Here is a 576716-nt window from a genome sequence, read left to right on the forward strand (position 1 = left end):
GCTGCTGTCCATTTTGCCCTTCTACTCGACAAGCTGTGCTACATCAGTACCTTGCAAATAGACTTGGCATTAGATACATGTAAGGATGGGAAGTTGCTGTACTTATCCACTAGTTACCCAATAAAAAGAATAGAAAAGTTAGAGCTGGAAAGTTCAGGTGTCAGTGAATTTTTAACAGTGATAAATCTTAATTACTATGAAACAACCACTTTAGCCCTGAAAATTGAATTTTACAAGTGTGCAGTCTCATTCCTTCGGAATTTAATTGTTGTTGGAAATTTTTAAAAAAGTAAAGTAACTTCTTTTAACTTTTTCCTTTCTGTCTCTTTTATCCACCTCTCTTCTCTTTCTTAATCCCATCTTTATTTTGCTCTCTGTACATTATATTACAACAAATTAAACATTCAAATTTATACCTACTGTTTAGACTTTGCTTGTCTCAGTGAGGATTCTTCAGCTGATTGGTTCAAGAGTGACACTGTTGCACACGCTGCTCACATAAGCCACAGATCTCCTTTAGAGATTGCCATGCTAAAAATGGTCTCTAAATACTACAACTTGCTGCTCAAAATCTGCGAAGGGCCTGTGGAAAGCTGTAAGCATGATGAATGGCAAGCGTTGTTCTTTGTGGCTAATCATAAGGTCCAGATCATTGCTTTTTATTACAGTCATGCTTTTGCCTTTCACCTTTCAACGCACACACAATCAAAATAACAAGGCAGAATCAATGGACACTGGAGGCGTTCCAGTAGACTGGAACCAAGCTAATGTGATATCCACATTTAATGCAGACACAGGCAACTACAGGCCCATTAATCTTATAATTCCCTGGAATTGATTCTTGGGAGCAAACCTGAAGATTTTTCATTTTAATGCAGGTGATATCAAACTAAGAATGTAAGGAGGCAGCTCAGAAACTACAGAAACAAAATACATGAAGGCAGAAAAATGGTCAATGAAACTTAATGTAAACATGTGTGAAGTACTGCACATTGGAAGAAAAAAATGGGCAACATGCATGCCCGGATTTTCCTGTTAGTGGCAAAGTGGCAGCGCTTGCTGCTGACTGCACAATAACATCCTCACTTACCTGGTCTGTAAGCTGCAGCGAAAACTCCCTCTTCTTGCTGCAGCAGAGGCGAGCATCGGGCCAAACAGCGAGGGCTTCCAACGAGGTGCATTGTCTGCCCTCAGTGATGTCACGAGCCGAAGACACACTCCTTGAGGTCAGTCCAACTGAATGACTGGTGATTTTTAAAAAATTATAATTTTAATTATTTTAAAGCACTCATGGCACTTTTTTAAACAGTTAAGATTTTAAATACTTTTAACACTTTTATAACAGTTTTAAAAAGTCTGCCGGGACCTGACCCTCAGGTACCAATGCCACCCGGCTCCCGCACCCCACCCCCCCCACCCCCATCCCGACCCTGGCTCTTCTTCTGCTCCCCCAGCTCCTTACCTCCCCCTCTGCCCCTGGCTCTTCTTCCCCTCCCATCCACCGTCCCCACTACTCCCCTGGCTCCTCTCCACAACCCCCCACACCCCTAGCTCCTCTCCCAGCCGTCCCAACCCCTTCACCCCACCTTTCCTCAGTTGTGCCCATGTCGGAAACAGCACTTGATAGAAGGGGGAAAACACAGCAAAACGGCCTGAGGTTTTCCACTTCCATCAAGAGCTGTTCCCCGACATTGGCGGAGCTGGGGGGAGGGGCTGCAGGAGCTAGAGTTTATTTGTGACCCTCTTTTATTCTTTGCAGTAAATCATGAATCGTGAAGAACTGTCATTTTATTGCTGATATTTTCATCTACCCTGCCTGGCAGAGTAATTTTTGACTAATTTTTTAAGTTACTTTATCTGTGATTATCAGCCCTAACTCTTTGCACATAAAAATCCATGCAAGTTGTGAGCAAACAGGCAAAATTGTCAAACTAATGGTCCCTGCCACGCTAAGAATCAGGACGGCGGGACTATCTGTGTGACTCCTCCAGAGTCCATCGAGGCGCACCGTAACCTCCGCATTTCAGGTCACCGAAGGTTGTGGTGCCGCTGTGGCCTTCAAGAGCGGCAAATGTCTCAGCATTCACCGCTATTATGAAAGGAAAATCCAGTCCATTAAGTACTTTACAAACGTTGTTCAAATAACAAACAGTGAAGCTGAAAGAGATCAAAGAGTCTTAGAAACTCAATGCTCAACATGTCGAACTAACACAGCACAGCAATCAACAAAGCAAATAAAATATTTAACAACAGAGTCACAACAGTAGCTAACAGACATAATTACATCCAGTATACAGTAGAGAAAGAGGCCTTTCGGCCCAACCAGTCTGTGCTGGTATTTATACTCTACAAAAGTCTCTTCCCATTCCCCCTCTCATCTCATCCTTTCACCACATCTTTCTATTCCCTTTTCTCTCATGCACTCATCTGGTTTCATTCTGAGACAACCTATTTGCTTCAAACACTCCCTGTGGTAGCAAATTCACATTCTAACCACTCTCTCAGCAAAGAAATGTTTCCTTATTTCCCTATTGGATTTCTTAGTCACTACCTTGTATTTACGGCCCCTGTTTTGGATTCTCCAACAAGTGAAAACATTCTCTCCACATCTACCCTGTCCAACCTGTTCACAATTTTAAAGACCTCTATCAGGTCACCTCTAACCCATCCCCTTTCTGAAGAAAAAAAGCCCCAACTTGTTCAATCTTTCACACAGCTGTAATCTCCCAATTCTGTTACCAACCTTGTAGATCTTTTTTGCGCTTTCTCCAGTCCTACTATGTCCTTTTTATTGTTTGGGGACCAGAACTGTGCACACTATTCTAAATGCAGCCTGACCAGGGTCCTATACAAGTTTAACATGACTTCACTAATTGTGAATTCCATATCCCTAGAAATACATTCCAGCCCTTTGTTAGCACTTTCAATTGCTTTGCTGGCCTGCAATGCTGCTTTGAATGATTTGTTCACCTGTACCCCTAGATCCCTTTGCTCTTCTACCCCATTCAGTTTCTTAATTTTTGAGGTGTAGGTGACGTTTTGATTTTTCCTACCAAAGTGCATCACCTCACATTTATCTATGTCAATGTTAATTTGCCACTTAACTGCCCAGTCTACACATCTTTTTATGGCTTCTTGTATTATGTTGCATTTTCCCTCAGTGTCAACTATACCATCCTGCCAACTCCCCTGCCTATCCACCCCCCCCCCCCCACTAAGGAGATATTCAAATATATAGGGCAGTGCAAAAAAAGACCCCATGATGCTGATCCCTTTTGCCATGGGTCTGCATTATGAGGAAAGACTGGTGAAACTTGGGGCAGGATTTTCCCTGCAGGGTTTCTGAACCCCGCTGTCAGGCTGAAATGAGGGTCGGAAACCTGCAATATGTGGGAAACAGTCACTCTTTGTGATTTTCCCCGGGATGACCAATTAATGGACAGAGGACGGGCTCGCTGTCCAATTAAGGATGGCGGGCGGGCTCTCAAAACTGGAGGGCTTATCAGAGGTCTCCCAGCTTGAAAGGAACAGCAGACTGCGATGGAATGTAGGCAAGGGAGAAGGTGCTTTGAAATGGAGGTGCCCTCTCTCTAACAGCCAGGCCATCACTGTGAGCAGCGGGTGCCCCTGCACAGGGCAGCCTGCAGCTGATGCAGCAGCTAGGCAGGCAGGCAGGGAGGGCCTCTATGCCTGCCTGGAGTGCTGGCCCCCCGCCGGCCTGCCACCAGTGGGCCACCTCCAAGTTGATTTCAACTGCCATTGGATCCAATCCTGTCAGTTTCCTACCAACCAGGTTAGGTTAAAATGTGCTTGAATTCTAAATAGTGATATATTTGAATGGAAAAAAAGACGTTTATACAGCATTTATATTGCATCTAATCACATCATTCAGGGATATCCATCACACTTCACATCCAATTAATCAAATTTTTTCAAAAAAGTGCAACCACTATTGTTATATAGGTAAATGCGGCAGCCATCATTTTGTGAACAGCTGAGTCCCAGCAGCAATGAGATGACGACCAGTTAATTTTTTTAGAATTAGAATTAGAACATTACAGCGCAGTACAGGCCCTTCAGCCCTCGATGTTGCGCCGACCTGTGAAACCATCTGACCTACACTCTTCCATTTTCATCCATATGTCTATCCAATGACCACTTAAATGCCCTTAAAGTTGGCGAGTCTACTACTGTTGCAGGCAGGGCGTTCCACGCCCCTACTACTCTGTGTGTAAAGAAACTACCTCTGACATCTGTCCTATATCTATCACCCCTCAACTTAAAGCTATGTCCCCTTGTGTTTGCCATCACCATCCGAGGAAAAAGACTCTCACTATCCACCCTATCCAACCCTCTGATTATCTTATATGTCTCTATTAAGTCACCTCTCCTCCTCCTTCTCTCCAATGAAAACAACCTCAAGTCCCTCAGCCTTTCCTCGTAAGACCTTCCCTCCATACCAGGCAACATCCTAGTAAATCTCCTCTGCATCCTTTCCAAAGCTTCCACATCCTTCCTATAATGCGGTGACCAGAACTGCACGCAATACTCCAGGTGCGGCCTCACCAGAGTTTTGTACAGCTGCAGCATGACCTCGTGGCTCCGAAACTCGATCCCCCTACTAATAAAAGCTAACACACCATATGCCTTCTTAACAGCCCTATTAACCTGGGTAGCAACCTTCAGGGATTTATGCACCTGGACACCAAGATCTCTCTGTTCATCTACACTACCAAGAATCTTCCCATTAGCCCAGTACTCTGCATTCCTGTTACTCCTTCCAAAGTTAATCACCTCGCACTTTTCCGCATTAAACTCCATTTGCCATCTCTCGGCCCAGCTCTGCAGCCTATCTATGCCCCTCTGTACCCTACAACATCCTTCGGCACTATCCACAACTCCACCGACCTTAGTGTCATCCGCAAATTTACTAACCCACCCTTCTACACCCTCTTCCAGGTCATTTATAAAAATGACAAACAGCAGTGGCCCCAAAACAGATCCTTGCGGTACACCACTAGTAACTAAACTCCAGGATGAACATTTGCCATCAACCACCACCCTCTGTCTTTTTTCAGCTAGCCAATTTCTGATCCAAAGCTCTAAATCACCTTCAACCCCATACTTCCGTATTTTCTTGTTGTTGTTGGTTGAGGGAGGAATGTTGGCCCAGACAGCAGGGAACTCCCATCTCTTTTTCAAATTGTTCCACAGGATCTTTAACATTCAACTGAACCAACAGAATCGGCAGCTGGAACCTGAGTTTATCGTATCACCTTAGTAAACAATTCCAGCAGTACTACACAAATCTGCCAGCCTAGGCAGAGGTCTTACCAGATCCTCAGTGTTTGAGGCTATACATCCCGAGTACAGTCTTAAATTCTGCAGTTGAAAATCATTACAAGATCCTCAATTGACCATCCTAATCCCACACAACATTTTACCACACACTGAATATTGTAGGTGAGAAACTAACATCAAAGAGCACTGAAGAAACAAAAGATTGATAATCCTCCTCTGTTTACCACGTCAGAGATTGTGAATTCTTGGAATATTACAGATTTAATCATTTTTAAGATCACAAGATACAAGAAAACAGACACAGACAGATGAAATATATAGCGAGATCGAAAGACAAACCAAGGAAGTACAGGATGATGAAGCATTTTTATGAAATGTAATTTGCCTCCAGCTTTTTGTGCTATGATTTTATACTTGTTGCAATAGCTGAGATCTGCTGTCAAGCTTAACCATGTATAAAATTTCCTTAATCCTTGAGTTCAATAAAAAGCCAAGAGTTAATAATATTAAATTAGGTATCAGTGAGATGCCTCAGTTGTTCATAGAAATAGGCATACTTTTCCATACAGGACCTGGGGCTTCAGTCCACTTCCATCATTCATCTACATACCCAAACAATGGATATATCTTTAATCTGATTCAATCAAAATAAGTGAGTTCTATCAGGGCTGACTCCGATGGCGGGCATCCAATTTATTTCCCCCTCCCCAACCGGGTGAGAGTTCTGGGGTGGGAGAGGAGGGGTTAATAATGTGGTTGGCCATGCCAGTTGGCCTATTTGGCATTCTGTCATTCAATCTGGCCCCATCTTTCCATTCCAAGAACCAGCAATCATACCACAGTGTGAAAGTACTTTCACTTGACTGTAGCATCTTGTTCCCTGTCCTTGCATCAGTCAAATAGTTAATATGGTGGCTTGAGGAAGACGGAGAACTCCCCTAGCTGCTGATCTAAAATGTACCTAAATTTAATAGCAATGAGGGGACCAGAAATAGCGTTGGGAGGTTCTCCGTCTCTCGTTAGTTACATTTGATCCAAGTTTTTAGTGATTTCAATCTTCTTTTATTGTTGTAAATCACGCACCTCCAAATGAGAGATTATTGTTAACCTATTCCGTGGTCTCATCAATGCAGTTGGTATAAAAGTTGCTGTAAATGACAGAAAGTAGCAAAATAAAAGCCACCCTATAGGTGGCCACAAATCAACCAGATCTGTAGGCACAAAGCAGATTGAGAACTGAAACAATGCAGACAGATGAGAATATGAGTCTTAATTGAGTGAAAGAATCCAAATACCTAAAAAGGACTCAATCTCAAATCTGCCGCTATCCATTCCATGTATTACTTATTGCACGGCAGTTGTAAAATGCAGCAAGAGAATGAACAGCGGAAGATGAATGATTACAAGTATTAAAATTAAAGTCTCCTGCACTAATAGTATGTTACAATCTGCACTTACAAGCCTCTTTCTTCAGGGCTTTCTATTTGGGATGACGTCTGATTATGGATGTTGAAGATTTTCACACTTACTGACTGACAGCATCATAAAAAAGACCCCGCTCCCTCAGGCTTACATAGTTTTTTCTTTAAGAAACAGTTTGTATTTTAAAGCTTTGTTGGCAAACATTTTTAAAATGATAGTGTTTGAATTTATGTTCCCACGCTGGTAACTTCTGCAGTAAGGCCTGCAATTAGAAGCAGAATACAGACGAAGTGGATGCAAACAAGAGCTGTTTTGTGTTACAATTCTTTCCTTACAGCAAGTACATTTTTAATAAAGGTAAATGTAAAAGCATACATGGTATGGAATTTATGGGTGAAACCTGGCAAGATGAATTATTTTAAACTGCTTCTGTGTCCGTAGGTCTTTCTGTGCTTTGTCATTAAAATTTTGAAATATTTTTCCAGTGCTTGTACACTATTTATCACAGTACAACAATGCAGTAAAGAAAGAACTTGCATTTCTACAGCATCTTTCATGACTTCAGGGAGTCCCAAAGTGCAAGGACAGGACACAAAATCCCACAGTACTTGTATTGGAGGGTAGTTATTGTTGTAATGTAGGAAAACACAGCAGCCAATCTGCACACTGCAAGGTGGGTGAGCGATAAATATTGGCCAGGAAACCATAAGATCTCACCTTCTTGTCATTGAATAGTGCCACAGGATCTTTTACACCCTCCTCAGAGGACTGACAATTTTACATGTCACCTCACCTGACAGCAGTCCCTCAATAATACTCAAGTGTCAGCCGAGATTACATGCTCAATTCTCTGGCGTGGTGCGTAAACCAGAGGTGAAGATGCTGCTACTGAGCCAAGGCCAACATCTATAACTAGACTATGTTCTGAACTTTCCAGTAAGTTAAAACATACTTTGTTAAAAAAATAAATGCCGAATCAAACTTGGGACAAAACACAGTAGCCATTTCTTCAGGGCTTTCTGCTTTTCATTACAGGCATCCAGTATCAGCATTAAGGACTCCCAGGCCAATTACAGCCCAAGAAGCTGCAGGGTGTTGTTTTCTCTATCCTGCACTAACAGTGCTTCTTGGCTCTAAACTATCACTAAAACTGATTATCTAGTCATTTTCTCATTCTTTTTTTCGGGGAAATTGGCTACCACGATTCCCACATTACAAGTGATGACACTTCAGAAGTACTTCATTAGATGTGAAGTGCTGTGGGATGTCCCAAAAGTGTGAAAGGCACGATATAATTGCAGGCTCTTTCTTTCGGGGCCTACTATACACCAACATGGGATTTCCATTTCCCACGTCCAAGTGACATCTTGGAATGTCATTGCCAATTTTTGGTAAATTAGCCAAATTTATGCCATGGTCCTAGTAGAAACTGGCACGAGACCACCCAAACCCAAAAATATCATTCAGCCAGTAAAATGCTTGGCTCACCTGGGAAGCTTAATAGTGATACAACATGTCTGCAATGGAAAATTATTTCATTTCCCAGCAAGATCAAAAATCTCGCCCCCCCCCACCCACCGCCCGAAAAAAAAAATCAAAATACATCATGCCCTTATTGTTAAACTGTTTGCTATTCATTCTTAACCACTGAAAATCACATTCACAGCAGAGTTACACGGTTCCGCAAAATAGCCCCAGATGATCCACTAACCCCAAATGCAGGAAGAGTAAAATCTGCCCCAAATGAACATTAAATGAAAAAAACATTTACTGTGCAGCCACTGTCCTAAAACATATAATAGCTATCAAACTGTGCTTTTATAGCTGTAAAATCAGGAATGCTGTTCGCCACACCTAATTCTTTCTTATGTGTTCCCACGAGTGAGGTTCCTTGCTTCAGAGCGAGAGTCTCACAATTTCAGGGCTCTTGGGTCACATTACTGTTTAACTATTTATTAAAATATGACAGGAATGCATCTGGAATCTGTCATGGAACAACATGGCTGAGGTGTAGCTATTATTTATTTCACAATGATTCAAATGTCTCCTTAAAAGTGCACTGACCTACCCTAACAACAGGGTGTGTTAGAGTTGACTTGAATGTAATTCATAAATCTCTGAAAAGCACCAATTTCCAGAGTTTGCACTGGCTGTCAGCAACTATTTCTGCAATTAGGCAAGCTATTTCTTTCCTCAATCCTGGACTCAGTGTCAGTTTACTGTGTTACCATTATCTTAATCGTTTGCCTGGCCTAAGCCCCATCCCATGCGTCCCATAGCTTCAGATCTCCCCTGCCTCATGTTGAGGTAATTCAACATTTGAGTTGTGTTTGCTACAGAAAATGGGAAACAAATTCCGCATTTCTTACATTTTATTCACTGTCCTCATATTTTTGAAGTTATCTTCACTGAGCTATTAGCGGTGGACAACTCCTCGGACTTCCATCACAAACTGTACATCTGAGGTGTTGATTCATGTCAGAAAGATAAATATGGTTAAAAGCAACAAGTATCTGTCACATGGACCATAAGGTATGAGATAAGAGCTATTATTGTAGGCTTCTCCTCTTTTGGCCTTCTCTTCACAGTGCGCCTGAGATTTAGGACAGAGGAACATAGGAGCAGGAGTAGGCCATTCAGCACATCAAGCCTGCTCCACCATTCAATTAGATCATAGCTGATCATCTACCTTAATGTCACTTTCCCGCGCTATCCCCATATCCCTTGATGTCATTAGTATCCAAATATCTATCAATTTCTGTCTTGCACATGCTCAATAATTGAGCTTCTACAGCCCTTTGGGGTAGAAAATTCCAAAAATTCACCAACCTCCTCATCTGAGTCTGAAATGGCCTACCCCTTATTCTGAGACTGTGTCCCCTGGTTTTAGACTCACCAGCCAGGGGAAACATCCTATCTACATCCACCCTGTCACGCCCTGTAAGAATTTTGTAAGTTTCAATGAGATCACCTCTCATTCTTCGATACTCCAGAGAATACAGGCGCAGTTTCCTCAATCTCAATTCTCTTAGTTTCCTTCACTAGGTCCTATCTTTTTATCTGAGTGCTATTCCTACTGTTGTGGATGTTGGGTAACCCAGTCTTCAAAGCATCGTCTTGATTTCACTCAACCTTCAGGAGCCAGGAAAAATGTCAGCATTTAGAGACACAATATACATTTGCAAGAACACAATCCTTAGGCAGAAAGGTGGGAGGTCGCAACCTCATAAGTAATGCAAGAGTGTTGGTAGAGCTGGGTGTTCTCATCCAAATTGGTGGACAGAGACAAGATTTCCAGCATCCACAGTATTTTGCTTTTATTTTGGTGGACAGAGAAGTGGATTGTGGTTTTGTGAATGGAGATCAAATACTTCCCAGCATGTGTGAAGAGAAGATCAGGAAATGACTCTGGACCACTCGCCCTCATCTGCCAAGGAAAGTTGTTTACCTACCCTCTCATGTACAGTACAGGGAGCCTTAAAGGGAAACTTCTGCTAAATCTCTGAAATGTTTTTTCAGCTTCAGAACACTTATTATGCATGCACTTTGCTTAAGCACCATCAGATAAGAGCACATTTGAAATTTACTTTTGGAGTTCTTTGTTTAACGTTCATCGGTTGGAAAATATACAGATGTTTTGAATTTACCTGAACTAGACATGGATGTAAAGTGAAAACTGAGCCAAACTCAGAAACATCAGAATTCACTGAACTTAGGCAACACTGACCTGGAGTTCAACTCTGCATCAAACAATATACTTTTTTTTTAAATCCTGGTCTTCAACAGTAAGCATGTCATGAGAATAAATATCCCACTGGAAATATCAGCTAATAGTATTGTCCCTTGATAATACATCCATACCTCCAGGGGCAAAATAAATTCTATTGCCTCATCTCAAATAATTAATGGGGCAAGCATTCAAGTTTTAAGAGCTTCAGCATCAGTTTCAATAAATGTGGAAATGTATAAAGCTCAAAATCTAATTCTAACACAGTCAACATAGGCTGAGCAGGGAGATTGGAAATGTCATATCTTCCAAGATTATCAGAGAAAATAGTTAGACCAAAGCTTTGTCTAGCCTTTCGAAGCACAAGAGCAAATGGATTAGTAGTCTGCCATGGAACAGAGTGAAATATTACATATGTAACCAAAGACAGACAGAAAGTGAGACTTGCATTTATATAGTGCCCTTCACATCCTCTGGATGCCCCAAAGCATTTTACAGCCAAAGATGCACTTTTGAAGGGTACTGACTGGTGCAAAACAGGAAACGCAGCAAACAATTTGCACACAGCTAGGTCCTACAACAGCAATGTGATAATGGCCAGATAATCTGTGTTTTTTAAAGTGATTTTGAGTGAGGGATAAATATTGGCCAGGACAGGAATTCTATGGTTTGACTGGGGTTTTACAATATACAGTTTATCACCTGTTTCTATTTATTTTTTTAAAAAAGCATAGCTAGAATATGTAGAATGTGGTCCGGTGTCTCAGGAATTTAGCCATTTTGGCTGCTGCAAGCACAAGGAATTGGCGAAATTGACCAGATTACAACCTGTTACCAAAATTCTACAGTATAATGATGTTCCTGCAAGCCAATTGAAATGGGGTTTGAATTTCAGGAGATCGCAATCCAGCAATGACATCATCTGGATCTGAATACCACAACCAGACAAAGCAGAAAATGAAATTTGCTACTGACATTCCATTTGAATAAATATAAAATTGCAGGGATATAACTGCAACATCTCCTCTGTTCTCAAACTGAGTCCAGTTTAAGCACCATCAACATTTGTGGTGTTGCTTCAGTAATAAACTGGTTGAAATGAAGAAGAACTGTGGGGCTGGATTTTGTGCTGGAGGCAGGGCTCCTGACACTGGGCTGAAAAGGCGGGGTTACTGCCTTTTCATGTCCTGCCTTCCCCCCACCCCCGGAGTGATCCTCCAGTCTTTTTAAATGAAGGTTTCAGGAGCCGGGATCCCCGTCCCTTTAAAGACGGGAGCAGTAGCTATTGCCAGTACTGCAGCGGCCTCGCATCCAGGCCCAGCGCTGGAATCCCAGACCAGAGGTAAGTGAGGCAGGGTCACTGGGGTCAGTCCGGAAGGCCCCAGCAAGAGGGGTTGGGTGGGGGGGGGATCCCGGGGGGTAAAGTTTTTCCTGGTGGGGGTCCTCCGTGGGCCACAAATTACCCCCGAAGGAGGGATCCCCTCCCTCAAGCCTGCAGGGAGGGCGCCCCATGTTGCAACATGCCCTCCCCACGTGGCAGAGGCCCACCCCTGCTGCTGGTAGGATCCCAGTGGCAGGAGGAGGCCCTTAATTGGCTGTTAAAAGGCCACCTAAGGGCTTCAAATGGCCTCTGGGCGGGAAGGCCGTTAGGGGCCTATCATGCCCCCGGAAGATTGCTTGGTGACGGGCAGTCCGCCTCCCCCTCCACCCGTCACGATTCTGCGTACCCACAACCAGTAGCCCCCTGCTCCCCACTGCCTCCCCGCCTCTGGGGCCACACAAATTCCCACCCCGGAATCTGATCAAAATTGCATAGGGAAAGGGAATTATTTCACATATGTTGAGGCGCATTAGCAAAAGCCACCATCCATTGAGGTACATACTCTGGTTTTCATATTTGGGCATCAGTTTAACCTTGGATTCTGCTGCGCATATTCTGCTGAAGTTTTAACTCTGCAGAGCAAAAGTCCAACTAACCTATCTTCTTGGTCCAATTAAAGCTGATACTCAAATATTCTTGAAAAGGAAATAAAAACGAGGTACAAGGTAACACCTTACAAATATGGATCTGGAGTTTCCGCTAGGTTGAGCTGTTTTGTCAGTGCAATTTGTTCAAAATCAGCCAAACCAGCCGAAAAGATTGAGGAACTTCAAGCACAAATTACACCCAATGTAAATCAAGTTCCACAATCTTTTGCTCGTTTATTAGTAACTATCTTGTATTTATGGTCCTGGTTTTGGATTCTCCAATAAATGAAAACATTGTCTCCACATCTACCCTGTCCATAATTTTAAAGACCTCTATCAGGTCACCTCTAACTCATCCCCTTTCTGAAGAAAAAAAGCCCCAACTTGTTCAATCTTTCCTGATAATAGTAATTGCTCAGTTCTGGTATCAACCTTGTAAATCTTTTTCTGCACTTTCGCCAGTCCTGCTTTGTCCTTTTTATAGTTTGGGCACCAGAACTGTGCAGCCTGACCAGCGTCCTATACAAGTTTAACATGACTTCACTAATTGTGAATTCCATATCCCTAGAAATACATTCCAGTCCTTTGTTAGCACTTTCAATTGCTTTGCTGGCCTACGATGCTGCTTTGAATGATTTGTTCACCTGTACCCCTAGATCCCTTTGCTCTTCTACCCCATTCAGTTTCTTAATTTTTAAGGTGTAGGTGACGTTTTGATTTTTCCTACCAAAGTGCATCACCTCACATTTATCTATGTTAATGTTAATTTGCCACCTAACTGCCCAGTCTACACATCATCTTACAGCTTCTTGTATTATGTTGCAATTTCCCTGTATCTCCCCAGTTTGGTAACGTCTGTAAATTGTGATATTGAGTTGCCTGCTTTGAAGCTCAAATCATTAATGCAAAACAAGTCATGATAAAAGAGTACCATGCTCGGATCAGCTCCCATGTTCTGCAATGTGTCCAGTTCTGATCAGAAGAAACAAAGGAGATATTCAATGATTTAGGGCAGTGCAAAAAAGACCTCATGATGCTGATCCCAAGCCATGCGTCATGTGTTATGAAGACTGGTGAAACGTGGGCTTTTCTGCGTGGAAAGAACGTGTCCAAGAGGTGATCTTAAGGGGGTATAAATGATATAGAAAATTTTACACGCAGCCAAGTTTTACTTTCAACTGATTTCAACTGCTGCTGCATTCAATCCTCCCAGTTTCCCGCCAGCCAGGTTAGATTAAAACGATCCCAATGTGCTCGACTTCTAAATAGTGATATTTTTGAATGGAAAATGTGATTTATACAGCATTTATGTTAGGCTGGATATCCATTCCTGATCCCGACACCGGGCTGAATTCTGTGTCCGGAACTGGGAAATACCGGCAGCTGGAAGCGATTTTCGAAGAGGTGGCCACCTCCAGGAGGACTGCAGGCGGACTCCCGGGGCTGGAGGGCCATCAGAGGTGGGAGTTTCTGAGTAGGTGAAAGAGCTGGCACCTCAAGATGGAGATACCCTTTGAAGACTTCTTTAAATGTTTAAAATTACAAAGGGACAACAGCTGCCAGGCCAGCATCATAGAGGGGAGCACCTCCACAGGATGGCCAGTAGACACAGCCGTGACCCTCTGCCAATTGCAGCTTCAGGGGAGGGTTAAATTGCAGGATGGATCGCAGGCCTCCCCACCTCCCCAGTCTGCCACAGGGAGGCCGCCTCCATCCCTCAGCCTGGTTTCGGCCTCAGTGGAAGGCCTGCATGCTGACTGGAAAATTCAGAGTGTCAGCTGAGTGGCCATAATAGGCCCTTTAGATTGCCATCACACCCCCGCACAACCCCACCCCCACCTCCACACACACACACACTGATCCAGTCTGTTCAAAAATGCCCGAAGGCAGGAAAATGCTGGCAAACCAGCACGCCGGCTGGCAGCAGGAAATTGTGGGCCCGTCTTCCTTTGCGATCGCCTCTGCAGCCCTTTGAAAATCTGGCCCATTGCATCATATCACATCATTCAGGGATATCCATAGCACTTCACATCCAATTAATCACATTTTTTTCAAAAAGGTGCAACCACTATTGTTATGTGGGTAAATGTGGCAGCCATTTTGTGAAGAGCATGATCCCACAAGCGGCAATGAGATGATGATCAGTTAATTTGTTGTTGGTTGAAGGAGGAATGTTGGCTCAGAGAGTGGGGAACTCCCAACTCTTTTTCTAAGGGTTCCATGGGATCTTTTAACATCCAGTTGAACTAACAGAATAGGCACCTTAAGGACAGCATCATGCTAGAAGGCGGGCCCTGCTCACCAAACTAGCCATGTCCCCAGAGTGAATTAATCACCATTCAGGGTTTCCATGTGGACCTTTGAGGAGGACTTTAAAAATGGCATTTTTAAGGTGCAAATGCACTTGTCAGTACCTTTTAAAAGCTTTTAAATTTTAAGTTTACTAAGGAACTGATCACTGTACAGCAATTGATCTAGAAAATGGTTTGGAATGGTTTTTAAAAGGTCATTTTCAGTTATTTAAAATCAGGTTACTCACAGATGGTGGACCAGACAATCTGATTAAAAATGATTATTTTTATTTTCAGCTGTATTAGTAAAACTGCCCCTGGTTACCACTCTTAAATATATTGTTATGAAAGTGCCTCTGTATCTTGGTAAATATATTTTTTGAGGATTCATTTTTGAAAGACTGAAGAAATGTTAAACTTTGAGGTTTTCAAAGGGAGTCATGTAAAGGCCATTTGACTTTGAAAAACAGTTCTTGGAAATTATTATTTAAAAGGGGCACTGAGAGGTCTTGTAAGAAAAATAAGCCTTTCCGGTAAACCACTGGATTTCCAGCAACAACAACAAGCCTTTCTGGGAAACCAGCAGACTTCCAGCTCAGTAAACAACAGAGAACTTTGGACACCTGGAGAAGTTGTTTACAAAGAAATGACAGGTCAAGATTGATGGAGGTCCAAAGGTTGACCTCCTGTTGTTGGTTTTGCTTTTGAATTGCTTTGAGTTAGGGTTGAACTGTATAAAAAAGGAGAGAACTTCCAAGGAGAGAAGAGAATTCCCAAGGAAGGAGAGAAGACCGCAACCCAGCTCAGTTTTCCAGCACATCTCTAAAAGACCCTGAAAACTCCACTGTGTCAACTCATCTCGGCTTCTGTCTTTGAAGTAAAGCCTGCTAAATTAATTCTCAAGCCGCCTGAAAAGAACTGTTCTAAAAGATCCCAGTGACCTGTCTGCGTGTACTCGGAGGCCAGACTGTATGCCAGTTTTGGAACACATCTGCTGCTTCTTCAAGAATGAGCAAGTATTCAGCCCAATTGCTTTTTTACCTGTAACAGAGCTCTAAAATGCAAATCCCTTTATTTTTCCTGTTAACGTGTGTGTGTGTGTGTGTGTGTGTGTGTGGGGGGGGGGGGGGGGCTAAGGTATAAAGGGAACTTTAATATTTCAATCTGTGTGTTTGTACTTTACTTCATTACTGGATAAGGTTTGTTTTATAATAAACTGATAAATTTGTAGTTTATTAAAGAAACCTAGTTGCTGTGTTTTATTCTGGGATAAAAATAGAGTCTATGATTGACCGTATCGGTAAGTAGGAAAAAATTTTAATATAGGTTGTAACCTGTGGAGAAGTGGAATATTGTTTATAGCCTCGATCATAACAATATTAAGGAGTATTTCTTAATGCAAAAACACTATGTTCTATAACGCCGCCCAATTGCACTCATTTATGGAAAATTTTACGTTTGATATGCAGATCAATTTGAGTAGAAACTTGAGCAAAAAAAGACACTTCTGAAAATGATTGCTGACTGCGCCCAAAGTGGAAACCCTACCCTACGATCTTTTGACTGTCAGTTTAACACTAAATATAGTACCACAATTTGATAAATACAATATTTATTCTACATTCCATGCCATACTAATCACAGTGGGCTGGGTACAATCTGTCATCATCTCCAAATTTGCATGATAATTTGTCACAAGTTTTTGGGTGCCGCACCTTTTCCATGATAATTTACCTGCAGTAACAGGCTTATACAAAATGTGAATCACAGCTGATGGAAGATGGTCATGAGTGATTAATCTGCGTTCTCATGAGACATTGAACCTTGCGTTTCTCCTTTGCCTCAACATTTTGTAATCTGCTTTCAATGGCGTATAATCAATGTGCAGGAATGTTTGATGGGAACAAGGGCAATAACATGATTATTACAACAGAGTTTAGTATTGAGTTTAGCATTGTGTTGTGAATTATGTAGGCCTTCCTCAAGTGTAATGAACAAGGTATCACTTGTACCCAGAAATTATAATTTTTTTTTTTAGAATGCTTGGAGTCTTTCTGTAATATTAAAAAAATTAAAGGGATATAAAGAAAAGTGGAAAGGTTGGTATCTTGATTGCTTTGTGATTCAATGCCAGCCTCTTGTATGGTGAGGATCTAGCAGTTATATTGTTCTATTTCAAAATTCATTTGAATTATGAAAACAAAGCTATTTAATCGATCACAGAGGATTGAATGACATTTGCAAGTGAAATACAAGAACTTGCATTTATATAATGACTTTAACAGATTAAAACATCACAAGGCCCTTCACAGGGTTGTAATCAAACAAGCTTTGACACCCAGTCACACAAGGAGATATTAGGACAGATGACTAAAAGCTTAGCCAAACAGGTATGTTTTAAGGAGCATCTTAAAAGAGAAGAGAGATAGAGAGGTGAAAAGGTTTTGGGATGAGAATTCCAGGGTTTATGGCCTCAGCAGCTGAAAATACAGCCACCAATAGTGGAGCAAATAAAATAGGGAATGTGCTAGAGGCCCAAATTGGAAGATGCAGAGGTTTCAGAGGGTTTAGGGCTGGAGGAGTTTGCAGAGATAGTGAGGGGCAAGGCCATGGAGGGATTTGAAAACAAGGATAAGAAGTTTAAAATTGAGGTATTGCCAGATCGGGAGGCAATGTATGTCATTGAGAAAAGGAGTGATGGGTGAACAAGACTTGGGGCAAGTTAGGATATGGGAGCAGCAGAGTTTTGGATGAGCTCCAGTTGATAGAGGATAGAATTTGGTTGGATGGCCAGGAGAGCGTTGGAATAGTCAAGCCCAGAGGTAACAAAAGCATGAATGAGAGTTTCAGCAACAGATGAGCTGAGGCAGGGGCAGAGTTGGGCAATGTTACAAAAGGTATTACGAAACATGTGTAAATGATTACATCTGCCCTTTTAGCAACATCAATTTTCTGCAGCTCCTGTGAATTCAATGGTATTTTTCACTCTTATTGAAATATGCTCTAAATTGGATTAGAGGGAGAGAGTGAATGAGAGAAAACAGAGGAACAATCAGAGCAAAAGAAAGACCATGTGAGAGAAGCAAAATTTCACACAGTCAGCAAAGAGGTGGACAGTTTCTGCCCTTTGCAGGTGTTAGTTTTTAATTGGAGCTGAGGCAAGTCTTTTAATACAGTCCAATGATAAATGATGGTTAATGGTTGGCAGTTGGCATCCTTCCACCTACGAAAGATGATGGACACGCAGCAAACAATCCAGTTAGGTGGGGTGTCTTTTCTTTAGTGCACCTTTGCTGTTGGCTGTGAAGGCCAATCCTTGAGAGGCAGGTTCTGCCACAAGTGCTGCATGAGAAGCTGCTAAGTGATGCTGTGAGTCGTTGTTTTTGACGTTGGCGCCTGTTGCCAAGCTGCTGTAGCAACTGGTCATCGTGGTAGCACACACCAGTCCACAGGATGTGTCGCCATTTCCCTCTTTCGCAAGCTAGTGACACCCAGGTGTGATAGTCAACATTTAGGGCCTTCATGGCATGCTTGCAAGTATCCTTTGGGTGCCCCACTGGTTGTCTGATCCCGGCTACCTCACCATACAGAAGATTCTTGGGTATGTGACCGTCTTCCATCCTGCGGACGTTTCTGATCCACCGAAGTCGCCTCTGCTTTATTCGTGCCATCGCATTTGGGAGCTCTGCCTTTGAGAAGACTGTCGCATTTGTGATATAGTCCTGTCAGGATATACCCAAAATGCTCCGCAGACAGTGAAGATGGAAATTTGAGCTCCTTTTCCTGGTAGCTGTAAGTCACCCATGTTTCACAGCCATACAGCACGGTACTGAGAACACAGGCCTTATAAACCATCAGTTTGGTCCCAAGGGTCAGCTTGGTGCATTCCATGTGCATTTTGCAAATTGGCCAATGGTGGTAGCTGCTTTCCCGAAGCGTGTATCGAGCTCTGCAACAAGGGACATATTGACCCAAGGTAGCAGAATTTGCTGATGCACTTCCAGCGGGGTATTATTTAGTGTGTTCAGGGGCGGAGATGCAACACCTTGTCCCGTGACCACGGTTTTCTTGATGTTTATAGTAAAGGAGAACAAGTTACAGGTATGGGAGAGACAGTCCATGAGTCTTTGCAGCTGAGTTTCCGCACAAGTGACTAGCACAGCATCATCAGTGTAGAGGAGTTTTCTGATCAGGATGTGATGTGTTTTTGTCTTCTCTTTCAGTCTTGATAGCGAAGACAAAAAAAGCTCAATGGACGGGTTTGGAAATTAAGGCAGTAACTGACAGCTTGGAGGAAGACAAGAATACTTATTCTGATTTAGAATGCCAAATACCTTCGAAAATTAATAGGAACTACAAAGTGTTGGACAAAAATCCTCAGGAGCACTCTGCCAGTAGACATGTGGTGGGACAGGGGCTGACAACCTCTGTTTCTGTCCCTGCTGGAGTGTCCAGGGTCGGAGGCGAGGGGTGGGCGAGTGGTCACCCCATTTACATAACAGCAAGAGATACTCACACCATTGTGCTGCCTGCCACAGAAGTGCAGCATGAGATAAATATGGCCGGCTGGCCGACCAATAAGGTCTCAGATGGTGCTGCTGGCCAGTGAGATGTTCTTAAAGGTGTCTCAATTGATTCCTTTGTAAGGGGAGAAAATAATACCTCTGCTGATATTCTTAGGTCTTTTCTGGCCAGGGTCTAGCACCGGACCTCCTGGTGGGGCCCACTTGAAATGCTGAGCACCAGGCTCATCCCAGCATCTAGATTATTCAGCGTTAGGGAAGCCAGAGCCAAGGAATTTTCCAGTGAGGGATATCCCTTCCCACCCCTCACTCCAACCCCGCGACAACCTACCTCCTCTGATGTCATATATGAGACAGAGCAAGTTTCCACTGGGCCTGACATAAACTTGTGGCATGGGAATGTATTCAGTTCCAGCCAATTTCCTTGCAGCCGTGCTACAGTCCCAGCTGACTTATGCCAGTATTGATCCACTGGCCCTAGTGGAGATTTGGGGCTTAGAAGCAAAGTAACCAGAATTTATTGTCAATTCTGTTTATACTACCGAATCTGTACCTGCAAACCTCTATGCAGCTCCATGCATAAAAATAGGGTAATGATATAATGGTGCAAAAAAATATTCAGGAAGTATAACGGCTTTGATGCATTGGTGTATTTTAACTACATCTATATTATATTAAATGCCATGCACATAGTTAGGGTTATCAACCCTCCAGATGGTCCTGAACTCTCAGAGAATTAAAGAATAACTTTCTGCGACCAATTCAGAAAGTACATCATGGGGCATTTTTAATTTTCCTTGAATACTTCCATTAATTATCTATAAAAGGGAAAAAAGGAAGATCGAATGGTCAGGGCAGTTTGAGCAAGGAGGTCATGTGATAAAACTCTACATATAGTGCACACTTCCTGAAAATATCCCCTTTATATTCTTATGATGCACCCACCACCCCCCCTCCCCCACCCCCATCACACTTTATTGATAACACCTGTATTGTTATAAAATGGCCTTTCTTCAGCAACACTATGGCTGATATGTCAATATATAATTACAAATTAACAAATTTGTTTAATTATGATGTTGGGACATAGGTACCCCCTATAAAATTCCATCCCGTTTCAGTAGGTTAACACCCTCACTAAAATAGAAGAGAAGGGATTTCAAACAAACATGTTAAGGATTCATATTTTTATTTATTTAGATATACATCACTGAAACAGGCCCTTCGGCTGACCAACAACCACCCATTTATACTAATCCTACATTAATTCCATATTCCCTACCACATCCCCACCATTCTCCTACCACCTACCTACACTAGGGGCAATTTACAATGGCCAATTTACCGATCAACCTGCAAGTCATTGGCTGTGGGAGGAAACCCACGCGGCCACAGGGAGAACTTGCAAACTCTGCACAGGCAGTACCCAGAATCGAACCCGGGTCGCTGGTGCTGTGAGGCTGTGGTGCTAACCACTGCGCCACTGTGCCACCGTACATATACAAGTATTAAAAAATCTAATTTTGAAGACAAGAGTGTTTTACTGTCCAATGCCAGCATGTGATATTTCTGTCTTTGAATTGGGATTTTAGGCTGAAAAGTATTAATCCAAGAGACAAAGTTGGGATTTTGCAACTGAATGTCTGATAATTTTGAGGTCAGTGCACATGCTGTTTTTTGTTTTATACTACAGTGTCTGAGATGCATTTTTTTTTAAATGGATTTCTGAAATTCACTACAGCCTGAGGCTCCAAGCATGTCAAAGTGCTGAAATAATTTAGCATTTATTTGAGTTTATGGAGATGAATGTGTTACTAAGGCATTTGTTAAAATTTTAAGATCAGACTCCCTTTTCTCAAAAAATCTAATCTGGGTGCAGATGGTCAGAATTGTGACTGGGTGTATAAAGAATACTTTCTTAAAATAAACATTGTTTGGTTAAAATAAAAACAGAAAGTGCTAGAAATACTCAGCAGGTCTGGCAGAATCTGTGGAGAGAGAAGCAGAGTTAACGTTTCAGGTCGGTGACCTTTCATCAGAACTGTCAAAGGTTAGAAATGTAATAGGTTTTCAGCAAGTAAAGCAGTGGGTGGGGGGGGGGGGGTGTGGTGAAAGATAACAAAAGGGAAGGAATGTGATAGGACAGAGGGCCGGAGAGATTAGCTGACAAGGAGATCATGGGGCAAAGGCAAAGAAAGTGTGCTAATGGTGTGGTGAAAGACAAAGCATTAGTGCAGAGAGAGTGTTAATGACAGAATAATGAACAGCCCTAGCCAAAAGCACAAACCTGAAAAACCCAGTCGGCAGGCACATGGTAAAAAAATTATGAAACAAAATAAAATGAAATTAACATTTTTTTTAAAAAGGGCCAGTCACGGTTTTGAGCTGTTTTGCCTCTGCTTTGCGAGGGAGACCCACGGCCCAGACCAGTGCCTAAGATTTAGGCATCTGTTCATTTATTTTCTTGTAAAGCTATTATAGGGGATGGAGCTGCTCTCACTGTTATTTGTAAACTCATGGCCTAGTTGATATAAAATTTCTCTCCGCACGAGCTTATTGCTTTCGTCAACCATTTATTTCAAATGGGTTAAGGTTCATTTGAAACATAGAAAATAGGAGCAGGAGTAGGCCATTTGGCCCTTCGAGCCTGCACCGCCATTCAATACGATCATAGCTGATCATCCGAACTCAGTACCCTGTTCCCGCTTTCTCCCCATATCCCTTGATTCCGCTAGCCCCAAGAACTATATCTAACTCTTTCTTGAATATATTTAATGACGTGGCCTCAACTGCTTTCTGTGGTAGAGAATTCCATAGGTTCATCACTCTCTGGGTGAAGAAATCCCTGCTCATCTCAATCCTAAATGGCTTACCCCTAATCCTTAGATTGTGACCCCTTGTCCTGGACTCCCCCACCATTGGGAACATCCTTCCTGCATCTAGTCTGTCCAGTCCTGTTAGAATTTTGTAGGTTTCTATGAGATCCCCTCTCATTCGTCCAAACTCTAGCGAATACAAGCCTAATCGACCCAATCTCTCTTCATACGTCAGTCCTGCCATCCCAGGAATCAGTCTGGTGAACCTTCGCTGTACTCCCTCCACAGCGAGAACATCCTTCCTCAGATAAGGAGACCAAAACTGCACACAATACTCCAGATGTGATCTTACCAAGGCCTTGTATAATTGCAGCAAGACATCCTTGCTCCTGTACTCAAAATATTGTAGAAGGAGGTTTCACCCCCGTGGAGTATCAAAAACATGAGCAGTCTTTTATTTGAATGCGACTCTGGGTTTCTTTGCAAAAAGAAAACTTTCTTTGTGCTGGATCCTGAATTAAAAAAAACACACGCACGCACACACGGTAATTTTAAACACGAGGCAAGGGTGCAAAATGGGTGATTTGCGGTTCAGCAACCTGCAGCCGCCTGCTATACATTGGTTTTCAGAAAATTTGAGAAAGCTGTATAACAGACGGCTGACCTGTTTAACACCTATCACCCAAAAGTTGAAAATAACCCCACACTCACATACACAAACACATCCTCATAAAACCCAGTGCCAATTCACAGGGCAGACTTTCATTCATTCCATCCATTAAAATTACTGGGTAGACAAACATGGCCTGGCAGTGCACAATTTCCTGATATGTGCACCAGGAGTGACGAAGCAGAAAATCTCCCTCAGATTTTTTGTTATAAGGAAATGTGAATACACTCGCACTCAGAGGAACCTCTCCACCAGTGTCAAAAATGAGTCACTTTGTCTCTACTTCAAACCGTTCTTGATGAGGAAATTCAGCGACTGTTATTATGTGGCTGAGTGCACACAAAGCATTGTGGATAAAATAATTTTTTTGCCCTCATTTAATATGGTGCCATGTACCAAAAGATTTGCACATTCCATAGTTGGATTAAAGAATATTGATACCATTAAAATCGCTCATTATCTGATCAAAATGTATCAATGTTTCAGGTACCTTATTATGATTAGCAGAAGTAAAACATAAAAGCCAATAATATAGCATCTCAGGAAGCAAACATCCCAAAAGTGCACACTTTTGTCATTTTATTTACATTGTAAGTTATGATGGTAAATGGACACTGCAACTGAAGATGAGAATTGGGGAAAATATGGCCCAACATCTTTGTTTATAAGCCAGGTTCACTCTTCAATCAACAAATAATAGTGTCCACTCAAAGTATGTTATGAATAGACAACAGAGTACATTTATACTATAATGTGAAGATGTAGCTAAAATTGAAACAGGGCCTCTGGTTCAAAACAAGTTGTTTTGAATGTGGCAGGACAAATATTTGTATCTATTTGAATCAAGCACATTCTCATTTGGAATTGCTGTAAATTCAGAACAAATTGGAAATGACATGTTCCTATAGTACTGAGGGGGGGGGGGGGGGGGGTGGTCACATTCTTTTACTATTGACTTCTAACCTCCAACCCACCAACCCCCACACCCACCCGCCCCCCCCAAACACCACAAAAAAAACCTAACCCTCTATATTTCCATTACACTGGACACCCTACATTCCAGAGACCCTTAACTGCTCTAATTATAGTGCATGATGTACTATACAATTAAATAAAACAAGTCTACTCAGGAAATGAGTTCAGCCATATAGCTGCAGGTCAAGACACTTTCAAGAAGTCTTGCGATTACTGTGGTTATTGCTGCCTTGCTTATCGACACTGGTGTCATCTAGATCTGCTGGGCTGATAGCTCTCTGCCACTTCATGTTCTATTGTCATGTAATTTGTGTCATCATATATTTCAAATTAAAAGACAATAGCAATAATTGGTTACCCTACTGGCAAAGAATGGCTCACATGATACAATATGGATTTTGGAATGGAGGCAGATCTACTGAAGGGAGTACTATTAATTTTAGTCGGAAAAAAAACAGGACTAGCCTGTTATTAAATCTCGTCTCTCCATAATCTCTCTTTATTATGCCGCAAAGATTTCAGGAAGCTTATATGAAAGTGTACTACTTTTCTGTGCACCATAAACTGTAATAAAATGAAGATATTAACTGGCCCTGTAGTAGGGTTTTGATTATAATGAGCATCCACATATTAGTTTCCTGAGCTGACTGTATTAAGTGCGAGATCCTGATTTGGTCAGATAAATTTGCACAAAGCACACAACCCTTTAATACCTTCCAGGCAATGGTGCATTGTTTTTATTTTTGCATGGAAAAGAAAGAACTTTTATTTATATAGCACCTGATAAGACCTCAGGATATCCCAAGCGCTTCACAGTCAATGAAATGCTTTTGATGTGTAGTCACTTTTGTAATATATGGAAACATGAGAATTATTTAAATACTGCAATGAGATAAATGAGCAGATAATCTGTTTTTAATGGTGTTGGATAATTAATGGCCAGTACATTGGGAGAATTCTGCAGTTTTTTTTTGAATAGTGCCATGGGATCTTTTAAACCAACTTGAAAGGGCAGACAGGGCCTTGATTTAATGGGCTGAATTTTAACAGCCCTCCAGGGAAGGGCCAGGAGGTGGGGCGGGGGGAGGCCGTAAAGTGACGAGGGAAGGTGAGGGATGGAGTGCCCATCGCCTTCCCGATGCCATGGAATTTTATCAGCCGCAGGGAAGGTGGATGACGCCCATCCTGCCCAGAGATCAATTGAGGCCCTCAAGTGTCCAATTAACGACAACGTAAAGACCTCTTTCTGCCGTCACTGGCATAGTAAACCCTGGTGAACTGGGAGGGGTGTCACTCCTGACTGGGCATTCTGTGGCCCACGGAGGGCCCCCCAGTGACAAGGGTCACTCCTGACTGGCCCCTGCGACCACAAGCCCATTTACCTTGGTCCGAGGTCAGCATCCATGATGCTGCTCCATGCTGGGTGCAGTCCCAGCAGTGGCCATCACTCCTGGTGGCGCTGCTGGGATTGAAGAGCTGCCAGCCTGCCAATTGGTCACCAGTTGTTGGAGGTGGGATCTTCACCCTTAAAGGGACAGGAGCCCCGATGCCAGGCAATTAATTGCCTGATGGCAACAGAATCGGTCGGGGCTCCCGAAACAGCTAAGGCAGGGTTGCCCTCAGCTTTCCAGCCTGCCATCGGGACCACTATCACCCCAACATAATTCAGCCCAATATCTCATCTAAAAGATAGCATCTCGAACAATGTAGCACTCTTTCAGTACTGTACTGATGTACTGTACTGTGCTTAAGTATCAGTGTCTGCTGCAGTCCTGGATGGGGGTTGAACTCACACTGTTATGACTCAGAGGTGAAAATACTGACACATACACACACAGGATATAAAAACAGACAGGTGAAAACAGATCAGGCAATGCAGGCAAATACCCTATATAATTGACATGCCTGCACATGTTTACCTAAGAAAGCAAGTACCTTCTGTCCAAAGTGGCATACCCCTAAAATCATTAAAAGTAAGCAAGCAGAAAATGCAAGTCCACTCCAAACATTTGAGCACTTAATCTCAGTTAACACTCTAGTGCAGTACTAAAGGAATGCTGCACTGTCAGTGGTGCCATCTTACAGATGGGACGTTAAATCGAGGATCCATCTACCCTCTCAGGTCAATGTAAAAGATCCCAAGGAACTATTTTGAAGATAAGCAGGGGAGTTCGCCCTGGTATCCCTCAATCAACACCTAAAAAAAAGCTTATCTGATCATTATCACATTGCTGTCTGTAGGATCTTGCTATGCACACATTGGCTGCAGTGATTCCTACATTAAGACAGTGGCTGCATTTCAAAAGTACTTCATTGAATTAAAGCACTTTGAGACATCCTGAGGTCATGAAAGGCGCTATTTAAATGCAAGTCTTTCTTTCCTTCTAAAGTTGTCAATGAAAGTGGGTGAGAAAGACAAACCCTGGACTGGGCTCCACTTGTGTATAGCCAAAGTGGTATTGCCATCAAAAGTCTAGGTCTTAATTTTGATACAGATACAATAGTTTCCTCTTTCTCTTAAAAGGAAGCTAAGATTTTCTTTTCTGTTGTGGAATTCATCGTTCTGTGTGGACACTGACAACAAATGTTGTTCCGCTGGGGTAGATTTTTTTCCTTAGGCACATGCTATTAACAGGAGTAGCTGGAAAACACTATAAGGGTCATTTTATGTTTCAACAATGTTTTATTGGACAGCTGGTAGTTAAATACCACATAAAAAATTCCGTATCCCCAATAACACATGTTGCTCGAAAAGCTTCATTATCTTTCTCTCACCTTAGATGATTATCTTAGTAACAGCCTATAACACTTGTCATATAACCATTAGTCCCTAAGGGTTGACGCAACTTACAAAGAGAAAGGCTATCACATTCATTGTAATGGAATAATAGGTTGTCTGCAGATTTTTCTTACAAAGGACTCTAGTAATATAGAAACATATGGCAAAGAATCCATATGTGAATAAAGTTTGTTCTTCAAAAAAGACACTAAGAAAAGAGGACTGCTGTATGCCACCATCACCACAAATGGTCTTTCTGCTCTGCCGAATCCTGGCTTTTGATGGCTAATTACAAACAGGCATCCAAAAATCACCTGCAAAAATACATACTACCCTTCCTGCTGTAGCTCCATCCATAGATGCCACTCTCTACATCATCAATCATTATAGAAGATATGGCAAGCAGAAAATGATAATATAGTGACTGAAATTTGTGGATTGTACACGATTGCAGTTTCTTCTTTTGTTCTCTATAAAGGGGAAGAACAATTCGAACACAGGATGATCCAAGCAAAGCAAAATTTAGATATTTGTTAATGAATCCAAAGTTGTCTGATTTGGGAAGAACATAGGAACAGGAGTAGGTCATTCAGCACTTCGAGCCAGTTCCTCCATTCAATTAGATCATCTTCATTTCCATCTACCTGCCTTGATTCCATAACCCTTAATGCCCTTGCTTAACAAAATCTAACAATCCCAGTTCTGAAATTTGTAATTGACCTCCAGCCTTAATAGCTTTTAGGGACAGTTTCAGAGTTCCAGAGAACTTTAGTTTTTACTTTAGTTGTGCTCGGTCTTCTAATGTTAAGTTCCTGTGCCTGATGCCTGACTAAAAAGGTCAGTGCTTGTCTGGATATTTGTGATTCTTTTTGTCATATATTCTGTAAACGTTCAGATTTTATCTTTATGTGTGGCTAAACATAAATTATGTTTTGTCTTTGCAGAGCTGGACATCCAGTTCTTGTGATTAGAGACTGGATTGCTTTTCCCCATTGCACATGCCAAATCTTAAACTAGAAAAGCAACTCATTCAAAAGGAACAACTACAATATTCTCCAATACAACCTATCACTTCTCTTTTTATTCATTCATGGGAATTGGAAGTTGCACTTATTGCCCATTCCGAATCACCCTTGAGATGGTGGTGAGCCACCTTCTTGAAACAATGCAGTACATGTGTTGAAGGTACTCCTACAGTGCTGTTAGGAAGGGATTACCAGAACTTTGACCCAGCCATGATGAAGGAACAGTGGTAATACTTCCACGTCAGGTTGGTCTGTGACTTGCAGGGGGAATTGTAGGTGGTGGTAGTCCTATGCACTTGCTGCCCTTGTCCTTCTAGGAGGTTGCTGATTTGGAAGGAGCTGTCGAAGAAGACCTTTGCAAGTTGCTGCAGTGCATCTTGTATATGGTGCAAACTGCAGCAACTTGTGAAGGCTTCTTCGACAGCTCCTTCCAAATCCGCAACCTCCTAGAATGTGCACCAGTGGCGGAGGAAGTGAATGCTTAAGGTGGTAAATGGGATGCCAATCAAGTGGGCTGCTTTGTCCTGGACGGCGTCGAGCTTCGAGTGCTGTTAGAGCTGCACCAATCCCAGCAAGTGAAGAGTATTCCATCACACTCCTGATTTGTGCCTTGTAAATGGTGGAAAGATTTTGGGGAGTTAGGAAGTGAGTCACTCGCCACAGAATACCCAGCCTCTGACCTTCTTTTGTAGCCATACTGTTCATGTGACTGGCTCAGTTAAGTGTCTGGTCAATGGTAACCCCCAGGATGTGTTGATGATGGGGAACTTGATGATGGTAGTGCTGTTGAATGTCAAGGTGAGGTGGTTAAGCTCTGTCTTGTTGAAGATGTTCACTGCTGTCACTTGTGTGAAGCAAATGTTATGTGCCATTTGCCAGTCCGAGCCTCAATGTTATCCAGGACATGATGCATGCAACACAGATTGCTTCATTATCTGAGGAGTTGTAAATGGAACTCAACACTGTGCAATCCACTTCTGAACTTATAATGGAGGGAAGATCAATGATAAAGTTGCTAAAGATGGTTGTGCCTAGAACAATACCCTGAGGAACTCCTGCAGCAATGTCCAGGGGATGAGATGATTGGCCTCCAATCACTACAATCCATCTTCTTTTGTGCTAGGCATGACTTCAGCCAGTGGAGAGTTTTCCACCTGATTGCCACTGACTTCAATTTTACTGAGGCCCCTTGATGCCACACTTTGGCAAATGCTGCCTTGTCCTGTCACGTTTCCCATGTTGCCCCTTTATTTCCTAAGTCCATCCCTAGCAATAAATACAAATGCAAAAATCATTTAAAATATGGCAGAACTTGCATTTTTTTATTTTTGGACAGTTGCGCTGAGATAGACTGAATGGCTTTACTCATCTATATTTATGTCATGACTTTGGGGTGAATTTTGATTTTTGGACAAATGACCAGTGAAGTCTGTCAAAGTCCCTCTGATTTTGTTTTATTTAAATTTGGCAGGCGAGCTGCAGGCACCAGATTGAAGCCGCAAGATGAGGCTGCAAGATCACGCCGGAGCAGTTGGCAGCAACTTGTGGTGGACAGGGGTTGTAATCACAGAAGGTGGGGATCCCAGTGTGGCAGTGACTCTTTATTTTTTGCAGTGCTGTGCCAGTTTATGGCCTCATTAGTAAGTGCATAGAGTACTTTGTATGAGTTACAATTATATGAGAGTTGATAGCATAAAAAGTATAAGGAAGAGACATAATAATTAAATACTACTCGTAATAAAGTTAAGTGCAGAATTAAACTTCTGCGCGACACAGGAAACAGAAGTTTGATGGAATCAAAGAGATGAAGATGAAGAAGAAAAAGTGTGCTTATGACAGATGGCAGGAAGATAATATAATGGAGAACCAGGCTGAATATAGAAGGATCAGAGGGGAAGTGAAAACGCAAATAAGAGAAGCAAAGAGGGAGTATGAAAAGAGACTGGCAGCTAACATGAAAGGGAATCCCTAAATTTTCTATAGGCGTATAAGTAGTAAAATGGGGGTAAAAAGATGGAGTAGGGCCAATTAGGGACCAAAAGGGGGATTTACACATGGAGGCAGGGGAATAGCTGAGATATTAAATGATTACTTTGTATCTGTCTTTACCAAGGAAGATGATGCTACCCAGGCCGCAGTGAAAGAGGAGGCAATTAATACACTAGAAGGATTTAAAATTGATAAGAGGAGGAATTAGATAGGCTGTCTATACTTCAAGTTGATAAGGCACCAGGGCAGGATGAGATGCATCCAAGGATACTGAGGGAAGTGAGAGTGGAAATTGCAGAGGCACTGGAGAATTGCAAATGTTACACGCTTGTTCAAAAAAGGATGTAAAGATAAGCCCAACAACTACAGGCCAGTCAGTTTAACTTCGGTGGGGGGGGGGGGGGGGGGGGGGAAACTTCTAGAAACAATAATTCGGGACCAAATTAATAGTCACATGGACAAATGTGAGTCAATTAAGGAAAGCCAGCACGGATTTGTTAAGGGAAAATCATGTTTAACTAATTTGTTGGAGGTTTTTGAAGAGATGACAGAGAGGGTTGATGAGGGCAATGCTGTTGATGTGGTGTACATGGACTTCCAAAAGGCATTTGATACACTGCCGCACAACAGACCTATGAGCAAAATTATAACTCATGGAATAAAAGGGACAATAGCAACATGGATACGGAATTGGCAGAGTGACAGGAAACAGAGAGTAGTGGTGAATGGATGTTTTTAGGGCTGCAGGAAGGTTTGTAGTGGAGTTCCCCAGGGATCAGTGCTGGGACCCTTGCTCTTCCCGATATATATTAATGACCTAGACCTTGCTGTATAGGGCACAATTTCAAAATTTGTGGATGATACGACGCTTGGAACAATTGTGAACTGTGAGGAAGACAGTGTAGAACTTCAAAAAGACACAGACAAGTTGGTGGAATGGGTGGATAAGTGGCAGATGAAGTTCAATGTGGAGAAATGTGAAGTGATACATTTTGGTAGGAAGAACATGGAGGCAATATAACATAAAGGGTACAACTCTAAAGGGGGTGCAGGAGCAGAGGGACCTGGATGTATATGTGCATGTCGTTGACGGTGGCAGGACAGGTTAAGAGAGCGCTTAATAAAGCATACAGTATCCTGGGCTTTATTAGTAGTGGCAGTGGGTACAAGAGCAAGGAGATTATGTTGACCTTGTATAAGACACTAGTTTGGCCTCAGATGGAGTATTGCATCCAGTTCTGGGCACCACACCTTAGGAAAGATGTGAAGGTATTGGAGACAGTACAGAAGAGACTCACAAGAATGGTTCCACGGATCTTCAGTTACGAAGATAGATTGGAGAAGTTGGGATTGTTTTCCTTGAAGAGAAGGCTGAGGGCTGATTTGATAGAGGTATTCAAAATCATGAGTGGTCTGGACAAAATGGATAGGGAAAAAACTGTTCCCATTGATGGAAGGACCGAGAACGAGAGGGCACAGGTTTAAAGTGATTGGCAAAAGAAGCAAAGGCAACATGAGGAAAAACCTACTTCACACAGCGAGTGGTTAGGATCTGGAATGCACTGCCTGAGAGTGTGGTGGAGGCAGGTTCAACCGAGGCCTTCAAAAGGGAATTAGACTGCTAATTGAAAAGGAAGAATGTACAAGGTTACGGGGAGAAGGGGGGGGGGAAGCCGGTGTGGACACGATGGGCTCCTTCTGCGCTGTAACAATTCTGTGATTCTGTGATAAATATTCCATTCTAATTTAATGGTAACATTGTGCACTTTTGGTTTGATATATCTCCTGAGTAGCTCCTTGGGATGTTCTACTACGTTAAAAGGTGCTATATAAATGCAAGTTGCTATTAGGTCATTTCTCTACACATCCAAATTACTTCAATCATTGCAAAATGATTTTTTGACATTATTATGTGAGTCAGTTGTATAGGGAGGAGCATCATATTTGTGAGTGAAAGAAAGACCAAATTATTTGAACCCTTGGTCAATTAAGTGAGTCCATTCAGGAGCCAAATCTATTTAATTTATACAGTTGTTATTGATGCCCTTGTCTTTATTGCGCAAGGGTGCATTTTGAGGAGTGCAGACACTCTCTGTAACACTTTGCTTGTGACCTGATCTGCTTAGAGTACTGTGGTAAGTACTTTCAAGGCACACTGCTGGGACCCTGTGCAACTGTGATATCGAACAAAGACTGATGATCGCAGTATGGACCAACCACAAACATGCCCTGAAATGTGGCTGAAGGTTCCACTTTCACCTTATCCTCACACCAGCAGATATCAGATAGCATCCAGTTAAAATGACAGTGTTCTGTCAGGTTTGTAATAAACGTAAAGGTGAGTTTTTAAAAAAATGAACTGCCAGCATCCCATTTGATGGAGAAATGGAGTCACCTGAATGCCCTACCTGTTACTCAAGAAATCTTGTTATGTCCATATCTTCTTAGATTGTTCCAAAAAACTAACGTTCAATATTGAATTTTGATAGCACTCATGATTTCATTAACAATCGATTAATCTTGCACCATTGGGCTAAGATTTCCTCTGGCTGCTACTCATCAGCAAAACCATAAGCACAGTGAATTGGTAAATATGTTCTAATGAAGTGCATTTTACTGTGTGTTTTCTTTGCTCTAATAGAAGTCGGCTTTCAAGAGCTCAGTGACAAAATGCCCCCAGTACATAGCAAGTATCAGACAGGCATAATACCCTTGATAACCTTGCCATGCCAACTCTGCAGCATTATGTAAGTATGGGCACCTGGAATCTTTGAGTTACTCCATCAGACGGTATATTATGTCTTCTTTTCCCCCAATATTTTCACCACTCCCCTCTTTTTCTTCTTCACTGGGGTCCAGTTCCAAATGGCCACTCGGATCTCACTCAACTGGCTGCTCTTTGTGTGTGAGCCTAGTATAAGTCAACAGGTTGACTGCAGGAGACATCAAAGCCAAGCATGCTTCAATCCTCAAATCGACATCCACAGACACACCTTCCAGTAGGAATCACAACATGGGGTTCAGGACCAAAACAAACTGGGCAATATTTCCATTTCTAATCAAGGAGTGCTAAGGGCTAATTTTAGTGCCCCAGCTGCCACCTCACATGAGATTAGTTAACTCAGCACAGGATATGTTATTTTATTGGCATGTTTTCTTTTTTAGAAACATCTTTCCCATTTCCCTTACATGTATAATTAGTCATAGACTAGGATTAATGAAAAAAGCCACAAATGACAGATGGGATGTGACTACATGGAGTTGTCAAATTTGGCTTACTTCCCACAATTACCCAAGTTATTGGGAATGCTCTGTTTATCTTCAGAAGAATTCCACTAAAGAGGTGCAGATACTGACTTGTGCATACTTTTTTCTTGATCTTTGTAAAACCAAAGATATTGCAATAATGCAGAATTAAGAAAAATAGAAGTTAGGCTCTTTAGCTTTTAACTCCCTTCCTTTTAAAGTCAAATTTCACATCTCTACAAGCTCTTTTGATGTTGGAGGGTAGGTCAAGTACTTCTGAAACACCATATAGGATGATTCAAATATGGATACTTTCATATACAGAATGATGCATTCCCAAATGAGTATAGACAACTTTTTTTTTCACTTCAGAGAACTCCCTGCACGCATCTACTCAATCAATCCCTGCACGCATCTACTCAATCGATTAGCTCTCATTCTCTGGCAAACAATAGGTAAGTGGATCATTTGAGGCTAACAGAACTTATTTCTTGAGTGTTTACATAGGAATATATTTGCCCCATGTAAAACATTCTGGATATTTCCCATTGTCATTTGTTATTAGTACATTTTCCATTTTTTTTTCATTTTAGCAACTATTGATCAGTATTATATGAATGCAGGTGGCTGCTTTTTTTGCTTGCATTTATAATAAATGTGTTACTGCATGTATTAGAATAACATCAATTGGAAAAACTAGGCTAGGAAAGCTCCTTGTCAAAAAGTTAGTAGAAATTCTTCATCTGAAGTATCAAAGAGTCATAGAGTTGTACAGCATAGAAACAGGCCCTTCGGCCCACCGCGTCCATGCCAACCATAATGCCTATCTATACTAATCCCATCTGCCTGCATTAATTCCATATCCCTCTATGCCTTGCTCATTCAAGTACCTGTCCAGATGCCTCTTAAATGTCGCTACTGTTCCTGCCTCCACCACCTCCTCAGGCAGCTCATTCCAGATGCCCACTATTCTTTGTGTGAAAAATTTACCCCTTTGATCCCCTTTAAACCTCCTCCCTCTCACCTTAAATCTATGCCCTCTAGTTTTAGTCAACCCTACCATGGGAAACAGACTCTGGCTATCTACCCTATCTATGCCTCACATAATTTTATATACCTCTATCAAGTCCCCTCTCAGCCTCCTTCGCTCCAGGGAAAACAGACCCAGCCTATCCAATCTCTCTTTATAACTCAAGCCCTCCAAACCAGGCAACATCCTTGTGAATCTTTTCTGCACCCTCTCTAGCTTAATCACATCTTTCCTGTAGTGCGGCGACCAGAACTGCACACAGTACTCCAAATGCGGTCTAACCAACGTCACGTACAACTGTAACACGACGTCCCAACTCTTGTACTCCATGCCTCGGCCAATGAAGGCAAGCATGCCATACGCCTTCTTCATCACCCTGTCTACCTGTGTTGCCACTTTCAGGGAACTATGTACTTGCACCCCAAGGTCTCTCTGCTTAACAACACTCCCCAGGGCCCTGCCATTCACTGTATATGTCCTGCCCTGGTTTAACTTTCCAAAATGCATCACTTCACACTTGTCTGCGTTAAATTCCATTTGCCAATCCCTTGCCCACTTTCCCAGTTGATCTATATCCTGTTGTAACCTTAGACAACCTTCTTCACTGTACACTATACCACCAATTTTGGCATCATCTGCAAACTTACTAATCATGCCCCTTACATTCAAGTCATTAATATATATATGACAATATATATGTAAGCTTGGCTCAGTTGGTAACATTCTTACCTCTGAGTTAGACGACTGTGAATTCAAGGTCCAGGCCCAGTCAGGATTACATAATCTAGACTTCACTTGAGCACAGTACTCAGAAGGTGCTGTATTGTCGGAGCTGCTATCCTTTGAGTGAGGTACAATGTTAGACTACAATACTGTCTGCCTTTTTCATTGGGAGATGTTGTAGATTCCATAGCACTGTTGAAAAAAGAGCAAGGAGTTCTCCTCGTCCTACCCAACATTCGTCCCTGAAACATGACATATTACATGGAATGCACATCGTAGAAACAGGCCATTCAGCCCAACTGGTCCATGCCAGTGTTTATGCTCCACACAACCCTCCTCCAACCATATCAGCATATCCCTCTATTCCTTCCTCCCTCATGTGTTTATCAAGCTGCCCCTTAAATGCATGCATGCTATTTGCCTCAACTACTCCTTGTGGCAGCAAGTTCCACATTCTCACCAGTCTCTGACTAAGGACGTTTCTCCTGAATTCCGTGAAGGATTTATTAGTGACAATCTTATATTTATGACCCCGAGTTTTGGCCTCACCTACAAGTGGAAACATCTCTGTGGTAACTAAATAAAATTACACATTTGGATGTACTCTGCAGCTATGTATTTTAGTATATCCAAAGCTGCCTGAAAACAGAAAATTGCCACATTTGTTCAAAAGGGGCACAAACTTCTTCAAAATGTGCTGAGCAAACCTTGACTGGGGACATGGGCTGAACTGCGGGCCTCCTCCAATTTGACAGCGTCATGTTCAAAAGACAAGTCCCCGCGTTTTGTTCATCAACTGCCTGAAATAAGAAAGGTTAGGGTAAATTGCAGTGGATTTGTCAACAGAAATTCAATTGCAAACATCAAAACAATAAAATTGCTTCCATAAAAAAAGCGAACAACAAAATATGATTTTTCATTCTTGAGGGAAAAAAGGCAAAAGCACAGGTCATAGAGTCATACAGCATAGAAACAGGCCCTTCGGCCCACCGCGCACATGCCGACCATAATGCCTGTCTATACTAATCCCACCTGCCTGCAAGGTCATTCCCACATTGCCTGGCTAATAGTCATTGTGCACGCTTGTCTTGTTTTATTAAAGCAGACCCTTGGCAGGGTTAATTCAGCCTCCAATTTTGCTTCACAGTAGCAGATAGTCACAGTGCAAATTACATGTACAGTGGAAGAGACAGAAAAAAAAAAATCAGAAAGAGAAAAAAATTGCCGACTCAAAAGCAAAATGATAGTTCATAAAGAGATAAGTGGCACCTTTTTCCAAGAATCCACCTTACAGTAAATCACACCAAACTTGCCTTTTATTTGCCCGCGTTAGTAATCTATTAATTTAAGCAAACGGTTCCGTTTAAAGACAAGTGACAAGCCAGCAATGTAATTCAAGGGTGACGGCTAAAGTCAACAGTCATCGCAGGTGCTAATTGTAAAAAAATTTTTTGCTGGAGAATTTTTCCTACCTTTGAAGTGCTGTCCACTACCATCCATGGCCGCGGGGGACTCCTCCCTGTGATTTATTGACATGTTATACCACAGGCACGATAGCAAAGTTCAAAGGACTTACAAAGGGTTGGGGTAATAGACAAATAGGCTGATGCTAATTGTACCTACGGAGAAATCTACATTTCAGATAATCAGATCAAGTTTTTTTTTAGACTTAAACCCCCATTAGAATCGATAAGACGACAATTTGTCAAATATAAAACAGTCCAGCCGTTATACAAGATCTAAAAGATTTGGATTCAATGCAATATTTCAATAATTCGCATTCAAAGTATTCAAACTGCCATGAGATTTAGTAATAAAGAGCCACAATGTTTAATGCGAAGCTGTGACTTCACTATTTTAATTAGCACATTCTTTCGAATGTACAAATAAGTAAACGGATCCGATATTTAATTAAAAATAATAAGCTCAATACCATTAAAATAAAAATATGATCACATCTCTCAGAAGCGTCTCGTATATTATTCTTATTTCGAAGTGCAGGGATTTGTAGGTATTTTAGTCAATTGTACAGAGTTTTAGAGCCTTAAGAACACATGGAATGTTGACTATTACTGGTTGTATTTAAGACGCAAGTTTGCATGAAAGAACTTTATTAACATTGCTAATTTAAATTTAGAGAGTAACTCAAAACCTGATCATTTTAAAAACAGAATCTTGTTTCCGATGATTGACCAACTAAACGCTACACAGTCAATAATTTTTCATATCAATGTGTGCCGTTTACTATGATACCAAGTCTACGTGTGCTGTCACTAATGTTACGTTGGATAATAACGAGGAGATTAACAATCAGAATTGGGATATAAATATGTTCCAAGTGAGGTTTGGTGGTTCAAAGAGGCTTCGGGAAGAATTGGGGGTACGAGAAATTAACCAGTGGTGCCAGAAGTCAAATCAAACAAGAAAACTGATTTAACACCGATTTTACTAGAATGATGACTTTACGGCGAATTTAAAAAAAAATCTTTAGTAAAGTTACCGCTTTCGCATTGAATGAAATGTGAACAGGGTTTCTTTTCGTCTGCCAACGGCTCTATCGACCCCGCACTGACTAGGGATCTAGGAACAACAGAAAAATAATTACTGTAGTAGCTATTTCTCATATATTGTATATGTTCAACAAACGGTTTACCAGCTCAGTTCTCGTTAACAGGCGATTTGCGCCTTATATTTAGGAAGGTATGTGCTGAAGCTGAAGACAATTATTTCCGAACATCGGTGTCTCTCGTTCCCCACCACTGTAAATAAGGGAGGGGAGATATAGTTTAAGGTGTTTAACCCATCCCTAAACAATTACTGGTGACTTGTGCATAATTTAGGCCCAATTTTATATCTGACACACAAACAGAAAAGATAATTCCCAATGGGACCGGGAGCAAAGGTATAGGTATCAGGTAATGGGAGGGGGGGAGAGGGGCTGTGCTAGAGAGTGTGGATTTTTAAAATTCGTTCATGGGATGTGAGTGTCGCCGGCAAGGCCAGCATTTATTGCAGTAGGACCTGCAATGGGACGTAATGCACTTCCATTTTAAAGTCATACTTTAGGTGCTTATTTTATATTATATTTCGATGTGATACTCTTTCTGGTTAAATAGCGAAACAATGGGGAATTTGGAAACCAGAAAAGTAGAGCTGATTGGAGCACAGAAATGCCTCTATAATTCTGAGGTGCTACAGCACCGCCACTACTGGTAAGACAGTGTAATTACCAGATGACAAAAACAAGAAATGCCGGATTCACTCAGCAGGTCTGGCAGCATCTGTGGAAAGAGAAGCAGAGTTAACGTTTCGGGTCAGTGACCCTTCTTCGGAACTGACAAATATTAGAAAAGTCACAGATTATAAACAAGTGAGGTGGGGGTTGGGCAAGAGATAACAAAGGAGAAGGTGCAGATTGGACCAGGCCACATAGCTGACCAAAAGGTCACGGAGCAAAGGCAAACAATATGTTAATGGTGTGTTGAAAGACAAAGCATTAGTACAGATTAGGTGTGAATATACTGAATATTGAACATCAGCAAGTGCAAACCTGAAGAAGAACAACCTGAAAAAAACAGTGGGTAAGCAAACTGAACAAACTAAGATGAAATGAAATAAATGCAAACAAAGATTGTAAAAAATGTAAAAAGGAATGCAAAAAAAAAGAAAAAAATAACTAAAAATGACTAAAAATGAAAGTAAAGTGGGGGGCTGTCATGCTCTGAAATTATTGAACTCAATGTTCAGTCCGGCAGGCTGTAGTGTGCCTAATCGGTAGATGAGATGCTGTTCCTCGAGCTTGCGTTGATGTTCACTGGAACACTGCAGCAATCCCAGGACAGAGATGTGAGCATTAGAGCAGGGGGGAGTGTTGAAATGGCAAGCAACCGGAAGCTCAGGGTCCTGCTTGCGGACTGAGCGGATTACCCAGATGACAATGGTCAACTCATGGTTCAAGAACTAGGGGACACAGATCGATGGTTTTGGGCAAGAGATGCAGGGGGAATATGAGGAAGAATGTTTTAAGGAACGGGTGGTAATGACATGGAACTCGCTGCCCACAGGGGTGGTGGAAGCAGAAACAATCAATGAGTTCAAAAGGAAACTGGACATTCACTTGAAGGAAATAAACTTGCAGGGCTACGGGGATCAAGCGGGGGAGTGGGGCTGACTGCATAGTTCCATGGAGAGTAGTCATGGACCTGATGGGCCAAATGGCCACCTTCTGTGCCGTAAATGACCCTATGACAAGTTTACATAGACACTCTCTGTTTAAAATATAGACATAGAAATTTATAAAAGGGAGCAAAAATAATACAAAAGTGTAAGAACCTTAAATAACATTTGTAGATAGAAAGTGCACACAGATTTAAGATTTATATACCTGAGAATTGCTGAAAATAGAGACATGTTGTCGAAGCTTTTCGCCTTGCTCTCATCAGGACAGGACGCAAGAATAACCATTATAAGGGAAAACTGCATGAGAAGAGAGTGGTGATTGGTTGGCAAGTGAACTCTGATTGGTAGAGGCATTGCCATGGAGAATGCGGTGACTGACTGTTAACTGCCAAGCTTTGTCTGAAATTTAAACCAGGCAGCTTGAATCTAATTGGTCAAGGCATTGCCCTGAGGAACGAACCAGCGAATGGTTGTCACTTATTTTGTTCAGCTGAAACAGACGCAATGTGTGTACATGTTCTTTCTGTCACCATGCAAGCTTGATGCTGAAATAGGGCGAATCAAAGATATCCTGTGTGAGAATGGCTACCCTGATCAGATACCCTGATCGCTGTATATCACGCAAACTTATGAATGAGCCTAAGGCTGTCATTTTCTGCCCTGAAAAGAGCCCAGTCTACCTCAAATTACCCTGGAAGGGTAATGTATCCCAAAACTTTGAGCAACAGGTAAAGCTAACTGTTTCATGCTGCTACTATGCAGTAGCAACACGTGTGGTGTTCACCACTAACAGGATGCTGCCATCAAGCTAAAAAGACTTCCTGCCTATCACACTAATTAATAATGTGGTTTATGAATTTCAATGCCAGTGTGATGCTAGGTATATAGGCCGTACATCTCAAAGACTAGCAGATCATATCAAACAACATGTCCTTCCACTGTTCACAACAGGCAAGGTACAGGCTGTACCCAACCAGCCCGTGCTTGCAAAACTCAAAACACAGTGTCCAACATTAGATGCGATTCCGCGATTGGACAACATTTGCTAAGAATTACGCTGACGACCAATTTAAGATTGTCAGTAGGGCTCGCAGTGTGGCACATTTGCGTGTACTGGAAGCTCCATATATTAATACACAGGGCCCTGTTCTTTGCAGACAGAAAGAACATGTACACACATTGTGCCTGTTTCAGCTGAACAAAATAAGTGACAGCCATTCACTGGTTCATCCCTCAGGGCAATGCCTTGACCAACCAGAGTCAAGCTGCCTGGTTTAAATTTCAAACAAAGATTGGCAGTTAACTGTCAGTCACTGTAAACTGGTGCATTCTCCATGGCAACACCTCTACCAATCAGAGTTCACTTGCCAACCAATCAGCACTTTCTTCTCATGCAGTATAAGTTGTTGTTTTCCCTTACAGTGGTTATTCTTGCGGATTGTCCTGATGTGTGCAAGACAAAAAGCTTCAACAACATGTCTCTATTTTCAGCAATTCTCAAGTTCTGTACTACCAAACATCTATTTATATACCTACTAATAAGTTAAAATGAAAATAAAACCTTATAACTGCCTGAAAGAGTGCTGGAAGCAGATTCAACAGGAACATTCCAAAGGGAATTGGATAAATACTTGAAGGGGGGAAAATTGCAGGGCTATAGGATAAAAGCAGGGGATTAATTGGATAGCTCTACATAGAGCTGGCATAGGTCCCATAGGTCGAATGGCCTCCTTCTGTGCTTTATCATTCCATGGTTCTATGATAACCTAAACAATGCACCTACACTAAAAACAACTGGGTGATATCGCCTCTGTTGGCAAGATTTTAGTGTAGCAGGAGAATTGCCAGTATTTAAAGCACAGCTCCATATTTATGCCAAGTATACAACAGCAACCTCAACATTCTGCCTGAACTCCTATTTTTGTAACTTTTCCCAGTATCGTCTCTTGTAGCTCTTCTGAGCAGATTTTCAAATGCCTAATTAACCATCATTTGCTGAACTAAGGTTGTGGGAATGAGGGTCAGGCTATGGGAAATATGTTGTTTGTTTGTTGTCAATCTAGTCCGATGCCTCCCAGGGCGGCACAGTGGCGCAGTGGTTTGCACCACAGCCTCACAGCTCCAGTGACCCGGGTTCAATTCTGGGTACTGCCTGTGTGGAGTTTGTAAGTTCTCCCTGTGTCTGCGTGGGTTTCCTCCGGGTGCTCTGGTTTCCTCCCACAAGCCAAAAGACTTGCAGGTTGGTAGGTAAATTGGCCATTATAAATTGCCCCTAGTGGTGGTAGGGAAATGTAGGGACGGGTGGGGATGTGGTAGGAATATAGGATTAGTATAAATGGGTGGTTGATGGTCGGCACAGACTCGGTGGGCCGAAGGACCTGTTTCAGTGCTGTATCTCTAAACTAAACTAAACAGTTATATTCAGAGCTTAAAGCAAGCGCCAAGATTCACACTTGGCAATTGCCACAGGTCTAAGCTGCAGGTCTAACTACTGCACTTTTTCCAGTCAGGCAGTAGCCTATACATATTGCCTGAACTCAACTGCAATCCTCCTACCCAAGAAAAGGCGTTGTGGATAAATATTATAATGTGTAGGCAAGGCTCCTCTCCAGGGGTTAAAACGTAAATCTTGACATAGCACAAAGCGGAGCATCACATTCTCTGAACACTTACATTAACCCGGGGTATGCCTAAAAGGGCAGTGGGGACAATAAAAGTCAGCTAGAGTTCCTACTCCTGTGGAGTATCAACAGCAGTGATGTTAAAACAATATTACACTGACACCTTGCCCTATGACTATTGCTATTTATGGAGCGTTAGCGCAGTCACTTCCTATTCAGGGGCACAGGCTCCGAATCCTGATGAGGAGCAACACTCCTTCGCCTGATGGGTTCCCTGAAAACAATTTAACCTCCTTTCACTTTTTCCTACAACAACCTGCATATTAATTGTAGAGAAATGCTGAAATTTCCTATATTCTAAAATTTCTTTTGAAACAAAAATTCCTTAAAGAGAGTATTTATACGACGAATTAAGTGCCGTGCCTGTGCTTTAGTTACATTATAAATCGGGACTCGGGGCCAGGAGCAATAGCAATAAGAATAAAAGTTGCAGGCAGGTTATTCAAACTGGGTATTTCCCGGCTGGAACTCCTTATCGCAGCTATCGGTCTGAGATGGGAAACCGCAGCGTAAACAAGGAAACAGACGCCCACTGCTTCCGTAGTTGTTTCATTATTTACAATAAAAAAAAACTATTGTCAAAATGATCCTTAATTAAAAGAACAATGCTCTTAAATATTGCCCAGTTCAATCAAAATAATTACCATCTTCTGGTTTTGTTCCAAGATTTAATGGGAAGTTTTATTCAACAGCGTATTACATTCCAACCCTATTACTTTTGCAAATTTCGTTAAATTTATTTATTACCTAAATACCAACACTGAAATGCAACCTGCGAATGTCCATTACCCCAAATCACTCCGAAACCATAAATCCAAAAAAAGATAATTCCAACTCTATATTCCGTTATTCATTTATCCATGACGGATTGATAAAGCGGCCTAGAATAACGGGAGATGATTTTGTTGTGTGCCTCTATTAATCCTGGAGGCAATGATAGCTTCTCACGGGCCCTTTTGTCTGGGTTGCATGATACACATGTTTCACACTTCTCGAAGGGCTTCACATTTTAATCTTCCTGATGGGCATTCAAGTGCAGCTGGTTGTATAATATTTTTGATGGTAATATTAGGAAATGTTGGGAAGCTAAGAAAATAAAAAGAGTTATTAATAGTACTCTGGCTGCTGAAACACTGGCTTTTGTGGAGGCAGTGGATATGGGGTTCTGTCAAATATTTTAAGTGAGATTCTGTACTGAAGATAGCTTATCCATTAAATGTTACGTAGGTAATCGTTCATTGTGGGATAATGTACACTATACAAAAGGTCTGAGTGAGAAAAGGTTACAGACTGACCATGCTGACTTGAAACAAATGCTGGAGAGAAAGGAAATCTCTAAAATTAAATGGGTGGATACAAGTTATCAACAGTCGGATTGTTTTACAAAGAGAAATGCATGTACAAAGAAATTGTTGGAGGTTGTCAAGGAGTGTGTCTCACAATGTAATGCTTTGTACAGAATATGGAGGTCTTTGATTTAATTTTGATTTGAAATTTTGGTTGTGCATATAAACTCAATTTTCTATTTAAAGAGATAGATGGGAATATGTTAATTTTATATTGTTTTAAATTGTATGCAGGTGGTGGACATCAACTGGCGATTCACTTGTGCTGCCATAAACAGGAACAGACTGAAAATGTGGTTGTTGGGTTCGGAGGTGCATGTTTGCAGTGTGTATCTCTGATGTTGGAGCTGCACTCATCCAGGTAAGTGGGGAGTATTCTCATCATACTGCTGACTTGTGTCTAGTAGATGCTGGATAGGTTCTGGGGAGTCAGGAGGTGAGTTTCTCACCACAGAATTCCCAAGCCCTGACCTGTCCTTGTAGCCACAGAATTTATATGGCCATTCCAGTTAGGTTTCTGGTAAGTGATCACCTCAGGATATTGATGGTGGGATGTTCAGTGACAGTAAAGTCGTTGAATGTCAAGGGGACATAGTTAGTTTCTCTCTTTTTAGAGATGGCTAATGCCTGGAACTTGTGTGGCAAAAATGTTACTTACCACTTATGAGCCCAAGCCTAAATGTTGCCCAGCTCTTGATGCATGCAGGCAAGGACTGTTTTATTATCTGAGGAGTTATGAGTGGTACTGAACATTGTGTAGCCATTACACTTCTGATCTTATGTTGGAATGAAGGTCATTGATGAAGCAGCTGAAGATGGTTGGGCCTAGAACACTACCCTGAGAATTGCTTGCAGTGATGTCCTGGGGCTGAGATGATTGGCTTCCAACAACCACAACCATCTTCCTTTGTGCTAGGTATGACTCCAACCAGTGGAGAGTTTTTCCACCAATTTCAATTGACTTCAATTTTACTACGGCTCCTTCATGATACATTCGGTCAAGTGTTGCCTTGCTATAACAGACAGCCGTAGAATTCAATACCCAACCCACCACCAAAAAAAAATCACAGAATAAAAAGGAAAATTTGGCTTGTTCAATCACTGTTGTCACATTCCAGAAAGCCAGGTGGTGAAGGATAGAACTGGAGACAATCTTTACACTTCAGCAAAGGGCTACTCAACATGACGTTGGCAAAACAGTTGAAATGGACCATAAATAATGGATCATCTTCACCCAGGTAGCAGATATCACTTTAGACTGGGTCTCTTCCAGTAGATATCCCTCACCTGTTTACTGTTCACCTGAAGATGATCCTTTTAAATGAGCAAGGGCATGGTAAGGTTGCTAATTGCTGGATTCACTTCAGCCTGCCCACCTCTCCATTCTTATTCTGCAGCCCTTATACTTGGTTCTAGTGATCTTCATAGTCCAAAATTGGCTTTATGGCAACACACGTATTACGCAAGCTACGATTTCCACTTTGGCTTCTAACTGTAATCTATTCATTTTTGGCCTGAGACAGGCGACCAAATCAAGGTGCAAGATACGGAAACAACTGTGCTGTAACAGGACTGAAGAGCATTACTTAGATCATGGTTCATTAGATTTGCATAGTTTAAGCGCCCTAATCAACTCAAACTTGGTGATAAGACAAGAGAAGCCATATGTAGATAATGGAGAGAAATAAGAACGAAATGGCTTTAGTTGTCATTGTTAGCACTTTACAGCTTAGTTTAGTTGCAAGGAGCATGTTCATATCAACTGATAAAAGCATAGACTTCGACAGAAGCTGGTGGAACCTCTGCAAAGGAGAAATGCCGCAGTGCAGTCATATCACAAGCATGGAGAAGCGAGAAGTGGCTTCAACTGATACTAAATTGTTAAGTGCAAATCATGTGTCCAGGCCACGCCTGACCTCAAAAATAAACTCAGTGGGATTATCCCCTCCAGGGAGACCCATTACTCTTGTTTGGAGTGTCAAGTTAGGCACTGCCTCCAGATCCAAGCTGCGTTTACATTATAACTGCATTATGGGGACGAAGTGGTACCACTTTCCTCCCACAAGTACACTTGCCACTAGCTGGGATTGTCATCGTGCAGCTGAAGAGCATCCATGAAAAGAAGGTAACAAAATATTTCCATTGATATGGCTTCCTAGCACGTCGAAATATTCTCCAAAGTATTTCGCCAAATGATTTCCTTGGAGTGCAAAAACTGTTATGTGGGAACAGTTATGCAAGCTTCTCATTTTTTAAAAAAAATTGAATTTCCAATTTATTATAAAACAAGCATTTGCTGCATTTCCTGCGCCCTTCCAATCAAAATAGTAACGGGAAGTGTGTCAAAATGTCTCGAATTATAACAGACTCGCAAGAACTCCATGATTTTGGAGCATGAAGGTTCCTAATTCCCAATTACAAGCTTCACCGCAGCCAATACTTGGGCAGTTTGCGGGCCAGGGACATCGACAAAGCCTACTGACAAATGAAATAGTGAATAAAGTCAAACTCACTCAGGAGACAGGGCTCATGTGACTTAAGTCGGGAGTGTTGCAAGACACTTTGAAAGAGCCCGTCACACACTTGGATTTAACACTGCATGATGTTTGACTAAGGACCAGATGTAGAGCCCCCTCCTGGAGAATCCCAATGGCAATAACTGCACGCTCTGTGTTGTCAGGTGATTCCCATTGATGCCACTGCAAAATAGTATAAATGGAGCACAAACCCGGAGTCAGGGCTTCACCTGACACTGGAACGAAATGGAATAAGACTCCTGAAGAGATTCTCACACATTTTCTCTCACTTCACTTCGGGCGTTCACACAGTTTGCACCACGCAAGTTGGGTCTGACGCGGAAACCCACTGCACATCCACGTTAACTTTGTAGTGTAGATGCACCCTCTGAAAATCTGCCCGCTCTCAAGCCAACTTTAAATGTTGTATTATCATTGCAAAGTAAAACTCGAAATATTGTCCCATAATATTAAGCGGAGTGCCACTGAGTACAATATATGTCGAGCAAATTCACATGGTCGTTTTTTAGATATATATATTTAGTGCAATATCGTGACGCCTGGAGATGCTACATCAGGAAGGCTACAGACACATTTGAGACTGAGCGAAGAACCAGCATGAAAGAGAAAAGGAGGAGAAAGATAGATCCAATTGCCCTCAGCAGCGACTACACTTTCACTTGTACACGCTGTGGGAGAATCTGCCGGTCACTGATAGGCCTGACTAGCCACCAGCGGGCCTGCAACCGACCTTCCCAAAATCTTCGGCCGTGAAGAAATAACAAAAGAGAGTGCAATATAAGCACCAGGGCATATGGTTCAAAGTCAATTGGATCCTTAGTATAAGGAAATTCAGCATCAGCTTACAATATTGTAGAGGCTTGATTTCTAATTACCTCATCCCAAATTCCACCAGATGCTATTGAAAGCATCCAGTTATGTTGAGAGTTAAATTTTAGCGCATATTGGGATGAATTTAGAGCAGCAATATATTCCAGTAACCTGCCATTAAACTACATCTGTGCTCTGAAGCATTACAAGTACCAAGTTGAATCGAATTATAAATGAGCTGTCCTCTGTGTAAAGTTAATTAAAAATAACCCCCAATAATGTTTCAAAATGAATATTAATTAACAATATTTTTTACGCCTTTTTGAAAATTATTAGTCCTTCACTAGCTGGTTCACGTTATTTTTTCATGTTTTTCATGAAAGAAAAATTTTATGCATTAAGTGATATTTGCATTTTCAGAACAGTTATGCAATCTGCAGTCCTGATGCAAGTCCAGTCATTTCAATTCCTTCACACCTTCAGCCAGTCAAGCATTTAGATGGGCAATAGCGGGACCCACACAATGATTCCCAATGCTTAGGTCAAACATGAAAGTCTTTCCATTTTCACATGTTAACAAATGATTGTTCTGTACACATCTTACATAGTTACTGTTTGAACTCCCTTTGGACTGAAGAAACATTACAACTTGACATTTCCCCCGCTGGCTCTGTTCTAATCGGACCACAGTTTAAACTTCTTGACAGATGAGCAAGCGTCTTGACAGCATCTTAGTTGCAGGAAGGAAGCAGCTACAGTCTTGAAAGAGTTAAAGGCTGAGCTAATGGGAAGTGAGAGATTGTAACGAGCAGGAGAAGAATTTAACCCTCTGGTGCTGAAAGGTGAGCCTTATCACGTGGTACACCTTGAGATTTTTTTTTTAATAAAAGGACCTACTTTGAAGGCGTTCATCTGCCAACCTGGCTGGAGGATTGTCAGATGGTCGGAATATCCCGCGCATCATCAGTCCCGATCAGCCGTGCCCCAAATAATGCCTAGATCAGGAAGCATGAACAAGGCTACTTTGGCAGCAGCAGCGAGTTACTCTGATGAAGAGGATTACATCTGCAACCCAAAAGAGGACGGCGAAACAGCAAAGGAACAGAGGAACACATCGAAGTCTTTCAAAAGCAACGCGGACACCTGCCCACAGGAGGCTGAAGAATCCAAGGCGAAGAAACGCACCAGACCCGTGCGATCCAAAGCCAGAAGAATTGCTGCTAACGTCCGAGAAAGGAAACGAATACTGGACTATAACCAAGCGTTCAACGCTTTGCGACTGAGCCTTAAACATGACCTGAATGGTAAAAGGTTGTCCAAGATCGCCACTCTGAGAAGGGCCATCAATAAGATCTCCACTCTGTCCATGTTCCTGCGTTCTGCTCCGGCTGCTGCTCAAAGATGGCCGTGCAATCACTCCGAGTGTCAAAGTTTAGCTGAACAGCCTAGGATGGGGGACTCTTGCCTTCAAGCCTACCAGATCCCAACAGAGAGCTGCTCCTTACCTCCAGAGACATCTTATGGTGAATCTAACCACCTACACACCTGCTCATCGCCTCACTATCCCAAGTGCACACCTGAAAGTTATGTCTACTTCCAACAGCCTCCAAATACCAGCCCAAAGGATGAAGGTTTAATGGCCAGTCCACAGTATTATTCCAGTGGGAACTACCAGTTTGGAGTTAGGACAACTTGCCACCAAAATCACGTGGAGACATTTGTAGACTCCTCTTCGGTTCCATTAACTTGGCAATTCAATTATTTCCCAGGAACTAACTACCAACAGACCCTCCCAATGCATTGATCAAATGCTTGTGTGTTTTTATCAAAGGTATTTTTTTTATTCAACTGCGATATTAGTGTTGCGATGTATGCTTGTGTTCAGGGACCCTTCTCAAATAAAACAATCTTTCTCTGATTCGGAGGGGAAAGTGATAACATGATATGTTTTCAAGTTATAATATCCTACTGGGGCTCCTTTTAAAATCTAAACAAGGGGCCATGGCCCCTGACTGTAGCCGTATACCTGTTTAATTTTAACCTCACTAAAACGATTGGTTGGTAGTATGAATGACAAATTCACAGGAATTTATCACCATTCATACTAAAAACCACACCATGCCAAATGGGTTAACAAGTCATTCATTTCATTGCAGTACGAGGGTTACCGCATTTGTTCACACAACTTCCATTCAATGCACTTCAAAAAGTGATATAACTATTAGTGCAGCGCTTTGAGATTTGTGTGAATAAAGTTATCTCTAAATACAGCCATTATAATAGCAGGCTGGTGACATCATCTGGCAGCTCTTATATAGAAGCGAGGCCCACAAACTCTAAATGAGGCTGCCTGCCCTGGTGTTTATCGTGTATCAGTGAAACTGCAAACATTCTTCAATTGTAGTCGTTTCAGTGCGAGCTGAAATCTGTATAAGTACTTAAGATCTAAATGGTGTGCCATATTATAGTTACAATATTAGGAGTATGTTTACATATTATTTAACGTGTCAACGTTCTCCCTGCTCCACAATCTTTAATGAATATGAAGAATAAAACCCATTTTTGAAAATGAGTTTCTCTCGTCCAAAATGAAATATATTCAAATACGAAAAGTACTTTTAAAAATTGAATCTTATACAAGGACTGCAGTACACCATGGGTAAGAAATTGGGTTCATTACTGCCCATTTTTTGGCCAGTACAAGCACCCTTAGAGCTCCAAAATGGCATGCGAGGTGCACGCACACTCTTGTGAGGCAAATTGTATCAGATTGGCACAGGTGTTAAAGTGCGGCAGTGAACATCCACCAAATGTTTGCAGAGCTGGCACATCATGACCTCAATCAACGTGCAATGTTGGTTTGATGCCAACGCTGCCATTTTAGAGCCCAATGCTTCAGCTAATGCCCTCTCCTAACCTCACACAGCTGAACATATGTTCAGCAGCATGCAGGACTTCCCACCAGTGCTACCTAAAGGGATCATCAACTACTTACAGGTTAGTTGCTATTTGATTTCTTCTGGCCGTTGCTACAATTCTACAAGTGTTTGGCACTTTCTAGTGTTGCAAAAGTCTAGACAGAGTGGTGTGGCAGGAGTTGAAAGGCCTTTTTACAGAGTTCAACACTACTGCACAAATCTCTCAGACTCAGACAAACATGGGTGCAGCTGTAGCCATTCCCCTTAGAATACAGTGTGACTTGGAAAATGAACAGAAGTGGCACAGAGCAGGACAAGCTGCTGGAAGAGAGTGGGGGGGGGGGGGGGAGCCTGGGGGTGAGGGCTGCTTTGGGGACAAAGGACATCCTCACTGAAATCTGGCACCTGCGGCAGCCACAACTGCACCCTCAACGCAGGGTGAGGACCACATTGCCAGTAGCTGTGAAGGTGACCGAGCTGATGAACGTTTATGTGTCTGGCTCCTTCCAGGCTGGAGCTGGAGATATTGCAGCATCTCACAGTTTGCTGCCCACTGTTGTGTAAGTGAGGTCACTGGGGCTCTCTGTTCAAAGAGAGTTAAGAACATTTAATTTTCCCTTGCCAGAAACAAGCAGGTGGGGTGAATATGGAGCTGCACTAGAACTGCAGGATTCCCCATGGCGTCAATAACTGCACACACGTCACTTTGCGAGCGTTGCATGCCAACTCTTTCCCGATAGCAGAACCTTTTGCTCTCAACTTCCAAATGGTGTGTGACCATAAGCAGAAAATCATGCAGGTCAATTCCCAGTATTCTGGCAACAGTCACAATGCCTTCATTCTGCAGCAGTCCACTCTGCCAGCTGCATTTGAGTCACCACAGTAAATCAAAGGGTGGCTACTAGGCAACAAGAGCTAAGAACATAAGAACATAATAAGATAAGAAATAAGGGCAGGAGTAGACCATACAGCCCCTCGAACCTGCTCTGCCATTCAATACGATCATAGCTGACCTTCTACCTCAACTCTACTTGCCTGCCCACTCCCCATACCCCTTGATCATTTGAGAGACAAAAATCTCTCTTACCCAGCCTAAAGTATACTCAGCAATGGAGAATCCACAACTCTCTCGGGTAGACAGTTCCAACGATTCACAATCCTTTCAGTGAATACATTTCTCCTCATTTCAGCCCCTTATTCAGAGATTGTGCCCCTGTGTTCTAGATTCCCCAGCCAGGGGAAACAAGCTCTTGGTGTCTATCCTGTCAAACCCCTCCAGAAACTTGTATGTTTCAATGAGATCACCTCACATTCTTCTAAACTCCACAGAGTATAGGTCTAATTTACTCAGCCTCTCATCTTAGAACAACCCTCTCAACCCAGGAACCAATCTAGTGAGCCTTCCTTATCCACTGATGACATGGCTGATGACTTCAGTTCGCAACCCAAATGCATGGGCGGAGCATACATACAATGAAAGCCTTGCTGCTACATGGAATGTGATAGAGCCGACCATTGAGATGCTGGAAACAAAGCTTCCACTGCCTGGACCAATCTGGAGGAGCCTTGTAGTATTCGGCAGAGCAGGTATCAAGATTCATGGTGATCTGCTGTAGGCTGCACAACCTCGCCAGCATGAGGGGACAGCTCTTGCCAACACCTATATGGTGAGCAGCTGATGAGCATGAAGGGGAGGAGGAGAGGAAGGGAGGAGATAACCTAGACAGCCCCTTCCTGTCCAGGCTCTCTGTGAAGAACTCATCCAAATGTGAAACCAGTAACCACAACCCCAATTCCCCATTTACCAACCGTTCACACTTGGGGTTCGATTCTAGCAGCAAGCTCAAAAAATGGCAGCCCGCCTGTGAAGGCCGCACGCCAAAGAGCTGCCGCGATCTTAAGTGCGGTGGCTCATTTAAATAGTTGGGGTGGCCTGTCCCCCCCCCCGAATCACGTGGAGGGGGAGAGCTGTCTGAAACCAGCAATGGCATCAGCTGCCTATGTGCAGGTGCTGACAAAATGTTTAAAGGGCAGTCAGTCCTGCCGGCTTATTTAAGGAAATGTACACCAAAATCAAATAAATACATTTCTTTTGCCCCTTTACCACCCCCCATAACAATTACAATAACAATTTGCCCTTTCCCACCCCCAAAACACTTACCTTTATATCTGACAGTTCCCACCCCCAAACTGCACAAAGTTTAAGGTTCAACCCTTCCAACCATCCCCTGCACCCATTACATGTTTTTGACTCTGTTCCCCCCCCCCCACCCCCACCCCCCCCCCCCCCCACACTGACAAACTTACCTCCTCCTCCCTCCCCACCAATGTTGTACCTCGTTTCCCCAGATGGGGATCTGAAAGCATGGGAGTGCTGGCCACAATACTGAAGATCGCAGCGGGCCCTCAAGATCTAAGGTAAGTGTATGTAAATTAATTAATTTTATTGACTTGAATATTCAAATTGTAGTCCCATCACCCAAGCGGCGGGGGAGGCACCACGGAGCCTCGCCGCCACCAGGAAGATTGGGATGGGCCCTGTCAGTGTCAAGGTCCATGGCGGGCCTCATCCGGAGCCATCTTCAGGCACCTCCACCCCCCCATCTTAGATCCTGATGTTGAGGGCTTCTTAAAATCCAGTCCCTCCGTCACTGACCATCACAACGTCTGTTTGTCCAAAATCCCAAAATAAAAACCAACACAAAATAAACATTCCAAACTAAATTTAGAAAAGAAACCATGCCATATTACATATCATAGTTAACTAATCACTCTTGTATATTGCCTTAGTGCAGGTCTTCCATCTGCCTTTGCCTGTCCTAGTGCTCCTACGCAGTGCTACTGGAAGCAGCTTGGCTAGGGGAAGACTTTTGATTTTCAGTGGCAGAGACAGCAAATCGCCTTGCAAGATGATCTCAAGCAGCTCTGGGCAGCAGCAGTCTGAGCTGGCTGGCTAACGGCAACAGAAAGGGCACCAGCGGATTGGCAGGAGTGGGAGGATGAACGCTGTTTCCCTGAGAGAGGACAGCAGGTCTATGCTCCACAGAGCCAGTGCCACTTCCCTGGAGTGGCGCCTCAGCAATCCTAGCAATCTGTGACAGTCTGCAAGCCCCTTTGCACAATGTAATCCACAGCCATGAGGGCAGCAGTCTGAGCTTCCACTGTCACACTCAGATGTTGGTTGGCTGCTGCTTGTGCTGCAAGGGAAGCTGCAACATCAGATATTGCGTCAAGGTTGGGTCCACTAGTGTGTGAATGGAGTTGGCCACCGCTTCCATGCTAGAAAGCCCTGTGCCAAGTTGGTGCTGGACTCTTCCATGCTCTGTGAAATTAGCTGCAGGTTTCCTGGCAGGCTTCCCAATGCACCAAACACTTCAATTGTGTGCACCCATCAGCTTCCTGCTGTAGGCTGCCCCATCAAAGTCCTCTGCAGCAGAACCCATGTGTGACCTCGCACTCCAATGAGCTGGTACCTGCACTAAATATTAGCCCCTGCCCTGGCTCCAGCCCACATGTGCCCCATGTCTCACCGCATGCAGTTCCTGCCTCTAATTTATCTTCAAAGATATGCACAGTGTCAATATCTCAATATGGGCAAGTGTGAAATCAAGTGATGGTACTATTTCTTCATTATCACTCTGTTCTTGATGCTCCTCTACCACCTGGCCAGGTTTCATGTCTAGGGTATCTAAAAGGTAAACGGCACAAGGGTAAGATAGTGGTGCGGGGAGGGGGCGCAGTGAGGAGATGCAAGAGGTGCATGCTTCCACCATCTGCAGCTTGTAAATCAGAACAGAGTGTGGAATGAGGAGGAAGTAGGATTTGAGAAGGAGGTTTAGCTATGAGAATACCATCATCTTTGATGGTTTCAACCCCGCCACTGGGCACAGCCTCAGCAATGGTTGTCCCAATAATGGCCAGCATCATCTCCTCCATGGGGATTAGGACATGCACACCTATCTCCCTCTGGTTAGCTCCTGTTGCCTCCAGTTGTGTGCCATGTTTTCCTGCGAGAGAGAGGGAAATGTGTCAGTGAGTGTCGTGCAATCTGTTTGGCTAATGTGGCTGTCACGGTTGAATAGCTGTCCATGTGTGCAGCCAGCGAGATTTGAATGTGGGGCTTGCACCAGTGCTAAGTGTATGAGGAGGGTGTGAAGCATATGCATGTTAGCTATGAGTCCTGATCGATGGAGCTTTTCATAGGTGAATGTTGGGGGTATGAGGAATTGAGCAATGTCTGAGGCTAGTGGTGCAGTTGGTAGGATATGGCATTTGAAGATGCAATCACTCACCTTGACCACTCACGTAAAGTCCTTAAACTTCTTGCGGCATTGTATCAAATCCTCGGGGCTTGAGTCCTGGTATTGACCTCCACGGCTGGTGTAGAGAGGGCCTTTTGGCCCCCTGTGGATACATGTCACCTCTCCTTTCCACCTCCTCTGCCAATACCTCCAGTGCAGCATCTAAAAACCTTGGAACCAACTCGCTCCCCTGTTGTGCCATCCCTCACTCTCTCCCAGGTCAGATTCTTTGCAACCACAACTCCAAGTATCCACTCAAGCCACAATGCACTTTCTCTTTACGAAGTGTCAGCTAGTTTTAAACAGTGCAGGCTTGCTTTAAGTGGTGCTGGCCATTCATGATTTTGGTCCCCTGCTGATGTGTCCAGCCAATGAACAGTGTGGTTAGCACTAGCTGGACGCAGAAATCATTTGAATGTGCATGCAGAACGACGTTGGCATGCTGCCTGCAATGCAATCAACGGACGTGGGTTAATTGCACATTGTGATCCGTGTGCCCATTTTCGGGGGCTATCTGATTTAGCCCCCACTGGTTCCAATAGCTGAAATATCACAGCGTGCAAGCAATGATATATAAACACAAGCAAAGTATGTTAACGCAGTTCTAAAAGCAATAAACAAACACTTGATATAAATTACTTGTATTGTACCAGGATATCCTTCTCTTCACTCACCTAACTTGTAAACATTGGTAGTTGCAACATCATATAATTGTTTTTTTTACAATCTATAGGAACATAACAATCCGAATGCATTACAACCTGATTGATTTCCACCATCTCCATTTATAGGCAATGTTTCTTTGCAATGCAAGTGTTGCCATGTCATTCAAGCCTTTTAATCATTGACCCCTCCATCTAAGTCATCAACATAAATTGTTGGAAATGCAGCTCTGTTGGTTTGATACATTTTAAAGAAGGAATCTCATTGGACTTTTAGGGAGAAAAACAATCAAGCAATCATAAAGAATTATTAATTGAAAAGACTCTTTTGAATTTCTCTTTGCCTATTTCTGTGTTTGTTTTCATTGTCGGAGCAGTGAATTTGAGGGTGTCATGGGGCACAGTTTGAGTGTTTATTGATTCCAGATGTGTTTAAGCACTGAATGAACACTAGCTGATATCATCATGAACACAGGGCCATTTCAATTCAGCAGCATTGATATCACTTGCCTTAAAAATCAGCTGAAGTGCAGAGTGGAATCAATGAGTCAAAATTGATCTAAATTCTTCTTGATTTTTTTTAACAGGTTCCTGATGGCAAGACTTCCTTTTTAAATACAACAATGAAAATAAAGAAGAAATTTACCCTTTTTAACATGTTAAATTTAAGTTGCATTCAGATTTTAAAGAAAATAGCAAAAGTAACAGTAAAAGTAGAACATTTGAGACGATGCATTGGAATGCATGATTTTTTAAATGTGCAACTTTTTGTCCCTCTTATGCAAGGATTGTTTAAAATATATTTGACAATAACACATACAATTTTACATTAAATCTGTGTATCATTGAGCTCCTTGGAAAGTTTTACTACGTTAAAGGCGCTAGATAAATGTAAATTATTGTTGTAGAGAATTCAATGTAACCAGCGATAGACGCATCATTTTGTTTTCCAACATCCAAAATCCCAGCATTAAACAAATGAGTTTCGCCTTTCGTAAGGTATTATCTAGGCATACAGGTAAGTTGGTGGACCATACACATGGATTTTTTTTTAGACAGTGAATGCTGCAATATTTAAGCAACTTATATTCCATAAATCATACCATAAACAGTCATTATGACCATTAATAATCTGAAAAATAAAGAATAAACACTATTCCTCCTAAGAACTTTGATTGGGAAAACATCACAACAATTCGTTATTCATTATGAAAGTTTTTTTTACTGAACAAAACAATCTACCTAGACGAAGGAGCTCTGCAATCGACTTCAATGTGCCTGGGCTTAGGCAGCAAAAAAGTGAGTCTGGGTCCCCTTCCCACTCCTGATCAACATGCAATGATATCTGTTGGAAAATGTTATTGTCAGGCAAGAACAGCATTGAATTTGGCTGTGATGTCCACGTTGTCCAAACAGCCAGCTGTCACTCACTGTTTAGCGTTACACATAAATAAGGGTCAATGGGTAATGTGTAGCTGACTGCAGCGAAGGATCCCTTGAAAAATCTTTGCCATGTTCCCCACATAACCTGTACCATCCATAGTTTGCGGGCGGGTTAAGGATGTAGCGGTGGCTGCGCAGATGAGACGAAAATGGGTTTTGGGATTCTGGCCTCTATTTACATATTGAAATTATGCCTCTACCCGTTTCCAGCACAAATGCCGGGTGCTCAAATTGAGGCCCGTCCAATACTTGGAATGGGTGGACTTTCAGTAGTAAATCACCTCCCCCCTACCCCACAAATATCATCTCATTACCACCCCATTTTGGGGTGCTGGCACATGATAACGATTGCCATGTATCTTATTTTAAATTAAAATACAATGGTGAAGCTTTGATAGAAAAGCTCTTAAAAAGTTAACTAAGAGAAAAGATGGCTCAGTTGGTAGTGGGAAATCTGTACTTAAGCTATCGAGACAATATTCCCGGTTTGATACCTGGCCTGTGATAGTTAGCTGGTTTCAGGCTGGATGATGTTAGGAGTTACTTAATTACTTCAAAAAAAAACCTGACGCTTTACAGTTGAACACAAAACAATCAAATAACTGTGACCTTAGCACCCTTGGGTAGGGAAGGGAAACCATTCAGTATTGTCACACATCATCACTATCTATTGACACCTGCTGCAGTGTTATTGTGCAAGGAGGATCAAGCTCAGCTGTGATGCCACCAAGGTTGAATAGAATTCTCACTATCCTGGTTTACATATGAAGGATGGCAACTTTGAAGAGCGGCAGGAGTATGATCTACACCTGAGGAACCGCACCTGAGCAGAAGAGAATGGGAGTAAATGGGAAAATAATTGGCAAAAGGCAGTCAAATTAACAAAAAAACCTGGAGATTTGTTAAAGCTCAAAAATAAAAGCTGATTTGGAGTGTATCTGAAGTTGCAATAGACTCACAGGCCCATACTTATCCCTCAACCAATATCAGTGAAACTTATTACCTGGTCGCTATCTCATTGCTGTTCGTGAGATCCCGCTGTGCATAAATTGGCTGCCATATTTGGTACCTTACAACACTAACGATACTTCAAAATGATTTCAGTGGCTGTACAGTGCTTTGGACATCTCGAAGTTGTGAAAGGTGCTTTATACATGCTTGCTTCATTCATTCATTCATTCAAGTTAATTCATAAACTTTACAATCATTACCAAACAGTTTGTTTGCAGCCTTCTAATACATGCAAGGTATGGTATTTCCATGTACCATTCAATGAAATCAAAGTCCATATCATTGCAGAATGACTGGTGTAACATGGCTTTGGGTACCTGCCATCAAAGCACAACACACAACCTTCCTACTGATTTTTGTAAAACGCGAATAATACAGATTGAATCAGTGATCAGTGCAAAAATCAACCTGGTCAATTTTGTATTATTGAATAATGTGTACGGTTAGTTGTAAGATAGCAGTAACACATCTCTGGGGAGTCAAAAAGAGAAACAGCAAATGCCAGAAATCCGAAATAAAAACAGAAAGCACTGGAAATACACAGCAGATCCATTAGCATTAGAAAAGGCATTCTGAGATAGGGTCTGCACATGAAATATTAACCTTTCTTTTTTCCTTTCAGACTATGACAGACATGTTTTGCATTTCCAGCATTTTCTGTTCATTTTCTTAAGATTCAAAGTTGATAAACCATTAACACTTCAAGCAAAGGCTGCAAATTCATTTGCTCATACTGAAATTTGGGACCGTGAAAGTCTTTAACGAGCCTCATTATCCTTTCAACAAAATGCTACAAAGATCAACAATGCTTGATAAGCTTTTTCTTACATATAAGGAATCATTCCAAATGCTGAGACTAAAAGTAATGTATTAATATTTTAGGAACCCAGTCAGTCAAACATGTGCACGGACATAACTGACTTGTAAACCAAATATAAATTGGTCAAATATACAGACAATGCCAAATAAGGAGGGGAGGTGGATACAAAGAGGCAGTCTGGAAATTATAGAAAATATTGGACAGAATTAGTGGGAAAAACAAGGGCAGGTAAAATGTGATGCAGCTGAGTGTGAACATAGGAAGTAAAAATGGACAGTGCATGTGTTCCACATGTTGAAATAGTTAAGGCTGAAATTGAAAGAGACTTGGATATCTTAGAGGACTCAGTGCCCAACCTTTCAAACCGATGAAAAGTAGCAATCAACAAACCTAATAGAACAAACTATTAAATCAATAGACCTTACGGAGGGGGTGGGGGTGGTGAAATTGGTCATGGGCAGTTGTACAAAGCTGTCCAGAGTGAAACATTAGCCTGTTTTACACACTGCCTGATTTTCTTCACCATTGAAGTCAAAATCAAGCAGTATATAAAATAGGCAACCAATTTGCTATTGCTTGTTTCACACTACTGTCCAAGATTAATTTCACGTCCTGTAAGTCCAAGAAAGTTGTAATCAAACTGCATAGCACTCTGGTTAGATTACATCTTGAACACTGTGTCAAGATCTAGTCACCAAAATATAAAAGAGATATTCGAGCATTGGAGGTAGGGCAGAGTAAAACTATGAGACTGATCTTTAGAGTCAGGGGTCTGTGTTATGAAGGAAATCTGGAGAGACATGGACTTAACGGCCTGCAAAAGAAGCATCTGAGAGATGATCTTGTAAAGGATCATAAGATAAGGGAATAGAAAAGATAAATCCAGAATACTATATGAAATTAGATTGTGAGAGAAGGACAAGAGGAGTCAGGTTCAAACCAGTAAAAGGTAACTTAAGGACTGATAACAGGAAGATCTACTTCACGTAGCGTGATAACATTTGGAATGGACTTCCAGAAAGAGAGGTGGAGGCAGAAACCCTGACAGCATTTAAGAAATAATTAGCTACAGCAATGGGGAGACTTTAGAATCTTTATGAATGGATGAATCAAGAGAGCCAAATGGCCTTTCTCATCTATTATCTAGTGATCTCGTCAAATAGAACAATAGTTTTGCACATTAGTTTAATGATATCATGTAGGAATTTCTATAAATTATCACTGAAGAATTAACCTGTTTATATATTTTTGAAGTAAAAGTAAAGGCATCTAATGACTTATTGTACATTTCCCATAAAACTACAGATTCCTGAAGTTAGCATGACAGTGGTGGTTCTGATCGAACAGATAAATAATGCAGAAAAAGCAAGCTGGACTCCATAAACAAGTAGACGAATTAATAATTAGATGCACTTTCAGCTGATTTATAATTTATTATGTCAATACTGTTCTAAATTAATTCAACACCACTTCCTTTGATTTGATTTCCTTATCCTACTTTTCTTTATTTTCTTAAAATTGCAAGCACATTAAGGTTATAATCTGTCAAAAATTACAGCACAAGTTGAAAGAAAATGGCAGTGGATAACAGCACTTCATAAATTTCAAAGAAATAAAGCACTAAAATGATGTTCCTGCACCATTCTGATGAAAGGTCACAGACCTGAAACGTTAACTCTGCTTCTCTCTCCACAGATGTTGCCGTCCTGCTGAGTATTTCCAGCACGTTCTGTTTTTATTTCTGATTTCCAGCATCCGCAGTATTTTCCTTTAATTATAGTTTTTATAAATTTAGGAATAATTCAAATTTTAGTTTTCAAACTCCTTGAATTATAGTCATACTTTATTTGGTCTAATTTATATTTTTGAATAGAAAATAGTCTTAGTTTTAGTCTATTTCTTTGAGATATAAATTTTAGTCATATTTTAATTTTGGTCTTAAATAAAGTTTTGGTCAACAACTTTAGTTATTTTTGCTTTTCATTTTTTCCTTCTCATCCTGTCAGGAATTACTTTCAATATTTTAAGATGTTTTAAAAATGGTCATAATCGTGATTTAAATTCTCACAGAACTCTCAAGGCAACAGGAAATCCTAAGCAATAATAATCTGGGGCTTGAATGTCAATGAGCCTTTATTCATCCATAATTTTCAATCAACTTTGTTGGCATTTCGAAATTTGTAGAATAATCAAGAATACTGACACAAATTTATTCAAGGTAAGTCATGTTTGACAAACCTCATTGTATTTTTTAAGTAGTGACTGATTGGATGGCTAAAGAGAATGGACTGGATGTGGGTTACATGGATCTTCAAAAGATGTTCAATAAACTGTCTGACAGGAGGCTCATGAAAAAAAAAGTCAGCAGTATTTTGTAATTGGAAATCTAACGGTATGGGTAAAAAGTTGGTGTGGACAAGAAGCACAGCAGTAGAGTTAATGGGTGTTGCTCGAATTAGAGAAGTGATAAAAGTGCTATATCAGGGTCAGTGCTGGGTACACTTATATATATTTATATATTATATATCTATAGATATATGTAGATAATTTGGATTTAGGTAGAAGGAAAACAATCATGAAATTTAAGGATGTTACAAATGGATGTTAGAAAATAACAGCAAATTGGAAATAACTTTAAGAAGACATAGAGAGATTATGAATGGACATACAGGTGACGAGTGCAATTTAATGTGGAGGAGTGCAAGGCAATACATTTTGGGAGGAAAAACCAGGATTAAAATATACACACAATGAAAATACACTGAATGGCCTATATCAATAAAGATACCTGGGGGGTGGGGGGTGTCAAATGCATCATTCCTTGAAAGTGCAGTAAAATAAAATCATAGAAGTGTCAACAGTATTTTGGGTTTATAACGTCATATCATATGGAAGGAGGATATAATTACAGTGTGATAAGTTTATATAGACAGTTTCCATTAGAGGATTTTTTAATGGAAATATAAATATAAGGACACAGTATATGACAGTAAGAAGTGGAATGAGTTACATCTGCGTGTCTTAGTCCAATTATCTCCTACTCTCTAATTCCACTTCATCTGAAGACTACACACTCCTCTTGTGCAATATCACATGGGATCTACTTCCACTATAATTACATTTAAATGCAATACAGTGAAGGCACAACCCTTTCCTGCAGTTAAATGACACCAAAAGAAAATGCAGCTGCTCAAATGTTTAGCATAAAATGGAACCCAAATTGAGCACACGGAAAAATGTGGGGAGCAAACCCCCAATTGCTGTTTTGCTCTCCAGTCAGGGGAGGCTCCTCACCAGAAGTATGAGTTCATAAAATTATCCCTTGTAGATCCAAAAAACTTCGGTGCAGTTTTAAACATTCACTGCTTTCAGGAAAGAAACTAGCAATTGGGAATGCCTATTTTTATGTATGTGCAATGAAGGCACATCCCTTTCCTGGAGTGAAACATGGGAAATTTTGTGTATCTTCATCAAAAGCATATACATTTCATTACAATATATTCACATAGAAAGAAAGCATTTATATAGTTTTTTTTAACTCTGTAAATAACCCCGTTTTTTTTTTCTTTCTTTTTTTTTAGGTGGCCTTTATACCCCAGGCCCCTTTTATATTTTTCATGTCGAGGGGGCCTTTATTCCTCAGGCCCAGCATTTATATAGTGCCTTTCCTGACCTCCGGATGTCTCAAAGTCCTTTTCCAGCCAATTAAGTATATCTGAAGTATTGTCACTGTTGTGATGTAGGAAACACAGCAGTCAGTTTGCACACAGCAAGGATCCCCAAACAACAATGAAATGAATGACCAAATAATCTGTTTCAGGCGTTGTTTAAGGGATGAATTTAGGCCAGAATACCAGTAGATCTCCCCTGCTCTTCTTTGAAAAGCGCAGTGGGATCTTTTACACCACCTGAGAAGGCAGGTGGGGCCTCAGTTTAATGTTTCATCTGTAAGATAGAGCTCTAGTCCCTCAGTATTGCACTGAAATGTCAGTCTATATTATATGCTCAGGTCTCTGGAGTGGACGGACCAAAAAATAAAGCTCCCACCTAATTTAGATAGGTCCTCCTGCCCTAAGTCCTGCCTGAATGGGAGTTGTTGCTTGAGCTATGGGTAGGAATCCATCAAGTGCAGTCTCCCTGCCAACCTTCGATGCAGTCGTGCTGAGTTAACATCAGAAACCATCAGAAAATCTACCCTCATGTTCACTAAATAAACCAACAACAGCAACTTTGCTCTTACTTTTGGGGCTAAAATTACAATAGTTCGGAAATTCCTGAAGAAACAAATTGGTGAAAAGAAAGTTGAATGGACATAATTCACTTCATCTACTTGTGGAGAATTTAACTCAACATTCCAGCTTTCTCTCAGCTACAAGCTTTCTGGAAGCTTCTGTTTCCAATCTTCTCCCCTCCTCTCCTGACAGGGTTGCCTCACAGTGGGTCACCACGCTGGCTGCCCTCTGCTATCTTGCCCAAGTGAAATTGGCGAGTATGCATTGACAGGCAATTCAAACAACAGATCCACACAATGGATTTTTGAACAGTGGTCATCGGATAGTGATCCAAACTTGGTTGACTTGACTCATCTTTAACCCAATGAAACTAAGGCCAATTATAACAACCCAGTCGTAGTCCTTGCTGAGATCAGCTAATCCAGCATTGATCAGGGATGGAGCCTGGGTCCTTCCTACATGATATAATTGCACACAAATGAGTTTTCAATGAGCTCTTTTTCGGTACGGTTTTGTGACAAGAACTACCTGGGCTGGATTTTGTGTAGAAGGCTGGGCTCCTGGCGCCGGGCTGCCCTGGGAGTGATCATCCAGTCTTTTTACAACAAAGTTTCACAAGCCGGGATCCCCGTCCCTTTAAAGATGGGGATCCCGCCTCAAAGAGCTACCAGCCAATCAGAGGGCCGGCAGCTTAGCGGTATCGGCAGCACCACCAGGTGGCTACTCCTGGTACTGCAGAGGCTGCAGACCCAGGCCCAGTGCTGGAACCCCAGAATAGAGGTAGGTGGGGCGGAGTTGCCGGGGCCAGTTCAGAAGGCCCCTGTAAGGGGTTGGGGGTGGGGGTGGTGGTGGAGGCAAAGGGGTGATCGTGCAGTGCAGGGGAAGGGGCTCCGGGGCGGGGGGGTGAAATGTTCCCAGCGGGTGTCCTCCGTGGGCCACAGATTGCTGATGGAGGAGGGACTCCCTCCCCAAATCCGCCCCACATGGCAGAGTCACCCCCCCCCCCCCCCCCCCCGCTGCTGGTAAGAGGCCCTTAATTGGCCGTTAATCGGCTACTTATGGGCCTCAACTGGCCTCTGGGTGGGAAGGCTGTTGTCGGCCTATCCCGCCCCTGGTAAGATCACTTGGCGACAGGGCAGCAACAGTCCCTCTGCCCCCCCGCCCCACCCACCCATTGCGATTCTCCATGCCCCCCCACCTCTGGCTCCACCTCAAGGGGGCCCATAAAATCCAGCCCCTTAAAGTAGGGAAACAGAAAGTAAACAATTATGGAAGAGGGTGCTGACGTGAAAATGATGGTGTCTTGCATTTGAAGTATAAAGCAGATGTCAGCATACAAGAAACAAGAGCTAGTGAAAAGCAAATTGTCCACTGAGGCACTTAGCTATCATTACACCGGAGAATGGAACCTGTACCTCAATTGCTTTATACTTTAAGGGACTGTCCTTCGTGTGATTGAAATGGAAATCCATCAGTTACTTCCTCCACCATTTATGTGGCCTGATCTCCATAACATATCGATTAAGTCCGCTTTGATAATTAGATAGTGAAGGCATGATGTACAGTCAACGTGCAAGAAGGTTGAAATTTCGTGATCAGCGTTGAATATGTACGTATTGCTTCATGAATTAAATAATTGTCTGAAAAGCTGCAAGCAGAGGTATCTTAGTGTAGTGGGGCAGTGAGGTAGGTCAAACCTTCATTTGCACCACAATCTAAATAATATATTAAAATCATTGAGTTTTTATTTTGAGTTGGTCATAACTGTGGCATTTAGTGTAATGAAGTCAATAGGCCATGTTGGATAATGGTAATGGTAATCCCTGCTTTCCTTACTTTTGCTGGAGGATGGTAAAGAAGAAGGGTCTTTACAGCATGAGGAGCACTGAGAAAATGGGAGAAAGTGGTGGCAACTGTTAAGGCAACTCCACCAAATAGCATGCACGAAAGCAGTGCTGGAAGAAATATAATGGCCTTTCAGGTCAGCCAGAGGAGGAGAATGCAATCATGCATTGTGTATGACCTGCATGCTACTTACAGTTATTTACAGTCTACGACTCTATGATGCATGCTGATCATTTAGCAGGGTGTTCCCAGAGCCTTCAACTAAAAATGTTCTATTACTCACAGTCTGACATGCTTAGGCCAAAACTAATCTTCCCGTTTACTGTAGCTCCTTGATGTATGAATATGTCACCAGACCCATTATGGGCCCACTGACCCTTGCTTATTACTCTGCGACATCATGACAATTTGTTGCTGGGTCAAAATCTTCGAACTTTCTACCTGACAGTCTTCAACAGAAGGACTGCAGTGGTTTTAGATGAAACCCCAACCCCCACCAAATTCTCAACAGCAACTAAGGATGTGCCATAATGCTGGCTACATGAGCCACACCCATATCCTGAGAATGTTTTAAAAATTGGAATTGATTTTACTCTAATTGTAGGAGAAGACAGTCGGTAACAAAATAAAACAAACAGGAGGATTCCCCCAATTTACGTCCTTTAACCTGATATAAAGCAGGAAGCACTTGCAATTCTGGTTCGCAAGTCAATTGACGAGTGTGTAAGAAAGAAAGAAGAAAGACAGAGTTGCATTTATATAGCACCGTTCATAACCTCAGGCCATCCAAAAGGGCTTTACACCCAATGAAGTGCTTTGTGAAGTGTAGTCACTGTTGTAATGTGGGAAACGCAGCAGCCAATTTGCACACAGCAAGCTCCCACAAACAGCAATGCGATAATGACCAGATAATCTGTTTCAGTGGTGTATGTTGAGGGATAGATGTTGGCCAGGACACCTAGTGTCATTATGATACAGAAAGAGGCCATTTGGCCCATCAAGTCCATGCCAGCTCGCTATGGAGCAATCTATTTAGTTAGTTTTCTCTGCTCTATCTCTGTAGCCCTGCAAATTTGTTTCCCTCAAGTGCCCATCCAATTTCATCATCTCCGGTTCCACCCACCTCGTGGGCATGTAGTTCCAGGTCATTACCACTCACTGCACCTTTTGCCCATAACCTCAAAGCCTTGTAACATCAGCTAATAGGAACAGCTTTTCTTTGTCTACCCTATCTAAACCTGTTATAATCTTGTACACCTCTATCAAATCTCCCCTCAACCTCCTTTGCTCCAAGGAGAACAACCCCAGCTTCTGCAACCTAACCTTGTAACTAAAATCCCCCATCCCTGAAACCATTCTGATAAATCTCCTCTGCACCCTGTCAAGGATCCTCACATCCTCCCTAAAGTGTGGTGACCAGAACTGGATGCAATACTCCAGTTGGGGCCTAGCCTGTGGATTTTGCAGGATTGCTTTCAGGTCGAGAATCATACAAACCTTTTCATATTCATTCTTCACATCCTATTCTAATGGTCAGTCATTTTCAATATAGCAAACATCTGAATATTTATGGAGGGAATCCTTTCTGATTCATGTCGAGTGCAATCTCTAACCCTCTGTACCTTCGGAAATCTTGCTATATTATAATATTGCACAATCATTTCATGCTGCTCTCAGTGATTAATGGGAAAGGAGATGCTATTGGTATGCTTGAGTAAAGAATGTGCATTACGTGGTATAACAATACTTATAAAACAACATATGACACATCTAATCATGAATAATCCCATGGGCGGAGTACCATTATTAAGTTTAAGCTTGTATTCCCTCACCCAATAGGCACTTTATCCAAAGAATAAGATACATTTCACTACTTAGTTCTCCATCAAATATTGTTGCTAGTATAATGCAACCCAACAAGCTAGTTTACAAAAATGAAGAGACAGTCGATGCTTTACTTCCTCACCTTTGTAAGCATGCAAACGACATCATTTAATGATTGACTATCAGGTTTTATTTACACAAAGACAGAATATCAGGTTCTGGAACAAGCCAGCATGTGATATAGGAGAAAGAGAAATCCTTACAGCCAGACAATCTCCAGGAAAATTCTGCTCAAGTGGCTAGGGGCTTTCCAGTTGAACAGCCATATTTTAATGTTATCTCGAATATCTGGCGCCATTTTAAAGGGCAGCCAGACCTGCCACTAAATTTAAATATTTAAAACATGTACCCCCCCCGTCAATACACTGCAATAAAAAATATCACCCCCTCCCATAACACTTACAGATAATAGTTGCCCTCTCCGCCCCGCAAAAGACTTCCATGCAAGATTTGGCCTTCCCCCCACAAACTGATCAAAGTGCAGAGGTCACCCCTTCGCCCCCTCCCCTACACTATTAATGCCTATTTGACCCCATACCCTACCCCTCCCAGCTACACTAAAAATTCTAAGTACCCCCCTTCCCCACCTTGGTGGCGCCAGCTTTCTCTGGATGGGAAAGTGAAGGCACGTGAGTGCCAGCCGCCGCTCGGAAGATCCCGGGCAGCTGGCAAGATCGCTGACAATTTTGTTGCTTTATTATTTTTGTAACCTTTAGCCTTGTCTGCTGAATTACTCTAAAATTTGTACTCATTGTCCTTTCCTGTCACAGTCTGTTCATCTTTTCCCATATTAATACCTTTCTCTCTCGCCTTGTCTCTACTCTTTGATTTACCACATCATCCCGAATTTGATCCCTTGTCCCCACTATTTAGTTTAAAACCCTTTCTATTGCCCTGGTCAGTGCCCCATGAACTGGAACCCACTTCTACCACACCAGTCTTTGAGCCACATATTCATTTCTTTAATCTTATTTGCCCTACTCCAATTTGCACATGGCTCAGGTAATAATCCAGGGATTATTACCTTTGAGATTTTGCTTCTTAATTTGGTGCCTAACTCCTCATACTGAATATGCAGAACCTCTTTCCTTGTCCTGCCCATGTTATTGGTACCTACATGTCCGCACTGAGTTTGGTAAGTGAGTGAATTTTAAGGGTTAATCGCTCAAAATGAGTTTTTGTTTTGTTGATATCTAGCAATCAATTGAAATTCCTGTTTCAGTTAAGAGGTAAGTTAGGTTTCTTGCAGTTTTAAACAGGGGTATACTAGTACTCTGAGAGTATCTGTAGCTAGTTAATTAGGTAGCTAGCTTATACTGGTTTCTGAGCTGTAGCAGAGCTCTAGCAGAGCTGACACAGCATTGTTTTCAGAGTATAAATTCAGGGGATTCTCAGTGCTGCTTGTCTGCATTAAGTGTTGCTGGAGGGCACAGAGTGTTAAGAAGGGAGTTTGGTAATTGAGGGCGTTTGGTAAGGAGGGGAACTATAAATTAAAAAGAAAACAAATTTGAGTGCACAGAGTGTAAAGTAGGAGTTTGGTGTGTGAGAGAGGGGCTCCTTACTTTCTTTCTTTTACCTTTTTTTAGCCTCCAGTAGCTGCCTCTCTCTTCGGTACAGGGGAAGAAGTTGATTGGTGAGTAATTGGTAAGTTATTTTACTTCTCATTGTAATAAAAAGGTTTTAAAATTACATTATAGCAGGTCAGCTTGGCCAAGTGGAATGTACATCCTGCGGTATGTGGGAAGTCATGGACGCACCATGGGTCCTAGACAAACACATCTGTAGGAAGTGTCACCGGCTGCAGAAGCTTGAGCTCCGGGTTTCAGAACTCGAGCTGCGGCTGGAGTCACTGTTGTGCATCCGAGAGGCAGAGGACTATGTGGATAGCACGTTTAGGGAGGTGGTCACACCGCAGGTTAGGGGCATGCAGGCAGAGAGGGAATGGGTGACCGCCAGCCAGTCTAAGAGAAGCAGGCAGGCAGTGCAGGAGTCCCCTGAGCCTATCTTGCTTGCTAATCAGTTTTCCATTTTGGATACTGGTGAGAGCGATGGTTCCTCGGGGGAGTACAGCCAGAGCAAAGTCCGTAGCACACGGGTGGCTCAACTGCACAGGACAGGAGAAAGAAGAGTGGAAGAGCAATAGTGATAGGGTATTCAATAGTCAGGGGATCAGACAGGCATTTCTGTGGCAATAAATGTGACTCCAGGATGGTGTGTTACCTCCCTGGTGCCAGAGTCAAGGATGTCATGGAACGGCTGCAGGACATCCTTCTGGGGGACGGTGAACAGCCAGAGGTTGTGGTCCACATTGGTACCAATAACATAGGTAGGAAGAGGGATGAGGTCCTGAAAGCAGATTTTAGGAAGTTAGCAAGGAAATTAAAAAGCAGGACCTCCAAAGCAGTAATCTCAGAATTACTCCCAGTGCCATGTGCTAGTGAGCATAGGAATAGGACGACTGATTGATTGATTGAGCACATGGCTGGAGAATGAGTGTAGGAGGGAGGGCATCAGATTTCTGAGGCATTGGGACCTGTTCTGGGGCAGGTGAGACCTGTACAAGATGGACGGGCTACACCTTAACAGGACCGGAACTAATATCCTCGCAGGGAGATTTGCTATTGCTGATGGGTTTAAACTACCTTGTCAGAGGGATGGGAACCTGAGGGGTAACTCAAATTGGAAGGAAGTAAAGCAGGTAACAGGAGGTAGAAAAATAGCAAGTGACATTAGAAGGTAGGCGAAACAAAGGCGAGCATCAGCTAGGTTTAGAATGCAGAATAATGTCAAGAAGACAAGGTTAAGGACACTCTACCTGAATGCACGCAGCATTCGCAACAAGGTAGATGATTTAAAGGCCCAAATAGAGGTAAATGGGTATGATCTAATTGCCGTTATTGGAACATGGCTACAGGGTGACCAAGATTGGGAACTGAACATTTAAGGATATTCAACATTTAGGAAGGACTGGCAAAAAGGAAAAGGAGGTGGTGTTGTGCTGATAATAAGGGATGGGATCAGTACATTAGTAGGGGAGGATCTCAGATTGGAAGAGCAAAATGTGGAATCTGTTTGGTTGGAGCTAAGAAACAGCAAGGGGCAGCAAACATTGCTAGGAGTTGTTTCTCGGCCACCAAACATTAGTGGTAGTGTGGGGCATGGTATTAATCGGGAGTTTAGAGAAGCATGTGGCATGGGTAATACAGTAATCATGGGTGACTTCAATCTGCATATAGACTGGGTAAACCGAATGAGCACTAATGCTGTGGAGGACAAGTTTCTGGAGTGTGTTAGGGATGGTTTTCTAGAGCAGTATGTTGAGGAACTGTCTAGAGAACGGGCTATTTTAGATCTAGGTTTATGTAATGAGAAAGGGCTAATTAATAATATCATTGTAAAAGAACCTTTAGGGATGAGTGACCATAATATTATGAAGGTATGAGGGGCAAATTGGCTGAGGTGGATTGGGAAAATACATTAAAAGGTATGACAGTACATAGGCAATGGATAGTCTTTAAAGAAATATTACATAGTTTACAGCAACAATACATTCCTTCAAGGCACAAAAACCCCCAAAGTAAAGGCTGTCAAATGTAGATAACAAAGGAAGTTAAGGATTGTATAAGATTAAAATAAAAGGCCTATAAAGTTGCCAGAAATAGTCATAAACCTGAGGAGTGAGAAGGATTTTAGAATACAGCAAAGGAGGTCGAAGAAACTGGTAAAGAAAGGGAGAGTAGAATATGAATGTAAGCTAGGAAAAAATATAAAAATGGACTGTAAAAGCTTCTATAGGTACCTAAAAAGGAAATGCTTAGCTAAGACAAATGTGAGTCCATTATAGACAGAGTCAGGAGAATTTATAAACGGGAATAGAGAAATGGTAGAGAAGCTAAATAATTACTTGTGTCTGTCTTCACTGAGGAAAATACAAGAAATCTCCCAGAATTAGAGATCCAAGGGATTAGGGGGAATGAGGAATTGAAGGAAATTAGTATCAGTAAGAAGGTTGTATTGGAGAAATGAATGGGGCTGAAGGTTGATAAGTCCCCGGGACCTGATATGGCGGCACAGTGGCGCAGTGGTTAGCACCGCAGCCTCACAGCTCCAGCGACCCGGGTTCAATTCTGGGTACTGCCTGTGTGGAGTTTGCAAGTTCTCCCTGTGTCTGCGTGGGTTTCCTCCGGGTGCTCCGCTTTCCTCCCACAAGCCAAAAGACTTGCAGGTTGGTAGGTAAATTGGCCATTATAAATTGCCCCTAGTATTGGTAGGTGGTAGGGAAATATAGGGACAGGTGGGGATGTGGTAGGAATATGGGATTAGTGTAGGATTAGTATATATGGGTGGTTGATGGTCAGCACAGACTCGGTGGGCCGAAGGGCCTGTTTCAGTGCTGTATCTCTGAACTAAACTAAATCCCAGAGTGTTGAAAGAGGAGCTATAGAGATAGTGGATGTATTGGTGACCATCGTCCAAAGTTCTATAGATGCTGAAGTGGTTCTTGCAGATTGGAAGGTCGCAAATGTCAACCCACTATTTAAGAAGGGAGGGAGAGAGAAAACAGGGAATTACAGACCTGTTAGCCTTACATCAGTCATTGGGAAAATGCTAGAATCTATTCTAAAGGATGTGCTAAATGAACACTGGGATAATAATGATCTGATTGGGCATAGTCAACATAGGTTTATGAATGGGAAATCATGTTTGACGAACCTGTTGGAGCTTTTTGAGGATGCTACAAATAGAATTGATAAAGGGGAGTTGGTGGATGTGGTATACTTGGATTTTCAGAAGGCTTTTAATAAAGTCCCCCACAGAAGGTTGGTTAGCAAAATTAGAGCACATGGGATAGGAGGTAATATACTGGCATGGATGAAGGATTGGTTAACAGGCAGCAAACAGAGAGTAGGAATAAATGGGTCATTCTTGCATTGGCAGGCTATGACTAGTGGGGTACCACAGGGATCAATGCTTGGGCCCCAGCTGTTCACAATATATATCAATGATTTGGATCAGGGGACCAAATGTAGTATTTCCAAGTTCGTAGATGACACAAAACTAGGTGGGAATGTGTGTTGTGAGGAAGATGCAAAGTGGCTTCAAGGGGATTTAGACAGACGTAATGAGTGGGCAGGAACGTGGCAGATGGAATATAATGTGGAAAAATGTGAGGTTATCCACTTTGGTAGGAGGAATAGATGTGCAGAGTATTTCTTAAATAGTAAGAGATTAGAAAGTGTAGGTGTACAAAGGGACCTGGGTGTCCTTGTCAATAAGTCACTGAAAGCTAACACGCAGGTGCAGCAAGCAATTAGGAAGGCTAATGGTATGTTAGCCTTTATCGCAAGAGGGTTTGAGTACAGGAGTAGAGAAGTCTTGCTTCAATTTTATAGAATCTTGGTTAGACCGCACCTGGAGTACTGTGTGCAGTTTTGGTCCCCTTACCTCAGGAAGGATATTATTGCCATAGAGGGAGTGCAACAAAGGTTCACCAGACTTGTCCTGGGATGGCAGGACTGTCCTATGAAAATAGATTGGGGAAACTGCGTCTGTATTCTCCAGAGTTTCAAAGAATGTGAGGTGATCTCATTGAAACCTACAAAATTCTTAAAGGGATAGACAGGGTAGATGCAGTTAAGATGTTTCCCCTGGTTGGGGAGTCTAGAACCAGAGGATACATTTTCAAAATAAGGGAGAAGCCACTTAGGACAGAGATGAGGAGAAATTTCTTTCCTCAGAGGGTCGTGCATCTTTGGAATTCTCTACCCCAGAGGGCTGTTGAAGCTCAGTCACTGAGTATGTTTAAAGCAGAGATTGACAGATATATAAATACAAATGACATAAGGGGATACGAGGATAATGTGGGAAAAAGGCATTGAAGTGGATGATCAATCATGATCATATTGAACGACGGGGCAGGCTCGATGGGCTGAATGGCCTACTCCTGCTCCTATGTTCCTATGGAGCACGATGACTGAATCCTCCCCCTCCCACTGTAAGTTCCTCTCCAGCCCTGAGCAGATGTCCCAAACCCTGGCACCGGGCTGACAACACAACCTTCTGGACTCTCACTTTTTGCTGCACAGAACAGTGTCAATCCCCCTCACTATACTATCCCCTACTGCCACTACTTTCCTTTTTGCTCCCCCGCTTGAATGGCTTCCAGTACCATGGTGCCATGGTCAGTCTCTCATCCACACTACAGCCCTCACTCTTGTCCATACAAGCTGCAAGAACCTCGAACTTGTTGCTCAATTGCAAGGGCTTAAGCTCCTCCACTCCCACCTTCTTGATCACCTTACCTACCTGACTCATCACACCCTCCTGTCCCTGACCACTGACCAAAACAGATGACCCTCTCCTAAGGGGTATGACTGCCTTCTGGAACAGAGCATCCAGGTGACTTTCCCTATCCCTGATGCATCGCAATGTCTGCAGCTCGGCCTCCAGCTCAATGACTCTGAGCCGAAGCTCCTCAAGCCACAGACACTTACTACAGGTGTGGTTGCCATGGATTACCATGGCATCCTGGAGCTCCCACATACTGCAGCCATGACACATCACCTGTTCTGCCATCTATATTGTGCCAATTAAACTAAATTTATTTTTCTTAATTAATTTATAGTTCCCCTCCATACCAAACTCCCTCACTTACCAAACCCCCTTCTTCACAGTCTGTGCACTCAGCAACCCCTGAATTTATACTCTCTGAAAACAATGATGAGTCAAATTTGCTAGAGCTCAGAAACCAGTTTGAGCTACCTACCTAATTAAGTAGCTACAGCTACTCTCGGGGAGCTTGTATACCCCTGCTTAATACTGTAAGAAAATTAACTTGCCTCTTAACTGAAACAGTAATTTTAGTTTATTGCTAAATGTAAACAAAACAAAAATTAGACTTTAGAGAGATTAAACCTTAAAATCTTATCACTTACCAAACTGCCTTCTTCACATTCTGTGCACTCCAGTAGCACTCAATGCAGACAGTGGTTTTCACTGAGCCATTTTCACTGCTTTGTTCCTCAGGTGATGCTCCATATGGCAAGCTAAGACAAGATGGATGGCAAATTTCAGAATGCAATTAAAGAGTCTCAACAGAGAACATCACCTTGTGGTATCGCACTGGGCAACACTGTAGTTAGATAAAAGCAAAATACTGCGGATGCTGGAAATCTGAAACAAAAACAAGAAATGCTGGTATCACTCAGCAGGTCTGGCAGCATCTGTGGAAAGAGAAGCAGAGTTAACGTTTCGGGTCAGTGACCCTTCTTCGGAACTGACAAATATTAGAAAAGTCACAGATTATAAACAAGTGAGGTGGGGGTGGGGCAAGAGATAACAAAGGAGAAGGTGCAGATTGGACCAGGCCACATAGCTGACCAAAAGGTCACGGAGCAAAGGCAAACAATATGTTAATGGTGTGTTGAAAGACAAAGCATTAGTACAGATTAGGTGTGAATACACTGAATATTGAACAGCAGCAAGTGCAAACCTGAAGAAAAACAACCTGAAAAAAACAGTGGGTAAGCAAACTGAACAAACTAAGATGAAATGAAATAAATGCAAAAAAAGATTGTAAAATATGTAAAAAGGAATGTAAAAAAAAGGAAGAAAAAATAACTAAAAATGAAAGTAAAATGGGGGGCTATCATGCTCTGAAATTATTGAACTCAATGTTCAGTCCGGCAGGCTGTAGTGTGCCTAATCGGTAGATGAGATGCTGTTCCTCGAGCTTGCGTTGATGTTCACTGGAACACTGCAGCAATCCCAGGACAGAGATGTGAGCATGAGAGCAGGGGGGAGTGTTGAAATGGCAAGCAACCGGAAGCTCAGGGTCCTGCTTGCGGACTGAGCGGAGATGTTCGGCAAAGCGGTCACCCAGTCTGTGCTTGGTCTCCCCAATGTAGAGGAGACCACACTGTGAGCAGCGAATACAGTATACTACATTGAAAGAAGTACAAGTAAATCGCTGCTTCACCTGAAAGGAGTGTTTGGGGCCTGGGATAGTGAGGAGAGGGGAGGTAAATGGGCAGGTATTACACCTCCTGCGATTGCAGGGGAAGGTGCCCTGGGACGGGGACGAGGTGGTGGGGGTAATGGAGTTAGAGTCCATGGTTCATCTCTACATTAAATCCTCCTGCAGTCAGTTAGCAACTGCTCTGAGGCATAACTGCTATTTTCTTGACCTCTTTCCTTTGACCTTGTCTTCATAATAATCCTTCTGGTGATCAGTATGGCTTTTCAGATCATGGAAATGCCTAACAGTGTAAATTCCATCACTACAGTAAAATAAGGCTCTACAATGGGGAGAATAGTGTGGGGAAGGGTGGATAAGATTATACATAACAATCTTCTATTTTTACAGTCTATATCAGTAGCTTAATATGCGACAGTTGTGTGAGTTTTTTTTGCTGAGTGAGGCTGAAGAGCAGGAATGGGAATCCTATGGCACTCTATTTTGAGGTGGGGATTGCAGGAGAGTCAGCCTGGGTCTGATGGAGCATCAATCAAATGAGTGTGTAATGTTGCCAGCATCATGATCATTCAACGAAAGAATGCTCTGCTTTATCAGGAGAAAAGATTAAACCTGAAAGAGTATTTCAAATATAGACTAAAAGAGCAGTATAAAGCATTGTGAATTTATAGGGATGGCATTTTTGACCAGTTTTTGAAGTTCAAAAAGGTTAATATATCATGGGCAACAAATTGAACTTCAATTTCTGAAGCTAATAAATGGTAAAGTTAAGACTATACAGTGTTAATCATGACTTTAATTTCTGTAGGTAAAAATTGGCAAAGGAATGATTGTATAGTTCAAAGGAAAGATCACAATGTTGTAAATGGATTTGTTGAATAAATCCAATATTTTTTTTAAGTGTTTATGATAATGGGCTAGCAACTGAAAACTCCTGAGTTCAAATCCCACTATGGGATGTTGTGAAATTGAATTCAGTAAAATCTAATGATTGGCACCATAAAATGGCCATGAAATATGCCAGATTTGCTAATGCCCCATGGGAAGGGAACCTGCCACCCCGGGCAATAAATAAAGTCTTATCAGTGCTCCCAAACATCTTAAAAACAAATGAAATAAAAACAGACTAAATAGAAATCAATAAGGAGAAAAATTGACTTTCAAAAAGGCACTTATTAGGTTGTTCTCAACGATCCACCTTATTTCTCAGAAATTAAATTGTGTACTATTGAGCATTGCAAGGCATGGCATAAAATATAACATCATTGCAAGTTAAATTATTGCAGTTTGTCTTAATATTGAATAGACTTTGTGGAGCAAACGAGGTGATGGTGGTACAGTACTTGATTTATGCCATTAGATGGCAACAGTGCATTCATAGCATAATGGCGGCATCTATTGACAGAAGTTGTATACAGCAGTCATACACGAGGGACATTAACCAGAAAAGAAAGAGGACTGCAGCTGCTGGAAACCTGAAATAAAAATAGAACATCACCACGTCATAAAGCCATAGAGTTATGCAGCAAAGAAACAAGCCCTTCGGCCCACCATGTCAGTTCTGGCCATCAAGCCTATCTATTCTAATCCCATTTTCCAGCACTTGGCCCATTGCCTTGTATGCTAGGGCGTTTCAAGTGCTCATCTAAATACTTCTTACATGTTGTGAGGGTTACTGCCTCTACCACCCCTTCAGGCAGTGTGTTCCAGATTCCAACCACCCTCTGGGTGAAAAGAAATTTCCTCAAATCCCCTCGAAACCTCCTGCCTCTTACCTTAAGGCAGTATCTGTGGAGAAAGGAAGGATGGGCTAATGTTTCAGGTTTTATAGCCCTTGGTCTGAACCCCTGACGAAGGATCATAAACCTGAAGTGCGAAGACTACCTTCCTTTCTCCACCCCGACCTATTAAATGTTTCTACTATTTTCCGAAATTAACTAGAATATTAAACTCAAAGGTACAGCAAAACTGTCAACATCTGTGTTGCAGTGAGTCAGCAGCCTTTACGTCCTCATTTGCTCTTTCTTCACAATTGCACTTTTCAAAGCCTCCAAAATTGCCATAAAACAGTTTTGACTCCCACCACCTATGACCATTTTTGTTAATATGCCCCTTACCTATAAAACTGAGCCTCCAAAATCTGTCTCCACCAACACTTGTGAATCTGAAAACCTTTATCGACCAAATCACACCCATGTTTAAGACCATAAAATGATAAGGTAACACTGTTGTCATTGTATGAAAACAGCTCTGCTTCACAGCTGGATCTATCTAAAATTCAACATTGCATTGAAATATTGTGACAATAATGAAGATTGATCAGCTAATTCATCTGATTTTAGTTCCTGGTTTAAAGTAAAGGAAGATCTGTAGAGGCCTGGCTGGGTTCCAAACTAGGATATCCTAGATGGAAAAAAAAAACAATTGACTTAGAAATGCAAGCCGCCTATCCACAGCAGTTCATAACATAATTACTGAAATGTTTCCGGAAATGTGCAAAGACCAGGGCAATCACCAAAGAACTAAAAGGCTTCTCTTGAGAAACAGCAACAGAAGAGTTCAGAAATCATATAAATTTGGTTCGCAAGCTCGAAGATGCATTAATCTGTGTGATTCTGTGATATTTAGATTTGCTGGACAGAGATTGTTTGGTTTTTGCAAGGCATGTGGGTAAGCCTGCTTTTGAAAAGAACAACTATGCTGTAACATTAGTAAAGATCTCAAATTGTTTACAATAATGTCCATCCTGGCCTATTACTGTTAGCTGGACAATAGCCAAGCCTTAAACTAAATTATTATCCTTCGAGTCCGGGATGGGGAGTGTCCCTTTAACTCTGGATGGTGCAAGATCTTCACAACTTTCAAAATTATAGCCTTTTCTTTGTTATTTAATACCTGAGAGAATTAATTTCTCTAAATGTTTTTATTCTAAATAGAATAAAGCAAAATGACAGACAGGTAATGAAAATCTGTGCATTTATAAATTTACTACATTCATCAATGTTTAAAAGAGAAATTGTTTGTCAGAATTAAACACAGAAACTCTCTCGGAATCAATAGCAATTTGCCAAGGGGAAGGGGGTAGATGGCATAAGTCAAACTTGAGCAGGATTCTATCAATTTTCTAGTGGCACTGAGTAATTTCCTTTTGTTTCAAAACATGAAAAGGTGCCAATTCCATTACCTGCATTACCACAGACACAGGATTATGAGAGCAGATGCAGAGGGTATAGACTTTAAGAAGAACAATAAATCCATATGGTGCATTTTTCAGAGGTATCCAGCCCTTAACCAGTATACACATAACCACAACAGCAACTTGCAGTTATATAGCCCCTTTAACATTGAAAAATCACAGAGCTATAATCATAAAACAATGGATGTTGAGACAAAAACGATACTAGCAGGGGTGACCAAAAGACTGGTCAAAGAGGTGGAGGGTCTTAAAAAGGAGAGGAAGGCGCGGGGGGGGGGGGGGGTTGAAGAATTTAGGGAGGGAATTCCAAAGCATGGGATCTACACAGCTGAGGACATGGCCGCCAATGGTGGGACCAAGTGAGGGGGTTGCACAAGAGACCAGAGTTGGAGGAACAGAGATTTCAGGGTGTTCTAGGGTTAGACATTAGGGAGGAGCATGGTCATGAAGAGATTTAAACATGAAAATGAGAATTTTAAACTTCACGCATTACAGGACTCAGATCCAAGGACAAGGTGACGGGTGCCTGGGTCTTGGTGCAGGATAGGATATGAGCAGCAGAGTTTTCAATGAGCTGAAGTTTATGCAAGGTGGAAATTCGAAGGCCAGAAGAGCACTGAAATAGTCTAGTCTGGAGGTGACAAAGGCATGAATGAGGGTTTTATCAGCAGACACGCTAAAGTAGAGGCAGACGCATGTTATTTTAACATGGTGGAAATAGAAGTCAGAGGATATCAGGTTTGAAGCTAACCTCAAGGTTGAATAGGACGCCAAGGTTGTGAACTGTCTAATTCAACCTGAGACAGACTGCAGGGAAGGGGATGGAATTAGTGTCAGGAATATGGAGATTATGGTGGGGCCCAAATACAATGGTGTTTAACTGGCTAAAATTACAGCTCATCCAAGATGAGATGTTGGGCATGCAGTCAATAACACAGAGGCAGTTGAAGGGTCAAGAGAGGTGGTGGAGATGTAGCTGGATGCCATCAACATAAATGAGCAAACTGACCCCACGTCTGAGGATGATGTTGCCAAGATTCAGCATGTAGACAAGGAAGAGAAGGGCAGCAAAGGGTCTCCAGTCGTAATAGTGCAGTGTCAGGAAGAAAAGCTATTACTGAAGATGCTGTAGCTAGGATCAGATAAGTAAGTGTGGAAGCAAGCAAGAGCAAGCCCACTGAACATTATGAAGGAGGAGAAGCATTAGAGGAGGATGGTGTGATCGTTCATGCCAAAGGCTGCAGGGAGGTGGAGGAAGACAAGGAGAGATGCAATATCGGTCACAGTCACAGGGGATATCACTGATAACTGATTACGGCTGTGTCAGTTCTATTACTAGGATGAGAACCTGATTGGAGAGATTTAAACATTGCACTGATTTTGGAGGTGATTTGGAGAGGATGGGAGATTGTAAATGGGGTGGTAGTTTGCAAGGACAGAGGAGTCAAGGGTGATTTTTTTTGTGCGGAGGGGGATGATGTTAGTGGTTTTGAAAGAGAGGGGACAGTAGCTGAGGAGAGGGAACCATTACAATGCCAGATCATTTGAGAGTCAGGAAGTGAAAGTGGGTGGTTAGTAATTTAACAGAAATGGGGGTTAAGGGGGCACAAGATGGATTTCACAGGAGAGATGGTGAAAGTAGGAGAGAATCTACAGGAAGATGTGAGTTTAAGACTTGGGCCGGGGCATCCAGGTGTGGCTTGGCTTAATGGGAAAGAGGGAGGGAGGAAACAGTAGAGGCAGCTGAGCAGGTAGTTTCAATCTAAAAGACAAAGATGTCCATGAGCTCCTCACACTTGTTGTATGGGGTAAGGATGGAGGGGGCAGGGAAGAGTGTTGGTAATAGAGAAAAGAAGCCTGGAAAGGTGGGGTGGGGACTATGTTCAGTTCTCCAGGATGATCCTGGAGTAATGGGCAGTTTTGGCAGAGTAGAATGAGGCCTAATGGCACTTGATGTGGTATTGTCAGACCTGGTGTTTGCTTGCTAGCCATATATACTTCACTGTTCTCTTTTGATTTCAGGGAGAGAAGTTGAATATCGGTAGGTTGTGGAATCACGCGGTCTATCAGTCAGAACCAATTGTATCTGTATCCCACATCCATATTTCCAAAAGGGCTCACTGGGTTGCAGTAAGCAGTAGCATCCTTGGCCAACACTTCCCTTCCTGAGTACTGCAATTGCTGAACTGAATTCTAGCATCCTGCTAGTATTCTGACCACTGCCCTGGCAAAGATTGGCTAACAACACAAATCATAGGTCGGATGTAGGGGTCTTCCTGATTTTTAAGATTCAATATTACAATGCACTGAGCCCTGAAGGGCATTTATTATTTAAATCAGTGCATAGCAATATTGAACTAATGCAAAAGTAATGATAATTATCAAAATGTAGAGGGTATGACTGTTAACGAATTGTTTGTATCTGATGGAAGGAGGGGTTTTCACAGATGAGACCCTGAACAGTTGGCCCCCCAGTTCCTTTGTACTTGCTGATGATTCAGAGCTGATGGTAGTCTGTTAATACAGAACACTTCCATCAGCTTCTTAGTTTTAGTTGAAGATTCCAATTACAAAAGTAATTCTAGGTACTTATGGGTCTCCTATGACATTCATTACAGTAAATGAGAGGGATCTGGTAAGTACGAATTCTTCTTCTTTCCCCAGCCGAGGTCAAGAATCCCCAAACAACTCTCTGCCTCACAACACTTGCACATCTCCTGCTCACAAAGTTGTCTCTCACTCTATCTCTGCCCTCAGCATCTCAACAAGGACACTTCGTCTCTTCCCAACAGGAACTTGCCTCTCAACAGTTTCTCTATTTCTGGACAACAGAATCAATGTGCATGGCAGATACAAGAAATGGCCAGTAACCATGGCATTATTGCTGTCTTGTGTGATCCTGAAAGATGTAAACCAGTTTCACATGATGATTACGTTTCTTTAAAGTTTTAGCCAAACAAAACAGCAAGAACAAAATATAGAAGTGGTGAGGGGGGTGGGGGTTGGAGGCAGTGTGGACAGGTCCATCATCCTGAATAGAACATAGAACATAGAACATAGAACATACAGCACAGAACAGAATGTACAGTAATCTAAGTAAACAGCTCAGTCCAAGTTCCAGTAGCAGAGTATATGACTCACATTTCCTTAGCATAACTCTATTTAACAGAATCTACATCCACTTATCTTCTATTTGGGTGATATGTGAGTTTCTCAGAACTGTTACACGTGACATTTGTGGGCAGCAATTAAATGAAAGCAACATTACAATAGCAAGGAGGAAGCTTCTGTAGACAAGAGCATGAATGGGGGTTTCAGCAACAGTGGGATGAAATAGATCTAGAGACAGATATTAAAACGGAGGTGAATGTAAGAAGTCATGGTGATGGATTTTGTTGTTTTCAACTCAGTTCAAAATTGAGCAAGAAACTGAGGTTGTGCATCACTGAGTTCATCTTACATCCAACAGCAGGGGTGAGACCAGGGTTTCTGGCAGAGACCGAGTTGGTGGCTTCATTCCTGTCAGTGTTGAGCTGCAGAAAGCTCTTGTTCACCGATCACTTGATGTTAGGCAATTGGGCAGCGTATCGACAGTTGTGGAATCAAGGTTGCTGATGGAAATCTGGGTACTGTTGGCATACAGAACATATGAAACCTGGTCCTGTGCTTACAGATGACAAGAGGCATCAAATAACTGAAGATCGGAAAGGGGTCAAGGGATGGAATATTGGGGAATACTGGAGTTAGTTGTGGAGCACAGGAGATGAAATCATTGTTGGCTGGACTGGAGCGGGTAGGAACAGAACCATGTGAAGCAGTGAAGGGGGCTCCGGGAGGAAACAGTGAAGGAAGATGATGTCATTGATCATCTGTAGAGAGACCAAGAAGAATGAGGCATAACAGTTCCGGATTAAACAGCCAACTGAAGCAGTTTGCAATATATTTCAGTGGTAACAACTCAACCAACCGACACTAACCTGTTGGAGCCCATTACAAGGCGAATAAAACTTTGAGTGGACAGGTGGTTAATTTTCAATTCAAATCACTCCGATAGGTGTCGCAATCTTATACATTTTTCACATGTAAATTCATTGTCTGCAAATCTATTACTTCAATCCGGAATAAGTGGCTCATCAGGCCAATCTAATTCGAGTATTTAAAAAGCGCATATCAAATTAGAGCACTTATAATTCTATCCGACAAAGAGTTACTTTCCTCGCATTAAACTTGACTTTGAGGAGGAAAGTTCAGGACAATATCTTATGTTGCTGCAGATAGTTCGGTTCAAACCATCGGTTTTCCAAACGGATCCCAGCCGTCTGAATGCATTAGCCGAAGCTATTTGTAATATCGATTTTCTTTTTAATGGATGTTCTGCCTCACTGCAAATACAATTTGCATGAATTATGCACAGAGCAATAAAAGTGTTGAGAGTGCGTGTGTGTGCTGGGAGGAGGGGGTGTAATAAGGAGAGCCTGGAGTCGGAGAGATGCATGTTTTAAACGAATGTATTCCCCATGGTCTGTTAAATGAAGGAACAGGCAGGCAGCGGTTCGCTGGCAGCTGCTTAACAGAGCTTTTGGGCAAAGTCATTCGCAGGTAGGGAGATGGACACGTAGAGTTAATAATATTCCTTTTCAACACCCAATCCGATTTAAAAAGTGGCTCAGAGATGATTCGAATAGATAAGCAGAGAGGGGCAAAGGGCTCCAGTGTCCATTTTTAGGGAGATTGCATTCCTACCATGGTTGGTGAATATAAATGGACTAATCCACAACATCTCCTTGGGTTGGTCTAGTGAGAGGGACCCGAGTGTCTCCACACACACTGTGGTGCAGCTTCAGTGAGGAAGAAGACTGCGGGATACATCTTTGTTGGGGAGCGGGGGGAATCCCCATCCTTTATCTGGCAATTTACTTTCACCACCCTTAACTTGTCAGGCAAGATTTTTTTTAGAAGAAAATCTTTTTGATATATTTTTACTTTCCCTCCCCCCAACCCCCGAGGATGAAATTGTAACATTTCTACACACTTGGCACTTCTTGAGAGAGTGGAGATGGCGCTAAACACAGACATCGCGTTTGAGAAGAACTTGGGCGGATCTGGTGATTCTGCTTCGACCAAGGAGCATCAGGAGAGGGTAAAGCTTCTTCATCCTTCTGATGAGAGTCTGGAGAATGGCATCAAAGGCTCCAAGTCGTTCTCCGTTACCCTGCCGACCGGGAAGGAGATGGAGACGGAGCAGAATGGCCACAACATGCAATACTTATCTTCGGAGTCAATGTCTAAAATCGGCGTCCCTCCCACATCCCCATCCCGGGTCAGCCTGGGGAGAGCATCGTCCACAGCCACGGCCAGCGCCCAGGATCAATCCCCGCCCAGGGATTACCTGGTTCTGGCTATCGTCTCCTGTTTCTGCCCAATATGGCCCATCAATATTGTGGCGCTGGTCTATTCCATCATGGTAAGTGCACAGCTATTTCTGCAACTTTCTAAATTTGGCAGCAAAGAAGTTATAGCTTAATAAGTGCTCTTGGTTTGTCAAAGCAGAGAATATAGAGCACAGAAACAGGCCATTCGGTCCAACCAGTCCATGTCAGCGTTTATGCTGCACCCCTCCCATCCTTCCTGATCTAATTATCAGTATAACCCTCTAATCCCCTCATGTGCCTGTCTAGCCTCCCCAAATGCATCAACCCGACTCGCCTCAACCACTCCCTGTGATAGCGAGTTCCACATTGTCTCCACTCTCTGGGTGAACCATTGAGCTGCTTTTCGCATTTTGCTTAGCTGTCTGAATACCTCATGTGTACTCCATTCTTCTGCTCCGTGCAGTCCCATTAAGTTTTGTTGAAGTGATTTTGGTGATTTGATCAGGTCTGAACCTGCCTGGGAAAGTCATGGCAAATCCAGTTGTCCTCTGATCAGGAAAGTTCATGAGGGAGGAAGCAACTGGATCTTAAAATGCATCAATAGGAAGGGTTCCCAGGGCGATGAAATAGAACAATTGGGCACTACTCCTGTGTTTGAAGGGCTCGATAATGTGAAACACTAGAATATTTATTGTACTGGGGCTAAGAAAGGGAATTTCCCATTTCCTTAGGGAAGAATATCCCCCAAGGTGGGAAACACGCATCTCTAAGAATGACAATCTCCCTTTAAACCATCACCCGTTGGAGTAAATTCTTTGTCAGCAAAAACGAAGAGAAATTTGTGCGCAAGTTTGTACCAGCGTGCTTTTTGTTTTAATATTGGCTGCTTGGTGTGTAGATTTTATTTTAAAGGTGGACAGGGTGCAGCAATTTTTTAAAATATATATATACAGAAAGGACAACAAAGGTGTGCCAGTTCCCGGCTGAGGTCAGTCAGGAAATGCCGAAGCGGCGGCTGCATTGAGTGAGTCGCTGTTTGCAAACTCAGCTCAGTCCCAGCTTGTGTTATGTAAGCGAGAGGCGATGCGGGTTCAATCTGCTGTCACTGCGACTACATCATTGAAAATTAAATCAGACAGCAGTAGTTGTGGTCTTTTACATGTTAACACAGAGTGTAAATCAAAACGGGGAGCGGTTGGCAGCTCAGATGATGCTGTTTGCCAACTGGGGACGAGTTCACTCGGAGGGTGGGGCTGGCGCCTGACTTGTCCCTTTAGCCGCAGCTCTCCCGACACTGTTAAGACACTTTTAACGTGGCTCTTGGTTCCTCCGGGTTCTGGGAGTCCCTCACCCAACTCCATCCACCTTTAATGTGTCCATGAAGGGGAAAAAATGGCTCTTCAATACTGCCAGCAGAAGAGATTTGGCGACATAAAGGCAGCTGCTCTCCCTGAATCCGAATTGTAGAAGTGCCTGTACACCTACTGGCTGTGAATAGGTCGCCAATGTCAGCAGGTACAGCAATTGGCCACAGGGCCTTGGGTAGGGAATGCTAAAAGTCAACCAGTATTCCTGCTCGTCCTTCCTATCCATTGGCCCCACCCTCTCCACCCAGCCCCTTCCTGGAAAATAAGGCTGTGTGACCATTCAGTGCGGGCAGGATTGGGCTCCTCACTGGCATCGTCTGCAGTAAGCTGGCACACAGGTCTCTGGGCTCGTACGTGTTAAACGGGGGGCTTGAATGAGGTACTAGAGGGTACACACCCCTGGCACTGTACACCAACAAGAGTCAGCCCTTTAAAAAAAAACTGAGGAAGGGGCACAATTCTGATCAGGGTTTTTAAATTAATAGGTTGAAATTATTTTTTAAAAATATTCCTTTGTTTGCTTCCTCGCCCCTCTCCAACCCCGACCCCGACCCCACCCCACCCCACCCCACCCCATCCCATCCCATCTCCTTAAGTTTAATTTCTCATCAGGAATTGGAACAAGCAAATAATAACAGAACAAGTACTTAAACGGTGATGCAGATCCAGGCAATTCTTTCTGTACAAAGTATTCATCAATTTGTCTCTTAAAAGTAACATATATATATATATGCCTTGTAGGAAATATCTTTATATTTGCAGAATTTAATTAGCTTTGTAGAAATCCATTGTTGTAAGTTTCCATTATACCCCTCCCAAGGTTCCTCCAATTCTATGGATTATATAAGTTCATCTGTGTCCCAGAGCATTTCAGTTATTTTAATGGCAGTCAGCGTTCAGCACAAATTCTGATCAGAAGCCACCCAATCTCTCAAAAATGAATACTGGCTGTGTATCCAGTTAGTTGTTATTTTCCAAGTACAGGTGGTTTTGAATCACCCCTGCAGACCCCCAACTTTCCCTACAGACTTTGGATTGCTACAATACTAGAGTGTCGAAGGAGGATAGCAGAGACTCAAAATGGCTGGGTTTCACTAAAGTAAAAATATGTGACAAAGATGAGATACTAAATGCTGGTAGATATGTCTATTCTTTTAAAGAGAGGAGACTGGAGGATAGATGGTGCTTAATCAATCCTTCTTCCTTGAACAAAGAAATATATATTTGACACAAATAGGATTGGACATCTAAAATGCGCAGCTCTTTATGAAACGTTTCAATAAAGAAACTATATTTAGTTTAGTGAGATTTAATGGAGATCAATTTGGAAAATTTGAAATGTTAAGCTCGGAATAACTATTCATTGATATGTCCTTCATTGATTTGCCCTTAACTCAGTGATAGCCTACAAGGACAGTATATGTAACTTTCTGGCTATAAAACACTGCATTACCCAGTTCAACACGACATTCCAAAGGGACAACAGGCTTAGAGATGGCATAATATGACTGGTTTACAGTTACAAGTTACATGACAAGCGAAGCATGTTATAGCTTCTGTTTACTTTGCCTACAGGCAGGTGCACAATAAAGGTTGACAGCTCCCTATTGAAGTAAAGATGTACCATTTAACATAATCTTATGTTTGTAAACTGACATCTGACCACAGATATAAACCTTTTTAAGGATTGACCTATAGAGGAATCAATTGCTCAGATGTTTACATTTTTCTGGGCTGTCTATGGGCAATTAAGTTGAACATAGTTAAATTGAAAGTTAATTAAATACGTATCAATCCAGTGACAAAGCAAATATGCTGACTGTTCCTCCGCTATCAGTAAAAATGTAGAGACGGCTTTTACAGCTTTTTGAATGGATCAATTTTCTAATCATATTAGTGAGGCAGTAATTATTATTGGGATAAAGGAAGACTAGGATGAGGTAATGTTCAAACAGTGCTTGCTCCTCCCCATTAATAAAACAGAAGCATTTCTGACAGATGGGATTGCCCATTTCAGGCTTGGAAAGTTTCAAGCACAACAATTAGCCTTAGTGCCCCTCAGTTAGGGAGGGGTAAACCTGGCTAAGGGTCCTGTTGAAATTGCATTGGAAGACCTGCTGTAATGTCCTCATGGTTAAATAGCTTGATATCTGCCAAGGTTCTTCTTTTAATAAAATGTAGGATACTAGATGCTGGCCAATATTTGTGGAAGTGTGCTGAATCAAGGAGTCAAGTACCCCCAGAACAGGAGGGAAGAGGAGGAAGTGCCAAGTGTGCCAATCCTACAAAAACAACACACCAATACCACCTTTAGAATTAACCATTTGTGTTCACTTTTTAAAAAAATCCTAGTGCTTTTGTTGATCATTCTGACTGCAGTTCTTATACTGAACAAATTACTAATGCTGAGATTGGTCGAAGTTCTACTCACAGCAACTTCTATAATATTTTTCAGCCAGTCGAATAACCTTCTTTAAGACCATCTGTAATTTAATACAGTGGTCATTACTATGCTCTTGCTACCTTGTAGAACACTCCCAACAACAGAACTGTTAATGTAGAGCTGCTGCTCTTGTCCGATCTCTAACAATTTGCAAGGAAGTGCAAGGCTGTGAATCCAGACCACTTGATATAAGTGATGTTACAGTAATGAGTGTATTGATTTACTGTAATAACCAGCTGCATCATTCAGTCCTGATTTAATCTCTAATGCACTGTTTTGTGTCTTGGCGAAACATACCACACCCTTTTTCATCACCAGCTGCAATTATACGTTTGTACCTGACATTAATAAATTAATATTTTACTTCATGTACAGGATAAAATAACCAAAAATGGCACATAAAACCAATTATAATTTGAATGTTTTTATAAGCCTGATAAGAACTCTCCATTTTGCTTCTTTTTGCTCCTTGCTCTTTCAGATGCTCACTTACAATAAACATTCCTGATTGAGAGGTCGGGGAGGTAACCTACTTCCAGGCAGTGTGGGGCTCTGTCTGACCAACTCTACCAAAATGATGCCTTGTTTTCCAAGTTTAGCTTGTGGGCAATTCACTTGCAGCCTTATGACCCATTTGGGTTGAAAAAGGACACTCACCATCTGCTGATCAATGTAATTTTATCGTACTACCATTTGGCACCCCACATTGATATGCCCAATATACTATGTTGGCAATATGTCTGTATTGAAGCCATGTTGTTTGGGCATCCTGCTTTGTAAGAATATATTTCTGACAACAAGAAACTAGGCGGTGGTGAAACTTCGAGCAAATCAAGGTGAAGGATGTCAGTATTAGGAAAGAAAATTAATATTTCCAATTTTTAACAGTATCAAACATTGCTGAGTACAATATGGGTATTAAATTACAGGTGGTTTTAAAGGAGGCTATCTGTCTGGCTGAAAAATATTAGAGAAGCTCCTGTGAGTTTCAGTCTCAACATTAGTAATTTGTTCAGCATAAGAACTGCAGTCAGAATGATCAACAAAAGCACTAAGATTTTTTTAAAAACAGTGAACACAAATGGTTAATTCTCAGGGTGATATTGGGCTCGAAGTTGTATTCAAAAATATTCTACTGAAGAATGGTATTTGTATTACCCACACCAAATACCCCAATTAAAGCCTGGCTTGGGTATAAAATTAAAAGCCGAACGGGGCCGACCCGACCACAGCCAACCCGAACCCAACCCGAGCCCGAGCCCTTTAATTTTTTTCACGTCTGACCCAACCCGACATGAATAGCCTTCATCTGTTCCGGCAGCAGGCTATTCCTGCAGATGGAATTGTGGAGAATCATGGGTAAGCCTGATCCCGTGACTTCCCGGAAGTAGCGCTGTCCAGCCCGACCCGACCCAAGCCCGAATGCTGGACTCGAAATATAGACCAGACCCAACTCGAACGCAACACATGTAGTCAGGTCTAGCCAGATTCAGGTCAGGTAGCCAGGCTTTAATCCCAATGGCTCGTTTGAGATCGCTTATTAGTGCCGAGTCTTATGTCATGAATTTGTACCCATGAGGCAATGGTATGAGAATGGATAAACTCATTTTAAGACCCTTTCAAGACCCTTTGGCTATTTGAGACTTTCATCCAATCGGTGTGAGCTGGATTGAAATTCAGGTCCTGGAGGTAAAAGAACAATATGTGTTATAACCCACTGAGCCACCTCATTCTCAAAATTTTTTTCTTGAAGATAGGTGTGATCTTTTAAAGAAATGCTCCATAGTAAGCATCGTTAATGGACTTTTCCAAGAGCTATTTTAATACTAATAAAACTCAGATTTCTTTCCTTTCAAAATTCTGACAAATGAATTTCAAGTGAACATATTAAAATTTCCATACCCTGTGACTACTCTGATGGGCGGTGCCATCATTTCTCTTCTGCTAGAGAGGCTGAAGCACTGAGTCATATTATCTCAGTGCCTGCCAGGCTGCCCAGTCTGCTGTGGTATTCTTTGTAGTATTTCTGAGTGAGAGAGAGGACCCACAGACCAACCAGCCCAGGAATCATTTTTGCATACTTTGAAATTATACTGTCAGTAATTTTAAGATTTTCAGGATCTAGTCTATAGAGATGAACCTTACATAGATCAGAATATATCCTGCTGCATAACAGTAATTTAGCAGCCTGTAAAACACCTAATGTCTTTCTGTGCAGATTGAACCCACCTGCTGATCCCATAAAAATTCTTCAAGTCTAATTAAAATGAAAGTGACGACGATTTGAATGCATGCCTTTGTTACATCTGTGAAATGCCGCATAAACATTACAGACAGCAGGCTGAGCAGCAGAAACATTCAGCCAGGCATAAAGGTGTTACGGCTCAGTGCCTCTGCTATCCCTAGAAACAGGGAATCACCAGAAGAGTGACAGCTCAGATCATAAGGCCAACCTCATTGTAGGGGAATTTTAAAATGTTTATGTTAGAACCCTGTTTTTAAAAAATAAGAAGAAACTGAATCAATACAATGGTAAATCCAGGGAAAGGCTGGAGAGCTTTTTGCATCTCTAACAGGGCTTTGGAGTTTCCTCGAGGCAGTTCCATTCCTGACATTGAATTGCAAAGATTCTCAGAAATCAATTAACGAGCAGTCTTGTAAAGCACTTGCAAGTTGTGTTGGAAAATTGTAACATTAAAAGTTACAATTTTTCAACCCGGCAATTCCTTATCTGATCCTTTATAAGCTATTCAGTAATGACATTTGAGAGAAAGTACAATTGTAAGGATCCCTGTTTGTGGTTCTGTAATGATATAATTTCAATTTAGATTAGATTAGATTAGATTAGAGATACAGCACTGAAACAGGCCCTTCGGCCCACCGAGTCTGTGCCGAACATCAACCACCCATTTATACTAATCCTACGCTAATCCCATATTCCTACCAAACATCCCCACCTGTCCCTATATTTCCCTACCACCTACCTATACTAGTGACAATTTATAATGGCCAATTTCCCTATCAACCTGCAAGTCTTTTGGCTTGTGGGAGGAAACCGGAGCACCCGGAGAAAACCCACGCAGACACAGGGAGAACTTGCAAACTCCACACAGGCAGTACCCGGAATCGAACCCGGGTCCCTGGAGCTGTGAGGCTGCAGTGCTAACCACTGCGCCACTGTTTACTTTGAAGGTTTCCTTTTTCAATTACAACAATGTATTTAGCAAAATCAGCCCTAGTATAGGGTGATCATCGGTCCATTTAAAATGTTTTAAAATAAATTCAGAAGCTTGCAAATATAAAGGGGGCACTCCAATATTAATGCTCATCGATTCCAGTGTAAAATAACTAGCCTTTTAAAAAATATTTAAGTGGCTACAAAAATAGTTCAAGACGAAACAGACTTAGTTTTACAACTCTTTCCTTCTTCATCTTGCTTTCCTTTATAGATAGTGGATACTCTTCAAGATTTGTGCTTTAACAATAACATATTCAACTGTTGGATTTGTCTGGTAGGACTGTTTCTGAGTGCTTTTAGTAGCAAGTGCTCAACAGTATTGAGATTATAGCTTTAATCCACATTTAGCTACCTAGCAAAAGAATGGTTCACCATTTGAAATGTATTTTTAAAATCTAATATTTGTTTTTATTTATTCACCCAATAGTCCAGAAACAGTTTACAACAAGGTGACATGGATGGAGCCCGAAGACTAGGACATCTCGCCAGATTACTGAGCATTGTAGCAATAGTCCTGGGGGCACTCATCATAATCACCTCCTGTGTTGTCAACTTTGCAGGTAACAGTGGTTAAGAAACAGGCCACATCTGAGGCACTGTGCTTACTTATAGTCTTATATAAAAGCAGCATGATATTTAATAATAAAAGAAATACAACAGCCTTCAGGTTAATCTCAAATAATTTTGTAGAATTGAAATGCATTGTTGTAAAGTATTGGACCAGGAGAAAAATAAACAAATTAAATGATAAATCAGGCATGGTACTTAATAACTGTATAGCCATTTCAGTCATATACATTTCACATCCAAAAATTGTTTGTTTCTTTCCAGAATATTTATCATTATAACTGCACTGCATTTAAATGAGTCACTGAGTAATCGTTCTCCATTTGCAACTGTAGATTTATATAGCAGATACTCACCATTAATAGAATACGAATTCAATTTGCTTGAGTGAGGCTGACTTGCAGATGGAATGGGGAATTTATTTCACAAGGAGCCACTGGTTATATTGTTTTCCCACTTACTTCACTTTACTTGTATTTAAACCCTTTTTCTTATTTCTTTCATCTCAGAAAAGCAGAGAAACACTATTGAAAACCATTAGGCCATATAAAGACATTATATTACAGAAAATAATTCCAGGGTTGCTGGCTCCCGCGTATGATTATTATGCCATGTCTAGCTTAAAACCCTGTGTCAAATGATGCAAATTAAGAAATAAAAACAGAATTTTGAATTCAATGAGACAGAGCAGTCTAAGATTCAACTTGATTCACAGCTTCTCTGATAATGGAGTACCTGCTTGCTTACAGTTGGAAATGAACAATATCCAGACTTGGGTTGACAAGTGGCACATTTGTGCCACGTAAATGTCAATTAATGACCATCTTCAACAAGAAAAGGGCCAAACACACACCCTGAGTTTTAATAATACCAGCATTGCTGAGGCCTGCACCATCAATGTCCTGGGATTGACCATGAACTGGATCAACCATATCAACTATGTCGCTAGAAAAGCGGGGGAGAGGCTGAATATTCTGGGATGATTGACTCACTTTCTGATCCTCGGATGCCACTTCACCATCTACAAGGCTCAAATCAGGAATGTGACGGAATACTCACTGGATGGCTACAGCAGCAATAACACTCAAGAAACCTACTACCATCTAGGATGAAGAAGTCTATTTGTCAACACACTGCTGCTGAACTTAATATCAATCCCTTTCACCACCACTGTGGCTGTAATATGTACGGTCGACAGGATGGATTGCAGTACTGTGAGCTCTGCCAACAGAAAGGCAACATCATCATCATCATCATCTGCAAGATGCTCTCTTAGTTACACATCACAGGTCAAATTGCTGGAATATCCTACCTCATGCCAATGAGGAAGCACCTATCTGCGTGCAAAACTGCGTAAGGAGCATGTAATAGACAGAGCTAAGCGATCCCATAACCAACGGATCAGATCTAAGCACTGCAGTCCTGCCACATGCAGCCGTGAATGGTGGTGGACAATTAAACAACTAACTGGAGGAGGTGGCTCCACAAATATCCCCATCCTCAATGATGGGGGAGCCCAGCACATCAGTGCGAAAGATAAGGCTGAAGCATTTGCAGCAATCTTCAGTCAGAAGTGCCGAGTTGATGATCCATCTCGGCCTCCTCCTGAAGTCCCCAGCATCACAGACGCCAGACTTCAGCCAATTCGATTCACTCCGCGTGATATCAAGAAACGACTGAAGGCACTGGATACTGCAAAGGCTATCGGCCCTGACAAAATTCTGGCAATAGTACTGAAGACCTGTGCTCCAGAACATGCCACACCCCTAGCCAAGCTGTTCCAGTACAGCTACAACACTGGCACCTACCCAGCAATGTGGAAAATTGCCCAGGTATGTCCTGTACACAAAAAGCAGGACAAGTCCAACCCGGCCAATTACCGCCCCATCAGCCTACTCTCAATCATCAGTAAAGTGATGGAAGGTGTCATCAACAGTGCCATCAAGTGGCACTTGCTTAGCAATAACCTACTCAGTGATTCTCAGTTTGGGTTCCGCCAGGGCAGCAGGTGATGGCAACAAACGTGACCTTGCCAGTGTTACTCACAATCTTAGAATAAATTAATAAGCGGTTATGGAAACAGTAGAATAGTAGTTATGTTCCTGGACTAGTAATCCAGAGGACTGGACTAATGATCCAAAGAAATGAGTTCACTTCCCACCACAGCAGCTGGGGAATTTAAATAAAGTTAATAAATAAATCTGATATAAAAAACTAGCATCAGTAATGGCGACCATGCCACTTGTTGCAAAAACCCTTCTGGTTCATTAATGTCCTTTAGGGAAGGAAATTTGCCATCCTTACCCAAACAGGCCTACATGTGATTCCAGACCCACAGCAATGTGGTTGATTCTTCACTGCTCTCTGAAAAGGCCTAGCCTTTTCAGAGGGGGGGGGGGGGGGAGGGAGAAGAACAAAAGGGAAGGTCTTTGATCGGGCAGAGGGCAGGGGAAATTATTATTTTTTACCATGTGCCAGTCTGAAACTTGTTTTTCATGTTTTTGCTTCTGGACAGAGGTATTCATTATTCTGCCATTAACACTCTCTCTGGAGAAATGCTTTGTCTTTTACTATGGCTATTACTACTCCCTTTGCCTTTTGTTCCATGACATCTTTGTCATTTAATCTCTCCTGCACTCTGGCCGATCACAGACCTTCCCTTTTGTTCTCTCCGCGTCCCCCCCACCCCCACCCCCACCTTCACTTGCTCAACGCCCATTACATTTCTAACCTTTGCCAATTCTGATGAAAGGTTACAAAGCTGAAATATTAACTCTGTCTCTCTCTCTTCAGATGCAATCAGACTTGCTGTGTATTTCCAGAACTTCCTGGTTTTAATTTCAGATTTCCAGCATCAGCAGTATTTTGCTTTTATTTTATAGTGTCCAAGCTTTTATCTTTGTGGACTAAATAGGTATATAATATGGAGCCTTGAGGGTGACAGCAACATTTCCATTAATTTTCATATGTCTCAAGTTCCCGATATTGCGAGAACTTGATATTCTCTGATTTATGTATAATCCACCAATGAGACAAGAGCATGAAAAACTGCCATTGCTGAGCCTCCAGGTTGACAGAATTCAAACTAGACAGGCCAGTGAGTAAGAAATATAACACAATAGGACTGAGGTACTTGAGCTTTGGGGACCAGCTTGCTTGGGGCTTGAGATTGGGCATCCCTGGCCCTACAAAATTGTTTCGTAATCTCATTGCTGTAAGGGAGTTGGATACCTGTGTACTTATTGGCATCATCTTACTGTATTGAACTGCTGGTTGAAGGCAGTCAGGGAGACAACATGTTTTTATTAAACTTTCCCTGATATAACTTCATGAAGTTCCACTCTAGTCTAAGTTGGAAGTATGCTGCCAGCAGAATGTTTTTAAAATTATGTCACATAAGGTAGAGTTTTGTATAAAATGACTTTTTAAAGTACGTAATGAGAGGAGCCAGAACAGCCCGAGGAGCAGCAGGACCAGAGGTTTTAAAAAAAAACGTGCCAAAACCCGTGAGAGAGAGAGAGGAGCCAGAACAGCCCGAGGAGCAACAGGACCGGAGGTCTCAAAAAGCGCGCCAAAACACGTGAGGGAGAGAGAGAGAGGAGCCAGAACAGCCCGAGGAGCAACAGGACCGGAGGTCTCAAAGCGCGCCAAAACACGTGAGGGAGAGAGTGAGAGGAGCCAGAACAGCCCGAGGAGCAGCAGGACCGGAGGTTTCAAAAAACGCGCCAGAAACGGGAAGGTAAGTTGAGCTACAAAGTACTTACCTCATGATTCGGCGGACACGGGGACTGCTGGGTAAGTGAACTTATATATTCAGGTAGTGGCTGGAGCTGGAACTTCGGATCATTCAGGAGGCTGAGAGGGTGATAGAGAGCAGTTATAGGGAAGTAGTGACACCTAAGTTACAGGATAAAGGTAGCTGGGTGACCGTCAGGGGAGGGAAAGGGAACAGGCGCACAGTGCAAGGATCCCTTGTGGCCGTTCCCCTCAATAATAAGTATACCGTTTTGGATACTGTTGGGGGGAGCGACCTACCAGGGGAAAGCCACAGCGGCCAGGTCTCTGGCACTGAGCCTGGCTCTGTGGCTCAGAAGGGAAGGGGGGAGAATAGGAGAGCGATAGTGATAGGAGATTCAATGGTTAGAGGAACAGACAGGATATTCTGTGGTCGCGAACGAGACTCCCGGATGGTATGTTGCCTCCCGGGTGCCAGGGTCAGGGATGTCTCGGATCGGGTCTACGGGATTCTTAAGGGGGAGGGGGAGCAGCCAGAAGTCGTGGTACACATCAGTACCAATGACATAGCTAGGAAAAGGGATGAGGATCTGAAAAGCGAATATAGGGAGTTAGGTTGGAAGCTAAAAGACAGGACGAGCAGAGTAGTAATCTCAGGATTGATACCGGTGCCACGTGCTAGTGAGGCTAGAAACAGAGAGCGAGTGCAGCTGAACACGTGGCTACAGAGCTGGTGTAGGAGAGAGGGCTTCAGATATGTGGATCATTGGGATACATTCTGGGGAAGGTGGGACCTGTACAAGAAGGACGGGTTACATCTGAACTGGAGGGGCACCAATATCCTGGGCGGGAGGTTTGCTAGAGCTCTTCGGGAGGATTTAAACTAGTTTGGCAGGGGGATGGGAACCGGAGCTACGGATCAGTGGATGGGGTAGCTGTTGAACAGACAGATACAGAGTGCAGAGAGTCTGTGAGGAAGGTTAGACAGTTGACAGGGCAAAGTTGCAGCCAGTATGATGGGTTGAAGTGTGTCTATTTTAATGCAAGAAGTGTCAGGAATAAGGGTGATGAACTTAGAGCATGGATCAGTACTTGGAGCCACGATGTTGTGGCCATTACGGAGACTTGGATATCACAGGGGCAGGAATGGATGTTAGAAGTTCCGAGGTTTAGATGTTTCAAAAGGAATAGGGAGGGAGGTAAAAGAGGTGGGGGAGTGGCATTGTTAATCAGGGATAGTATCACAGCTGCAGAAAAGGAGGTCATCGAGGAGGGTTTGTCTACTGAGTCAGTATGGGTGGAAGTCAGAAACAGGAAAGGAGCAGTCACTTTATTGGGAGTTTTCTATAGACCCCCAAATAGCAACAGAGACACGGAGGAACAGATTGGGAGGCAGATTTTGGAAAGGTGCAGAAGTAACAGGGTTGTTGTCATGGGTGACTTCAACTTCTCTAATATTAATTGGAACCTCCTTAGTGCAAATAGTTTGGATGGAGCAGATTTTGTCAGGTGTGTCCAGGAAGGTTTCCTGACTCAATATGTAGATAGGCCGACTAGAGGGGAGGCTATATTGGATTTGGTGCTTAGCAACGAACCAGGCCAGGTGGCAGATCTCTCGGTGGGAGAGCATTTCGGTGATAGTGATCACAACTCCCTGACCTTTACTAGAGTCATGGAGAGGGATAGGAGCAGACGGGATGGGAAAATATATAATTGGGGGAGGGGGAATTACAATGCTATTAGGCAGGAACTGGGGAACTTAAATTGGGAACAGATGTTCTCAGGGAAATGCACGACAGAAATGTGGAGGTTGTTTAGGGAGCACTTGCTGCGACTGCTGGATAGGTTTGTCCCGGTGAGGCAAGGAAGGGATGGTAGGGTGAAGGAACCTTGGATGACAAGAGATGTGGAACAGCTAGTCAAGAGGAAGAAGGAAGCTTACTTAAGGTTGAGGAAGCAAGGATCAGACAGGGCTCTAGAGGGTTACAAGGTAGCCAGGAAGGAACTGAAGAATGGACTTAGGAGAGCTAGAAGGGGACATGAAAAAGTCTTGGCGGGTAGGATTAAGGAAAATCCCAAGGCATTCTACACTTATGTGAGGATCAAGAGGATGGCCAGAGTGAGGGTAGGGCCGATCAGGGATAGTGGAGGGAACTTGTGCCTGGTTTCGGAGGAGGTAGGGGAGGTCCTTAATGAATACTTTTGCTTCAGTATTCACCAGTGAGAGGGACCTGGACATTTGTGAGAACAGCGTGAAACAGGCTGATATGCTCGAACAGGTTGATGTTAAGAAGGAGGATGTGCTGGAAAATTTGAAAGACATGAGGATAGATAAGTCCCCGGGGCCAGACGGGATATACCCAAGGTTATTACGGGAAGCGAGGGAAGAGATTGCCGCGCCTTTGGCGATGATCTTTGCGTCCTCACTGTCCACTGGAGTAGTACCAGATGATTGGAGGGGGGCAAATGTTATTCCCTTGTTCAAGAAAGGGAATAGGGATAACCCTGGGAATTACAGACCAGTCAGTCTTACGTTGGTGGTGGGCAAATTATTGGAGAGGATTCTGAGAGACAGGATTTATGATTATTTGGAAAAGCATAGTTTGATTAGAGATAGTCAGCATGGCTTTGTGAGGGGCAGGTCATGCCTCACAAGCCTTATTGAATTCTTTGAGGATGTGACAAAACACATTGATGAAGGAAGAGCAGTGGATGTGGTGTATATGGATTTTAGCAAGGCGTTTGATAAGGTTCCCCATGGTAGGCTCATTCAGAAAGTAAGGAGGCATGGGATACAGGGAAATTTGGCTGTCTGGATACAGAATTGGCTGGCCTATAGAAGACAGAGGGTGGTAGTAGATGGAAAGTATTCAGCCTGGAGCTCGGTGACCAGTTCTGGGACCTCTGCTCTTTGTGATTTTTATAAATGACTTGGATGAGGAAGTGGAAGGCTGGGTTAGTAAGTTTGCCGATGATACAAAGGTTGCTGGAGTTGTGGATAGTGTGGAGGGCTGTTGTAGGTTGCAACAGGACATTGACAGGATGCAGAGCTGGGCTGAGAAGTGGCAGATGGAGTTCAACCTGGAAAAGTGTGAAGTGATTCATTTTGGAAGGTCGAATTTGAATGCAGAATACAGGCTTAAAGACAGGATTCTTGGCAGTGTGGAGGATCAGAGGGATCTTGGGGTCCACGTCCATAGATCCCTCAAAGTTGCCACCCAAGTTGATAGGGTTGTTAAGAAGGCGTATGGGGTGTTGGCTTTCGTTAACAGGGGGATTGAGTTTAAGAGCCGCGAGGTTATGCTGCAGCTCTATAAATCCCTGGTTAGACCACACTTGGAATATTGTGTTCAGTTCTGGTCGCCTCATTATAGGAAGGATGTGGAAGCTTTAGAGAGGGTGCAGAGGAGATTTACCAGGATGCTGCCTGGACTGGAGGGCATGTCTTATGAAGAAAGGTTGAGGGAGCTAGGGCTTTTCTCATTGGAGCGAAGAAGGATGAGAGGTGACTTGATAGAGGGGTACAAGATGATGAGAGGCATAGATAGAGTGGATAGCCAGAGACTTTTTCCCAGGCCGGAAAGGGCTATCACCAGGGGGCATAATTTTGAGGTGATTGGAGGAAGGTTTCGGGAAGATATCAGAGGTAGGTTCTTTACACAGAGAGTGGTGGGTGCGTGGAATGCACTGCCAGCAGTGGTAGTAGAAGCAGATACATTAGGGACATTTAAGTGACTCTTGGATAGGTACATGGATGATAGTAGAATGAAGGGTATGTAGGTAGTTTGATCTTAGAGTAGGTTAAAGGGTCGGCACAACATCGTGGGCCGAAGGGCCTGTACTGTGCTGTACTGTTCTATGTTCTATGTAATACTGTTACAACTGATCCAAATCAGTAGATGCCTCTTTTTATAACTTTTTGAATAATGGGGAGATTCAGTGGAATATATTTGACCTTTAAATGGGATCAGTTCCTATAGACATGGAATGCTTCAATAAAAAAGGCACATTTCTTACATTGTCAGTAATATATCAAAATTTTTGCAACTGCACAAATTTCCTGTTGTCACACTTTCTTGCTCCCTGTATCATGATTTCTTTACTCCTTGCGACATTTGGAAATGTCTGCTTCGACAACTTTTTTTTTCTATTCATTCACGGGATGTAGGTGTCGCTGGCTTGGCCAGCACTCATTGCCCATCCCTAATTGCCCTTGAGAAGGTGGTGGTGAGCTGCCTTCTTGAACCGCTGTAGTCCATGTGGGATAGGTACACCCACAGTGCTGTTAGGAAGGGAGTTCCAGGATTTTGACCTAGCGACAGTGAAGGAACGGCTATATAGTTCCAAGTCAGGATGGTGTGTGGCTTGGAGGGGAAATTGCAGGTGGTGGTGTTCCCATGCATTTGCTGTCCTTGTCCTTTTAGTTGGTAGAGGTCGTGGGTTTGGAAGGTGCTGTCTAAGGAGCCTTGGTGCATTGCTGCAGTGCATCTTGTAGATGGTACACACTGCTGCCATTGTGCATCAGTGGTGGAGGGAGTAATTGTTGTGGATGGAGTGTAAATCAAGCGGGCTGCTTTGTCCTAGATGCTGTCAAGCTTCTTGAGTGCTGTTGGCGCTGCACCCATCCAGACAAGTGGAGAGTATTCCATCACACTTCTGACTTATGCCCACTGGTGGCACTGTAGCATGAGTCAATTTGCTCTGCCTGCATCTTTCTTTGCTTGCCAGCTGGCTCACTTTTTGTTGGCCTCCCACTTGTTTTCACCATATTTGATAGTTTTCTCACTCTTCATTTCTGCCCCTCTCATCCTCTGTATTGGCAATGGCTTCCCAACCCCCTTTCTAATCGCCTCGAGGTGGCTTCCTCCTCCTCCTCCTCTTTTCTGCTGACCATTTACTTCTTTTTGCTGCCTCTTGCGGCCTCTGGACGATTCCTTGAAATTCTGGATTCCCACTGCAAGGAAAAGAGCTTTGCAGAGTTTTTAATGCAGTGCTCCCAGCAGGATTCTTCAAAGAAATAGAAGCTTCAATTCCAGTACTTTCAGCAGGATAGTTACATTGGATACAACTAAAAGAGAGAGGTTTTCTGTGTTTTCTTAATGCAGATACACCTATGAACATAAATCAAGAAGCAACTAAAGATTTCAGGGAAGCTGGTAGTTTCTTCTAATGAACTTGCAACCATATAACTGGAAGTAGTCCTCAACATTACTGTATATTATGCTGGACTTTGCAGAGTCATAATGGCACAGAAGCCCATTCAGCCCATTGAGTTCATGCTGGCTGTCTTTAGAGTAATCCAGTCAGTCCCATTCACCCACTCTCTCCCCATAGTCCTGCAAGTTTATTTCCCTCGTGCCCATCCAGTTTCCTTTTGAAATCATTTCCGCTTCCACCACCCTGGTGGGCAGCAAGTTCCACATCATTACCACTCGCTGCGTAAAAAATTTCTTTCTCAATTCCCCTCACATCTCTTGCCCAAAACCTTCAATCTGTGTCCTCTTGTCCTTGTACCTTCAGTTAATGGGAACAGCTTTTATTTGTTTACCTTATCTAAACCTGTCATAATTTTGTACACCTCTATCAAATCTCCCCTCAATCTCCTTTGGTCCAAGGAGAACAATTTCAGTTTCTGCAACCTAATCCTTTAGCTAAAATCCTTCATCCCTAGAACCATTCTGGTAAATCTCCTCTGCACCCTATCAAGGACCCTCACCTGCCTAAAGTCTGATGACCAGAACTGGAAGCAACACTTCAGTTGTGGCCCAACCAGAGTTTTATAAAGGTTCAGCATATCTTCCCTGCTTTTGTACTTAATACCTCCATTTATGAAGCCCAAGATCCCATATGCTTTGCGAATTACTCTCTCAATATGTCTTGCCACCTTCAAAGATCTATGCATATGAACCCCCAGGTCCCTCTGTCCCTGCACACTGTTTAGAATTGTGCCATTAAGTCCATAATACCTCTCCCTTCTGCTAAAATGCATCACCTCACACTTGTCTGTATTAAATTCCATCTGCCACTTGTCAGCCCATTTTACTAGCCTATCTATGTCCTGTTGCAGTCAACTGGTATCATCCTTGCTATTTGCTACACCTCCAAGTTTGGCATCATTGTTTTTATTTTGAAATATTACTTTGTATTCCAATATCTAAGTCATTTATATATTTCATAAAAAGCACTGACCCTTGGGGAACACCACTGTTTAGCATCTTCCAGTCTGAAAAACAACCATTTGCAACAAGTCACTGTTTTCTGTCCTTAAGCCAATTCCTTATCCAAGCTGAGACTGACCCTCCTATTCCATGAGCCTCAGTTTTGTTCACCAGTCTTTTATGTGATACTTTGTCAAATGCTTTCCTAAAATTCATATAGAAAACATCCATTGCTTTCCCTTCATCAACCTCCTCTGTGACTTCATCAAAAAACTCAATTAGATTAGTCAAGCATGATCTGTGCTGGTTCTCCTTTATTAACACAAAGCTCTCCAAGAGTCTGTTGATATTTTCCCTGATTATTGTTTTGAAAACCTTACCCACCACTGATGTTAAATAGTGCATATTATTTTTTAAACATATATTAATTCTTTGTCAATAGGAAGATGAGCAAAAGAAGCAACACTAAAAACATCCATGTGCTCATAGGGATGGCAAAACCACTTATCTGACATCTTATCGTGAGCAATACCATAGAAGATCTATAAAAATTGCCTGTTGGCTCCTAAACCATGTCATTTTTTCTGAGTGCTGAGATTGCTTTGCGACTTAATAGCACCTGTCATTGGTTTAGTAGTAACTGGTGCTCACTAGTTTGGGTGTTGTTTTAAACAAAGGCTTTTTCTGAGCCCTGTTTGATCTTTAGGGACATTGAATTGGGAATTGGGAATAATAATTGTCATGGGTGGCATCACAGGGCAGATTCAAGATGGCTGTGTTCTTCAGCTGTCAGTTTTCCCCAAGTACGACAGTCGATCAAATGACATTAGACCAGAATTTACTGTCAAAATAATGGTGTTCACCATTATTTATGCACAAATCACATGGGTGAAGGTAGATGCTTGCTTAAAGGTGAAAATCCAGAAGTTGCTGTCAAAGATGCACTGTTCTGCTGTGAGCTTCCCACCTTGCCATTCAAATGTATTCAAGAGTGTGAGGTTTCTGTACCTGCAAGGTAGATACGGAATAAACTCGCCACAGAAAGATAGAAACATAAAAGCAAAATACTGCAGATGCTGGAAATCTGAAATTTAAAAAATAGAAAATGTTGGAAATACTCAGCAGGTTTGGCAACATCTGTAGAGAGAGAGAAACACAGTTAAAGTTTCAGGTTTGTGATTTGTCACTAGAACTGGGAAAAGTTAGAAAAGTAATAGGCTGCGTGGTGCAAGTGAAAAGGGGGAGGGTGGGAAGAAGAACCAAGGGGAGGGTCAGGAGAGATTAAATGACAAAAGGTTTAAAGATGCAAGTTCAAAGGGAGTATTAATGGGACAAGTAAAGAAACAAAAGGTGTGTCCAGAGGAGGTGTTGTTAATGGCAGGATAGCTGCTGTCTGAACGCAAAGTAAAGCGGATAAGAGAGAAACAAGAGAAAAAAACCAAACCAGCAAAGAAACATGAAACAAAATGGGGGCAGAGGTTATAATCTAAAATTGTTGAACTTAATTTTGAATCCAGAAGGCTGTAAAGTGCTCAGTTGAAAGATGAGGTATTGTTCCTCAAATTTGCTAAACTTGTCCATTTCAGTCTAAGTACCATTTCTAACACTGTGATAAGTCTTAAATACTGCCAAAGAACCACTCTGACACTGAAAGTCAAGTTTTATGTATTGAGTTTCATTCCTTCTGCTTTTAACTGGAGATTTTTAAATTACACATATATATGTCTCTTTTTTTCTTTTAGAATCATAGTACAGCACAGAAGGAGGCCATTCAGCCCACTGAATCTGTGCTGGCTCTTTTAAAGAGCAATCCAGTTAGTCCCATTCCTCTGCTCTTTCCCAATATTTCTGCAATTTTTTCTTCATGTATTTATCCAATTCCCTTTTGAAGGCTACTATTGAATGTACATCCACCACCCGAGAAGGACCTACATTCCAAAACCTAACTGCTCGTTGCGTAAAAAAGCTTATCCTCATTTCGCCTCTTGTTCATTTGTCAATTGTCTTAAATTTCTGCCCCTGGTTATCAACCCTTCTTCCACTGGAAACAGTTTCTCTTTATTTACTCTACCTAAACACTTGCTGATTTTACATTCCTCTACTAAATCTCCTCTTAGCCTTGTCTGCTCTAAGGAGAACAACCCTCAGCTTTGCAGTCTATCCACATAACTGTAATCCCTCATCTTTGGAATCATTCTGGTAAATATCGACTCTACCCTATCCAAAGTCTTCATATCCTTCCTAAAGTGTGGGGCCCAGAATTAGATACAATACAACAGCTGGGGATGAACTAGTGTTTATATAGATTTAGCATAACTTCCCGGCTTTTATACACGATGCCTCTATTTATAAAGCCCAGGAACCCATATGCTTTATTATCTCTTAATCCAAACTTGCTTTCCCTCAATCTGTTTTTCTTTCTGTATCCGATTTGATGTTTTAATCTATTCTAACTTACACTTCCTGGTTCAAACTCTGTGTTGTTTACTTGTCAATCCTTCAACTGATTGATTAAGGAGATATACAGTTACTTGCTCCCTACACACGGGTCCAGATTCCCTGTAGAGGGAGCCAAGCCTTTTCCATCTCTCACTTAGAGCAACCTGCAGCACAAAGCCCCATGGAAATGAAATGGGCAAGGACAAGTCTAATGAACAGCAGACGATGTTGGTTCAACGGTTACAGTAAACAGTGGCCTTTAATTGGGCACTTGAAATGTTTCAATCTCTCACAACAAACACAAAACCGAGCAAGGTTCCATCGCATTTAATGCTTTTCCAAAGATTTCCATTCCATTTTCTTATTATTTAGTAGAGAAAGAATTTGTTTTATTGAGCTTTTTATTGCTATTACCACAGGGTTGCAAAGTGACTTGTGGACCAAGATTGTTCTGATTTGAACTGTGAACAACTCAATCAATTGCTGTAATAGCAAAATTTTGGACATGCAGCATGTTAGGGAGGTTTCAGACAGCTATTGTAAGAAGCTGTCTTCAGACAGTCTCATTAGTCAAATATTAGTGCGAGCTGGCAGAAAGGAGAACAAGATGCTGTTTATGACAACTGAATGAGGCGGTCTGAAATTTTTATTCAAAATCTGACATGTTGTTGTCAGGGAAAGTTCACACTGCACTGCTGGCAAATCCAACTGACGCTAAATTTAATTTACATTTGTGCACTGAGATCAGCATGCAGAAGTGGGATGGATGCTAAATGTTGGCACAGATCAGTGGGATCTAGCCAGAAACAGACCTGTGAGATACATAATCTCAGTTCGTCTTATCACAGAGAGACAACATGGCAAACCTCCATGAAATTGCTTGTACACCAGATGAAAAATGCTATATCTCATGGAGGAGATATTATGACTTTTATACTTTTATCATAGCATTTAAGAGGGAATGACTGTGTGCTTTTAAAGTACTTTCTCCCATTAACTTTAATATAACAGAGTACATTTTGCTCTCAGGAAAATTTCCTAATTGAATTTGAAGTAATGACATCTCAGTAGCTAATACTGCAGTTCGTGCATCACAACCATGGAGCTGATACTGCCTCAAAAATAAATCCAAAACTGAATAATACCTCCTACCTAACTTAACAGTACATACAAAAGATTTCCGGTGTTCGCTATTTGTCATAAACATGTTTTTAATATTCTTGTTCTTGATTTCACTACAAATAGCTAACAGAGGAAATCTTTCGTATATATATCCAGCACAGACTAGTTTTTCCAAAATCAAGATAGATATCATGTGACTAAAAAGATCAACCTAATCACAGGGTTTAGATGACTAACAGAAATATCTGTTTTTATGATGACCTTATGCTGATGGAGCTGGCGGTGTCTAAAGGCTAAACTGGGTTTTCTTGGAGTCCAGTGCGCCAGAGGACCCATTTCTAATTGGGTCTTCATGGAGCCGCTGTGCCTGTGGTAACATTGTTGACAGTGACAGGATGGCTCAGTGTCGTGACATTCCACTTTCACGTGCTAGGTGGCAGACCATTCCAATTTAACACCATTAAGTGTGAAGCAATTGCTCCTTAAAACCACGCTCTCCTTGAGGTCATTTTATCATATGATTACATCACTCAGTGCACTATGGTCCTTCTCCACATCCATCCCTTGATAGGGCCTTCCATTGTGCTGAATCTTGCGCGCTCAGCTGCCTGCAATCCGAATTAAAACTGCTGAGACACATCAAAGCTGGCGCCTGAATGCGCACTAAAAAGCCAACAGTTGTACATTCAGCTGCCAACCACAAGAATGGGCGATGAAACCTCACATCATGATTTTAACAGCCCTTTTCATAGAATCATAGAAATTTACAGCAAGGAAGGAGGCCATTCGGCCCATCGTGTCTGCACTGGCCGGCAAAAAGCCATCCAGCCTCATCCCACTTTCCAGCTCTTGGTCCGTAGCCTTGTAGATTACAGCACTTCGTGCATATCCAAGTACTTTTTAAATGTTATGAGGGTTTCTGCCTATATCACCCTTTCAGGCAGTGAGTTCCAGATCCCCACCACCCTCTGGGTGAAAGAAATTCCCCTTGAATCCCTCTAAACCTCCTACCTCTTACCCTAAATCTATGTACCTTGGTTAGGGACTCCTCAACCAAAGGGAATGGACCCTTCCTATCCACTCTTTCTAGACCCTTCTTAATTTTATACACTCCGATTGGGTCTTCCCTCAGCCTCCCCTGTTCCAAAGAAAACAACCTGAGCCTTTCCAATCTTTCCTCATAACTAAAATTCTCCAGTCCAGGCCACATCCTCGTAAATCTCCTCTGTACCCTCTCTAGTGCAATCATTCTTTCTCATAGTGCAGTGACTAGAACTGCACGCAGCACCCCAGTTGTGGCCTGATAAGTGTATTATACAGTTTGAGCACTGGAAGGGGTTAATTGGATAAGAATCAGGATAAAGGAGACCCTCCTGATCGAGCCTGGGTGGCAGAGAAGAACCAAAGACCAGAAGACAAGAGACCAAAGAGAAAGAAGCCTGAAGACCGAAGACCAAAGAGGCAAGAGGAGACATGCTCTCTTCCATCCAGACTTAATATAGATAGTATGACCCACGTTAAACTGTAAATCACTGCCTGAGTTTAGTGCCGTAGTTTGTATGAAACTTGAACTTGTTCTGACTTTGTCTCAATAAAGTAGTTTCACAACAGAACTTTGTTGTCACGTGCATTCCTGCACCAGTCAGGGGGACAAACCTTGCAAAATAACATCTGGTGACTATGGCAGGACGTGGCTAAGTTGTGAAAACTTTTTGAGAGAAAGGAAGGATCTCGAGATTATCAAGTCCTGCCAACACACGTCTCGGGAGTGGAAGTTTACGGGAGTATGAGGTCATTAACCGACCCACCAGTGATTAAAAGCACATGCAAGAATAGAAATAGTTACATCACCCAGAGTTGTAAAATGGGTCTTCGAGCAGAAACTAGATAAACTTCCATACAATGAAATACAGGAATTGATGGCTGGATGCCGGAGTACAGGTGATTGCCATATAAGGAATTCATAGAGTTTATTCAAGATAGGATGGGCCCAGAAGAAGTTAAAGATTAAGAAGGTGTGAAACCTTCTGGTTTACAGAGCTCACTTTTGCGCTCAGAGAGATTATGAGATTATTAACTGAAAAGATCCGGAAATAGAGCAGCTGAACCAATGGATCTGAGTCTGTTAAGCAAAAAGATCAGGAGATAGAGCAACTGAACCAGGGGGTTCGAGATTTGGAACTGTGCAACCAGTATATGACTGCTTTGTTGCAGCAGCAGCATGTCTCCAACCTGAACGCTTGTGCAGTCACAATTGACGCTCAGGAAACTAAAAACCAGTTAAAACATCAAAAGGAGGAAAAATAATATTTAAAAAGAGAATTGGCAGATGCTAGCAGGGTACTCAGAGAGATGAAAACAAACCTCAAAGGGAGGCAGAGGATCACTCATAGTGCCACCTGAAAATCTACGAGCATCAGGGAAAATTGGGAAGGCAACAGGCAATTGTGTCTGCCGTAACTATGGGAGGCACCATCTCTGTCTCTTGTGAGGATAGTGAGAGGTATTAGAATAAGCAAAAGGGGACGACTGACTTTCAGAGGTCAGAGGTTGTGGCAGTAACTACTGAAACAGGAAGAAGATGACCGCAATAGGGAGACGTCCATAATAGAGTCAAGGCCTCTGACTCATTCCAACGCAGAGTGTTTGGCTCAAGAACTAGGGCCCATACAGGGCGGCGATACTCAATCACTGTGAACCCAGTGGCGGGCTATCTTTTGATGAATCCACCCCAAACTACAGGGGGGAACCTTAAAAAGATCCTTTTTAGTGCTTTGGCGATCAACACAAAGGCCAAATTTGATGTGGACGTTTGGGATGAAGTGGCAGCTGCCGGGGATATTATTCAAGCTGCCCTTGATTATTGGGTATTTGGAATCTGAACCTAATGGCACTGTGTGGTCAGAACCTATAAGTGAAGGATGAGACCCCAAAGGTGTTCAGTTATCAATTGTACGACCTGTAGGAGTGATCCCAGCACGTGGCTCCCGGTGCACTTGGGAGGGATCATGTACAATTTAAAACTAGCCCAACTACAACCATGAGTAAAGAAGGCTATGGGTATAACCACCCACCCAGAGAAGTAGTGGGTTGAGACAATTGAGACTACCCAACACACATATGAGGCAGTCGGGAACTCCTTGGGAGTGGACACACCAAAGCCAGCACCTTTAAAGAAAGCTGGAGCCATTGTGGAAGGACCAAAAAGGTATCTTGAGAGAAGATAAGGGGGACCCTGTTACAATTGTGGTAAACGGGACACATGGCTAGGGACCGTCACTCGCCCATGAAGGGGCCACTGCTGCGCTATGCCCCCGACCCAACCTGAAACCATCTGGGGTCAAGCAAAAGTTAGACCAACTGCTTGCCCTGGTAACCATGGCAAATGCCATAGAGGAGGACAAAGGAATGCAGCCGGTTTGTGGTGCCTTTCAGGCAATCCCATCCACACCGTCCTCAGAGGGTTTCTTTCTCCTGGCGCTCCCACCCCCGGAGAGCCTCCCTACCCAATGAGGAAGGTCTGCCCCCTCCAAACTGTTGGTAGTGGAGTTCTGACATGATAGTGAAGGGCAACCTGTGATCCCTGTCATTTTAAAATGAGACTGACGACAGATTATGTTAATAGACACAGGATTGGCCATCACTATCATACACACTTCACATCCTGAAAGCCACGCTGTGGCAGGAGAGGATCGTTTGCTGCTCATGAGCTTTGATGGAACTATGACTACTTCTGCTTATATGGGAGAGAGCATCCAGCTGCAAATGAGAGGCTTAGTCTGGAAGCTTTCGTCACCTGTTTTAATGACCACCTCAGATGGGAGGGGGATTGTGGGAACTGACATACTGAACTATGGGGCAATATTTGACTATAATCACAATTGCTTATGGTTGACTTCCTCAGCCAATGGAAAAGAGGGTGCTGTTGAGATCTCAGAAGTTCAGTCTTCGCAATTAAAAAGTCGTTGGCCTATGACCCTCCGAGTCATGAGGACACCAGGGTAGTGGGATTAATTCAGAAACATCTCCTAGTGTTTGCCACTGGAAATCATGATTGTGGTTGAATGGCAGGGGAGGAATCCATAAGTGGGCCCCCACACCCATCCCTAGGGAAAGTCACCCCTCCATTAGGGACACCAGTCAATCCTGCCTCAAGCAGGGTGTTGTTAGGCCGGGCACTTTCACGACCAATTCACCTATTTGGTCTGGAAAGAAACTGGATGGCAGTTGGAGGTTAACCATTGACTACCGGACTTAACTCTAACGCCAGTCTGCTCTCCAAGTCATGAGGGAAACGTTGACACTTCTATCAGAAATACCAACCGAGTCTAATTACTTTTCTACATTGAACATTTCGAATGGTATTTGGAGTATCCCAGTCAGGAAGGAGGATCAAAAAAAGTTTGCGTTTACCTTTGAAGATCAAAGCTATGCTTGGACATGTTTGCCACGGGGCTTTCATAATGCCCCGATCATCTTCCATTAGCACATGGTGAGGGCACTAAAGGAATTTTCAAGACCAGAGTGTTTACTTCGGTATGTGAACGATCTGCTTCTAGCCACCACCACCACCACCATGGACGAACATTTATCCCTCCTTGATGAGTTACAGACCACACTGATTCAAGCAGGCCTTAAGGACAACCCACACAAGGCCCAGTTGCTGGTGGAACAAGTCACTTTTCTGGGAGAGTCCATCTCATTGGCTGGGAAGGCCCCAGACAACCACAAGGTCGATGTTATACAAGGTCTGCCTCTCCCGGTGTCCAAAATGGCACTCTGCTCATTTCTGCGACTGGTAGGGTATCAGAGGAAATTCATTCCGGGATTTGCTGAAGTGTCAAAACTGCTCTACAGCCTGTTGAAAGGGAAGGATGATGATATCCGCCCTGTCTGGTCAGAGCTACACTGTAATGCAGTAACTAAACTTAAAACAGCCATCATGTTGGCAACTTGCCTTGTTACTCCGACCTGACTCACCCCTTTCACCTTGAGGTAGGCATGACCGACCAGAGTATACTGCTGTTCTCTTCCAGGAACAGGCAGACAGATTGCAACCGATCACCTCCACCTCTTGGATTCTTAGAGGCGCAGAAAGAACTTACACCTCTTGTGAGTGGCACTTTGAGCAGTGTGTCACTTTAATTACATTACTGGCCTACACAGCTTAATCTTACAGCCCTAGCCAATACAATCTTTCCTCATAACTAAAATTCTCCAGTCCTGGCAACATCCTTGTAAATCTCCTCTGTACCCTCTCCAGTGCAATCACATCTTTCCTATAGTGCGGTGACTAGAACTGCACACAGGACTGTGGCCTAACCAGTTTTCAATACAGTTCCAGCATAACCTCCCTGCTCTAATACTCTATGCCTCAGCTAATAAAGGCAAGTATCCCCTATGCCTTCTTGACTAACTTATCTACCTGTCCAGCCACCTTCATGGACCTGTAGACATGCACTCCAAGGTCCCTCTGTTCCTCTACACTTCTCAGTAACCTACCATTTATTGTGTATTCCCTTGCCTTGTTTGCCTTCCCCAAATGCATTACCTCATATCTCTCTGGATTGAACTACATTTGTCACTGTTTTGCCCACCCGACTAGTCCATTGATATCTTTCTGCAGTCTACAGCTTTCTTCTTCACTATCAACCACATGGCCAATTTTTGTATCATCTGCAAACTTCTTAATCATACCCCCTACATTCAAGTCCAAATTATTGATATATACCACAAAAAACAAGGGACCTAGTACTGGGCCCCACGGAACCCCACTGGAAACAGCCTTCCAGTCTCAAAAACAATCAACCATTACCCTTTGCTTCCTGCCTCTGATCCAATTTTGGATCCAATTTGCCACTTTTGCATTTTACCCTTTTGAAATTTATTTCATCTGAGCTCCTTTATTAACTGACCATCTTATCATTATTCCATTTGTCACAATGCAGCCAACAGAAATTTCTTAGAAACAAATATGAATCAATAAGTTAGAACCTGTTTTGTTGAGTAATTTCTAACATCTTCTTTATGTTTCTTCCAGTTGGTGCATAGAAAACATGCCTCATCACAAGACAGTTTTGGATTAGTTCCTTTTGGGACTTAATTAGATGATGACTGTCTCTTTATGGAAAATCCAGTTTACCAACTCCAGAACAAGATGGAGGGTCTTCACCAAGGGCTACCTAGCCATTCCAATTTAGCTCAATGTGCATCACTTACAACTCAGTGTAATGAGTGCTGGAAACAAGATTCCTTTCAGTTGAACCCCTTGACATCTTACCACAGATTTCAAAGCAATTCAAAGCCAACTCCAATGAGATACCTGAAAAGAGGACAGCTCTGCAGAATCCTTCTTGTTAGGAATGGCACAAATGCATGCGCCTGAAAGCAGAGAAACTTCTTACCATTTTAGATAATATGATTACAAACCCTTTTTTGTGTTATTGCACAAAAACTCTTAAGTGCGCACTGTGATTTTTGTCCTTTTTTATACAAAAGAAAAGGACAGTGTATTGTCTACAGAGCTAAAACCTGCCAGTGGCAAAGTGTAAATCATACATTGAAAGAAGTGGAGAAAAGAAGCTGAGAATTGAAGAAATTGAAAGGGAGAATAGAACCAACATTTATATCATTGGTTATTGAGTATTGTGACACTAGCTTTGGTAAATAGCAGGATTTTATACTTTTGATGAAAAAAAAACTACCATTCGCATGCAGAATATGAATGTATTATGGTTGAGTTACACAGTTGAGATATCTGTGGCTGCAGATTTATTAGTCATGTAGTTCACTGTTGTATTATGCTAGTTTTTGTGGCTGTATTTGCCAAAAGAATGAGTGTTGTCCAAATATTTTAGCTCTTTCTGATTTGTTTTGTCACTTTTCACAAAATGATTGATTGTACTTGAGAAATAATCTCCGGGCCACACAACCTTTACTTCTTTGACAGTTTATTGGGCGATGATTAAACGCAAAAGTGCAATTCAAGGGACTTAGTGATTAAAAGTAACTCTTTGTCATTTTAAAAGGTCGGGGTTCTTTTCCACCTAATTTATTTTGATTTAGGGACTCACTAAAACAACAGTTCAGGAAGTATAATATTTGGAACAGAGGAAAGGAGTTGTTTTTTGGCGTGATTAGAATTAAATACATTCTGATTGGCTGGAGTTTCAATAAAATTCACAAACACATGATTAGTCACACAAATACGTGAGTTAAATGTGTGTATGTAGAGGATTTCACATCGAATTAAATCTCATCTTATTTTTTTACTGAATTACCTACATACTCAATTAAGCAAGATTTGGAAGTGATTTAATTGTAGTAATTTGTTAAAGCCACTCTCAAAATTGGGAGGATTAATTTCCTCCTCTCCCATTAGTTGTTATCCCTTCCTCACACAAAGAATTGAAGTGGGTATTAGCTGTACTGTTGCAGCTATGTGCATCTGGAAACCTCAGCATGCATCAATATCTAGGATGGGGAATACTCCCTCTGTAAGCCTGGCAATGCATATATTGGCACCATACGTGGACTGTAAATAAATGTACAATTCCATCATTGCCATTGGGCAGTAAGTACTAAGTTATGGACAGTTGATGGTGCCATTTACTCCAGGCTCTCAAATGGCAGTTTAAGCCACCAAAATAAAATTCCTCTCCTTTTATAATATACACATGAAAACAAGTGCTAAAGAATTTTTTGTAATAAATTTGTCATTGGGGTGTGGCTTACAAGGCTTAGATGACACTGCGACTATGACAGACTCATTGATATTATCAGGACAGACTGATATCAACCATTGCACAGCATGGTGCAACAAAGGTATTAATTTGGAATTCTACAGCAGGATTATTGAAGTCATTAGCATTTTGTATTCACGGACATTTGGCGCACTGCTCTTTGTTTTTTTAGGGAGGGCAATACAGAGGCCAAAACCATCCCTGTCCCTTTAAAACAGATTAAACTGACTGCTTTAATTCATTGATGCCTCATTAGGTTTGTATATATATTGCAGGTTTCCAAGATATATGTTTTGAGTTCATTCAATATCTTAATAGAGAGCCAAATTGGCCATTTATTGTATTTGACACTCATTTCATATCTTTGATGTCTACTTATTCCATCTATTGTTGTCAATATTACTCAGAAATCCATTAACGTTCACATTTTTCTTCAAGAATCCAGATATGAAATACACTTTAAGCCTTAATGGCTGCTTCCCTTGAGTCAACTCTCTGTATATATTAAACTGCATGCAGGATGTAGTGCAGGCAGCACGACCAAAGCATTAAATAAACATGACTCACAAAACATTATTTCCTGGCAAGCTAGTCACTTTATTTTTAATATCCTGTTTCTCAAAGATTCGCGAAACACATTTAAACAAGCCATAAGTAGCAAAATCAGATTAGACTGAACTTCATATTGACATGAACCATATCTAGGGAGACTCTAACACTTCTCTCACACTGCTAAGCAAAAGAGAAGACTCTGATGGGTGACCTCTCTCCGACTCCTAACCTCCAACCTCACCATTCACTGATACCTTTCTTGTTTCTCTATCAGTGCTATGTGCTGTTCTAAATGTTCTTCCTCCTCCCTGCACCCTCACTCTATAATCAAGTCTTGTTGCCTTGTCTCCTCCTCTGATTCATTCTATCCCAGGACTATAAAACTATGGAATGCCTTACTACCCACAGACTTCCCATCTCTCCAATGATCTACCGCCTTTTAAAACTCAAGCTTGTCAGCAACTATTTACAATTTCTTGATTTACCTCATCGCTCCTATTTTCTACCTTGATGGTATCCTGAGTTTGGATCATTGGATCATAGGAAATAGGGGCAGGAGTAGGCTATTCGGCCCATCTCCTTGGCTTTTTAATAAACTAAGGTTGTGCTCCAAAGTACAAGACCTTAATGAGTTGAATGCTAATTTTTCAGCATCCAGCCATGCTGCATCATCCGAAACTATTGGGCAAATGTTAGATAAAACTGGTGTGACTTTGACTACTGAGAGAGTCTTCCTGCTCCCTTTACTGAAAACATCGACTGCACTCCTCACCCAAACTGAATGTCATAGTTCAGTAAACACGTGATAAAACGGAACTTCATTTCTAAGCATTCCAAATCTTGGGAATTAGGATTAGCTGACAAAAAATATATGATAAATGAGAGTTTCTCAGCCCTTCCAACAAACCATTTATACAATGGCATATTTCATATGAATCACAGTAATCCAACAGGAGCAAAACTAATCAAGTGCATAGATTTTTCTAGGTTAAAGGCCACTATTTCATGCATTATGATCTAATAGGTTATATTATATACCCATCTATACATTAAAGCTGGCTTGTCAGTTGCCATTATGGAACACCATCCATAACTCAGACTCGCGTTCTAACCCACATTGCATTGAAATGTTTTCTTTTATGTATACAAATATATCTAGACTTCTCATATACTGTAGAAATAGGTTTAATTTCAATGTTGATTTTATGACATTATATCACAGTTAATGCTTTACTGCAATCAATGTTCAAGCATGACAATTTTCTATTCTATAAGGTTGTATGACCAAATCTCCTGTGAATGACTGAATTCACACAACAGCTCTGCTAAAGCATGAATCTGCTGGTATCTTTGACCTGGTACTTTGATATTTGTCTGTTGACCATTTTCTTGCAAGTTGAAAAGAAAAACTCTGTACATATGCTTATTTTGAATAACTTTGCATGGGATGGAATAAAATGTAACATGCACGGTCACTATTTGTGAATTACAATTGACTTAAATGATCAAAAACAAGTGTAAAAACTTTACTAATGTGTCCCACCAATAGACTAATAAAATTTCAAACACCGCATCAGTGATTAAACAACATTATTACCAAAAACCAAACAAAAACCTGCAAATGTTGGAAATCTAAAACAAAAACAGAGGAATTAGCCTTTTTGGGTACCAACCCCTTATCAAAAGATTATTACAGGTCTTCTTAGCTGACCGATAATGAGACCATTCGATAACTGTTAACAGCACAGTTTATGGCCCGGATTTTGCTATAGGAGTGACAAGTGAAGCTATCAGAGCACACTGTTGTAATGGAACAAATCTGACGGCAACTTCTGATGTCCACACATGTGCAATTAAACACAGAAATCCTGAAGCTGCTGTTTGGGATACCCTGCTCCTCCACTGGCTATAACAGTCCTCACGGATAGACTCAACATTGAAATCAATGCAGTGGCCTGAAATTGAGGTACTTACCGACTAGCTCCCCACTAAAGATGCCAGAATAAGTTGGGGCTGTTACTTTCAGGTGTAAGTGAATTTTTAACTGTGTGCTAAATGATAATTATGGTCAAACAACCTCTCTGGCCCTGAAAATGTAATTTTATAAGTGTGGAGTCTCATTCTTTCAGAAGTTAATTAGTTTTGGAAACTTTTACTTTTTCTCTGTCACTTTTATCTCTTGCTCTCATTCCCATCTGTATTTCACAATTTTTATTTGCCTTTCTGAATTAAATCTAATTTACATTTCCTGTTTCATAATACCTGCTTTAGACTCTTCAGGGGTAATTTTAACCCTGAAAAGCAGGTGGGTTGGGGTTGGTTGAGATGCAAAAACATTTTAAAATCTCAAACCTGGCCCCAACCTTAGTTCCAATCTGCCTACTTTTGGGTTTAATGGAGGGAGGGTAGGGGATGGACAGCCAACCCATCCCAGGAGGCAGGTTGTCCAATTAAATATAATGAGACAGGGAGACTCACATTTAACCTGTCTTCTAGGTTTAACTCTGGCCGGCAATGTTTCATGGTCTTGGGAAACCCGGCAGCTCAAGGAAGGCAAGAACAGCTTTAGGGAAAAGTAAATGCCTTTACAGGACTGCATGTGGGCCAGGAGGAGCAGAATAATACAAATAATACCACAAAATGAGAATTTAATAGTGTTTAAAAAAATTGAAGTACTATGTGACTTTGAATTAATAGATATAGGGACAGGAGTAGGCCGTTCAGCACCTCTAGCCTGTTCCATCATCTGATTAGATCATGGCTGATCTGTATACCACACTTAGAACTTAGTTTCCAGTCAATTTATCAAGCAGCTAACCATGACAGCTGTATTTTGTTATTGTGTATTTGTATCAAGCTGCTGAAAACTGTTTGCTTGGAATTTGTGTTAAGTGTAATGGTGAGGTTTTCAGCACTCCGTGTTATTATGGAATAAATTGGACAGCAACTTCTAGAGTCCACACCGGCACTATTAAATGCGGAAATCCAGAAGTTGCTATTCGATTTGTCTTGCTTTTCCAAAAGATTTGCAGCATTGGTACCTTGCCAATAGATTTGGCATTGAAATACATGAACAGTGTGAGGTTGAGGTACTCATCCATGAGTTATCTACTAAACATGGCAGAAAAAGTTAGCGCTGGTGCATTCAAGTGTAAGTGAATGAAACAGTGTGATGTCTTAATTATTCCAAAATAACCTCCCTAGCACTGAAAAATTAAATTTACAAATGTGGAGTCTCATTCCTTCAGAATTTAATTATTCTTGGAAATTTTTTTAAAATTAAATTATTTTCTTTTACTTTTCCTTTCTGTCTCTTTTATCTTTCTCTCGCTTAATTGCATCTTTCTTCCTCTCTCTTTATTTCACTTTCTGTGCATGATTTTACAGTTAAATAAATATTCTGATTTATACTTCCTGGTTTAGACTCTGCTTGTCTCTGTGAGGATTTTTCAATCTGATTGGTTGAAGAAACACTGTTGTTTGTCCTGCTCACACACACCACAGATCCCCTGTAGAGGGTGCTTCACTGAAAATGATCTCTAGCAGCTTTAAGTTGCCACTCAAAAGCTGTAGGTGAAATGAATGGGAGTGCTGTTCCTTTGCCGCTGACCACAAATTCTGGGCCAAATAACTGATATATTAACATTGCATTCAGGGACAGTATCTGATGTACATAAATGAGCTCAGTGATGACACAGCTGTTAAGAAAGGAAGTAGCTCAGTCCTATAGATCAGGAAGCTCACAGGTTTGAGCCCCATCTATGTTCTGTTAGACCATCTTAGACATGACAGTTAGGTAATAGTGTCCTTAGGATAGGAAGTGGAAAAATCACCAGGGGTCCTGCTCTTTTGATAATCAATGAGCCCCGTTTGCTTTGCAAATGTATGAACAAATGTAGATTGGTAGGCAAATCACTCACACATCATATATGCTTTCTTCTTGGCAGCAGGGTAAAACAGCTTTAGCAGAAAATTAGGATCAGGTCCGCTGTGTCTCAGTTAGGAAATAATATGTCGAGTGGGGAGACATTAACTGGGATAGAACATAAAATTAGTCACATGCAAAATATATATTGGAATGATAGTCCCCTTTCAATTGACATCTTTTATTAACTAGAAATGAGCAACTTATATATCTTGGAATTAAATTTCTATGAGACAGAGAGAGAGAGAGATAAAGAAAAGAACTTTCTAGGAGGGGCGTGGGTCAGTTTTATGACTTTTCATTGTTGAAAAGACAGGTCGCCTATTTAAAATACAATCTGTCAAACAACTGCATCAAATCTAATTTTCCTGATGTACTATTTGACGAATGTATTTGCTTCTAAAGAGATTGGATTGCTTTTCTGTCCCCAAGACTGTTGTATTTCTTGAGAACTTATCCCACCAATGAGTGAAGGATCTATTCAGATTTTTCTCCGCGATTAATTTTTCCTCTTCTTTTGAATGGTAGAGTACGAGAATTGTATTCCATGGTGCAACAGCTCTCTAATACCCTGTGGTCATTCTGCATGTGTAAACCAAGGTATCAAGTATTAGCTGTGGGACTAGTGCAACTGAGCTCAATCCCTGTCATCATCTAATGATCACACAGGGTTTTCCAGTAATGGTCGCAGAATAGTGTTGAGAATTAGGAACCCTATCATCATATTTCCCCCTTTGGCGTACTAGCTGTGAAAATTAGTCTTTACTAAAAAAAATAAAATTTGCCAAGATTTTGGGGTATGATTAATAATATTCATCGCTATTAAGGAGTAAGTCAGACAGCAATTTATGGTGTCCACACATATGCAGTTGAACACGGAACACAGGACATTGCGAATTGAGTCGCCCAGCTCCACCACAAGCTACGCTTTGAGCAATATCTTGCCAAGAGATTCGTCATCGAAGCATGTGAAAGGACATGAAGTTGCAGTATTTCCCACTAAACACACCAGAAAAAGTTACAGCTTATCCATTCAAGTCTAAGTGAATTTTTAACAGCATGGTGATTCTTAATTATTGTCAAACAACCTCTCTGACACTGCAAATTTACATTTAAGAATGTATAGTCTCATTCCTTCAGATTTTAATTATTGTTGGAGATTTACATTTTTAATTTTTTAAAAACTCTTTCTTTCTCTTTTATCTCTCTCCCTTAATCCCATCTTTCTTTCCTTCTCTTTATTTCACTTTCTGTACATGACTTGGCATTGCATTAAATATCCCAACTTGCAACTTCTGGTTTAGATTCTGCGTGTTTCAGTGAAGATTTTTCAATCTGATTGGTTAAGGAGACACACTGTTGCTTGCTCAGGTCACACAGGTCCCAGATCCCCTGTAGAGGGCACGGTACTGGTTAGGATTTCCAATTACTGCAAGTTTCAGTGCAACAGCCTAGATAAAGTTTGTAGACAGGTGTAAGTGTAATGAACAGTTGGCACCATTCATTCGCTGCTGACACAAAATTTGGGCCATTGTGAATAAATGTTGGAAAACAAAGTTTATTTTTCCCTCCCAATTTCCCAGTTGTCTGAGCTGATGTGTGCAGCTACTTGGCTGAAATGTTTGAGGACCCATGGAACTTTACCCACAATGAGTCGGCATCTCGGGAAAATAAAGAGAAAATTAGAATGATAAATAATAAAATAAAATAAAATTTCATATACTCAACTTTAAAACAGGGTAAAGAAAGAACGTGCATTTATTTAGCACCTTTCTTAACCTCAGGACATTCCAAAGCACTTTACAGCCAATTAGGTACTTTTTAATAAAAAGTGTATTGACTGTTGTAATGTAGGAAATGCAGCAACTAAGTTGTGTGCAGTAAGGTCCTGAAAACAGCCATGTGTAAATCTCCCGATAACCTATTATAGTGACGATGGTTGAGGGAAAAATAATGTCCAGGACAACGAGGAGAACTCCCCTGCTCTTCTTTGAAATAGACTTTTAGATTTAGATTTAGAGATACAGCACTGAAACAGGCCCTTCGGCCCACCGAGTCTGTGCCGACCATTAACCACCCATTTATACTAATCCTACACTAATCCCATATTCCTACCACATCCTCACCTGTTCCTATATTCCCCTACCACCTACCTATACTAGGGGCAATTTATAATGGCCAATTTACCTATCAACCTGCAAGTCTTTTGGCTGTGGGAGGAAACCGGAGCACCCAGAGGAAACCCACGCAGACACAGGGAGAACTTGCAAACTCCACACAGGCAGTACCCAGAATCGAACCCGGGTCGTTGGAGCTGTGAGGCTGTGGTGCTAACCACTGCGCCACTGTGCCGCTCAAAATAGTGCCATGGGATCTTTTACATCTATCTAAGAGGGTAGATGGGGCCTCAATTTTACATCTGATTTGAAAGATGGAATCTCTGACAGTGCAACACTCCCTCAAAACTGCCCTGGAGTGTCAGCCTAGAATATGGGCTCAAGTCTCCGAAGTGTGGGTTAAATTTTCTGACTCAGAAGGGCGAGCGCCAGCATCCAGCCATAGCTGACAGTGAGAGCTGACAGGTCATTCCGCTGGTGATGAAAATCTACGATTTGATTTATTTAAGCTTTAAAGAAACCCTACACAGCACACTGAGGATTCAGTCCACTTACCTGTTGCTTACAGAAGAGCATCTGCTGCCCTTGCAGGAATACAAATGCAGTGCTTTTCTTTTCATGCTTCTGGGTCAGCATGAAGCTTAAAGACTGATATTTGTAATGGTTAAAGGTTAGGGGAATCTCCAGTCACACTATGCTGTAATTCACCAATTTTCATTGGGTGGAAATCATTGTGACATTATTTCTCCAGACAAACTGTAAAAAGAAAGGGTAACAAGTGCTTTGACCGTCTTCATTATTAAAGTATAAGCCTGATGTGACCATTAATAATTGATCTAAGAGGAACTGGGCTGAGATTTACAATCTTATTTTCACTTAGTAGCATTGATGCACAAGCGGTTTACTAGAAATGTGCAGGCTTCAGTACCTAAGCGCGATACACAGGACCACACAGTAACAGATCTCAGCAGCATTTTAACTAAGGGTATATGAACAGCATTGAAGAATGGCTGGGAGAAAATATTTCCTGCAGAGCCAAATCTTATTTAATATATCATGGCTGGGGCTCTCACAGTGGTGGTGGGATGTGGGTGGGGGGTGCATAATTTATCTTGGTGTGCATGAGGCAGGACTGCAGTCCATGATCCTCTTTGGCTTCGCCTGGTTTTATCTTTATTCTGTGATTTTTTTTTTCTGATCTCTTTGTATTCATCAAGTTGAAGGGTGTCAGTGCTGGGGGATGGAAGACTTTTACTTTTGGCACCTATACCCAGCATCAAGCAATTGAAGACCAGGTGCAGCATGGCCAAAGAAAGTAAAGTCTCACCACTCCACCAATATGTCCAAACCCCAACTTCAGGAGAACACTATAGCGTATAGACTATTGCAGTATTTCTCATTTTGCATACCAACCATTGTCAGTCTTGTCTGAATAGGTCCCAAATTACAGTAAGTTTATTCCATAGGCTCACAATCTCTGAGAACTGGGCTGAAAGTATTTAAATTAATTTCACTCCTGGCAGAGAAGGAAGGTTTTTATCCCATCAGTCTGGACTGGATTATAGCGTACACCACAGAGGTGAAAGGGAAGACCAATGATGTGTTAACCCACAGTGCCACCCAGTTCTTGGTTTGGATGTGCAATGGAATTGCTTTTCATGCTAACCACTGTGTTTTTACTTAAAATATCTTCAATAAGGGACACAGCAATGTCTACTTTTCCTCATTTAATCTGATTTGGTACTGGGAGTATAAAAGTCTGTTTTAAAACCAAGGAATATCATTGATTCTACACCCTTCCAGTCAATCTATACATGGATCCTCTGCTGTTAGTTGCTGGAGATATGTTGCAAAAGTTGCCACCTTTTAATGACTTGTACAAAAGTAAAAGATAAATTCGGGACAACTCCAGGGAAATTATTCTTCACACAGTGACCTAAGTATGGAATGGACTTTTGAGAGTAGTGAAGGCAAAAACCCTTGGATCATTTACAAACAATTGGATGCTGAAAATGGGGGAAGAAGGTGGAGCTCAGGATCTTTCTGGATGGATGAATTAATGGTCTTCCTAATTCACAATCATCTTATGACTCTGACTGTTCTTTAAACTCAAGTATATCAATCTACCTTTTCCTCAAAATTCTCCATCCAAAGGAATTTAATCTTTAAAAAAAGGATGAAAATCAACCTTTTGGTGCAAATGAAGAAATGGACAGAAGGATAAAGAGGAGCTGCAGGTCGTAAAGCAACAATGAAGTGGAAGAGAAAAAGCTATGGGGGATTGCTGAAGGAAGCATATTAACATGGCTATTACTTGAAAGTTACTCGCGTTTCAATTGGCGTAACCAGGAAAGCAACCATACATTGTAAATCGCCCTTCACATTCTCGGAGTGACCCAGAGCATTACAGAACTGATGGATTACTTTTGAAGAGTAGTCACTGTTATTATGCAGGCAAACACTGCAACCAATTTGTACAAAGCAAGGTCCTACAAGCAGCAAATGAGGTATATGAGCATTGTTGACCTTGGAAAGAATGTTGATCAAGATGGCAAGAGAAATCCTTGTTCATATTAAAGGAGCCCCATTGGATCTTCTACGTTCACATGATCAGGCAAATGGAGTCTTAGTTTGATGTTTAATCTGAAAGGTGGCACCCCCAACGATGCAGCACTCCTTCAGTATTGCACTGAATTTAGGTTATGTGCCCAAGATCTAACAGTCATCTTATGTGCAGGCCATATGCTTCCTCAGAATGCCCTCCTAATAAAGCAATGTTTCCAAAGCTGGTGTCCTTGGGGTGATACCATAGCAGTGCATTCCTATCAGCTGTTACTCTACTCTACTCCTCTAGCATTGCCAAATTCATAAGATCATAAGAAATAGGAGCAGGAGTAGGTCATTCAGCTCCTCAAGCCTGCTCCACCATTCAATAAGATCATGGCTGATCTGATTGTGGCTTTAACTCCACTTTTCTGCCTGCCCCCCATAACCCTCGACTCCCATGTAGATCAAAAATATGTCTAACTCATCTTTAGTATATTTAATGACCCAGTTTCCACTGCTCTGGGGTAGAGAATTCCAAACACTAATGACCCTCTGAGAGGAGAAATTCCTCCTCATCTCCATCTTAAATAGGAGACCCCTTATTTTGAAACTGTGCCCCTTAGTTCGAGATTCCCTCACGAGGGGAATCATCCTCTCAGCATCTACCCTGTCAGGCCCCCTCAGAATCGCATATTTTCAATAAGATCACCTCTCATTCTTCTAAACTCCAATGAATATAGGCCCAACCTGCTCAACCTTTCCTCATAAGACAACCCCTTCATCCCAGGAATCAGCCTAGTGAACCTTCACTGAACTGCTTCCAGTGCAAGTATATCTCTCCTTAAATAAAGGAGACCAAATCTGTACACAGTAGTCAAGGTGTGGTCTCACCAATGCCCTGTACAGTTGTAGCAAAACTTCCCTACTTTTATACTCTGTTTCCCTTGCAATAAAGGCCAACATTCCATTTGCCTTCCCATTTACATGCTGTACCTGCACGTTAATGTTTTGTGATTCATGTAGAAGGACACCCAGATTTCTCTATACTGCAGCATTCTGCAGTCTCTCTCTATGTAAATAATATTCTGCTTTTCTATTCTTCCCGCCAAAGTGGACAACCTTACATTTCCCCACATTCTGCTCCATCTGCCAAATTTTTTCCCACTCACTTAACCTATCTATATCTCTTTGCAGACACTTTGTGTCCTTCTCACAACTTGCTTTCTTACCTAGTTTTGTATTGCCCGCAAATTCAGCTACAATACAGTCGATCCCTTCACCCAAGTCATAAATATATATTGTAAATAGTTGAGGCCCCAGCACTGATCCCTGGTGGCACTCCACTAGTTGCAGTTTGCAAACCTGAAAATGATCTATTTATCCCAACTATTTCCTGTTAACCAATCCTCTATCCATTCAAATGGACTTTTCCACTCAGTTCCTTACTGTACCCGAGGTTCCTGCAGCTGTTTTAATCTCCGATAGCCTTCCAGGATAAATACAGAGAGAGAGTTGAAGTCACTAATGTTGAAGTCAGGAGGAAGAACTGCTATTTAAATATTCCAGTGCATGGAGGAAGAGATGCTGGGGAAGGACTGATTGAAATGAGAAACAGCAGTGGAAGTACATTTCTGGACATGAAGTTACAAATCTTGGTGGGTAGGAATAAGATTGACCTTTGTCTTTTAGGGGACTCATGTAGTTTTGGAATTTTATCAGAGGTTGTCCTGTGTGAATATATAGAGTTCTATACAATTACTATACTGTTACTTTGAGCCAGAGTCTACTTTCCTCATAGCACACTGATGAGATAGTACAAATACCGCTGCTGAACGTTTTGCAATTGCACTTATCACCCTTTGAAGATTGTTGATATATTGTTGTTTAAACAGTATTTGACTTTTATGAAAACCTTTCAATTACATAAAGCATGGACGCCTGATCTGTGATATCAAAGCCAGGTAACCAAATCCTATATATACTTTGACTTTCCTATTTGCTGGTATGCTTTAAGCATTGTGCGTCTGGAGGTTTGGTACTGTTTCCTTATTGAGGGATAAATCCTAAATCCGAACAGCACCTTGAACTATATGCAAATTATTGGGAGTTTGGATTTAAACTTTATGCGTCACTCAAGGCTCCTTATGCACCCGCTGACTAAGTCCAAAGTTTGGACATGGATATGTATAGAAAGACATAAATAACAAACCTTCCACTTTAGCTCTGCTGATGTTTAAGAGGGTGAAGGCAGTATAGCATAGGAAGGTCTATGCTGAGTTAGCTGATCTCAGCAGTTGTGGTTAACAACTGACTTAGGCAATTTAACCTGCAAGTTAGGGGGAGGAAATGTCAGCCAGGATCCACACTCATGAGTGCTGTCCAGCTATCCCTGCTGGAAAGTGCAGGTATCAATGTCAGGTGAGAGCAGGAACTGGTTTGGCTGTAATGGCTGATACTCCCCATGGAGAGTCATTCATGAAGAATGACCACCTGAGCAAGATACCAGAGGTTTGCTGGCATTTGTAGAACTCTACCCCAATAATGGGGCAGGGCCTTCAGGTGCGGAGAAAATGGCAGAAAAAAAGAGGGGAGAAACTTATCACTTCACCAGAGATCAGGAGTTTCCAATATGAACACGACACTAAGCAGCGTTCTCCCCCAAACCCCCCAACCAAAACAAATGTTAAAGTTTGTTTCCCTATAATTTTGCCCATGCATATGTCCTGTGCAATGAATGAGATTACACTGCTAGTAACCTCCCCAGTGCAGTGCAGTGCTGTGGTTAACAGCTGACTGACCTGGCAGGCCTAGGATGAACTCAGCTGCAGAGATCAACCTTCTTCATGAAATGATGTAGAGCCCCGCTGCTATCTGACAGCATAATGGAGTTTGGCAGAATCTCAGTAAAAATAATGTAAATTACTGCGTTTCTTCATCAATTATTTAATGCTTTGTAATCATTGTCATTCTAAGGAAAACCCCTCTTCACACAAGAAATATCTAGCATGCTTTTGCTATATTGCATATATACCCTCAACAAACAGGTCACAAATGCTTGGTATGAATCCGAATCCCTTCAATTTAATAAACAGCAGGAGAGATATTAAATTGATGTCCTGTCTGCCTGTTTAGAAGAACATTAAAACTGTAATGCAAAACTAGGAGCATTAATATTCAGGAACATACACAGGAGCAGGAGTAGGCCATATGGCCCCTTCAGTCTGCTCCACCATTGGATAAGACCGTAGATAAACTTTTACATCAAATCCACCTTCCCACCCTATCACCATAACCCTTGTTTCCTTTAGTGCCCAAGAATCTATCGATCTCAGCCTTGAGCGTACTCAGTGACTGAGCATTCACAGCTCTTCACGATTGAGAATCCCAAAGATACACAATCCTCTGAGTGAAGAACTTCTCCTCAGCTCAGTCCTAAATGGCCGACCCCTTATACTGAGACTATGACCCCTAGTTCTAGACTCTCCAGTCGGGGAAAGAGTTTGTCAGCTTCTACCCTGTTGAGCCCTCCAAAAATTAAATGAGAAAGGATGAGACTGAATGGGTTCAAGGGCCTTCTTCATCCAAACTTGCCTCACGTACTTATGAAGAACTGGGCAAAACTATGAGATCCACTCAGAATTTTTCGTAGGTGTGAGAGCTCACACTTTCGTCCCTTTTTCTCTCTCTGTCCAGATGATGAGAGGCTCTGCACTTTTTGTGGGATTACTATTTTTCAGCCAAATTTTGACACTGGCCTGGTGATGACTCTCTGCTTGTTTTACCTCCGAGTGATTCCCCAAAGCTACCCTCAGGTACTAGGTTAGAATACAGGATTAAACCTGCTTCCCCTACATGCACCTTGTGTTGCTGCTGCTTTCTAGTCATGCATCACCAAAGGTTTTACCGTAACAGTGAAACAAGAATACTTTCTACAGGTTAAAATTAGGGAAAGTATCATTTTCATTTTTCAGTATAATGCACAACATAATTTCCTCCAAACAAAAGAATAGTGTGCCAATTTATAATGTATTTTATTGTTTCACAATAACCTGGGTTATTACTGAAATGAACAGGGGTTTTTTCACCTCCATCAATCACTTTCACAACTTTGTATCACTCAAGATCCTTTCAAGAGCTGGCCTTCTAGGAACACAGGAACAGGAGTAGGCCATTCAGCCCATCGAGCCTGCACCGCCATTCAATACGATCATGGCTGATCATCCACTTCAATGCATTTTTCCCACACTATCCCCATATCCCTTTATGTCTTTGGTATTTAGAAATCTGTCAATCTCTGCTTGAAACCTATTCAATGACTGAGCTTCCACAGCCCTCTGAGGTAGAGAATTATGCCAGTGTGCATCACATTTTAATGTAGTTCCTACTTCACTAAGGCAGGTGAGCATGCAGCCTATTCAACCTACTTTCATGACTTTTTGACATGTAATTCTTTCAAAGAACCACAATTTATAAACTCAGGAGCTTCAGGAGTACTTCTTTTGATAATCCTCAGATATCATTCACACAAACTTTAATATGAAAACAATTCTTGTTTGCATGATATTATGGTCTACTGCCATGCCTTATTTTAAACTTTTTTCTGCCCCTGTATTTAGTATCAGCCGTGGATCCATGGGTAGCACTCTCACCTCCAAGCCCTATTCCGGAGACTTGAGCATAAAATCTAGGCTGACACTCCAGTGTTGAGGGTTCTACACTGTCAGAAATTCCACCTTTAGAATGAGATGAGACCTGTCTGCCCTCTCAGGTGGTCATTAAAAATCCCATAGCACAATTTCAAAGATGACCAGGGGAGTTCTTCTTGGTGTCCGGGCCAATATTTATCCCTCAACCATAATCACAAAAACAGATTAACTGGTCACGATTGCATTTGCTGTGTGCAAGTTGGCTGCCATATTTCCAACATTACAACAGTTCAAAAGTATTTCATTGCCTGTAAGGTGCTTTGGGAAGTCCTAAAAATATGCTATTTAAATGCAAGTCTTTCAGTGTAGAAACGCTACCTGATGTATTCCATAGAAACATAGAAAATAGGAGCAGAAGTAGGCCATTCGGCCCTTCGAGCCTGCTCCGCCATTCATTATGATCATGGCTGATCATCCAACTCCAACCTGTTCCCGCTTTCCCCCAATATCCTTTGATCCCTTTCGTCCCAAGAGCTATATCTAACTCTTTCTTGAAAACATACATTGTTTTGGCCTCAACTGCTTTCTGTGGTAGTGAATTCCACAGGCTCACCACTCTCTGGGTGAAGAAATTTCTCCTCATCTCAGTCCTGAAAGGTTTACCCCGTATCCTTAGATTATGATCCCTGGTTCTGGACTCTCCCACCATCGGGAACATCCTTCTTGTATCTACCTTGTCAAGTCCTGTTAGAATTTTATAGGTTTCTATGAGATCCCCCCTCACTCTTCTGAACTCCAGCGAATATAATCCTAACTGACTCAATCTCTCCTCATACGTAAGATACGTCAGTCCCACCATCCCAGGAATCAGTCTGGTAAACCTTCGCTGCACTCCCTCTATAGCAAGAACATCCTTCCTCAGACAAGGAGACCAAAACTGCACACAATATTCCAGGTGTGGCCTCACCAAGGCCCTGTATAAGTGCAGCAAGACATCCCTGCTCCTGAGCTCGAATCCTCTCGCTATGAAGGCCAACATACCAAAGAACAAAGAACAAAGAAAATTACAGCACAGGAACAGGCCCTTCGGCCCTCCAAGCCTGCGTCGATCCAGATCCTCTTTCTAAACATGTCGCCTATTTTCTAAGGGTCTGTATCTCTTTTCTTCCTGCCCATTCATGTATCTGTCTAGATACATCTTAAAAGACGCCATCGTGCCCGCATCTACCACCTCAGCTGGCAACGCGTTCCAGGCACCCACCACCCTCTGCGTAAAGAACTTTCCACGCATATCCCCCCTAAACTTTTCCCCTTTCACTTTGAACTCGTGTCCTCTAGTAATTGAATCCCCCACTCTGGGAAAAAGCCTCTTGCTATCCACCCTGTCTATACCTCTCATGATTTTGTACACCTCAATCAGGTCCCCCCTCAACCTCCGTCTTTCTAATGAAAATAATCCTAATCTGCTCAACCTCTCTTCATAGCTAGCGCCCTCCATACCAGGCAACATCCTGGTGAACCTCCTCTGCACCCTCTCCAAAGCATCCACATCCTTTTGGTAATGTGGCGACCAGAACTGCACGCAGTATTCCAAATGTGGCCGAACCAAAGTCCTATACAACTGTAACATGACCTGCCAACTCTTGTACTCAATACCCCGTCCGATGAAGGAAAGCATGCCGTATGCCTTCTTGACCACTCTATTTACCTGCGTTGCCACCTTCAGGGAACAGTGGACCTGAACACCCAAATCTCTCTGGACATCAATTTTCCCCGGGACTTTTCCATTTACTGTATAGTTCACTCTTGAATTGGATCTTCCAAAATGCATCACCTCGCATTTGCCCTGATTGAACTCCATCTGCCATTTCTCTGCCCAACTCTCCAATCTATCTATATTCTGCTGTATTCTCTGACAGTCCCCTTCACTATCTGCTACTCCACCAATCTTAGTGTCGTCTGCAAACTTGCTAATCAGTCCACCTATACTTTCCTCCAAATCATTAATTTATATCACAAACAACAGTGGTCCCAGCACGGATCCCTGTGGAACACCACTGGTCACACGTCTCCATTTTGAGAAACTCCCTTCTACTGCTACTCTCTGTCTCCTGTTGCCCAGCCAGTTCTTTATCCATCTAGCTAGTGCACCTTGGATCCCATGCGCCTTCACTTTCTCCATCAGCCTGCCATGGGGAACCTTATCAAACGCCTTACTGAAGTCCATGTATATGACATTGACAGCCCTTCCCTCATCAATCAACTTTGTCACTTCCTCAAAGAATTCTATTAAGTTGGTAAGACATGACCTTCCCTGCACAAAACCATGTTGCCTATCACTGTTAAGCCCATTTTCTTCCAAATGGGAATAGATCCTATCCCTCAGTATCTTCTCCAGCAGCTTCCCTACCACTGACGTCAGGCTCACCGGTCTATAATTACCTGGATTACCCCTGCTACCCTTCTTAAACAAGGGGACAACATTAGCAATTCTCCAGTCCTCCGGGACCTCACCCGTGTTTAAGGATGCTGCAAAGATATCTGTTAAGGCCCCAGCTATTTCCTCTCTCGCTTCCCTCAGTAACCTGGGATAGATCCCATCCGGACCTGGGGTCCACCTTAATGCCCTTTAGAATACCCAACACTTCCTCCCTCCTTATGCCGACTTGACCTAGAGTAATCAAACATCTGTTCCTAACCTCAACATCCGTCATGTCCCTCTCCTCGGTGAATACCGATGCAAAGTACTCGTTTAGAATCTCACCCATTTTCTCTGACTCCAAGCATAACATTCCTCCTTTGTCCTTTAGTGGACCAATCCTTTCTCTAGTTACTCTCTTTCTCCTTATATATGAATAAAAGGCTTTGGGATTTTCTTTAACCCTGTTTGCTAAAGATATTTCATGACCCCTTTTAGCCCTCTTAATTCCTCGTTTCAGATTGGTCCTACATTCCCGATATTCTTTCAAAGCTTCGTCTTTCATCAGCCGCCTAGACCTTATGTATGCTTCCTTTTTCCTCTTAGCTAGTCTCACAATTTCACCTGTCATCCATGGTTCCCTAATCTTGCCATTTCTATCCCTCATTTTCACAGGAACATGTCTCTCCTGCACGCTAATCAACCTCTCTTTAAAAGCCTCCCACATATCACATGTGGATTTACCTTCAAACAGCTGCTCCCAATCTACATTCCCCAGCTCCTGCCGAATTTTGGTATAGTTGGCCTTCCCCCAATGTAGCACTCTTCCTTTAGGACCACTCTCGTCTTTGTCCATGAGTATTTTAAAACTTACGGAATTGTGATCACTATTCCCAAAGTAGTCCCCTACTGAAACTTCAAACACCTGGCCGGGCTCATTCCCCAACACCAGGTCCAGTATGGCCCCTTCCCGAGTTGGACTATTTACATACTGCTCTAGAAAACCCTCCTGGATGCTCCTTACAAATTCTGCTCCATCTAGACCTCTAACACTAAGTGAATCCCAGTCAATGTTGGGAAAATTAAAATCTCCTATCACCACCACCCTGTTGCTCCTACATCTTTCCATAATCTGTTTACATATTTGTACCTCTATCTCACGCTCGCTGTTGGGAGGCCTGTAGTACAGCCCCAACATTGTTACCGCACCCTTCCTATTTCTGAGTTCTGTCCATATTGCCTCACTGCTCGAGTCCTCCATCGTGCCCTCCTTCAGCACAGCTGTGATATCCTCTTTGACCAGTAATGCAACTCCTCCACCCCTTTTACCTCCCTCTCTATCCCGCCTGAAGCATCGATATCCTGGGATATTTAGTTGCCAATCATGCCCTTCCCTCAACCAAGTCTCAGTAATAGCAATAACATCATACTCCCAGGTACTAATCTAAGCCCTAAGTTCATCTGCCTTACCTACTACACTTCTTGCATTAAAACAAAGGCACCTCAGACCACCAGTCCCTTTACATTCATCATCTGCTCCCTGCCTGCTCTACCATTGACCTTTTTTACCGCCTGTTGCACCTGCATGCTTACCTTCAGTGACTGGTGTACGAGAACACCCAGGTCTCGATGCATATTCCCCTCTCTCAGTTTATAGCCTTTCAGATAATAATTTGCCTTCCTGTTTTTGCTACCAAAGTGGATAACCTCACATTTATCCACATTATAATACAAGTGCCATGCATTAGCCTACTCACTTAACTTGTCCAAATCACCCTGAAGCCTCTCTGCATCCTCCTCACAACTCACCCTCCCACCCAGTTTTGTGTCATCTGCAAATTTGGAAATATTACATTTAGTTCCCTCATCTAAATCATGAATATATATTGTGAATAGCTAGGGTCCTATCACCGATCCCTGCGGTACCCCACTAGTCACTGCCGGCCATTCGGAAAAAGACCCGTTTATTCCTACTCTTTGTTTCCTGTCTGCCAACCAATTTTCTATCCATCGCAATACACTACCCCCAATCCCATGTGCTTTAATTTTACACACGAATCTCTCATGTGGGACTTTGTCGAAAGCCTTCTGAAAGTGCAAATAAACCACATCCACTGGCTCGCCCTCATCAACTCTACTAGTTACATCCTTGAAGAATTCTAGTCGATTTGTCAAGCATGATTTCTCTTTCGTAAATCCATGCTGACTCTGTCCAATTCTACCACTGTTCTCCAAGTGTTCTGCTATAAAATCTTTCATAATGTACTCTAGAATTTTCCCCACTACCGAAATCAGGCTGACTGGTCTATAATTCCCTGTTTTCTCTCTACCTCCCTTTTTAAATAGTGGGGTTACATTAGCTACCCTCCAATCTGTAGGAACTGTTGCAGAGTCTATAGAATCTTGGAAGATGACCACTAATGCATCCACTATTTCTAAGGCCACTTCCTTAAGTACTCTGGGATGTAGATTATCAGGCCCTGGGGATTTATCGGCCTTCAATCCCATCAATTTCCCCAACACCATTTCTCTACTAATACTGATTTCCTTCAGTTCCTCCCTCTCACTAAACCCTGTGTTCCCCAACATTTCTGGTATGATATTTGCGTCCTCCTTTGTGAAGCAAAGTACGCATTTAGTTGGTCAGCCATTTCTTTGTTCCCCATAATAAATTCCCCTGTTTCTGACTGTAAGGGACCTACATTTGTCTTCACCAATCTTTTTCTCTTCACATACCTAAAGAAACTTTTACAGCCATTTTTAATGTTCACCGCAAGATTACTCTCATACTCTATTTTCCCCTTCTTAATAAATCCCTTGGTCCTCTTTTGCTGAATTCTAAAACTGCTCCCAATCCTCAGATCTTTTGTTTTTTCTGGCGAATTTGTTTGCCTCTTCCTTGGATCTAATGCTATCTCTAATTTCCCTTGTAAGCCATGGTTTGGCCAACTTTCCTGTTTTACTTTTGCGCCAGACAGGAATAAACAACTGCTGCAGTTCATCCATGTGCTCTTTGAATGTTTGCCATTGCCTATCCACTGTCATCCTTTAAGTAACGTTTCCCAATCCATCATAGCCAACTCGCGCCTCTTACCTTCTTGGTTCCTTTATCAAGATTCAGGACCCTAGTCAGAATCAACTACGTCACTCTCCAACTTGATGAAGAATTCTATCATATTATGGTCGCTCATCCCCAAGGGTTCTCGTACCACTAGATTTTCAATTATTCCTCTCTCATTACTCAATACCCAGTCCAGGATGGCCTGTTCTCTAGTTGTTTCCTCAACATATTGGTCCAGAAAACCATCCCGTATACACTCAATGAATTCCTCCTCTACAGTATTGTGACTAATTTGATTTGCCCAATCTATATGCAGATTAAGGTCACCCATAATTGCAGATGTTCCTTTATCGCATGTGTCTCTAACTTCCTGTTTAATTCCATTCCCAACATCACCACTACAGTTTGGGGGTCTATATACAACCCCACTAACATTTTTTGCCCCAGTGTTTCTCAGCTCTACGCATACAGATGCCACATCGTCAGAGCTAATATCCTTCTTCACTATTGCATTAAGTTCCTCTTTAACTAGCAATGCAACTCCAACGTCTTTTATTTTTTGTCTGTCTTTCCTGAATACTGAATACCCCTGGATGTTCATTTCCCATTTCTGGTAACCCTGCAGCCATGTCTTTGTAATCCCGACTATATCATACCCATTTACTTCTATTTGCATGATTAATTCATCCACTTTATTGCGAATGCTCCGTGTATTAAGGCACAAAGCCTTAAGGCTTGTCTTTTTAACATTACTTGTCCCCGTCCCACTATTTTTCACTGTGGTCCTGTTTGATTCTGGCCCTTGATTTCTCTACCTATCACTTTTCTTATTCCCCTTACTGTCTTTTGTTCTTGCCTTTGGTCCACCCTCCTCTGACACCTTGCAAAGGTTCCCATCCCCCTGCCATTTTAGTTTAAACCCTCCCCAAACACCAGTAAGTACTCCCCCTAGGACATCAGTCCCGGTCCTGCCCAGGTGTAACCCTGTCCAGTTTGTACTGGTCCCACCTCCCCCAGAACCGGTCCCAATGGTGTTCCAGGAGTCTAAAACCCTCCCCCTCACACCATCTCTTCAGCCACGTATTCATCCCGTATATCCTGCTATTTCTACTCTGACTAGCACGTGGCACTGGTAGTAATCCTGAGATCACTATCTTTGAGGTCCTACTTTTCAACTTACTTACCGATTCCCACAAACTACAAAGCGCTGAAGCTTGATTCTCAGTCTATATTGAGTTAGCTGATCTTAACCAAACTGGCAGTAGAAATGCTACAATTGGCTCCAGTGACTCTGAGATTGGAAGGAAAAAGGCAGCAGATCTCCCACTCCTAGTCATTATTCAGTCTCTTTTTGGAAGTAGCGCATGTATGTGGTGGACACTATAAGCGGACTCGGTTATTCTTCCTCAACCTCGCCCACCCAAACAAATATTTACTCTCCAGGTTCCTACTTTCATTTGTGGAACCACATCCCAGTACAAGTTTGTGTCTGTACAAAAAGGATGAGATCAGAATTTACATTTTAACTGATAGTTCTTTGGTTGCACTCTGTTGTAATAAATTACATATTGAAGATCTATTACATTATTAAAAGTCTCATATGTGCACGCACTTGCTGTTGTCACAATTTCTATTCATGCTTATATGTCAACATTCAACATTGAAACTGCCCATGTAAACATTTAAAATGGAAATTCTGTCGGTTAAAATGTGCCAATGGTACAGTTGCAGGCTCTGGCCAGTAAGTGGTGCTGAGTTTCTGAAGTCTCCCACCTCTGTTGCCAATAACATATACATCATTCATCATCTGACTATGGGCAATGCCAAAGACTAGAATACTAAATTGTTGATATATCGTTATAGCGAGTAAGAGCATGAACAGAGTGGCTTACGGATGACACCTGCAGTTTGTTAACGAGTGGTGAAGCTATGTGGCGATTGTCACCTGGTCTATTTTTGGTTTCCTCCTTATATGGATGAAAAGGTTCTTGTGATGATTGAGTTATCTCTGCTTTCTATTGAGTGAGTTGCTCTGTTGTATTATGTTGTGGCTGTTCATTGCAGACTTAATTTGGGTTTATTCGCGGTGAAGTGCTTGTTTTATCTGGCTGGGCTATTTCCCATAGTGATGCAACACGGTGTCCATAAAGGACAGATCCATCTGCAGTGAGATGAACAGAGCAATTAGGCGGAATTCCAGGAGCTTGGTCCTGCTCGGGACTCAAGGACGCAGTGTGGCAAGCCATATTCAAAAGTTTTCTGGGTGATTCTTATCATTTTCTGCAGCAGGCTTTTTCAATAGAAAGATAAAGAGTGGCGCCTTCCCTGTTACAGACTCGAAAACAAAGAATGGAGTGAGAAACAATCATCAACTTCTACAGCCTCTTCCATCTACCGTGCTCATATAATTGTTCTCTCATAAACTTCCTCCTTGCCATCAATTAATTAATCCCTTATTTGAATTTTCACTTTGGCTGATTGAAGCACCTTTCCCAGATCTGAGCACACAATCTAGGCAGATCGCCTCCTTTAACATTATTAGAAATGCTAAACCAAAGCCCAATCTGCCTTTTCAGGTAGAAGTAATAGTGGCAGCGTATCAAGATGAGTAAAGAATTCTCCTGGTCCTGACCACTATACTCCCTCAAACAACACCATAAAAAACTAATCTTTTGTAGGATCTTGTTATATGAAAATTGACTGCAGTGCATCCATTTAGAACAGTGACTACACTTTAAAAGTGATTAATTGGATGTGAAGTGCTTTGAGATGTGAGGAGGATTTAATAAGAGACTATACAAATAACATTTATTTTACGGAGCCCCATTCTTTCCCCAAACTCGCCTGAAAAAAAGAATCAAAGAGTGCCATTAACATCACTGTAACACTCAACTCTTCTCAACAGATATCAATCCAGCTCCCCATTAAATGTGTCAGATGATCCCCATAGAATTGTTTTGCCGAAACTTCAGAACTCCATTTAATTAAACTTGAGAGGGGTGATACGCACAATGATAAAGAAGCAGGTTCTGTATGAAAAGTGTTGGCCAGTCTAATTTAGGGAGAGAAAACTGCCATTTTCATTATGGAGTCATGCACAAGTGGTGCAACGGCAGGTTTCAATTTGCTTAACTGAAAGACTTTGTCAAGCACTTTTTTATGCAGACTGTGGCCCTTTAATTCAGGAAATCATGAGCGGGGGCAGTGCAATTTAGTACTTTCAATGAGCTTGCAGACAAAGTCTTAAACATAAATTTCTGCACAGATGTTACTTCATAAATTGTTCAAAAGTTAATTGTTTATGCAGTCTCCAACATTATATATATATATACATACATACAATAATTCTCACATATTTGAGAAACTTTAACTAAGTTTCAATTGGATTAAAGTCCATTCTCTAAAAACAATCTCTGCTTTATTCTTTAAAATTCAGTGAAGCCACAATTAGAGGTGCTTTTGTTCGCTTGGGCTCATGGCTGTCTGCTGTTGACTGTTAATAAATTTAAATAAAATAGATACTTACCTGAAATAAAATAATTGGCAATTTGACCTGCCATTTCTTTCGAAATATTTGGGAGAAAGCAGAAAATCCTCTCAGAGATAAACTCTTCAACCTTTCACATCCTGATGCTGGGAAATTCTGCAAATTGCACATGCTCACAAGTGATTGAAATTTAAAATCTTAAGTCTACATGCATTTCTTGCCTAAAAACATAACATCTTGCTGTAATTTTTAGTCACATTTTACACCAACTTTTCCCATTGTAAATTTTTTTTTTATTATTTGTTTATCGTGTATCAAGGCCAGCATTTATTGTCCTTGAGAAGTTTTCTGTTCCTTTTTTATTTATGTTCAGTATGTAAAGAAAAAAATATAGGAAGAGAGGGGAAAGGCCTCATATAACAGATGTACTGGAGTGCATCTTGTAGCAGAAGTGCTCATTAACTGCTAGAAATTAGGTCTCATTACAACAGACAGTTCTTCTAAAAACATTATTCGAAATGTTAAAGATAATGGGATCAGAGGCTAAGGCAAAACCATGTACTGAACTGTAATCTTATACAAGTAAATTAATAGCTTTTTTCCAGAAGGCAGTGTTACAATGTTGATAATGTAATTTAGTTGCTTCACATTTCAAACTGAATACTGTAATTATAACTGGCAAACTGATGTTTATAAAAGACATTAACCATTTCCTGAAAAGTAAAAATTAACTTTATGGCACAAGAAAATATAATTTAACAATGATAGAGCTGGACAGAGTGCTCAGATTTAATTTTAAAGGTAACTCCTTATGGTTTAATGACTGACATTTCCTTCAATATGTTTTGGGCAGTGGTATGTGACACCTTATTGTAACAGATTACAAGGTGATCCCACCATTAGGGAGAGGTATCAAACCGAAGCCTGCTGTCATCGCCTGGGAACAACATATTAAGGTAATTTTGGAAATCTGAATCAGGAAAGGATTGGAAACTCTCGTGTGCACCATAGCTACTTGGTCACTGGACCATGGCAGCACAACCAGTAAAGCATCAGGGAATGAGCACAGACCAGGAATCAGTGCCGGCGACCAAAAACCATCAGAGAAATCAGCACACACCAAGGATTGGTGGCTGTGTTCATTAAACTATTGGACAATTGACACAGAATGAACACTGGTATCTTTATTCAAAGCCATTGGGGAATCAGGACATACAATGGTGCTTTTACCCAGTAAACTAGTCAAGGTAGACAACTTTTGTTGAACTTGTGAGCCTTGCTTGGTGGAGTGCTTTAGTGTTTGTTCATCCAGTCAAGTTATACACATTTAGGCTGACAGCTGATTTATTAGATATTGTAACATTAAGGTACCGAGTGTGATAATTTTTGATCCATTTGATATGAGCCACCTGAAGTGAGACAGAAAGTCCTTTATTACCATGATGTCTCTTGTAATCTCTGCTATGTCTTTGTAACCCGAATTTTCTATGTCCATTCACATATACATCTGAGCTGCTGCTCCAGAGCAAGTCCATTACTTCTATCTCCATTTTAATCTTAACATGCCTTGGGCCATTTTCCCTTGTCTTTTCCCACACTGTCACCTAGACATGCCACCATTCATTTCTCCTTTCTTGGCTTCTTTGCTCTCCCTACTTCAAACCCATTACTAGTCCAATCACACACTCAGACACGAGTCCCCTGAATAACCCACTGCTACATTCTATGCCTCTCTTGGCATCCCTCACTAACCGCTTTCACATATTTCTTTCCACTCCCACTTCTTTTTGCATCTGTCATTGGAGAAAAGGCTGCCCCCTCCCCCACCCAAGTCATGTACAAACCCATTTTTCTCAGAACATAAGAAATAGGAGCAGGAGTAGACCATTTGGCCCCTCGAGCCAGCTCCACCATTCATCGCAATCATGGCTGATCTTCTGCCTTAACTCTACTTTTCTGCAAGCTCCCCATATCACTTGATTCACTGAGACCAAAAATGTATCAATCCCAGCCTTAAGTATGCTAACAATGGAGCATCCACAACCCTCTGGGGTAGACAATTCCAAAGATTCACAACCCTCTGAGTGAAGAAATTTCTCATCGCAGTCCTAAATAATTGACCCCTTACCCTGAGACTGTGCCCCCATGTTCTAGATTTCCCAGCCAGGAGAAACAACTTCTGTGTCTACCCAGTGTCATGCCCCTTCAGAATCCTCTATGTTTCAATGAGATCTCCTCTCACCCTTTAAACTCCAGGACAACCCTCTCAACTCAGGAACCAATCCATTAAACCTTCGCTGTACTGCCTCCAAGGCAAGTATATCCTTCCTTAGATATGGGGATCAAAACTGCGCACGGTACTCCAGGTGTGGTCTCACCAAAACCCTGTACAATTGTAGCAAGACTTCTAGTACTCCAATCCTTTTGAATTTGCCTTCCTAATTGCTCACTGAACCCGCATGCTAACTTTGTGTTCCTTGTACAAGTACACCCAAGTGTCTCTGAATACCAACAAAAAGTTTCATGCCTTTTAAAAAAATTCTACTTTTCGATTCTTACTAACAAAGTGAATCACCTCACATATTATACTCCATCTGCCACCTTGTTGGCCACTCACTTAACCTGTCTATATCTCTTTGTAGCCTCTTTATGTCCTCCTCACAGCTTACATTCCCACCCAACTTTGTATTGTCAGCAAACTTGGATACATGACGCTTGGTCTCTTCATCCAAGTCATTTATGGATTGTAAACAGCTGTGGCCCCAGCACTGATCATTGCGGCAAATCCATTTTTAAATGTTTTTCGAGGACTCGTGTTCAAAAGACTGTGGAAATACCTGAGAAGATGCTGGACTTTCTTTTTCAACTGGGTCACTGGAAGGACACTTCGGAATTTGTTTAATTCATATGACTTCCAGTTTTTAAATAAAGTAAATAGCAGGAGCCTTGCTGACTATCAGAGCTGTTTACAGAGAAGTGACATGTCTAGATTTATGGTGGTCAAGAGTTGGTTTCATTGTTGAACTGTTTGAATGGGCAGTTGGGGTGTAAGCCTGCTAAGAGAGACAGGCTACCAGCTCACCCTGTTCCACTTCTTTGAAAAACACTGAGAATCCAGCGTGAGAACTGGAGGAGCTTCTGCAAGACTTTCTCTCGACATCTCCTGAACGAACTGCTTCTGAAAAAGATTCCAGTGACCACTGCATGCGTTCAGTGACACCCATCTGTGTGTACCTGGATGCCAGACCAAAGATCCATCTGGAACCATCCAGATCATCCTTTTTCTTCAAAAATTAACAAGTATTGAGTCAATTATTTTTGGTAAAGTTGATCCCTGCAGAGAAAGCTTCTTTATTTTTCCTTTAACTGGTGGGTGTGCATGTGTTGGGATTATTTAGAATGGAATATATTTATATTTCATATTTCAACCTGTGCTTTACATCATTATTGAATGAGTCTTGTTTTATAAATTAATAATTTTGTTGTTTAGAGAAACCTGGTTGGCAGATTTTTATTCTGAAACTAGAACAAGGTATATAATTGGCCGTATCAGTAACCAGGTAAAACAATTAAATATATGTTGTGACCCACGGAGAAGGGGAACTAGAGAAAGACAGTGCACTCCTCCATCCTCAGTCGTAACACTCCACTAGTCACAGCCCGCCAACTTAAATACCCTGTTTATCCTCACTCTCTGTTGGTTCCTGTCTGATAACCAATCCTCCATCCATGCTAATACATTACCCCAACTTCATGAAGCCTTATCTTGCATATTAACCTTTTGTGTGGCACCTTATCAAATGCCTTTTGTAAATCCAAGTATACCACATTTAATGGCTCCAACTGGTTACATCCTCAAAAAATTCTAATAAATTTGTCAAACACTATTTCCCTTTCATAAAACCATGTTGACTCTGTCTGATCATAATTTAAGTGCATTAAGACTTCCTTAATAATAGACCCCATGATTTTGGACTGTAGCAGTTCAAGGTGGCAGCTTACCTTCTCGAGGGCAATTAGAGATGGGCAACAAATGCTGGCCTTGCCAGCAACGCTCACATCCTATGAAAGAATCCCACCCCACCCCCCCTAACTGGCCTGTAGTTCCTCTTATTAGCCCCTTGGTTACCCTCTATTTCTGGTATGTAATTTGTGTCTTCTACTGAAAAGGCAGACAATACATTTGCTCAACATATCTGCCATTTCCTTATTCCCCATGCTAATTTTCCCCCTCTCTGCCTCAAAGGGACCAATGTTTACTTTAGCCACTCTTTTTATACATTTGTAAAAGCTATCAGTTTTCAGACTTCTGGCTAGCTTAGTCTCATTCTATTTTTCCCTCCAACTTTTTGGTTGCCTTTCACACTCCCTGCTTTGCCTTTGGACCTCTATTTGCCACAATATTTCTGCAGCTGTCAATTCGATCAGTCATTCCCTCACTGCTACCTTTGATACCCTCACCCAGTGAAGCATTTACACTCTTCATCTCAGTTGTTCCCTACGGTATCGCTCCCATCTTCACTCCCTTCCTTTCAAACCACCATCAACCCTCCTGCTTAAAAATCTCTCAGGCCACCCTATCCTTGCAAACTACAGCCCATCTCCAACCTCTTTCAAGACCCCGACTATGTTGCTGCTTGATTCTGTCTGAATCTTTCCATTCAGGTTTCCACCTGTGTGACATGACTGCAACAGCACTAACCAAAGTCACAAAGCAGGTCCCATGAGTGTGACCATGGTGCATTGGCTCAAAATAGTAAAAGCAGAGCCGAGAGAGGAAGTTACATGCTTGCCCTACCTCCTGGGATATGGTGTGATGGCAGAGGTGTGAAAAGGCAAGTGAAGAAAAAAAAAACCTTTTTTTGTTAAATGTAGAAATATTGCAACACTCACACCAGGAACATGATATAAACAAATGTTAAAAACAAACAGACCGATTATATTCATGGCGAAGTCAGATGACAGCATCTAAATTCTATGATTAAGTTTTAATTCTCCAAAAAGACAATGCTAAAAACAAATTTCAATGTAGTTAACATATTAGTTACATAAATCCATTCATGAGTAATCTCCCTATTTATACAAGGTAAATTCAACAATCAGAAAACAGTGAATAGAAAATTTGAATAAATTCCTAAATATTAAACCAATGCAGCACATCTCAAAATACAAATATCAAATAGAGCTCTGAACGTTGAACATTATAACAGATAACATTGAAAGCAAATTGAAAAATTTAAATCTTCAGGATGACCACGTCCGATTCACAAATGCTCCTGGCTCTTTTTCAATGAGAAGAAACTCCCACATCCAGTTTGATGTATATTATCGCAAGAAGCTTTTATCATCTAGTGCACCTTCTCAAACAGCAGTTAGAACTTATTAAAACTTGGTTTTGACATGGTTTTGTCAGTGAAATTACTTCCATAGGGAGAACAAAATAGCAGATTCAAAACAATAAGATCAAATTTGATTTCAAAATATCCAAACTTCGAGTGTCACTGGTTTGGAAAAGTAATTAACCTGCAAAGTGAATGATTTTTGTGCCAAACTTGATTGCATCTGAAATATTAAGCTCTTTCCTTAAGATACTGAATTACCTGCTGTGCATTTCTAGTTAAGTAAAGGTATCAGAAATGTAAAGTTTTAGGAGTGATTTACAAAGGACTTGCACCGTCAACTATGTCCTCTATTGAGATGGACTTAAATACAGGTCGAACATGACAGGTAATGAAAAAAATAGGAAAAGTCTGAGTGAGAGATGATACTGAAGAAGATCGCATGTTTTCAAGTTTCCATTTACTTACATGTACTCAAAAATGATGCATCTCCCCAATGCTCTGCCAAAACAGTGTGCCTTCAGCTCCTCCTCAAGTGTAGCATTTCCACATCACTTATCCAAATCAGTAATGAGCTGTAGATGGGTTTTTAAAGAGTTCAACGGGCACCACCAAAGCTCATTTCACTTTGGATCCTTAACATGCATCAGCGAGGAGGCTTTCCACCTTCATTAGTTGGATTTGAGCTAATATCAGAGGCAGAAGTACAGTATTCTCTAAGCTGTATACCTCAATAACTGCAGTTAGGGTATGCACTAATATCTGCTCTAAATTTGAAAACCCAAGTTTTTAAAAAATATTTGAATTTTAGTTGGTTAACAGATTTCTTTGAAAACTCTATGGCTCACATATACTTTCTGTCCTAGTTGCCTCTACAGCCATCACTGATTCTTTTCCTTTTAAAGAAAACTGTTAAATAAAACCTATTTAAACGATCAATGATCTGGAAAGAATTGATATGACAATAGTTGTCAGCAGTGATGAGAATGTTTTTTCCCAACAAATATGCACAAATGTTAAACTTGCCTTATCTCAATCTTGGTCATTTTCCCCTAGCATTTGGAGTTTACTACTAGTCAAGCTAGTAAAGCCTGCTTTTGTCTTGAAATATTGGCTTAAAGCTGTTGGCTCATGCCACTGAACAAGACAACCATTATTACCTCCCCATCCTTCATTACTGTTTTCTTGAGATTAATTTATTTTTCTGGTTCTGCTTTCCATTTGCTATTTTATATTAAAATTTTTGAATGATTTTGAATGACCACAACCATTAATCACAATTTCTCTCCTGTCACTACACTTCCTCTCAGTGTTCCTGTATCCAGGATGCCACATCTGATGTAGCATGCTGCTGCAATATCAAAATGGAAGAGGGACATTGGACAGGGTCAGGAATAATTTCTGGGAAACTATATCGAAGACATCCTATGAGAAAACTGGATTCCTTTAAAATGAGAGTCTAATAAATCTAATTATGTTCTGGTAATGTTATATTTTATTCTTTACAACTGAACATTTGTATAAAATATTCCTCAGAAAAATTATATACAACATAAAATGTATCCAATCTTCCCATGCTTTAGTCTGAATGGCACTGCCAATGTGGTGCCAGAGAGACAGTTGCTTTTACATCATGGATCTGCATCATTTGGAATTGGGGTTGAGATTGACAACACTCTCCCATTTACAACTGGGAGAAAGGTGAGAATCCAGGTAAGCGACGCTGTTCAAATCCACGACATTAAGAAAGTTGGGACAGTCCATAGATAAACAAGAGACCAGATTGAGGAACAGTGGGTTTGAACATCATCCTTCCTCTATCTGGTCTTTCATTTACCTATGACTTTCTCAATCTCCTTAGCATAAGTAGAACAGCAGAAAACTTTTACCAGCTCCAAGGATCAATTATAAAGCACATATGGTACGCAATAAGATAAATGTGTATGCAGTGTTCATAGAAATGGAGTAGAACAAGTTTGATTTTTTTTTTGGGAGGAGGAATGATAAAAGCTAAACTAAATATACTCAGTTTGGCGTCAGTGAGAGCTACTTCTAATACCAATTAAGATTACCAATTAGACTATTCAGCTTGATTTTGGTAAAGTTATCATAAAGGCACCGGCAGCAGCCAAACTGGCCTGCTTGGAACATGTTCTGGGTTTAAGATTAATAACATAATACAGACAACATGGAATATGATTTTTCCTGCAACAGCAACACCTGAAGATTGAGGTAAAGCAGCTGCTGGGAAAATGGAGTGGTAAAGCGAAAGCAGCTGTATAAAATCACTGAATTCTGTGAAAGAATGAGTTATTACATCATTTACCATGGCTACAAAGACTCCATTTAAATCCATTAGTAATTTCAGGATCTTATAGAAAAAGGCAAAACAGCAATTAGGGTCACTTAGTATTCTACTTTATTAACAAATTACATACAGTCAGAGCTCCTCTGTACAATGCAGAAAATGCACATTAGCAGAGAACTGAAATTTATTTTACAAGATTATTAAAATCTACATTAACAAAATTTCCAGAAGCATTTGAAGAAGCAACAGGGAGGGCAGGAAGAGGAAGGGCAATGATAGAGGGGGGAAACATCTGAGAAATGAATAGGTTTTTGACATCAAAAGCTTTTAATAGATGAACAAAATAAACAGCAGCTGTGTGAGCTCTATTTTAGGGAAAAACTGCACCTTTTAATGGATTAACTCAACAGTGTGGTAAAATCAAATCTAGCTGTGCAATTGAACAATCTGAATTCGAATGATCCAATTAACCAGTCAACTTCTGCTTGCCATAGTGTCGAGTTAATTCATAAAGAATGCTATGGTAAATAGGTCATAGCCTATATCCAAAAGACAGTGTAATGTACAAAAAAGTGTTATTTCTTCCTGGACACTCTTGGAATGATTCATTTTTCCCAAACGTTGAGCTTTGTACCTGCATGAATTCTAAACCACAACATTTGAATCGGTTACCTCAATCTGAGGAATAGAAACAGACTCTTCCTCTTAAAAGGAGGTTACAGTTTGTCATATTCTCTGGAAATCATTAAAAGGCCACAGTTAGTGGTTTGTGAATAAATGCATAGTGATTTAAACAAATAATGAGATAAAGGGCAAATCACAACCTTACTTCAAAATATCTGAAAACACACAAATAATCTTCATTCACGGTGGTGTTGGTTTTAAGTACAGATATTCTAAAGTTTTAAGGTTTCTTTTTTTTTTTTAAAAAGTAGGCTTTGGCAATTGTATTTTTGCAGAGAAGTCCAAAAGTTTCAATATATTGCACCCATATTTATTAAAATAAGAGAAGTGAGATTGCTTAGTTTATGTGGGAGATGGTTTCACCAGCTTATTCCAATACATTACCAGAATTTACCAATGGCATAATACAAATTGATATAAAATAAGTACTGTACATTCATGCATATATTTCAAGAAATTATCCCAAAGTACAAGATTACACATGCATGCATAATCTGCGTGCATGGCAAAATGACAACTATTTGGAAATATGTTAGTGAAAAGCTTTGGGAGATTTGCTGAACAATTCAAAGTTACTGATTGCATGGATGTTTAGCTATACTTGGTTTTAAATAAAAAAACCAAATTTCTTGTTTTTCTTTTCAAGTCTTCAGATTTCCACGAGGATGGGTAAGCATCTGCTTCCACGTCTCGGCCAAGGTTGCTCTGTAACCAAATCATCTGGAGGTGGATTTAGAACCACTCACCTGGGTAAAACAAAAAATACTGGAAATACTCAGCAGCATCTGTGGACAGAGAAACAGAGTTAACGTTTAAAAGCGATGACCTTTCATCGGGACTGGTTCTGATGAAAGGTCATCAACCTGAAACGTTAACCCTCTCTCCACAGATGCTGCCAGACTTGCTGAGTATTTCCAGCATTTTCTGTTTTTATTTCAGATTTCCAGCATCTACGTATTTTGCTTTTGCATTCATCTGAGTGCTTCTCAGCAGAAACTGGACAAGTAATCAAAAGGAACAAACCCATCTCCTATCACTATGACACAGCACACTGATATACAAATGCACTGCATTACCATTCTGTTAGAAAGTATTTAAGTACACATTATATATGCTCTTGAAAATACATAAGTGAATATATCCAAGATATAAGATTCAAAGAACAATTTATTTTTAAATCTGACTTTATGACTTTGAGACAGTAACTTAGCATCTGGTTAATGGAGGTAGAGGAAGGAGAGGTGGAAACACACCACATTCTGCCACTGAGAGAGGATACATTAATGTACTGTACTTTAAAATTATATATTCCAAGAGCGTAGTTCATTAAAAAAATTGAGGTTTAACATTTGATCATAAACCAATCACACAACTGTGGCCTGAAGGAATACTCTTTTAAAGTATTCCAGTGTAACCTAAATCCATCACCCTAACAATCCAGCCAATATTTGCAGGTTGAGTCCACAAGCTGCTCCCTCCCTCCCCAGTGCTTTGTAGCAGTGAAAACATCTTCTGGAGATGTTGCATCAGTGAAAGGCATACAGTAGCAATAAGATCGTACAAATGCCAATAACACCTCCCAAAATTAAAGTGTCCCTGCGCTTCCTCAAATTTATCCTTTGAACCAGGTTGTTAATGGCAGGAAATCGATCTGGAATTGTTGTTAAAGAACCTAAAGAATTTTGTTTTCAATTTGTTAAAATGTTATAGCATTGAACAATAATGTTTTACAAAGTCTTCAGTCCGACCACCACGCTCTCTCCTTTTCTAAAGGCACAGATTCTCCTTGATGGGGTATAGTTGCATGGATGCCAAGCATTCTCTGGTGTGTCTTTGCTTCATGTCTGAGACTGCTGTTTAAGTATTGACAGCTATTTGAACGCAGGAGAATCACAACCAAGTCCAATTATGTCCTTACCTGCTACCCTATGTTGATCCAACAGGGATCAGAAGTGAGAGTCCTGGCTTGTTTTCATCTTTCTAAAAGATTACTGAGGCCAACTGACCATCCCCTATTAGCACCCCAGCTGAGATTAGCTAATTTATCAGATCAGAGATTGAACTGCAAACCTTATTGGTTTGCAAGGCTCAACTACTCACTTCATTAGAACAATCTGGATCAGCTAAGAAGTGATCATAGATATACTTTTAAAAATAATCCAGACCTATACTGCAATTTATTTGAAGCTTGAGCTAATTTCACTGCTCCCTCCAAAATATGCCTGTCACTATTAAAAACAATAGCATTTAAAGATTATTGAGGGCAGCTGAAGATTTCAGCCGGTGGACATGTTGCCATGGCTCCAACCCCAGTTTTTCATGAAAAACTCTATATTCTACAGGCAAACTGAGAGATGAAATTGTGTGCTCAATGGCAATTGTTCAAGCACCTTTCACTTAATGCTCTGGTCCACAAAGAAATCTCTTCATGTCTGTCTGAGCTTAAAAAGAACATAATAGCTGAATTCTGTGCATTTTCCACAGTTAAGATGCTGCGATGACTAAATTAAATCTGGATTCCCAAACTTCAAAGTGCGCATCTAACACTAGCAAATTGCGTTCCAATAAAGTAGTAAAGGCCTTTTTATAATATTGACTCAAGCGAGTTATATTTTTGTTTCCTAAAGCTCCTGTATCTGCTTGAAACAAATGGTATCAGAATCATATACTGTAAATCGTACAAAGACTGTACAAAGACTAATAAAACATGATTTACTGATAACACTCAATATTAGAGAAAACAGCAAATCAATGAGATGGGACACAATATGGGCATGAGCACTAGTAAAAGGACTTGCTTAACTCAGCCAAAGCCCACCTAACTGGGCTCGAACTTCACAAGGTGAGAGTGAGCCTCCCTGACAGAGGGGTTATGCAATTTTTATTTCAGAATGTACAAAGTGGAGCATTGCTCTATGGAAAGAAGCTCCACTTTTCTCAGAAATCACTACTGGAACTACACATCAGTTCCACTAAAACCAATGATACAAAACAGGAAAATAATTGAATAAGGGAATCCTTTATTTAAAAAAAAGAGGCACCAATAGTAATACTCCCACTTTATCTAACTGCTAATACCTCCTGGAAATAAGATCTAATAGCAGAAAGTTATGCTGAAGTCTACATGTGCTTTGTTGTTCAAATAACTTCTTGGTATAAGGAATGAAGTATTCCACTGATAAAAATAATTATTTCCTATGGCTAGGGAAGGATGTCAGAAAGGATTATAAAAACAAACGTTGATATCAGCATGCTGATGGGGACATTGACCTAGACAGGAATAGAAGAGTCCAATTTTATTCCAAGCTCATTAAAAAGTGAATTAAGCTGTGGATTTGATTAAATACTTAACAATTCTGAATGACATCGTAAAAATACTCATCTACACTTTGTTGATCTCAGTACAACTTTTTCAAAATAGTAACCATCCCATCTTCCACTCTCCATAAATTTGAGCTCATCCAAAACTCTGCTGTCCATATCCTAACCTTCACCAACTTGCGCTCACCCATCACTGTGTGTTTGCTGACCTAATTGGCTCCCAATCCACCAATGCCTCAAATTTAAAATGCTCATCCTAGTGTTCAGTTCCCTCCACAGCCTTGCCTCTTCCCAATCTCTGTAACCTTCTCCAGCCCTCTAACCCTCCAATAACTCTGCATTCCTCCAATTCTGAAGTCTTGTGCGCCCCACAATGTTCGTCCCATGTTCGTGCCTTCATCCAACTAGGTACTAAACTGTGGATTTTCCTCCCAACCAATGACATGTCTTTCTTAAAATTATTAAAATCATTCAAAACAGGCATTATCATTTAAAGAGATGGGGAATAAACAGGGTAATAAAACACTGGATCCTGTATTTTTTTCCCCTTCATGTTCATTCTCAGGATGTGGGCATCGCTGGCAAGGCCAGCTTTTATTGCTTATCTCTAGTTGCCCAAGAAGATGGTGATGGGCTGCCTTCCTGAACTGTTGGCAGCAGTTTTGATATAACTGAGTGGCTTGCTAGGCTATTTTGAGAGCAGTTGAGAGTCAACCACATTGCTGTGGGTCTGGAGTCACTTATAGGCCAGACCAGGTAAGGATAGCAGATTTCCTCCCCTAAACAGCATTCGTAAACCAGATGAGTTCCTTCAACAATCCAGTAGTCTCTAAGTCACCATAACTGATACTAGCTTTTTATTCCAAACTTATTTAATTAACTGAATTTAAATTCCCCAACTGCCATGATGGGATGTGAACTCATGCCTCCAGATCATTAGGCTAGGCCTACTAGATTACTAGTCCAGTTACATAACCACTATGCTACAATATTAGTTGAATGAAATATGCTGTGGCCAATGAATTATGCATCGTCAACAAATACCTAAGTATTTACTACAGAAAAGTCTAAAAAAAATTCATGCAGGTTTGTCTCATTAGTTAGAATAATGATGGTACTTAACATCTACACCCATAAGTCTGTAACACTGTGTAGTAAAATTGTGCCACAACCCTCATTTATCATTTTCATTCAATTTTTCTCATAAAAGATTCATACTTGTGAAAATTGATACTTTGTGAAACATCTACTGCAATTTTCCCTGAAACTATAATATTTTGCACTGAATTTACATAATTCAACCAAATGAGCTACTGTACTAACTGACCAAGTTCTTACAAAAAAAAAAAGAGTAGTTTGATGCATCACAGCTATGCTGTGGAAGAGAGTTTAACAAAGTTTAAAACACTTGTTTTAAAACAAAGTTTTCCACCCAAGACTACAGAAACTACAGAAAATAGACGGCACTACGCATAGTGAGTCTGGTTTATTCAACAAGGTTTAAGTCCACAAGTCTTTTTCAATAAATTCTACCATCCAATTTATTCTTACCGAGATACAATGTGGAAGCTTTTCTCAAAATGTTTCAAAAAGGATACTGGCCAAGGAGTTCACTTTGCTTTGTATTGTCTTCAGCATTCCTCGTTGTGATGTCACATTTTCTTTTGTTGCCATAGCGATACTAAAGAAAGAAAACACATATCATTGCTAAAAATAGCTTGCTTAGTCTGCTGCAAATTCCAAGCTGGACAGACAGAAAATCAAAATATATGCCGCAGTCTGTTGCTTTGATAAATGCGACAGACACTAGCGCACTGGGTATTCCCACAGCTGCTCACTTTTCCAATTTCTTCCAATTAATCTTCATCTTTCTTTCTCATTACTTACCTCTCAGTCCCTGCACTAGTATGACAAATGTGCAGACTTGGCACTTTTTTCCCCTACATTTGCATTCTAAATTTAACCATGGTTAAAATCCAATGAGACCAATAATCAGGTAGGACAAGGCTGGAAAATTCTACACACCAGCTAGCCTGGACTGAGTTACTTTCCAGCAACTGGAGCTGGAATACAAGGCAATTTGACAACTTGTAACAGTGGTGTGTTTACTGGTTTATGTCGAAAGGTTTGCGATTTCGCTCAGTCTTCTTGCCGCATATGTTCCTTTATGGCCTGCTATACCTCCTTTGTACCTCTTCGACTAGCTTCCGTATTCACCATATTTATTAACGACTTAGATGAAACAGAAAGCTACATATTCAAGTTTGCAGATGACACAAAGATAGGCGGCATTGTAAGCAGTATAGATGGAAGCATAAAATTACAAAGATATTGATAAAGTGAATGGGCAAAACTGTGGCAAATGGATTTCAATGAACGCAAATGTGAGGTCATCTACTTTGAACCTAAAAATGATAGAAGAGGGTACTTCCTAAATGGTGGAAAGCTAGAAACAGTGGTGGCCCAAATACACAGATCATTAAATTGTATGAAAGGCTAATGAAATGCTGTCTTTTACATCTTGAGGGCTAGAATACAAGGGGGTAGAAGTCATGTTTCAGCTATACAAAGCCCCGATTAGACCATACCTGGGGTACTCTGAGCAGTTGTGTACCACACCTTAGGAAGGATATATTGGCCTTGGAGGAAGTGCCGTGTAGGATTACCAGAATGACATCTGTGGGGGAATTTTATGCTCTCCCCTGCGGCGGGTATGGAGGCAGGGAGAGCATAAAGTTGGTTGGGATGGTGGTTGGGGGGGGGGGGGGGGGGGAAGAAAAAGGGATTCCGCCACCATCCCACCTCTGCCAAATTGTACTCCGGGGCCTTACTGCCTTAAGGCCTGTGAATGGCCTTCCTGCCCCACTAATTGAGGCCCTTAACTGGGTAATTAACCCCCAATTAAGGGCCTCATCCTGCTACAGCCGCAATTAGTCATGCGGCGAGGTGGCCCCGTCGCCGCACAGGAAGGACGTCACAGAAAACCAAGCGGGTTACTTCCCGGCTCCAGGTGGGGGGGGGGGGGGGGGGTTCCCTCGCTCAAAGGCTCTTAGTGTCTGAACGAGGGACGCGCATTAGGAAGGGGGGTCCACTGAGGGCCTTCCACCCTTGCCTTTTCTGCTGACCCCCTCCCCACCCCCACCCCACAAGACCCCTCCCCACTCTGACCTACCTGATATCTGGCTCCAGCGACATTCCTTGGCCTCTAGAATGGTCACCTCCAGCAGCAACCACAGTCTCCATGGTAGCGCTGTAGCTGCCAGCTTCTGACTGGCCGGCAGCTCTCCAAGGGCAGGGCATCTGGCGACGGGGTCCTAGATCCTATGAAAGGCCCGCTGCTGGCCACTTAAGTGCCTGATTTACACTAAATTCGACAGGCCGCCCAGAGAAGCAGCGATGCGAGATCTCAGCACCGGTTTCTCCTGACACCAAGACCTCTACCAGCAGGATAAAATTCCACCCCCGAACTTGCCCGGTCTTCAATGGTTAAATTACGAGGAGAGAATACATAAACTAGGGTCGTATTCCCTGAATTTAGAAGGTTAAAGGGTGATTAGATCAAAGTTTTCAAGATATTAAGGGGAACAGATAGGGTAGACAGAGAGAAACTATTTCCGCTGGTTGGGGAGTTGAGGACTAGGATGCATAACCTAAAAATTAGAGCCAGACCTTTCAGGACTGAAATTAGGAAACACGTCTACAGACAAAAGGTGGTAGATGTCTGGAACTCTGCTCGGCAAATGGCAATTGCTAGATCAACTGTAAATTTTAAATCCGAGACTGATGGATTTTTGTTATCCCAAGGTATTAAGGGATATGTGGCATAAGTCGCAGACCAACCATGATCTTATTTAATGGCGGAACAGGCTTGAGGGGCTAAATGGCCTACTCCTCTACCTATGCTTTCCTCAGAGGATTTAAAAAAAAATTTTAAACATTGAAAGGTGGCAGGAAGGAGTTATTGTAGGATGTACTTCCTTCTCCCATGAACAGTTATCACGGTCAGTCATTCCATTGTGAAAAGATGCAAAACAGAGTTCAGGTAATTGCTTCCTCTCCACACTGGGAGAGCAAGAATTGAAGGGGCAGTCACATATGTTCCTGATGACTGATTATCAGAGTTTATCTGCTTATCAGTATCACTTGGGTGGTGGCGAGTTAGGGCGAAATGAGCCTTCCTCTCATAGATTTCTGGGCAAAAGGTGTCCATTAATTGCTGATTTTTGATCAATATATACTATTTCCTGCTTTTGAGGTAAGCAAAAAACAAAGAGCACGTTAAATTATTTTCATAAATTATTTATACCCGAGCATACAATGCCGTACTAATTTATAACATTTGTTACAAAAGTGCTTCAATTTTTTAATATTTTATTTTTTTGAGGACTTGTGTTAAAATTGAAAAGATTCCATGGATGTTTTTTTAACCAAGTTCACTGATAGGACACTTGAGATGTTGTTTGAAAACGACCTGTGCTGGAAATCATGTGCTTTAAGCTCAATAAACAACAGAAACTTTGGTGACCTGGGGAAGATGTTTACAGAGAAGCCACATATCAAGGTTTATGGAGACCAGGAGGTTGGGGTAAGATATTGTTTTCAAGTCAGTTGGGGTGTGAACTGTTTTGAAGACAGTTGGCATTTTGCCTGCCAAGGAAAAAGAAACCATCTAGCTCACCTCTTTCTCTGCCTCTCTGAAGAAACCCTGCAAAGATCCAGTGTGGGAGAGCCAACATCCATGGTGCTGCATCTCTCGAGAAGCTGGAAAAACCTGCCAGATTGATTCTCAACGCCGCCTGAAAAGAATGGCTTTAGAAAAGATCCCAGTGACCTATCTACATTGGGGAGTTGAGAACGCCAGACCAAAAGGAACTGACTTCCTTCCATATCTTCTCTTTTTTCCTTCAAGAATTAGCAAGTATTTGACCAAAGTATTTTTTTGTCATTTTGTCTTGTAACAGACCTCTGCAGAGAGAATTTCTGTATTTTTTTTTCATGTGTGTGTGTGGCGGGGGGCAGAATTTTAAAAGGGAACTTTCATATTTCAATCTGTGTTAACACTTCGCTTCATTACTGGATAAGTCTTGTTTGATAATAAACTGATAATTTTGTTGTTTAAAGAAACTGTGTTGGTGTATTTTATTCTGGGGTAAAGAGTATACGATTGACCGAATCGGTAACTAGGTAAACATTTTTAAAATATATGTTGTGACCTGCAGAGAAGTGGGACTAGAAAAGATTGCACACTCCTCCCACCTCGCTCGTAACACATTGCAAAATGGAAACAAGACAGTATCTCTTCAGAATTGACACTGTTGCAGCAGTGCAAATCAGCGAGGCTAGCAAGCAAAATATGAAGTATTAATAAGGAACGAGTAGCTGGTATATCTTTTTAAGTAAAGTTTATTTTAACTAGTGAACGGTGTTGATTACTAGTAGGATTTATCAGTACCAGTAAGGTCTTATTAATAGTTGTAAGGTGTTTTAGTATTGATAAGGTTTCTTTTTTGGCAGTAGCAAAGAGCCAACTGATAAATAAAGGAATGGCAGGGTGGCTGCAACCTCGAGAGTGCATCTTCCGTGCTATGTGGGGACACCAGGATGCTTTTGGTGGCCTGGATAACCAGGAAGTGTCGCCAGTTGCAGCAGCTTGTGCTCCGGGTCTCGGAGCTTGAGCAGCAGCTGGCGACACTACGGTGCATCCATGAGGATGAGAGCTACGTGGATAGCACGTTTATAGATATGGTTACCCCGTAGTTTAAGAGTATGTGGGGGTTGGGGGAATAGGTGACCACCAAACAGTCAAAAAGGACCAGGCAGGTAGTACAGGAGATTCCTCCCCCTGCTCCCCCCACCCCGGAATGTATCCCACTCTTCAACCAATATTCAATTCTGAATACTGATGAGAGTGATGGTTCATCTGGGGAGTGCAACCAGAGTCAGGTCCATGGCACCACAGGTGGCTCAGCTGCACAGGGGGTACAAGGAAATCTGGAACAGCCATAGTATTTATTTTTATTTAGAAATACAGCATTGAAACAGGCCCTTCGGCCAGAGTCTGTGCCGACCAAGAACCACCCATTTATACTAACCCTACAGTAATCCTATATTCCCTACCACCTACCTACACGCCGAGCGCGTCTACCCTGAGGCACAGTGTGGCTTTCGTGCAGAGAGATCGACTATTGACATGCTGTTCTCCCTTCGTCAGATACAGGAGAAATGCCGTGAACAACAGATGCCCCTCTACATTGCTTTCATTGATCTCACCAAAGCCTTTGACCTCGTCAGCAGACGTGGTCTCTTCAGACTACTAGAAAAGATCGGATGTCCACCAAAACTACTAAGTATCATCACCTCATTCCATGACAATATGAAAGGCACAATTCAACATGGTGGCTCCTCATCAGAGCCCTTTCCTATCCTGAGTGGTGTGAAACAGGGCTGTGTTCTCGCACCCACACTTTTTGGGATTTTCTTCTCCCTGCTGCTTTCACATGCGTTCAAATCCTCTGAAGGAATTTTCCTCCACACAAGATCAGGGGGCAGGTTGTTCAACCTTGCCCGTCTAAGAGCGAAGTCCAAAGTACGGAAAGTCCTCATCAGAGAACTCCTCTTTGCTGACGATGCTGCTTTAACATCTCACACTGAAGAATGCCTGCAGAGTCTCATCGACAGGTTTGCGTCTGCCTGCAATGAATTTGGCCTAACCATCAGCCTCAAGAAAACGAACATCATGGGGCAGGATGTCAGAAATGCTCCATCCATCAATATTGGCGACCACGCTCTGGAAGTGGTTCAAGAGTTCACCTACCTAGGCTCAACTATCACCAGTAACCTGTCTCTAGATGCAGAAATCAACAAGCGCATGGGTAAGGCTTCCACTGCTATGTCCAGACTGGCCAAGAGAGTGTGGGAAAATGGCGCACTGACACGGAACACAAAAGTCCGAGTGTATCAGGCCTGTGTCCTCAGTACCTTGCTCTACGGCAGCGAGGCCTGGACAACGTATGCCAGCCAAGAGCGACGTCTCAATTCATTCCATCTTCGCTGCCTTCGGAGAATACTTGGCATCAGGTGGCAGGACTATATCTCCAACACAGAAGTCCTTGAAGCGGCCAACACCCCCAGCTTATACACACTACTGAGTCAGCGGCGCTTGAGATGGCTTGGCCATGTGAGCCGCATGGAAGATGGCAGGATCCCCAAAGACACATTGTACAGCGAGCTCGCCACTGGTATCAGACCCACCGGCCGTCCATGTCTCCGTTATAAAGACGTCTGCAAACGCGACATGAAATCGTGTGACATTGATCACAAGTCGTGGGAGTCAGTTGCCAGCATTCGCCAGAGCTGGCGGGCAGCCATAAAGACAGGGCTAAATTGTGGCGAGTCGAAGAGACTTAGTAGTTGGCAGGAAAAAAGACAGAGGCGCAAGGGGAGAGCCAACTGTGCAACAGCCCCAACAAACAAATTTCTCTGCAGCACCTGTGGAAGAGCCTGTCACTCCAGAATTGGCCTTTATAGCCACTCCAGGCGCTGCTTCACAAACCACTGACCACCTCCAGGCGCGTATCCATTGTCTCTCGAAATAAGGAGGCCCAAAAGAAAGAAACCTACACTAGGGGCAATTTACAATGGCCAATTTACCTATCACCTGCAAGTCTTTGGCTGTGGGAGGAAACCGGAGCACCCGGCGAAAACCCACGTGGTCACAGGGAGAACGTGCAAATTCCACACAGGCAGTACCTAGAATCGAACCTGGGTCCCTGGAGCTGTGAGGCTGCGGTGCTAACCACTGCGCCACCCTACCTCTACAGTGCTCAGCTAACCATGTAGCTATGACCAAAACTGCAGGCTTAGTGCTAACCATAACCCATCAAACCAGCCAAAGGCAAATGAAACCAACCAAGGTCACCCCATTTCACTGCTTCTCAGTGCAAAGAGAGTGTGCTAATGGTGTTGTGAAAGACAAAGCATTAGTGCAGAGGGAATGTTAAAAGAATAATGAGCAGCCCTAGCCAAAAGCACAAACATGAAAAAACCAGTAGGCAGGCACATGGTAAGAGACAAAAAAGATGGAATAAAATAAAATCTATTTTTGACTAGGGCTGCTCATTATGGTCATTACCACTCCCACTGCACTAATGCTTTGTCTTTCACAACACCATTAGTACACTCTCTTTGCCTTTGCCGAATGGCCTTATCAGTTAATCTCTCCAGCCCTCTATCCTATCACACACCTTCCCTTTTGTTCTCTTTTCTCCGCAACCCCCCCCCCCACAACCCACCGCTTTATTTGCTTAAAACTTATTACATTTCTAACCTTTGCCAGTTCTGATGAAAGGTCACTGACCTGAAACGTTAACTCTGCTTCTCTCTCCACAGATGCTGCCAGACTTGATTATTTCCAGCATTTTCTGTTTTTATTTCAGATTTCTAGAATCAGCAGTAGTTTGCTTCTACTTTAGGAAATGAAGCTGGGCAGGTGGAAGGGGTGGCAGTAGGAGGGCATTTTCGTGGTAGTGATCATAATTCAGTCAGTTTTAGCATAATTATGGAAAAGGACAAAGATAGAACAGGAGTTGGATTTCTCAATTGGGACTAAGGCCAATTTTACTAAACAGAGGAGTGATTTAGCAAAAGTGGACTGGGGACATCTACTTGAAGGCAAATCAGTGTCAGAGCAGTGGGAGGCATTCAAAAGGGGAGATTCAAGGGGTTCAGAGTAAACATGTTCCCACAAAGAAAAAAGGTGGCCAAATCTAGAGTCCACTGGATGTCAAGGACCTTATAGGGCAAGAAAAGGAAGAAAAGGAAAGCTTATGTCTGAGAGCGAGAACTCAATACTACAGAAAGCCGAAAGGAGTATAGGAAGTGGAGAGGTGGAATCAAAAAGGAAATTAGGAAAGCAAAGAGAGGGAGTGAAAGAATATTGGCAAGCAAAATCAAGGTGAACCCAAAGATGTTTTATCAATACATTAACAGTAAGAGGATAACTGAGGAAAGAGTAGGGCCCATGAAAGACCAAAAAAGTAACCCATGTGTAGGGGTGGAAGATGTTGGTACGGTTCTTAATGAATACTTTGCGACAGTCTTCACAAAAGAGGGGGACATGCTGATATTGTAGTTGAGGAGGATGTGCTAAACGTAGGGAGAGAGGAAGTATTAATGGGATTAACATCCTTGAAAGTGGATAAATCACCAGGGAGAGATGAAATGTACCTCAGGCTGTTAATAAAAGCAAGAGAGGAAATAGTAGAAGGTCTGACCATCATTTTCAGTAATCACTGGATACAGGTGTGGTGCTGCAAGATTGGAGGACTGCAAACGTTGTACCTTTGTTTAAGAGGGGAGTGAGGGATAGACTGAATAATTACAGGCCAGTCAGTCTAACCTCAGTAGTGGGAAAATTATTGGAATCAATTCTGAGACACAGGATAAACTTTCACTTTAGAAAGGCACAGATTAATCAAGGATAGTCAGCATGGATTTGTTAAGGGAAGATCTTGTCTGACTAACTTGACTGAACTCTTTGAAATAACAAGGAATGATGAGCGTAGTGCAGCTGATCTGGTCTACTGATCTGGATTTTAGCAAGGCTTTTGACAAGGTCCCATATGGCAGACTGGTTTAAAAAAAAAGCCCACAGGATCCAGGGAAATGTAGCAAGCTGGAGCCAAAATTGGCTCAGTGCAGGAAACAAAGGGTATATGTTGACAGGTGCTTTAGTGACTGGAAGGCTGTTTCCAGTGGCGTTCCGCAGGGCTCAATACTGAGTCCCCTGCTTTTCGTGCTATATTTTAATGATTTGGACGTAAATGTTGGGGGCATGATCAAGAAGTTTGAAGACGACACAAAAATTGGTCCTGTGATTGATAGCGAGGAGGATAGCTGTAGCCTGCAGGAAGATATCAGTGGGCTGGTTAGGTGAGCAGAAAAGTAGCAAATGGAATTCAACTTGGAGAAGTGTGAGGTTACACATTTGGGAAGGTCAAACAAGGCAATGGAATACACAATTAAAGGGAGAATACTGAGAGGTGTAGAGGAAGTGAGGGACCTTGGAATGAATGTCCACAGATCCCTGAAGGTAGCAGGACAGATTGATAAGGTGGTTAAGAAGGCATATGGAATTCTTTTTTTATTATTAAACAAGGTGTAGAATATAAGAGCAGGGAGGTTTATGCTGGAACTGTATAAACCATTAGTTAGGCCACAACTTGAGTAGTGTGTGCAGCTCGGGTCACCTCATTACAGAAAGGATGTAATTGCACTAGAGGGGGTACAGAGGAGATTTACGAGGATATTGCCAGGACTGGAAAATGCAGCTATGAGGAAAGATTGGAAAAGCTGGGGTTATTCTCCTTGGAACAGAGGAGGCTGAGGGGAGATTTTATTGAAAGGCACAACATTGTGAGGGGCCTGAATAGAGTGGATGGGAAGGGCCTATTTACCTTCGCAGAGAGGTCAGTGACTTGGGGGCATAGATTTCAAGTGATTGGTAGAAAGATCAGAGGGGAGATGAGGAAACATTTTTCACCCAGAGGGTGGTCGGGGTCTGGAACACTCTGCCTGAAAGGGTAGTTGTGGCAGAAACCCTCAACTCATTTAAAAGATGTCTGGATATGCACCTCAAGTGCCCTAACCTGCAGGGCTACAGACCAAATACTGGAAGGAGAGATTAGGCTGGGTGGCTCGTTTTCCGGCTGACACAGATACGACGGGCCAAGTGGCCTCTTTCCGTGCTGTAAACTTTCTATGATTCTATGGGTCATGAAATTGTCCCCATAGTGACACAGGGCACATAATACACATCAACCACCTTTATAAATTATGCTGCGCCACATTTAATTGTATGTAAATTATATGTAAACAATGAAATATTGAAATTGATTATATTGCATTTTTATCTATAATAATCATAGATGTGGCCAATCAATCTTTACACTTCAAAAATACCTGAATACCCAGCTTTTGAAGATGGTTTTCAGGCAATCAAAAGAACAATTTTTTGGCTTCCATATCTGAACAGTCTGATTCTGAAGGCTGGAAAAGCTAAGTACTCAAGCTTTTTTTCCAAAAAGAACAAAAAAGATTTACAATAGAGAGAAATAATCAAAAGTCAAAATTAAAATATTGGAGCAAGAATGGAGAAAAGAAACACCTGGTGAGCATGTGTTTAAAATGCAATATTTTATGTTTATTGTTATAAGATGAGGTTAACATTACAGCAAGATAATGATGTGCATTACTGTGACAGTGTCAGTTTCAACTTCGTGAGAGTTGAAAACTTAAAAGGTACTTTGGCTCAGGAATTGCTCTTGACCTGCCAACACTTGCATAGAAGACATGGAAGTTACACACAGAAACAGGCCATTTGGCCCAACCAGTTCATGTTGGTGTTTACCCTTCATGTGAGCAAGAGTCATCATATTTACCCACCCAATTCCCACATTCCTTCAATTCACTTTCCTTTATCTACCTATCTCAGTCCAATCTTGAATGTTGACATAGATTACACCACAATTACTAATCCTGGAAGTGAATCCACAGCCTCACAATTCTGTTCTAAATCTCTTCCATATAATTTTATATCTATGCCCCCTCGTTCCTAGCCCCTCAGCCATTGGAAACAATTTGCTTCTGTTGACCCATGAGTTCATTTTTATATTATTTCAGGAAACAATCAATTGTCTTAAGTGGTAATCTTCAGATGGGAATGTCTGATGCTGATTTTAGCCAATCTTTAATAGACAAAATCCATTTAAATTTAGACATATTAATTTAGAAAAGGAAACTCTAAAATAGCCCACCATGAATTTTGAGGGCCTATGACACTCTTAATCAACTGTGAATGTCCATATGCACTTAACTTTCCAACGACTCGTTTGATGGTGCCTGAGGCATGTACATGGTTATTCAAGTATAAAATCCATCTTCCTGATACAACTGATTCCATCATAAGCACTCCAAGAGCACCAATGGTTTCTTTTTGTTACATTTAGACAGCACTCTTGTCTATAAAAATTTTAAACTAAAGTATGCAATTTTCTCAGAAAATTGCTACTATGACCCTTGTAATTTTTAAATTCATTCATAGGATGTGGACATTAGTGAACCAGATGGGTTTTTACAACAATCGACAATGGTTTCATGGTCACCATTAGATTAGCTTTTAATTCCAGCTTTATTAATTGAATTCAAATTTCACCAATTGCCATGGTGGGATTTGAACCCATGTCCCCGGAGTATTTGCCTGGGCCTCTGGATTACTAGCCCAGTGGCATTACCACGATACCACCACCTCCCCTACAATGATTCATACTATGAATGGTGCCAGGAATCCTTTCCCAAGTGTTTGCAAGCCTGGACAGCAAGCGTCCAGGGTTGCCAGAAATTAAAAGTCAGCCTGTCCCGAGCGTCCTTATATAAATTTCTGTTAAGCATTAGGTTATAAAGTTCATCATAAGATACAATGCAGCCCATATCACACGAAAGTCGTCATTGTACAGAAAATAACTCAATGTGCTTAAATGGGAAGGAAGTTTCAGAACTTCTCCACAGATTTATTGCTAAGAATCTCAGACTGCACATTGCACTTCAACAAATGGTTATGAAGTATGGTCTCAGTATGCTGGTGCTCTGGAAACTGTCCAGGAACACTGTAGATTAGAGCAGGAGTAAGCTTGTGTGAATACAAACACCAACAGAGACCAGTTGGGTCAAGTGGCTCGTTTCTGGGCTTTAGGGTCAGTGTAGGTCCATGCAAACGAAAAAGAGTTGCAGGAAAGATGGACACAAAGTGTTGGTGCTTCCCAAATCTAAGACTTTGAAGAGGATAGGAGGGGTTGAAGATGGGTCAATAGTTTGCAAGGTCAGAAAATAAAGAGTAAAGGTGAACGAGAAGGGCTGAAGGGGCAAGTGAAAGTTGTTAAGATGAATTGTGCATTTTTTCTGTACTTCAATGTGCTAAGTGTATGCTTAAAATTACTGACTACCTTTTAAAATCTGATTTTTTTCAATGATTTATGTCCCTGTTTTAAAACTAAGAACCTACAGTGTTGAGCAGTAAATTAGTCACAAAGCAAGCAATCAGATTATTGACAAATACCATTTAACAGTTTTAAATACTTTTCAAGGATTCACTGAAGCTGTTGTTCATTTTATAGTTAAAGGGTCCCCCTTGATATTGCATAGCCCTGACTCTCTGCATCCCTCATTTCAAACATACACATTCAGACATCAATCTCTTCAGTAATCAGCAGATCACCCAAAGTAAAAGCCACTATACCCATTACCAAAACAAAAACTTGACTGCCGAATATCAGTCCTGATATTTAACTTTCATCAAAATAAAACTATTCAAAGGATGGCATCCAAAAAAGAAATTCTGCTAAATTTATTTTTGATATTCAAACTAAAAATTGATCCTCGTCTCTGTATTGGAACTCGATGGTAAAATTATGCTGCAGCTGAAAAATTTGGATCAAATCAAATACTTGCAAATGTGTAATTTGGTTAAGAGAAACTTCTTACGCTTCTATAGAATCACAAGATGGTTACAGCACAGAAGGCAGCCATTCAGCCCATTCTGCAAGAACAATTTAGCTAGTCCCATTCCCCTGCCCTTTCCCACTAATCCTGCAATCTTCTCTTGGGTGCTTATCCAATTTCCTTTTGAAACCATGATTACATTTGCTTCCACCATTTCTCAGGCAGTGCATTCCAGATCCTAACCACTTGTGTAAGAAGGTTTTTCCTCACGTCACCTTAAATCTGTGTCCTGGTTTTTGACCCTTCCACCAATGTGAACAATTTCTCTCAAACTACACTCTGTCTAGACCCAAGATTTTGACCACCTCTATCCAATCTCCTTTCAACCTTCGCTTCACTAAGGAGAACAACCCTAGCTTCTCCAATCTCTTGACGTAGCTCAAGTCCCCTATCCCTGGAACCATTCTTGTGAATCTTTTCTGCACCCTCTGTAAAGCCTTCACAACAGTTTCAACAACAATTGTGAAGCAAGTGTGATAATTTTAGCAATTTGCATACACTAAGTCTCCACAACGTGCATCATATAGGCCCAATCAAAAAGAAGAAGATCATGAGCAAAAGCAGGATATTCGGAAGGAAGGGTGACCAAAACATTGGCCAAAGAGCCAAGTTTTATGAGGGTCAGCTTCTGACTCTGAGTCAGGAGGTTGTGGATTCAAGCCCCAATGCAGCTTCCATTTGTTTTTCCCCAACTCACATGGTTAAATGTTGATCCTGCCTGTAAGAAGGCACACAATTTGGAGCAACAATGACTTATTGTAAGTGAAATTCTGTAATCAATTCAGAAAATATTTTAGGGAGAGATCTAATAATGCCACATCAGGTACACTGCTTGACAATTAAATTTGTAGTTCTCCTGATTCTAGCCAAAACCGCCACCACCTGCATTGCCATTTTCAAGCATGAAACTCAAATTCACAAAAATATAATATTCAAAAAAGGAGATAACAAACTTATGAATCATCAGATATAAAATCCATGACAGGGTTTAAACAGTTAAGATGTCCAAGCTTCTTTCATGAAATGAGGTAGGAGTTTACGAGAGAACGTTTAGAGTATATATTTCAAAGAAATGTGCAAGATATCAAGGGCGTAGCATGATTCCTAATTTTTGAATTCAAGTTCAGTAAATATTGAAGATGCTCCAAATTTCAGGAATTCTCAAGATAATGGATCTAGTTTCCTGATTAATCAGATGACTAACCTCTTCTGTTTAGTGTTATATGGTTTATTTATGGAAAGCTTTCAGGAATCAAGTTATTCCCCAAAAGGGCCATAACGCTTTAGTTAACAGCTGTGGCCACTCCATGGCCAGGTAAGGAACAGCACTGTATTATAAATACAGCAGTCAAAAATGGGTTAACAGACTCCCACATTTTATAATGCTATTAGATTAGTACTAATTTGCTAATTGTTTACTACCAATCATTTTTAGATTTGTGATGTAGATATATGGAATGAGATCGAAAGAACCTGATGAAGCCACTATCCTTGCTGTCCATTGTTTGAATAAGGTGAATTTTCTGAATTGTAAATGTTCCAGTACATTTGCTACAGCCTCGGCAGGCTGGGAGCAAAGCTCTTTCGGAAGGTATGCTTGCAGTCAGAGTAATTATCAAAGTATAACTAATAACGATAGAGACTGTGAAAATATTCAGCTGCAACAGGTGGGAGAAAGAAAAAAGAACTAGAAGGTTTCATCTGTGAGTAGGCAGAGAAGGTAAGGAGACCAAGAAGAATATAAGTACATAGAATTTACATCACAGCAACAAGCTATTTAGCCAAATTGGTCTATTCGGGTGTTAATGCCCCACACGAGCCTCCTCCCACACTATTTCATCCAACCCGAAGTATGCCAAGAACTATGATCCAACCTAGAGACTTCAGAGAAAAATCAAATTATAGTGAAGAAAAGTTATTATATAGAGTGGATGCAGAAAAGAACCGGTAAAAATTCAGTAGAGAGAGAAGACTCTGAAGAATAGCCCAGCAATACATGCATGAGAGAGAATCAGACTCTAAATCAATTTCAGTACCATTTCATCAAAGTTAGGCAATTCACACCAATTGTTATCTCTCAAAAATAGCACAAGTTAGCGTAATGTGTGTTGCAATGTTATCATAGGGCATGGGTGCCTACTCTTAAATTTAAGTTGATGGAAGGTGCTTCTTCAACAGGATAAAAAAGATGATTTAAGCCAGCAAGTGAATGAAGTCAGCCTGTGCACATAAAGATCAGTTTCACAGTAGCACTGGCAGACCTGGTTATGGCAAGCCCTCAAGATAGAATAATGGTGTTGCTGAACATTTCATTACAAAGGCTGACTATACTTTTAGCAGCATCTACTTAATAGGAATGACTGCATAAAAGGAATACTGCATATGAAGTGTTCTTGCTGAACATCTACTATATTTGGCTTTCAATGAGATAGTCAAGGGACTTGGCAAACAAAATGCACTGTAAATTAAAATTCTTTGTGTCAACGTGAAGAGACTTGTGCAGTCTGAGAACAAAGTGGATTTTTAAATCAAAGTGACTCCTGACAACGCAGAGCATGTACAGAGCGATGGCGAACGTCAGTGGGTGAACATTTGCCAGCCTGCCAGTATGAATGCCGCATGATGTCACCACGCAATGATGTTCTCACCCTTCAACAGTCGGCTTTCACTTGTCTCCATTCCCCCTAGCAGTACCCCATTCGCTCCCACCATCCCTGCTTCAATCGCCGCTTCACCCTGCTCGATCCTTGCCACGCTATTGCCTTCCCTCAGCCGCTTGCTCCAGACCTCGCCACTGTTCCCCACCCTGACTCCCCTGGGCCAATCGCACCCCGCTCTCCGGCTGCTCGGTCCCCGCTTCCCACCCCCCCCACCCCGCCTCCAGCCACAAGCTCCAGGCCGCGCCGCTTCCCTCCTCTTGGCTACTTGCTCCTATGTTGCCCCATCACCCCTCGAAGCCCGCCTTGCTTCTTCGGGCGGCGCACTGGAAAACGATCGAAGGTGGGAGAGAGTGGCCTAGAGGAGGGAACCGGCGCTGCCCAGGCCTATCGGCTGGGGGGAGGGGGGAGAAAAGAGGAGCAGGGAGCGAGGTACGCTCGGCTGGGGGGTAGGGGGACAAGCAGTGGCGAGGTCTGAAGCGAGCGGCTCGTGGGGGGAAAGTGGGGAGTGAGCGGCCGGAGAGTGTGGTGTGGGGGGGGGGGGTGCAAAATGGGGAGTAAGTGAACGGCCAGAGGTGGGGGCAGCAGCGAGGCCAGAAGGAATGGCTAAGGGAAGGCAGCAGGGGGCTAGTGGCGAGAAGACGGGCACAGGAGGAAGCAGCAAAGAGAAGCGCAATGGCAGGAGGGAGTGGGGGACTGTTGGGGGTGGGATGGAGGTGGTGTTGGCAGTCAAGGAGGGAATTTTCAGGTTGAATTTTTTTTTTGTGATGACTTGAGCAGCACCACCTTGAGTCCTGGCAGCTGCCTGAAACATCACAGACAGTGAAATTTCAGTGCAAGAGGCAGCATTTGTGCAAGTGCTAGTACTGCGCCACATAGTGGTTGCGTTGTCAGAAAACGCAGCCTTTTTAAATAGGCTTACAGAAGACTTTTCCCAGCGTACTGAGGTCTGTTGCAATGTTACTATAAATACAATACAATAAATCTGAGCTGCCAGAAAATTTAGAAAAATTGTTTAAAAAGAATTGTTTAAAGAAACAAAATGATATCTATGGTCTAAAAAAATGCAATGCCATTATTTCATTATGTTATATAATGGCCATTTCCTAGCAAAGTACAAGATATGGTTATAGCAAAGCTCTCTACAAGGCAACTTGAACATAATTTTCTAGCCTCAAGAAATTTTATCAAAATGTATATGCATTTTTATAACTACACCCAACATCTATTCCTAATGTGAAACAATACAGCAGCTTATTTCAATGGCATTTATTGAGGCAAAATAATTCTTATATTAACAATTCAGAAGGTTTATTTTTAAATTCATTCATAGGATATGAGCATCGCTGGCAAAGTCAGCATTTATTGGCCATCCCCAACTGCCCTGGAGAAGGTGGTGAGCCACCGCCTTGAACTGCTACAGTCCATGTGGTGTAGGTAAAGCGATATCGTTCCAAGTCAGGATGGAGAGAGATTTGGAGGGGAACTTGCAGGTGGTGGTGTTCCCGTGCATCTGCTTCCCTTGTTCTTCTAGGTGGCAGAGGTTGTGGGTTTAGAAGGTGTTGCGCGAATGTTACTTGCCACTTATCAGCCCAAGGCTGAATGTTGTCCGGGCTTTGCTGCATATGGACACGAACTGCTTCAGTATCTGAGGAGTTGCAAATTGTACTGAGCATCTTACAATCAGCAGCGGACATCCCTACTTCTGACCTTATGATGGAGCAGCAGAAGATGGCTGGGCCGAGGACACTACCCTGAGGAACTCCTGCAGCGATGTCCTGGGCTGAGATGATTGACCTCCAATAACCAAAGCCATCTTCCTTTGTACTAGATGTGACCCCAACCAAGTATTCGGCAAAATTAACACCAACTACTGTAAGACCCATTACAGAATAAACCTCACTACTCCAACAGTACTAAACAAGAGGGCCACTTTTACCAGCCAGGGACTTCAGAACTACAAATTCAGCCAGAGGACAAATTAATTACTCAACAAAGAAAGAATAATATACAGTCTGTGGGGTTGAGTAATGCAGTTAATTCGGTGGGGGGAGGGAGCGGGGGGGAGGAGAGGGAGCGGGGGAGCCCCACTGGGGTCCTGTACTGATTAGCTCTCAAAGCTTATCTGATGTGTGTAGCAGAAACTCCAAATTTTCACAGAGACTGGGGAGACTGTCACATGATTCTCTCAGTATATCCTTTTTTCCCCCACTTTAATGAGATCCAAATTTAGGAAGCCCAATCGTTCTCAGGTCTTATTGTTGCACTGTTTACCCACAGAGGTTGCTCTCCATGAGTGTGGATGCTCCAAGATAGCTTTAGTAACGAGGGCAATACCAGATAATTTGCTTAACTGTTCAGGAATTGTTCCGTCCGAGCGCTGTTTTGACGTTTGTCTCCCCTTTGATGCCTTGGAATGTGAGGTATTTCAATGCAAATTGTGGGGGTCATCTTAGCTGCCAGTTTTTTTAAAAAAACTGAACGTAGGATTCCAACTTTCCTTTTTAAAAGTTTGATGTAGGTTTCCAACTGATGAATTAAAAATCATTTAGCATCGCACATTTACATGACAATATCTTATACTTAAATCAGAAATTAGACTAGCAAATTTACTCATGATGCCTTACCTTATTGTATCTTCTATCAGCCGATCTGAGCTGCAAAAGAAAGGGAGAAAATATCTATATAAATTTACATTTCTCCTTTAATTTTTCCATCTCAAATGTCATGTGTTCCATTACAAACTGATGAGAAATAGATTCACTTGCGGTATCTCCAGCATGCATAGTTCACAACTTCAGCTACATTCTAGCAGAATGCAAAAAAGAGCACGTGGCAAGAAATTAATTGCACAGAAGCATCCCAGATTACTTTTGTGCTACTCCTACTATCTCGTTTCTGAGTGACACTGGGATGAAACTTTTATCCTCAGGAAACCCATGATAAAATACCTTGCTAAAACATGGATTTACTTTCCCTCTCCTGCAACTCCCTCAAAATATCTGTTAACAAGGTGTATTGTTACAGGCATAGAACCAGAATGTTGTCTAGTAGTAGTATGTTGTCATCTTTGCTAAAGATGACCGAAGCACCTCAAGAACAATAGTAATTACCGACGATTCCCTAGTTCAACACGCTAAGTAAAAACCTCTATTTCTTACTAACCCCGCCAAAAGCATCTCTCCTTTTCCTACACAGATTAAAATTGGTGCTTCCACTCTTCAGAAATGCATAAGCTACTCTTTTTAAATTTCTGAAACAGATGCAGGGAACAACTATAATCTGTTATTTAAAATTCAATGCTTTTAACTGCATTGGAATACTTTTCAATTGCAAACAATTTTGCTTAGTTTCTTTTAAACCATTAGGAAGGTTGCACAGATCTGTAAACCATTGTTTGAGGAAAAACTTAACAGCACCACAAAGCACGTGCAAAATTAAACAGCACTGCTAAGAGGTTCTCAAATCATACTATAACTTGATGTTGCAACTATTGATGTACCAGGTTAATGTGCAAGTAAAACAGAATTATGCATCTTGAGAGCAACCCCAGTGCATAATAAAAGAAAAAGTGAGGGGGCAAATGGATGGATGAAGTCAGCATTCACAGACTATAACTGCTAGGTTACCTATACACCAGGACTAGAGACAGTACAGCAACAATGCAAAAAACCTATAAATTGCAAATAAAAACAGCAAATGCAGAAAATTTATAGCAGACCCATCAGTATCTGTAAAAAGACAGCACAGATAACATTGGGGGTATAACTCCACAGAACAGAAAACTTAAAAGATAAGTCAATGCGGATGTGGAGGGCTGGGGAGAAGGACAAAAAAAGCGGGTGAGGAAAAGCAACAGACTATAATAACCAAGAGGAAATGAATGAATCGAATAACCTACAAACTGCTTCACTGAGTAGGAGCCTTTTACATATGTATGAAAGATCATCTCACTATGGCAAACACAAAGAATATGCAACTAGTTAAGATAACGGAAAGCACAGGAAAGACATGAGACCAGAATTACAAACAGGAAATGCTGGTGAGCAACTGTAAAGCTCAAATGAAAGAAAAAAAAAGGCAGACAACACCTGACCAGTAGCTTCATTCTGACAGAGCACATCAAATCACCTCCTGACCCGGGTGATGACAGACTTCCAGCCCCGCCCTCCCTTCCAAACAATGCCAGCACCACAGCTGAAAACTTAATTGGGTAACATAGTAAGTGTCTGAAGTTACTAAACTCAGTGTTCGAACCAGAAAACTGCGGCATGCTAAGGAGAAGATGAGATACTATTCTGGAAGCTTCCATTGAGAATGGTTGGAGGAGTGCAGGAGACCAAAGATGGGAAAGCTTAGAGTGGGTATGGGAAGTGCAGTAGGTAGTTAGCTCAGGGCCACTTGAGGATAGAGTGGAGATGTTTAGCAAAGAGCTATCTCTGCTCTTCGCAATGAATACAATATACTAGATTGGAGGACACACGTGTAAATTGTAGTTGCATTCAGGAGCGTTTAGTGTCTCTGAAAGTGGTGTGGGAAGAGGTGACTGGATTGGTGTTGTATCTGTTGCGATTTGCCCAAAAAGTGTTAGGGGAAGGTCAGCTGGAAGTTAGGGCTGTGAAAGGATGAAGGGGGCTATCCCAGAGGGAATGGTCACTCTGGAAAATGGAGAGGGAGAGAAAGAAGGGAGCAAATGGTGAAAGCTGGTCTGTCAAAACAAAGGTTGGTGGCATGGAAGGTGACCACAAAGGGAACTCTGCCACATTTCACTATTCTAACCAGCAGCTCAAGACCAATGGCTCGCAGATAGCTTATGGCATATCAAAATAGCCTGTTCTAAAACCCCGTTTCAGACACATGGCAATTATTTTCAACAAGTCTTTTATCTTGTACAAAATATTAGTGTGCGACAATGATGTTGCACTGCAAAATTTAGAACAGTAGGAGTTTTTAGTACTGGCATTGACTTGACACATTCCATCCATTTTATGACATTTCAGCATTGCTTTAGTGCCATATTCAGCCAATGACTATCATTTGATGTGGCAAACATTGAAAAATAGGCAAAGGGATTACCAAGTTTATAAAATGTGTACAAATCCCTACAGTGGCACTCCCCTTTAATTGTCCCCTTTTATAAATGCAAGTTATTACTATTGTTGTTGCCCAACATCATTGCAATGCGATCACATTTAGTTACATTTAGGTTAAAAGTTCTACACTTCAAACTATTTGACTGCAATATTACAATGATATTACATGCCCCAAACCTGATGTCTCAGCTCAATGAAGCGTGGACACCAGGGTGAAGGGGTGAAAATATATATTATTTTATTTTTAAAAACATTTAGTCGAGTGCCAATTTTGAGAGCATTTGGTATAGTCAACATTTTTCTTTTGTTTCCTTCAGGATTTTATATTCAACTTTAGTGAGAATTACCTTGTGTAGCAAACAAATGTACAAATTAGGACATTAGAACTGCCAGTACTTTGAATTCCCTCGATCATGACAATTAAGAGGAGTTTTCATTCCACAGTCTAGACACCACAAATGAATTTGCTGGTGACAGGATCAGACATGCAATCTAATCCTCATTAAGCCAAATATCACAATACATCTCAGGCCACTTTTCATTGCTCACAGTTTGCACTGTTTAACAATATAATGAGTGAAATCAACTGCTTCCAGGTACATTCAAATGTTACTGTAGCCATCAATTTACAAGCTATGCAAAGCTTATACACTGTTTATCTGATGAGTAATTCTGTCACTGCTCACTGAATTAGAAATGACACTCTTCAGTCATTTAGCTCTATTTGACTTCACAAATAAGCAGTCGCTAAAATCATGTGAATTCAGGGTAGAAACAAAAACCTTTGTTGGGTGCATTTGGTTTCATAGGACAACTTGTGGGATAAATATAGTGACGCCACTATTCCTGGCCAGAATGAAGACAATTGGGTAATCCCCTTGTCAATCACGCAAGGAGACTGCACTACTGTAGATGACTGGGATTGATTTTTTTTCTTTACTCACAGTTTGTATGTAAATATACTCCACTCACTGCATTTTGCTGGAGAAATAAACCTGCTTTTATCAGGAGAGGTTGCTGCAGTTTCAGCAATAAGTTCTGTTTGCTGCAAACACTTTTTAAATAGACTCTGTAAAAGACTGGTTTTGCTGTAAAAGAGAGAGATTGCTGCAAGTCCTGCCCCACCTCCAAATCATTGGCTGACAAGTAGACATTCAATAGACACCAAAACTTGTGGCAAAGGAAATAGAAACAGTAGATTAGGAGGCAGACTAAACAATGGTACTATACTTACAAAAGGAAGACTCGTTTATAATGAAAAAAAGGTTTGAAAAAGATGCTGCCAATTAGAAAATGCTTTAAGCCAAGCATTTATTTCAATTTAAAATCAACATTATACATATGGCTAAGAGGTGGTTTGATCATAAAAGATATGCATGGATCTTAATTGTAGGGGTCATATAATTATAACACTAATGTAACCTGGGACTGTAGAAAATTTTTCATGTCTCCATTTCCGAGGCATAATTAATCACAAATAGCAATGCTTTTCTACAAGAACCTATAACAGAGTTCAACGTGGTCTCTCTGGCAGGGCTATTTGTTCATGTTCTTAGGATGCTGAACATCTTATGCACAAGAAGGGAAGAGACAAATAGAAGATATGCATACTTCGGCTTGTTATTCTATATCTCTTTCTGGTGAATGCAACATTGGCACAGGCACTGGCCTGAGAGCAGATTATTTGCCCACCCCCTTCAACTGGGATTAAAAATGACAGGAGACCAAGAATTGGGAATCGGGGAGAACATTTAACATATCAAAAAATAAATTCCTCTTGCATAATTAAATGCAGCACAAACAAATCCTTGCATATTGGTGGAAAGGTTTTACATGGAAAACTCACTCAAAATTTATATTCTACATGCCAAATTCTCCAAAGAAATATAACTTCAACATGCATGGTTTTAACAATCACTTGAGAACAAAACTGAAATGCATTTTGTCTAACATTTGGTCATCTATATTTAACAGCAATGTTATAAAAATTACTAGATGACAATATTAAACATTACCTAAATGAAATGAACCCAGAAAGTAACACTCTTAAAAGTCTTAATGGCTTATGGACCAGAATCGAGCTGAATAATACAGGGGTCAATAAAGACATTTAATAGTTTTCCTGGATTCCAAGTGGTAAAAAGTAAACATTTTAATTATAACCGTAATCAAATGTGACAAATATATATATAAATTCTAGCGGCATAGGGGTAAAATAAACAATTTCCAATAATAATGACAGTTTAATATTTCCCAAATCCTGTATTAATGCAAAATGGCTGGCAGAGCATGGGTTGACTGTAGATGTGCAGAAATTTAGTTATGCACATGAAACTCACTACCTGCATGACTCCCCACTAAAAACACCTACTGGAACAGCAGCAAGAAATAAAACAAGTACAAAAGGGTTCAAAGCTGAGTTTTTCAATCACGTCAAGAAATTATGAAATCCAGGCAGAAGGTAGTGCAAGTTTGAATGGCAGAAAGCTGGTCTGAGTTACAATATTAACCAAAGGCCATGTCACTGGCACTGCAAAGAGCGAAAATACTGCTCATGTCTGCATTTGAGGGCATGATTATTTACCTGCAATGACTAATAATGCCTTCCTACATTTGTCTACAATTGAAGTTTAAACTGGTCTATGGTATGGTTTTTCTCTCATTTTTGGGAGATGCTGGATGACCTCACCCAAAGGAGAGGCGCAGGAGAATTGCATCTTGGCCTCAAAATCTTTGGATAAGGGCGCAAGAAACATACAAGTCAGCCAGGTGCTTGAGTTCAATTGTTCTCATGATTTCTGCTGCCAAGTGTACATATGTGGGCATCAGGTCAAAGTTAAGATAGGGCTTTGCTGTGATGCTCTACATGTTTGACTAGCTTGCCAACACTCGATGTCTAGGCTAACTTGGGTGAAGATGCAGAATTCTACCAGCACTTGTGTAATACATTGTAGTATGAGGCATTGCCTTCACCACTGCAGGGGAGGAAACCGGGGATGGAATTAGAGGTGGAAAAAAATAGCTAAAGTGGGCCAAATGACAGGGAAAAAAACAAAAGTTTGATTTGTTCTCCTTGATCTTGTCAAGACTATTACCAGCAGCCATTATTTACCCAAAATTAACAGAAAATCTTTTTCAAATAGAAATTCCATTCAATTTCCTGTTAGTAACGTCTTCCTAATCTGCCATCTAAAGGTTGACAACAGCAGTTAGCATCACTTCAATAACGGAGATGAGCTTATAATACATTTGCAGCACAATTTAGACAAAATCAACAGTCTGGCTAATTCTTTGGTGTTATACAGAAAATAACCTAAAAGATTATTTTTACTAGCTATTATTTTATCGCCATTTAACAGAATGGGAAAATAGGTTTAGTTGAATATTGCCTTTTACAGTGTCTAAATTGAACTGAAAACTATTAGACATATTGCAATCCAGCTTTAGCTGCAATGAACAATTCTTGAGAATTTCATCCAAACTTTTTATTTCATTCAGGTTCTCCACTGGCTCACTGATCTCTGGATTAGTCCGGTATCGTTTGTATATTCCTGTACATTTAACTTCCCTTTTCCCATCTTTGCTAAAGGCATGGAGTTATACTGGAATATGGTGCCATGGATACCAACTAGTTTCTGGGACCTCACTCATTTGGCCAATCTTTGCGTAACGCCTATATGTATATATATCAGGTTTTAACAGGTTATTCTACACAGGAATCATCAAAGCTGAGCTCCAACCTGTCCTTTACTCGACATCTATATACACGCTTTTCAGTGGCACCAGTGATCAGGTAAGGGAACCCTAGCTGATTCTTTCCCTACTCTGGCCAACAAGCTCTAAAGCCATTTGTAGCCCTTTACTGCTGTCACCTTATGAATTCCTGTACAATTTCTTTGTGTACTTTCTTCTTTCTCATATCTCAGACGTTTTAGTAAAAATATATTTCCATCATGTACATACTTTGAACTGATATTCCTGCATTATACAGCTTGCAGTTTCCATTCAAAATATTAGATCTTGTAATGCCCTTACTTGATGGCAATTTTCAAGTATTTACATCAAATGGCAAAGTCATCCAAGGCAGCATTATTTTTCATGTAAATTTACTATTTTTCTTCAGTTACTAGCTTTCCCCAGTTCTCTGCTGCATCCTTTGGGATTTTGGTTCTGCAGCAAATTAACTGCCACTGCTACATCAGAAGGATCCTGCTTAATTGCTTCATCATGCTACATAATACAAGAAAAAAATTAGCTTCCCGAAAGACAATAGCAGAAATGAACATTATCCCAAATTTTTTTTTTTTTTAAACTTTGTTTTGATAAACTACACTTCAGCTTTTGGATCAGCTCATCATCAAAGCAGGGTATATTAACATGAAGTTGGGCTCCTGCTCAATGGCAGAACATAGATGCTTTCGTTCAGGCTATGGTGCAGAACAAAGGAAATCTAATTGGATGGTCCTGCATTGCAAACAGCATCCAAGAGGATTGCTTCCAGTCACATCAGCTTAACCTGTATAGTGACTAAGGAATGAATAGCACTGGATAAGCATGCTCATTCAACTGCTGCAATGCAGAGAATAAAACCATGAAAAGATTCCCAATGCATTTGTGATATCCAAAATGTCAGAACTGGTAACCAGCCAGAGGTGTGGCCCAGCCCATAAAAATCAGGGACAAATGATCAAAAGCAGGGCTAAATACGCTTGACTGCATGTACCACCTTGGGCCCTAATTTGCATATCACTGCAATACAATAATCGCATAAACTTAGATTGCTTACAAGCAATCGGTGTGTCATCTTACAAATGTTACCTTGATCTTATACTGTACTTTTGGTATTGGCAAGGAGCAGTCTTGGGTGTGGATGCAATACCAGAAGTGCCACATAAAATGAATAAAATTACAATCAGTGCATTGTCAGTAAGGATGGGCACTGGCTGCAGTACAAAGCAGTGGCTGCAAAGCTCTGCCAAAGAACTTAGGCTCAAAGTTAAAAACAAATCAGTCGTGCATTGTACAGTCACATTGTGATGATTGAAAAGAGCTACATGCTCAGCTATTTTCAATCATTTACAAAAATATATAGGAGAGGATGTGGAGGCTTTCAATATTGATACAAGTAGAAAAGGAAGATATTGCTTCCACTGCATTACTATATCAAAACAATGTCTCTTGACAATGCAGAGCAATACTCGACGTCACCCTAGTGAGTCTGCAAGCTTGCCAGCACTAATTCCCGCATGAGTGCACTGGCGTCACCTTCAATCCAGTACAAAACTGAATTTTTGCTGTATGTTCCATAACATTTCTTTTTCGATTGACCTTTATTCCTACACCCACCCAATTGTGGAATTTCAAAATACCGTTAATTAACTTTTTTTCCTTTTGTGTCTCACTGAAAGTTATCACACTGTAAAACTGCTAGCCCCACTAGTCCTTGCAGATGAGTTAATTGTTTCACTGGGACACAAGCAGTATGTTGTGATGTGTACTTTTTCCCCTCTACCTGCATTAAGTTAAAATAGTGCTCAGATTAATATGTAAATTACGTTTTAATCTGACTAACTCGAACTCTGGAGTTACAGAAGATTGCATGGAGCATTAAAAGAGCTTACCAGTCCTCACCAGGAATAAATTGAACTATTCTGAATCACAAGGGCATTAAAAACCTCAGTGATACCTTTAACACCAACTATCTAAAGCAAATACCAATGAACAGCAGGTTGGTAAAAAAAATGATGAGATTCTTTTGGCTGTTTATGAACAAGTCTGATCTTAATCTATTAGAAGCAATTAAGACATGTACAAAATGAAATATGATTTAAAAAATTTAGTTCATTGTTCATGCAACTGCTGAGGATGCCGATGTCAAAAGTTCTATAGGTTTATTGCCTGAAATTAGTAAATTACTAGAAATATCAGAACATATATTTTATTCACTATTTAAATGCAAATTCTTTCTCCCTCCCAACCTGTTTGAGGCTGGCTGAAAGTCAAAAAATGGAATTTAAAAATCTGACTCATGCAGGTACTGTTGGAAGTGAATAATGATAATTTCAAAGTACAAGTTTCTTTTGTAAATCAACTAGGATCAAAGGACAATACATTGAAGAGAAACAGTTCCACTCATGAGTGTACCTACTTTGGTTTAAATACGAATAAAGCTGAAACTTTATTAATGTCAAGTGTTGGAAAAACAAATTGCAGACTACCACGGAATGCAAAAAATATATTTTCAAAGATCATGTACTTGTGTGTAAAATTATTGTGGTATTATTTTACCAGTTTTATGAAGTTGAGAGTTTTACATTTTTTTAACTCCCTAACTCCAGTACCATTCATCAGTTGACATATGTTGCCTGAGTCAATTTAGCTTTAACGTTAAAACTTGAAAAATATACTTTGGTGAACACAGGTATTCAAGAGTATATTGTGCACCTAAGATTCAATACATTTTTAAAGACTGATCTCTATCCTAATAAATAATTGTACATATTTTATTCAATTTAGTTAAATGTCAGATCACATTAGAATTGGATGTATACTTGAAAAGAAAAAAATTGAAATGCTGTACTGAAAGAGGAGGGGAGTGGGATGAATTAGACAACTCTTTCAAAGAGCTGGCATGGGGACAATGGACTGAGTGGTACCATGATACAAATCAAGAAAGGTATTGAACAAATTTGCATTAATATAGTACCTTTACTGTACAGAAACAGTCACTACGTTTCACAGAGGTGTAATCAGAAACAATGGACAGTGAGACAAAAAAAGAATATCAGGAGGGGTTTGGCCAAAGAGGTGGGCCTTAAAAAGAGAAGAGTGGGGTTCAGAGTTAGAGGGTTTAGGAAGGGAATTCCAGAGTGTGCACCAACATGGCTGAGGGCAAAGCCATGAATGATGGGGCGAAAGGGGTGGGATGCATAATAAGGGGTGTAGCCAGAGGAACAAATATATAGAACTTGTCGGGCTGGAGCAGGTCACTGACAGTTTTAAAAAAATTTTTTTTTAATGAGATGTGGGCATTGCCGGCAAGGCCAGCATTTATTGCCCATCCCTATTGCCAAGCCTTTGAGAAGGTGGTGGTGAGATGCCTTCTTGAACTGCTGCAGTCCATGTCGTGTAGATATTTATACCCACAGTGCTGTTAGGAAGGAAGTTCCAGGATTTTGATCCAGTGACAGTGAAGGAATGGCGATATAGTTCCACTTCAGGATGGTGAGAGACTTGGAGGGAAACATGCAGATGGTAGTGTTCTCATGCATCTGCTGCCATGGTCCTTCGAGGTGGTAGTGGTCACAGGGTTGGAAGATGCTGTCAAAGGAGTCTTAGTGAATTGCTACAGTGCATCGTGTAGATGGTACACACTGATGCCACAATGCATTGGTGGTGGAGGGAATGAATGACTCTTTTTATTCATTCATAGGATGTGGGCGTCGCTGGCTATGCCAGCATTTATGCCCATCCCTAAATGGTGGGGTGCCAATCAAGCGGGCTGCTGTGTCCCGAATGGTGTCTTGTTGGAGCTGCACTCATCCAGGCAAGGAGTATATTCCATCACACTGCTGACTTGTGCCTTGTAAATGGAGGACAGGCCTTGGGAGCCACGAGGTGACTTACTCGACACAGAACTTCCAGCCTCTGACCTGCTCTTGTAGCCACAGGATTTATATGCCTGATCCAGTTCAGTTTCCAGTCAATGGTGACCCCCCCCAGGATGTTAATAGTAGAGGATTCAGCGAAAGTAATACCACTGAACGTCATGAGGAGATGGTTAGATTCTCTCTTGTTGGAGATGGTCATTGCCTGGCACTTGTGTGGCACGACAGTAACTTGCCACTTATCAGCCCAAGCCTGAATGTTGACCTGGTCTTGCTGCATATGGACACGGGCTGTTTCAGTATCTGAGAAGGTGCAAATGGTGCTGAACACTGTGCAATCAGTCAACATCCTCATTTCTGACCTTATGGTGGAGGGTCAGTCATTGAAGCAGCTGAAGACTGTTGGGCCTAGGACAGTACCCTGAGAAACTCCTGCAGTAATGTCCTGGGACGGAGATGATTGACCTCCAACAACCACAACCATCTTCCTTTGAGTTAGGTATGACTCCAACCAGTGGAGAGTTCTGCCCCCACCAGATTTGCATAGACTCCAGTTGTGCTAGGGCTCCTTGATGCCACACTCGGTTAAATGCTGCCTTGATGCCAAGGGCAGTCACTCTCATCTCATATTGGGAGTTGAAAGACCATGAAGGTATTTAAACAGGAGTAGAATCTTAAATATGACATACTGAGAGACTAGGAACAAACGTACATCAAATTGGAGAAGGGTGATGGGAACGCATGACTTGGTATTGGATAAACGGGCAGCAGTGTTTTGGATAATAGATATAAAGTTGACAATGGGAGGCCATTTAGCAAAGCATTGGAATAGCTGAGTCTGAAGTGTCTTGTTGGCAGATGAGCTAAAGTAAAGGCAGGTGAAGACAATGTTACAGAGATGGTAAGAGGCAGTCTGCTAAAAGGATTGGAAGCTTAGGGTCAAATATGATGCAGTATTGTGAAGAGTTTGGTTCCACCTAAAACAATGGCTTGGGAAGGGAAAGGAAGGGTGTGCATACGTGTCTGTCCACACACACCTGTGCGTGTACCCGTCAGTGTGTACTGAATTTTTTCAACCACTATAGTACAAGGTCCAGAACAGTTGGCAGGCAACAATTGAGTTAACTAAGTGTCTTGTGTTTTTAAAAAAATATACAGCTCATGAAAAATTTGAAACAATTTGCAGAGCCTATTTGGTTACCTGTTTAAGTGGCTTAAATAAACCAATCCTCACCAGTAATGTTGAGCTTATAACCCAAGATTTCTTTCATTCAACAGGTTTGCTTCGTTGAGACATTTCAAAATTTCGTGAACAGGTGACTTACGTACATCATTTGTTCATAAATGGGTTGAATTTATTATGGATATAGGTTTTACAGATTTCAGAACCATTTATAACATGAGGAAAAACAATTAAAATTAAATTGCTGTTATCGTTAGCTTAAATACATACAATCCTACCAATTGTAGCAAGGAAAAACTAGTTTAAAAAACAAAATTAAAAGGGATAAAATTTCATAAAGCTGTGTCAAGTGATTGCTAAATTTAGCTTCCATCCAGTTTCTATTAAGTAAATCAGTCTCAGAGATGTGAACAAAATATTACGCAAAGGAATCACTTTTGTTCCCCTATGTCTCCAGATTATAGATTTGTTTTTCAAACTACAGAAAAAATGTAATCTTTAAACCTGAAGGACCATTTCATAAGTCAAGCAGCCAGTTAAGTGGGATTACGAAGCAAAGTCATCGTTCCAGTACAGGTGCAAATGTGTGAAAAACATTTTTCAAAAAATTAATCTTAGCTGATCTCAGCCAGAGCAGCAGTTGGAGCACAGTAAGGAGCTTCAGCATTCCTGGCTTCAGGATGTACAAATTGGCTAGGGTTCCTGGACACCATTCAATGGCTTTGGCTGGAAGTGCACTTGGGTGGGTACCAGAAAAAACACAGGATAAGGCTCTGATGCATCATTTTGATTTTGAATAGTGACGCTAATAATAATGAACCAATACAAAAACAAAATACTGTGGATGCTGGAAATGGGAAATAAAAACAGAAAATGTTGGAAATAATCAGGTTTGTGTCCTTTCATCGGAACCACTGGGTCAAGTATTGGAGATGGCCCTGCAACAGTACCCCTGCAATGATTCAACGCCTTCAGAACAGGTGTGAACGTAAGACAGCTGGCACCACCTTCATTTAAATAAGTTAATCTTCCTCTGCTGTGGAATTCCTTAATTCAAAAAGGGTGCACAAATCCACAGTTTTAATATTAAATCTGCTCAATGGATTAATGAGTAAAAGACATACATTTTCCTAAATGTAGACACGGGGATAGCTTTAAATTACATAAATTAATGTGGGGAATATTAAACACTAACATTTAATTACAGAATAATTACAGAATTTGATTGTTTTATCATATGGGAGGTATAATTCAGGCCAGAGTAATACGCCGTGGAACAAATCTCAACGTAACTTGTTGTTAATTCTTAAACGCTTTTTGAATTTTCACGGAGCCAAAATTGTAAACTTCTCCTTTCTTTGACACACCGCTGGTTTAATGCAATGTTCCTGCATCTTACTGAACTAAAGTCAATGGAACACTAGTATTCAATATGTATCTAGTCAGTCAAAAACCATTTGATGGTATGGAATGATCAAAATGAAAATCTAGCCTGAATTCAACAGTCCCTTTCTTTTTAACTGCATAATCTACTGTCCTGTTCAAATATCAAAATACAGTGATAAAAAACTCAAATATTAGTTTTATCAAAGGCAATTAGAATTCACCCTTGCTGACCTTCCAGGTTCTGCCATTTAAACGGTAATTTGGCCAAAACCTCCACTATAGGTTCTGCTCCCCATTACCCTTACACTTGCCAACCTCCACTGCCTACCTATCTACCAATGCAACATTAAAATTCCGAAGAAGGGTCACTGACCCGAAACGTTAACTCTGCTTCTCTTTCCACAGATGCTGCCAGACCTGCTGAGTGAATCCAGCATTTCTTGTTTTTGATTAAAATCCTTGTCTTCAGTTAAAAACATATCCATGGCCTCACTCCTACCTACTTCTGCAATCCCCTCCAGCCCCATGTTTTTGCACTTGCCCTCTACTGGACCATACCTCACTGGAAGTGGAACTTTAGTAGCTTTAGCCAAGCACAGAGTCTCCAAGCCCATCTTCTGCCTTACTACTTCCTCCATTTCTTTTGGCCTCTGGATTAAAGGAGCTATGTAAAAACACAAAGGTGTTGTTGCCTAACATAGGTATCACTGATGATTGAGACAAATCAGCTCTCATCTTGGTATTGCTCCTTCTTTCATTCTCGCCCACATAATTAAGTAGACAGAAATCAAACTGTCAGATCAGGAAGCGCCTGCAATAAAAGGGAATATTTCTCTCGACCTCACACTCCCAGCAGAAAAACAAGAAAACGGCAGAAGAAAAAAAAATTCAAACCAGGCTAGTGTTGCCTGCTGGGGAATAACACCAAGCAGATTGACTGGTACAATACATGCCATTTGGGGCTGGAGACTAAGAAAACAATACGGTATAACTGGGTTGAATAAGGCAGAAAGCCTCGAGTGGAACAGAGACCAAGCAGTTTGGAACTTAAGATTGGGAGAATTGGGAGAGAAGGGGGATGTTTAGAGAGGTGGAGGTCAGGAATTAGTAGTACCAGATGAAAAACAAAAACAGGAAAAACTGCTAAGATTAATAATGGAGATCATTTTTAGAAAACATCTGCCTGTAATGTTTCAAGATGTTTGATGGTTAGCATGGACAAGTCAGCAATTTAGGAGGCTTTCCAATATGAAACCAGGACACCCAATTATCCTCATAGCCAAAAATATAAATCCAAATGGGAACTTCTTGCCCAGTTTTACATGCATTACCTACTGAAGAATACTACTTTGCAGGAAATAGTTTTTTCATGCATTTACAAGCTTTTCAACCAACCATGTCGCAAGATGTCAAACAAAAAATTAACAAGTCTGCAACTATAATCTCCAGTTTCTCCCTCAGTTCTTTGTAGAAGAAATGCTACTGCAGCTCTCAAACATTTAAAAATGGTGCACCATATTAAAAAAAAATCTACAAATGTAAAATTTACACAGATTTTGCGCAATTTTTAAAAAAATCTCTCAGCTAAAGGTTTTTAAGGTTCCTCAGGCAGCGGCCACCATCGCTTCAGTGGCCATTATTTATTGCTGAGTTTTGGCATTAAGTATTAGCAGGTCATCAAAGATGAGCCTAGTTCTGTTCTCACTCAGCAATCACATACACATATTTTCAGCAAGTGTGGCCGTATTCAGAGTGAGCTCCCCCCGATCAACATCCTTTCCCTACCCAAGGCCACATTTCTGCCAGAGAATCTGGATGACATGTAGGATGGAATATTGAGCTGGAAAGTGAAGCTGATAAGCCACACTAATTTACAAGATCATGTTTCACTCAATTTCCATGGCACTTAACTTTGTCAGGCTTCAATTTACAAAATTATTAGCTTTTTCACATCCTGTGAAACTGAATTCTTGCAATATACAGTAAAGTGGGAAAGAATAAATCAAAGAACCTGGCATAACTTACCATTTGTATCTGAAAAAGGATTTGTGTGTCCCGGAAGTTTCAATTTCTGAAGCATTGACACTTGTACTAAAATGACTGAAGTAAACTTGGCTTCCAGAAAAGGTTGACAGAGAATTTTTCCAAGCCTCTTGTTGCAGACAGGTTGGAAGTGATAGTGCTGTTTACCCTTTTTAGCTCTCAACTGACTGCAGACAGTATTTTTATTTGAATTGTGTTTTAATTCTCGAGCATTTTAATGTCAATAAACGGACAGATGACAGGTTTCCTCACAGGTTAAAAGATACATGTTCTTTCTTTTCTTTTTTTCTTTTGGGCCTCCTTATCTCGAGAGACAATGGATACGCGCCTGGAGGTGGTCAGTGGTTTGTGAAGCAGCGCCTGGAGTGGCTATAAAGGCCAATTCTGGAGTGACAGGCTCTTCCACAAAGATACATGTATATTAAAAGAAAACCCCAAAAATTTACACACACACACCCACACTTAAAAACACAGCATGCATTTAGACCAGAAATGAAAACCAAGTGCTGGAAATACTCAGCAGGTCAGGCACCATCTGTGGAGAGAGAAGCAGAGTTAATGTTTCAGGTCTGTGATCTTTCATCATGATGTTTGAATGTTGCTCATCTTGTTAAAGTGGTGTTTGGTCACACCTATTATCCAGGGTCTGGAAACCACAGGTCTCCAAAGGTCATTGTTAGTCCAACTGGTTGAAAAAGGTAGCCATTAACATTGAATGGGGTTATTAGCATTTCTAATACTTTCTTCAAGGCTGGTTCAGACATGATAGATTCAGTCTCCTATGTATAATCACAGTACAGGAGAGGTCATTTGACCTCTTACTCCATTTTGTAATGGAGAAAAAGTGTGTCCATTTTCTGGAAGGTTAATTCATCATTTCAATTTTTTTTTGAAGTAGTTCATAATTGCTCCTTGTGTGAGTGTGACACTCTGCACCTGTGCTTTTAATGTTACTACAAAAGAAACAAATGGAAATTCTGCATGCTTTTCTGTATTTTCTTTGCCTCTTTGCACTGAGGGAAGAAAATCTTAACCAGAGAAGTATTGAGAGCTGTTGAAGATGATGGTTAACATGAGTAACAGAAAATAGGAACTTTGTAGAGTAGATATTTATGTGAAAGCTGCAGTAAATATCATCGTAGGGCAGATAAAGATCCAACAACCACCAGTCACAATTTGATGGGAGAGGGAAAGGCAAGGAAAAAAATCCACGAGGAATTAAATTTTAAACTAGATAAAAGCAACTAAGCAACACTCGAGGAAAATAGTGTATAAAAGGTTACTAAGAGATCGAGAAATTAAGATTCAGGGAAAGCAAGATTTATTTTAAAATACTGATTAAGTTCTAGGCATCTAAATGTAAAACAGAGATGCTAAAATGAGTAGATGGCTGCTAATAGGTAATATACATGACTACTGAAAGCAAACTACACTGATTACATTTTTCAGCTTTGCAGCAATACAATAAAGACAGTGATTTTTTTAAAAGTTGTATGTTGTATGTGTGAATTTTATTAAAGCTATTTAACAGGACTTTTCAAATTAAATTGATAGGATCGTCCTTCCCAAATAAAGCAATTTGAGTCCATCAATAGGACACCATAGCTATATTCTTAGAGGAAAGGTCTAAGACCTGAAAAGTCAACTTCTGCTTCTCCATAGATAGCTCTAGTATTTCAAATTTTTCTGTTTTTCTTTTTATGTCCTTACAGGATGGGAATTTTGATTGGAAGAGCTGAGTTGGAACCTTAGTGTCAGGTGTGATTATATGAGTGTCCCACTTTTTTGTGTGGCGTCTGGGGAAATGCAAGCAACAGTCCCGAGCTACCTGTGGTAATGAATCCCTGATCCTTCTGGGCTAGTGGTTAGTTTGTGTCTAATTTCCTAACAAACTGAGTGTGCAGGGAGATTGGAAAATACATGCAACTTCTCTGGTGACGTGGAGAAACATTCTCTCTTCTATGGGTCAGGAAATTTAACAAAGTGCCATTTCTAGCAGAAAGGGTGTAATTAGACTGTGAAAAGTTGGCAGTTTCCATTATTAATGTGCACATAGGAATTTATTAGGAGAGAAAATATATAATGGACTCTAAAATGGGGACAGAATTACATCTGCAAGCTCCTGCCCTCTATTAATGATTTACTTAAAGGCTGCATTCGGTCTCAGCTCCCCTTGTGCAGCACTGCTGGATATAGGGTAGTTTTATAAATATATACATTACTTTATTATTCCTGACAGCAGTAATCAATTTTGTGAAAAGGTTAAGTACATAAAAAGCTAACAGTGGCTTTTAAATTCTAAATCTTGTGATAAAACCCAAGCAGTAAATGATGAGCCTATGTAAAACTTATGACTTGCATGCGTACTGTTATCACACTATAGGAAGGATATTGAGACTTTAGAGAGGGTACAATGTGTTCACTAGAATGCTGCCTGACTGGAGGAAATACACGTATGGAGAAACACTTGGGGGGGGGGGGGGGGGGGGGGGGAGAGAGAATTTTATTGCGAGAATCATGCAGATTACAAAATATGATTTTTTTTTAAAAAGTGTTAAAATCATGAAAATGTGGGGCAGGGTAGATAGAAGCAGTTTCCACTAGTTGAGGTGTGTACAATCAGGGACCTTAGATACAAGAGATTTGGAACAGAGAGCAGCAGAAACATTCTTAATCAGAGAGCTGGAGACTGTGGAAATAACTACTAGGATTACTAGCAGAGGCAGAAACTGTCAACATTCAAGATTAGATTGGATCAGTGGATGAAGGACAGAAGAATGATGGGATATGGGACCAAGGAGGTAAATGTGATTGAAAATATTTGCATGCGGACTGGTTGGGCCAAATGGCAAATTTCAATGTTGTAACTTCAAAGTATTTTTACATGTGTTTATGATAATAAGCCACGACAGCTGATTACTATGAATGACCAGTTAATTTTACAATAAGAAAAACTGAATAAATGCCAGGAGAAAAATAAGGGAAATGATTGATTTATCCAGGGGTGTTCTCGCTAACTCCTATTCCTGCCTTACCTTGGAAGCACTGAATACTACAGCAGCCAGCCAGATCTATTAGCTTTTGGCTGAACTCCTATAGATTGCGGTTGAGTTAAAGTGAACAGATACAATACAACATTTACTAAGGCGACAACATTAGCAATCTATTTTTTTTTTTAAAAACAGTCTTAAATTTAAGCATCAACTCTAAAATTTTCCAAATTGAATAAAAAACTCCATGTGATTGTTCTAAAATATGAATTCATTGAAAATAATCTGTTGTATTCTATCATTGGTGGATCCTTTCAACAAATTCAGGAATGGAGTAATTATGAATAGCATCTTATTCCAAGAAGTGAATACAGCCTTGTAACACTGCTTATTTCGTTTAATCTATACCGAGCATAGAACCGTGAATGAGAAAGCAAGTAGGGAGATGCACTTTAACTACTTCTCAGAATTAAAAAATGAATGCAATTAGATTGAGAATTGAATTCAAGAAACAATGCATTTCTACAGACACTTCAAAATGTTAGAAGTCATTAGACAAAAAGGTTTTGCTTAATGGGTCCCATCTGATAAGCAGGCCAATCCCATTTAAACAAGCTTCAGCTATATTTCACCAAATGCATTAAGCACTGAGGGATGTATACAATTCTCAAAGATGATTATATTGTGGCAGTCCTCAAATGTAATTGATAAATTATTAGTCTATGGGTTGCAACATTGAGAAGGTAATTGAACACATTGCTACAATAAAACATGCAAGGCAGAGATACTAGCAATGTGTTAACTTAAGCAAAATCCAACAATTGTCCCTGGTGCGACAGATGAGATATGTGTCAGCAGTTAGTAGGAGTGATATCCTCAATTCTGCCAAGACTTTCAGGGGTCACATGGTCTCAACATAATGCATCTCTTAAATAAACCATAATTCAGTTCAACTGCTTGATGCCCTTTCAGGAACGTATTGCCAACAAGCTAATTAAAATTTTAATTTCCAAATCCAGAAAGAGACGCCAAATAAACAGATCAGAAACCTTTCACAATCTTATAAATACACCCCAATATACAGATCACAAATTTAAAAAGCAACGCGACTTTGTGCGGTTATCATTTTAAAAGTAAAGTTAAAAGAGATTGCCTAGACATTATTGCAAAGACTTTCAATCCTGACATTAAGTGTATTAACCCCCTCCCAAACAAATGGAATATGCCAACACTAAACTGCATGGCCTGTGATTTTTCCAAAATACGCTGATATAAGCAAATCCCCACTGTTAACAGCAAATCTATCACAGGACAACTAAAATTTGTATACATGAATAAATTCTGCACTAGTGCACTATATTCCTGTTTTATTGGAAGGTGAATGCCACCAGCAGTTATTGCAGTAGATAAGGTTAGGAATTTCCTGGCCCAAAGAAACACAAATCAGAGTCATTTGACCTTTTAACATTTAAAAAGGAAGCCATGGTAACCAGTAGTTCTGCAGCACCAAATCCGATAAAGTCCAGGGCGAGAAAAGAAAATTTTGTCCATTAAAACTCATCCTTCTTGTACCTTATTTCTTCCTTTAATAACCTATTGTTCCAATTCACCTTTTTTGGAACTCGAAAATATGCTCATCCTTGAACTATCAGGCACAATCACAAGGCACAATCACAAGGCACGTAAAAAAAAAACCACTTTCAGTGGACAGCAGACGAGAGACATGCCACAAAGTATTTATTTCCTAATAAACAAATTCCCTCAGTTGGATTCTGTTACATCTGTTGCAATAAGGGTCAAAACATGGCACACCAATATCCAATTTTATCAGCTGTTAGTGAAAAAATGGCAGATTATTATTCCCGATTTTCCCAGATCTTTCTCTATTTGAGCAATCAGCTCTCATCTAGGCATTAGGATACTCGACTCCTATTGCACACCTGCCTCAAATACAGGCACCGTTCACGTCCAACTAGCTGCCACTCAGCGGGGCCAGACTTTAGACATTGAAAATAGTCCCTATTGGATTTGTAAAGAGACTAATTGATTTAACTCAGAAACAATAGGAAAGACAAACTATCTATAATGGGATGACGAAAAATTAATCCGACAGCGAAAACATAACTAGGGATGCATTTTTTTCCGAACGATTAAACGGGGTGAGAAAACTCCAGAGTGCCCTGTCACAGATAATTATTCTAGTTTCTTTTCACAATATCTCTGGTACATTTTCCCAACAAAAATGTACCTTAGCTAAAACATGACCTTTCTTTAGCAAATTGAAGTTAACCGTAACAGTTTGTAAAGTAATTTTTCAGAATGGCAATAAATGCAAATACTTTGAGATAAACTGCACCCTTATGCGATTTGTATATGGCTCTGCTGAGGCCCCCAGGCGAGTGGATGGTTGGCAGAGTTGAATAACTCAACTGGCAACTTTGACTGAAAGGCTTCTAAAAACATCCTTCACTCGAACACTACAAAATTCTCACTCGCCAGCCAGAATGAGGGTGTAGATTGTAGCAGCAGCGAGGACCCCACTTGCACCCGACAACTGTCTGTTCAGCTGCCCATCAGGAACAACATTCACTTCAGTGGCCGGGTCAGCGGATCTTTACCTGATTGTTTGGTCAGTACTCAGTGGCGGAGTGGGGACAAAGAGCGAGGGAGAGGAGCAGAGCAGGACAAAACCATCTTGGTCCTGTCGTACACATCCAAGCATCAGGAAGACACAAGCCCCAAGGCCGGTGATGAGGGTTCCCCCGCGTCCCCTCATGGAGCTGGTAGCCTTGGTGCAGGCTTTCAGCTACTCCTTCAAGAACACCCTGACGCAGACCCACATGGCCTGCATCCGGGTTCACCAGCTGGACATGCTGGCCATGTGTATGTATTAGTCCTGTCCGTGTAGCAGAGCCTGGTCTCCAATCGTCTCGGCCATCCCTGCCATTGGACAAAGAACTTGCTTCGCTTGGACCGTATGGTAGTTGATGTGCAACAGTCACCCCACGTTAAAAGAACCCACGCACAGGCATCTTCCACCCCCTCAAAATGAACGTTGGGACCTGGAATATCAGGACTCTTATGGGCAACCCCAGCAGCGACAGGCCTGAATGTCACACCTCTATCATAGCCCAAGAACTCTGCCACTACAATATTTATATCACTGCCCCGAGTGAGAGACGGCGGGCAGTAAAAGACCAGCTCAAGTAACAAGGTGATGGATACACCTTCTGGAAAGGTAAACCAAAAGAGCGCCAACTCCACAGGGATGGCTTCACCATAAAAAATGAACTTGCTGACCTCCTCAGCGAGCCCCCTTGTGGGACAAACCAATGTCTCATGACCCTCCGGCTCACCCTAGTTCAAAAGTAGCATACCACAGTTGTTAGTGCGTACGCCCCAACTCCAGAAGCAACAGATGAGGCAAAAAAGGAATTCTAGTCCAGCCTCGTTCACTCGCTGTCCCGTGTTCCCAAGGAAGACAAGCTAATCCTCCTTTGAGAATTCAATGCCAGAGTTGGGAGGGGCACAAACCTTCAGAAAGCTGTGATCTGCAATGAAAGTGTTGGAAGGGCTAACACCAACCGAGTCCTCCTTCCGATGAAATGCCTTGAACATGGCCTGATCATAACAAACACCCTATTTTGTCAGAGACAAATACAAGACCTCATGGCAGCACCCTCGCTCCAGGCATTGGCATTTGCTTGACTATATCATCGGCTGATCGAGGAACTGCAAGGATGTTTGAATCACCCTTGCTACGCTAGGAGCCGATGACTGCTGGACCGACCATCATCTAATCCGAGCTACTATCTCCATAAACCCAATCCAAAAACGGCAGCAGAAGCACTGCCACTGGAAAATCAATGCCAATATTATCAAGGATTCTGTGAAGACAGACCTACTCAGGCAGCGTCTTCGAAACAACTTGGTCACGCTCAATAAACGGAACCACAATGTCCACAATCCTCAGTCTGCCCTCAAAGCTACCATCACCAGCTCACCACCACCTTCTCAAGGGCAATTAGGGATGCGCAATAAATGCTGGCATGGCCAGCGACACCCAAATGCCATGAATGAATAAAAACTAAAAAAAAAAATAAGCACTTGCGAAGATACTCTTGCTTTCTGGACCAGAAAACATCAAGGCTGGTTTGACGAGAACAAACAGGAGATCCAGGAGCTACTAAATTGCAAGCACAAGGTGTTCCTGAAGTGGAAGCATCGCCAAAATTCGAGGGAAATACAGCAGGTATACAGACAATTGAAGGCCGAGGTACAACAAAAAAAAGTGACCTAACCAGCTGGTGGGCTGAAAGAGCGCAGGAGGTACAGCAACTCACTGACAGCCATGACATGCATGGATTCTCCAGCGCGGTCAAGATCATTTACGGCCCAAGCACCCAAGGACCTACCCCAGAGAGCCAAGTCAATGCTCGCTGGAAGGATCTCCTCAATAGCAACTCAGTCCTTGATGCTAGTGCCCTCAACCGCATTCCACAGCATGCTACCCGCCACAACCTCAGCACAATCCCAGCTCAACACGAAACTGAAACGGCCACCCAACTACTAAAAAAAAAGCCGCTGCAATTCTAAAATACAGTGGAGGGGCACACTTCGCCCTCAACTGGAAGGAGGAAAGCATGCCAGGGGATCTCAGAGTCACCATAATTGGGACCATCTTCAAAAAAAGGCAACAAGACCGACTGCGCAGTCCGCCACAAGGAAGGTCATCACAAGAGTCCTTCTCAACCTTCTCCCCCTCATGACTGAAGAGCTCCTACCGGAATCATAATGCAGATTCCATCCATCAAGAGGCACAGTAGACATGACTTACACAGCAAAACAACTTCAAGAAAAATGTAGGGAGCAGCAGCAACCTTTATACAAGGCCGCCTTTGACCTCACAAAGGCCTTTTACTATCAACTGGGAGGGATTATGGAATATCCTCCTCAAATTTGGCTGCCCGGAGAAATTTGTCACCATCCTCTGCCTGCTGCACGATGACATGCAAGCTGTAATCCTTGCCAATGGATCTGCCACTGACCCAGAGTGCAAACTAGAGTCAAGCAAGATTGTGTCATTGCACCAACACTCTTCTCCATCTTCCTCAACACTCCACCTCATTGCCATGAAGCTCCCTGGAGTAGATCTACTCTATAGGACGAGCGACAAACTATTTAACATACGTCACCCCCAGTCCAGAACCAAGATCACCCCAACCTGTCTCGAGCTGCAGTATAGGCCGAGCTTCAAACCCTAGTCGATGCATTCGTGGAGACGTATGAAAGAATGAACCTTAAACTAAACATTCGGAAGACAAACGTCCTCTACCAGCCTGCTTCCGTAGTGGAACATTGCCCCTGACTATCAATATCCACAGCAAACCACTGGACAATGTGGATCACTTCTCATACCATGGGAGTCTCCTCTTAGCAAGGGCAGACACTGACAATGAAACTCAGCATCGCCTCCAGTGTACCAGTGCAGCCTTCAGTCATTTGAGGAAAAGACTGTTTGATGACAAAGACATCAAATCTGGCACCAAGTACACGGTCTACAGGGCTGCACTGTTACTTGCACTCCTGTATATATCGGAAACATGGATAATGTACAACAGACATTTTAAAGACCTGGAGAGGTATCGCCAGTGGTGCTTCCGCAAGTTCTTGCGAATTCAGTGGCAGGACAGGCACTCCAATAACAGTGTCCTCTCTCAGGCCAACACCCCCAGTATTGGGACACTGGTCATGGCCAGTACATAGTACTGGTCAGTTACGCGGGCAGGCCGCATCGTCCACATGCCTGACACAAGACTCCCAAAACAAGCTTTCTACTCCAAGCTCCGTCACAGCAAGAGGTTATCAGGAGGACAGAGAAAACGCTACAAGGATGTCCTTAAAGCCTCCCTGAAAAAATGTGACATCTCCACTGACTCGTGGGAATGTCTTGCCCGAGACCGACCAAAATGGAGAAGCATCCGCGAAGGTGCCAGCCAGTTTGAACAACATAGACATGCCCAGGCAGCAACTAAGCGCAAACAGTGGAGACAGCGTTCGGAAATTTGAGCATCCCATGCACTCGCTTCATCAACCACCACCCACCCCACCTCTGGCAGAGAGCACCGATCCAGAATTGGACTATTCAGTCACCTAAGGACCCACAACCCTGGAATGGAAGAAAGTCATCCTCGTTTGAGGGACTGCCCAAGAAGAAAAGGGTAGATTATAGTGTCTCAGTTGAAAATGAGGCAAGCTTAAAAGACATTTAAACTTATTTTTAAAAATTCCTAAATTCAAAGCAGCCAATGTAAACAGGAACAAATTGCGAAGAACATGCACATTCAATTCCATCAGAACTGAATCTAATTCTGGATTTGAACGATCTTCCCACCTCCAAATACATTTGAACTCGAAATCGGATTTTCAGGAAATATGGGTGCTCACTGCTTTGCAGAGCTTAGGGAGAGGGACTCCTACTGTGCTACTTAGCAGAGCTGGAAAGCAATTCAGGCTAGGGCAAGAATGACTTTATTGAGCATTTATAATGCAATATATAGAGAAATAGATGCATTGTTACTCAGTCATTGTATCAGGGCCAAAACAAAGGATTAAATGTCATGTGCACCACTCTAACCATTATTTATTTTTCTCCCCACTGCTGTCCAATACACCATTCCTAGTTCTAAAGCAAGCTACTAGTAAACTTCTGGGAGTAATATCTGTTGGAAACTCTTCAGATTCTTTTCCTACCATCTCAAAATCTTTCACAAAGTATTAGGCAAAACAAACGAACTGCTACATTTAAAGTTTATACAAATGTCCATAGGCGTTAACTTTTTTTATTCTCCCATGGGATCTGAGTGATACTGGCAAGGCCAGCATTTGGTGCCCATCCCTAATTGCCCCTGAGAAGGTGGTGGTGATCCACTTTCTTGAACTGCTGCAGTCCATATGTGGGCAAGCTTGCATCAACCAGTGACAGCCATATTAGGATTGTGTGTCAAATGCAATTGTTTATAACACTGTACTGCTACTATAATTGCTAGAATTCCTTTACATAAATAAACTTGCTGTTAGTATGAGGATGAAAACCATTTTGAAGACCATAACAAATGACTGGAGAATAAAGCAAGGATATAAGCTGAATTTATACTGAGTCAAGAACTCAAGGAAATTAGTTTAATCTCGTTAAGTGTTCAGGCTATGCTATGCTGTAAGTAAAATCATATTACAAGGGATTTTCAGGATTACTATGAAAGCAAATTAGAACAGCAGAATAAACCAGTGATTAATCATTTTTAAAAATTAAAACTAAGGACAACAGAATTACATCAATGTAAATGTATGTAAAAGTCCTGAAAATTAGGACCATCAATTAAAGCTATGATCTCCCTTATTCTACGAAAGCAATTCAACTTCATTTTTTATTCTTTCACAGGATGTGGGCATTGCTGGCTAGGCCAGCATTTATTGCTCATCCTTAATTGCCCTCGAGAAACTGGTGGTGAGCTGCCTTCTTGAACCACTGCAATTCATGTCATGTAGGTACACTCACAGTGCTATTAGGAAGGGAGTTCCAGGATTTTGACCCAGCGACAGTGAAGGATATAGTTCCAAGTCAGGATGATGTATGGCTTATGGGAAGTGGGGGGGGGGGGGGAGGTGGGGGTGGAAATCTTGCTGGTGGTGGTGTTCCCATGCGTTTGCTGCCCTTATCCTACTAGGTAGAAGTGGCGGGTCTGTAAAGTGCTGTGGAAGGGGCCTTGGTGAGTTGCTATGGGGATTCACTAATCCACCAGAGCACTTGAAACAATGCATGCACTTCTATCTACAGCCATTTTGGTTGGCTGACCATACTCTGGACCATTGTACAAGATGTTATCCTGGGCCACAACTTCTTTCGTGAACACATGCTATTGCTACAAATTCCTCAAGGGTCCCAGTTTCCCTGATGCAATCCATGACCACACTTCAGCTTTTGAACTTCTGTAATTTAGATACAGCCAAGTGAAAATAAAATGTTCATCAATTCATGATGCATATATCAAATGGCAGTATTTAAAAACTGGCAATCATCTGATAGGTGCTTGTGATCACATTGATTCTAATCACTGCTGTCAGGGAGACACAACTTTCTGAAGGAAAAAACTGCCCATAAAACAAGACCAACTGCTTGTCAGCTGAAGTTCAAATTAATTTAAATTCAGTAATGCAAATACGAAGTGAGCGCATAGTACTAAAAAAAGAAATTATCAAATAATTTGAATTAAGCAACTTAGAATGAAGAGATGTATCCTACTTTTGATTAGTATGCCAGACAATGGATGACACACAAGATAAATTACATTAAGAGTTGATCTGAATTAGAGCAACATGAACTCATCCATATACAACAACAGCTTGGGGGATCTGGAGCAGACGGCCCATCATCTTTCAGCTTTGGGAGTAAATACAACCCATACTGATGAAGTCTTGCCTTTTTGTCACCTATGATGACCTTGCATGAAATTAGTCTGTGCAGTCTCAATCCAGTTCCTTCTAGCATAGCTCCAAAGGGCAAAGCTAGCCACAAGTTGGCACAAACTGAATCGCACTCAGATGCCAGAAGGATGACCGGCAAGGAAATTTTTACAAAGGTGTAAAACATTGGTGGCTCTGTGGTTAGGACAGGACTCCACAAGTTTTCCTTTACACCTAACCAGCATGCATTTGATTTCAACAGAGTATCAAACAGGAAAAAATGTCCCATTCTTCAGTATTGACAGGTCATCTCAATAATCAGGAAAAAAAAAGATACATTATTACAGACACTCAACAAAAAGGTAGTCCAGACAGATGGCGGCTTGCCAGTATCTCTCACAGACAAAAATAATTTTCTGTACTTAATCTAACCTAATGTACAACAGTGTCTGCACTTCAAAAGTAACTCATTACCTACAAAGTACGTTGGGACATCCTGAGATTGCAAAAGGCATTATCTAAATGCTAGCTCGTTCTTTCTAAATGTGAGATTTACATATTCAAAATGTTCAATTATAGAATCAAAGAATTGTTAAAGTACAGAAGACAGCCCATTGTGCCTGTGCCAAACACATAACCATTATTGTGAATGCACAAGTGACAGAATAAATATTGGCATTCAAAATACAAACTAAAATCAACAAATGAAAAAATGTTTTAAAATAAAAAATCAAGGAATTTAGGTAGGCTTCATACACTGTTTAGATATTCAATAGTCTCAGGATCAGCACAGTGGAGAAAGCCCTCTTGGTAAACCAGTTGGAAATGAGCAGCCATTCAACAGATGTGATAACTATACAGCAGCTTCACGGAGGACTTTTCCTGAGGCCTGAGTGGACATTTGCCACACATCCAACATGCCCCATCTAAAATGGTTGTTGGCACTGGAGATGTCATGGCAGCTTCTCACTAGTCTGGGTATGAGAAAGGGGTTCTGCACAGAGTGAGGTGATCCCTGTGCGGTTCACCATAATGGGATGCAATGCTGCTTCATTCTCGTATTGCACCCTGTAAATATCCTCTAGTGGATGCCAAAGCAGACGACCAAATCTGGACTTCAGATCCCCTGTTACTGTCCAACGAGTAGTTTATGTTGGTTCAACACTCCTCCATTGTCCTACAGTATGGGACTGCCCTCGCCTGATTCAACTCTTACCTATCCACTTACAGCCAGAGAATCTCTTGCAACAGCTTCTCTTGCTCCCGAAGTTACTTCTGGAGTCCAGGTGGCTCAAAAATTCAAGTGCGAATTGCATAAATTGCATGTTGTAAAGTAGGTTTAAAAAGTGCTATTTTGACACTCAAATGAGTTTTTAAAAAATTAAACAAAAATGCACTTATGTAGTACTAATTTGGAGTATTTGTCTTTGGGGACAGGGAGGAAAAAGTATTAGTCATAGTGTGTTGATGCTTGTCTAGAAAAAGGTGACAGCTGCTTCCCCAGGGATTTAGGAAAATATTTGAAAACTGAAAGAGCATCAGCCTCCACCATCAAAATGAATACAGGACTGGCTCATCATCTGTGCACCAAAACAGATATGAAAACTCCCACTGGTAGCCTTAAAGCTTCTCAGAACAGATGGCAGAAACCATATGATTGCACGGAAAAGAACCTGATTTAGCCTTGTAAGACCATAAATACAAGCATTTATGCTAACTCAGGGCTCTTAACAGCTGCACAAACAGATTGGGTAATTTCTGTAAACTACGACAGATACACAATTTGACGATTGAAATGTAATCTTTGTTAACCCTATCAGACATATCATTGTTACACCATAAATAACACCTCCTCACTTAAAAACAGTACTCCTAAGCAGTCATATATCTGTTAGTTCAATAAAAGGGCTGAGATTTTCTTGTGGGGTGGGGGGGGGGGGGGGTGCTGACTAAATAGTATGGCATTCATAAACAATATTTTAAATATGAAGTGCAGCCATATTTTTCCAACATCAATCTTGCAATTTACTACTGTTCACACATTTAAATCTGTTGATTTTCCCTCTCCTGTCCTGAATGCATAGACTCCTTTCTTAGGAGGCACGACTCCATGGATAGCCTTCCAGCTCCTCACCCAAGTGCGACCACTGTTCATCTTCAAACTCAGGCACTGCAGCAGGCTACTTCACCCGGGACCACTGCTCATTTGGGAGTGCAAATGCCCATCTCCAAACACATGCACTCCGAAAATGAGCCAATGGTTAGCAATGGGGAGCAGTAACATTGGGCAACTGCACGTTCCCGAACGTAGGGGTGCTGAAGTCAAGTCCAGCACCCCTAGTGACGCTGCAGTTAATATCAGCTAACTTAGCACAGAATGGAAACTGAACTTTGGATTCTCCTGGTTGCTATGGTTCAGTATTTCACTGGCTGAACTCATTAAGACATCAGGGGAGCTGATAACTAACATTGTGCATCACAGCATGCTTGCAGGAAAAAAAAGAGAACCTGACATCTGTTTTTCCTCAAAATTCAGGATGAGTTATAACACAAGAGATTAAGTCATTAGCAAACAATACTTGTATTTATCCCTAGGGTCTGCTTTCCAGTCACTGACGTTTTACAAACTGCCATCATCAACCAAGCATGGTTCTTTGGAGAAAACAGTGGTGATATTTCATCCAGGGGATGTTCACTTAAAAACAAATCCTTTAATTATTTTGCTTTATTGCAAAATTTGTTTTTATCCTCCCCCTCCTGCCACTTCCCTCAGTTTTCCTTATTCTGCATCACATTTTCTAGCGGCGTATTGTGTATAGATTCAGAGCCTTTTAAGGAAGGGCAAAATTGAATTTTTTGAAATAGTCTTTCTGACACATGGTGACCTCCCAAACCTCTACCTACATAACTTTGCAACAACTGTTAAAAGGGTTAAAGGCTTTAAAGGGTTGCACGACTCAACTGTCAATTTTCTGGGCACTTCCTTTTGATGACTCAAGCTATATCGGATCTTACAACTGTAAAACCTTCGTCCCATCACTCGGCATTGCACTACCAGGATCTTCTTTCTTCTTCTTCTCTGGCCTCCTTGTCTCGAGAGACAATGGGTAAGCACCTGGAGGTGGTCAGTGGATTGTGAAGCAGCACCTGGAGTGGCTATAAAGGTCAATTCTAGAGAGACAGACTCTTCCACAGGTGCTGCAGATAAAATTGGTTGTCGGGGATGTTACACAGTTGGCTCTCCCCTTGCGCTTCTGTCTTTTTTCCTGCCAACAGCTAAGTCTCTTCGACTCGCCACACTTCAGCCCCACCATTATGGCTGCCCACCTTTATGGCGGATACTGTGTATAAAAACACAATCAGAATAAGAAATGCTCGGAAAGTAAGAGTTTTGTGAATGTGAACAGGTAAACTACACTCACTCCAATGATAATTTTCATGAGGCCATGATACAGTTTAACTAAGAGGCACTTTGAGATGATTAAATGAATAAGTCTGTGGGAAACGCAGGGCGCAAATTGGCTACAACGTATCACTAGTACGCTAGCCATATCCACTTGCCTGCAGCATTATGCAGTTTCAAGTCACATTAGTTTCCATTCATCTAAATTAACTTTGTCCTGTGTCCACTTTAGGTTCTTCTAAATATCCTACCATGAACTAGGGAAGATAGGCAAGCAAGAAAATGATGGGCGTCTGGGACCCTAACAATGATGCTCTTGATCTGGTTGCTAAAGATATTTATGAAAAGGGGGCCTAGACTGCCATCAATTTAAATAGCAACCCTTAACAGTTAGTAGTTAATAGTTTTAAATACATTTTCAGGCACTGCAATTTCAGCTATAAGTTTACCAAAAAAAGTGAAAACATGCCTGTAAAGGACCCCCAATTGTGAGTATTCCATGCTGTCCATACACAAAGGAATATTATGCATTGTACTCAATTTTGAGTTGAATATCAAGGGAACTAATATATTAAACAATGCAAATGTATTCTTACTTCTGCATTTCCTTAGCTCCACTTAATTATTCAAGAATTCATATATTGAAATTAAATCAATTCTGTAATCACATCTGGCAAAGACATTTGATAATGTACAGTTTAACATTTTAAGCTCTAGAATTGTAAGTATCTCACTGAAAATGATGCAGAATCTGATTTGTCTAAATAATTATAAACAAAAATTGGGATTTGGAAATTAACAGTAAAGTTAGCTTAATCTAGGCTGGCATTTCAATGCAGCACTGAGGGCATACTGCATTGTTGGAGATATGGCTTTTGGATGAGATATAAAACTGAGGGTCTGTCTGCCCTCTTGGGTGAGCAAAGATTCCATTGCACAATTCAAAGATACCCCCCACCTCCTTGCTCAGCTGGACAAAAAATTCCAAAAGAGGTGCAGTGAGTTCTCTTGTTGTTAACTAAGATATTCTTCAATCAAAACTACCAAAAACAGGCAACCTGCTCATTCATTGCATTTGCTGGTCATGGGACCTCGTGGAGTACTTGCTGGTGGCCATGTTTGGCTGCATAACAATTGCTGTACTTCAAAAATGTTTTGGTTGCCAAGTGCTGAGGGACAGAAAACGCCACATAAATACAATTTTTTTTGATCGACTTCCTTCAGAGGGCTCTGCATAAATTTCTTTAGAGTGAGATCAGTTATATTACTGCTGACACTACAAAGGTATAGCGAATCAAAGTCACTATAATTAGATTTACAGATTAATTGATTTTAAACTGGATACTTTTCACAGTTCTGCTTGAACACAATCAGCACATTATTTGATGTTTTGGTTTGATTTCCATTAAACTGGCATCAAAACGGTCATCGGGGATGACACCCTACTGGTTCATGCAAATTGAATGCAAAACCACCACAGTAGATTGCAGTCAGAAATTTACAAAACATATTCCTAAATGGCCCAGTGATTGAAAATAAAAACAAAACAAAAACAGGACGCCAGAAAAGGTCTGAAAATCTGATCTAAATCTGATACATTGCGTCTACCAAAAACATAACTTTTTTCAGGACGTTGACGAGCGGCAAGTCTAGTATTTTCGGCTTTTAATTTTAAAATGGACCACGTTATACAAAAAGATCTCATGAAATTTTGTGTGTTGGTTGTCCAAGTCCCAACAGAGACAGAATGTCAACAGAAAAATATTTCATCCCATCCTATAGCATGAGCTAGCATAACAGACCTAAACCAGTCAGAAACATTAAAAACGGATCACAAACTGTAGGCAACCAAGCTATTTTGCCTATTCCAGAGGCCCTTGCGCAGATAATTCAGGCAGATTCTTCAGTGCTGTACTGAGGAAGCACTACAATATCGGAGGTGCTGTCTTTCGGATGAAACGTTAAGGGCAGATGGGCCTCAGTTTGAGTGGATATAAACGATCCAACTTTCCTCAAAAGGGGTGCAGGAGTGTTGCATGACCTGACCAACACTTAACCCCTCAAACATCACTGTACAAAAATGTATAAGTGTAAACTTGCTTGCTCTTTATTTTGGGCAGCCAACACCACTATGAAACCTATTTCTTTTCTACTGAATGCATGGAGGTCTGATTGTATGCAGCCAGTTTCTTAGTATTGGCCACCTATAGACTGTAGATGATTTCCTTTTGAATTGGTGCTGTGCTGGTGCAATCAAATATTGCAGCCAGCAGAAGCCCCAAAATAAACATGCTGCACTCTCTTAAGCCAACATCATGGGAAAATAAGTCTTAAGTCTCCAATTTGACTTGGGAGATGCGGTCACCTGTGGGAGAAACACATTCACAGTTGATGGCATTTGCATGCTACCAAATCTGATAGCATACAAGAAACTTCCAGACAACCCAAATTCACAGCTGACCAAGGATTTATTTTATAAACTGTGTTTACTCCAGCTAAATGCCCTGAAGCCTTAAGTACCTACTTTCAACAGACCCATAATAGCAACACAACACAATTACTAGAACAGAAAATTTATAGAATTAAGATTTTTTTAAAATGTTTTTTGCTCCTTCCTGAAGGCTAGTTGATATAGTGCACCAAGAGCACTGTGTTACATTATTCATATGGCCAATATTAATGTGTTAGTTGTTACAACCGAGGCAGGAGAAGTGCACTGTTTTTTTCTAGTTCCACTTTTCCACAGGTCACAACATATATTTAAATGTTTACCCAGTTACTGATACAGTCAGTCAATCATAGACTATTTTTATCCCAGAATAATACACCAACCAGGTTTCTTTAATAAGGAACAAAATTATCAAAGACTTATCCAGTAACGAAGCAAAGTATTAACAGATTGAAATATGAAAGTTCCCTTTTTACCTTAGCCACACACACACACACACCCCAAAAAAAAAAATTCTTTTGAGCTCTGTTACAAAAAAAAGACAAAAAAAAAAATACTTTGGCCAAATACATGCTAATTCTTTAAAAAAAAAGACATGGAAAGATGTCAGTTGTCCCTTTTCGGTTTGGCGTCCCAAATACGCATAGATGACTGTCACTAGGATCTTTCTAGAACAGCTCTTTTCAGGCAACGTTGAAGATCAGTTTGGCAGGCTTTCCAGGAGAAATGCAGAATCAGTTTCTCTATTTCTTACACCTGATTCTCAGGAAGTTCTTGGAGATGGAAGAGGGTGCTGATGGTGACTGCTCTCTTGGCTGGTTTTCTCCAACTGCCTACAAAACATTCACACCCCAACACACTGTCCAAAGTGAAACCAAAAATAATATCTAACGAATCAAGCCTCCTGACCCCTATAAACTTTGACCTGTCACTTCTCAGTAAACATCTTCCTCAGGTCAAAAAACTCCTGCTAGATACTTATCTGAAGATAGGCGACTTCCAGTAAAGGTTGTTTACAAACCAAGTCCTCAGTGTCCCTTCAATGACCCCAGTGCAAACAAAAAATCCAAGGAATCCTTAAGTTTTCCCAAATAAAACAATGTAACAATGTCCATAATTCTAAAATAATGAGTCCTCAAAAAAAAACTTTAAAAATATAGAAGCATCGTCATAACATAGTCTAGTTTGGGGGGGTGGGGGTGGGGAGAAAGAGAAGTGGAACATAACATCACAGGTGAGCCCATTCCTGTCTTTACTTGCATATTAACAGGAATCATCAGGACCAGATCATTTGGGCAGATTTTCCTCTTACTGACCCATGTAATGCTGTCATCACATCCCTAGCTGAGATCAGCAAACAAGCACAAATGTGGATTGAAGTTGGAATTTTCCTGGTCTGTAAACTACTTACTGAATAAACTTGCTGAGTCAGTCATTCAGGGAGCTTGCATGTTCCTGTTTAACCAGCAAGTACTGTTTACATAGCTCTGCTTTTAAGTCTTTATCACTACACTTCAGAGTCAGGACGTGACCTCAGCAAACTGCATTGTCAAGGTCCAATCCCCATAGGATATTAGCATTCTGTTGAAACAAATTGGACAGAAAAAGACATACGGGGCAATTTTAACCTAACCCACCTGGTGGGAAACATATTTGACAAGATCTATCGTCCATTTTTACTTTCTGCTGATTTCAAATGGTAAGTAGATTTAGGCAGCAAATCTGATTGTGTCAGTTTCCCACTAGGTAAGTTAAGTTAAAATTACTCCCAAAGACATATTTTGAAAAGGGACTGGTCACAGTACAAATAATAATTTTATTTACTAATTCAAATTTTATTTACATTTTTAAAGCTGCCATACCAATAAGTTTTATACACAAAAGGCACTTTTTTTGCAGAGTTAAAAACTCATCTAAATTTTTTCACTCTATTTGGAATCAAGCTTGTACTACCAAAATGTTCAACATAAATTAAATGCCAATGTTAACAGAGAAAGGAAGCAATTTGGTAGAATGATGCAAGAAAATGCATCAAATTTGTAAATTTTAGGCATTGCCCTGTTCCGAGAAGCCATTTTAAATGAAGGATGAAAGTTTGATATTGGTTTGTTGACTGACATCAGCCAAAGCATAATGATGAAATCAGCTATTCATGACTGCTACACAATGATTTCACCTGGCATATGTTGTCTGAGCATGGTTCCGGTTCCACTATGATGCCTTGTACAACTAGATTTCCTATGCTCAGTACCTTTGCTCACATAAAAATAACTGCTTGGCCAAGGAACCAGAGAAATATGGGTTACTATGCATATATACCCAAGAGGCAGCATTTTCAGGAGTGCAGGGGAGTAAACTAGCCAAAAGAAAATTCCCACGTTTCAAGACTAGAGAGGCAGAATGATAGCTTCATTTCTATTGGACCATTCTAGGTGCAGCACAAACATTATACAACTATTTACTGCACTAAGATGGGTCAATCTGTGCAGTTAAGACCTTGCTGTCAGAACCCAGATGCTCAGCCAACAAAACTTTACCGTAGCAATATCTTTAGTCAGTTGATAAACCATTACTCCCACTGGATTCATCAGAATGCTAAAAAAACCTTCTAATGAAGGATGTTATCACAAAGGTAGAAACGAATAATTTACTTCCATACGCCAAATCAGCTTAACTGAGGAAGGCTGGAAAAATCATTAACAGCATTTCCCTATTTTGCTCTCAGTTTCAGACTCTAAGACTGATTAAGGATCAGTTTGTCCTGGTTCGTTTTCACCTGCTGGCATGTGCTTTGCGGATCTCATCATTAGCGATCCCTCGTGCCGAGGATGATTCTTCCTTGCAGATGGCCGGGTGGAAGCGAGATCTGAGTGTTACCTGTGGGTTTGCACATGGCTTATGAACCCCATCTTAGTCGTGCAAGCTCTCCAACAGTGAGGACATTGGTTGTCGGCCAGCGGGAGTGGTGGCGGACTGTTGGCTCCAGCAGTTGCCCTCTCTCGCTGTTCTCTCTGGTTGCCCGTTGATTGGAAGGTCTTGACACCATTTTTGATGGATTGCCATTTTGGTCACTTTTGAGCATTTGTTTCCCATTTGTTGATGTTAATAGATCAGACCTTCATGGAAGTTTTGAGAACGTCTTTGAAACATTTCTTTTGGCTCCTGTGTGTTGGCTCCCTCGCATTGCTCTTAACAGAGCACCTGATTGCCTGACTCAAGACTGCCCATTCTGACATGTCCCAATCATCTCAGCTGATGCGAGATTATGATGGCCTTTATGCTTGGCATGTGTGTTTTGGACGACGTTCATGTTTGTTCTTTTGTCCTCCCACTTGATTCGCAAGATCCTAAGATAGCACTGATGTTGTTGTTTTAGGGCCTTGATATGCCATCTAAAACTTGCCCAAGCTTCAGCTCTATAAAGAAGCCTGGGGAAAACCACTGCCCAATAGGCTTTGAGTTTAGTGTTGGGTCTGATATCACGATTCTCGAAAACTCAAGTATGTGTACCTCTTCATTAATGTCAGCATTTTGGGATAGCTTTCAAGATACGGGGAGTGTGGGACATTTTCCAACACTTCATGAATCTCAATTGAAGGCATTTGATTTGATACATTTGGTGTGGATTTGTAGAGAATTTTGGTCTTTTTCGTGTTCAGGGCAAGTCCCAGCCTTGCCCCGAATACAGAAAGACCATAATCCTTTGCAGATCTAAAGAGGGTTATCATCTAAAAGTGTTTATTAACAAGTAAAAAGTTGGAGAAATTTGTTTCATAGTTGGTTTCCATAAAAGTCATGCACTTTAATTGCCACCATTACTGGAACTTCACAAAACATTGCAGGTAATGAATACAGATAAGAGATAGACATAGAAAATTCAGGAAATCTGCCCACAAAGGATAATTTCATTTTTTTAAGTTCATGTAATGCAGGACAGATTTTTTGATGCTTTTCAACTATCCTGGAAATAGACTAACTGTTTAATTATCTTAAAATCATCTAAACAATGTTTAATTACTCTGCCCATGAATTTGCTACTGTGGGTCTTATGCATAAACACTCCAGTGCAAAATATCCACTGTGCACAACCAACACAGGAGATTTAAAATCAAGCCAAACAACCCACATTCAATTCCTGCATATTCAGAATGTCAGTGTATGTCGCACATTAACTGGCTCATAGCAGCTCTCCTTATATAGCCTGTTCAGTTTGGGTCCTCTGTGCTGGAACACAATCTTTATGGGGTAGACTATTTGTAACTGATAGTCAATGCATTCCATCAGATCACAATTAATTATTCAGAGTATCTTTACTGAGCCCGATTATCTATGCTTATTTTGGAAACAAACCTAGAGATAATAAACAGAAAACCTTTCTTCAAAATGTTCTTTGGCTTCTCCCGTGCCTCCACCAGAACGTTCGAGTCTTTGGAAAGTGGCAGTGCAACAAGACCAGGCCACATTTTAGGTTCTTTTTTTAAAAAGGAAAAAAGCAAATTTGTTGAATAAATGGACAAGTGAATCTGTAACAGTGATAATAATAGATTTAGCTATTTACCAAGTAACCCCTCAAATGAAAATAAATGTTTGTAGACTTTATGCTAAGCTATTAGTTAGTAGTTAACCAGCGTATTTGCAGAATTCTTTTCTGACAGTCTTTCTGTGCAGGAGCTAAGGCCGAACCCCTCTCCCCCTCAAGGTTCCTATCCACTCGGAAAGATTTGAAAAAATCAGGCACGTAAATACTCCACAAAGCAGCTGTGAATTTGAACTATCAGCAAAAATTCAATGATAACTGCTAGTCACACATATGACTGAACAGATCAGTATGGTTGTGTTTGAAGATTCCTGCTGTGACAATGGATCAAGACATGGGGACACCAATGGTGGGGCAAAGGAAGTAGGGGATGGACAAATAGCCAGAGTTGCAGTAATGCAGTTCCTGGAGGGTTGCAGGTGCAGACGTGAAGCCATGGAGAGACTTAAATATGAGGATGAGGATTTTAAAATTGAGACATTGGTGGACCGGGAGTCAGTGTAGCACAGAGGTGATAAGTGCATGGGACTTAGTGAGTTAGGATACAGACAGCAGAGTTTTGGATGAATTGAAGCGTGGAAGATAGGTCATCGGCCAGATGAGTATTGGAATAGTCCATGAGGAAGATCAGTGTCAATTAGGATGCTGAGGCCACGAACAATCAAAACTGAAAGGATATTGCCCTGAAATGTTAACTGTTTCTCTCTCCACAGATGCTGCCAGACCTGCTGAGTATTTCTATTTTCATTTCAGATTTCCAGCATCTGCAGTATTTTGCTTTTATTTTACTGCAAACAATCTGGTTCAGCCGGAGACAGTGGCGAGGGTGGGAAATGGACTTGGAGGCTAGAGAAAGGAATTTGTGGTCAGGGTTGAAGACAATGGCTTTGGTCTCCCCTATGTTTAACTGAAGAAAATTTTAGCTCATCCAGGACTGATGTCAAATAAACAGTCTGACAATACAGAGGCAGTGGAAGGGTTGAAAGAGGCGGTGGTATGGAAGAGCCAAGTGTCATCAGGGTACACATGGAGTTCAATGTGTCTTCAGATGATGTCACTAAGAAGCAGAATGGAGATGAGAAATAGGAGGGGGGGGGGGGGGGGTGCCATGGATAGATCCTTGGGGGATTACAGGGGTAATAATGGCAGACAGAGAAGCCATCATGGAAGATTTTCTTGCTATGACTGCTTAGGTAAGAGTGTTCAGGGATCCACTTGTAAACCCCTTACAGATTTAAAAAGTACAATTCAACAAAAACTGTTTTAATGGTACACAAAATTAGCATTAGTGGCAGCAAAACACTTGCGTTTCATCTTTGTTTTCAAATCCTTCCATAGCCTTGCCCCTATTTCTGTAACCGCCTTCAGCCCTACAACCATCCACGATCTCTGGGCTCCTCCAACTCTTGAGCAGCTCTGATTTTAATCACTGCATCACTGGCAGCCTTGCCTTCAGCTACCAAGGACCTAAAGCTCTAGAATTACCTCCCAAAATCTCTTCGCCTCTCTTTCCTCCTTTAAAGATGCCCCTCAAAACCTACCTCTCAGTCAAGTTTTGGTCATCTGCCCCAATATCTCCTTACCTCGCTTGGTGTCAAATTTTGTTTGTTAATGCTCCTGTGAAGTGCCTTGGAACATTTTACTACATTAAAGGTGCTATAAAAATACAAGTTATTGTTGTTGCAGCAGAGTGCAGCCTTGAAGCTCATTGGAATTCATCAAAGCTGCTACCAAGACCACACAATTAAAAACATGAATGCTGCAAAATCATCCATCCAGGTGAGAAAGGGGTCTAGGGTTCCCTCTCAGCCTTCACCTGGTCTTAATTTTAAACACACCATGTTTTTAGCTCCCCCTTGGTGAATCCTTGTTCACTGCTTTCCAATTATAAGGCAAAGAAACCAGCACAAACAGGTTCTCTTAGGTTTAAAGACGACAGGTTGAACTTTATTAAACTCCAATTCAGTCAATGCCTGCGGATACACGAGGCGCCCATGCTAGCATGCAAACGTGATAAACACACATGCAGATAGAGACAGAAAAAAGAATAAAGTGGAGAAGTTTGAGACAATATCTGAAGATGGTTTTGGTTACTGTTCTTCGAGCTTGCTGTAGAGTCCTTGATTTTAGGTAGGTCTTGCTTTTCGTTGGGGCCAGTATTATTCTTAAATAGTGTTTCTCTCTAGGTTCACGTGTCTTCAGTGGGTTCGAAGTTCCATGAGAAAGAGATGGGAGCAGACAGGAGAGATCTTCTCAGTCCAGGAGCAAACAGTCTTTGAGTTCAAACTCTCTGTGGTTAGTTCAAAATAAAAACCCTGGACCCTCTGGTTAGTCAGTCATGTGGCCAGCTTGTTTGACCAGTCCTGGCTTTTGTGGATTGTATCACCTTAGTCTCTGGAATGCTCTTCCTTACACCTTCAATGTCTGCGATCAAAATCCTTTGTGGGTTAAGTGGACCAGGGAATAGTCCTTTGTCTCCACAAGCATTTTCTGTTAGTATGCAAATGTCCTTCCAGCCAAGTGTGTGGTGATTTTTTAACAAGGCATTTCTTCACTCCAGCAAGTTTGAAATCAAATTTCATATGACAAAATTAATATGCCTCATTCTCAGCAGGTGGGGGCCGGCATGACACGTGATAGGATTTTAAAGTTGAAGTGAACACATACGAAAAGTTGTGCTTTTCTTTTAAAAGCAAAATTCTTGAAATTGGGTGTGCAGGGATGCTACTGCTCCTATTATTAAACAGAAGGACTCGAGCTATATCTTTGCCATTAATCTTAGCAAGAGAGGCGCTGTTTATCCAAAAGATGATAAGCACTTTACAGATTCTTGAGTTTAAATTCTACAGAGGCAAAGCTGACTGTTATGACAATGTAACACTCCCTGACGTACCACAGCATCAGAAGGATTTTTTGGATAAGCCTAGTTATTCAATTGGAAAAAAAACCAAACAAACAGTTGACTGCTTTCTGCATCAGGCAATAAGTCCAAAGGGGTTTTAATGAAGTTCTTTTTCATAAAAATTTAATTATTTCTAAGCCCAATATTGCTTAGGGTTTTTAAACATGTTTAAGCGGCATTGAGAAGGGTCATTGAAACCGATAATTATACTTTGCAAATATTCTTTACCTTGATCCAAGGTTTATTTAGAAATAGACAAACTTATCTCCTGTGTTATAGTAAATAGCCATGTCAATAGTTTTAGTTCTGTAAATAAGGTCATACTTCTGTCTCAGCAGTTGTAACTAAAATATTACATCAAGTTTAATTCCTTTTATGGAATTTTGCAAGTTGCATCGAGTAGTCAGGGAATATAAAACGCTTTACCATCTTAACAGAGTGCTTTGCTTTTCTTAAAACAAACATAAGGTACAAACGTACAGATGTTAGTCTGTGATGCTGACACAACCAAAGCAGAAGCTCTAATCACACAAACAGTCCCTCTTGCTTCAGAGGCAAAAGACTATGTGCCCATTTATTCTCACTATTTTTGTGAGATCAGGGCATTAGCAAGAAAACACTGAATAATCTGTAGTTCAACCCTTCTCTAAATCTCTTTATGTGTCAACAACATTGTATCTCCAGACACAATTCTTCAGATTGCCAAAATTGATCTGCTGCAACGTTAAAAATTTCATGAGACCATCCATTCACCATAATCTTTAGCATCAGACCATTTCTCCTCATTGAAATAAGCTGAATTTAAGAAAGTCAATGAAAAAAGGCCATGCAGTTCACTGAAGTTAAATCACTAATATATTTATTTTCTCATTACACATACTGTATTTTGAAAAACAATGTTTTCCAGTGGTTAACTCTACTCATTAGAAAACTGTGTAAAGAGACTCGTGATTTTTGCACTAATTTCCATTTATTTTCCTTGCTATTACTTTGAGTTCAACTTACTTAGAACCTTTAATGAATTGGATACTCTGTCGATTCTCTAGACTGAAATAGTTAAACTTCCCATCTTTATATTTGTGTCAATCTTGGCGCTCTTCTCTGCACCCCTTCTAAAGAAAGCTATTTATGTGGTGTAGTGGCAAGACCGAGCACAGGAATTTTAATGTAGCTTCTCTACACTTGCATTCTACTGTTTGGCTCTTCAGCCTAGCATTCCTGTAGCCTGTTAAAATTACTTTGTCATATTGCCTGGCCAATGAAAGTGGTGTGCTTGCTAATACTCCCAACTCCTTTTTCCTTTTTAAACAAAAAAAACACCCAAATACCTGGGTTGATGCTGGCTTTCATTTGTCATGTTTCTGCCCAATAACAAAACTGAATTTCCTTTTACAATTCTTGTACTGCATTCTTTATCACTGCTAAGAGCATTCAGTGAATCTGACTAGTTTTGGTTACAAAGTAATTTATACAGTTTAGAAGTAATAGGGGTTCAAGGATTCATCCACCCTCTCCCTCAACACCCCCCCCCCCCATCTATTTCTCCATTCAGAAGTACTTTTAAAAGCCAGTTTCTGATTCAGTTCAATCTTCAAGGATTTAAATGGCTTTTACTAGTAGTATTTCATGTGGAACATTAATAAAGCATTTTGAAAATCTAAATAAATCATATTTTAGGGAGTTCAATGAATGTTAAAGTAATTTCTGCAATACTGTGCGCCTTCTAAATAAAGACAGATAATTAAATCATCCTAAACATTTAGATTTAGCCCAGAGCCGGAAAGTGTTTGTTCCTCTTCTTTTAAATTATAGGATAATTTGTTCTTTTTTCAAAATATACAGCCATTCAAGTCCCAACAAGGAACGCTGCACTAAATCTAAATAATTCTATATACTCCAATTTTTATAAACAAATTTAAAATCGTAAGCAATCCACTATCATACGGTAGAGACACACAATTATCTATATTAAAAAGTTGACTCGTAACACTGTAAATACTCCAAATTATCTGGAAAATCTAGCAAAACTGAAACTCGACAAATCAAATTGCTGAAAAAAAAATTCTATCTGCAGCTTCCCCCTCAACACGGTCTTAAAATAAAAATAATTTACATGATAGCAAACTTTTTTTTGGTTTGAGTACCTTCCCTACTGTTGTTTAGAGGCTTCAAGCCTTTTAATGCTTGGGGTCAGAAGTGATATTTTTGCCATAGTTTTCACTGAAGAGAATTACTAACTACACCTGTGTCTGTTATTTCCAGAATACTACAGTCTAATGTGCAGTCACAATATCCAGGATGCAGTATTACGACGTGTGCAATGTAAGCTTTAGCTTAGAACAGTACTTACCACTATTTTTCAGATCAATTCAAAATAACCTGAACAAAGAAATTTTAAAGCTTTGAGGTAAAAATTTCACTTTAAAGCTAGGATAGTTTATTTCACTGTTAAAGTAAAAAGAAACACAAGGCATGATTAATATCTGCACTTTGCACATAGTTTCACATTTTAAAACACTAAGTGTTTGTGAAATATTTTGAAATTTAAAAAGAATGACTGCAGAAAATGTATCATTCATCAGTGCAGAAGTCTTTCTTCATGTTACAGCATTTCTTAGATTCTTTGTTTTTCCAAGGTGAATTAAAAAGGAGCAACAAGCTGAATTCTATTTTGTTTTAGAAATACAGCACTGAAACAGGCCCTTCGGCCCACCATCTGTGCCGACCATCAACCACCCATTTTATACTAATCCTACACTAATCCCATATTCCTACCACATCCCCAACTGTCCCTATATTTCCCTACCACCTACCTATACTAGGGGCAATTTATAATGGCCAATTTACCTACCAACCTGCAAGTCTTTAGGCTGTGGGAGGAAACCGGAGCACCCGGAGAAAACCCACGCAGACACAGGGAGAACTTGCAAACTCCACACAGGCAGTGCCCAAAATTGAACCCGGGTCGCTGGCGCTGTGAGGCTGCGGTGCTAACCACTGCGCCGCCCATAAGTTTCAAAGGAAGTACACAATTTTATTCACAGTTACAACTCCAATACAATCAGAAACATATTATACAGCTGCATTCAGAGGGGCCTAGCCAGAAACCCCCTCCCCAAGCTACAATTCAGTATTTTGGTTCAGTTATAATTTGGGTACCATCCAGTCTTCGAATGGTATCTTTATAGAGTGATGACAGATGGCTGCTTAGTTATACTGCTAGCTTCCATTTAACTCTCACTAAGGACGGATGTCTGTATATGCATGCTTGCAAATCTGTGAATGAAATACTTCTTTATTCCACAAATGAGAGCACAAAGAATTTTCACGATTATCCGCAACCCATTTTAAATAAAGGCATCAACATTTCTTACTGTATAACCATGAGTATTATTCTGCCATTGCTAATCAAATTTTTTTTACTCGCTCAGGGGATGTGGGCGTTGGTGGCTAGGACAGCATTTTTTGTCCATCCCAATTGCCCTCGAGAAGGTGGGTGAGTCGCTTCTTGAACCGCTGCACTCCATGTGAGGTAGGTCCACCAACAGTGCTGTTAGGAAGTTCCAGGATTTTGACCCAGTGACAGTGAAGGAACGGCGACACAGTTTTAAGTCAGGATGGTGTGTAGCTTGGAGGGGAACTAGCAGGTGGTGGTGTTCACATGCATCTGCTGTCCTTGCCTTTCTAGGTGGTAGAGGTTTGCAGGTTTGGAAGGTGCTATCTAAAGAGCTATGGTGCGTTACTGCAGTGCATCTTGTAGACGGTACACACTGCTGCCACTGCGTGTCGGTGGTGGAGGGAGTGAATGTTTGTGGATGAGGTGTCAATCAAGCGGCTGCTTTGTCCTGCATGGTGTCAAGTTTCTTGAGTGTTGTTGGAGCTGAATCCATCCAGGCAAGTGGAGAGTATTCCATCACACTCCCGATTTGTGCCTTGTGGATGTCAGGCTTTGGGGAGAGAGGTGATGAGTTAACTTGCCACAGGATTCCTAGCCTCTGACCTGCTCGTGTAGCCATGGTATTTATATGGCGACTCCAGTTCAGTTTCTTGTCAATGGTAACCCCCAGGTTGAAGATATTGAGGAACAATTTGTTTAGTTAAATATCTGCATTGATGACAAACAGCTAAATATCTCGATAACCTATGAAAAAATAGGAAGATCAGTAGCATCATTCATAGTCAGCAATTTTATGCCAATTGCCCATGACAACATTAAAAATTTCAGGGCTTTTCAGGAAGGGAATTCTGAAAGTTAGTTGTTTTCTGTTTAGAAGCGATAGGCCCATTAAATCCAAAAGATTTGCCCACTTCCCTCTCCTTTTAGGCATCAAAAGCAAAATGTATATTTTATTGTTTCCGAGAATTTCAAATAATACTCAGAGTCAACTTCTGGTAGTAGTTCCAAGCAAAAATCTCTGGCTTTTAAGCGTCTTGATTTGATTACTACCGGAGTACTGCCATTTCAAATCAAAAGGTTACAGACAGAAGGATACGTCTCTGGAAAGCAAATCAGGTCATTTTTTGTTTGTCAAGTTTTATTGAGTATTAAATTAAACGAATTCTAAACTACAAATTGAGCACCGAGTTGATATTGAAGAGGCAGCAGACAGCCCAAAACTGGTGCTATTTGGGCATTAACTGACTCCCCAAAGCCTGTCCACCACCTACAATGCACAAGTCAGGAGTGTGATGGAATAAACTCCAATTGCTTGGATGGGTGCAACTCCAACACAAGAGGCTCAACATCACCCAGGACAAAACAGCCCGCTTGATCGACACCCCATCCACCACCTTCAACGCCCACTCTCTTCACCACCGACGCACAATGGCAGTAGTACGGACCATCTACAAGATGCACTGCAGCAACTCACCAAGGCTTCTTCGACAGCACCTTCCAAACCCACGACCTCTACCACCTAGAGGGACAAGGCAATCAGATACATGGGAACACCACCACCTGCAAGTTCTCCTCCAAGCCACACACCAACCTGACTTGGATCTATACCGCCTTTCCTTCACTGTCACTGGGTCAAAATACTGGAACTCCCTTCCTGACAGCACTGTTGGTGTACCTATCCCACATGGAGTGCAGCAAATCAAGAAGGTAACTCACCACCTTCTCAAGGGCATTTAGGGATAGGCAATAAATGCTGGCCTAGCCAGTGACACCCACATCCCAGGAACGAATAATAAAAAAAAATTAAACCCATTTAACCATGAGTGTGTCAGAAGTCAATATTTCTTCATTTTTCCCTCCTAAACCTCCTTGAATTGATAGAGGTGGGCATTGTCGTCACAAATGTGTAATTTTTGTAAACTTAAAGGGAGAACGTGTATTGGCAGGGTGCAGAGATGAAGATCCATAAAAAAAGGTTATATTTTGTAGCGCCTTGGGACAGTTTGTTAATTATGTTTAATCATATGCAGGTGTTAATTAGGGTCTTGCCCGAGTATAAATCAGGAGACACTTACTGAAACTGGTTGAAGGCCTGAGTGAGAAGCTGCATGTTTGTAATCTTTTACTTTGTAAAATTAATGCAAGACTGAGTAAAGATCAACTACAGCATAATCCTTCAAAAACAAGCTTTCTGGAAGAAAAGAGTTTACTACATTAAAGTCGCTGTTATTGTTGTTGTGAGATTAAGTTTGCACACATATGAATTTGGAATTTGTCAGCGCCACCCGATCTCTCCCACTCGCTACAGCTGCTGTAGCCTCCCTCCCTGGATTTTGAACTGTTTTTATGACCTTTGGTCAGCATCCCTGGTCTGCACCCATATATTCTCTGAGCTACTTCAGGAATCACTTGCTCTCTCAGAAAGAGTAATTTAAATAAAAAGGAAGGGGAAGAATTAAATGAAAGAGTCGAGAAGCCAAGAGCGAGAAAAAGAGGAAGGAGATGAGAAAGACAAATGGGTAGGAGCCAGGAAACTTAAGTGTAGGAAGAAAGCGAGGTAAACACAAGGACCATTTTTTCCACACTTACTAATACCAGTGTCCTGAGAGATGCAAGTAGCTTTTTTTTTTAAAAAAAAAATTCATTCACGGGATGTGGGCGTCGCTGGCCAGGCCAGCATTTATTGCCCATCCCTAATTGCCCTTGAGAAGGTGGTGATGAGCTGCCTTCTTGAACCGCTGCAGTCCATTTAGGGTAGGTACACCCACAGTGCTGTTAGGAAGGGAGTTCCAGGATTTTGACCCAGCGAAGTGAAGGAATGGCGATATAGTTCCAAGTCAGGATGGTGAGAGACTTGGAGGGGAACTTGCAGGTGGTGATGTTCCCATGTATTTGCTGCCCTTGTCCTTCTAGTTGGTAGAGGTAGGAGGTTTGGAAGGTGCTGTCTGAAGAGCCTTGGTGCATTGCTGCAGTGCATCTTGCAGATGGTACACACAGCTGCCACTGTGTGTCGGTGGCGGAGGGAGTGAATGTTTGTCAATGGGGTGCCAATCAAGCAGGCTGCTTTGTCCTGGATGGTGTCAAGCTTCTTGAGTGTTGTTGGAGCTGCACCCATCCAGGCAAGTGGAGAGTATTCCATCACACACCTGACTTGTGCCTTGTAGATGGTGGACAGGCTTTGGGGAGTCAGGAGGTGAGTGACTCGCCTCAGGATTCCTAGCCTCTGACCTGCTCTTGTCGACATGGTATTTATATGGCTACTCCAGTTCAGTTTCTTTAGAACTGTTTATTAAAAAAGCTAAAACATAATTGCTGACCGTGCTTGTTTTGGATTTATTGTCAAGGTACATGCTGTGCAAGTGAGCAGAGAGCCAGCAGGGGCTTAAAAATACTAAATTTTTCTCCAGGAAAAGTGTGCCCGCCCATGAAGAAACCAAAGGATTATCTCAGTGAAATTCTAGAGCCTGCTCAGTTTCTGAAAATATCAGTTTCTCTTCGACATGCATAAAAGGGCCAATGTTGGATTTTTGCTATTTCAACATGCTTCTCTTCTGCCATCTTGAGACAATACCTATTATTGCAGCCGGATCAAGTTAACTTGCCTTTATACAGAAACAAAATTTTGATAACTGTTTCTGCAGTTATATTGCAGCACCAAAAAACAAACTGAAAAGAAATAAACAGTTTTAATTTGAATATAAAATCTGGTCATGCATTATTTTAAAAAAAGCTGTCAAATGGCAACATTTATAAACTGTGTGCTTTCTGGGCAAAAGGGTACTACGATCTCTTGCCAATACTACATAGGAAATACTGACAGTTTAAATGACCCTTGCTATACTAATTAGGATACAATGGGCTGGAGTTTGCAGTCAGAGGCAAAGCATCAGCATTCGCCGCTGACATCAAAAGAAAGCTGTTCAAAGATCTAAGGATTTCCCTGGTGTGGATTTCCCCTTTCCCGAAGGCAACTTAAATCTGGCATCAAGTCAATGGGACCGCTTGGCGTGCAGCAGCAGTACTGACAGCAAGCAGGTCAGCAGCCAATCACATTGTAGTATTCACACAGTAAACCAGGAAGTTAACAGCACCCAAGATCCTTGTCTTTTAATTTAAATTTTCAGATTTAGATTCAGAAATAAATGATAATTGGACCTAGATAGAACTTAAAATATCAATATAAACAATCTATAAAAAACGGTCTTAAAATTGTGGAATTTTTTGATAAGAAATCTGACAATCCGCAAATAAAAATTAGCTTTTCACGGTCAGTGAGGGTGTTTAGGAGTAATTATGAAGAGAGTACACCACTTAAAAACCCAGTTACACCTCATTCAACAAGCTATAACTGTTGGGGATTTTTACAGCAAGATGAACAGCGCAAGAATTGGAAGCTTCATTAATTCATAGATTTGCCCAGTCTGGGGGATGCATCAACAGAGCACCCTCTGGAAAGCATAGAATCACTGACAGCGTCTTCTGGATTTTTATGTTACTCTGCGCACATGTGGATGCCAGAAGTCGTGGTCAGTTTCAGTGGAGTAATGACAGAGAACACGGATAGTTTCGCCGTCATTCCCACCACAAAATCTGGGGCAGTGTTATTTTCCAAAACCTGCTAATAAACCATTACTTCTTTCACTTCCTAAGGTTTGAAATTAAGTTTGAAAAATTAGGGTCTAGAGTGAGAATTACTAGTACACACTACTTGGTTTCAATAACCCAGTAAAGCATGATCTTCAAAAGCATTCCATGGAGTTAGAGCAATGCTCTGAATCTAGAGTTGGTGGCAATTGCATCTTAATTAACTATACATGATGGTTCTGTTTCAACATTGAGAAACAAATGATCTACATATTTTCCACGAACAATTTTTGACTACATCCATGTCCGTGAACTAAAGCAGCTGCAAAAACAGCAGTCTATGCATTTTGTTTTAGTACCTTACCCTGCACTTTGCATTTAGCTGTCTATCTTGGTACTGCCTGTGTTCAAGTTAACACACAATTTGTGATCATGTCATGCAACATTACCTATATCAGCAAGACACACCAAGAGCTGAAATCTATACTTACGCCACCGAAATCGGCGGCAGACGAAATCAATGGCAGCCTGCCTGTGCAGGCTGCACGTCGGAGAGCCGCCACGATATTAAACGCAGGAGTGGATGGACTGTCCGTCCCCGGCAATGGCGTCACCTGCCTGTGTGCAGGCACTGATGCTATTTTTAAAGCGTTTCAAGCCCTACCATGTCATTTAAATATTTAGAGACATTTAGTAAAAAAAACTGTAAATTTTTTCTGCCCCTTCCCACCCAATAACAATTAAATTACTTGACCTCTTTCTCCCCCCCCCCCTCAAAACACTTAACTTGCCCACCTGACCTTCTCCCGCCCCCTCCCCCACAAAGTACATAAACTTTAAACTATAACCCTTTCCACCATCCCCTAAACCAATGATATTACTTTGATCCCGCTTCCCCACCCTCCCACACCGGAGAAACTTACCTCCTCCCCCCCTTCCCACCAGTGTTCCGCCTCAGTTCCTCGGACCAGGATCCGAAGGCACAGGAGTACCAGCCACAAAGATCGCACCGGGACAGAAAGCGGAAACATAGGTCTCATTAATTCATTGATTGCAATTAATTTAAATGGCAGTCCTGTCGCCAAGCGACAGGGTGGGGGGCTGCTATGAGGCCTTGCCACCACCAATATCGGGCCGGGCCTTCCCTGCGTCGGGGTGCGTGGCGGCCCTCTCCCGAAAGCATATTACGGCCCCCACCCCACCACGACCCCCGACATCATGGGATCTGTAAATCACAGCCCCAAAACTCTGAATAAACCCATCAGCTTCCAGTTCCTAAACACTGTTTATTACTTATTCAAAGCAAAACACTGCGGATGCTAGAAATCTGAAATAAAAACAAAGTGCTGGAAATACTCAGGTCTGGCAGCATCTGCGTTTCAGGTCTGTGAAACGTTTTGAATTCTGATGAAATAGCCTGTGCAATGGCTCCACAGCAAAGGATTCTGCGTCACATTCCATGTGAGTCAAACTTCTGGTCAGGGAAGAAATTAAGGCTAAATGCTTCATAAAGTGAAAAAAAATTGGATTTATAAGGTGTCTTATCAAGTCCCCAGGTCATCCCAAAGCACTTTATGGATTAGGTCTTTTTAAGTGCAATGTAGGTAAACACTGCAGATAAAATGCACATAGCAAGGCCCTATAAACAGCAAATGCATCAATGACCAGATAATATGCTTTTGGTGACATTTGTTGAGGGGCAAATGTTGGTCAAAACAAATGCAAGCTTCAATTATGGAACCTGAGTGAAGGACAGAAATACTGAATATCCTCCTTTTCACCAGTTCTGCTTAACTTTATACTGACATACTGTTTCAATCCGATGAGAAAGGGTCTAGGGGTCCCTCTTAGCTTTCACCTGGTCTTACCGTAACAAGGTTTAATTTTAAAAACACCGTATTTTTAGCTCCCTCTTGGTGAATCCTTGAATCCGCTTTCCAATTATAAGGCAAGGAAACCAGCACAAACAGGTTTTCTCAGGTTTAAAGAAAAGTTGAAATGTATTAAACTTGAACTCTAATTCGGTTAACGTCTACAGACACATGACATGCCTACGCTAGCATGCATATGCGATACACACATGCAAATAGACACAGAAAAGAGAAGAAAAATAAAGTGGAAAAATCTGAGGCAATATCTGAAGAGTTGTTACAGTTCTTTGAGCTCACTGTAGAGTCCTTGATTGTAGATAGATCTTGCTTTTCATTGGGGCCCAGTATTCTTCTTAAACCCTGCTCGCTGTAGGACTTTTCTCTCTTGGGGTTCATGTGTCTTCAGTGGATCAGAGGCTTGTGAGAAAGAGATGGGAGCAGACAGGAGAATCTTCTCAGTCCAGGAACAGTCTTTGAGATCAAACTCTCTGTGGCCAGTTCAAAATAAAGCCCTGGAACAGCCAGTCATGTGGCCAGCTGTCTAACCAGTCCTGGCCCCTGTGGATTGCATCATCCCAACAGGCCCTGGAATGCGCTTCCCCACCCCCTCACTGTCCGGTGATCAATATCCATTGTGAGTTGAATGTGTCAGGGAATGGTCCTTTGTCCTTCCAACTACTGTCTGTTAATATGCAAATGTCTTTTCCAGCCATGGCTGGTCTGTTTAACAAGTTATTTCCTCACTCCAGCAACAGTTAAAAATCAACATTCATGACAAAATTAATGTGCCTCACTCTTGGCAGACGGGGGCCTAGCATGACATACAGAGAAGCAAGTTTATGCACAGATTATGGTATAGATTAGCTTGAGACAAACGCCTGGCTACTTCTTTGGCAGTAAATGTGAGTTGTAGTCATATTCCCTTATTTATACAGGTTACCTGGGATTCAGTTTGTAGGTACAATTGCAGCTCCTATACACTTCAACATGAAGTCACTGGCTAATATAAAATACTTCACAGTATTCTGACAGTAATTTTAGTTTAAAACTTTTATTAACACAAAAGCAAATGTAATCAATAGCAATCAGTTGTATTGACGTTCCAACCAAATTTTTAAAAGAAACTACTTGAAAAATTGAAACGTTTTAATATAGATTTTATGGTATGGCAACAGCAGTAATTAACTTACTGGGGAGTGAGACTTGAAGCATGTTAGGAGGGCACTACATATTCTAATCCAGCTGAAATCAAATTTATTTCCTAGTTAACCATCTGAGGAGCATGCACAATATTTCTGTGATACAATCATTCTCTTCCTCCAAATAAATTGTGTCTCAAACCTCACAGGAGTGAGGATGAATATTTATTTGGAGCAAATGACAATTCTGTCAATAAAAGGGATAAAATAGTAATTACAGTAATTGAGGTAATTCCTTGAGTATCCATTCAAATACTATTGCGATATCCACTGACTAGCGCAGACTACAAGTGTAAAAAGCAGAGCTCCTCCACTTCAGATTGATGAAGTAAGGATGAAACTTCCAGTTTTATGACTGAAGTAGTTGCTGGTTCCTGATTACAATAGAAACTTTCCTCACGAACCCGTCATTGCGAGACTCACACTCAAATAGGTTTTAATGTAGAACTTAAACGCTCTCAAATTGTAATGGATTTGTTTTTTTATACTACTCATTAGATAACACGTTCATTATTTCAACAATATCAAAAGGATATATTCTTAACAGAAGTGGGGCTACACAGATGAGCTGAAAATGACATTTGGTTAACAAAGGCACGTTAGAAAATAACTCGGAGAAATGCCCCAAAAAAAATGTATCCCTTTTATTGACTGGATTGCCACTTGCTCCAAATAAATATTCATTCGCTCTCTTGTGATTTGTGATGCAATTCATTTGGAGGAAGAGAATGTTTGGATCACAAAAATATTGAGCATTTTCTTCAGATGGTTAACTAGGAAGTAAGTTTGATTCCAGTTGGACTCACATGTACACTGCCCTAATATGCTTGGAGTCTGACACTTCCCAGTAAGCTAATTACTGCTATTGCCATAAAATGCCATTCAGGTTACGGGCTTCACAGTATGATGACATTTATTAAATACTCTTAAAAGTGCTAATGTCCATAATCCCTGTTGATCGAGATCATGCAACATTTGTTATGGATGAAATACAACCTTAATTTCTATTGGATATGAATAGTCTTACAAAGAAACAATGAGAGTGGTAAGACCAGAGGAACAAGCAGCTAGAAAACAAAGAAAAATGAGTACTGCAAAAAATTATTATTTGAGCTGGGGCAGGGAGGGGAGATGTAACCTGCTCTTCAGTTGTACAGGACATAAATTAATGGTTATAAGTGAAAAAAGTCATAGTAAAGACTAAAGTGCCAGAACCAATTTTCCTTGAGGTTACAGTGCAGCTGACTGTAATTATTACAAATGTGTGCAATGTAGCAAAATTTGTTTTGAGTTCTTTTTTCAGGCAGAACATTTATTAGCTCAGCTAGCTGACTTAATGGCTAAACTAAAATAGTTTTGCTTTGCTCCCATAATCGATGATGCATATCTGCACAAGTGCCATTGCTATAATGCCAACAAGCACATGACTACAGGTTGCTTGAAGAGAAAGCATTTAGTTTCAGAAATAGTGCTTCAGCACACCTGAAATGACCAGAAATAGAAAGAATCAGCTACACTTCAATCATACTCCTTAGTAAAATAAACCTAAGGAAAACAAACTCGAGAACTAATTTGCAGGGTTATGGGAGAAAAAGCTGGGGTATGGGACTTAATTTGATCGCGTTTCAAAGAGCCGGCAGAGACACGATGAGACAAAAGGTCCCCTTCTGCGTCATAAGATTCTCGGACTCGATGATGTGTTATGAAAACAATCTTTGCCTGTTGCACCAATTGTGTTCCTATGTGATTTTAAAACTTAAAACATAATTGCGCAAAGATGGGTGGCAGGTCAGAAGATTGGGCAAAATATAAAAACAGCGAAGAATGACAAAGATTAATAAGAGGGGAAAAACTAGAGTACGAGGGAAAGTTAGCTAGCAAATACAAAAAGAGATAGTAAGAGTTTAAAAAAGAAAACAGTTCACAAAGTGAGCGTTGGTCCTATAGAAAGTGTCTGGGAAATTAATAATGGAAAATGAGGAAATGGCAGATGAATTGAACAGGTATTTTGCATCAGTCTTCACTATACAGGATACAAGTAACATCCCAGAAATAGCTGTATTTCAGTAAATGGAAGGGAGTGAGGAACTCAAGAAAATTACAATCACCAGGGAAGTAGTATTGAGATAATTGTTGAAGCTGTGGGCTGACAAGTCCCCAGGTCCTGATGGACTTCATCCTCGGGTTTTAAAAGTGACTAGTGAGATAGTTGATGCGTTGGTTTTAATTTTACAACATTCCCTAGATTTGAGGAAGGTTCCATTAGATTGGAAAATAGCGACTGTAACTCCCTTTATTTAAAAAGGGAGGGAGAGAGAAAGCAGGCAACTACAGGCCAGTTAGCTTCACATCTGACATAAGGAAAAATGTTAGAAGCTATTATTAAAGATGTTACAGCAGGGCATTTAGAAAATTCAAGGTAATCAGGCAGAGTCAACATGGTTTTGTGAAAGGGAAATCATGCTTAACCAATTTATTGGAGTTAGAGTCATAGAGTCAGAGAGATACAGCACCGAAACAGGCCCCTCGGCCCAACAAGTCCGCACCGACTATCAACCACACATTTATACTCATCCTACAATAATCCCATTTTCCCTTTCACGTCCCCACCTTCCCTCAATTCTCCTACCACCCACCTACACTAGGGGCAATTTTTGCAATGGCCAATTTACCTATCAACCCGCAAGTCTTTGGCATGTGGGAGGAAACCAGAGCACCCGGAGGAAACCCACGCGGTCACAGGGAGAACTTGCAAACTCCGCACAGGCAGTACCCAGAACCAAACCCGGGTCGCTGGAGTTGAGGCTGCGGTGCTAACCACTGTGCCGCCCTTTGTGCTGTTCTTTGAAGTAGTAACATGTGCTGTGGATAAAGGGGAACCAGTGGATGTACAGTACTTAGATTTCCAGAAGGCATTTGATAAAGTGCCACATCAAAGGTTATTGTGGAAAATAAAAGCTCATGGTGTAGGGGGTAACATATTGGCATGGATAGAAGATCGGCTGGCTAACAGGAAACAGAGTAGGCATAAATGGGTCATTTTCTGGTTGGCAAGATGTAACAAGTGGTGTGCCACAGTGATAAATGCTAGGGCCTCAACTTTTTACAATTTATATAAAAGACTTGGATGAAGGGACCAAAGGAATGTTTGCTAAATTTGCTGATGACACAAAGATAGGTAACAATGTAAGTTGTGTAGAGGACATAAGGAGGCTACAAAGAGATAGAGATAGGTTAAGTGAGTGAGCAAGATCTGGCAAATGGAGTATAATGTGGAAAAATGTGAAACGGCCCATTTTGGCAGGAAGAGTAAAAAAGATGCACATTATCTAAATGGTGAGAGGTTGCACAGCTCTGAGATGCAAAGGGATCTGGGTGTCCTAGTGCACGAATTGCAAAAGGTTAGTATGCAGGTACAGCAAGTAATTAGGAAAGCGAATAGAATGTTATCGTTTATTGCGAAGGGAATTGAATACAAAAGTAGGGAGGTTATGCTTCAGTTGGTGAGACCACGTCTAGAGTACTGTGTACAGTACTGGTCTCCTTATTTAAGGAAGGATGTAAACACGTTGGAGGCAGTTCAGAGAAGGTTTACTAGACTGGAATACCTGGAATAGGCAGGCTGTCTTATGAGGAAAGGTTGGACAGGCTAAGCTTGTATCCACTGGAGTTTAGAAGAGTAAGAGGTGATTTGATTGAAACATACAAGATCCTGAGGGGTCTTAAAAGGGTGGATGTGGAAAGGATGTTTCTTCTTGTGGAAGAATATAGAACTAGGGGTCACTTTTTAAAAATTAAGGGGTTGCCCATTTGAGAGAGAGATGAGGAGAAATATTTTCTTTGAGAGCCGTGTCTTTGAAACTCTTCCTCAGGCAGTGGAAGCAGAGTCTTTTAACTTTTTTTTTTTTAAGGGAGAGGTAGATAGATTCATGATGAGCAAGGGGATGAAAAGTTATCGGGGGTAGGCAGGAATGTGGAGTTGAGGTTACAATCAGATCAGCCATGATCTTGTTGAAAGGCGAAGCAGGCTCCTAATTTGTTTGTTCGATTTTTATCCTCTTTCTCCTCCTGAAATATTTCACCTACCAAACACAACCTACCCCCTCAATCTCACCACATGGTCTTGGGACCGCTACAGTTTCCATCACTGACAGGGCTCATTTTCTCCTGCCCTAAATACCCCAATCATGCTCCATGTCCAGAAAACACTCACTATCCAGACTCACTTTCTAACGCTAACCTTTTCTTCTTGCTTACCATGCATGACATGAAAAACTCATGTCCTTTACAAGTGTCTCACCTGCATCTTCTTCATTCACTCAGACCCTGGAGAATATCTTACCCCACACAGCCTCAAATCTGCAGGCTGTAAGCTTGAATGCGCTTGCTATTACCATAAATATATTACATCAGATGCTTCCAGGCTTTTGTGCTGCAGCACATTTTCCCCTAATACAGGAATATGCAACAAAACTGTGGAAGAGCAGTTCTACCCAGCATATTATTCCACTTCACATTCAAAGTAACTCAATTCTAAGTTTCATAGCTTTTTTCTATTAAAATAAGACCAAATATTAAGTCTTGGTCTGAAATTATGCAAGTTCCAGAAATCACTATCATTTTATTCCAATCTGAAAAACATTTAAAGGTTTCTTCCCTTAAGTACAATTCTGTTGACTAATGTACTGCAATTATATATTTTTTCTTCTCTAAGTGCTCATTAACGAAGAGGTCACTGCACATTACTTTGCAATTTACAAGACAATTGCAAAATTTCCCCCTTATGCCAGCTTTTAAATGTAATCAACTAGAAATCCAACCTGCTCACTTAAGAAAATAACTATACAAGGTACTGCCGAGCTTCATTATAAAATACATTAAAGGCAACATATAAAGTGTAACCAAAGGTATTAACTATAAAATAGCCCTTACAATGAAATTTTTTTTAAAAAGATGACACTGAGTTTATATCCAAGTATCACTGTAGAGTCATGGTCCTCTAGTTTCTTTGGGAAATATGCGGTTTGCCTTTAAGGCTCGAAAGGAACGAGTATTGCTTTAAGAACCAGCAAGCCTCAGGAGTTATAGGAAGGTGCATTTTTGTTGCCTTAGAAACAGCCATTTGGAGACTGCGATTCAAAGGGTGCATTCTCGTTACCGTAGATAGAGCCACTGGGAGTGAGTCTCATGCGATACATTTGTTACAATTCAGTTTTGAACTGGCTTTTAGTTGAAGACAGTTTGTTCTAACAGGACAGACACAGAAGACACAGCTGGTGTTGGCACCTGCAGGAAGAGCTCTCAACCATTTAAACTGAAGGAATAGGATTTTAGTCTGTTGAACTATCTCTTAAAATTCTAAAAAAGGTCAAGCCAAAATAGAGATCTCTGGTAATTTAAATTGAAGAAAGGAACGTTAGACTGTGACAATCTTTTATCCCTCAAAAACTCTAAAGTCAGATTGATTCTGTTGAAAGTGTTTGCAAGTTGTTGATTGTTGAAATTCGCTGGAGGAGGACTTCAAGCAACACCCTGTGAGGACTTCAAGCAACACTGGACTATAAATTTGCAAGGACTATTTTTTTCTCTTTTAAATGTTGTTTATATCTTCATAATGTTTAAGAATTTAGTTCTTCTAATTGAAGAGTTAATTTGCTGATTTTAGGACACCTGGTTTGGTTAGCCTCATTCGGGGGTTAGTAGATGGTGCAATTTGGCTGGGTCTTTCTTTAACTTGGAAAGTTTTAAATGATATGTTAGCCCAACTGTGGAGCGACAGGATTGAATTATCATTGTGTTTCTCCCGCCACAAGCAGAATCGTATACTTTGATATTGGGCTTTGACAGGAACGGTCGGTCGTAACAGTAGTTATAGAATGCCTGAATCATAGACTCTCCATGCAAGCCTCTAAACTACTTCCAATTAATTAAATGAAAAATCAGGTTGATTTATACACTGGAATAATTTGAAGAGAACACCAAAATGGTCCAGTCGTTGCTTTCAAAGGAGTCTAATATATGGGATATAGGATTTGCTTAGTTCCACATTCCAATAGCAGGATAAAAATTAATTCACTAATATGTACATCCTTCTTACAAAGGGACCCAAGTATACATATGGTCACTAACAGCACTCTAAGTGAACAGAATTGTCTGTGTGAGAGATGAGTGACATACATGAAGGCTGTCCTTTAACTTGGGGGGGGGGGTGTCACAAAATAGTCAAGCTTTTTGTACTTTCTATCATCTGAACCCCATGATTAGATTACTACATTGTAATTGCAATTCTCCTCAAATGCTTTGCATATTGTCCTCCTTCAATCTTCACCTTGATCATACATATCAAAATGCACTAGTACAGCAGCCAGTGAAAAACACAAGAAAATAAACTTACTTTCGAAGGTGCTCATGCTCTTTTAAGAATAGTTCTGTTCTTCTGTTGTTAACTCCTGAGCCACTTTTATAAGATCTGAAATTGAAATTAAACTTCATTAAACAAACAGTCAAGGTAAATAATAAAGTAATTAAAGTATTACAGACACAAAACATTTGTCACAGCTCTTCAATTTTTACATACAAAGCTCAATTCAGTATTATCCCCTTACATTTTTAGGCAAATTTTGTCTTCTAGTATTTAAATATATTTTAATAAAGTATGTGACAACAACCACTACAATAGTTACTTAATATTTTCACCTGGGCTTACTGTTCCACGTCAGTCGATATTTTGACACTTTAAAACACAAGTCATTTTACATTGAATATATTTACTCCATAGCCTGGGTAATTAGTGTTGTTTCACTAAATTACACGTTAATTTTAAACTCACTAAATCAAAATAGAAAATAAATTGAGCATTGAAAATTAAGCAGATGTGAATTATCTAAGTCATTTAATGTTTCTTGAGTATAATACTTACTAAAAGGATCTTTAGAACAATTATAAACCAAAAAAATGAATCTTCTTGGTCAATACATACTTCAAATGACTCACCATCACAATTTGTTTGGATCCAGTAAGCCTCTATTAATGCTATGGTTTGACAGCATATGCATGATGTACAAAAACATGAAGTTGTTTTACACATGGCAGTGATAAACAATCACTTACTCAATATCTTTCCGAACTGATCCCAACAAGTCTTCACGTTCTCGGATTGCAATAAAGTTTGCTTTGGTTTTATTAAACTCATGTGTGTAATCCTGTGAAAAAACAAATTAAACTGTTGGAACTTTCTATCCAAGTCACTACATTTCCTCTTGTACTGCACCTCCTGTAAGACACCTTGCATACATTAGGAATTTAAAAATCCCCATGATTAATTTGAATTGCTGGGCCCAGCACTCAATGGCCTAGAAATTCATCTGCACAGCACCAGTTTTCAGATGCTAACCATCCTTCAAAGTCTCCAATACGGCAGGCAGGAAGTGCGCATTCATTAAAGTTAGAAGTGTGCTGCCCGTCATATTGGTTTAAGCAACGAGAAAAAAAAAACTTGGCCTCCATGGCCCTCATCTGAAAATGCTATTACGCTCTTTGCATATACAAAGAAGGGGCCTAACACCTTGTTGAAACCCCATGTGCCATACTGGTTGGCCTGAAAACAGCTAGCCCGATTACCTCTTCGCTGACTAGTGCTTGGGGGCAGCCATTTGACGTTCACGGATTGTTAGCTTGATGTTAATGAGGTCCGAGGACAATATCAAATGCACATTGTGCCTATGCATTTAAGGCATAGATCACTCACCATGCTCCCCAATATCTAGGCTAATATGTCTACAGCTGGGAAAAAAATGGCAGCCAGTACTGATGCCTCCAACAGGGAGGGTGGAGTCAGAAGGAAACTTCTTCAGGTTGTTTAGCACAGATGAAGCAGCATGGCTTTGATTATACCTCTGCTGCCAAAATCACAGATGGCACTGGCAACTGTACTGTAATATTATAATGAGACTATAAAAATAAGACGTACATAAAATCCCATCTTCTTGTACCATCTGACCTCAAACTGACCAAAAAGAAATTGGAAGGGGCAGTAGCGCAAAAGCTCGATTTGCAACTAATATTGGATTCATGTAATAACAAAAGACAACATTAATCATTCATTTTTCTTTACAAAGACAGAATTGAACACAACTGCACTCTTTTGCAACAATTAATGTCATAGCCTAATTAATTTTATAAATTGAGAACCAACCTATCAAACGGATCATCCACAAGACATTTTCAGAGAGCAGAACATTTGGACAATGGAAATGCTCTATGTGCAGGATTCTGCCTCTGTATAAAATTGATTTTCAGCATTTTTCACAATATACTTTTGGAAACAAAAGCTGAGGTAATTCAAAATGGATCCTTGGCAGTCTTGTGAAAAGATGACAATTATGATTCTCTGCAGTTCAGAATATTCGAAAGGAACCCTACAATCGATTTAAATATGGAAGGTGAGGCTTTAAATTAGAATCACCAACCAAGCTGAAAAATTATCCTTAAGTGGGCACTGGGCACTTCCAGCGGATATAATGGGACCAAAAATCTAAATTGCATCCAATCTCAGAGGAACTCTGGGGGAAAAAATTTGCTATGCATCTTGACTGAAAGGATATACTCCTTTTAAAGTTTTGGATGAAAAAAGTTACAGTCAATGCTTATAGTATAAATCTTTTTTAACAATTCATCAACCAGTGGAAATAATCTTTCACCGTTTACTCTCTCAAACACTTTCACTTGTGCTGACTTTCTGGAAAAGCTATCCAATAAGTCCGACTCCCTTTTCCAGTTTGCCACCGTCCAGCGCTTTGGTACAACTCCTGTATCAAACATTCTTAGTTTTTTGGGTTAGGCCATCTGGCTCTGGTTACTTAGCAATATTAACACTTAAGTATTAAAAAGAAAAGGGTATTAAATCCATTTGTTGTTCCTGAGGCATCTACACAGTAGACCGACCAGGTACATATTTCTAAAACAAACCAATTCAGTTCTGTATGCCACAATTCAATTTATGGAGGCTGTAAAAGTTGTTTGACCTTAAAATCTACAAAACTTGGGACTTGTGGTTCCAGTAAACAGAAACATGGTTATCCAGTTATTTTGATCTACGTCGACAATTTTATTAGTTTAATCCACCTCTTCATCACAAAACAAGTCAACAAGAGAAATATTTGTTGGCAAAGTAGATGGTTCTCAATTATATAGGTGTTCCAAGATTTCTTGCCAAGTATGAACTACAAAAATGGATAGTATTGCAATTTTGTGTTTAAAGTAGAAAAACAAATGTAATAGAACACTAGGCCAACATTATTATTCACTCCCCAAATTAAAAATACCTCAATCACACTGGGGATCTCATTCTAACCACCTAACAGGTCCCTTGGGTATGGCAAAGCAATGACTGAAATCAAGCCCCAGATGTGTGTAAGTAACCCAGCAACATTTGCAAGCTGTTAAATTCAAAATGAATCAGACATTTCTTCTCCATTTTCCACTCGTCAATGAGAAAGCCTTAGTTCAGTCCTTAGTTGGATTCCAGCATAAAGCACTGATGTACTTGTGCTCCAGAACCAGCCGCGCCCCTAGCCAAGCTGTTCTAGTACAGCTACAACAATGTGGAAAATTGCCCAGGTATGTCCTATGCACAAAAAGCAGGACAAATCCAACCTGGCCAATTACCATCCGATCAATCTACTTCCAATCATCAAAATGATGCAAGGGGTCGCCAACAGTGCTATCAAGCGGCACTTGATCAGCAATAACCTGCTCGGACACTCAGCTTGGGTTCCACCAGGGCCACTCAGCTCCTGACATTACAGCCTTGGTTCAAACATGAACAAAAGAACTGAACTCCAGAGATGAGCTGAGTGAGACTGCCCTTGATATTAAGGCAGCATTTGACCAAGTATAGCATCAAGGAGCCCAAGCAAAACCGGAGTCAATGGGAATCAGGGGGAAACTCTCCGCTGGTTGGAGTCATACCTAGCGCAAAGGAAGATGGTTGTGGTTGTTGAAGGTCAATCATCTCAGTCCCAGGACATTACTGCAGGAGTTCCTCAGGGTAGTGTCCTAGACCCAACCATCTTCAGCTGCTTCATCAATGACCTTCCCTCTAACCCAAGGTCAGAAGTGGGGATGTTCACTGACGATTGCACAATGTTCGGAACCATTCGCGACTCCTAAGATACTGAAGCAGCCCATGTCCATATGCAGTAAGACCTGAACATCCAGGCTTGGGTTGATAAATGGCAAGAAACATTCGCACCACACAAGTGCCGGGCAATGACCATCTCAAACAAGAGCAAGTCTAACCATCTCCCTTGACATTCAGTGGCATTACGATCGCTGAATCCCTCACCAACATCATCCTGGAAGGTGGGGGGGGGGAAATGTCACCATTGACCAGAAACAAAACTGGAGTAGCCTCATCAATACCATGGCTACAAGAGCAGGTCAGAGGCTGGAAATTCTGCAGCGACTAACTCACTTCCTGACTCCCCAAAGTCTGTGTACCATCTTTTTTCTTCTTTGGCCTCCTTGTCTCGCGAGACAAGGAGTCAGCGCCTGGAGGTGGTCAGTGGTTTGTGAAGCAGCGCCTGGAGTGGCTATAAAGGCCAATTCTAGAGTGACAGACTCTTCCACAGGTGCTGCAGATAAATCAGGAGCGTGATGGAATACTCTCCACTTGCCTGGATGGGTGAAGCTCCAACAACACTCAAGAAGCTCGACACCATCCAGGACAAAGCAGCCCGCTTGATTGGCACCCCATTCACCACCTTCAACATTCACTCCCTCCACCACTGACGCAGAGTGGCAGCAAGATGTACCATATACAAGATGCACTGCAGAAACTCACCAAAGCTCCTTAGACACCTCCCAAACCCGCAACCTCTATCACCTAGAAGGATATGGGCAGCAGTTGCAATGGGATCATCACCGGCAAGTTCCCCACCAAGCCACACATCATCCTGACTTGGAACTATAATGTCGTTCTTTCACTGTCACTGGGTCAAAATCCTGGAACTCCCTTCCTAACAGCACTTTAAGTATACCGACCACATATGGACTGCAGTGGTTCAAGAGGCAACTCACCACCACCTTCTCAAGGGCAATTAGGGATAGGCAATAAATGATGGCCTAGCCAGCAATGCCCACATTTCAGGAACGAAAAAAAATCCTGGAACTCCCTTCCTAAAAGTACTGCGGGTGTACCTACACCCAAAGGACTGCAGTGGTTCAAGAAGGCAGCACACCACCACCTTCTCGAGGGCAATTAGGGATGGGCAATAAATGCTGACCGAGGTAGCGACGGCCAAACCCCCCAAACGAACAAAAAAAAAACTGCCACTTGTTTTCTTTTTACAGTAAAATACTGTCTACAAACTATTAAGAGCCAACAAATTAGTTCATTTCTGAAGTGCTTATAGTCAAGGTTTGAACTACCATATTACTGAGAAGAATCTTTGGTCAGCACAAAGATAAAACATTAGTAATGGGTACTTAGAAAAATCCAAAATAAATTTATGAAAACTTAAGTACCAATTAAAATCAACAACTTCTTTTACATATTACGAACAAGGTCATCCATCATTCCCTCACCATTGATTCTACCTGACCTGATTATTGCTAGCATTTTCTGTTTTATTTTAAGTAATGATATGTTGTATGAGGATCTTTGCAGTTGAAACATCACTATGGTTGGAAGAAAAATCTTCAACTAATATTACTTTATGGAAAGTTTACTACATGTTTAAGTGGAAAATGTTATGGATGGTATGAACATATTTGATATACCCAAATTTAACTAGCTTGAAATAACAATCCCTTATTCTGTGAAGAAAAGTTTCAAACTTCGTACAGACTACTTGAAATTCAAGTTACTGAATTCAAGTTCTGAAGTTTTTTTTTTAAAAAGTATATATGTTCCCACTTTGCTGTGCGATTTACATTGCTTCATTATAATTGGGCATTCAAACAGCCTGCTGGATATCAGCCGCATCAGGTCTCATGCCTGGACGATCCTGACGTATGTGGTGGGTCCAGTGAATGTTTTCACTGGATTGCCCAACAGGATCCTTCCCAATCCTGGATGTAAAAAAATCACAAAGCTCCGAAATTATTAAACAAAGTCAGCCACAAACAAAATTTCCAAGTTGATGAAGCACCACACATCAGCAAACTGCTTTTCTTCTGGTCGCAAGTGCAGATGCAGCTGGTCTCTAGCCAGCTCCCAAAGGGACCAACAGACATAAGGACAAACGATTGACTGTTTTTAATCCTGGGATCCCAGGATCAAAGTAATGTTTCTCTAATATTTTGCATATAGGCAACTTAACACATTTGCAAAAATATTAATCTGTTTGGCATCTCAAATCAATTAAAATACATTTAACCTGTTTACTTCAACATTATACAGAATATGCAAAAATATTTCTTCCACTGTGAAGTTCACAGAAATGTGGGATATCGTCATTAATTTTAATATGGCAACCAAAGAAAAGGAATCGCTAAAGCTGTAGTATTGCATTGTGAAGCTATCATTTTGTGAACCTTAGTTTTAACGAATAGATGGTACGAAGTTTTACAAAAAGATGACACGTCACTTTCAACTCCTTTTAATGGGTTGCCACTGTATTCTCAGTGCCTAATTAAGATGCAAGAAGTCCCTTTCTTGGAAAGCTATTATTCAGCAGCTTCCAATCACCTTTCACTTTTTGCTGAGGTTGACATCTGTAAATCCAACCTATAACTGGGGATATTTATCACTCAATTAACAGTTTGGACTGCTCCATTAAATCTTTATGTCATGTAATTTATCCTTATTTACATATGGCGGTGATCTAATCTTTCTACATTGCAACTGCAAATTCAGCTGTCACTTAGCAAATATATTGATAGAAATTAATGGCTTCTTCCATCACTGATTTTAATTTGCAGCTTCTGATTATACCTCTGCACTAACTGTATATGCATATTGTGTTTGCAATTTCCCTCAAAAGAACTGCATCATAAAATGAACTATAATGAAACCTAGATCATAAACTAATGCAATTTTGAAATAGTAGGTAAAATTAAAAAACAAGTGAAAATACTCAACTACATGGAGGAAACTCAATATTAATATAACTTATGCAAGCATTTTTGAACTAATGGCCCTAAAAAGCTTAAGCAAATCTCTGCATTGTTTTATGTGCGAAATTACACCGAATCAATGTTCAAATGAATCCACCATATGGAACATAATGCTCAGTTACAGAAATGTCAGCATCTATATAAAATAAAAATATCACTACAGGATTAACATCTACACATCAGTTAATTCCTTTATTAATAACCTGCACCTCCATCTCCTCCCCGCCGCCTTGGCTTCTCCCCCCCCACCCCAGCATGCATCATCAATCCCTAAACCAATCCCCCAGATTTAAAATCTCTCACCGTTCATATTAATTGCAACCTTCCTTAAACCCATCTCTTTGCTCATAACCAACTCACTTTCCTGTTCATTTACTACACTATTTATGCCTCCAGATCTTATTTTGAGGTCCAGAAGATTCATTTTTTTCCTTAAAGTTGTTGTACATATTATACAGCTCAAATTTACATTTTAAAATGATTTTAAAATTCTCATCCTTGTTTTCAAATCCCTCCATGGCCTTGCTCCTCCCTATCTCTAACCTCCTCCTGCCCCACAACCCTCCGAGAAGTCTGTGCTCCTCTAATTTTGCCCTCTTGTGCATCTGATTTTAATTGCTTCAACATTGGGAGCCGTGCCTTCAGTTGCCTATTCCCTAAGCTCTGGAATACCTCCTTACATCTTTCCTCCTTTAAGACACTCCTTAAAACCTACTTCTTTGGCCAAGCTTTTGGTCATCTGACCTAATCTGTGACTCGGTGTCATATTTTGCTTTATAATTCTTCTGTGAAGCGCCTCTGGACATTTTATTATTTTAATGGTGCTATATCAATAAGTAAATGTTGCTTATAATATGCAACAGGTGTTTTTCTTTCCCCCCCCCCACCCACCAAACCTTTGTCCCAAAGTCTTATTTAATTTATCCAATGAGTAGCTGAGGCATACAGACCCAGGAATATCTTCAATTATATGTGCTGAGTTGGCATGATAGAGTAATAAGACTTGGCACAATTGTCCACAGTCACCTTGGCTTAGGGAGAGGTAGACCATTCAAAATGCCCGACTAAGCATGCACCTACAAACAAGACGGACTCAGCTACAATTCATCCCAAAGTTAATTAGCTTGCAATACCGCCTGTCAAGAGTCATATAAATAACAGCTACTTCAGGGAGGTATTTTTGGGTGGGGTAATATTGCCCTTGTAATGACCAAAAAAAAAAAGAATGCCTTTCGGAGGGAACAGAATTGGAGAAGAAAACCAAACATACCCATATTTTTCCGCATATCTTGAGATGCTCCAACAATGAAATACTTGTACTTTCACATTAAGACCAGAACAAAATTTAATGGAGATTATTTTTACCTGTAAAATATCTCTGTGCCGTTGTAGTGTGTGCATGAGTGCTGCATTCAATGATGTAACACCAGGGGTTGAAGTGTACTCTGCCATTTTATCATTTACTCCTGTGAGCTAGAGGCAAAAATGAATAAAACGTTGAGACATATGTATACAAAAATGCCAGTGCTTGCCGTATAAGCACTTTGGCACAGAATTTCATACCAGTACACTGTCCTTTTCATTTTCCCTCTCCTTTTTAGACACTGCACTTGGCACAGCATTCTTCTCGCTAAGATTACAGACAAATAAAATACTTCCAAGTTCTCAGCTAATGCCAGTAAACAGATATCCATTAACACAGATTATTCAGCGATGACATGTGCGATGATGAATTCCCATTACAGCCACACTAATGGAGATGGGCTGAGGAAAGGCTAGTCACCACTCAATGGTGTATAGGAAGCCAAAGTTATGGAGTAATCACAAGGATTCTCAGACCTGGTCACTCATGGACAGTTGATATTGGTATGAATCCTTCTGTCCACAGTCACTGTGTAAACCTGGAGAAAATAGTGGTTTCACTACCTCAAAAACATACAGCACACTATATAAATAAATTCAGCTCACTCCTAATCAGCTTTGACAACTTTTCCCAGCTAATGCCCAAAGGCTCTCCCAGTTAAATCCCAATGACAATGATGGCAAACAAATTGATTTTAAAATTACAGAAGCAAAAAATACTGCAGATGCTGGAAATCGGAAACAAAAACAGAAAATGCCGGTCTGAAACAGTAGGTCTAGCATCTTTGGAGAGAGAAACAGTGTTTATGTTTCAATTCGGTGAAAGGCAAGGTTCTCTCCTTTGGCAGCATTCTTAGAGTCAGAATCTTGGGTTCAATTCCCATGCCAGAACTTCTGCACATTAAACCGGCCTGACGCTTCAATACACAAAGTGCTATATTGTCAGAGGTGCAGGCAGAAGATGTGAAACTGAAGCTCATCTGCCTGTTGTATGATATCCCATGAAGGTATTCAAACAGCAGGACATTCTCTCAACATAAACTGATTAACTGGTCAGTAATCTCATTACTGTTTGTAGGACATTGTTTAACACAAAATGGTTAGGTTTGCATAAGGTGCTATACAAATACAAGTTGTTTTTCCTCTAATTCTAACAGTTTGGTTTTTAAAAGGGGTATTGACCTTTATTTACATCTGTGAAATATCAGTCTCAGGTCTCAGCTTAGCACCCGAAACAATAATGATGCGCTATCAATGGAAAAAAAAACGAGATATATTTATGATGTGGAATTCTTCACACTGGAAGAAAAATACAAGTTGTCAATTAAGGACGATAGCATTTTGGGTGATCAATTGGGATTGGGGAAGTAGAAAAAATATAACCAAAATGTGCACAGATATGCATCTTCAGAAATTATCAAAAAAACTATCGACCATGTGGTTTGCTTTATATCACTTATTCAAATCAATACAACTGTACAGACAAGCTTTGGCCTTTATTTAAAAAATGTTAACAGGTTAAAAGATTTTGCCGTCACTACAAGTTACTCAAAGGGAATTTAAACAGCTGATAGTGCACTAATCCAAAAATTAAGGTATTTATTTTACATAACACAAATTGCAGAGTGTGGAGGATAGTTGCATAACCTAAATTGTGTGCATGAAATCAATCCCAGTCAGTTTACAACCATGAGGTCTCCAGGTGTGATTGACGGAAGAATAATCCAATCACCTCCAATTGGGTGGAGCATAGCGGTTTCAATATATGCAGTCCAAATAAGACCTCAAGTGCATAATACAAATGGCGAAGGACAATGTGTGGATCTCACACTGAGACCCAAGGAGAACCTTGATGGCAGTAGAGAAACATGACTGTATCTCAGTGATACAGCTGGATTTAGATCTCAAGTGTTTCACTACAGAGGCCCTGGAGAACCTGCCTACCTGAAACGAACCCGACCAAACCCGACTGCACGTGTTGGGTTCTGGTTGGGTCAGGTCTGTATTCTGCGTCCAGCATTCAAGCTTGGGTCAGGTCGGACTGTACTGTTTTGTTTCGTATTGTTTTTGTTTCAATCTACGCTTTTTATCTGTTTCAATAATATGTTTGTTATTTTCGGGTTGGGTTGGGCATTTAAAAAAATTAAAGGACTCAGGCCCGGGTCAGCTGTTGTCGGGTCAGTTTTAATTTTATACCCAAGCCGGGCTTTAGCCTACACTGCAGTTTAGTTGATTCAATCATCTTATTGCTAGCAATCACTTCTATTATCACATGAAGGTTGTGCAACAACACAGGCACCACTAGGAATTACAGTTTTCATGTAATGTTATTTTTGCTGCAACATTCTCAGAACTTTAACTACTGAAGTACTTCTACATTTTGTAGATTTTCATTTTTCAACCTGAAATTTGATGTAGACTAGAGCAACAACAAAATATAGGTCACAGTGTTGAGTGCTTCCTTTTTTGTTAAATTTTGAGGATTTGTGTTTTAAAACTGGAAAAAGGATTCCATAGATGCTGGACTTTGTGGTTTTTTTCTTTAAAAAAAAGAGGCCATCAGAAGGTCTTTTGGACCTGGCATGTAAACAAGAGTTAGTAGAAGGCATGAAAACAAGAAATGCTGGAAATACTCAGCAGGTCTGGCAGCATCTGTGGAGAGAGAAGCAGAGTTAACTCTGCTCTCTCCACAGATGCTGCCAGACCTGCTGAGTATGTCCAGCATTTCTTGTTTTTATTTCAGATTTCCAGCATCCGCAGTATTTTGCTTTTATTTTAATTACTAGAAGGTACCCGTTTTCAGATAAATACCCAGCTTTTCTGACTTGGGAAAGATGTTTACAGAGAAATGACAGGTCAAGATCTATAGGAGTTAAGCCTCCTGCTCCTAAGACGTTTTTGGTTTCACTTTGGACAGGCATTTGGGGTATGGACAGTGTTCTGAAAAGGAGTTTAAAAAAAAAAATCAAACTGCCAAGGTCAAACCTCATCGCAGCCTTTTCCAGCTCTTTGAAAAGCCTGCCAGTTTTTCCATCTCTTTGAGAATCTTAGAAACGAGCGTGGGAAATAGAGAAACTGGTGTTGCATTCCACCTGCAGGACCTGGCTGAAACCCCTGTAGCTGCATTCCTCCTGGAAGGCCTGCCTAAACTGATCTTCAACATCGCCTAAAAAGAACTGTTCTAGAAAGGTCCCAGGAACAGCTGTCTATATGTATTTAGAACTCCAAACCAGAACAAAGGCCATCTGCCATCTTTCCCTATGTTCTCTTTTTCCTTCAGGGATTAGCAGGTATTCGGCCAAAGTATCCTTTTATGCTCGTCATCCTTTGGGTGGGTGGGCAGGTGGGCGAGCGAGGTGAGTGAGTGAGGAGAGAAGGGCCAAGGTGAAAATAGAGCTTTCATATTTCAATCTGTGTCTTAATGCTTTGCTTTGTTACTGGTTAAGACGTTTTATAATAAACTTATAATTTTGTTGTTTATTAAAGAAACCTGGTTGGTGCATTTTATTTTTTGGCATAGAGTCTGTGATTGACTGTTGCGGTAGCTAGGAAAAATATTTAAACATATGTTGTGACCTGTGGAGAAGTGGAACTAGAAGAATAGTGCACTCCTCAGCTGTAACAATTGCAACTTTAATAGTAAAAGGTTACTTCACAAAATCTCTGTCAAAGTTCATTATTTATGCACTTCTGTCAAAGGCAGTAATGGGAGGCCTAAAGACATATGGAGTAGTGGTTGAATGAGGAAAAGTGGGCTGTAAGCGTTCGTAACATCATAAAAGAAACAACTTCCACTTGTATAGCACCCCTAATGTATTAAAAAGCCCAAAGGTGCTTGATAAGGGGGAGGGAATGGGATAGAAAAATCAAAAGAGTGAGCAGGAATTGGGAGAAATGCAAAGAGGGGTGAACAAAGCACTGCATAGGCTTTGAGGATACTTCTGAAAATACAAAGTCGAGCAGTTTAGGGAAATTGAGAGTGCAGTTGGTGGTGGTGGTGGGATGAGTAACATGGACACACACACACAGGGTAATTAAGATTCAAAGACTTGAGTCAAGACTGAGGGGTGCGACCTAGAATGCAGGGATGTGAACAGTTCCTTTAGTGTTGTATCATGCAGTTACCAGTATGAACCATGGTCTTCATCATCTAACAATTCCTACGTTTGAGGAGAAAGAGTATTTTGAAGTCATTGTTTTTGGAGGGGGAAGGAGGTAAAGTGATTGAGTGAGCAGTGGTACGAAAATAAGATAAATAAGGGTAGAACAGAAAATAGGATAGAGGCATGGAGTTCTGGTAAAGTTGAATTTTTGAAGGGTGGAGCTGTACCAATAAATAGTCCCATAAAAATTGACATTACAACGCTCTACAGAATAGATCTACTCTTAACAAGCCATTATAGCAATATTTGACCAGAAGTTCAAATTCACCTTGGCTAGTAGCTGTTCTATTTCCACAGCCATTGTCTCAAACATCCTGTCTTGACTTGATCCATTAAGAAGAGGTGTCGTATCAGAACTAGAGAGATGGAAAGAAAAACAAAACTAGCACAATAATACAAGAAAAAGTAGGACCATATATAAATTGCTTGCAGGGCCATTAAAGTACTAATTTCATTAATCACAGGAAAATAATTCTGTTGACAAAATAAAATGAAGCATCTTGAATAGGTGGAAGCTTGAATCGTAACATCATTTATTATTACTCAAGACTTTCTGCATGAAATATTTACTTTTAAGGATAATGAAACAAGTTCAACCACCAGAAAAAATATAGGGTATTTAGTTGATCAAAAAAAAGAGGCTAAACCTACTCTTTATGAAACATTCATCAGCTGCACACTTTATCCTAACTTCATATTTCTGAAGAACACATTTTAACGAAATTAAGTCAACATGGGCCTAGTCTTTTCTACCTCCAGTCAAAAACACCCAAGGAATTAAGGATGGATATGCTTTTGGGAGAGAACCTCTTAACTTTCAAAATACTTAAGCAGCACAAATTTATTCCATGAAGAACCATCTGTAGCCAACTAGAGGCTTCCCAAGAAGCAATCAATCATTGCTTCAACTTATGCAGGTACCTTCATATACAGTGATTGAACAGCTTGTAAAATAGTTTTCCATTTTGCAAGTTAAGTTTGGAATAGGTTAATTTTGATAGTACCTTATCACTCAAATTTTAGGTAAAAGAACTAAAATTAAAGTATCACTGATAAAGCAATTGCTACATGTTCTATATTATAAAGCCATACAGATGTATATACACATACATACACACACACACCTATAAGCAATGGCATTACCATCAACAAATTCCCCCAGCAACATCCTGGGGGCCACCACTGACCAGAGAATGAATTTGTAAATGCCATGGCTGCTGGAGCAGGTCAGAGGCTGGGTCACTTCCTGACTCCCAAAAGCGGCTCCACAATCGACAAGGCACAACTCAGGAGTGCGATACAATATTTGCCACTTGCCTGGATGGGTACAGCTGGAACAATCAAGAAGCTTGATACCATCTGGGACAAAGCTGCCTGCTAGAATGGAATCCCATCCATCAGCTTAAACAGCCACTCCTTCCACCACCAGCATTCAGTAAATACCATCTACATAATGCAATACAGCAGGTCACCAAGGCTTCTTTCGCAGCATCTCTCAAACCCACAGCCTCCACCACCTAGAAAGACAAGGACGCCAGATGCACGGGAACACTGTCACTTCAAAGTTCCCCTCCAAGTCACACAGCATCGCAACCTTGGCATACACCACTCCATCATTGATATAGAGTCAAAATCCTAGATCTCCCTAACTAACAGCATTATAGGAGTACCTTCACTACATGTATTGCAGTGGCTCTAAAAGACGCTTTACCACCACCTTCACAAGGACAACTAGGAATGGGCAATAAATGCAGATATCAGGGAATGGAAAAAATAGTTTTAAAAATGGTATTCTATAGGTCCCTCTGCAGAAACTTCAGGTTAATTGATTGCAGTATTGAAAGATTTATCTTTGCATGCACTGTCCCTTCAACTGGAATACACATGTGGTATATAGTATAAACTCCATATATTTAAAATGCAGTTGTCAAAGGATTAATTTATAAACTGGGATGCCTACCTGACCTGCTATCTGAATTTTAGCTGAAGCTCCTATCTAAAACTGAACAATGTGCCCCAAAATATATTACATTTCAACACGCCTGCAGTTAAAGGAAATCTTTAAAGTCAGTGTAGCAAGAAATTGGTAAAGCATTCCGAAATTATAGCAAAGCAGACTGTATTTTCCTGTTCAATGCAACTATTTTTTTTTGATCTGCATCAGTCTAAAAGGTAGAACAAATGCAAATATTTATTTTTTATATACAAAAGTCACGAAGCCAAAGAAAATTGAATATGGCAGTGCCTTAAACTTTTCAACACACCCAGATAATGCACTGCTGACAGCATTAGTGTTAGTGGAAGTGTCAAATTATCTGGAGAACGTACAAACATACATCGCTCACTCTTTTGATACACTCAATTTTCTTGGAGTAGTGTCTTTTTAATCACATCAAAAAGAAAAAAATTACAAAAAAATCACGTTATAAACATTTTTCGAACGACAAAACAAATGGGGAAAAGACAGAGGAATGGAACTATGTTGATATCGGAGAGCCAGCATAAGTACAAAGGACCACCTTCTTCACTGTAAGCTTCTAAGATTCTGTACGTGAATGTTAATATGTTTGTTAAAAGCTACACAAAGAAAAATATCTTGAACATGTTAACACATTGATTTGCTGACCAGGATACTGATTCTGTGAAGTAATCCATTTGCTCAGGCCAACAGAAATGAAACCAAAGGGACTAGCAGATGTGCAGGAGCAAAGGTTGGCACTTTCTGGAGATTACAGGCATCATCTGTTTGGGCAATATGCTGCAGGCTACTGCATATTTCTCACCTCAAAATCGTAACGCTATTAAGCAAAAACAAAATTAAATATTCACACCACAGAACATAGAATAAAATACAGCACAGAAGGAGGCCATTCAGCCCATCATGTCCACCCAAACTATTCCCACCTTCCAGCACCTGGTCCATAGCCCCACAGGTTACAGCACCTTAGGTGCATGTCCAGGTACCTTTTAAAAGAATTGAGGGTCTCTGCCTCCACCACCGATCCTGGCAGTGAATTCCAGACATCCACAACCCTCTGGGTGGAAACATTTCTCCGCATGTCCCCTCTAATCCTTCTACCAATCACCTTAAATCTGGTAATTGACTTCCCCGCCAGGGAAACAGGTCCTTTCTGTCTACTCTATCTAGGCCCCTCATAATTACCAGTACCAGGAAATGTTTAACTCCACTTAAATTCTGAGAGTGAGGGGAAAACAGAATTCTCACCTTTACAAACATACATTTGAAATAGGTCAGTCTAAAAACCAGTGACACCTGTTTTATCTGGCATGAACCAAATTTTAGTCACAGACTATCTTTCTTGAGAACTGCATGTTCTGGTAACGCATTATATCACACCACCTGAAAAGGTTTTAGTTTGTATTTTCATAAAAATATACGAACATAGGAACTAGGAACAGGAGTTGGCCTTATGATCCATAAGCTGCTCCGCCATTCAATAACATTATGGGTGATTGTCAATCTCAACTCCTTTCCTGCCCAATCCCCATTTCCTTTGCTTTCATTAGCGTCTATAAATTTATTGATCTCCATCTTGAATATACCCAACTGAGCATTCACAGCCCAATGAGGTAGACAATTCCAAAAGGTTCATAACCAGTGAAGAAATTTCTCCTTATCTTAGTCCTAAATGGTTGACTCCTTATCCTGAGACGATGAGCCCTAGTTCTAGAATCTCCAGCCAGAGGAAACGGTTTCTCAACAACTACCCTGTCAAGCCCCAAGAATTTTGTACGTTTCGATGAGATCACCTCCCAATCTTCTAAACTCCAAAGAACATTGAGTAGAGTCAGCCAATCTCTCCTCATAGAAAAAAATTCTCATCCTAGGAATCAGTCTAGTGCATTTTCTTTGCATCCCCCTTTAAGACTACTATAGCCTTCCACAGGTAAGGGACCAAAATTGTACACAGTACTCGTGTAGCAAGATTTCCTTACTTTTATACTCCAACTTCATGGCAATAAAGGATAACATACCACATGCCTTCCTAATTGCTTGCTGTACCTATATGTTAACTTTGAGATTCATGTCAAGGACCCTCAAACCCCTCTGCATTCCAAATTTACTCTCACCTTTTAAAATGTATTCTGCTTTTCTATTCTACAAAACATGAATAAACTGATCAAAGTATCAATTTCACAACCAATAATTAATTTTGTAGTGTAGTTACTGTTATTTTGTCAGCAAAAGTGAGTTGCTTTTCACACAGCGAGGTTCCACAATCATCAGATGATACAAATGACCAATTAGTCTGTTTTGGTGATGAGAGTTGTGGGAGGAAAGATGGCCAAGACACCAGGTGAACATTTTTGTTTGGATCTTTTTGCATCCTTCTGAACAGGGAGGCACTGATTTAATGTCTTAAGTCTCGGAGGAAAACCTTATTCAGACATGTAGTGCTATCGCTGAGCCAAATTCGCACTTAAAATAAAATTGACAAAAACTTACTTTCAAACTTTAACAACATAATTGGATCAAGGCACAACAAAACTACTTCGGCAGGCAGAGGGAACGGAAAAGTTCTTCAGTGTGCCCAGATTTTCCAAAAATATAGTCTGATATTCTAGAGAATGAGGAGGCCCTGATTTTTCAAACATTGAAGTTAAAGGTTATATAGGTGCCAATATTTTTCAAACAGTGAAGAGGTTCCATTATTTAAAGTTTGAAAAGGCCATAATTTTAAAAACTTGTAAAACATTTACCTGTTCTGTTCATTTCTAAACAGACATTAATTTGCTCAGATTTGTCCCCGAGATAAGGAGTTATGATGTTACTAATGTTCGCAAAGCCTAAAACTGAAAATCCCAATCACTGCCATCTACAAGCCTAACAAGTAGAAGCAGACAATTTTGCAATGGGATCTTTCACAAAAGATTGACATAGCAGTTGTAAATGAATTTTGAAATGTAATATGGCAAACCATTTATCACTTCTAAAATACAAACAAAATTAAAAATTGAAGTGGCTCAGTGAGCAAATGCACCAGTAAGGGCAGGACCAAATCATACAGACCAGGAAGATCCCTGGTTTGGAGTGGAGCTAGCTTATCCAGGGGAAGCTGAGATAGTGTGATACTTAGCCTCAGAGTTCTAGGCTGGGAGTTGGGAATCAAAGTCTCAGTTCCTGATTCAATAAGACCTGCTGTTAAAAGTGGGTGAGGGTTCGATGACAACTAGCTGAACTACTTGACAACCATTGTTGGCCACTCAGAAAGGTTCTACAGGACTGGTGGTGCTTTTGAAACTGCACCTCAGCATAAATGAGTCACTGCCTTTGAGAGAAGAGTAGGGGAAAGGAGAGAAAATTTGTGGGGTAAGAAAATTCTACATTTCCCATTTTGCAATACAGCATTTTACTGGAATAAGGATGCATTACAGGTTGCCACCCTACTTAGCAATCTTCTACAAACATCCATCCCATTTCTAATCTTAATCTACTCAGACTCTGAACTAGTGCTTATTCTGTTTCTACACTCTACCAGTGGAGGCTAATCTTCCAGTGATCCGGCTCCTGCCCACTCGAATTCTCTTGCTAAACCTTTCCAAATTATTTGATTTGATCTGTGCTATACAATTAGGATCAAATGATCAATGAATTAAGTTAACATGCCATGACAATTGAGAAGCAGACCCACAGGCTGCCAAGTTACTTTGCATCACTACATCTGACGAAAGAAATTGAACATTTTGTTTACAGAAATGACGATATCTGCACATCAAACTTGCTTGCATCTGATTGCTTTCAAAGCTCACTGGTCTGTACTTTGAACTACAATGCACTGTAATAACTTACCAGCCATCTTAATCATAAGCGAGGAGATTTAAAAAAAACAGACCAGAGTTGGCAGCATACACTGGTAACAAACTACACAAGTACCACTTTCTTTCCCAAAAGCACCACTAATGACTGCTGACAGCAGCGTCATATTCCCTAACTTCACAATGCAATCCCTAATTTTAAGCCTTTAACTTGTTTCACACACACAATAGGAAGGGCTGTATCAAGTGATAGAAAATAGGTTCAATACCTGTTGTACAAAATAAGGACATAAAAAACTGGATGCAATTCCACACAAGTTTCTGCAAGGACCAAGACTAGCTAATGGACACAGTGAATCAAAAGATGCAGTACTGCTAGAATTTGATTTAATGTGCACTATACGATCAGAATCAAATGATCGAATAAAGTTAATACGCCATGACAGTCTTTCTCCCAATAAAATTCTCCTTTCCCAGAAGCTCATGGCAGTCCTTTATGCTGAGACAGAATCAATTAGCCCAAAGTGTTGAAAGCACGAACTAAGAAGGCAGCACTGTGCCATTTAAAAATAAAACACTTTATACCCCTCCCAGATGGACTAGCTTGTTAAAACAAAAGTTGAGGAACAATGTCTCGGAAAGTCCCAGAATCATTCCCTGGCCTGTCTTGGGCTAACTAATGTCAACTAGGACAGTATTACGGTCAACACAATTGGCTCATTTCTGAATGTTAGAGAGAAGATAGAGAAATAATGCTCATTCCCCACTCTTCAGGGGAGGAAAAGCAACTGGCTGAAAAGGGAGGAAGAAAAATGTGTTTTTGTTTACTAGGGCAAATTAATTTCGTTAAGTATCTTTCAGTAGGTATTAGTACCTGGTATGTAAAAACAGAATTTGTGGTACTATAGCATTATAGATGAACATTAAGAATAGATACTTACACAGTAATAGATGGCTTACTCAAAAATTGTAGTAAGAGATACTGTAAATTAAAAGTTTTCCTTGGGCACCTCGTTATAAATTTTAAACCAAAAGGTCAAATCAATACAAAGATGCAAATCTTGCTGTTCTCTATGTGACTGAATTGTGACAATGAAGTATATTGTAAACCAACATTTTGAATTTGTACAGCAGTTGGAACAAGTTTAAATAGGAGGTAATATGCATAGAAAGAAAATACTTTTCCATGTTCTTGTATTTTTTTCCAAAATGCTAATTCTTTTCAATTATTTACAGCAATCAACAGAAATCATCACAAACCTTAAGTTCCAGACAGAGTACAATTGCTAAAGTTTTGAAATTCAGTTAGTCATAATTTCAGAAAATTAATTAATATCTCCAATAGTTTGAAAAACCAAAGATTTTTTTGAGGGCTCGGGTAAAAGTAGTATAAACAAAGACAAAAAGATTGCTGTGTAGTACCTATACCTGTCGCGTCGCCCATCTCGTGTTGTGGCACCACTATAACTTGTGCAGAGTTTGCTGAAGGATACCAATTTCAAATCGAGTTCGTTCTCCAGTTGCCGAGCCTGCTTCCGCAGGTCTGTGTAAGCAAACAAACCAAAAGATAAGCAATTTTCATCTAAATGAGAAAAAAGGATATCCTAGCAAGAAGATGGACTCGACTTTATAATTGTGGGTATGCTTTCACCCCAAGAATGTCCTCCGTGATTGTGGTACAACCAGTACCTGGAATCTGAATTAGTGGTAAGTGAAACCAATTTTCCATTCCCTGTTCATTTGCAGTTTGCTAACAATCACAAATATCATAATAATTGTGAATGAGAAAGGACATTCAACCCTATTTAACTCATCCCTCCAGAATGCCGCTGAAGTACCCTACCAATTACAGCATCTAACTGGTTCCAGGGTTTTTACCTCTATTACTCTTTCCAGCAATCCATTCCACAAGTTGATCACTGTGTGAACAAAGAAATTACATTTATACAGCACCTTTGTCAAAGCACCTCAGAACCAATAAAGTACTTTTCAAGTGTAGCCTCTACTGTAATGTCGAGAAACACAGCAGCCAATTAGTGCACAGCCAGGTCCCATAAATAGCAATGAGATAAATCACCAGATAACCTGTGACATTGAGGAATAAATGTTGCCAAGACACTGAGAAACTTACCTGCTCTTCTTTGAAGAGTGAGATAGGATATTTTACATTCATTTGAAAGGGTAAGTGCGGCCTCAGTTTAACATCTCATCTTAAAGACAGCACCTCTGACCATGCAGCACTCCCTTCGTATTGCACTGAAGTATCAGCATACCTTCTGTGAAGTCTCTGGATTGGGGCTGGAACCCACAAACCTCTGACTCACAGGCAAGAATGCTGCCAATGAGCCAACGTTGACATTTCCTCATAGCATCCCTAAATTTACCTTTAAACCGTTTGAACCTGTGTCCCCTTCACTTACTCCAAAAAAAGTAATTTTCAGATCACCTCTCAGGCACCTTCTTGTGGATCTTCTCTGTACTACCTCCAAGACCTGACTGTCACCCTTGTATCTTGGTGACCAGAAGTGGACACAATACTAAAGTTGTGTTCTGACCAGAGCATTATCCAGTTTGATCATGACTTCAATATACCTGTATGATGTTTTTTGCCACTGAAATAAGCAGTGCAGGAAATGCCATGATAACTGGCATTTTAAAACAATGTGAACATGCAGGCATATTTTGTACATGTTGACTAATATTTTCCCCCTGCTTTAAATTTTACATCAATGGGAATCCATTATCGACCCTTCCCCAGCAGAGAAAGCCAATGCCGTGGAAAACAGAATGCGATCAGGTTGACACAGCCATTTTAGCAACACAGTGGAGTCAATCAAGACTTAAAAGTTGCAATATTTATTACTACTTATTAAGACAAATAATTAAAAAAGCTAATCTGGCATCGATATTCTTGTAATAACATCCTAAAAAGGCTAAATGGCTATGGACATTGGTTGATTGCATCTGATCAAGTGCCATATTGTTATAGTAACAGCTGAGTGAGGAAAACATTAGACAGCAAAGGATGTCCCTGAATTCCTGACCAATTTTTTTTTCCCTTACTGGTTCTTATTCTATCTTTATTCAGGTTTCTGATTGCATTACTATCATTGTGAAAGTCAAATAAAATACTTTTGTTACAACTTATAATAAATCACAATTTCCAATTTACATTTTCTTATCTTTTATGTACAACTCTTCATACTGCATTCAGACTTAGCTTCTTTTTCTGCTCCTTTCCACTTTCCAAATTATTTTGTATGTCCAGATCCCAGTTGAAAGGTAGCTACAGACACTGACCTCTGCTGATACCACAAACATTAGGCACTCGGGTAATCCAGGTACATAAGTCAGCTTCTCCTCTGTGCCAAGAGAGGAATAACTTAGCTACCCTCTCCATTCATGCTCTGGCTGAGATTGGTAATTTACTGTGTGAGGGATGATGGTTGCAAATCCACATTCTGTCATTTAGTTAAATGGTACCTTGGAGCACAACTACTTGAAGTTATTTTTAAAAAAGTTATTTCTGAAATTATGTTATCTATTACAGAAACCCCTTGTAACAATTAACTCAATGAGCTTAGAAAGAACAGACTGCTCTCAATTTCCCTTTGACTTAATATTGACCTACAATTAAAAGCAGGACTGCGTGACAGTTTAGTGAATCTGTCTGGAACTAAGTTTTCTCCTATATTTAATGGCTCTTTTCCCCCCAATAACAAACAAAAGTATTTATTTATTTTATTTAGAGACACAGCACTGAAACAGGCCCTTCGGCCCACCAAGTCTGTGCCGACCAACAACCACCCATTTATACTAACCCTGCAGTAATCCCATATTCCCTATCACCTACCTACATTAGGGGCAATTTACAACGGCCAATTTACCTATCAACCTGCAAGTCTTTGGCTGTGGGTGGAAACCGGAGCGCCCGGCGAAAACCCACACGGTCACAGGGAGAACTTGCAAACTCCGCACAGGCAGTATCCAGAATCGAACCCGGGTCCCTGGAGCTGTGTGGCTGCAGTGCTAACCACTATGCCACTGTGCCGCCCTCCAAGCATTTCAGAAGTAGCCTTTTATCACAGCCATCTTGCATGTAGCAGAACCATAATATTTGAAAGATAAGAGACAGTGTAGTTCCCAGCCACAAATGAATTCGATACACAGCAGCACTATATTATAGAGAGAGAATATGCTGGAATGTAGACAGCAGGTCCACCAGTAACTAAAGAGATGGGTTCCAACCTGAAACAACATCCCTTTGGCAAATCACAGAAATCCTTCATTGCCTAATATCCACCAAGACAGTCACTGCATGGCATTAAACAAGGAAACTTGCAAGAATCAATATAAACACACCTTCATGAACTCCACTTGGATGCATTACATGGATCACCGGCTGGAATCTGTCCTTTGTCTTTTTGACAGATATGCTGTGCATTTCTATTAAAATACAGACTGCTTATAAAGTCTCGTGCAACTTTAGTAACATTGGAAGTACATGATAGAAGAAAACTGTAAATGGCATATGAAAGCATAGCTCAGTTTTTTTTTTAACAATGTTTGGGTTGTTAATGCTGTATTAATGATGCTGAAACTGAATGAAAATGGTGTCAGAAGAAAAGGTGAACTGTTGGAAAACTGGATTCAACAAAATATCAGAAAAGATGGCAGTCTTGGAATACAGAAGAATCTCAAAATTTGCTGATGACACCAAACTTGGAGGTGAGGCAAACAGTGCGGATGATGCGAACCACCTGCAACAGGGCATAGATAGGCTGGCAGAATGGACAGGGAGGTGGCAGATGGAATTTAATAGTGACAAGTGTGAGGTGATGCATTTCAGCAGAAGGTTTAGGGAGAGGCAACACAGACTTAATGGCACAGCTCTAAAGAGTTGGACCTGGGGGTGCATGTGCATCCATCTTTGAAGGCGGTGGGACATGTTGAAAGAGTGATTAGTAAAGCATATGAATAGAGGCATTGAGTACAAAAGCAGGGATGTTATGCTATACATTATGTTATGCATTGGTTAAGCCCCAACTGGAGTACTGCCTCCAGTTCTGGTTACCACACTTTAGGAAAGATGTGAGGGCCCTTGAGGATACAGAGATTTACTGGAATGGTTCCTGGGTTGGGGACTTCAGTTACAAGGTTAGGTTGGAAAAACCTAAAGCAGCATATACAGTATACTAAATTGAAATACAAGCAAATAGCTGCTTCACCTGGAAGGAGCGTTTGGGGCCTTGGATGGTAAGAAGAAAGGGGATAAAAGGATGATTGCATGGGAAATTCAGGAGGTGGAATACCCTCAATTTAGTATACTGCATTCAGGGCTCACAATGCAGTTGCCTCTACATCGAGGACACAAAATGCAGATTGGGCGACTGCTTTGTGGAACATCTCCACTCAGTCTGAAAGCATAACCCTGAGCTTCTGGCTGCTTGCCATTTCAACTCACTACCTTGATCTTATGCCCACATTTCTATCCTTGGCTTGCTGCAGTGGACCAGTGAATGTCAACGCAAGCTCGAGGAGCAGCACCTCATCTTTTGATTAGGCACTCGACAGCCTTCTGGACTCACTGAGTACAACAATTTCAGAGCACGACTGGCCTTTTTTTATTATTTTATTTTACTTTTTACTATGTGCCTGCCTTAAACTTGGTTCTTCATGTACTTTTGGACACAGCTGCCCATTAATGTCATTAACTTTCTCTTTGGACTACTGCTTTGTCTTTCAGTACAAGCATTAACACACCCTTTGCCTCGACATCTCTCCGGCCCTCTGCCCTATCACACACCTTCCCTTTTGTTCTCTTCCCCACCAATCCCCACTTCACTTGCTAACCTTTGCCAGTTCTGATGAAAGGTCAGACCTGAAATGTTAACTCTGCTTCTCTCTCCACAGATGCTGCCTGACTTGCTGAGTATTTCCAGCATTTCCTGTTTTTATTTCAGATTTCCAGCAACTGCGGCACAGTGGCGCAGTGGTTAGCACCGCAGCCTCACAGCTCCAGCGACCCGGGTTCAATTCTGGGGACTGCCTGTGTGGAGTTTGCAAGTTCTCCCTGTGTCTGCGTGGGTTTCCTCCGGGTGCTCCGGTTTCCTCCCACATGCCAAAAGACTTGCTGGTTGATAGGTTAATTGGCCTTTATAAATTGCCCCTAGTATAGGTCGGTGGTCGGGAAATATAGGGACAGGTGGGGATGTGGTAGTAATGTGGAATTAGTGTAGGATTAGTATAAAATGGGTGGTTGATGGCCGGCACAGACTCGGTGGGCCGAAGGGCCTGTTTCAGTGCTGTATCTCTTAAAAAAAAAAACTGCAGTATTTTGCATTTATTTGAGCCTAATGAAAATTGCATTTCAAAATGTAAAGGAACGGACAACTGATTTTGAAAATTGCTGTGAAATATCACTGCATAGGTTCACTGATGTGTACTTTCAAAAGCAATCTACAGGCTGATAAATGAAAAGCTCATCAAGGTGGCAATTTATAAAAGGCAAACAAACGGTCAATAAACTATCTGGTAACAGGAAACGATAAAGAACTATTAGGATTCTGGGGAGAGAGTAATTTAAGGACAAATTCTCAATCGGCAATCCTTGTTAAAATTTGGTGAGATTCTTGTTAAGTTTGTTTGCAAGATAGATGAATGATTCACAAAATATTCCATTTCCAAAAAGAATCACAGGGATAGATAGACCAAGTAATAATGTATTACAGTTGACCATTATGTTGTGGCAGGTGAACATTGACGAAGTGGTAAATGGGCTGCTTCAGTGTTCTAACTTCTCTATAACATTTTCTGCTTAAAACCTAGTAAATAAAAGCAACAGGTATCTGATGCATCAGCTGTTCAGGAGTATAATTTTTTTTTTTAAAAGAGTAAACGTGGAGCAACTTTGACTGCAACCATTTGATAATATTTATGACAGTCATGAGGAGTACAAGATTTGTTTGCATTAAGTTAATATACTCCAGGTGAAAAAATGCATAAGACAACAGTGGAAAGGACAGACAGAGTTTCTATTTAAAAAATCACTGACATGAAATGTTGCCCCAGATGTAAAATACATTTTTATAGTTCCAGCATTTTTACTAGGCACATTTAGCATTGCATCATCAATACAGAAAAAATAAATCATACAAGCCAACGTACTAAAATGTACCAATACTCCAGCAGTGTATTGGAGGGTACACGTGGCTATATGGTGTATGCTTACCTGATCTCTATCAACAAGAAAATGCTCACTTATTTTTGGCTATAACGCCAACATATGCTCGTCGCGAATTGGCTGATTTTGAATTCTGGAGCAGAAGCAACAGACAACTGGTTGTTTGTTCCTCACTGCACCCATAACCTTGCCGTGAAATAGCTCTTTCCAACTTGAGGTGGTGTGCCTTTTTACAGAGGTTATAACACCAAAACATGCCATGCGACCCAACCAATCCATGTCAGCATTTACCTTCCACCAAGCAAACAGTTCTAATTTCATTTACTCACCCTGTTCCCAGATCCTATCAACTCCTCCTCCTTCACCCACCTATCCAATCTTGAATGTTGACAGTTTCTGCATCAACCAACCCTCACAACTATGTAAAGAAGCTTCTCCTGCCCTCCGTTTGAAATCTTTCATTTAAATTTTATAGCACTGGCACCTTGTTCTTGATCCCTCAACTACTGAAGAGTCAGCTTTTCTCCATTGTCATCCTTTCACAGTTTTAAACATTATATTGCCCCATAATCTGTATTGCTCTAACAAAAGAGTCCTAATTTTCCAGGTTTTTCTTCCTATTTGTATTTCCATTTAGGACCCCCAGTTATGGTTAAAAAACAGGCCATCTATTCCTCTAACTTTGGACCTCCAATTTGGAGTAGTGTTTCCAAACATGCAATCAATTGCCCTTCGCTATGCTTCTATCATTGGCCTCCTTATACATGTTGTAAACTATTGGACAAGTCCAGGTTCACAGGATTTTCCTATGCTGGCTCAGCCTGTCTTTAGTACCCCCATGGGCAATCACCAACTTCCTCTCATCTGCTTCACTATTGGTTTTTAATCAGTCAACGACCATCTACTGGAAGGTCTCATACAGAAACCTTTCCTCCTTCTGAATGTTTCAGAGTGCAGTCAGCAAGTCCTCCAGCTCAGTGCTCTTCTCAAGTTGGGCAACCTTCTGACATTTCATGCATTGGTACACTTCATAATCATAAGTCACATCTGCTAAGACAAATGAAAATCACTTTGTATTTCCCCAATCTTATTTCCTGGCAGTGAACAATAATACAGTAGTTGCAGCAGTTCACTTTTTCTATCTTTTCTTCAGCAGTACTGAACTCTTCCCCCCACCCCTGGGATCCAGTTCCTGACCTTCCCTCTTCACCCACCACTGAACACTCCAAATCCTGACCAGCCTCTCTCTGCTCTTTGTTCCCCCCATCACACCACCAATGCAGGTATTCAGCTCCTGAACATTCTGCTCCAAGCTTCCAGTTGTCTTTTGGTCCATCAGAGTCCAGCTCCAAACATCCCATCTCTTTCTTAAGGCCTCCAGTTCCTAGCACTCTCCAAATCCCAAGCTTTCCCCCTCCCAAGGAGTAATTGCGTCTCCTACCCAGTCCACACCACAAGCTCCTATGTGCTTCTTACCTTGCTGCCCCCTCAACTGCCTTCTGATCCTCTTCTCTGGAGAGCCCAGTACAGCTAACCTCTTCTCTGCTGGTGTAATAACAATCTTGCCTCCTGACTCACTCTGCTATCTTTGTCGTGACTACATCAACCACTCAATTCACCATGAACAATAGCACCTGAGATCTGCTGGTTACTCACAAAAAACAATGGGCCTATTTCATTTCCCTGCTGATATTTGATATTAACCATATTGACTGGAGTTTACTATTCACAGTAACATGTGAAGGGAGTCAACTGAAGAGTGTATAGGGTATAGTCATGGGTGTATGGTGTATATCAATTTTAAAATTTGAAGAGTCAAGCATATGCACACTTTTTGGCTGCTATGAATGCCAACCTATGCTTACGTCAGGTACATACAATTCATCCCTCACAGCAAAAACAGCAGAAGCTACAGCTAGAGGCCCCAGCAGGAAAGACCTGCAGTTGAATCTATTCCTAGAGAGCCGTCAAGAGCAGCAAGGAAGCAAAAAAATGAAAGTGGAAAAGGTGCACCAGGACATGCCAGCTTTTTTATTGTAATGTTTTTAGTTTATACCGCAGTCTTGAAGGAGCTGCAGCAAGAGCACAAGATGCCCATATAAACTAAGAACTTTCCAGTAAAAATTGACTGCATACCTCTTCTGCTGCAGGTATTGCTGCTACCTCTCTTGGTAACTCCTACTGCAAACTCCTCTCCTCTTTCTAACAGTGCCTCTTCCAATCCTGGCAGCTGTCCAGCTCAGAATTCTTTGTTGACTATTCCTCTTCTGCTCGCTCACTTGATTCCTCTGCTCCTATAAACTGGATTGCTGAACCCCACCCACTTCTGCTGGCAATGGCTAGCTGACTGCTGTGATAGCATTACTGGTGATGGCAAATTACAGGTTGTCAGCCCTTCTTGGTTTATATGGACTAGCTACTTACGAGATCAACTTGGAGGCATTAGGAATCATTGTGTGTTTTAACTCTATGATTTGTTTTAGAACACAGAGATAGAATGCGCCTCAATGTTTATGTACACATCAAAATCCTACTTCACAATGCTTCAAACTGAACCAAATAAAGTGGCAAAAAGATAAACTGTCTAGGGGGCAAACTCCCAAATCTTCCCCTTCGAAAATAAATCTAATTATAGTGTGCATGTCATGGTGTCAGCTTTGTTTCAGTGGTAGCTGACTTGTCACTCAGTCAGAGGTTATGGATTCAAGTCCCACTCAAAAGACTTGGGCACATAACCTAGGCCAACACTCCAGTGCAGCACTGCCCTGTCGGAGGAGCTACCTGTCAGAAGAAATGTTAAACTGAAGCCCCATCAATCCTCTCAGGTGGATGTAAAAGATCCCATTACACTATTTCGAAAAAGAGTAGGAGAGCTCTTCCCGGTGTCGTAATCAATATGACCCCTCAAACAACATTACAAAACCAGATTATCTGGTCACTATCACATGCTGTTTGTGGGAGCTTGCTGTGCTCAAACAATACAACAGTGACTACACTACAGTACTTCACTGGATGCAAAGCACTTTGGGATATCCTTGTGAGAAATACTGTATAAATGCACGTCTTTTACTGTAATCCGAGTGACAACATTGCACTCCCACGACATTTACCAATACCAGTACATGTACGGATGGGCTTCAAACTACTTATGCGCGATGTATATTCAAAACAAATTCCAGATGGCCAGGGAATACATTTAAAATTAGAGGATAAAGGTGTGCCAAATGCCTTCATCAGTTAAAATGTACTTCAATTTTATGTTTAAAAAAAAAGTTAAAATTGAAGCTATTCCAAGTGGAGAGAGACAAGTTGAGTGGGATTCCTGAAACTCTACGGCACAGGCAACACTAGCTTGATCTCCACCCAGGTAGAAGGCAAAGACCAGCATATTGACCTATGCAGTTGCAGAAAGATGGGACCCTTCAACTACTCTGTGGATGGGTAGTAACACTGGGTTGAAGAGGATTCTCCCCATTCATACCGCTTCAGGGCTTCCAGTGCCACTGCTGGGGGTGGAAAGAGGACAGCCCGGGATAAAAGGGCACCTGTAGCCGGGGCCTTCGCCAGCGACGGAGTTGCCGCTCCAGCTGTTCGTGGACTTTCAGACATCGGCAGACAACACGCACCCGGAATAGAGGCGGTCGATGCCAGCTACGTGTTCAGCCTTTCCTGCCGCTTCGTGGAGATGGAGAGGAAGGAAGAACACCAAACCAACCGGCTCTTACGGAGGGCTCTCTACAAAGACTCCGCTCTCATTAGCACCTGTCCCCACCGCTACCTCAGGAGCCGCGGCCGCCGCCTCACCTTCCCAGTAGTTGCTGCTCCCCACCGCCATCTTTGTTTTCCAGCATCACCCGCCTGGAGCAGCTCATTATCACCAATTTCCGGGGGTGGTCTGAACCAGCAGGCGGAGAGAGCAAATATACTCACACACTCAAACAAAGGGCTTAAACAAAGCCACAACTAATATAGAATGATATTCACACAATTGATCCAAATTCGCTCTGCGTAACTTGGTCCTTGTCTCAGAAAGGGTACATTTTTATTAACTGTACTTCCCTCTGGAATTTATGGGACGTGCTGTGATTTTAAAGGGGCCGCACGGGTTCCGGCTACTGCGCGTGCGCGCAGGTCAGCGTTTCTTATTGAGTGTGATGTGTCCCTCGCTTCTGCTACATTGTCAGGACCAATCAAGGCGCGTGTAAAGGAACGCCAGAAGTCAAATCCAATCCTAAAGCTACGATGTAGCATGACGGAAAATACTGTGTAAAAAAAAACGGCATTGTGAAACAAAATGCAAGGTTATCAATCTGAAATCTGAAATGAAAACAAGAAATGCTGGAACCGCTCAGCAGGTCTGGCAGTAGGCAGTATCTGTTTCCAGCATTTCTTGTTTTTATTTCAGACCTCCAGCATCCGCAGTATTTTGCTTTTAATCTGAAATATTAATTCTGCAGCTGGCTCCACAAGCTGCTTCCTGAGCTGAGTGTTTCCCAGCACTTCCAGATTTCCAGCAAAAGCAGTGCTTTTATATTTAACACATACTACTAGAACAACGGACACAAAGTATAAGCTGAAAAGGGGTAGATTCAGAAAATTATTTGGCACCCAGAGGGTGTTTGGTCTTTGGAATAGCTTGCAAAGGTTGGCTTTAGATTATTCGCTTTTAGATTATTTTACCTAATGGAAACATTAACCAATTCCCACCCGCACCCCCACCTTCCTGCCTTCCACCATTCATTTTAAAGCTGCGACCCTTCTAAATATTGGCTGAAAACTGGCTCCAGATGGCAATATTAGGGCGGCACAGTGGTTAGCACCGCAGCCTCACAGCTCCAGCGACCCAAGTTCAGTTCTGGGTACTGCCTGTGCGGAGTTTGCAAGTTCTCCCTGTGTCTGCGTGGGTTTCCGCCGGGTGCTCCAATTTCCTCCCACAGCCAAAGACTTGCAGGTTGATAGGTAAATTGGCCATTGTAAATTGCCCTTAGTGTAGCTACGAGAATGGTGGGGATGTGGTAGAGAATATGGGGTTACTGTAGGATTAATATAAATGGGTGGTTGTTGGTTGGCACAGACTCGGTGGGCTGAAGGGCCTGTTTCAGTGCTGTATCTCAAAATAAATTTTTAAAAATATTCAAACAATTCAAAGACTGAAAATTAACACCCCCTCCTCATAGACTAGGTTAATCTGATATGTAAAAAGACATCATAAAGGCGAATCGAACATGTTCCCAAATCTGCACGAGCATTGTTATGTAAAAAGATATTTTTGAGCGAGATTTTAACTCATTCAAAGCCCACCCACCTGCACAGTGTTAAAATCAGGCCCTATCAGTGCCTCTTAACCAATCTTATTTAAAGTTTGTTGTTTTGTATGATTACCCACCATTTATGATGATTTTGCACTATGCACTCAGCTTGGCCACGTGAGCCGCATGGAAGATGACAGGATCCCCAAGGACGCATTGTACAGCGAGCTCGTCACTGGTATCAGACCCACCGGCTGTCCATGTGTCCGCTTTAAAGAGGTCTGCAAATGTGATATGAAGTCCTGTGACACTAACCACACGTTGTGGGAGTCAGTTGCCAGTGATCGCCAGAGCTGGCAGACAGCCATAAAGGCGGGGCTAAAGAGTGGCAAGATGAAGAGACTTAGCATTTGGCAGGAAAAAAGACAGAAGTGCAAGGAGAGAGACAACTGTGTAACAGCCTCGACAACCAATTTTATCTGCAGCGCCTATGGAGGAGTCTGTCACTAGAATTGGCCTTTATAACCACTCCAGGCACAGCTCCACAAACCACTGACCACCTCTAGGTGCTTACCCATTGTCTCTCGAGACAAGGAGGCCAAAAAAGACTCAGCCCAACCAATAGAGTGGGTTTAAATTTGCACCTCCTTGAAAACAACCTATTTGACAATGCTTTTAGTCTCCCGTGCTAATGTCTCCTTAATTAGCTGTTTCAACATATCAAGATTTACAATCGTTAAATAGTAGAATGCTAACTCTGAGATGGTGGGTTTTAGGTTAATCGTTATCCTTTCCTTTTATATTGTCAAGAAAAATGATATGCTGAATAAGGAATATTAATTCATAAGTTGGAAACTTACATTAAAGTTTTATTGGAAAAAATCCTGCAATTAACTTCTAAAAAAAACTGGCAGCAAAGATGGCCACCGCAATCTGCATCTGAAACACCTTTTCACATTCCAAGGCCCAATCGGAGATGGGACTGAGGAGCATGGACCCAGAACATGGTTTGCTCTAAGTGATTGAATTACCTAAGATTGCTTCATTAGCCCAGCATTCGAGGCAATCCTAACAGCTTGACTTTGAAAGAGCAAACCCCTCCAAGTGTAAATATTGGCATCCTGGGGCCTAGGGAGTCAATTCTGAACCCTGAATCTCATTAGAAGGTTCCAGAGAATACACTGAGGCAGTCATGTGACTGTCTATCTCTGTGAAAACTGGGAGTTTCCTTGAACAAAGAGTCAAACCAGTAACTCAGACTGTGCAGCAGCGGATAGGGTACGTACCTCCCTCCCCCAAGACAACACCACAACTTTGAAAACCGTCGGCGACTGTGGACCCTCCAAGCCTGCAGATTGCTACAGACAGAGACCGGGGAACAAAGCCACCTATGAGTCTGCCTCCAAGAAAGCCTGGAGCCAAGCAGGCCAGCCACAAAGTACACTTTGACCAGTCAAAGACTTCAAGAATACTACTACATCCAGAAGACCACTGAATCATCCAACCTCACAGACTGTGTATTTAACTTCCTTTTATTCTGGACTCTAATCCAACCACAAAATCTACTTTTCACTCTGTAATCTATTTGTGTGTGTGTTTCTCGTGTGAATGTGTGGCGTATTTATTTTTTTAGATTGTGTTTAGATTGTAAAGTATAATAAACTCACCTCTTTCGTGTTTAAACTCAAGAAAACCTGTCCAATTGATTCTTTCACCATCACATTAAAGATAAAAGGTAAAACACTCACTGAGGTGGTAAGCACAGCCACTGTTTAAAAATGGAATAAACCCTGTTGCAGTCAAATAAGAGGAAGGGCAAGAGGGCAGCTTGTGACCACTTTGCACCTGGCTGTAATAATATTTACGTAGATTCACGAGAGAGTAACATCTGATAAATGTTTTTATTGAGAGGCAAGCAACTATAACCCATTACGTGCAGTACATGTATCATGGTCATCACTATAGTTATGAGCAGAGAACTCATCACAATGTTATTGACTGCTTGTGCTAGCCCCATACAAGATTAGTAAAAGTTAATAAAGTGCGTCAGCCTGTAGTGCCTTTATAAGTGTAACTACATCATTTAGCACAAGGTTAATGCTTAAGCGCGTTCTAATAATGTGCAGTTAGTGCTTAGGTATGTCTGGCTAATATGTCATTGCATTATTCGACAACTACTATCTTCCCCCATCTGCACGCGTACTGGTAGCATTGTGCCAAATTTTGCAGTCAGTGGCAAATGAGCAGCGCCAGACGTTCATTACGCTTACTTACAAACCACCTATGGGATTTTGCACTGGAATTTGCTGTGATTAAAAAGCCATTTTTGGGCAAAGTCCTCTACAGGGGATCTGGGACCTGTATAAACAGAGCAAGCAACTGTGTACCTCCTAAACTAATCAAATTCAACAATTTTTAATGTGTCCAGAGTCTGAACCAGGAAGTGTAAGTTAGAATAGTTCATTCAATGCCAAGTCATCACTACGAAAAACAAAATAAAGTGAAGGAATAAAGATGGGATTAAGATAGAGATAAAAGAAAAAAAGATTTTAAAAAACTAACTTTTTAAAAGTCTCCAACAATAATTAAAATCTGAAGGAATGAGTCTTAATCTACATTTGTAAAAGTTAATTTTCAGTGCCAGGGAGATCATTTGGCGATAATGACTTGTCACTGTTAAAAATTTACTTACACTGAATGGACAAGGTCTAACTTTTTCTGGTGTTTTTTAAAAATTTATTCATGGGATGGGAATGTCACTGGCAAGGACAGCATTTATTGCCCATCCCTAATTACCCTTGAGACATTGGTGGTGAGCTGCCTTCTTGACTGCTGTTGTCCATGTGGTGTAGGTACACCCACAGTGCTGTTCGGGAAGGAATTCCAGGTTTTTGACCCAGTGACAATGAAGGAATGGTGATGTAGTTCCATGTCAGGATGGTGTGTGACTTGGACGGGAACTTAGAGGTGGTGGTATTCTCATGCATTTGCTGTACTTGTTCTTCTAGGTGGTAGAGGTTGCAGGTTTGGAAGGTACTGTCGTAGGAGCCTTCGTGCTTTGCTACAGTGCCTCTGGTAGATGGTTAACACTGCTGCCACTATGCACTGGTGGTGGAGGGAGTGAATGTTTAAGTTGTTGAATGGGGTGCCCGTCAAGTAGGCTGCTTTGTCCTGGATGGCGTCAAGCTCCTTGAGTGTTGTTGGAGCTGCACTCATCCAGACAAGTAGATAGTACACCATCACACTCCTGACTTATGCTTTGTCGATGGTGCAAAGGCTTTCAGGAGTCAGGAGGTGAGTTATTCACCACAGAATACCCAGCCTCTGACTTGCTCTTGTAGCCACAGTATTTATATGGCTGGTCCAGTTAAGTTTCTGGTCAATGGTAACTCCCGGGATGTTGATGGTGGGGGATTCAGAAATGGTAATGCTGTTGAACATCAAGGGGTGGTGGTCAGATTCTCTCGTTTGAGATGGTCATTGCGTGGCACGAATGTTACTTGCCACTTATTAGCCCAAGCCTGAACGTTGTCCAGGTCTTGCTGCATACAGGCACAGACTGCTTCAGTATCTGAGGAGTTTAGTGGCTATTTATCACGCAAGTATCACAACTTCACAGCCTTCTATGTATTTGAACCGGTATTGCAAAGCTTCTGAAAGAGCAGTGTAACTGTGCATGTGTGGTCACTGTCTGATTTACCCTTTAATAACAGGGAACACTGATAGCACCATTACTTTTTTACTGTAAAATCCAGCCATGATCTGTTCATTGTTCTCCAAACATTCTTCTCTCATGACTGACCTTATCTATTTCTGATGGCCTTCACTTTCTTATCTTATAAATTATTACAGAAGAACTCATTATTCCTTCACACTCCCATTCTCATCCCCAGTATTATGGCACTAGGCCATCATAAAATCAGTTTCTTCCATGCATCTTCCTACACTCAGTGCTCGCCTGCGTCCCTTTGTGTTCAAACTGATTTAATTTCATTAATTCTGTGATCCAGCCTAATGTAATGTTGTCTGTTCTACCCAGTGCATCTTGTCTCACAAGAGCCATCTTCAAACCGAGCTTGCATTATAAGATAGTGTGTGAGAGAAGCAGGATAAGAGTAGTGATTGGGAATTACCTGAGGCTTCACCTCCTTCAACTTTATGCTCATGTATTCAAAATGTCCAGTGACCTCAAAGGAGGTCAAGAATTTGCAAGTTCTAGAATCTGTTACTGTTTTTTTTTTTGTTGCATCAGGATTAATCTTGCCCTATAAACAGATAAATAGGCTCAAGATGTTGCAAGTTAAAAGAACATTGACAGATTTGTGTACAACCTGCCTCCCATTCTAGATTTTCTGTTAGTAACTAAAAGTTAATCATGCTATTAACCAGTTTATATTAGAATGATTTGATCAAGGAAACCCTTGTAAGTTGACAATAGACCAAGGGTTTCAGTGGTAAATTGTAGCTTAAATGTGTGACTAGTTGGAGTATGGACACGTATGGTAAGCAATGCAGCAACTGCGAGGTTGTCCGAGGGCTTTGCATGGGCCATCAGCAAATGTACAGCAGACAACATTTTTTAGCTTGCATATTTGCGTATACCTGTCGTATTACTGATGGGTAGTCATACATGACAGCTTTCTTAAATTTACTATCTTATTCCATATCTGTTGCTAGATCCTATGGGTGCTGTGCATAGTACTGACCTTGGCTACTATACCTATCAGTAATGTTGCATTGCTATCTTCTATGGCGTGCTAAACAGGGCAACCTTGTTTGCATCCACCTCACACAGGAGCACCTCCACTTCATCTATCAAACAGGGTGATTGAGTCCTACACTGCTCACTGACTTTGCTTCATGCCACCACATATTTTGTTGCCACCCACTAGTTACCAACCAGAGACTTTATACAGCTTCTGCTATTTTTGGCCACTACAGCATTTTGCCAGCTTGAAAATATTTCTGATCCTACACTTACCTTTAACTACCTGCAGCACTTAAGGAAATTCCTCCAACTCTCCCACCACACAAGATGCCGATGGTATCAAATCAGGCGGTAAGATCACTCAGCATAGTTAAGCCCTGACTGTCCGTTGCCCATAAATTGTTTGGGCACAAATTATGCATTCCACTTCCACAAAGACTGTACAAATTTTATCCTGAAGAGGAAACATATCTGCAGGTGTGAAGACATTGTCATATGGTTTTATATCCCAAAATATGGAAATATACTGCAACAAAGCAGTTTTTAATAATAAAACAGATTTTCTTTCATTAATTAGCATAAATTGACACTAATTGTGAATGGTTTCAGAACTTTTTTTCTCCAGAACAATGATAGAAATTCTAAAAAGACCTGTATCCCTTGCAATAAAAATAATGTAATTAATTCACTGTAAAACAGTGGCTCAGATTATAGGATAACCTTAATCAGTCAGAATAGGCAGCTCTTAAAACAAGAATATATTTTATTTGGTATTTCACCCCTCTCTTCCACACCTCCCCCCCCCCCACTGCTGTAATAATGATTAGATAATACAAAAAAATTGGACTCAAACGCTATTCTAGGTCAGCTTTGCTATATAGTCATGTACAATGCATCCACCTTGTTACTTTACCTCTCAATGGAACAAGCAACGGGGACAACTACAGGTTTAACTAAATGCGATCATGATTTAAACTCTGAATACACCACCATAAACAACATAAATGTGCTTGATAAAACATTTATTTTTAGATGCCAAATCCTTTCACTGAAATCCAGTGACATCACCACAAAATGAAAGCAATATGAAAAATTTAAGGCATCACAGTATATAATCAAATACACAATATTGACAAAAAGTCCTGTGCAAAAAAAGTACAAATGAATGAATGAAAGACAATACTAACATTTTGAAGTAATTCGCCAAACACAATGGAGCTGAAAAACTCAGGTAACAGTGAATCATTTCTTAATAAATTTACTAATATCTAACAATATGAATCAGGTGTTTTTGGCAATGCTGTATTTCTGATGATCATATACGGTATTTAGGCAATTCAGGTGTACATTCAGTGGCACACACTGAAAACACTCACACAAACATACACTCGCACATCTGTACAGAGTTCATTATTCTATGACCCCATCACCCACATTCAATGCATCTCTACAGTATATTGAAAAAAATTTACACCACATTTCAGATTATAAAAACTATGAAAAAATATGCTTCAAACAGCATATGATAGGATCATAAATTCTCCTTTTACTTTTCAGTAGCCTCCTCGACCATCATGATTCAACTTAAGCAACTTTACTGCCGCACAAACAGTACTTCATAATTTTTATAATAAAAGAGCACCTTTAAAATGAGATGTTCAGTTTCCCCAGCAGTTGTAATTGCAATTGAGAATGCTCCAACTATAAAATGATCCAGTGTGCATCAAGAACAAATTCAAAAATAAAAGGGTAACCATGACAAAATTGAAGACACCATTTCTAGAAATGGTCCATTTGGCTTTCTTTCCTCTTCTGCACCCCCTGTCCACCCAGCCCCCCCGCCCAAATTGTCAGGCTTTCAAGTGTATATAGCCTATTGATAATCGCTGAGACTGCATTCGATATGTAAAAAAATACAGAATGCACTTCTGCATAGTGATTATTAACCAATTTTTCTTGCAGTAGCTTTTTGAATTATGTAAATATCAGCAACATTAGTAATTATTTGTAATTTTATTTGCTACAGTTATATTTTATGGAGTGAAATACAAATGAGTGGTGCAAAAATGAAATAAAAAAAGTCCTAATTCTCCAAAAAGTCTTTTTTTGGGGGGGGGGAAAGAGGGGTAGGAAGGCAAACACATGCAGCAGCCATCTTTCCCTCAGTTACACCATTGACAATATTTGTACACAACATAAAGCTGCAGCATACCTTTGGTTAAAATTTGTCCATCCTTTAAAAGTAGTGTCTACAACCTCTACAAATAGCACGGTACCAGTACTGCACAATTTTCATTCACCGCATTTGTCTTCAAAACTATATTTGTATAAAATACAGTAAAGTTCCCAAAAGGAAATATGAATGATTGGAGGTTTAAAAGGTAGATTGAGCATACACATTTCTTTTCTTCTAAGAGGAAGTAAAAGGTATACTGCATCTTTAAATGTTGGCACAGTTTTTCAGTATTACGACAGGCAGAGGCTCAGGTGGTAGATACGGTGCAACAACATTCTTTACGTGGCCGACCTTCAACCACCGCACAAGTCAGCAGTCAGTTCAAGACATGTGCAATACTCAAGTGATGGTGCAAGTTGCTATTCCTTCTTGTCGCATCTACTTTTCCAAAAGGACAACTTAGAACGTCATAGAAATCACTCCAAGATTTCCACAATGTGCAGTAGATCAGACTTATCCTCTATTAGGGTTATGTGACATTTGTTCATTTTACTTGGCAAAGAGATGAACATTACTGCCAGTCCAGCAGGGCTGGCTTGATATGTTAATGTTTATTAACATACAGAGTGTCTTCATCACTCTCTGTTTCATCCTGAAACTCGCTGCTGAGAAGAGATTTCTTTGAACCCATCGACATCATTCGGATCTCATCTTCATAGTCATCTCGATGCTGTCGCAAACGATGAAAGCCGTCTTTTTGGTGACTGGATTTGATGGAGCAAACGCACCAAACAATGCAGGCTGTCACAATTATTGCTGACATGGTTGCACCTAATTGAAAAGATAAAAATATTCCTTGTTTAATTTCCTTCTTACTTTGTAACATTACACAAACTAGAATATCAGTGTCTGACACACACATTCATTTGTGATGGGAACAACGAACATTGTTATTGGTATTTGAAGAATAATGGTGTAGAAATTGAACATTTAATGTTTAAATTATTAGTGTTCATCAATAGAAAATTTATATTCTATCGGATTATTACTTACAATGCTGAACTGAGGGGACAGCACAAGGTTAAGCAGGCAAGTCAAAACTGAAACAGTTGGACACTAGCTTCAACTTTACTACATTTCTACAATAAGCTCTCAGTGGCAAGGCTAAGTGTTCCACTGATTTATCCAAATTATAAAGGAATGTACAATAAAATAAATTCATGTGGTTAACTAAAATAACCATCACAAATAGCCAAATTAAGCACGAAAAGCATGTGTGGCATCTCATTTTGATTGTTGTACCACCTGCTAATTTTCACAAATTTCAAACTATAACTCATTGTTAATAGAAATCTTAGCATAAGCAATTTGTAATACTGTCGTAATAACAATTCTTACCTGCTGCCGTCACCACCAGTTCTCTGGGAAGGCCGAACAACTTATTATCCAGTTCAACAACTATTACCAAATAGGTGGCAGCTTCAAATGAGGATACAAATACCTATGGCACAAAAATGTAATTAATACTTTTTTTTATTTTCAAGCAGGACCAGAAGAGTGTTTGTAAATTGTTTTTCCAGAACAAAAATGGAATACACCAGAAAGTGGGTGCATGTCTTTTGTAATCATGTAGCTCACTTAAGGTTTCACTATAAATTTATTCTGACATTAAAATTTGGTGTCATAATGGCACAGAAGGAGGCCATGCAAGCTCTTGGTACAGCAATCTAATTAGTCCCATTCCCCGGCTCTATCCCCATAGGCCTGCAAGTTTATTTCCCTCAAGTACTCATCCAATTTCCTTTTGAAATCATTTATAGTCTCCGCTTCCACCATCCTCATAGGCAGTGTTTTCCAGGTCATTACCACTCGCTGCGTAAAAGGTTCTTCCTCACACTCCCCTTGCACCTCTTGTCCAAAACCTAAAATCGGTTTTCCCTAGTCCTTGTACCAACAGTTAATGGGAACAGCTTTTCTTTGTCGAGGACATCTCTATCAAATCTCCCCTCAATCTCCTTTGCTCCAAGGAGAACAGCCCCAGCTTCTCCAACCTAACCTTGAAGGTAAAACTCCTCAACCCTGGAAACATTCTGGTAAATCTCCCCTGCACCCTCACATCCTTCCAAAAGCCAGAACTAGACACAATATGCTAATTGTGGCCTAACCAGAGCACTATAAAAGGTTCAGCGTAACTTCCCTGCTTTTGAACTCAATACCTTTATTTATGAAGCCTAAATATGAACATATGAGTTAGGAGCAGAAGTAGGCCATTCAGCCCATTGAGCCTGCTCTGCCATTCAATTTCATGACTGACTTGTTTGTGTCTCAAATTCCACACTCCCCTCTACCCTGATAATCTTTGATTCCCTTGCCTAACAAAAACCTATTTACCTCCACCTTAAAAATATTCAATGACCCCACCTCCACCACCTTCTGAGGCAGAGAATTCCAAAATCGCACAACCCTCAGAGCAAAAAATTCTCCTGGTCTCTGTCCTAAAATGGCAATGCCTAATTTTAAAACAGTGCCCCCTACTTCTGGACTCACCCACAAGAGGAAACATCCTTTCCACATCCACCTTGTCAAGACCATCTTATAAACTTCTATCAAATCTCCCCTTGCTCTTCTAAACTCCAGTGAAAACAAGCCCAGTCTGTCCAACCTTTCCAGTAAGACAACCTGCTCATCACAGGCATCAATCTAGTAAACTTCTTCTGAACCGCCTCCAACTTATTCACATCCTTCCTTAAATAAGGAGACCAAAAACTGCACACAGTATTCAGAGATCTGGTCTCACCAATGCCCTGTATAACTGAAGCATAACATCCTTACTTTTATTTTCAATTCCTCTCGTAATAAAGGAGAGTATCCCATTAGCCTTCTTTATGACTTGCTGTCCCTGCATACTAACTTATTGTAACTCACGCACTAGAACACCTAGATTCCTCTACATCTCAGAATTCTGCAGTAGTTCCCCGTTTAAGAAATACTCTGCTTTATTCTTCCTGCCAAAGTGAACAACTTCACATTTCCCCACATTATACTCCCTGTCAGATTTTGCCCACTCACTCAACCAAAATCAGTCTGCAAGTTCCGAAGAAGGGTCACTGACCCGAAACGTTAACTCTGCTTCACTCTCCACAGATGCTGCCAGACCTGCTGAGTATTTCCAGCATTTCTTGTTTTTATTTCAGTCTGCAAGTTCCTTATGTCCTCTTCACAACATACTTACCTATCTTTGTCTCATCTGCAAATTTAGCTACCATGCCATCGCTCCCCTCATCTAAGTCATTGATATAAATCGTAAAATGTTGAGGCCCCAGCACAGACCCCTGTGGGACTTCACTTGTCACATCCTGCCAATCAGAAAAGCACCTATTTATGCATACTCTGTTTTCTGCCAGCCAGCCAATCTTCTATCCATGTTAATATGCTACCCCTTACACCATGAGCTCCTGTTTTGCGCAATAACCTTTTATGTGGCACTTTGTCAAATGCCTTTTGGAAATCCAAGTACAGTACGTCAATGGGCTCTCCTTTCTCCACAGCACATGTTACTCCTTCAAAAGAACTCCAATAAATTGGTTAAACATGATTTCCATTTCACAAAACCATGCTGGCTGTTCCCTGTTACCTTGAATTTTTCTAAGTGCCCAGCTATATTCTCCTTAATAAATCGATTCCAACACCTTCCCCACAACAGACATCAAGCTAACTGGCCTATAGATACCAGTTTTCTGCCTCCCCTGCTTCTTGAATAGAGGGGCTATATTTGTTACTTTCCAGTCTGATGGAACTTTACCAGAATCTAGCAAGTTTTGAAAAATTAACACCACGCATCTACTACCTCATTAGCCACCTCTTTTAAGAACCTAAGATGAAGCCCATCAGGACTCGGATACTTGTCAGCCAGCAGCTCCATCAGTTTACTCAGCACTGCTTCCCTGGTGATTGTAACTTCAGCAAGTTCCTCTCTTCCTTCCACCTCCTAATTTACAGCTATTACTGGAATGTTTTTTGTATCCTCTTTAGTGAAGACAGAAGCAAAATATTTGTTCATTTCATCCGCCATTTCCTTACTATCTATTAACTCCCCATTCTCTCTCTAGAGGACCAACACTCACTTTACTTACTCTCTTCCTTTTTAAATACCTGTAAAAACTCTTGCTATCCGTTTGTACATTTCTAGCTAGCTTCCTCGCATACTCTAATTTCTTTTTCCTGATTAACCTTTTAGTTATTCTCTGCCTTTCTTGATATTCTGACCAATCATTTGAACTACCACTCATCTTTGCACAATTATATGCTTTTTCCTTAAGTTTGATGCTTTCCTTAACTTCTTAAGTTAACCATGGATGGTGGGTTAGAATTTTTCTTTATAGTAGCAATATACTTAGAGTATTCTGAAATATCCCCTTAAATGAGTAACCCAGTTCACTTCAGCTAGCTCAGCTTTCATGGTCACACAGATGCCCTTATTTAAGTTTAAAATACTAGTCTTAGACCCAGTCCTCTCTCTTTCAAACTGGATGTCGCATTCAATCATATTGTGGTCGCTGCTACTTTGAGATGCCTTTACTCTGAGGTCATTAACTAATCCTGTCACATTACACAATACCAAGTCTAATATAACCTGCTCTCTGGTTGTTTCCAGAACATGCTGCTCTAAGGAACTATCGCGAAAGCATTTTATGAATTTCTCATCCAGACTACTATTGCCAATCTGATTTTCCCAGTTTCTTCTTTTCTTCTTCTTTGGCCTCCTTGTCTCGCGAGACAATGGGTAAGTGCCTGGAGGTGGTCAGTGGATTGTGATATAGCCTGGAGTGGCTATAAAGGCCAATTCTAGAGTGACAGACTCTTCCACAGGTGCTACAGATAAAATTGGTTGTCAGGGCTGTTACACAGTTGGCTCTCCCCTTGTGCTGCTGTCTTTTTTCCTGCCAACTGCTAAGTCTCTTCGACTCGCCACTCTTTAGCCTCTCCTTTATGGCTGCCTGCCAGCTCTGGCGATCGCTGGCAACTGACTCCCATGACTTGTGATCAGTGTCCCCTTTTGTTTCGGCGGACCAGGGGACTGCTGGGTAAGTAAATCTATATATTTGGGCAATTTAAAACAACTTACCTTTTGTTGCAGCAGCTTTTTCTGAAGCAGCGATAGTGCGAGCGAGGTGTCAGCTGGGAAGGTGCGTTTCAGTTTAAAATAACTTACCTTTTGTTTTGGCGGACAAGGGGACTGCTGGGTAAGTAAGCCTATATATTTGGGCAGTGGCTCAACCCGAAACACTACACGTGTAGTGTCTCCCACCCATCCTCCTCCTCTAACCAAAAAAAAAAGGACTTGTGTGGAGGGTTTGGTAAGGTAAGGTTTTCCTTTTTTTTTAAATCTCTGTTGTCAATTTAGTGTGGAGGGGATGGAAGCTAGGGCAGTTGCATGCTCCTCTTGCAGGATGTGGGAGGTGAGGGTCACCACTTGTGTCCCTGCTGACTTCACCTGTGAGAAGTGCACCCAACTCCAGCTCCTCGCAGACCGCGTTAGGGAAGTGGAGCGGGATGAACTTCGGATCATTCAGGAGGCTGAGGGGGTGATAGCGAGCAGTTATAGGGAAGTAGTGACACCGAAGTTACAGGATACAGGTAGCTGGGTGACCGTCAGGGGAGGGAAAGGGAATAGGTGCACAGTGCAGGGATCCCCTGTGGCCGTTCCCCTCAATAATACGTATACCATTTTGGATACGGTTGTGGGGGGGGGAGTGGGGGGGGGGGGGGGGGGAACGACCTACCAGAGGAAAGCCACAGTGGCCAGGTCTCTGGCACTGAGCCTGGCTCAGTGGCTCAGAAGGGAAGGGGGGAGAATAGGAGAGCGATAGTGATAGCAGATTCAATGGTTAGAGGAACAGACAGGAGATTCTGTGGTCGCGAACGAGACTCCCGGATGGTATGTTGCCTCCCGGGTGCCAGGTCAGGGATGACTCGGATAGAGTCCACAGGATTCTTAAGGGGAAGGGGGAGCAGCCAGAGGTCGTGGTACACATCGGTACTAATGACATAGCTAGGAAAAGGGATGAGGACCTGAAAAACGAATATAGGGAGTTAGGTTGGAAGCTGAAAGGCAGGATGAGCAGAGTAGTAATCTCAGGATTGTTACTGGTGCCACGTGCTAGTGAGGCTAGAAACAGGGAGCGAGTGCAGCTGAACACGTGGCTACAGAACTGGTGTAGGAGGGAGGGCTTCAGATATGTGGATCATTGGGATACCTTCTAGGGAAGGTGGGACCTGTACAAGAAGGACGGGTTGCATCTGAACTGGAGGGGCACAAATATCCTGGGCGGGAGGTTTGCTAGAGCTCTTCGGGAGGGTTTAAACTAGTTTGGCAGGGGGATGGGAACCGGAGCCACGGATCAGTGGATGGGGTAGCTGTTGAACAGGCAGATACCGAGTGCAGAGAGTCTGTGAGGAAGGTTAGACAGTTGACAGGGCAAAGTTGCAGCCAGTATGATGGGTTGAAGTGTGTCTATTTTAACGCAAGTGTCAGGAATAAGGGTGATGAACTTAGAGCATGGATCAGTACTTGGAGCTACGATGTTGTGGCCATTACGGAGACGTGGATATCACAGGGGCAGGAATGGATGTTGGATGTTCCGAGGTTTAGATGTTTCAAAAGGAATAGGGAGGGAGGTAAAAGAGGTGGGGGAGTGGCATTGCTAATCAGGGATAGTATCACAGCTGCAGAAAGGGAGGTCGTCGAGGAGGGTTTGTCTACTGAGTCATTATGGGTGGAAGTCAAACAGGAAAGGAGCAGTCACTTTGTTGGGCGTTTTCTATAGACCCCCCAATAGCAACAGAGATATGGAGGAACAGATTGGGAGGCAGATTTTGGAAAGGTGCAGAAGTAACAGGGTTGTTGTCATGGGTGACTTCAACTTCCCTAATATTGATTGGAACCTCCTTAGTGCAAATAGTTTGGATGGAGCAGTTTTTGTCAGGTGTGTCCAGGAAGGTTTCCTGACTCAATATGTAGATAGGCCGACTAGAGGGGAGACTATGTTGGACTTGGTGCTTGGCAACGAACCAGGCCAGGTGGCAGATCTCTCGGTGGGAGAGCATTTCGGTGACAGTGATCCCAACTCCCTGACCTTTACGATAGTCATGGAGAGGGACAGGAGCAGACGGGATGGGAAAATATTTAATTGGGGGAGGGGGAATTACAATGCTATTAGGCAGGAAGTGGGGAGCATAAATTGGGAACAGATGTTCTCAGGGAAAAGCACGACAGAAATGTGGAGGTTGTTTCGGGAGCACTTGCTGCGACTGCTGGATAGGTTTGTCCCGATGAGGCAAGGAAGGGATGGTAGGGTGAGGGAACCTTGGATGACAAGAGATGTGGAACAGCTAGTCAAGAGGAAGAAGGAAGCTTACTTAAGGTTGAGGAAGCAGGGATCAGACAGGGCTCTAGAGGGTTACAAGGTAGCCAGGAAGGAACTGAAGAATGGACTTAGGAGAGCTAGAAGGGGACATGAAAAAGTCTTGGCGGGTAGGATTAAGGAAAATCCCGGCGTTCTACACTTATGTGAGGAACAAGAGGATGGCCAGAGTGAGGGTAAGGCCGATCAGGGATAGTGGAGGGAACTTGTGCCTGGAGTCGGAGGAGGTAGGGGAGGTCCTAAATGAATACTTTGCTTCAGTATTCACTAGTGAGAGGGACCTGGTCGTTTATGAGGACAGCGTGGAACAGGCTGATATGCTCGAACAGGTTGAGGTTAAGAGGGAGGATGTGCTGGAAATTTTGAATGATATGAGGACAGATAAGTCCCCGGGGCCAGACGGGATATACCCAAGGATATTACGGGAAGCGAGGGAAGAGATTGCTGCGCCTTTGGCGATGATCTTTGCGTCTTCACTGTCCACTGGAGTAGTACCGGATGATTGGAGGGTGGCAAATGTTGTTCCCTTGTTCAAGAAAGGGAATAGGGATAACCCTGGGAATTATAGACCAGTCAGTCTTACGTCGGTAGTGGGCAAATTATTGGAGAGGATTCTGAGAGACAGGATTTAGGATTATTTGGAAAAGCATGGTTTGATTAGAGACAATCAGCATGGCTTTGAGAGGGGCAGGTCATGCCTCACAAGCCTTATTGAATTCTTTGAAGATGTGACAAAACACATTGATGAAGGAAGAGCAGTGGATGTGGTGTATATGGATTTTAGCAAGGCGTTTGATAAGGTTCCCCATGGTAGGCTCATTCAGAAAGTAAGGAGGCATGGGATTCAGGGAAAGTTGGCTGTCTGGATACAAAATTGGCTGGCCCATAGAAGTCAGAGGGTGGTAGTAGATGCAAAGTATTCAGCATGGAGCTCGGTGACTAGTGGTGTTCCACAAGGATCTGTTCTGGGACCTCTGCTCTTTGTGATTTTTATAAATGACTTGGATGAGGAAGTGGAAGGCTGGGTTAGCAAGTTTGCCGAGGACACAAAGGTTGCTGGAGTTGTGGATAGTGTGGAAGGCTGTTGTAGGTTGCAACGGGACATTGACAGGATGCAGAGCTGGGCTGAGAAGTGGCAGATGGAGTTCAACCTGGAAAAGTGTGAAGTGATTCATTTTGGAAGGTCGAATTTGAATGCGGAATACAGGCTTAAAGACAGGATTCTTGGTAGCGTGGAGGAACAGAGGGATCTTGGGGTCCATGTCCAAAGATCGCTCAAAGTTGCAACCCAAGTTGATAGGGTTGTTAAGAAGGCGTATGGTGTGTTGGCTTTCATTAACAGGGGGAATGAGTTTAAGAGCCGCGAGGTTATGCTGCAGCTCTATAAGGCCCTGGTTCAACCACACTTGGAATATTGTGTTCAGTTCTGGTCGCCTCATTATAGGAAGAATGTGGAAGCTTTAGAGAGGGTGCAGAGGAGATTTACCAGGATGCTGCCTGGACTGGAGGGCATGTCCTACGAAGAAATATTGAGGGAGCTAGGGCTTTTCTCATTGGAGCGAAGAAGAATGAGAGGTGACTTGATAGAGGGGTACAAGATGATGAGAGGCATAGATAGAGTGGATAGTCAGAGACTTTTTCCCAGGGTGGAAAGGGCTATCACCAGGGGGCATAATTTTAAGGTGTTTGGAGGAAGGTTTCGGGGAGATGTCAGAGGTAGGTTCTTTACACAGAGAGTGGTGGGTGCGTGGAATGCGCTGCCAGCGGTGGTAGTAGAAGCAGATACATTAGGGGCATTTAAGCGACTCTTGGATAGGTACATGGATGATCGTAGAATGAAGGGTGTATAGTTAGGTAGCTGGCTGAAAACTGGAAATATTAAGCATCAGCCTCAAACTGTATGGCCTGGTAAAGCCAGGAAAGCTATTGTACAGAAGGTCTGGGCAAGAGAACCCAAGTAAATAAGCTGGAACACAATTGGCAAATACATATACGCTATGGAATAACAAAGATGTACAAATTTGTGGGTTGCTTTGAATGATTTTTCATGTATTTCACAATACAATTTATTTCCAAAATTGTGAAAACACAGTATAAATCCAATATTGTAATATCATTTTGAACATCTGTTTTCATATGTGGTGATACAACTCCTTTTGAGCCAATGTGAAGTCATTTTAAATGGCATTGACATGAAAAAGGCAATGTAATTCAGGAGTCAGGTCAGGAACCTGACTTCCTCGCTCACTGAAACCACAAAGTGGGACACTCCTTGAACTTTACATTAAACTCCAGGGTAAGAGAGTCAAATTTACAAAGTTCCCTGAAGCTCTGACTGTCTTTATTTTAACATTAAAATTTAATTTGCTGCTAATAGGGATTTCCTTGTTAAGACACAGCTAAGCACCTATAGACTAATAGCATCCTATGTAAAACTGAGCTAAGCAGATGTATAATTAGAAAAGGTGGTCGATTTTCTACCTGTTTGCGCTGATGCTGGTATCCTTCTGCAAGTGCATCAATATTGTGTGGTCCTGGAGCCAAGAGAACATGGAAATAGCCGGCCTCTGAAGTCAGAACTTTAACACCTTCATTCAGAATAATATCTGCTTTTGAAATTGGATTTCCAGCTTTATCGGTAACCGTTCCACGCAAGCCTTTATGAACCTGAGGAAACATCAGATTAGAAAATAGATATAAAGTACTTAAAACAGCCTTAGATGATGTTAGGAAAACTGGAAAAAACTTGGCAACAAAGCAAAAACAGATTTTTTTCCACAATAATGCATTAATTTAACTTTATTTTGTCGATCACCATGGATTCTATTGATTGAAAATGGAGACAGGTTTAAATGTGGTGAAGTATATTGTAAAAATATAACCTCCCATCATATATTAAGTCAGGGATGCCCACCCTTTTTTGCTTTGTGGACTCCACTCATTCTCAAATGTATAAATTCCATCTTCTCATTAATTTGCGTAGATCAAGATATTCAACACATCTGGGCTGTTCTGATTTGAGATTTAATCACTATTGAGAAAATTGTGCCAACAGCATTTTCCAAACCTTCAAGCTGACAAATATCAAGCAGAATGAACCAGCAAATAAGAAACGCCTGCACAAATAAGAATGAGTTGCCTGGGTGTTGAGGGCTAGACTGCCAGGGATCAAGGGTGATACAGCTGCAGGCTAGGCACCCCCGCATTAAACAACTTGCTGATGTATTGATGCTAGATGCTTACCTCAACAAGCATACTGAGTAAAGACTTCTTGTTATCATGCCAAATTGAAGCAAGCTCTTTCGCACGTGGGAAGTTACAGCAGCCTGTGTAAACTGTGACCTCCGGACAATGGCCATAGGTGACACTAAAATCCTGGCAAGACGAGAAAAAAAATAAGGATAAAACTATTATGTTTTAATCCTGAGAAACAGATACTTTTACCAGAAGCGAGACAGACATTCAGCCTCAAACCAACAAAACTAAGCTTTATACAAGATCAAGTTTATGCTTCCTTTAATTGCCAGTTGGATTTCTTATATGGGGAAGGCGGTGTTTGCTGACAACACCATCACTAGGTGGTGCAGTATTGGCACGTGCACAAATACAGCCTCACTAACTGAAACGTCACTGGCTGCGATGTCTCAGGTAGCTGCCAGCAATAAAGATGGCACTGCTCAATTTGACACAAAGAACGAATTAAACCCAAATACCCTGAATGGCCATGATCGCCACCTCCATCCCACCCCCAACATTACCCCGCTCCCTCCCACCATTGCCACTCCCTCCAGATGCACCCATCTGCTCCCCGCCGCGGCCGCTGCTTCCCTCCCACCTCCCCCACTGCGCTGCTCAGAGAAGCAGTGGAGACGGAAAGCAAGTGGGGAGCGAGCAGCCGAGGGGGCGGGGGAAGTGGCGAGCGAGCGGCCGACAAGGGGGAAGGGGCCAGGCAGGATGGAGCGGTAAATAGTCGGCACAGGAAACTGAAAGCGGCGATTGAGGTGGGGAAGGCAGCAGAGAGTGGGTTACTGTTGGGGGAATGGAAGCGGCGATCACTGCCATTGAGGGGTGAGGCAACGCTCGGACGTCATTGCGTGGTGACGTCAGAGCGCGCTTTCATACGGGCAAGCCAGCAAATGTTTGGTCGCACTGATGATGCAGCGATCGATCTGCCCATGCTCTGCGTTGTCAGGAGACATTCGTTTGTTGACTGCAAACCATTCTCTCTTAACAGAACCATTTGATGAAGTGGCACAAACATTTGCCACTCGCGACGTGCAGCCATTGAAATACAGAACTCAAGCTGAAGAGTTATAAAAATTGACTTTTCCTTTAAAAGTGGACAATGTGCTGCAAAATAGCCACTGAATGTCAAATGGCCTGGCTTTACATATTCAAACCGTCTTACTGTCTAGTAAGGACAAAAGAATACATTCCAAGCTAAGAGGTGTTAACTACACCCATCAAGAGAATTTTGTTGACCTTAAAAAAGTACTTCTCTGGAGAGATCAGAACAAACTTCATAAAAGCCTGTCCAGCTGAGAGCTGGGAAAATCCAGCAAAAGCCAAAGAACGGACCCTGCTGTGAATTCCACCCTTCAACCTATGTAGCAGAGAACTGAAAGTGATCTCCCATCTCTAGACTGAAGTCTCAACTAGCAGAGAAATCCACAAATAACTCAGCCTGCAACTTTAAAGAGAAATTGACCTCCGAGAAGATTCAACAGGTTTACCGTGAACCCCGAAAACCTCTCTCACTTCAAACCATTTACCCCTTTTCCTCTCCATCTCTTCTTACGCGTATGGGGGTGCGGTTGTGACCATTTTGGGAAAGATTATCGCTCAATAGTTAATATTCTGTTTTAAACCAACAAGAAAACCTGTCGCGGTCTGTTTGTTTGACAAATAAAACAAAAAGGGATAAAATCCCGGTAACAAAAACATTTGCTGCAGTCAGTTGAGAGTTGAACAGTGGGAACCACCCACATCCCTTACCACCTGGCCATAACAATTTAAACTGTCAGGATTCTGTACAATTTACTTAATTTTGTGGATAACCATGTCTGAATACTTACAATATTATCACCAAAACTGCAACATTCAAACAGCCATAAGAGGGCACTATAGGAAAATTTAACAGTACTTGCTCCTGTTGAACCTATCAAGTCCCAGCTTTTAGAAAATTTTGTCAGATTTTCAATGATATATATACTTGCATCAATTGAACAATTTTATAGGATTCATTATGATTATTTATCTAATGCTCACCTTCATGCTATACATGTGACCATGCCATTGTGCAGCACGTACAACACCACCAGGGATGCTTTCATCTGTAACAGATTAAATCAATGAATGATGTAAACTTCAGATGCCAGAAACAATTGGGGGGGAAAAAAATAAATCAGGTCCTATCATATTTTACAGTAAATTTTTAAATTGCACTTATGAATAATTTTAGTGATCAGAAATGAGCATTTATAATTTTACTGCACAAAACTTTTGCCAAGTTGAACAAAAAGCCCACAGGGAACATTTATACTTTGGGAATACAGACCTTTCTATCTCCGAGTCTAACAATACTTGCCCCATTGATTGCAGAGGAATTAGTTTTCCTCCTCCGAATTAACAGAAAACTCCCTCTATCATTTTAATAGTTTAGTAATATTCCTCGCATGTAGAATTCTTTGCCAAGTTCCCAGATCCACTTGCAACATTAATGTAACAAAACCCCGTTTGCATCATTTTATTGTTTGTCACATTGGGGTAATTCCCAGTAATTCCCAGATGCAAAACCACTGCAGTCAATTTATATTCCCTTAGGTGCATTGCAACACAATGTTCTATTTAAGATCAACCATTGTACTGTGTAAAGTTGGGTTTAATGAGTTCATCTAGAGAGAAGTCGACTATGATGAAATCATATTCTAAATACACTGCAGAATCAGGTAGCAACGACATTCCATACAGTGGTGAAATACACTGCAATTAATCTTTCCCATAGCATAGTAACACATTTCAGCACAGTCAGTCTTTTTTGGCAAACGGACATGAAATTTTAAATCAATACAGGCTATTTTCTCATATACAAGACTTTTATTAAGTAAAAATATCAAATCTCCCATTAAAGCTCTCAATGTCACCATCAAAAATAATCCAATTTTTTGAACATGGAATCTGACTATATACTTTAGTTTTTAAACCCACAAAGTCTAATTTCAATGTGTCATTTACGGCACAGAAGGTGGTCATTTGGCCCATCGAGTCCATGCTGGCTCTTCACGGAGTTATGCAGTCAGTCCTCATAGCCCTGCAAGTCTATTTGTCTCTCACCAGAGTGAACTACATGTAAAACAGGGGGACTGACAGTCAGGACCCAAAATGTGTTAACTAAGGGTCAAAAGAAAACCTGGAGACCTGTAGAGAGGGGGAAAGAGACTGGATATGGTACCCAAGATTCCCTCAGGTTAAAGCATCTATTGACCAAGTCAGACTTTCTGTACTACAATGTAACATTCAGCTGAAAGTTTGATCTGGGCTTGCAAAATATGTGAAAACTTAAAAAATTTCCAGATTTTAATGCAATTATTTTTGATTTCAATCGTCCCAAAGAAAACACCAACTAGATCACACTGTGCTACATTTTATTTTAAATTCTTACCTGTGTTATTAGGACACCCTGGATGACCCAAGTGCATTCTGGGGTGATTGTTGGAATACACAGTTGCCAAATATTTCAGAGTTTCATCATTTTCCACTGTTGAAGAAAACAAATTGTGTTATATGCAGGTCACACAGTACTGAATGTGGTAGCATTCTACCGTTACAATATACAAGAAAACATTTCTGATAGAACAAAACTTCTTAACTTTTCACATGTTGGGGAGCATTGGAAACATAACACCAGCCATTCACGGAGTTCTGTTTGTAAATGACAACTCATGAATATGTAATACACAATCACTGAGTATATCATTTTGTAATGCACAATATGCCAGACCTCCCACTTTGGCACATTTTGCTGCTTTTCATTATCACTCACATTCAACAATGAACCAACAATATCAGCAGCACATCTGTTGCAGAAGTTGTCTGGTTACCAACCATTTGTAATGGATAGTAAAAACGGGCTGCAGATGGTTGGAAATAATGTAAATCAACATCAAAATCATCTTTAGTGTTTATTTTAAAAATTGCAACCCCCTCAGGAATCCCAAAAATCAGATAGATAGATCCTGCCACAGCATTCACTAATGTAGGATGCAGTGAGTTTGATTTCTATTTCATTCTGAAAATCTAAATATGCAATTGACAGTCTAAAAGAAGTTACAGCCTGGTGGTCTAACTCTTACTGTAGGTTTTACAGCTTTTTAAAAAATGCATTTAAACTCTCTGCATTCCCCTTCCTTTTCTATAGTTGATGCAAAGGATGGAGTGTTGGCTCTTTCTCCTTCGGCTCAGTCCCTGAAGAGTTACTTATTGAATGTCCAGGCTGAGAATTCATTACATTTAAGATTAAGAGGCCAAGACGTTGAGTCATGGGCAGGATGCAATGTGACTACACAGCAAACACCTTAAGTGCTATATTACCAGGTTCACTTTGCAAAACGCTTCACCATTTCAAATTTGAGGCCGAATTTTAAACATGTAGCTTTTAAAGATACAATCCAAGAATGAATACACTGGTTTCTCCAAATAAAAATTTTGCTTCAGCCCATGAGTACCTAATAGTAAGCAATATTACAGACAAACAAGAAACAAACAGGGGGTAAACCATTCAGTGCCTCAGGCCTGTTCCACCATTCCATTAGATGATAACTTATCTGTACTTCAAGTCCATTTGCTCTCATGCTTCATATCCCTGGATACCCTTACCTAACAAAAACTGACTGTTCTTGACCCTAAAAGTATTAATTGACCCAGCCTCTATATATTGGTAGTGCTATGTGCTGATGCCACCAAGCCAAAGAGGTTGTGGTCTTTTTCCACCTCCACACACCCCACACTCCCACGTGCATTTTATCAGCATTTCCAAATGATCTACATCTGGGCTCACCTTTTCCATTTCTAACCCCACTTCAAATAGCTTTTGCCTTTGATGCTGGCTTCTCAGCATGTCCCTCTCCATTTGGATGCTTTTTGATCCTTTTTTTTTTGCATCTTTTGGTTTGGGTTTTTGTAGAAAAGGTACAAAAAAGCTAGTTGTTACTTATATAGGCAGGTAAATGAAATATTAAAAATGTTAGTAGGAGATGGACGAAGACATCTTGGAACAGAAACCCCAGGGAATAAACTCTGACATTTCTGCAGCTAAATATTTATACCAAGGGAGGAAATTTGGCACTGCTTTCAAAGACATCCAGAAAAGCTAATAGGCACACAAATATGGTCATGTGTGCAGATTGCCTATTCAGCATGGTCACTGTCTAATCTGGGCAACCATATGCCTATTTCAATTAGAGTATAATAATGATCCAATTACAGAATTTCTGAATGATGCCAGATTTGACTTAAGAAACTATTTTCTCCAGTTTTCCAACTAACATTTTTTTCTCCTCCCCAATAACTCCTCGCATGAAGGTAGTTGACTCGTGTTGATTATACAGATACTACTGAAACAGACCACTATAACCTTGCAAGCATCGGTAACTTTTATGTCAATTACATCGTCCAGGTTGTATTCACTTTTCGTGACTACGAATAAATATTTCTGACAATGGAGGAAAATAGCGATCTTTGAGAAAAAGGAGTGTCTACCTTTTGTACCTCAGCCATTTAATTAGCTGTGTGCAAGAGCCTGCACAGTGAGTGTTGGCAAATTGTTCAACCATGGAAGTCACCATAACTCATCTGATCTCCTCACCTAGCTTCCACACAAGTATGTCACTTAATGATCAACAGAACAAATCCTAACCAATACTTTTGCGCCTGTTAGCTTGGGTATGTTAAGCTAACTCTAACATTCCCACACTTCCAATGACCATCCTGCATGGAACTTGCTATAAGATTTACCAAGCTCCAACACAGAAACCAAACCTAGGATCATCCTGTTCAGTAATTCACTACTGAGGTAACTTTCCACTGAGCCAATAGGGAAATAACATTCAAATATTTCACTTCTCGTAAAAAAATAAGTTCAATTCAATGTGGGATATAATACGGATACATACCTGTTTGTACAGGCTTATCATAAGGATATGCGGCGAGGAGAGAGCCACCATCCAGAACAACAGACAATGTAAATCCTTGGTTGAGGATCAGGTTCTTGACAATCTCTCTCGTCTCAGGCTGCATCTCTGCTAATTGCTTGGAGGAGTTTCCTGGTAAAATACAAATTTTCTACTTTTAATACAGTGACGGGAATCACACCTGTCAAATGGAAACTATTAATTTTGTCATATGGGACACTACTTGAACCTTTTTACTGGACATTGCACATAACTTGTTTAAAAGAGCAACAAAGCTGAACAGCTGAAAACATGGTTACACATTTGCATTCTGAGAGAGACAGTTGAATAGAGAGACAATGGGAGTGCTCACTGATTCAATTAACAAGATTGGTCTGGGCAATAGTGATAATACACATCTTGTTGAAAAGCCAGAACTCCACCCCCCACTGAGTGTGTCCAGAAAGCTTTGAAGTCCAGCAACCAACCCCCACCACCCACCCGCCTAAGAAGCTGCTGTTTCAAACAGAGATGGTCACATGACCCCATGCTGGCCAGACTGGGGTCTTTTTGAATTGTGCCACACAGAAAGGAATCAGACTGCAATTTGGAGAGAAAGGAAAGAGCCTGCAACAGGGCTGGCAGAAGGAAGACCTCTCTCTCTCTCTCCAGCAAAGTCGCAGGAAAACCACGGTGGCAGTTTCTATGCTTCAAGACTACTGACAAAGCATATCTTCGGCCTTCTCGTACCAGAGAAGCAAGTCTACAGTTGTGCACCGGGCCCCAGCGAAAACTCCAAGAACTTAACTTCAATTGAGGACATTGTATCAAGGACATGACCATCCAGTAACCGAACTCTATTTATTACCAACTCTACTTCAACACCACCTCCTCCCCACCAACAATTCTTTCTCCCCCTCTGTATCCATTTGCGTGTGTGTTTATCTCGGGTGCATGCGAGTGTGGTTGCGTCGCGTAGTTTTAACCGAGTTAGAGTGATAAAGCTAATAAACTTACATCTTTCTTGCTTAAACCTAAGAAAACCTGTCTGGTTGGTTCATTTGCAATTACAATTAGAGAGCAGTGAGCAAAGACTCACTGAACAGGTAAGTTAAAAATCACTGTTTTAAAAGACAAACCCTGTTACAGCCAAACCAGGAAAGGAGCAAGAGGGAAACCAAAGATCCTTTCCTCACTCGGTTATAACAATACTTACAATCCATTCTTCAAGAGGCGCCGTTCCTAACCAGTCTATAAAAAAGGTACAATGAAAACTGACCAGCATTTGTAGCTGGTTTGATAAGAAAAATACATCCATCATAACACCATGAATATTCAAAAATGTACTGTAAACTAAAGAATGATTTAGAATAGTCAAATTAGCACATTGATTTTTTAACTACACAGAATGATGAATCATTATTTTAGGTTTATGAAAGTAGTTGAAACCAGCAAGGATTTTTGGAGATGTGTGCTGGGTTCAGTGAAAATTGTTTGGGATGGATAACAAATATTTCTAAAACTTACATAAAATGCAATAAAAGTCTTCAATTTAGAAGCCAGCCTTCATAAAATTCTTTTTGACTCAGTTTTATTGCAACACTAAAACAGCTGATTTACTGCAGTTACACATTATTAAAAAAATGATCGGGTTGGATAACTTTTCCATAGTGTTACAAAAGTGCTTCCATTATTTTTAATATATTTTTTTTGAGGACTTGTGTTAGAACAGAAAAAGATTCAATGGATGTGTTTTTTTTAAAAACTAGGGTAATAATAGGGGATTTCAACTTCCCCAATATTAACTGGGATAGTCTTAGTGCAAAAGGCTTAAAGGGGGTGGAATTCTTAAAGTGCACACAGGAGAACGTTTTGAGTAATTACGATAGTGAAGAGGGGGCATGAAAAAACACTGGTGGGCAAGATAAAGGAAAATCCCAAGGTGTTTTATGTATATTAAGGGCAAGAGGATAACCAGGGAAAGAGTAGGGCCCATTAGGGACCAAAGTGGCAATATGTTTGTGGGGCCAGAGGACAGAGGTGAAGTTTTAAATGATTACTTTTCATCTGTGTTCGCTATGGAGAAGGACAATGTAGGTGTAGAAATCAGAGAGGGGGACTGTGATATACTTGAACGAATTAGCATTGAAAGGGAGCAGTTTTAGCAGGCTTAAAAGTGGATAAATCCCCAGGCCCAGATGAGATGTATCCCAGGTTATGAGAAGCAAGGGAGGAGATAGCAGGGGCTCTGACAAATTTTCAAATCCTCTCTGGCCACAGGAGAGGTACCAGAGGACTGGAGGACAGCGAATGTGGTACCATTATTCAAGAAGGGTAGCAGGGATAAATTGGTGGTATCGTAAATAGTGAGGAGGAAAGCCTTAGATTTCAGGATGATATAGATGGGCTGGTAAGATGGGCACAGCAGTGGCAAATGGAATTTCATCCTCAGAAGTGTGAAGTGATGCATTTTGGGAGGACTAACAAGGCAAGGGAATATACAATGGATGGTCAGACCCTAGGAAGTACAGAGTGTCAGAGGGACCTTGGTGTACTTGTCCATAGATCACTGAAGGCAGCAGCACAGGTAGATAATGTGGTTAGGAAGGCATATCGGATACTTGCCTTTATTAGCCTAGGCATAGAATATAAGAGCAGGGAGGTTATGATGGGGCTGTATAAAACGCTAGTTAAACCACAGCTGGAGTACTGCGTATAGTTCTGGTCGCCACACTATAGGAAGGATGTGATTGCACTGGAGAGGGTGCAGAGGAGATTCACCAGGATGTTGTGTGGGCTGGAGCATTTCAGCTGTGAAGAGAGACTGGATAGGCTAGGGTTGTTTTCCTTAGAGCAGAGAAGGCTGAGGGGGCACCTGATTGACGTATAAAAAATTATGAGGGGCATAGATAGGAACAAACTTTTTCCATTAGCTCAGGTGTCAATAACTAGGGGGCATAGATTTAAGGTAAGGGGCAGGAGGTTTAGTGGGGATTTGAGGGCGGTTAGAATCTGGAACACACTGCCTGAAAGGGTGGTAGAGGCAGGAACCCTCACAACATTTAAGAAATATTTTGATGAGCACTTGAAACGCCATACCATACAAGGCTACAGACCAAGTGCTGGAAAGTGGGCTTAGGATAGGTGCCTGATGGCCAGCACAGACACGATGGGCAGAAGGGCCCGTTTCTGTGCTGTATGACTATGACTATGACATCCTTTGTCCCTTTCGGATTTGTGGGGGTGACTAGGAAAGGTTCTCCCCTGGGAAACTGACATAAATTAAAGCAAACTCATCAGCCAGAATGGCTGCTTGCCAGGCTCTCTGGACCCGCTGCTCCTCTACATATGTCTTTATGGAGAGTGCGAAAGAGTATTTAAATTTCTTTAACAGAATTACTTCTGAGATTCTCATAGCTGAGCTGTACTCCAAGAGCCCTCAGCCACTGGTCAAAAGCCAGCTGCTTGCTTACTTTCAAACTCCAAATAAGTTTGATTAGCTTGCTTCTTGAGGGTTCTAAACTTTTGGCAATAGGCTTCAGGTACTAATTCATATACCCCGAGGATAGCATTTTTTGTCAGTTCATAATTCAATGAACTCTCAGCTGGCAACAGGGAATAAACCTCATGGGCTTTTCCAGTTAGCTTGCTTTGTAGTAAGAGAGGCCAGGTCTCAGCTGGCCATTTTAGCTGCCTGGCCAGTTTCTCAAAGGACACAAAGAATGCTTCTATATCTTCCTCATTGAATTTTGGAATTAGTTGAGCTAGTTTTAACAATTCTGTACCCAGCCCTGAATTATGCTCCTCCCTATTGGCCATGCTTTCACTGGGGGTTACTATGTCGCCCCCTAGTTAATTCAAGCCGCTTCAGTTCTCTCTCTTCACATTCCTTCCAGAATATTCTTTCTCTTTCTCGCTCGTTCCTTCTCCTATCTTTCTTTTTCTTCACGTTCCTTCTGGAAGGCTCTTTCTTTCTCCCTCCTCTAATTCAAGTTTCCTTTGTTCTAATTGTATCTTTGCTCGCAGTACCCTGGCTGGGTCTGCAACTAACTATGTTCCTGCTTCTTCAGATTCAAGGGAAAAATGGTTGGTCACTAGCCTTAAGAGTTCAGACTTCCTAGCCTTGCCACATACAGTGATCCCACACTGCTCAGCCATTTTCCTCAACTCCTCCACAAACAGTGCTTTTAACTTATCTCAAGTTACTTCATCCTGGTTTGGGCAGACATGTTAGTATTCAAGCACATACAACCACAAGAAAACCTGTATTGAAATCTTGTTCTTTTTTGAGATTGGGAACAATGTGGCTTCCCACTTCCAATCTCCCTCATTTGTCTGTGGGTCATTTCCAGATGTTAGCACCCAAATTTCTGTTACGCCCGGGGGGGGGGGGGGGGGGAGGGAGGGGAGAAGGGGAAGGTGGGAAGGTGTCTAGGGATCGCTCTCAGCCTTCACCTGGTCTTACCGTAACAGGATTTAATTTTTAACACACCATATTTAGAGCTCCCTTTTGGTGAATCCTTGTTCACTGCTTTCCGATTATAAGGTAAAGAAACCAGCACAAACAGGTTTTCTTAGGTTTAAAGACAAAAAGTTGAATTTATTTAATTTAAACTCTAATTCGGTTGACACCTATGGATACACAATGCGCCCACACTAGCATGCATACGCGATACACACATGCAAATAGAGACAGAAAAGAAAAATAAAGTGGAAAAGTTTGAGGCAATATCTGAAGAGTTTTTGTTACGGTTCTTTGAGCTCACTATAGAGTCCTTGATTGTAGGTAGTTCTTGCTTTTCGTTGAGGGCAATATTCTTCTTAAACCTTGTTCACTGTAGGAGACTTTTCTTTCTTGGGGTTCATGTGACTGCAGTGAATTCAGAGGCTTGAGAAAGAGATGGGAGCAGACATGACAGATCTTCAGTCCAGGAGCAAAACAGGCACAGAGTTCAAACTGCTGCACAATTCAGAAAAACTCAGCTTGCCAAGCAGGTTAATCATGTGACTAACTGGTCTGACCACATCTTGGACTGTATCACCTTAGCAATCTCTGGAATGCTCCTCTTACACACAATATCTGGTGATCAAGGTCCACTGTGGGTTGAATGTATCAGGGAATGGTCCTTTGTCCTTCCAAGCACCGTCTGTTAATATGCAGATGTCTTTTCCAGCCACGGCTGATCTGTTTAACAAGTCCTTTCTTCACTCCAGCAACAGTTTAAAATCAATGTTCGTGACAAAATTAATGTGCCTTATTCTTGGCAGGTGGGGGCCGAACACTCCTCCCGCCTCCGTTGTAACAGGCCTAACCCAAGTTAGTCAGGGTGGCATAGATTTGAGTAATGATCCCAAAACAGACCTCCACTTTCAGGTAATGAGCTAGCTTTGCTACATGTTAAAAACAAAATCTACACATGTACACAGGATATTCACTAAACAAAAGACTGTCTACAACGGGAACCAATAATGGTTTGAGGAACTGAATTTGAAACTTAAGGTTTCTTTTTTCAAAATATTAGTTTATATATTAAAAATTGAAACTGAATCTAGATGGGATGTCAAATGTCAGCACTCTGGAACCATGTTGAAAATAACGGTATACTGCCTGCTCCAACAGATTACCTATGAAATCAGTGTCCAGATCTTTGCCACGCACGTTGGTCAGCCCAACCTTGGACGTACACTGCCCCTCTTGTGCAACTTCTCTACCATCTGGGTTCACCGATGGTACAATCACAATCTTCGTCTCTTCAATCAACTGGAGAAAGAGAGTTTTAATTTAGTTTTCAGTTGCTTTTAGGATATTTAAGGAAGGATGTAAATGCTTTGGAGGCAATTTAGAGGAGTTTTACTAGATTGATACCTGTAATGAGCAGGTTGTCTTATGAGGAAAGGTTGGATATGGGCTTGTTTTCACTTGAGTTTAGAAGGGTGAAGGGAGACTTGATTGAAGTTTATAACATCCTGAACAATCTTGACAAGGTGGATGTGGAGAGTATGTTTCCTCTTGTGGGTGAGTTCATAACTAGGGAGCACTGTTTTAAAATAGGGTCGACCTTTTAGGACCGAGATGAGGAGAAATTTTCTCTTTCGGAGGGTTGTGCGACGTTGGAGCTCTCTGCCTCAGAAGGTGGTGGAGGCGGAGTCATTGAATATTTTTAAGGTGGCGGTAAATAGATTCTTATTAGGCAAGGGAATCAAGGGATATCTGGGGAAGATGGGAGTGTGGAATTCAAAACACAAACAGATCAGCCATGAACTTATTGAATGGCGGAGCAGGCTTGAAGGGCCGAATAGCCTCCTTCTGCTCCTAATTCATATGTTCGTATTAGTTCTGAAGCACTTGCTTACCAACTGAAATTGGCACTTACAATTTAACGCTGTGCCGTTAATGGTAACATCTAGATAAATTAACATTTTACCACATAATAGTACACACAAAGAGAATGCATACAAGGATCCTTTCTACAAGGACAAGTTGACACATGAAAGAGCATGTTGTACATCATAAGCAGTTCAGTAAACTAAATAAAAAGTTTTGATAGGTGTAGAATTATACAGATTTCAATTGTACAGTAAGGAGTTTGCAGCTTACAATTGCTGCCAGGAGATAACCTACAAAACACTGCCAACTTCTATAATGTTACTTACAGTCATGAGTAGTGGAGAATGGAAAAAATGCAAACTTATGACTTTTATTTAGCCCAGGACCCAACTTGCCTAACATCAAGTTATGCCAGGCTATCTCATTTCAGAGGCACAGGCAACAAGTCTAACCCTGTCCTCAGCCAATTGTACACAAGGGCACTTGCAGTAGCTGGATGCAGAAATCAATTATGGTGCCCCTACTGCCAACCCAACTGAAATCAGCAACTCTACACAGACATGGCATCCAACCTGGGAACTTCCTGGTCGGTATGACTCAGTTGCCTTCCTGATTAAGACTATGGTGGGAGGCTAGATTCAGACAGGAAGTGCAAAAATACATATTTTTAAAACACAACTCGTGCTCATATTAAAAAATAATTCATGAACACTAACTAGAAATTTGATCTGAACAATAATTAATGCACTTACTGTTAGAAAATTGCTAATAATTTCAGGAACCAATGAAAGCAACATTTCTACTGATCGTCCTTCACGATCATGGTCAATACAACCAAAGAACTGCTTTAAAATACATACTGAAGGAAACACTTAAAAGCCGCGGCAGAATATTTACCTTTGTAATGGCTTGGTTTCTCCCATAAAGAATACAAAGAAACTCTGCAAATGCCAAAAGCAGCTCTGTCCCAACAGGTTTATTCCCGTGAACTCCAGCAAGAAACTTAATCTTCGGTTCTGCAAGTTCTTTTGTTCCAGGTTTGTTTGATATTTCTAGGGCCCAAATGTGGCGGACTTCTACACTTTGGCCCAAACTTTGTTGACATGAAAAATAAAAAAGTTAAATCCATTATGGAATAAATCTGCATAAATGTCCTTGTTAATATTTTGGTGCTGCTTCATTTGTCCTTAATACACATGTCTATCATTGCATGCCTTCATGAAGTACCCAACAATAAATCTTTTATGTAAAGGGCTGAACATTTCATCAATAGTTTGTGTTAAAAATCACATCTCAATCTTAACTCATAATACCTACCATTATCCTGAAAGCTGCTTCCAAGTATTTCAATGCAACGTGGAACTGTAGCTAAAATATCAAGAATATTCATATAACCGATTGTAAAACTATATTTAGAATCATTAGACGGTTGCAGCATAGAAACAGACATGCGACCCTTTGAACCTGCGCTGGTGTTTTTCCTCAATCAGACAGCTAGTCTAATCCCCCTCTCTTTTACTCCCTATACTCCAATAGCATTAGAGGAGCTTCTTGAAAAAGTAGAAAATTATACAGGAGTTGCCATCATCATTCAGGCGGTGTTCATCCACTGTAGGATGTAGCCTTCATGTCTTTTCCATTTATCCCTTGCTGTTCTCGCTCATGTGACTCCTAGGTATATGGTCATCTCTCCATCTTCTCAGTCTCCCCTTTCCTTTTCCTGTTCTTGGCTGCCACTCCACTTGCCTTTTTGTCCACCCGTTATCATTTCTTCGAGCAACATGCCCAGCCAATCACAGATTAGCTTCTTTTATCTTCTGAATGATGCCCATAACTCAGGTTTTCTGGCTTATTTCATGACACCTGATTTTATCACGAATGGTGATGTGCAATATTTGCCTTTCCATTGCCCTCTTTTGTTCTATATATTTTGTAGTTGTCCACGATTCTGCCCCATATCTCATGGTCGGTAGCACTCACAGATCATACATCTCCTCCTTAATGCCAGTGGTATTTTATCACACAGATATCTCTATCTCCTGAAACAACTCCATCCTGCCCTAATCTTACTCAGTACCTCTTCATTTGTACAGTCCTCCATCCTTAAATATAAGGCCCAGCTATTTGTACTCACGGCTTCAATTTCTTGGTCTTCAATTTGTATGGTATCTTCTGCCTTAAAGTTCATCATATACTTTATTTTTTCCTTTGTGCATTTTCAGTCCAATATTTTTACACAAAGTTATTTAGTTGTACTTCCAATTTTTAACAGATGAGGCAATTAGTGCAAAATCATCTACAGAGCACAGGTCGGTTAGCTTTTCTCCATCTTGAATATGTCTTCCATTACTGTGGTGAATATTTTTAGTGAGATTGTATCCCGTTGGCTCACTCCTCTTTCAATATTTATCAACTGTTATGTCTTTGTTGATGTGTATTCTGGCCATTGCATCTGTGTAAATGACCTCATACATTCCACATTTATTCCTGCTTTCCTCAAGGCTATAAATAAATCTGGGTTCCACTGAATCTGAGTCAATAAATCTAATGCACAGGTTCAACGGATATTCGTTTGCCTTCTCAATGAGTTGGTTCACTGTATGTAGATGGTCTGTTGTAGAGTATACTTCCCTAAACATCACCTGTTTTCTTGGTTGATGTTCATCTAATGTTATATATCCTATTTTGAATAATTCTAGTTAGAATTTTGTACAAATTAGAAAATAGACTGTTGAGTCAGTAATTCTTGATGTCTGCTGTCTCCCTTGCTATGAAAAAGAATAGTTTCTGCTTCTTTCCAACTTCTCGGTATCTTATGTTCTTCAAATATTTGGTTATACAATATCGTGAGCTGTGGGATTGTTACATTACCTTTTTTAAAATTTGTTCAGGGGATGTGGGTGTCGCTGGCTAGGACAGCATTTATTGCCCATTCCTAATTGCCCTCGAGAAGGTGGTGGTGAGCTGCCTTCTTGAACCGCTGCAGTTCTTGGGGCGTAGTTACACCCACAATGTTGTTAGGGAGTTCCAGGATTTTGACCCACGACAGTGAAGAAACGGCAATATAGTTCGAGGTCAGGATGGTGTGTGGCTTGGAGAGGAACTTGCAGGTGGTGGTGTTCCCAGGCATCTGCTGCCCTTGTCCTTCTAGGTGGCAGAGGTCACTGGTTTAGAAGGTGGTGTCAAAGGAGCCTTGGTGAGTTGCTGTAATGCATCTTGTAGATGGTATACAGACCTGAAATGTTAACCGTTTCTCTCTCCACAGATGCTGCCAGACTTGAGTATTTCCAGCACGTTCTGCTTTATTTCAGATTTTCAGCGTCCGCAGAATTTTGCTTTTATTGCCCTAATTTTTTTCATCTGTTTCAATGCATTTTCAACTTCTGCCTTAGTAACACTTGGTATTTCATTCGCGTCTGATGACACTGTTGTTGCTTTATCTTCATATCCTTCTGCTTTGAAGCTGTACGCGTCCCGGTAGAAGTCCGAACATACCTTAAACACTTCTCCCTTATTTGATGCAAGGTTGCCACGTGCTTTTTTTTTTAAAATTGTTGAATTCTTGTTTTTGCCCTGTTTCTTTTAAAGATTTCTTTTGGCTCTCTTCCGGTTTCTAATATTTTAATTTGCTCCTCGCTCATCATCCCGTTTCTTTGGCATTGCTTTTTCCTAGTTATTTTAACCACTTCAGCATTTTCAATTTTCTCAGACTGTTCTGTATGGTATTCTCCTGAGTACCTTAAGCCTTGCATCATTAGCATCAATTTCTTTGGTCCCACTGGTTTTTTGACTGGTTATTCTGTTTGGTGGTGCAATTTTTGCAGATTTTCCCATTATTACTGTAATGACTTTGTAACATCTTGTGTCAAGGTCAATCTCTTCGACTTCTAGACCATAGTGCTTATGTGCGTATCAAATCTATTTTTGAGTCTGAGTTGGAATTGGTTTAGACTAACTCGTGGCTCTCCAAGTGCTTCAGTTTGTACAGGCAACTTTGAATAAGGGACAACCAGTATCTGAATGCAAGTTTCTACAGATGGCATAAAAATGGAGGTAATTTATTAACCAGGACTGCCCAATCAATTTTGTAGAGCAGAAAGTACAGTAGAGCTCTCTCAAAAGTAACTTTTAATTAACATAATTATAGCTCTCTTACCGAAACATAATTCATGATACTTATATATACATAGAATGTACAGTACAAAAACAGGTCATTCAATCCAAATGGTCCATCCCTGTGCTTTTGCTCCACACAAGCCTCCTCCTGTCCCTCTTTTTCTAACCTTATTAGCATAACCTTCTCTTCCTTTCGCTCTCATATTTAATCATGCTTGCTCGTAAATGCAACTATGCCATTTGCTTCAACAATTCTTCACAGTAGCAAGTTTCACATTCTAACCACTCTAGGTGAACAAGTTTCGCCTGAATTCACTATTAGATTAATTAGTGACCATCTTAAATTTATGATCCCTAGTTTTGATCCCTCTCAAAACTTTCTCTAATAAATCCTTTCATAATATAAAGACCACTATCAGGTCACCGCTCAGCCTTCTCCATTCCAGAGGAATGGAGCCCAGGCTGTTCAATCTTCCTGGCTCAGTTATGGCATCCATTCTTCCAAATCTTTTTTGCACTTTCTCCAGTGCTTCTATATCCTTTTTATAATACGGAGACCAGAACTTTACACAGTATGGTTCTTGTAAGTAATTAGAATTTATAGCATTTTCAATAACATTATGTAAGATTATGTTGCAAAATTTATCTACAACCATTTTATTGAAAATACATTTTAAAGCTGCAGTATCCCATTTTAGTGATAAACTGAATTTCGAACCTGCCAAGTTTCAATTCATAAGGAACTAAGCCAATATCACCACCTTCTCCAATATAATCAGAACCATCAAAATGTCTATTTAGACAGATTGGCAAACCACTCATAGCAGAGAGATGGTTAAAAAATCCATATAGAACAGTGAAGCTTGAATCAATGGTCTCAACAGACCAGAAAATGGTCCTTCTGGAATGGAATATTTCATGGCACATTGTAGGACTGCACAATTATACTTTGCCAACTCAAAAAAAAATTGCAAGTAAAGGAATTCTAAATTAAAAGAATTATTGGGGTGAATTACAGAAGGATATATAGTGCCAAATTAACTATACGACACAAAACACATGAAAGCTGATGAAAGACTAATTTTAAAAAGTGACTGATACGAGCTCCAAATGACAACTGTTCAGACAGCCTTCTCACAATATCACACAGTTACTGTTTAAGCACAATAAATATACCAAGTCAAATATGGAAAAATACAGGAGCTGAACATGCAGATATTGAATGGATAAGGTACAAAAAAATTATATACTGTATGTAACTTTTGCACTATAAATTCTTCACTGTGCAAAATTGCTTTTTTGGTGACTAGGAGTAACTGAACATATGAAGCAGGTGGGACTGTGAAGTAAACTGATATGCTGCAGGACCCATTATCCAACACTAGTGTAAATTGTACTTAAGTATTTATTATTGTAAAATTCCTCAAGCATTAGAACCTACAGTGCAGTAGAATCAGATCGATGATATAGCCTGATGTGAAGTGACAGAGAAGCCAAATCCTGACACTTTCAGGTTCTAGATTCGACTTTGATGGGGTGGAGAGGACGACAAGTATACTCCACTCCTATATTACACAAACATGACAGAAATTCTGATGTGGTCCAAGTTCACAAATATAAATACACATTTACGATTCCACACAAATACCACTGAAATAAGGCATTACACAATAAACCTAGAAGGAACAAAGGATTTAATAAAAATGCATTATAGCTTACCTGGAATTTGACTGAAATAAAGCAGCAGATTAATGAACTGTTATTCATTGTCTACTCAGTCTTTTGGACTTGAAATAAAAAAAACTTGGTTGGAGATGTCCCTTCAATTAAAATGTAAGCCTTCTCAATCAAGTGGCACAGAGTACTAACACATTAATAAAGTAAAGACCTCAATATCCCATGCATCAAGTTACTGACCTCAACATTGTTAATACATGGAGACAATGAGCAGTAACCAGGCACTTTTCCACAACCACCACCTCAGGCAGTTCTCGAACACCTTCCACCTAGTAGTTAAGCAGAGAGATCCAGAGAAAAAAATATAATGCCCACCTGCTCAATTTAGTAATTGTTGGGTAGTTACTGTGTAACCCACGCAGAGCTTCAGACAGGTCTTTGTAGTCATGGTAACGGTCAAGACTGAGGTCGACAGGTGCAGATAAAATCAGGTGGTTCAATCCTTCTTCAGTGGACAAACTCTTTATAAGTTTTTGAAATTCCTCCCCAGGCTCTGCTGAGGAGTTGGTGAGCACTTGATCATTGTTGCTAACATCTTCATCTGTAACACGTGAAAGAGTGAAATTGACCTGTATAGCCTCTTCCACTACAGTCACATTCCTAGTCATCGGGATATACCTGCAATAAATGAGGATGGGGCTATTGAAACATCACAGAAAAATGCTGCCTGGTATGAAGTTTTTTGTACAATTGTGATTGAACCTAAAAGAAAATGTTTCTAAAGTATTTCTCCTAGTCTTCAGTAAAGCAGCTATTTTCTTACCATGGCATAATCTTCATAGCGGAGATCAATTAACTTTAATCAAAATTTTTGTAGAGCATTTATATTCTGCTGGAATTATCCAGCAGAATTTACAAATTATGAAAGACTACCTAAAATTAAGACATACAGATCAGAAGTACCAAAGCAATACACCTTAAAAAACTTTTCCCATTGACTTGTAGCGAGACCAAGTTTGGTTTCAATTTATTATATATTGAATGGCATTCCCAATAGAATGGGTTCTTCAGCAGTTCATCATGTTTCTAGAATAATGGTGCTGATCTCTCTACAAGCAGAACATTTCAATTCCAGATCAAATGGTACATTCCTGTCAGCACACTATAATGACTAACTGCTTTTCCTGCACAACTCTACTACAGAATTAGACATGTTGTTTTACTACTCACACCATGACAAAAAATATAGAGCAAAATGCTTTTTGTACCAGTCAGTGATGTGATTTATACACAGCACATTTCATTATTTCTCACCCTCGAGCTGAAGCAGTAATTTTATAGACACCGGGGACAAGCAGACGCCAGTAATCCCCATCTTTAGCAGATCTCACTGGATGGTTCACTTCAGCGACAATAATGGTAGCATTGTAAATCCCTTTTCTGTTAGTGGCATCAAGTACAAATCCCTTCACACCTTTGTGGACCTAATGTTAAAGTAATAAAAAAAAATCTGTTTCAGTATGAATATAACAATGTGCCAAAAACTGGAACCAGCCACTTGCATAGATTTGCTGCAAAGGATTAAATAGCATATAAATGGGGACCATAAGAAAATTGTATATTCTGAAATTACAGCTTTTTAGCAAATAAAATGGAGATTTTCAAAAGGAAATTGAATGAGCACTTGAATGAAAAATGTGCAGGGCTATGGGGATCAGGTGGGGTGGTGGAACCGACCATACTGTTCCACAGGGAGCCTGCATGGACTCGATGGGCTGAATGGTCTCCTTCTATGACGTAAATGACTATGACTACGTTAGCAATCTTTGTAATTTCAGATGTTAATATTCCTACATTACAAATTTATTTTGAAAGGTGATTTAAATACTTACCTGCTTAAATCCAGATTAGCTATCATCCCTTCAGCCCTCTGGTTGCTAAAGGCCGACGGCTCAAGTAATCCAGAGACGGTTCGTAAAACATTATTCTTTGCACAAGGTACTTACAAGAGATAAGATTGGACAACTTAACTGAATCCCGCTACTTGGGTTATACTGCCCACATAAGTACTCCAATTTCCAAATGAACAGTGATCAGGAGTGGGAATTCAGTTCAACTTTCACTTGCATATCATTGTGTTTCTCTGCCCAAGCGCAGCTAACTCAATAAATCAGTAATCCAAACTTGGATGTGTGACTAAATCTCACATCAGGCAAGGCATTTATCCATTAAACAATAAGAAACACGAGCATATTTTGGAATCACAGGGCTGATTTTGGCGGCGGACAAAAAAAATGCACGTGGCTAAAGAGCTGCCGCGATTCCAAATGAAGCGGCTCATTTAAGTAACCGGGGCAACCGCGCCCCCGATCACCTGGCAATGGCGTCAGCAGTCTGTGCGCAGGCGTGATGGCATTTCTAAAGGGCTGTTAGCCCTACCAAATATTTAAAGATTAAATGAAATTAAATAAATACATCTCTTTTGCACCTCTCCCACCCCCACTACCAATAACAATTATTTGCCCTCTTCGCACCCCCAACCCCCACAACACTTACTTTTACCATCTGACCTTCTTCCACCACCCCCCCCACCCCCCAACAACTGCACAAACTTTAAACTATAACCCTTCCCCCCACCCCGCATCAAGAAACTTACCTCCATTCCCGCCCCAGCAGTGTTGCACCTCGGTTCCTCGGACGAGGATCCGAAGGCACGGCAGTGCCGGCTGCTGGGGTGAAGATCACGGCGGGACATTGGGAGGTGACGGGAGAGTAATTAATTCAGGTACTTTAATTTATTTAAATTGCGGTCCCTGGCTGAATGGCGGGGGGGGTCGTCACGAGGCCTCGCTGCTGCCGGCAATATTGGGCCAGGGCCTGACAGCGTCGAGGTCATGGCAGGCCTCATCCGGGGCCATGGTCAGGCACCCACCCTGCCACGGATCCAGACATTGAGGGCTCTATAGAATCCAGCCCACAATTATTGCATTTTCCCCAGGACATGACCTGAGGGATTTTTCAATCAAGAACCCAGAGACAGCAAAAATGTATAGTGCTATAAAGATTACAACAATCTCCTTGTCCTCCACCTCCATGCTACCATTCAGAGGATACCCAAACCAAGATATCCTGATGATTAAACCAACCACACTGGGCAATATTAGAAACACTCAAAAGACCAGGCAGCATCGGTGGAGAAAGAGAAACGGTTAACCTTTCAGGTTGATGACTTTTCATCAACGAAAGCTCATCAACCTGAAACATTAACTGTTTCTCTCCACAGATACTGCCCAACCTGCTGTGTGTTTCCAGCACCTTCTGCTTTTATTTCAGATTTCCAGCATCTGCAGTATTTTGCTTTTAAACTCATGATGCTGTTTCACATCAGATTACTGCTATTTCACTTGTTAGTTGATCATCAGGCTTCTCCGACTACTTCCTTTGGGCGAGGAGAGAGAGAAAGATACAGTGTAATTGAGATGTTAAATGTACTTAGGTCTTCTAATTTTTTTTTTAAATGGCAGCCTCAGGGAGGGTGCAGCACACTAGTATTCAACAGGTAGGGCAATGGAATCATGTTTCTAACAATTACTACACAGGCACAGAAATAAGAAAGAGCTTCTGTTTGATGTCAGACTCAACCTACCTGTTTTATAAACTGAAGGAGGGACCTTTTATTTTGCTTCCAATACTTTGGCAGATCCTTGGCAAAGGGAAATTTGTAACAGCCCAATTCAATGGTAACTTCAAAGCAGTTTGTTTCAATGTAATTCCAGTCCTGCATACCACCTGGGGAGCAAGAATTTCATATTTATTTCATTGAATAGATTAGAGATACAGCACTGAAACAGGCCCTTCGGCCCACCGAGTCTGTGCCGAACATCAACCACCCATTTATACTAATCCTACACTAATCCCATATTCCTACCAAACATCCCCACCTGTCCCTATATTTCCCTACCACCTACCTATACTAGGGGCAATTTATAATGGCCAATTTACCTACCAACCTGCAAGTCTTTTGGCTTGTGGGAGGAAACCGGAGCACCCGGAGAAAACCCACGCAGACACAGGGAGAACTTGCAAACTCCACACAGGCAGTACCCGGAATCGAACCCGGGTCCCTGGAGCTGTGAGGCTGCGGTGCTAACCACTGCGCCACTGTGCCAGAAAAGAAAGCCACTCGGAGCAAAATATTTCTTGACAACTTCTGTCAAAACTTCATAAGTTTAATCAAAGATTATTTAAAGAGGGATTTGACTATTTAAAAAACCAAATTGTACCCACTTGACTAATAAATGCAATCCCTTGGTTGAATATTCTATACAACACAGTTAGCATTATAAAGTCCAAGTGTATGATCAAAATATGTTTCCTTTATCTTACTGGTTATTACAGCAGAAGGTTATATAACTACACCCAGGAGTGATATCAGTCATGTATTGCTGGAATGCCAATCCTTCTTAATGAAACTAAGATGCATTTTGCTATAGCACAGCAGCATATTTTAGTATAGACTGAGAAAATAATTTTTTTTCAAACTGGAGTGGTATACATCCTAGATACACCACCACAGAAATATAGCCTGTAGTTTGTGGGTGCACCAAGCTGGCTTCACCCATCTATAAATCAACTTCATCCCACCACAGACCTTGAGCGAAGACATGGAAGGGGTAGGCTGTCTATCCCCGCAATGGCGTCATTTGCCTGTGAGCAGGTTCTGATGTCATTTTTAAAGGGCTTCATAGAAACATAGAAAATAGGAGGCCATTCGGCCCTTCGATCCTGCTCCACCATTCATTATGATCATGGCTGATCATCCAACTCAGCAACCTGTTCCCGCTTTCGCCCCATATCCTTTGATCCCTTTAAACCCAAGAGCTATATCTAACTCCTTCTTCGAGTCATAGAGTTATAGAGTCATAGAGATATACAGCACAGAAACAGGCCCTTTGGCCCATCGTGTCCGTGCCAGCCATCAAGCACCTATCTATTCTAATCCCATTTTCCAGCACTTGGCCCGTAGCCTTGTATGCTATGGCATTTCAAGTGCTCATCTAAATACTTCTTAAATGTTGTGAGGGTTTCTGCCTCTGCCACCATTTCAGGCAGTGTGTTCCAGATTCCAACCACCCTCTGGGTGAAAATTTTTTTTCCTCAATTCCCCTCTAAACCTCCTGCCCCTTACCTTGAATCTATGTACCCTGGTTATTGACCCCTCTGCTAAGGGAAAAAGTCTCTTCCTATTTAACCTATCAATGCCCCCCATAATTTTGTATACCTCACTCATGTCCCCCCTCAGCCTTCTCTGTTCTAAGGAAAACAACCCTAGCCTTTTCAGTCTCTCTTCACAGCTGAAATGCTCCCGCCCTCACAACACCCTGGTGAATCTCCTCTGCACCCTCTCCAATGCAATCACATCCTTCCTATACTGTAGTACCAAGAACTGTACACAGTACTCCAGCTGTGGCCTAACTAGTGTTTTATACAGCTCCATCATAATCTCCCTGCTCTTACATTCTATGCTTCAGCTAATAAAGGCAATTTTTTTTTTATTCATTCATGGGATGTGAGCGTCACTGGCCAGGCCAGCATTTATTGCCCATCCCTAATTGCCCTTGAGAAGGTGGTGGTGAGCTGCCTTCTTGAACCGCTGCAGTCCATGTGGGGTAGGTACACCCACAGTGCTGTTAGGGAGGGAGTTCCAGGATTTTGACCCAGCAACAGTGAAGGAACAGCGATATAGTTCCAAGTCAGGACGGTGTGAGACTTGGACGGGAACTTGCAGGTGGTGGTGATCCCATGTATTTGCTGCCCTTGTCCTTCTAGTTGGTAGAAGTCGTGGGCTTGGGAGGTGCTGTCTGAAGAGCCTTGGAGCATTGCTGCAGCGCATCTTGTAGCTGGTACACACTGCTGCCACTGTGCGTCGGTGGTGGAGGGAGTGAAAGTTTGTAGATGGGGTGCCAATCAAACGGGCTGCTTTGTCCTGGATGGTGTCGATGAGCTTCTTGAGTGTTGTTGGAGCTGCACCCACCCAGGCAAGTGGAGAGTATTCCATCACACTCCTGACTTGTGCCTTGTGGATGGTGGACAGGCTTTGGGGAGTCAGGTGGTGAGTTACTCGCCTCAGGATTCCTAGCCTCTGACCTTGTAGCTCTTGTAGCTACTCCAGTTCAGTTTCTGGTCAATGGTAGCCCCTAGGATGTTGATAGTGGGGGATTCAGCGATGGTAATGCTATTGAATGTCAAGGGGAGACGGTTAGATTCTCTTTTGTTGGAGATGGTCATTGCCTGGCACTTGTGTGGCACGAATGTTACTTGCCACTTATCAACTCAAGCCTGGATATTGTCTAGGTCTTGCTGCATTTCTACACGGACTGCTTCAGTATCCAATATGCCTTCCTAACCACCTTATCTATGGACAAGTACACCAAGGTCCCTCTGTACTTCCTAGGGTCCTACCATTCATTGTATATTCCCCTGCCTTGTTAGTCCTCCCAAAATGCATCACCTTACACTTCAGGATTAAATTCCATTTGCCACTGCTCTGCCCATCTTACCAGCCCATCTATATCGTCCTGTAATCTAAGGCTTTCCTCCTCACTGTTTACAACACCAATTTTTGTGTCATCTGAGAACTTACTTATCATACCTCCTATATTCACATCTAAATCATTAATGTACACTACAAACAGCAAGGGTCCCAGCACTGATCCCTGTGGTACACCACTGGTCACAGGCTTCCACTTGCAAAAACAACCCTCGACCATTATCCTCTGTTTCCAGCCACTAAGCCAATTTTGGATCCAATTTGCCCTTGATCCCATGGGCTCTTACCTTCTTAACCAATCTCCCATGCGGGACCTTATCAAAAGCCTTACTGAAGTCCATGTAGACTACATCAACTGCTTTACCCTCATCTACGCATTTAGTCACCTCCTCGAAAAATTCAATCAAGTGAGTTAGAAATGATCTCCCCCTGACAAAGCCATGCTGACTATCCCTGATTATAGGCGGCGCAGTGGTTAGCACCGCAGCCTCACAGCTCCAGGGACCCGGGTTCAATTCTGGGTACTGCCTGTGCGGAGTTTGCAAGTTCTCCCTGCGTCTGCATGGGTTTTCGCCGGGTGCTCCGGTTTCCTCTCACATCCAAAGACTTGCAGGTGATAGGTAAATTGGCCGTTGTAAATTGCCCCTAGTGTAGGGAGGAGATAGGGAATATGGGATTACTGTCGGGTTAGTATAAATGGGTGGTTGTTGGTCGGCACAGACTCGGTGGGCCTGTTTCAGTGCTGTATCTGTAAATAAAATTAAAAAATTCCCTGCCTCTCCAAGTGGACATTAATTCTGTCCCTCACAATTTTTTCTAATAGCTTCCCAACCACTGATGTTAGACTCACCGACCTGTAATTACCTGGTCTATCCCTGCTACCCTTCTTGAATAATGGCACCACATTTGCTGTCCTCCAGTCCTCTGGCACCCCTCCCGTGGCCAGAGAGGATTTGAAAATGTGTGTTAGAGCCCCTGCTATCACCTCCCTTGCCTCACATAACAGCCTGGGTTACATTTCATCTGGGCCTGGGGATTTATCCATTTTTAAGCTCGCTAAAACATCTAATACTCCCTCCTTTTCAATGTTAATATGTTCAACTACATCGCAGTCCCCCTCCCTGACCTCTACACCTACATCGTCGTTCTGCACAGTGAAAACAGATGAAAAGTAATAATTTAAAACCTCACCTATGTCCTCCTTCTTGAAAACATACAATGTTTTGGACGCAACTGCTTTCTGTGGTAGCGAATTCCACAGGCTCGCCACTCTCTGGGTGAAGAAATTTCTCTTCATCTCAGTCCTGAATGGTTTACCCCGTATCCTTAGACTATGACCCCTGGTTCTGGACTTCCCCACCATCGGGAACATCCTTCCTGCATCTACCCTTCAAGCCCTGCCGTTCAATTTAAATATTTAAAGATGCATCAATTTAAAAAAAAATTTTTTTTTAAATCTTGCCCTTGTCCAACCGCTCCCCCCCAATCACCACAGAATTAATTACTTGTCCTCTCCCCCCGCAAAACACTTACTTTGTCCACCCGAAACCACCCCCTCCCCAGCCCCCGAAGTGCATAAACTTTATACTATAACCTTTTCCACCATTGCCTACACCAATGTTATGATTTTGACCCTGCACCCCCCCAACCGCCCCCGCACAGAGAAACTTGCCTTCTTCCCCACTCCCCACCAGTGTTCCACCTCGGTGCCCCGGATGGGGATCCGAAGGCGCGGGAGTGCCGGCCAGCGGCATGAATATCGCACCAGGACAGATGGCAGCGACATAAAAGGTAATTAATACAGTAATTTAAATTTATTTCAATATGTTAATAGTGGTTCTGTGGCCGAGCAGCAGGGGGGCCGCCACGAGGCCTCGCCGCCGCCAGCAATATTGGGCTGGGCCCTCCCAGCGTCAGGGTGCATGGTGGCCCTCTCCCAGAGTCATTTTCCAGCACCCCCTGCCATCGGGGGGGTCTGTAAAATTCAGCCCTTTAACTATGGACTCACATTCCTATGTCATATAGAGTACCAGAACCTGCACCATAGCATAAGTTCATTTTGGCTTGATGCTAAACAACACAAATCCATCTCAACTCAAACACCTGGAGTACTGTGTACAGTTTTGGTCCCTTCACCCAAGGATAGATAGACTTAGCTTAGAAGGAGTGCAACAAAGGTTCACTAGACTGATTCATGGGATAAAAGAATTGTCCTATGAAGACCGAGTAGACTAGGCCAACATTCAGTCGCCATCAGATAAATGAGAGATAATCTCATTGAAACATGTAAAATTCTTAAGGGGCTTGACAGGGTTGACGCTGGGAGATGTTTCCCCAGATGGGGAATCTGGAACTAGGGATCACAGTCTCAGATTAAGGGGCCATCCATTTAGGACTGAGACGGAGAAATTTCTTCACAAAGGGTTGAGAATCTTTATAATTCTCTACCTCGAGTGCTTTGGAAGCTCAGTCATGGAGTACATTCAAGATAGAGACCAATAGAATTTTTTTTGTATATTTAGGGAATCGAGGGATATGGGGATAGTGCAGGAAGGTGGAGCTAAGGAAGATGATCAGCCATAATCTTACAGAATAGCAGAGCCGGTTCAAAGGGCTGAATGGTTTACTCCTGCTCCTAATTATGTTCTTATATTGGAACTGCATCTTTACAGACCCTGTCGGGTTGAATGGGATTATGATGGAAGGATGCACATTGTTTAAAGAATGAAGATGAACATCTAGCTAAGTAATTAAACTTCCTATATTCCTCATTCTCCACATAACCTACAGGCCAAGTCCTGCATAGAAGGAAAACACTACCCCTCAAAAGTGATCCAAAGGCAATTTCACGTGCTGCAGTTTATGCCAGACAGTAATGTTTAGTAAGTGGGTGATGATTGCTCTATATGATAGCAGATAAAAAGCTATCGATTGGACACCAACTAAATAGCGTGCAGAAAGCAGCCATGCAGCCTTTAATTAGCCTTATGGGCACCTTTCCTAAAGGCAGTAGCAGCATAGGATACAAAACCACTGATTTGTCTGACCAATGCCTGCCCTGGGATAAAACTTAAAATTATGAAAATACACAAGGAACATCAGCATTTACAAAGAAAACAGCATTAACATTTTGGGTGTAGGCCCTCCACTACAAAACTAAGGCCACAAAAGATTTGCCTTGGGCCCCTGGATTATAAATAGTGAATAATTATGAAGATTGTCTAAATTGCTCTGTACAAAACACAAATTAGGATCAGTCAAGCATCTACGTAGTTCAAGTGTTGATTTGTGTCGCAATTGATTAAGCAATGGGATGATTTCTTGATCCAAAGAAAAGTAGACTTCTGCTAAAAAAGGGTTGTGAAATATTGAAACTCTTCTTACCTGGTACATTATACCAATTTGCACCATTTGTGATTCCCTGAGCAAAATATTCACCAGGATACACATCTTTACAAGGATGACCTTCAAACATTGGACTGTTTTCCTTAAAAAAAAATTGATGAACTAATTAAGTGCACCGTAAGTAGGTCTCAAACAAAGCAACCGACAACAGGCTTTATTTTTATTTAGAGATACAGCACTGGAACAGGCCCTTCGGCCCACCGAGTCTGTGCCAACCATCAACCACCCATTTATACTAATCCTACACTAATCCCATATTCCTACCACATCCCCACCTGTCCCTATATTCCCCTACCACCTACCTATACTAGGGGCAATTTATAATGGCCAATTTACCTATCAACCTGCAAGTCTTTTGGTGGTGGGAGGAAACCGGAATACCCGGCGAAAACCCACGCAGACACAGGGAGAACTTGCTTTGTTTTGTTAAATTTGTCAAGTATTTTCTCTGCAGATACTTGAATAAAGAACTTCTAGATTGATGGGCAAAATTAGACATCAAATTTAGAATTGTCCATTCTAAGGGAAATGAAATTTGTTTCAATTTCTGGTAGGATCAACTACTGTCACGTCAAGCAAAGTAATTTAAAAAAAACACCGCTAGTATAATTTTAAGATCAGTCTTCAAAATCCATATATGAAAGACAAATATACTTCATGAAAAAGTACAAAAGATTCAAAACTTTCAAAAAATAAAATTCCACATATTCCAGCCAAAGGCATATTTTATTTACACCATCGCTGTAATGAAGGTCCACTGACTTCAATGGAGCAAAATTAAACGGTCTTATGCGTTCATGCTTCCTTGTGAACATTTCCTTGAACTATTTGGGTGTGCTGGAGCACTGCTTTCATGAAATGAATTTCCTTTGACCAATTTCTCAAAGAGGAGGACTAGATCTTTGGATGTTTACCTGAATAACACAAAGACCACAGACAAAATGCAAATTTCATATAAGGGGCCTAAAAAAAGGAGCTTTTGCACAAGGAGTTCTGGCAAAGAACTGGAGGGTGGCAAATATTACAATTTTATTCAAGAGAGGGATATGAACCAGGAAATTATAGGCTAGTTAGTCTTAGTTTGGTCAGGAGCAAGTTTCTATGGTGTGTACTACAAGATGAAATTAGTCAACAATTAGAAATATAAGGGCTAATCAGAAGTGGCGGGGTAGAGGGTGGGGGAGAGCGGCAAGAGAAAGGAGTGGAAGGGAGAGAGATTTGCATCCAACACGTCTGAGCAATGCTATACTGAAGTTTAAGAACCTACTGGACTGCACGATAGAATATGTTGATGAAATGTCACAATTCACCATTTACCAAATGAAATCTATGCCTTGTTCAGGTTTGGCTATTTGATAATAAAAAATCATATATTAATTAACCTTACTGGAGTAAATAATCTAAACATGGTGATATAATTTTGTGAAAACATCCATTTATAAAACAATGAGATAAGTTTACAACACTATCTTCAATACAACTTTGGCCAAGTTTTTTGAATCAATCGCCTTAGGAAGTACATTAAAAGACTTTTTTCAAAATTGAAATAGACTTAGGTAAACAACGTACCTTCGAAAAGGAAAGTGCCAACTGCTGAAACATGGCGTCATCTGGTGACTTACTATACACAATAATCCCATCTGCATCATCATCATAAGGGTAATTCACTACCAGGGAACCTTTTCGAAATACAAGAGCGCAACTGTTTTACTCTTTCTTCCAATATCCCAGTAACAAAGTTACATAAAAGTAAAATCATCAAAACAATACAGTTCAGACATATTTATAAATATAAGAAGAGCTTTCAAAGAAAGTTAAGCAGCTTACACAACTGCCTGAAATTTATATTGATATATGACATTTCCCCCACTCCACCCCCAATGGTTGCACTACAAAAGAGGAGCTTTCAAATGCTTAAAACAGCAACTTCTTTGGAAGGGAATATATTTATCAAGCTAGGCCAAGTGAAGGGAGAAACAAATACATGTTTTTGCATCTAGTGGCATCTGGTAATTCTAAATTGCCATCACTCCCTATTCCCATTAATAGGCACAATGAGTTGCAACCTCCAAGAATCATCCCCTGCTGTACATTATTACATTTCCACTTCTCAAGCTCCGTTTTCTGGGCTCAGTGAGATCATTAAGTTGTGTACAAATACTTCTGCCTGTATCTCTAAATTTTTCATATATACACAAAGCTGGATAGCTTTTTAAATTTTTACACTAAATCTATCAATTCAATTGAGTCAAGTCTTGATATGCTAAACTTCAATACATCAAAATGCTGTCATGGTGCCTACCATTAAACTAACTACAGTCTTTTAAACTAACACCTAGATATATCTTGTATCCATCAACCTGTGGAATTGTCTTGAAGCCACATTCTTATATTCCTAGCCCGGTCTCCCATTCTTTGACTGCATTGTGCCTGTTTCCCAATAAAAACAGTCACTTGTGCAGTATTGTATTCCTATGGCAGTGTGCATCTGTTCAAGTTTGGTGGGCCTAGTGGCATAGAAATCATCTATTCTTAGAATTATTTCCTCACTGGTGAAAAAGAACTGGATGGGCATTGAGAATGCCATGCCAGGACAGATTGGAGCAGGCAGGGTCATAGGTGATTAAATGCCTCTTTAAGACATAGTCCCAAGAATCAAAATCATCACACCAACAGGAAAGATGATCTGAAGCAGGTGATAAATTGCAATACGTTGATATCTGGCTTTTAACTTTGTTCCAGGTTCTGTGCTAAGTTAGCTGATCAAAGAAAGGGTAGCAGTAAGGGTCAGGGAGGTGGGCAAAAAAAAGACATGACCAAATGGCCGATACTGCTCCAGACCACTATCCAGCTACCCCTGTTGGATGTGCAGATATGTGGATGTCTTGGGAAGAGAAGATCAGGCTTGGTGGTTCCTCCCCTTCAATGAAATAGCCTGCTGACACTCATTGTCAAGATTCAAATGTGAATGATAACCACTCGGGTGAGATGCTGGAGGCTGCTCACTGCTTATGAACTGCACTCCAGCAAAAAGTCAGTGTCTCTTCAAGAGAGAAGGGAATAAAATTTGGTGAAAGGGAAAACAGTAAATTGGAGCATTTTGTAATAAACTGCCATTAGCTATGCTGACATTGACTGAAACTGTGCCATTTCTCCGTTTTTTGAAACACACTGATTACGCAAATTGTCTGATAAATCTAATAGAAATCAATTACTAAACACCCAACACCACCCAAGAAGGCAAGTACCTACCACCATGTAAATTAGCAGATAACACAAAAGGAGTCTTTTTCAGCCAATCCATCACAGCTAACGTTTCTGGCTGTCGTGGGTCATGAATTTGAAAGAACTGGTCAGGAAAGTTGCGATTCAGATCAAAGTTGTTACTATTGTTTCTACCAACCAAACCATTCATATCCCCTGAAAGTTGAAGCAGAAATATTACAGCTTGCAAGACACATTTTGTACATAGTTTAGTAATGTGGCGCAGTGGTTAGCACTGCAGCCTCACATCTTCAGGGACCTGGGTTCGATTCTAGGTACTGCCTGTGCGGAGTTTGCAAGTTCTCCCTATGACCATGTGAGTTTCTGCTGGGTGCTCCAGTTTCCTCCCACAGCCAAAGACTTGCAGGTGATAGGTAAATTGGCCGTTGTAAATTGCCCCTAGTGTAGGTAGGTGGTAGGGAATATGGGATTACTGTAGGGTTAGTATAAATGGGTGGTTGTTGGTCGGCACAGACTCGGTGGGCCGAAGGGCCTGTTTCAGTGCTGTATCTCTAAATAAAAAAATAAATAAATAATGTAATCTAAAACAAAGGCACTAACATTATCGGTTGATTAGTAGAAATCATTAGCATTTTGGAAAACAAAAGAATATAATTCATTCTTGCCCTAGGCATATGCTTATAGGTAGGCAAAAATATAAATCAGAATTATCAGAAGATGGACCAGTTTTCAGAGTTGCTAAGAAATTTGAAGTTAACAATTGCTTCATGCTCAATGTGACCATTACATTCTTTTGTTTTGTAAGACCAAGCCACTCACATTTTATATATAATGGCACAAGTATTAAAAACACTGAAAATTAAGTTAATTATGTTTGATATCCCGTGCTCAAATATATTTGACAGACAGCAGCATTTTGCAGAGTAATTATTTGCCACAGAAACTGTAGATCTTAAATCTCTACAAGGAAAGGCACAACATTTTCAGCTTGGAAAGGACAGAGGGAAATAGTAAAGAAAGCTCAAGTGGGAAAAAGTTTAAACACAGACCAAAAAAAAACATTTGTTTCAAATTCAAAGCATCACCTTCTGTTGCCATTTCATATCCATCAGGATTCATGGAAGGCATGATATGGATTCTTGTTTTAGTTACCAAACTGGTCACTTCAGGATCAGTTCCAAAATTGTTACAAAGGTACTCAATAAGATTCAGGAGGAGCTCGCGGCCTACCACTTCATTCCCATGCATGTTTCCAATGTATTTGAATTCAGGTTCACCTAGTTAAACAAAAACAATGTACTTAGCATGGTATAATTCATTTTCCATTTATAGATTTTTTTTTTACTATATACAGAACAAACATCGCTGCTTTTATAGAATGAAAGCTCTGTAGAATTATGCAAATACACCAATAAATTGGTATGCAAATTTGGCTTCGTAAAGAGTGCTTTTCATCTCATATCCAAGTCATGAATAGTAGCATGTCCATTTCCTCTTGCGACCTCTCATTTCTACCTTGCATTCTAGGGCGTCAAAAACTTGCCAAAACATATTCCACAAAACAGGAAAAAGCCACATGAAATGATTATTTACCCACATGGAACAGAAAATGTCACCTTAAGTAGACACATTCTGATAAAATAGAAAATAAATTCATCTGATGCATTTACTGAGCAGCTTTCACTTCCAGCCCTGAATAGGATAATGCAATCCAGCTCTTAGAATGAGTAAGCCAATAAGTTTACTAACAGACCAGTGAGAGTTGAAGTACTACTGGACTAGAACAAATGTTCAAAACAAAACAAACATTCTGGTATAGTAGATATGGGAAGATTCTTGTGCAAGCTTTCTTCAAATTCGCCGGACATGGATATAGAAAATGTAATTTCTAACTTTTGTTTGTAGTCAACTAATTTAAAGAAAAAATTGTAGGCCCATGACTCGCCAATAATTGGTTCTGCTGTTGGAAAAGGGATTTCTGTAGTGCTCATTTTGAGCCTCGCAATCTGGGTGCATTTAAATCAAATTCTGTGTTATTTTCTTGTAACTATACCCATTTCATGGATGCCTGGATTGTCCGATATTTCCATAACATACAAATTCCTTTGCTTCACTGATTTCCCAACAGTATATAGATGTGTGATCGCTGGGTAGTCTGTGGAGTATTTCCTCAGCAGAATCTCCATGTCTGCGTAATTATGGTGCCTGAAGTTCTCAGGTTTAATGGCTTTGGACTGGTGTTCATCTTTTTCTGATGAATTTTGTGTCCTGAACACAGCGGAGGTGGTCGTCTCAACAGTATGATTATTTGCAGCTACTAGAGGTTGAAGCGTGAAATTTAATTGCGTGGCTGGGCCCTCAAGTACCTCAATGTCGAAGACAGTGGCAGGCATGTAACTGCAAAAACATAAACAATACCTCTAGTATTCTTTTTCAAAATTTTTTTCGATAAATGACTGAAATCTTTTGCATTAGCTTATTTTTTAAAAAGTAACCAACTGAAAATTAACCAGGCCTTAAGACTCAAGATAGATCTGCTGGATCCCAAAATCAATGTGAAAACTGTTAATTTTACACTAAAATGTCTGGGTAGCAATTTAGCTCCTCAAAGTCAGTTACAAGATATGCATACTTAAAAACGGAAAAGTTTCAGTGTTGAGTCAATATGCTACACCAAATGAGGTAGTCTGAGTTGAACATCACTGCTGTTGCTTTACAGTATGCTATATGCTTTCAATAATCAACTTTTTCACAAATTAATTCAAATATGATGCAACTCATTGCTTAGATCAAGAGATCTTAACTCCCTCCACCCCAACACACCATGGCAGCAGTGTGTACCATCTACAAAATGCACTGTAGCAACTCGCCAAGGCTCCTTCCACAGCACTTTCCAAATCCACGATCTCTACCACCTAGACGAACAAGGGCAGCAGGTACATGGGATCACCACCTTCAAATTCCCTTCCAAAAATCACATACAATCCTGACTTAAATATATTACCATTCCTTTACTGTTGCTTGAACTCCCTCCTTAACAGCGCTGTAGGTATATCTGCACCACAAGGATTGCAGTGGCTCAAGGTGGTGGCTCACCATTACCTTCCCATGGACAATTAGGGATGGGCAATTAATGCCTTTTGTTGAATGGTCTAGCTTTGTTTGGCATACGTCTTGTAAATGGATCAAAGAAGAGAGAATAATTTGTCCGGTTTTCACTTTCCTTACCCTTGTGCAACAACTGTTACGTTGTAGGTCCTTGGTACAAGCAACCTGTGGAAATCGCCAAAATCGCCTGTTGTAATATTATGATCAATGCCAGTGACTACAACAGCTGCATTAGAAATACCAGAGCCAAGTACTGCATCTGTGACAAATCCAGCAATACCAATATGGACCTGCAGAATACAAGTATAAATGCAATTTCCTATTAATATAAGAGTTGGCATTTGGTGGGAAATGATCAGCAGCTACTCAGAATACATCAAACTGGAGTAAATCCATAAAATGCATCAAGTCAAAATTGTCGGTCACCAAATGGATCCTAGACATCACTTATCAGCTCGGTGAGTTTTCTTTTTTGGGCAGCATGAAAGGAAGAAAGTAAGCATGTCAGTTAAAGTACTGCCTTCCCCAGCTCGGTACTCTGAAAACAGGCTGTGGGTGCTGGGTCAATTGAAATGCTCTGACTGAGGTCACTAAAGTAAGGACAAAGGATATGAAGCAAAGGAGATAAATGGAGTTGTGGTACAGATCAGTTGTAATCTGACTGAAATGATGGTACAAGCTCAAGGGTATGAATGGCCTACTCCTGCTCTTATACGCATAACAAAGGTAACTATATCGGAAATTTTCATTCGTTTCTAGAGTTTGGGACATCCTGGGGACATGAAAGGCACTAAAGAATCTAAAATTTACAGCACAGGAGGATGCCATTCAGCCCATCATATATGTGCCGTCTCCGATGAAAGTCCCACAACCTGTTTATTGTCCATAACTCTATACTTCTGTCAATTTACCAACCTGTCTGACATCCTGAAACCTGTAACTATCCTCATTATGATCTATCATCTGAAAACTTTGTATTGCTGCTCCCTACATCAAGTCCAGGTCATTTATAGAAATTGAAAACAGTAATGGGCCCAAAACCCACTCTTGGGGAACCTCCTCGTCTGAAAAACAGCCATCACCACCCTTTGCTTCCTGTCACTGAGCCAATTTTGTATACATAATCGCCACTTTCCCTCAATCCCATGAGTTTCCAACTTCTTAATAAGCTTCTGTTGTGGCACTTTGTCGAATGCCTTCCGAAAGTACTTATCTACAAAATTTAGTGCACTATCTACCTTCACTGTTACCTCACCAATTAAGTGAATCATGTTAGCCAGAAACAAATTACCATTAAAAAATCCAGGGTGGAACCCCTTGATTAACCCACACCTCTCCAAATGAAAGTTTATTTTGCCTCTAATAATGTTTCCAATAACGTCCCCACCACTGATGTTAGGCTGACTAGCCTGTAGATTCCTGGCTTAATCCCTCTCTTCTTTCTTGAACAGTGCTATATTACAAGCAACTCTCCAGACCTCCGGCACTACTGAATCCAATGAGGATTGAAAAGTAGTGACCAATGCCTCTGTTATTTCTACCTTTGCGTCTTTCAACAACCCAAGATACATTCCATCTGGACCAGGTGACTTAACTTTCAGTAATGCTAATCTTTTCAGCAAGTCGTCTGTAAATACTCTTATCCTGTTAATAACTTCATTATCCTCTTTTAGTGTAATTTTTACAACATCTGCTTCCTTTGTGAAGACAGATACAAAGTAATCAAGAACAATTTAAGGTAACTGGCAAAAGAAGCAACATGAGGAAAACCTTTTCATGCAGCAAGTGGCTAGGATCTGAAACACACTATGCCAAAGCGTACAGTGGAGGCAGGTTCAATCGAGGCTATCAAAAGGGAATTAGATAGTTCCCTGAGGGAAGAATGTACAGGGTTACGGGGAGAAGGTCACGAAGTGAATTGCTCACTCAGAGCCGGTGCAGACACGATGGGCTGAAAGCCTCCTTCTGTGCTCTAATAATTATGTGATTCTGTAATACTTTTACCACGTCCTCTGCATCTACGTGAAGATTTTCCTTTGGGTCCAACTCTTTCACTGGCTAACTGCTTACACTATATGCTTATACATATTTCAGAGATCAATTTAATGTAACCTTTTTTTTTGCCTCCCGTATTAACGTTTTCAATTCCCTCCGGTACGTTCCATAATCTTCCTAGTTATTAACTGAATCTTGCTTGTAATGTGCCGAAGGTCTCCTTTTTCTGTTTTATTTTAAACTTTTAGTTCCTTTATCAGACAGAGTGCAACAGCTTTAGATGCTCTACTTTTTCCCTTCAATGGAATAGTTTGTACTTGAACTCCCTCTTCCCTGAATGCCCTCCATCAGCGCTTTACCCTGCAACTGCCTTTCACAATTTACTTGTGCTAGATCCCTTCTTAAATCAATTAAATCTCAAAATAAATTTGGTCTATTTCTCACAGTACCTGCTCCATTAAGTTTAGAAGGGAATCACGGTTTTTCTCCCATTCTTCACGAAGGGTAGAGGCCATCGGGTGTTTGCAGCAGGTGAGTTCCAGTGTGATTTCAAAACAGTCTCCATGCAAGTAATTGTAGTCTTGCATCCCTCCTGCAAGATTAATTAAAATTAGATGTCATACTGTGAACCTACATGCTGACATTACAGTATTTTACTTTCCATTTACTGTACAGTCTCATATGCAAGTATATCTCTTACTTAAATTTATATATTTTCACCTAATTTCAATATAACATACTTAAAAATGTAAGTATGACATAGAACCATAGAACAACTACAGCAGAGAAGGAGGCCATTCAGCCCATGGTGTCCGCGCCAGCTGAAAAAATAAAGCTGCCCAATCTAATCCCACCTTCCAGCACCTGGTCCGTAGCCCTGCAGGTTACAGCACTTCAGGTACATGTCCCAGTATCTTTTAAAAGAATTGAGGGTTTCTGCCTCCACCACCATTCCTGGCAGCGAATTCTAGACACCCACCACCCTTTGGGGGAAAACATTTTTCTCTCATGTCCTCTCTAATCCTTCTACCAATCACCTTAAATCTGTGTCCCCTGGTAATTGACCTCCCCGCCAGGGAAACAGGTCTTTCCTGTCCACTGTATCTGGGCACCTCAATTTTGTACACCTCAATTAAGTCACCCCTCAGCCTCCTTAGTTCCAGGGAAAACAAACCTAGCCCATCCAATCTTTCCTCATAGCTGCAATTTTCAAGCCCTGGCAACATTCCTGTAAATCTCCTCTGTACTCTCTCCAGAGCAATTATGTCCTTTCTATAATGTAGTGACCAGAACTGCATGCAATACTCCAGCTGTGGCCTCGTGTTTTATACAGGTCCAGTATTACATCCCTATTTTTGTATTCTGTACCTCGGCCAAAAGAGGAAAGCAATCCACATGCCTTCTTCACCATTATCTACCTGTCCTGCCGCCTTCAAGGACCTGTGGACGTGCAGTCCAAGGTCTCTCACTTCTTCTACCCCTCTCAATATCCTCCAGTTTATTCTGTATTTCCTCGCTTCATTTGCCCTCCCCAAATGTATTACCTCACACTTATCTGGACTGAATTCCATTTGCCACTTTTCCGCCCACTCAACAAACCAAATTAAGGAAATTCCTTTCAACATAAATTCTGTTCTTCATCTCCAGACATTTAATGAAGCCTGGTTTTAATCAACTATCATTCTGGAGTCTACAGCTATCCTCTTCACAACTAACTACACTGCCAATTTTTGTATCATCAGCTAATTTCCCAATCATGCCTCCCACATTTAAGTCCAAATCATTAATATATACCACAAACAGCAAGGGACCCAACACTGAGCCCTATGGAACGCCACTGAAAAATCTTTCTATTCGCAAAAACATCTGTTGACTACTACCCTTTGTTTTCTGTCCCCGAGTTAATTCTGGATCCAACCTGCCATATTTCCCTGTATCCCATGAGCTTTCATTTTACTAACCAGTCTGCCACGCTGGACCTTGTCAAATGCCTTACTAAAATCCATGTAAACTGCATCCACTGCACTACCCTCATCAATCCTCTGTCACTTCCTCAAAAAACTCAATCAAGTTAGTAAGACATGACCTTCCCCTAACAAATCCAAACTGACTAATCAGTGCCTTTCTATGTGGCAGTTTATCCTGTCCCTCAGAATTGATTCTAATGATTTACCCACTACCGAGGTCAGACTGACTGGCCTACAATTATTTGGCCTATCCCTTGCACCCTTTTTAACCAATGGTACAATGTTCGCAGACCTCCAATCATCTGGTACCTTGCCTGTATCTAGTGAGGATTTGAAGATGATCCTCAGCGCATCCGCTATTTCCTCCCTGGCTTCCTTTAACAACCTGGGGTGCAATCCATCTGGTCCTGGCGATTTATCCACTTTCAAGGATGTCAGACCCTCTGGTACTTCCTCTCTCATTATGCTTATCGTATCTAGTATTTCACACTCCTCCTCTTTGACTACAATGTCTGTATCAACCCCCTCCTTTGTGAAGACAGACAATAAACTCATTAAGAACCCTGCCCACATCTTCTGCATCAAGTTCCCTTGTACATCTCTGATAGGCCCAACCCTTTCCATGGTTATCCTCACTCTTAATGTACTGATAAAACATTTTTGGGTTTTCCTTGATTTTACCTGCCAATAATTTTGCATGTCCTCTCTTTGCTTTTCTAATTTCCTTTTTTCCTTCAATGGAATAGTTTGTACTTGAAATCTCCCTGACATATCCAAGTTCAACTTATTCACTGCATTTACAGCACTTTCAGTTTCAGTTTTGGCTTGGAAGTGCTGGTGATAATATACACTTAGGCAGAGACTGGTCAAATATTTATGCTTAAAAGGAAAAAAAAGCTTGAGTTACAGCTGATTCTGTTAGGTGCACCCAATTAATCAATATCTAGACCCATCAAATTGCCTATTTTGAAAATAGATTTTGTATTTTCAGGGGGAGAAAAGGTAAGTAACGTGCCAAGAAACCAAGACAAGTAGAATATGGAGCTAACTCGTGCCTCACACTTAACCGGGGATCATTCAAATTTAGGATCTGAGATTTAATAAAACTTGAGCTTTAAATGAATTATTCTCTAAAATGTTAAAAAAAAAAAATTTAAATGACAGTAATTAATCCCTAAAAGACAGATTGGAAAGTTCTCTAAAATACTTTTCTGGCACATGCTATCAAAATTTCAAAAGACCAACTGTCCGGACATTTTAACCTCATGTAAGGCATTGGCTGTTATAAACCACTGCGCTTCAGTCACTGTGCCACGGAATAGCAGAATGTGACTTTAACCCTACAATGTACAGCCAGCACAAAGAACAGCCAAAAAGCTGATTTCTTGCATCAAAGATCAGAGTTATGAGGAAAGACTGGAAAAACTTGGGAATTTTTCAGCCCGAAATGGAAATATTTGACAGTTAAATTTACAAAATAATTAATGAAATGGAACAGGTAAATTCCCAAAACTGATATCAGGAGATCCTTCTTCATACAAAGAGCAAATAACTAATGGAATTGAATACTAATTAGGGTCGTGGAGGTAAAAATCCTGGAATTAGGAACTAACTGGGCGATACAATGGGGTGAATTAATTACAATGGCCCTCATTAAAAAAAGTCCTTTGTGAACTCTTGACTTTACAAGCCTGGTGGCTCTGATGACCTATCGGTTCCATAAATCATGTGTGGTTGACTCTTGTAACAATTGCTGTAAGTGAATGCCAAGATCTTTGAGTTTTAAACTTCTGAAGTAATAAATCTCGATATTCCATACTCTGAATTTCAAATAGTTGTAGGTAAAATATTCAATCCTTTCTAGAGTTAATGCATAATATATTTTCCAACTGAATATATTACTCTCAAGTTAACCATTTATACCTTGGTAAAGTCCCAGCTCAACCAGTCTGAATAGTTTTCAGCAAGTTAAACAGGCTCGAGGATCACCCTTCATAGATGGCATTCCACTATTTTTCTTTCATTCCCTGGTGCAATATTACCATGTTTTGTGGAGTTTATTATATTGACTGGAGCTTTTTCAATTTTGAAATGCAATATTTACCACGCCTTTTGTAAATGTCAATAATCTACCAATTGGTAGCACTGCGACCTGTGAATTTCAATTGTGGTTCATGCCCCTATCAGAATTTATGTACATAATCCAAGCTGATGCTACAGTGCACTATTACTATAGATGAAATGTTGAACAGGCATAGAAAAACCCTCGGTTTAAGTCTAATCAAACCTACCGCACAATTCAAAGATCAAGCAAGAAAGCCTCCCAGTGTCAAAAGGTACCAATATTCACCCTCAACTACACCACCAGAAAAATAGAATAACTGGTCATTTGCTGTTTGTGGGATCTTGTTGAACACAAATCACCTATCATGTTTTCTTACATAATATCAACTATACTTTAAAAGTAATTAAGTGGTTGTGAACCATTTCCGGATGCCCCGAGGATGTGATAAGGCACTGTATAAATACAAATTCTTTCAATCCACTGTAGATTCTTTTTATGATCCTGCAACATGATTGTGAATGCCATCCACATTGACAGCCACTGATAATTCATCTAATAAAGAACTAACTCCCTGGGTAAGGAACCACAGTGGTGAATTTTCAATGTAGTGAATAAACAGCATAGAATTTTTTTTCAAACAAGGAAATTGCCAAAAGCAAAATACAAAAGATGTTGGAAATCTGAAATGAAAACAGAAAATGCTGGAAATAGCATGCCTGGCAGCAGTTGTGGAGAAAAAGCTTTGCATTTACATAGTGCCTCAGGACATCCCAAAACACTTTACAGTTAATGAAGTACTTTTGGAGTACATTCACTGTTATAATGTAGGAAGCACAGCAGCCAATTTGCAGACTGCAATGTCAATGACCAGATAATCTGTTTTAGTTTAGTGATACAGCACTGAAACAGGCCCTTCGGCCCACCGAGTCTGTGCCGACCATCAACCACCCATTTATACTAATCCTACACTGATTCCATATTCCTACCACATCCCCACCTGTCCCTATATTTCCCTACCACCCACCTATACTAGGGGCAATTGCTAATGGCCAATTTACCTATCAACCTGCAAGTCTTTGGCATGTGGGAGGAAACCGGAGCACCCGGAGGAAACCCACGCAGACACAGGGAGAACTTGCAAACTCCACACAGACAGTACCCAGAACTGAACCCGGGTCGCTGGAGCTGTGAGGCTGCGGTGCTAACCACTGTGCCACCCAGTTTTAGTGATGTTGATTTGAGGGATATTGGCCTGGATACCTGGAAGAATTCTCCTGCTTTTCAAATAGTGCCATGGGACCTTTTATATCTACCTGAATGTGTACAGGGCCTTTGTTTAACATCTCATCCAAAAGACCACACCTCTGACTGCCTCAGCACTGCACTGAAGTGTCAGCCTTGCTTTCTGTGCTCATGTCTCGAGTGGGACTTGGACCTACAATATTCTGACAGTCAAGAGTGCTGCCAACTGAGCCACAGCTGACACCCTGTTTCCACATCTGATGGAAGGTCAAAGAACCTGAGACATTAACTCTGCTTGTCTCTCCACAGATACAGCCAGACCTGCTGAGTATTTCCAGTATTTTCTGTTTTTAAATTCAGTGGTCAGTTGTTTACACTGCTTATGCGCCTTTAATACACGCTGCCAACTTCCTTCATGCTTTGAACCTTCCTGCGATCTGCCTGCCAAGTCCCCACTGGCATAAATTACATAGATCACTAAGAGCCAGTGGCATAGCAGCTGCATGTTTCCTGGGTTCGCATTGCTAATGCACTCTTTCTGGATAAATTTATAGTGAGATTTCACTTTCAAGTAACCAGTTGCCTTTTTATGCTGTTATGTTCAGTGAAAATTTAACATCTATTTTTATCTTCTGATAAGTGGGATCTTCAATGGGAATGCAAACTGATGTAATAAGTAAAATTATAAGTGGGGATGCAGTCAGTTATAATCACATTGTGAGACAAAAAACTCCAGCTAAGATAATGAACATTTCCAAGAATGGTGTCTACCTTCATACGCAGTCACGTAGCCAGTAATACTGCACAATACTTCATTATTGTAACTCAGTAGAAAATGTTATTACAGGTAACAAGGTTTACCCCAGGAGTCCCGGGGTTATTATGGAATTAGAATCTGCGGCTCGAGTTGCAGGCTTATATCTACATAATGGATATTCAAGCACCACTTTTCAACCAACAGGAAACATTTTACAGTGAAACAAAACTTAATAAAATAAACCTTAAACAGAAATGAAGTGAGCATTACAATAAAAGCAGACTGCATAATTTAACTAGTGCATTAACTATAATCACACTAAGATTATCACTACTCTACTTTGCAACAATATCAGGCAGGTAACATTAGGCAGCCTATTTATTCAAGTGGACCATATTCCTGTGTATTAATGGCTGCTTCACCATCAGGAATAAGTGGCTCATTTCAACAATTACTACATCCAAATTTCAAAATATACTGAGATTGCTCATTTGGTTTTATTCTAAACATAACAGTATGATTCACGGGGAGGACAAGAGTCAGAATCAATGTCCAAGTATCAAGTGCCAGTCTACTCTCCTCAAATACCAATATGCTTTCTCATTCTTGTCACAAATTGAACCATCCACACTAACAAACCCATGAATCAGATAGGGAGGAAATCACAATTAGAACATGAGCATGTGCACTGGGAAAGCTCAAGGCAATGAATCTACCTCTCAACGTCACAAAATTCAGCTTTCAACTTGTACAGGTTTATCATTCCCATGCCAACAGTGCTCTGTAGAACAGCGCCTACGCAGGAAGATAAATGTGCATCAAGTACTGATCACATTTCAATTGCTTTGATCAGCGATGGAGAACCACTCATTTTAATTTTCTGCTCATTAATATTCTACTGCATTACCTTTAATTGGCCAAATGATCCAAATTATGATGACAACCACCCCACCCCACCTAGAAAATATTCAATCTTGTAACTGAAGTTGAACACCTCAAACACACTAGGTTTATAAATAAACTGACAGATCAGCCAAGGTCACAGAAAAGTATGAATAAGTTACATATAAACCAACTGAAAGATGTCGAAGCCCACAAGGCATAATAAAAGTAGCTCCTTACAAAGTAAAAGAAAGCAAACTGTATTTTTCAATCAATTTGCTTCAGGTCTTTTGTAACGGGGGATAACTTTCACATTGAGTGGATGGATATTTGGTTGATGGAGTAATAGGTTACCTACACAAGTAACAAACTGAATTTGTAGAGAGATGTACATGACATAACAGTGTTGTTTCATGTAACTCAGAGTATTATACAGTCATAGTCATCCAAATCCTGACCATGTTATCAACACAGCACATGTAAGTTGTCATCTATAAAATCTTCTATGACCCAAAGGCTTGAAGCTAAAGGTCAAGGGATGACACTACGCACTTAGTCAACAATTCTTAAATGCATTATATGTAGGTCAATAAGGAGATAAACAGAGTACAAAAGCAATAGTGATTTAAAAATAAGTTCTAATTGAAAAATATTTTTCCTCTGCCCATCTGCCCCTTTCTTCCAACTGTCTCATGCTCTAAACAATTTTACAGTGATGGTTGGGTAGATGATCTGTTGCCAGATTCCTGGCACAGTCAATTTCTCATGATCAGTTAGTAGCTGGCCAAGAAATTCTACATTTGATTTTTCATCTTGTCCCTTTCTCACCCACTCACTCCAGCAGGAGGGAGATGACAGAAGTATCTGGCTTCTGCTCGAATGCTCTTCCTAAGGGTACAGCCAAGTCTGGAAGAGTAGGAATCTCAGATTTGAAAATGCTCCCCACCATAGACAGTGACGTCAAACAATAATTTTGCCTGGCATTGACTTACTACAAGATTTGTTGGCGTCATGAGGGGTCGATTGCCTGCTACATTTCCTCTATAGTCCTTTAATAATTAGGAGTTGCATCACAACTAAATAAGTTTATAAATTTTACTGAGATGCGATTGATCAAAACATTGAAAGATTAAACTGCAGTTCCAACATGCAATGATGAAATCAAAATGGGATTTATTTCTTTAAACCGCAATGCAATACAGGACAAGGGAAAATGCTTACTAATTACTTCTTCATTTGCCACTAGAACTAAACATGGATATCTGAAAAGGTAATCTGCTCCCTCGCTACTGATCAAACTTGACAGGCCGTAACAGCTCTGTGCAACCGGGTGCAAGTTTTCCAATTTTCAACAGTGCTTTTGTGTTAATAGTTTCATACTAATCAAGGACAGAGTTAAACATTCGACTATTCCAATGCTCTCCTGGCTGACTTCCTGCCCTCCACCTCCAGAAATTTCAGCTCAACTAAAACTCCTAAATTTTCTGCCTATATCCTATCCAAGCCCCAGTCGTCCATCATCCTTGCTGACCTATAATGGTTCCTGGTCACTGTGCCTAAAATTCAAAATTCTTATCCTTGCTTTTACTCCTGCCACGGCCTTGTCTATTTCTGGAATGTTCAACTCTACAATTTCCTCTGCAACCTCTTGGTTTTTCTCTATCTGCCCGCTTGTGTTATTGGATTTTTTTTTGCACCTCTCTCCACCTCTCCGAAAAGCAGTGACTCACGCCAAGGTCAAGATCAATGGACGCAGACAGTCTTTCATGTCTTCCTCCAAAAGCCCAACCTTCTTATGTGATCCTCGAGTGACAAACTTGGATCAAATTGCGGAGGTGGGGGAAAAAAAGAGAATCACTGTCAAACCCAATCCTCATCTTACCCACAGATGCCTATGTGTTATGGTTAAAATAAAATACTTTTGTATCAGGGAACTTGCACAGTTTGAATAAATATTGTTTCTCTAGAATATTCTGTAGCTCACCTGTCTAAACTGTCTGAGTTTTACACCCCATGAACAAACATTCTTTCAAATTACATTCAGGGTGGAACCAACAATGTAGCCTAACACTTCATGTTGTGTGAACCATTCAATACTATCGGAGGCAAACTTAATTTACATATAATACCAATGTACAGAATTACAGAATTTACTGCAGATGCTAGAAACAGGAAGGCAAATGACACACAATAAAGCTGCAAAGCTGTAGGTCATTCAACACCACCTCCTACAATTAGCCTTACTATATGCTGAAAAGGAACTGCTCAGTCACCCCTCCCTCCCAGCGAATGAGCACATTGCATCCAACCAATGCCAGCCACTCCCTCCAAAGCCTAACAATGAACTCAAAAGGCAGCTGCTACTCAAATACACAGATAAAACAACCCATATTATAGAACCATAGAATAGTTACAGCACACCAGGAAGACATTCAGCCCATTTTGTCCATGCCAGCTCTTTGTAAGAGCAACTCAGTTAGTCCCACTCCCTTGCCTTTTCCCTGCAAATTTTCTCCCTTCAGGTTAGCAATGCATTCAGATCAAGCCAAAAAACATCAAATTAAAATGGTCTGACTGTGCTTCATTTAAAAGACCAATTTCACAGCTCAGTCATACCACATGCTAAGGCTGAAAAGATATGTAAAAAGCATTTTTTTTTGAAGAAATGTGTAATTCTGGCACAGCTATCAGAATCTGAGGCCGTGCTCCCTGTAAATGGCCACAGTACTGAAATGTGGCATGCCCCATTCAATAAATTTCAAATACTGTACCTGCAAAAACACATTTTCCACCAGTCAAATGAAGTGGTACTGCTCCTTCTACCTTCAAGATTAGTAACTCTAACCAATGACAATTCCATTTCAATTTTCAATTAAGTGATGAAAGATTAAAATGTAAACTCTAAATCATCATACAGCAGCTGTCAGACATTTATTGCCAATAATGCAAAAGCAGCGATTTTTGCTACAAATATAGATCACAGAAGTCCGAGTGTTTCATGCCTGTGTCCTCAGTACCTTGCTCTACGGCAGCGAGGCCTGGACAACGCACGTCAGCCAAGAGTGACTTCTCAACTCATTCCATCTTCACTGCCTCCGGAGAATCCTTGGCATCAGGTGGCAGGACCGTATCTCCAACGTAGAAGCCATCGAGGCGGCCAACATCCCCAGCATATACACCCTACTGAGCCAGAAGCGCTTGAGATGGCTTGGCCATGTGAGCCGCATGGAAGATGACAGGATCCCCAAGGACGCACTGTACAGCGAGCTCGTCACTGGTATCAGACCCACCGGCCGCCCATGTCTCCACTTTAAAGATGTCTGCAAACGCGACATGAAGTCCTGTGACATTGACCACAAGTTGTGGGAGTCAGTTGCCAGTGATCACCAGAGCTGGCGGACAGCCATAAAGGCAGGGCTAAAGAGTGGCAAGTCGAAGAGACTTAGCAGTTGTCAGGAAAAAAGACTGAAGTGCAAGGAGAGAGCCAACTGTGTAACAGCCCCGACAACCAATTTTATCTGCAGCGCCTGTGGAAGAGTCTGTCACTCTAGAATTGGCCTTTATAGCCACTCCAGGCACTGCTCCACAAACCACTGACCACCTCTAGGCGCTTACCTATTGTCTCTCGAGACAAGGAGGCCAAAGAAGAAGAAATAGATCACATTTCACAAGATCCCACTGTCACATCCATTTTCATAACCAGTCAAATCATGGTGCAACATGCATAAGTGAAGAAAAAACAAATCAATTGGAAATCAACACAATGCAAGTCTAGACTGGCTCGAAGATGTTGTAACATGTTGAAGATTCAGAGTGCAATGCCTGAGGGGGAATGAGAAAGACAGTACTGAGGAAGAAAGATTTGATATCTTCTAAAAAATTCAAATAAAAAAAAAACAGTCTTGCATCACTAATGTGTGGCTTTTTTCTCCATAAGCAAAATCTAATTCATATTGAAGTTGAACCATTTCACAAATAAAACAGACTTCCACCACACTTCCAGTTTTCAATACACTAATTTGAACATGCATCACATATGTGAGACATCATAAATAGGTGACAATCCTGCTCAGAACACATTTCATTTCCAGTGAATCAGCTTGTTTCATCAGTCAGAGAAATTCACCCCAAATACAATAACAAAAAAGTGCAAAAGGTCAAATGTAGAACAACATCCAGATACTGGGATAGGTTAGTACTAATCATTGCTCATCTTTGGGAACTATTCATTTGGATCTTAAAAGTGGTAAACATTTATTTTAAATCATCAGGAAAACATGGTTCACTATCTCTAGAATTCTCCAGTGGTTTGTGCTTAAAGATCGTGGGGATAAAGGCCTGTAGTTTTTCTCCAGTTTAGCAATAGCATGTAGATAAAGCAGCTTTTCAGGCTTGCAAGAAACTGATTCTGCAGCAAACCACAGTAAAACCGCTAATCTTTTAATATAAGTCTCGAGAGAACTCTGGAAAAAACTAAATAGAGTTTCATTGCTTATTAAAAAAAAAAGAATGACAAGTAATTGTTCTCAGCTTTGGAAGGATAGCTTTCAGGAATTTAGTTCCTATTCAAAACTGTCTTCAAAAGATATTGTAACTTATACTTAGTGCGTATTTCTAATACACCCTTTGAAAAGTCATGGGAGTTAACATTAGCTCAAAGGCTTGGTCGAAAAAAATTATAGGTAGTATTTTGACATTTAATTATCACTTTGCTTGTGCCCAAAGCATTTTAGAATCATAGGATTGGTTGGAGCACAGAAGGAGGCTACTCAACCTATTGAGCTGGCCTGTGCCAGCTCTCTGCAAGACCAATTTAGCTCGTCCCACTCCCCAGTCCTTTCCCAGCAGCCCTACAAACTCTCTTTTCAGGTGCTTATCTAATTCCCTTATGAAAGACATGACTGAATCTGCCTCCACCACAATCTCAGGCAGGACATTCCAGATCATAACCACTCACTGCATAAAAATGTTTTTAATCATGTTGCCTTTGGTTCTTTTTCCAATCACCTTAAATCTGTATCCTCTGGTTCTCGGCGCTTCTACCAAAGGGGTCAGTTTCTCTATCTGCTCCATCCAGAACCCCCTCACCAAATCTCCTCTCAACCTTCTCTACTCTAAGGAGAACAACCTTAATGTCTCCATCTATTCTCGTAACTGAAGTCACTCATCCCTGGAACCATTCTTGCAAATCTTTTCTGCATCATGTCTAAAGCCTTCACATCCTCCTTAAAGTGCAGTGCCAAGGCAACCAGTGAACAACAAATGCTTTGTTCAAGATACATGCATTTATTTTTATTTACACTTTAGAAGCAGATTTTTAAAGAGCTCCATTTACTATTGTAGATATTACATCAGCATTTTGGGAAAATATATTGGATGCATAATTAATTTTAAAGAATACAAAATTCCCAAAGTTTAAACAGCTCCCATAAAATAGAGTAGATTTCAGTTTCTAACTGCACTATCTCATCAGCCACTTCCAAGTCAAAACTCGGCAGACAATACTGAACTTAAACTCTCGTAATATTAAAGCACCAGGCCTTTTTTTAAAAACTGATTAGTCAAGAAGTTCATAACCAGAAAGAAGAAAAAGTATCACTTTTTGACACTTGTGCTGCTCTGTATCTGTGCCAGGCTTCAGTTATTTGTCCTCTGACAATCAGATTTAAAAAAAAATACTTATCAAGTTCAACTTCAGAGTTTACAAATTAACAGTCAGGTGACAGTTTGAGGAAGGCACTGCTCTACCTGTAGTCAATAAGAGACTGCACAATCTATTGTATTTTTCATAAACGTTTACCTGCAACAGAATTCAAATCTTTTGCAGCTCCCAAGATCAAAATAGATCCACAAATTAACAATTCCTTCCCAGCACCTAAGAGCAACAATCCTTTTGTCATATGAAACATTAATTTTAAACTGTTGCTGGACTGAAGAGATGACTTTTTAAAGAGATCAGCAGTGCCTGGAAAAATTTGCATTCTAAGAGACAGTTACCTGGGTATAGACAAAGGAACTGTTCCCTGATCCAATTAACCCAAATGTATTTTGATCACTAGACACTGAATGTGTAACAAGCCAGCATTCCATCCACCCCCTGCCCCCACCCTCACTGAGGGAGGTTGCCAAAATGCAGAATCTACAAAAAAATGCAGGAGAAAGATGGTTTGAAGTCTCATCCAAAAAACAGCACCCCCTTGGTACTGCAACTGAAGTGGCAACCTAGACTATGTGCTCAAGCCTCTGGAGTGGGACCTGAACCCATGACCCAGTAACTCAAACTGGAGTGATAACACTGACCCATTTACTGATTTTGGTAATATCAATAGAAAATATGGAAATGCACAACATTTCAGCAAACATTCGAAAAGAGAAAAGATAAGTTAAATTTTGAGTGTACTTCCCCTTATCACAACTGAAAATTGGAAGATTTTTCAGTTCTGATCAAAGAAAGGAACATTAATTTGTCTTTTCTCTTGGTAGATGGTAACCTACTATTTCCATTTTCAGAAATTTCTGCCACTTAGCATACACACTTCCCAGAAGTGCATCAAAAATGCTGCATTGCCTTAGCAAAGAACACTCACCATGTTTATTTTACCTAAACAGGATATCCTGCAACTGTTGCGTAAATAAAACTGATTCAACTCGCCTTAAAAATAAGTCTTTTATCTTTGTCAACAATGAACCCTTTTAACCTTGATAATGTTTGTTCCCAGATTCTCAAAGCTCATTACAAACTAAGTTACATTGTCTAGGTATTAGCACTGGGTTCCTGAAAGTTAATTATTCTTTTTAAAGCAGAATGGGAATGCATTTTTTTGTAATATGGTCAGCTATGATTATCGGCAGGCAGACTGATGGGAGGGGTAAAGAATTTATCAGCTTGATAAATTCCATTTTAAAGATGCATTTGTACAGCATCTGTGTCATCCTTGGGATATTCCAAAACACCTTATAGGTATGAATTGTTCTGAGCTGTAGCCAATGCTATAGAACAGTGGTTATAAAATGATGCATTTTTGGGGGCTGAAAGAGATGAATTCATACACAAAAAATATATAAAGTAAAAAGGCCCTAAAGATACATCTTCAGCTGCTGGAAGTTGGAATGGGTTTAATGGAACTACAATGCATAGAATAGAATGAATAATAAAACTGTTACAACAGAGAAGGTGGCTTTTTGGCCCATTATGTCCATGCTGGTTCTCTACAAGAACAACTCACCTAGTCCCACTTCCCCATCTTTTCCCCACAGCCCTGCAAACTTTTTAAAGCACGTCTTTTTACAGTCCTCAGGTTGCAAAGGAATGCAATCACAAATGCTGCTGAAATCACCTTTACTTTTTTTGAATCAATACAATGGATGTTTACGCTAATCATCAACAGCCCTATAATTCCCTGATGGTATACTTTCCTTTCTCTTGATTACTCTTTCCATGGAGCAAAAATATAAGAAAACCACAGTAACAAAATGTATAATAGTTCTGAGTCAGACTTGTGAAGCATATTAATTTGCAATCCAAGATGGAAGTTACCAGAATTTTAAAAAGGAATTTTAAGCATCTCACAAATCTTCTAGGCACAGTTTAAGGTTAGAATTTTTCTTTTCCGCTTCATGTTACAGCATTTACTAACTGAAATATTTAGAAGGCTCAAAGCCCTATAATTAATTTAAAAAATAATCAGCCTTTCCAGTAATATTCTAGGAAATCATTCCTGGTCTTAACAACCGTGTGCATTCCACCTCCAATGAAGTAGGAGCTAAGCTCCAGTGATGTAGTTTTTTTTTTGTAGAACTATGAGTTGTTAGTTGTATCCAGGTAGCTAATAACATGCCTGACTTCATTTCTTGTGGGTTATAGTCCGCATGCGTGTCATGTGCCATTGTTCCATTAATAAATACACACATTAGGATAGTAACTGAAATGATAAATATGATGTTTTTTTTTGCTTATGTCCTATGATCTCGAGGGTGTTCAATTCTGTTTTCATGGATGGTAGGTGCCCTCTGATACCTTGCTTTGCCTATTCTACTTGAGTCTATAGTGATTGTTGGCAGCCTATTTGACCACACACCAAATACTGATCTCATCCAACGACACACATGCACTTTGCAGCAAGAGTCATGGGATAATGATTAGGATTGGGCATCCCTAAGCCAGTGGTGCTGAGATCAATTGTAATGCACCTACCATTCCAGCACAAGTCAGTTCCTGACATACAGGTTCACAAGGCAGACTGGAATCAAAAGTAAACTTGCCAGCATTCACCAAAATCCAGTGAAAAAATGATTGAAGCATTCCAGAACACCACACCCTAAACTTCCCATCCTTTATTTAAAATACTAACATAGGTTGAAGTATAGCTCTGCTCTCAAACGCTGCCGTTTAGTACCTCACCCAAGTTAAATAATGATATAAGCAATAGGTTACAGTGGGAGCATCAAGTTTGATTCTGTCCATTTTTTTTTAAACAAAGGTCACTGGATAGCTATTGGATGGAGAAACACTAAGCATCACTCCCCACCCCCAGGCAAGGGATGCTGAAACCAAATGTACTGCCAATGTCAGTCTTGGAGTAACTAATATAGAGATCACGAATCCAACCTAAAATCTTCCTGGACCATGTCAGTAACATACAGTGGTTCATTTATCTGCTGAGCAATCAGGAAAGGTTGTCTAAAACATTTCAAAATTCCTATGAAGTGCAGAAAAATGTATATATAAACAGCGGTGCCTTCCTTCATAGTGTTTTCTTTCCTCTTTAAAAGCAAGCCTTTGCAATGAGACATACTGCGCACCTCACAGAAGCAGGCATTATTTTAATCTTGCAACAGATAGAGACTTTTTGAAACCTCAAAATTACAATTTATTATGCTGTATAATTAAGCCACCATATATCAGCGTAGTTTATATTGAGGTGATTCACCTAGGTGGAGTTACTGTTAAGTAGAATTACAGTGGAAGTTCAATGGAACACTCCCGCAAAATAAAAATCGAAAAATTTTCATTTGCTACTCTTTAATAGCACTACGGCAGGTACAAGAAACAAAAGCACAGTCTGTCCACTAATAATCAGTGAGTATTTTGGAGCTGAATGCATTGGTACTGGAGTGAACTGGCACTTCTTTTATAAGGTTGTTCTTTTTATATAATTACATGAACCATGTTAGAACAATAGAGTATTTGTATTTTAAAAGCAAATTAATGTTTCTGAACACATTTCAATATTGAACTCACCCGATACATCATACCACTTGGCTCCATTTGTGATCCCATCCTGAAAGGTTTCCTCAGGAGAGTCATTGCTGCAATGCGGCATACCAGTTTTCATCACCGGGTGCTCGGAGGCATAGCTTTTTGCCAGGTATTTAAACACCTCATCATCGGGGGACTTACTGTAGTATCCCATTAGCTTGTGAGTTACAGAATCATCATAAGGATAACTGGCAACAACAGACCCACCATGGAGATTCCCAGAAACCAGAAACTTGTTTTCTACAGAAATGAAAAATAAAAATAGAATTAGAAAATAAAAAAAATAATTTTTATAAACATTATAAAGCAATTGTGAGTGTTCCGCCGGTAAGAAATTAAATCAATTACATTGCATGCTGAGATCAAAATTTAATGCCCGACTCTGGCTGACCTTTGCAGCTGGATAACCCCCTCTCCACCAGGTAGTGTGTTTCTGGTCAAGACTTTTGCTGTTAGTCTTGATATCCCTTGCAATTTTTTTTTTCCAGATTCCCTTTTTGCACTTTTATTACTTTCTTTGTATCTGTTTGTTCCTTTTTATAACTCTGTCTGCTGGATTTCTGCTTGCCCTTGCATTTGCTCAAGTCTTTCCTGTTGGCTTGATACTGTCTCTTACCTCATGTTGACCATGGCTGCTTATTTGTGCAATGGAGTGTTGCCTGTAGTGTACTACTTCACCTTGAACAGCTAAACTGTAAGATCAAGAGTCACGTTGATCCAGAATGAGTCAAACACTTGTACATCCACAGTGAACAGCAAAAGCGTGTCAGTTTTATTCTTTGTAGGGAGCAACCTCATGGAATGCAAGTGTCTTCTCTTCATAGATAAATAATCGGCACACTTCAACCCCCCTTTTCACTACTTCAAATACATTTCCAGTTTTGCTACCTCTTCTATAATCTACATACAACATAGCAGAATAATGGTAGAAGTATACAGGTTTATTTTGCTTGATTACTCTTGCATTTTAGAATTTTTCCACAATTTACTTCCAAGGTTTCTATACCTTACAAGACTTTGAGGCTTGCAAACAGCTCGAATATGAAATTTCAGACAGGATTCCCTCGCTTTGAAGGTCAGGATTTAGATACTCATCAAGTCTATTACCAGACACATTCTTATACCTCCAGAAGACACTCAATAACCACTCCGCAATTGCTGCTGAACTTTAATCCACCTGTTCATCCCAAGAGTTGACTGTTCCATTGATTGAAGCCAGCCTTCATACTTGCACATTCACACAATGTTTAAACCATCCAGAACACTATGGTGCCTGATCACTCCTGTACATGCATGCATACATCCTGGTCAAACTGCCTGTGCCAGAGAAGCGACTTCAAAATCCTTCAAAGGACTTGTGTCACCATATATGAACAATACTACATTCCTGTTTGCACTTTTCATTCTTCCAACTCTGGATTTCCTTTGCTGCAACAGAGACTGATTTTCTGATCCCTATGCCCTGCCCTCCAGAATTCTCTCCAAAAGCCATTTCATTGTGCTACCTCCTTCCTTGACTTCAAAAAGTTCTGAAAACATATTTGTCAACCCTTCCACACCTGGAGTATTATGGAAATGTTTTTTTTTTTTGGGGGGGGGGGGGGAGGTGAAAAGGTTGTTATGTACAATTAAGAATAAAAATGAGAGATTCACAATGCAGCACAAAAGCATCAAAGCCCAAACTCCTTTGTGTATACAACTGATGCGATACACTTCTGTAACAAACTATGAATGATTTTAACTGGTGTTACATAACAGATACAAAACTCAGTCAACATCTAGAGTTTTGGAAAAATCTATATGCTGTTCACAACAGATGGCACACAGTGAGAGACAAAGTGTGTATGTTAAAGGATATCATGACTGTGGAAAGATTTTGATTCAATTAATTACACCCAACATTCTTTTATCATCTATATTGCTATAAAAAGGGCCAACACATATACCTTCAGGGGGACACCAAGTTTGTAGAGCTCTTCCCAGTACAATTATTCAAGAGGTCACACTATTACCCCTGGTTATAGTCTTCTTCTTTGGCCTCCTCAATGGGTAAGGGCCTAGAGGTGGTCAGTGGTTTGTGAAGCAGCGCCTGGAGTGGCTATAAAGGCCAATTCTAGAGTGACAGACTGGTTGTAGTAATTTGAGGATTAACAGTGTTTTACACAGGTGCTTGGCACAACACAAATGGAATGCGATGAACCATTTAAAATTCAGACCCATCCAAAATCTAGATAAACAAAGAAAACCATCGTGTTTTGTTACTGATTAGCTGCAATTCAAGAGTCAGTGAGGCATTGCGAGAACATGGACAAACCGCATTGTAAAGTGCTGCCCGGAGCCTTTAATACAGGCTGCACAGTACACCTCATGACCTTTTTTGTCTGATTAGTATCGCACGGCTATAAAATTGAGCAGTTATGACACCATAAATCAGTGTATTACACAAGCTAAGAGAGTCTACAAGTGTGGCAAATCACAGGTATTTAATTTCAAAACAGAATGCAACTCAGTTGGATACTGGTCCCATTCAGAGAAATCTAATCTGTCTGTATCATTCAAGATATCTATCTCTTGATGTGACTCGGTGTCAAATGTTACTCCTGGGAAGTGCCTTGGGACGTTTTACTGTGTTGAAAGTGAGGTATGAATGCAAGTTGTTGCTGTAACCCCAGACCCAAACACAGGGACATCCTGATAAATACATACATAGTTCTGGTCGCCTCATTATAGGAAGGATGTGGAAGCTTTAGAGAGGGTGCAGAGGAGATTTACCAGGATGCTGCCTGGACTGGAGGGCATGTCTTATGAAGAAAGGTTGAGGGAGCTAGGGCTTTTCTTATTGGAGCGAAGAAGGATGAGAGGTGACTTGATAGAGGTGTTCAAGATGATGAGAGGCATAGTGGATAGCCAGAGACTTTTTCCCAGGGCGGAAAGTGCTATCACCAGGGGGCATAATTTTAAGGTGATTGGAGGAAGGTTTCGGGGAGATGTCAGAGGTAGGTTCTTTACACAGAGTGGTGGGTGCGTAGAATGCACTGCCAGCGGTGGTAGTAGAAGCAGATACATTAGGGACATTTAAGCGACTCTTGGATAGGTACATGGATGATAGTAGAATGAAGGGTATGTAGGTAGTTTGATCTTAGAGTAGGTTAAAGGTTCGGCACAACATTGTGGGCCGAAGGGCCTGTACTGTGCTGTACTGTTCTATGTTAGGATTGGGAGGGGGGAGGGTTTACCCCCACAGTTACCTTTAATCCACTTCTCCATCGCAACCACTTCAGGCACTTCTGCCTCGTCCACTTCCACCAACTCGAACTGATCCGAGAAACTCCTGTTCAGATCGTGGTCTTTGGCGTTGTTCCTGCCGCCGTGCTCGCCGACGCAGTCGCCTTCCACCGACTTCTCGAAGCCATCGGGGTTCATGCTGGGCATGATGTAGATGTCGGTGCCGTTGACTAGCCGGTCGACCCGCTCGTCCTGGCCGTAATTCTCCAGCAAGTACTGGATCAGGTAGACCAGCACCTGGCGGGACACCGTCTCGTCCCCGTGCATGTTACCTACATATTTAAACTTGGGTTTGCCCGGGATTTGCAGGCCCGGCGTCGTTGATATCTCCATGACCCAGAGGGACCGGTTCTGGACGCTCTGGCCGATGCTGAACAGCCTGGCCAAGGAGCTGTGAGCTGCGGCCAAAGCCCTCAGCTGCTCGGTCAGGTTCTGGTAGTCGTAATAACGGGATGTGTCGATACCGCTCCCGTGCTCGGCAACATGAGCCGCGCCGGCTTCCGGTAACACAACAGAAAATAAAGTTAAAGCGCATAAAAAAACCAGGTAACGACACCAGGCCGCCCTGCCAAAGCGCCGCCGACCGCTCGCCATCTTCTTTCCCCGCTGCCTCATCGAAGAGTCGAGTTCAACTCACTGGCAAATCCACTCCACACAACCGGACAGCACTGATTGAGTGACAGCCAGTCCGACCAATCCGCCCGCAGCTCTCCTCCAGGAGCCCATTTCTATTGGATAAAGTGCGGCCATAGTAGGCGGGACCTTGTAGGGCTGCGTCAAGTTCGATTGCATTGGCACGTTTTTTTACGTCTGACGCAAACGTCATCGCGTTGCGCCCAATGATGGGACACTTACTCGAGGTATGCAAATTCAAGTACGCCTGAGTGTTCCGCCTCCCTTCTGCGCTGGTGTTTGAGATGCATCTTCGGGGTGGTGCTATTGTGTGTGGGGATTGGGTTTCATTCATCAACCTAGTCATTAGATCCCGCCATAGTTATGTTCTTATGCTAAGGGAGGAGGTGGAAGCTGATTGCGTCAATAAATTCATGACACAATTGAATTAGGTACTTAGTGAAACTTCGACGGAAAGTTATATGGAATATGATACTTCCTAGTCGAGCTTGGAAGTCACTAGCTGGCAAAAGAAGGAAATGGGGACTCATCCTGTGCACTACCATGACCATCAGTTACTACCGCAGCTTGGCAACAGGCGCCAACTTCAAAAACAACAACTCAGCGTCATTTGGCAGCTTCGCGTGCAGCACTTGTGGCAGAACCTGCCTCTCAAGGATTGGCCTTCACAGCCATCAGAAAAGGTGTACCAAGAGAAGACACCCCACCTAAATGGATTGTTTGCTGCGTGCTATCTTTCATAGATGGAAGGATGCCAACTACGATAGTTCCTAGGCAACAGAGGACTGATCAGGTGGACTACAGTTCTTTTCTGGTCCTGCACATTCCAATGGCCCTATCTTACAAGGCAATGGTTCTGAGCAATTGTAGCAAGTAAAAATGCAATAAATAAACGAGGATTAACATATATGCCCGTCTAGAATACTTACAAAAGCTGTTCACAGTCACCAACAACTCACAAGCAACTCAAATGTAGGTCTATGACTCAGGCACAAAACAAGTAGTGCTGGAAATACTCAGCAGGTCTGGCAGCATCTGTGGAGAGAGAAGCAAAGTTAACGTTTCAGGTCTGTGACCTTTCATCAGAACTGGCAAAGGTTAGACAAGAATTAGATCTTAAGCAAGTGAAGGGGAGGGGGTGGGGGAGAGAACAAAGAGGAAGGTGTTTGATCGGGCAGGAGAGATTCATCCCCACCAGGACAGTTTGAGGGCTTTCCGCTTCTTCCTTGAACAGATGCTTCCTTCAAATAAAAGGTGTTGCTATGGGTACCTGCATGGGTCCTAGTTATGCCTGTCTTTTTTGGGATATGTCGAACATTCCTTGTTTCAGTCCTACTCAGGCCCCTTCCCCCAACTCTTTTCCCGGTACATTGATGACTGTATCGGTGCCGTTTCCTGCTCCCGCCCTGAACTGGAAAACTTTATCAACTTTGCTTCCAATTACCACCCTTCTCTCACCTTTACATGGTCCATCTCCGACACTTCCCTTCCCTTTCCTTCCTCGACTTCTCTGTCTCCATCTCTGGGGATAGGCTGTTCAGTAATATTCATTATAAGCCCACTGACTCCCACGGTTACCTTAACTACACTTCTTCACATCCTGCCTCCTGTAAGGACTCCATTCCATTCTCCCAGTTTCACCGTCTCCGACGCATCTGCTCTGATGATGCAACCTTCCAGAACAGCACTTCCAATATGTCTTCCTTTTTCCTCAACCGAGGATTCCCCCCCACTGTGGTTGACAGGGCCCTCAACCATGTCCGGCCCATTTCCTGCACTTCTGCCCTCACCCCTTCCCCTCCCTCCCAGAACTGTGACAGGTTCCCCTTGTCCTCACTTTCCACCCCACCAGCTTCCACATCCAAATGCTCATCCTCTGCCACTTTTGCCACCTCCAGCGTGATGCCACCACCAAACGCATCTTCCCCCCCCCCGTCAGCATTTCGAAGGGATCATTCCCTCCGCGATACTTGATCCACTCCTCCATTACCCCAACACCTCATCCCCTTCCCACAGCACCTTCCCATGCAATCACAGGAGGTGTAATACCTGACCCATTACCTCCTGTTCCCTCACTAACCAAGGCCCCAAACACTTTCAGGTGAAGCAGCAATTTACTTGTACTTCTTTCAATTTAGTATACTGTATTCGCTGCTCACAATGTGGTCTCCTGTAGAGGGGGAGACTAAACACAAATTGGGTGACTGCTTTGCTGAACACCTTCGCTCAGTCTGAAAGCATGACCCTGAGCTTCCGGTTGCTTGCCATTTCAACACTCCCCCCTGCTCTCATGCCAACATTTCTGTCTTTGGCCTGCTCCGGTGTTCCAGTGAACATCAACGCAAGCTCGAGAAGCAGCACCTGATCTTTTGATTAGACACTCTCCAGCCTTGTGGACTGAATAATGAGTTCAATAACTTCACAGCATGACTAGCCTTTTTTAAATTTATTTTTTAACCATATGCCTGCTTTTCATGTAGTCAGAGCTGCTCATTATTCCGCTATTAACAGTCTCTCTGGACTAATGCTTTGTCTTTCACCACAAGCATTAACACACACTTTGCCTTTGTCCCAGGACAGCTTTGTTATTTAATCTCCCTCTGCCCTATCAAACACCTTCCCCTTTGTTCTCTCCCTGACTCCCCTCCCCTTCACTTGCTTAAAACCTAATTCTTATCTAAACTTTGCCAGTTCTGATGAAAGATCACAGACCTGAAACATTAACTTTGCGTCTCTCTACACAGATGCTGCCAAACCTACTGAGTATTTCCAGCACTTCTTGTTTTTATTTCAGATTTCCAGCATCTGCAGTATTTTGCTTTTATTCTATGGCTCAGGCCACTGCTTTACATCAACTGAATAAGCTAGGAGTGTCAAACTCGTTCTGGATGATGGGCCTGATCCAATATTCTGGCATTGGATGCAGGCGACATTCAACAAAAGTTATTAGGTAACCCATATTCATACTTATATTTTATTTCTGGCTACTGCTGCTGCTCAATACCTGACATCTCTTAGCTTGAATAATTGCATCAACATTTGGAGCAAAGTTCTGGGCTGAGGCTAGCGAGAGTATCGAATTCAGCTTTGTGCACAAAGTTGAGAATGTGATTTAGACTTGCTGATGCAAAGGAGTTCATGTTGGAATAATTTGGTGCCAGGTACTGACAGAACTTGGTGACAGCAATATCAGAAAACATGTCCTTCAACAGAGTGTCACACTGCAGTTTAATAACTTCCATTTGAAACTCCTCTGCTACATCATGTACACTGATAGAAAATGGCATGCTGAAAATTGCAATCTCTCGTTCATGGTTCCTGAAGTCAAAGAATCATTCTTGAAATCCCTTTCATATATTAGAGTCATAGAGAGATACAGCACTGAAACAGGCCCTTTGGCCCACCGAGTCTGTGCTGACCAACAACCACCCATTTATACTAATCCTACATTAATCCCATATTCCCTACCACATCCCCACCATTCTCTAACCACCTACCTACACTAGGGGCAATTTACAATGGCCAATTTACCTATCAACATGCAAGTCTTTGGCTGTGGGAGGAAACCGGAGCACCCGGCGGAAACCCACGCGGTCACAGGGAGAACTTACAAACTCCGCACAGGCAGTACCCAGAACCCAACCTGGGTCGCTGGAGCTATGAGGCTGCGGTGCTAACCACTGCGCCACCCAATTGTTCCATGGTGCCATCAAATTGAGTCCCAAAAGTGTCACATAGTGATTTCAAAGCTTGAAAATGTGCCAGGTTACTCTAGGAATGTTGTTTCTCCCACAACTGAAGCTTCATCCCTAAGGCCCAAATGTTGTCATAGTATTGTGTCACTATTTGGTTCCACACCTGCATTCCTCTGTTGAGTGAGTTTAAGTGCTCTGTATTATTCATCATAAAAGCAAGGCCTTGAAATCATTCATTGTCCTGTAAGTCAGTAACATCTTTCCCTTTCTGATACATGAACAATTGATCCCACCACGCAATTCAATAAAGAGCTTCAACACAGCTCCTGGACTTGAACTCCAGTGGTATTTTACAGTGGATGACACAATTTTCCAACTGCTGATGGTTGAGGGCTGTACCTTAAATACAATTTATGCTTTTAATAAACACATCCAAAACATAATACATTTTCAAAGTTTTGCTACATGGATCTTTCTGATGTAAAATGCAGTGAAAACTACTAAACAGCTGGTTTGAGTTGTTAGTTTGCAATTTGACTTTCAATTTACCACAACGCCAGCTTTCTTGCTGACCACTAATGGTGCCCTAGCTGTGGCCAGACTTACAGCTCTTGTCCAATCCACTTCCAATTTATTCAGAGTTCCCAACAAACTATTAAGGAGGTAATTTGCTGATGTGTCTCTCATTGATGCCAATTCTACAAGCTCTTCTGTTCCCATCAACTTCACGAATGAATGAATACTGCCAGCCGGGCCATGTCACTTACATCAATGCTTTCATCAATTGCAATTGATAAAGCAGTGACGGACTTAATTTGTCCAGAATTACTGTTCAAATTCTCAGCTAAATCTTTGATTCTCTCAGCGATTATGTTTCTTGAGAGGCCGATATTTGCAAAAGCTTGCCGCTTATCTGAACACACTGAGCTGAATTTTTGGGCCTCAATGCAGATGACCATGGAGGCAGGAGAGCGTGTAAAACTGTGCCACCAGCCAGCATGCCAGTTGCTTAGCTCCATCTCGTCCCTAGGCCATTTTCCCGGAGGCTGGTTGAGGGGTGGCAGCGCCACTTACCCGCAAGTGGCTGGTAGCCAATTGACTTCATTAAAGACCTATTAAGGCCTTTTGTCGGAGGCCGACTGGAGTTTTCCAACCTGCCACCAGGTCACTAGAGGCTTTGGGGAACAGTGTAGCTGCCTGTAGGCAGTCTCCTGGCTGCAGTCTGGTGTGGGGTAGGAGGGGTGCAGCACTCCAGGCAGGCTTAGAGGCCCTCATTGTCTGACTGTCTTCAACTGCAGCCACAGACCACGCTGTGGAGGGGTTCTCTTTCACAATGGTGGCCCAGCTACTGAGGCCATTTCTTAATTTAAAGTTAAAAAAAGTTGGAGAGAGGCCACCTCCATCTTGGGGCGGCCTCTCCCTCACTTACCTGTAAGTGTAGCCTGCTGCTTCTTTCGTGCTTGAGGACCTCCTATTGGCTCTCTATCTTCGAGAGCCCATTCGCCATCCTTAATTGGATGGCAAGCTCACCCTCTGGCCACTAATTGGCCAATTTGGGAATCCCCACACAGTACGGAATTCTGACCCCCATTTGACCAGGACGGTTGGGTTCCGAAGACTGCAGGGAAAACCCTGCCCATTCTTTCAGCAGCTTTCAGCATGCAGTTGTTCAAAAATTCTCCCTCAGAAAATGGTATTGAGCACAAAGCTATTTCATGAGCATTGCTTGGCAAAACAGCAGCATTATTGCAATGGTGAACAAGAGTAAACATTCATAAAAAAGAATATTGCTGTTTGTATTGAAATAGTAGTGATGGTTGTTTTTCAGCAACTATGCTAATTCTGAAAATTTATCTTCACGTAACTTTCCTGTTTACAAAGCATATTTTTCACCATGGTTAGCTTCATAAGCTTTGATTTGTACTGCCTGCCCAGGATCCCCACCTTTGACCCCCCCAATGGGTGAAAATGTGTCGGACTGGGGTCGGGTCACTCGCCCCCAGAACCTGGCCCTATTCCCGCCCATTTAAATTTTTACAGACACAAATTAGGCCTTCCGCAAGGCTCCCACTAAATGTAGGTGGGGCCTAATTAATATTCAAAAGTCATAGCCAAATTACATCATCAGCACCATCCCTAAAAGCTAATAGTAAGTCAGGGAGGGCTGCATTGTGGGAATTCCAGCAGCTGATCTGAGGTGGCAGGTGCCGACTGACCAAAGTAAGTGCTGAAGACCAGCTCCTGTTATCACTCCTTGTGAGCCAGGAGCAACAGATGTTTATTCCTTACAGAAGCTCCACAAGGAAACCACAGCTTCCCACAGCACTGATCACAGCTCCGATGTCCTGGCTCTGATCGCCATCTCATGATGGCGATCCCATTATCCTGGCTATTCATCCCAACCCAAAGCCCTGCTACTATCCCCTCGCTAACACTCCTCCACCCCCCCACCCCCAACAGTCCCAATCATGACCAGGAACCTTCAGCCTCTACTGACTGCTAGCTGCTAGAGCCAGGAGGATAGTGTAGAACTTCAAAAGGACATAGAAAAGTTGGTGGAATGGGCAGACAGGTGGCAGATGAAGTTCAATGCGAAGAAATGTCAAGTGATTCATTTTGGTAGGAAGAACATGGAGAGACAGTATAAGATAAAGGGCACAATTCTAAAATGCGTGCGGGAGCAGAGGGACCTGGGTGTATGTGCATAAGTCATTGAAGCTGACAGGACAGGTTGAGAGCGTGGTCAATAAAGCATAGAGTATCTGGGCTTTATTCATAGGGGCATAGAATACAAGAGCAAGGAAGTTATGTTGAACTTGTATAAGACACTAGTTCGGCCTCAGCTGGAGTATTGCGTCCAGTTATGGGTACTGCATTTAAGGAAAGATGTGAAGGCATTGGAGAGAGTGCAGAAAAGATTCACAAGAATGGTTCCAGGGATGAGGAAGATAGATTGGAGAAGTTGGGGCTGTTTTCCTTTGAGAAGAGAAGGCTGAGATTTGATAGAGGTATTTAAAATCATGAGGGGTCTGGACAGAGTAGATAGGGAGAAACTGTTCCCATTCATGAAAGGATGAAGAATGAAAGGGAACAGATTTAAAGTAATTGGCAAAAGAAGCAAGAGTGACATGAGGAAAAACCTTTTCATGCACTGAGTATTTAAGGTCTGGAATGCACTGCCTGAGAGCGTAGTGGAGACACATTCAACCAAGGCTTTCAAGGACAGTTATGTGAAAAGGAAGAATGTGCAAGGGAAGGCGGCTGAGGAATGGCACTAGGAGAATTGCTTTTTCAGAGAGCTGATGCAGACACGATGGGCCAATTGGCCTCCTTCTGAACTGTAATAATTCTGTGATTCTGTGATTCTGCAATGTACTCATATACCTCCTGCAGCCAGGTTGTCAATTTGGCACGCTGTGGCAGCAGGGCCTCCACATGTTTGGCTTTGCTGGGTTATTCCCAAGCTGCTGGATGTTTAACACTGCTGAAATAAGCTGAATTCTGTTTAATCTCATGGATTTCCAGGATCTTCTGTGAAAACCAATATGCAAAAGCCTTTCTTATGACATGTGAAATGAATAACTGCACTGAGCATGCAGTGGGACATTAACGTATTGTGACTTAAGTTGCAGATAGATCAAAATATACATGTCAAGTATATAAATTAAAGTAAGTTAATAAAATAAGTCAAGAAAGTAAAGGAAATTTCTTCCAGCCTTAGGCAGGGATTAACAAGCTCTACTGTAGAGTAGCTGATTAGTTAAGTAGCTAACCAATCCAATCTGGTTGCTGCAGTTTCAGCTTCAAAAAGTATAAATACAAAGGTCTGGGTGCAGCTTGCAAACAGCGTGCAGATTGTAAGCAGAGTGTGGAGATACGAGTTTGGTGAGTGGGGAGGGGTTCTGTAACGGGGGGGGAGGAGATGCTCCTTTTTTCATCCTCCAGTATTTGGTTCTTACGTTGGTGCAGTGGAAGGAGCTGGCTGGTGAGTAACTGGTAAGCTATTCTACTTACAATAAATAATCTGTAAAGTTACAGTATGCAGTGCAGTTCAGCCGAGTGGAATGTACAGCCTGTGGCATGTGAGAAGTCATGGATGCACCATGTGTCCTAGACAAACACATTGCAAGAAATGTCACTGGCTGCACAAGCTTGAGCTCTGGGTTTTGGAATTTAAGCGGTAGCTGGAGTCACAGTGGTGCATCCACACGGCAGAGAACTATGTGGATAGCACATTTAGGGAGGTGGTCACACTTCAGGTTAGGAGCATGTAGGCAGATAGGGAATGGATGACTGCCAGGCAGTCTAAGAGAACCAGGCAGGTAGTGCAGGAGTCCCCTGAGATGATGTCGCTCGCTAATCAGTTTTCCATTTTGGATACTGGTGAGGGTGATGGTTCCTCAGAGGAGTGCAGTCAGAGCCAAGTTTGTGGCACCACAGGTGGCTCAGCTGCACAGGAGGGGGAAAGAAGAGTGGAAGAGCAGTAGTGATAGGGATTCATTAGTTAAGGGAACAGACAAGCGTTTCTGCGGCCATAAAACTGACTCCAGGATGATGTGTTGCCTCCCTGGTGCCAGGGTCAAGGATGTCACGGAGCGGCTACAGGACATTCTTCTGGGGCAGGGTGAATAGCCAGAGGTCGTGGTCCACGTTGGCATCAACGATATAGGTAAGAAGGGGGATGAGGTCCTGAAAACAGATTTTAGGGAGCTAGGAAGGAGATTAAAAAGCAGGACCTCAAAAGCAGTAATCTCAGGATTATTCCCAATCCCACAGGCAAGTGAGCATAGGAATAGGAGAAGAGATTGGTCGAACACGTGGCTGGAGAACTGGTGTAGGAGGGAAGGTATCAGATTTCTGAGACATTGGGACCAGTTCTGGGGTAAGTGGGACCTGTACAAGATGGATGGTTTGCATCTTAGCAGGACTGGGATGAATATCCCCACCGGGAGCTTTGCTACTGCTGTTGGGGAGGGATGAGATTTTTGAGGAGGTAACAGAGAGCATTGATGAGGGCAATGCAGTTGATGTGGTCTACATGGACTTTCAAAAGGCATTTGATACAATGCCACACAACAGACTTGTGAGCAAGGTCTTAGTTCATGGAAAAAAAGGGACAATAGCAACATGGATATGGAATCGGCTGAGTGACAGGAAACAAAGCATAGTGGTCAATGGATACTTTTCGGGCTGGAGGAAGGTTTGTAGTGGAGTTCCCCAGGAGTCAGTGTTGGGACCCTTACTTTTCCTGATGTATATTAATCACCTAGACCTTGGTATACAGGGCACAATTTCAAAGTTAGCGGATGATACGAAACTTGGAAGCACTGTGAACTGTGAGGATAGTGTAGAACTCCAAAAGGACATAGACAAGTTGGTGGAATGGGCAGATGGGTGGCAGATGAAGTTCAATGCAGAGAAAGGTGCTTCATAAAAGGTTATTGCGCAAAGTTGGAGCTCATGGTGTCGTGGGTAACATGTCAACATGGATAGATGATTGGCTGGCTGGCAGAAAACAGAGAGTATGCATAAATGGGTCCTTTTCTGATTGGCAGGATGTGACGAGAGGAGTCCTGCTGGGGTCTCAGCTTTTTACAATTTATGTGAATGGCTTAGATGAGGGGAGCGATGGCATGGTAACTAAATTTGCAGATGACATAAAGATAGGTAGGAAAGTATGTTGTGAAGAGGACATAAGGAGGCTGCAGACCGATATAGATAGGTTGAGTGAGTGGGCAAAAATCTGGCAGTTGGAGTATAAAGTGGGAAAATGTGAAGTTGTTCACTTTGGCAGGAAGAATAAAAAATCAGAGTATTACTTAACCAGAGAACAACTACAGAATTCCAAGGTGCAAAGGGATCTAGGTGTTCTAGTGCATGAGTCACAAAAAGTTAGTATGCAGGTACAGCAGGTAATAAAGAAGGCTAATGGAATGCCATCCTTTATTAGGAGAGGAATTGAAAATAAAAGTAAGGATGTTATGCTTCAGTTATACAAGGCATTGGTGAGACCACATCTTGAATACTGTGTGCAGTTTTGGTCTCCTTACTTAAGAAAGGATATAAATGCATTGGAAGTGGTTCAGAGGAGGTTTACTAGATTGATACCTGGAATGAGTGGGTTGTCTTTTGAGGAAAGGTTGGACAGACTGGGCTTATTTTCACTGGAGTTTAGAAGAGTGAGGGGAGACTTGATTGAAGTTGAGAAGATCCTAAACGGACTTGACAAGGTGAATGTGCAGAGGATGTTTCCTCTTGCGGGTGAGTCCAGAAGTAGGGAACACTGTTTTAAAAATAGGGATTGTCTATTTAGGACAGAGATGAGGAGAATTTTTTTCTTTCAGAGGGTTGTGCAATTTTAGAACTCTCTGCCTTTGAAGGTGGAGGAGGTGGAGTCATTGAATATTTTTAAGACGGAGGTAGATAGATTCTTGTTAGGCAAGGGAATCAAAGTTTATCGGGGATAGATGGGAGTGTGGAATGGCAGAGCAGGCTTGAGAGGCTGAATGACCTACTTCTGCTCCTAATTCGTATGTTCGTAGAAATGTGAAGTGGATCATTTTGGTAGGAAGAACATGGAGCGGCAATATAAAATAAAAGGTACAATTCTAAAGGGGGTGCAGGAGCAGAGGGACCTGGGTGTATATGTGCATAAGTCATTAAAGGTGGCAGGACAGCTTGAGAGAGCGATTAATAAAGCATACAGTATCCTGGGCTTTATTAATAGGGGCCTAGAGTACCAGAGCAAGGAGATTATGTTGAACTTGTATAAGACACTAGTTGTCCTCAGCTGGAGTTTTGCGTCCAGTTCTGGGGGCTGCACTTTAGGAAAGATGTTAGACCATTGGAAAGAGTACAGAAAAGATTCACGAGAATGGTTCCAGGGATGAGGAATTTCAGTTTTGAAGATAGATTGAAGAACTTGGGACTGCTTTCATTGGAGAAGAGAAGGCTGAGAGGTGATTTGATAGAGATATTAAAATCATGAGGGGTCTGGACAGAGTAGATAGAGAGAAACTGTTCCCACTCGTGAAAGGATCAAGAACAAAAGGGCACATATTTAAATTATTTGGTAAGAGAGGCAAAAGTGACATGAGGAAAAACTTTTTCATGCAGCGTGTGGTTGAGGCCTAGAATGCACTGCTTGAGACTGTGGTAGAGGCAGGTTCAACTGAAGCATTCAAAAGGGAATTTATATTGTTATATGAAAAGGAAGAATGTGCAGGGTTATGGGGAGAAAGCAGGGGAATGGAACTGAGTGAATTGCTTTCTCAGAGAGCCCGTGCAGACACTATGGGCCCAATGGCCTCTTTCTGCACTGTAACAATTCTGTGATTTGTGATTCTATGGCAGGGAAAGAAGAAAGAAAGACAAAAGTGAAGTTTTTGGGGTGGTGGAACTAGAAATCAGCTGTATGTCATCTGGTGATCTGTGCTGAATCTCTCTGCCACTTTTTTGACCTGTCTCAGGTAGGATTAGCGTCGCATCTTTTAACATCAAAGATGTCATTTGTTTTCCCTTGTCTTAGAAGTTGTGATTTTTTTACTTTCTCTAGTACATTTTCCAACATTTTGAACTTTACTATAAGTCTGCATTTGAAACTGATAAAAATACTACTGTCAGGAAGGTCACAGCTATTTTAAATATTAAAAGAAAGATGTTTTAAAGATTTAAATTAATAGAATTTTGTAGTGTCAGAAGGTAAAACATACTAAGTAGAACACGGCGGTTTCTTAGTCTGTAAGGCCCAAGAACACTTTGTGTATTCACTCACTAAAAGCCACTGATTTCTGAAACAGTATTTAGCAAACACTTAATTTTGCAGTAACTTCCTCTTTAGATTTATACAACCACATTTGATGTGGGCCCTCGCTTGACACAGAAGTCACTCACTTCCTTTTTTGTGGATTGTAGAAGGAGAAGAGTTCAAAGTGATGAAGTTTTCAATTTCTTACCACTTTGCCACCAGATGCCGATCATGAGACAGTGCAGAACCCATGTGTTAACTTTTGTGCACATACAAATTGCAGGGTGTTCTGGAGAAACGCAAGGACAAGGACCAGAAGCTTTTGAAAGCACAGTTTTGGTTTGGTAAACACTGATGTGCCAACAGAACTCAAGAAATACTGATTCTCCACCTCAAATGCTGTTTCAGTGCACCTCGCATAAAGATTTACAGCCTGCTCCCAGATTTTCACCTATATATCACTTGATGATCTGGGTTGACTCCCTCTCTAATTATATCTTCCTTCCTGATGAAGAGTTGGCAGCTCTCCTGTTTTGGACTGGACCATCCTAATTTTAAATGGCCTCTACTAACATTTTTAAATGATAAGTCAGACACTAAGAGCAGGATTTTGCCTTTTGAGTTGGGATCATGACTCCGCAATGTGTGGGAAACAGTCACCTGTCAGTGATTTTCCCCAAATTGGCCAATTAGTGGCCAGAGGGCAGACTCTCCATCCAATTAAAGGATAGCAGGCAGGCTGTCGAAGCTGGAGGGCTATTAGGAAGCCCTCCAGCACTGAAGGAGCAGCAGCCTGCAGTTCAGGTAAGAGAGAGAGAGGATGCCTCCATCTTTGGGCAGCACAGTGGCGCAGTGGTTAGCACCGCAGCCTCACAGCTCCAGCGACCCGGGTTCAATTCTGGGTACTGCCTGCGTGGAGTTTGCAAGTTCTCCCTGTGTCTGCATGGGTTTTCTCCGGGTGCTCCGGTTTCCTCCCACAAGTCAAAAGACTTGCAGGTTGGTAGGTAAATTGGCCATTATAAATTGTCCCTAGTATAGGTAGGTGGTAGGGAAATATAGGGACAGGTGGGGATGTGGTAGGAATATGGGATTACTGTAGGATTAGTATAAATGGGTGGTTGATGGTCGGCACAGACTCGGTGGGCCGAAGGGCCTGTTTCAGTGCTGTATCTCTAAAACAAAAACAAAAACATCTTGAGATGCCCTCTCTGCACATCTTAAAAGTTTTAAATTAAAAAGTTGCCTAAGCAGCTGGGCCACCAATGTGGAGGGGAAATCCCCCCACAGGCCGGCCAGCGGTCACAGCTGTATACAGGCAGGCAGGGAGGGTCTCAAAGCCCGCCAGGAGTAAGCCCCTCGTCTGTTGTAGGGAGGCTGCCTCCAGGCAAATGGCCTAGTCCCTGATGCCTTGAGGGGCCTGCAGGCTGACTGGAAAATTCTAATCGGCCTCTGACAATAGGCCTTCATAGGCCATTAACACCTCCTCCCCCTCTTTGGCTGCCGATCCCACTTCCAGGAAAATAGCCCGGAGACGGGATGGCACTGATACACCAGCCAGTGGCGTGAATTTCCACGCCCATCCGACCCCCGTACAGGAGCAAAAATCCTGTCCCATCTGCTTTTCTTACCATTTATTTTTGTGAATCAATTATGATGTTTATTAACATTTTCAATTAATTTCCAGCAGCAGGGTAGAAAGGACCAGAACTCAAGCCGCAATCTCACCTAGTTCTGTGCCTATTCTGCCCCTGATCTGATTTGAACTGGGCAAAAACTTACCTTGAGGGAAAGTACTTTCTTACCTGCCAAAGAATCCAGCTAAGACTGATAACCCATGCGCAGACTACATCCTACTGCTCTGTGGATAGATAGATATATTTAGCTTTGAGTAACTATTTTAAATCTTCAGGCAGTGGCAAAAATCAAGAGCATGTTTTTAAATTTTCAAATGCCTGTAGAGCAATTCAGGAGTCCTAAAATTATTTGACTATTGGATTAATATCTTACGGCAAAGCAATTCCTGTCTATTTTTAAAATCAGTAGACAAGTGCTGGGTCACAATGTGCAAAGAAGTTGCTCATCCAGAATAAGGTAATAGTTTTACATGATCTGTTTATTTTTGGGTCAATTGCTGACTTACTAAAGATGGTAGCACAGGCAGGCAAGAGCTTTCTTGAGATCGGACATAAGTCTTGGTTCCGCAAGTGATGATTATGTAAGAACAGGAGAGTTCCAGATCCTCTTTGCATGGGAAGAGATTTACAGAGGCAGAAGAACCATTGTAAGGTGTTGTAAAAAGCTTCACCACTGGTATTTTATGCAAACTTTTTAGAATAATACTGTGTTGGAGAGCAGCTGCAGGAGCTCATCTGTTCCCAAACAATTTTGGACTGAAGTCAGACAGAGACAGATTGATAATGATCAATTTCCACTAAACGTCTTCTATTCTTGGCAGCTTTGAAGGTCCTATAGGGAATGAGTTTAGGCAGCCTTATATCAGTGTAAAACCTGGGTAAGTGGAGTTGAGGTACAGATCAGTCATGGTCTAATTAAATAACAGAACAGGCCTGAGAGGGGCTGAATGGCTTACTTCCATTCCTTTATTTTTATGTTCAAATTTAGAACTAAAATGGCAATCCCAACTTAGCATTGCTGGTATGGAAAATAGGAAAATATCACATGGCTGCAGGAAGGACATTGTTCTTAGGTTGAGACATATTGTTATGGGACAAAGTAGAGAGAGGGTGCTTCATTCTACAACTGACCATGCCATACCTGACCTGGGATGCTTGATACTGATGTCTGAAATGGAAAGTGTTCCATTCCCCAACACTAACATCCCTCACCTTTATGGATACAAACTTCATAAGTTTATAAGTGGCTGCAATTATGTTACAGCTGATGCGCACCATGTGAGAGTACTTCTTCCCATTGTTAGAGTACCTGGGACTCCTCCAGTATATTCACAAGCTGTTTATTAGGTTAAGTGCTTAATTAGAAAATATATCTGTTAGAATACTCCCACCCTGTAATTCCAAGAATATCTATATACACATATATGTTTTGTTTTACCTTTGTATTAACCTATGAATCTGTTATGCTTTGCAGATGCAGTTGACAGTAAGACAAAAGGGGTAGTGCAAAAAAACGAGGCAATTAGAAAAGAAGTAATGGTTAACATAGCTAACTAAATTAAAAAGGCAGCAAAAATAAGAAAGAACAGAACAGCAAGCAGAGGCAGTTACATTCCCATAGTAACCAAGACCAGGCACCTGAATTGAAATGTCGTAAGGAATAAAGGGACGACTGTGTCTTGGGTTCAGGACAGGATAAGGGAGAGTGGGAGTGAGGGCGAGGGCAGGGGTTGGGGGGGGGGGGGCGGAGGGTGTGCTCTAGCTTGAGTCATTAGACCATCAAAGATGCCACATATCTTTCAGTGTGAAAAATGCCCCTTTGTGTTGCCACAGCTACCTTGATAACAGCTCCAATAGCAGATAAACAAGTGATGTCAGGGGTCATTAGACCGAAACCTGACCTTGTGTACATACTATCCCTATAATTGGACAATAGGATAATGAGTGTATGTCAATGATTGGTTTAGAAAAAAATCAGTGATTTTGAATTATAGTAAGGGGTACAAGAAGGGAGGGTCTGAACTGACAGAAGATGTGGAGGACTTCAAAGGACATTCGGAGGATGAGTTAGGGGTTCAGGCAGTGGGTACAGGCACTTGTTAATATGATCTTTACCCAAAGCATAAACGGGGTAATAAAATCTCAATTATACCTTGTAAACTACTGTTCAGATGCTGTAATGTATCAGGTTTAACTTGTGCTGAATGAAGCCTCACAGCTCCAGGGACCTGGGTTCGATTCTGGGTACTGCCTATGTGGAGTTTGCAAGTTCTCCGTGTGACTGCATGGGTTTCCGCCGGGTGCTTCGGTTTCCTCCCACAGCCAAAGACTTGCAGGTTGATAGGTAAATTGGCCATTATAAATTGCCCCTAGTGTAGGTAGGTGGTAGGAGAATGGTGGGGATGGGATAGGGAATATGGGGTTAATGTAGGATTAGTATAAATGGGTGGTTGTTGGTCGGCACAGACTCGGTGGGCCGAATGGCCTGTTTCAGTGCTGTATCTCTAAATAAATAAATATAAATAAATAAATAAAATCACTGCCACCAATAGTGATCAATCATTGGTTATTAAGGTTTATCAAAAGATTGCAGTGTTGTTCCAAATGACAAAGACTGCACCATGAGGCTTGTTTACCAGGGTTAGTTGTCCATCTTGATTCAGTATGATGCAAAACTGAGGTACTTGCCTAAAAAAGCTACAATACATTCAGAACTCAATTGCAACTCAGCAGTCAGAATTTCTCCCTTAGAATGCAATGGAAAGTTTCTTATGGTAAAATCAAGCCATTACATTGCCAAGACAAAAACTTGGCCAAAGAGAGGTATGCTGTTGTTTCTTCCACTCCAAAGAATGAAGCTGAAGAATTCACTACTGGCAGTTGCTGTGCCATGTAGACTTAAATGTTAGTGAAATAACCAAAATTAAAAAGATTGCAATCTGAAGTGGGAAATAAGCTAAGAGCTTTCAAAATCATGTGATATGGTTTAAATCTTCATTGTCTTTTCCTGAAGTAGAGTGGCTAAAATTTAGGAACTTGATGCTACATGTTTTTTTTTCCTTTCAGCTGAATGTTTATCTCTTTGCATCAGATTTAGGGTTAGCTGATAAAACCATACTTTTTCTCTGCTAGTTGATGTACTGTGCTGATAAGGACACCTGCATTTATTTACTGGTACTCGTTCAGAGCATTATTATTTCATAAGATGTTAAGATGATTTGTTTTGTTCTTGCAGTAAGTTTTATTACATCTATTACATTGATGGATCTGATAGTGTAATAGGTTATGTACTAGGTTAAAAATCCAGAAATTCCTAAGTTCAATCCTACCAAAACAAATTGTGAAACTGAATTCAATAAATCTGGCAAGTTATTGGATATCACAAGGGAAAACGGCTATGAAGGCTGTTGGATTTGGGTAAAAACTCACTGGGTCACTAATGCCCTTCAATGAAGGAACCTGCCAACCCCTATCTCTACTCAATCGGGCCCCAAATGTGACTTAGTCCCACAGTATGTGATAGGATCTTAATACCCTCTGAAATTACCTAGTAAGTCATTCAGTTTTAAAACAATCATTCAAGAGGACAGCCCACCACTACTTTCTCAGAGCAGCTAGATAGACAATAAATGGCTCGTAATAAGCAAGGGATAACCCGCATCGCTAGAACAAAAATAAATCATTTTCTTCAGCATAATTCAATTTTTGTGTGTTAACTGTATATCAATTGTGTTTAATTATATGCAGGCAGAGGGCATTAATTGGGGTTTTACTAGAGCGCATATAGAGAGACACTTACTGAAACAAAGGGTGGTTGAGTTAGGAGGTGTATGCTTGTAATGTTTCACTCTGTAAATAAATGTGAGACCGAATAAACATTGGCTCCAGTATCATCCTTCACCAACTGGCTTTCTGGAGTAGAACATTGCAATCTTAGAGAGTTCTAAATTAACACTGAATAGTTCTTGTATGCTAATTAACTTTAGAGCGAGAGTTTGAAAACCTCTGCTCTTGGATAAATCCACAACGGAAAGCAGAGGTTTTTCCTTATTATTTTGAAGGATGAACACTTTGCTGTAGTAGCTCACCTCTAACCTTATAATATCATCTTTGTTAAATTGCATATTCTTTAGATATTCATGACAATACATTACGCACTACCATCCATGTGGACACCAAGAAGATATTTTTACAATGTGTTTATCATGAATTTTGTGTTGGACTGATAACTTAGGGAAGGTATTTCCCTAAATACTACTTATATGCATTTATTAAATCAAAAGCGAAGAGAAAGTTACTGTTCAACTTCCTCTGCTAAAACCAACCAAAGTTTTGTCATAAACACCTAAATTATAATCACTCAAGATTGTGTATTGTATGAGTACACAATTTATTTCTTCATAACTGGTTGAGAGTTTTGGGTGAGCTAATAGATGTATATACTAAAAGTGAAGGAACTTTTCATCCCTATCCATTCAGTAATTTACAAGAAATGGGTGCTTTCACACTTTTAAGGCATTTCTATGAAGTTTCTAAGTATAACTTCATCCACTACACCCCATCCCACCCCAAGCAATATAAACTTCGACAAGCAGCGTCTTCTGTCTTTGTCTCTCCTTCCCTTTACTAGTTATCAATGCCTCCCTTCTCCTCCCCCCTTTCTTAGTAATTTATTATTTTTTTATTTATTACCAATGAACCTCGTTAAAACTGACGTTCCATAGAAAAATTCTAAATCTTTCTTATTTAAAGAGTAACCAGCTGCAGACAAGAAGCTGGGGCAGGCAATGAAAGACAATGGAAAACAGAGGCAATCTACAGAATAGGGCAGAAAGCTGTATAAGCTAGGAAAAGCTGATGAGGGAGACAGTTACTTCTTGATAAAGAGACATTTTGTATGCAAATTCTGGTTGGAGAGGAAATATTTGTGTTCAAGCAAAAGGTTTGCACATTATTCAATGGCATTAACTTTAACAGTGAGAGCAATATAAAATGAAAATAGGGATATTTACATCAGATATTTGCACAGATTATTTATATTGGTAGTCTTAGCTCCGTCGTAGTGCTCTCATCACTGTGTTGGAAGGTTGTGGGTCAAGCTCCGCTCCAGGGACTTAAGCACATGAGCTGGGCTGACTTTGCTGTGCATTACTGAGGGAATGTAGTATTATTGGAGGGAACAGCCTTTGGGCTGAGATGTTAAATGGAGGCCCCACATGTATGCTCAAGTATGTATGTATGTAAAAGATGCCATGGCACCAGCTGAAGAAGAGTGGGAAGTCTTCCTGGTTTTCTGGCCAACACTACTAAAACAAATTATCTGGTCATTCACCTCTTTTCTCTTTATGGGACCTTGCTGTACATAAATTGACTTCAGAAGCATTTTGTTGGCAGTGAAGTGCTTCAGGATGTCCCAACGGCATAATGGTGTTATATAAAAGCAAGTTCTTTATTTATGCAAATTTTGGGATTGCACAATTGGGTGGTGCATTTCCTTTAAGGGACCTTGGCTCACACCAAGTCTCATCTAGCTGCTGCCTTTACAGGTTCTATGTGAAATGATTTTTGGGCAGTCACACTTTAGTTTCCAGTGGGCATGAGCCTACAACTCAAAACTGTCCCTGGCAATCCCACTCAGAGAAGCCAAAGGATGACTGCAAGGGAAATTAAAAGAAGTGTCACACTGGTGCAATGGGGGTGCTCTTCTAAGATTTGAATTTGAGGCTGGATTTTACCGCAGGCTTCTGGACCCTGATCCCAGGACCAAATGGAGGTTCTGAGCCTACACTTGCTGGCAGAGAGACCGGCGGAGCAATCTTCCTGGAGGCGGCCTCCTAATTAGATGCCTCCGAACCCGCTGTCCTATTAAGGACAGTGGGCAGGCTCCCAATGCTACTGGCCCAATGAGTGCTGGCAACTCTGGAGACCGGCCAGCCCCAAACAAGAGAGGTGAGCACGGCTGAGGCAGGTCGGGGACCGCGAGGGTGCCTCAACATGGAGGAGCCCTCGCTGGCCTGCACATCAATTCGCAAATAACCAGCATCTTGACTGGTAGGTATATTGGACTGGGGGGAAAACTCTCTTCCCTGGATTAGTCTCAGCCATGACTGCGACCCCCCTCCTTGGGGCATGGAAGTTCCAGCTCCAATGGCCCCCCAGCCTGCCACAGGAAGGCTGCCTACATTGAGCTGGCAGCCTCTGCATGTGGGGGCCGCTGTGCCACTGGCAAAATGGTGGAGGCTGCAAAATCGTTCCTAATTAGGGCCTTAACAAGGTTATTTGACTGCCCGCCTCCATGGAGCCAATGCGCTTCCCAGCTTGCCCCTGGCGGTGAGAATGCGTTGGGGCGTCATCCTGACATGGTTCTCCCCTATTTTCCCAGCTTCCCCACCTCCAAGCACACCACCACGGGGCCAGGAAAATTCAACATATGTTGTTGGGCCAATGTATATGGTACATACTTTGCATCTGGTTATACCATACCTGAACTCAGTGGTTAATACTGGTGTCATTGGGAATAGTTCCCCAGCACTAACATCTTTACATTGATTTTAAAAAAGGAGGTGAAAAGCAAACCATGACACAAGAGTTAATCTCATGTCCTTTGCATCAGGAACCTGGTTTCAAATGGTGACTGACAGAATTGAGTTCTGTGTCTAAATTGTGAGGGTGACCAGAAATAAGTTCCAACAGTTTGAACCTAATTCCTTGTTGGGCCATAAAAGAAAACCTCCACTAATTTGGTACAATGGTAAAAATTGGTTCTTTCAGAGAACAATCCTGATTTTAACCCTCTCCACCGCTCAGTGGAAGTGGTGCATGGGAGGGGTAAAAATTAAAAAATTCTACCTCTCGGTTTCAAACTGCTGCCTTCCCAATCATTTCAACTTTTACTACTCCAAATCAGGCCATTGACGAAGCTCCTGCAAAAGGCAGGCGAGGACCTAGTTAACATTCAAAAGTTGCAGCCCGATGACATTATCCATGTTGCAACATAGAATTAACCAAACGCCAGAGAGAGTCCCGCGCTGTCAGTTGCCCAGCAGCAGATCCAAGGCAGGGGGTGCAGACAGGCCAAGGTAAGTATTAACCTCCTCCCCCCTTGCCACCAGTGTGGCGCCTCGTTACCCTGGATGGGGATCCGAGGGCACGGGAGTGCCGGTCACTGCGCCAAAGATCGCAACGGGACATCAGACGGCGATGTGAGTTTCATTAATTTATTCATTTTAAATTTATTTAAATATTCAAATTGGGGTCCTGTTGCCGAGCGGTGGGGTGGGAGGGGGGTGGGGGCCGCCACGAGACCATGCCACCGCTGGTAATATCAGGCTCGGCATTCCAGGCGCTGGGCTGCGTGGCGGCCCTCTCCTGGAGGCATCTTCACACCCCCCTCTGCCATTTAACCCGATGCCTGGGGGAGAACAAAATCCAGCCCATTAACTTCAGTGGTTGAATTTAAGTTGCATCACCATAGCAACACAACTCTTAGAGATCATATATAACTATAACCTGACCCAGTTTTAAAAACACTTGGTAAGAGGCCAAGCTTAATTAAATGACTGGCATTTCAATGGAATCTGTCTTTCACTGAATGCTCTCATTCTAGTTTATGAGGTTACATAAAATTTTAAGATAAAGTCGTATCAACACAATTGTGGTGATGGAACTGTTACCCTTGCATTTTTAGGCACTGCTGTTAGCAAGTGTCACACCTTTTTAAAGTATAAAAATGGTGTGGATTTTTGTACTGAAAATAATGTTTTATTTTTTGACTTAGAGATACAGCACTGAAACAGGCCCTTCGGCCCACCAAGTCTGTGCCAACCAACAACCACCCATTTATACTAACCCTACAGTAATCCCATATTCCCTACCCCCACTAGGGGCAATTTACAATGGCCAATTTACCTATCACCCCCTGCAAGTCTCTGGCTGTGGGAAGAAACCAGAGCACCCGGCAAAAACCCACACAGTCACAGGGAGAACTTGCACAGGCAGTACCCAGAATCGAACCCGGGTCCCTGGAGCTGTGAGGCTGCAATGCTAACCACTGCGCCACTGTGCCGCTGATGCTTATCTATTTACAAGTCAATGTTACATGCACAAGATTTGCTGTGCGCATGAGTGGTGCTGAGCCAGGTGCACAAATAGTTTTCTGTTTTTATTTTGAGCCAGATATTTGACTTCTTTCATTAACGTTTTTTTACAAAAATCTCCTTGATAATTTATTACAAACTCTTCATAAATGTAACTAGTTGATTGAAGTGGGATGTAAGCCAAGTATTATCTGATTGGAACACCATCTTTAGGATACTGGTGTCAAGGATTGTGAATGCCTGTCTTTATTTCACATTTTTTTAAAGAGCTAAAATGGAGACTGTCATTAAGTTATAAATAAAAGACAGAAAGTAGTTTCTTGATGAAATAATTCACTTTAATGGCGGGGGCACAGGTCTACAGGTGATAATATATGCAGCTAGGCAGAAATCCACTGCAAAAGGTGAATTAGATTTGATTCCAAGAGAATGGGTAAGATTGGGAAGAAAGCAAGCTGGCTGAGGGAATCAAAATACTTGAACATGCTCTGGTAACTAATTGGACTTGAATTCAAAAAGAATGCATGAAGAAATATTTTCAGAATCTCAGGATCCAACAATCAATGTAAAAGACAACTGGAAGTCTTGTGGGAAAATAAACTTACTTTAACACTGGTTTTTGTACTCCTTTAGTTTCTTTTTGTGGCTTTTTGCTTCTGTATATTATATTGTCTGTAAATAAACCTGAGTAAATAACTTAGCCTATATGCATTGAACTGTGACATTCTATTTTTCACTTTTAGAGGTGACAGGAAAATATGGTGAGCAAGCTATGGATGAATGTGGACAATTAAAACAAAAGTACATCAATTTCTGTGTTGTTGTCTGTTGATGTACACTGAAGCTTAGCAATAATAATGGAGGAATCAGACAAACTCCCTCAGCAGTGAATCTACAATAAAGATAATTGAGTGGGTTCAATAAATTAAACTTCAGCACAGGTTTAGATGATCCAACTAATGTGGCTTTTAAAAATAGTATTTGTCATAAAGTGGTTTTGGACTTGACCCTTCCATCACCCTGACAACAGCACTACTGAACATGCTGCTGCATCACTAACAATCACTTAACCAATCTCCAGCATTTTATGACAAGCAGGTCAAAAACATAACCATCCTTAGATAGGATAGAAGCCATAGATACAAGCTATATTTCTACTTACCCCCTGGCTCAAATAAGCTACAATAGAGTGAATTCATATTTCAACATCTTTATAATTGAAAACAAAATTAGACTACAAAAAATCAATTCCCGTATAATTAATAATTCAACATAAGGGAAGATTGCAGTAATGATAGAAAGTGCAGTTTCTAGCAACAAACTACACAGCATTATAATGTGTGAAGGGGAGTAAGGCAGAAAGATTTGCTTGTTCTATTAACTCAAATATTCCCTTAACTGGAGGGGTGCTCTTAAAGATCACTTGTAGTTGCATTCCTGTCAGTTACTATTCTCATTATCCATTTATGGCCATTATTTTTAGTCAAATATTTGAACACTTTGGTTGCCACATTGAGATCTATTAACATCTATCGGCAAAGCCACCACATGTAAGAAAGAATCTATGGCAAGTTTTTCAAGCACAATCAGCTGGACAAACCAAGCATACATGACCATCAGTAACTCATTTGAACAGTTTGAGGGAGAATGTCAGTTTTCGCTTTCAATTTTCTGCCACTTGCTGCGATTACTGTTCATCAGATGCAGCTATGGTCTGAAGTTAAATTGCTAAATGATACAGGAATTGTGTTGCATGGATGTTGTAGGCTACATTCACCATTACTGGGGCCAGTCCATAACCAGATGAATATTATAGTCTATTATCTCATGCTTTGCTAGAAATCATGGGGGGAGTTTTAACCTGATAAAGTGAATGGGTTTGGGAGCGTGCCTGGCTAGTTAAAAGGGTTGAAAGTGAAAGCCACTGACTTCTGCCTTTAACTTCAACACATTTGGCTGCGCACGGGTAATGCCCTCAGGAGAGATGGAGTGACAATTATAATATGTAAAAAGGCAGTTAGCAGATGTTTTAACGACTTTTTGAATTTAACTCTTGAGTACACAGGTTTCCTAGACTTTCTGGAACTTGTCAGTGAAAGCAAGGCAAGAGGACATGGGGAATTGAGGGGGTTCAACAAATGGCAGGAATTCCTATACAACACAGACCTCACACCTGCCTCCTTGCCTAAATGAAAGGATTTTGCTCACAGGACTTGTTCTGAGCTGATTTCTAATACTTTGGAGGTCATACTTTGGTGTTCTGTGTTGCTGATCTATACTTCCCATCTGTCAAACATCAGTGTAGCTATACATTAGACCTCAGATGAGGACCAAGATGAGCAGCACCAGCTGGAGCAACAACAGCTTCCTCTTCAACACCTGCCGCTCCACAGGAAAAGGGGGATAAATGCAATGGTGTAGCTCACAGGAGGCAATACCCACAACACAAGGATAACAGACAGAGGATCAACTTCCTGGACATGTTTGCACACCAGTGCCTCAGGGGCTCAGGGTATCACGTCAGGTAGTCGCTGAAATTTGCAGCCTCCTGGAAGAAGAGCTCCTGCCAAGTGGACCAGGTGGACACACATTGTGAGTGGCTGTAAAAGTCACCACCACTCCTAATTTCTTTGCCTCTGGCTCCTTCCAGGGATCAGCAGGAGATATTTACAAAATCTCACAATCTGTCGCCCACAAATTCATCTCACGGATGAATGATACCATGTTTACCAGGTTTGGAATTATGCGCACTTTGCGACTGATGAGGCCAGTCAGCGGGCGCTTGGCTTTGGGGCTCTGGCTGACTTCCCACAGGTTCAGGGAGTCATCGACTACACATGTGGCAAGCAAGGTGCCCCCCACTCACCCTGGAGTCTTTGTTAACTGCAAAGGCTTCCACGCCATCAATGTTATACCCGACTGCAACCACAAAAAGATCATCATGCATGTTGGTGCAAGATTCCCAATGAGCTGCCATGATGCTTTTGTCCTGTGCAGTCAACACTCTCTGAGCTCTTCACAGCTCAAACCAGAGATAGTGACTGGCTCATGGAGACAAGGGCTACCCACGGAAGACATGGCTGATGACATCAGTTAGGAGCCCAGGCAATGAGGCCCAGGAGAGATACGATCAAAGCCAACTGACCTTGAGATCTGTTATCGAACAAACAATCAGGATGCTGAAGATGCACTTTAAGTGGCTGGACAGATCTGGGGCACCCTTCAGTATGCATCAAATATTGAGAATGATAGTGGTGATCTGTGCCTTGCACAACATAGCACAGCAACAAGGCCTGGAGGAAGAATTTGGTCAGCTTACTGCCCTTTCTGAGGAAGAAGAGCAACCTAAGCAGCAGGAGGAGAGACTTAATGTGGTGAGGGCACCAGTAGTGGCACATACATAGCTGCCCTGGATCTCATAATTCTGGCATGCTTCAGTTAGACTGAAGCAGTGAACCAATCTGGCAGCCAAATACTGAACCCACTTAGCACCAATCTCCCAATACAAAGCAATCCAGCAATCATCAGAGCATCCCTGTCACGCACACCCGTTGCTCATCTTTAAGTCTTGCCTTGTGGTGAAAAGGCCACTTGCCAGGCAGCAGACAAAAATGGACAATACATGAAAATGTTGCAAACAAATAATTTTAATCTTCCTGAAAAATTAAGCAGAAATTTAACAGTCTAACTGTGATGGAGTCTTCGTGTGCAGACTGAGTTCTATACAACTTGTGTTTTTTTCTGAGACAGTCATTCCTCAGAAATGAAAACTGTAAGCTATAAAGAGTTCTAAGAAAACAAGGGTGATCCTAACCAGTTTTGAAACACAAAGTCTAATAATCACATCCATGTGACTGGAGCTCGGGTTTCAGGTTTTAGAAGAACTCTGCAGTGGATGGAAGCAGAAACAGCCAGCTGTGGTTTTAATAGAGATAAGCTGAGAGCTGCAGGTTTTTGTGCTTCCAGAGAAGCTGCTTGGTATTGACACAGATTACAAAGCAGCAGGTTGGAGTCATTGTTTTGGCTGCAGGCAGAAGAACCTAGACTGAGGACTGATCATTGGTGAATGACCTACGGCAGTTGTCTTCGGTGACTGGAAGAGTTATCAATGGAACCACACCAACAGGATGGTTGTGGATGAGGCTGAGGTTGTTTGAGAGGTGACATGTTTGAACTGTAAAAGGGAAAATTGCATCATTCATTATTGATGGGACATCATTACTCCTGTGTTTGCATCCTGCGGGACAGGACTTAGAAAATCACCTGAGGAAGTTCCTGATTTTGTGGTACTGTGGGATTGTTTGGTGGCATCTTGCTGATAGGATTGTCCAGAGGTTTTGTAAGAAAAATCTTTGTTGCATCTGCTAATTACCATGTAACCTTTAAGATATACATATATTAATCATGATTTAACTGTTAGTTCATGTTTAATTTATGTTAGTTTTGGTTTGCATTTTAAAGTAAAACTTATAAAAGTGAAATCTTGTCTGTTTAGTTTCTGTTTCCTAAATTGGGGTCAGTTGGTGGATTCAATCCTTTTGGTTTTTTCGTGGCCTCAATGGGGATCATAACACCAACATTGTATTAAACAGCCATGTGCGTACCATTGTGCAACTACAATTCTTTACTTTTACTTTTCCTACCACTCCTATATGGGGCAATGGCTGACGTCCTCTGGGTTTTGGAGCCTGTGATGGCCCCACTTGCACCTGTACTGGGGCAGACCCGACCATTGGGACAGCGGGCGGCATGCTGGGTACTGATTGAGGGGGGTTTGGGGCAATAGGTGAGAAGTGGAATTGCTTTGAGCAGTTTCCCCACTTCTCTGTCCCCTTTCCTTTTCATCTTTCCTCTCTTGGCCCATCTGCAGGTCCCTGCTGGTAATGAGCTGGCGAGCACATTGCTACACATCAGTGAGGCGCTGAAGGGCAAAGGCTAAGTTTTGATCAATGTTGATTAAACTGGTATTCTGAGTGTGTAAGCCATTGGTGAGGGTCAGGATGCACTCGTTTTATGCTCCATGCAGGTGACCACTCTTTCCATCGACGTGGACATCATTGTGAAGTCATGGCATTCATGTTTGAGGCAGACTCCTCCAATCTCTCCCCAAGCGTGCACAGTGCCAATACCGCACACATTTTCTGCTGCAGCTCCAGAATTAACCTCTTCGCTGATGGCCCTCAAGGCTCAGCATCTGTGTCTGGTTGAGCAGAGCCTGAAGCATCCTGTGCTCCCTGACAGGGACTCTTCACTGCTGTCCCTGCCCCACCATCTGCTCTTGCTCACATGATGTGTTCTTCACCATCTGAAAACACAAGTACTGTCTTGCTGGTCCCACCAAAGTGTGTGCACCTGAGCCAGTGGACGATCTGCATGAGTTTTGTGATGATGCATCCTCAGAGTGAGTGACCTCCTCAGAGAAGTCATCGTCCTCCTCCTGCACCACCTCCTGCTGGACACTTGATGGGCCTGTGGGAGATGTATTGAAAGTGCCTCCGTTTTGTTAAATATATTTTTTGAGGATTCATGTTTGAAAGATTGAAGAAATGTTAAACTTTAGGGTTTTCAAAGGGGATCATGTAAAGGCTATTTGACTTTGAAAAACAGTCTCTGGAAATGTTTTTTAAAAGGGTCACTGAGAGGTCTTGTGAGGAAAACAAGCCTTTCCGGGAAACCACCTGACTTCCAGCAACAACAAGCGTTTCCTGGAAACCACCTGACTTGTAGCTCAATAAACAACAGAGAATGTGAGATACCTGGAGAAGTTGTTTACAACGAAGTGACAGTCAAGACTGATGGAGGTCAAAAGGTTGACCTCCTGTTGTCAGTTTCACTTTCAAATTGTTTTGAGTTAGGATTGAACTGTATAAAAAGGGAGAGAAGTTCCAAGGAGAGAAGATAAATTCCAAGGACAGAAGAGAATTTCCAAGGAAGGAGAAAAGACCACAACCCAGCTCAGCTTTCCAGCAGCTCACTAAAAGACCCTGAGAAGTTCACTGTGTCAACTCATCTCAGCTCCTGTCTTTGAAAAAAAGCCTGCTAAATTAATTCTCAACACTGTCTGAAAAGAACTGTTCTAAAAAATCCCAGTGACCCGTTTACGTATTCTCGGAGGCCAGACTGTATGCCAGTTTTGGAACACAACATATATCATCTGCTGATTCTTCATGAGCAAGTATTCAGTCCAAGTGTTTTTTTTTCTTTGTAATAGAGCTTGATAAAAAAAATCCCTTTATTTTTCCATTTAACTGGTGTATATGTGTGTGTGAGTGTGAGGGGCTCAGGTAAAAAGGGAACTTTAATATTTCAATCTGTGTGTTTATGCTTTACTTCATTACTGGTTAAGATTTGTTTTATAATAAACTGATAATTTTGTTGTTTATTGAAGAAACCTGGTTGGTGTGTTTTATTCTGGGATAAAAATAGAGTCTGTGATTGACTGTATCAGTCAGTAAGTGGGAACAAATTTAAACATATGTTGTGACCTGTGGAGAAGTGGAACTAGAATAAACAGTGCACTCCTCCTGCCTCGGTCGTAACAGAGATTAAAGACATGAATTAGGGCTGTCAAGGTTTGAACGTGTTCAGTGAATATTGTACAGATGATCATATTTCACTGGCTGCTGACATCAAGTCAACATGAGTGAATGTTGTATTCCATGAATGGCTGTGTAATATTTAATTCTGTCACCAGGTAGCTGAGAGAAGCCAATCTCTCCATCTCTGATGGCCAGGCATGCCGAGACTCAGCTTATCTCCAGAGCCTCCTTCTCTGCAGCTGTCAGTATGGAGATGGCTGGAGGCCACCTCCGGTTCTCTGCCTGTCCCTGGTGTTCTGTGCTCTCTTCTCCTGCACAGAAGGAGAGAAGAGACCTATGAGTGAGAGTGGATGGGTTGATATCATTGTATAGGTCACTGTGAGGGATGAGTGTGACATTGCATTAAGATGAGGGTGAATGTCAGAGGTGGATGATCAGATCGGAATTTGAGGAGATGCCGAGACAGAGAGGGTAAGGTAAGTTGGAAGGAGGAGTGATCTGCAGGAATAGGCTTGGGAAGGCAGAGTGAAGCGGTTCGGGGTCAGATGCCTATCAGGATATACTTGAATGTGCCATTCCCCTCACCTTTCCTGATCTGATTAGGCCATTACACCTCTTGTGGCCCTGTATGCAGGACCGTGGCAACCACACTCCTCCTGTTCACCTCCTCAGCAATTGCTAGCCACTCCGATTTGTTCTCTGTAGCAGGCTTCTTCTTCCCACCGGCAGGAAAGAGAATTTTCCTTAGAACCCACAGCATCATCTCAAGGGAGGGATCAGTGCAGCGAGGTGCTGCCTTGCAGCATTGTGGGTCCATTGCTCCAGTTTCTTCCTCTCTTGAGAATCCCGGACAATCCTTCAACTTTCCTCTTAGCAGAGTCCCTTTAAATACTCCAATTGAAATTGACTTTTTCGGCTTGTCATCACGCCTGCTTGTGCTAATGGGTTGGGAAACCTGGGAAGTCAGATGCTAATGCAGTGGCTGGGTTAAAAAGCCATGGACAAGCGTGCTGCTGAAACCTCCGGGTTCCCTGCTCACTACCCAGCCTCCCCACTGCCAGCCTGTTGAACAGTTGAAATCCAGCCCCATTAAACACATATCTCAGGCAATTTGCCTTAGAGTTAACTGTTCCACCCAACCAAGAACGGGTTAGGTTTGTTTTACTCATTATAAAATGTTACTCATTATATGTGACAATCACAAGCAGAGGATTAGAACAAACATCTTAGTGATTATGTTGCCAAATTGCAAAATAACCTTAAACTTACAGACAGAAACATGGGAAAAGAATTCCCTTTTACATAAGAACATAAGAAATAGGAGCAGGAGTAGGCCATTTAGCCCTTTGAGTCATCTCTCCATTCAATGAGATCATGTCTGATCTTCTACTTCAATGCCATTTTCCTACACTATCCCTGTATCCCTTGATGTTTTTAATATGTAGAAATCTGTCGACCTCAGTCTTGAACATACTCAATGACTAAGCCTCCACAGCCCTCTGGGGCAGAGAATTCCAAAGATTCAACACTCTCTGAGTGAAGACATTTCTCCTCATCTCAGTCCTAAATGGCCTGCCTCTTATTCTGAAACTGTGTCCCCTGGTTCTGGACTCTCCAGCCGGGAGAAACATCCTTCCTGCTTCAACCCTGTCGAGCCCTGTAAGAATTTTGTATGTTTGAATGAGATCACCTCTCATTTTTCTAAACACCAGCGAGTGAAGGCCCAGTCTATTTAGTCTTTCCTCATAGGTCAATCCCTCCATCCCAGGAATTAGTTTGGTGAAACATCGTTGCACTTATCTTGGGTATATATTTATTTTAATCGTTTTGAACCCAATAATACAGGCATTGCACAGAAATTATAGTTAATCAAGGAATTCAATAGTTACAGTAATAACACTGATCTGATGGACTCAGGAACATATAGGACTGAATTTTACCAGCTCCTTGACGCCAAGGAGGTCCCACCGCATTTTACTGGCGGTGGCGAGGTCTTCATTTAAATATTAAAATTAATTAAGAAAAGATGCAAATCAACTTACCTTGTCCTGGAGGCTGTTCCGCGCCGATTTTATGGCCACAACTCACGGTCCTTCGGAACTCCGTTTGGAGTTCCGAGCCGAGACACTGATGGAGAGGGGGGAAGGACTGAAAATGTCAGGGTGGTTGGTGGTGGGAAGAGGTTGAAGGGCAAATGTGACGAGGTTGGGCGGGAAAGTTCGGGGTGGGAATAAAATTAATGTCTGTCAGATTGGCTATAAAATAAACCATTGTGGGGGGTTGGGAAAGGGCCTCCAGCTTTTAATAACTTTTTAAAAAACGAACGACAGTTTCTCTTTAAAAATTCAAATTTTTGCTAAGGGTTTGAAGCCCTTTAGAAATGGTGACGGCACCTGCTTGATGGCACTGGACGCCATTGCCAGGGATGGAACGGCCGCCCCCGATGATGTAGAGGGGGTGGGTGCTCCACCCCCTCGATTTAAATGAGCCCCCGTGCGATATATCACGTGGGCTGAGTGGAGGTGCTTCCGTTTCTGAAGGCCACTGACTTCAAAGTGCACCATAAAATTCAGCCCATAATATTTGGTGATGAGAAAATCAACAAGGCAGAAAGCTGCATCCAGACACTTTCCACTGCTATACTGGGTGTATGTGAAGATAAAGTAAGAAAACGCAAAATCAGGTTCAGCTCGGTGACAAAATTGGAATCCACACTATTTGCATAGGCTTTTCATTTGTATATGTTACTGTATCATTACCTATCTGTCTTGGGAAAAACTGTGTGGAGTTTGCAAGTTCTCCCTGTGTCTGCGTGGGTTTCCTCCGGGTGCTCCGGTTTCCTCCCACAGCCAAAAGACTGGCAGGTTGATAGGTAAATTGGCCATTATAAATACAGGTAGGTGGTAGGGGAATATAGGGACAGGGGACAGGTGAGGATGTGGTAGGAATATGGGATTAGTGTAGGATTAGTATAAATGGGTGGTTAATGGTCGGCACAGACTCGGTGGGCCGAAAGGCCTGTTTCACTGCTGTACAGACCCGGTACAGAGACAAGCAGTAAGGTGGTCACCATGGCGTCAGTGACGCCACTGGAGGTGTTGGTGCCATACTCAAAGGGCCAGCAGCACTCTCTGAGTATAGCTGCTGCTGTTTGGAATCACTGCCCTGTTTGAAGCCACTGAAGTGTTTGGAGCCACTGAACTCAACGCAGCCCTGCCAGTGAGAGAAACCCTATTGCTGACTGAAGCAGGCATACTGAAGGCCTGAGGAAGAATGTGGCTGTAAGCATGGCAAAAGGAAGAATCCAGGGAGCCTATGGTTCAATGATGACTCCATGCAGGTTCTCCTCCAGGCTGCTCAGGAAAGGCAGGAGGCCCTCTTCCCTAGAGCCAGGAGGAGGAGACCACTCCACCTGACCAAGCAGGCCTGGACGGAGGTTGCAGAGGAGGTCCGGAAAATCTGGCTGCAGTGCTGCAAGTGGGAGATTCTGCCAAGCTGAGTGCCACTTACCTCGCTTCCCTTTGGGGCCTACAATTGGCAATGTGTGAGGGTGAGGTTGGTGGAGAGGGGATACTCACCCAGTCGTTGGCAATGGGGTCAGTCTGCAGCAGATCCTGTAAGAGGAAGGGCGGCACAGTGGCGCAGTGGTTAGCACCGCAGCCTCACAGCTCCAGGGACCCGGGTTCAATTCCAGGTACTGCCTGTGTGGAGTTTGCAAGTTCTCCCTGTGTCTGCGTGGGTTTTCTCCGGGTGCTCCGGTTTCCTCCCACAAGCCAAAAGACTTGCAGGTTGATAGGTAAATTGGCCATTATAAATTGTCACTAGTGTAGGTAGGTGGTAGGGAAATATAGGGACAGGTGGGGATGTTTGGTAGCAATATGGGATTAGTGTAGGATTAGTATAAATGGGTGGTTGATGTTCGGCACAGACTCGGTGGGCCGAAGGGCCTGTTTCAGTGCTGTATCTCTAATCTAATCTAATCTCAGTCAATGGGCACTCATCTTTATTTACACTATTGAAATCCTTCATGGCTTTAAACATCTATCAAATCTCATTTTAATCATTCTGTTGTAAGGAGAACAACCCCAGTCTATCCATATAACTACAAACCCTCATCCTTGGATGCATTCTAGTAAATCTCTTCAGTACCCACTCTAAAACCTTCATGACCTTCCTAAAGTGTGATGCCCAGAATTGGGCACAATACTGCAGTTGGGGCTGAATTAAAGTTTTGTATAGGTCTAGCATAACTTCCTAGCTTTTGTACTCCATGCTTCTATTTTTAAAACTCAGGATCCCATATTTCCTGCAATTTCCACTTTATGGAATCACACTCAAACAAAAATGGATGCTGAGCTGAAGAATCATGAAATAAATGGATTTTAAGGAGGGTCTTGAAGGAGGAGAAGGAAAGGTGCCGGGCTTTAGCAAGAGAATTCCAGAGTGTATGGCTGAAGGTGCCTCTCAGGGAGGCTGAGGCCAGAGTGGTAGAAACAGTATTCTGGTGCCATAGGAAGTTACAGTGTCAGGGATTGGTGAGGCCATAAAGAGATATAAACACAAGAATGAGAATTTTAAATTAACAACAATCAACAAAATGACAACATTTAGTTTATAGGCTAAAGAAAGTAGGATAACTATCTAAAAAAATTGCAAGGTGATATGTCAGACTTTCTTAATTTTCTTTAAACTTTTTTTACACTTCTTTTAAAACCTTCTTTAAAACCCACCTCTTTTATCTTGGAGACAACCAAAATGAAACATGAGCAGACCTGGCATTTGAGAACTACTTATTTCAGCTCAGTAAAGAACCACCCAACTGCTTATAATGAAGGGTGTAACTGAATTACAAGCCCCAACAAAAATAAATTTTGAAACATGCACTTATTAATCATCACCTTAACTTTAATTGTGGTTTTAAATTGGGCATTTAGAAATCCATAAACTATTTAAGGAGGTATGGCCTTTTTGGTACTCATTTGGTCGAAGAGCTGGAGTTTAAATATAGTATTGAGCAGACAATTTCAGACTTGTGCATGTAAAGTCATAATCTTATAGCTGTTAAACAAATAACACCCCGAACTACCATACTAGAATTTTATAAGAGTAAGGCTCAGACATTCCTCCCCCATTTCATTTGGAGATTGATCTGGTTCAGGGTTACATATAGTATTATATTTATATTCAATTGGTTGTTCCACTGACCTCTCAGCTTCTTAAAGGTGTAACCCAGCAACTACAGGCCAGTCAGTTTAACCTCAATGGTGGGAAAGCTTTTAGAAACAATAATCCAGGACAAAATTAACAGTCACTTGGATAAGCATGGATTAATTAAGGAAAGCCAGCATGTGGAATAAAATGGACAGTGGCAGCAAGGATATGAAGTTGGCTGAATGACAGAGTAGTGGTGAACAGTTGTTTTTTGGTCTGGAGGAAGATATATAGTGGGGTTCCCCAGGGGTTGGTACTGGGATCACTGCTTTTCTTGATATATAGTAACGACCTAGACTTGAGTGTGCAGGGCACAATTTCAAAATTTACAGATGACACAGAAAGTGGAAGTATTGTGAACTGTGAGGAGGGCAGTGGTAGACTTCTAGTGTCTAGAGGACATAAACAGGCTGGTTGAATGGGCAGCCACGTGACAGATGAAATTTAATGCAGAGAATGTGAAGTCATACATTTTGGTAGGAAGAATGAGGAGAAGCAATGTAAAATAAATGATACAGTTCTGAAGGGGGTTCAGGATCAGAGAGACCTCGGGATATATGTGCACAAATCGTTGAAGGTGTCAGATCAGGTTGAGAAAGTGGTTAAAGAGGCATACGGGATCATGTACTTTATAAATAGAGGCATAGAGTACAAAAGCAAAGAAGTTATGCTGAACCTCTAGAAAATACTGGTTCAGCCTCAATTGGAGAATTGTGTCCAATTCTGGACACCACCCTTTAGGAAGGATGTGAAGGTCTTGGAGAGAGTGCAGAAAAGATTTACAAGAATTGTTTCAGGGATGAGAGTTATGCGGATAAACTGGAGAAGCTGGGGTTGTTCTCCTTAGAGAAGAGAAGGTTGAGAGGAAATTTGATAGAGGCATTCAAAATCCTGAAGAGTCTAGGCAGAGTGGGTAGAGAGAAATTATTCCCATTGGTGGAAGGGTCGGGAACCATAGGACACAGATTTAAGGTGATTGGCAAAAAACTCAAAGGCGACATGAAGAAAAACTTTCTTAAGTAGTGTGTGGTTAGGAACTGGAATGCATTGCCTGGGAGTATGGTGGAGGCAGATTCAATGGTGGTTTCCAATAGGGAATTGGATAAGCACCTGAAGAGAAAGAATTTGCAGAGCTACAGGGCAAGTGCGGAGTAGTTGGACTTGCTAAGTTTCTCTTGCAGCGAACCAGTATGGACTCGACAGGCCAAATGGCCTCCTTCTGTGCTGTAACTATTCTATGATTCAGTGTGAAACATGATGTGTGACATTTGATCAAAAAGGTTCGTTTACATTGATCCTTCTTCATCTTTTGACACCCTTGGCCTCACTGCTTCCAACGACCTCTTGTGAGGCGTCCACCTTGCTAAAGGTACCACCAAGAAGCTCAGTTCCCTCTTTTGTGCAAGTATTTCTCTTCCTCCCTCTCTCTTTCTACATAGTGTCCTCATTGTCCGAAGCTTGCTAATCATGGCTAATGCTATAATATCACCATGGGGCAAGGTGCGGAGGCAACCCCAAAAACTACCACAGCCAGTATGGGGATTGAATCTACACTGTTGGCATTATTCTGCACTACACTCTAGCCATCTAAGCTAATCAACCCTCTCTCTTCCTCTTGCAGCTCTTAACTCTATACAACGGCCAAGTTCATCTGAGACATGAATACTATTTCCATATCTGCAAAGGCTCACTTTCACACTCCTTTACATGATGTGAGAAATAGCTCATCTGCCCACTCTCATCTTTAGTTTCCAATGTCTATCTCTACCAGGGTATATTTAATTCTCTTTCTATATTGCTCCGTGTAGGCTCTGAATGCTCCATGTTACATGCTTTTCCTTCTCCCTATGTCCTGTATTGAACATATTACAGTCTCCTGCTCTAACTCATTCTTTCTTGGACCTCAAAATAGTGGAATTCCTGATGGGAAGATTTCCACGACTCATGATTTATAGCAAAATCATAAATCAGTAGGTAAAGAATGCTCTTATGACTTCACTAGAAATAAAAAAATAGTGCGAATTCACCCCTTGCCTTCCTTGGCCTTTCATTCCTCCTACAACAGGGGACGTGATGGTGTAGTGATAATGTCACTGGACTAGTAATCCAGTGGACTAGACTAGTACTCTGGGGACATGGGTTCAAATCCCACCATGGCAGATGGTGAAATTTGAATTTAATTAATAAATCTGGAATTTTAAATAAAGCTAGTCTAATGGTGACCATGAAACCATTGTCAAGTGTCATAAAAACACATTTGGCTCACTAATGTCCTTGAGGGAAGGAAATCTGCTGTCCTTACCTGGTCTGGCCTACATGTGATTCCAGACCCACAGCAATGTGGTTGACTCTTAAATGCCCTCTGAAATGGCCTGGCAAGCCATTCTGTTCAACGGCAATTAGGGATGGGCAATAAATGCTGGCCTAGCCAGTGATGCCCACATCCCATGAACGAATAAAAAAAACAATCTTTAAGCTTTTAAAATGATAGCTTGAGTAACCTAACCATTCCTTATTTACCCAACCTTGCCAATGCCTTATTATGGGTGTCAGTTCTTCACTTTGGTTCCTTAATTTAAAGAAAAATGTTTTTCATGCCGTACCCAAATTTATCATGAAGATAGTATGTGAAAAAAAGACTTACATTTTGTCTGTTATCAATATATTTTTACTATTTGGAACAGACTTAAAAGCAATAGTTGTAAATGAGTACAAACAAAGTCCAAAATGCAAAATATTGAGGGAGAAATAACTTCAGGAGTAGTTTGATCTGCAAATCACTTGAAGCAAATGCAGATCCATGGTGATTCTATGAAGAGCTGCATGACAGGCAGGCAGCAACGTCTGTTTTTACAGTTTTTTAAATTCTGTTTCCTCCCGTTCAAACACATCAGATGTGTTTTGAAATGTTCAGACTTTTACTTAACTTAATTAGGCTGTCTTTCTCCTTGGCTTCATATTGTTTCAAATTGCAAGGAATTGTTGGAAGGAAATACATCTACAGTACAAATGCATTCTTCCCTTATGAAAATATACACAATGCTTGGTCATCTGTGGTTTTATCTGTCTGTTATTCAACAATAAGAAACATTGGAATAAGGATAGGCCATTCAGCTCATTAATCCTGCCCTGCCATTTTGCTATGCAACACTAGTATGCTCCACTAAGTTGATTTCAATTTGCAGTCTGTGCTGATATGAGCAGGAATGACAAATGGCCTCAGTGCCCCTTTGTGAAAGCTCCTGGTTGCTGTTCAGCAACCCCAGCTGGAGGTGTATTGGCATGGAGACAGGGTAAAGCCCAGATTAGGCACAGGTTGTGTTGGCCGATTGATCCAACAATGTGCAATTGCTTATGGTCAGAACTAGCATGTAAATAATGGCTGCTTGAGTGCCCATGAATCGTACCCAGCAAAGAATCAAAAATTTATTGGAACAAGAGCAGTGAGTTTTTCCAGTGCCCTGTCCAACACCAATCCCTCAACCAACACCAACTAAACAGATTAACTGGCCATTCATCTCATTGCTGTTTGTGGGATCTCTCATGCGTTGTTGTAATTACATTAGAAATATCCATTATTAAACATCTACTTCCTGCTCTCTACTTATTTTAAAGAGTTTCTGAGTTTTGAAATATAATTTTGGATAAGAAAACTGATGTGTAATTGATAACCCTCATGAATCTCCCTTAAATGTATAAATTATTTTTGACTTACCAAATTAATGGGGGTAATTTTGACTTTAATTGATATCGGTTCAGGTTCCCATTAAACACCTTTCTCCATTCTTGTTTCCATTGACTTTAGGAGAGTTATTTATTGGCAGACTGAACAAATATAGTGTGTTTTATGCCATGATCCAAAGTCAGAATTACCCCTTCATGTGTTTAAAATAAAGAACTGTGTACTCGTTGTGATCATTCACACTTAATGACATTGAGGTAACTACAGAAAGGGTGTGGAAATGTTCCATAGTTGCCTGCTATGCCAGCCGATAAGACAGGGAATACCAGCAGCTCATAATCCTCCAGGCCATTTAAGATTAGCAACTGCACAGGAGATGAATGGGCAGAATTTTAACTGCCAAGGAGACGCTGGTTCGGATGTGGGCAGGTACTTAAAACCCCAAGAAGTAGCATTTGGCCAGAAACCCAACATAATCCTGCCCACTTCTGGCCTTAACCCAGGCAGATTTGCGGGCAAGTGGGGAGCCCCCTTAAAGCTGCCGGGTAAGTAATCCCTAATTAATTGAGGATTTAATCCAGAATTCTTACTTTTTTAATATAGTAGGTAATTTCTTTTTACAAAATCAATGTCCCTAGTGTAAATAATCAAATTTTTGGGTAATTTAAGGGAGTAAATTAAGGGTAAGTCATGGCGGGCAGCTTGGCAACGTGGAGTGCTCCTCCTGTGCAATGTGGGAAGTCAGGGACACTTCCATTGTCCAGGGCGAACGCGTGTGCAGGAACTGTCTCCAGCTTCAGCTACTCGAAATCCGTGTTTTGGATCTGGAGCGGCGGCTGGGGACACTGTGGAACATCCGTGAGTTTGAGATCATCGTGGATAGCACATACAGGGAGGTGGTCACACCGCAGGTAAAGACTGCTCAGGCAGAAAGGGAATGGGTGACCGCCAGGCAGAGTAGAAGAACTAGGCAGGTAGTGCAGGAGTCCCCTGGGTCAATCTCCCTTTCTAATAGATTTTCTGCTTTAAATACTGTTAGGGGAGATAGCTTCTCCGGGGAATGCAGCAAGAACCAAGTCTGTGGCGCCACTGGTGACTCAGCTGCACAGGAGGGAAGGAAAAAGAGTGGGAGAGCGAAAATGATAGGGAATTCTATCATAAGGTTTAACCCCCTTCCCCCTCAACTGCACTAGCAAAAGCTACGCATTCATCTGCTCTAGCCTCCTATTGCTATACTCACTAGCACATGGCATCGGGGTGTAATTCAGACATTACAACCTTTGAGGTCCTGCTTTTTAATCTGCTACCTAGCTCCGCTATATAGGCATTTCTGTGGCTGCAAACATGACTCCAGGATGGTATGTTGCCTCCTTAGTGCTAGGGTATAGGATGTTCCAGAGCGGCTGCAGGACATTCTGAATGGGGAGGTTGAACAGTTAGAGGTCGTGGTTCACATTGGTACCAACGACATAGGTAGAAAGAGGGATGAGGTCCTGTAACAAGAATTTAGGGAGCTAGGTAGCAGATTAAAAAGCAGGACCTCAAAGGGTTGTAATCTCTGGATTACTCTCAGTGCCATGTGCTGGTGAGTATAGGAATAGGAGGATAGAGCAGATGAATGCATGGCTGAAGAGATGGTGCAGGAGGGAGGGCTTTAGATTCTTGGATCACTGGGTCTGCTTGTGGCAAAGGTGGGACCTGTACATATTGGACGGGTTGCACCTGAACTGGAATGGGACCAACGTCCTTGCTGGGAGGTTTGCTAGTGCTGTTGAGTGAGGTGGGGGGGGGAACGGGGGGGGGGGCGGTGGGGGTTAAACTCATTTGGCAGGGGGATGGGATACAGAGTGGAGGTACAGTAGGAGGTGATGCACAGCCAAATATAGAAGAGAAACTGAGTCAGTCTGGAAGGCAGAGCAAATATAGACCTGTTAAGGCACAAGCGAATAATGCAAGGCTGGATTGCATCTATTTGAATGCAAGGAGTCTTATTAGGAAGGCAGATGAATTGAGGGCATTGATTAACACATGGGAATATAATATTATTGTTATCACAGAGACATGGTTAAGGGAGGGGCAGGACTGGCAGTTCAATATTCCAGGATATAGAATCTACAGGCGACACCAGGGAGGGGGTAAAAGAGGAGGTAGCATTGCACTGTTGATCAAGGAGTCAATTATTGCAGTAAGGAAGGATGATATCTTAGAAGATTCCTCAAATGAGGCCATATTGATAGAACTTAAAAACAAAAAGGGGGCAATCACTTGGCTGGGAGTGTACTACAGGCCTCCAAACAGTCAGGGAGAGATAGAGGAGCAGATATGCAGGCAAATCTCAGAGAGGTGTAAAAATAGTAGGGCAATAATAGTAGGGGATTTCAACTTCCCCAATATTAACTGGGATAGTCTTAGTGCAAAAGGCTTAAAGGGGGTGAAATTCTTAAAGTGCATACAGGAGAGCTTCTTGAGACAGCACGTAGAAAGTCCGACAAGAGAAGGGGCAGTACTCGACCTAATCCTAGGGCATGAAGCCTGACAAGTGGTAGAAGTGTCAGTGAGGGAGCATTTCGAGGATAGTGACCATAACTCTGTAAGATTTAAGGTAGTTATGGAAAAGGACAAAGCCGGACCAGAAATAAAGGTACTGAATAGATTGAAGGCCAATTTCAATATGATAAAACAGGATCTGGCCAAAGTGGACTGGGAACAACTACTGATAGGAAAGTCTACATCAGACATTCAAAACGGAAATAGTGAGAGTTCAGGGTGAACATGTCCCCGGAGAGAAGAAGGGTAGGACCAACAAGTCCAGGGAATCCTGGATGTCAAGGGATATAGAGGATTGGATAAGGAAAAAAAAAGGAAGCTTATGGCAGATTCAGAGTGCTGAAAACAGCAGAGGCCCTAGAGAAGTATAGAAAGTGTAGGGGGGTACTAAAAAATGTAAATAGGAGAGCGAAGAGGAGACATGAAAAACACTGGTGGGCAAGAAAAAGGAAAATCCTGTGGTGTTTTCTAAGTATATTAAGGGCAAGAGGATAACTAGGGAGAGTGTAGGGCCCATTAGGGACCAAAGTGGCAATATGTGTGTGGAGCTGGAGGACATAGGTGAGGTTTTAAATGATTACTTTTCATCTGTGTTCACTATGGAGAAGGACGATGTAGGTGTAGAGATCAGGGAGGGGGATTGTGATATACTTGAACAAATTAGCATTGAAAGGGAGGAAGTATTAGCTGTTTTAGTGGGCTTAAAATTGGATAAATCCCCAGGCCCAGATGAGTTGTATCCCAGGCTGTTATGTGACACAAGGGAGGAGATAACAGGGGCTCTGACACAAATTTTCAAATCCTCTCTGGCCACAGGAGAGGTACCAGAGGATTGGAGGACTGTGAATGTGGTACCTTATTCAAGAAGGGTAGGACAGGATTAATCTCCACTGGGAGAGACAGGGATTAATCAGGGATAGTCAGCATGGCTTTGTCGGCGGGCGGAGGGGGGCAGGGGGATCATGCCTAACAAACTTGATTGAATTTTTCGAGGAGATGACTAGATGTGTAGGTGAGGGTAAAGCAGTTGATGTTGTCTACATGGACTTCAGTAAGGCTTTTGATAACCAATCTCCCATGTGGGACATAAGAAGGTAAAAGCCCATGGGATCAAGGGCAATTTGGCAAATTGGATCCAAAATTGGCTGAGTGGCAGGAGGCAGAGGGTGATGGTCGCGGGTTGTTTTTGCGAGTGGAAGCCTGTGAGCAGTGGTGTACCACAGGCATCGGTGCTGGGACCACTGCTGTTTGTAGTGTACATTAATGACTTAGATGTGAATATAGTAGGTAAGTTCGCAGATGACACAAATATTGGTGGTGTCGTACATAGTGAGGAGGAAAGCCTTAGATTACAGGACGATATAGATGGGCTGGTAAGATGGGCAGAGCAGTGGCAAATGGAATGTAATCCTGAGAAGTCTGAAGTGAGTATTTTGGGAGGACTAACAAGGCAAGGGAACATACAATGGATGGTAGGACCCTAGGAAGTACAGACGGTCAGAGGGACCTTGGTGTACTTGTCCATAAATCACTGAAGGCAGCAGCACAGGTCGATAAGGTGGTTAAGGAAGGCATATGGGATACTTGCCTTTATTAGCTGAGGCATAGAATGTAAGAGCAGGGAGGTTATGATTGAGCTGTATAAAACGCTAGTTAGGCCACAGCTGGAGTACTGTGTACAGTTCTGGTCACCACACTATAGGAAGGATGTGATTGCACTGGAGAGGGTGCAGAGGAGATTCACCAGGATGTTGCCTGGGCTGGAGCATTTCAGCTATGAAGAGAAACTGGATAGGCTCGGGTTGTTTTCCTTAGAGCAGAGAAGGCTGGGGTGGGGGGCGGCCTGACTGAGGTATACAAAATTATGAGGGGCATTGATAGGATTGATAGGAAGAAACTTTTTCCCTTAGCGGAGGTGTCTACAACCAGGGGGCATAGATTTAAGGTAAGGGGCAGGAGGTTTAATGGGGACTTGAGGAAAAGTTTTTCACCCAGCGGGTGGTTGGAATCTGGAACACACTGCCTGAAGGGGTGGTAGAGGCAGGAACTGTCACAACATTTAAGAAGTATTTAAATGAGCACTTGAAATGCCAGAGCATACAAGGCTATGGGCCAAGTGCTGGAAAATGGGATTAGAATAGATAGGTGCTTGATGGCCGGCACAGACACGATGGGCCAAATGACTCTATGACTCTAAAACTCATCCACTTGCACAGAGTGAAAATCGAGCCCTATGATTCTGATACATATGATACTGAGTAGAAAGGTCAAATCACCAGTACTAAGCTGGTTTGATTTGGGTTTGACTTTCATTAACATGACAGGCATCAAAAAATTCTTCCAAATGCAGCATAAAATTAGAACTATAAAATTGTCAAAGTTGTCAACCAACTTATTTGGATTGGAATTCAGATATGATTGGCTGTGATCAGATCAAAAATGTTACATTTCCAATGGTTCATTGGGTTAAATCAGTGAATAGTTGAGACTTGGTGGCCAAGAAAGTCATAGGAATAGTCCTAGATTTCTGCTGAGTTGATACTAGCTTAGAAAATGGTAGTTATACTGCAGTTGGTCTCAGCATTCCTAAATTGACATGGTGGGGAAATAAAGGGCAAGAACCCCAATTGGAATGCTACATACATGGACATCTTTGTGGACAGGAATGGGTTCAGCTTTGATACCTCCCCATGACTGAATGAACTGACAACACTCGGCTCTCTCATGAAGAATGGCCATTTGGGAAAGAAACCACAAGTACTTACCTTGCATTAGTCAATGCTTTCAGTCTAGAATTAGGGGGCAATAGTGGCAAGGAAAAAAATGCTTAGTCTATCTGACTTATCGCTGAGGCTTTTTCTTTGTGGAACAGTTACTGTTTGTGGTTTGCGAACTGCGCTGAAGTTGAGAATTTGAAACAAGAAAAGATAACATTTAACCCTTGCATGCATTTACAATCTGTGTTGAATCTTAGAAATGTTCTTACTTTATTTTATTTCTAAAATTGTGCCAAACATTTTTTCATATTTTAATAATTCTTTAATGGTATTTGCATGAAGTAATTCTTTCTCTGCTGGGATGAAGGTCTGGCTGAAATCGTTGAATAAAAAGAATGTCTCTTGGCATGCGAATATATAAACTGCAAGTGTTTTGAGGTTTACACTGAAGAAACTCCCTTGTGCCACCCCCCCTCAAAAGAAGTACCAATGCTTTAGAGCGTAGATACCAAGATAAATTTACACCTACTGAGAGAGAGAATTTACATTGTACAATATCTGCGCAGATATACCTTAGACTCTTAACTGCTGAAGTTTAGTCTTTTGTCTTCATATAATCCTAATAGAGTACAATTGATGGGACCCCCATGTACATGGTATTTATTTGATGAGCAGAAAAGTCAAATGACACAAGATCAATAACATCATGACTGCTACAACATTGGCTATTAACTGGGATAAATGGGCAATAATCTTCAGCAAGTGATATGGAAGTAGGACTACCTATATCGCAAAGATAGGATAGATGTTACTCAAAAAAAGTGAAAACCTTCACATATTCAACTTTTTTAAAAATATGTTTTGCATATGTTGTAATGAAATAAACAATGGCTGCTGTTTTCAGGCAGCAAACTCTGCACAAAAGAGCAGAAATGGTCTTATAATGTGTAAGCATGCCTCTAACCATTACTTTAGGTCAGGGCTGTAACTATCAAGACAAAGCTTTGCCTCTCAACTGCACTCAATATTTCTTTTATTATATCCATGTTGCCTATTCTATTATCAGACTATCATGAAAAAGGTCTTGAAAGGACATATCCCATATTTCTAATCCATCTTTATCCCAATATGGATTTTCTGTAACCTCGGCAATCACTAAATGCTGGTGCTAATTTTGTGAGTCTTCTGTCCTTTTCTTGGCTGTATCATGTAATACCACCTCATGTAAAAAGGAACCCCCTATAGGTTTCCATCATGGTTTTGAGCCATCATATCTGGCCTGGTTAAAGTCAGAATGTTAGGACTGCCCTGATGCCTAAATTTGTAACCACACTGTAGAACTGAGCCTTTTAAATGAGGAAGCTTCCAATCAGTGCTGAGTTACTCAATGTTGCTCAAACAACTTAAAGGCAGTAGAATTGACTTCAGAACTGCAAGACGAGAGATGGCAGTGCTGGGGGTGGGGGTGGGGGTGGGGGTGGGGTGGGTGCGTGGGTGGGGAGTGGGCAGGGGTGCAGGGCGTGGGAAGTTTAAAAAACAACCATGATTTTGGCTCCTCATTACTTTCCAATGAGGCTGGTGGAAAAAAGAAAAAGATGTAGATTTCACTGACAGTTGGATGGGACTTGGTTTTGATGCCTTTCATGGATGAATCGTCAGCAATACTTACCATTAAGGCTCCGAATGAAGAATATCCACAAGGTCAGCGGCAATAAACCTATATCCCAACATGAGGCAGTGGCTTTCGGAAAGCAACAGCAAATAACCAGATGCTTAAAAATTCTGGGCACATAATTTTCCAGATTGCATAATTGCATAGGTTGCAGATGTCAAAGCCATCACGATATGGACTATTTCTTGGTTGGGAAGACAGGAGGGTTGATTTTCTAACCGGGGATGTCTCGTGTCAGTGGAATTCGGCAAACCAAGACAGAGAAATTGATTGGCTCGTGCTGTGCCTTGTCCCCACTGAAAAAATGCTCTGTTGCAATTTGGGCAATCATCCTCGAATTTCACTCTTGCATAACTGGTGTGGAAGACTAATTAAACACACACCCAATATGGTAAGGAGAATCATTTCTTTTTTTTAACCAGTTTTAACACAAGTGCTGCCCAGAAAGACTTTGGTTCATGAAAACCAGATGTTAAAGAAAGCTGTTTAAAGTTCCAATTTAAAGGGGCGGATGAAAACAATTTTTTGACAAGTTTTCTTTTCTTTCAGCTAATGTTTAGCGTTTCATGCCATTTTCCCCTGTTAGTGTTGATTATTTTGAAAATAATACTTAATGCATAAATGTAATAATTTGTTTTGCACCCAAGTATATTAGTTTTATTTTACTCTTTAGTTTCTTTCCTTGTATAGCATCAGACCATGATTGGAATAACTATGTAATGAAATAAAAAAACAGAATTATCCTTACCAACATCTATGAGAAACCGACTGCACAAACTCCTGCCAAGAGTTCTGCAGAACAGGAAGTTATTTAAATAAACAGGGGCCTGTAAAATATTTCCCTGACTCCCCAAAGCCTGTCCACCATCTGCAAGGCACAAGTCAGGAATGGAATACACCCCAGTTGCCGAGCTTGAGTGCAGCTCCAACAATGCTTGAGAGGTGTGACACCATCCGGGAAAAAGCAGCTTGCTTGATTGACATTCACCACCCTAAACATTTGCTCCCTTCACCGCTGGCACATCATGGCAGCAGTGTGTACCATCTAGAAGATGCACTGCACCAACTTGCCAAGGCTCCTTCGAAAGCACCTTTCAAACCCATGACCTCAACCACCTAGAAGGCAGGTTTATGGGATCACCATCACCTGCAAATTCCCCTCCAAGTCACACATAACCTTGACTTAGTAATATATTGCTGTTCTTTCACTGTCACAGTCAAATTCCTGGAACTCCCTCCTTAACAGCACTGTGAGTGTACCTACACCAGATGGACTGCAGTGGTTCAAGAAGGCAGCTCACCACCACCTTCTCCAGGGCAATTAGGGGTGGGCAATAAATGCTAAACTTGCCAATGACACTAACATCCCATGAACGAATAAAAACACCTAACATTTATATTTTATGTGGTACAAGATGACAGATGGCATGACAGGGAGATAATCAAACACCAGGTGTCAATCATAATATCACAAAGCTTATCTGCAGGCTCTGGCACACCTGGATCTGGTGACGGAACTGGCTACACAGGGCACAGGGAGCCAATTTCACAGCTGTGCCTTTGCTGCAAGGACAACTGCAGCCTTGGGTTGGCGCTATGAGAGTCAGTCAAGGTCGCAAGTGCCTTCAACACTTATTCTCCTGCTTCCTTGCAGAGTCAGCTAATGTCCTGTTCACACATGTATTGCACAGATGACTGTCACACCTGTTATTTTAGGAAACACTTCTAATTGTTTTTCCTCGAATGTAGCATAGGAGGAGCGGCCCAATATTAATGCACTGCTGCATCTCTCAAAGTACTGGCTCCTTTTTTAAAATTAATTCTCAGGACATGAGCACTTCTGGCGAGGCCAGCATTTATTACCCATTACTGGTTGCCCTTCAAGAACCTCCGCAGTCTGCTGTTATATGCCGAGCTCCAGGATTTTAATTGAGCAACAATTAGGAATAGTGATATATGCCCAGGTCAGGATGGTGTGTGATATGGAGAAGTTGGCGATGCTGGTGTTCCCATACACCTGTTGTCCTTGTCATGCTAGATAGTAGAGGTCCTGTATCTGGGAGATCCTGCTGAAGAAGCTTTGATAACTTGCTGCATTGCAACCTGTAGATAGCACACACTACAGCACACTACAGTATGCTGATGGTGGAGTGAGTGGACAATCACCCGTCCCTACTTGCTCTTTTTCAGTTGCACACTGTGATTTTCCCAGTGCTATCTCCTCAGGCTCAGCATCCGCCAGATGTGTAATTGTGCCAGTGCTGGCAAATGTTGTAAGGGACACAGTGCTGTGAGGTACTGTTTTGTCCTGGCTCAATGGCTACGCTGACAAACTGCTTTCCCAGGATTGCAACAACAACAAAGTGATCAATATTATAATGCTGTCACAAAAGACCCCCAACAGAACTTGTTTTACAAGACACTGTTTGTGTGATTCAGTGTATGGCTGAATGTGTGAATGAGAATGCAGGCAAGATAGCTTTGCGAAAATCTGTAGGCTCACCTTCTTTTACTACCTTAGTGTTTTTTTAAAATTCTTAATGGGATGTGGGCATTGGTTGCTCATCCTTCATTGCCCTTGACAACTGAGTGGCTTGCTAGGCCATTTCAGAGGGCAGTTAAGAGTTAACCACATGGCTGTGGATCTAGAGTCACATGTAGGCCAGACCAGGTAAGAATGGCAGATTTCCTTCCCTAAAGGAAATTTAGTGAACCAGATAAGTTTTTATGACAATCAATGATCATTTTATGGCACCATTACTGACACTAGCTTTCAATTCCAGATTTTCATTGATTAATTAAATGTATTAATTAATGGGATTTAAATTCCACCAGCTGCTATGGTGGGATTTGAACCACTATCCCCAGGGCATTAGACCAGGCCTCATTAATAGTTCAGTGACATTACCACTTGATCACCACCTTCCCCAAGATTGTCTTGCATGGCCTTTGCCAAACAGTTAATGTCTGATGTCAGAGCCCACCTCAACTGTGGGTCTTTTTCCTGATATTAGATACTATCATGTCATTCTAGCAGAGTAGTCCTGTCCTGTTTTTTGAGGGAAAAGCATGAATGCCGATGCTGCAGACCATTAAATGACCATGCACCATAGAATCATAGAAAAGAGCAGTATAGAAAAAGCCATTCAGCCCATCAAGCTCTTTGCAGATCAATCCAGTTAGTCCCACTCCTCTGCTCTTTCCCAAATTCCTGCAACTTTTTCTCCTTAAAATATTTATCCAATTCCCTTTCAAAAGCTACTATTGAATCTGTATGCACCTCCCAGTACATTACAAATCCTAACCACTCTCACATATTTGTGTTCAGGTTTTTAAGTCCGCTTAAAATGCTCCCTTCTTTTTATGCATTCAAGGAATGTGGGTGTGGAAAGGCTAGCATTTCTTGCCCATCCCTAATTGCCTTTGAGAAGGTGGTTGTGAGCCACCGCCTTGAACTGCTTCAATCCTTCTGTTACACGTACACCCTAGTGCTGTTAGATAGGGCGTTCCGGGATTTTGACCCAGTGACAATGAAGGAATGGCAATACGTTTCTAAGTAAGGATGATGTGTGACGTGGAGGGGTACTTGCAGGTGGTGGTGCTTCCATGTGACTGCTAACCTTGTCCTGCTAGGTGGTACAAATCATGGGTTTGGAAGGTGTTGTTGAAGAAGCCTTGGCATGTTGCTGCAATGTATCTTTCTTTAGTATTAACTGCCAGTTGACATATTAAGAAAGGCTGGCTTAGGGATATAAACATTTTCCAAAACTGAGCACCACAATTTTTGAACATGTAAAGGCAAAGCTATGGGGACGTTAACAATACTATTAGATTCTTTTGGGCCTCCTTATCTCGAGAGACAATGGATACGCGCCTGGAGGTGGTCAGTGGTTTGTGAAGCAACGCCTGGAGTGGCTATAAAGGCCAATTCTGGAGTGACAGGCTCTTCCACAGGTGCTGCAGAGAAATTTGTTTGTTGGGGCTGTTGCACAGTTGGCTCTCCCCTTGCGCCTCTGTCTTTTTTCCTGCCAACTACCAAGTCTCTTCGACTCGCCACAATTTAGCCCTGTCTTTATGGCTGCCCGCCAGCTCTGGCGAATGCTGGCAACTGACTCCCACGACTTGTGATCAATGTCACACGATTTCATGTCGCGTTTGCAGACGTCTTTATAACGGAGACATGGACGGCCGGTGGGTCTGATACCAGTGGCGAGCTCGCTGTACAATGTGTCTTTGGGGATCCTGCCATCTTCCATGCGGCTCACATGGCCAAGCCATCTCAAGCGCCGCTGACTCAGTAGTGTGTATAAGCTGGGGATGTTGGCCGCTTCAAGGACTTCTGTGTTGGAGATATAGTCCTGCCACCTATTAGATTACAAACATAGAAACATAGAAAATAGAAGGAGTAGGCCATTGGGCCCTTCGAGCCTGCTCCGCCATTCATTATGATCATGGCTGATCATCCAACTCAGTAACCAGTTCCCGCTTTTGCCCCATACCCTTTGATCCCTTTAAACCCAAGAGCTATATCTAACTCCTTCTTGAAAACATACAATGTTTTGGCCTCAACTTCTTTCTGTGGTCACGAATTCCACAGGCTCACCACTCTCTGGGTGAAGTAATTTCTCCTTATCTCAGTCCTGAAAGGTTTACCTCGTATCCTTAGATTATGACCCCTGGTTCAGGACTCCCCCACTATCGGGAACATCCTTCCTGCATCTACCCTGTCAAGTCCCATTAGAATTTTATAGGTTTCTATGAGATCCCCCCTCACTCTTCTGAACTCCAGTGATTATAAGCCCAACCGACTCAATCGCTCCTCATACGCCAGATCCACCATCCCAGAATGGGGTCTGGTAAACCTTCGCTGCATTCCCTCTATAGCAAGAACATCCTTTCTCAGGTAAGGAGACCAAAACTGCATGCAATATTCCAGGTGTGGTCTCACCAAGGCCCTGTATAATTGCACCAAGACATCCCTGCTCCTGTACTCGAATCCTCTTGCTATGAAGGCCAACATACCATTTGCCTTTTTTACTGCCTGTTGCACCTGTATGCTTACCTTCAGCGACTGGTGTACAAGAACACCCAGGCGTCATTGCATAATCCCCTCTCTCACTTTACAGCCGTTCAGATAATAATCTACCTGTTTTGCTACCAAAGTGTCTAACCTCACATTTATCCACATTATACTGCATCTGCTATGCATTAGCCCACCCACTCAACTTGTCCAAATCACCCTGAAGCCTCTCTGCATCCTCCTCACAGCTCACCCTCTCACCCAGTTTTGTGTCATCTGCAAATGTGGAAATATTATATTTGGTTCCCTCATCTAAATCATGAATATATATTGTGAATAGTTGGGGTCTGAGCACCGATCCCTGCGGTACCCCAGTAGTCACTGCCTGCCATTTGAAAAAAGACCCATTTATCCCTACCCTTTGTTTCCTGTCTGCCAACCAATTTTCTATCCATCGCAATACACTACCCCCAATCCCATGTGCTTTAATTTTACACGCTAATCTCTTTCGTGGGACTTTGTCAAAAGCCTTCTGAAAGTTCAAATAAACCACATCCACTGGCTCCCTCTCATCAACTCTACTAGTTACATCCTCGAAGAATTCTAGTAGATTTGTCAAGCAAGATTTCCCTTTCATAAATCCATGCTGACTCTGCCTGATTCTACCACTGTTCTCCAAGTGCTCTGCTATAAAATCTTTGATAATGGACTCTAGAATTTTCCCCACTACCGAAGTCAAGCTGACTGGTCTATAATTCCCTGCTTTCTCTCTACCTCCCTTTTTAAATAATGGGGTTACATTAGCTACCCGCCAATCTGTAGGAACTGTTCCAGAGTCTATAGAATCTTGGAAGATGACCACCAATGCATCCACTATTTCTAGGGCCACTTCTTTAACTACTCTGGGATGCATACCACCAGGCCCTGGGGATTTATCGGCCTTCAATCCCATCAATTTCCCCAACACCATTTCTCTACTAATATTGATTTCCTTCAGTTCCTCTCTCTCAGTAAGCCATGTGTTACCCAACATTTCTGGTATGATATTTGTGTCCTTTGTGAAGACAGAACCAAAGTATGCATTTACTTGGTCAGCCATTTCTTAGTTCTTCATAATAAATTCCCGTGTTTCTGACTGTAAGGGACCTACGTTTGTCTTCACCAATCTTTTTCTCTTCACATACCTATAGAAACTTTTACAGTCAGTTTTTATGTTCCCCGCAAGCTTGCTCTTGTACTCTATTTTCCCCTTCTTAATCAATCCCTTGGTCCTCTTTTGCTGAATTCTAAACTGCTCCCAATCCTCAGGTCTGTTGTTTTTTCTGGCAAATGTATATGCCTCTTCCTTGGATCTAATTCTATCTCTAATTTGCCTTGTAAGCCATGGTTTGGCCAACTTTCCCGTTTTACTTTTGCGCCAGACAGGGATAAACAATTGTTGCAGTTCATCCATGCGCTCTTTAAATGCTTTCCATTGCCTATCCACCATCATCCCTTTAAGTAACGTTTCCCAATCCATCTTAACCAACTCGCGCCTCTTAGCTTTGTAGTTTCCTTTACTAAGAATCAGTATCAACGACGTCACTCTCCATCTTGATGAAGAATTCTATCATATTATGGTCGCTCATCCTCAAGGGGTCTCGCACCTCAAGATTGTCAATTATTCCTCTCTCATTACACAATACCCAGTCTAGGATGGCCTGTTCTCCAGTTGTTTCCTCAACGTATTGGTCCAGAAAACCATCCCGTATACACTCCAAGAATTCCTCCTCTACGGTATTGTGACGAATTTGATTTGCCCAATCTATATGCAGATTAAAATCACCCATAATTACAGATGTTCCTTTATCGCATGCGGCTCTAATTTCCTGTTTAATGCCATTCCCAACATCACCACTACAGTTTTGGGGTCTATATACAACCCCCTCTATCATTTTTTTCCCCTTAGCGTTTCTCAGCTCAACCCATGCAGATTCCACATCATCAGAGCTAATATCTTTCCTCACTATTGAGTTAATTTCCTCTTTAACCAGCTATGCAACTCCACCACCTTTTGCTTTTTGTCTGTCCTTCCTAAATACTGAATACCCCTGGATGTTCATTTCCCATCCCTGGCCACCTTGCAGCCATGTCTCCGTAATCCCGACTATATCATACCCGTTTACATCTCTTTGCGCGATTAGTTCATCCACTTCATTGTGAATGCTCCGCGCATTGAGGCACAAAGCCTTAAGGCTTGTCTTTTTGACATTGCTTGTCCCCTTCCCACTATTTTTCACAGTGGCCCTGTTTGATTCTGGCCCTTGATTTCTCTGCCTATCACTTTTCTTATTCCCCTTACTGTCTTTTGTCCTTGTCTTTGATCCCACCTCCTCCAACCCCTTGCCAAGGTTCCCATTGATATTGTGCAACTCAGTTCAAAGCTTTTTCAAAATGCCAAGTCCATTGTTCAGTTTTATTTTATACATTAGACTTAATACATTACATTCTATATTTACATGTGAAGAAGACTTTTAATCCTGACTGTAGGAACATTCGCAGTTTTCCATTCTGCTGGGACCTTTCCAGAATCACAGAAATTTTGGAAGATTACAACCAATGCATCCAATATCTCTGCAGCCACTTCTTTTAAGACCCGAAGATGCAAGCCATCAGGTCCAGGGGACTTGTCAACCTTTAGTCCCATTTGTTTTCCGAGTAATTTTCGCTGGTGATAGTGATTGTTTTAAGTTCCTCCCTCCCTTTTGCCTCTTGCATTTCTGCTATTCTTAGGATGTTTTTTGTGTCTTCTACTGTGAAGAAAGATACAAAAACGTGTTTAAAGTCTCTGTCATTTCTTTGTTTCCCATTATTAATTCCCAGTCTCATCCTCTAAAGGACCAACACTTACTTTAGCTACTGTCTTCATTTTTATATATTGGTTGAAGCTTTTACTCTGCTATTTTTCTTGCTAGTTTATTCCCATACTCTAATTTCATCCTTTGTTTCAGTCATCTTCTGCTGATTTCTAAAATTTTCCCCATCTTCTGGCATACCTCAGCAGCATTATACACCTTTTCTTTCAATTTGATACCAACCTTAAATTCCTTAGTTAGCCACGGATGGTGCAACCTTCTCATAGAGTCTTTCTTTGTGAATGGAATATACTTTTGTTGAGAGTCAGGAAATAACCCTTCAAATGTATCTCTACTACCTTACCATTTAACTTAGCTTCCCAGTCCACTTCAGCCAACTCTGTCTTCAAACCCTTGTAATTGCCTTTATTTAACTTTAAGACACCAGTTTCAGACCCAAACTTCTTACCCTCAAACTGAATGTGCAATTCTATCATGTTATGATAACTCTTGCCTAGAGGATCCTTTACTATGATGTCATTAGTTAATCCTGCCTCATTACACATTACCTCTAAGTCTAAAATAGCCTGCTCTCTGGTTGGCTCCAGAATGTATTGTTCTGAGAAACTATCCATAATACACTATGAAATCATCCTCCAGAATACCTTTGCCAATTTGTTCAGTCCAATCCATATGAAGATGAAAATCGACCATGATTATTGCAGTATCTTTCTTAAAAGACCCATTTTTTTATTATTGTTTGATCATCGGATGTGGGTGTCACTGGCCAGGCCAGTGTCCATCCTTAATTTCCCTTGAGAAGATGGTGGTGAGCTGAATTCTTGAACTGCAGCAGTCTTTGTGGGGTAGGTACACCCACAGTGGTGTTAGGAAGGGATTTCCAGGATTTTGATCCAGCAACAGTGAAGGAACAGCGATATAGTTCCAAGGCAGGATGGTGTGTGGCTTGGATGAGAACTTATAAGTGGTGTTGTTCCCATGCATCAGCTGCCCTTGTCCTTCTAGGTGGTAGAGGTCATGGGTTTGCAAGGTGGTGTCAAAGGAGCCTTGGTGAGTTGCTGTAATGCATCTTGTAGATGGTACACAGACCTGTATATGCGTCACAGACCTGAAATGTGAACTGCTTCTCTTGGTCTAATGCTGCCTTGATGTCAAGGGCAGTCACTCTCACCTCATCTCTGGAGCTCAGCTCTTTTGTCCATTTTTGAACCAAGGTTGTAAAGAGATCAGAAGGGCCCTGGCGGAACCCAAATTGAACGTCACTAAGCAGATTATTGCTAAGCAAGTGCTGCTTGATATCACTGTTGACAACACCTTCTATCACTTTACTGATGATTGAGAATAGACTGATGGATCAATAAATGGCTGGGTTAGATTTGTCCTGCTTTTTGTGGATAGGACATACCTGGGCAATTTTCCACATTGTTGGGTAGATGCCAGTGTTGTAGCTGTACTGGAACAGCTTGGCTAGGGGTGCAGCAAGTTCTGGAGCACAGGTCTTCAGTACTATTGCCGGATTGTTGTCAGGGCCCGTAGCCTTTGCAGGATCCAGTGCCTTCAGTCATTTCTTGATATCACGTGGAGTGAATTGAATTGGCTGAAATCTGGCATCTGTGATGTTGGGGACTTCAGGAGGAGGCCGAAATGAATCATTAACTCGGCACTTGTGGCTGAAGATACTTGCAAATGCTTCAGCCTTATCTTTTGCACTGATGTGCTGGGCTCCCCCATCATTGAGGATGGGGATATTTGTGGAGCCACCTCCTCCAGTTAGTTGTTTAATTGTCCACTATTCATGACTGGATGTGGCAGGATCGCAGAGCTTAGGTCTGATCTGTTGGTTATGGGATTGCTATCGCATGCTGCTTACACTTACACGCAAGTAGTCCTGTGTTGTAGCTTCACCTCATTTTGAGGTATGCCTGGTGCTGCTCCTGGCATGCTCTCCTGCACTCTTCATTGAACCAGGGTTGGTCTACCGGCTTGATGGTAATGGTAAAGTGCGGGATATGCCGGGCCACGAGGTTACAGATTGTGGTTGAGTACAATTCTGCTCCTGCCGATGTCCCACATTGCCTCATGGATGCCCAATTTTGCATTGCTAGATCTGTTCAAAATCTATCCCATTTAGCATGGTGGTAATGCCACACAACACGATGCAGGGTGCCCTCAGTGGTCACTCCTACCAATACTGTCATGGACAGATGCCTCTGCGGCAAGCAGATTGGTGAGGACGAGGTCAAATATATTTTTTGCTCTTGTTGGTTCCCACACCACCTGCCGCAGACCAATCTAGCAGCTATGTCCTTTAGGACTCAGCCGGTAGTGGTGCTACCGAACCACTCCTGGTGATGGACTTTGAAGTCCCCCACCCAGAGTACATTCTGTGCCCTTGCCACCCTCCATGCTTCCTCCAAATGCTGTTCAACATGGAGGAGTACTTTCATCAGCTGAGGGGGAGGGGTTTGCGGTAGGTGGTAATTAGCAGGAGCTTTCCTTGCCCACATTTGATCTAATGCCATGAGACTTCATGGGGTCTGGAGTTGATATTGAGGACTCCCAGGGCAATTCCCTCCTGACTGTATACCACTGTGCCGCCTCCTCTGTTGGGCCTGTCCTCCCAGTGGGACAGAAAATACCTGGGATGGTGATGACGGTGTCTGGGATATTGTCTGTAAGGTATGATTCGGTGAGTATGACTATGTCAGGCTGTTTCTTCCTTAGCAGAGTTGTCAATAACCAGGGGACATAGATTTAAGGTAAGGGGCAGGAGGTTTAGAGGGGATTTGATGAAAAATCTTTTCACCCAGAGGGTTGTTGGAATCTGGTACACACTGCCGGAAGGGATGGTAGAGGCAGGAACCATCACAACATTTAAGAAGTATCTAGATGAGCACTTGAAATGCCAAGTGCTGGAAAATGGGATTAGAATAGATAGGTGCTTGATGGCCGGCACGGACACGATGGGCTGAAGTGCCTGTTTCTGTGCTGTATAACTCTATGACTCTCGTCTGTGGGACAACCCTCCCAACTTTGCCACAAACCCCCAGATGTTTGTAAGGAGGACTTTGCAGGGTTGACAGGGCTGGGTTTGCCATTGTCGTTTCCGGTGCCGAGGGCGATGCCGAGTGGTCCGTCCGGTTTCGTTCCTTATTGACTTTGTAGTAGTTAGATACAACTGAGTGGCTTGCTAGACCATTCCAGAGGGCATTTAAGAGTCAACCACATTTCTGTGGGTCTGGAGTCATATGTAGGCCAGATCAGGTAGGAAAGCAGATCTCCTTCCCTAAAGGACATTAATGAACCAGATGTTTTTTTAAAACAATCAACAATGGTTTCATGGCCAGCATTAGACTAGCTTTTTTCATTCCAGATTGTTATGAATTGAATTCAAATTCCACCTTTGGGTTTTGAACCCATGTCCCCAGAGCAATACCCTGGGTTTCTGGGTTACTAGTCCAGTGACAATACCACTACGCCACCACCTCTCCCTGAGGTGATGTATATTCTGCCCTACAATGTAGCTACTGTCAGGGGACCTATAAACTACTCCCACAAGTGACTTCTTCCCTTTGCTATTTCTTATTTCTACCCAAACTTATTCTACAACTTGATCTTCTGAGCCAAGATCAGTTCTCACTGCTGTACTGATCTCATCCTTCATTAACAGAGCTACCCACCTCCCTTTCCTTTCTTCCTATCCTTCAGAAGTGTCAAATACCCTTGAATGTTCAGTTCCCAGCCTTGGCCACCTTGCAAGCACATCTCTGTAATGGCTATAATATCATACGCATTTATTTCTATTTGTGCTATCAATTCATCCATCTTGTTATGAATTCTGCATACATTCAGATAAAGAGCCTTTAGTTCTGTCTTTTTACCATTTTTCCCTACCCTGACCTTATTTGCTGCTGCACTCTTATGTTTGTACGCTGTTTCTTCCTGCCACACTCTGGTTATCATTACCTATATCACTACCCTACACTATTGCCTTGTTCTTTCTCACTAACTTTCTAAATTCCCCATCCCTGAGCCCTCCCCACCACTAATTAGTTTAAAGCCCTCTCAAACATGATTCGCCAGGACATTGGTCCCAGTGTTCAGGTGAAGGCTGTCCCAACAGCACTGCTCCCTCTTTCCCCAGTATTGGTGCCAGTGCCCCATGAATCAAAACCTATTTCTCCCATACCAGTCTTTGAACCTCGCATTTAACTCTCTGATCTTATTTAACCTATGCCAATTTGCTCGTGGCTCAGGTAGTAATCCAGAGATTATTACTGTTGTGGTTCTGCTTTTTAATTTAGCCCTGAGCTTTTCTTACTCCAACCTATGTCGTTAATGCCCACGTGGACCATGACAACTGGATCCTTCCCCTCTCACTCCAAGTTCCTCTCCAGTGCCCGAGAAGATGTCCTTAACCTCAGCACTGGGCATACGACACAGCCTTTGAAACTCACACTGTTGGCTGCAGAGAATCGTATCAATCCCCCTAACTGCACTGAATTCCTACACTTAACAAATTCCCAAGTTAAGCACTCTGTGACCCAGCACTCAGTCAAGCAGAACTTTGTGCTCCTTGGCAAGTTCTCGCAGGGAGTGCACACAGCATTGGGCCTGGCTGTTATCTCTTACCCCACTGTCCTAAGAGGGTGCCCTGGTATGGTCAGTCAGGCAATTCTTTTCACACCTATCTCATGCCTACTTTGCCCACCTACAAACAGTGCCATCCCATCACAAGCCCACACACCTGATTTCTTTTCTCCACATTTATTGTGTGGCCATTGCATTTTGCTGCCCTTCAAATGCCAAAGCTAGCCCCTATGTTTGGGGCCACTTTCTTTAAGTGGCTGCATTCCTTACCAATACCCTTTTCAGAGTTCAGACTCTCAGTCCCAGGCCCTGCATACATTTTAATATCTTACAGAAAACAACCACAGGAAACCTCACACACGACAGTTCAAGCAAAGCAGCAGGTGTTGAGTTTTAGCACTGAGGGCAGAAAACCTGCTCTCAAAGTCTGTAAAGGAGGAAATGTATTGTTTGTTCTTTTACTTAGTCACGCACCACCTTATGTGTACACATCATTATACTAATACCAAGCTTGATTGCTTTCATGTCATTTCTTTAGAATTAGTTTTATAAACTGTGTTTACACTTGACAAACACTAAAATATTGACATACTTGTATTAATCGATTGTCATAATCTCTCTAAAATGGTGAGGTGAGGTCAATGTTGGTAATTAAAACCAATAGCCAAAATGAGAATGTGGAAATTATTTCAAATAATTTTTTAATAAACGAATACTTATTATGTGCATCTCTTGGAAATAAATTTGCCTTGAGGCATACATCCAAATAGGGAAAAACTGTATTACTAAGTTTCCACACTGAAGCACTGACACCCATCACAAAGTCCAGATCCCTGGTATTGACTATGATCAACTCTTTCATTAACTGGGAGAAGCCTGGGTCAGGCTGACACTTACATCCATCTCAATCAGTGATCAACAAATTATTATTTTTATTAATATTGATTATTATTGCTCTAGAAGGCCAAGAAGGGACCATTCATCTTATTTTATTTATCTTCATTTTTATTTAAAACAGCACTTTCTCCACTGAATATCTTATCAAAGATGTTAGAACACAGAGAGCTCCATGTGAAATTGGCAAACTACATAGAAAGAAAGTTGACAATCTTAAGAGTTATGATCCCAACAAAGCTTGTGGAAGTAGGTGATGAAGGGCAAGACTTTGGTGATTTTATATTACCTGTACATGCTGTTCTGGCAGTGCTCTATTCATTTGGAGAACAATGGTCTCCCTGTTTGTTGGTGTTGCTGCTTCTGAATAAACAAACAAATGTCTTTCTGGGAAACATAAGTGGAGACTGATGGCAGTTTGTGAGATCCACAGAACGTGGGTCTCTGATTTGATCTGGTTTCTACGGGGCCGCCAGTTTTATACTTGCAACAACCAGCAATAGCAGGACAACAGTGTCTGCTGTCGAATCATTTGCTACAGCTCCACCACCCAACTTATGAAAGAGTGAAATAAAAGCAAAATACTGTGGATGTTGGAAATCGGAAATAGAAACAGAAAGTGCTGAAAATACTCAGCAGGTCAGGCAGCACCTGTGGAGCGAGAAACAGAGTTAACGGTTCAGGTCGATGAAAGGAATTCTGATGAAAGGTCATTGACTTCAAATATTAACTCTGTTTCTCTTTCCACAGATGCTTCCAGACCTGCTGAGTATTTTCAGCACTTTCTGTTATGAAACAATGAGCTATTTGGGGCCCTACTTGTTCCACATAGCCGCTAAGCGCATTGCACTTTTGAACTACAAGAAAGCCCCCAGCGATTTAACATCCGCAGCACTTAAAGCAGCCAGAAGTACTGCACAAAGAACAGCTAGGCGTTGCGCAAACGACTACTGGCAACACCTATGCAGTCATATTCAGCTGGCCTCAGACACCGGAAACATCAGAGGAATGTATGATGGCATGAAGAGAGCTCTTGGGCCAACCATCAAGAAGATCACCCCCCTCAAATCTAAATCGGGGGACATAATCACTGACCAACGCAAACAGATGGACCGCTGGGTTGAGCACTACCTAGAACTGTACTCCAGGGAGAATGCTGTCACTGAGACTGCCCTCAATGCAGCCCAGCCTCTACCAGTCATGGATGAGCTGGACATACAGCCAACCAAATCGGAACTCAGTGATGCCATTGATTCCCTAGCCAGCGGAAAAGCCCCTGGGAAGGACAGCATTACCCCTGAAATAATCAAGAGTGCCAAGCCTGCTATACTCTCAGCACTACACGAACTGCTATGCCTGTGCTGGGACGAGGGAGCAGTACCCCAGGACATGCGCGATGCCAACATCATCACCCTCTATAAAAACAAAGGTGACCGCGGTGACTGCAACAACTACCGTGGAATCTCCCTGCTCAGCATAGTGGGGAACGTCTTTGCTCGAGTCGCTCTGAACAGGCTCCAGAAGCTGGCCGAGCGCGTCTACCCTGAGGCACAGTGTGGCTTTCGTGCAGAGAGATCGACTATTGACATGCTGTTCTCCCTTCGTCAGATACAGGAGAAATGCCGTGAACAACAGATGCCCCTCTACATTGCTTTCATTGATCTCACCAAAGCCTTTGACCTCGTCAGCAGACGTGGTCTCTTCAGACTACTAGAAAAGATCGGATGTCCACCAAAGCTACTAAGTATCATCACCTCATTCCATGACAATATGAAAGGCACAATTCAACATGGTGGCTCCTCATCAGAGCCCTTTCCTATCCTGAGTGGTGTGAAACAGGGCTGTGTTCTCGCACCCACACTTTTTGGGATTTTCTTCTCCCTGCTGCTTTCACATGCGTTCAAATCCTCGCAAGAAGGAATTTTCCTCCACACAAGATCAGGGGGCAGGTTGTTCAACCTTGCCCGTCTAAGAGCGAAGTCCAAAGTACGGAAAGTCCTCATCAGAGAACTCCTCTTTGCTGACGATGCTGCTTTAACATCTCACACTGAAGAATGCCTGCAGAGTCTCATCGACAGGTTTGCGTCTGCCTGCAATGAATTTGGCCTAACCATCAGCCTCAAGAAAACGAACATCATGGGGCAGGATGTCAGAAATGCTCCATCCATCAATATTGGCGACCACGCTCTGGAAGTGGTTCAAGAGTTCACCTACCTAGGCTCAACTATCACCAGTAACCTGTCTCTAGATGCAGAAATCAACAAGCGCATGGGTAAGGCTTCCACTGCTATGTTCAGACTGGCCAAGAGAGTGTGGGAAAATGGCGCACTGACACGGAACACAAAAGTCCGAGTGTATCAGGCCTGTGTCCTCAGTACCTTGCTCTACGGCAGCGAGGCCTGGACAACGTATGCCAGCCAAGAGCGACGTCTCAATTCATTCCATCTTCGCTGCCTTCGGAGAATACTTGGCATCAGGTGGCAGGACTATATCTCCAACACAGAAGTCCTTGAAGCGGCCAACATCCCCAGCTTATACACACTACTGAGTCAGCGGCGCTTGAGATGGCTTGGCCATGTGAGCCGCATGGAAGATGGCAGGATCCCCAAAGACACATTGTACAGCGAGCTCGCCACTGGTATCAGACCCACCGGCCGTCCATGTCTCCGTTATAAAGACGTCTGCAAACGCGACATGAAATCGTGTGACATTGATCACAAGTCGTGGGAGTCAGTTGCCAGCATTCGCCAGAGCTGGCGGGCAGCCATAAAGACAGGGCTAAATTGTGGCGAGTCGAAGAGACTTAGTAGTTGGCAGGAAAAAAGACAGAGGCGCAAGGGGAGAGCCAACTGTGCAACAGCCCCAACAAACAAATTTCTCTGCAGCACCTGTGGAAGAGCCTGTCACTCCAGAATTGGCCTTTATAGCCACTCCAGGCGCTGCTTCACAAACCACTGACCACCTCCAGGCGCGTATCCATTGTCTCTCGAGATAAGGAGGCCCAAAAGAAACTTGTTCAAGAAATGTTTGTTATAATTTCCTTTCAAATAAGCGAAAAACAGAGTAACCATAAACAAATACAGCAGTTTCCTTTCTTTGCCATTCCTCCAACACAAACTGAAGAGTTTCAATCACCATTGGGTGCAGGTTTTACTTAAGAAAATTGGAACATTAGAAATAGGAACAGGACTAGGCCATTTGGCCCTTTGATCCTACTCTGTCATTCAGTAAGATCATGGCTGATCTTCTACCTCAACTCCACTTTCCTGCACTATCCCTATATCCCTCGATTCCCTTAGTCCCCAAAAACCTATCGAGCTCGGTCTTGAATATACTCAACAACAGAGCATCCACAGCCATCTGGAGTAGAGAATTCCAAAGATCCACATCCCTTTGAGTGAAGTAACTTCTCCTCACCTCAGTTGACCCCTTATTCTGAGAGTGTGACCCCTAGTTCTAGACTCCCCAGCCAGGGAACACATCCTTCCAGTTTCTACCCTGCCAAGTCCCTTAAGGATTTTATATTTTTCAATAAATCATCTTTCAACCTTCTGAACTGTAGGGACTATAGGCCTAGTCTACTCAATCTCTCATCATAGGAAAATCCTCTCATCCCATTCCATTCCCTCTAAGGCAAGTATATCCTTCCTTAAGTCAGGAGACTAAAACTGTACATAATACTCCAGGTGTGATTTCACCAAGGCCCTGTATAAAATGTATTTACTCATACTCTAGTCCCTTTGTCATAAAGGCCAACACATTTGCTTTCCTAATTGCTTGCTGTACCTGCATGTTAACTTTTTGTGATTCATGTATAAGGCCACCCAGATTTCACTGAATATCAACATTTCCTTTTCTCCCATCATCTAAAAAATATTTAATTTTTCCTACCAAAGTGAATAACTTCATACTTGTTCACATTATATTCCATGTGCCAAGTTCTTGCCCATTAACTTAACCTGCTTACAATCTCTTTACAATTTCTTTGCATCTTCCTCACAGCTTACTTTCCCACCTAGCTTTGTTTTACCAGCAAACTTGGACACATGACACTCAATTTTACTGATGTGTTGCAAAAGTCCTTTATGTAATTTTGTAATGAAGCAACGTGAGCTGGGAGATCACCACTTTATGTTATAATTTTTCACATTGAGACATAGTGATTAACCTAACCATCCTTTTAATTTGTTTCTGCCATACAGCAACATATTATCTACACACAAGAACCAGTAATGATATATTTTGTCTTCTTTATAGGGTGGGGTCCTAAATAGATCTCAGTGTAGGGTAATTCAATAATTCAGAAACTTTCCCCAAATATTTAATCTGTTTTAAACTTTACAATCGAGGCAAAATTTGATACAAATGCACAAATTAATATCTCAAACCGTTTTGCATCATAAACTTTAAAAAGTCTCATTTTGATTTAACACATTGTAGTATAACATATCAAAATTGAAAGATTGGCTTTTACTCTACATCACTGATTTTAGTCAAATGTGTAAGTAAAACATTAAACACATTGATATCTCAGGAAGAAACTCTTGCCAGACAATTAATATAATAAATGTTTATCAGTAAAAGTTATTTTGTGTTTCACCTCTCCAGTTCTAACCAGGAAGGAGAGTATAATAGTACAGGCACCAAGGCTGAGAAAGCATATCTGGAAGGTTATTATTACAAAGACCTGGTTGTTCAGTTTCTTTTATTCTTTATGGAGTTCCTTGGCATCAGATATCTAATCCATCATAATTAATACTTTAATTTTTGAAAATATTAGTTTACTATCTTAGAAACTTTTGCAAAGTTGCCCATTATAGTGAACTTTTTATACTGAAAGCTAGATAATGGTGCTGCATTCCTCTCCAAAAATTTAATCATTTGTTCTGAATTAAAAAGCAAACAAAAAAAAAACAGTTGGTTAAAAGTTGTGGTGTATTGTGCTTCAAGAAACCAGCTTTCAGATGGTTTGCAACGCCAAAAGCAAAAGGAAATGGAAAGTGGGCAAAAGAATCAGCTGACAAGGGAGTAAGAAAAAGTACTTTAGATGCAGCATCGGCACCTGAAAGAACACATATTCTGGTCGCCCAGTGTTTCCTTTACTTACTGCTCAAGTGGCTTGCTACTCATTACAAGTCAATATTATATAATTGCTTTCTGACTCTATGTGGTAAATGTGAGTTGTGAAAGACGATGCTGTGTTTACTGTGACCAGAAGCAGTGGTCTGGTAATTTTTCTAGATTTCCATATAAGGAGCTGTGGCTATTTTGCAAGAAAGAAACTATGCTTAGATCAGAACTGTTATAGATGCCTTCCAATAAATGACCAATTGCAAGACTTTTTTTTCCAAAAATATACTTTATTCATAACAATTTGCAAAAATACATTACAAAACAGTTCAAATCTCACATTTTGGAAAGTACAATCGAGATCAGATTTCTTCGATACAGAAAAACATGAAGTGCCTCACAATTCTTGCCATTCCATTTTAAATGCAATGTGTATTGGCATTACATAATAAAAAACATTTTGGTGCATACAGCCCAAGGGGTTTTACATGGGTTCCAGCCCCTTGGTATGCTATGACAGGAGGACCTTACACAATGGTCTTTCTCATTGAGCCTTTGCAGAGGCTGCCCCAAGCTTTAGTTCAGCCCTCATCACATAGTCCTGGACCGTGGATAAGCCAGTCTGCAACACTCAGTCGTGGACAACTCTTCACACTGGAAGAGGAGCAGGTTCCGGGCAGACAAAAGTGTGTCTTTCACTGGGTTGATGGTCCTCCAACAACAGTTGATGTTTATCTCGGTGTGTGTCCCTGGGAACAGCCCGTTGAGCACAGACTCCTGTGTTACAGAGCTGCTCGGGATGAACCTCGACAAAAACCACTGCATCTCTTTCCGCACCTGCTTTGCAAAGGCACATTCCAGAATGAGGTGGGCAACAGTCTCTTCCCCACCACAACCACCTCGAGGGCAGCATGCAGAGGTGGTGAGGTTCCGGGAATGCAGGAAGAATCTGATGGGGAAGGCCCTTCTCACCACCAGCCAAGCTACACCTTGGTGCTTGGTAAAAGTTCTAGCGATGAGGCTTTATGTCAAATGACTTTGACAGTCTGCTCGGGGAACCACCTGACAGGATCCACCATCTCCTTGTCCCACAGGGCCTTGAGGACATTCCATGCAAACCACTGCCTGATGGATTGGTGGTCAAAGGTGTTTTTCTGCACAAACTTTTCCATGAAGGATAGGTGGTCCGGCACAGTCCAACTGAATGGAGTATTCCGCGGAATTGTGGCCAGACCTATCATTCACAACACTGGGGATAGATAGAACCTCAACACATAGTGACACTTGGTGTTGGCGTACTGAGGTTCTATGCACAGTTTGATGCAGCTGCACATAAAGGTGGCCATCAGGATGAGGGCGATGTTGGGTACGTTTTTTCCCCCTTTATCTAGAGGTTTGAACATCATGTCTCTGCGAACACGGTCCATTTTCAATCTCCAGATAAAGCGGAAGATGGTTTGGGTGACCGCCATGGCGCAGGAGTGGGGTATGGGCCAGACCTATGCCACGTACAGTAACAACATGAGCACCTCGCACCTGATGACCAGGTTCTTACCCACAATGGAGAGAGAACGTTGTTCCCTCATGCTCAGTTTATGTTTTACCCTGGCTACTCGCTCCTTCCAGTTTTCGGTGCACGCCCCAGCCCCTCTGAACCATATCCCCAGCGCCTTCAGGTAGCCTGACCTGACATTGAAGGGGACAAAGGATCGGTCATCCCAGTTCCCAAAGAACATGGCCTCGCTCTTGCCACGATTTACTCTGGCTCTCGAGGCCAGTTCAAACTGGTCACAGATGCTCATCAGCCTGCGAACGGACTGCAGATCCGAGCAGAAAGCGCAATGTCGTCCATGAAGAGGGAGGCTTTGACCCAAGTGCCTCCGCTGCCTGGAATCGTCACCCCTCTTATGCCAGTATCCTTCCTAATGGACTCAACAAAAGGTTCGATACAGCAAACAAACGAGACAGGGGAGAGAGAACAGAACAGCCCTGTCTGACTCCAGATTGGATCAGGAAACTTTCTGATCCCCACCCATTGATTGGGACTGCGCTACTGATGTTTGTGTAGAGCAGTTGAATCCAATTGCGAATTCCCTCCCCAAATCCCATTTTGGAAAGCACGTCCATCAAGTAGGTGTGCGATATCCTGTCAAAAGGTCCTGGTCCATGCTGACGAGGCAGGTGTTCACCCCTGCCCGTACAAAGGCAATCGTATCCCTGAGTAGTGCGAGACTATCAGAGATCTTCCTGCTGGGTACAGTGCAGGTCTGGTCAGGGTGAATCACCAACTCCAGACAGACTTGACTCGACTAGCGATGACTTTGGACAGAATTTGGTAGTCCAGATTAAGCAGTGAGATGGGCCGCCAATTTCTGATTTCCTCCCTCTCCCCCTTCCGCTTGTAGATGAGGGTGATGATGCCTTTCCTCGTGGATTCTGACAGGCTGCTGTTCAGAAGCATACTCTCGTACACTTCCAGCAGGTCTGGGCCGATCCAGTCCCACTGAGTCAAATACAACTCAACTGGTAAGTAGTCACTTCTGGGAATTTTACTCATCTCGAAGGACCTGACGGCCTTTGTCAGCTTGTCCAGAGCTAGTGGTTTGTCCAGACTCTCCCACATTCTAAGACCTCCGTGATAGATGACAGGAAGGACTGGGAAGCTTTGCTGTCCGTAGGCTTCACGTTGTACAGCCCAGCATAAAATGATTGCTAATCCTTAGTATGTCAGACTGCGATGACGTTACTGAGCCATCCTCTTCCTTCAGGCTGCTGATCCCAGAGCTCTTTCTGTGTACCTTTTGGAAGAAGTAACGCGAGCACGTCTCATCCTGCTCAATGGAGCAGACTCTGGACCAGAAGATGATCTTGGAGGCCTCTGTGGCAAAGAGCGAGGCCTGCTGGCTCTTCACCTCTTGGCGATCCTCCTTGACCTCAACTCCCATCGACTACAGCCGGAGCAGATTCTGCATTCTTTTCTGGAGTCGGGACATTTCCCTCTGTCACTCTTTAGCCCTCTGAACACCTTTGATTACAATATTTGTCCCTTAATGTACCACCAATTATTCCTTCTTATTTAGAAACCTAGGTAAAGGGTTGGGACCCGTAATGCAGGACCACATTTTTTAATCATCCTGGTATCTGACAGAAACCTATCACCATTCCTTAAGAGTCTCCAACCCAAACTATTGCAAAATCCACACAGATTGTGTTTCTGTTTGCCTGTTATGGAGTGTGCATTCTTTCCCTGTGCTGACACCCCACTTATACAGCTGCAGATTGGCAAGAGTCAAAGCTTAGGGAACTCTTGGTTCTCTGCACGAATACTGTTGGAGCTTAACTGGCTAAAACTGACAGCTTACCAATATAGAGCATGAATCTGCTTCTCCCTGCTTGTCCAGCTAGGATAACACTACCCATTGGGGCATTGGCTTGTAATTTTGTTTTGAAGTTATATGTCCTGCAATACCATGGAGTCAGCTGCTCTGATATCAGGTTACTGACTGTGTCATGGAGGATTTGCTACTTGTGATGTTTACTCCCAGTGCTTCTCTGGTTCAAATACCTTAATTCTTCACACCTACCTGATTATTTTAAAACCAATGCATGGCACCATTCTTCCAATAAGCATAGATAAAGCTTCTGTTCTTTTTTGCTACTTCTGTGTTCTTGTTCCCAGTTCCATGTTTGCACTGAACAGTAATTTCTAAACATCACTTCCTTGGACTCTACTTATGCATTCTAATATTCTCATTGCCATAGCAACTGCAGACATACTATTACAATATTTTCAATGTTTTTCAGCATGCCCTCCTGACTCTCACTCGCAATTCTGCTCATTGAATGATATTACCTTCATTTTGCATAATTGGTACTTTTAGGATTAATGTGCATTACCTTGTAGTCGCAATGGTAAATGTATTTGGTGAGTATATTGCCCATTGTGGACTCCTGAATTAAAAGCTGTTCAGAATATTCCTGCTTTTATGTGCAACATAGAAACTGAAGTATTTTAATTGTATCTTTACCTTTGTGAGGGTGCTGTAAACACTTGAATTCTTACCAGTGATGTGTAAGGGTATTCTGCTTGGCAATTGACAATTACCATTTGTTTCTTATTATGTCACACAACAGTAAATTTTGGTTAATGGTGTGAAACAAAAATCAAAGCTTGTACAATCCAAGATGAAATAGTCTGAATAAATAACAACTGAAACAAAGACTTGCATTTCTATCCTGCCTCAGGACATCCCAAAGTGATCTACAGCCAATGAAGAACTTTTTGAAGTGTAGTCACTGTTGTGATGTAGAAAATGACACAGCCAATTTGCACACAGCAAGCTCCCACAAACAGCAATGTGAAAATGACTGGATAATCTGTTTTTGTGATGTTGATTGAGGGATAAATATTGGCCAGGACACCAGGGATAACTCCCCTGATCTTCTTTGAAGTAGTGCGATGAGATCTTTTGGGCTGGATTTTAAAGCCCCTCCGCCGTCAGGAATGTTGATGGGGGGTGGGTGGGGAATGAAGATCTGTGTGGCGGAGGCCCGCCACCGACCCTGACGGTGACAGGCCCCGTGCCGATCTTGGGAGCAAGGCCTCGTGGCAGCCGCCCCGCCACTCAGCGACAGGACCCCATTTAAATATGTAAACTAATTCACATATCTGATTTAATGAGGGTCAGTCGCCTCCTTAATTGCCGCACCAATTTTCATTCGGGCAGCTGACAATGCCGCGCCTTCGAAGGGCACGAATGGCCAGAAGTGCCATTTGGGGGGGTGGGGGGTTGTGAACATAAAATTAATGGTAAGTTAATATTTTTTTTGGTCATTGAACTGATCTGCCCCTTTAAGTTTAAAATCTCCATGAAGGGCTGTAAGCACTTTAAAAATGGCGCCAGCGCCTGCGCATTGGTACCGGATGCGTTGCCTGTGGTGGCTCTCCCGCCCCCCTCCACATCATTGGGGGGCGCCACGGCCATGCAAATGAGCCACCACGTTTGAAATCGCGGCGGCTCCATGATGCGGTGCCCATGCAGGGGGGCTGAATTTGTTTGCGTCCACCACCTACTTTGGTGGTGGACTCTTAGAATGCAGCCCTTTGTTTCCACTTGAGGGAGTAGATGGGGCCTTGTTTTAACATCTCATCCGAAAGACAAAAGAAGTATATATCGGCATAAAGCATATGGAATAATGATCATTTAGAATGTGTACATGTGGGATAGCCTGACTTCCTTTTTAAATTAATGTACATCAGAAAACATCTTCAAGCCATCATGAAGTCAAATGACAGAATTGGAACTCTTCAATCTGTAAATAAATTTACATGTACACAATAAATTTTATGCTACAAATAATTCCATATGTGCTTTACTGCTTTTCAACCAGTTCAGTAATATTTGATAGGAAAGACTCAGTGATCATTTAAAAGGCATGGAATGAGAAGTCATGTTTGGTCCATCAAGTACGTTCCTTATGCAGAGCATCTACAACCTCTTCTATCAAATGCATATCAAACCAGTTTAATTTCCTGAGGAAAGATTGTTCAAAGTGTTTCCATGACAGCCAAAGGAAAGTCAAGGAAAATTCCAGTGTCTATCCAATCTTGTGCCCCACCTGACACATCTTGTACCAGTTACTTTGTTTAGGCATGACAATTCCATTGTGCCAGTAGCCCAGGAGCTGTAATGTTCTATGCTACCTAACCATTATAATGAAGAGTACATTTGTTTTGTGCTCTTTCTCGTGTTGTGGGATTTATTAATATGTCTTCTGGTGTTTGTTTCATTTCTAAAATACCATGAAACCGGTCACTGGAGTTCACGTTAAATCAAGAAAAGTTCATCATTTGAATTTCTTTTGTTCCACGTGATTGAATTACACATTCACATAACATTAAGGTCATTATACATAGGTTTTAATGATTGTGACATGCAAGATTCCACAGTAAGAGTAGATCAAGATTTTTTTTCCATACATTTCATTAAAGACCACAGCTTGAATGCATATATACTTAGCATTCAGCAAAGATTTCACTTCAATAAGTGACAATCATAATGCTTTATTGTCAGTTAGTACAAGATTCATATATAGCTTATTTGCAACTAAAAAAACCTCTCATACCTTGTAGAAAACCATGGCCTGGCCTATTCTCTGGGTAGTAGGGTAACTGGCAGATGTTTGGGTGTTTTGTTTAAAATCAGACAGTAATGTCAAACAAGGTGATATTTTTCATAGAGGAAGTGACTGAAGGGCAGTACATGGTAATTAGGGGCAGTGATTAGAATTATGAGCTAAGTCCTGATTTTTCAGTTTTAAAATACTGGCAGAGATTAAGATGATGGCAATGACAACAATTAGCATTTATATAGCGCTTTAAACATTGAAGCGTCCCAAGGTGCTTCATAGAGAAGTGAGGAAAATGGTCACAGAGCCCAAGACAGGAAATTAGGAAGGGTGATCACTAGCTCAATTAAAGGGGTAGGTTTTGAGGAAGGCCTTAAATGGAAGCTGGAGGGGTTTTAGGGGGAAATTCCAAAGAGTGGGACCAAAGCTGTTGAAGGCACAGCCACAAATGTTGGTGCAAAGGCAGGGAGGATGTACAAAAGGCTAGAGTTAGAGGAACGGAGCATTTTGGGGTATGGTTCTAGGGTGGAGGGAGGTATAAGGACAGGGAGGGGCTAGGCCACAAAGGAATTTAAACTTGAGGAGGAAAATTTAAAATTTAAGATGTTGCGAGTTTGGGAGCCACTATAGGTCAAGTGAGGACTGGAGTAATGGACAGGCAGATATTGAGCAGAGGTTTATGGAAGGGGAAATAAGGTTGACTAAAATCCTGTACTCCCAAATTTACAATCATTGAGCACAAATGGAAACTTCTCCTTAGGGTATTTAAATATAATTCAGAGGGGGGCAGTACAACAGGCATTTAATTTATTGCAACCTGTACCTCTTGCTCTTCAGGCAGTCTTTATGCCCTTTCCTCTTCACTGATAATCATAAATGGCCAGAATGTATTTAGTCCTATATTCTCTTCATTCAGTCATTTCCAGAACATGAAAGCATTCAAATGGTTCATGGCCAGATTTACCAGCAACGCTCATCATTTGTGATCTACCCAAAGCAAAGTCCAGGCCCATGTTTTCACTTTTCAAAAATCACAAACATTGATACTTTAAAGCATACCCTAATGTAAATAATAATTACAATAACATTAATTCACATAACTTAATTCACTTATTCTGAACTATAATATATGTCACTCTGTATGGATTTATACATGACATACAGAGCCACATATGATACAATGGAGATAAGCAAGAGGTGCCACTGAAGGTGCAGAACATCTCCAGGAACTGGGGGTGGTGTCATAGTGGTGGGGTGGGGAGTGGGGTTGGAATTTAGATTACAGATGACGTGTTACAAGGCTATCACTGATTATTTTTTGCTTCCCTCATAGTCTGCTATGGATCCACTCGACCATGCACTTCCTACAGCTCATAGGGAGGAAGTTGAGTTGCTCTGAAGCTTCCACCTTGTCCTTTTCTCGATTAGAGATTGGAAGCTTGCAAGAGTGGCTAAGTGATGGCTCCCCATTGGCCCCCTCCATCCCTTTCCCATGGGGAGATGATTGGCTTCTAATTACTGCGCTGCTCCACAGTAAAAGCTACCCCATAAGGTCCTGCTTTCTATCTCCATCTGTCTGTTCCAATGTAGTGCACCTCTTGCCTAAAACCTTACCTTTGTCATTTTCAGAGAACTAGTTCACAAGTATCTTTTGTTTTTACTAACGTGTATCTTGTATAAGTTTACAAAGTACTGCGCCATAAAAACATTATAAAATTTGTTTCCTATGAACTTCTCTGGCTTCAGAATATTTCATAAAGGAAAAGCACCATTTCTAAAATTAAACAGAAAACAATACTACAAAATTGAACTATTTTTAACCAACAATAAATGACTGTAGCTACAGATGTAATAGAGTATAATTTCCATGTGCAAGTATCACCTCCTCAGATAGAAAAACTTTCAATGGCATGTGGTGTAAATTCTGTAACAGAAAATAAAAGTATAAAATATGACAATGGGAATTAGTGTTTGTAAAAATAATTCACAGGGTTCAATTTTATTTGTTGTATTTTAACAAATCTCAAACCATTAGTACAGGCAGACCAACCGCACCATACATGCAGGCACTCCAACCTTACACTGCCAAGACATACAATGTTTTTGTACTTGTAATTCATACCATAGAGTGAGTTATATGTGGGTTTGTACTCATGATTTCAACACTCTGCAAAATGAAAGGAAGAGCAAGAGTAAGTGTGAGGGTGAAACACCCTGTTCTATTCTCATTCTTCCTAACTGCATGGGAAGAAGGCGGTAGGTCAGGTCACCTCCCACTCCTGGGTAAAGATGCAAGAAATTTTATGGACCGTACCTATTGTTCAATTTCTCCCTGTTTTATAGATGCTGTTATACTTCTCCTCCCTTTGAAGCAATGGCGTGTATTAGGGGTTGGGGAGCATCAGGATAAAGCAGACCTATCCGCCATAAAGCAGGCCCTGTGCTAGTCACACAGGAAGTGCAAAGCAGTTCAAATCTTTTCAAGCAATGATATGTTAACATGCACAAAATTATGGGGTCTTCGAGCTAAAAAGTATCTTCACTGCACAGTAAAGTGCTTCACAAAGACATTTAAAATTTTGGAGGCATCGGACAGTGGCAAATGCAGAGCAGTAAAGTACAGATAAGTAGCTGACTACATAACATCAAAGTGTATGTAGGCACCACAGATGTTGCTGTTAAATAATGAGCAGATGCAATACAATCTTGCTGGGTTGAATTGATGCGGAATGTTTACACATGTATAATGCACTCCGAGCAGTGTTATAAAGATCAGAAGATCCCATAAAATATTTATACACTATTTAAGTACAACTGGAAAAGAGATGTTAATTGAAGGAACCAAAGCCTTATCTTATCTCTGCTCCACCTCCTCAGGCTAATGCTCTGACGACATGGATTCAAATCCCACCACTGCAGCTGGTGGAATTTAAATTCAATTAATTAATAAATTCTGTCAGGCAAGCCCCCACCTGCCAAAAATGAGGAAAATTAATTTTGCCACACCAACATTGATTTTGGGCTGTAGTTGGTGAAGAAAGAACTTGCTTTCAAAAACAGTTGGAGATTTTGGCTGGAGAGAGACATTAGCATATCCACAGACAGTTCTTCAAAGGACAAAGGAGATATTCTCTGCTCCAGTTTAATCCACAATGGACTTTTGATTACCAGACATTGAAGGTGGAAAGGCTAGCATTCCAGGGTAACTGCTAAGATGGCCGAATACACAAACAGACGTGGTCGGACCAGTTTAGTCACATGACTGGCTGACTGTTGGAGTTTTTTGAATTTGAACTGGCCACAGGGTGTTTGAAATGGAGAAGGCTGTTAGCTCCTGGACTGAGAACACCTCTCTCCTGTCTGCTCTCATCTCGTTTCACCAGCTTCGGAAACCTTTGAAGACATATGAACCCCAAGAGAGAAAAGTCTCCTACAGTGAACAAGGTTTAAGAACAACACTGGGCCCCAACGAAAAGAAAGATGACTTACAAAAGGGCTACAGTGAGCTCACAGAAACAGTAAACAAGAAACTCTTTTGATATTGGCTCAAACCTCTTCATTTTATTTTTCTCTTTTCTGTCTCTGTTTGCATGTGCGTATCACATATGCAAGCTAGTGTGGGGCGCGGCGTGTATCTGTAGGCGTTATCCGAATTAGAGTCTAAGATTAAGGTTTAATAAATTTCACTTTTCTTCTTTAAACCTCAGAAAACCTGGTGTGCTCCTTTCTTTGCCTTATAATTGGAAAGTGGTGAACAAGGATTCACCATGGGGGAGCTCAAAACACAGTGTTTAAAAATCAAACCCTGTTACAAGACCAGGTGAAGACAGTAAAAGACCCCTGGACACCTTTCTCACCTGGTCGTAACAATTCAATTAATTAATAAAAAATCTGCAATTGAAAGCTAGTCTCAGTAATGCTGCCGTGAAACTATCATCGATTGTCATAAAAACCTATCTGGTTCACTAATGTCCTTTAGGGAAAGAAATCTGCCGTCTTTACCTGGTCCGGCCTACATGTGATTCCAGACCCACGGCAATGTGGTTGACTCTTAACTGCCCTCGGAAATGTGGGGCCTTGCCTGAAATGGCCCAGCAAGTCACACAGTTCAAGGGCAATTAAGGATGGGCAACAGATGCTGGCCTTGACAGTGATGCCCACATCCCATGAAAGAGTAAAAAAAAACTCAAGTACATTTACTTCCTTCTGAAAGACAAGTATTAATCTTATCTGAAGTTTCTATTTTAGAACTATTTCAAATGCATATAACCGCTTAAGATTTTAGCAATGCAACGTGCTTTTTTTTTAATCAGGTACTTTTGGCAGAATTGAGTAGTTGGGTGATGGGTTGTGTCTGGAATTCCTGTTGTGAAGATTTCCCAATCTTTGAAGCAGGGTGCTTGCAGGGAATGAAATAAGTGAAAGGGTGAGTCACGCTGGGCTGCTGCCCCATACCCTCAGTGGCTACTTGCATGTCAGCATTGCTACCATTGGGAGGTTGCACAAAGGAGAAGGTTTAAAGAAAGGAAATACATCTTGATGATTCAGTGTGTAAAGGCAACCCTTAGCAAGATACCTAGCCATGCTTGCAAACATTTCCCTGAATTAACAGCTGTTTAGTAGTTGCTTTAAAATCTGTGTACACTGGACTGGAAAATGGGTGCTTGAATTGACAGGTGAATATAACAGAACAGATGTTAGGTGTGGCTCAGTAGGTAACAGTCTTGCCTCGGAGTCAAAAGGTTATGGGTTTAAGTCCCACTCCACAGACCTGGGCACAAAAATGTAGGCTAACACTCCGGTGCAGTACTGAGAGAGTGCTGCACTTAGATGTGCTGTCTTTCAGATGTGGCGTTAAAGCAAGGTCCTGTCTGGCTTCTCAGGTGGGTGTAAAAGATCCCGATGACACTATCTGAAGAATGGCAGGGGATTTCTATAAATAAACGCAAAGTATTGTGAATGCTGGAAATCTCAAATAAAAACAGAAAGTGCTAGAAATACTCAGCAGGTCTGGCTGCATCTGTGGAGAGAGGAACAGAGTTAACGTTTCAGGTCTGTGACCTTTCATCAGAACACGGGACTTCTCCTCAGTATCCTGGCCAATATTTATCCCTCAACCAGGAAAAGACAGATGACATATGACCTGGTCATCATCACATTGCTGTTTGTGGGAGCTTTGCAGAAATTGGTTGCCGTGTTTCCTACATTACAACAGTGACTGCTCTTCAAAAAGTACTTCATTGGCTGTAAAGTGCATTGTGGATAGCCTGAAGTTGTGAAAGGCGCTATATAAATGTAAGTCTTTCTTTTAATTCCATTATCAGCATCAATTAGGAGAAAGTCAGCAGACCATTAGTGAGGGTTCTTGTAGGAAAAGGGAGTGTAAGTGAGAGAAGAAATCACCTATAGACAGCTCCAATCCACCAAACTCTGACTCAGTTCCCACTGAATATCTGAGCAGGTCAAGATTAGACTGTGGTTTTCATGGCAAGATACTGGAAGGTTATTGGTTCCCACTCCCACTTCCCCGACAATTTCCACAACATGAACCAACATTTTCAGGAGAGGAGGGCATTCAATCCGAAAATAGGATAATTATAAAAATGAAGATAATTATAAAAGATAAGTTATAAAAAATATACATGTAACCATCTCAAATGTTATTGCAGTAAATAAAAGCTCATGGTGTAGGGGGTAACATATTGGCATGGAGAGAAGATTGGTTAGCTAACAGGAAACAGAGAGTAGGCATAAATGGGTCATCTGGTTGGCAAGATGTAACGAGTGGTGTGCCACAAGGATCAGTGCTGGGGCCTCAACTTTTTACAATTTATATAAATGACTTAGAAGAAGGGACGGAAGGTATGGTTGCTAAATTTGCTGATGACTCAAAGATAGGTAGGAAAGTAACTTGTGAAGAAACATAAGGAGGCTACAAAGGGATACAAATAGTTTAAGTGAGTGGGCAAAAACCTGGCAAATGGAGTATAATGTGGGAAAGTGTGAAATTGTCCACTTTGGCAGGAAGAAAAAAAAAGCAGCATAAAATCTAAATGGAGAGAGATTGTAGGGCTCAGAGATGCAGAGGGATTTGGGTGTCCTAGTGCATGAATCACAAAAGGTTAGTATGCAGGTACAGCACATAATTAGGAAAGCTAATAGAATGTTATCATTTATCGCAAGGGGAATTAAATACAAAAGTAAGGAGGTTATGCTTCAGCTATACAGGGCATTGGTGAGACCACATCTGGAGTACTGTTTACAGTACTGGTCTCCTTATTTAAGGAAGGATGTAAATGTGTTGTCTGTCACTCTAGAATTGGCCTTTATAGCCACTCCAGGCACTGCTCCACAAATCTAGGCACTTACCCATTGTTTCTTGAGACAAGGAGGCCAAAGAAGAAGAACAACTGTGTTGGAGGCAGTACAGAGAAGGTTTACTAGACTAATACCTGGAATGGGTGGGCTGTCTTACAAGGAAAGATTGGACAGGCTAGGCATGTATCCTCTGGAATTTAGATGATTAAGAGGCAATTTGATTGAGACATACATGATCCTGAGGGGTCTTGATCAGGGGCATGTGGAAAGGATGTTTCCCCTTGTGGGAGAATCTTGAACAAGGGATCACAGTTCAAACATAAGGGGTCGCCCCATTTAAGACAGAGATGAGAAGAAATTTTTTCTCTCAGAGGGTCGTGGGCCTTTGGACTTCTCTTCCTCAAAAGGCAGTGGAAGCAGACTGTTTGAATATTTTTAAGGCAGAGTTAGATAGATTCTTGATAAGCAGGGGGGTGGAAGGTTATTGAGGGTAGGTGGAAATGTGGAGTAATCATTTCAGCCATGAACTTATTGAATGGCGGAGCAGGCTCGAGGGGTCGAGTGGCCTACTCCTGCTCCTAATTCGTATGTTCGTATGTATCTCACACCAAAATACACGCTGGTGGAAATACCATGGAAATATGAGACATATGCAGAATATGAATGGCATGCTTTTAGAGAAAATTAGAAACCATATACACATAGAGGCTAGTCAAAACAAGTATGTGTACTAAAATAAGTCAAGGCAGTTGTCAATGGAATGCACCTGCTTTGAGATCAGTTACCAGTGGTATCTGCAGCGATTGATATTAGGACCTTTGCTATTTATTATTTTCATTAATGACCTAGTTGTAGTGTAGTGGAAATGATTCACAAGCTTAAAGACAATATGGAGATAGGTGCAAGTTTTAGGACTGTAGAAGATGATCAACTACTGCAAGTAGATCTGGGTGAGTTGGGGGAATGGGCCAGTGCTGGCAAATAATGTTTAACCTAGAAAAGGATAGTGTTATGCATGTGAGCAGGTCTAATGCTAAATATATATCTGACTTGGAATAGAACTAAAGACAATTGTGAAAAAAAAGCGATTTGGGTGCTAATAGTACATCATTCTGAAGGTCAATTACCAATGCCTTGAAGCACAATTAAATCAAATAAGGTCATAGGTTGTATTCAGAGGACAACACGGTGTCCAGTTTTAATCTTCTCAGATGGTGGGTGATATTGAGGCTTTGGAAAGGGTGCAGAGGAAGGCTACAAGATTAATCTCCACTTTAAAACACCTTAATTACCAAAATAGGCTTAAAGAGCTGGGGTCTCCTTACTTTAGCAAAGGGTCTACTCAGAAGTGAATTAAGATTTATAAAATAATGAAGGGACTAGACTGTGTTTCCGTGGACTAATTATTTCAGCTGGATGGGTTAGGGAGAACCTGTGATCATGCCTACTAGTTATGTAAGGGCAGGACGAGGTTTGATGTTGGACACTTCTTTTCCGAGAGAACAGGGAACCTGTAGAACAGGCTGCAGTCTCATGCAGTAAAAGCCGATTTGCTGTATTCCTTCAAGACAGAGCTGGATCTGTTTCTGGCTGGGGTTGGGGAGCTGGCGATTGGTGGAGATCACCTCATATAAGAGGTAGAGACCCTGTAATATAAATCAGGGTCAATGTGATCCCCTGTACTGGTGATCACCTAAAGCAGTCGGAGTGGAATTTTCCAGATTTTTTCCTGTTTGGCCTGGATTTTTATCTATTTTTTCACCTCTTCCAAGAAATGACATGGTGTTGGGTGGATAGGACGTATCTGAACTGTGATGCATAGGACATCACAATCATATGGGACAGGCTGGATGGAGCAGTGAGTCTTTTCCTGTTGGTTGTCTTCTTATGCTGGTATGTATCTGTGTTGTGGTGGTCTCACATTGTACAGAAATGATTGCAATGTGCACTTGTAATATCGGTCTTGCATTAATCACGCAGTAAGCCAATCTAATTCTTACATAACTTGTTGGTATGATCCTCAGTTCTTCCTCGCCAATCCAGCTGAAATAATTGGTCCATGTAGGCACAATCTGGTCCCTTCATTATTTTATAAATCTTGATTACTAATATTCATTATACTTGACTTTTGATTGGCAGTGATCTGTGTGCCAGGAGACCTGATTTATTATTTTAACTTGTACCAAAAACAGCATGTACATGTCATGGTAAATGACAGCCATGGCATGCCCAATCTACATGTGACACCTATTATATATCTACAATTTTTACACTCTTGTGTTTCCAGTGAATTTTATTGTTGTGGCTTTTCTGCTGCTAAATATTATCGTACAAATCTGTAACCACTGAAATACCATATTTTACAGTGGGAAATTTGCTTCTCAGTATTCATGCACAATTGAGAGTCACATCAATGCAGATTTATAGACAAAAGATTGCTTTTGTTGTGCACTTGTCTAAGGATTAACTAGTTACTGACTATCAGCTCGATCTTCATACTTAAAGAAGTGCATACGTGAACAGGAACAGGTAATTTGTCCCAACAAGGTCAACACTCTTTCACCTACCCACCTTCTCACCTATCCATCAGTCCTTTCTTTGTAAAGAAACACATCTAATTGCCTCTTGAACCCACTAATATAGCCCATTTCAATGGCTTTCCTTGGTAACCTATTCCACAGCATTATTTACCTTTGAGTTCAAAGGTCCTTCCTTTTTTACTCATTTTTGAACTCCAGGAACCATTTCACAGAAACACAGACATACAGCACTGAAACAGGCCCTTCGGCCCACCGAGTCTGTGTGAACCAACAACCACCCATTTATACTAATCCTACATTAATCCCATATTCCCTACCACATCCCCACCATTCTCCTACCACCTACCTACACAAAGGGCAATTTACAATGGCCAATTTACCCATCAACCTGCAAGTCTTTGGCTGTGGGAGGAAACCGGAGCACCCGGCGGAGGCCCACGCAGTCACAGGGAGAACTTGCAAACTCCGCACAGGCAGTACCCAGAACCAAACCCAGGTTGCTGGAGCTGTGAGGCTGTGGTGCTAACCACTGCTCCGCCCCACTGCACCGCTGTGTACAAAAGTGCTTCCTCATATTCCCCATGCATATTTTGACAAAACCTTAAATCTGTGTCCCCCAGTCCTTTTTTTAAAAAAAATTCATTCATGGGATGTGGGCGTCGCTGGCTAGGCCAACACCCATTGCCTATCCCCAATTGCCCCCAAGAAGGTGACGGTGAGCCGCCCCCCGAACCGTTGAAGTCCATATGGGGTAGGCACACCCACAGCGCCACCAGGAAGGGAGTTGCAGGATCCCTACCCAGCAACAGTGAGGGAAAGGCGACACAATTTCAGTTGTTAATCTCCCAATCAGCTGCCTGAGCTCCAGATAGACACATAAATTGGGCTTCTGCCAATTAGTAGCCGATCAGGATCATATCATAAGGGAATTTCTGGCAGAACGTTTTACTTGGTTTGAAATGTATTGCCATAGTGAACAATTTTCTTGCATTAACTTTGCCAATCTTCTTCATAAACTTAAATCCATTTGAAGTCCTTTTTCTAAAAAGAATGTGCAAAGCTTCTTCAACCTTCTTCATAAATTAAGATTCCTAACACCAGTTGCCATCTTAGTTCTGCCCATCCCCTCTCATGGGTGATAATATTCCTCTAATTAGATGACCAGAACTCCACAAAGCACTCGCAAAGTTTCATATTTGTGTGACATTGAGTGTATCGCTAATCTATGAACAGCAGTGGGCGTGAGGTAAGGGCAGAGGTCATTGTCATTAACCAGTCTTGAAGAAGGATAGGATATGGGGTTTACGTATCAAACCAAGGTCATCACTGGTTAGATCGCCAGTCTGTTGAGTTCGCTAATGTCAACAGTGGTAATAAAAGAGAAAATTTCAATGCTCAGAAAAGTTGAAAATGTCAGTTATCCTTTTACTTTTTAAATGTTAACTCTGGCAAAACATTTCAAACCAGACACATAAAACAACTTTAATGTCAAGGATGTTTTCATAAAGCCTTGAAGTTGGGACAATGAATTTTCAAAAGGTCTTCTCATATCCAACTATTTTTGAAAAATGTGAGTTGTTTTAGTACCTTTCTTCAGCATTTAATCTTCTGAATTTTGTTTTGATAATCAGTCTTTTACATGAAGACTTTCAATTGATTTAGGGGACGGTATATGTATATGACAGTATATGTATATGTATATGCACCTTTGGCATGTTTCCGGCAGTTCCTGCAGCCATACCGATGCCAAACGTCGTGCTCTGCACTCCTTTGGACCCCACTAGGAAGGCCGAGAGGGGAGTTTTGACACTTGGGCAACTCACAACCTCCATACATCCGCCCAGGCCTGCGCCATGGAGAGGTCACTCCATAGTCGCCTCACAGCGACCAAAACAACACGGAAGGCAGTAGTTACGGGTTATAAGTCCAGCTCAACTGGCGTAGAGATTGGGTGCCACAGGTTGCCTTTGTCGGTGGGAGAGGTCATCGCATCTCACTGGACAGCTACCGCCCGCCTCAAACCGGGCAGCCCCCGGTCAGTAAGGTTCTGTCCCGCCACAGTCCACCTGCTTCAATGGGTGCTTGGAGCTCAGGGTCATTGCCCGTCAAGTGGACTGTAACACCACACCAAAACAGAACGACAAAAAAAGGTACCAGCCCTTCGTTTTGCAAGCTGGAACGTCAGAACTGTGTCCTGGCCTGTGGCAAGACCTTACACAAATCAACGATTCTTGGAAGATTGCCATCATCAACAATGAGCTCAGTAGACTCAATGTGGACATTGCAGCATTTCAGGAGACACGCCTCCCTGCGAGCGGATCTCTAAGAGAGCAAGACCACACCTTCTTCTGGCAGGTAGGGATCCTGAAGAAGCAAGACAGCATGGAGTGGGCTTTGACATCAGAAACTCTTTGCCCAGCATGATAGAGCCTCCCTCAAATGGCTCAGAACGCATACTGTCCATCCGATTGCTCACCGCCTCTGGTCCAGTACACCTACTCAGCATCTATGCTCCAACACTCTGCTCCCCACCTGAAGTTAAAGATCAGTTCTACGAGGAACTCCATATTATCATTAGTAGCATTCCCAATACCGAACATTTGTTCCTGCTGGGGGACTTTAATGCCAGGGTTGGGGCCGACCATGACTCATGGCCCTCCTGCCTTGGGCGCTATGGCATTGGAAGGGTGAATGAGAATGGACAGAGACTGCTGGAGTTGTGTACCTATCATAACCTCTGCATCACCAACTCATTCTTTCAAACTAAACCCTGTCACTAGGTTTCTTGGAGGCACCCAAGATCACGTCGTTGGCACCAGCTGGACCTCATCGTCACAAGGCAAACCCCTATAAACAGTGTCCAAATCACACGCAGCTTCCACAGTGCGAATTGCGACACTGACCACTCCCTGGTGTGCAGCAAAGTTAGACTCAAACCAAAGAAGCTGCATCACTCCAAGCAGAAGGGCCGCCCGCACATCAATACTAACAGAATTTCTTATCCACAGCTGTTACATAAGTTTCTAAATTCACTTGTAACAGCCCTTCAAAACACTCCTACAGGTGATGCAGAGACAAAGTGGGCCCACATCAGAGACGCCATCTACGACTCAGCAATGACCACCTATGGCAAACGTGAGAAGCAGAATGCAGACTGGTTAAAATCTCACTCTGAAGAGCTTGAACCTATCATAGCCGCTAAGCGCATTGCACTGTTGAACTACAAGAAAGCCCCCAGCGAGTTAACATCTGTAGCACTTAAAATAGCCAGAAGTGCTGCTCAAAGAACAGCCAGGCGCTGCGCAAATGACAACACTGACAACACCTATGCAGTCATATTCAGCTGGCCTCAGACACCAGAAACATCAGAGGAATATATGATGGTATTAAGAGAGCTTTCGGGCCAACCATCAAGAAGATCGCCCTCCCCCGCTCAAGTCTAAATCAGGGGACACGATCACTGACCAACGCAAGCAAATGGACCACTGGATGGAGCACTACCTAGAAGTGTACTCCAGGGAAAATGTTGTCACTGAGACTGCCCTCAATGCAGCCCAGTCTCTGCCAGTCATGGATGAGCTGGACGAACAGCCAACAAAATCGGAACTCACTGATGCCATTGATTCTCTAGCCAGTGGAAAAGCCCCTGGGAAGGACGGCATTACCCCTGAAATAATCAAGATTGCCAAGCCTGCTATACTCTCAGCACTCCATGAACTGCTTTGCCTGTGCTGGGACGAGGGAGCAGTACCATAGGACATGCGTGATGCCAATATCATCACCCTCTATAAGAAAGTGACCGCGGTGACTGCAACAACTACCGTGGAATCTCCCTGCTCAGCATAGTGAAGAAAGTCTTTGCTCAACTTGTTTTAAACAGGCTCCAGGAGCTGGCTGAGGATGTCTATCCTGAGGCACAGTATGGCTTTCGAGCAGAGAGATCCATCATTGACATGCTGTTCTCCCTTCGCCAGCTACAGGAGAAATGCCGCGAACAACAGATGCCCCTCTACGTTGCTTTCATTGATCTCACCAAAGCCTTTGACCTCGTCAGCAGACGTGGTCTCTTCAGACTACTAGCAAAGATCGGATGTCCACCAAAGCTACTAAGTATCATCACCTCATTCCATGACAATATGAAAGGCACAATTCAGCATCGCGGAGTCTCATCAGACCCCTTTCCTATCCTGAGTGGCGTGAAACAGGGCTGTGTTCTCGCACCTACACTATTTGGGATCTTCTTCTCCCTGCTGCTCTCACATATGTTCAAGTCTTCAGAAGAAGGAATTTTCCTCCACACAAGATCAGATGGCAGGTTGTTCAACCTTGCCCATCTAAGAGCGAAGACCAAAGTACGGAAGGTCCTCATCAGGGAACGCCTCTTTGCTGACAATGCTGCATTATCATCCCACATAGAAGAGTGTCTGCAGAGACTCATCGACAGGATTGCGGCTGCCTGCAACGAACTTGGCCTAACCATCAGCCTTAAGAAAATGAACATCATGGGACAGGACGTCAGAAATGCTCCATCCATCAATATCAGCGACCATGCTCTGGAAGTGGTTCAAGAGTTCACCTGCCTAGGCTCAACTATCACCAGTAACCTGTCTCTCGATGCAGAAATCAACAAGTGCATGGGAAAGGCGTCCGCTGCTATGTCCAGACTGGCCAAGAGAGTATGGGAAAATGGCACACTGACACGGAACACAAAAGTCCGAGTGTATCAAGCCTGTGTCCTCAGTACCTTGCTCTACGGCAGCGAGACCTGGACAACATATGTCAGCCAAGAGCGACATCTCAATTCATTCCATCTTTGCTGCCTCTGGAGCATCCTTGGCACCAGGTGGCACGACCATATCTCCAATGCAGAAGTCCTCGAGGCGGCCAACATCCCCAGCATATACACCCTACTGAGCCAGCAGCGGAGATGGCTTGGCCATGTGAGCTGCATGGAAGATGGCAGGATCCCCAAGGACACATTGTACAGCGGGCTCGTCACTGGTATCAGACCTACCGGCCGTCCATGTCTCCGCTTTAAAGACGTCTGCAAACACGACGTGAAGTCCTGGGACATTGACCACAAGTTGTGGGAGTTAGTTGCCAGTGATCGCCAGAGCTGGCGGACAGCCATAAAGGCGGGGCTAAAGAGTGGCGAGTCGAAGAGACTTAGCTGTTGGCAGGAAAAAAGACAGAAGTGCAAGGAGAGAGCCAACTGTGTAACAGCCCCGCCAACCAATCTTATCTGCAGCGCCTGTGGAAGAGTCTGTCACTCTAGAATTGGCCTTTATAGCCACACCAGGCGCTGCTTCACAAACCACTGACCACCTCCAGGCGCTTACCCATCATCTCTCGAGACAAGGAGGCCAAAGAAGAAGAAGATATGTATTTAATTAGGCTGAAATGGCAGAATATTCAGATCTTTGCTTTAGACAATTTAGACCTAGAGATTCGAGAGTTAGATATTGGCTTTGTGATAGCCCGTTCTATATCTCTCTCGATTATTCTTCCAATTGAATTCAATGAAAATAAAAATTAGGAAATGTAAAAGAGTCTGCCGATTCACTACTGCCTGTTTTACAATACCACACAGAATCAAAATCTACCCCACAGTGGGATATTAGTTTGTAAATGCTTAACACATTTGCCAAAAAATACTTGGCTATTTTAATGCTATGTTAACCAGGTTAAAACAAATAGGTTAATCCATCTGTTTAATTACCAATGTGTTAAGTGTTTCTATCTTAAGACAGCACATTGTAATTTAGAGGCTTTAATTAGCAATGGTCTGGAAATAGGGGAGACACACAGGGGCAAGAGAGGGGCAAATAACTTTATAACTGGAGAACTAAGAAGAAAGCAGGTTGGAAATATTCACACATGCAATGTGTTTCAACTATTTCCTCCATTTCTCCTATTTTTCATTTACATACTGCCCTTGGTGACATCATCGGAAAGCACAGCGTTAGTTTTCACATGTATGCCAATGACACCCAGTTCTACCTCACCACTTCTCTCGACTCCTCCACTGTTGCTAAATTATCAGACTGCTTATCTGACAACCAGTACTGAATAAGCAGAAATTTACTCCAATTAAATATTGGGAAGACAGAAACCATCGTTTTCGGTCCCCACTCCAAACTCCATTCCCTAGCTACCGACTCCATTCCTCTCCCTGGCAACTGTCTGAGATTAAGCCAGTCCATTCGTGACCTTGGTGTCACATTTGGCCTGGAGATAAGCTTCCGACCTCATATTCATGCCATCACTCAGACTGCCTATTTCCACTGTTAATCTGTTAATTGTGTATCAATTGTTTAATTATATGCAGGTGTAGGGGTCTTACTTAAGCACTTATAAGCAGACACTTACTGAAATGGTGGAGGGTTTTGAGTGAGGAGCTACATGTTTGTCATCCTTTTACTCTGTACAATAAATGTGAAAGTGAGTGAAGATAGGCTCCAGCATTACCCTTCCATAACAAGCTTTCTGGAGTTTAACATCCAGCTCCATAACATTGTTTGACTTTGCCCCTGTCTCAGCTCATCTGCTGCTGAAACCCTTATTCCTGCCTTCATTACCTCTAGACTTGACTATTCCAATGCACTCCTGGCTGGTCTCCCACATTTTATTCTTCGTAAACTTGAGGTCATCCAAAACTCTGCTGCCTGCGTCTTAATTCACACCAATTCCCGTTCCCCTATCACCCCCATGCTTGATGACCTGCATTGACTCCCAGTCAAGCAGATTTTAAAATTCTCATCCTTGTTTTCAAATCCCTCCACGGCCTCACCCCGCCCTGTCTTTGTAATCTCCTCCAGCCTCAAAACCCTCGAAGATATCTGTGGTCCTCTAATTCTGGCCTCTTGTGGATCCCTCATTTTAATTGCTCGACCATTGGTGGTTGCACCTTCAGTTTCCAAGGTCCTAAGCTTTGGAATACCCTCCCTTCACCTCTTTGTCTCTCCACCTCATTTTCCTCCTTTAAACACTCCTTAAAACTTACCTTTTGGTCATCTCTCCCAATATCATCTTTTGTGACTCGGTGACAGACTTTATTTCATAATGGTCCTGTAAAGCACCTTGGGATGTTTTATTATGTTAAAGGTGCTAGAGAATAAATTGTTTTTGTTGTTCATTTGGAAGATTTTAGATTTCCCAATTTTGTCCCATTCTATTTAACATTCAATATGACACACATCACTGTGCAACATCCATTTATAAGGCACCTTTAATGTAGAAAAACACATTAAAGTGCTTCTCAGAAGGGTAATGAAACAAAAATGAATGCTGAGCTAAAGAAGGAGGAGTTAACAGAGCAGGTGAACATTGGGATATCATGGGACGACAGTGGATCAGAGGGTGTAAGTCACTCTGCTTATTTGAATTTCCCCCCTTTCAATTTCCATTAGGTTGAGTGAGTTAAAATCAGAGCCTAAATGTTAGCGCTGACAGGCTATCACAAATATTATTTAATTTGAAATGAACTGAAAACAAATCAAAAATGATCGCACATCAATAACAGTTTGTTGGGCATGCCATTTATGGTAGTCTCCATGTTAGCCAGTTTACCATCAGCAACAACTGCTTGGCACTGAGTTATTGCAGGGAGCAATGCACTGTATGGGGGAAATCAGGATAATCTGACGACAGCCCCTTGGATTTAGCGAACTGCAGCAATTTTAAAAGTAGGACCTTTGAATGAAGAGTTTAAAAGTTAGAGCACATTTCATGTTCTTTTTAAACTCTTGGGACTGAGGCTAAAGGATTGATGGGCATTCAGAGAGCCCTAAAGCAATGCTGCAGTGTGGGACCAATTTTCCTGTTCCTCCACCTGAGTATATTGGATCACCTTCGCACAGTGAATAGAGACAAATTTGGCAGACAGGTTGCATGGCTATTAGAGGGGGTCCATCCAATTTTCCTCTATGTAGTTGCCGAGGTGATTCAACACACCCAGGTGCAGGAAGAGCAATATCTGCCCAATAAATTCACCTTGAAATAATACATTTATAGCACATAATTTTCTATGATCTTAAACATATTGTTTAGTGATAGGTAAAATTGCCTGAAATATGTGTGTGTTCTATTATGCAATACATCCATTCAGCACTCCCATATAAACTGCTAGAAGGAAACATTCTTGTCAGAATAAACACAGCAAGTAACAAATGCTCACTCCTAAATTCTTTCATTGCTGTTAACAACTTGGTGTTTCTTTTAAGTCATGAAGTGAAAATAGACACGTGAAAAACTGGTAACTAACCCGTTACACTGGTGCTGCCGAAGATGTGGAATTCTCTTCCTCGGTTTCAGAAATTCCGACTGTTGGTGCCCTAGAATTTAAGTGAAATGCTCATCTTGTACTCATTATTAACAAATTGTCCAACCTAATTTCGATTCGAAGACAACTGTATCAATCTGGTAACATGATTGGGAAATGGGTAGAAAATCTAGTCCTCTAATTTTATCAGGTTTGTAAAAAGGTGATTGCTGATGTGGTGACAGCATTGTTCCAATCACACGTGACAGAACAGCCGTGAAAAAGTCAATAATTGCGGGTAAATTTTCTGGTGGTCAGTCAAGCGACTCTGGAAATGATGCAGGCTTCGCTAGCTGTCTCAGAACTACCTCTGCCTGATCTTCCAAAACAGGTTCATAGAATTCAAAACTAAGACAGCACAGAAGAGGCCATTTGGCCAATCACGTTGTGCCAGCTCTTTGAAAGAACAGTCTAATTCGTCCCACTTCCCTGCTCTTTCCCTGCAGCCCTGCATATTTTACCTTTTCAAATATTTATCCAATTCCCTTTTGAAAGTTACTATTGAGTTTGTTTCCTCTGCTCTTTTGCCTTTCCTTATTTTCCTTTCTATTGAAGTAAATGGAATGAAAATTGGGAGCGATGTGACTGATCTGATCTCCCCTGTTTTACACAATCCCCCAAAGTTAAAATTATCCCCCAATTTCCTCAACTTAATTCTCTATTCACTTTATGAAAGTAGATAAGACGTTACAGACACAAATACCCATTCTTTACAGCTGACAAATAGTGAAACTATTATTCGAGAGTTTCATATAAACTGTGAATTTCACCATCTATTTCCCTTTTCAAACATCATATACACTGAATTCAGACTAATTTTGCTTTTGCTGTCTCTTGGTCCGGTTGTTGTTGTTCCAACAGTAAGCTAAAAAGTACTGGAGTTGGTGGAGTGATGCAGCCTAACTGTACAAAGGAAATAATAGAGGAAAAAGCCATTAACTCAAGATACTCCGGAGTTGCTGTAGCTATTGTCTGTGGTTGAGCTGAGTAACACCTTTAAGACAGATATGCTTGTGAAGTCATCAGCATTTAACATTTCAACAAAGATATTTAGGTTTTTTTAAAAAGGATATGGAGGTCGCCTTGATGGCTCAGTTGGTAATGTATACTGCCATATAATAACAAACCATTACATTTACGTAGATCATTTAATGTAATGAACACCCCAACAAGTCGCTGTGAGGCAACTATGGAGTGACCTCTCCATGGCGCATGCCTGGGCAAATTTATGGAGGTTGAGAGTTGCCCAGTCATCAAAACCCCCCTCTCGGCCTTTCTGGTGGGGTCCAAAGGGGTGCAGGGCACGACGTTTGGCGGGCAGCCATAAAGACAGGGCTAAAATGTGGTGAGTCGAAGAGACTTAGTAGTTGGCAGGAAAAAAGACAGAGGCGCAAGGGGAGAGCCAATTGTGCAACAGCCCCGACAAACAAATTTCTCTGTAGCACCTGTGGAAGAGTCTGTCACTCTAGAATTGGCCTTTATAGCCACTCCAGGCGCTGCTTCACAAACCACTGACCACCTCCAGGCGCGTATCCATTGTCTCTCGAGATAAGGAGGCCCAAAAGAAAAGAACCCCAACAAGACACTTCACAGAGGAGCAGCAGATATCCAGCAATGGAAGGAGGAGAGTTAGGGAATGTGACCAAAGGTGTAGTTGAAGCTAAGGCTTTTGAAGTTGAAAGAGAAGTGATTAGGGTGAAATTCCCATGTATAGAGCTGAGATGCTTGAAGACTCTATGTCCAATGGTGGAAAGTTAGGAGGTTAGGAGGGGCTGATGCAAAGCCTGCGTCAGAAGACTTGAGGGTGCAGGATGGGACATAGGGCAGGAGGCGGGTGGGGAGCTAAATTAGAGCAAGGCCATGGAGGTAAGCATAAATGAGGATAAGGATTTTGAATAGAATGAATTGGAAGTCAGGAAGCCTGTGTACTTCTATGAGTATAGAGGTTATAGATGGCACTGGGACACGGGTGGTGGAGTTTTGGATAAGTTCGGGTTTATGTAAGGTTGAGCTTGGGAGATTGGAAAGATGAGCATTGCAGAAGTTAAGCTTGTATGTTACAAAAGAATAGATAAGAGCTTCGGCAGTGAGAGTGAAATAAGGTGGTCGTCATGACAGATGTGGAAATAACCAGACTTGATGCTGGATAGGATATGTAGTTTAAATCTCAAACCAGGAATTTCCCAGGTTTGATCTCCAGTTTGTGTTGAGTTAGCTGACGCCAACATTGGTAGGCGCTGGGACAGTGAATGATTCTGGGCTAAGGAAGGCAGAGAGGAGGGAGAAATCAAACAGAATTCTTGCTCTTGATCACCATTATTATATTCCAGAAAGCCAGTTGGTGAAGGATAGCACTGGAGCCCATCTTTATTCAATCTAACTTTTATTTACAGAGTGAAACATTACAAGCATGCACCTCCTAACTCAGCTACAACCCCAAATTCTGTAAGTGTCTCTTTATATCTGTTGCAATGAAACCTCATTTAATACCCATCACCTGCATATAATTTAATACAATTGATATACAATTAACAACATATTGTGACTTCTGTTAGAAGGTGCACATGCATAGATGTCAGGTGAGGAAAGATTTCTCTGTCCCCTCTGAGGGCACATCCATAATGACATAGCAGCCTTTTTGAATTAATGAGACTAAGTTCACACATGAAGGGCTGGATTTTGTTTTCCTCCAGGCATTGGGGTCTGTGGGGGGTTGGGGGGGGGAGGGGCAAATAATTACTGTAATTGTTATTGGGGGTGGAAAAGGGGGCTATAAATTTATTTATTTAAGGGGGTTACTTCTTTAAAAATTTAAATCTGCCAGCAGGGCTGGCTGCCCTTTAAAAATGGCACCAGTGCCTGCGCATAGGCAGCTGACGCCATTGGTGGCAATGGACGGCCCACCCCCTCCACGTGATTGGAAGGGGTGGGCTGCCCCAGCCAATTAAATGAGCCGCCGCGCAGGAGATTGTGTGGCTCTTTTGGCAGTGAGCTCTTAAAATCCAGCCTGAAGAATGCTCTTTTGCGTGAGATATGGAATGTTGTTCGGATGACTAGGAACACAATTTAACAGCTTCAGGAGAAGAGGGGAGAAATTGCAAGGAGTAGGCAGCGAAACCAAAAGCTTAGCGAATTTGTTTTCTATGCATTTTACAAAACTATACTGCAAGTCTGAAGACAACATAACAAAACATAAAGCAGCTATACTCACTCTGGATGTGTACTTTCAGGATACATGTCCGCTACTGGGACAGAGAAAGTTCCAAAAACAATGACAGCATTTGCACCATAGGGATCGTCCACAGGCTGCACAGGTTTCTGTCAAGACACAAAGATATCATTTTAGAAGGCATATCTCAGGCTACAAATCAAGATGGCAGAAGCTAAATATCTCCCAAAACATTTCAATCTGTTCAGTAGCATGTGCTTCTACATCTAATCTCAACCTCTTCTCATTCATTTGCCAACCACATTGCAGAGACAGATTTTGAATAGTATATGATATCATCATGATAATAATGATATATGGTTCTCCACCTTCCTTAGTAATGGCAACAATTTCTCTAAGGAAATAGATATTTTCAAAAGCATAGTTCCTTAAAAGCCTGTGCTTATTACTTAGGCAGCCAGTCAGATTTCTGTGACCCACATAGAGTTATCCAAAACACGTATGAAAAATTCATTTTTATGAACTTGCCATTGAGATGTAATATTGCTGTTACGAATCAGCCACCTGTTACAGAAAACTCCCAATTTTTATTCCCACTCTAATCAGTGGCTGTCTCTGTCAGGGGCAGCTGATCCACGTTAGTTTTACTCCCATTTGGCAAGTCAGAAATTTATCCTCTAAACTCCTAAAGAGGCATTGATTTTATGTCAAAGGTGTTTAGCTAACTTTACATTTCAGCACTTTTGCCAAAATCAAGTTTCACTCTACACATCTGAAGTGCTCATTATGGCAAAAGTTGCATTTCATTGTGTGGTCAGGTCAAATAAACCATTCCTATAATATATAGCATCAGTTTCAGCCACTAAACATACAGCACACTGAACTCTGTGTTTGACCACAATGACAGATACATTCCAAATGTGTTGCAATTATTTTCACGATGAGACAGTAATGCACAAATTGAGATTTTCATCCATTCAATGCACAGCCTGCTAAAATATTAAATACCAGGATTGGCTGTGCTGTTTATTTGTTGGATAAAACTGATGCTAATGGTACATACTCTTAAAAGAATGGTATATTTGACCTGGCCATATAACCACATGTAACCTTTTCTCTAATGAGTTGTGTAATGTAAAACTTTTCGCCCTGTACACACATCAACATTTCTACCAAAATATATTAAATTCAATTATGTTTTAAGAAAATATATATATTTTTAAATTTTAGTTACAGTATTGATAAGCATGAAACATTTAAGTTCAGGTTGATGTTAAGTGACCACCACCTAATGTCAGACAGATTCGACTAATCGTATATATTAATTTTTAATTGCAGTGGATTTTTGTGTATTTTGGGTGAAACACCTAATGCTAACTTAATTTTCCTAATATTTACTTGTATTAAGCTTTTAAATACCTCATTTCTGCTTTACAATTGCAAAATAATTTTATTATACCTTCCTGTGAGAGTATTCCATTGTCTTTTATATAATTGCCTTGCAACATTTTATTACATTAAAGAAGCTATATAAGTGCAAGTTGTTGTTGTCTATGACTTCATTGTATTTGACATAGAAAGTTAGAGATGGTTTAGGGCGGCACAGTGGCGCAGTGGTTAGCACCGCAGCCTCACAGCTCCAGCGACCCGGGTTCAATTCTGGGTACAGCCTGTGTGGAGTTTGCAAGTTCTCCCTGTGTCTGCGTGGGTTTCCTCCGGGTGCTCCAGTTTCCTCCCACATGCCAAAGACTTGCAGGTTGATAGGTAAATTGGCCATTATAAATTGTCCCTAGTATAGGTTATTGATAGGGAAGTATAGGGATAGGTGGGGATGTGGTAGGAATATGGGATTACTGTAGGATTAGTATAAATGGGTGGTTGATGGTCGGCACAGACTCGGTGGGCCAAAGGGCCTGTTTCAGTGCTGTATCTCTAAATCTAAAAAAAAATCTTACAGTAAGTTTAAGGCTGCAACTTAATCTGAAAGTTTGAGTGACATTGATCTGATTCAATCTTAATCATAGTCTTACTATGTACTCCCAGCCATCTATATTGTACCTGACAAACATCAGATAACAAGCAATAAAATCATTTGAAACCATTCTTTATTCATACCAGTTGTGAATGACAGTCAACCGGCTTCCACCAGCAATAAAAACCCATACACCGATATCAACAATAATCACAATTGCTTCAGCAATTGAGAACCATGTTCCTGCACTCATCTGCTATGGTATTATAACTAGCATGATTGTTCTAAATATCCAGCATTAAGAGAGAACTTTGTGTATGTGCTGTAATGCACCGTGGTGATAAGACAGATTTGAATCTGCATAATTTGGTCAAATTAGTTCAAACTGAGAACTTTTCTGATCAAGCAGAGGTACAGAAATGGGTCACCATGGGATCTAGGGAGACGAGAAGGCAACCAAGTTACGTAAAAAAGCCACAACTTTATAACAACAAAAGCATTCATACAGACACAGTCAACCATGGAAAGATACAAATAACCCAATCTCAGTGATGATATTCTCAGGGCTTTATTTAACTTCCTTGAAAACTGAAACCTCTGGAAGTTTCCGTTATTCATTGAAATAGTTCCCGTTTCATTTTCTTCATAAACATAAACGTGCAGCTTTTAAGTGAATAATACGTTCTTGGGCAACATTGTCTTCACTCATAGGGAATTTACATGGAAAGTGGGTTCATGATGCGGTGCTGCTAAATCAGTTTAAATCTCACAAGTGAGAAAGACTGTGTTAACTCATGAAAGATAAAAACCGAGAGTGTGTTGTGTAGGTATTTGTTATGAGTGGAAATAAAACAGATTTTCGAGAGTGATGCATTGAGAATCTGATTTATGTTAGTCCTTGCATGTGCTTTCTCCATTAAATTTTTTTTTTTAAAAAAGATTATTGACCCAACTTTATTTGGTGTGGGCCCAAATGTGGAGGGCACGTTAACACTCTTACAGATGCAAGAGGTGGCTTTCTGATCTCTTCAGTTGTTTGTTCTTTATGGTGGGAATCCCCTAAGTAAGTTCAATAACATTACTTAGACTCTTAAGACCACTAAAATGTGGATACTGTCAATGACAATACTTTCACTTACATCATTTCCAGTGCTTGGATCTGACAATACAGTACAGAATACCTAAAAAGTGATGATTTGCTCAAACAGTTTTCATAAGAACCATGACACAAATTTGTAATCTTTTCAAAGTTGATCCCTAGCAGCCCTGAATAGAGATTTGGGGGCTAGCAGGGACACACTATCAACACTGCAGATGATTTTACCTTAGACAGGAACCAACACTATCTTCCAGGCAAAATTTCAGAATTGATTGTTCCTTTGAAGAGCTGAATTTGATGAGCCAAACTATGGTTTACGGTGAAATTGAGCATCTTCTGACAATCCAAACCGTATTTAAGTCACCGTATTGGGAAGATTTCCCCTCTGTGCTTTGTGTAAAAATCTAAACACATCCTTGATAAACGGGTTTATGATGTAATTAGCAAACAGAAAATCTTCCCCTATTGTGTACAGATTTGTGATGAATTTGGTTCACTGTCCTGATTCTGCTACAGAAAATGCATATGGACATCTTCCTTATATATAATTTATGCACTTACTAGCAACATTTTTACTAAGGTTATGGAGTTTACCAGACTTAACATAATACGTTGGGAATCTGTAATAAAATATTTTGAAAGGTGTTTTCTTCATTGTGCTAATCTTTCTCACATGCACATTAGAAAATAGTTTGCACTAGCAAACTGTCCCGTCCCCAAATATTCTTAAAATTACTTAAATTAAAGATTAGTTTGTTATGTAATTGTCTATTACGATGTTGCCCAACAGCTAAGCACTTAACATGCACTTATCACATTTGTGTGAGGTTCCTCAGACTATCACTTTAAGTAGGCTTATTAAAATGACAAAAGAATGCATTACAATTATGTTAAGTATTAATACATCTAACTCCTAAGATTAAATTCCTATTTTGATGAAAAATGAGAGAACAGCAAATTCTATCTTTCCTTGCCAACTGAAATTCAAAGCCCCTATTATTGTTATTAATAAATAGACTTTGCTATTAGTATGGGATCAGTATATCGAATACTGAACCTAAGCACATACATAGATCAGAAAATTTATCAAGGACTCCACCAATTTATTTTTTCTCCTAAGGAGAAACCTTACAAATTTTCTCCCTGACTCAAAGTAAATCAAGCAGAATTTGACAGTATCTCTTTAATCCCAAATTACTTATCCTAGATCAACTGCCTTATTATGTAAGCATGATATTAGCAGCTCTGGAATCACTGTGTTCTACACAACGTTTAACTTCTACTACTTTATGAGGACAACCATGTCAGAACCAACTTTATTACATGCTGAAGCAGTTACACCAAAGCAATAATTAAATTATGTGCAGGTGCTTTGTTATTGCCTAAGTATTATATTCCAGTTTAACTCTCATGTTCTAGCAGACACACGTTGATTATATCAGATTCTCCTATTATAGCACTTTACTTATGATTGCATGATATCAACTTTATAAAAGAAGACGTGCCCTCGATAGTCAGAAACCCACGTTTTATCTAATCAAAGTAATACTATATGATGCATATAGAGTTCTGATGAAAGGTCATCGACCTGAACCGTTATCTCCGTTTCTCTCTCCACAGATGCTGCCTGACCTGAGTATTTCCAGCATTTTATGTTTTTAATTTCAGATTTCCAGTATCAGTAGTATTTTGCTTTTAATGCTGTATGATTGCCTGGCAAGAAATGCTGGAATCATCCATCGTGACTTTGCCACCTCACAGTGTACATTTCTAGGAGGATAGACGGAGCAACACAATGTCACAACTATAGTGCAAGGATACACACGTACTGTTGCAGAGGAAGGAGCCTTCCAGTTAACTCAAACACTCTGCAATTTAGAATGCTTAATTCTCTGACAAGCAGGAGATCATTTCAGCAGCAATATATAAATGTTAATAAGATTAGAATTCTTTTCCTGCCGCTCGCAAGAAATTGAGGAAAGATCCCACACATACACTTCCATGCTTCACTGAACAGCAATTGAAAGTCGGGAAGGCTTCTCCCTTCCTAGCCCGAGGACTATGATGTCAATTGTTGCACCCTGTCCCTGATTGAGATTGGCTAATGCAGCACAGACTAGGGATTGAAATATGGACCTTCTTAACTTGCATGTGCAATCTGCTCACTGGATATACTTGCTGAACCATTGGAAAAGCAAATGCTTCTATAAACATTGCTTCTCTATCTGATTAAACTAATGTTCTACACATCATAATCCAGGCTGATCAGATTGTCTCAAATCATTCTATTACTGGCAATATGTAAGAAAAAGTTACCTTTTGTTCTATAGTATTCATTAAAAGAATATTTCTTAATTGTACATTCTTGTCAAATGCACAAAAAGACTGGAAAATCCATTCTGCTCTTAACAAGAGCCCACTGAACTTTAGTTTCTGAATACGTTGGCAGACAAACCACACTCTACTAAAATGTCTGACTGCTGAAATCAAAATGCTTGCTTCAATTTCATTAGGATTTCAAAATGTACGCACAACACCAGTTTAGCATAGCCTTCTTTGAAATATAAACAATACTATGAACGAAACGTTAAGTTCAAGCTGAAACCGCAGTAATAATGAACATTTAGTGGATGGAACAGAGATTTTTCAAAAACCAAAGTGCACCCATTGGCAGAGAAATATGCAGCAACTGAGATAGAACAGGAGACAGTACTGCTCGTTAAATTCACGACTAGGTCTCCTAAGGATGACCACTGAGCGTGAACCACCCACTTTATGTAGATTCTTCGGCTGATAAGAAATAAAATACCATGTATGCAAACCTCGCCAGATAATGAAACCTTTTCTGAACACGATTTAAAACATTGATCTTTATCACAAAAAGCACACTTATTTTTGTATTAACTTATGTAACACTGGAACTTTGCGATATCTAATGATGTTAAATGCACAGGAGGTAGTCTGTTCAAGACAACACATTTGTTCTACACACTTTCAAATAGGTAGAAAAAATGATTGCTAATAGCTAAAACACACACCTCTATTACCTTAGTCATTGCAAATAATGACATAAATAGAATTATTCATTTTAAGTGAATTCAATTGTAGATAGCCAGTAACCATAGCAAAGTATATATCTTCATTCAATCCTGCACAATCCTGTCTGATAAGAACCCAAACAACACAAGACAGCAATAAATCTGCAGAGCAAGTGCAACAAGTTGCAATTGCTGAAAAGTTTGCAAAATATTTTCAATTACAAACCCCTGTGGTAACTTCAAAATATGGTACCGCCATCTTGAAGCCACGTAAACACCAACTACCACGCACTCAATCGATCTCGTGATATGAGAAGACATTTGACATGTGACGTGTACATCAGGTGATATGGAAGGCTCAACTTTAAAGAATCCACCTCAGTAGCAAGTTGGCAGTTTGTGATTTGAGCTTTGTGTATGATGAAACGTGCCTATTTGCATTGAACAGATCAGTGTTGCCCTCATTTTATGCCATATATTGCCCTTCACTGGCACTAACTGGTTGATATAATTTGTAGTACAGGTTTTGAAAACATATTCTTAACATGATTAAAAGGAGACTAATATGCTATCCATGTAATACAATTTTTCAAATAATATAGCATCCCCTTTCACACTTTCAAAGCACTGAAAATTAAATAATAGAATGCACATTGTGTATAGTGTGTCTTCATAATGGGCCACAGAGTGATGGAATGCTACAAAATAATTCAGTTCATGATGATGGAAAACCTGTAACTCGTTTGCTGTCTGGCATTAAGTTTATGGCCTCCCAATGTCACTTGGGGAATTATTTTCTGCTTTCCCACTTCTCCCAGTCAATTGTTGTCTTGCACTCTTAAATGACTTTTGTTCATGAGGATGCCAGAGCATGTGGGCTTCATTAACACTACCCAATACTGTTTCAAATAAGTAGATTAATAGCAGACAACATGATTTCATGGGAATGCCTATCTGCAATATTATTCCACAGAACAATTTCATCTCAATGGTTCCATTGAGTGGTAACCCATCCAATCACGAAAATCAGATACTGTAATGAATCAGATCTGTTAACTTTTATCTCAGAGGGCTGTCACTTTTACCTGGTATAATTGTGGGCCAGTACATTCACAAAGACGTTCTTATCCTCTGGACTTCTCTGAAGACTTCATGCTCAGAATCTTGCACAATGACTTCTGAACATCCAAGTATATGAGAAGACACAACCAACGTAGTTTTAGAGTAAGTGGTCTAAGAGTTTACAGTTACCACTCTGCCACCATGTATCGGTACATCATGGGGCCTTGGTTGTTATCTTCTGTCTAATTGAATGAAGAATTGTGTCCACAATTTTCTAAGACACACCGGTAGCAGGTGAGGTACCATCACCACTGGCATGGACTCAGAAAATTTACCCCAGTAGGTTATCTTTTTAAAAATGTGTTGTTGGGATGGGACTGATCCCTACAAGATGGTGTTTATTGCCCAAAGTTATGCTGAGGGCATTAAAGTATCAATTACGTAATCTGAGATTGGAGTCACATGCAGACCAGGTACGAAGCAGTTGAGTTTTTACAACAATCCATGCTCATTTTGTTCCTGGTGCCAGACAGATTCTTAGGATTGAATTTTCCTGGTCCCATGATGCTGGGCTTGGAGGCTGGGGGTGGAGTGCGTGGAATATAGGAGGATTTCTCTCTGACACATTCTCGCTGCTGCGGATGTTTCCCATGGGCTGGCGGGCCCTGGATCAGCTGCCCACACTATGGAGGTGGGGAGTCAAATTAACGATTATAGTTAGGTCTGATTTCATGGCCGGCATGGCATTTTGCTGCTGGCGGAGTGCCCCCACCCCCCCCCCCCCCCCCCCCCCCGCAGCCCCCCACCACTGCCACATGTGGAGGCCCTCTCTATGGAGGTGGCCTCCTTGCAGCAATGCAGGAGACCATCGGAGATGGAGACTCCATTCTCCAAAGAGGGGACTATCAGCAGTAAAGACAGCACCATGAGGCACCTGGAGAGGTTTCCCCTCTGCTTTGAGGGACCCAACGACTTCACCCCCAATAATTTTAACATTAAATACACACCTCTGAGGGTGCCCTTTTGGTCCCCGACCTGTCTCAGCAGTACACATCACTCTCCTCTGATTGGACCAGCAGCATTGAGAGCCTGCTTGCCATCTTTACTAGAATCGGGGGCACCGAGGCGGCTAATTAGGAGGCTATCTCCAGGAATATTGCATCATTGGGCACACTGCCCATGAGCGCTCAGGACCCCATTTGATCCCGACATCGGGGTCCCGAAGCCTGTGGAAAAATCCAGCCCGAGAATTATAGAACATAGAATCATCCAGCACATTGTCTCTCTGCCGGTTCTTTGAAAGAGAGTTATCCCATTAGTCCCATTCCCCTGCTCTTTCACCATTTCACTGCAACCGTTTCTCCTTCAAGCATTTATCCAATCCCCTTTTAAAACTTACTATTGAATCTGCTTCCACCACTCTTTCAGGGAGTGCATTCCAGATCATCGCTGCTTAAGTAAATTTCTTATCTCCCCTCTGGTTCTTTTGCCAACCACCTTAAATCTGTGTTCTTTGGTCACTGACACTCCTGCCAGTGGAAACAGTTTCTCCCTATTTACTCTATCAAAACCCCTCATCATTTTGAACCCCTCTGTTAAATCTCCACTTAACCTTGTCCAGCGTAAGGAAAACAATCCCAGCTTCTAGAGTTTCTCCCGATATCAGAGGTCCCTAATCCCTAGTACCATTATAGTAAATATCCTCTACACCCTCTCCAAAGCCTTGGCATCCTTCCTAAAGTGCGGTGCCCTGAATTGGACACAACACTTCCGCTGAGGCCTAACCAATGATTTATAAAGCTTTATCATAATTTCCTTGCTTGTACTCTATGCCTCTATTTATAAAGTCAAGGATCCCATTTTTCTTTTGAAACAGCCTCATTATCTTGTTCTGCCACCTTCAAAGATTAGTGTACTGAAACCCCCCCAGGTTCTCCTGTTCCTGCAGCCCCTTTAAAATTGACCTGTTTTGTTTACATTACCAGATTTGTTGAAGATAATTTCACAACTTGCCATGTTTGAGATTTGAACTCATGACCTCTGGGCTACTGGTGCAGTACCACACCACTAGATTTACCATGCTAGTTATGTGTCACAACTATTTAGTGATTTTTTTTGACTAATATGTTGTTATTGATAATTTAGTTGTGTAGTTAACGAATTCCACTCGATCTCTGAAACATAATCTATTGAGCAAATGTATCACTTACCCCATAACTTTGCCTGGGTGCAAGTCAGGTGAAGCACACACTAACTGCGATCTGTCTAACCCGACCTGAACCTATTTGTGTTCATGGGCCTGATGTCCTACCCTTTGGCAGTGCCCTGCACATGGAAATGGGGGTACACATCCTGCTGCTATTGAAGTCCTGAGGGACGGCTTTGGCCATCAGCTGCAGGGCACACTGCTCCAAAGATGGCTTCCCACTTTCATCTTGTTACCTGTTCTTCTCCGATCCTCATCTTTGTGCCCAGTTATCCTGATTTTAGCTGCAATGCGGCAAATAGCCCCTGGACCACTGCTGTAATTTTTTAGCTCCAGCTAACAGAGTTCACAAAAATGTAATAAAGTTCTCTTGAAAGCACGAAAGGCTAGGAGGAGATTTGATAGAGGTGTTTAAAATCATGACGAGTTTAGATAGAATAAATAAAAAGAAACTGTTTCCGATAGCCGAAAGGTCGATAACCAGAGAGACACAGATTTAAGGTGATTGGCAAAAGAACCGCAGGCGACATGAGGAAAAACATTTTTGTGCAATGAGTGGTTAGGATTTGGAATGCACTGCCTAATAGGGTGGTGGATACAGATTCAACAGCAGCCTTCAAAAGAGAACGGCACAAATACTTGAAGGAGAAAAAAATGCAGGGATTTGGGAAAGAACAGGGTAGTGGGACTAATTGGACTGCTCTTCAAAAGAGCTGGTGCTGACTTGATGGGCCAAATGGCCTCCTTCTGTGCTGTATTATTCTATCATTAGGTCCCCATTTTGGCGTTTGTTTAAAGTAGCACCTTGCTTGTGAACATGGAAACCTGGCATCATATCATTATATGGACTGGAACTTTCCCTTCCCCCTTCCTAGTTTAGGTCTGAACACAGCTCGACTCAGTCTAGTTTGAGGAATGGGAAGAGTATCTGGCCCTTTCATAATACTGTTTTAACAGTCAATTTCCAAGAGGTTTCTCATATAGTTATTCAAAAAAAATGCAACAGCTTTCAACTGTGTCCTTGTACCTACATTCAACCATATCACTTTTTTTTTATTTCATGGGATGTGGGCATCATTTGTTGAACATCCCAAAATGCCCTTGAGAAGGTGATGGCGAGTCAGCATCTTGAACCGTTGCTGTCCATCTGGTGCGGGCACACCCACAGTGCTGTTAGGAAGGGAATTCCAGGATCTTGATCCAATGATAGTGAAGGAACGGTGACATAGTTCCAAGTCAGGATGGTGTGTGGCTTGGAGGGGAACTTGCAGGTGGTGGTGTTCCCAGCATATGCTGCCCTTGTCCTTCTAGATGGAAGGGGTCGCGGGTTTGGAAGGTGCTGTCGAAGGAGGCGTGGTGAATTGCTGCAGTGCATCGTGTATGTGGTACACATTGCTGCCACTGTACGTCGGTGGTGGAGGGAGTCAATGTTGAAGGTGGTGAATGGGGTACCGATCATGCAGGCTGATTTGTCCTGGATGGTGTCGAGCTTCCTGAGTGTCGTTGGAGCCGCACTCATCCAGGCAAGCCGAGAGTATTCCATCGCACTCCTGATTTGTGCCTTGTACGGTGGACAGGCTTTAGGGAGTCTGGGTGTGAGTTATTCGCCACAGAATTCCCAGCCTCTGACCTGCTCTTGTAGCCACAGAATTTATATGCCTACTCCAGTTCAGTTTCTGATCAATGGTAACCCCTAGGATGTTGATAGTGGGGGTTTCAGTGATGATAATGCCCTTGAATGTCAAGGGGAGATGGTTAGATTCTCTCTCGTTGGAGGTGGTCATTGCCTGGCACTTGTGTGGCACAAATCTTCCTTGCCACTTATCAGTCCAAGCCTGAATGTTGTCCAGGTCTTGCTACATTTGGACATGGACTTCTTCAGTAGCTGAGGAGTTGTGAATGGTGCTGAACATGGTACAATCATCAGCGAACATCCCCACTTCTGGCATTATGTTGGAGGGAAGGTCATTGATGAAGCAGCTGAAGATGGTTGGGCCTAGGACACTACTCTGAGGAACTCCTGCAGCAACATCCTGGGGCTGAGATGATTGGCTACCAACAACCACAACCTTCTTCGTCTTGAGTAGTTTTACATTTGTTTGTTCAATGAATCATGAACACAGAACAAAATTGTGAATGGTGGTGAAAGTTACTCCCTCACCATGATACTGGAATGCAAGCCTTTTGCATTGAGTAATTTGGTCTCTTGAATTTTTTTTGCTGCATTTTCAAAGAGCAGCAAGGCAGATGCAGACAGCATTGCCCCTCTAAGTTTATGCCTCACCCCGTGAACCACCTTCAGATGTTTTGCCATGTTAACGGTGCTATATAAATGCCAGTTATTGATGCTGTTTCTCACCCCTCTCCTTTACCAACAGAGGCAGATCATTCACTCACTACATCCCTGTTCACCGGACTATCTCCCTTGCCACCTCCCTTCCTTCAAATATCTTCTCAACATCCTTTTCTTTGACTATGTCATTGGTCTTTCCTCCCACAAATTCTATTGCCCAGTGTCCATGTTTTGCACCTTGCTAAGTGCTCAGAATAGGCTTTTTTTTTTAAACCTGAACAGTAATAAATGCAACAAAAACAAGAAATGCTGGAAATACTCAGGCAGGTCTGGCAGCATCTGTAAAGAGAGCAGAGTTAACGTTTCAGATCAGTGACCAGAATGCTGAATGCCACCATTCACAATGTAAAACTACTCATCAGATGAAGGGTCACTGACCTGAAACATTAACTCTGCTTCTCTCTCCACAGATGCTGCCGAGTATTTCCAGCATTTCTTTTTTTTGTTCCAGATTTCCAGCATCTGCAGTATTTTGCTTTTATGTATATTATGTTATGTATATTAGTCATATTTGCTATTACCATAGCCTTCATCCTGTCTTACTTCTGGAAGTCTCAGTCTCCAGTTGAGCTGTAAATGTACAGAAATTGTAGTAATTCTAATCAAATGATGATAAATGGCACTATAGCAACCTTTACAAGAATGACTCCAACAGCAGAGAGTTCTAAAGGCCAATTTAAACCGCTCAGCTCACCAGCTTCTTTCTTTCAAGATAATGTAACAGATCTCCAGGATATCAATATAATATTACAATATTATTGACCAACTACCGCCCACAGATGGTATCTCCATGACCCCAATGGCCTAGAAATCAATGTGGGTAAAAGTTATGTGGGGTCCAATATGGGTGTAATATGAATGGTGCATTTCCAGCATCCTGAATGAGGAATGCTGAAGCACGACAAAAATTGGGATGTGCCCACGTGGCTTGATGGATTATGGGCCTCTTGCCTCAACGGCAGAGGCTCACAGCTAAGGCCGGAGTGGAGGGGAGGTGCAAGGGGAGGAGAACAGCAGTGGGACTGATTCTGGGCTGGCAGAGTCCTGCAGTAGTGCTGCAGAGCCAGAAGGAGCAGTCCTACTCCCCATCTCCCTCCGGCTACACAGAAAGGAAAGTTTTTAAAAATGTACTTTTTTTTTTCCAGCAGCCTCAAGCGGTCCTTGCAAGAACTGCCAGTAAGGCTGTCATAGGACTGTAACGTGCACAGCACATGCTCCAATCAGTGTTAACAGATTTCACTAATGGGTCCTGAAACCTGTGGCCTGTGCTTATTTTAAGTAGCCACCAAGATTGTCTTAAAAACGGCCTTGATGAATTTTAGCAGTGGTCCAAACTCCCACATATATGACACAGACCATCTCACTGCTAAATGCGTAAAGAAAGGGGCAAGAATGCTGAATTTCTCCCCCATCATGTGTTCTGAGATATTTGATCCTCTGTGTCGTATTCCCTTCAAACTGAACAGAACACGATAATTCAGTTCAAGTGTATTTATTTCTAAAGAGCAGCAATATATGGGAATACCATCACCTCAAGTCACACACTATCATGATTTGGACATATATCACTGTTCCTTCTTTGTTGCGAGTTCAATATCCCTGGAATTCTCTACCTAGCACTATAGTGGGAGCACCATCACTACAACAACTGCAGCAGTTCAAGGAGAAAGCACATCACCTTCTCAGAGAAACTAGGAGTGGGCAACGTATGTAACCTTGCCAGCGTCAGCCACAAACCAAGAACAACATTTTCCTCATCACATTAGTTCAAATCTATTTATTTCCTTGTCCGTCAGTGAACATCTGTTCAGTTGGAGAGGCGATGTAGTGGTAATGTTACTGGACTAGTAATCCAGAGGCCTACACTAATGCTCTGGGGACATGGGTGTGAATCCCACCACGGCAGATGGTGAAATTTGAATTCAATTAATAAATCTGGAATTAAAAGCTAGTCTAATGGTGACCATGAAACCATTGTCGATTGTTGTAAAAACCCATCTGGTCCTTTAGGGAAGGAAATCTGCCATCCTTACCTAATCTGGGTAGCAATTGGTAGTATTGACCGAGCTGGCCGAGTCCTAAAGAACATAGCTGCTAGACTGGGTCTGCGGCAGGTGGTGAGGGAACCAACAAGATGGGAAAACCTACTTGACCACTTCCTCACCAACCTTCATGTCGCAGATGCATCCGTCCATTACATTACTGGTAGGAGTGACCACCATGCGGTCCCTGTGGAGACGAAGTCCTGTCTTCATGTTGATGATACTCACCATCATGTTGTATGGCACTACCACCAGGCTTAGCCAATTTGTTGCAAATTGTGCAACAAATAGAAATTCTATCCTTAGTCCAGGAAAACAGGTTCTATGATCAGTACACTCTAATTACTTATTTAGATTAATAGTAACATGGCCCAAAATGCAGTTGCAGCCCTTTGGTTATTACCTCAGCATAGACAAGGGATCGAGCAACTCAAAATTGGACATCCATGAGGTGCTGTGGGCCATCAGCAGAAGCAGAATTGCATTCAACCATATTCTATAACCTCATGGCCTGGCATATCCCCATTCTATCAAGCCAGGAGACCAACCTTGGTTCAATGAAGAGTGCAGGAGAGCATGCCAGGAGCAGCACCAGGCATACCTCAAAATGATGTGTCAGCATGGTAAAACTACAACACAGGACTTCTTGCATACCAAATAGTGGAAGCAGCATATGATGGAAAGGGCTAAGTGATCCCACAACCAACGGATCAGATCTAAGCTCTGCAGTCCTGCCACATCCAGTCGTGAATGGTGGTGGACAATTAAACAACTACCAGGAGGAGGAGGCTCCACAAATATCCCCATCCTCAATGATGGGGGAGCCCAGCAAATCAGTGCAATAGGCAAGGCTGAAGCATTTGCCACCATCTTCAGCCAGAAGTGCCAAGTGGCAGTCCCCAGCATCACAGATGCCAGTCTTCAGCCAATCCGGTTCACTCCACATTATCAAGACTGAAGGCACTGGATACTGCACAGGCTATGGGTCCTGACAATATTCCGGCAATAGTACTGAAGACTTGTGCTCCAGAACTTGCCGTGTCCCTAGCCAAGCTGTTCCAGTACAGCTACAACACTGGCATCTGCCCATCAATGTGGAAAATTGCCCAGGTATGTCCTGTATACAAAAAGCAGGACAAATCCGACCCGGCCAATCACCACCCTATCAGTCTACTCTCGATCATCCGCAAAGTGATGGAAGGGGTTGCCGACAGTGCTATCAAGCAACACTTGCTCAGTAATAACCTGTTCAGTGACACTCAGTTTGGTTTCCGCCAGAGCCACTCAGCTCCAGACCTCATTACAGCCTTGGTTCAAACATGGACAAAAGAGCTGAACTCCAGACGTGAGGTGAGAGTGCCTGCCCATGACATCAAAGCAGCATTTGACTGAGTATGGCATCAAGGAACCCGAGCAAAACTGCAGTCAATGGGAATCAGGGGGAAAAGTCTCCGCTGGTTGGAGTCGTACCTAGCACAAAGGAAGATAGTTGTGATTGTTGGAGGTCAATCATCTGAGCTCCAGGACATCACTGCAGGAGTTCCTCAGGGTAGTGTCCTATGCCCAAGCATCTTCAGCTGCTTCATCAATGACCTTCCTTCAATCATAAGGTCAGAAGTAGGGATGCTCGCTGATAACTGCAGTGTTCAGCACCATTTGCGACTCCTCAGATACTGAAGTAGTCTGTGCCCAGGTGCAGCAAGACCTGGACAATATCCAGGCTTGGGCTGATAAGTGGCAAGTAACATTCACGCCATACAAGCGGCAGGCAACGACCATCCCTCCAAGAGAGAATCTAATAACCATCTCCCCTTGACCACATTACAATCACTGAATCCCCCAGTAACAACATCCTGGGGGTCTCCATTGACCAGAAACAGAAATACTGTGGCTACAAGAGCAGGTCAGAGGCTGGGAATTCTGCGGCAAGCAATTCACCTTCTGACTTCCCAATGCCTGTCCACCATCTACAAGGCACAAGTCAGGAGTGTGATGGAATAATCTCCACTTGCCTGGATGGGTGCAGCTCCAACAACACTCATGAGGCTCAACACCATTCAGGATAAAGCAGCCAACTTGATCGGCACCCCATGCACCACCTTAAACATTCACTCCCTTCACCACTGACGCACAGTGGCAGCAGTGTGTACCATCTACAAGATGCATTGCAGCAACTCACAAAGGCTCCTTCGACAGCACCTTGCAAACCCGCGAACTCTACCACCTAGAAGGACAAGGGCAGCAAATGCATGGGAACATCACCACTGCAAGTTCTCCTCCAAGCCACACCCCATCCTGACTTGGAACTATATCGCCGTTCCTTCACTGTCGCTCGGTCAAAATCCTGGAACTCCGTTCCTAACAGCACTGTTGGTGTACCGACACCGCAAGAATTGCAGCGGTTCAAGAAGGCAGCTCACCACCAGCTTCTCAAGGGCAACTAGGGATGGGCAATAAATGCTGGCCTAGCCAGCGACACCCACATGCCATGAATGAATAAAAAGAAAAGTTGTTCATACTTACATCCTACAAATTACCCCACATACTGATAACTGCCTTCATTTTAAATACACAAACAATAAAACCTTCTGAAGAAATAAATGGAATGAATGAAGATGCAGCTTATTTAATCTTTACAACTATCCTTAGTCTTTGCAATGAACCATTAAACTGAAGGCCTGTCTACCAGCTCAGGTGGATAAGGAAGATCCCATGATGGTATTTAAAGAAGTGCAGGGAGCTCTCCCAATGTTCACGTCAACTTTTACCCTTAACCAACTTCACCAAAACAGGTTAACCAGTCATTCGTCTCATTAGCTGCTCATGGGATCGTGATATGCACAAATTGCTACATTTTCCTGCATAACAACAGTGACTGCACTTTAGATAATTCACGGATGGTCCCTTAGGAACATCCTGAGGATCTGCAAGGGACTGGATAAATGAGAACGGTTTCCATGACATAACAGAAGGCAATCAGTTTTGAATTCTATTAGACAGTACAAACATTACCATATAATGCAAAGCTTGAATGTAAATGTGCAAAGAGTTCATATTTCGCAAAGAAATAACCTATATTTACATATCACCTTATCACCTCTTCTGGTTGCCCCAAAACACTGCACAGTTGATTAATTATTTTAGTAAGTTATAGTCACTGTTCCTGTTATGGCGGGCAAAAGTGACAGTCAATTTGCACACAGCAAGGTCCCACAAGCAGTAAATGAGATGAAAGACTGGATAAACTGCTTTTAGTGGTGTTTGTTATGACAGGAGGAAAACTTCCTGCTGACCTGAGCAGACAGACATTAGCTTGATTTAACATCTTCTCTAAAAGACCATACCCCCAACAACGTAGCACTCCCTCAGCACGACACTCAAATGTCAGCCTAAACAATGTACTGAACTTTTGGAGCTGAAGTTCAACCCACAAGCTTCTGACTCGGAGGCAAGGCTACTACCAACTCTACCACCCTGACACTTAATAACCACATAACTGTTCACGTCAGTGATTAATTCAACCCCAAAAAAATCAGAATGCAATAGCCCTATTTAAAATTAATGAGGAACATACTATTCTTAGCAAGTAAGAGACTTGCATTTGAAAAATTTCCCAATTTAACTATAAGGAGAGTTGTCCTATGAGAAGAGATCGAGTAGAATGGGCCTATATTCTCTGGAGTTTAGAGAATGAGAAGTGATCTTATTGAAATGTATAAAATTCTTAGAGGGCTTGAAATGGTAGATGCTGAGAGGATTTTTCCTCAGGCTGAAGAGTCATAGATTCAGAGTACGGAGTAAGCCATTTAAGACAGAGAGGAGGAGAATTTTATTCATTCAGAGGGTTGTGAATCTTTGGGATTCTCTAGCCTAGTAGCTGTGGATGGTGAGTCGTTGAGTATATTCAAGACTGAGATCGACAGATTTATGAACTCTAATAGAATCGAGGGATATGGGAGTAGGCAGGAAAGTGGAGTTGAAGTAGATGATCAGGCATGACTTTACTGTATGGTGGAGCAGGTTTGAGGGGCCGTATGGTCTACTCCAGCTCCTATTTCTTATGTTCTGGACAAATTAGATGTCAGTGGGTCAGTAAATTCTAGGCGTTACTTCCAGTAAACCATTAATCAACCAGTAAACTAAATGTGAGATAAGGCTAGAGTTTAAATAACTAAAATTATTGTTAAAACTGGAGGTGAGATCTAGATATTTTTATTTCTGTTTACTGAATGAGTTTGTTACTGCACAATCTCTTGCCAATTGTTTGTTAAATTGCTAAATATTGTTTTAGTGTCCTGGTCGTAGTGGCATTGCAGGGTACAGGGGAAGGACAGTATTAGCCATGCAGTGGTCACTTGGAATGGAAGAGATACAGGGGAATTGCAGTGCTACAGGAGTCAGTGACTTGAGGAGGATAGGGGAGGGAACTGTTCTCTAGCTACCGACTCCATCCCTCTCCCTGGCCACTGTCTCAGACAAAACCAATCTGTTTGCAACTTCAGTGTCATATTTGACCCCAAGATGAGCTTCCCACGCCATATCTGCATCTTCACTAAGACCGTCTATTTCCACCTCCATAACATTACCTGATTTCACCCCTATCTCAGCTCATCTGCTGCTGAAACCCCCATTCATGCCTTTGTTACCTCTACTTGACTATTCCAATGCACTGTAGGCCGGTCTTCCACATTCTACCCTCTGTAATCGTGAGGTCATCCAAAACTCTGCTGCTCGTGTCTTTATTTGCACCAAGTCCCGTTCCCCATCACCCCTGTGCTTGCTGACCTACATTAGCTTCTGGTCAAGCCACACCTTGATTTTAAAATTCTCATCTCGGTTTTCAAATCCCTCCATGGCCTCGCCCCTCCCTATGTCTGTAATCTCCTCCAGCTCCACAACCCTCTGAGATAACTGCGCTTCCCTAATTCTGGCCTCTTGTGCATCCCCAATTTTAATCACTCCACCATTGGTGGCCATGCCTTCAGTTGCCAAGGCCCTAAGTTCTGGAATTCCCTCCCTAAACCTCTCCGTCTCTCTTTCTTTAAGACAGTTCTTAAAAGCTACCTTAATAAAAGCAAAATACTGCGGATGCTGGAAATCTGAAATAAAAACAAGAAATGCTGGAAATACTCAGCAGGTCTGGCAGCATCTGTGGAGAGAGAAGCAGAGTTACCGTTTCAGGTCAGTGACCCTTCTTCGGAACTAGCAAATATTAGAAATGTCAAAGGTTATAAGCAAGCAAAGCGGGGGTGGGGCAAGAGATAACAAAGGAGGTGGTGTAGATTGGACAAGGCCCCCCATTTTACTTTCATTTTTAGTTATTTTTTCTTTTTTACGTTTTTTACATTTTTTTAAATGTTTATTTTATTTCATCTTGGTTTGTTCAGTTTGCTTACCCACTGTTTCTTTTTCATGTTTGTACTTGCTGCTGTTCAATTTTCAGTCCGTTAACACCCGATCCGTACTAATTCTTTGTTTCTCAACACACCATTAATATATTGTTTGCCTTTGCTCCATGTCCTTCTGGTCAGCTATTCTGTGACCTTGTCCTATCTACACCTTCTCCTTTGTTATCTCTTGCCCCACCCCCGCTTTACTTGCTTATAACCTTTGACATTTCTAATACTTGCCAGTTCCGAAGAAGGGTCACTGACCCGAAATGTTAACTCTGCTTCTCTCTCCACAGATGCTGCCAGACCTGCTGAGTATTTCCAGCATTTCTTGTTTTTAATACTTAAAAGCTACCTCTTTGATTAAGCTTTTGACCATCTGTCCTAATAGTTCTTTATGTGGCTTGGTGTCTAATTTTGCTTTAGAACGCTCATATGTAGCACCTTGGGGGAGAAAAATAAAGACAAACAGGAGCTTGAAAGATTTTTGCAGACAAAAGACCTGAGGAGGGTGTGAAGCCTCTGTATCAGCTCAATGTGCTAAGTTTTAAAATTCCATATGGGTCTCAGAATGCTAACAAATAACACAGGAAGTACAATTGCCAATGGTGACAAAGCACCAAAGTTGTAACTAGCACACCTACACTTGGAAACAGAAGACAGAACAGATATTTTATACACATTCTGAAGACTGGTCAGCAATGTTCCCTCGAGCCTCTTTGCTGTATGTGGCCTGTTTGTTGCATTGCGCAGTCCCTTTAAGATAGCTGTGCAGCTGCACATGTGCACATCTTAAAGGGACCGCTTCTTGTTTGTTCCCTGCGCTTTAAACACTCTGGACTGCTGCGTGGCCACGCACTCACACAGCTTAGAGGGAACACTGCCGGTCAGGTTGTCAAAAAGTCATCGCATATCACAAGACTGATTTCATTTAAAAAGCAAGAAATGTTGACAAACATCCACTCAGGGGAAAAAAAACAGTTAAGTGCAACAAGGACAAAGTGCTGAAAATGATAAATACACACGATGGCGTGAATCCCAGAAAACAAAGAGTCTTTGTTAAATGAAAAGGGAGATTTCTGAAAGCTGGCACACAGCTAAAGAAACATCCACAGCACCCACATAACATGTGTACATCACTAAGAACATCGGAGGGTTACAATGTTTCCAAGTCATCCTATACCCCCAATAAAAAGAGTCACCAGATGCACGATCAAACACTGCCACTTTCTGAATACGTGGTTGTACAATTAGGACAGGGTCTATTCTTGGCTGCTTGTAAAGGATTGACCAAATCATTTATTTTTTTGCAGGGAACATAGTGGAAAGAATGGGAAGAGTAAAGCATCAGCATCAATAGGTTTAACATTCAGATTTCAGAATTACACTTAATAAAAACAAATGTGCCTTGCCAACACAGCCACTGCATGCACAAGCTTCATGCGTGTGCTGAGCGATCGCTGATGTCATCCGAACGGGAGTAAAAGCGGCGAGTCCAGCTGGCAGGGAGTGAGCAGTGGGAGAAGCGGCCATTGGAAGGGGGAGGGGGTGTCACGCTTTCTCAAGTGACTTTCAGACTACCAAGCGGAATTTGCTAATGCAGAGTTTATTTGATTTTCTGTGGATGATTGAGTAGTGCCACCTTTTTTTTTTATATAGGCAGCTGCCTGAGACATTGCCAACAGTGACATTTCAGTCAAAGGCACTGCATACGCGCAGGTGCGGGTCGTACACCTTCTAGTGGTTGCGTTGTCAACAACCTCGACCATTGTGAATCACCTGCTTTGGTCTGAATGTTCATCTTAGCCATGTCAGCTGTGGTTCAGTGCCACTCCCGTCTCCGAGTCAGAAGGTTGTGGGTTCATAGTTCCACTCCACGATTTCGGTACAAAAATCAAGGCTGACACTCCAGTGCAGTATCGAGGGAGTGTTGCACTGTTCAAGGTGCCGCTTTTCAGATGAGATGCTAAACCTACACTCCATCTACTCCCTCAGGTGGACATCAAAGTTCCCATGGCACTATTTCGACAGAGAGCAGAGCTCTTAGCCCCGGTGTCATGGGCAATATTTATCTCTCACTCAAAATTGCAAAAACAGATTATCTGGTCATCACCGCACTGCTGCTTCTGGGAGTTTGATATGTACAAATTGGCTGTCGCATTTCCTGCATTACAACAGTGATTATACTCCACGGGTTGTAAAACACTTTGTGATGTCCTGTGGTCGTGAAAGGTGCTATATCAATGCAAGCCTTCCCTTCGGTGTTAATCCCTATCAACTTGTACGGTCCAGATTCAACCATTAAGTGTCATTGGCTGATCTCAACCATTACTGGGATGGGCACAAAATGCCAGAGCCAGGGGAAAAAATGCAGCTGTGGTTGAATTAAGCAATTCACTACTCAAAGATGTTGATGTGCAATGGGAGACTTTTGAATGGCGCCTTTCTGTGTTCAGTTTCACTGAACACAGCAAGGAGTTGAGGAAGACTCCAGGCAGTGATAGCTTGGTTCGAGTAGTTTCTATTCCAGGCACTCTGGAATCTGGAATTGATCTATTTGCACTAGAAGTGGCCGCTCATTATATTTATACTGAACTTAATATAAACTCAGGGGTGTAGCAAATAATGTAAGCAGTGCCTTATGAAGTCATAACACATGTCAAAGTGCTTCAAATAGAGCAAATTACTTTTTGAAATGGAGCCATCCTATGCACATAAACTGCACCTGATAAACCGTATGAGAGCGGCAAGCAATTCATTTACTTGTGGTGGTATGGATTGAGGGAAGAATGTTGGCCAGGATGGTTATTTTTGTTAAGATGGATGTCAAGAGTTACGGTAGATGGATTGAAGATACAGATCAAACATGACTGAATGGAATGGCAGAAGAGGCTGAATCAGGATACAAAGCATTGAGGCAGAGGAGGCCGAGACCAGGAGGAGCATGAGCCGAGACTAGCTCAACACGGAGACAGATTGAAAGAGTGACATTGGAATCAGTGCAGAGAGGAAGGAGCGGTAGAACCCTTAGGCACTAAGATTGTGATCGAGGCTCAGTGTTAAGGCGTTTCTGCAGCTGCAGATGTGAAGCCAGGATGGTACGTTGCCTCCCTGGTTCCAGGGTCCAGGATGTCACTGAGCTGCTACAGAACATTCTTCGGAAGGGAGAGTGAACAGCCAAAGGTCGTGGTCCATATCAATACCAACAACATTGGTAGGAAGAGGGATTGGTAGGAAGGCACAAAAACCTCAACCATGGATAACAAAGGAAGTTAAGGATTGTATAAGATTAAAAGAAAAGGCCTATAAAGTTGCCAGAAATAGTCGTAAATCTGAGGATTGGGAGGATTTTTAGAATACAGCAAAGGAGGATGAAGAAACTGATAAAGAAAGGGAGAACAGAATATGAATGTAAGCTAGCAAAAAATATAAAAACGGACTGTAAAAGCTTCCCCAGGTATGTAAAAAGGAAATGTTTGGCTAAGACAAATGTACATCCATTACAGGCAGAGTCAGGAGAATTTATAATGGGAAATAGAGAAATGGTAGACAAGCTAAATGATTACTTTGTGTCTGTCTTCACTGAGGAAGATATAAGAAATCTCCCAGAATTAGAGATCCAAGGGATTATAGGGAATGAGGAATTGAAGGAAATTAGTATTAGTAAGAAAGTTGTATTGGAGAAACTGATGGGGCTGAAGGTTGATAAGACCCCAGGACCTGATATTCTACATTCCAGAGTGTTGAAAGAGGAGCTATGGAGATAGTGGATGCATTGGTGATCATCTTCCAAACTTCTATAGATTCTGGAGTGGTTCCTGCAGATTGGAAGGTCGCAAATGTCACCTCACTATTTAAGAATGGAGGGAGAGAGAAACAGGGAATTACAGACCCGTTAGCCTTACATCAGTCATTGGGAAAATACCAGAATCTATTCTAAAGGATGTGATAAATGGATACTTGGATAATAATGATCTGATTGGGCATAGTCAACATGGATTTATGAATGGGAAATCATGTTTGACGAACCTGTTGGAGTATTTTGAGGATGTTACTAACAGAATTGATAAAGGGGAGTCAGTGGACATGTTATACTTGGATTTTCAAAAAGTCTTTGATAAAGTCCCCCACAGGAGGTTGGTTAGCAAAATTAAAGCACATGGGATAGGAGATAATATACTGGCATGGATTAAGGATTGGCTAACAAGCAGAAAACAGAGTAGGAATAAATGGGTCATTCTCGCATTGGCAGGCTATGACTAGTGGGGTACCGCAGGGGTCAGTGCTTGGGCCTCAGCTGTTCACAATATATATCAATGATTTGGATGTGGGGACCAAATGTAATATTTCCAAATTCACAGATGACACAAAACTAGGTGCGAATGTGTGTTGTGAGGAAGATGCAAAGCGGCTTCAAGGGGATTTGGAAAGACTTATTGAGTGGTCAAGAACGTGGCAGATGGAATATAATGTGGAAAAATGTGAGATTATCCACTTTAGTAGGAGGAACAGATATGCAGAGTATTTCTTAAATGGCAAGAGATTAGAAAGTGTAGATGTACAAAGGGACCTGGGTGTCCTAGTCAATAAGTCACTGAAAGTTAACATGCAGGTGCAGAAAGCAATTAAGAAGGCTAATGGTATGTTAGCCTTTATCGCAAGAGAATAAGTACAGGAGTTGTGAAGTCTTACTTCAATTGTATAGAACCTTGGTTAGACTGCACCTGGAGTACTGTGTGCAGGATATTATTGCCATCGAGGGAGTGCAACAAAGGTTCACCAGACTAGTTCCCAGGATGGTGGGACTGTCCTATGAAGAGAGATTGGGGAAACTGGACCTGTATTCTCTAGGTTTCGAAGAATGTGAGGTGATCTCATTGAAACCTACAAAATGCTTAAAGTGATAGACAGGGTAGATGCAGTTAAGATGTTTCCCCTGGTTGGGGAGTCTAGAACCAAGGTACACAATTTCAAAATAAGGGGGAAGCCACTTAGGAGTGAGATGAGGAGAAATTTCTTTACTCAGAGGGTTGTGAATCTTTGGAATTCTATACCCCAGAGGGCTGTAGAAGCTCAGTCATTGAGTATGTTTAAAGCAGAGATTGACAGATTTCTAAATACCAATGACATAAGGGGATATGAGGAAAAGTGTGGGAAAAAGGCATTGAAGTGGATGATCAGCCATGATCGTATGGAATGGTGGGGGCAGGTTCGTTGGGCTGAGTGGCCTACTCCTGCTGCTACATTCCTATGAAAGCAGATTTTAAGGAGCGAGGAGAAAGATTAATAAACAGGACCTCAAATTTCTGGATTGCTCCTGATGCAACATGCTAGTGAGTATAGAAATAGGAGCATAACGCAGGTGAATGCATGGCTGGAGAGATGGTGCAGGAGGGAGGGCTTCAGATTGCTGGAGCAGTGGGCCGGTTCTGGGGGAGGCGGGACCTGTACAAAGTCAGACAAATGTCCTCGGGGAGTGATTTGCTCGTGCTGTTGGGGAGGGTGTATTCTAATTTGGCAGGGTTTGTGCACAGGATCTGGCATTAGAAAGGAAAAACAAGGTACACAAAGGATTGAGAGAGACAGATAACACTAGAGTAATAGTAAAGTATTCGGTAGGATCAGACTAAGAGAGAATACAAGAAGATTTAAGACAGACTTGCAGTGCATGTGTCTAAATGCACGAAGCTTGGTAAATAAGGTTGGTTAGCTGCAGGCACAGTTAGCCGCATGAAAAGCTGACATTATAATGATAATGGAGACCTGGCTCCAAGAGATAAGGACTGAGTACTAAATTATCCTGGATACAAGGTATTCAGGAAAGATAGAGAAGGAAAGAAAGGAGGAGGGGTGGCAGTATTGATTAAGGAGAATATTACAGTGCTGGAGAGAGGGAATGTCCTGGATGGGTCAAGGACAGAATCTATTTGGTTAGCGTTACGAACCAAAGAGGTACCATTGCACTGCTGGGCGTATTCTATAGGCCAGCAACTAGTGGGAAAGATAATAGAGCAGCAACTTTGCTGGGAAATTACAGAGAAGTGCAAAAACTATAAAGTAGTGATAATGGGGGACTTCAATTATCCTAATATAGATTGGGTTAGTAATAGTGTAAAGGGCAGAGAGGGAGAAGAGTTTCTGAAGTATGTTCAGGAGAACTTCCTTGATCAGTATGTTTCTGGTCCAATAAGGAATAAGACATCGCTGGATCTGGTCCTGGGGCATGAGGTGGGTCAAGTGAAGCAAGTGTCAGCAGTGGAACATTTAAGCAATAGTACTCATAGTTTTATAAGGTTTAAATTAGCCATGGAAAAGGAAAAGGAGTAAAAATGCTGAATTGGAGGAGGGCCAATTTCAGTGGGTTGAGAATGGACCTGGCCTCAGTAAATTGAAATCAAAGACTGGCAGTCAAAAGAGGAGATGGTTCGAGTACAGTCAAGGTACATTCCCACAAAGGGGAAAGGTAGTGCAACCAAAACTGGATGATGAAAGAGATAGAAAATAAGATGAAGTAGAAAAACGGGGGCGTATGACAGATGTCAAGTTGATAATACAAGTGAGACTGAGACTGAATCTAGAAAGTTCAGAGAGAAAGTGAAAAGAGAAATGAGGGAAAGAGAGTATGAGAATCGACGAGCAGATAACATAAAAGGAAATCTAAAAATCTTCTACAACCATATAAATAGTAGTCGGGTTGTAAGAGGAGGCACAGGACTGTTTAGGAACCAAAAAGGAGACCTAAGCATGGAGACAGAGGGCATGGCTGAAGTACTAAATGAGTACTTTGCATCTGTCTTTACCAAGGAAGAAGCTGCTGCCAAAGTCACAGTCAAGGAGGAGGTAGTTGAGATACCGGATAGGCTAAAAATTGATGAACAGGAGGTGTTGGAAAGGCTGGCTGTACTTAAAACAGATAAGCCACCAGGTCCAATGGGATGCATCTGAGGATGCTGAGGGAAGTAAAGGTGGAAATTGCAAAGGCATTGCCCATAACCTTCCAATCCTCCATAGATACAGGGGTGGTGCCAGAGGTCTGGAGAATCGCAGATGTTTCACTCTTGTTCAAGAAAGGGTGTTCGGATAGCCCATCAACTGCAGGCCAGTCAGTTAAACCTCAGTGGTCAGGAAGTTTTTAGAAATGATAATTTGGGACAAAATTAAGTAGGGATTAATTAAAGAAATCCAGTATGGATTTGTTAAAGGCAAATCTTGTTTAACTAACAGGATTAGGATTTTTGATAAGGTAACAGAAGCCTATGATGAGGGCAGTAGCATTGATGTGTGTATGGATTTCTCAGATGTTTGATAATGTGTAACATTATCTTGTCAGCAAAGTGGAAGCCCATGGAATAAAAGGGGCAATTGCAGCCTGGATACAAAATTGGCTAAAGGACAGGAAACAAAGAGTAGCAGTGTACGGCTGTTTTCTGGACTCGAGGAGGGTATACAATCGACTTCCCCAGGGCCCCCTAGGACCAGTGCTTCTCATCATATACATTAATGACTTTGACTTGGGTGTACAGGACACAATCTCAAAATATGCAGATAATCCAAAACTTGGAAATGTAGTAAACAGTGAGGAGGATAGTGATGGACTTCAAGAAGGCATAGACAGGCTGGTGAAATGGGCAGACATGCGGCAGATGAAATTTAACACAGTGAATTGCGAAGTGATACATTTTTGGTAGGAAGAAAGAGGAGAGGCAATTTATACTAAAGGGTACAATTCTTAGGTGGGGGTGGGGAAACAGAGAGACCTGGGGATATATGTGTCCAAGTCATTAAAGGGTAGGTTGAGAAAGTGGTTAAAAAGCATACGGAATCCTGGGCTTTATAAAGGAGGCATAGAATACAAAAGCAAGGAAGTTCTGATGAACCTCTAAAAAAAAAAGTACCGATTCAGCCACAACTGGAGAATTGTGCCCAATTCTGGGCACCACACTTTAGGAAGGATGTGAAGGCCTTGGAGAGGGTGCAGAAAATACTTACCAGAATAATTTCAAGTTGAGGGACTTCAGTTGCGTGGAAAGATTGGAGAAACTGGGGCTGCTCTCCTTAGCGAAGAGAAGGTTGAGAGGAGATTTAATAGAGGTGTTAAAAATCACGAGGGGTCTAAACAAAGTGGATAGGGAGGAACTGTTCCCATTGGCGGAAGGGCAAAGAACCAAAGGAAACAGATTTAAAATGATTGGCAAAAGAACCACAGGTGACACAAGGAAAAACTTTTTCATGCAGCAAATGCTTATGATCTACAATGCACTGTCTGAGAGTGTGTGGCAGCAAATTCAATCATGGCTTTGAAAATGGAATTAGGTAAGTACTTGAAGGGGAAAAAAAATTGTAGGGCTACAGGGAAAGAGCAGGGGAGTGAGAGTAGCTGGAATGGACTCGATGGGCTGACTGGCCTCATTTTATGCTGTAATCATTCTATAATTCTAATGGACTACTTCCTGACAACCTTCATGTGGCTCAAGTGGTGAGAATATTACTAATGATGTGGCAAGAATGAAACATGCTGCATTATTTAATTTCTTTATCTCGAATATTGGTACAGACAGGATTAGAATTGATCCATGCTCTTTGACCCCTTACAAGCTAAAGAGAATATGCATTACGATATAAAAAGAGACAATGCTAAAAAATATTCACTAGCCTCCCTACCAGGACCTTCTCTGTTGTTCTTTCCTCCCCTTCCCTTTTCTCTGCCTCTGTACTTGCTTAAAACCCGTTACATTGCTAACTTTTTCCAGTTCTGATGAAAAGTCATTGACCTGAAACGTTAACGGTTTCCATCTCCGCAGATGCTCCCAGATCTGCTGAGCGTTTCTAGCATTTTCTGTTTTTATTTCGGATTTCCAGCATCCGCAGTATTTTGTTTAGGTACTATAGTAATGATTGATGCCAAAAGCATTAGTATGTGTCTACAACTTGGTTTCATAGTACAAAGGGTAGTTAACAATTCTAATGTCTGTTAATTGCAGGGGCACCAGTTCCTATTCTGCTCAAAGTCATTGGCCCTGATAGCTAGAGGGGTGGCTCATTTCCTCCACTCTCAGTTTGATGAATGGAATGGGGTGGAATTGCTAGAACCACTGTCCCATGTTATTGACAACCCAAGGGTCTCTTTGAAGTATCTATTTGCTTGGCAGCCCGAGATGGTGGTTTTTAATCTCCTTTACTCCAGGGCATCTTCCAAGGACAGAGACAGAAAATGCTGGAACCATTCACATCTGTGGAGGGAATGGATAAATGAACATTTGAGGCATGGACACCTTGCCAATCCTCTCCAGAGCTGCTGATTGATGGGCTGAGTGTTTGCAATATTTTCTGTTTGTTTGTTTGTTTCAGATTTCCAGTATCTACCAGGTTTTTTTTCATCACTTCCTAGAAATTTGGGTTACATTATGCCTGAATTCCAGGAGTGGAGGCAATCAGAAACTATGCAATAATAAAGTTTAAGTGAGCATCAATGTTTTGAGTATCAATTTACATTGGGAGTTCATGCAGGAGAAGTTCATGCATCCTCGTTCTTCTGATAGTTCCAGGAGAATAGTGAAGTTTATAATCACTGTTTGCAGTAGGTACTGTTAGTTTATTTGTTTAGTGCTCAGTAAATTTGTCTGTTGGTTTGCATCCTGAGCTAAAGAGTGTATAGCCTTCCACCCAATGGAGATGGTTTGTAGTGGAAATATCACTGGATTAGTAATCCAGAGGCCCAGGCTAATGTCCTGGGGACATGGGTACAAATCCCACCACAGTAACTGGTGGGATTTAAATTCAATTAATTAATAAAAACCTGGATTTGAAGCTAATCTTAGTAACCCATCTGGTTCACCAATGTCCTTTAGGGAAGGAAATCTGCTGTCCTTACCTGATCTGGCCTACATTGTGACTCCAGACCCAGAGCAATGTGGTTGACTCTTAACCGCCCTCTGAATTGGCCTAGCAGGGCAGTCAGTTCAAGGGCAATTAGGGATGGGCAACAAATTCTGGCCTTGCCAGCGACACCCACATCCCATGAAAAAATTTTTAAAAACCAAAAGTGATGAGATTTTCCAGTACATTGCTGTACAGTTACACATTTCCTGCTTAACCTTCAAGTCCGCTACCTCTACTGAGGTGTGTAGGCAAAGGCAGAAGAAAGACATACAGAAGGCAGTTTGAAAGTCACTGTTGTAACGTAGGGAAACACAACTAGGGAAATGCAGCCACCAATTTGCACACTGAAAGGTCCCAAAAACAGCAATGAAATAAATGACCGGTTTTGGCGTGATCCTGCTTGAGGAATAAATATTGGTCAGAAACCAGGAGAAGGCCTTGCTCTTTGAATAGTGACATGAGATCCTCTACATTCACCTTGAGAGGGTGTACAGGACCACAGTTTAACATCGCATCCCAAGCACAATATCTCCAACAATGCAGCATTCCTTCTGTATTGTACTAAAGTGTCAACCTGGATACATCAAGTCTCTGGAGTGGGCCTCGAGTCCACAAACTTCTGACTCAGGAGTCAGAGGGCTATCAGTTAGCCAAGACTGACTAGTTAAAATGATGTGAAGGGTACTTATAGGAGTAGCCAGTGATGTTGACCCATGGAAATTATCTTATATAAAAGCCCCAAAACGTAACTTACATTTATGTAGTGCCTTTAATATAGTGAAGCATCCCCAGGTACTTCACAGGAGCTTTATCAAACATAATTTGACACCAAGACACTCAAGGAGATATTTAATAATCAAAAACTTGGTCAAAAGGGTAGGTGTTAAGGTCCATCTTAAAAAGATGATAAAGGTTCAGTGAGAGATTTCCAGAGCTTAGGGGCAGGCAAAAGCAGAACAATGGAAATCAGGGTTATGCAAGAGAGCAGAGTTGGAGGAGCACAGATGTCAGAGGGTTGTAAAATTGGAGGAGGTTTAAATGATAGGGAGGGGCAAAGATTTCTAACTCAGTGCCATGAACTGAGCTAAGCGAACACTTAACTGCCAGTGGCCCAAAATTCACGAGCCAATGAGATGGCGATCCCCTATTAAAATCACAAAGTCACATGTTTCAGAATGTGTAATCCACAGACCGGAACAAAGTTAGATTTTCATTAAATTAGCTTTGGCCAATTATAGTACACACTGGGAACCAGATCTGCATTTCAAACCAATGTATTTTTAAATGGGTGCTACAAGTGGGATAGAAGTGAAAATATCCCAGGACACAATCAGTGGAGGCAGGTATTAAGCCAAAAACTAATTATAATGATGACCACATGCAGCAGTGTAGATCAAGAAAATTGTTTGCAATAAGTGTAAAAGAACAAATTGCATTACAGCTTGATATTGCCACAGACTCTCAAGTTGCTGAGCCGAGATGGGGAGAGCTCATGCTGCTGTGTAACCTGTTTCAGCAGTTCAACAGGCTAAAAGCTTCTTCCTCATCCCATCATTGTTAATTCCACTGATTGTGGCAGAGCACATATTAGACTCAGGTAAGACAGTGACCTCAAAGAGAAATTGAATGGGCACTTGAAGAACATAAACATGCAGGGCTACAGGGACTGAGCAGGGGAGCGGGACTGACTGAATTGCTTCAAAGAGAGCCAGCATAGACTCAATGGGCCAAATGGCTTCTTTCCATGCCATATATGAATATGACAAGAAAAGTAACTGCTTACCTAATGCCTTCTCAGAAGCAATTACAGTCATTGTTGAGCTCAACTATCCAGGCAGCAAAGGATAAAATATTGGATCCTGATTGTTCTTCACTTCAAAGCCTTTCCTTACAGAAACACACATTTCCTCCACCTACTCCACTTTAAGTCTGCTGCTATATATATGAGCACAGGTGAGTTCCCACCACCTGCATACAATTAAACAGTCAATTGACATACAATTAACCTTAAGCATGTATTATCTAACCTTGCAGAACATCTTATTTAAAGAGATATTTTGTTCTTCTGTTCAGAGTATTTACCTACATTAGAAAGGAAATAAAGCCTGGATATTTGTAAATCAGAACTTCAGCCTGCAGACAGAATAGAATTATACAGCACAGAAGGGGTCCATTTGGCCCATTATGTCTATCCTGGCTGTTTGAAAAAGCTATCCAATTAGTCCCGCTCCCCTACTCTTTCCCCAATGCCTTACAAGGTAGAAATCCAATTCAACCATCCAGAAGGTGGTTCGTTGTGAATTGATGGGAGATATAGTGAAAACCTTAGGTAAATTCCAGTGAACAATTTAAGAAAGAAAGGACTTGCATTTATATAGCAGCTTTCATGATTTCAGGACACCCCAAAGAGCTTCACAGAAAATAATGCAGCTTCAGAAGTGTCATCACTTATGTAATGTTGGAAAGGCGATAGCCAATTTGCATACAGCAAGGTCCCAACAAAAGGCAATGAGATAATGACCAGATATTCTGTTTTTAATCATGTTGGTTGAAGGATGAATATTAGCCAGGACATCGGGAGAATATCCCAGCTCTTCTTCGAAAAGTATTATGGGATCTTTTACGTAGACCTGGGAGGGCGGATGAGGCCTCAGTTTAATATCACATCCAAAGGTTAGCACCTCTGACAGTGCAGCACTCCCACAGTGAAGTGCCAGCCTAGATATTGGCTCAAGACTTTCAAGAGAGTTTTGAACCCACAACCTTCTGACTTAGAGGCAAGAGTCTTACACTGGGTGAAGGTTGACATTTTGCTCATGGCTTTGCAGAGTTCCAAAGCATATACTATGTTACATTTTATATTTTGACTTTAAAATATATTTCTGGGAACGTGCTTTTCTTTTTCTTTGATCTGGCCTTCTCTAGGTTGGTGACTGGCAGGTTTTGGACTCCTTCAGGCTAATGCTGGCAGTGCCTTGCACCAACAGTCTCAATGGAGAAGAGCTCCACCTGGTGGAGACAGGCATAATTGCAACATTAGATTTTTAAACTGTCCACTTTCTTTGATAATCTTATTACTCCCACCTCTGCCAAGAGCACAGAATCAAGCACTTACAGTTCAAAGCTGCCGGTCATTCTTCAGTATCACACCCATGTGTCTATGACTTATGACTATGACACAGTGAGTGTTGGCAGGCCATTCAGCTGTGGAAGGTACCAGAGCTGTACCCAACTCTAGAATTGTGACACACTTTTGTGCTCTTTATCACCTGTGGGTTGAGTGCAACCTGGGTGGAGAGTAGAAAGGAATGTTTGGTGGGGGAGAATTATATGGCGATCACAGAAATAGGCTTATTTTCTTCCATTCAAATTAATGCAGATTCTGTGTGATCCTTGCAGTCAGATTTTCCATCCTGCCCTCTGCTCAGATGAAGATCAAAATCTACCCCCTTCATATTCCTAAATCTGCTATTATAGCTTTTAATGCTAATTGAGGGTGCAAACTCCTCCTTGCTCTTTCTCTCTCATCAGCTACCTGGGAGATGGGACCAAGCATCAACAGACGCAGGAGTTCCTTTAGAGCTGACCTGAGAAAGAATATGCATTTATATAATGCTACTCTTGGCCTCAGGACATCCGAAAGTGCTTAATTGCCAATGAGTTACCTTTAGGACTGTTGTTAGGTGGGAAAAATGTGGTTTGCAGTCGGAAGCCTGTTACCAAGCAAGCTGATCATCACACTCCATAACATACTAGTCTGAGACTACTGTCTAACCTTTAAATACAGTCTAAGACTCACCTGTTTCATCTATGGTCCTTAGGATATTATCTGGTTACCATCCAAGTTAGCACTACTACTGCATCTACGTATAGTGTTTTTTTAAACTATGGCCTCAATTACTTCTGCAACTCAACCTCTTCAAACTCGCTCTACAGGGTGGGTTTCCAACAACTATCAGCCAAAGGAGACATCAAAGATAAAAGGGCAGGATTCTGAACAGTTTGTGATCTATTCTGTGAGGAGTATAATCCAATCATAGAAAGATGGTGAATACAGATATCAACAACAACTTGCATTTATGTAGTGCCTTTAACAGTAAACTATCCCAAGCCGTTTCTCAAGAGCATAATCAGAGAAAAAAAAAAAGATACTGAGCCAAAAAGGGGAGATTAGGACAGATGACCGACAGCTTGGTCAAAGAGGTAGTTTTTAAGAAACGCCTTAAAGTAGGAGAGAGAATTGGAGAGGTGGAGAAGCTTAGGGAGGGAATTCTAGAGTTATATCAACCTGGCAGCATTTTCACCTCTGAGTTTGAAACTTAATTGAAGCTCCATACCTGAAGGAAAGAAATTTTTTTTTTTTTATTTCCAAAATATACTTTATTCATAAAAATCTGTAAAAATTACATTGCCAAACAGTTTCCAAACAGCACCAAAAAATACAAACATTGCAAGGGAGATCAGTTTCCTTCAATACTGTCATGAGTTTCTTCCCAACCCTTCTGTTTCACAATTGTCATGTCAATTACAGTTTTACATTTACAGCAATTGAGAATATTAACGATACAGTTCGAGGGGTTTCCCATGGATCCAGCCCCTCAGTTCAGCTTGGTGGGGGAACCTTACACTGTGGTCTTTCCCCATTGAGCCTTTGCTGCGGCTGCCCCAAGCTTTAGTGCGTCCTTCAGCACTTAGTCCTGGACCTTGGAAAGAGCCAGTCTGCAACATTCGGTGGTGGACAACTCTTTGCGCTGGAAGACCAGCAAGTTTCGGGCAGACCAAAGGGCATCTTTCACCGAATTGATAGTCCTCCAGCAGCAGTTGATGTTTGTCTCGGTGTGCGTCCCTGGGAACAGCCCGTAGAGCACAGACTCCTGTGTTACAGAGCTGCTTGGGATGAACCTTGACAAAAACCACTGCATCTCTTTCCACACCTGCTTTGCAAAGGCACATTCCAGGAGGAGGTGGGCGACCGTCTCTTCCCCACCACAGCTAACGCGGGGGCACTGTGCGGAGGGGGCGAGACTTCGGGTGTGCATGAAGGATCTGACGGGGAGGGCCCTTCTCACCACCAGCCAAGCTACGTCTTGGTGCTTGTTTGAAAGTTCTGGTGATGAGGCATTCCGCCAAATGACTTTGACAGTCTGCTCGGGGAACCATCCGACAGGATCCACCGTTTCCTTTTCCCGTAGGGCCTTGAGGACATTCCGTGCAGACCACTGCCTGATGGACCGGTGGTCAAAGGTGTTTTCCCGCAGAAACTGCTCCACGAAGGATAGGTGGTACGGCACCGCCCAACTGCACGGAGCGTTCCGCGGCAATGTGACCAGGCCCATCCTTCGCAAAACCGTGGACAGATAGAACCTCAGCACGTAGTGACACTTGGAGTTTGCGTACTGGGGATCTACACACAGCTTGATGCAGCCGCACACGAAGGTGGTCATCAGGATGAGGGCCACGTTGGGTACATTTTTCCCGCCCTTGTCCAGAGATTTGAACATCGTGTCCCTCCGGACCCGGTCCATTTTAGATCCCCAGACGAAGCGGAAAATGGCTCGGGTGACTGCCACGGCGCAGGAGTGGGGTATGGGCCAGACCTGCGCCACGTAGAGCAACAACGTGAGCGCCTCGCACCTGATGACCAGGTTCTTACCCACAATGGAGAGAGATCGCTGCCCCCACATGCCCAACTTTTGTCGTACCTTGGCTACTCGCTCCTCCCATGTTTTGGTGCACGCCCCGGCCCTTCCGAACCATATCCCCAGCACCTTCAGGTAATCTGACCTGACGGTGAAGGGGACAAAGGATCGGTCAGCCCAGTTGCCAAAGAACATGGCCTCGCTCTTGCCGTGGTTAACTTTGGCTCCCGAGGCCAGTTCGAACTGGTCGCAGATGCTCATCAGTCTGCGCATGGACAGCGGATCCGAGCAGAAGACGGCGACGTCATCCATGTACAGGGCGGTTTTGACCTGAGTGCCTCCGCTGCCTGGGATTGTCACCCCTCTTATGCTCGCATCCTTCCTAATAGGCTCAGCAAAGGGTTCAATACAGCAAACAAACAAGACCGGGGAGAGAGGACAGCCCTGTCTGACTCCAGATTTGATCGGGAAACTTTCAGAATCCCACCCGTTGATTGAGACTGCGCTACTGATGTTTGTGTAGAGCAGTTGGATCCAATTGCAGATTCCCTCCCCAAACACCATTTTGGAAAGAACGTCCATCATGAAGGAAAGAAATGGCCCCAAAATTCCTTTGGGATTGTCCCAGTCTCTCATCGTAACTAAGGCGTTACTCGGTTAACAGTTCACTCTCCGAGGTTATTGTCAATCTCCCACCAAAGTTACGATTAAAAACTAGAACAACCTCCAGAGAATTTCAGGGCCTTTGTATTTAGATCGAGTCCTCAGGAAGTTCCAAAGCACTTTACTGACAATGACACACTTTTTGAAGTGTCATCACTGTGTTATGTAAATCATTTGGATGCGGTGAATTTGCATACCACAAGCTCCCAGCAAACAGCGAATGAAGGAATTGCCGGATATTCTGTTGCTGGTAGCACTGATTGGGGGATAAATGTTGGTCGGAGCACCAGAAGGACACTCTGCTCTTCTTCAATCGAGCCTTGGACCTTTTACGTCCATCCGAATACACAGTTAGGGCCTCGGGTTAACACAACAATGTTGCATGCCCACAGCAATTAACTAAAACTTCAACCTAGGCTAACTCATGTGATGTCCGATTCCCCTGGGCTCACTGACCGAATGAGCCAATGTCTCAAATATAAATTTCTCATTCTCGTGACAAATCCCTCCATGGTTCACTTCCTCAATCACTATAATCTCGTTCGACCAACTGAGAACTCTACGTTCCATCAACTGTTGGCTTTTGTGTATCTCCAACTTCCTTCACCCAACCATTGGCGGCTGTGCCGTCAGCCATCTAGGCCCTAAGTTCTGGAATTCCCTCCCCAAACCTATTTCTCTCCATCTCTCTCTCATCCTTTAAGAGGCTGCTTTACACAGGTGTATGTAGGATATACAGCACAGAAACAGGCCATTTGGCCCAACCAGTCCATGCTGGCTCCTCCTGTCTTTCCTCATCTAACTCTTATCAGCTTAACCCTCTATTCCCTTCTCCCTCATATGAATGTGTAGCCTCTCCTAAAATGCACCTGTACTATTCACTTCAAACACTCCCTGTGGTAGCGAGTTCCACATTCTCACCACTATTTGGGGAAAGAAGTTTCTACTGAATTCCCCACTGGATTTCTTGGTGACCAGCTTATTTTGATGGCTTCTAGTTTTGCTCTTCCACACAAGTGGAAAGATTCTCTCTGTACCCACTCTATCAAAACCGTTCACAATTTTCAGGACTTCTATTAGGTCCCTCTGCAGCCTTTTTTTTTTGAGAAAAGAGACCAGCCTGCTCATCCTCTGATAGGTATACCTCTGCTTAAAAACTTTACTTTACTTTTGGGCAGGTTTCCTAATATCTGACCCATACAGACCAAAAAGTCCAAGATCCCAGTCCCTGCTGAGCCACCTGGGGCTGCAGTACAGATGATAAAATTAGTGACAGTACTCTTGGGGTAGACAGTGGAAAGTCAGCCAGGGGTCCCTCTCCCAATCGATGTATCGTGACCCCTGCTGTAAGTGGGTGTATATGGGCACCCAGTGCCTTTGGTCCCATTGTCTAACTCTTCTCCCAACTCGCACTTGGTACTCATCTCATTAAGACACTTTGCTACACTCAGAGGTGCAATTAAGTGTAGATTGGTGTTACTTCTATTGCACATTATTGCTCCTGGGCCAGCCTTCGATTAGCACTTAACGTTTGACCTATAGCCTTAAATAAATTGAACTTCTGACTGTACCAACTGAGGTCAGATAATGTGCACCTCATGAACTCAAGAGAAAGCCCAATCAGGTTTAAAACCCAGAGTCATCCAGTTTACAAACTACCCTCCACATTTTACAATTGTCATTGTTGTACAAACTTTTAAAAGCTACTGCCTATAGTTACAGGCCGTAAAAGATTGAAGGGGCAAAGTAATGTCAGATTTTTCAGCATATTTTAAACTTGTAAACTTATAAAACTGTAAAAGAGGTAAAGCCAAAATAATACTGTATCTGTATTTTCGAGGCAATAACCAAATTTGGAATAAACCTTGTAGATTTCTATAGGCCAAACTTCAAATCGAGTTGGATTTTGTGAGGAGCAGCACTGTGTAGCAAGCAATGCCCACGAGGACAGTGTTAAGGGTGATCCTGATTTATTCAGATGTCATAACATAGTTCACCAGTACATTCCTCCAAAATCTAAAAGATTTGATCCAATATAGCAGGGTATGGTACATTCACAAATATATTTGAACAATGTTTGGCAGAAACATTCTCAGTATGAGATTTTCAAACGTCATCAAATCAAATACCAGATAATTAACCGTGACTTGCTTTCCCCACTAGTGGGCAGCATAGACACACCTGAATAGGAATTACTCACACAGCTGTGTAACCCCACCCAGTGGCACCAGTGAACACTTGATAATGAACAGCTATTGAATAAGATCTGGAGTTTAATAAGCCTGAACAGTTCACATCTTTTGAGTTGAAGTGATGCTGTGTGATATTCATAACAAACAAACCTATTTGAAATTTTCTATGTTGCTACAACAAAAACACTGGCCCGGACTTTGCTGTAATAGTAACAGTGAGGTTATCACGCTCGCTGACAGCAGCTTCTGGCGTCCACAAATACGCAGTTAAATGTGGAAATCCAGATGTTGCTGTCAGAGATACCCTGCTCCTCCACAAGGTGCACTGATGTAGTCCTCGCTGATAGACTCGGCACTGAAATCACTCGAAAGGTGCAAACGTGGAGTGCTTGCCTGCTACTCTAAATGGCTGCAAAACTTAGTGATGGTGAGACTTTAACAGCATGAAAAGTGATAATTACTGCTAAACAACTTCTCTGGCCCTGCAAAACTAATTTTAGAACATAGAACAGTACAGCACAGTACAGGCCCTTCGGTCCACGATGTTGTGCCGACCCTTTAACCTACTCTAAGATCAAACTACCTACATACCCTTCATTCTACTATCATCCATGTGCCTATCCAAGAGTCACTTAAATGTCCCTAATGTATCTGCTTCTACTACCACTGCTGGCAGTGCATTTCACGCACCCACCACTCTCTGTGTAAAGAACCTACCTCTGACATCTCCCCGAAACCTTCCTCCAATCACCTCAAAATTATGCCCCCTGGTGATAGCCCTTTCCGGCCTGGGAAAAAGTCTCTGGCTATCCACTCTATCTATGCCTCTCATCATCTTGTACACCTCTATCAAGTCACCTCTCATCCTTCTTCGCTCCAATGAGAAAAGCCCTAGCTCCCTCAACCTTTCTTCATAAGACATGCCCTCCAGTCCAGGCAGCATCCTGGTAAATCTCCTCTGCACCCTCTCTAAAGCTTCAACATCCTTCCTATAATGAGGCGACCAGAACTGAACACAATATTCCAAGTGTGGTCTAACCAGGTATTTATAGAGCTGCAGCATAACCTCGTGGCTCTAAACTCAATCCCCCTGTTAATGAAAGCCAACACCCCATACGCCTTCTTAACAACCCTATCAACTTGGGTGGCAACTTTGAGGGATCTATGGACGTGGACCCCAAGATCCCTCTGTTCCTCCACACTGCCAAGAATCCTGTCTTTAAGCCTGTATTCTGAATTCAAATTCGACCTTCCAAAATGAATCACTTCACACTTTTCCAGGTTGAACTCCATCTGCCACTTCTCAGCCCAGCTCTGCATCCTGTCAATGTCCCGTTGCAACCTACAACAGCCCTCCACACTATCCACAACTCCAGCAACCTTTGTGTCATCGGCAAACTTGCTAACCCAGCCTTCCACTTCCTCATCCAAGTCATTCATAAAAATCACAAAGAGCAGAGGTCCCAGAACAGATCCCTACGGTACACCACTGGTCACCGAGCTCCAGGCTGAATACTTTCCATCTACTACCACCCTCTGTCTTCTATGGGCCAGCCAATTCTGTATCCAGACAGCCAAATTTCCCTGTATCCCATGCCTCCTTACTTTCTAAATGAATTTTACAAGTGTGGAGTCTCAAACACTCAGAAAAAAATTAGCATTGGAGATTAAAACACTTCTTTTTCAAACTTTTCCTGTCTGCCTCTTTTTTCTCTCTCTCTAAATCCTATCTGTATTGCCCAATCTTTATTTCGCTTTCTGTACATCAATTATATCTAATTTCCTGCTTTATACTACATGGTTTGGACTTGGTCTGGCTTTTGAGGATTCTTCACTGATTGGTTGAAAGGTTTCACTGCTTCTTGAGCTGCTCACAGTCCTACAGATCCCCTGTAGAGGGTGCCACATGAAACAGACACCTGAAGACAGTAAGGGCTAAATTTTCAGGCCCCTCCAAGGGCAGGAACGGAGGTGGGTGGGGCCTGAAAATAATGGCGCCAGCCAATGTGCCAGTTTCCTGATGTCATTCCTGGCACGGGCCATTTTAGCAGAGGCGGGATCGGGCACTGCAAGGCTATCCACCCCCATGTGATGGGTAGCCAATGAGGCTCATTAAAGGGCCTAATTAAGGCCAATTAAAGGGAGCTGACTGGAAAATTCCTGTTTCCTGCAGTGGTGGGGCAGTTTATGTACCTGAAGACAGGCACCTGGCAGCAGGCTGGGGCCAGTGTTCCACACAGACCAGAGGCCCTCCCTACCTGTCTGGGTATAAGAGCAGCCACAGACCTCCCTATAGAGTGATTCCCCCTTAACCCCTCCCCCAACTGTGGTGGCCTTTTTGAATTACCATTTTAAAAAAGTTGTAGAGACAGCGCCTCCATGTTGAAGCACCCTCTCTGTTACTTACCTCCCATCACAGCTGGCTGCTCCTGTCAAGCTGGAAGGCATCTGATTGCCCCTCAAACGTGAAGAGCTCGCCTGCTGCTCTCAATTCGTTACGGAACCTGTCTCCATTCCAATTAAGATGGTGCCTCCGTGAAAATCCCAATGAGTGCCTGATCCCCATTACCCCCCGGGACCAAATTCGGGACTTCAAAACCTTGAGGTCATCCAAAACTTTGCTGCCAGTGTCTTAACTCGCAGCAAGTCCTGTTCCCCTATCACCCCTGTGCTCGCTGACCTACATTAGCTCCCAGTCAAGCAACGTCCTGATTTTAAAATTCTCATCCTTGTTTTAATACTTTTATAAAGTGCCTTTGGATGTTTTATTGTATTAAAGGTGCCATCTCAATATAAGTTGTTATTGAAACAGTCCCGACTTCTGTTTCCTGCCCCCAGAGGGAAAATCCAACACCAAGTTTCTGCTCTAAAGCCCGTCAAAACTTTGTGGGCAGATGTCAGCCCAGTGAAGGGCGAGTCTCATTCCTTCTCCACTGACTGCAAAATCTGGCTATTAATTAATCCTTTTAAAGTCTGAATTTTTAGGAAGGGAGAGATAAGGGAAGACATTGGCATTAACTAACTCTCACTTAGAGTTGATGATTTATGGAAAAATAAATTGACAACAAATATGGATCTGGTCTTGGACACCTCAAAAACAAAATACCCAAAATGGACATAATTGAAGAAGCAGAGGGATACAGAGCTGGACCTCGAGACAGAGGGAAAGTTACCAACAGTCTGAGCAACACTGGATCCAAAGGACAGGGCGAGCAGGAGGCACTGAATGGACTTTACTCTGCCGCAAACTGCCCGGTGCTACAGGAAGCAGAGATTCTATTCCAACTCATATCCTGCAACTAGCCACCTTCATTAGAGGTGTTGTTCTTCAGGTCATCAGTCAGAGGGCAATGGCAGAAGGGAGAAAACAAGAATGAAATTCTACATCGACATATGTCATTAGAAAAGTAGCTTAACCATAGCAGAAGTTGACAAGACAAATGATTACAATGTTAAAGAAAAAGTTTAGTAAAGATCAGGGAGGATGAGAACTTGCAGTACAGACAAGCTGAATAACAACGCTCTTTGTATCAGATGAGGTGTGTGTGGCCAATAATGATCCATTCACTCCAGAAATTCATCGCTGTTTAAAACCGCACTGTGATCAATATTTCCTTGTCAACAGCAGCAGAAGCTTGCAGAAGTTTACCTGACTCTGCATAAGATTGAGAAGGGATTAAGAAAAGTCTATAATAGATCTGATGTACATGGGTTGTGGTGGAAATGGGCTTGATGGGTTTTCCTGGTTCAGTACTTCCTATTGCTCATGTTGAAGATGGACATTTTGTACTTTTAGACTTGTACTTCTCAACTCAACTCAGTTCTCAAACTGAGTAATAGAAGTTTGGAGCTTCCTTTTGCAAAAGGCATTTGATGCTGGATCAATCGTTAATATTAAATTTAAGACTGATAGATTTTATTTAACCAAAGTTATTAAGGGGTATGGGACAAAGGCGGCTATATGGATTTAGGCCACGCATCAGCCGAATCTCTACGGATGGTGGAACAGGCTCGAGGGGTTAAATGGCCGACTCCTGTTCTTGCGCTCCTATATTTCAAACACGCTGAGTGATGAACTTTTGCTGTTTGTCCAGAGGAGGATAACTTTAGGGGTGGGGGTGGGGAAAATGGGTTGTACTATTGCAGGGGCATTTCCAAACTCGAGGTTGTCCAAGTTCTGTTATGTACATTGTTACAGTGCTTTCCCGTGCTTGTCAGTGTGTTATCACCAGCCTTGGAGGAAGACTACATCAGCTTTCAAAATACAGAATGCACAACATCTTCTTTCACCTGGCACATCTAATTTTCAATTTAAAGAAAAGCTTTTATAGTTTTAAATCAGTAACTGGGTATAGAATTAATGGATTATTTAACTTGTGATAATATGGTGGCACTATGGCCTGATGATTGAACAGTGGGTAGAGTACATGCCCACAGTCTACCCTTTGTGTATCTATGCTCTTGTAGGGGCAGGAGTAGATATTCAGCCCCTTAAACCTATTCAGCCATTCAATTAGATCATTGCTGATCTATACCTCAACTCCATTTACCAAACTTTGCACCATTTCCCTCAACACCCACACTAAATTAGGAGGCACAGTAAGTGGATTACTCTCAGTCTTAGAAGCAACAATTATCCAAATGTCAACATGCCCTTTGGGAGAGGAGGCCCAGATTACCACTACACATTTTTATGAAAAAGTGCTTTCTGATTTCACTGCTAAACGACCTAGTTGTAATTTTACAATCATGTCCTGCTTTTCTGTTTCTCTGTATCTACCCTAGCAAATCCTTTAATCGTTCTAAAGACTGTAATTAGAACACACCTCCACTGTCTAAACTTAAGGGAACAGAATCCAAGTTCATGCAAACGGGTCTCATGATTTAGCTATTTAATCCCTGGTATCATTCTGGTAAAGCTGCACTGAATCCCTTTCAAGTCCAAGATATGTTCCCTGAGGTTCGATTCTTGATATTGAACATAGCACTCAAGATGCGGTCTGACTAAGGCTCTGTACACTGGATCCATAACTTTTGAATTCCAGCTCTCTTGAGATAAAGGCCATTAGCCTCTTTGGTTATGTTTTATATCTGTGCACTAGCTTTTCGTGATCTGTGTACATGGGCACCCAAATCTCTTTGCTCCTCCACAGTGTCTCTTACAAAGATATTCCAAATCATCTTTCTTGGATCCCACGTGGATGACCTCATGCTTCCCCACATTAAGCTCCATCTGCCATAGCGTTGCTCACTCACTTAGTCTGTTTATACCTCTCTGCAACTTCCTGCTTCCATTCACACAACTTAGCATCATCTGCAAACTTGAAAATACAACTCTATTCCCTCATTAAAATCATGGATATATATGGTGAAAAGCTGAGGTCCCAGTACAGATCCCTGTGGAACACCACTTGTCACATCCTGCCAATCAGAGAATGATCCCTTTATCCCTACTCTGTCTCCTGCCTCCCAATTGATTACTGACCTATGTCACAAGGTTGCCTCCAATTCTGTGCACTCTTTATTTTGCAGAAAAATCTTTTGTGTCGGAGCTTATCAAAATCCTTCTGGATGTCCAACAACATGGAGACAACATAGACACTCCCTTATCCACTATGTTAGTGGCTTCAAAAAATGAGACTAGATTAGTCCGACATGATCTACACTTCACAGATCTCTTTGGTCAGCTGATGTTCGTTCAAGTGCTCTGTCACTTTGTGTCTGATGATAGGTTCTGGTAAATTCCCCACAAATGATGCTAAACTGATGGGTCTGTAGTTACCTCGTTTCTCCTACTCTCCTTTTTTAAATAATGGAGCGATATATGCAATGTTTCAATGCAAGGGCACAATTCCTGAATCTAGAGAGTTTTGGAAAATGGTGTCTTATGCATCTGCAATTTGATCACATATTTTAAATACCCTGGGATGGAAAACAATCAGGTTCTGCAGATGTTTCGATCTTAAACCCCATCATCTTCTCCATTACTACTTTTTTTTTTAAAACTTAGGTTAAATCCACAAGGTTCTTTCCTTTGACTTATTTTTAGCTTCCTTTGTACAGCTGCTATTTTGACCTGTTCCTCCACTGTGAAAACAAATGCAAACTACTCTAATAAATCTGCTGTTTCCTTATTATCCTCCTTCAATGGATCCACATTTCCCATTCCCTTAATACATTTATTAAACCTTTTACTGTTAACTTTGATATCCCTTGAAATTGTTTTCTCATCATCCTTTTAGCAACTCTTATTACTTTCAATGTAACCTGCTGTTACATTATTATAGCTTTCCCACTCTGTCAGATTTCTACTTTTCCTTACATTAATATAAATCTTTTCTTTTAGCTTATTATCTAAGCTTACTTGTTGATCAGACTTGCTGAACTACACAAGGGGATTCTTTACATTTTGGGGTTATGTATTACTTTTTATATTGTACCAGATACTTCTTTGAATACTTCCCACTGTTTGCCTGTAGATTTACATATTAACAGTTCAGCTCAGTTTACTGTGATCAATTAATTTCTCATCCCTTCGAAATTTGCCATTCTTAAATTTAAAACCCTGGTTTGTGATCCTCCCTTCTCCCTCTTACACCTATTGTCCTGGATTTTGTAATCAGCACCAAAGTGACAGTTAGCTGACCTTGTAGAAAACTACCCACAAAGATCTAGCGACCTCTGTGATGTGGATTTCCCCTTTCTTGGCGCCAGTTTGAATATGGCGCCAGGTCAAGCGGATCTCCAGGCGACAGTGATGCCATCAATCATGTTGAAGTATTCTCACAGACAGTAAACCAGGAAGTAAAATGCATTGATTATCCATCACTTGTAATTACATTTTAAAGAGAAAAATAAATTATTGGGACATACACATGGGATTAAGGTAGAAGCTGAAATATCATAAACAAACTTCTTTAAAAAATCTATTTTAATAATCTGTGGGGTTTTTTTTTTAATCATTAGGGAGAAATTCCACAACTACAAAATAACATTTTCAGGGCTAGAGAGGTTATTCATAAGTAATTATGAAATTAGAACAGTGCTAAAATATCACTTACACCTCATTCAATAAGTTATAACTCTTTCAAGAGCTTTTACAGCAAGACTAACAACACAAAGGGCACATTTTTGTTAGGTCAGTAATTTTCTAAATACAGTTTGTTGTGGACTTCAACATCATACCCTATGGAGAAGTGTAGAATCACTGACAACACTTTCTGGATTTCTGCCCATGTGAGGACTCTGGAAGTTGCTGCCAGTTTCAGAAGTGTAATGACGGCAAATGCTGACAGTTACACCACCATTACTACTGCAAAATCTGGGCCAGTATCAAACTTAATCATATTATGGCTACTATTTCCACATCTCACCATCAGATGTGAACTAATTCTGGTCCATTACTCATCACTAAACTTAATGTGGCTTCTTCCCTAAACATTTCTAAAATAAAATTGTTCTAGAAAGCTGTCCTCAATACATTCCAGAAATGCAATTCCTTCATTACTTGAATTGCACTGCTTCTCCCCAATCTATGTGAGAATTAAAATCTTCCATTATAATCACTTTGATTTTGCTATCTGCTTCCTTGATCTCCCCCCAGTACATCACAACAATCAGGAAACTCTCAGTATAACCTGCATTGTTAGTGGGACTTTGATACTACAGAACAATGCACCATGGAAATGTAGCTCGAATGCTAAATAAGTTATATGAAATACAACAGGAACATCTGCAGCACCTGCAGTTGCCGTTTCTTGCTTTTTGTTTACTCAGCTTCTGAGTGTCGTTTGTAATATTCTGCTCTGCACAAGTGTGCCCTGATATTTTTAAAAACAAAGAATCTAAGAATTGAGAAATGTGTTTCAGGTACAGATATTTTTGAGAACGTTCATGGTTGAAACTAGAACATGCAGCAGGGGAAACTACACTTGATGAAAATATTCAGCTCATTACCGGAGCAGCACTCTATTGCTTATGGGCTGTGACTTGTGGTCTTTGTGGTTGAGCCATAAGTTAACATTTTCCATAGTCTTAATGCATATCTCTACTGCATGATGCTTGCCACAACAGGCTTTCAGTAAGTTCTCCAAGGTGCAATAGAATTTAGTCAAGTACCAATCGGGATGGGAGTGAAAGCAGAATAAAAAAAGCCAAGCGCAGAATTTCCTGGTAAGATGAAACTGAAACAAATTCACACCCCTGCTGGCTCATTTTCTTGATTAACTTTCAGCTGCATCTGTCTGGAGACTCAAGTGTGCATATTTAAGTCTCAGAAAATAAATTGGACTGGACGGTCACCCCCACCCCCCACACAGACACAGGCACACACACAGACACAGACACAGACACTCACACACAGACACAGACACACATATACTATCTTGACACTCCCTTTGAGAAGGATCTCTCTTACTGCTTTCTCACATTTTGATCACTGGTAATTGGGACGCAGGAATAGGAGCAGGACAGTCAGCCTCTTAAGCCTGTTCTGCCAGCTGCTGGGTGATAATGGAGTAAGCTATGTGGCGTCAACTAGAAATCATCCATGATGGAAAGATGCAAATTGGATGGAAAGATCCCATTCCCCTCCCCACCCCCCGGAACACTGACAAACTTACCTCCTGACCAGTGTGGCACCGCGTTTCCCCAGACGAGGATCTGAAGGCGCAAGAGTGCTGGCCACCACGCCAAAGATTGCGGTGGGCCTCAAGATTGGAGATAAGTGTATAAAAATTCATTAATTTTATTCATGCATATTTAAATTGTGGTCCCGTCACCCAGCGGCATGGGGGCCACCACAGAGCGTCACTGCCACCGGGGGACTGGGCAGGACCCTCCCGCCGTCCAGGTCTGTGGCAGGCCTCATCCAGAATCATCTTCAAGCACCACCCCCATCCCTTCATGGATTACGACGTTGAGGGCTTGGTAAAATCCAGCCCTATTAGTGGTGATAGGCTGAAGTCGATTTTCATTTCATTTAACTAACTCAATCATAATCATGTGCTACAAGCCATGTGGCAAATTTCAGGATTTTTGACTATGCCACAACAAAGGAACTTTTTGCATAATACATGTTAAAATTGCCACTATTGTGTTAAACTTAGCTCTCAGTGGGTTACATTTACAGGACAGAAGGGCTGCAAGATGTAGATTAGGGTTTCGACAGGATACAAAAGGGCAGCGCAGTGGTTAGCACCGCAGCCTCACAGCTCCAGCAATCTGGGTTCAATTCTGGGTACTGCCTGTGCGGAGTTTGCAAGTTCTCCCTGTGACCATGTGGGTTTCCTCCGGGTGCTCCGGTTTCCTCCCACAGCCAAAGACTTGCAGGTTGATAGGTAAATTGGTCATTATAAATTGCCCATAGTATAGGTAGGGGAATATAGGGCATGTGGGGATGTGGTAAGAATGTAGGATTAGTATAAATGGGTGGTTGATGGTCGGCACAGACTCGGCGGGCCGAAGGGCCTGTTTCAGTGCTGTATCTCTGAACAAAAGCAAAATACTGCAGATGCTGGAAACCTGAACCAAAACCAGAAAATGCTGGAAATATTCAGCAGGTCAAGCAGCATCTATGAAGAGAAAAACAGAGTTAACATTTCAGGTCTGTGTGACCAGCATTTTCTGTTTTATTTTTAGACAGGGTGTCTGAACCCTGTGTGCTTCAGACAATGGAAATCAGTTTGGTTATTTCAGTGATCGTTCACACCTATTCAGGCGAGATGCCTCAGTTCAGGGTAGTTATTAGGGTAATTTGGTAAGGTTCCACATTTTGGGGGTGAGGATAAAGCAAGAAAACCCCATGTTTAGGGCCAGCTAGATATAGCAAACACTGTGGGAAGGCAGGTCATGCCTGAACTGGGAAGTAAGATACAGTAGGTTGAGTTTACTTGCTGGAAGCTGACCAAAAAAGAAATAAAGCAAAAAGTGAATACTGTCAGCTATTCAGGAGAGCTTAGCATGTTTTATTGTTTTGTGCTGTTATGGGAAGCACTTATGAGATTAAACAGTCTGGAATTGCTACTTTTTTTTTCAGTGACTGGTATTCATGGGCAGATAGCAGCATAGTGGTAATGTCGCTGGACTAGTAATCTAGAGGCCTAGGCCAATATGCTGGGGACGTGTGTTCGAATCCCACCATGGCAGATGGCGAAAATTTGAATTCAGTGAACAAATCTGGAATTAAAAGGTGACCATGAAACTATTGTTGATTGTTATAAAAACCCATCTGGTAAGAAAATCTGCCATCCTTACCTGGTCTGGCCTACATGTGACTCCAGACCCACAGCAACTACCCTCTGAAAGAGCCTAACAAGCCACTCAAAATAACAGGAAAGGAATATAATTGCCCCTTCCTCACGATCTGTCTCCAATGGTCAGATTGGACACACAAGGGCAATTAAGGATAGGCAACAAATGCTGGCCTTGCCAGCGATACTCGTATCCCATGAAAGAATTAAAAAAAATTCTGAATGCAGCTACTTGATTTGTCATGGACTTTGACAGAGGGTTCATGAGTTCTGCCTATTGAAATCATAAAAGTGCATGTGGGCGTTAGCAGAATCCAGTTCATCTGTCAAAAGGGACACGTTGTTACAGTGCCTGGGTCATACTATCATATAAGTACATATTGGGCAGTGCAAGTCAACTCCGGGACATGAGATCTGCTTTCATTGACACTACTGAACCTCAGAAGGTATCTACAACACCCTAAACATCAGATCCTAACGTTAGTCTCGTAAAGAATCTATTATTCAAGTAATGATTTGACATTGAGGTAATTTTCTGAGTTCACGCTGTTGGCAGGAGTCCTGCCCCATCAGAAGTACATAATCAGGAAACTGTGGGCACATTGGCTGCTACTTTTGAACAAATCGAGATAGCAAGCCCTTGACTTTGTGCAGCCTGTAGGCAAGGCTACCTGTCAACAGTGCAAACTCGGAAAGTCAGCCACATGGCTTGTAAAGAATAACAGGAAATGAATCTAATTGCCCCTTCCTCACTATCTGTCTCCAATGGTCAGATTGGACACACAACATCTAGAATTGTTTTGGTTGTTTTTCTGCTAAAAGGTCAAGCTTTCAAGGAAAGACATCCAGACGGTGGGTGGTTGGAAAGTTGTGAATAATCCATGTATTTGCTCGTGTGTCCTAACCAGCATAAAAAGTATTTCTGCACTTGCATAATTCCAAGTAACATGTAGGAAGGGCAGTAAACAGCTATAGGAGACTCCTCACCAATGTGAACAATTGCAATCTCTGAATATGGGTCCAATATGTTTCAGTCAAAAAATTGGAATGTTGATGTTTCTGCTGGTGGAAAGGAACAATGGATTGTTTCCGGAAAACAAAGGTAGGACAAAAGTTCCAGCTTGAGCTGGCCTGCTCAGGAAGGATGAGTTAATGTTAATGAGATTCACAATTAATATTCCTGTTGCTTGGATGGGCTCAGCCTCTTGCTCCTGGTACCCAAATAAAAGCAACGTGTTAGTAAGACAGTGGTCTGGTCAGCAGTCTAATATCAACAGTACATTATTTTGATAATAGAAGATTAAAGGGTGAGCTAATGTCCTTTAGGGAAGGAAATCTGCTGTCCTTTCCTAGCCTGGCCTACATGTGACTCCAGACCCACAGAAATGTGGTTAACTCTTACATGCCCTCTGAAATGGCCTAGCAAGCCACTCAGTTGTAACTAACTGCTACGTAGTCAATAAAAAAGAATGAAACCAAACGGACCACCCGGCATCGACCTAGGCACCGGAAACGACAACGGCAAACCCAGCCCTGTTGACTCTACAAAAGTCCTCCTTACTAACATCTGGGGGCTTGTGCCAAAGTAGGGAGAGCTGTCCCACAGACCAGTCAAGCAACAGCCTGACATAGTCATACTCACGGAATCATACCTTACAGACAATGTCCCAGACACTGCCATCACCATCCCTGGGTATGTCCTGTCCCACCGGCAGGACAGACCAAGCAGAGGTGGTGGCACAGTGGTATACAGTCAGGAGGGAGTTGCCCTGGGAGTCCTCAACATCGACTCCGAACCCTATGAAGTGTCATGGCATCAGGTCAAACATGGGCAAGGCAACCTCCTGCTGATTATCACCTATTGCCCTCCCTCAGCTGATGAGTCAGTATTCCTCCATGTTGAACAGCACTTCAAGGAAGCACTGAGGGTGGCAGGGTGCAGAATGTACTCTGGGTGGGGAACTTCAATGTCCATCACCAGGAGTGGCTCGGTAGCACCACTACTGACCGAGTTGGCCGAGTCCTAAAGGATATAGCTGCTAGACTGGGGATGTGGCAGGTGGTGAGGGAACCAACAAGAGGGAAAAACATACTTGACCTCATCCTCACCAATCTGCCTGCCACAGATGCATTTGTCCATGACAGTATTGGTAGGAGTGACCACCGCACAGTCTTTGTGGAGACTAAGACCTGCCTTCACATTGAGGATACCCTCCATCGTGTTGTGTGGCACTATCACCGTGCTAAATGGGATAGATTTCGAACAGATCTAGCAATGCAAAACTGGGCATCCATGAGGCGCTGTGGGCCATCAGCAGCTGCAAAATTGTACTCAACCACAATCTGTAACCTCATGGCCCGGCATATCCCCCACTCTACCATTGCCATCAAGCCAGGAGACCAACCCTGGTTCGATGAAGAGTGCAGGAGGGCATGCCAGGAGCAGCACCAGGCATTACTCAAAATGAGCTGTCAACCTGGTGAAACTGCGTGCCAAACTGTGCAAGCAGCATGCGATAGACAGAGCTAAGCAATCTGATAACCAATGGATCAGATCTAAGCTCTGCAGTCCTGCCACATCCAGTCGTGAATGGTGGTGGACAATTAAACAACGAACTGGAGGAGGTGGCTCCACAAATATCCCCATCCTCAATGATGGGGGAGCCCAGCACATCGGTGCAAAAGATTAGGCTGAAGCATTTGCAACAATCTTCAGCCAGAAGTGCCGAGTTGATGATCCATCTCGGCCACCTCCTGAAGTCCCCAGCATCACAGATGCCAGACTTCAACCAATTCAATTCACTCCCCGTGATATCGAGAAACGACTGAAGGTACTGGATACAGCAAAGGCTACGTACCCTGACAATATTCCAGCACTGAAGACCTGTACTGCAGAACTTGCACGTCCCTAGCCAAGCTGATCCACTACAGCTACAACACTGGCATCTACCCTGAAATGGCGAAAATTGCCCAGTACGTCCTGTACACAAAAAGCAGGACAAGTCCAACCCGGCCAATTACCGCCCCATCAGCCGACTCTCAATCATTAGTAAAGCGATGGAAGGTGTCATCAACAGTGCCATCAAGCAGCACTTGCTTAGCAATAACCTGCTCAGTGATGCTCAGTTTGGGTTCTGCCAGAGCCACTCAGCTCCTGACCTCATTACAGCCTCGGTTCAAACATGGACAAGACAGCTGAACTCAAGAGGTGAGGTGAGAGTGACTACCCTTGACTTCAAGGCAGCATTTGACCGAGTATGGCATCAAGGAGCCCTAGCAAAACTGAAGTCAATGGGAATCCGGGGGAAAACTCTTTGCTGGTTGGAGCCATACCTAGTGCAAAGGAAGATTGTTGTGGTTGTTGGAGGTCATTCATGTGAGCTCCAGGACCTCACTGCAGGAGTTCCTCAGGGTAGTGTCCTAGGCCCAACCATCTTCAGCTGCTTCATCGATGACCTTCCTTCAATCATAAGGTCAGAAGTGGGGATGTTCGTTGATGATTGCACAATGTTCAGCACCATTCATGACTCCTCAGATACTGAAGCAGTCTGTGCAGAAATGCAGCAAGACCTGGACAATATCCAGGCTTGGGCTGATAAGTGGCAAGTAACATTCGCGCCACACAAGTGCCAGAATCTAACCTTCTCCCCTTGATATTCAATGGCATTACCATTGCTGAATCCCCCACTATCAACATCCTGGGGGCTACCCTTGATGAGAAACTGAACTGGAGTAGCCATATAAATACCATGGCTACAAGAGCAAGTCAGAGGCTAGGAATCCTGCAGCAAGAAACTCACCTCCTGACTTGTCCGACATCCAGCACTGCATGAGCCGGTATGTCCTATGTTCGCTAGACACTGACTCCAACTCTCTCCCTGGCAATTGTCTGAGTTCGAACTGTACTGTTTGCAATCTTGGTGTCATATTTGACCTTGAGATCAGCTTCCGAACATATATCCCCACCATCACTAAAACTGCCTATTTTCACCTCCAAAACATCAAACAACTCCACCCCTGCCTCAGCTCATCTGCTGCTGAAACCCTCATCTATGTCGTTGTTACTTCCAGACTTGACTATTCCAACGTACTCCTGGCCGGCCTCCCATGTTCTTCTCTCCGTAAGCTTGAGGTCATCCAAAACTCTGCTGCCCATGTCTTAATTCGCACCAAATCCTGTTCACCCATCACCCCTGTGCTCGCTGACCTACATTGGCTCTAGGTTAAGCAAAGCCTCGACCTTAAAATTCTAATCTTTGTTTTCAAATCCCTCCATGGCCTCAGTCCTCCCTATCTCTGTAATCTCCTCCAGCCCCACAGCCCTCTGGGATATCTGCTCTCCTCCAATTCTGGCCTCTTGAGTATTCCTGATTTTAATCACCCCATGATTGGTGGCCATGCCATGAAATGCCAAGGCCCTCAGCTCTAGAATTCTCTTCCTAAACCTCTCTACCTCTCTTTCCTCCTTTAAGACACTCCTTAAAATCTATCTCCTTGACCAAGCTTTTCATCATGTGACCTAATATCGCCTTATGTGGCTCGGTGTCAAAGCTTGTTGCTGCTGCGAAGCGCCTTGGGTCGGTTTATTACATTAAAGGAGCTATATAAATACAAGTTGTTGTTATTACAATTCAGGGGAGTGGCTGGTTCACAACATTTCAGCAAGACCAGCCCTCCCTGCTGCCAATACAAGTTGGACCATTCTGCAGCCTTGAAATATCCAGAATTGCAATTTCGGGGTTTATAATGTAACATTTTGTCCAGCTAATGTGGCAGATTTATCTGAAAGAAGACAGTGTGCAACTATTAACAGCACAGATCAGAGGTACAGTACTGCACAAGGTGCTTGTATAGGCACTGTTTCATCGTTGAGTATCCTTTGCAATATTCAAATACCATCCTCATGTTTTTATCAATATAATCGCAACACCATTTCTTCAGTTTTGAAGCTGAATTCATGTTGCAGAAATATTCTTAAAGGTAAAAATATTAATTGAGATAGTTCCTGGAATAACCTGTTTAAAGTAACTACTATTGTGTACAGTTTTTGTTGCATTATCCTCCATTTGATAATGATATGAACTGGGCCTGACACCTTCAGCTAAAAGGAATCAGTCAGGCTATTCTCTGTATAGAGTTCTGGGAGTTCTCTGGGACACAAGCCCATTCTGGCCTCTTGCGTATCTCCAATTTTTATTGCTCCACCATTGGCGGCTGTGCGTTCAGCTGCTTGGACTTTAAACTCTGGAATTCTCTCTCTAACCCTCTCTGTCTCTCTCTTCTCCTTTAAGATGCTCCTTATAACCTACCTGTTTGACCAAGCTTTGGTCATCTGTCCTAATATCTCCCGATGTGGCTCAGTGTCAAATTCTTGTTTGACAACTCTCCTTATTAAGAACCTGAGGACGTTTTACTACATTAAAGATGCTATATAAATGCAAGTTGTTGTTGAAGTTACCCCTGGCGTATACAGTAACCGATATTACATATTCCAAACTTGTTTTGAAGGGACATGAATTTGATGACTGGTTTTATTTCATGAATGATACTGAGCATTGGAGAACCTACATGCATGGAGAGATGAGATAGAGATTTGCATCTGCCAGTCTCCTATTAAACCCTCCAAGCCAAGAAACAACAAGCAGCAATTCGTGTATTTTAACAATAGAACACAGGAGTTAGTTTTCCTATTCTTAATGAAAACTAAAGCAACTGAAATGTTTCCTTTCCCCAACATTTTCTACTATTAAATAGTTACCGAGCATGTGTTAATAAAGTTGGGCCTTCATGGACATTTTACATGATGTTATTTTTAGGTTCCTAATAATTCAGCAACAAATCATAAAGGAACAACCAACTCTATCTATTAAACAATTTCACTTTCAGCGGCTTATTACTGCCTTAGAGACGCGAATATTTATGACTGAGTGACCCATCAGTCTGTATCTACTTGTAAGATTTCTATAGCAGTTACTGATATTAAGGTAAGGTCTTCCAATTCTCACACTTAAATTAATCAATCATTACATCTTCATCAGTACAGGGTGCATTTAGATGCTAAAACAAATTCCTGGAACTTACCATACGTATCAGATAAGGTAGTGTGCAGTATTACTTAGAAATAACCTATTGCTGCATAATAAATGAGACGTCAACCTCATTGAATGTGAAGTTTGACCCCATTCAGGAATCCAAATCAGTGTTATATATAAGAAATGCTTTAATTTCTGTTGACAGCCAGAGCAGAGCTTTGCCACACTGGATCATAAAGGGTTAAAGATTTTTTCTCTAAAATAGATTACCTTTTGAAAGAAATTAGACAGCAATGCACTTATACCCTGCTGCTAATTGCTTCTGAAGTCACGTTCACATTTCCAACGTTTGGAATTTATTGCATCACTGGCAATATTTATATTTCCTTTCCTTCCCGCATCACGCACCCAGTGCCTCAGCCTGACTTTGTGGGCGGCCGACATGCTCCCAGGCTTCCCCAGTGTGGCCCTGAAACAGGACATTCGCACTGGAAGCCTGGACTGGATCTTTCTCCGATACAAAAGCAAACTCCTGCAGATGCAGAGAATCTGAAATAAAAACAGTAACTGCTGGAAATACACAGCAGGTACGGCAGCATCTGTGGAGAGAGAAACAGAGTCAATGGGCAGGATTTTCCCATGGGCTTCGGGACCCTGACGTCGGACCCAAATGGTGGGCCTGAGCCCGCACTTGCTGGGTTCAGACTGGAGGAACTATTTGCCTGGAGCCAGCCTCCTAATTTGCTGCCTCTGCACTCACTTGGGCGGGCTCCGATGCTGCCTGCCCAATCAGAGGGCCAGAGGCTTTTGGGCCTCGGCAGCCCCGCTAAGAGAGGTGGGCACTACTGAGGCAAGTAGGAGACCTCGAGGGTGCCTTAAAACAGAGGTGCCCTCAGAGGCATAAACTTAAACTGCAACTTCAGAGGTGCTAAACAGGTAGTCCTCTTGGAGCAGAAGGGAAGCCCCTCCGGCAGCAGTGTTTGAACCCCAGGTGTGGCCTTTGCCACCAGCGGCCTTCATTGAGGTGGCAGCCTCCCTCTGCAGTGGGGACTGCTTTGCCAATGGTCAAAATGCCAGCAGTCGCTCTAAATTGCCCCTAATTGGGGCCTTCATTATTTAAATTGTCTGCCCACCTCCGCTCAGCAGGCAGCTGATCCACATCCCGGCCTGTCTCTGGGAAACTTCCCTGGTGATGGGAATGCGTCAGGGAGCCATCCCAACGCAGCTTCCTGTTATTTTCCCCACCTCCAAGCCCTCCAACCCCTGGGCTGGGAAGGTTTCAGACCGATGACCTTTTGTCAGAACTCTTCTGATGAAAGTTCATCGACTGGTAACGTTAACTCTGTTTCTCTCACCACAGATGCTGCCAGACCTGCAGAGTATTTCCAGCATTTTCCCTGCATCTTTCTCTCTCACTCCTTTCCTTCCCTTTGTGTGAAGATGCCTGGTGTTTCATAACACCTCCCATAATAGAATGGTTGGGTGGGCTTGGAGAGCGTAATGGGGGGAAATGACAGACTTCTTACACTACAACAGTAACTACACTTCAAAAAGTACTTCATTGGCTGAAGTTGCAAAAGGCACTACATAAATGCAAGTCTTCTTCAAACCACTATCCCATCTCTCTATGCCAATGTTTGTTGGTATTCCAATATGTTCAGCATTATTCCCAAAATCCAACTCATGTCCCTTAAAAACAAAATGTTAAATCCTTACCCACACACTAACAAGCTGTCACTGTTCCTGGATATTGCAATTCCAATATTGTGCACAGACAGAATATGTAGTCAATATCAGAGATAATGCACTCCAAACAATATTATCCTTTAAAAGGCCACACAAGCAATTTATCATCCATAAACTGAAATCTTACCTTTCAGTAGCTTGCTGTCTCAGGAATCTGTTCCATCACAGATAGCATGTCTTGATTACATCCCATATTTAAATCAGTTAAAAGATCTTAATTCCTTCATTTCTCTCTATCAGTAATCCAGGTTGTTACTTGTTGCACAGTTGAAAAACTGAGCAGTTTTGAGGTTTAAGGATGTTCTAGATAATAGCATTTAGCGTAAACAGTCAAAACCATCTTTTGACGTAAATATTTCCATGGGTGCAAGATAATGAGTTGACGTGGAAATACACCCACGCACTGCTCGATGATTCGCCATTTCAAACTTTATTTTTATTGAAAAAGAAACTATAGGGTTAGTTCTAACCAGAGGAGATGTTTGCCTGGTCCTTGTTGTGCATTACATTTCTTAATGTGAGTTCTGTTATAATGTCAATAGCATCTATTAACCATTTAGGTGCTGCCTCAGCTTTAGGACCTTGTTTGTCAATTCTACAATTAGCCAAGAATTTTTTCCCTAAACTAAGCTAATTAATGATGAATCATAGAGTTTGGAATCTTATTAACCTGTGGTGCAATTAAGGCTGGGTCTTTGCTATTCCGTACTGCAGAATGGTAGGCCTCAGGTTTGTAGCTCAGTTCCCTCAGGCTAAACCACTGATCTTAGAATCATAGATTGGTTACAGCACCAATGGAGGCCTTTCAGCCCATCATGTCTGTGCTGGCTCTCTTAGCTACTTTTGAATAAGTAAGAATCAGTCATTTTTCCAAAGAGGAGTAGAGAGGTTCTCCCTGGTGTCCTGGCCATTATTTACGCCTCAAACAACATCACAAAATACAAGTGATTATCTGGTCATCGATTGTTGTTTATGGGACCTTGCTATGTGTACATTGACTACTGTGCTACAACATTACAACAGTGACTATGGGTGGGATTTTATTGAAATAGGCCCACTTGCAGTGAGGTGGAGGGAGCTGGTAGCGGGTCGGGATCCTGTTTGTCAGAGAAAGAGGCTTTACTGTGGCTCTTTAACTCAGCCATGGCATTAGCATTCTGCTTCCGGGTTTCCCATCCAATCACAATGTGCGGGCATGATGTCAACGGAAGGACTTCTACTTAAAGGGACCCCATCAGGGGTCAGAATGGCTGCAGTGAACATTGCTACTCGAGGCTGGAGGAAGGAGAATGGAAGGACGAGATGGGAAGGCTGCCCCCCCACCCCAAACCCTGGTTCTCTGACTCTTCTCTGGAGGTGATGCTGGAGGTGGTGAGGGCCAGACAGGACTCACTGTTTCTTTTGGACAGGAGGAGGAGGCCAGTCACGCAGACTAAAAAGGCGTGGATGGAAGTTTTGTAGGCAGTTAGCAGCAGGAGTGTGGTCCCGAGGGCATGGATCCAGTGTCACAAAAGGTTTAATGAACTCATTAGATCAGGAAGGGTGAATGGCCTCACACTTTCAGGTGTCAACCACCACTGTCTGACTTCCCCACATCCTCCGGCACAGCACTCTTCAGAACAACACACTGTGCAGCTCCATTTATTCCTCGCTCTCCAGGCTCCCTCCTCAAATCTCCATCTGAACAATCAGCACTGACACTCCCCCCTCATTTTAGTGCCATCGCGCACCTATACCCTCCACAAATGTTGTCCTTCATTCATCTGCACACATTGCACTTCTTGCTCTCCTAACTCTCTGCTTTCTGTCATTGCAGGAGGAGTGTGCACAACTCCAGGGAGAGGCACAGAACCATGGAAGAGCCCTGCAGCCATAGCCACCCTGACCGCAGTGGAGAGATCGACAGGGTGGCAGTCATTGGGCATTGGCGATAGTGATGGGGGTCTCTCACAGACCTGGTGACAGAACTAGATATTATCCTGCCACTTGGCACCTCACAGTCACTCATTTTGAATTGCCATCACCACAAACTGAAATGCCAAGAGATGCACAAGGTAGAATTTGAACCTTTTCCACTTGTCATTTCTAATCAATATCTTTCATCTCCCACAGATCCTTCAAGAGTGGCAGAGGGGCAGCAGCAGGAGGGGGGCATGGACTCCTCAGAGACGTGCGAGCATTCTGAAGATGCATCATCAAATGACTCCTACACACCTTCCATCAGCGCAGATACACACACCTTGGTGGGTACTGCAGTAGAGGTAACTAGGTTGTTATGTGGTGAGGCTCAAATCACATGTGAGCAGGAGCAAGTGCTCGAGGCAGGGACAGTACTGCATAGTCCCCGTTGGAGAGTGCAGGACAATCCGAGCTCTGCTCAGCTGTCAGTCAACGCTGAGCCTCAGGGATCATCCACAAATAAGGAATTTCTCGCGCACCAATGGGAAATGTGTGTGCTTCTGTCAGCATTTCCAGAGGCAGTGTGCAGCGTTGGAGAGAGATTGGTGGAGATCTTCTCAAACATAAAGTGCCATGATGTCTCAGGCATTTGCACTGATCTCCATCTCCATGGAAGCAGTGACCATGTGCACGCTGGCCTAGGCTAATGGCCTGCATGTACTGTCCATCACTATATACAGAATGGAGAAAAGCCTTGCCTTGGTGGCTTGGGGTGCTCCAGATTTTGGCTAGCAGGGAAGTGCAGGTGGGCCATGAGAGGAAAGATGGAGAAAGGATATATGGAAGGGGACTATGCTGAAGGCACTTCTTAATCCTTGCTCCTTCCCCCTCCAACAGGTCCCCACATGCTACCTTCTGCCTCGATGACCAAGTGTGCCCCTTCAGTGAGGCCTGTAAGGGCTCCAAAGCCCAGAAGATGTTCGCACGGGTACCTCATCTATCAGAGCAGGAGAACGAGCAGTCTGTCTCTAGTTCTGCTGAAACCACAGGGGTTGCACTACATAAGAATAATAGGAAATGGATGAAGACTTATTAGTTGCACAAGGGGATTCACTTGAGTATGTATATTTATTTAAATGAATCAAGCATTTTATTTGAACTCTTTACTCTCCTGCCGTTCACTTTGTTGCACCCCGAATTCCAAATGGACAGTAGCCTTCGGGTGAATGGTATGACCAAGTTAGAAGACGAGGAAAGTGTGTGAATGTAACAGTTGTATTTTTGACTGTGGAATGATGTGTATTGGGTGGGGGAGGGGAAGGGGCAGTTGTGGGGATGGTTCCACAAGTTTTATGATTGCACTGCCGCTGTTCAGTTCTGGTCACCCACACATTAGGGAAGATGTGAGGGTCCCTGAGAGGGTGAAGAGGGTTATATATTATATATATTATCAGAATGGTTCCAGGGATGGGGGATTTTAGTTACAAGGTTAGATTGGAAAAGCTGGGGTTGTTCTCCCTGGAGCAAAGGAGATTGTGGGGAGATTTGATAGAGGTGTACAAAATTATGACAGGCTTGATAAATTAGGCAAAGAAAAACTGTTCCCATTAACTGATGGTACAAGGACTAGGGGACGCAGATTGAAGGTTTTGGGCAAGAGATGCAGGGGGAAATGAGGAAGAATTTTATATACAACGAGTTGTGATGACCTGGAACTCGCTGTCCACGAGGGTGGTGCAAGTGGAGACAATCAATGATTTCCAAAGGAAATTGGATGGGCATTTGAAGGAAATAAACTTGCAGGACGACAGGGATCGAGTGGGGGTAATAGGACAGATTGGATTGCTCTGGAGAGCTGACATGGACTTGAAGGGCCGAATGGCCTCCTTCTGAGCTATAAATGACTATATCACTCTATATAGCATCACACTCGTAGATTAGCTGAAGCCTTCCTCTATGAGGTTGCTGCTGGCTTCTCTGGAAGCCAGTTGAGCAGCTGTAGGCACTCTGGCTACATATGATTTCTCCTTCTCTTCTTCCTCCCTCTCCTCCTTGGAACCACCACCAACCCGCACCCCCCCCCCCCCCTCACCCCTCCCACCCCAAAACAAGTCATTCCCACAGTCAAAAATCCAATTGTTACACTCACACATTTCCTCATCTTCTAAAATGGTCATACCATTCACTCAAAGGCTATGGTCCATTTGGAATTCGGGGTGCAACAAAATAGATGGCAGGAGAGTGAAGAGTTCAAGTAAAAGCTCTAAACCTTCCTCTACTTGTGGTTGCACTCCTCTCTGCAACACAATATTGTGAACAACATAGCAGACCACAACCATTCTGCAGTCCTATGCTGGTGCGTACTGAAGGGTGCCACCAGATCTGACGAGGCACCTGAATCCCATCTTCATCAACCTGATGGCTTGCTCTATGATCGCCATTGTGGTCATGTGGCTCCTGTTGTACCTCTCTTCCACATCAGCGGTAGGGATCCTCACAGGGGTCATCAGTCACGTCCTTAGAAGGTAGCCTTTGTCTCCAAGGAGCCATGCTGTGTATATGTTGAAAAACCTGTGGAAATGTGATTGTCACAGAATGGAGAAATCATGGCAGCTTCCTGGTTATTTTACACAGACATGTAAGATAACCTCCTGGTGGTCAGATACAATCTGAACATTGAGTGAGTGGAGTCACTTTAAATTGATGGACACTCTGGCTGATCTGAGGATGTCTTGATTGACTATACACATGTGGCGATGACTCCATGCAACTGTAGAAATCCAACCACTGCAGCAAATGCGAGAGTCCTCTGTGTCTGACTCATCAGTGTCAAAGTGGACCTAAGTGGCAGCCTTGGCAAATATGGCATTGGTCATTTGGAAGATACAATTGTGGGCAGCAAACGGTGAAATCTTGGATTTGATAGGATATTCGGCATAGAAATAGGCCAACTAGTCCATGCTGGTGTTTATGCTCCACTCAAACCTCCTCCCTCATCTAATATCCTCTATTGTAACCCTCTATTCTCTCCTCCCTCATATGCTTGTCTAGCTTTCCTTTAAATACATCTATACTATTTGCTTCAACCACTCCCTGTGTAGCGAGTTCCGCACTCTCACCACTCTTTGAGTAAGGAGGTTTCTTCTGAATTCGCCATTGGATTTCTAGGTGACTATTTTATATTGATGGCTTCTGGTTATGCTCTTCCCCACAAGTAGAAACACACTCTCTGTATCTACTCTATCAACACCTTTCATAATTTTAAAGACCTCTATTAAGTCACCCCTCAGCCTTCATTTTTCAAGAGAGAGACCCAGCCTGTTTATCCTCTCCTCATATAGATACCCATGTATCTCTGGTGTCATCCTTGTAATCTTCTCTGCATCGTAACCAGTGTCTCTATATAATTGCATGCAGTGCTCTGTGGTCTCACCAAGTTTTGATAGAGGTTTAGCATAGCTTCCTTACTTTTCAATTCTATCCCTTTAGAAATAAAGCCTAGTGCTTGGTTTGCTTTTTTGTGGCCTTGCTAATCTGTGGCACCACTTTTAGTGATTGATGTATTTGTACTTCGAGATCCCTTTGTTCTTCTACCCCACCTAGACCTGTGCCTTCTGAGTAGAGATGTTACCAGTAGATCCCTGGAAGGAACCAGAGGTGAAGAAATTCAGAGCTGTGGTGACCTTGATGACCACTGGCAATGTATAACCACCTGGTCCTCTTGGAAGGCGATCTTGTTCCAGGAGGCTGCACATGTCAGCAACAACCTGCTGCGAAAGCCTGAGCTTCCTGAGGCACTCTTGCTCCATCATGTCGAGGAAGTTGATCCTCTGCCTGTAAACCCTGTGCTGAAGGTATCACCTCCTTTGAGCTGGAGCTCTGTGTCCATCTCCTCTGTCCTGTGGAGTGGCATGTGGCTGCGGTGAAGGCAGCTGCTGTTGGTGTTGTGGTTCATGGTGCTGCTTGTGCTGTTGCTGTGGCTCCTGGTGCTGCTGGTGTTCTGGATGCTCCTGTTGTTCCTCACCAGAGGTTCATGCTAGAGCTGCATAAGTTGCTCCCATGCTGCAGGGAAATTCAGATCAAGGCAAGTAAAGTCCAAGTTGGTGAAATGACTTCAAAAAGTTGGAAATCACCTGTGAAGCAGTGAAAGCACACTGAGATGAAGTACTGTGAGAACACACCTTTCACATAGGCTGGCCAGCAGCTGTGCAGTTTCACTATTTAACAGCTTTCCAGCCTGTCAGTTTTATGGCTCAATGGTTCCCCCCGCTGTACTCTTGCCTTGTTGACCCTGGCAAATTCCACAAAGCTCGTGAAACCCTTGCGCTGGTTGTCAAAGCCAGAATTCAGGGTTAGAAACTGAATTAATTGAATATTTAAATATTTAGATGACTGACGGAACAGCTTCAGGGGGGGTTTCCCATTAACCTCCAAACCCAGAAGTGAGCAGGGTCATGTTAGGTTGCTGATCCACTGGCATTTTCTGGGGTTTTAATTCCAAACCTACAGAACGATTCCCCTCCCACCCCATTCCCCTCCAAATCCTCCCCTGCCGACCTTGGCTGTTAAAATTCTGCTCTACATTTCAAAACTACTTGTACAATTTGAGGTTGTGAAAGGCAATATATAAACTTAAGTCTTTTTTTTTTCTTTTTAAAAAATGTATAGAATTATTATTATGGAATAGTAGGGTTGGGAGATGTAGATTAAGATTATCAGGGGTGTCTGAGCCAGTGCAATTCAGGCAAGTTACGTTAGTTTGGATATGAAGGCAATTTGACCCAAGTAGCTATGATGAGCAGAATATATTGTGGCTGTGTCGAGCTGTTTTTGACTACAGGGTATCTGATACATTCAAAATTAACCAATATTTCCTGTAGATTGAAATAAGATGCACCTTTTTTGGATTCAGTTGAGCACCATTTTGACACTTCAGTGCCCTTCTAACCACAGCACTTGTTAAAAAGCAATTATGTACTTTAAATTTGAATACTCAAAGGAAACCACAGTCCAATGGAAAATGTGATGCACAAACACTTCTATTTTTGCCTGTTCCTTTGCTTTTTTAAAAAAATGTAATGAATTTAGACAAAATGTAATAAAGTCAAAGAGGCAATAAGTTTGGGCTGCCCTCCTATTGCTGGAGAGACTACAAGCCAATATATGCAAATAAAAGATTAACTTAAACAGAGGGATGTGGTTTGGGGGTTAACCCTTCTTAAAAGTAACATTAGGGGCATTATTCTTAGAGCTTTATTGCAAAGGGAGTCGGAGTACGAGTAAGCAAGTCCAGGGCATTGGTGAGACCACACCTGGAGTATTGTGTACAGTTTTGGTCTCCTTATCTAGAGGCATTGCAGTGAAGGTTCACTAGATTGATTCCTGGGATGAGAGGTTTGTCTAGAGATTAGAAGAATGAGACGTGATCGCATCGAAGCATATAAGATTGTGAGGGGGCTTGACAGGGTAGATGCTGAGAGATTGTTCCTCCTGGCTGGAGAGTCTAGAACGAGGGAGCACAATCTCAGGATAAGAGGCCGATCATTTAAGACTGAGATGAGGAGGAATTTCTCCACTCAGAGGGTTGTGACTCTTGGGACTTCTCTACCCCAGAGTTGAGGTCAAATATCAGACATGATCTTAATGGCTGGAAAAGCAGGCTGGAGGGGCTGTGTTGCCTACATCTGCTCTAATTTATGTTGTTATTTCATATTACTCCTGAAATGCGCTTGGAGCTGGCAGAGCTGGGGGCGGGGGGGGCGAAGGGGGATGGGGAAACACAGCCAGCACATCAGGTGGGCAGAAGAGTTCTGAGAAGCCCATGTGGAACAGTGGGAGGCGGCAGAAGCAGGTGGAAGAGCTGGGGGTCTCATGTTTAGGCAGCTGGAACGGTGGGGGTGGGGGAGTCTCTGGGTTTGGCCGGTAGAAGAGCTGGGGCTTTCTGGGTTGGACAGGTGGAAAAGATGAGGATCTCTGAGGTTGGCACATGGCAAGAATCAGAGGCTTTAATTGGCATCCTGGCCAATATTTATCCCTCAACCAGAATCATTATAACAGATTATCTGGTTATTACCTTATTGCTGTTTGTGGAATCTTGCTGTCTTGGTTCCCTACATTACAACAGTGACTACACTTCAAAAGTACTTCATTGGCTGTAAAGCCCCTTGGGACCACCTGAGGTTGTGAAAGGCACTGTATAAGTGAAAGACCTTCTTATCTCTTTCTTTATGGCAGGTACTTGGAGCAGACAGAGGGGAAAATTGCAAAGAAGGAACATATTCAGATGGAGGGAAACTTTGAGGTAGAAATTATCTTCCTTCAATCATTAGGTCAGAAGTGGGGATGTTCGCTGATGATTGCACAATGTTCAGCACCATTTTCCACTCCTCAGATACTGAAGCAGTCTGTGTAGAAATGCAGCAAGACCTGGACAATATCCAGGCTTGGGCTGATAAGTGGCAAGTAACATTCTGCCACACAAGTGCCAGGCAATGACAATCTCCAACAAGAGAGAATCTAACCATCTCCCCTTGACATTCAATGGCATTACCATCGCTGAATCCCCCACTATCAACATCCTAGGGGCTACCATTGACCAGAAACTGAACTGGAGTACCCATATAAATACTGTAGCTGCAAGAGCAGGTCAGAGGCTAGGAATCCTGTGGCGAGTAACTCACCTCCTGACTCCCCAAAGCCTGTCCACCATCTACAAGGCACAAGTCAGGAGTTTGATGGAATACTCTCCACTTGCCTGGATGTGTGCAGCTCCAACAACACTCAAGAAGCTTGACACCATCCAGGACAAAGCAGCCTGCTTGATTGGCGCCCCATCCATAAACATTCACTCCCTCCACCACCGACGCACAGTGGCAGCAGTGTGTACCATCTACAAGATGAATTGCAGCAACTCACCAAGGCTCCTTAGACAGCACCTTCCAAACCCATGACCTCCACCACCTAGAAGGACAAGAGCAGCAGATGCATGGGAACACCACCACCTGCAAGTTCCCCTCCAAGCCACACACCATCATGACTTGGAACTGTATCGCCGTTCCTTCACTGTCATTGGGTCAAAATCCTGGAACTCCCTTCCTAACAGCACTATGGGTGTACCTACCCCACATGGGCTGCAGCAGTTCAAGAAGGCAGCTCACCACCACCTTCTCAAGGGCAATTAGGGATGGGCAGTAAATACTGACCTAGCCAGTGATGCCCACATCCCAGGAATGAATTTAAAAAGAACGTGGAGCAGATGGACAGGGGAAACTCTGAGGCAGATGAATGGGGCCTAAGAAGGAAAATGGAATAATTGTCTAATATATCATATAAACGGTCCAATTGCCTGCAAACAGTCCTTGGTTATGCAGAGCACAGACACCTGCTGATTTTGTTACCCCCTTTCTAAGGTCTCCGTTACTTATTTTGTAGACAGATATTGTTCTCAAGTGTGAACTTTGCAGTCACCACACCTTAACCTCATCTCCTGTACCACAAGCCTTTCATTTCTCGGTTGTTTTCAGAGCAGGTCTATGTTATCTCATATCCCAATGAATTTCAAATATTAGAACATTTTTAAACAGACTGAAGATTTCAGACCAGTCTGAGTCCACCACCATTTTGCCTGTATAGTTGAAGGAACCAAGCTTGGCTCAAACTAGGAGAGTTGAGATTGGTACTGTAACAACTGAGTCATTCCAAGATGGTGCAGATACTTGCTACTTGTGCATTGATCCAAAGCACTTTGGTAACCCCAATTAAAGTAAATTTCTCACCAGTGAACATGAATGATCCTCACTAGATCTTCAGTCAATTCAGAAGATGAGAAATCTTAGTGTTGTACCCTTTGAACCAGGTGAAGATGATAACAGATTTTCTATACCATTAAAAATATTGCACAGAAGCAGAAACCAAAGCTGTATGCTATAGAGAATAATGAGTAATTTATACTACATACAACTGTTCTGGTTTAGCCATTCACTGCCAGATCTGGCTGGACCATGTAAAGAACTATCAGGTCCTGCTATCGTCTGCCAAAACTGCTCACTTTTCCAGGATCATCCTGAAATGCAAAACCCTGGCTTATCTTCTCTACTGTAAGTGGCTTTCTTAAACCCTCCTCCCCTGTCTCCTCCACCCTCACCTCCAACAAGTGCAAGAAGCTAATGGACTTATTTGTCACTAAGACCGAAATCATCTCTCCTCCTATTTCTCATCTACATGTTGCCCCTTGGTGACATCATCGAAAACACATGTACGCTGACAAACCCGAGCTCTACCTCATTACCACCTCTATCGACATCTCCACTGCCTCTAAATTCACAGAGTAAGGTCAAGAAGTTAAGGAACGGCACTTTGAATGCAGGACATGTTAGCTGAAGCTCTGCACCAATAGTTGTGAGGGCAAACTCAAAGTAGGCTGGAGTCGAGAATGCATGTCTGACAGTAGTTCTCAAGGAATTTTGAGAATTTGCCCATTGTCTTTGGTCCCTGCCATAAACTCTGTTTCCTAGCCACTGACTCCATCCCTCTCCTTGGCAACTGTCTGACATCCAGTACTGCATGAGCAGAAATTTCCTGGGAAGACCAAAGCCATGGGGCTGGGTTTTCCTTCTGGGGTCGTGAACCCGCGTCAGGAGAACTTCCGGGTCCCAACCCTGCACCGCGTCAGATGCGATGTTTCAGTGCCAGGCCAATTAATGGCCAGAGGGCATGCTCGCTGTCCAACTAAGGATGGAGGGTGGGCTGCCAAAGCTGGAGGGTCAATAGGAGGCCCTCCAGCAGGGACACATCGACAGCCCCACCATCTGAGGTGGGAGCTACTGATGCATGTAGGAGAGAGAGAGAGTGCCTCCGTCTTAAGGTGCTCTTGAACATTTTTAAAAAACATTAGAAAGAGGCCACAGCTGTCTGCAGCTGCAGCTGTGGCCGTCGTGATATGGCAGCTACGGGGGGAGGGATTTTAAAAACTCACTGGAGTGCTGGCTTCCAGGTCTGTTGCTGGAAGGTCATCTCCTCTCATTGATCAGGTTTTGGCACCACAGGGGACCCACCTACAAATGGAAAATTTCAACTGGCACAGGAGAGGGACCATAATAGGCCCCTTAGTCAGCAGGTAGCCATCCCACCCCACCCGGCCTTTTCTAAAATGGCTTGGGGGACAGAACTGTGCCAGAAAACTGGCACTCCAGATGTTAGCGGGAAATTCTGGGCCTGCCTGCCTCTGGTCCCACCCCCATTGGATTTCAAGAATTTGGCCAATTGACTGGAATTTTTCGTTGGACTGGTGCCCTGTTCACCGGCTGAAAAGTCGGTGGCAAGCCCGCCTCTGCCGAGCCTGGGGAGTCAGACCGGGATTTTACGCTCCCCAGGCCCTTAATTGGTCTTGGACGGGACTTCCACCTCCTTGAGGCAGGAAGTCCCACCTAAAGGAGCTGCCGACCAATCAGCAGACCAGCAGCTCTTAGTCTCAGCAGCACCACCAGAAGTGGTGGCCACTGCTGGGACTACACCCAGCCATCGGCAGGAAGAAGGTAATTTTTTCGGGCCTCGCTGGGAACAATTGTTCGGGCCCTGGCGAGGCAAGGGGGTTCGGTTAGAGGGGCGGGCGGGAGTGTTTTGCGTTGGGGGCAGTTGGCAGTTTGGGCCTCGGGGATGGCCCTCCATGGGCACATGGTGCCCGCTCAGGAGGGCCCCCCACCAGCCTGCAAGACATCTGCCTGGTTTCACTGGGCAGGCTTTTTGAGGCCACAGCCGTCTACCAGTCAAGGGTAAAACATCTGCGGCAGCGGGCAGAGGCCCTTAATGACAGTTAATTGGCCACCTAAGGGCCTCGATTGGCCTGGAGCGAGTGGACCATTTTTAGCTGCTGCCGTCCCACATAAATTTGCAATAGGAGTGGGGGGGGTCAGGAAGTGCCCCCCCCCACTCAATTTTATGCACCCGCCCTTCCATCAGCCCGCTCGTTTGAGGGGCGTCAAATTCCGGCTGTTGTCTTCGGTCCTCACAACAAACTCTGTTCTCTGGCCACTGACTCCATCCCTCTCCCTGGCAACTGTCTGAGGTTGAACTGGATTGTTTGCAACCTTCATGTCACATTTGACCCTGAGATGAGCTTCCAACCACATATCCCCACCATGACTAAGACCATCGATTTCCATCTCCTATCACTGCCCTACTATGCCCCGCTTCAGATTATGTCCTGCTGAAACCCTCATCCTTGCCATTGTTACCTCTAGATTTGACTATTCCAATGCTCTCCTGGCTGGCCTCAAATGTTCCACCCTCTGTAAACTTGAGATCATCTATAACTTTGCTGCCCATCTCTTAACTCGCACCAAATCCCATTCCCCTATCACTCCTATGCTCACTGACCTATATTGGTTCCCAGTTAAGCAACGCCTCGATTTTAAAATTCTCATTCTGGGTTTCAAATCCCTCCATGGCCTCTCCCCTTCCTATCTCTGTAATCTCCTCTAGCCCCACCCCCCTCTGAGATATCCTCGCTCCTCCAATTCTGGCTTCTTGAGCGTCCCTGATTTTAATTGCTCCGCCACTGGTGGCCATGCCTTCAGTTGCCCAGGCCCTAAGCTCTGGATTTCCCTCCCTAAACCTCTCTTTTTCTCTTTCCTGCTTTAATACAGTCCTTAAAACCTATCTCTTTGACCAAGCATTTGGATCAAGGGCGCTAATCTCTTCTTACGTAACCCGATGTCAAAGTTTGTTTTTTAACGCTCCTGTGAAGCACCTTGGTACGTTTTACTATGTTAACAGTGCTGTATAAATACAGGCTGTTTTTGTTATTCTGCCTGATCACCTCTATGGTCATTTGTGCTTCTGTTGCCAAACTCTTGAAGACATCAAGGCTATTTCTGAATCCATGAGCACATGATAGAAATTTCAGCGCTTGTTACACGCAATTCCCAACCATTCCAGGAATGCAAACTTGGAAAGTCACCCCTTGGTTTTGAGTATTGGATACATAAACACCGTTGATGGAACACATTGAACAGAAAGTGCTGAGCACTAGAGGATTCTTGACTGATAAGGATATTTTCTCCTTTTGAAGTTCAAACCATTTTGTCAAAGAAATTGGACAACCAATCCTGATTCCTTAGTAAACAATGAGATAAAAGCTTGTAAGAATGTTGTAATTCTGTGATTAACATCCCATTCATTTAAACATCTGACAACATTGAAAATTCCATTTTTGTCTGCTCACCACATCAAGGAGGATACAAATGACAGATATTGTCACTTTAAAATGCTTTATCTAGCTGTCCGCAGATGGAATATTTTCAGGGCTCAGTCACCACCCCTTGTGGTTGAAAAATGCTTTACAATTTTCTTCACCAGATCTGAATGTTTAATTGTATTGTTTCTGCCAAGCTTTTATTTGTCATCCCTGTCTGCCATTCTTGTGAATGGACTGATAAATGTTGAACAAGCTCTCTCCATGTAGGTTGCTAAGATAACTCTCCCTTACGTTCCATACATTCAAACTGGAGATCTCTTTAGTTTATACAGAATTCACACAATTACATTGCGTTGGAAGTTTTGTCTGGCTAATTATCCAGATGGATGAAAGTGTTCACTCAAAGCCTACTGCTGAAGTTGATACGGGTATGATACTTGTACTGTTTTTGAAGCTGTGAGCGAGCAAACAGGCTATATAGCTCTGTAATAAAAACAGAAAATGCTGGAATTACTCAGCAGGTCAGACATCAGCACATGGAGAGAGAAACAGAGTCTGTTTCAGGCTGATGACCTTTCATCAGAAGTTAGAGATGTAATAGGTTTTAAGCAAGTGCAGAGGCAGAGGCAGGGGAAGGGGAGAAGGGGAGAAAATAAAAGGGAGGGTCTCTGAAAGGATGGAAGGTAGGAGAGATTAAATAACATAAGTGATAATGGCGCAAGGCAAAAAAGGAGATGGTAATAGGACAAAAAAAAAACAAAAGATGGGTCAGAGGAGCTGTAAATGACAATAGTGGGGCCAGAGATTATGATCTGATATTGTTGAACTCAATATTGGGTGCGGAAGGTTGTAAAACGCTTACTTGAAAGATGAGGTGCTGTTCTTCGAGCTTCTATTTAGCTTCATTGGAAAAGTGTAGGAGACCGAAGACAGAGAGTGGGAGTGGGGTGGTGAATTAAATGACAACTGACTGGAATCTCAGGGTCACACTTGCAGACTGAACGGAGGTGTTCCGCAAAGCAATCACCCAATCTGCATTTGGTTTCCCCAATGTATAGGAGACCACTTTGTGAGCAGTGAACAAGGTATACTAAATTGAAAGTACAAGTAAATCACTGTTTCACCTGGAGGGAATGTTTAAGTCAGGGGCAGTAGGAAAGGAGGAGGTAAAAGGGTAGGTGTTGCATCTTCTGTGCTTACAAGGGAAGGTCTGTTAGGGGTGATTGAGGAGTGGACCAGGGTGTCATGGAGGGAATAGTCCCTTCAGAATGCTGAAAGGAAAGGGGAGGGGAAGATGTGTTTGGTGGTGGCATCACACTGGAGGTGGTGGAAATGATGGAGGATGATCCGTTGAATGTGGAGGCTGTGGGGTGGAAGGTAAGGATGAGGGGATCATCATGGCGACACTCTGAGAATGATATCAGGAGTGGGAGAGTATGGCTACAATGAGAGACTTAAAACTACTATAGCAGTATTCACTAAAATTGAGACTGTTAAGGGGAACCGAAGAAGTATTCAAAATCATGAAAAGATTTGAATTTGACAGGAAAATGATTCCTAGTAGTTAATGAATAGATAACAATGGGACAGAAGCACTTCACCTGTTCCAATAATTAAGGCAATGGAATTAAGGATAAGTGGTTGTGTGATGGACAACTATTCTGGGGTTGTGGAGTATGGCTTTCAATATCAGTACAATGAGATTTATCAGTAGCTTTCATAAATGTCATTTCAGAATTACAGTACTGCTACTGAAAAATGAATGTCCTTTTCCTCCACTACCTCAGGTTGGAGAGCACTGGGCCTCCTGGAAGATTACCTCATTAAATTTGGTCAGTAGACGGAAAGTCCTCATCAGGGAACTCCTCTTTGCTGATGATGCTGCAGAGACTCATCAACAGGTTTGTGGCTGCCTGCAACGAATTTGGCCTAACCATCAGTCTCAAGAAAACGATCATGGGGCAGGACGTCAGAAATGCCCCATCCATCAATATCGGCGACCACGCTCTGGAAGTGGTTCAAGAGTTCACCTACCTAGGCTCAACTATCACCAGTAACCTGTCTCTCGATGCAGAATTAAACAAGCGCATGGGAAAGACTTCCTCTGCTATGTCCAGATTGGCCAAGAGTGTGGGAAAATGGCGCACTGACACAGAACACAAAAGTCCGAGTGTATCAAGCCTATGTCCTCAGTACCTTGCTCTACAGCAGCGAGGCCTGGACAACGTATGTAAGCCAAGAGCGACATCTCAATTCATTCCATCTCCGCTGCCTCCGGAGAATACTTGGCATCAGGTGGCAGGACCGTATCTCCAACACAAAAGTCCTTGAGGCGGCCAACATCCTCAGCATATACACCCTACTAAGCCAGCAGCGCTTGAGATGGCTTGGCCATGTGAGCCGCATGGAAGATGGCAGGATCCCCAAGGACACATTGTACAACGAGCTCATCACTGGTATCAGACCCACCGGCTGTCCATGTCTGCGCTTTAAAGATGGCTGCAAACGCGACATGAAGTCCTGTGAAATTGATCACAAGTGATGGGAGTCAGTTGCCAGTGATTGCCAGAGCTGGCGGGCAACCATAAAGGCGGGGCTAAAGAGTGGCAAGTCGAAGAGATTTAGCAGTTGGCAGGAAAAAAGACAGAAGTGCAAGGAGAGAGCCAACTGTGTAACAGCCCCGACAACCAATTTTATCTACAGCACCTGTGGAAGAGTCTGTCACTGTAGAATTGGCCTTTATAGCCACTCCAGGCGCTGCTTCACAAACCACTGACCACCTCCAGGCGCTTACCCATTGTCTGTCAAGACAAGGAGGCCAATGATAGGAAAAAGAGGTTCTTTCCAGGCTTGAATCGCCCTCTGCAGAAGCAGTTTTTAGGGTTTTCTGCTATTCTTCAAAATACATTTTTCATGTTTGCAAATAGATTAATTCAGTTCCCCAACTGCCAAGTAGGTAACTGGCGAGTCACTGACCTAATTCTGTAATAGAAAAAAATACATTCGAATCTTGTTGATGCAATTTTTCACATCCGTTTTTCCGCCCAGCCTATGCTAATTGAACAGCTTGGGTCTACCTTATCCTTCCATCATGAAACAGAACTCTTCTAGTCGTTTCCAATGAAAATAAATCCAGTTCTGTGAATTTTTAAAAATATAAATTAGAACATTAGAAAAAGTAAAAGATTACTTGATCCACCGGTCCCTCGAGTACTCTTTAACTCTTCCCCCAGCGTAATTTTCAAATGGGATTTGAACAATTCTTAAGTCTGTAGTTCTATTACACTGCCTGGTAGATTATTCTCCACACTTTGACTCTTAATGTGATAAGTTTCCTTTTGTATCGGTAATAAGTGTATGTTTTATTAGTTGGTGATCCTGCTCGCTTTGCCTCATTTAAATTGATACTTAACATTGATACTATGCCACTTTATCGAGGGTATTGGGGTAAGTTTTGTGCTGGCGTTAATTAGCTACAATAACAGATAATTGTTGAAAGTGGGAGATCAATTAAAACTATGTTTCTTTTTTCCCCTTTTTCTGTGTAACTTCCCATTTTCAACTCAAAATAAAATATTGTGAAAATGCTAATGAAATGGCATTTCCGGGGGAAAAAAAACTGGTTACTTGTTAACACTGTTGAAAACCTTTCAGAAAAAGATGCCGTTCTTTTCCATGTGCGAAATTGAAACTATTCGGTAGGAAATCGCTCTTCCACTGATCGAGACTTAATTAACTACGAACTCTTTTGACAGCGAGTTTGCTCAGTGTAGATTTTGCTGCGATTTTTACGCGGACTGGTTGAATGTTGGTGAGAGAATGCTGCCAGGGAGCACAAGTGTCAGTGCAAACCAAGTGGCCATCCATTCCATCGTTCTGTTTCGCCGAGCTCACCGACTCTACAATCAGCAGAGCGATGGGGCACTGCCAACAAATGAGCAGTAAATGATTGAAAAGCCCCCTATCGTTGTTCAGCTGCAGAGTTGATTCTGCCTCATTGCGAATTCAGCTATTTCCGTAAATCGTTAAAAGTGCAAAGCACGGAAGTTATTCAGATATTAATTTCAATGCGATTTTCATTTTCTTAAAATTACATAAGTCGACAATGCAAGCAACTTTGAAACTTGAATTGTAATTTACTCTTTTGCATATTTAAAAACTTGGTGGATAATTACACACGGAAAAACGCGTACTTTAGACCTACTGTTTTGGATGTATAAATCAGTCTATCAAATCCTGGCAATGGTTGTTATCAGTGATCAGGATGTACAGATTCACTGCTGTTTTAAATTTCCTAGAGCACCATGCAGAGTTGAATTAATGTCCTTGGTTGTTACTTGACAGATTCAATGGCAATTAAACCACGTGAAAAGCACAAAGTGATGATTATTTCAAGCAAGGCAGGGTTCTGTAGATCAGGCCATAGAAATTCTACAGAATAATTTACACGGGAAAATCTGAAGTAATAAACCTTTCTATTTATTGCCCTTAAAAGCAACAAATGAAATTTACATCCTGGTTTTCAATAAAAGAAAACCCCTTACTGTAACAGGATCCACTCTTAAGCATCGACTGAGTTTTTATAAAAAAGCTCCCCATTTGTCATGCCCCTTTATACACAAAACCATTCTTCTTCTTGTCTGGAAAGCCTACAAAACCATTCTGTATTGTGGTTACCTTTGCTGCACACAGTAAAGCCGCCCAGTCACATCTTTGATTGCTTCCCCCAGGCACCAGTTATCCTTCATGAAAGTTGACCACTAAAAGCTGCACACAAAATTGGGCTGAGTCTGCAGTCGGGCACTTGTGGCCAGGAGCGGTGCAAGTTGGGAGATCAACAGCCAGTTACCCATTAAAATGGGTGGAAAATGAAAGGGCTTCAAGCCCATGTGACCAGATTTTGTTGACTAAACAACAGGGGTGTGAATAATAATTGCTGTTACTTAAGCGTAAATGGTTCAGAAACTTTGTGAGGGACAGATACACAGTCAAATGACAATACCCAAACGTTGCTGTTTGAGTTGTGCCGCTCCACTGATAGTTTTGTACCTCACTGTTTGGCATTGAATGGCATGCAGTTGCTGAATTTGCACGGTAGATATGAAACACCACAGAAAGTTAGTTCATGTCTATCTACCCTTTTCCTAATGTGATAAGTGTTACACAGCCAATCAACCCCTCCAGCACTGCACATTAACTATTACAAGTGTGGAGTCTCATTCCTTCAGATTTTAAGTAGTGTTGGAGATTTTTAAAATGTCAAATTTAAAATTAAAAGTTTTTTTATTTTTCATTGCTGCGTCTTTTCTCTCTCTATTTCAATCCAACCTTTTTTTCCCTCTCTTTTTATTTCTATTTCTGTACCTGATTTGATATTGAATTCACTCACTCTAATTTACACTTCCTTCTCAGTCCTTACACTGGGAATTTCACAGTCCTTCGATCTGATTGGTTAAGGAGATAGCCAGTTGCTTGCCCTCTTCACCCGGGTCCCAGTTTCCCTTGCTGCAACCTTATCAGATTGTACTTTCTGCAACTTGTCATGCAAAACATTTAAAAACAAAGACTTGCCCTTGTACACTTAACTAATAACAGAGGCGGTTACTCTGCCACAGTGAAAACTGGCCATTGAACACAGCTCCTTGCAGGAAGTATCTAATGGTGACAGCAGCTGGTATTTTCGCAATGTGGCCTTTCCTCTGATCTGTATAATGTTTCAGCTGAAGAGCCAAAAGCTCTCTGAATTCCTCCTTTCAGAGTTCCAGCCACTAATGTCTGTAGTCACATCTCATTCATGTGTAATTATTTACACTGCAGCAAAGCAACTGGCTCATAGAGAGACCTTCTTACCGATAGACAATTTCATGGTTGGATTGGCCCATTTTGTGAATCACTATTTCCCAGCATTGCACCAAAAGCCAAGCAAACTTTTCTTTTTCCCATACTATGCTAAAATAAACAAATCCCAGGTGGACACCTTCCCCGCCTTACAAACAGCAAAGCCTTGTTGGCTCCAGCAGCTAAAAGCTTTGGAGTCATTAAACTGTTTTATAATCCATTCACCCTGCTTATAATAAATGACTTTGAATGCCCTTTATTCATTAAAGGTCATTACTTACAATCTTATACGACATGTCTCAAACCTTTCCAGACCATAAAGCACAATTTCTCACACACGAGTGCATTGTAAGATCCAACTCGCCCAGGTGTTCATGACATCGAGCATCATGGAATGATGTCTAACCCTTCCCCCATCCCCCCTACTGCTCCTGTAAATGTTCTCCATTCAGCATTGTGTCAGGTACTCTGCTAGCACTAGTGGTCCTGTTCTACTGAACTGTGGCTTTAAGAGTCGTTTGTTGTTCCTTACCTTGGAAAAATTAATTTTGGTAATCTATATAAATTCACTTTGGTATCTTAGAGGCAGGGGACAGCTCGGATGAATAATCAAGATGGAGCTTTCCTTAATTACATTTGTGGATCAAGGACTTTTCCTCAGGAGTGGAGGAGGTTGTCATGGAGAAAAAAAAATCTTGTTCGTTTATAAACTTATCAGTCTTACACAGACCACAGGCTGGTTCGAGCTAGCATTGCCTTCAAAATCAAGACAGCACCTAAAAAGAAAGGCCCACAAACAAGGTAACTAGAAGTCCATTGACTCTATCCACAAGACATAAAAGCAGTTTTCCAGAGCAAGCTTAAAGACAGACTCTGCAGTGACCTGACTCCGGGCAGTGATATTAACCCAGCAGAGCAGTGGGAACAGTTGAAATATGTCCTACAAGAAACAGCTGCAGAAGTGGTCAGCTTCTCAACCAGCAGAAACCAAGATTGGTTTGATGAAACCCAAGAGCTTCTTCACAAAATCATAGAATTGTTACAGCACAGATGGAGGGTTCGCCCTGTCGTGTCTGTGCTGGTTCTCCACAGGAGCAATTTACCTGGTGCCGTCCCCTGGCCTTCTCCCAATAGCCCTGCACATTCTTCCTTTTCAGATAACAATCCAATCAATTCCTGCTTGAACTTACCTCCACCACACTATCAGGCAGTGCATTCCAGATTGTAACCACTCGCTGCATGAGAAAGATTTTCCTCATGTTGCCATTGCTTCTTTTGACAATTACCTAAAATCTGTGCCATCTTGTTCTCGATCCTTCCACCAATGGGAATAGTTTTTCCCTATTTACTCTGTCCAGACCCTTCATGATTTTGAATACCTGTATCAAATCTCTTAACTTTCCTTCTCCAAGGAAAACAGTCCCAACTTCCCCAATCTATCTACCTAACTGAAGTGCCTCATCCCTGGAACCATTCTTGTGAATCTTTTCTGCACTCTCTCTAATGCCTTCACATCTTTCCTAAAGTGTGGCGCCCAAAACTGGATGCAATACTCTAGTTGAGACCAAACCAATGTTCTATATAAGATTAACATAACTTCCTTGCTCTTGTACTCTATGCCTCTATTAATAAAGCCGAGGATGCTGTATGCTTTATTAACTGCTGTCTCAACTTGTCCTGCCACCTCCAATGATTTATGCAGATATACAACCAGGTCCCTCAGCTTCTGCACCCCCTTTAGAATTGTACCCTTTATTTTATAATGTTTCTCCATGTATTTCCTACCAAAATTAATAATTTCACACTTCTCTGCCACTTGTCCGCCTATTCCACCAACATATGTATGTCCTTTTTGCAGTTCTACACCATCCTCCTCAAGTTCACAATGCTTCCAAGTTTTATATCATCCGAAAATTTTGAAATTGTGCCCTGTACACCAAGGTCTAGGTCATTAATATATATCAGGAAGAGCAAGGGTGCTAACGCCGACCCCTGGAGAACTCCACTATAAACCTTCCTCCAGTCTGAACAACATCCATTAATCACTACTGTCTGTTTCCTGTCACACAACCAATTCCGTATCCATGTTGCTACTCTCCCTTTTATTCCATGAGCTATAACTTTGCTCACAAGTCTGTTGTGCAACACTTTATCAAATGCCTTTTGGAAGTCCAAGTACACCACATCAACAGCATTGCCCTTATTAACCCTCTCTGTTACCTCATCAAAAACCTCCAGCAAATTAGTTAAACATGATTTTCCCTTAACAAATCCATGCTGGCTTTCCTTAATTAACCTACATTTGCCCAAGTGACAATTAATTTTGTCCCGCACTATCGTTTCGAGAAGCTTCTCCACCCCCAAGGTGAAACTGATTGGCCTGTAATTGTTGTGCTTATCTTTCGTCCTTTCTTTGAACAAGGGTGTAATATTTGCAATTCTCCAGAATTACAAAGGAAACATTCCTGCCACAATAGATACTTACATGCCCTGATGACCAGGCTAAAAAAGTTGCATATAAGGAAGCCTGTAGCACTTTACATATAATCTCCGAGTCGTCCAACACAACTGGTGGACAGTGATCGCTGAGAGGATACAAATGTATGCAGATATGGGAGATATGAACTTCTTCTATGAAGCCTTGAGATCTGTATATGGACCTTCCCACCAGGTGCAGTCACCACTAAATCGTCGGATGGCACAACCCTGCTCATAGATAAAGAATCCATCTTGCACCAATGATTAAAACACTTTGAGGGCCTATTTGGTGACCAGCAATTGGTGCAGGAGACGCCCATCACAAAGATCTAGAGGGAAGTGAAGTCTGAGTTAGAGAACCACCCAACCGTGAAGAGATCAAGACTGCTACAATACAATTAAAATCACAAAGTCCCCGGAATAGTTGGGATTCCAACTGAGGTCTATAAACAGGGAGATGTGATCCTTGATAGGCTTTCAGATCTGTTTACAGCATGCTGGGAGAAGGGGACAGTCCCTCAGGATCTTCGAGGTGCAGTGATTTTCTCCCTCTACAAAAACAAGGGAGAGAAGTCTGACTGTTTGTACTACAGAGGCATCATCTTACTCTCCATTGCTGGCAAAATCTTGGTCAGAGTGCTTCTAAATAGACTTGCTCAGACAATAACTGAAGAAAGCCTCCCTGAAAGTCAGTGTGAATTCAGACCCAATAGGGGAACTATAGACATGATTTTTGTGCTGAGACAGATCCCGGAGAAGTGTAGAGAACAAAACATGGGCCTGTACGTTACTTTTCTAGATCTCACCAAGATGTTTGATATAGTCCGTTGGGCAGACTTTGGAAGATACTGCCTAGATTGAGGTACCCTCCAAGGTTCCCCATCATTCTCCATCAACTGCATGAAGGCCAAAAAGGGCAGGTCAAGCAGAATGGAGCCCCCTCAGACAGCTTCCCTATCTCCAATGGTGTTAAGCAAAGGTGTGTTCTGGTACCTACCCTTTTCTCTATTTTCTTCAGTCAGATGTTTCAAGAGAAAAAGGCAGGCTTGACAGAGGGCACATACATCCACTTCCCAACAGACAACAGTCTCTTCAACCTGTGTGCACATACCAAAACCACAGAAGAGCTCATCGTGGAGCTTCTGTTTGCTGACGATTCTGCCCTTCTGGCACGCAGGGAGGAGGCAATGCAGCTCATTGTAAACTGTTTCTCTGAGGCAGCAAATGCCTTTGGTCTTACTATCAGCCTAAAGAAAACAGAAGTGTTGTACCAACTACGCCTGAGGGAAATTACAATCCACTGCAGATCTTTGTTGACAGTAGCAACCTCAATGCAGTAGAGCATCTAGGTAGCATTATCTAAAATGATGCCATTGACACCAGGGACATAGACAATGGACTGTCCAAGGCCAACAGCTCCTTTGGCTGCCTCTCGAAGCGTGTCTGGCAAAACCATTCACTACACATCTCCACCAAAATTCAGGTATACAGAGCGGTTGTCATCACCGTCCTCTTGTATGAGTCAGAATCATAGGTTCTGTGCAGAAAACAAATGTGATTGCTGGAACGCTTCCATCAATGCTGTCTTCCATCCATCATGATCATCAGATAGCAGGACTAAACAGTGAAGTCCTCAACACAGCCAATATGCCCAGCCTTGAATGCATTCTCTTGCAGTGCCAATTGCATTGGGCAGGACATGTGTCATGCATGGAGGATTCCAGAATGCCGAAAGCACTGTTTTATGGTGAACTATGCTTCAGTAAGCAAGATCGAGGCGCACCTCACAAAGGTTTCAAAGACCAGTTGAAAAGACAGTTCTCTCTGGCTGAAACTGACCAAATGGGTGAGGGAGCAGGAGGCTGCTGATAGAGACAGCTGTCACATAACAACTAGGAATGCAGCCGACAAGTTCGAAACAAAGAGACGTGAGGCTGCTGAGGAAAGACACAAACAATGGAAGGTGTCTGCTTATATCAGAGTCTCTCCAAACCAGGAGTTCTTGCGCCCCACTTGCTCAAGAGCCTGCAGATCACCAACAATCATGCCAACTAGCACAGAGACAAGACTTTCCACGATCTTCGTCTGTGAAGAATCTGCCATCAACATTGTTGTTGGAGCTAGGGAACTCTCTAAGGATGTAGAATTCAAGTAGACCCTTGTGCCTGTTCTTCAATTCAGCTCGATCATGGCTGATCTGTACCTTAATTTTTACCCTTCTTATATCCAGATCCCTCCATACATTTACCTAACAAATTGTTATCGATTGCAGTCTTGAAAATTTCAATTGACCCAGCTTCCACAGCCTTTTGGGAAAAGAGTTTCAGATTTCCATTACCCTTTGCGTGAAAAAGTGCTTCCTGAATTCACTTCTAAATGACTTGGCTCTAATTTTAAGATTGTGCCCCTTTGTTCTGGATTCCCCAACCAGAGGAAATAATTTATCTGTCTCTACCTTATCAAATCCCTTTTACCGTTTTAAAGACCTTGTTTAGATCGTCCCTCAATCTTCTTAACTCGGGGGAATACAAACCCAGTTTATGCAACCTGTCTTCATCATTTAAACCCTAGTGTCATTCTGGTGAATCGGCGCTGAACCCCTCCTCTGCTCCACAATTTGCTTCAGCCCAAAAAAGCATCCTTTTACGGTGTTATTTATTTCCACAACCAGTACTGAGGTCCTTCTGTCAGATTTTCAGGAGTAAGGAAGGAAGTTAAAGAGTGGGACCTCTAAGGTAGTAATCTCTGGATTACTCCCAGTGCCGTGCATTAGCGACAGTAGAAATAGGAAGTTAGGGAGGATCGATGCGTGGCTTGAAGCATGCTGCAGGAGGGAGGGTTTCAGATTCTTGGGGCATTGGAACCAGTTCATGGACACAAGGAACCTATTCAAAAGAGACAGGTCACACCTCGACAGGACTGGGACCAATATCCTGGTGGGAAGGTTCACTATTGTGGTTGGGGAGTGTTTTCAACTAAATTGGCTGGGGGATGGGCACCAGCATATTGAAGTAGAAAGGAGGAATAAGGTGCATAATGTGAGAATGTAGGATAGTATGAGAGAACAACGTAGTTCCATATTAGATAGGAGCAGACTGAGAAGGGCAACGAGGAATGCAAGATAGGATTGCAATACATGTATGTTGTGAAGTAAACCTGCCAAATGGAAACATCTTAATTTTGTCATATGGAACATTACTTGAACCATTTTTACTGGACATTGCACATAACTTTTTTAGAAAATCCAACAGAGCTAACCAGCTGAAAACATGGTTGCACATTTGCATTCTGAGAGACATTTTCATAGAGAGACAACGGGAGTGCCTCCTGATTCAATTAGTGAAATGGGTTTTGTCAATAGTGATGATCAAAAGACACTGAGAGTTTGTAGTCCAGCAATCCTCTGAGAAGTTATTATTTCAAAAAAAGAGATAGTCACATGACTTACCTGCTGGCCAGACTGGGGACTGTTTCAATTGTGCCTCACAGCAAGACAACAGACTGCAAGCTGAGAACCAAGGAGGAAGGTCTTCACTCTGTCTTTCTCAAGCAAAGTCCCAGGGACACACGGTAGCAGCTGAAGCCTCAAGATAGAGCACTGCTTCAGCCTTCTGGTACCAGAGAAGCCAGTAGGAAATTGTGCACCAGGCTCTAGCGAGAACTCCAAGACTGTAACTTCAATTGTGGACATTGTATCAAGGGGCATGCCCATCCAAAAACGGAATTCTATTTATTGCCTACCCTACTTCAACCTCCTAAATCTTTCTTCCCTTCTGTATCTATTTGTGTGCGTGTTTATCTCGAATGCATGCTAGCGTGGTTACGTTGCGTATTTTAGTAGTTTTAACTGCATAAGAGTGATAAGGCTAATAAACTTACATCTTTCTTGTTTAAACCTAAGAAAACCTGTCTGGTTCATTTGCAATTACAATTAGAGTGCAGTGAGCCCGGGGCTCACTGAGTGGGTAAGCAAAAATCACTGTGTTTTAAAAGATAAACCCTGTTACGGCCTTCCTCACCTGATCGTATCAATGTACACGTACAAAGTGTAGTGAATAAAATTGGTGAGCTACAAGCACAAATAGCATTATGGGAATATGATGTAGCAGCAATAATGGAAATGTGGCTTAAAATGGTGAGGACTGGGTGCTTAATATACAAGGATATAACGTGTTCAGAGAAGATAGAGAAGGAAAAAAGGGAGGTGGGGTGGCACTATTGATTAGGGAAGACACTATAGTGTTGGAAAGAGAGGATGTCCTTGAGGGTGCAAGTACAGAATCCATTTGCTTAGAGTTGAGAAGCAAAAAGGGTATGATCACATTACTAGGGGTATTCTATAGGCTTTCAAATAGTGAGAGAGAGAGAAATAGAGGATCAAATCTACAGGGAAATCACAGAGATGTTCAAGAACTATAAAGTGGAGATATTGGGGGATATTAATTACCCAAATATCTATTGGGATAATTTTAGAGTAAAGGGAAAGGAGGGAGAGGAATTTCTGGATTGTGTTTAGGAGAACTTCCTTGATTTGTATGTTATTGGCCCAACTAGAAAGGGGACATTGCTGGATCTGGCACTGAGATATGAGGTGGACCAAGTGTCTATGGGGGAGCACTTGGGTAAGAGTGATCATTGTATCATAAGGTTTAACTAGTAATGCAGAAAAGCAAGGAATGATATAAGGTAGAACGGCTAGATTGGAAGAGGGCTAATTTCCATGTGATGAGAAGGGATCTAGCCAGGATAAAATGGAGTCAAAGACTGACAGGCAAACTGTAATGGAACAATGAGTTATCTTTAAGGAAGAGATGCTTCAGTTATAGTCTAGGTACATTCCAACAAGGGTGAAAGGTAGGGGAACCAAAGCGATGGCTCCTTGGATGATGAAGGAGATAGAGATTATGATGAAACAAAAAAAAAACAGGGTGTATAATGCATGCCAGGAGAATTCTTCAAGTGAGAGCCAGTCTAAATACAATAAGTTGAGAGGGAAGGTGAAGAGGAAATAAGACTAGTGAAGAGAGAATATGAGAATAGAATGGCAGTTAACATAAAAGGGAACCCAAAAATCTTCTACTGGCATATAAATAGTAAGTGGGTAGTAAGAGATGGAGTGGGCCCTATTAGGGACAAAGAGGGTAATATATGCTTAGAGGAGGCTAGAATACTTAATGAGTACTTTGTTTTGATGTTTACTAAGGAAGAGGAATCTGACAAAATAACGGTAGAAGTGGAGAGATTAGAGGCAATGGATAGGGTAAAACTTGAGATTGAAAAGGTACTGGAATGGTTGGCTATACTTAGGGTAAATAAGTCACCTGGTCCAGATGGCTTGCATCCCAGGTTGCTAAAGGAAGTGGGGGTGGTTATAGCAGAAGGGCTTGCCATAATCTTCCAAATATTACCTAGATATGGGGGAGGTGCCAGAGGATTGAAGAGTGGCAAATGTTATTCAAGAAAGTGGGTAAGGACAGTCCTAGCAACTACAGGACAGTTAGTTTAAAATCAGTGGTGGGTCAGGTTTTAGAAACCATAATCATGGAAAAAAATCAACAGGCACTTGGAGAAGTTTGAGTTAATTAAGGATAGCCAGCACAGATTTGTAAAAGGCAGATCATGCTTGACTAATCTAATTGAATTTTTAGATGAAGTAACAGAGAAGGTTGATGAAGGGAATGTGGTGAATGCCATCTATTTGGATTTTAAGTAAGCGTTCAACAAAGTACCACTTAAAAGTCTGGTTAATTGAGGCTTGTGGAATAGGAGGGTCAGTGTCCAATTGGATAAAAAAATTGGCTGAAGGACAGAAAACAGCGAGTCGTGGTAAATGGTTGTTTTTGAGACTGGAGGATGGTAGACAGTCGTGTTCCACAAGGGTCAGTGCTGGGAACACTGTGTTTTTTTGCTATATATAAATGACTTGGATCTTGGAATACAGAGTAGAATTTCAAAATTTGCCGATGAAACCAAACTTGGAAGAGTTGCAAACAATAAGGATGATACGAACTGTCTGCAACAGGACATTGATAGGCTAGCAGAATGGGCAGACAAGTGGCAGATGGAATTTAATACAGATATGTGTGAGGTGCTGATTTTTGGCAGAAGAAATAGGGTGAGACAATGTAGACTTAATGGTGCAGTTCTAAAGAGTGTGCAGGAACAGAGAGACTTGTGCTGTATGCGCATCAATCTTTGAAAGTGGCAGGACTTATTGAGAGCATGGTTAGCAAAGTATATGGGAACTTGGGCTTCATAAATCAAGGCAAAAAATACAAAAACAGGGAAGTTATGCTGAACCTTTGTAAAACTCTGATTAGGCCCCAACAGGAGTATTGCATCTTGTTCTGGTCACCACACTTTAGGAAAGATGTCAGGGTCCTTGAGAGGGTGCAGAGGTGATTTACCAGAATGGTTCGGGGGATGGGGGATTGTTCTCCCTGGAGCAAAGGAGATTGAGGGAAGATTTGATAGAGGTGCACAAGACTGTGACAGGTTTAGATAAGTTAAACAAGGAAAAACTGTTCCCATTAACTGATGGTACAATGATTGGGGGACACAGATGGAAGGTTTTAGGCAAGAGATTCAGGGGGATGTGAGGAAGAACTTTTTACGTAGTGAGTGGTAATGACCTGGAAATCACTGCCCATGAGGGTGCTGGAAGCAGAGACAATCAATGAGCTCACAAGGAAATTGGATGGGCACTTGAAAGAAAAAAGCTTTCATGGCTGCAGGGATCGAGTGAGGGAGTGGGACTGACTGGATTACTCTGTGGAGAGCCGACATGGACTTGATGAGCCAAATGGCCTCCTTCTGTGTCGTAAATGACTCTATGACCAATTGTCCAGTCAAAATGACATTACTAATTATATTTTGCACTGTAGGCTTCTACTCACTAAGAACTGAATTCACATCATTCAAATTCATTTCGCATGGACCCTGCCAGCCAGGAGCAGGAAGGCTTTTATTCTATCAGTTTGGGTTGGATTTAAACCTGGAAGTGAAAGGTCAGTGCCTAACCTGCCAGTTCCCCTCTATGTGTTTTAATGCTCTTCAGGTCACAAGTTCCTTTTATTTTCTTATGTGAGGTACCAAACCACTGTTAGCTATAAGAGAACCACATTCCATCATGAATCCATGTCTTTAAAAGGTCAAGTGACCATGTGAGCCGCATGGAAGATGGCAGGATCCCCAAGGACGTATTGTACAGCGAGCTCATCACTGGTGTCAGACCCACCGGCCGTCCATGTCTGCGCTTTAAAGATGGCTGCAAACGTAACATGAAGTCCTGCGACATTGACCACAAGTCGTGGGAGTCAGTTGCCAGCGATCGCCAGAGCTGGTGGACAGTTATAAAGGCGGGGCTAAAGAGAGGTGAGTCGAAGAGACTTAGCAGTTGGCAGGAAAAGAGACAGAAGTGTAAGGAGAGAGCCAACTGTGTAACAGCCCCGACAACCAATTTTATCTGCAGCGCCTGTGGAAGAGTCTGTCACTCTAGAATTGGCCTTTATAGCCACTCTAGGCGCTGCTCCACAAACCACTGACCACCTCCAGGCGCTTACCCATTGTCTCCCGAGACAGAGGCCAAAGAAGAAGAAAAGGTCAAGGAACTGAAAAGAAAGAACTTTCTTTTTTAAATTGGCACCCTCCATTGCAGCAACTTTATTTAGAATTCCAAATTTTAAGCTTCTAATGCCCAGATGGTTTCAATGGTAGTCTCATGTTCAATGGTGTAACGTGTTCTCATGTTCAATGGTGTAACGTGTTCTCATGTTCAATGGTGTAACGTGTTCTCATGTTTCAATGGTGGTCTCATGTTCCTTTTCACTGGTTGGTAGAATTCCAAAGGAGAGAGTTACTGACGAGAAAAAAGGAAGGCAGTGAATAATAATCCCAGATATTGCCTTGCAAGCTGAGAGTTCTAATATAGATTCACCGCAAGTGGCTGATTCCCTTTTAACATAATTTATGGGATATCAACATGGTTTGTGACAGAGAACTTCACTTCTAATCACATCCTGCATAAAGTCATTTCTTCTAACTTCCCTTCAGTTCCTTTTGTGATTGTCTTCTTTGTGCCACCTCATTAACTTCTTGCAATCCAGTGGAAACAGCCTTTCGTTATTCACTTTCCAACTAATCATGGTGAATTTCCATATAAAAGTAATACTGACGTGCTTACAATCCGGAGTACAGTATGGTGCTTCTGGAGTACCATACACTGTCTTGGTTTTTTCACTCCAAAAGTGTGTTCCAAACAGTCAGTCTGCTATGCAAAAAAACACTTAACATTAGGATAATGCCCGTTAGTGTTTTGTCCCTAATGGATTAAATATAGATTGGGTTTTTCAAGATAATCCATAATCAGACCCCTTTAAACAAACTCAGGAACTAGGTAACACAAACGTCTGATTAATATTTTCTTTATTCATATTACTCACTACATATGATTATTTGATTTCTGGTACTTGTTGTGTGATTGCATTTAAGAGTAATGTACCTGTAAGATTTAGTATGCTAATGAGCCAAGTGCCAGGATACAGTCATGTGACTCCATGCCAGTCCCTCTCTGCTACTGTAACACCAAGAGGCAAGTCCTGTAAATAATTAGCTCTGTACTGTATATAGTTGTTCGCTGTTTAATAAACCTGTTTGAGATCTTCAACTACCTGATCTCCACGCTTCTCATTTATGTTGCGTCAGACTTTTTTTTTTTTTTTTTTTTTTTATTTCCAAAATATACTTTATTCATAAAAATCTGTAAAAATTACATTGCCAAACAGTTTCCAACCAGCACGAAAAAATACAAACATTGCAAAAGAGATCAGTTTCTTTCAATAATGTCATGAGTTTCTTCCCAACCCTTCCGTTTCACAATTGTCATGTCAATTACAGTTTTACATTTACAGCAATTCAGAATATTAATGATACAGTTCGAGGGGCTTCCCATGGTTCCAGCCCCTCAGTCCAGCTTGGTGGGGGAACCTTACACTGTGGTCTTTCCCCATTGAGCCTTTGCTGCGGCTGCCCCAAGCTTTAGTGCGTCCCTCAGCACGTAGTCCTGGACCTTGGAATGTGCCAGTCTGCAACATTCGGTGGTGGACAACTCTTTGCGCTGGAAGACCAGCAAGTTTCGGGCAGACCAAAGGGCGTCTTTCACCGAATTGATAGCCCTCCAGCAGCAGTTGATGTTTGTCTCGGTGTGCGTCCCTGGGAACAGCCCGTAGAGCACAGTCAGAAACATAAAAGAAGCTTCTCATTGCAGTGCTGATACTAATTTATGTGAGGACTCATTAGGAAGAGTCGTAAATGTATGGTTCTAATTTACTCACGCTGGCCCAAGTCCCACTGAGCTTTTGTGTGTGTGCCTTTTATAGTCTTATTATTATTGTGCTAACACACTGATAAAATGTCAACACAGCCTGGTTATTTTTAATTGATATGCAACCCATTAGGTAATTTTGTAAATTATGTAATTCTCTTCAGTGAGTCGGTGTGACATTATCTCTCCTTTGTTCATTATTCTTTTTGTGGTTTGTATCTCACTGTCTCCTCCTTCTGATAACCTTTCTGGTAGTCTTTTGTATTCAAACAATCAGCAGATGATCTCCTGACTGCTTGGCTTTATGCCAAGGACATCTCTTGTCTCTAGAACATTTAGTTTGTGATATGTTATAAACCAGCCCTAACCCTTGTCTTAAATTTCATACATTTCTGCTTTAAAAATGTTTCACAAATAAGCTTTACTGGAAAAAGTCACTCGCTCTGTTGTAAGGACCCATTTTCAATTATTCTCCCACCATCACTGCCTCTAATCGTTCTCCCACCACCCACCAGATCACATATACTGCCACTTAACCATCCATTTCACTGACTTACTCCTGTCTAACTGCCAAGTTAACAGACACTCGCCCTCTCCAACCCTCTCACAATTCACAGGCCTGATCTATAGTCTTTGTTTTTTAACGTGCATGTGTGGACAGGATCAGACACTGCAGTGATGCCCCCATAGTCAGATAGCATACTGACAATGCCAAGACATACAGATAATCGTGTTCTCAAGGGGTGAGGCGTTGCAGGACCATCAGTGTCTGTGGAACTGCTCCCTGGCAAAGAATCAATATGGGCTTGAATATTATTACTGGAGCGGTTTATTTTAATTTCATGCATACTTATCCAGAAAATCTTACATAGCTTGTAGCACTGAATTACAGATATGAGCTCACAGTCTGAAAACAGGATTTCTTTGGTTTAATTCACCAAAACAAAAATGGACCTAATAAAGTCCCAGTGCATGAAACATCACAAGTAGTCATGGTAGTACAGTTACAAAACACTAAGATCCGTGAGAAGGCCATTTATTGTTCTGCTTTAGTTTGTACAATCCCACTATTTTTCCCTTTCTTATCAATGTAATGCAATAGCCCATGGGAACACCTCATCCTGTGGACTGATTCCAGAAATTTAGTAGTCTGTATTACTCAGCCGGAGTTATAAACAGCATGCATTTCCTGGTCAAATGAATGTAATTATACATAAAAAGGTAGTAAAAAGATGACAAAATCCATTAACCTACAAATATTACTGCCTTGAATTTTGCCACACTACGATTCATTTTTCTGTGGTGTGGATATTTTAGCGTTAACCATCGCATCAATTGTAGTAATACATGCAGTGAACTGTAGAACCTACAGAGGGAGTGCTTGCATGAAATATCCAGCTGAGTACAGCTGGTTTGATCCTGAATAATCACAGGCCTTAATTTGCTGTGGCAAGGCATCTAATGGGGTGTCTGCTGTTAGTTAGAAGTGACCTTGCACATTTTGGTTTGTAAATCTTTTGCATGGCAAGTTGCTGAAAGACCGAGTTGATATCATCACAATGAGGGAAAGGTGGCCACTGCTGGGACTGCACCCAGTGACAAGAGGACCATGGATGACAGCCTCGAAAGCAGGGAAGTGAGGATGGGGGCTTGCCAGGCCTAATCATCCAGTACGCAGTGACTGGGGGGTGGTGGGTCGATTGGTCGATTGAGAGGGTGGGGATGTGTTCCAGTGGGGGTGGCCTGTGCTGCTGGGGATGGTGTCTGATCAGGAGGGACCCCCCCCCCCCACCCCCCCACAACCCACAAGGACGGCACTAGGTGTTACTGAGCGGCCTCTCCAGGTGGCGAAGTGTGGGCATGGTACAACCCCCCCCCCCCACCCCCGCCATCCTAACCAATTTTACGTTTCCCCCCCACACCCGCCTCACAACATGTTCTTGGGGGGGGGGGGAGGTGGTGGGAGGTGGAGGGGTGGGCACTAAATTCCAGTCTGTGGTCTCTGGGCTCTGGGAACTGAGTGAACAGGACAAGCAACTGTGTATCTCCTTAACCAATCAGATAGACGATTGTGCAATTAACAGAATAAGGAATAAGAATGAATTGCAAATTAGAGTGGGTGAATTCAATGTTAAATCTGGTACAGAAAGAGAAATAAAGTCTAAGAAAGAAAGACTGGATTAAAAGAGAGAGCAAAAGGGGCAGAAAAGAAAAGCAAAAAAATTAAAATCTTACATTTTAAAAATCTCTGCCAACAATTAAAACCTGAAGGAGTGAGACTCCACATTTGTAATAGTTAAGTTTAAGTGCCAGAGAGGTTGATTCACAGAAATTAACACTTCACATTGGTAAAAGTATACTTAAACTTGAAATGGCGAGACTTTCTTTGTCCATGTTTGGTTCACATCTACTGTGCAAATACAGTAACTTCACCCCATTCAGTGCATTTCAATGGTGAGACAGACAGTGAGATGCCATTTTCACAAAGCCAATGGCAGAATGCTCAACCTGGTTGCAACGTTTGAACTTTTGCGTTTAACTGCATATCTGCCCCTTGTCTGTCGATGCTGTGCCATTTGCAGACAAATAACAGTAAGCGCCATTAGTCTCACCATTACTCTGACAAACATTCTGGCCCCATGTTCTGAAATATACAATATCAGACTTAATATTAAGGAAAAAGATGTTCAATATGCACAAAAATGTCTTTTTATTGTTAGCAACCTGGGGCCTGGAGCAGACTTGTGATGCTGCGATGGCACTGTATTTACATGGACCCATAACTTTAATATGACTAGACAGGTGTTTCATATAGTCCAGATAGTGGAGGCTGTTCAGAACTTCTGTAGATTGGCAGCTGCTTGGCTCCTTAACTTGTGGAAGGAGCAAGTTGCCTAAATGTTAGAGAAACGAAAATGTTTAGTTTCATCCCCCCTGTTTTTGTACATTTTTTAAAAATAACCTTTGCAGTTGTGATTTGTTATTTTATAAATAATGTGACATTTGAAGTGTCATGCACTAAATGAAAACAATTTTATATATAGGCACATGACTGACAGAAAAGTGAAAATCTGGCAACTTTCCCTTCTTACTCCATCACTATTTTAGATATGAAAACAAGAAATGCTGGAAATACTCAGCAGGTCTGGCAGCATCTGTGGAGAGAGATAAGCAGAGTTAACGTTTCAGGTCAGTGACGATTCTTCAGAACCCTGGGTCACTGACCTGAAACGCTGACTCTGCTTCTCTCTCCACAGATGCTGCCAGACCTGCTGAGTATTTCCAGCATTTCTTGCTTTTATTTCAGATTTCCAGCATCCGCAGTATTTTGCTTTTAATATACTATTTTAGATATAACTGTTGTTTCAAAACCTGACACACTTTCTATTATGAATAAATATCGCATTTCGAGATTTTTACTTGCATTGTCTGGAAGGATTTTTGGGCTTATTTTATATTATGAGGCTGCTATGAACACAAATCTAGTTCACAAAGCGTTAATTCACAGGCACACAAAAATTATTCAGCATGTTGACCGGGACTTATAGCTGGGGTACAAGCTGAGGTTGCTCAGAATTGTGTAGTCTCATGCCAAAAGAATTTGAGACAATGGGTGGGTGGATGGGGGCGATTATTGGCACATTCCAGAGATGTTTACACCTCTCGTAACGGAATAGTTTCCTTTCAGAGGTGCCTGGTTGGGGGGCTTAACTGGTCAAATAATGTGGTTGCCCTGGTATTGACCTCAAGGCTGGGGGGGCAGGGGGAGGGTGAGTTGGTGGGGGGGTGAAGTGGGGAGGGGAGTGATGATTTTCAAAGTGAGGTTGTTCCGTATGAAAAAGGCTAGGTTTGTGCAATTTATTTCCCATGTTACAAGGAGCAATAGGAAATATGTAAATCTCACTGTGAAAATGTTCATTTATGTACTACATGTAAAATAAATCAGGATGCTCATGTACAATTTGCCAGAACATGTGTTATTTTGCTTTCTGGAAGATAGGAAGAACACAGCTAGACGCAAGTGAGAAATCACAATATCCAATAATGTGATTGTTATGGCTCATGGGTCATGCTGCCATATAAATAGATATTGGGCGGTAGAAATACACTCCAAATCATTGAGGATACGGGGTAAAGACCTGCTACCCGACCCGAACCCGACGGGACCCGATGACACGTGTCGGGTTCGGGTCGGGTTGCTCTTCCGGATCCGGATTTCGGGTTCGGGCCCGGGTCGGGGTTGGACACACACAGTAAGTATTACATTTAGGTCTGCTGGGAAGTTGAGTTCAGTAAGTGCTAAAAGCTGAAAAGGCGACCTGAGCTTGGAGTACGGGGGTCAAGGGGGGAAACTCTGAGTCTGCGCAGTGAGCGAGTGAGCGTCTCTATGACGTCATCACGCTCATGCTGCAGCTTTCTGCAGATTCGGAATCGGAAATTAGGTAACGTGAACATTCCGGTTGTCGGGCTGGGCTCGGGTCGGGTTGGGTTTGGGTCAGGTCGGGCGTGGGAAAAAATTGGAGGGACTCGGGCCGGGTCGGGGTCGGGTCCGATGTGGTTCTGTCGGGTTATGACAACAGAATATGACAACAAGCAATGGAATGAATGACTGACCAGGTAATTTGCTTTATCTTGGTGGCATTGGTTGTGCGTGGAACACTAAACTAGTCACAGTATCTTGAGAACTCTCTGCTCTTTTTCAAAATAGTGCAATGGGATGGTTAATGTTAACCTGAGCCACTGGAATATGACATACAGGATCTCAGATTAACCAGGAAATACTCGGCATCTGTTGAGAGAGAGAAATAGAGTTAACGTTTCAGACAATGACCTGTGGTCAGAGCGAATCATCGACTTGAAATGTTAACTCGGTTTCTCTCTCCACAGGTGCTGCCAGAACTGCTGGTATTTCCAGCATTTTCTGTTTTTATTTCAGATCTCCAGCATCTGCAGTCTTTTGCTTCAGCCACAGATTAACCTGTCTTTTGACGTGTAGCACCTCTGACAGTGCGGTACTCCTTCAGTACAGCACTGATAGGTCAGCCCAGATTATGTGCTCAGGTTTTGGAGTGGGGCCTGAAATCACTACTTTCTGACTCAGAGGAGACAGCACTGCCAACCGAGCTAAGCTGATTGCACAGTACCCCTAATGCTACAATCAGACACGAACACTGAGATGAAGGAGCCTGCTCTCTTGTTAGCGATATGAAAGGCCCATGGCCTTCAAATTAATCTGTCTGTGCAGATGACTAGAATGTGTTCATCAACAGTTCAATAGGATGTCAGTAGAGTATTAATATAATTGTCTTGAATGCCTGATAGATGCTACATGAACTGTCAATTTCAATAAAACCCAATAACTACTAATCTGTGCATACTTCAAATACTTCCCTGAGGGATCATAAAAGATTATGTATGTAACTGAGCCCAAGGCCATAAAAAGACTGTTCCACACAACCAGGGGACCTCTATTGGGATAACACAAGGACACTAATATGGGCTGAGCACTTTTTAAGGAGAGATTCTGAGGGTCTGAACAACTGTTCTTTAACTGCTCGGATATTTATTCGCTGACACCAGTTCGTCTTATAGCATTTCCATGACCAAGAAAATCATTTTCAAAGAGCGAGGAACTATTTACTTCCTGAGAGATCTCGAGCAGTCACCAGGTAGTGTGGTGCTGTGTGCTAATGCTGTTTAGAATACATAGGGAAGCTAGAAGTGGCAACGTTTAATTAGGTTTTAAATTAGAACTAGTGGATCTCCCATAGCTCATGGTGAGTTGGAGAATACAGGTTCAGTTTTATGATTCAGAGCTCCCAATGCAGAGGGCTGCATGTTGAGAAGTGCCTGATTTGACACTGCACAATTTTCCATCCATCAGTTCATGAAACAGTGGGTAGTAAATTGTCAGGCTGAGTCCAGACCACAGCTCCATGTCTTGACTCTTCACGAGGAGCTGCATTTCCACTTGGTGTCAGTCATTGGCAAACAGTACACGGTGACAATCTGGTGAAGAAGGGGCTACAAATGATCTCTCATCCATACTCCGAGACAGTTTTGTGTGCAGAAAAATGAATCAGTTCTTGGAACGAGATATTGGAGGAGTGTTTGATATTGAATAGAAATTGCCCAGATTGTGCATCTTTAACATCTTCACAAATCTAATATCCAAGGAAAGGAATGTTTTGATCTTGATTCTAACTGCAATATTCTAAGCATAGAAAAGAATGTCAAGATTTACTGTCACATTTTGATTGCTATTTTGTTTTTAGCCTGACACTGGTTAGGAATCAATGGAGGCAACTGTATGTTTTGCCGCTAGTATAAATTGGGCGAATTTGGACAGACTTCGCCTGATTTTCACTTCTATTATATCTAAGGAAGGATATACTTGCATTGGAGGCGGTACAGGGAAGCTTCACAGGATTAGTTCCTGGGATGAGAGGGTTGTCCTATGATGAGAGGCTGAGTAAATTGGGCCTATACACTCTGGAGTTTAGAAGATGAGAAGTGATCTCATTGAAACATACAAGACTCTGAAGAGGCTGGATAGGGTAAACACTGAGAGGTTGCTTCCCCTGGCTGGGGAATTTAGAACAGGGGGGAACAGGATAAGGGGCCAATTATTTAGGAGTGAGAGGAGGAGAAATTTTTTACTCAGAGGGTTGTGGATGCTCCATTGTTGAATATATTTAACACTGAGATAGACAGATTTTTGGTCTCAGGGAATTGGGATATGGGAAGCAGGCAGGAAAGTGGAGTTGAGGCAGAGGAGCAGCCATGATCATATTGTATATCGGAGCAGGTCTTCTTATGTTGATGTTTCCATCTATGCTCACTGCTAGTGAAGCTCCATCCTGTCAACTGAGCCTTTCTCAATGTCCCCCAATGTTCCTACTTGTTCCAGAAACTGGAAAGATTATTTCCCAAGAAGTCTCTCTTCTACAGTTCTAGCATTCTTACCTTACCTGATTTCTCCATCTTTCCCATTGGTTAAGGGGTGCTAAGGATATTGCAATGTCTTCACTAGCAGTTCCAGCTGTCCTGCCAGCTGGTGCACTAACACTTTGTATTGGTACCTGAACAGAGGAGACAATAAATGATGTGAATTATTTTACACTCCTGACAGTATTAAACTTGGAAGGAAGATCAAGCATTATTTTCTATTGTTCCGCAAAGACAAGACCAATAGACATTTTGAAATGAAAGCCTGTTCAGTCCACAGACAATGTACAATCTACCCTGTCATGGCCTCTGCCCTATCTATTTAATACCATGATAAAAAGCCTTGCAAAGCCCTCCCGGATGCCCCAAAATAATCAAGGTAACAACCAGAAAACCCATCAAGGAGCGCATCTCCACTACTTAATCCTGGCCTGTTGCCTTCCACAGATGAGAGCCACCCCTATTATCACCTATTAACCCCAGAAGCACAAAAAACATTGTGTCCCATGATTTGTGAGTGTTGTAATCTATCGTAGCCATTAGTCTCAGTTGATGGCACCCTCTCCTTGGAGCTAGAGGATCTTGAGTTCAAGCCACTACAGACATGAGCACCTGATCAAAAACAGATGAATGTGTCATTCCTCTCACTTGCTGATTGCGGGACCTGCTATGTGCAAATTTGCTGCGCTTTTCCCTACCTAACATCGAGTAACTAATTGGCTGTAAAGCACTTTGAGAAATCCTGCAGATGTGAAGGCGTAATATAGATTCAAGCTTTTTTTTACATTTCTAAGGACTTTGGGACATAACCTGTGGATAGGGAGGGCGCAGTTTACCACATCAAGTAATATGACCTGGGTAACTATGGTCTTCTGGAGCTTGCTTGTTTTAAGAACCAGGAAAGAATTTCCTAGAGTTGGTTTCCAAAATTGGAAACAGCTTGTGCAGAAGAATGAGTTAGCAAATTTGAACACAGGCAGGTATAATAAAAGCAAAATACTGCAGATGCTGGAAATCTGAAATAAAAAGAAGAAATGCTGGAAATACTCAGCAGGTCTGGCAGCATCTGTGGAGAGAGAAGCAGAGTTAACGTTTCAGATCAGTGACCCTTCATCAGAACTGGCAAATATTAGAAATGTAAAATGTTTTAAGCAAGTAAAGCGGGGGTGGGGCAAGAGATAACAAAGGAGGTGTTGATAAGACAAGGCCACAGAGAATAGCTGACCAGCAGGTCATGGAGCAAAGGCAAACGGCATTTTAATGGTGCGGTGAAAGACAAAGCATTAGTGCAGAGAGGGTGTTAATTGACAGAAAACTGAGCAGCCTGGCCCCAAGCACAAACATGAAAAAACAGTGGGTAGGCACAGTAGAAACAAAATAAAATAAAATAAACACATAAAAGAGAAAAAAGAAAAAATAACTAAAAATAAAAAGGGGGGCCCGTCATGCTCTGAAATTATTGAACTCAATATTCAGTCCGGCAGGCTGTAGTGTGCCTAATCGATAAATAAGGTGCTGTTTCTCGAGCTTGCGTTGATGTTCGCTGGAACACTGCAGCAATCCCAGGACAGAGATTTGGGCATGAGAGCAGGGAGGAGTGTTGAAATGGCCAGCAACCGGAAGCTCGGGCTCATGCTTTCAGACTGAGCGGAGGCGTTCTGCAAAGTGGTCACCTAGTCTATGTTTGGTCTCCCCAATGTAGAGGAGACCGCATTGTGAGCAGCGAATACAGTATACTAAATTGAAAGATGTACAAGTAAATCGCTGCTTCACCTAAAAGGAATGTTTGTGCCTTGAATAGTGAGGAGAGGCACACAGGCAAGTTACACAAACAATAAAGGAATGCCACTTATTCTGCTTTTGATAATCTTGGTTGAGTGGTATGTATATCCACCTGAATAGGCAGGTGTAACATCTCATCCAAAAGGTGGATTAAGTTGGAACGCAAATGATCCAGTGCCAACTCCCACCCTTATCAATTTACCTTCACCAAACCATGCTGTGATGTCCAAGTAGTTGACAAGCTAAACATGAACTTTCTTTAAGGGTGTAAACTTGGGGAAGCCATTTTTAACAGTTTTTGTACCTCTAAAGAAAAAGCTTACCTTTTCTAGATCAGTATCAATAACATATTTGCGGATCTGCCTGTTCCATTGCCTCCATTGTTCATAATCTGGCACAAATTTACCCGTGGGATCATCCACAGCTTGGACTGGCAGCTGAAACAGAAACCAATTTGTTACTAGTTGAAATGCTTGTGTTTGAATGTTTGGGTTTTCATCGCGGGGATTTCAATTCTAGCCCAGCTTAGTTTCCTCCAGTGGCTCGGTTTGTAAAGGGAATCCCCAACCCTACCGACTGGAGGGTCCCAAGTTTGATTCCCAGTCTGTACTGCGTTAGCTGATCTCAGCCAGGGTGGCAGCAGTGGGTCCTACACTTGGCATCAGTTACCCTGGTTTAGTGAGGGGAAACTAAACCAGCTGAAGGTCCTATTGCTCATCTGCATCTAGTGACCATTGCTAGAAGGAAAGAAAGAACTTGCATTTATATAGCAACTTGCACATCCTTGGGAAATCCCAAACGCCTTCAAAGTTTTTCGAAGTGCAGTCACTGTTGTTTTGTAGACAAACATAACAGCCACTTCACACATGGTAAGATCACAATGACAATGAGCTAGACTACCACTTAAATTATTTTGATGGTGGCGTAAGTGCTAGCACTGAGCTAAGAAGCATTGTTCGATTCAGGTGACTTTGGGAATTAGATATTACATAGAATTACATAAAACTTACAGTGCAGAAATAGGCCATTCGGACCAACAGGTTAGAACTAGTATTTATGGTCCACATGATTTTCCTCACACCATACTTCATTTAACTCTATCTGCATATTCTTTGATTTATTTCTTCCTAATGTACTTATCTAGCTTCTTCCTAAAGGTACCTGTGCTATTTGTCTCGATTATTCCATGTGGTAGCGAGTTTCACATTCTCACCACTCTCTGGGTAAATAAGTTTCTCCTGAATTATTTATTGAATTTATTAGTGACTATCTTATATTCAAGGCTTCTCAGTCTTGTCTCCGTACAAATGGAAACATCTTCTCCATGTCTACCCTATCAAAGCCCTTCTTAATTTTAAAGACCTCCATTAGATCACCTCTCAGCCTTGAATCTGGGCTTGAATATGAATTTGGACCAATTCAATCCAGTTTAGATTTGGTCCTTTGATCAATCGAAATCCTACTGGCCCTAATTAATGCAAAATTTACCTAACATCAAAAGTTCATATGTAAATGAAACTAATCGTGCCTCACTGACACAAAGTGCTATGCATTGTTCAATACAGCACCTATAATTTTGGAAGTTGAACTGAAAGTATTGCGGATTGGTTGTACCTGGTGAGGGTATGATGGGCTGAAGTCCTGGGGTACCTGAGGAACACCCCAGTTACACCCACTTGATAACAGAGGGGCAGGCGGAAGACTCGCCTGTACCCCCATCAAACAGAATTTATATGGCAGTTATATAACAAACTTCAGGCTCAAGTAGTTTACCAACAACTGTAATAAGATAACCGGTTCATAATTCCCTGAAATTCTCACCCATTGGGTCACCTCCAAATTAGACTATTCCAGTGCTCTCCTGTCTGGCTTCCCATCATCCATGCTAGGTAAACTTCAGCTCAGTATCTTCAGTATCGCATCAGCCCCTGTCCTTGCTGATGTACATTTCAAGTATTTTGATCTTGGTTCAAAATAGTCGCTCTGCAGCATCTGTTAGAAAGACTGGGGAGGACTTTAGCACCAATATGGGGTTGAGAACGGAGGTGGGCAGGTAATTTCATGCCCCAGCCAGTGTGCCGGTTTGCTGGCACCATCCCGCCCGCAAGCCATTTTGCTGGAGGCCGGTTTGGGGCCAAAACGGCTACCTGCCCACAAGCAACAGGTAGTCGGTTAAGCTAATTAAAAGACAGGTAAGGCCATGGATCAGAGGCCGACTGGAATTGCCTGCGAGCCCCTTGTGGCATCAGCACATGGCAGCTGCCTGGAGGCAGCCTCCTGGCAGCATACTGCAGGGGGGGGCAAGCACTCCAGGATGACTCTAAGGAACCCCCCCCCCGCCAATTGAGGAACCTCAAGATGCAGGCGCCCTCTCTCTCTCTTACCTGCAATGGCAGGTGGCAGCTCCTTCTGTGCTGGAAAGCCTCCTGTTGGCCCTCCAGCTTTGAGAGCCTGCCTGCTATCCTTAATTGGATGGCTAGCATGTCCTCTGGCCACGAACAGAACAGAAGGCCTCCGAGGCCTCAATTTTAAAATTCCCATCCTTGGGTTTAAAACATTTTGTGAACTTGTTCCTCTTCATCTCTGTAACCTCCTCTTGGCCGACAACTTGTATTCAAACTCTCCTGACTCCAGCCTTCTGTTCATATCTCCTCCCTTTCCTCCATTGTTATTGGCTGTCCCTGCAGCCCCCCTCGATCCTAAACTCTTCTTCCTCTCCATCTTCTCCTTTAAGACGCTTCTTAAAAACTACCATTTTGACAAATCTTTTGGGCATCTCTCATAATATTTCCTTCTTTGGCTTTGCATCCTTTCTATTTTGATTAAACCGCTCTGGGACATTTTGATGTTAAAAGCACTGTATAAATTTACGTTGCTGTTATCCCTGCCTATGTTTTTTGAAGGATGTGGTCACATTGCATGTAGTGTCTCCTCCTCTTATTTGAAAGTAGCTTTAATCAAATTATTTAATCATTCAATGTTTTTAAACATTAAATTCCCACTTTGCTGTGCTATTTATGTTGCTTAATTCAGATATTTTCATGCAAAAAACAAACATGAATTTTCAGCAGTAAAGCGTGTGAGGAATTTATGCTGAAAACACTGGAATTGATTGATTGATCCATGTGATTCACGCATTTTTGTGCTTTGCTGGGCTTATTTCTGACAAGGCCTGGGGCCTGTATTTTTATACCAATGGGACCTCTGCAAATCACTCTTAGAGTCCCATGGTGACACAACCGTATAATAAACATCTTGAGGGAAGGGTCATATATCTTACAAGTAGCTTTAACTGCATAATAAAGCAACACAAAAAACTGCTGATGTGCAATATCTCACTGGGAAATCAATAACTTGTTGCAAAGTTAGTATAGATTGAAATAATTATTTTAAACAGATCCTGCAGCAAGACTATTGTATCAAGATCAAAAGATTTAAAATCTGGGGTTGTTCCTCAGCTATCCCAAGACTTCTGCCCATCAGTGGCGCAGTGGTTAGCACCGCAGCCTCACAGCTCCAGTGACCCGGGTTCAATTCTGGGTACTGCCTGTGTGGAGTTTGCAAGTTCTCCCTGTGTTTGCGTGGGTTTCCTCCGGGTGCTCCGGTTTCCTCCCACATGCCAAAGACTTGCAGGTTGATAGGTTAATTGGCCATTATAAAAAAATTGCCCCTAGTATAGGTAGGTGGTAGGGAAATATAGGGACAGGTGGGGATGTGGTAGGAATATGGGATTAGTGTAAGATTAGTATAAATGGGTGTTTGATGGTCGGCACAGACTCGGTGGGCCGAAGGGCCTGTTTCAGTGCTGTATCTCTAAACTAAACATAACCCTTGTAAGACCCTTGATTGTTCTGAACACCATGTTTGAATCTCTTCAATCAGATGCCCGCCCCACCACAGTGCCGAAACAGCTCTTCTCAAAATCAGACATGACATCCTGTTTGACTGTGATAAAGGCAAACTATCCTTACTCATCCTTCCCAACCTGTTTGCAGTCTTTTATGGCTGAACCAGACTGTTCGCAACTTCATTGTCATACTTGACCCCGAGATGAGCTTTCAGCCACATATCCATGCCGTCACTAAGGCCACCTAGTTCTTTATCTGTAACATTACCCAACTCTGCCCCTGCCTCAGCTCTTCTGCTGATATCCTGATCGCTGCCTTTGTTACCTCCAGACTTGACTATTCTAATGCACTCCTGGCTGGCCTCCCACGTTCCACCCTCCTTGAGGTCATCCAGAACTCTGCTGCCTGCATTCTAACTCGCACCAAATCCTGTTCACCCATCACCCCAGTGCTCACTGCCCTGCACTGTCTCCCAGTTCAGCAATGCCTCAATTTTTAAAATTCCCATCCTTGTTTTCAAATCCCTCCATGTCTCCGCCTTCTCCTTATTTCTGTAATCTCCTCCAGCCCCACAGCTCTCCAAGATATCTGCACTCCCCTAATTCTGACCTCTTGAGCATCCCCAGTTTTAATCTCCCCACCATTAGTGGTTGTGCCTTCAGCTGCTTAGGCCTTAAGCTCTGGGGTTACCTTCCTAAACCTCTTCGTCTCTCTATCTCTTTCCTCTTCTCAGGCACTCCTCAAAACCTTCCTCTTTGACCAAGCTTTTGGTCATCTGCCCTAATATCTCCTTATGTGGCTCTGTGTCATATTTTGTTTTATAATACCCCTGTGTAGCACCTTGGAATGTTTTATTACATTAAAGGCACTATATAAATACAAGTTGTTGTTCAATGGTTGTTATTACTCAGATCGCCATTAAAAACCCAGTTACGCCTCATTGAACAAGGCTTAAACAATTATGGGGTTTCTAACCGATATCTCTGCAGAAAAGGGAATGTTCTGACCAGATCAATTGATTTCACTGATTGCCGGCTCTGGGGGGTTTCTGCAGCACAGCCTGTAGCAGAGCAGTGAATGACAGATGGCATTTCAGTTAATCTGCATTTGAAGTTGCGGTCAGATTCAGAGGGGTAATGACGGCGAGCATTGATAGTTCACTGTCAAAAGCCCTGTAAATTCCGGGCCAGTAGTTCAGCCACATTTGATTTATTAATAAGACTTAAGCATCTGCAAATTACTGAAAACCAAGGGCCATAAGACTTTTTGATCCTCATAAGCTAGTAGGCAAATGTATTTATTGCTTTATTTTGTTAAGCAAATTTCACAGTCTCTCATCTCTGGTATCATACCAGTAAATGTCCTCTACACATTTTACAAGGCTTCGATATCCTTCCTAAAGTGTGGTGCCCAAAATTGGACGCAATACTCTAGCTGAGGCTGTCATTGAAATTGTTTTAGTTGTGTTCAAAACAGTTTTGAAAAGAAGGAAGCTTATTCCCAACTCTCCAGAAGTATATATTGAGAAAGAAAATTCAGCCATTGCATTTGAAAACAATCAACTCTATGACTCTATGACCTCAGTGGAACTCTCACCAAGTGCAATCGACCCACAATACTTTCAATTCAACCTCCAAAATAATAGATACTGTACTGAACAAAGCAAAGCACGATGTGCTGGTTGACTGTGATTATCTTACCTTCAATCTGAACTTCCGCTGTTGAATAAATTTTGCATTAATACAAATCAAAGATGGCAAACTTCTGAAAATGGTGTTCCACAGAACCCAGGGTAAAGGCTGCGAGTTCACATTGGAATACGATGAGGTCATTAAAAATAAAAGATGGATAATACCTCACTTCTGTATTTTGCTTCCTCAAAATCTGGGCACATTTTTGTGAAAAACAGGAACGAATATTGAATTTTTTTTGTCCTGAGGAGAATTGTGAGGAAGTCTCGTCGAGGCAGGAACAGCGCACAATGCCGATTTTAGTCAGGTGACAAGGCATAACACGTACAAAGACGACATTTCAAAAGCACGTAATTTGCTGTAGAGCATAATGGAACATCCTGTACTAGTGGAAAGCACTATATAAATGCAAGTTTTTTCTTTATTACTGTGATACTGAAATATATGACGGGCTGAAATAAAATAGTACAAGCTGGCAGCAAACGTAAGAAATATTAAGTTGACAGCTCTACAGAGAAGGGTGGAAATACATTTTTAAAAATTGTATGGATTTTAAGTTTCAGTTTTTCAAGGAAAATTGTCTTTTCAGTAAAAAGAACCAGTTAATATATTACAGCTTAAACGTTTCTGTTTGCAGAGGGGACTGTTTGAGAAATTAGTCTCAAAGTTATTCTTAACAAGATGAACTGATGAACCCTTACTGAGTTTGCAGGACATTCCCCTAACCACCATTCCAGCAGGGCTGCAAACCCAGATAGGGAAAAGTTTTCTGATTGCTTTCATCGTTTGTCTGCTGATGTCAGCGACAGGAATTTCCAGGATTATGTTTTCTCGTTTTGAATCAGTTAGTAAGATGGAACAATAGCTCCACTGACGGCTTAGAGAGTTATTCAAGGCAGTAGCTGGACTATTTGGGCCAGTGAAAGCCAAGCTATAGAGGAACATAAGAGCAGGAGTAGACCATTCAGCCCCTTGACCCTGTTCCGTCATTCAATTACATCGTGCTGATCTGCATCACATCTCCAGCTACTGCTTTGGTTCCACATTCCTTTATACCCTTATTTATTTATTTTATTTTATTTAGAGATACAGCACTGAAACAGGCCCTTCGGCCACCGAGTCTGTGCCAACCATCAACAACCCATTTATACTAATCCTACATTAATCCCATATTCCTACCACATCCCCACCTTCCCTCAATTCCCCTACCACCTACCTATGCTAGGGGCAATTTATAATGGCCAATTTACCTATCAACCTGCAAGTCTTTGGCTGTGGGAGGAAACCGGAGCACCCGGAGGAAACCCACGCGGTCACAGGGAGAACTTGCAAACTCCGCACAGGCAGTACCCAGAATCGAACCCGGGTCGCTGGAGCTGTGAGGCTGTGGTGCTAACCACTGCGCCACTGTGCCGCCCAAAAATATCAAACAAAGATATCTCAATCTCAGTTATGGAATTTTAATTGACCCCCCCCCCCCCCAAACTCAACAGTTGTTTAGGGGAGAGAGTTTCAGATTTCCACCACCCTTTGTGTGATGAAGTGCTTCCTGACATCACCCCTGACTGGCCTAGCTCTAATTCTAAGGTTACGCCACTTGTTCTGGACTCCCCCAGTTTCTCTCTATTAACCCATTCAAATCCTTTAATCATCTCAATAACATCACAACTTATTCTTTTATATTTGAGGGAATACAGACCAAGTGTAAGCCAATTGGCCAAGGTTCAATTCTTGAGCTGTGCTATGAAGGCTAATCTTGCCTGGGCTGATGGTAGAGACACCACCATTGGTTTCAGATCCCCTGGGTCAAGAAGGGAAAAATTCTCCAAGCTTCCCATTTCTGAATGTTAAAGCCTGCTGGATAACCCTGTCTTGTGAAATTCGGATGGGGAGAGGGTTGCACTTGGCTGTTCCTCCCAGCGATATCATGGTCAGCCTCTGACATAAAGAAAGTCCGCTAAGGTGAGGCGCCCATGGCAACCAGTGACTCCAGTAAGTGACAGATAATCAGCAGATAACAAGAACTTGTGCGTTTACCCTCCCTAAACCAGGGGCTGAGACTAACTGTCGTTCTCCCCTATCACTGCTGTGTACAAGATCAGCCACTGTCAACACCACTGGGACCATCCTCATCACTGTGACTCAGCTGCTACTCACAAGGCTTAGTCACTGGATCAACAGCAGAGAGTAAGGGCTGAATTTCACACGGCCATCGAGGGTGTGCATGGTGGTATGGGGGGACGGAGAATTGCATTGCAACAGCCCACCAGGAAATCCACGTCGTGACGTCTGTTCTGGATTTGTCAGGGGTAGGAAAGAACTGGCAGCATTGCTACTGCAACACGATGGGAATCTATTTTAAGTTGCTGAAGTGCGGATTTAAATGCATTTAAATACAACTAATTCCGATTTAATGATTCTGTGAACGGCGGGCGGCACTTACGTGTCTTCGGATTTACGGCTGTTAAAACCAGACGGTTCTGAGGCGAGAGGCCACATTGTCGCAATGGGTAGGCGGTGTTGAGCATTGCTACATGGGGGAAGAGGGGGGTGGTCGGAGGCCATTGTGGGACTGTATTGTTGCATGCTCTGCAGAGGGTCTGAGGTCCCGGGGGCTCTGCAGAGGGTCTGAGGTCCCGGGGGCTCTGCAGAGGGGTCTGAGGTCCCGGGGGCTCTGCAGGGGGTCTGGGGTGTCGGGGGCTGTGCAGGGGGTCTGGGGTCCTGGGGGCTCTGCAGGGGATCTGGGGACCCGGGGGCTCTGCAGAGGGGTGTGGTGTCTGGGGGGCTCTGCAGGGGGGCTCTGGAGTCCAGGGGGCTCTGCAGGGGCGTCTGGGGTCCAGGGGGCTCTACAGGGGGCTTAAGTGTGGGTTTGGGGTGGGGGGGAAGTATAGGGTTGACAAAATGCTGTGTGATGGGTTTGCTCACTCACACTGCTGGAACAGAGGGTGGGCCATCTTCAAGGTTGGCCTCTGAGGTCCATCAGTAACTCTGCCGAGAGAATAGTCAGATCCTCTGTTGCTGGGATAGGGTCGTCACTGCATTGACAGCACTCTGCAGGCCCACAGGTCACCTGACATGGGTCTCATACACCCTGTATTTCTGGACCCCCATGGCGTGATGCGGTGTCTCCGACGGAGGGAGGGCCAAGACACAGCTGCACCTGTCCATGACGCTCCATGACGAGAGAAACAGCAGACAGCCTTGTCAAGAAGGGCCCACCAGAACCAGAGTATGTCCTGGACTCAAATCAGCTACCTCCAAATGTCTGACTGCCACTGTCAGTGAAGACCACACAGGGAGGGCGTCACCTACTAATGTGCCCTGCTGCTGGATGAGTTGAGACCCGTGGGACTTGGGGGTCACCCTACGCCAGTGGCCCTGAAAGTCACCGCTGCATTAAACTTCTACACATCTGGATCTCTCCAGGGATCCACCAGATACATGTGTGGGTTCTCCCAGGCAGCAGCCCACCACTGCATCAAGGAGGTGACCAATCCCCTGTTCAAGAGGGCTGACGACTATGTGCGCTACCAGACTGACCCTGACAGCCAGGCCGAGAGGGCCATTACTGCATATCCATGGGTGCAAGGTGTGATAGATTCCACACATGTGACCATCAAGGCTCCCATGGACCAGCCTGCCCCTTCATCAACAGAAAGGGCTTTCATGCCATCAATGTTCAACTGGTCTGCAATGACCGAAAGTGTTTCCTGCAGGTATGAGCCCGCTTCCCGGGAAGCAGCCATGCGCCTACATACTTTGACAGTCCCAGGTGCTACAGCATTTGATGGCCCCCCCCCCCCCCCACTCGCCTTCAGGGATGGATTCTCAGGGACAAGGGCTACCCATTGAAGATGTGATTGCTGACGCCTGTGAGGAACCCTCGCAATGCAGTAGAGGAGAGGTACAACAATTGCTATGGCTCCACCCAAGCGGCCATCAAGCAGGCCACTGGGCTGCTGAAGATGAGATTCCGCTGCCTTGATCAATCTGTTGGAGCCCTGCAGTATGGCCCAGTGAGGGTATCCTGTATTGTGGTGATCTGCTGTGCTCTATACAATTTAGCCCTGCATAGGGGGGAGAACTTACATGGTGATGACATGTCTGAGCCACACTCATCCATCAACAAGGAGGACACAGAGGAGGGAAAGGAGGAAACAGCAAGGGATGGTGAAGACCCTGTGCAGGAGACCAAACAAGTTGAGCGACGTGCAAAGGAGGCAAGAGGCAACCTCACAGTGACTCGTTTCCGGACACCCTGATGTCCATTCATACAGAGTCAAATAAAGGCTCCACCTTAATTCCTGATCTCTATCCTCTCCTTTCCATTTGTGGTCCCTGTCATGTGAGCAGCTGCAATGCCGCTAGTGGCCATGGGAGACGATATGTTAATGAGGGCTCTCCTCACATTGTCATGTTAATGAGGGCTGTGCTCTAAAGGTGAAAGGGGAAGTCAGCAGCTCACAATTAAGGCATAATGGCACATTGCTTTCATACAACGATGGCTAATAATTTGAACAAAGGAAATTGTAATTAGTGACTACAAAACATATTTGGTACACCTGTGAAACCCCAAGTGTGGCTCGGTATTCTTAATTCGTTTGCGGGTGCTCCAACATGGTGTGGTCCCGACAACAGCAGCTGGGCTGGAGTCAGGCTGCCCCTTGGCCTGTGATGACATCCTCTGTCTGCCTGAAACCTGGAAGGCCCCGGCTGCCTGGAGGTGTCCTGGACTCGCGCAGGATTCTCCTCAGGCATCGCCGCTGCTGGAGCTGGGCTCACTGACGGAGGGGCTGAGGAGCCAGTCATCACACTCAGAGTGCCCTGAGGGGAGACCCCAGATGTGGCGACCCCAGATGTGGCAGCCAGCCTGTCCTCCTTCCTTTGAAGGCTCACTTGTGCCTCCCTGCTCACCAGAGAAGGACTAGGGGCGGGAGAAGCCTCCGGGCCCATGTTCCTTCTCTCACCTTGCCACTGCTGCGTTGAGCTCATGGCCAAGGTGATGGTGTGCAGATCTGCATGCATCTGTGGGATCTGGTTGTCCATGAGGGTCGCCAACCTCTCGATGGAAGAAGCCATGTGCTCATATGCCTGAGACATGGCAGCACTTGTGCAGACAGATCAACATGACAGTTCTGCTCAGACCAGAGCAGCAGCAGTCGGCAGGGTCTGTTTGTGTCAGCGCGCGCTGGGTTTTTAAAAAAGAAAGAAAAACTACCAGTGACATCATGAGAAGTATGTAAGCTGATTGGCTGGTAAGGAACAGCTGTTATTGCCTGTAAATAGCTTTTAAAAAATTAGAGAAAAACAAAGTTCTTTTTTTTAAAAAAAAACCCTCAAATAACTACCTTGTAAGTGAGGTTAGTACTACTAAGCTTTTTTAATTAGTGTAATTTATTAATAATTACGAATTAGAATAGTGCTGTTTGGACAGAGTCAGGCTGTGAGTTGTGTGTGAGGTAAAGGTCTGCTGAGGTCAGGAAAAAGAACCCGACCGAAGCACAGCAGACCCGAGCCCGACCCGACCCGACCCGAGCCCAAGTCCCTCCAATTTTGACCCGAGCCCGACCCGACCATCCCTTTACTTATCTTCCGACTCGGAACCTCCAGGAAGCTGCAGCGCATGTGTGATGACGTCGCGGAGACGTCACTCGCTCACTGCGCGGACTCAGTTTCGTCCTGGACTCCCAGCTCAGGTAAATTTTTTAAATTTCAATACCTATCAGCAGAGCCCTTACCGTGTGTGTCCAGCCCGACCCGATCTGGCCCAAAAAACCAGACCCGGAAGAGGGGCCCGACCTGAGCCTGACACATGTCGTTGATTCCTGTCGGGTTCGGGTGGGGTAGCAGGCCTTTAGTGTGAGGGATTTTACTGATGAGAGGAAGGAGGTGCTCTTTGGTCTCTTTCTTTTCTTTTCTGCCTTTTCAGCCTCCACAGCACGGGGGAAAAAGCTGATTGGCTTATTCCGCTTATTACACTGGCAATAATTAGTTTGTAAAGCTAAGTAATGGCAGAGCAGCTCAGCCAAGCGGAATGTGCCTCCTGTGGTGTGTGGGAAGTTGTGAGCGCACCATGTGCCCTTGATGAACCCATCTGCAGGAAGTGTCACCGGCTGCAGAAGTTTGAGCTCCGGGTTTCAGAACTCGAGAAGCAGCTGGAGTCACTGTGGCGTATCCGCGAGGCAGAGAACTACGTGGATAGCACGTTTCAGGAGGTGGTCACCCCAGAGCTTAAGAGGGCACAGGCAGAGGGGGACTGGGTGGCTGCCAGACAGACAAGAAGGTTAAGGCAGGTAGTGCAGGAGTCACCGGAGGGCATCCCACTTTCTAACCGGTATTCAGTTCTGAGTACCAATGGGAGAGAGGGTTCATCTGGAGAGTGCAGTGGGAGTCATGACCAGAGCACCATGGGTGGCTCAGCTGTGCAGGGAGGGACAAGAGAGCAATGGGGAATTCTATAGTTAGGGGAATAGATGGGCGTTTCTGTGGTCGTAGACGTGATTCCAGGATGGTATGTTGCCTCCCTGGTGCAAGGGTTATGGATATCACCGAGTGGCTACAGAACATTCTGGAGCGCGAGGGTGCACAGCCAGAGGTCGTGGTCCACATTGGTACCAACGATATAGGAAGAAAGAGGGATGAGGTCCTGCAGACTGACTTTAGGGAGTTAGTAACGAGATTAGCAAGCAGGACCTCAAAGGTAGTAATCTCCGGATTACTCCCAAGGCCATGTGCTAGTGAGTATAGAAATAGGAAAATACACCAGATGAATACATGGCTGGAAAGATGGTGCAGGAGGGAGGGCTTCAGATTTCTGGGGCATTGGGACCGGTTCAAGGGAAGGTGGGTCCCGTACAAGCCAGACGGTCTGCACCTGAACAGGACTGGGACAAATATCCTTGCAGGAAAGTTTGCTAGTGCTGTTGGGGATGGTTTCAACTAGATTGGCAGGGGGATGGGAAGCTGAGTGCAGTTTTAGATAGAACAATTTCAGGGCAGGAACAGGAGGCAGAAAATTAGCGAGTGACTCTGAAAGAGTAAAAAACAAAGGTTAAAAAGTGTGCAGCACAGGAATTTGGCAGTGTTAAAGGGTATTTATTTAAATGCAAGGAGTATAATAAATAAAGCCGATGAGTTGAGGGCACAGATAGACACGTGGCAGCATGAAATCATTGCTATAATGGAAACTTGGCTTAAGGAGGGGCAAGAAAGGCAACTCAACATCCCTGGTTATCGAGTTTTCAGGCGGGATACAGAGGGAGATAAAAAAGGAGGGGGTGTAGCATTATTAAGGAATAAATAACCGCTTTGAGGAGTGATGACATGCTAAATGAATCATCAAACTAGGCCATATGGGTGGAGCTCAGAAATAAAAAAAGGTGCAACCACTCTACTAGAAGTGTACTATAGACCTCCAAATAGTGAGCGGGAGATAGAGGAACAAATATGTAGGCAAATTTCTGAATGTAAAAACTATAGGGCAATAATAGTTGGGGATTTCAACTACCCCAAGATCAACTGGGATACAAACAGTGTGAAGGGCATTGAGGGGACAAAATTCTTGAAATATGTTCATGAGAACTCTTTTAGGCAGCACGTAACATGCCCAACGAGAGGGAGTGCAATTCTAGATTTAGTCTTCGGTAATGAAACTGGGCAAGTAGAGGAAGTAACAGTGGGTGACCATTGATTGGGAAATTTGCTGATGACACAATAATTGGCCGTGTGGTAGATAGTGAAGAGGATAGCCATAGACTGCAGAATGATATCAATGGTTTGGTTGAGTGGGCAGAAAAGTGGCAAATGGAGTTCAATCTGGAGAAGTGAGAGGTAATGCATTTGAGGAGGGCAAATAAAGCAAGGGAATACACAATAAATGGTTGTATAATGAGAGGGCTAGAAGAAGTGAGAGACCTTGGAGTGCATGTTCACAAGTCCCTGAAGGGGGTAGGACAGGTAGATAGAGTGGTGAAGGTGGCATATGGAATGCTTTCCTTTATTGGCCGAGGTATAGAATATAAAAGCGGGGATGTAATGCTGGAACTGTATAAAATGCTGGTTAGGCCACAGCTGGAGTATTGCGTACAGTTTTGGTCCCCACATTACAGAAAGGACATAATTGCTCTGGAGAGAGTACAGAGGAGATTTACAAGAATATTGCCAGGGCTCGAAAGTTGCAGCTATGAGGAAAGATTGGATAGGCTAGGGTTGTTTCCCTTAGAACAGAGGAGGCTGAGAGGTGACTTAATTGAGGTGTACAAAATTATGAGAGGCCTAGATAGAGTAGACAGGAAGGACCTGTTTCCTCTTGCAGAGAGGTCAGTTACCAGGGGGCACAGATTTAAGGTGATTGATAGAAGGATTAGAGGGGACATGAGGAAAAACTTTTTCACCCAGAGGGTGGTGGGTGTCTGGAATTCACTGCCAGGAATGGTGGTGGAGGCAGAAACCCTCAATTCTTTTAAAAGGTACCTGGACCTGCACCTGAAGTGCTGTAACCTGCAAGGCTATGGATCAGGTGCAGGAAGGTGGGATTAGATTGGGCAGCTAGTTTTTTTTTCCAGCTGGCACGGACATGACGGGCTGAATGGCCTCCTTCTGTGTCGTAATTTTTCTATGGTTCTATGGTTCTAATGTCAGCTCCTCGGCCCCTACTGGGGAATCTGCTGTATCTCATGCTGACACTCGGGGGAGTGATTGGGGGTGAGCTATGATGAAAGGTAGCCTGTAGTTGAGATGCAGCTATGCATTTGTCAGAATCAGATGAAATCCTGGCCCCTCAACCATGCCATTGCAGTGCTACCCTCCCCATGTCTGGCACCCTCCTGCGTAGTCACATGCCGTTCTCAGAAAGGTGAATGATGTGAAGCACTCACCTTGGCAGAATGCAGGAAGTCATTGACTCTCTTCCTGCACTGGACCCAATTGCGTTGTGTGACCCCACGGCTGCTGACCTCCTCTGCGATCTCGGTCCAGGCTTGCTTGGTCAGGTGGGTGGACCTCTTCTTGCCATCAATGTGGAAAGAGAACCTCCTGTCTTTCCCTTGCAGCCTGGTGGAGAATCTGCAGGGAGGCATCACTGAACTGCAGGGCCACCCAGTGTCTTGCCGTGGACATTATTTTCTGCCCTCCTCGGGGGTGGGGGGCTACAGGAACTAGTCAAGCAAAGTTTTAAGCTGCACAAAGCTGCAAATGACTCTAAGGCAAGAGTAAAAGCAGGGCTGGCAGGCCTTTAAATACGCTAAACCTGCTCCAGAGTCACCTGACAACATAATCACCGACTCATCCAGTGCACCCAGCATACTGAGAACTAATTGCTCTCGGATTGGAGCTACCAATTTTCATGGCCTATTCCAAACTCATTCTCACTTCCACTTTCTGATGAGGGCGCCACACAATCAGGGAATAGATAAATACTTTTACCTTTTTCTGAATTTTCGAACAGCCCATCTGCATTGACCTTTCTTGTTTGCTCATTGCTCTTCCGGGTTACACAAATGCTTCCGCCCATCGGCTGCCACAGACTCATCGCAGCTCTTTGAAGTCCGATTTCTTTTGTTGACGGTGATGTATTGGCAACTTAATGCTGAGGTTGTGAAAGATGGCACACTTTTGATTTCCAAGTCAGTATTGTGCAACGTTATTGTTTTTCTTAAAATTTATTCTCAGGATGTGGGCGTCGCCGGGAAGCTGTCCCGAGTTTCCCTTGAGAAGCGGGTAGTGAGCCGCTGCCTTTAATCACTGTAGTCCAGGTGGTGAAGGTGCTGTCTATATTCTGGGATCGAAGAGCTGACAATTCTAGCTTCCGCCCCTTTTCTTCTACCCTGTGACTGGGTAACGTCAATGCCCTGCAAGCATGGCAGAGGAGAATCTCCCCTATATAGATAAAAGAAAACTTGTTCTTCATATTAGGGTAGGCGGTGGCGTAGTGGTATTATCACTGGACTAGTAACCCAGAGACCCAGGGTATTTCGCTGGGAACATGGGTTCTAATCCCACCACAGCAGAAGGTGAAATTTGAATTTAATTAATAAAATCTGGAATTAAAAGCTAGTCTAATGATGGCCATGAAACCCTTGTCAATTGTTGTGAAAACCCATCTTTTTCACTAATGTCCTTTAGGGAAGGAAATCTGCTGCCCTTACGTGGTCTGGCCGACATGTGACTCCAGACCCACAGCAATGTGGTTAACTCTTACATGCCCTCTGAAATGGCCTAGCAAGCCACGAAGTTGTACCTAACCACTACGAGGTCAATAAAAAGGAATGAAACCGGACGGACCACCTGGCATCGACCTAGGCACCGAAAACGACAACGGCAAACCCAGCCCTGTTGACCCTGCAAAATCCACCTTACTAACATCTGGGGGCTTGTGCCAAAGTTGGGAGAGCTGTCCCACAGACTAGTCAAGCAACAGCCTGACATAGTCATACTCACGGAATCATACCTTACAGACAATGTCCCAGACACTGGAATCACCATCCCCGGGTATGTCCTGTCCCACCGGCAGGACAGACCCACCAGAGGTGGTGACACAGTGGTATACAGTCAGGAGGGAGTTGCCCTGGGAGTCCTCAACATCGACTCCGGACCCCATGCAGTCTCATGGCATCAGGTCAAACATGGGCAAGGTAACCTCCTACTGATTATCACTTACCGCCGTCCCTCAGCTGATGAGTCAGTACTCCTCCATGTTGAACACCACATGGAGGAAGCACTGAGGGTGGCAAGGGCACAAAATGTACTCTGGGTGGGGGACTTCAATGTCTATCACCAAGAGTGGCTCGGTAGCAACACTACTGACCGAGCTGGCTGAGTCCTAAAGGACATATCTGCTAGACTGGGTCTGCGGCAGGTGGCGGGGGAACCAACACAAGGGAAAAACATACTTGACCTCGTCCTCACCAATCTGCCTGCCGCAGATGCTTCTGTCATGACTGTATTGGTAGGAGTGACCACCGCACAGTCCTTGTGGAGACGAAGTCCCGCCTTCACATTGAGGATACCGTCCATTGTGTTGTGTGGCACTATCACCGTGCTATATGGGATAGATTTAGAACAGATCTAGCAATGCAAAACTGGGCATCCATGAGGCACTGTGGGCCATCAGTAGCAGCAGAATTGTACTCAACCACAATCTGTAACCTCATGGCCCGGCATATCCCCCACTCTACCATTACCATCAAGCCAGGAGACCAACCCTGGTTCAATGAAAAGTGCAGGAGGGCATGCCAGGTGCAGCACCAGGCATTACTCAAAATGAGGTGTCAACCTGGTGAAGCTACAACACAGGACTATCTGCGTGCCAAAATGCGTAAGCAGCATGCAATAGACAGAGCTAAGCGATCCCATAACCAACGGATCAGATCTAAGCTCTGCAGTCCTGCCACATCCAGCTGTGAATGGTGGAGGACAATTAAACAACGGACTGGAGGAGGTGGCTCCACAAATATCCCCATCCTCAATGATGGGGGAGCCCAGCACATCAGTGCGAAAGATAAGGCTGAAGCATTTGCAACAATCTTCAGCCAGAAGTGCCGAGTTGATGATCCATCTCGGCCTCCTCCTGAAGTCCCCAGCATCACAGATGCCTGACTTCTGCCAATTCGATTCACTCCGCGTGATATCAAGAAACGACTGAAGGCACTGGATACTGCAAAAGCTATGGGCCCTGACAATATTCCGGCAATAGTACTGAAGACCTGTGCTCCAGAACTTGCTGTGCCCCTAGCCAAGCTGTTCCAGTACAGCTACAACACTGGCATCTACCCTGCAATGTGGATAATTGCCCAGGTATGTCCTGTACACAAAAAGCAGGACAAGTCCAACCCGGCCAATTACCGCCCCATCAGCCTACTCTCAATCATCAGTAAAGTGATGGAAGGTGTCATCAACAGTGCCATCAAGCGGTACTTGCTTAGCAACAACCTGCTCAGTGACGCTCAGTTTGGGTTCCGCCAGGGCCACTCAGCTCCTGACCTCATTACAGCCTAGGTTCAAACATGGACAAAAGAGCTGAACTCAAGAGGTGAGGTGAGAGTGACTGCCCTTGACATCAAGGCAACATTTGACAGAGTATGGCATCAAGGAGCCCTAGCAAAACTGAGGTCATTGGAAGCAGGGGGAAAGCCCTCCGCTGGCTGGAGTCATACCTAGTGCAAAGAAAGATGGTTGTGGTTGTTGGAGGTCAATCATCTGAGCTCCAGGACATCACTGCAGGAGTTCCTCAGGGTAGTGTCCTAGGTCCAACCATCTTCAGCTGCTTCATCAATGACCTTCCTTCAATCATAAGGTCAGAAGTGGGGATGTTCGCTGATGATTGCACAATGTTCAGCACCATTCGTGACTCCTCAGATACTGAAGCAGTCCGTGTAGAAATGCAGCAAGACCTGGACAATATCCAGGCTTGGGCTGATAAGTGGCAAGTAACATTCGTGCCACACAAGTGCCAGGCAATGACCATCTCCAACAAGAGAGAATCTAACCATCTCCCCTTGACATTCAATGGCATTACCATCGCTGAATCCCCCACTATCAACATCCTTGGGGTTACCATTGACCAGAAACTGAACTGGAGTAGCCATATAAATACCATGGCTACAAGAGCAGGTCAGAGGCTAGGAATCCTGCGGCGAGTAACTCACCTCCTGACTCCCCAAAGCCTGTCCACCATCTACAAGGCACAAGTCAGGAGTGTGATGGTATACTCTCCACTTGCCTGGATGGGTGCAGCTCCAACAACACTCAAGAAGCTCAACTCCATCCAGGACAAAGCAGCCCACTTGATTGGCACCCCATCCACAAACATTCACTCCCTCCACCACCGACGCACAATGGCAGCAGTGTGTACCATCTACAAGATGCACTGCAGCAATGCACCAAGGCTCCTTAGACAGCACCTTCCAAACCCGCGACCTCTGCCAACTAGAAGGACAAGGGCAGCAAATACATGGGAACACCACCACCTGCAAGTTCCCCTCCAAGTCTCACACCATCCTGACTTGGAACTATATCGCCGTTCCTTCACTATCGCTCGGTCAAAATCCTGGAACTCCCTTCCTAACAGCACTGTGGTTATACCTACCCCAAATGGACTGCAGCGGTTCAAAAAGGCAGCTCATCACCACCTTCTCAAGGGCAATTAGGGATGGGTAATAAATGCTGACCTGGCCAGTGACGCCCACATCCCATGAATGTATAAAAAAAAAATATTCAATAAAAGTTGACACTGAGCCACATAAGGAGATGTTCGGACAGATGACCAACTTGGTCAAAGATATAGATTTTAAAGACTGAAATAAAATAAAAAAAAGAGAGGTAGAGAGACGGAGCGGTTTAGGGAGTAAATTCCAGAGCATAGTGCCAAGGCAGCTGAAGGCACGGCCGCCAATGGTGGAGCAATTCCCATCGGGGATGCTCAGGAGGCCAGAACTGGACGAGCGTAGAGATCGTGGAGTGTTGTGGGGCTGGAGGAAAAATATAAAAACAAGGTTGAGAATTTTAAAATCAAGCCATTGCAGGCAACAATTCCACATGTTAGAAACATTTTCTGCAAGTATGTGCGTCACTATTTTATTGAAATGAATGGCAGCGGAGTGGGTGAAATGCAGTTCTCGTCTTTGTCCCAAAAAATTCCTGCCATTGTGCAAACAGATTAAAGGGGTTCTCAACAGGCGATCCTCCTGGCAGCCACAGAAACAGCCACTCCTGCTGAAATATGACTGCAGTGTAAATTCTGTTCCATATCCCTTCAATTAGTTTCACATGAATCAATTGTCGGACTCCAATCTTCATCTATGGGCTTCAATTTTTTTTTCTCTTTTAACAATGTAAATGACCAAATCTCTGTTATTATACAGAATAATTCAGGCAGAAATGCATTTCAAAGCATCATCACAGAGCTCAGATGATGTTTCTAGACAGTTTGACCTTTACTTTCAGCTGGTGTTTGTCATCATCTGATGTCTGAAGTATGTTCCTGCTTTACAATGCACAAGACCATGAACTCTGACCTTTTCTCATGGATGACTGTGTTCTCATGTTGCAGCCATCCAAGGAGATCTGCTGTACCAGATCTCTCCATTTGGGGGCAGTAACAACCCACAGTTTCCACAAAGCATTGGTTTGCAATTTTACTCTGTTCATTCCCTGAAGACAGAAACTTGCGCCGAGCACCAGCACATATCCTACATCGTACCATAATGGCCACTCTTCACCTGCAAGTATGGATGATGAGGGAGCATTACAACTAGATCAGGTGTAAAAGCAATCAATGATGTCCTGATTCTTCCAACCCTCTTCTGCTGTGTGAGGGTGTACCTATGAGTGTGGGGTGTGTATAACGTGATGCACATCATGACCCCAAACCTCCACAATAATTCTGCTGAACTCCTGCCCTAGGTCTGGAAAAATGTTCGGGCAATGGATACGTTGAGTTTTGCTGAGTCTGGAAGTTCCCTGTGATCTGTGTAAGAGCTGGATCCTCGCTCCCCTTTTACAAGGTAAATGATGTCAAGGATGCAGGAACTCCCGAGGCTGGAAGTTCCAGCTAGCTTGACCCAGTGTAACAGTGGAGGCTGGCATGCTGAGAAAAATGGGACATATTGTCTTCCAGACAGGTATGAGGGCCCAGATCAGAGATGTTCAGATCAAGGAATTGGCCAGGACCCCTGAAGATAAAGTACAAAAAATTCTGGTCAACTCTGTTACACAGGGAGCTAAGTGGGACTCCCATGGATTCTCAAGGGGATGACAGGGCCTGCCTGTCCTCCCATTGTGGGGTCAGGGAAGCCTCACAGATGCCCCCATGAAGCACAGCCACCTGCCAATCCCAGGCTAATTAGACGCTACCCACTAACCTCACAAACTCCAGTGAGGATAACACTGGAGGGCATAAGCAGGCGCAATCCACTAGGACTGCAGCTCACACATTTTCAGGGCCCCTGTGAAGAGAGCACTCTTGGCGCTCTTTGCCTTGTAAGGGGAGAGCAGAGGGTTTACCTCTTACACAGCCATGGGAACCCACAGAACCAGTGGAGACTCAATGTAACTGGGGCCCTACCTATTGCCGGGAAATCTATTGGAATTAGGGACGAAGTCTGGTGTACCTATGGCGATAGTTTGGGGCCGTGGTGTGTATAATATTGTATCACTCACATGTATGCAATAGAAAGGGTTACTGGATATCAATCAGTGGGTGAGGGAGGGAGGGCAACACTGAACAATTTTATTCCCCCTTCTTCCCCCAATCTAGCCCAGGGCCTCAGCTGTCTTGCTACATCCCCCATCACTGGTCCAGCTGAGATCAGTTCGCTCAACTCAGACTCGGGATTTGAACCTGGCCATGAAGACTTCCTCAATGTGCTATGAAATCATTCATAAACCCATTCATAAAGTTGAGGATTACAATCACACAGAGGAAACCCTCCCTCCTCCAACTGTTCTAGTTCCTGGCCTGTGTGTACTGCACCATATGGTGTGGATTTGCCAACTGGGCCATTGGGAAAGCCTTTGTGTTTTATCGCTGCCTGTTCTTGTCACTTCGACCATTTAGCCTTATTTACTTTCAGTCGATGATGCCAGTTCCTCTACTGACCAGTTTGAATGTACTTAAAAGAAAATAAATCATTACTCTAGCCACTTCCAGGGACTTTTTGTCAGCTGCTCTTGCATGAACAGGTCTAGTATCACAGTCTAGTTCTGATACATTTCCATAACCATAGAGTCTAATGATAACTGTCTGCAGCAATTTAGCTGTCAATTTCAATCACATGTGAATTAGGAGCAGAAATAGGCCATTCGGCCCCTCTAGCCTGCTCCGCCATTCAATAAGATCATGGCTGATGTTTTGTGTCTTGAATTCCACACTCCCGTCAACGCCTGATAACCTTTGATTCCTTTGCCTAACAAAAATCTATCTACCCCCGCCTTAAAAAATATTCAATGACCCTGTCTCCACCATGTTCTGAGGCAGAGAGTTCCAAAATTGCACAACGCTGTGAGTGAAAAAATTTCTCCTCATCTCTGTCCTAAAAGGGCGACCCCTAATTTTAAAACAGTGCCCCCTAGTTCTGGACTCCCTCACAAGAGGAAACATCCTTTCCACATCCACCTTGTCTAGACTGTTCAGGATCTTATAAACTTCAATCAAGTCTCACTCTTATAAACTCAGGTGAAAACAAGCCCAGTCTGTCCAACCTTTCCTCATAAGACAACCTGCTCATTCCAGGCATCAATTTAGTAAACAGACCTCCTACTTATTCTACACCTCTCATGTCTCTTCTAGGGGGTACTGAGAAACACCAGCCACAGCTTTGTGATCCTGGTACAATTAGCTTTGTGCACAGCCACAGAATGGATGCACCCACAGCAATGGTGTGTGGGGGGAGGGGGAGTGGCTTTTCCAAATTTTAAAGAAAGAAAAAAATACTTGCTTTTATTTAATGCCTTTCATGACCACAGGATGTCCCAAAGCGCTTAACAGCCAATGAAATACTTTTGAAGTGCAGTCACTGTTGCAATGTAGGAAACATGGCAGCCAATTTTCATACAGCAAGCTTCCGTAACGGCGTTGTGATAATGATCAGATAATCTGTTTTTGTGATGTTGATTGAGGGATAAATATTGGCCGGGACACCATTAAACACCTCATGCGAAAGACAGCCCCTCCGTCAGAGCAAGTCCTTCAGTACTGCGCTGGATTGTCAGCCTTGAGATTTGTGCTATAAAGCCCGCTTCTTGATTTGAATCAGCTACGGGCACAAGAAGGGCTCATCTAGGGAGCTTAGTCTGCAGCACATGTGCCAGAGAAGCAAGAAATCTGGGGAGGCTTTAGTTTTTAAAGTGGACTAAGTTGTTCATAACGGCATGTGTGCGCCACACTGCTGTCTTTGATGTTTGAGTTGGAGGCTCTGCTGCAGGAGGCGTACTAAAGGAGGGTGGTCTAGTTTGGCGTTGAAGGCAAGCAAGGTTACCAGGCACAGTCAATACTGAAGTTCCTTGTATTTTACAACATATGGGGAAAATGCCATGGTCCTAGTTAATTTTGCTCCATTAGGTCACAGTCCTCTCATACCACTTCATTAGCTCATCCTTGTCCATTAAAAGCAGTTGCATGCATTGTCTGTAGCTGCTTCTAAACATTATAATCAACATCTCTCCAAGACCATCGTTATAAGAAATTATTTTATTCCAATTACCATTACAAGGTAGTTTATTCTAACCGTTTCTCTGTGGCAAACATGGAGATTGTCTTTTAATGCCCTTAACCTTTTACAGCTGGGGACAGGGAGTGAGAGCATAATTTCATATTTTGCAAATTGTTGGTACAATTGACATTCATTGACAAGAATACATATAATCCATTTTATGTGTGTTTTTTTAAATAGAGAACTTCAATTCAAATAGAGAATTTCAATTCAATGCTGAAGGTTTAGAATCTGTTAGCTTTCCCTATCACATCGTCTTGTTGACAATGATTCAACCTTGACGAGAAAGATTCCGTAGTTTTAAATTCTTCAGATACCTGCGTCAAACCTGAATTATGTCAGGCATGGCTTTGGTTGGCTATCATTGATCAAAGCCAGAGGGTGCGATCATGACTTAAGTTTTAATTCACTGTAAATCCTAATAGCTAATGCTTCTACATTTAGAAAAGCAGAATAATTGAGATGGTTCGGGGGTGGGGGTGGTGTGCAGGGGGGTAAATTGACTGGTCATTCTGGGATTGAGTTGGCGTCAAGATATTGCACCTGTTAAGAGATCTGTAGGAGTCTTGATAATGTAAGACCTAATACAGACAGGCCCAAATATTCCAATCCACTGTTGTTGATTGACCAGGCAATCTAGGCCCTTATTGGGACCTCGAGGGGTACACCTGCTGCTGGGGACTGGGATACTTCCCATTCAGCTCCAGATCATTCTGCAAACCAATGCAGTAATGGATGGCCCGAGATGGTCAAGCAGGGGGACGTTTATATGACTTGCACTGGAAGACAAACCTCTATACTTATACAGACCCAGTTCTCTGGACCTAGACAAATGAGCCCTATCCCTAAATTAGGGAGTGTACACTCCATATCAGGCAAATGGAAACTATTTATATGGATTTCTCAGTAATTTGGGTTGAAGACTGTTAGACTTGATAATGTGTTTCTGCATGTCAGACACCTGACCAAAGAAAACAAGTAACAAATATTTTAATAACCAGATTATTGATGAATGATTACCATTTTAAATTTACAGTCAGCATCATCAGAAGTCAGGTGGGTAGTGAAAATAAAAAGTGCAGGAACTGTCATTTATATTCCTGGACACCAGTGTCCATCACTCAGCTCTCAGTGATTACATTGTTAAACCCGACTTCCTTATTCCAGCAACAAAATCCTAGGCCCAGGTTTTCATGAGTCTATAAGCCTCCCAGTGGGAGGAAGCTTCAACAACAGTGCCCTGAGGTAAATCGACACAAGCTTGCTCCATTTGCTCTCCGGTCAACTGAAGAAATAAAGGATGTTGCACGTTTTTGTCCTGTCGCCTGAAGTGTTAATCGGCGACCAGCAGTCACGTAACAAAAGCTCCAGAATGTGTTAATAATCCATTCGAGAAAGGTGAAAATAAGCTGAAACACCTTTTCCAACAGCACATATGGACATTAGCTGAGCTTGGAACCGAAGCTTCAGCATTCAAAGCTGCTGCTTCGGGTGTCACGTTTGGTCTGTGGACAATCTATAAATTGACATACTCTTTTCACCTACAGCAAAAAAGGTCACTCACTCACTACTCCCATTACTGCTTTGCTTTCTACCCAAGTAGTTTTTGTATCAACTACCTGACTGACTAGTGTCCTTAAATTACAATGAAGATCAGCATAGGAATATAGATCAGCGCCTACACCCTTGCACATGCTGTGTGCCCACACATACAAGTCTCATTATTATGCTTTCAGGAGGTGCCAGTTTTGGCTGCTGCAGGCCATGCCACTGGGTGGGAATGGAGGGGTTCCGGGACGAGCACGCTTGCCTCTGAGTCTGAAGGTTGTGGGTTGAAGACCTGAGCACAAAATCCAGGCTGACACTCCAGTGCAGTACTGAGGGAGTGATGTACTGTCGGAGGTGCTGTCTTTGGTATAAAATGTATGAAGCCTTGCCTCCCCTCTCAGGTGGATGTAAACGATCCCCAGGCACGAGTTCAAAGAAGAGCAGGGAGTTCTCTCCAGTGCCCTGGCTGATAACTAACCCTCAACCAACATCACTAAAAAAGATGCTTAAACATTATAAAAGGCTGTAACTCCATTCTATTTTGTCATGACAGAAAAGCAATGAGAATAACCCGAAAAATCATTAGAAACATTGTCTCCCTCGATACATCTGGACTAGACAATTAATCTCAAAGTTAAAGGACCCAATTTTAACTCTGTGTAAATGAATGGGTTTTGAGTGAGTGAAAATTAGTCCCAAAGAGTGAAACTAGAGTGTTTGAGAGATAAGAGTCAAAGTCAGAGTCACAAATAAAGAAATTTGAGGAGCAAGATTCACACAGCACCTCAATTAACTGTGAATCTAAAATGTTCATCTATCCTCGATGTGTACACATTACGTACCAGTGCACCAAAGAGATCATATAGATAGTTACTTGAAATCAATGACCCAGAAAGTGCTGACTCTCATGCATTGTGCTAGTAGGTCACACAAGCCAATTATTTTTACAATTATGATTTGTACAGTTTTCCCACCTCACACAGGTCACAGACCTGTTAATAGATTAAAGCACCAGACTTGAAAAAGTACATGCTACAGTTAACATTCTTTTCCATTTCACATCAAGACGTGGATTACACTGCCATCTTTTAGGGTCAAAAGTGTGAGCTAAAATTTAATATTAGCGGGAATATGGCCAGAACAGAATACACACATTACCACCAACATATCCCGGCGGATGGTTCAGAAACCAGCAATTCATCATCCCGTAATTGTATTTTGTATTGCTGAAAAAAGAAATGCTGTCAGACACTGCTAGCCTGAATTTTCTGCATTTGTGATACAAATTATAACCCATTGAGAAGTTGATGGCTATTTCCTGACCCCTGGGACAGTTCATGTATCTGGCCTGCATTATTAGGGAGGGAGATTTGAACTTGTAGAATATAGTGGAAAATGGAGCAAAGCAACTCTGTAGTCTTGCTATTCCCTGGCCCATTATGTTCATTCTGGCATGACAATTTCCTTGTTTCAATGAGCTCAGTTAGCTCAGTGAATCGAACCTCAAAAGACACTGCTCAATATTATTTCCTTCTTTCATGCCCCAGTGCTATTTGAACTCTTGTCAGCCTTTGGAACAAAATTCAAGGCGATGCAATTTTCTTTTAGACCAGGAGGACTTGTTTAAAAACAAAAACATCCTATTCCATGGCCTGCTGAGGCATTATCCGATGATTCCTGGTATATCCAAGGTTTGGTGAGTATCTGGTGAGTGATTAATGTCCATTCTAATCCTAATGTTTAAAATAGTAGAGGAACTAGTAGCAAGCTTAATAATATATATATATAAAAAAATTGAATAAAATAATTAGGTAGTTAATTAAAACACATTAAGGATGGCAGGACAGGTGATGTGTCATGGGGCAAACACGTCTGCGGTAAGTCTTTGCGACTCGAAGAGCTTTGGCTCAGAGTCATTGAACTGGAGTCCCAGCTGCAAACATTGGGACACATCAGAGAGGGTTACCTGGACATTTTATACCAGGAGGCGGTCACACCCCTTAGGATAGGGTCTTCTGATGTGGTCAGTGGTCAGGGACAGGAGAGTGTGGCTGCAGCTGAAGCAAGGAGAGGGACCCAGAGGGCAGGAGTGCAGAAGCCTCTGCCTTTGTGATTGTCCAACAGGGTTTGAGGTTCTTTCAGCTTGTTTGGATGAGAGTGGGGGCTGCAGGGTTGATGAGTAACCTGACCATGGTAGAGAGAGAAAAAAGGAATGTAGTGGTAGTAGTGGACAGCATAGTTAGGCGGATTGACACTGTCCTCTGCAGCAAAGAGCAAGAGTCCAGACGGCTGTGTTGCCTGCCCAATGCCAGGGTTGGGACATCTGCTCAGGGCTGGAGAGGAACTTAAAGTGGGAGGGGGGAGGATCCAGTTGTCATGGTCCATGTAGGTACCAACGACATAGGCAGGACAAGGAAAGAGGTTCTGCATAGTCAGTTTGAGGAACTAGGTGCCAAATTAAGAAGCAGAACCTCAAAGGTAATAATCTCTGGATTATTACCTGAGACTCGTGCAAATTGGCATAGGGCAAATAAGATTAGGGAAATTAATGCACGTTTCAAAGACTGGTGTGGTAGAAGTGGGTTCCGGTTCGTGGGGCACTGGCACCAGTACTGGGGAAAGTGGTGGCTCGACCGTTGGGACAGTCTACACCTGAACCGTGCTGGGGCTGGTGTTCTAGCGAGCCGCATAACTAGGAAAGTAGAGAGAGTTTTCAACTGAATAGTGGGGGCAAGGGATCAAATTTGGGAACATATGGTAAATCAAGGAGTAGAGACAAGGCAAGAGAGAAAGGTATTAATATGGGAAATGATAAACAGACTCTGACAGGAAGGAACAGAGCTTACAAATCTAAGAGTAAATCAACAGATAAGGCTAGAGGTTACAAAAATAATAAAAGGACAAAACTAAAGGCACTGTATCTGAATGCACGTAGCATTCAAAACAAAACAGATGAACTGAGAGCGCAAATAGAAATAAATAAGTACGATCTGATAGCCATTACAGAGACATTGCTGCAGGACTACATAGATTGGGACTTGAATATTGAAGGGTACATGGCATTTAGAAAGGACAGGAAGCTTGGAAAATGTGGAGGGGTAGTCCTTTAATTGATAATGGTATTAGTGCAATAGAGAGGGATGACCTGAGTTCAGGAGACCAGGATGTAGAAGCAGTTTGGGTAGAGATGAGAAATCATAAAGGCTAGAAGTCACTTGTGGGAGTGCTATACAGGCCACCTAACATTAACCATACTGTAGGACGGGGTATAAAGGAAGAAATAATGGCAGCTTGTCAGAAAGGTACAGTGATAATTATGGGTGATTTTAACCTACATATAGACTGGAAAAATCAGATGGGCAGAGGTAGCCTAGATGAGGAGTACATAGAATGTTTTTGGAATAATTTCTTGGAACAATACGTTCTGGAGCCAACCAGAGAGCAGGCTATACTAGACCTGGTATTGTGCAATGAGATAAGATTAATTAATGACCTCATAGTTAAGGCGCCCCTAGGTAGCAGCGATCATAATATGATTGAATTTTGCATTCAGTTTGAGGGAGAGAAGAGTGGGTCCAAGGCTAGTATTTTAAACTTAAATAAGGGCAATTATGAGGGCATGAAAGCAGAGCTAGCTAAAGTAAACTAGCAAATCAGGTTAAGGGATAGGTCAATAGAGATGCAGTGGTAGACATTTAAGGGGATATTTCAAAATACACAGAATAGATACATTTCAATGAGAAAGAAAAATTTCAAGGGTGGGACCCACCATCTGTGGTTAACTAAAACAGTTAAAGATAGTATCAAACTTAAAGACAAAGCCTATAATTGTGCAAAGATTGGAGGCAGGTCAGAATATTGGACAGAATATAAAAAACAGCAAAGAATGACTAAAAGATTGATAAGGAAGGTAAAATTAGAGTACGAGAGAAAGCTAGCTAGAAATATAAAGATAGATAGTAAGAGTTTCGATAGATATTTAAAAAAGAAAAGAGTTAACAAAGTGAGCGTTGGTCCTATAGAAAGTGAGTCTGGGGAATTAATAATGGATAATAAAGAGATGGCAGATGAATTGAACAGATATTTTGCATTGGTCGTCGCTATTGAGGATACAAGCAAAGTCCCAGAATTAGCTGTAAGTCAGGAAATGGAAGGGAGGGAGAAACTCAAGAAAATTACAATCACCAGGGAAGTGGTACTGAACAAAATGTTGGAGCTGCAAGCTGACAAGTCCCCAGGTCCGGATGAACTTCATCCTAGGGTGTTAAAAGAAGTGGCTCATGAGATAGTTGATATGTTAGTTTTAATTTTCCAAAATTACCTAGGATTTGGGGAAGGTTCCATTAGATTGGAAAATAGTGAATGTAACTCATTTATTCAAAATGGGAGGGAGACAGAAAGCAGGGAATTACAGGCCAGTTAGCTTAACATCTGTCTTAGGGAAAATGTTAGAAGCTATAATTATAGACGTTATAGCGGGGCATTTAGAAAAATTCAAGGTAATCAGGCAGAGTCAACATGGTTTTGTGAAAGGGAAATCATGTTTAACCAATTTATTGGAGTTCTTTGAGGGAGTTACATGTGCTGTGGATAAAAGGGAACCGGTGGATGTGTTGTACTTAAGATTTCCAGGAGGCATTTGATAAGGTGCCACATCAAAGGTTATAGCAGAAAATAAAAGCTCATGGTGTAGGGGGTAACATATTGGCATTGATAGAAGGTTGGCCAGCTAACAGGAAACAGAGAGTAGGCATAAATGGGTCATTTTCTGGTTGGCAAGATGTAACAAGTGGTGTGCCACAGGGATCTGTGCTGGGGCCTCAACTTTTTACAATTTATATAAATGACTTGGTGAAGGGACCGAAGGTATGGTTGCTAAATTTGCTGATGACACAAAGATAGGTAGGAAAATGGGTTGTGAAGAGGACATAAGGGGGCTACAAAGGGATATTGATAGGTTAAGTGAGTGGGCAAAAACCTGGCAAATGGAGTATAATGTGGGAAAGTGGGAAATTGTCCACTTTGGCAGGAAGAATAAAAAAGCAGCACATTATCTAAATGGTGAGAGATTGCAGAGCTCTGAGATGCAGAGGGATCTGGGTGTCCTAGTGCATGAATCGCAAAAGGTTATTATGCAGGTATAGCACGTAAATAGGAAAGCTAATAGAATGTTATCGTTTATTGCGAGGGGAATTGAATGCAAAAGTACGGAGGTTATGCTTCAGCTGTGCAGGGCATTGGTGAGATCACATCTGGAGTACTGTGTACAGTACTGGTCTCCTGATTTAAGGAAGGATGTAAATGCGTTGGAGGCAGTACAGAGAAGGTTTACTAGACTAATACCTGGAATAGGTGGGCTGTCTTATGAGGAAAGATAGGACAGGCTAGGCTTATATCCACTGGAGTTTAGAAGAGTTAGAAGCAACTTGATTGAAACATACAAGATCCTGAGGAGTCTTGACAGGCTGGATGTGGAAAGGATGTTTCCTCTTGTGGGAGAATCTAGAACTAGGGGTCACTGTTTAAAAATAAAGGGTCACCCATTTAAGACAGAGATGAGGAGACATTTTTTCTCTCAGAGAATCGTGAGTCTTTGGAATTCTCCCTCAAAAGGCGGTGGAAGTAGAGTCTTTGAATATTTTTAAGGCAGAGGTAGATAGATTCTTGATAAGCAAGGGGGTGGAAGGTTATCGGGGTTAGGTGAAAATGTGGAGTAATCAGTTCAGCCATGATCTTATTGAATGGCGGAGCAGACTCGAAGGGCCGAGTGGCCTACTCCTGCTCCTAATTCGTATGTTCGTATGTTTGTCTGTTCAATCTCCAGTTTGTGCTGAGCACAGCAGTGGCATCAGTGGGTTGGAAATGCACTGGTGTTGATGCCAGGTGAGGACAGGGGTCATGTGTAGTGACCACCGTGCTCTTCACAAACTGGGTGTTCTGACTTCCACATCCAAATTCCTGATATTTGGTCTTCACATACACAAAGCTGTGGACTGGGACTAAACATTTACCTCATTGCTTTTAAAGAGAAGGAAACTGATGAAATTTGGACAGAAGGAAGGAAGCAAAGGAATAGAAACCAGAGTGCAAAATAACACCACTGTGCATTCTGTTGCTTTTGAATGCCTTTGTTGAGAGGAGAATTAAAATCGGGACCAGTATTTATGAAACTGTCTATTGTGTCAGCCAATGGGTTGGAGAAGGGCCAGACATATGGCAGGCCTCACACCAAACAGTCTACTTTACAGCAAAGTCTATTTACTCAGCTAAGAGAGTCTGTTTAAACAGTGTACAACAGCAAACAGTCTACAGAGTCTATTTCAAAAGAGTCTCTATGAATTACAGCAAACAGAACACATGACTGAAATTCCAGCAATGTCTCCCAATAAACGCAGGGCGACTTCTCCAGCAAAACACAATAAATGGGCAACAGTTACATACAAATTTTGCGTGCAAAAATCAGTTTCAGTCACTTACAGCAGTGCACCTCCATGCGTGATTGATGAGTAAATTACTCAATCATCTCCATCCCAGGGCCAGGAATAGGGGTGTCACTATGTGCAGATATCAGGTCAGAATCTTTGCTGATGCTTGGAGATGATTTCACAATAAATTCAAAAGTGTTTCCATAAGGTGTTAAGGCTCCAGGGGTAATAATTATTCATTACATAGACCATTTATTAAAAATTTCACTGACTTTGGGAGCTGCCTGTTAAAATATAGCACGTGTTACATGTCAAAAGGCATTTCTCAATTTGATAAACAGCAGCATCTGCTTGGAGCTCAATTGCAACTATATCATATTCCACGTTCAGATAGCAAAGAGGCAGTAATAGCAGAGGAAGAAAGAAAGACTTACATTTATATAGCACTTTTCACGACATCCCAAACTGCTTTACAGCCAATGAAGTATGTTCTTGAAGGTTATTCAGTATTGTAATGTAGGAAATGCAGTAATTTATTTGCATACTGCAAGGTCCAACAAACAGCAATGGGATAATGACCAGCTCATCAGATTCCATATCTTGGGTGAGGATTAAGCTTTGGCCAGAGGCTCTTCTTCAAAACAGTGCCGTGGGATCTTTTATGCCCACCAAGAGGGCACACAGGTCCTCAGTTTAACATCCAAAAGACAGCACCTCTGACAGTGCAGCACTCCCTCAGTGCTACATTGGAGCATCAGCCTGGATTTTGGGCTCGAACCCCTGATCTTCTGCCTCAGAGACAATAGTGCTGCCCAATGAGCTATGGCAGACAGTGGTAGCATTGGTTAGGTAAATGCTGGCCTAGTCAGCGACACCCATATCCCATGAACAAATACATTTTAAAAAAGGTCACAACTATTTTATCCCAATCCCATTCATAGCTCTGGAATACCTCACCTTATTAGTATGCTGAAGTCACCTTGCCAGTCAGCTGAGAGCAAAGTAAATTCCCAGATTTGAGCCTGAGCTGAAAGGATTAGCTTATCCCTACTAGGATGAGTACAATTGACGCTCAAATGTCCCTGTGCTAGAGAAAACGAAATAGAAAAATTAGCAAGGACTTCTACTTTTGATTATTTTCTTGATGGAAATGCAGACATATGGATGCTGGGTAAGGGTTCCTTCAAGTTATGCTGTGATGAAATGAATGAAGGATAGTTACATAGAAAATACATGATCCATTGGTCACAATTCTGCTGACATAAACACTCCTTTTTTTTTTGGTGTTGAGTGCTGGATGGTCAGCAGCGTCAAAGATCAGAGAAATTCCTGACTGTCCACACAGTGAAGTAGATCTTGAAGTCAATGAAAATAAAATTTAAAAAACGGTAGCGATGTAAACAACAACAATAAATTGCATTTATATAGCACTTTTAACTTAGTAAAACATCCCCAGGTTCTTCACAGCAAATAAAACTTGACCACTGAGCCACATCAGGAGATATTAGGTCAGATGACCAGAAGTTGCTGAAAGACGTAGGTTTTAAGGAGTATCTTAAAGGAGGAAAGAGAGTTTACGAGACAGAGAGGTTAAGGAAGGGAATTCCAGAGCTTCAGACCTTGACAGCTGAAGGCATGGCTGCCAATGGTGGAGCAATTAAAATCAGGGATGCTCAAGGAGGTCAGAATTGAAGGAGAGCAGATATCTCTGAGGATTGTAGGGCTGGAGGAGATTATAGAGATAGGGAGGGGAGGGGCGAGGCTGTGGAGGGATTTGAAAATAGGCTGCCAGCTTGCTATTACGAGTTACAGACTATCATACAAAGTGAAGATCTACCCAATGAGTGCAATGTCAGACCATGTCAACAATATATGCTTGGAAGCTACGCTAACAAACTATACCAGACCAAGCCACCTGCCACAATCCCAACGAACCACCCAAGTATTCCCCATTTCTCCTGAAGTCATACACTCTAGTGGTGCATTCACACTATAACAAATGTTTAAACATCTTGCATGTCGAATGAACAAACTACCGAATTTTCCAAACAGTAAGTTTGATTTCATTTAATAACTAAATTGTTAAATGGCCTGTCCAATTGTCTAGGAGATTTGTGCATTTTTAATCAAACAAATCGCTTTCTACATTCAAAGACTCACGAGCAATGTGCTAAGGTGGTAATCCAGTTCGCAAAATATTTTTTTGTTTGCTAGCTTATTTCTTTGAGGGTGCTGAAGGTACTCCCAGAACACACACACACAAACGCAATCAAATTGCTCCTTTCTGTAACGTGTTCTTTATTTACAATAAAGGGTGGAAATTCATTGTGACCCATTTTCGGGCCTGAAATAGGTGCGCAAAGGGAGGGCGTGCCAGAAGTTGGAGGCCGGAGGCTCACTTGGATTTGGGCCTCGGCATAATGCTGGTGAACAAGGCAAGGGAATAGGCAATGGGTGGTAGGATCCTAGGAAGTACTGAGGGTCAGAGGGACCTTGATGTACTTGTGCATAGATCACTGAAGGCAGCACAGGTAGATAAAGGTGGTTAGGAAGACATATGGGATACTTCCCTTTATTAGCCGAGGCATAGAATATGAGCAGGGAGGTTATGATGGAGCTGTATAAAATGCTAGTTAGGCCACAGCTGGAGTACTGTGTACAATTCTGGACGCCACACTATAGGAATGGTATGATTGCACTGGAGAGGGTGGAGAGGAGATTCACCAGGATGTTGTCTGGGCTGGAGCATCTCAGCTATGACAGAGAAGGCTGAGGGGGGACCTGACTGAGGTATACAAAATTATGAGGGGCATAGATAGGGTAGATAGGAAGAAACTTTTTCCGTTAGCGAAGGTGTCAATAACCAGGGGGCATATATTTAAGGTAAGGGGCAGGAGGTTTAGAGAGGATTTGAGGAAAACTTTTATCACTCAGAGGGTGGTTGGAATCTGGAACTCGTGGCCTGAAGGGGTAGTAGAGGCAGGAACCCTCACAACACTTAAGAAGTATTTGGATGAGCACTTGAAATGCCATAGCATACAAGGCTGCGGGCTAAGTGCTGGAAAATGGGATTAGAATCGATAGGTGCTTGATGGCCGGCACAGACACGATGGGCGACGGGCCTGTTTCTGTGCTGTATAACTCTATGACTCTGCCAGGCACCAATTGAGCAGCAAGAGAGTATTACCAGCTAGTTGATGCTTTGTATCTGGTATGGTTTGTCTATAGTACAAGCAGGTCAGATTAGATAAAGATCAATAATGTACATTATCTTTGGTTCATTTTCAACAAGAGGACTAATTCCCTTTCTCTCTGTTAATGTGATGCCTGTTGAATAGGATCGAGTCTTGCTGGATATGATGGCCACGTAGGATTCGCACAATGTAACCTTTAAAAAAAAAGCCAAATCAGAACCTTTGTCTTCAGAATAAAAGGTAATTACTATTCAACAAGTCCAAAATGTTCATTTTTTGCTGGACAAATGAGAATGAGCAGAGCTCACTCTTAGTATGCAGCACACAGTAGCTCCTCACTATCACCTGTTCAGTGCAACTAGGAATGGGCAATAAATGCTGGCCCAAATCCAGTAAATTAATTTTTAAAAAAATAGAGCCCTCCCACTACAACCATCTCCATAGAACACCGTAGCAGTGAGAAGGAAAAATTTGTTTTAATGGTAAACCACAGGCACATTTCTTAAAAATTCATTTTTCAGCTCCAATGCTTTATAGCAGGTTGTAGTAGGATAGTGAGCGTGATGTGGCGAGCTCAATGGCTCAGTATACACTTTGGATGAAGTAGGTAGATATACATGTGTGAGGTACATTTACTGCTATATATATATATATTAAAAAAGGCATCTTCTATTGAAACTAGAGTAAGTGGTTCAAATGGTGTTGCCTTAACCACACTTGTTAACCACCGTGGTTTCTAATAGACAACACTGAAGAGTGATTCAAGATGGATTAGGGGAGGGGAAGTGGAGAGAACTGGGCTCTTCCAAAGATGTTCATCCTTCCCTCCAATTTATTTTTAAATGCAAGAATGGAAATACAGAAACAGCCTTCTCGACATTTGTACTAAGTTTCTAACACCACTGTAATCAGTGCAAGCAGAACATCAGAATGTATTGAATCACTAATTAAAATGGTCAATCTAAAAGGCAAACAAAAAAAATTGATTTCCGATATATTAATATCTTTAGGCACCTACCAGATTTCAGCTGACTGTTTCAAACTCTTTTTTTTTCCCCATTCATGTTTGAATGGCAGCAGGTGGACACCACATGCCAGCCTGGCAGAGGCCCCTTGTCCCTGACTGACATGCAGGGCGGCAGATTTCATGGTGCAGAAGAAAGAAGGTCAACCGTCGCTTGGGGCTGCATTATGCAAATCGCCACAACTGTCAGAACTCTGTGGGATACAAGCTGGACACCTGTCTGTTCATCTTCACTCAGCCGCCAATTATCCCAGACCTTATAAACTTTGACATTAAAGGCTGCAAAAAAAAATGCCCAAAGGCCAGAGCTTTATTAGGCCACGCACTTCAAGATTGATGAGATTAACATTTAGAAATTCAATAGGTTAAAATACGCTTTGTACCAACTATAAACTTTTCCAGCACACATTTGCAGGGAGGTTGGAACGCAATACCTCATAATCAGCAGGACCTTTCGTTATCCATCTGGACTTGCCATCTCATTCAGGGGAATGATTAAATTTTGGCATTTGTCAACAGAAGAATTATGTGAAGCAAATCAAACAGACTTCAATGTCCTTGGCAGACCGTAGACAGATAGAAATGAGCAACGTGGAAACGACGCAGGCTGGGAAAGTGCCAGAGTCTGATCCCCTGTTCACATTGAGTTACTGCGTCCCAACCAGGGTAGTAATGTGAAGCTACAATTAGCCTCAGCACCACTAGGCTTGGTGAAGGGAACAAAGTTGCCAAGGCTCCAACTGCTACTCACTATATCATGCCTCCTACTTGAAACATGCAATGTGGGGACATCAGGAGAGAACAGGATCAGGCACAGTTGTAATACAGTCCACAGTTAATAACCTTCTGATGCCTCACCATCTGGACCCGACATGAGGAAGTTGGATGAGGTTTTAGAGGACAACTCGTGCCTGTGGAACTGCACTCGAGCAAGATCAGCACTTTTGGGAAATGTGGTGAAAAAAGCATTTAACTAAACATTTGAAAATGATGAATCTAAAAAGAAAAGAAAGGCTTGCATTTATATAGCCTCTTTCCCGACCGCAGGACATCCCAAAGCACTTTATAGTCAGTGAAGCTCTTCTGGAGGATAATCACTTTTGTCATGTAGGAAATAATGTAGACCTACTTTCAAACATGAAATTCAAACCATACTTCAATCCAATCCAAATTTAGTGCATATAAATTTGAAACAATATATATTTTTACAGGTACATCATCAAGGAAACAGTTTCATTCTAGACTGGTCACCTCACAGTAAATGTTAGATCTCCACTAACCAAGTTCGATGATAGTTAAACTTCACTATAATAGTAAGGGCCCAATTTTAACTCTGTGCAAGTGAATGGGATTTAAGCGGTTAACATCTCACCCTAAATGTCCACTGTGACATCTATATGAAAATTGCAGCAAATATTTACTATAATTTGAAGGATCGTTAATTTTATTGGAAAGCAAACATCTTTGGTTGTTAGCATGGAGTCCAACCCTCATTATTCTCCTTCCATAGAACAATAAATGTGTGAAGAAAAGGCCATTCTGCTGATACAGACAAGTGGTAATGTACCTGGTGGCTCCCACTGTTCACTGCCCAACTGACCACAATTGTGTTTTGTTAAAATGATGCTTTAGCCCGTGTGTCTTTAGGGTTAAATAAACAGACAAATGACAGGTTCTCTTGTTGGTAAAAAAATAACTATTTTTAAACAAATCCCGAAATGATTGCAACCTCATTCACACACACATTCATCCATACATACAAAAGAATAGATAAAGAGAAAAGGGTAAGAAGTAGTTTAAGATCCAAGCGAGGTAAGTGTTTGTGGTTTACAGAATATTATTGAGTCTTCTTGGGAGGAAAAGCCTTTTTTAAAAGTTGCAGGCCTGATTATTCATAGTCTTGAATTTGCAGAGGTAATGTAGAGATCTAGTGACTGTAGTACAGCCCAAAGCTGGTGGGGTGCAGTTTGTTCCATTCACAGATGGTTAGTCTCAAAGTCACTTTGTGACATTCCTGCTGTGGTGGCTGTTCTTGGTCAGCAGGGTTCTTCTCTTGCCTGCTAGATCCATCTCACAGGCTTTCTGTTAGGTTGACTTGATCTTGCCTCTCTCTCTCCAGACCGCTACCTTTTTAAGGTCCAAATCTATCGTATTGGAGTTTCTGTTAGGAGAAGCATAGCCCTCTCCCCTGTTGTGACCATACAATGGGACAGGGTGAGAACCATGGTCACTGTTTGATGTTGCTGCTTCACACTATTCATCTTGGTTTGGCTATGAGTTAGACTGTCTTTAGCATCCTTTGTTACTTCATTCATGTCGATCAGATTCATTAATATGCAATAGCTCCTTTCATTTTCAAAGGGGTTCTCCCTAGAGCTATTTCAGTTGAGGTTAATGAGCTTCATCTTTGCAGACGAGTTTGTTTTACAGTACAGGAGGGGTCATATAGCCACTGCTCCATTTTGATTGACTTTTAGAGCCCACATTCTTGTGATTTTGTTTAGTAGTTGACTTTTTAAATTCATAATTCTTTCATTTCATTGTTTATTTCATCAGGGCTCCTTCCTTGCATGACACTACCCATAGAGTCTGTGCCAGCTCCTTGCTAGAGCAATAAAAGACTAATTCAATTGCCTGTTCTCTCCCTCTTTCTCTATTCACACATCTTGATGGTGGTGTCTCACGGGTGAGTATATGTCCATAGAGTGTCAACTCCTCTCCAGCAGTTTGCACAACTGGCCCTTCTTTATGTGTGAGCTTAGGCAGCAACTTTCACAGACTACTTAATTGTAGAGGTACTCCCAACAGAATCTATCGGTCTTCATCAGATGTCTGCATCTGAATTTATCTTGGAGAAGAAATAATAAGGCTTTGCTTGATGAATGCCTGTTTTCAGTCCATTCACAGGACAAGTGATAAAGGAAATTAAAGGTAGGGAAGTGAGAGTAGAGCAGATAGGCTGAGTTCCTAATCCAGGGATACTAAGGCCCTTTAGTATCTCCACTGTTTTGTTGTCTAGGATTAGATAATTTAGCACAGAGCTGGGATCAAACCCAGACCCGTTTGGTGTGTAAACCACACTTTTACATAATAAAAGTCTGAGGAGAGAGGGAGAAGAGCCTTGAAGACATGACATTGTTTAATAAAGACTGATTAGGCTTATATACTTGTCAATAAAAAGGACTCATAAAAATTAGTGGGGAGCTATCATATTTAATGAGAGCAGGCTGTCTGATCATAAACAAACATTTTGCACTTGTATGTGATTTATGTTTAATCAGAGAAAACCATCAGAATTTCACAACAAGCAGTGTGATAAGAACAAAGAACAGTACAGCACAGGAACAGGCCATTCGGCCCTCCAAGCCTGCGCCGATCTTGATGCCTGCCTAAACTAAAACCTTTTGCACTTCCGGGACCCATATCCCTCTATTCCCTTCCTATTCATGTATTTGTCAAGATGTCTCTTAAACGTCGCTATCGGATCTGCTTCCACCACCTCCCCTGGCAGCAAGTTCCAGGCACTCACCACCCTCCGTGTAAAAAACTTGCCTTGCACATCCCCTCTAAACTTTGCCCCTCGCACCTTAAACCTATGTCCCCCTAGTAACTGACTCTTCCACCCTGGGAAAAAGCTTCTGACTATCCACTCTGTCCATGCCGCTCATAACTTTGTAAACCTCGATCATGTCGCCCCTCCACCTCCGTCGTTCCAGTGAAAACAATCCGAGTTTTTCCAACCTCTCCTCATAGCTAATGCCCTCCAGACCAGGCAACATCCTGGTAAACCTCCTCTGTACCCTCTCCAAAGCCACCACGTCCTTCTGGTAGTGTGGCGCCCAGAATTGCACGCAATATTCTAAGTGTGGCCTAACTAAGGTTCTGTACAGCTGCAACATGACTTGCCAATTTTCATCCTCTATGCCCCAACCGATGAAGGCAAGCATGCCGTATGCCTTCTTGACTACCTTATCCACCTGCGTTGCCACTTTCAGTGACCTGTGGACCTGTACGCCCAGATCTCTCTGCCTGTCAATACTCCTAAGGGTTCTGCCATTTACTGTATACCTCCCACCTGCATTAGACCTTCCAAAATGCATTACCTCACTTTTTTTTTTAGAGTTACAGCACTGAAACAGGCCCTTCGGCCCACCAAGTCTGTGCCGACCATCAACCACCCATTTATACTAATCCTACGCTAATCCCATATTCCTACCACATCCCCACCTGTCCCGATATTTCCCTACCACCTACCTAAACTAGGGGCAATTTATAATGGCCAATTTACCTACCAACCTGCAAGTCTTTTGGCTTTTGGGAGGAAACCGGAGCACCCGGAGAAAACCCACGCAGACACAGGGAGAACTTGCAAACTCCACACAGGCAGTACCTAGAATTGAACCCGGGTCGCTGGAGCTGTGAGGCTGCGGTGCAAACCACTGCGCCACATTTGTCTGGATTAAACTCCATCTGCCATTTCTCCGCCCAAGTCTCCAACCGATCTATATCCTGCTGTATCCTCTGACAATCCTCATCATTATCTGCAACTGCGCCAACCTTTGTGTCGTCCGCAAACTTACTAATCAGACCATCTACATTTTCCTCCAAATCATTTATACATACTACAAACAGCAAAGGTCCCAGCACTGATCCCTGCGGAACACCACTAGTCACATCCCTCCATTCAGAAAAACACCCATCCACTGATACCCTCTGTCTTCTATGACCCAGCCAGTACTGTATCCATTTTGCCAGCTCACCTCTGATCCCATGTGACTTCCCCTTTTGTACCAGTCTGCCATGAGGGACCTTGTCAAAGGCTTTACTGAAGTCCATATAGATAACATCCACGGCCCTTCCTTCATCAATCATCTTCGTCACTGTTTGTTGGGATTGGTAAACAGATTTTGGAAGGTATTTAAATTGTGATTGGTTCCAGCTATTTTAGATCATTTTTCATGTATTTATCCATTGGTTCTCAAAACTGGAAATTCAACAAAAAAAGAGGAGGGGTGGGTAGTCCAGGATAGGAGAGGCTCGTACTTTCCTTGTAGGGTCTGAAGTTTGGAGGGACACTTTTCTCCTCCCAGCCTCACAGGCGCTCTTCTTCCTGCAGACCAGCCTTCATTGAGTGAGGTGACTGTGGCTAGGTGGCCTGCACCATCAGTAGTTAAAATGGCAACAAGGACTTACACATGTCATAGGATCCCAAATTGCCCACATCTATGAGCCTCCTGCCCAATTCAAGTGGGCACCTCAGCAAGCTAAGAAAAATATGCCACTGAAAATAGTCAGCATGATGGGAATGGAGCATTAAATTTGATCGGCAGGGAGTGCATTAAAATCCTCCCTGTAGATTCAGGAAATGTACTGTTGAAAAGAATTGAAGAAACAGACAGTTGACATAAAAGGAATTAATTCTCCTGAATTTTATTTGGAACCCAGGTGCATATAAATACTTCCAGCTAAAAAAAGTTTGAAAGGATCAACCTTAGTAAAGCCACATTTGTCTCAGCTGTACAAACTTCCTTAGTACCCTGTATCACGTCAGTGGCTGTACTCCCCATAAATCGGATTGATTGTCACCATGGGATGTCTGGATGCAAATGTATGATACAATTTCTCAAAGTTATTAGGTAATGAATCAGAAATGAACAAACATGCTTTAGAGGAGTAAAATCAAATAAAGCACTGCCATGTTTCCAGAATCTTGGATCTTTAAAAAAAACCGGAAAGGATTTGGTGGGGGGAGGGGGAGGGGCGTGGTTTGGGGGTAAGGCCGCTTTTAATATTGGCTTTTATTAAAAAAGTATTCATTTTTTTCTATTAAAAGGGTGCCCAGACTCAGGGCGGTTAATATGCTAAACAAAAACGTCTTTCCCGAAGGCTAAACAAGAAAGGATTCATTAGCTTGTCTGGGTAATTCTGGAAACACCTTTCAATCATCAAAAAAAGGAGTGTGTTCTACATCCCATAGATCTCAGAAGCTCATTTGATTGTCACCAACATTGACTAATACAGGTCCCTTGTGGGCAAGTCAAATCTACAGCAGCAACAGAATGACATGGGGCAAATTGTGCTCGTTACCAATTCAGATTTGCTGTAGATACTTTCTCTGGTTCAGTGGCACCAGTCACTCCTGTAAACAGTCTGAGCAGGTTACTTTTATGGGCATTGACTCGCTCTGCCCTGTGATCTCTGTCCATCTGCAAAGTCGGGGAGAGGCGATTAAGAAGAGACACACACAGACATCAAAAAGGCAGTCTTGTTTTGGGCAACAGGATGCAGCACAGGCAGTCAGGCAAAGAACAAGCTGCAAACGGCAGGAGACTACAGGGAGAGGGCTGTAAGACAGATGTAAGGGAATTATTCCATTTAAAGTAAGGAAGAGAACCCACCCAAGTGGGACAGTGTCACATATTCAATTTAACGCTGTTATGCATAAATAAGTTTTACCATTGGAAGCTGATCGTATCATCACCTCTGCACATTCACCTTACTATGGAGTCAAGGCATTTAATGATTTGAACAAAACCTCATCTCTGCTTTGGGAGACATTGCAGAAATACCTATGCAAAAACCCTGGCAATCTGGTCCAGATCTCAAAGGGGTTTCACTGTTATTGTATGACAAGATATAAAGGAAGGGAGAGGCAATGCTCAGACTATTTATTTTGATATTTTATTCCCTGCTGTCCTGTTCCCTCTGGAGCCCAGTTCTACAGGCACCAGCAGCCCTCTGGCAGGCTGTCCAAATACCCATTCTTCCTGCAGGAGCCTAGACACTAAGATTTGCATTTATATAGCGCTTTTCATAACCACCAGACCTCTCAGTGCTTTACAACGAGTGAAGTACTTTTGAAGTGCAGTCACTGTTGTAAAGCAGGAAACGCAGCAGCCAATTTGCGCAGTGCAAACACACCCACAAACAACAATGTGATAATGACTAGATAATCTGTTTCTGTGATTTTTTGGGGCAGAAATAAATATTGGTCAGGACACCGGGGATAACTCCCCTGCTCTCTTCTTAATAGTGCCATTGGATCTTTAACATCCACCCGAGCAGGTGGATGGGGCCTTGGTTTAACATCTCACCTGAAAAATGACACCTCCAATAGTGCAGCACTCCCTCAGTTCTACACTGGAGTGTCAGCCTTAACCTTTGCACTGAAGCCCTGGAGTGGGACTTGAACCTGGAACCTTGTGATTCAGAGGCTGAATCAATATGCTGAAGTCATCACAGTTGAACTAGATCATCTCTTCCACCCAGGGACCACACTCTCCCACAAGCATGACTAGTTCGCAATTGGTAGCAGGAATCATGGCTGATTTCCCTTCCTTAACTTAGAGTACTGAGACGAGTGAAGTACTCCCATCTTTCACATGAAGGCAGCTGCTTATGTAGTAAAGGTTGGGGCTTGCTGGTTTTTACAGGTGAAAAAGATCTCTCCACTCCACAGCTATTGACAGCCTATTCATTGTTCATTTGCATACATGTATTCAAATCTGTTGCAATGCAGTGGTTAGTCTACTTTCTACAGCAGTATGGATACAGCAGTGTACTGCACATGGTATTATAATATGGTTGATTACTAAAGTCATGCTGTGTAGATCACTGGGGAGATTTATAAATTCACAAAGCATAATGCTGCTTATTCAAGGTTTAAAAAAAAAATGTATTGTGATTAAAATCTATTTCAAAACTCAGTTCTCCCCTTGCATATATGGCTATATCTTCATCCCAGTTACAGTACACTCCCTTTGCAGCAGGTAACTGGTAGACTGACATTACGTTTAAAACTTTCAGGGGAAGAAATTCATTCGCAAAGTGCCGCAGACTTACCTCGATTCACTGGGGCAGGCAGCTTTCTTTATTGATATCACTGACAGGCGAATGAATTTCTCCCCCACAGTGTACAGGCTATTGTGAGTAATTATGACTATTGAGAAGATCGGATTTGCTGGATCAAATTAGCTGATGTCTCAGTGTATTTAGGCTAGGAGGGGGAGCAGTTCTTGCATCTGATTACTATCAAGTAAACCCTATGGAAAGTGCACCTGTGACAAAATAGGATCAGGTTCAACTGTGATGCCTATCACAGTCAAATAACCCTGTGCCGCAATTTTCTGAAGTAGTTCTAAGCAGCCATATAATTTTAACTGGGTTCGATGCAACTATAAAAATGTCTCCCACTGCCTTACACCAATATCAACTTTATCACTTAAGCACATGACAAAAACAACATTTGGAGATGTCCCTAAGAGATTGCTTTTAGCACAAGACTGCTCTATTCTCATGCTCCATCTAATTTCATTAGGTTGGGAACAGGATTGGAATACTTTCCACCTGAACTGAGTTGCCCTTTTGCTGAAACCGAATCCAGATGGCTGGCATCTCACAATCCCTAAAGTGTGGTAGGGATTTTTAAAAAGATGCTCAATTGCTCAGCAGCTAAATGCATGGCAAAGTCCAAAACTGAGCTATTTAGGTGAGGAATGTCACAAGATTAATCCTTGGACTGAATCAAAATAGCTGATCTCTCAAGTGTACTTCGGCTGGGAGGGGCAGGAGTTCTTACCCCTGACTGCCATCAAGTGAGCCCTACTGGAAGATGCACATGTGAGAAAATGCGGTCAGGCTTACCTGTGATCCTATCAAAGTCAAGTAGTTTTAAATGCACTTTAGACACAGTTGGAGAATGACTACTTGGGAGACATACAGAGGGCTGGTCAGTCCTGAAGAAGAGGGTTAGCCAGTCCCCATGTAGAGAGGTGGCCAGTCCCAAAGGAACGGATGGACAGTATCCATGGAGAGGGTGGACAGTATCCATAGAGATTACATCCTTGTGCAAGTTAGGACAGAAAACAGCACAAAATTATGAAGCAGGAAGGAAGAAACATAATTACCTTATTACAGAGGTAGTAAAAGTTTGGTACTTAGCTTTCATACGTGCATATTGTGAGGCCTCAGGGTCATGTATAAAATTTAAATTCACATTCCCATTGTATCAAGTTGTTGATGCCAACAGACCTTTATGTTTTGATTTAGGATCTATCCACCAATGAGACAATGCAGGATAAATAAAAGCCCTTTTGAAACCTCCAGACCAACAAAATTCAAACCGGACGAAACAGCAAATATGACCAGATTGCCTGAGCTTCAAGAGCCAGATTGCCCTAATTCTCTAGTGAAATAATAACTTCACAGTATTCAGCAATATACATCAACAGGCCATTAGTACTGACTGCACATACTTAAAATAATAGTAAAGTGAACACAAGACTGATTTGCTCTTGTGGCCTATAATATAGTTTGAGCCTCCTGAGTAAATTATTCTCACCCAGCCATCCATAAATCTGCACAGTACATCAACAGAATTACCAGTCTATGAGCAGAGCAAGTTTTATGAATGTCTACAATTATAAACATGTGTACCTCATTATATACCCAGCATCAGTCTTAGCTGCCAAGACGTTAAAAGTTCTCAGTCTATGCACTGTACAGGATTGCGCTAATCTCTTTTGACCTGAATGGGGAAGAGGCAAAAAGCATGACTTATAAAATGATATGGCTGCCACGATTCACTGCGGTGAACCATATGGACACATGAGCAAGCGCCATTTGGTTCGAACTGTCTTGAATGTTTTGATGTATTTTGGTATCATCATGCATGAGCCCAATTGAGACCCTTCAGCAGCACATGTTAGCAGTGGCACTAGGAAGGTTTAAGGTTAATCCCAAATCTTGTTCATTTAAAGGGAACCTGCGGTTAGCACATCAAGTTTTAAGATGATGTACAGTGTGAAAACATAGGAACAGCTGAAAATGGACTTTTAGCAAGTTTCTAAAGCAGCTGGCTACAGGGTATGTTGTGCTGTTGCGCGGTCAGTGGACAGTGTAAGGTTTCTTGTTCCAGAGGGTCTCTTATTTGGTCATTTATTAAGCTCCTGCTGCCTATTCTAAAATACTTTCTTGTCCAAAGCTGGTTGTAGCCAGAGACAATGCACTTACAGTGATTCTTACAAACTGCTCTCTCTTTCATATTGATCAGCATTGACAATCACAGTGACCAAAAATAATACCCTTCAAAACATGCACTGCACTTTGCTCCCAAGTCAAAGCATTTATATCATTGAATTGGGAGCCCACTCTGATTATCAAAGGAAGAGTTGAGCTCATCCATGAGTTAGCTCCACTGGAAAAAAAAAACTGGCAATTCTGCCACTGGGATGATAGCAAGATTTAGTATTGTAAGGGCCAAATGGCCTCCTTCTGTGCAATAATGACTCTTTGCCCGGGATTTAACCCTGGGTGAACAGGGGCCGGCCACCGACTAAAATGTCGGTGGTGAACCCGCTTCCTCCTCGCCTGGGGATCCGTATTTTGCGAGTTGCCAGGCTTTATTTAGTCTGAGGTGGGACTTCCACCCGCTTGAGGTAGGAAATCCCGCCTAATAGAGCTGCCGACCAATCAGCGGGCTGGCAGCTAACTGTCCCGGCAGCGCCACCGGGAGTGGTGGCCACTGCTGCGACTACAACCCAACTTCAAAAAGAAGATGTTGGGGACCCTGGAACGCCGGTAAGTTTTGGTTGCCTTGCCGGGGGTGATCTGACGGGCCCCGGCGAGGCACGGGTGGTCGATTGGGAGCACGGTGGGGTGTGGTGGGTGTTGGGGGTGGTTGGGCATCGGGGGCGGCCCTCCGTCAGGCACAGGGTACTCGATCATGAGGGCCCCCGCATCACGTCTGAGAGCTGCCTGCTTTTAACAGGTGGCTTTTCTCGGGCCTGGCCACCTGATCAACCACAAATAAAATCCCTGTGGAGGCGGGCGAAGGCCCTTAAGTGGTCGTTATGTGGCCACTTAACGGTCTTGATTGGCCTGGGGCTGTTGGGCCATTTTTGCCGCTGCTGCCTTGTGTAAACTGGCGCTGGTGGCGGGAGCAGGTTGGGAAGGGTTCCCAGAACCTCCCGCTCCATTTTATGCCCCCCACCCCCACCACCACCAACCCCCTCTTTGGGGAGGCGTAAAACTCTAAGATGGAACTCAGCTCCCAGAATCCAAATGGAACCAGTGCCAGTACATAAAAGTGACTAAAGTCATGTTTTTATGGTGCGACACAAATCCCTCTGGGAGAAATGGATCACACAATGATACAAGCTCACACTAGTAACTTTCATAACAGTATTGCATTTTCTTGGATGCTCATAATGTGCAACCGCTGACCAAGACATCAGGATTGATTCAGTTACCAGTACACACTGGCACTAAAGGACAGGTCAAAACGAATTCTTAACAGGTGAATTTGGACATGGGCAGGGACGTAAAATGAGCGAAATCACATTTCATGACCATCATACAACACATCTGATAGTCAGTTCTATTAAACAGAATCAAACTGTATATCAGGCAGAGTGCATATCAATATGATACTACTTATTTGGCATCCCCCATAGTCATCTCATCTTTTATGCCTTCTTAACAGCAATGGAAATACCAAGTTTGACCGCAGACCTATTGGTTTGGATGAACCAAGCATTATCCGAAGAGTTGGTTTCCATTACTGCCTCTGGAGGCACCACTGCCAGAAGCAATGTACAATGTCACTGCTAACTGGTTTTCTAAGCGTGAGAGGGTTTATAACAGTCATGGCCAAGAAGCAGGCAGCATTCAGTAACACAAAGAACGACTTGGATTTCTAAACAGCCTTTTTGACCACAGGACATCCCAAGGTGCTTTGCAGCCAGTTAATTACTTTTGAAGTGTGGTCATTAATGTAGGAAACACAGAAGTGAATTTATGTACAACAAGCTCCCAGAAGCAGCAATGTGATAATGACCAGATAATCTGTTTTAGTAATGTTGATTGAGAGATAAGTATTGACCAGGACACCCTGTGACGCCTGGTGGAATTCACAAGCCAGCTTGTCTCTAGGTCCAAAGGTTGTGGAGTCAAGCCTTATATCAGGGCTTGAGCGCGTAAAGTAGACCAGCAATCTGGTGCCGTCTATTATATGAGCCCGTAAACCACGGTCCCAACTGGCTGCTCAGGTGGTTAAAGAGCTGCTCGGGGAAGCTGCAGGGGTCAGAAAGGAGATCGGCTAGAACAAGAGGACTTCTTCATCTGAATCTACCTTTGGATTAGATGGCCCCATTTACACTGGTGATCAGAGCAGACAAATGACTTGGGATTCACTCATCACTTTTTTGGCAGTTGGACCTTTTGCAATAGGAAGGGAAACTTCATATTGGTCAGTGATGTAGTTTTGCTATAGTGGGCTGCTTACTCAATGTACAATCAGCAGTGTTTATATTGCCCCCGCGCCTGCTCCAAAAACAGCACTACGTGTTGCCTGCTCAGGCACTGGGGGAAAATGGCATTCAGAAGCTGCAGTGCCATCTCATTGACAGACTGCCATCGATAACTATCCTAGGACCAATCAAGTAAACGGGGTGTCAGAGGAAAGATCACTTTCAACCGCCTGACCTGTATGGTGTTTGAAAAAGTCAAGTGCAAAGGTATTTACGTACATAAAATATTCTTGTTACAAAGTCCCCTTATTTCAGAGGCAAATGATTTCAGTAAAAGAAAGAAAAAAAATCTTCCCTGTCAGCATTTTCAAAGTAAAATACAGCATGGTTACACTCTCATTGAAGGGATGCATTCATTGGAATGTTCACCCTTGTTATTCAGTAGCAACGTTTCCTTTGAAAAGCAACTTTAAGTGGCTTGTGTTTTTTTTATTTATAAAGCATAAAATATGGATGATTGCGTGCAAAAGCAAATTCACGATGGTCTTTCTGGTTCACTAGCAAAGTAGATCAGTGAATAGTAAAATACAGACTGTTCAAGCTGGCTCTACACATGTAATTGTAGTATACTCCAGGTTAAAATGTTAACAATGGTTAAGAAATAAACCATTGTACTTCAGAGAGGCAGCTTTACTGAGGGTAGTTTTATACACAACACTGCTTGACAAACCAATAGATTTAAATGTTTCATGGCCGACAGCCGAACAGGTTTATAATTTTCCTAATTATTCAGAGAAACACATACTGGAAATTAAGCAGTCAATCAATGAATATGTAATCACATTAACCACTGTTAAAAATCCTGAAATCGAGCTTTGGTTTCACTATTAAAGCTCAGCGAGAGAAGCTTGTAATAGATTCAAAGGCCCCTGAAAAGATACCATTCAAAGTGAGAGATATTCAACGCTGTTAAAATAACTTGATGAGCCTTAAGGGGTAATAATGCAAGGTGAGGCTTGTGTTTCAGAAGTACAAGTTTGAGATCTGGCCAATTCTGCAACCCCACACCTCCTACCAGCAAGACTCCATGCCGGAAGTGAGTGTTTCACAAATTGGCCTCTTACTGTTGTAAGCCATTGTTTTCCCCAACTTTTGCCAAGGGCACAGGTCTGGATATCTGGTCTGAGACCATGCTCGTAAAGGTTGCAGTACTCTGCCCCAGGAAGTAACTGGAAACATGCAGTTGTAGCTCCCCAGACACAGTGGTTCAAAAACAGACAACAGCTGCCAAATTGATGTGAGTCACTTCCCTGCAGGAGGAGGGAGTAAAAAAAAAGAGATCAATAATTTTATTCTATAGTTCTATTCTGATTGGGTGATTTTATTGCCATATTCAAGTTGCAATAACCCTACCTTGTAAGAGCATCCTCAACCTTTTTCTGACTGGCGAGGATGAGGGGTGGGAACAGCAGTGAATCCCAGCATGGGCAACATAGCACACATGCAGGGTGAAAGTGGAGGACCATAAGCATTTAATGCAGAAAGATTACTGAGGGGGTGGGGTGGGGTGGAGTGGGGGTGCACAGGTAAAGGAGAAGCAGTCTTCAAATGACACATTATTCTAGGCACAACAAAAGTGGGGATCCACCTAGTTTCTAGTTATAAAATTTACATTGTATCTCCATGTAAATTGCAACCAGACTGGAGCTCTGGGATTGTTAAAACCAAAACTGTATCTGTTAACTTCTAATCTGTATGCAAAATTAATAGACACTTCAATCTGGAGGCATTACATATCAACAACAAATTTAAGCTTCTTTCCAATTTGAGACAGTAAGCAAAAGAACTGTGGCATATAGCCTGGCTTGAGCTCTAGCATCCTTTCAAAAGAAAGACTTGCATTTATATAGAACGTTTCCTGACCTCAGGATGTCCCAAAACATTTTATAGCCAATGAAGTACGTTTGAAGTGTAGTCACTGTTGTAATGTAGGAAACACAGCACTCAGTTTGCACACAGCAAGCTCCCACAAACAGCAATGTAATAATGATCAGATTAATTGTTTTAGTGATGTTAGTTGAGGGAGCCGTATTGGTCAGGACACTGGGAATAACTCCCCTGCACTTCTTTGACATTGTGCCATGGGATCTTTTACATCCCGAGAGCAGACGGGGCCTCGGTTTAACATCTCATCTGACAGTGCTGTTGCATTTTTGCATTATACCAGTGACTACACATCAAAAACATGTAAAGTATTGCAAATGTTGGAAATCAGAAACAGGGGGAAAAAAAACAGAAAAAGCTAGAAACACATGTTGGCATTCAATATCTGTGGAGAGAACAATTAGACAACATTTTGGGATTGTGCCCTGCAATCAGGACCATGAAATAAGAGACAAGCACTTACAGGTTTCAAAAAATGGATAGAGAAGAGAAAATATATAAAAGACAGAAACACAGAGCAGTATCAATGGACTGTTTACTTCATGAAATAACAGGGAGAAGCATTGAAAGAAATAAAATAATGACTTTAAACGAAACAAAGAATATGGCAGAGGCAGTGAAAGACACACGGAAAATGGGAGAAAATGGGAGAAATGGAACACCGAAAACCAAGAGATCAGTTTTGAAATTAAGACAGGAGATGCAGGCAAAATACAGCAGGTCCACCCATTCCAAAACAGGAAAGAAAAGTCAAGATGGAGGCCAAAGTCCCTCTCCTCCAATGCAAACCCCACATTCATTTTAGGTGAGGTAGTAGTGTCCTCAGTACCTTGCTCTACGGCAGCGAGGCCTGGACAACGTATGCCAGCCAAGAGCGACGTCTCAATTCATTCCATCTTCGCTGCCTTCGGAGAATACTTGGCATCAGGTGGCAGGACCGTATCTCCAACACAGAAGTCCTTGAAGCGGCCAACACCCCCAGCTTATACACACTACTGAGTCAGCGGCGCTTGAGATGGCTTGGCCATGTGAGCCGCATGGAAGATGGCAGGATCCCCAAAGACACATTGTACAGCGAGCTCGCCACTGGTATCAGACCCACCGGCCATCCATGTCTCCGCTATAAAGACGTCTGCAAACGCGACATGAAATCGTGTGACATTGATCACAAGTCGTGGGAGTCAGTTGCCAGCATTCGCCAGAGCTGGCGGGCAGCCATAAAGACAGGGCTAAATTGTGGCGAGTCGAAGAGACTTAGTAGTTGGCAGGAAAAAAGACAGAGGCGCAAGGGGAGAGCCAACTGTGCAACAGCCCCGACAAACAAATTTCTCTGCAGCACCTGTGGAAGAGCCTGTCACTCTAGAATTGGCCTTTATAGCCACTCCAGGTGCTGCTTCACAAACCACTGACCACCTCCAGGCGCATATCCATTGTCTCTCGAGATAAGGAGGCCCAAAAGAAAGAAAAAAGTAAAGAACAGATAGCACCCATCGAATCAGATTTCATCATGGGTCAGTGTCTTCAGTAGAGCAGGGAAGAAAGGGGAGAAGATTGGAGAGAAAAGAGCTGACCATCAAGGTTTGGAACTAAGGATGATTGATATCTTATGGTGTAAGTTGCAAATTATATTTATTTTATATTTATATTTAGTTCAAGAGGATCAAATATATTATATATAAGGGGACTGAAAAGTTTCTTCCAATTGCTAAATACATGAAAGCATAAAATATCATTGTTTAAGCCAAGAAAGAAAACTCAATCTGTTCTGTCCAGACTTCAACACTGAGCAAGACATTACCGCATTACTATAAACTGCACCCTTGAATAGAAATTAATCAGTAAATTGTGGGGAAATAATCCAAGACATGGACATTAGATGGTTATTAGATTATATATTGTTGAGTAAACACATTTTAAAACTGTTGACATGATGAAATGATGATGGCAAAAGTGATTTGAAACAAGAGTGCGCTTGGAGCCATAACTTCTGGTCATTAATTACAAGACTGCTGCACATTGATATATAGAGTGTATTGTGCAAAGCACTTTTACCTAGTTTGCAATTTCTCATATTAAAAAGGCAAAATTCTACAGCTGAACTTTCCCCTACTACAGCCTAATGAATGAATGCCCCCTTATCGAAGTTACTGCCTCAGGACCTTTCACTGGCTGCCTCCCAAGTACTTAATAGCTCTCCTTCCCCATGGAAAGAACCAATAATTGACTTGTTTAAATATACAATTCAGGATATTACTCCCTAGTTTCCCTCACCTCAAGGCAGTAACTTAGGCTAAGATACAGCTCCACTGGGCCTGCAACGCTGCAGTTACATCACTCAAGTGACTGTTATTCACATGAATCGAAACAGTGAGTAGAAGCAAGCTTCACACAAGAGCCCCAGGTGAAGGACAAGTAAAGGCATTTGGTCCATTGAGCTCAATCCTCTATTATTTCAACTCACCCAGCCTACCATCCAACTGCACTAAGAACTCCAACATCCCAATCCTTGCCTGACAGATCATTGCAAAAACATCAATCACCCTCTCGAGTAAAGAACTTCCTCCCCATAGAATCTGTTTAAAATTTGTATGCCTTGCTTTCCTAGCCTGATTGGCCTGAAAGCAGTATTGTATGTTTACCTTGGCCAGGCCATTTTTAAGACTTTATAGACCTCAGTGAGCTCCAGCTTCCCTTAACCTCCTTTCTACACAGAGAGTATCGTTAACCTTTCCTCATAACTCATCCCCTTTCTAGTTTAGGGCATTTTGATGGTCCTTCTCTGTATGCTTTGAAGTTTCACAAGCAAACCAGGCAGACAATAGTCATTTTTCTGCCAGATGGGAACGTTCCATTGCTTTGGTTATATTTCCCCAACAGTCAGAATGTCATGTGTTTAAGTCTCACTCCCTAGGCTGTCACTCGGACGCATTAAGAGAGTACTGCACTGTTGAAAGTGCCATTTCCTTTTGGATGAGATGTTAAACCAAAGCCCCACCCACCCTCTCAGCTGGATGTAAAAGATCCCAAGGTACTATTCATAAAGGAGGAGTGGGGGGGTGGGGGGGGTTCCCACCTGTTCTGGTCAACATTTATCGCTCGACAGCCCCATTAAACTATTTCAAGTCAGAGTCATTTATGGCATAGAAGGAGGCCATTTGGCCCATCTAGTCCATGCCGGCTCTCCACGGAGCTATCCAGTCAGTCCCACTCCCCTGCTTGATCCCTGTAGCCCTGCAAGCTTATTTTCTTCAAGCGCCCATCCAATTTCCTTTGGAAATCATTGATTGTCTCTGCTTCCACCACCTGCATGGGCAGTGAGCTCCAGGTCATTACCACTCACTGTGTAAAAAAGTTCTTCCTCATTCCCCCTGCATCTCTTGCCCAAAGCCTTCAATCTGTGTCCCCTAGTCCTTGTACCATCAGTTAATGGGAACAGTTTTCCCTTGTTTAACTTATCTAAGCCTAATCTTGTACACCTCTAGCAAACCTCCCCTCAATCTTCTTTGCTCCAGGGAGTACAAACCCAGTTTTTCCAACCTAATCTTGTAACTAAAATCCCCCATCCCTGGAACTATCGTGGTAAATCTCCTCTGCATTCTCTCAAGGACCCTCACATCTTTCCTAAAATGTGTGATAACCAGAACTGGACACAATACTTGAGTCGGGGCCTAACCAGAGCTTTATAAAGCTTCAGCATAATATCTCTGCTTCTCTAGTCCATGCCTCTTTTTATGAAGCCCGAGATCACATATGCATTGCTAACCACTCTCTCAATATGTCCTGCCACCTTCAAAGATCAATGCACATGTACCCCCAAGTCCCTCTGTTCCTGCACACTCTTTAAGAACTGTGCCATTAAGTCTACATTGCCTCATCCTATTCCTTCTACCAAAATTCATCACCTCACACTTGTCTGTAATAAATTCCATTTGCCACTTGTCTGCCCAATCTTCTAGTCATCTCTGTCCTGTTGCAGGCGGTTTGTATCATCCCCACAGTTTGCAACTCCTTCAAGTTTGGTAGCATCAGCAAATTTTGAAATTCTACTCTGTATTCCAAGATCCAAGTCATTTATATATAGCTAAAAATCAGTGGTCCTAGCACTGACCCTTGGGGAACACCATTGTTTGCCATCCTCCAGTCTGAAAAACAACCATTTACCTTGACTCTGTCCTTCAGCCAATTTGTTTATCCAATTGGACAATGACCCTCCTATTCCATGAGTCTCAACTTTGTTAACCAGTCTTTTATGTGATACATTATTAAACGCTTTCTTAAAATCCAAATGGACACCATCTACCACATTCCCTTCATCAACCTTCTCTGTAAATTCATCAAAAAATTCAATTAGATTAGTCAAGCACCTTTTACAAATCCAAGTCAGCTATCCTTAATTGGCGCAGTGGTTAGCACCGCAGCCTCACAGCTCCAGCGACCTGGGTTTGGTTCTGGGCACTACCTGTGCGGAGTTTGCAAGTTCTCCCTGTGACCGCGTGGGTTTCTGCCGGGTGCTCTGGTTTCCTCCCAAAGACTTGCAGGTTGATAGGTAAATTGGCCATTATAAATTGCCCCTAGTGTAGATAGGAGAATGGTAGGGAATATGGGATTAATGTAGGATTTGTATAAATGGGTGGTTGTTGGTTGGCACAGACTCGGTGGGCCAAAGGGCCTGTTTCAGTGCTGTATCTCTCTATGACTCTCCAAGTGCCTGTTTATTGTTTCTGAAACCTTTAGATTAGATTAGATTAGAGATACAGCACTGAAACAGGCCCTTCGGCCCACCGAGTCTGTGCCGAACATCAACCACCCATTTATACTAATCCTACACTAATCCCATATTCCTACCAAACATCCCCACCTGTCCCTATATTTCCCTACCACCTACCTATACCAGTGACAATTTATAATGGCCAATTTACCTATCAACTTGCAAGTCTTTTGGCTTGTGGGAGGAAACCGGAGCACCCGGAGAAAACCCACGCAGACACAGGGAGAACTTGCAAACTCCACACAGGCAGTACCCGGAATCGAACCCGAGTCCCTGGAGCTGTGAGGCTGTGGTGCTAACCACTGCGCCACTGTGCCGCCCTTCTCCACATCTGATGTTAAATTAACTGGCCTGTAGTTGCTGGACTGTTCTTACAACCTTTCTTGAATAAGGATGTCACATTTGCCACTCTCCAGTCCTCTGGCACCTCCCCCATATTTAGGGAATATTGGATGATTATGGCAAGTTCTTCCATTATCTCCACCCCCACCTCCTTTAGCAACCTGGGATGCAAGCCATCCGGACTAGGTGACTTATCTACCCTAAGCATAGTCAGTCTTTTTAATACCTCCTCCCTCTCAACTTTTATCCTGTGCATTGCCTCTACTCTCTCTGCTTCTACTAATATTTTTTCAGACTCCTCTTCCTTAGTAAACACCAATACAAAGTATTCATTAAGTATTCTAGCCTTGCCCTGTGCCTCGAATAGGCTCCACTCCATCTCTTACTACCCACTTACTATTTACATGCTGGTAGAAGATTTTTAGGTTCCCTTTTATGTTAACAGCCTTTCTATTCTCATATTCTGTCTTTGCCAGTCTTATTTTCCTCTTCACCTCCCCTCTCAACTTATTGTATTTGGCCTGGTTCTTGCTTGAAGAATTCACCTGACGTGCATCTTACACCCTCCGTTTTTGTTTCAACATAATTATCTGCCTCATCTTCCAAGGAGCCCTGTTATTGGTTCCTCTACCTTTCGCTCTTGTTGGAATGTACTTAGCCTGTAACTGAAACATGTCTTCCTTAAAGACAACCCAGCGTTCCATTGCAGTTTTTCCTGTCAGTCTTTGGTTCCATTTTATCCTGGCTAGATCCCTTCTCATTGCATTGAAATTAGCCCTCTTCCAATCTAGCTGTTCTACCTTATATTGTTCCTTGCTTTTCTGCATTATGAATCTAAACCTTATGATATAATCTCACCAGGCAGTGTCTCCACCTTCAATAAAATCAGAGTGGAGGCAGGAGGCTGCCCTAAAGCGGCCATTAATTGGCCACTTAAGGGCCTCAATTGGCCTCAGGTGGGAAGGCTGTCCTCGACCTTCCCTGCCCCGGCAAAATGGCAGGGGGCCAGGACAACATCAGGCATGCCACCTGCGCCACCGCTTGCCATTGTTTCTGCCCCCACCTCTGTTCCCGTCTCCAAGGGCAGGATAAAATTCTTCCCCATGTTACTCATTCTTTCATCCAGTGGTAAATATTGCATATTTGGTAATATTGAATTTAATTTGCTACTAAACTGCCTAATTATAACTTATTTAAATCAATCCACCCAATGTTTAAAACTTGTTCAATATCCACTAAGATTATTTTCACCTCCCTGTTATCTTGATTTCAAAGCTGTGCTAACCGTCTTTGTGAATCAGGCTGTGTCCATCATCTGTTTGGATCCTTCACTTGAGTCAGGACTTATTGCCCAAGGTAAGGAGTCCATTATACAATTTAAGCTAAGTTATATTTGGCATATCATTTTCTTAGCTTATAATCGTGGCATCTACTTTTGCAAACACTGCCGTTTTGCATTCACCTTCTTTTCCAGTTCACAACTGTGACTACTGTTCCAATTGGGAAAATAATAATTTGCAGAGGTTAGAATAGATGAATCTCTCCTAACTTCAATATATGATGTTATGAAGTATGACCCAAAACTATTCTGATTTCCAAGAACTTGGTAGATACATCTTGTAACCATAACAACCATTACAGCATTATCAAAATAGCTCAGTCAGTAAGCAATACAATTGACTTGAAAATCTACTGGGACCTATATACCTATCTTCTAGTTACCTTGGCAACCATTGCAATGCAATATGATAAAGCTTTTGGTGCTGGACCAACTATTAAGATCTGTGACTATAATGAGAGAGCCACAATACACAGGATTATTAACTTACTAAGATTGTTGTTCTTCAGTGTCCATACTTCCAACAACAGCCCATAAATTGGTTTAATAATGGCCTTTTTATATAAGCACATGAGTAGACAAGTCTCTTTACTTCCACAAATGCCTAACAATTGGTTATGTTACAGTTGGTGGATGCATCTCATCATTATGAATGGCAAGATCTATATTAGCCCATGAGCTGCTCCCATTGTAGAATGGCACCAGGTCTGATGAAATGTTAAGGTCATACTTTGTTTTGTCTGCCAGGATCTCTACACAAGAGCCGGAAGCAGAAGACATGCTCTTTTCTCACAGCCCCAACATACGTTGAACACACAACCTTTGAGTTAGCAATCTCATTGTACTGAGTGAACTCTCGAGTTCTGTTTTTACAGTATTAATGTGTTCTCATTTGACAACCATGTCTAATACAGTTTCAGCTATCCACTCCACAACCTCATTTCTCTTTAACACTTACTCCGTTTTTCCACTTACTTATTTCTCATTGCCCCATCCTTAATTTTAAGTAAAATTATTTACATTGTATACACTTGCCTTTAGATGCAAGTCATCTCTTTCAGAAAAGTTCATTACTTCGCTAAACCTATTACAATTTTCAGTATTGATTTCCACTCCTTTCTCTTCGTTCTCCACCCAATAGTTGAAGCATTCCGAGCAGTAGAATTAGCCCAGATACCAATGTGAACTTCTAGAAGATGTATTTTCCTTGCTATATTTTTGATACTGTATAAAATATGAGACACCACCTTATATGTAACTCTAATCTCCTCTGAAATTACAAACATATGCCCCTCTTACAACTATAGCCATATCTTTTAGGACTTCAACTGGCTGCTGTTAATCATTAATCCCAACATATATTCATTTCCAGTTTCCTTCACTACTTACACACTCACATTACCAACTCCATAATAATATTTAAATTGGCTCTCATTGCGCACCTACACAATTAACCGTAATAATAATCTCATCACAATTGCTTCATCTATTTTACTTTAGAGATACCTTAGTTTAGTTTAGAGATACAGCACTGAAACAGGCCCTTCGGCCCACCGAGTCTGTGCCGACCATCAACCACCCATTTATACCAATCCTACACTAATTCCATATTCCTATCACAACCCGACCTGTCCCTATATTTCCCTACCACCTACCTATACTAGGGGCAATTTATAATGGCCAATTAACCTATTAATCTGCAAGTCTTTTGGCATGTGGGAGGAAACCAGAGCACCCGGAGGAAACCCACGCAGACACAGGGAGAACTTGCAAACTCCACACAGGCACTATCCAGAATTGAACCCGGGTCGCTGGAACTGTGAGGCTGCGGTGCTAACCACTGCGCCACAGTGCCGCCAACCCTTTCTCAGACCCTTACACTCTGTGTACTTTCTCAGCATCCTGTTCCTTCTCTAGTTTATGAGCTACATACATCCTCTTCCACAGCGTCTTCAACAGCTGTTTAAATACTGTGCAGTAATTGTGGACGAAATCAATTAATTCTTGGATCTAATCCATCAGTTGTAAGAAGTTAACTGTCTGCTTTAAACCACGACAGGAATCATGAAACCAACCCTTAAGTATAAATAATTAAAGTAACATTTTTATTGATTACAGTGAACAACACATTAAATAATCACCTCACAAAGTTACTAGTTTACACTAAAATCTATAAGCAATCTACAAGCATGTGATTTTATCTTTAAAATTTTAATTGAACCTACTTGTTATTCATTGTTATAATGGCCTGAATTTTGTGATCAGTGGTAAAATGATGGCGCTCACTGCTAATCCTGAAGACAGCCACCCGCAAAGATCCAGCAATTTCTGTGCCATGGATTTCACATTTTCCCGACATTATTTTCATTCCCTTGTCAGCTTTAGGGGATCTCTGCTATCCAATAACAGTGATGTCATCACGCAAGCTGAGCAGCCAATCCCGTTGAAGAATTCTCACAGACAGCAAACCAGGTAGTAAAGCCACTGATTTTTCTTCACTTTTTAATCATTTTACAGAGAGGGAAATAAAGATTGGACATAGACATGGGAGTAAGGTAGAAGATGAAATATCAAAAACAAACTTTAAAGAAAAATAATATTTATTAAAAAAAATTATGCAATTTTAAAAAATCATAATTGAGAAATTTGACATTCCACAAATATAGAATTAGATTTTCAGGGCCAGAGAGGTTATTCATCAGTGATTCTGAACTTACTATGCCATTAAAAAAAACTCAGTTACACTTCGTTCAATAAGGTGTAACATTTTTAAGGTTTTTACCGTGCGACTAATAGTGTAAAGGGAAGTTCATGCCAACTCAATTGATTTATAAAGATTTCAATCTGTGGGTACTTTAACAGAACACCCTGTAGACGAGTAGGGAATCACTAACAGCAATTTCTGATTTCCATGGTTAACTGCATGTGCATGGATGCTAGAAGTTGCTGTCGGTTTCACAGTCGTAATGCCAGCAAATATTGACCATTTCACCATCAATATAACCACAAAAACTGGGCCAATATTGTAAAATATGACTCCATTGTTTAGAGCTCATGATTACAGATGTAGAGCAGTGAGCTGTCCTGGTCTCAATCAACATTGTCAAATTCAGATTATCTGGCTATTCATCTCATTGTTGTTTGTGGTGTCTTGCTATGCGTAAATTAGCTGCTGTGTTGCCTATGTAACAACAGGACTACACTTCAAAACAAATTCACTGGCCAGAAGCACTTTGCAACAAGTTGAGGAGATGAAATAATTACAAGTTCTTTCTCTCTTACTGTCTTCTAACAGGTAGCACGTCTCTATCTGCTGTGTGCAGAAGTGAGACCAACGGTCAAGGCAATGGTACGAAGTTTCCATCCAAAAGTCCCAAGTTATAAATATGTGGTTAGAAATTTAATGCATTTTGTTTATGCCGGTGGTGATTTTGTAGGTTTGTGTATTCGCACGGCAGTGGAGTATCAGGTACAGTCTCAAGACATTGCTGAGGAGTTCCTCAGGGCAGTGTACTAGGCCCATCCATTTTCAGTTGCTTCATCAAAGACCTTCCCTCATCATAAGGTGAGAAGTGGGGAAGTTCGCTGATGATTGCACAGTGTTCAGTTCCAATCACAACTCCTCAGATACTGAAGCAGTCTGGGCTGGCATGCAGCAAAACCTGGAATGCATCCAGACTTGGGCTGACAAGTTGCAAGTAACATTTGTGCCAAATAAGTGCCAGGCAATGACCATCTCCAATGAGAGAGAGTCTAACCACACCAGTGACATTCAATGGCATTACCATCACTGAATCCGCCACCATCAACATTCTGGGGATTACCATTGACCAGAAACTGAACTGAACTGTGGCTACAAGAGCAGGTCAAAGGCTGGGAATTCTATGGCGGGTAAGTCACCTCCTGATGCCCCAAAGCCTTTCTACTACTACAAGTCACAAGTCAGGAGTGCGATGGTATACTTTTCACTTGCCTGGATGAGTGCGGCTCCAACTACACTCAAGAAGATTGACACCATCCAGGACAAAGCAGCCCGCTTGATTGGCATTCCATCCATCATCTTAAGCAGTCACTCCCTCCATTACTAGTGCAAAGTGGCAGCAGTGTGTACCATCTACAAGTTGCACTGCAGCAACTCGCCACGGCTTCTACAACAGCTCCTCTGAAACCTGCAATCTCCACCTCCTAGAAGGACGAGGGAAACAGGTGAATGGGAACACCACCATCTGCAAGTTCCCCACCATCCTGACTTGGAAATATATCATCATTCCTCCATCATCAATTGGTCAAAATCCTGGAACTCCCTTCCTAACAGCACTGTGGGTGTACCTACAGACTGCAGCGGGTTCAAGAAAGCAGCTCACCATGATCTTCTCAGGGGCAATTAGGGAGGGGCAATAATGTTGGCCTTTCCAGTGATGCTCACATTGCATGAATGAATAAATAAAATATTTTTTAAAATTAAAGGAAGAGAGCGAGATGGCAAGGTCAAGAGATTTAAGGAGGGAATACTGGAGCTTAGGGCCAAGGCATGTGCCAATGGTGAAGCGAAGGAAATCTAGGATCGACAAGTGGTCAGATTGGAGGAATGTAGAGAATTTGGAGGGTTGTCAGGCTGGAGTAGGTTACAGAGATAGGGAGGGGTGAGACTACGGTGGAAAAACTGTGGTTATTAACTCTTGCCATGCTCATTATGCTGTGGCCCTAAGATTTGCCTGTCTCATTTTTCACTTCTGAGGAATATATTTTCCTTGCTATTTTCTTGCATTTTCTCCTGTGATGTAGGAAACCTGTCAACGTGATCCACATTTTTCCCTACGATATCCAAGTGCATTTCTCAATACACTGTCGCAGGCATGTACCAAATGAAATCTGAAGAATACCAAGTAGAGCTCGAAAAATAGATATCAACTGAATATTAAAACTGAGTATCAGACCAATAATCAGTTATAATAAAGGAGACTTATCGCAAGCCAGACATACACCGGCGACTTTGTAATAACTGTGTTCTGAGTAAGCCTCATACACACCAGGGGCTGCTTATTCCGAGCATGCTCAGGCGTGTAATGTTTTGGATCAATTTATCATAAACCTACAGTGAAGGCACTCTTTTCTTTATCAATAAAATCAATTGTAATAGGATTCCGTTTGCGCACAGATGAGTTACTGCATCAGGCTCAACAAAAACCCTGGATATCACAAGAAAGAAATCGGCTGCACTCTCTCTTACGAAAACACAAATGTACTGAGTGTTTTAGCTGACCGGCACATAGGTTAGATTTAGATGAAGAAGCACAAAGATCGAAAGACTCTGCATCCAACTGCACTGCATATATGCAGCAAACCTCCCAATAATCCAGATGATGGATTAGTCATATTGTTTTGAGTTTTGCAAGTGTACTGTTCAAGGATTTCTGCATCAATATCCAGCCGTGTGCGACTCATATCAGTTGGGAAATAAGTTATATGAAGCAACTTCTACTTTAATTTTTGTTATTTGTTTTCTATCCCTTTTCTAGCAAAAAATGATGAAGATAATATTGAAACAGCATACAACTGGTTTACTGAATAGACAAAGGCAAATCCCTTCACTTTTTTTTTTATTCGTTCCCTCTTGCGATGTGGGTATTGCTGGCTAGGCCAGGATTTATTGCCAATCCCTAACTGCTCTTGAGAAGGTGGGGGTGAACCGCCTTCTATGCACATTAAATCTTCAAATATAATGTGCTCTCTTGTCCCTAAAATTTGTAGCCTAAAGTAGGGAGGGTCAGGAGGGGTGGTGCTGGGTCATATCATACACAGGAAATATTAGACTGAATGATTTATGGTGTACAAGATTGAAGGCACATATAGACTAGGAGTTCGTTAAAGTATATTACAGGTAGGATAATGCATAGGCCACAGGATGTTATGTATAGAACATATTGACTGCAGTATGTTAGAAGGCAGTAACACATTGTCAGGTTGAAATGATGTTATAAACTTGGAAGGAATGAATGTGCAAGTCCCTGAAACATACTTGGTAGTGCAGTGGTTAGCACTGCAGCCTCACAGCTCCAGCGACCTGGGTTCAGTTCTGGGTACTGCCTGTGCGGAGTTTGCACGTTCTCCCTGTGACTGTGTGGGTTTTTGCCAGGTGCTCCGATTTCCTCCCACAGCCAAAGATTTGCAGGTTGATAGGTAAACTGGCCATTATAAATTGCCCCTAGTATAGGTAGGTGGTAGGGGGATGTGGTAGGAATGTAGGATTAGTATAAATGGGTGGTTGATGGTCGGCACAGACTCGGTGGGCCAAAGGGCCTGTTTCAGTGCTGTATCTCTAAAATAAATAAATACTTCATCCCCCGTTGATGTAAAAACTTACACCATTGGAGTTAACTTAGTTTTTTTTTCTCCCTACCCTACCCTCCTCCTCTAGAAGCAGCAGGTCTTCACTGGGGTATATTTGCAAGGACACCTTGTATCCATGTGTGACAGCAGTGGGATGGGAACCTATTCCAGTCCTCATCTGACACCACAGATGTGCATTTCTGGTGGGGATTACTGAACAGTAATCGGGGGTTGCAACCAATATTCCCCTCCCCAATCAGGGTGCTGAGGTCAAAGACAACAAACTGAGAATGGTCCTGGCTGAAATCCTGGCTAACAGAATACAGAATGGAAATTGAACCTGGGATCAGCCTGACCTGAAAATCCGCTGAAGAAGCTAGTTTTATTCTACTATCTGTTAGGTTTCTTTTACCAGCTGCAGGGGCCATGACAGACACAGACAGATTCCCATAACGGGATCACAATACTTGAACTAAACAGGCCTTGTACAACATAGTCTCAATTTAATTAATATTGAGTTTCATTTCACTGCCTGTGGCGGAGGAACATAGATGCCCGCCTAGAAACCTAACAGAAGCCGATCAACAGCTTCAAAAAAACTGACTTGCATTTTTGGTTCTTCTTATATCTTCTTACCCTCGATTATTTTGACTCTCATATCATGTCCCAACTCCCCACGCCTTTGAGAGTATCTATCCTTACCTTCAGATCTAGTTAAACTTTTTGTAATTTCCCCAGGAAAATGAACAGTTTAGTAAATGCTATTAAGTACTGTCCTCTACAGGGTCTCATTTCAGTCTTTGAGCATGGGAGACCATTACATCAGACTACATTTTTGTTCAAATATATTTATTAAACAATGAACAACTGAATAATCTAACAGTGATAGAATACTGCTATACCTTTATAGTGTTATCTAAGTACTCGAGCAGACAAAATAATGTCTATTACTAAGTTTTTTAAAAAATAACTTTTTATGAATGTCCTTTTCTTTCTTATTATCTTTTCTGATTATGGGGGTTAGCTAGTCTACTTTATCTTTCTTGTGAGGTTTCCAATGGGTTCCACATCTTTTGATAACTCACTCAATGAACAGATCCAGCCACTTCAATGCCCTTTCATTGACTGCTGTGGCTTGTTTGGATTTTTCAAAACTGTCAGTTTGATTCAAAATAATCAGCTGTCATCTATTTAACTGAACAAATCACACTGTCTGTGTTTGTTCAGTCTTGTCTTGTCTCCTCCCCTCAAGTCTGTCGTTTGACAGAAATCTGAACCAACTTTTCAACATTTGCGTCAAAATAATCTTAGTACAGGGATTGGAACTGCAATCACTTTTGTTTAACCTGCTTATGTACAATGACTGAATTTAAAGGGGAAAGACCTTAACTATAACAGGGTAAAAATACATCATTTTAGTCTTGCAGATATCGTCTCCATGAAGTAGACAATCCAAGAACAGTGCTGGAAACAAGTACTTTAAGTGGGTTTTGCATTAAACTGCCCTCCACTTGTATTAGACTGCTCTCCACTTGTATTAGAGGCATAAAAAGGGCAGGAAGACTAGCATTTATGACCTTTTATGGCCTCAGGACATTCAAAGCACTTTACAACCAATGAGGTACTTTAGAAGTGTAGTCACTGATGTAGGGAACCAAGGCAACCAAATTGCCCACAGCAAGGTCCCCACAAATAGTAATGAGATAATGATCAGATATTCTGTAATTTGTGATGTTGTATGAGGGTTAAATGTTGGACACCTTGCTCTTCTTCGAATGGTGCCATGAGATCTTTTATGCCCACCTGATTGGGCAGAAGGTACTTCAGTTTAACATCTCATCCAAAACAGATAGCTCTTTCAACAGTGCAGCACTCCCTCAGTACTGCACTGAAATGTCAGCCTGGATTATATGCTCAAGTCTCCAGAGTGAGACTTGAACCCACAAGCTACTGACTCAGAGGTGAGAATGCTACTAATGGAGGCACAACTGACACCTTGCTGCTTATCAGCACCATGAGTCGCTCAGTGAGTTAATCACATGGTGGGTCAAACTTTGGGGCAGACCAATTTACCAAAGGTTCCTACAACACGTATAGGACCCTTATTTAAATATGATCAGCTCCTGAGTCATTCCAGAGTCTGATGCAAAATTGTGACTGATGTGCACATGATGCAGGATAAGCCTGTTTTCGGCCTGTATCATGGGCACAGCATCAATGAACTTCTACGCCAACAAGAAACAGAGAAGGAAAGATCAAACCAATACAGCTTGCAAACTCTTTGCAATTTCTTTATCAATACATCTGCATAACAGACACAAATAAACAGATATTTCAAATAGCAGCCAAGTGTTTTTCTTCCTTGCATAGTGCCCACTTAATGGTATTTTATGGTAAAGCAGTTTTTACAAGCATATACCTTCAATTAAGCATTGTAATGTGCATCACACATTTGGAAGCACTATGCTTGCATTGCATTTAGTACAGTGCATTTTAAAAAGACTGAGCACGGCATACTAAGCAGCATGAAACATTACTTGCGATAGAGCAGAACAACCTCAATCACCCACAGAAGGAACCATTAGCATTTTGTCAAGTAAAGTAAGCAGCAGATATCTGTCATTTGTCAATGTGATGGGACTGTGTATAAAGAAACAAGATAGTTTAGGGAGAATTTAAAAATGTTATAACAGTGAAATGTTTTCTTTTAACTCTTCTGGGAGTGCAGAGGTCCTTTTTGCTTCGCTTTTAAATACAATGCAAAAAATAGAATTGATTTCCCCATGCCCCAGTTTTCTCTCTTCCTCTGAGTGACTGGTGTTTAGATATAGTTCATGGACATTTGTAATTCTGCAGAATATATTTGCAAGCATTTCCTGTCTAGAAGACCCTACTAAGCTCGTTTCATAGTTTTCTCACACTTCTGTGTCAACTTTTCCCATTATCATTCTCATGTTCACAATTGCATTGGAAACTGCCTTTTTTTAAAAACATGTCACACTGTAATTGCACTACCATGCCAGTGGTGGCAGTGTGGCGTTAGCTTTTTATTTCCCAGCTCTTTCACTGCAGTGAAACATTTCTGCTCCAACCAACTCTCCTTCACGGCTTCCCAAAGCTCTTACCTCTGTACACCCGACTCCAATCAAATTTGATACTTCATCCTTCATTCCTTCCTAAACTTCCATTGTAGAATTAGTCATTCACAAATCCAGTCACTATAGGTTTCGCTAAGTACGACTGGATGGGTCGACTAGTAGGCACAAGTAATGTGTTATATCCTGTTCATTGTTGTGCAGCTAAAAATGTAGCATTTGCACTATGATTGTTAGTTATTTTTCTCCATGATTAAAAAATAGCCATGGCGTTGTTGTAATTCTCATTAGTAAGACAGAGAGCATAGTTGAACTAATTTTATCTCTGAGGTAAAGATCACAAAACCATCAACTGCACCTTATAGTAATACCAATAGTGTTGAAAGATAGATGTCTTGAATGTACCTGACAAATAAATTGTGCAATGGGGATTCAACAGAATTAAAATGTTGCAGATCAAACAGCAGCAGATATGAAAACAAAACACAACACTTTTCCCCCTACTGTTGCTGCAAATCTGAGACCCAAACCTTCAAGCCTCTTGCAGTCTCATTTCCTGACCCACGAGGATTTGTCAGTCATTTAGTCCCAGCTTCCCTTCCAAACTGAGATGCTCCTGGGAGATTTTCACCTAGATGTGAAACTGATAATCTCTGCTCACTACACGAGTACATCTGCAGCATGTGTTATTTAACAGCACATATTTAATGGATTTATAAATAAGATTCAAAATTGAACTAAAAATACAGTAATGGAAAAAATAGGCATTCTTGAGATGTTGGCAGCACTGGCAAGACAGCATTCATTGTCCATCCCTGATTGCCCTGAGGGAATTTAGAGTCAATGTGGGTTTAGAGTCACGGACTAAAAACATAGGAAATAGGAGGAAGAATAGGCCATTCGGCCCCTCAAGCCATTCAATAAGATCATGGCTGATCTGATTGTGGCCTTAATTCCATTTTCCTGCCTGGCCCCTCATAACCCTCCACTCCCTTGTAGATCAAAAATCTATCTAGCTCAGCCTTGAATATAGTCAATGACTCAGCCTCCACTGCTCTCTGGGGACGTGAATTCCAAAGATTAACGACTCTCTGAGAGGAGAAATTCCTCCTCATCTCTGTCTTAAATGGGACACCCTTATTTTTAACTTCTGCCCCCTAATTCTAGATTCCACCATGAGGGGAAACATCCTCTCTGCATTTACCCTGTCAAGCCCCCTCAGAATTTTATATATTTCAATAAGATCACCTCTCATTCTTCTAAACGCCAATGAATATAGGCCCAACCTTTCCTCATAAGACAACCCCTTCATCCCAGGAATCAGTCTAGTGAACCTTCTCTGAATTGCCTGCAATGCAAGTATATCCCTCCTTAAATAAGGAGACCAAAACTGTACGCAGCACTCTAGGTGTGGTCTCGCTAACAGCCTGTACATTTGCAGCAATGGCCAGGTTCTTTCCTTGAAGGGGGTTAATGAAAATATTTTCACAACCAACCTGCAGCTTCCATATTGATTTTTGCCAGTACCAGCCATCACTTACTAGATTTATTGAATTTAATTTTACAAGTTGCTATGGTAGGTTTTGAACTCATACTGTCAGACTTGCTAGTCTAGCACCATGACCACCAGGCTACCATACCCAACTTGGAATTCATGTAATTAATTTTCAAGCTTGCAAAAATAAATGTGACTCTACAACAAGCTGAGCACCCCAGCCCCGCACTGAAATCATCTAAGCATAGACCATGGACTTAATGGGAGATCTACCTATATTGTAAAACTCATTACCTTATATATTATCCATTGAATCAGCAGGAGAGCTACTTCACACAGTGCTTGCAGTGCTTTAAATAAGATTCTACCCCTTGGTGCAGTGCATTGATGCTTACTTCAGACTGATAGGATACTAATTTACAGTCATGACTCCTTCTATGGTGAGTTATTAATCTCAAGTGTGCCATGAGCTTCCCTACAATGCGAGTAGTACATCAGTGGGGAAGTCAACCTGAGATAATCTAATGCATCTTCGCATCCAAAGTAATACTCCCAGAGCCCCAGGAACAATTCACAGTCTAGGAATTGATGCAGGAAGACTGAATGAGAAAAAAACTATGATGGGAAAAATATAAAGAAATGTCTCAGTATATACTGAGCAGCAAGAAATACTGAGCAGCAAGAAAGCTCTAAGTTTCTTAAAGCAACTTAAATGGCAATTAGTTGTTGGTAAGGTTAACAACAACAACTTGTATTTCTACAGCACCTTTAACATAATAAAATATTCGAGGACACTTCACAAGTGCATTATAAAGCAAAAGGTGACACACAGCCACATTTGGAGGTATTAGGCCAGATGGACAAAAGCTTGGTCAAAAAGGTAGCTTTAAAAGAGAGGTAGAGAGGCAAAGAGGTTTAGAGAGGGAATTCCAGAGCTTAGGGCCTTGGCAGTTGAAGGCACGGCTGCCAATAGTGGAGTGATTAAACTCAGGGATGTTCAAGAGACCAGAATTAGAGGAGCACAGATATCTTGGAGGGTTGTGACACTGGAAGAAATTACAGAGACAGGGAGGGTTGAGGCCATGGAGGGATTGAAAACAAGGATGGGAATTTCAAAATCAAGGTGTTGCTTAATTGAAAGCCAGTATAGGTCAGCAAGGAGAGGGGTAATGGGTGAATAGACTTCGTACAAATTAGGACACAGGCAGCAAAGAGTTGGATGACTGCAAGTTTATGGAGGGTAGGAAGTGGGAGGCCGGCCAGGAATTCGTTGGAATAGTCAAGTCTAGTGGCAACAAAGACATGAATGAGGGTTTCAGCAGCACTCATCTCGGGGTCAAATATGACACCAAGGTTGCAAACAGTCTGGTTCAGCCTCAGACAATTACCAGGGAGAGGGATGGAGTTGGTCGCTAGGGAACAGAGTTTGCAGCGGGAACCGAAGGCGATGGCTTTGGTCTTCAAATAATTAATTGGTGGAAATTCTGCTCGTCCAATACTGGTTGTTGGACAGTTTAGAGACAGTGGAGGTGTCGATAGAGGGTGGTGAGGTCGAGCTGGATATCATCAGGGTATCACTGAGGGGCAGCATGTAGATGAGAAATGGGGTGGAAGAGGAAGGATAGATCCATGGGGGACACCAAAGGTAACATTTCGTGAGTGTGGGAAGAGAAGCTATTGCAGGTGATTCTCTG

General features: G+C 42.1%; 3 protein-coding genes and 2 long non-coding RNA genes across 9 annotated transcripts; 3 read left to right on the forward strand and 2 right to left on the reverse strand.

The window, feature by feature from the left end:
• Positions 1-81381: 81381 nt before the first annotated feature.
• LOC137346443 (trafficking regulator of GLUT4 1-like) lies at positions 81382-89319 on the forward strand. The gene is made up of 2 exons (XM_068009893.1): positions 81382-81789; positions 89173-89319. Exons 1-2 carry the CDS (start codon positions 81382-81384, stop codon positions 89317-89319), a joined length of 555 nt encoding a protein of 184 aa, XP_067865994.1.
• Positions 89320-140997: 51678 nt separating this feature from the next.
• On the reverse strand, positions 140998-249743 carry gosr1 (golgi SNAP receptor complex member 1). 3 transcript variants are annotated; one of them, XM_068010470.1, is made up of 9 exons: positions 249642-249743; positions 240083-240197; positions 233145-233232; positions 228717-228824; positions 221343-221434; positions 220627-220701; positions 163753-163782; positions 146513-146595; positions 140998-143244 (listed from the first exon to the last, which is right to left on the reverse strand). In XM_068010470.1, exons 1-9 carry the CDS (start codon positions 249670-249672, stop codon positions 143120-143122), a joined length of 747 nt encoding a protein of 248 aa, XP_067866571.1. In that variant the 5' UTR covers positions 249673-249743; the 3' UTR covers positions 140998-143119. The 3 variants fall into 3 exon arrangements, with proteins under 3 accessions (XP_067866571.1, XP_067866570.1, XP_067866572.1); XM_068010469.1 differs by having other exon boundaries at positions 240077-240197; positions 249642-249742; XM_068010471.1 differs by lacking the exon at positions 140998-143244 and adding an exon at positions 143270-143437 and having other exon boundaries at positions 240077-240197.
• An 8094-nt stretch (positions 249744-257837) lies between these two features.
• On the reverse strand, positions 257838-469387 carry LOC137346721 (carboxypeptidase D-like). Of its 2 annotated transcripts, XM_068010473.1 has the most exons (23): positions 469191-469387; positions 413543-413649; positions 410275-410344; positions 321120-321377; positions 305415-305557; positions 303091-303260; positions 301916-302259; positions 300948-301139; positions 299890-300057; positions 298207-298316; positions 296617-296719; positions 290329-290471; positions 287997-288166; positions 287058-287360; positions 281787-281982; positions 280187-280322; positions 274565-274714; positions 272056-272151; positions 270663-270727; positions 268638-268769; positions 267876-268061; positions 259369-259471; positions 257838-258801 (listed from the first exon to the last, which is right to left on the reverse strand). In XM_068010473.1, exons 4-23 carry the CDS (start codon positions 321289-321291, stop codon positions 258575-258577), a joined length of 3309 nt encoding a protein of 1102 aa, XP_067866574.1. In that variant the 5' UTR covers positions 321292-321377; positions 410275-410344; positions 413543-413649; positions 469191-469387; the 3' UTR covers positions 257838-258574. The 2 variants fall into 2 exon arrangements, with proteins under 2 accessions (XP_067866574.1, XP_067866573.1); XM_068010472.1 differs by lacking the exons at positions 410275-410344; positions 413543-413649; positions 469191-469387 and adding an exon at positions 324386-325079.
• Positions 465989-471301, forward strand: LOC137346722 (uncharacterized). Of its 2 annotated transcripts, none has more exons than XR_010968762.1 (3): positions 465989-466110; positions 470880-471021; positions 471176-471301. It is a non-coding gene; the product is annotated as an uncharacterized lncRNA (long non-coding RNA). The 2 variants fall into 2 exon arrangements; XR_010968763.1 differs by lacking the exon at positions 465989-466110 and adding an exon at positions 469536-469580.
• Positions 471302-514336: 43035 nt separating this feature from the next.
• On the forward strand, positions 514337-545081 carry LOC137346723 (uncharacterized). The gene is made up of 3 exons (XR_010968765.1): positions 514337-514471; positions 542582-542677; positions 543515-545081. It is a non-coding gene; the product is annotated as an uncharacterized lncRNA (long non-coding RNA).
• Positions 545082-576716: the final 31635 nt, after the last annotated feature.

The sequence above is a fragment of the Heterodontus francisci genome, chromosome 30, assembly GCF_036365525.1.
Source record: "Heterodontus francisci isolate sHetFra1 chromosome 30, sHetFra1.hap1, whole genome shotgun sequence".
NCBI lineage: Eukaryota > Metazoa > Chordata > Chondrichthyes > Heterodontiformes > Heterodontidae > Heterodontus > Heterodontus francisci.

Coding starts and splice junctions, on each gene's coding strand:
- LOC137346721 (XM_068010472.1), bottom strand. CDS start 325,037: ATGAGGCAGCGGGGAAAGAAGATGGCGAGCGGTCGGCGGCGCTTTGGC. Junction 300,058..300,947: donor ATATGAAATGGCAACAGAAG/GTGATGCTTTGA, acceptor TTCAACTTTCAG/GGGATATGAATGGTTTGGTT. Junction 268,062..268,637: donor TACTCAGTATGCTTGTTGAG/GTAAGCATCTAG, acceptor ATGTTTCCTCAG/GTTCATAAAGGCTTGCGTGG.
- LOC137346443 (XM_068009893.1), top strand. CDS start 81,382: ATGGCGCTAAACACAGACATCGCGTTTGAGAAGAACTTGGGCGGATCT. Junction 81,790..89,172: donor CGCTGGTCTATTCCATCATG/GTAAGTGCACAG, acceptor TTCACCCAATAG/TCCAGAAACAGTTTACAACA.
- gosr1 (XM_068010469.1), bottom strand. CDS start 249,672: ATGGCGGTGGGGAGCAGCAACTACTGGGAAG. Junction 240,198..249,641: donor GAGCAGCAACTACTGGGAAG/GTGAGGCGGCGG, acceptor TTGCTTACACAG/ACCTGCGGAAGCAGGCTCGG. Junction 163,783..220,626: donor GAGCATGAGCACCTTCGAAA/GTAAGTTTATTT, acceptor TTTCTTTTGCAG/CTCAGATCGGCTGATAGAAG.